Here is a 462,834-nt window from a genome sequence, read left to right on the forward strand (position 1 = left end):
ATGGGTACCACCATCCTTCATGGTGGTTTTGTGACATTTGGGGTTTGAGCATGGATTCAGCAGGCCACCATGGATATGAGAAGCATTTGGGTTTGGTAAATTTTTCATCCAACTATTTTATTTAGGATGTGATCTCTTCTTATGGACATGTGGACAGATGAAGCTCAGAGCTGAGTTGTTGAATTCGTTATCACAGAGAAATCTCATAAGTTTGGGCCCTTAATAGTCCAGTCCTGAATGACATAGTAGCCTGATTATACAAGTCCTCTAAGAATAACTCATGAGCCTGTGTAGACGTTGATTTCAGTCAATCCCAAGAAGGAGAATTCTATGGTTAGGAGCACCACTTGAAATTCCACCCATTTTCTAAGTCAGCCAGTGCAGTACTCCATGGGACTTGTCTGCCTTGGAGGCAAGCTATACTATTGGTGAACAAGGCTTTCTTGTCAGGAGATAAATCTTGCATCTGGGACTCTTACTCAACCAGGAAGTCTAGCCAGCAGGTGGGACTTTCAAAATACCTATCGGATGAACAACCACTTGCTCATAAATTTGGATGAGAACTTGAGAACCAGACTTGACCTTCAGTTGGATGTATTGATACCATTTCTATATCATAATGGAATTTTCTTGGCATTTTCCCACTTCATGGGTCTTTGGCTCAGAGAGAGAATGAGGTGGGATGTCAGGTCAGCGAGTCTTGTTTTTTTTCTTTAGTGAGACCATCTGTCCCTACCAGAGCTCAGAAAAAGGGGTAAAGTTTTCAGCAGTGGGAAGGCTAGACGTTCAAAGATTTAAAAGACCATAAAATGCTAACAGAATCTCATTGCCAACTGTTCCCATTATCTGTGAGATGAGTCACAGATACCTGTAACTTCTTCTTAGGTCTGAAGCGGATAAGGGGCCCAAGAGCAGAAACTGTTTCACTGTGACCTACACTACTTCCAGGGCTTCATGCTGCAAAGAGCATTGCTTCAATCTGCCTGCCTGTGTGTGATGTGCTGTGTCCAGAGAGGCAAGCCAGGTGTTAGGCCTCTATTTCTGTGGCTTACAGCTCTGAGGTTAGCAATGTGTCCTTGACAGTTATGGAATATCTCTTCAAGTTGCTGCCAAAGAATCCCTCAAGAGAGACATCTGGGAGGTGGAGTCTTGGATTCTCTTCTGATTCGGGGCTCAGCTGTCCGTGGACACCATTGTCTGGTCAGCATGCAGTATAGAGAAAGCAGCTTTCTTAGTGGAGCCATGACCAAGATATCATACATTTAACAGACTACTTGAATCCCAGTGAGCTATACACATAGTGCTAGGGATCTAGACCTTATTTCTAGGGAGCTCAACTTGCCTTACAACAGAGTGATAAAGATATACTATGTGCCCTATTATGTGAAAGAAACTGCTCTTGATCTACTTCCCAGAGAAACATGAAGAGAAACAGCAGTATTTAGAGCCACATACCAAGTGTAGACAGCAGCTTCCATCAGTTCAATAATCATGACAACATCTTTATTTAGTCTTTGTGATCCACCGTCAAAAATCAAGTCCAATCCCCACCCCGAGATTTTTTGACCATCCAGACTGGACTGTTGAATGGTAGATAATGGGCATTTAATCTTTGCCTGCATTTACACTTATATGATGAGAATAATTCCTTTATACCCATCAGGTAAGTAATTCTGCTTCAATAGCACAATCCTTGTAGCATAAGAAGTGCAGGGAGCTCCCAGGAATACGAACAATTGTAATGGTTCCAGCAAAGGTTATAATGTGGATGCTCAGCTAGTGTCAGTGCCCTTTCATGGGGCTGATATTTAAGAACGTACATTCCAGTTAAGCAGTTTGACAAAGAAATCACAAGTACGGTCTGATCAAACAGGTCAAACACTCACACAGATGGTGACCCAGGGCTCTCAACTACAAGCAATATTAGTCCTGAATCCTGACAGAGGGGTTCATTTACCATGACTTAAGCCTTGAAATCTTTCTGAAGCTGTTGGGAAACAGGGTCTAGCCCTAGTCTTCTTTAAGTTTGAACAGGACTAAATTTGTATAGAGGGACCCTTTGGAGCTTGAACTCAGCCTCAGAAGGCAGTAACAAAGGCAGAAGCAGAGTATCTCTTTCTGTCTCTGTTTTCACTGTCACAGACTAAAAAAAAAAAAAAAAGAACCACTGCCTTTTGAGGCCTCTTATTTCTATGTTCCATTTTAAGACGTGACATATATCTCCTAAAAATATTGTTCTAACCTTTAGGTACATACCCCCAGGTCAAAGGAGTAAAGATGGGGTCATGTTCCAATTAGAAGGTTCTCCTCATTTCTACCCATCCAGCATTCTCTCAAATAAAGGCATACAGTCAGAGTTTCTGCTGCCCTTGAATTTCATATATCCATGCTAAACTGTACACTATCTGAACATGGCTACTTCCTCATCGAGGGCATTTCACTTTGTATGTGTGGCCTTGGGGAAGTCTTCTCTATGTGCATATGTGAATCAAATCTCAAGGGCAGGGCAGGGATGAAACCATTCCGTTTCTATTCTATCATTTAAATGAATAGTCTGGACTTTCAGAGATTCTTTTGATTGTTACTTATATAATTCTCAAAACAAGCCCGGTTTCCTATTTGAACATAGTTTCTCTTCAATATGTACCTGATTTTCCCCCCAAAGGCATAACAGCAGGTATCAAATCTAAAGGACTGGTCTATACTAGTCCCTCCATGGTGACCAGTAGTGGGAAGGGTGTGGTCTGTGCTCTCCCATCCTTCTGATCTGTAGGGCTCAACACAACCTTTAAACTTGTGAAGAAGAGGCAAGTAGCAATCTTATTTCCCTTAGCTTCTATTTAATAGTAGAACCATCATTCCAGAGTTTCTGCTACTTCCGAAACACTCTAACCAGAGCAAGCAAATTTCATCCACATTGGATGCCAGCCATGTGACATTTCTTCATCTGCCTTGCTAGAGTGACCAATTGTCCTAGTTTGCCCAAGACGGAGGGGTTTCCCAGGATGAAGAACTTTCAGTGCTAAAAAGAGGACAGTCAGGAGCAAATCAAGATGGTTGGAGATAAAGGCAAATACCATATACATTGTTACATGGTATGGGTAAATGACCAGTTTTATTGAGGAAACATACAAGCCAAGGACCAGCAAGGAGGGAAAGGAAGTGCCGTGTTCTCTTCATACCTAAGAGGTGTACCAGGGCCATGGCGATACAACTGGACATGCTGTGAGTTTGTTTTGGAGAGAGAGCCTCCGTCCCCTTGTTGTCTATTTTCTTATGGTACAAATATGTGAACACCTTATATGTAGGTAATAAGCTCTCAGAACACAGAAACCACTCTGGGTGATACACCAGCTGTGCAAATGTTTGTCTGACATCACCAACTACAAGCTCCTAGTGACCCTTTAAGAAAGAGGATGCAAGCTGCCAGAGGGAAGGGAGCCCTCATTCCTTTGAGAAGCTGAGTTTACCGGCGCCAGTGAGCCCATTCCGGGGCAATTGGGCACATGGAGTCGCTGACTGGACAATCCTGCCTGTTTCTCTCCACAGGAACATTGTCCTGAAGACTCAGAGGAAAATCCTACCTCTGATAAAGATCTGCTTCTGGAAAATTTTTAAACTTTTATCCTGTTGAAGAGGCTCTCCATAAGTTTCCAGAAGAAATAGCCTCTATGAAATAGAAACAGAAGTCACAGGCTGAATGAAAATACAGGAAGATAAATTTGAAATATAGATGGAAATATGAAGAAAAAATGCAAAGAAATGAAAACTATTAGTGAATAAAAATTCATACCAGAGGCCATAAAAATTTAGACAATCACTGAAGAATGTAGAAAAAACTTGAGAGTACCTCCCCAAATTCAGAGGAAAAGACAAAGATTATGAGAAAGAAGATAAGAGAGAACAAAGATTCAAGCTAACTATACAAGGGTTTCAAAGTGAAAACGTGAGCAGAAGAGATGTGCTAAACCAGGACGTCAATAAAAGAACTCAGTGAGAGTTGATGACCACAGTCAGTGAGTAGAGACCTACAACTAGGTACTGGCAAAACTTGCAAATGACATAGATGAATTAAAGTCCTACAAGCAACGAGGCAGAAAAAAATAGGTAAAAATAAGTAATAAAAAGAAGGCTAACTTTTCTAAAAAACAAAAAAAGGTTAACTTGTTTGCAATTTTAATTCATGAGGCTAATGTAATAAAGTTGACTAAATTTTGTGAAGAAAAAACTCTGTAACTCCCAAATTTTATAGCCAATCAACATAAAGCCATTTTTAAAAGCACTTCACAAGGACCTACTATATAGCACAGGGAACCATACTCAATATTTTGTGATACGCTATAAGGGAAAAGAATCTGAAAAAGAATAGATATATACACATGTATAACTGAATCACTTTGCTATACACCTGAAACTAACACAACATTGTAAATCAACTATACTTGAATTAAAAAAATTTTTTTAATTAAAAAAATTTTTAAATAAATTAAAAGATAAAGTTTTAAAAAGCTAAAAACAAAAATAAAAAATTTAAAAGCACTTCAAATTCAACATAGGCAAATGGAATTCATCACTTCCCCTCAAAATCCTGCCCTTCTTCATGGCTCACTCTTTCAGTGAATGGCATCACCATGTACTTATTTTCCTAGACCAAAGATCAGAAAAGCTTTTTTGCCTCCTTCTCCTTCCTCATGCCCCACATTCCAGTATAAGTTGCAGCACTTCTACATTCTAATAAACTCAGTCCTTTTTCTTTACCCCCAATTCCTCTTTCCTAGTTCAGGTCACCATCAGCTGCCACCTGGATACTAACACAGCCTGCTAGACTATCTCCCTGATTCTACTCTTGCTTTCCTTCTATCCATCTATCAGTGTAACCAGGCTCTTTCCTTGCCAAAACACGTCAGTGGCTCCCTAACATCCTTTAAGGAGTGTCTAAACACTCTTTCTTGGCTTATCTGGCCCCTGCCTTCCTCTCTAGATACTTCTCTTGCCCTTTCCTTCTCACATGCTGCATTCTGGCCATACTATCTTTGAGTCTCCAAACACACCAGGCTCTCTTACATCTTTGCAATGATTTCTGGTTAGTTCCTATTCAACGTCTAGCCTCTGCTTAGATATTCCTTCTTTGAGGAAGATTCCTTGAGTCTATAAGTCTGGTTAGATGGCACCCCATATAACTTTCTAGGATTCTGTGTGTCTAACACAGCACAGCATCTTCACTGCAGGTTACTTACTGGCCTATCTTTCCCACCAGAAAGTAAGTGCTGTATAGCCCCATATGGTCACTTCCATATGGTGACCTCAACAAATATTTTTGATGAATGAATGAATATAAGTTCAACTGCTCATAAGATATTCCTCTCATACACTTTTTGGAAAAAAAAATTATTTGAAGATATACTCTAGCCAATTGACAAATTGATAAAAATTAGCATGGTAAGAATGGGAAATTATAGTTGAAAAGGATAAGAAAAGACCTCCCCTTATTCAGCTTGCACCCCAACTTCAGGAATCTGGTTGAATTATATATTTTCAGATGGATCCTGCAGTCTCAGGATAAACTTTGACCTTGTGTCGTTTCCATTAACTAGTCATCTTATTCCTTTCATCCTTTCCCAGTGTAATGTTTCTTGAGCCATAATCTCCACCAACTAATCAGATGGAATCTCTTGACTTTGATGACTATTTAAAACAATAACTTCTGTTGTTCCTCCTGAACTTGCTAACAGCGGTGAAGTTTTTCCTCCATTTTTCTTCTGGAACACTGTGCCAGAAGAAACACTTAACAGAAAGTCTTTTTCCCCCTTTATAAAAGCAGAATTACAAAGAACAACACAGTGGACAATTTTACGGTTGACCAATCTGAATAATGGTATTTTGGATCTATAAAACTTATCTTAAATGATTCTGAGGAGTCTTTTAAATTGGGAAAATCTAATAAACTACCCAGGGGTAGGTATCCCCTCCTGCTGTATCTCTCTTCATAGCGTCAGAACCTGCTAATACTCCTGGGTTAACTGGAGTTGAGAATACATGTAATATGATCTTGACAATATGCTCTTCTTTTTTTCTTTTTTTTTGAATTTTATTTTGTTTATTTATTTTTTATACAGCAGATTCTTGTTAGTTATCTATTTTATACATATTAGTGTATACATGTCAATCCCAATCTCCCAATTCATCACACCCCCCCGACCCCTGCTTCCCCCCTTGGTGCCATATGTTTATTCTCTACATCTGTGTCTCTATTTCTGCCTTGCAAACCGGTTCATCTGTACCATTTTTCTAGATTCCACATATATGCGTTAATATACGTTATTTGCTTTTCTCTTTCTGACTTACTTCACTCTGTATGACAGTCTCTAGGTCCATCCACGTCTCTACAAATGACCCAATTTAGTTCCTTTTTATGGCTGAGTAATATTCCATTGTATACATGTACCACATCATCTTTATCCATTCGTCTGTCGATAGGCATTTAGGTTGCTTCCATGACCTGGCTATTGTAAATAGTGCTGCAATGAACACTGGGGTGCATGTGTCTTTTTGAATTATGGTTTTCTCTGGGTATATGCCCCGTAATGGGATTGCTGGGTCATATGGTAATTCTATTTTTAGTTTTTTAAGGAACCTCCATACTGTTCTCCATAGTGGCGGTATCACTTTACATTCCCACCAACAGTGCAATAGGGTTCCTTTTTCTCCACACCCTCTCCAGCATTTGTTGTTTGTAGATTTTTGGATGATACCCATTCTAACTAGTGTGAGGTGATACCTCATTGTAGTTTTGATTTGTATTTCTCTAATAATTAGTGATGGTGAGCAACTTTTGATGTGCCTCTTGGCTATCTGTATGTCTTCTTTGGAGAAAAGTATATTTAGGTCTTCTGTGCATTTTTTGATTGGGTTGTTTGTTTGTTTAATATTGAGCTGCATGAGCTGTTTATATATTTTGGAGATTAATCCTTTGTCCGTTGATTCGTTTGCAAATATTTTCTACCATTCTGAGGGCTGTCTTTTCATCTTGTTTATAGTTTCCTTTGCTGTGGAAAAACTTTTAAGTTTCATTAGGTCCCATTTGTTTTGTTCTGTTTTTATTTCCATTACTCTAGGAGGTGGGTCAAAAAAGATCTTGCTGTGATTTACGTCAAAGAGTGTTCTTCCTATGTTTTCCTCTAAGAGTTTCATAGTGTCCGGATTTACACTTAGGTCTTTAATCCATTTTGAGTTTATTTTTGTGTATGGTGTTAAGGAGTGTTCTAATTTCATTCTTTTACATGTAGCTGTCCAGTTTTCCCAGCACCACTTATTGAAGAGACTGTCTTTTCTCCATTGCATATCCTTGCCTCCTTTGTTACACATTAGTTGGCCATGGGTGCGTGGGTTTAGCTCTGGGCTTTCTATCCTGCCCCATTGATCTATATTTCTGTTTTTGTGCCAGTACCATATTGTCTTGATTACTGTAGCTTTGTAGTATAGTCTGAAGTCAGGGAGTCTGATTCCTCCAGCTCCGTTTTTTTCCCTCAAGATTGATTTGGCTATTTGGGGTCTTTTGTGTCTCCATACAAATTTTAAGATTTTTTGTTCTAGTTCTGTAAAAACTGCCACTGGTGATTTGATAGGGGTTGCATTGAATCTGTAGATTGCTTTGGGTAGTATAGTCATTTTCACACTATTGATTCTTCCAGTCCAAGAACATGGTATATCTCTCCATCTGTTTGTGTCAGCTTTGATTTCTTTCCTCAATGTCTTATAGTTTTCTGAATACAGGTCTTTTACCTCCTTAAGTAGGTTTATTCCTAGGTATTTTATTCTTTTTGTTGAAGTGGTGAATGGGATTGTTTCCTTAATTTCTCTTTCTGATCTTCTGTTGTTAGTGTATAGGAATGCAAGAGATTTCTTTGCATTAATTTTGTATCCTGCAACTTTACCAGATTCATTGATTAGCTCTAGTAGTTTTCTGGTGACATCTTTAGGATTCTCTATGTATAGTATCATATCATCTGCAAACAGTGACAGTTTTACTTCTTCTTTTCCAATTTGTATTCCTTTTATTTCTTTTTCTTCTCTGACTGCCATGGCTAGGACTTCCAACACTATGCTGAATAATAGTGGCGAGAGTGGACATCCTTGTCTTGTTCCTGATCTTAGAGGAAATGCTTTCAGCTTTTCACCATTGAGAATGACGTTTGCTGTAGGTTTGTCATATATGGACTTTATTATGTTGAGGTAGGTTCCCTCTATGCCCACTTTCTGGAGAGTTTTTATAATAAATGGGTGTTGAATTTTGTCAAAAGCTTTTTCTGCATCTATTGAGATGATCATGTGGTTTTTATTCTTCAATTTGTCAATATGGTGTATCACATTGATTGATTTGCATATATTAAAGAATCCTTGCATCCCTGGGATAAATCCCACTTGATCACGGTGATCCTTTTAATGTGTTGTTGGATTTTGTTTGTTAGTATTTTGTTGAGGATTTTTGCATCTATATTCATCAGTGATATTGGTCTGTAATTTTCTTTTTTTGTAGTGTCTTTGTCTGGTTTTGGTATCAGGGTGTTGATGGCCTCGTAGAATGAGTTCGGGAGTGTTCCTTTCTCTGCAACTTTTTGGAAGTGTTTGAGAAGGATGGGTGTTAGCGCTTCTCTAAATGTTTGATAGAATTCACCTGTGAAGCCATCTGGTCCTGGATTTTTGTTTGTTGGAAGATTTTTTTTTTTTTTTAAATTTATGGCTGTTTTGGGTCTTCGTTTCTGTGCGAGGGCTTCCTCCAGTTGCGGCAAGCGGAGGCCACTCTTCATCGCGGTGCGCGGGCCTCTCACTATCGCGGCCTCTCTTGTTGCGGAGCACAGGCTCCAGATGCGCAGGCTCAGTAATTGTGGCTCATGGGCCCAGTTGCTCCGCGGCATGTGGGATCTTCCCAGACCAGGGCTCGAACCCGTGTCCCCTGCATTGGCAGGCAGATTCTCAACCACTGCGCCACCAGGGAAGCCCCCTGTTGGAAGATTTTTAATCATGACAATATACTCTTGACCATAAAAAATATATAGGAAAAAGACTATAAAGAAATATGTCAAAATGTATGGAGTGATTATTTCTATATATTGGGAATCTGGGAGATCTGATTTTTCTTTTTTTCTACTTTTCTATATTTTTGAATGAACTTTTTTTGTAATCATAAAAGTGGGTGTTATTTTTACAAAAATCAGAACATTTTACATATTTTGATTTCATATTCAGCTTTTACATATTCAGCTTCACAGGTGAATTCTGTCAAACATTTAGAGAAGAGCTAACACCCATCCTTCTCAAACTCTTCCAAAAAATTGCAGAGGAAGGAACACTCCTGAGCTCATTCTATGAGGCCACCATCACCCTGATACCAAAACCAATCAGAACATATATCCGTAGTATTAACTAAGTGAAAAAGAAATGTATGAGGAGAAAAATGGCTGGAAGGAAGAATATCAGAATTTAACAGTTTCTGTTTGATTTCATTTCTGCTTTCTGGTTTTTTATGTTTCCCAATTTTTTGATAATTAGCATAGAATATACTAGCATATACTAGCATATAGCATAGCATAATTTTTAATGTAAAAAACACTTTTTCTTAAGTAAAAGGTAAACGATTAATGCAAGGCAATAAATGCCACACACACAAAAAGTTCCAATAGTAAGCAAGATTATTAGAGGGGGAATTCACTGTGGGCCGTGTGTTAAGAATGGTCTCATGGAAAAAAAAAAAAAAAGAATGGCCTAATTGGGAGACAGAGCTTTTGCTGAGCCTTAAAGCATGGACAGATGTGACTGGGCAAAGAGGAAGCGGGAAGGCACTTCAGGCCAGGAAAGTGGCCTGCTCACAGAGTGGAGGTGGGACATTCTTACAGGGACAGAGAGCTCAGACAGGGCTGTGGTGGGTGATGAGCACAAAGTTGAGCTCCACTCCACCGGGGAGGGCTGTGGGTGTCCAGTGAAGTACCTTGAATTTATTTTGCAAGTGAAACACTGGAAGTTTATACCATACATGCCCAAAGCAGCCCAGGAGATGATTTGCAATTACATTCAGACAGTTGTTTCTACCAGCCATTGGCCCACTTCCAAAGTCAACAAGACTTTCATTGGTGCCATCTCATCACACTTTGTGACCTGTATTCCACCTCCTGCCGCTTTCTCTTTAATATCTTCCCCTCCACTCAAAGCTCTTGATTTCCTGGCTCCACACAGGTTTTTCCCTCCTGTAGTGAGTTCCCTACTCTACAAAACCATCCCACATTCTTCCTTTCATCCTCCCCCATCCAAGTAAATGGTTTTTCTTCCTTTAATGTTCTTGATGGCAGATAGGAAATTATCTAGCTATAATAATTCATAATAAAGGAAAATTACTCATAAATTTAACATTTACTTTCATGGGGTATTCACATTTTAAAAGAGGGGCTTGTTAACCCATTAGACTTAGAACAATGGAGGGAGGGAGGTTAATTTTTTGAGCGACTTGCCTCATCCTCAAACTAACAAAGCGGCCAATACAACTTCCCAGAGCCAACAACTTTAAAAAACTGTCAATCCTTTTAAATCCTTGTAAGATGAAGACTGAGAGCTGTAGGAAACAGGATCCAGGTGATCCTCTGAGTTCTGGCCAATGCCAGGGAGTGCTGGAGCTGACAACTGGTGATATTCTTCTCTAATTACATGCTGATCAATGCAGGTGAGTAGTGGTTTGACAAAGAAATGCAATCTTGGGGTCCCAGGCAGAGCCAGGACTTCCTTTGACCCCTGGAGTTGGGTCATGTACTTTCCTGTTTATCCTACTGCCCACCTATTCAGGGTACACTCCTCTTAAGCTCATGCCCAAGGCCAGGAAGGAGGAGGAAGAGGGGAAGATATGCCTGGGACAGAACTCTGAGCTGGAGAGGGTGAGGTGGGGTGATATGTGGAACAGATGCAAGGGACGGTTATTATTAGTGCCCATGGTAAACAGGAGAGCTGCTTACACAGGGATGAAATCAGCTGTTTTTGTACTGGGGCAAGTTCCAAAGATACCTCTGCTCTCTTCCCAACCTGATCTGACTCTCTGAAACTTGGAAACTGCGTCCCCTGCTTCTATTCTCTCCACCCTCAGTGGACTTGCTGAAGCTAGATGCATAATAACAATAATAACAACAACGATTGTAAGCAACCATCCAGGAACAGTTCTAAGACTTTACATATGTAAGCTCAATTTTCCTTACAACCACTCTCCGATGGAGGTGTTGTGGTTGTCACTGTTTTACAGATGGTGAGCTTGAAGGCCAAAGAGTTTAAGTCATTGCCCAAGGGCCCCCAGCTGGTGAGTGGCAGGGCTGGGATTTGAACTCTCCCTAACCATTCTGCTGCACTGCTTCGTTAACCTGTCGGCAGAACCTATCCCATCATTTTGGTTTCTGGCTTCTTCTGGTAATGGTTCTCGCTGTCTCACTGTGACCCACATTACCAGCCCCTCTGCCACCTGCCTGGGTGTTCCCTTGGTCAGGACTTCTCAACCTTAAATACGGATATGGATCACTTGGGGGACCTTGTTGACGTAAAGATTCTGATTCAGTAGGTCAGGGGCCTGCAATCCGGCATTTCTAACAAGCTCCCAGGTGATGCCAGTGCTGGTAGCCCATGGGCCAAACTCTGATGTGCAAACTCAATGTAACACCTGATTCTGGATAACAGATACCAGCTCTGTTTCCCTCTCTGACAGCAGCGAAGACTTACAGGGCTGCCTCCAAGACAGGACCCCTCCTGGATCTACTGAAACACCTATGGAAATGCTCTCATTTGCAGAAACACTACAATCCCAGTTGCTGCCCTGTGCCTTCTTCTTCCACTGCTTATTTCCCCTTTCTCTGCCTCTCCCCCGCCCCTTCCCCTCTCCTTTCTATATCTCCTTTCTCTGACCTATAACAGCTTCATTGAGTAACCTTCACTACAGTTCTTGTTATTGGGCTTCTCACTAAACAAATGCAGCTTGTGTTTCTTGCTACCCAGAGATTCTGTAATTATAATAATAATGTCTACACACAATTTTGAACCAGTCTGAAGGCTGCTCACTACTGTGGCATGTGTGTACAACACAAAAGAGGAGAAACATGTGGGAAGGGAATTAGGAAATAAGCTTGGAAGAACATTCTGTACTCTGTATTTTATTTACAAGGGGCCTTGATTATTTATTATGAGCATTATTATTCTTCCCTGTAATCACAAGAGAAAAGAAAGCATATTGTTGAAGTTGAGGGATATTAACGGAAAGCTGGGAGGCCTCTGGGGTTTTGCAAATAGCACAAACAGGATAACCAGGAGCTGAGGACTGCACCAAATACTTCCACTGCCTCCAAGGGGGCTGCCCATGCCCGACGGCCAATAAGCCACCTCATGGGTGTTTCCTTCATCACCATCCAACACGGTGACTCCTCTTTGTGTTTTTTATTTCATGGAGCCTTTTGATAATTGGAATCTGATGAATGGGAGGCCTCTGTGTGCATAATCACACAAGCAAACATCACCTTCTTAAAATTTCAGGAGTTCACAGACTTCCCACAGACATGAGAAGGGGACCCTAGATTAAAAATTACCCATCTGTACTTCCCCGGTGGTGCAGTGGTTAAGAATCCACCTGCCAACGCAGGGGACATGGGTTTGATCCCTGGTCTGGGAAGATCCCACATATCGCAGAGCAACTAAGCCCGTGCGCCACAACTACTGAGCCCATGTGCCGAACTACTGAAGCCCACTCACCTACAGCCTGCGCTCCACAAGAAAAGAAGCCATTGCAATGAGAAGCCCACGCACTGCAACGAACAGTAGCCCCCGCTCGCAGCAACTAGAGAAAGCCCACGCACAGCAACAAAGACTCAACGCAGCCAAAAATAAATAAATTAATTAATTTAAAAAAATTACCCATCTTTTATGGACTATAAGTTTGTGTCACCCCTAAATTCATATGTTGATGCTTTAACCCCCAGTGCAATGGTATTTGGAGGTGGGGCCTTTGTGAGGCACTTAGGTTCAGATGAGGTCATGGGGGTGGAGCCCCCATGATGAAATTGGTGCCCTTATAAGGGGATAAAGGGACCAGAGCTCTCTCTCTTTCCCCCATGTAAGGATACAACAGGAAGTCAGCTGTCTGCAACAACAGAACCCAACCATGTTGGCACCCTGATCATGGGATTTTGGCCTCCAGACTGGGAAAAGTAAATTGTTCTTTAAGCCATCCAGTCTATGGTCTTGTGTTATAGCAGCCTGAGGTGACTAAGACACTATCTAAAAGCATGTTAAGAAAGATTAGTGCTCAAGAAATTGTACAGAAATGAAAGGTAGAATTGTTTAGTGCAAAGGAGATTTGATGTAGGGTTAGGTATGGATTCACACGCCAGGTCTGCCATCACTAGGACCATGACTCTGGGCACCTTACTTAACCTCTCTGAAGGATTTATCACTCTGCCTTGGAATGCTGTAGGGGTTTCTAAAAGGGGTGATTCTTTCTCAGAACAAGAGAGATCTATGTGTCTGGGTCCAAGTAAGAGAGATTTTACCCTTGCCTGCTCCCATGGCCTCTGGCCAGTTGATGAGAGGGGCTGTCTGCCTTACTGAACAGGGCCTAGGGTGTCCCAGAAAAATGCATTAGACTGTCCTCTAGAGCATCAAGAAGCTGAAGGAACCCAAGGAGCCAGAGAGGTTTGCTTACAAGCACTATTTAAGTCCTTGGTGAAAGTGCAACCTAAGGGCAATTGTATTTCTACGTTGAAGGTTTTTTGGGTTTTTTTAAAAATCAAATTGGAAGGTCAAGGCTTTAAAGAGCATTATGATTAGTTGTTTATCTCCATTCTCCTCTGCTTCTGGTACTTCCGTGAACATGTTCTGACCTCAAACTGTGGGTGGGAAGGCAGGAAGGATGCTGTCTGTGCATTAGTGTGAGACTTGAAGCTTGCCCGAGTACTTCTGAAACTGCCAAGATGAAATAAATAGCACATAGCCTCCCTTTGCATCTCGACTTGAAAGTGACACTGTAAATTTTGAATTAAAAGATTTCAGAATGTTGTGAATCATTTGATAGGTATTACTAGAAAGAGAGGTTGTGGCAATTAAATGAGAAAAATTTATTTGAGGCGAATCATAGACTTAAATATGAAAGCAAAACCAATCAAGCTTCTAAAAGAAACTAGAGACTATCTTCACGACCTTGGGGTAAGCAAAGATTTCTTAAGCAGAGCCTAAAGAGGACTAATCACAAAAGAAAAAAAATGATAACAACAATTCTCTTTGGTATTACAAATTTCTGTCCATCAAAAGACACCATAAAGAGAGTTACAAGGCAACTTATGAAGTGAGAGAAGATATTTGCAGTATGTGTATCTGTCTAAGAACTCCATGGTGAAAAAAGACCCTTACAAATTAAGTTTTAAAAGACAAAACCAAAATTTTAAGTGATCAAAGGACTTGAGCAGGCACTTCATAGAGAAAGAAGCCCAAACGGCCCATGTGTGCATAAACAGGTACTCAACATCATTAGTCATCAGGGAAATGGTCATTAAAAATCACAGTGGTAGACAACTACTCCCCCGCCAGAACGGCTAAAATAAAAGACCGACTGTACCAAGTGTGGGAGAGGATATGGAACAACTGAACCCCCCCATATCCTACTGGTGGGAATGTAAATTGGTTCAAACGTATTCACAGGTGACCCCTATGAAGATGAGAGTCCTGAGACAGAAGAAGACACCTAGTGGTAGAAATAAAAATAAAGTGAGCCACGGTTGGGGAGGTGAGTATCAAGTCTTTCTTACCCTTGAGTCCACTTGAGGAAGCCCTTTGCTACTGGTTGGTGCCTGGGGGAATCCAGCTGGCCTTTACACAGTCCTCCTCTCCTTGTTCATGTTTCTTTCTTCCCTTTGGGTTTAGATCTTTAGGTCTGGGACCATTGATCTGGTTCCACCATCACCACCACCAACACCATTCCCAGTTCCAACAATTTATTTTTTTTACTTCCAGGGGATAAACAAAGAAATAGACAGCAGGCTAATAGATTTACTCCCTATTGCTGCAAAATACATGCCTAAGCAGCCCTTTCTTATGCTGGTACAGTTTTATTTGTCATAAGATTCTCAGGCTTAGTATAGACTGAAATATAGTCCTTCATGGCAATTATTCTTTATTAAGCATGAATGCCTGTGATTATCATCTTATTTAGTAAATTATCTTTGATCTTTCTTCACACCCACTACTTGGTTATTCTGTGTGCTTCTGGTGCCTGATTCCTCCTACCTTTCCTGACACCCAACACTCCTGCTGTGGCCTTTACAACTGAACAATGCTCACAGTTCTATGAATTTCTCATTCAGCCAATGGCATCATTTGCCAAGAAAAATTGGAGAATATTGGAACACAGCCTCCCTTCACAGTCTGTGAACATTTCTATGCTTGAAGTTAGAGATATAGTTTTAGAAAGCAAATGTTTAACTCCAGCCTAATCTGAATTTTCCTTAGATTTAGTGCATAGTGCACCAAAGTTCTTGTGGGTTATTTTCCTGGATGGTGCCTGATATTTGGGCCACTAAATGCTTCCATGTGTTTAATTCAAGTGGTCAAAGGAAGGACAGATTTGCATGCAAGACCATTTCTAGGAAATTTATCCCTGAAGCACTCACTAATTTTTTTCAGTGTCATAAACCCTGCTGATCTCCAACAATAGTTGGAACTTGCAGTACAAAATGGAAGTTACTTTTGTTTTGTTTCTAGCCAGAATTATATGAGTGGGCTCTCCCTCTGTGGCAGACATGACTTACTGCCTACTCAATATTCATTTCCCACTACCACCATCCTACTCCTTCTCTGAATGCAGAACCCTGATTTTGCTCCAGGAAATATTGAGCAATGGATCTACACCAGGGATGGCATGCTCATCCCCTACCCTGGCCTATGATTGGTCTAGAGGTGGCCATGTGACCCAGTTCTGCCAATGAGATGTAAGCAGGCACCTGCTAGGTGGAGCTTCTGGAGAAGTGGCTGCCTTCCTGATAAAGGCTTGCTTGTTGTGGCTCTTTGCCCCTTTGCTTTTACTTTCTTCTTTCCTCCTTTTTCCTACCTATAACACAAACATGATAGTTGAACAGCAGTAGTCACCTGTGATCAAAAGGAAACGGCCAAGAGAAATGCAGATATCAGCCTTAATGTTGTTGAGCTGTTGAATCAACATCAGGCAACTCCCACCTCCAACTTCTTATTATCTGAAAAAAATAAACCTCTAACAGTTGAAGCCTCTCTAGTTGGTCTTCTGTTGCTTGCAGCCAAATGCACTCCTAAAAGATGCACTTTTTTTTATCATGGTGAGGTCAAGCAGAAGTAATACGTATTGAGCAGTTTCTACACACTAGGGGTTCGGCTGTTTTAAATGTGCTAGCTCATTAGCCCCTCATATAACCCCATGAAGTAGCTCTTAGCCTCTCTGTCTACAGATGAGGACACTGAGTTCAAAGGGATTGAGGAAAAGGCAGATCTAAGATGAAACACAGGCCTGTCTGACTCCAGTGTCCAAGCGCTTGTCATCCCACCACATTGGCTGCCAACAGTTGGGTAGAGAAGATGGAGGCTTGCCCTGTTTTAGCTGAAATATGAGCCTTCAGTCTGTGTGAAGTAGGGGCATCTGTTTGTTTGTTTGTGTTTGTTTTTAGCTTTTTGTTAATACCCTTAAGATAGTGTTCTACAAAGTACTGGTCTAAAAGAAGTTTGCTATCCTACCCCTCTCTTGGTTTTATGTTCAAAAGTCAGGTAGAGGAATGTATGCTCTTAAAAACAGGCAAAGCGACTTCAGATGGGAGAGTCAGAAAGGCTTCTTTGAGGAGGTAATATTTGAGCAGAGTCCTCAATAATAAGAAAGAGCCCTCCATGCAGATATGGGGAGTGGGGGGCAGTGTTCCAAACAGCATGTGGCAATAGCATGTGCAAAGGCCCTGAGATGCAAATAAACCTGATGTGCAACCATGACTGGGCATAATGAGTCAGGAAGTAGGAGATGAAGTTGGAGAGGCAGAAAGGCCAGATAGTGTAGGGTTTTGTAGCTGTGGAAAAGTTTGGAAGGCACTGGAGGGCTTTACACAGGTGAGTGAACTGATCTGGCTTGCCTTTTAAAAAGGCCACTTTGGGGACTTCCCTGGTGGTCCAGTGGGTAAGACTCTGAGCTCCCAATGCAGGGGGCCTGGGTTCGATCCCTGGTTGGGGAACTAGATTGTACATGCATGCCGCAACTAAGAGCCCGCATGCCAAAACAAAAACAAAAAAAACAAGCCACTTTGCAGCTCCGTGGAGAATGGACTGTAAGGAGGCCAAGAGTGGAGGCAGGGCGACCACTTGGAAGGCTGCTGCAGTAATACAGGCGAGAGATGATGGCGGCTCAGACGAGGGGGGTAGCCATGGAGACAGGAAAAGCACTGGGATTTGGGGGACATTTTAAAGGCAGAACAGGCTTGACTTGGATCTGTTGTGGGTGCTAATGGAAAGAGGAATCGAGGATAATTCCCAAGCCTCTTGTGGGATGGTGGCACCTTTTGCTGGGATAGAGAAGGCTAAGATGGATCATTTGGGGGAGGATGCTGTGGAAGGGAACCAACTCTTGGGAACCAAGTGCTGCAATGCACCCCAAGGTTCATTGCAGCACTATTTACAATAGGCAAGACATGGAAGCAACCTACATGTCCATCAGCAGATGAACGGATAAAGAAGATGTGGTATATATACAATGGAATACTACTCAGCCATAAAAAGTGAAATAATGCCACTTACAGCAACATGGATGCAACTAGAGATTATCATACTAAATGAAATGTCAGAAAGAGAAAGACAAATACCATATGATATCACTTATAGGTAGAATCTAAAATATGACACAAATGAACCTATTTATGAAACAGAAACAGAATCACGGACATAGAGTTCCATTTTGGATATGATACGTTTGAGATGATTACAAAACACACAAATCAAGTTGTTGAATGGGCAGGTAAATAATACAGTAAGTAGCATAATTATAACCATGGTCATTGATTAGGCACCTGCTATCCACAAGGGTCCTCATAAATGTCACCACACTTCACACTCAATCTTATGAAATAGCTTTTACTACTGCCACTAACCCCAGAAATCCAGACAAGGAAAAAGAGACTTTCCCAAAGGTCAGGCAACTTGCCCAAAATTCCGCAAGGGAATGTGACAGCCAAGGCATGAACTCAGGGCTTGTGATTCCAAAGCCCAATCGATGTTCTTCTCCCTGAGCCCACCCAATGAGAAGAACCCTGGGGAGAGCTTTCCAAACCCTTTCTAAAGCTACTGTGTACATCCAGGGAAGTGGGACCTTCTTTGTAGGGGTGGGGCTTCCCTAGACCGGGCTACTAAGCTTCTCCAGGGCTCATTCTCTGGGCAACCTCAATCCCCTCTTAAGGAGACAGGGAGGAGATTCTTCATGGACCAATGAGATTTTTCACCTTCTGTCTAAGTTTATTAAATCTAAAAAGCTCTCAGTTTTAGTCCAAAGATTGATGCTTTCCCATCATCTCTCTCAGGGCTTTTTAAAAGTTTGATGTTACTTGACCACATAGAAAATATTCTCAGATGTACTTGTTGTGAAGGGGAGAGAGAACTTTTCAATTTCTGGGCTGGAGAAAGAGCAGCTGTCAATGAGAGTGCATTAAGATCTCTGCCTCTGATTATTTTACCCTTAACGATTTCTTTAAAAGCTCCTGCAAACCTGTGTGGTGGAAAATGGTGAATCCTGTCATTACTCAAACTGAAAATGAACCATGATTCCATCTTCTGAGGGCAGCCAAGCAGTAATATCAGCAAAATAAAGATGAATGTCAGAGCTGGGAGTCTCTGCCAAGGTCCTCACACAAGATGGTGAGAGCAAGTCCACGTGACCTTACAGGTCCACAAAAGGACTCCAGGAGACACCTTATACCCAGATAGTGTAGTGGATGTTCCAATCTGAGGAATGGCAGACACCAAATTGAGCAGCACTTGAATATCTGTCTCTAAGAAACATTTTCTTGTTCGAGTCCATTTGGGGACACAACCCAGATTTTCCTCCTCTTGGTGTGGAGAAAAGGGAACCCTCCTACACTGTTGGTGGGAATGTAAGTTGGTGCAGCCAATGTGGAAAATAGTGTGGAGGTTCCTCAAAAAACTAAAAATAGAACTACCACCTGATCCAGCAATCCTACTCCTGGGCATATATCTGGAGATACATGCACCCCAAGGTTCATTGCAGCACTGTTTACAATAGCCAAGACATGGAAGCAACCTACATGTCCATCAGCAGATGAATGGATAAAGAAGATGTGGTATATATACAATGGAATACTACTCAGTCATAAAAAAAATGAAATAATGCCATTTGCAGCAACATGGATGCAACTAGAGATTATCATACTAAATGAAATGTCAGAAAGAGAAAGACAAATACCATATGATATCACTTACACGTGGAATCTAAAATATGACACAAATGAACCTATTTATGAAACAGAAACAGAATCATGAACATAGAGAACAAATTGGTGGTTGCCAAGGAAGAGGAGGTTGGGAGACGGATGGAGTGGGAGGTTGGGGTTAGCAGATGTAAGCTTTTATATACAGGATGGATAAACCACAAGGTCCTACTGTATAGCACAGAGAACTATATTCAATATCCCATGATAAACCATAGTGGAAAAGAATATATAAAAAGAAGAATGTATATATATGTATAATGAATCACTTTGCTGTACAGCAGTAATTAACACAACATTGTAAATCAACTATACTTCAATTATAAAAAAAAAAAAAAACAGAGTTCCATCCTCTTTCTCTGTTTTTCTCCCAGATAATTTCAAAGAGGAAAAAATCTGGCTCCTCCAACAGAATGCAATGAGTCGATGTTCTGAGATTGAACAAAGCTTGTTTTGCTTTTATCCCCCGTCCTCTATCTTGTATTTTGAGTTGTATTAAACCTGACATTATCCGACGGCTTTTGCATTTACTGAGTTTTAAACTTGGTGCAATTTGTGGACAATTTCAATAATGTGTCTGATACATTTGTGCTGGAGTCATCAGAATCTGGCCCACTGGACAACCCTGAAGACATTGCTCTGTCAATCTTTTCTCTTCTCCCACCCTATTTCCTTAAGAAAAGAGATAAAGTGTAATCCTGACTATTTACTCGGTCACATGCCATATTTCACCCCCAGTGAATTCAAAACCCAGGAACGGTCAAGCAGCTTTACAAATATTCACTTGCCACTAAACCAAGTAAAACTTTATACTGGAGGGAGAGTGAGTGAGGAATAGAGAAGATTTCAGGACTAATTGATTTCAACTTCCTAAAGGAGCTAAGCATATGTGGGGTTTGAATTATTATTTGCAAATCTACACCCGTCCCAAAAAAACAACCATAATGCATAATTAAGATAGAAGCCCAGCAGTTTCAATCCTAAGTGAGCACTTGTGCTTCAGAAAGAAGTGGGATCATTGGTTTGGTCAGCTAATTAGCTGTTGCTTGTTTACCTGATTAGAATTCTCTTGTTCCACTGATTCAATTACCTCATCAACACAAAGACTGGATTGTTTCGACTTTCACATATAGTCTCTCATTTCTTTATCATAACTGTACATGAGCTAGTTGTATTATTACCCTTATTTTCTAGATGGGGAAGACAGGATTCAAGGAGGTACTACACATTAAGACAGAGACCAGATATTTGGCTTTGATATTGAATTCCCCATGTGCTTATCCATTACATGGGATAAGCCAGATATGGTCTTAAACTTGTCTTAGAATTCCTTAGTGAGAGATATTTTTAAGCCTCTTTTTAAAAGTTCAAACTAATAGCATGATGGTTCGTTTTATCCTTTAATAGGTAGAATCCTCTGATTGCATGTCTATAACTATTAAATACTTAAAGACTAAGGGAGAGGGAGTACTGTGGAGTTTATCCTACTCGGAGACAGAACAGTTCCCTGCACAGAGTAGGTGATCTATCAAGATTTAATGAACGCATGAACTTCTGGGAAGTTACTACAAAATATAAAATATGGTTAATTTATTTTAAAACATAGTTGGGATAAAATTATACCCCAATTTCAAAAATGTCAATATTAGCATATGCATAAGGAAAATAATCCAGAAAAATATATACCAAATGTTTAATGTCTGACACAACATCTTAAAAAGAAAATTAATGCAAAATTATGTACATGTGGTATATTTGTGCTACAGTTAGGAGTGGAGTCAAACAGACCTATTTATAAATTCCAGACCCTTCACTGTCCACGGTAGCGTTCTGAGCAGGTTGCTTAACCCCACTGTATCTTCTTTTTCTCATTTGACAAGTGGGGGTAATAATAATGTGCACGTCATTGTATCGCTGTAATGATTAAATCAGACAATGTGTGTGTGTGTGTGTATAGATATATATATATACAGAGAGAGAGAGAGAGAGAGAGCGCCTAGGATCTTGAAGACAAGAGAAACAGTGCCAGAAACAGAAGAAAACTTCCCCCAAAAAAGTATAGAGATAAGAGATGATATCACATCCATGAAACAAGAACAATCACAGAACAAGAAAGAACTCTTGGAAATTATAAAAGTGAATGCCAAAATTAAAATGAAAATTTTGAGAAAGACTCCGAGACATTTTAACAAAAAGCAACTAAGAGAAAGCAATATGAAAATTAAAGTATTAATCTATCAATAGAAGGTCTGTATCAGATTAGGTTCGACTACATATAACAGAAAATCTAAAACAACAGTGACTTAAATGTGCAAGGGTTTATTGTCCCTTAAATGGAGGTAGACATGCTGAGGTTTGTATGGCAGCTCCAGAGAGACTCCTATTTTTTACTCTTTTAGAGCATGTGGCTTCTTATCCTCAAATTCGTATCATGGTCCAAGATAGCTGCTGGAGCTCTGGCCATCATGTCTGCATTCCAGTATCAGGAAAGAGGAATCCAGGAAGGACAGAGGGCACTTCTTCCAGCTAAGTCAGCTCCAAGAGCCATTTTCCAAGAAATCCTATACCAACTTCCACTTATATCTCATTGGCCAGAACTTAGTAACGTGGTCCCGTCTAGCTACAAATGAGTCTGGAAAATGTGTTCTTTCCTCTAGGTAGTTTACCATTAGCAACGAATAAGTATTTTCCGACTAAGGAAGAAGGGGAGGATGTAAATATTTAGGTAGGCAACTAGCAGTCTTTATTACAGGGTCCAATTTCTGATTAATAGGAAGTCTATGAAGGGTGAATAGAGCAAAAGGATAGGAGGAAATTACAGAATTAGTACAAAGAAATCATATCTACCCATTGATGAACTGCCAATTATCAATCATAATGAATGAGAAAGGATCCCTCCAAAGCCCATCTCAAAAGATTTCAGATTACTGGACATAAAGAGAAGATCTGAGGGAATTCCCTGGTGGTGCAGTGGTTAGGACTCCACGCTTCCACTGCAGGGGGCCCGGGTTCCATCCCTGGTCAGGGAACTAAGATCCTGCAAGCGCAGCATGGCCAAAAAAATACCAAACAAACAAACAAACAAAAAAACCCCAAAAAACCAAAACAAGCAAACAAACAAAAAAACCCCACAAAGATCTGAGGCAAGTTCCCAAAAAAGTATCAGGGCTAAGAATAGCAATGGACTTGCCAATGGCACTACTGGGAGGTTGAAGACAGTGGATCAGTACCATCAACATTTTGAAGAACACATCCTAGAGTTCCATACCTGGCAAAACTAACAGTCAAGTATGTAAAGTCTCAACTACTGAAGAATGTGCTAGGGAAGAAACCAAGAAGGAAGAAAATGTGGTTCCCAGGAAACAGGACATCCAGCACGGGAGGAAAGGTGAGAGTTTCCCAGGACGGCAGCTGCTTAGCAGGCCCAAGAGGCAACCAGCTCAGTCTGGAGTAGGAGGATAGAATGGATAGTTTATCTGAAATTTGTACTAAGAAACTAGAGAAGGGCATAAGAAAATTTAACAATAGATACAAATAAACAAATTAAAAAATAAAGCAATTACAAAAGCTAGATCCCCATCTACCATGATAGAAGTTAGAGGATAATGTCTAAAACAATAAATCGAGCAACAGTATTTTATGCATATTATTTAAAATATGGACATAGATAGAAAAAGAAAAAGCTAAAAGATTTGAGAGTGGTTGCCTCTGCAGAAGAGGAAAGTGGGAAGTGGAATAAGGAAATTCTATTTTTCATATAAGCTTTTTAGCATTATTTTAAAACTTATCCACATTAATACTTTGATTAAAAAAATCAATTTTAAAATATGAAAACAAATGACATGTTGTTGTCCTTTTACTAAATTATCCAAACTTTCTCAGTCGTGTCCTTCATTGAAATTATTGAGAGATAAAATAATAAATGAACTAAACTAATAGATTAATCTGGATTAATTTTATCCTTATTAGGAATTCAACACTGCTATCAACTGATTCCGTGCCTCCTAGAAATCAAAGTTTCTCTGTTCTAAGTCTATCTATCTCAATCTCAGCACCTACAAGAAATGTCATTTTATCTCAGGAAGGTCGACACCAGACAGCAGACACACACACACACACAGAGGGCATTTCTGTCCCTGTTTCACTGATTCAATTTGAAGACTTTAGAACAAAAGATCCACTGGAATGGTTTATCAAGTACGAAACTATTAAATTCCTGGGTCCTTAGGAACCCAGTTTAACTGTTGATGAAAAAAAAAAAAAAAGCAGCCAAAAGCCATTAATGAGATAAATTATGAATGGAAAGAATCTGTCAAACTGAATCAGGGAAGGAGACAACTAACAGAACATCTCTCCAAAGATAAGCATTATTAGAAAACTCATTGTGCAAGTTTGTCACTAAGAAATCCAGCTACTGAAGCATTTTCCTGGGCTGATAAAGATAACAGAATGTGTATGTACTGTGTTATTTTACATGTGCCAAAGTACCCAGACTTTCCTTTATGTTCTTTCTCTCTGAAAGAGGAGTTGATTGAAGAGCCCCAGGACGCTTTTCTCTTTGTGGGTAACAACTGGAAGACAGTTAATGGGCCTTTAAAGTGTGTGTGACAGAGGTGAGCAAAATAAGGGCCACATCAAGCCTCTCTCCTTGATTTCACTGGCTAAGCCGGGGTTCCGTGCTGACCCCCAAGAAGGAGAAAGAACAAGTGGGGCTCCATTCTGCCGGACCTGAGCTCCATGCCTTTCTTCTCTTTGCTCAACTGTGATTTGATACCTAGTGAAATGTCTTTTCATTTTACAGATGCATACTTCCCACATATGAGTGGGTGTTAGCCCTCAATCTTATTCCAAATAAACGCTGGATTTTGAGACCCAGTTGCCCTTAAGAGTAATACCACTCCCAGGTTGACCCCTGAAATGAGGAGTGAACCACAGCCAAGCTTCAGATGCCTAGGTCCCTCCATCTTACCCCTGGACTATGTAATGACAAGGAAATTCGCTCATGAGGTAATGTTAAGTGAAAAAAGCAGAACATGTGTGTACACATACGTTATATATATGGATGGGTGTGTGTGTGTGTTTCAGAGAAATGCATTAAAATATCATCTGTGTCTGTGTTGTAGAATAATTATGGGTTATCTGCAAATTTTCTTCTTTGTAATTTTCTGTGCTTTCCAAATTCTCTCTACAGGGAGCCAAGAAAATATATTACTTTATCGTTAAAGATAAAATAAAAGAAACCTCAAATAGAACTTTTTTTTTTTCTATTTAAAGCAAAGAAGACATATCGCTGGCCTGCCTGGGAGACAGGGGGAAAGGGGAGGAAACAGAGTTTGTTAATGGATTCACCACTGTGTGGTCTTTGCCCACACCTGGGAGATCTCAGTGAGCTCTGATCTCAGAGACAGGGTAGGGTGGCGGCTAAGAGGAGAGGCCAGAGGGTGGAACCCATTGTTCTCGTGAGAATGAGTTCATTGACACAAGTAAAGCACTTAGAATGGTGCCTGTTTAGTCACTGTTAGCTGTTTGTTTGTTTTTTTCTCAGAGATTTTGGCTTCCCCATCACCCCTCCAGGTCCTCTTCTCTTCAAGACAACGAACAATTATTTATTACCCTGAAGGAACTTCTAGCATATTTTCCACCTGTTCGCATTTCCTCTGTTATAATGTGAATTTTGGATGTGTGGAGATATGCTGGAAGTTACACCCTGAAATTCCCATATGCATTTTTTCCTGGTCTGAGTCACATGGCCTTTGGTATCACAATTGGGCTTCCCTGCTGGGGTTTCATTCCTCAGCAGCCTTTTCCAGTGTCATTCCTTCCCCCATCCTCACTAAGTGCTTCCTGACTATTCCCTTGAATTGCCAAGAAGAAGGATAAATACTTTCAGCTGATGATAAAATGTACTTTGATTCGTGATCATCTCTTTTCAAGTGTTTTCAGGATGCAGTCTTTTATTCTTATTAAGAATAAAACAGGCAAACACAACTAATCTGGTATTTGAACTTGTTACCCTATAGAAGTGAAAAGAGGAAGACTAAGGTTTCTCTTTTCAAGAATTGACTAACCAAGGCCTGGCTGCGTCACCTGGTTGACTGACCTTTCAGACAGAGAAGTTGTCACTCTCCTTTGTTGCCATTAAATAACAATTTAACACCATGTCACATACCATCCCTTGTTATCATCTTAATATGCCCAACTCCAGGACTTTCAAAAACAGTCAATTCTTGATCATCCTTGCAAATAGGGCGTCTCTATTATGGCAGTATGAACACGGCCAGCCCAAAATGTCAGAAAATTTTAAAGCGTGTTTGTTTAACCTTGGGCTACAATTTTGTTTTAACATTTGAAATGTGTGTGGCTGCTGTTTAAAGGTTTGTACCACTTGAAACAAAAGAGCAAAGCTACAAAGTTGAGATCTGACCCAGGAATTGCTCAGAAACTCTTTCTTATTCTATCATTCTGTTCCAAATCGCTCCATGATTTCACACCAAGCAGGTTTAGCCAGAGTCCTTTCTCACCAAAAAAGAAATAAAACATCCCCGTTAGCTGACTTGTCACCTCTAAGATGTTGTCTTTCAGGTGCAGAATTTTCCCTGGACAGGTGAGAAAAAGAGGGCTAGATATTTTTTTGTTTAAGATTTATTATTTACTTATTTATTTATTTTTGGCTTTGTCGGTCTTAGTAGCAGCACATGAGATCTTTCACTGCGGCATATGGACTTATCTCTAGTTGTGGCGGCAGGTTTTCTCTTCTCTATTTGTGGCACGTGGGCTCCAGAGTGCCTGGGCTCTGTAGTTGTGGAGTGCAGGTTCCAGAGCGTGTGGGCTCTGTAGTTTGCGGCACGCAGGCTCTCTAGTTGAGGCGCACAAGCTCAGTAGTTGTGGCACGCAGGCTTAGTTGCCCTGCGGCATGTGGGATCTTAGTTCCCTGAACAAGGATCAAACCTGCGTCCCCTGCATTGTAAGGCAGATTCTTTACCACTGGACCACTAGGGAAGTCCCCAGATTTTTTGTTTTGTTTTGTTAATTACTCAAACATATACTGACTACTGACTTGTTATATGACACCTAATGTGCTAGGTGCTGGTGGTATTGGGACAATGACACCATTTCTGCCCTTAAGGGTATAGGCAAATAAATCAATAGCTATGACAACATACTCTAAGTGCTGCAGTACAAATAGAGGAAGAGAGCGTTAAATATTCAGAAGAGGGCCCCCTGGTCTACCTCAAGGGTTCAGAAAGCTTCCCTAGAGTAAGGGAGCATTGATATTGAAGCATGAGGAGGAGTTCTCCAGGTAACAAGGAGGGAAAAGGTATTCCAAGACAAGGAAATGGCTTGGGGGAGGGCAGAGTCAGGAGAGCATAGGGTGAATCCATGGGGTTCCAAGTCCTTTGGGATAGCTGGCACACAGTGTAATATGGAGAGGGAAGATGAGGGATGGGAGATGATGTGGGAGGGGTAAATTTTGCGGGACTTTATATGCAATATTAAGTTATTTAGGCTTTACCTCAAAAGCAAACAAGAGCAATTGAAGGATTTTAAGCAGGCGAATTAGGTAATTAAATTTTCACTTTAGGAAGATCACTGTGAATGCAGAGTAGAGAACAGTTGGGAGGATCTGGGAGAACACTGGAGCCAGAGACACCAGTTTGGAGATGATGGCAGTGGACCAGCCCTGAGCTAAAGCAGCAACAGAAGGGAATGACCAGGAAAAGAACGTGTCTGGAAAGCAGAATGGACATGGTTTTGTGATGGATCAGGTGGAAGTCAGGGAGAAGGGAAGGATGACCCAGGTTTTTGGCTTGAGAGAATCGGTGAGTGTTAGTGCCATTAAAAGAAGCAAGTAATCCCAGAAGGAGGATAAAATCCATTTTAAAAGGCTTCCAGTATAGCATGATAGCTCTTACCATGATGGAGCTTGCATTAGGCACAACTAAGCTGAGATGGGAATGAGCCATTCACCTAGCCATGTATTCAAGGAATGTGTTCTACACCAGGCACTATGCTGGGCAGTGACCTGAGAGTCCTGTACATGAGATCGGTTTCCATTCACAATTCTACTCCTCACCAGCCCTGAGACTTTCACAAGCCCATTAACTTCTGAGCTTCCATTTCATCATCTGAAATATGGTGACCAAACCCATAGCTTGTTAGGATGATCATTATAACAACACTGGGGAAAGCCCTTGGTAAATTGTAATCACTATAACCCAGACGATAATTTCAACAAAGAAGCTGAAAGCAGAGTTTGCCTTTAGGATAATGGACCATATTGGCTACAGAAGAGCCAAGAAAAGCCAGGTGAAGAAAATTTCAAAGCCAGGTGAAGAAAACTGTCACATAGAAGTGTGACAGATCTGGATAGAAGTGAGGAGGGACCCAGAAGGTCCATTACCCACTTCTTCCTACACCACATCAACTGTCCCTTTTACCCTCAGTGTAAAGTAAGGTGACCTTTTTTGTGGATAAAGGGAGATACTCTGAAATCGCATAAGGGGGTTTGTAAAGCTGAGGACAGTTATCAGTAACATTTCTCATTTTAAATAATAATTTTCAGACACGGGTGGAAGATGGTGGAGTAGAAAGACGTGTGCTCACTCCCTCTTGCGAGAGCACTGGAATCACAACTAACTGCTGAACAATCATCAACAGGAAGACACTGGAACTCACCAAAAAAGATACCCCACATCCAAAGACAAAGGAGAAGCCACACTGAGACGGTAGGAGGGGGGCAATCACAAGAAAATTAAATCCCATAACCGCTGGGTGGGCTACTCACAATCTGGAGAACAATTATACCACAAAAGCCCACCCACTGGAGAGAAGGTTTTGAGCCCCACGTCAGGCTTCCCAACCTGGGGGTCCAGCAACAGGAGGAGGAATTCCAGAGAATCAGAATTTGAAGGCTAGTGGGATTTGATTGCAGGACTTTGACAGGACTGCGGGAAACAGAGACTCCACTCTTGGAGGGCACACACAAAGTAATGTGCACACCAGGACCCAGGGGGAAGGAGCAGTGACCCCATAGGAGACTGAACCAGACCTACCTGCTAGTGTTGGAGGGTCTCCTGCAGAGGCGGGGGGGTGCTGTGGCTCACCACGGGGACAATGACACTGGCAGCAGAAGTTCTGGGAAGTACTCCTTGGCATGAGCCTTCCCGGAGTCCGCCATTAGCCCCACAAAAGAGCCTGTATGCTCCAGTGCTGGGTCGCCTCAGGCCAAACAACCAACAGGGAGGGAACTCAGTCCCACCCATCAGCAGACAAGCAGAGTAAAGTTTTACTGAGCTCTGCCCACCAGAGCAACACCCAGCTCTACCCACCACCAGTCCCTCCCATCAGGAAGCTTGCACAAGCCTCTTAGATAGCCTCATCCACCAGAGGACAGACAGCAGAAGCAAAAAGAACTACAATCCTGCAGCCTGTGGAATGAAAACCACATTCACAGAAAGATAGACAAAATGAAAGGCAGAGGACTATGTACCAGATCAAGGATCAAGATAAAATGCCAGAAAAACAACTAAATGAAGTAGAGATAGGCAACCTTCCAGAAAAAGGATTCAGAATAATGATAGTGAAGATGATCCAGGACCTCGGAATAAGAATGGAGGCAAAGATCAAGAAGATGCAAGAAATGTTTAACAAAGATCTAGAAGAATTAAAGAACAAACAAACAGAGATGAACAATACAATAACTGAAATGAAAAATACACTAGAAGGAAACAATAGCAGAATAATTGTGGCAGAAGAACAGATAAGTGACCTGGAAGATAGAATGGTGGAAAGCACTGCCATGGAACAGAATAAAGGAAAAAGAATGAAAAGAAATGAAGACAGACTAAGAAGACCTCTGGGACAACATAAAATGTACCAACATTCGCATTATAGGGGTCCCAGAAGGATAAGAGAGAGAGAAAGGACCAGAGAAAATATCTGAAGAGATTATAGTCGAAACTTCCCTAACACGGGAAAGGAAATAGCCACCCAAGTCCAGGAAGCACAGAGATTCCCAGGCAGGATAAACCCAAGGAGAAACATGCTGAGACACATTAATCAAATTGACAAAAATTAAAGACAAAGAAAAATTATTAAAAGCAGCAAGGGAAAAACAACAAGTAACATACAAGGGAACTCCCATAAGGTTAACAGCTAATTTCTCAGCAGAAACTCTACAAGCCAGAAGGGAGTGGCACAGTATATTTAAAGTGATGAAAGGGAAGAACCTACAACCAAGATTACCCAGCAAGGATCTCATTCAGATTTGATGGAGGAATCAAAAGCTTTACAGACAAGCAAAAGCTAAGAGAATTCAGCACCACCAAACCAGCTTTACAACAAATGCTAAAGGAACTTCTCTAAGTGGGAAACACAAGAGAAGAAAAGGACCTACAAAAACAAACCCAAAACAATTAAGAAAATGGTAATAGGAACATACATATCGATAATTACCTTAAATGTGAATGGATTAAATGCTCCAACCAAAAGACACAAGCTCACTGAATGGATACAAATACAACACCCATATATATGCTGTCTAGAAGAGACCCACTTCAGACCTAGGGACACATACAGACTGAAAGTGAGGGGATGGAAAAAGATATTCCATGCACATGGAAATCAAAAGAAAGCTGGAGTAGGAATACTCATATCAGATAAAATAGACTTTAAAATAAAGAATGGTACAAGAGACAAGGAAGGACACTACATAATGATCAAGGGATCAATCCAAGAAGAAGATATAACAATTATAAATATATATGCACCCAACATAGGAGCACCTCAATACATAGGCAAATGCTAACAGCTATAAAAGAGGAAATTGACAGGAACACAATCATAGTAGGGGACAATAACACCTCACTTACACCAATGGACAGATCATCCGATAGAAAATTAATAAGGAAACACAAGCTTTAAATGACACAATAGACCAGATAGATTTCATTGATATTTACAGGACATTCCATCCAAAACAACAGGATACACTTCCTTCTCAAGTGCACACAGAACATTCTCCAGGATAGATCACATCTTGGGTCACAAATCAAGCCTCAGTAAATTTAAGAAAACTGAAATCATATCAAGCATCTTTTCTGACCACAACACTATGAGATTAGAAAGAAATTACAAGGAAAAAAATTTAAAAAACCCAAACACATGGAAGCTAAACAATACATTATTAAATAACCAAGAGATCACTGAAGAAATCAAAAAATACCTAGAGACAAATGACAATGAAAACACGACAATCCAAAACCTATGAGATGCAGCAAAAGCAGTTCTAAGAAGGAAGTTTATAGCAATACAATCCTACCTCAAGAAACAAGAAAAATCTCAAATAAACCATCTAACCTTACACCTAAAGGAATTAAAGAAAGAAGAACAAACAAAACCCAAAGTTAGCAGAAGGAAAGAAACCATAAAGATCAGAGCAGAAATAAATGAAATAGAAACAAAGAAAATAATAGCAAAGATCAGTAAAACTAAAAGCTGGTTCTCTGAAAAGATAAACAAAATTGATAAACCATTAGCCAGACTCATCAAGAAAAAGAGGGAGAGGACTCTAATCAATAAAATTAGAAATGAAAAAGGAGAAGTTACAACAGACACTGCAGAAATACAAAGCATCCTAAGAGACTACTGCAAGCAACACTATGCCAATAAAATGGACAACCTGGAAGAAATGGACAAATTCTTAGAAAGGTATAACCTTCCAAGACTGAAACAGGAAGAAATAGAAAATATGAAAAGACCAATCACAAGTAATGAAATTGAAACTGTGATTAAAAATCTTCCAACAAACAAAAGTCCAGGACCAGATGGTTTCACAGGTGAATTCTATCAAACATTTAGAGAAGAGCTAACACCCATCCTTCTCAAACTCTTCCAAAAAATTGCAGAGGAAGGAACACTCCCGAACTCATTCTACGAGGCCATCATCACCCTGATACCAAAACCAGACAAAGACACTACAAAAAAAGAAAATTACAGACCAATATCACTGATGAATATAGATGCAAAAATCCTCAACAAAATACTAGCAAACAGAATCCAACAACACATTAAAAGGATCACTATGATCAAGTGGGATTTATCCCACGGATGCAAGGATTCTTTAATGTAGGCAAATCAATCAATGTGATACACCATATTAACAAACTGAAGAATAAAAACCACATGATCATCTCAATAGATGCAGAAAAAGCTTTTGACAAAATTCAACACCCATTTATTATAAAAACTCTCCAGAAAGTGGGCATAGAGGGAACCTACCTCAACATAATAAAGGCCATATATGATGAACCCACTGCAAACATCATTCTCAATGGTGAAAAACTAAAAGCATTTCCTCTAAGATCAGGAACAAGACAAGGATGTCCACTCTTGCCACTATCATTCAGCATAGTTTTGGAAGTAGCCACGGCAGTCAGAGAAGAAAAAGAAATAAAAGGAATACAAATTGGAAAAGAAGAAGTAAAACTGTCACTGTTTGCAGATGATATGATACTATACATAGAGAATCCTAAAGATGCCACCAGAAAACTACTAGAGCTAATCAATGAATTTGGACAAGTTGCAGGATACAAAATTAATGCAAAGAAATCTCTTGCATTCCTATACACTAACAACAAAAGGTCAGAAAGAGAAATTAAGGAAACAATCCCATTCACCACTTCAACAAAAAGAATAAAATACCTAGGAATAAACCTACTTAAGGAGGTAAAAGACCTGTATTCAGAAAACTATAAGACATTGATGAAAGAAATCAAAGCTGACACAAACAGATGGAGACATATACCATGTTCTTGGACTGGAAGAATCAATAGTGTGAAAATGACTATACTACCCAAAGCAATCTACAGATTCAATGCAACCCCTATCAAATCACCAGTGGCAGTTTTTACAGAACTAGAACAAAAAATCTTAAAATTTGTATGGAGACACAAAAGACCCCAAATAGCCAAATCAATCTTGAGGGAAAAAAACGGAGCTGGAGGAATCAGACTCCCTGACTTCAGACTATACTACAAAGCTACAGTAATCAAGACAATATGGTACTGGCACAAAAACAGAAATATAGATCAATGGAACAGGATAGAAAGCCCAGAGATAAACCCATGCACCATGGTCAACTAATCTGTAACAAAGGAGGCAAGGATATATAATGGAGAAAAGACAGTCTCTTCAATAAGTGGTGCTGGGAAAACTGGACAGCTACATGTAAAAGAATGAAATTAGAACACTCCCTAACACCATACACAAAAATAAACTCACAATGGATTAAAGACCTAAGTGTAAGTCCGGACACTATAAAACTCTTAGAGGAAAACATAGGAAGAACGCTCTTTGACATAAATCACTGCAAGATCTTTGTTGACCCACCTCCTAGAGTAATGGAAATAAAAGCAAAAATAAACAAATGGGACCTAATGAAACTTAAAAGTTTTTGCACAGCAAAGGAAACTATAAACAAGACGAAAAGACAACCCTCAGAATTGGAGAAAATATTTGCAAATGAATCAACGGACAAAGGATTAATTTCCAAAATATATAAAGAGCTCCTACAACTCAATATTAAAAAAACAGACAACCCAATCAAAAAATGGGCAGAAGACCTAAGTAGACATTTCTCCAAAGAAGACATACAGATGGCCAAGAAGCACATGAAAAGCTGCTCAACATCACTAATTATTAGAGAAATGCAAATCAAAACTGCAGTGATGTATCACCTCACACCAGTCAGAATGGCCATCATCAAAAAGTCTACAAACAATAAATGCTGGAGAGGGTGTGGGGAAAAGGGAACCCTGTTGCACTGTTGGTGGGAATGTAAATTGATACAGCCAGTATGGAGGTTCCTTAAAAAACTAAAAATAGAATTACCACATGACCCAGCAATCCCGCTACTGGGCATATACCCAGAGAAAACCATAATTCAAAAAGACACATGCACCCTAATGTTCATTGCAGCACTATTTACAATAGCCAGGTCATGGAAGCAACCTAAATGCCCATCGACAGATGAATGGATAAAGATGATGTGGTACATGTATACAATGGAATATTACTCAGCCATAGAAAGGAGCAAAATTGGGTCATTTGCAGAGACTGTCATACAGAGTCAGATAAGTCAGAAAGAGAAAAACAAATATCATGTATTAACGCATATATGTGGAATCTAGGAAAATGGTACAGATGAACCAGTTTGCAAGGCAGAAATAGAGACACAGATGTGGAGAACAAACATATGGACACCAAGGGGGGAAAGTGGGGCAGGGCAGTGGTGGTGGGATGAATTGGAAGACTGGGATTGATATATATATATATATATATATATATATATGTATATATATATATATATATATATATATACATTAATATATATAAAATAGATAACTAATAAAAAGACCTAAAAATGAAATAAAATAAAATAAAATAAATAAATAATAATTTTCTTTTAGTTGTTGTTTCCAGTGAGTGCAGATTAATTTAAAATATGGTACAGTAATACAGGTAAAGTTCTTTATATTTCTGTGGCCCTAATAGTAAAACAAAGTGTTTTCAATTTTATGAATTTCATGGAATTCCCCTCTTGGTATTCGGATAATGACTCTGAGGCATGGCAGAAATCACTGCCCCCTTTTTGCAGATGAAAGAATTAAGATTTTGAAAATCTAACAAGCTATTGAAATAGTGAACATCACACAGCTAGTTGATAATGGCTTGAATCCACATCTTTTGTCTCCAAGATCAAGGTTTTTTATACTATTTTATGTTATGTACTTAGAAGAATTAAAGGTTTTGAAAACTTTGTGAAATATTGTTCAGCAAATCCCTTCTCAGTTTCTCAAAGAATGAGTCTCAAAAGGTACTTCAGAAAATACCTTGCTACATTTCCAACTCCCTCACTCTCCTAAATCTTGAAATCATTTCTCTACTGGGTCTTTTCTCTTAACCTACAATATGATAGAGTCTCTACTCTCCCTTGATTCTTTCTTCTCTTCTAGATTTAATCCTCTGTCCCCTCTTCTTGGTCGAAGTTTCTGAAAAAATAATGCACACTCAGAGTATGGTCAATACTCCCTCAGCAACTTCTTATACTTCAACCCACTAAGATCAGGCTTCTGCGTGTTCTACCGCACTGAACTTGCAATTGCTAGGGTAACCGATGACCTCCCATTGTCACAGTTCTCGTCCCTTGAATGGGACCTCCGTGCAGCATGATGCTGTCGGCCACGTCTTCTCTCTCCTTGGTTTCTGTACCCCCTTCTCTCCAGGCTCTTTCCTCTCTCTTTTCCCTTCTCTCCCTCTTCCTTCATGAGTTGGATCCTCTTTCTCTGCCTGTTCAGTAAAATCCTGTGTTCTCCATGGGCCTCGACCTTCCTCTATTCTTACTCTGGAAGCAAGAAAGGTAGACTGCAACCTTTGGGTGTTTACAGCACATTTTGGAAGAACAGTAGAATTTTGGGAGGCAGCACGATGGGATTAAACGGCATCCACAGGTAGTAAACTATTCCCTTGGGCACTCTTTGGCACAGTGTTGCTGTTTAAATAGAACTGCCTGCTCTCTTTTTTGTGCTGTGCTCATGAAGTCGTTTCTCAGCCATCCCAGGAACCTGCAGGAATCAGCCCCAGTCTGATGTTAAGCGATAGAATGCCATGCCTCTTAACTCTTACTCTCAGCAAGGTGAAGCCTCTTCCCTAGGCAGAAACTTGCACGGAAGACTTGTGGCTAAATTCTACCTGACAGGTAGGCCCACCCTCAGCCAGCTATGGGCTTGTGATGCATGGGGTGATGCAGCAGTCTTTGCAGAGGGTGTGAACCACTGCCCAAGACCCTCACACCCCTCTAGGTTGTACCTATTTGTTTTAATTAATTAATTTATTTATTTATTTTTGGCTGTGTTGGGTCTTCGTTGCTGCACGCGGGGCTTTCTCTAGTTGCGGCGCGCAGGGGCTACTCTTTGTTGCGGTGCACGGGCTTCTCATTGTGGTGGCTTCTCTTGTTGTAGAGCACGGGCTCTAGGCGCACAGGCTTCAGTAGTTGTGGCTTGCAGGCTCTAGAGCGCAGGCTCAGTAGTTGCAGCGCAGGAGCTTAGTTGCTCCGTGGCATGTGGGATCTTCCCGGACCAGGGCTTGAACCCGTGTCCCCTGCATTGGCAAGAGGATTCTTAACCACTGCGCCACCGGGGAAGTCCGGTTGTAACTTTTATTATTATTATTATTACCATCATCATCATCATCATTATTGTGGTAAAGTATACATAGCATAAAATTTACTCTTTTAACCATGTTAAAGTATACCATTCAATGGCATTAAGTACATTAAGTACATGCACAATGTTGTGTAATCATTACAACTATTTGGTTCCAGAACATTTTTACCCCCTAGTTGGAAACCCTGGTCACATTAAGCAGCTACGTTCCATTTCCCCCACCCCTAGCCCCTGGAAACCACTAATCTGCTTTCTGTCTCCATGGATTTGCCTATTCTGGATAGTTCATATAAATGGAATTAAACAATTTGCAGCCTTTTGTGTCTGCTTCTTTCACTTAGCCTAATGTTTTCAATGCTCATCCATGTTGTAGTATGTATCAGTATTTCATTCCTTTTTACTGTCAAATAATATTCCATTATATGGATATATCACATTTTGTTTACCCATTCATCTGTTGATGGACATTTGGGTTGTTTACACATTTTGGCTATTGTGAATAGTGCTGCTATGAACTTTCAGGTCCAAGTTTTATTCGAACTCCTGTGTTCCATTTTTTTCAGTATATGCCTAGGATTGGAATTTCTTGATCTTACGGTAATTCTATGTTTAACTTTTTGAAGAAACATCAAACTGTTTTCTGCAGCAGCTGCACCATTTTACATTCCCACCATCAATGTATGAGGGTTCCAACTTCTCCACGTCTTGTTGTTTTCCTTTTTTAAAAATTATGGCATCCTAGTGGGTGTGAAGTAGTTTTTCATTGTGATTCCAAGGTTTTATCTTTAAATGCTAATGATTCTTAAAACTATATTCCTAAGTATTTACCTAAAAGAAATAAAAACATTTATCTACAAAAAGACTTATACACAAATATTCAAAGCAGCTTTAATTGTAACAGCCTAAAACTGGAATCAACCCAAATGTCCACCAACAGGTGAATGGATAAACAAATACTGGCATTGTGAAATACAGTGAAATACTAACCAGCAATGAACAGGAATAAATTACACAAAACACATAGATGAACCTCAAATACATTATGCTGAGCAAAAAAGCCAGACACAAGAAGAGTATATCATGTATATTCAATATACAAAGCTCTAGAAAAGACAAAACTAATCAATAATTATTCTGTGGTCGCCTGGGACTGGGAGTAGGGACTGGTTGCACAGGGGCACAAGGGACCTTTCTGGGTCTTTGAAATATTTGATAAGGGTAGAGGTTACATCAGAGAACATATTTGTTGGCATTTAAAATGAGTACATTTTTTCATATATAAATTACTTTTCAATCAGGTTGATATTAAAAGTTAAAAAATACATAGACTTTCAAATACTTAGCTCAAGACTCCAAGCCTCATTTGTTCATTTCTTTCGTAACTCAACAAACATGTGTTGAGTGCCTACTATGTAGTAGTCTCTGTTCTGTGAGATAAGGATACAATAGAGACAGAGATAGTTCCTGAAGTCATGGATACCATGGTCTAGTCTGGGGGACAGACATTAATCAAATCATCAAACCAATAATGGCATCATTACAACTGTAATAAATGCTGCAATAGAAAGTTACATGGGATTATGAGCTCTTATAGTGGAAGGTGACATTGTCGAATTCCAGGTAAGTGATGGCTGAGTTAAGTTGAGATCTGAACAATGAGGAGTTCATTTTGGGGATGTTCTCTTCAAAGAGGGAAAAGCATGTGCAAAGGGCGAGTGACAATAAAGAATATTACCTGTTCAAGGATCTGAAAGCAGGCCAACACGACTGGAGTAAAGAGATCAAGGGAGAGGGAAAAGGCTGAGCAAGTCATGCTGTAGACTGTGAGTGCCTTCAGACAAAGCTCAGGACCTTGGTTATTATCATCAGAGCAAAGCAAAAAAAACGAAATTACAGATAATGGGAGTTAAGATCAGCTTTGAGTTTCAAGACCATCTCTGGCCACACTGTGAATACTGGTTTGGAAGAGAGAAGCAGCACGTTGCAGAATGACCAGCTAAGAGGCAACTGTGGAAGTGCTGGAGAGAGGTGACAGGCTCTGGTGGCAGGTGGCATTGGTGCGGAAGGGTAGAACCAGATGGGGCCAAGAGGCAAAATCCACCGAGGGGAGGTGCCATGAGGGAAAGGGAGCTGAGGGTTTGTTGGGTGGTTGGGTTGGATGGATGGAGAGATGGGCAACACCAAGAATGGGTCAGGTTTAGTAGGAAGACCATGAGTTCAATTTCAGACACGTGGAGTTTGAGGCTCCTGGGCCAGCAACCTCTTTCAGATTTTCTCTTCCCTGAAATGGCTTCGCTTCCCCAGTTTCTGATGGGAAACTCCAGTTCATCCACGAAAGCCCAGCTCAGGCATTACCGTCTCCCTTCTCCCCGCCATCAGGCACTGTTCATCATTTCTTCTCCTGTATTATCCCTCTCTCCAGGGAACTGTAATACTCTATTTACAAGCCGTGTCCTCTGCTAAGCTGTCAGCTCCCTGGAGGCAGGGCTGTGAATCCGTTTTAGCGCCCCTAGACCGAGTACATTATCACCATCTAATAGCTGCTCTACAAATTCTTGAGGAATGGATGTGGATACATGTATAAAACATTTAAGATTTCTATAGTGCTGTTCTCCTGAAGAGCTTAATAAGTCAAGGCAGATATAAATACAAGTTTACACGGAGAAAGTGTGAAAGGTGAGCTATTGTAGGCATTTGGTGAGCAGGAGGAGAAGAGATGTTTGCCCTTTACCAGGCCACGGTATCAGCTAGAAATACATCTGGCCACAGGAATAGAAAACTCAGTCTCGGTGGCTTAAACTAACAAGGGCTATCTTTCTCACATAAAAAGTTCAGAGGTGGGCTGTTGCTGGATTTTGTCTGAATGCCCAGAAGTACCATACACACTTGCTCTATTTTCCACTCTGCCATCCTGATTATATTGGCTTTTTGGTCTCATGTTCATTGTCTCTTGGTTGTAATCTGGTTGCAGCATCACTAGCCATCTCATTTGTGTTCAAGGCACAACGAACATGAAAAATGGAAAGTCAGAGACAGCAAAGGAGGTCTCAGGAGCCCCCCAGCCAACTCCCTCTTTCAACTCATTGGCCAGAACCGGGTCAATGACTTCCTTAGCTGCAAGAAAGACTGGGAAATCAGGAATGGGACTGTCATGGTAGTATTGGACCAATCATAATCCTCAGTTCTGTTTATAGCGAGGAAAGGGAAAAGAGTTTGGCTATTGGGAAGGTGACTTTCAGTACCTGTGACTAAACAAATACAGGCATATCTCGTTTTATTGCACTTCCAAGATATTGCTTTTTTTTTTTTTTTTTTTACAAATTGAAGGTTTGTGGCAACCTTGCTTTATCAGATGATGGTCAGTCATATTTTTTACAATAAAGTTTTTTTAAAAGTAAGGTGTGTACATTTTTTAGATATAATGCTATTGCACACTTAATAGAGTACAGTATAGTGTAAACATATGTACTGGAAACCAAAAAATTCTTGTGACTCACTTTAGTGCAATATTTACTTTATTGCAGTGTTCTGGAACTGAACCCACAATATCGCCAAGGTATGCCTGTATCATCCACCTGGAATAGCTAGTGCTGTCCTGTTGTTATGTACATCCTGGTGGAGCCAGGGGGAATGGATCCTTCTCTAATGTCCATAAAAACAAGGCACCAGGGCTTCCCTGGTGGCGCAGTGGTTGAGAATCTGCCTGCCAATGCAGGGGACACGGGTTCGAGCCCTGGTCTGGGAAGATCCCACGTGCCACGGAGCAGCTGGGCCCGTGAGCCACAATTACTGAGCCTGCGCGTCTGGAGCCTGTGCTCCACAACAAGAGAGGCCGCAATAGTGAGAGGCCTGCGCACCGCGATGAAGAGTGGCCCCCGCTTGCCACAAATAGAGAAAGCCCTCGCACAGAAACGAAGACCCAACACAGCCATAGATAAATAAATAAACAAATACTTAAAAACAAAAAAAAGAAGTCCCATTTCACATTTAAAAAAAACAAAACAAACAAAAAAAAAAACAAGGCACCAATGGCACAGTTACTTCACATGGATATGAGACATTGGGCACCTGAAGCTTTCAGCACTAATGTCTCCACTTTCCAAATATTTTCCTCACTCACCATTTCTCCATCCTTTCCAACCAGTAGCCTTTTTGCACAAATTATTTGATCCACGCCAGCTCATACCTATCTCTTAAGATAACAGCCTTTCCATTCGACTAACTCCTGCTTGGGCCATTCAGCAGAAGACCTGGTGGGAACTCTGGGCTCATGCAAATGTCTTCTCTGCTATTTTATCTTTCCTTCCTTTTGTATTAGAATGCTAGTAGTTTTGTATTTAATGAGAATACACATTAGGGATCCCAAGAAGGAAACTGTCTGGTAATGTTTCAGATGTTTTTCTTTTAGTGATCACCTGTGCAAAACGGTTTATGAATTTTAGGTTGAGCACAGTTTTTCAGATTTCATGCCCATGCCCATTTATTTTGGTTCTAAAGGAGGAAAGGCATGAGTTGCACAGGACAAACAGGTGGGAAGCAAGTACCTCATTGGCTTCCACTGACTACACCTTCTTCACCTAAGTCAAACAGAAGCCCATGTTCTTGACAACACAGAAGGGAACAGCATCAGGAGTGAATTATTTATCTTTGCTGTAAATATAAGCCTACACATTGTCAGCCTGTAAACACCAGTAATTAAGAAACCAGCTAAGGTCTGCTTGGGCAACGTACCTTGACAGCAGCTGCTACAGAACCTGAACCTGGAGACAGTTTGCTATCCATGTGTGAGATCCCCCTCCCTACCAGCATTAACTGCTCTCTCACCTGTGTTCCCATGCACCTCATCCAAGCGCTGAGTACAGGTCTCTCCCCCACTGCAGACTTGTAGCTCCTTTTGCGTAGAGACACTGCCTCCTTCCACAGCACATCTTAAGGGTCCTGCAGAGTGCCTGGCTCACAGATGCTCAGGTAAATTGCAGGGAACGGTCCACCAGTATCCTCTTAGCTCCTCCACTAGCGGGAATGCACAGCACGTGGAAGATTCGAAATCCTCACCAAATCCTCACCAACCAATCATGCGCCTAGTGGAATACATCCAGCCTCAGACACAATCTTTCTGCATCTTTCCAGGGGTCTGAACGTGAAGTGTGGCCATACCAAGTTCTTTCGGCTCCTCAGACCCTTCAGTTTTCAGACAGTCGGCTCCCTCTCCCTTTCGGCTCCACCTGGGACAATCTACCTCCCCAGGTCACTCCAACCGGATAATTCATGCACATCCTTCAGTTCTTTTAGCCACCAGCTCCTCCAGAAGCCTTCCCTGACCTCCCCAAGTCTGGTTCAGGGCCCCCTCTATGACCGCTCCCTCTTGGCTCTGCAGTGTAGTTGTCCATTAGTTGTTTCCTTTTCTAGACCGTGAACTCCGCAAGGGCACGAGACGATCTCGTTCTTTTGTCCCCACCGCTTATGACGCCGCCTGGAGCACAGCAGGGGTTCAAAATATTTTGGAATAAATTGATGAAGGAGTGTAGTGTCCCCAGCCTGGCGGTGCTGGGCCGGGTGTCGCTCGCATCACAGCCCCTCCTACCTGGGGAACTCCAGCCTTGGGCCCCAAGCTTAGACTCTCTCCTCAGCTTAGACCTGGGACTCCTTCAGGCAGAGGCGCGCCCGGCGGCTAGGACCCGCCTCCCGGGTTCCAGAGCGACCCCGCCCGCCCGGGCCGCGTCCTTGCGCGCGGGCCGGCTGCGGCTCCCAGGCAGGAGCCGGAGGAGCAGGTGGGGGCGACGGCCCCGCCTCCGCGTCCCGGCAGCCCCAGAGCTGGCGGCCGGGGAGTGAGCGGCGCTCACCGAGCGCAGCACCCAGCGCAGCTTGGCCCCAGCGGCGCCGCCTGGAGCACGGACCCTGCGGGACAGAGCCCGGAGCCTAGAGGCGGCGGCGGCGGGGACGTCGGCCAGAGACGAATCCTGTCCTGTCCTCAGCACGGCCAGCGGCAGGTAGCGGCTCTGCGCGCGTTCCCGGGTCGGTGCCTGAGGGAGGAGGGACGAGCCGCAGCTGCGGGCGCTCGGGCCGTCCCGGAGCGGAGTGAAACGCCGGCGGGGGCAGCGTGCTGCGTGCGCGCATGCGGGTGTCCGGGGGCCCCCAGCCCGGGGCGCTGCGCTGCGCTGCGCTGCGCTGCCCAGGAGCCTGCCGCCCGCTGCCCGCCGCGCGGCGTCTCCAGGGCCCGGCCGTAACGGGACCGCGGAGGGAACGAGGTCACCGCGGGGTTGCCTGGTGACTTCCCCCGACCCGACTCTCCGTTGAGCGGCCCCTGGCGACAAGGCCGCCCGGGCCTGGTCTTCGCCAAGCTCTCCCTTCCTCCCTTCCCCACTTCACCCCCAGAACAAAAGGCTGGGGTCTCGCTGGGGAGGGGGCTGTCGCGGGATGAGCGGGAGCGAAGTAAAGAGCAGCTAGGAAATTGCAGAACTGAAGGTGGCTTGGGGGATACAGAAGCCCTCGGTGAGGAAGCCAATCTCGGAAATGTAAAGTGACTTACGCAAGGTCACACAGCTCGTGGTGACTGACCTGGGGCCAGAGCGCAGGTCTCGGGACTCCCTTCCCGGTGCTCATCTCCAGGCCCCTGAGGTCAGTAGTTTGTGCTCCAGCGATTTAGATCTGGCCATGCATGGGTTTTAAAGTCTCCTTTGGAGGAATAAGGGAGAAGGTGGCAGAGCCTGTTCCCCGCTTCCCTCAGTACACACCGGAGGCGGAGGTGCAGCGGGGTTGCGGGAGCAGGGCTGGGGGAGAGGGGACTCCGAATCTCCGGGTGGGGGCTGGAGGACAGGGAACCCAGCCCTGTCCCCGTGGGCAGGCGGGCACTGGCTCGCAGGAACAGCGCCTTCTGAGCGTGGCTTAACAGCCGCGTGGGTGTGCCTGCGACGGGAGCGGGGGCGGCGTGGGGCCCCAGTGCGCGCTGCTCCCTGGAAAGAAGTTCTTTCCCGGGAGAGGCCGGGAGAGCTCTTCTGGCGCGCTGGGACGAGCCGACAACAGCCCCGACGCTCGCGCTGTTTCGTGACGGGCTCAGTTTGGAAGGAAAGTTACTCTGTAGCAGGAAGGTGGGCTATCACTTCGCCTCTCCAAGCCTGGGGGTGTCCTTGACTGCAGAATGAGGGCTTTGTTCTGCATAACCTGTGTGATTCAGAAAGTTCGTGCCTCTCTCCTCCTTTACAGAATCTTTATCTCTTTAGAGGGAAGAGAAGTACATTTCTTCTGGTCAGCAGTAGTAGTTATCGCAGGGACTCCAGCCTCCCCTGAAAAACAAAAAAATTTTTTTTTAATTTTAGGCAAAGCTATTAATGGGGACGAAGCTTAGAAGAGGGGTTGGGTTGCCTTTGGGCCTGGTAATGACTTGGATAGAAAAGGAGGCTTCACAGGTGCCGGAAATGCTCCCTACCTCGACCTAAGTAGTGGTAACAAAGGTGTACGCATATAGATATTTGTGAGGTTATTCCCTTGAGATTTGTGCACTTATGCTTTCCCTCAATAAAAAAGTAAATAAAAATTTAATGCTAAAAATCCACTCATTGTAGTAGCACACAGATTAGTGCAGTTTTCCAGCCAATGAATTTTAGAGATACATTTAAAAACCACAGAAACCAAATCAGAAAAATAAATAAATAAATAAGAACAGGGAGCAAAGAAAGTTTAGCAATAACGGGAAATGAAATACACACTGCAGAGGGCCTTACCAAATACCTTTACACGAATCACCTCACATGATTCACAGTTCTTTAAGGGCAGTATTGTTATTGTGCCTTTTTTTACAGACAAGAAAATAAAAGGTCACAGAGGTTAAATGCCTTACTCAGGGGAGCAGGGTTAAGAACCTGGGTACACAGATTTCAAATTCTATACATGCAACCATAAACAAGCAATTTACAGCCACCTGAATCAGGGCAGAACCATCAGGGTGACAGAGACTTGAAGGCTGGCTTCCTGCTGTGCCCCCTTTTGGTTCCTTTCCAGGAGCCTCTGTTGTTTTCATATAGTTGTGAGTGTAAGATTGTGTCACAGACCGAAGGTAGCCAGCAGCGGAAGGGATGGAGGAAGTGTGTGTGTGTGTCTAAGAACATACAGTTTTAGGAACAGGAGAAAGCCAGCTGGCCCAGCCTGGAAACCCTGTTTTTAGGAGATTTATTGTTCAGAAATCATACAGTACAGGTTGTGATTTTGCAGTCACTTAAATACACACACAAAATAAATAATATAACCTAGAAAAGATCTGAGAAACCAAAATGTAATTTACTCTAGAGGAGAACATGTAGGATTTTCACTAGGGAAAAACAGTCAACTTTCCTACATTCTAGAATTTATAAATATATGTTTATCAATGCTTATGTTTAAAAAAACCTACAAAAATAACTCAGCAGAAGGACAGAAATTTGTTTTCCAGCAAACGTGTTGTAAATATACTTACATTTGGTGCAGAAATATTTGAAACTTTAGGGTACAGGAATATTTTATCTAGAGAGAAATCTTGAGAAATGTGTCCTAAAGTGTGTTCTTCTAGTGATTTTATACTTCTGCCTAAAATTCAGAAGCCGGAGGAGTAGAATGGTGTTTGTTTTACCAGCTAATATCACATTGCAGAGTTGAATGTTTGTCTTGTTCTTGGAATTAGAAAGTTTTGGTTTGAAGAAGCTGGATTAAGTGGGGCAGGTAAAGAGGTAGTTGGATGAATCTGCTCAGCTGAGTGCCATCAAGCGTGATTATGCATCACGAAGTTATCTTTAGGCGAGTTTTGCCATGTCACAGTTAGTGTTCTTGCCATCTGGCTGCTGGAATATTTAGAAAGGAGTCATAATGTTTGACTGACTCTACTGAGAGCATGACAAAACAGACTTCGAGAGGGAACTATTAAATATGGGTTAGGGTTGGTGAGAAAATGATTAATTACTTCTTATTTAGCCACCGCACAAAACCGAAGAGATGGACGGTTCCCAGCTGATGCGGAGCAGGTGCAGCACATAAGTTTTCTCACTGACTTCAGCCAATAGTGCACTTGAAACTTCCCCTTTGCCGTTCTAGTTGGGTATTTCCTTAGGCCTGCCCAAGCAGGAACCCAACCCGTTTTGCAGCAGGGGAATCGTGTGGTGAACTGCCGTGCTGAAGTGCCAAAGAGACAGAGTGAAGCAGAGCAAATGTGGCAAAAATGCCAGGTGGGCATTATGTGGGCCAGGCTCTGTGAAAGATTTTCAAGTGCATCTTGAAGGAATGTTCACCCTCTGTGGGCGATGTATTCCAGTGAGACACTGAATTTGAGATGGTGGCATCCAGAAAGGAAGTGCCAGGCCTGTCTTATGGACTGTAAGCCTGTCAGCTCCTGGGAGTATCAAAGAGGAGGCAGTAGGGAGCTTGTGAGGACTTGGGTCCATGTGTGTGCAGGTGTGTGTCAGAGCAAGGTGCCCAGGCTGCCATCCACAGTGCCTTAAGAGCCAAAGGCTACCTCATACTGAATACTTGTTGTGCCTGGCTAGGCTAAGAGCTTTCTACATATGAAATCAACCCAACAGCCCTATAAGGGAGCTGATTTTTCTTACTCCCATTATCAGATGGACAGAGAGGCCAAGGGCTAAACTGTTCTCAGAATGATCATGCCACACCCTGCCCTGGTCTGCTATCAGCCAACTCATAAGCCCAAGGTGCCCTTTACCTGTCTGACTCTGCCTTATTGCACCTGAGCTCCTGGAGGACAGGTACTATATCTGTTTCATCTCTCTTCCCAGCAGCTGCATCATGGGTGGCATGTGATGAGTAGTGAATGAATGAGTGAGTGAATGAATGAATACCTTCATATTTAAAGGTCAAAAGTCAGTTTGGATTAACTGTCCTTTTGACTTTTACTGTCTCATTCCCCTCTGTTAATATGGGTCATCAGGCATGATTGTATGGACAAGATGTATAATAGATATCTCCTTTAAAGCTGAAGGACGTTAAGCTCAGCCTGTAAGATCAGAAGGCCTCTGCTTCTTTTAGAAATTAAATATTTCTTCTTTTGTAAAACGGTTGTAATTTGAAACACCTGGGTTGGAATCTTTCATTCATCATTTATTTGTTGTATGACCTTGGACCAATTACTTCACCTTTCTGTGCCTCAGTTTTCTCATCTGTAAAGTGGGCATAGTAATAATACTACTTATCTCATATTTAGAGTAAATAACTTAAAATAAGTCCAGTGCCTAGGACAGTGCTTGGTTCATAGTAATGTTCAATAAATTAGCTATTTTTTTATTATTATTATCATCTGATGCTTTTAAAAATTGTTTGCCTTAAGTGTTTCTGGTTCCATAAAGCATTTGAGGAGTAAACAACATAAAATTAATAATGAAACTGGGGTACAGAGAACACACAGATAAGGAAGCAAGATAAAATCAAAGGTAATTTAGTGAACAAGACTATGTTATAAGGTGCAGGTAATTTCTAAAGATGAGTTTACTATAAGGTTTGGTGTTGTTTCAGGAGATGGGATTAAAAATTTGTCAGAGCTTCCCAGTAACCAAAACAAAGAGGAAAACACAAATAGTTACCCAATCCACAGTGACCATGAGATAAAATGAGATCAGTTACACAGCTTTTCCTGGTCCTGAAACTTGGGATAGCTTTCTCCTGGCAGTTCTTCAAAGCAGTCACTGTTGCCATAGAGATCTAAGTCTTCAACATGGTCCCTGCCATGAAGACAATGGAAGTTTTGTGGTAAAAGTTAATAATAAGTGTTTCTTAGAACGTTATTGACTGCCGTTCCAGAGACATACTCTCAGAGCACAGCCCAATAAAAGCTCTTCTGTGAAGGGCCAGAACACTGTGGTTTGGGGATGTGCTATTTCCTTAGCTATGCTTACTGAGTGCCTGGGAGAGTAGAAAGATTCTTCCAAAGATTATAATTCTTGTGAGAGTCAGGTGAACAATCCCATCTTTAAGAACATTTGTTCTGGCTGAAGCTATATAAATGAGCCAGGTCAGTTTACTTTATCCAGAAAAAGTCCAAAGGGTGTCATCATGCACATAAACTCATTAATAGATGTGTTCATGAATTTTCTTAATACTGGTAGTCCCATAATCTCCCTTTAGCTGCAGATTTTATCACACTGTTTGGAAAAAGAATAAAATATCCAGTGCTCTGTACTACCTTTTAAGCCCCTTAATACTTTCAGTACTTCTTGGTATTAAGAATAAATGATATTTGATTTTTAAACTTTTTTTTAGTACTTGAAATAATGGTCATGTCTTTTTAGTCTCATTACATATACATTAGCCCAAATATGATTTGTATCAGTTAGGATTGCATTCAGCTGCCAAAACAAACAAAACAAAAACAATGCACACATCAGAATCTGGCTTAAACAGATACAAGAGTGTCTTGTGGAGCTAGACTCCTAAGAAAGGCAGTCCAGGGGTGATGCAGGAGCTCAAACAGTACTATCAGAGAATCAGCCTTTCCCTGCTTCACCATCTTCACCATGTAGGACATCATCCTAAATCTAGTTGCCTCATGGTCACAATATGGCTGCTGTATCTCTAGGCTTACATCTTTAGGCAGGAAGAAAGGAAATGTGTAAATAGCTAAAGAGCGAGGGCCCTTCTATTAGGGAGGTTTTGCCTTTTTAGATAGAAAGTGACGCCCTCCCCAACTACTTCTGACGACATCTCATTGGCCAGGATGGTGTCACAATGTTGCTCTAAAATGTAAAGAGTCTGTGAAGTCAAATATTTTTAGCTGGGTAAACTGCAGCTACCACCCCTCTCTCTAATTAGGGATTTTGCTCTAAGGAAGAAGAGGAAATGGTTATTGAGTAGGCAGCTAGAAGTATCAGCCACCTGACATAACTTCCATTATTAGCCATGTCCCTGACTTAATGAGAAATTACAGAAGTGACTCAGTAATTTAAAATGTTATACTTTTCTAGTTTTTCATACAATTAGCATTAGAGGATGAAACACACCCAATTGCCTTATGTAGATTCCTAAACCGCTGTCACCAGCCCTGCTTCTTTTCTACATTTCAGATCTAAATTTCCGTTTGCCAAAAGGACCTCATATGCTTCAAATTAAACTCACTTCTCCCCGCCCATTCACCACCCCCCAACACCCACACATTTTCTCCTGCCTTCCTTAATTAATATTAGATTGTCTTGGCAAGGAGCCTTGGGGTTGTCCTGGACTCTTTCTTCTCCCCACATCCCAGACATCCAAACTGTTATTGTCCTTGGCTCTGTCCCATTGCCGTTACTCTAATTCAAATAAATATCCATCCTTGCTCATGTGGATCCCCAATTTGGTCTACATATTTGCTGCTTCTTCATTGCCCTATAATTCATTTTCCACACATGCCCCCAGGGTGCTGTATTTAAAACACCAGTGTCTAACATCTCTCCTTTCTTTAGAAGCTTACAAACTAAAGCTCAACCTGGTTCTGTGAGCGCCATGCTTGCTGGGACTGGTTGCCACACACCCCAGACATTCCCACGTGGTAAAGCTTTGCTCACCCCCTCCCCACTCCCTTCAATCATAGAAGACCTGTCTCAGAGGTCTCTTATGCTTTTCATGGTCCATAAGCCATGGGAACAGTTAATTACCTTTTCATTTATGTTTCCAGAACACTTTATATTTCTATTAATATGTTTTGCCCTGGATTCTATTTTGCCTGATATTAATCATGCTGCACCAGTTTTTTTTAAAAAAAATAACAGCCTTATTGGGGTATAATTCACATACCATAAAATTCACTCTTTTAAAGTATGCAATTCAGTGATTATTAGAATATTCACAGAGTCACACAACTATAACCATCATCTTAATTCCAGAACATTTTCATCACCCCAGAAAGAAACCCATTAGCAGTCACTTCCTATCCCCCCTCTCCTCAGCCCTGACAACCACTAATCTACTTTTTATTTCTATGGATTTACCTATTCTGGAATTTTATATGTGTGGAATCATGCAGTATGTGACCTTTTGTGACTGGCTTCTTTCACTTAACATAATCTCTTTTGGGTTTATGCATGCTATAGCATCTATCAGTACTTCATTCCTTTAATTAATTAATTAATTAATTTATGGCTGGGTTGGGTCTTTGTTGCTGCGCTCGGGCTTTCTCTAGTTGCATCGAGCGGGGGCTACTCTTCGTTGTGGTGCGCAGGCTTCTTATTGCAGTGGCTTCTCTTGTTGCGGAACACAGGCTCTAGGTGTGCAGGCTTCAGTAGTTGTGGCACGTGGGCTCAGTAGTTGTGGCATGTGGGCTCTAGAGCACAGGCTCAGTAGTTGTGGCACACGGGCTTAGTTGCTCCGTGGCATGTGGGATCTTCCCGGACCAGGGCTCAAACCAATTTCCCCTGCATTGGCAGGCGGATTCTTAACCACTGCGCCACCAGGGAAGTCCCCTTCATTCCTTTTTATTGCTGAATAATATTACATTGCATGGCCCATACTACATTTTGTTTATCCACTCATAAGTTGATTGACGTTTGGGTTGTTTCTACATTTTGGCTATAATGAGCAATGCTACTATAAACATTCATGTATAAGTTTTTGTGTGGGCAAATGTTTCCATTTCTCTTGGATAGATACCTTGGAGTGGAATTACTGAGTCTTATGATAATTCTGTTTAACATTTTGAGGAACTTACAAACTCTTCCAAAGTGGCTGCACCATTTTACATTCCCACCAGCAAAGTATGAGGGTTCTACACCAGTTTTTAGTGTCTACTTGGGTATTGTTTTCATTGTTTTATTTTCAAAGGTTTAAACATCATTTTGTTTTAGCTGTGTTTCTTATAAAGGAGATATAGTTAATTTTTAAAACAATTTGAATATCTCTGTCCTTTAGTAAGAGAAGCTATCTGTTTAACAATAGTTATTGTGGTTACTGATATATTGAAACTTATTTTGTGCTTTTTATATACCGTATGCTTTATTGTTGCCTCTTTTTTCTTCTTTTTTTCTGCCTTTTCCTAGCAAAGTGCCTGGCACATAGTAACTTTCAATATGTAAGTATTATAAGCTATCATTTGTGGACAGGCGCCATGTATCTATAGATTTATTTATTCATCAAGTATTTATTGATTACCTGCTATTCATGTTTATAGTTTACTCAGTGGCTAGCATAGTGCCTAACATATAGAAGAAGCTCAGTGAGTATTTTCTGCCTTGCATAGACTGTGCAAAGGCTGAGATGCTTTTCAGAAGCTGGGTAGAGTAATGGAGAGTGCGTAGGCTTAGGGGCAGCTCACTTGGGTTGGATGCGGCTGTGTCACGTCCCAGCTATTTGATCTTGGACTGTTACTTTACATCTTTGAGCCTTTGTTTCCTCATCTGTGAAATGGGGATAATAATATCTTTCGTGCAGAGTTGTTTGGGGGAATGAAAGATAATTATGTAAATAACAATCAGAATTGCTAGCACAGGGAATCCACTTAGTACATGTGAACTACTGTTTTTGTTAATGAATTGTTTAACAAAGAGCTCTCCCAACCACATACATCAGTATGAAATCATCAACCATGTCTGCCCAGGGAATAAACTTATAGTAAAAAATGACGCTGGCTCCTTTGCTATGTGTCTGACATAAATAATTACTGGAGACATTTTTTCTCCTCATATGGTAGAACCAAGAAAAAGGACCAAAGATGTAATTGTACTTCCTCTTAATGACACAGAAATAGATTTTAAGTCTCCAGTATTCCTTAAAGCTGTCGTTTATTCTAATACTCTTCTAAACTTTTGAATGAAACTTTTTTTGGCCAATCATCTTGCTCTCCAGTATTTCAGAGGAAGAATAAAGTAGCTTCAGAAATAGGTAAGATAACTGCCTAAAACAAGACAAGCAAGCAACATTTTCCTCTACATTTTAACAGCTTTTGCATGACTTTTTTTCTGGTTTTCACCTCTATGTGTATGTCCGAAGGTTTTAGAAATTCACCTGCAGACTTTTAGAAGGAAGGCTAAAGCCGATCTGGGTTCATGCCTGGTGTTGTGCATTCCTGGTGGTCATGGATGGTCAGTGAGTTTTAAGTGACAGTGGTTGACCTGTAGTCATTTTGACATTATCTATATAAATTAGGTATGCCTAAGAATGATGGGTCAGGAGACCTGTCCGTAAGATCTAGGGGTGCATTATTCTGTGGCTGGAGAAAGAAAGCCACCATTGTCATTTCAGACCTGTGCACCCCCTTATGGTGCTCTCTTGTTTTCTCCCATTTAATGAATGACTAGGATCGGTTGCAAATGGAACCAACTCACAAATGATTCATGCCTAATGGGCAATCATGTTTTAAAGCTGTTCCTCATTGTGTAGTAACCATGTATTAACAGAAGAATTAAATCTTAGGGGTTATGGATTGGTTTGAGGAGAATTATTTTACTCTACTCTTGGTTGTTTTCCAAGCCTACTTGGTCAATCACCTTTGACACTTGTGGCTGGCTGTAGGGGTGGTTTTAGCTGTCATGGAAGTCTGCCTGCAAGGCCAGCCCAGCGAAACCCATGGTCAGGTCTCAGTACTGTTCTTTGTGGATCCAGCTCACTTAGACCAAATTGTCAATGCAAATTTATATTTTTCTTTATTCATTTATTCATTTGTATTTACCTTTTAGATGTAGAGGGGTCTCCTAACTCAGATGATGCAAAACATTTTAAAAAATACTTCTCCACAATTGTCCCAAGTAAAGAAAGCAATCCAGAACTTTTATTTTTTAAGTTAGTTTTTCAAATGGGTAGTAATGCCCAAGATACATACTTCAAAAAGTGTAAAAAGGATATACAGTATAAAGTAAGTCTTTCTCACACCCCAGTCTCAGACCACCTGGTTGTTATACATTCTTCCAGAGATATTTCATACATATATATGCATAAGCAGGTATGGGTATACCTATTTTTACATATACCTGTATTTATAGGTATACGCATATAATACAAATAAAGGCATATTCATTCTATATACATTTTCTGCTGCCTGCTTTTTTCACTTAATATAACCTGGAGATCATTCCATATTGGTACATATAGGGCTGCCATATTCCTTTAATGGCTACCTAGTATGCCATTTTAAGGTACAAACTGTAATTTAATAACCAGCTCCCAGTCAGTGGGTTTATAGGTTATTTCCAGCCTTTTGCTATTAAAAACAATGCTGCAGTGAATGTCGCTGTATACATTATTTCTCGTAAGTGATACACTATGTGATAAGATAAATTCCTAGAATTAGAGAGTATACTTAAAAAATTTGATAATTTGCTCATTGCCCTTTATAGAAAGTTGTACTAATTTATATTTCCACCAGTAATTATGAGCGTCTGATGCCTAGCACCCTCTCTGATACATATTTGCCAAACCTCTGATCTTTGTCAACCTAAGTGAAAAATGGTATCTTGGTGTGGTTCTGACCTGTATTGTCTCATTATCGATAAGGTTCAGCACCTTCAAATGTGTTTAAATGCCATTTGTATTTCTTTATCTGTGATATGTTTGACCCATTGTCCATTTTTCTGTTGAGTCATTGCTTTCTTTTCCTGATAAACAAAGAATTGCTTTATTAATACAAACTATTAATACATACACACAAACTATAAGTGCTAAGAAATCTAAATATCTAGGTCATAGCAAACAGGTAATCATTTCACAATGTATACATATGTCAAATCATTATGTTGTATACCTAAAACTAATACAATGTTGTATGTCAATTATATCTCAATTTTAAAAGATTTTAAAAATAAAGATTTGTTTTTTACCACCTTTTGTCTGCAAGCTAAGGAACTTAATATACATATATTATCTCCTGCTTTATCTTCCCTTTTACCTGACAACTTTTGTTAGTTATATCTTTCTATTTTGCCATGATTAATAGTAGTTATAGTCATTTCTGTTACCATAATTTCATAGGCTCTTCAGCCTTGGTTCTATGGTTAATTCAATACTCACTGTCTTTCTTTTTGCCCTAATTTCTCTCTTTAACTCTTAATTGGCTGAAGTTTTTCCTATGGTAGTATCTTCAATACAAATTCAGGAAACATAATTCTTACATGTTTAAAAACATCTGTCATACTTGCTTTTTGACCACAGTGACAGTTTGGCTGGGTATAAACTTTTGGATCATACATTATTTCTCTGGGATACTGTGGCATGTCTAATATGTCTCCAAAACTATCATTTTTTCTTCGGATATCATGTGCCTTTTAATCTATAGAATTAAACCTTATTTTTGAAAAATTTTCTTAAATTATATATTTGTGATTATATATTTGAATATTTATTCTCTTCCATTCATTTGTGTCTTTTATTAATTGAAACCATTTATCTTTTTTTGTCTGTCTTCCACATCTATCATTTTCTCTCTAACACTTTTAAATTCTTGGTCCATTTCTGTTTCATTTTATTTATTTTTCTCAATTCTCCATGGTCCTCAGCGTGTTTTCAACAATACCTGTTTTCTTTGGGCTGTTTGTAGTGTGCTCTTCATTTTTTTAAATGGAAGTATAGTTGATTTACAATGTTGTGTTAGTTTCAGGTATTCAGCAAAGTGATTCAGTATATTCAGTGATATATATATGCATATATATTCATATATGCATATTCATAATATGCATATATATTCTTTTTCAAATTCTTTTCCATTATAGGTTATTAAAAGATATTGAATATAGCTCTCTGTGCTATACAGTAGGACCTTGTTTGGTCTTCATTTTTCTCTTTCACTTCTCCCACATTATATTTCATCTCCTATTGCCTTGCTACATCTTCTCCTTATATTTTTCCTTTGTGTCCTTAATTTAAATGGATAACTGTTTCATAAAATTTTTTCAGGTAATAATTTTATGCCTTGTCACTGTTTTCATCTGCTTCACAGCAGTATATTTTCTGATAAGTGTTTTTCATCTACCATCTGTCCTTTGTCCTGTTCCTTTTCCCACTTTTTTTTTTTTCTAGTTTTCTTGTATAGATCTTGTGCTGGTTCTCTTCACTGTTTCCTTTTATTTAGTATTCATCTTGGAATGATTTGAATTCTTCTTAGACCAGCTATTTGCAGGAGATTTGTTTAAGGAAAAGATCAGGGCAGGTTCTAGACCAGGGAGAGTTCTCTTTGGGTCAGAGAAGTGCTCCTTATGACAGAGAGAGAGAGAGAGAGAGAGAGGGAGAGAGGGAGAGGGAGAGGGAGAGGGAGGGAGAGAGGAAGAGAGAGAAAGTGAGAGGCTTTAGGCTGCTCATGATTTACTCTCTCCCTCACCCTTCCTCATTTCTAGCCGTGTACCCACTGGAATGGCTTGTCTTTGCCTCCTTCCCTGCTCCCTGGTGTGTCTAAGGTCCAGGGTCACTCCTGTGCTGTCCTACACACCCTTTTCCATTACTCTAAATAAGTGTTGGTGGGGCTTCCTCACTGAGGAGCCAGAGCTTCTTATTTTGGAGAATGACTCTGTGTGGACCTTGTCTGAGGTCTGCAGCCACAGGCCTACTCTCTACAACACCTTACCTAGACCCTGTATTTGATCGTCCTGGGCAGCAGGCAGCCCTGTCTCATTTATTGAAATTCAGGGTTACAGAAATCTAGTTTTTACTCTCTGCAATTGAGTTTATATTTCTGAGATTCCCTTTCCTTCCTATTTTGAAATGGTTTCCAAGAAAAGGAAGGAACAGAGATATTTTCACTCCACCATCTGAAAACCAGAAGACCTCCTTGAACTCAGCTTTATCTTGAAAAGTGTTTTCTAATTTAAAAGACTAAAGCCTCATCTCTGCTGTCCCTTAGGACAAGCGTTTCCATTTCCGGGAAGCCACCATATCCTTAATTTAAAAAATTACATTTGAAAGAACTTTGCTTTTTGGAGAGGACCATAAACTATTTTTGATTTGTTTAATACTTATCTCAAAGCAATACTCATTTGGTCCTCACACTTATGCAAATCAGGAAAGAAGGAACATGCTTTACTTTTTTATAGATGGAGAAATAGATGACCATTAAAACCAGAACTAGAGACCAGTTCTCTCAACTGTCAAACTATTCCTCTTTGATGACAGTGTTTCTAACATGCCAGGTGAAGCTTTTCTCGTGAGCACTGGAAGCTTTGAGAATCCCACATCCAGAATACATTTTATTCCCACACTGATAATAAGGCCTACAGTTGGACAGGAATTTCTCCTGCACTTTTCCTCCCTTCCTATTTTAGTTGGTAATATTTTTCTTTAAATATTATTAAGATAATTATTTAATCTGTAGACACACAATTTACATAATGTGCTGCTGCCGAGGTGTGTCTCCATCTTTTGCTTGAGTAGTTGGCATGACCCCTGATATATATGTTTTCTGTTTCTTCCCCATAGCAACAGCCAAGCAACAGTATTTGACACTACCTTTGGCCTTGGCAATACCAAGATACCTAAGACACAGTTCCTATCTTTGAACCTTCGAGGAGCCCGTGGTCCAATGAAGGGAGACACACAGACATGTGAAAGGAAATTGCCAGAGTCCCTAGTGCCGTAATAAAATTGCGAACAAAGTACTGTAGGAGCAGTTAGCTCTGGCGAAGGGAGAAGAAAATCTGTGCAGAGGAGTTGGCACCTGAGTGTGTTTCAGAGGATTGGTAGAAATTTTCCAGGTGGTGAAGGCCATCACATGCAGCCTGCGTAGCATGGACAAAGGCACAGAAATATAAAGAAAAGGTATGTAAGAAAACGTCACAAGTGTGGTGTGGACAGAGGATAGGATGCGTAGAATAGAGTGGAGGATGAAATGGAGAACTTGACTCTGTGACGAAGAGCCTTTAGGAAAGGAGTATATGGGAACTGGGGAGTGAAGTCTTGTAGTCTGAGAGGTAAGACCTCTCAGGCTTGGCTGTCAGTGAACTGTGCTTGGTGCCACGGGCGGAATGTGCCTGGTGACAGAGCTGAGGATGCCTCCTTGCCACAGGTTGTTTGAGATTCTAGCGAACTTCAAACTGGACAGGGGACTGGAGGCACCAGAACTTGGGCCAGCCATCCTGATCTGGCCCAGGCTGGCGCAGTATCCCTACTGTGAAAATACTGAAACTAAAATCTAAAGTCTCAGAAGTGAAACTAGAAAAGAAAGAATTTGTCTTGTAGACTTGTTCCCTGTGGCCCCTCCAGTCTGAACATTATTTCCTCAGTGATTCTCAGAACAGCATTTTTAGGAGTATTCACAATCCTAAGTGCAAAATGACCACCTTAGCCTTAGAAAGGAAAAAATGCCCTCCTTAGAAAATCCAACATCATAAAATAAATTAAAGAGGTGGTAATTTATTTTATAAAATGACTTATTATTTTATAACATTGATTATGGGTTTCCATTGAATAATAAACTCCTTTTGTATGCTTAAAGCATACCTCGATTTTTCCAAAATTAGACATGCCATTTTTCAGAAGCATAGCTGTTATGTAAAATGAGGCTTACTTATAAATGTGTGATTAGGATCATGTATTTTTTTTAATATTTATTTTTTTAAAGATTTTTTTGATGTGGACCATTTTTAAAGTCTTTATTAGATTTGTTACAATATTGCTTCTGTTTTATGCTTTGGTTTTTTGGCCGTGAGGCATGTGGTATCTTAGCTCCCTGACCAGGGATGGAACCCATTCACACTACATTGGAAGGCGAAGTCTTAACCGCTGGACCGCCAGGGAGGTTCCCCATCATGTCTTTTTTTTTTTTTTTATCATATCTTTTTAATAAGCCTCATTCTTCTTTTAGCTAATTCAAAGGCAGAAAAAAAAAAAAAGACAGGAAATCAATATTTTCTCCTTTAACTCTTGGGAACCACACACACGACGATTTTTATGGCATTTAGCCATAATTTATTTTATTTTTATTTATTTTGGGCTGCGTTGGGTCTTAGTTGCAGCATGCAGGATCTTTGTTGTGGCATGAGGGATCTTTTGTTGCATTTCATGGGCTTCTCTTTAGTTGTGGTGCGCAGGCTCCAGGGCACGTGCGCTCTCTAGTTGAGGTGCGTGATCTCAGTAGTTGTGGTGCGCTGGCTTAGTTCCCCCACGGCATGTGGGATCTTAGTTCCCTGACCAGGGATCGAACCCGCGTCCCCTGCATTGTAAGGTGCATTCTTTACCACTGGACAACCAGGGAAGTCCATAATTAAAATGCTTGAGTCAATGATAAATATTATCAATATCACTATATCTTTTTACCTAATACTGTTCAAATATTATAATGAATTCAATTATCTGGGACAAATTTGCATTTCAATAAGAGTCTTATAAAAGGAAACTAATTTCTGAGCTCATTGTAGGTGTGACTTAGTAGCTTCCATATTAGATTGTGGTTAAAGTGTATCTTGGTTTTAGAACACACATGGACAATCTTCATAAATCCTTTAAGCATTTCAGCAGATAATTAACTATCATATCTGGTCAGGCCTGAGCAGATTCAGCTTCAGGAGCTGCTCTCGAGGCTGGTGTATCTCAGGTGTGGGAAGCCCTTCATATCACCTGTGGGAGAGGTGAATGGGCACTCAGCTCAGTTTCTGTTTCCCTTGTGTGTCAATTCCAGTCCTAAGTACAGTGTGCCATTTTCATGGACCCAGACTGCTGAAATTAAATGGATCTACAGAAAAAAGAACCTTCTCAGTAGAGGACACAACTTCCGACTGGATGGGGCAGGGCATTTCATCATCCTGGTTGTTCTAGAACAGGGCTTTTCAAACTTCAGCGGGCACAAAAATCACTTGCTGACAAGAGACTCCCAAAGACTCTGATTCAGTAGGTCTGGGGTGGAGACTGTGCCTTTCTTACAAGCTTCCACATTCTAGAGCTACTCAAGGTATGGATTCAGACCAACAGTGTTGGCCTCGCCCGGGAGCTTGTTAGAAATGCAGGATCTCAGGCCCCACCCTAGAGCTACTGAATCAGAATCTGCATTTTAACAGGACCCCTTGGGTGATCCGTCCTCCATTAAAATTGGGGAAACACTGCTGTAGATCACTGTTCCCCAAAGCAACAAGGTTTAAGTATCACTATGGAAACCTGAAATGAGTTTAGATGGTACATAGATGAACATTTTATTTTAATAATCGTTAAGTTGATTTTTATTATTACCGTCTATTTATGGCAAATAATATTGGTTTTCCATTTATGGTAATAATTTAAAGTTTCTTTTGCAAAATAAACAATTTTAAAGTAAGTTCAGGTGGTATGTGGATGTGACAAAAACTATAAAAAGTCATATGTTTACAAGTGACTTAACATGGTGCTTAAGAGCATGGACTGTGGAGCCAGACACCCAGGGTTTGAATGCCTGCTCCTCCAGTAATTCACTGTGTGACTTTGGGCAAGTTTCTTAACCTCAGTGGGCCTTTGTTTCCTCATCTGAAGAATGGCGATAATAGTATCTATCTGACTGGGATATTGTGGGGCTTAAACACGTTCATATATGAAAAGTTCTAAGGATAGTGCCTGACACATCGCAAGGGCTATATCAGGGCTAACTTACCTTACTATAATCTAGAACACAAATGTTCAAAGATTTTTTATCCTGTGTTTTTTATTTCCCCCTACCTTATCCCCTGCTTCCTTGCTTACTCAGATCGACATGCCCCACCTCCCCCAAAAAGCTAAATATTCCAGGAATTTTGTACCATTGAGGAGAGTGAGAGCAGCAACTTCCATTTGGCCAATAAGAGGATGGTCTTCACTTAGTGAGGTGGAGGCGGGGCATGAGAGCTTACAGGTGGGAAGTCCCAGGAGAGGACTCTGCCCAGAGAATTTGCTCTGAAACAATGAGGAAGTGACAACAGAAAGTGACCACTCATACATCATTTTCACCATAACCTGGAAAGAAGGTTTTTAAAAAATTCCATTGTTGTTTTACTTATAGCTTTGGCAACTTTACCGCATGTTTTTCGAGAACATTTTGATGTATGCCTTATATGCTCATGGGCTCTTGGGTTGTGATTTCCTGGCTGCAGGGCACCTTTGATAAATAAATGACTGATTGGTAGAGTGGCAGGACCCTGCTGAAACCACAGTGTGAGAAATGGACCACCTCACGGGCTTCATTCGCCCGCGTTCGTGCAGAAGTGAGAAATCTCTCTTCTCTTTTCCTGACTTCATAGACAAAGAAACAAGGGACTCAGTAGGACAGTGTCAAAACATAAAGAGTTGTGAGTGCCCAGAGAACCTTATTTTCAGATTCCTATTCAAATGTATTTTTAGAACCAGCAAAAGATGCTTTTGTCAAATAGTAGCAGTAATCCTTGCTTATATTTTAAAAATAGGCACATTTTCTATTTGTGAACAGCTGTGATCTGACAAACTATCCTTAGGGGAGAAAAGTGATGATGACAAGAGCAACTAGTGTGTAAAATTGTTGACCATGAGTTATTTCTCTCTGAAATAACTCACAAAGCTCAGCATATTTAACTTTTTAACATAAAAAGATAGGCAAGCCCAGTCCACATCTCTCTCCAAATGGGAACAGACAGACCGATCCGGTAGGGAAGGAAGGAGAGCAGAGGGGTTGGAGGAAGAGTTCATTACCTGCACCAAGTGGACATCAGTTCTCCTGCCCCGCCCCTACTGGCTCCCTGTAAAGCGGTTGCCTTCTGGCAATCTGTGGGTCCTAGGTGGCCTGCAGACATGTTCTTCTGGCCCATTGGTTTTTAAAAATGCTTTTTGATTTGGTTACCCACATTTCAAAACAGGATTTCACACGAAAATCTGGATATGGGGACTTTGGGGAAAAAATGGGAAGATCTGGGGTCAGTACTGGACTTGCATTCCTACTGAATATCAATCAGCCAGAGCTGAGGGAGCCGTCCTGCTCCAGCCCCAGGTCTTCTCTCCTGTTGGCCGGGCCCTTCCACACCTCTTCCTTCCACTGTTTCCTCACCTCTGAGTCGATACTCACAAGTCAGCTCCCTGCCTACAAGCAATGCTGGGAAAAGGAATTCGTGGGTTCTGGCTGAGGGACAAGGATTCATGATGGGAGCAATTCCTCAGGATTCATAATGGGAGCAATTCCTCAGGCATAGGAAAAGTGTCCAAAACTGGTGCACGGCCACAACAAGACAGATGTCCACCCCTATGCAAGGAGGGAGACACTTGCAGAGTAGTGTCATGTCCCTGAAGCCCCTCTGTGGTTCCAGCCTTTTCCTCTTCTTTTCCAAACACACAGAGCCTCCCAGCTGCTTGCATCCTCCTACTTCTGTTATCTCTGCTTATGTGCTACTTCTTCTAACTAGAACCGACTCTTTTTTTTTTTTTTAAACATCTTTATTGAAGTATAATTGCTTCACAATGGTGTGTTACTTTCTGCTTTATAACAAAGTGAATCAGCTACACATATACACACGTTCCCATATCTCCTCCCTCCCGCATCTCCCTCCCTCCCACCCTCCCCATCCCACCCCCCTAGGCGGTCACAAAGCACCGAGCTGATCTCCCTGTGCTATGCGGCTGCTTCCCACTAGCTATCTATTTTACATTTGGTAGTGTATATATGTCCATGACACTCTCTCACCCTGTCACATCTCACTCCTCCCCCTCCCCATATCCTCAAGTCCATTCTTTAGTAGATCTGTGTCTTTATTCCCATCTTGCCACTAGGTTCTTCATGACCTTTTTTTTTTTTTTTTTCCTTAGATTCCATATATATGTGTTAGCATACTGTATTTGTTTTTCTCTTTCTGACTTACTTCACTCTGTATGACAGACTCTAACTCCATCCACCTCATTACAAATACCTCCATTTCATTTCTTTTTATGGCTGAGTAATATTCCATTGTATATATGTGCCACATCTTCTTTATTTGCAAATGAAGCAACTGACAAAGGATTAATCTCCAAGATTTACAAGCAGCTCATGCAGCTCAATAACAAAAAAACGAACAACCCAATCCAAAAATGGGCAGAAGACCTAAATAGACATTTCTCCAAAGAAGATATACAGATGGCCAACAGACACATGAAAGAATGCTCAACATCATTAATCATTAGAGAAATGCAAATCAAAACTACAATGAGGTATCATCTCACACCGGTCAGAATGGCCATCATCAAAAAATCTACAAACAATAAATGCTGGAGAGGGTGTGGAGAAAAGGGAACACTCTTGCACTGTTGGTGGGAATGTAAATTGATACAGCCACTATGGAGAACAGTATGGAGGTTCCTTAAAAAACTAAAAATAGAACTACCATACGAACCGACTCTTAATAGCCACCTTTCTACCTGTTGAAAAGTGCAATAGTTTCTACCAAATATTTATTTATTGTCCCCCTTCCTCGTGTTTGAATTGATGATGACATTTCTTAGCACTCCACACCTCTCTTGGGACATTTATCCTACTCCACCCTTTCTTATAGTTACTTGTGGCAGTGGAGAAGGTGGTGGTATGATGATGATAAATATAGCTTCAATTAAGTGTCTGCTTTGTGTCAGGACCTGTATTACGTTCTTCATCTACAGTCTTTGTTTTAATTCTGATAACAAACTAAGAGTTAAGCATGGTAGCTATTTTACAAATAAAGAAAATGAGACTCACTTAGGTGAAGTAACTTGACTAAGGCCACACAGCTGGGGAAAAGCAGCGACAGAAGTAGAACCCAAGTCTGACTGTAAGACCAGCACTGTTCCCCGCATTCGGAGTCTCACGTGGAAACAGTGTTAGTTCTGTTCCTCTTGCCACCCTCCCCTCTAATGGTGTTTGAGTATCTTACCTGCATCTTGATGCTGGTTTTCGGAGTTATTTCATGAGTTGGGAGAAAATATAAAAGCCTTGGAGAATCTGGCTTTTTTTATCCTAAGCATTTTTTAATACACTGCAGAGCAAAATGACATTTTTAAATGTACGGGAGAGCACAAAGCATCAAAGAGCTCATGGGTACAGCCTGTGACTTCCTGGAGCCCTGCATTCTTAACTGTCAGATTTTAACAAATACTTCTCTAGGTAATTGCTTAATTATTATATCTGTCAAGAAAAAGCCTTCACAGCCATCAAGTACTAAGTATAAAAATATGCTTTCATCCTGGAGTTTGAAAAATCATTCCTGAGATTTCAGCAAGACAGAAGCCTGGTGGCACATGGTCACTCTCAGATTTGTGAGGATAAAACTAGATGGAGAGCAAAGGATGCTGAGGTTAGGGGGAGCACATGGAAGAATTATATCGATGCTTACCTGTAGGAGGTCCTTTTCACTCGAGAGTCTCTAAAATACTTTGCAAAATGGAAGTAGAGAAGTAATATGATCTGAATTATACCAAGTTAGTAAAACAAAGAAATGAGGTTTTGGATCAGAAAGGCCAGGGCTTTTATGCAGCTCTGGTACTCCTGCTGAAACTTAGTAGAAACTACATAACCTCTCTGAGACAAAATTTGGTTTATCTCTACTATGGAAATGTCAACATCTACCATCGAGTTGTTGAGAGGATTAAATAAAACAGTGTATTATAAGTACTTAGTGCAGTGCTGAATATATATAGGGGGTTCAAAAAGTTATACAGTCAATCCTCATTATTCATGGATTCCACAGTTTGCTAATCACCTACTCTCTAAACTTTATTTGTAACCCCAAAGTCAATAGTCGGAGGTGACTTCACGGTTATTCACAGACATGCACAGGGAGGGGAGAAGCTCGAGTCGCGTCACACACACGTTCCCAGCTGAGGTTGAACGAGCAGCACTCTGCCTTCTCGTTCCAGCTCTCACATTGTAAACAAGTGTCCTTTTCATATTCTATTTAGTGCCATGTTTTTCAAATTATTGTGCTTATTGTTGGTGAGTTCGCTTCAGTGGCCCCCCCGCCCCAGGTATAGTGCTGTAGTGCTGCCTAGTGTTCTTGAACACAGGAAGGCTGTGATTTGCCTTATGGAGAAAATATGTATGTTAGATAAGCTTTGTTCAGGCATGAGTTATAATATTAACGAATTAACAATCTATATTAAACATGGTATCTTTAATCAGAAACACTAATATATAAAACAAAGTTATATATTAATCAGCTGACAAAAATCTTGTGACCAGGGGCTCACATGGGCCTAACCCTTTGTCTCTCCTAGGAGCAATGGTTCAGGTATTTGCTAATGCAGTGTTCATGGCAACTGTAAAGAACTTAGCTACCATGAATAATGAAAATCAGCTCTAAACTTACGGTTACCAGGGGGTAAGGGGGGGAGGGATAAATTGGAAGATTGGGATTGATATATACACACTACTATATATAAAATAGATAACTAATAAGGACCTACTATATAGCACAGGGAACTCTACTCAATACTCTGTAATGACCTATATGGGAAAAGGATCTAAAAAAGAGTGGATATATGTATTTGTATAACTGATTCATTTGCTGTACACCTGAAACTAACACAACATTGTAAATCAACTATACTCCAATAAAATTTTTTAAAAATTAAAAAATTTGAAAAAAGAAAAAGGAAAAAGAGAATCCGTTCTATTCAATTTAGTTCCATATTAGGTTGGTTAAATATCAGTGGCTATAACAAATTAACTCCAAACTCTCCATGGCTTAACACAGAAGTTTATTTTTCATGAATGTAAAGTCTAATCAGGTGTTTGGCAGATGGCCTTAAAATGGTGAGTCAGGGACCCAGACTCATTACATCTGTGGCTCTGCCCACAGTAGAACCTTTGCTTCCAGCCAGTGGATGGAGGAAGACAGAAAAGTAGTGTATGGAAAGTCTTTATGCGCCAGCCTAGAGATAGAGCGCATCACTTCTGCCTTCATTCTGTTGGCCAGAGCTTAGTCACATGGTCACACCTAACTGTAAAGGAGGCTGGAAAATATGATCTGTGTGCTGAGGGGTTACATGAATAGTTGTGCCACACTTCTCCTTAAAATTATTTCCTACAGTCATTTTTCTTTGGATAAATGGCAAAACCCTTAGGAAAGAGACATTTAAGTTTTGTGAGTTACTCTTCTGAACCCATTACCATTCTGCACCAAGGGAAGCAAGTCTGTCTGCTCTCATGTGTCTTAGTTAAAAGATAAAATCCTTATATAATGAGACCATATTTTTTTCTTGTTCTATTAATACTTGAGCCAACCCTTTATTCCCTGCTGTAAATTTTTGACTGAAATTATTTTGCCACTGAATTAAGGATCATATAAAGAATATACCCAACACCTGCTATGAAAGAAAGTGTTAAAATACAAACAACTGATCATTTATATTTGTTTCAACTAATTTGTGGGCTCACATCCAACTTGCTTTAGCATTCAGCCAGTAAAATGCCAACTTTGTCTGACCCTATGTTACTGTGTGTATTAGATTATGTAATAAAAGAATACTGATGCTACCTGGAAGAAGTACTTACTGTCCTCTGGGATCTCTGCCCAATTTTACTATAGTTTTAATGCTGTGGACTCTGATGAGTGTTTTTTTTTTTCAGTCTTTCTGTCCTAGTTTTACTATCAAGGAAAGAGGCGGTGACATAGTAATTATCAAGCCCCTTCTTTCAGGGGAATACTTTATAGGACAATTGTGGTCTTCTATAATGATCAGCTCATGCACCTCTTTGGAACTCTTAGGAAAACTATCATGGACTCTTTCTCCCCAGAATTGAACTTATGCATATATTTTATGCCATTCAAAATATCTATACCATTTTAGGGGATTCTAAAACAGGCCAGTACCGTATGATCCAGCAATTCCATTCCTATGTATATGTCCAAACGAATTGAAAGCAGGGTCTTGAAGAGATATTTGTACACCAGTGTTCATAGTAGCATTAGTCAAGATACCCAAAAGGTAGAAACAACCCAAGTGTCCATCGACAGATGAATGGATAAACAAAATGTGGCATATACATATAATTGAGTAATGACGAATGAAATTCTGGTACATGCGACAACATGAATAAACTCTGAAGGCATTATGTCAAGAGTAGTAAGTCAGATACAAAAGGACAAATATTGTATGATTCCACTTATTTAAAGTACCTAGAATAAGCAAATTCACAGTAACAGGAAGTAGAGCAGAGGTTACCAGGGTTTGGAGGGAGGAGGAATGGGGAATTATTGTTTAATGGGTACAGAGTTTCTGTTTGGAATGATAAAAAAAGTTCTGGAATGGATAGTGGTGATGACTGTACTTGACACCACTGAATTGCATACTTTAAAATTGTTAAAATGATACATTTTATGTTATGTATATTTTACCATAATTTAAAACAAAAATCACTTTGAAAAGAGCCTGGACGTGAGAGCCTGATAAGCCTGGCTGGGTTCCAATCCCAGGTCTACCAGTTACCAGCTGTGTATGACTTTGGGTAAACTACTTAGTGTCTCAGAATGTCATTTTCCCTACCTATAAAGTTGGGAATAAACTACCGACTTTAGAGGATTGTTGTGGAAATTAATGTGATTAGCCTGCCACATAATAGCCACTATTTAAAAAGGTAAAGAAAACTAGTATATATTAAGCAAGCAAAATCCAGTGGACTGTGGTAAGAATAAAGTACCACTTTACATAATTGCTTTTTGCCTCTAGGAGATCAGAATATTAACACAGAATAATACAGGAGGGCAGCAACTGAGTCTATGGAGCTGCCCCAGCAGCCAGAGCTGTTACATCCCCTCCTCTTCCACCTCCTGTTGCAAACAGTAAAGGCCCTTCGTACAGTTAAAAAAAAAAAAATAGAGTAATACAAATGAAGTAGGATTTTAGCATTGAAGAAACAGAGGTACAGGACTTGCTCCAGCCTTCCAGTGACCAGAAGGACAGAAAGAACACAAAATTACCCTTGCCTAAGTCTGAGGTTTATTTCTGTTTCTGCTTAAATTGTTTTTAGATTCTCTAGGTTTTCCTCATTTTTGTAAACTGTTGGGGATTTTCTGCAGTATAGGTTTTAAGTCTTTGCAGTGTGTCTTGAAATAGATTTTAAAACACAAATCCATATACAAACCTATGCATACAAGCACACACTCTACAGAGCAATGCCATATTTATCTGGAGATCAGACATCCTACAATTTTAACTCTTTGGGACATAACCATTTTTTGCAGAATCATGCCCCAAAGCCCTCCATGTAGCAAATACCAGATGTAAAGTCTTTGCTGAGAAGTGTCATGACCCCACGCAGATGACTGTATAGAAACAACAACAGAAAAACAGCAAGCAGAGTTAAGAGTGACAGCAGAGAAGGAAGCAGGAAAATAGCTAATGCCTGTATAAACCTGGCTGGAGGCTGGCAACATGAGTAACCGTTGAGCCTGCCACATTCAGAAAAGGTTAAATTTCATTCCATTTGCTCTGCTTAGGAAAATGGGGGTATGTGCAGAATATTTTTAAATTGCATCCAAAATGATAAAAGTTTAATGCTTAAAGAGGTAGAATCTGTTACTTGCAATACTCATTTTGGAGTAAAGTGTTGCTATTTATATATTAATATGTTCTGTTTATAGTGAGACATAAATAGCTAAATTTTATCAGTTTTGTCACCTAATTCTCTCTAAAATCTGGCTACTTCTTTCAGTCTCCAGCACTTGACACGATGCCTGCCTCACAGTGGGCACTCAGTATTTATTGAAAGAAGAAAGAATGAATGAATGAACGGACAAGTGAAGGAATTAAACTACCTATAACATTTGTATGCCTGCATGACGTGTATTACCTGTGCGTGAATAAAGACATCCAAGTTTAAACTCACCCTTTTCTCCTTTCCAGAGCAGAGACCATTCTCCTGGGACCATTCCTAAGGAAGAAACACCCACGCTGTGACATATGCCACTGCCACCGCCACTGCCACCTCTGCCTCCACCTCCCCCCCAGCTGGGGCCTCCTCCGCCTCCCCCACCATCAGCGCCCCCGGTAAGACCTGGGTTTTTTTTTTCAGTCTGGTTTACTTGAATACACTTGAGCAGGTTTTAAATGTTCAGAATCAGCCAGCACCCATCTCCTCTATGGCAGGCGGCATCTTTGGTAGCTGGCTCTACGGCTCCAGGGTCTAATTCCAAACCAGCCTGGCCAGGTATTTCCCTCCCTGTTCTTTGGCAGCTCCCACCCTCTACCTCAGCCTCATCTACATGATTTCTCTTCTAATTCCTGCTGCTCGATACAGGCTTCCCGAGTCTCCCTAATCGACTCTTCCATCTCACGGGAAACCTCAGAGGGGAGGGAGGCCACGATGAAGTGCATAGCCAAGGAGGCGTGCTCAAAGTCAAGTTCCAGTGTGTGATCTGGATGTTGCTAACAGTAGCTTGGGCTTCAGTTGCCAGGTTCTGGGACCAAGTAAGAGGAGTATCATATGAAATGCCACAACGAAATATAAATCTCTAAATGAAATCTCCCTATCTGCCCAAGACTGAATTCAGTCTATTTCTCTTTGTGTTGTCTCTCTTGGTTTAATAGTTTGGTTTGGGCTTAGGAGAGGCACAGAGAGTGGTTATTTTGTTTTACAACAGGGCTTCTCACCCTTAGTACCATTGACACTTGGGGCCAGGAGTAGAGCCTCACCCGCTATCCTGCCCCCGGGGTGCACACCTCTCCACAGATGCGTGGATGACATGACCACGGGAGTATAGGTTATGAAGGGAGGGTCTGCGGTCCTGCTGCACAGTCACCAGCCTTGGTGAGAGCGAGGGAATGCCTGAGGTCATATGTCACCCCCATGACGTTAGCGTGGCACACTGACCATATCTGAAGTGCTGGGGCATACACCTTCCTGAAACTTGGCCCTTGCCCTTGAGGAGAGCGGAAGGAAAGCACATAATGTGAGTTACACCTGAAAGCTCTCTGGCCAATATATAGAAAGAATAGGAATCAATACTGAATTTCCACTGCCGAATTTGACACAAAGAAGGCATGGAGATGAACAGTTTATAAGTGAAAGAAGCATACATGGAACTATAATGTGGGTCTCACACAGACTTGCTGGGCCTGAAGAAGCACAACTTAAAGTAACTCCCAATACCACAGTACGCCCATAAACTTAGCCAGAATAAATAAACTTATCAAAACCCATATTGTTGGGGACTTGGGGAAATAAACTCTTTTAAACATTGCTGGTGACATACCTGGGACTCAACCTGGGACTCAACAAATGTTGAATGAGTCTTTCCGGAGTGTTCTCTGACAAAAAACAATAAGCCTGAATATATCACCTTTTCCCCTGGTAATCAAGTAGTTTTATTTTTGAGACTGACTTAAGAATTTAACACTAAAGGAACCAAAAAAGAATTTATACAGGATGTGCACAGCAAAGCTATTTATTCTAGTGAAAAATTAGATCTTAAATGGTTTATGAGAACTAAATGAACTGTATTGTCATGCTGTTAATTAAAAATTGCATTATGTTAAAGTGTTAATTAAAAATTACATTTATAACTGTGCTGATAATGGAAAGTAGATATGGAATGATGAATTAAAAACAATGCATGTTTTTTGCATCATGAAATCAGCTATATATGTAATAAGTAGGAAAGACCAGAAGAGAATTTTGAATGCTGATAATAAAATTTTAAATTTCATTAGGGAGTCTTTTTCTTTTAATATGCTTAAGTTCATAATAAACAAAAATAATTCTGCATTTGGATAACTCTTGCATTCCCTCCCCCATTCCTAAATTTTTTCTTTTTTTTTTTGCTACCTATCTCATGGAGGAACTGATCAATTTAGGAGGAAAATAACCATGTAAATTTTAATTTTATTTTTTAAAAATTTATTCATTTATTTATTTTTGGCTGCATTGGGTCTTCGTTGCTGCGTGCGGGCTTTCTCTGGTTGTGGCGAGCAGGGGCTACTCTTCGTTGTGGTGCACAGGCTTCTCATTGCGGTGGCTTCTCTTTGTTGCGGAGCATGGGCTCTAGGCACGTGGGCTTCAGTAGTTGTGGCACATGGGCTCAGTAGTTGTGGCTCGTGGGCTCTAGAGTGCAGGCTTAGTAGTTGTGGCTCACGGGGTTTAGTTGCTCCGTAGCATGTGGGATCTTCCCGGACCAGGGCTCGAACCCATGTCCCCTGCATTGGCAGGCGGATTCTTAACCACTGTGCCAGCAGGGAAGTCCTTTAATATTTTTTTAAGACGCATTTTTCTACAATCTGGGAAAAATATTTACAGTGCATATTATAGGCAAAGAATGAACAACCTGAGCATATAAAGAGCTCTTAGGGATCAATATGGAAAGGATGAGTAGAAAATGGGCCCAGGATATGACCAGGCAGAAGAAATACAAATGTTTCAACCTCACTATAATTGAATAAGCACAAATTAAAATAATGAGAAATCATTTTCATCTATCAGTTTGGTGGTGGTACTTTTTAAATGTTGCCTGGAGTGTTAGGAACCAGGCACTTATAACATTTTTTTTTTATGGTTTATTTATTTATGTACTGCTACAGGCACATCCATTGCCCCCTTTCCATTTACCCACCCCCACTGTACACAAGGTTGGATGATTTGATTCAAGAAGTCTGTGGCATGGTGGATGGGCTTTAGGTTCTTTTGGTTCTAACAATTATTTTCCAGGTGACCTATATAGTCATTTATTATACCAGGCACTTATACCTCTTAATAGGAGCAAATATTGGTACAATCCCCTAAAACACAATTTGTTAATATGGATTAAGTCCCTTTAAAAAGTTGTTGTACTCAATGACCTAGTTTCACTTCAAGTAATTTCCTTTCAGTAACTCATCATAGTGTACAGAAATATTTAGCTATAGATTATTAATGAGAGCATTATTGTGATAGCAATAAAAAAGAAAGAAAGGAAACAATCTAAATATTTAAAACCAGAAGATTCAATAAAAAATGATTATGTAATCCACAAAACAGTATTCTAGGTAGCACTGAAAATCATATCAAAATTATTTTGTACTCCCAGTATAATAATTGATTCAGGCAAGGATCATTCATGAAACCTAAAACCACTTAGGGAAATGTTTTATAGAACAGGATGTTCACAGGATCCCAAGTGTCACCCACAGATTACTTCTAATTACAAAGGGGAAAATGTACCTTTAACAGGGATCAAAGTGTCACCTGTCATAGAATGACCTTTACACGGCCTTTTGCTGTGATGCAACAAGAAATACATAGCATCACCCTGCAGTGACCTGCCAAAAATTAGTGTTCTTTGAGAAAGCAACTAGGCACATCCAGAATGTGGGACCTTCTGCGACAGAGGTTGGCAAACTAGAGCAGAGCCCACGGTCCAGTTTTGGTACAGCTCTCGAGCTAAGAATGGTTTTTACATTTTCAAGTGATTGAAAAAAATCAAAAGAAAAATAATATTTTGTGCATATGAAAAATATATGAAATTCAAATTTTAGTCCATAAACAAAGTTTTATTGGACCACAGCAATGCTTATTCATTTACATATTGTCTCTGGCTGCTTTTATGCTACAGTGACAGAGCACCAATTAAACAACTTGTCTCCCCCCAAAGAATTCTTTTCATCTCACTAGTTGACCTGTGTTTTCAAAATTATATTCAATTATTATTATTTTGTTTTGAATTTCATCAATAAAAATTTTGTGGAAATTTGTTTTCTTTTTTGCTGTATCGTACTTACAGAACATCCATGATTTTGCCTCTTGGCCCACAAGGCCTAAAATACTTACTATCTGGCCCTTTACGGAAGAGGTTTGCCAACACGTGTCCTACAAGATAGCTGGCTTCATTCAGCCTTCCTTTTGTCACCAGCAGCCAGTGATCTTGGTACACTTGCATCAGATCATGTCCCCTTCCCCATCACTTTTCAAGGACTTCCCATCCCCCTCTTAACTGTAGGCCGCTCCACTTGCATGACCCGGCCCCTGCCTACCTCTCAGACCTCATATGGTGCCCCTCTCCCCACATGTCTTCTACTTCAGGACTTTAGCATGGCTGTTCCTTCTGCTTGGAAAGCTCTTTCTGCTCAGCTCAGCTCAGATATCCCTTCCTTGAAGCATCATTTCCTCACACCCCACACTGGCATTCATAACATACTTTTAAACCCCTCCTTCATAGCAGTTATCAGTTTTTAAGTTAGTTTTTATTTGACTGGGGGCCACATTTTCTGTTCTGTGGTCTTTTCTGTCCCTAGTGCCTGGCTCACAATAGCTACTCATTGAATGAATGGATGAATGGATGCATGACTGAATGAATATCTGTGTAAGTAGCATTAGGAAATGGAGTTAAACTCTTCATAAGCAGTGTTCAGGACTTTAAACATCTACGCTTATGGACCAGCATGGCAGATTTTATTATATGTAATCTTTGCAAGGAGGGGGCATTTTGTGTGATATGTCCGATCAGGCTTCACCTGAGCTCTGGAAGATCTGGGGATTAGACCAAGGCTAAAAGTTTTTTGATTTTTCCCTCCTAACCTCTCCCCTTCCTGCCCCTCCCATCCTCATCTCCTCTCCCTGATGTGCATCCTTTGGAACCGAGAAAAGGGCTGATGGGCCTTGCTAAAATTCTGAAGCACACTCTAAGTGAAAGCCAGACAGCCCTTGTCATGTGGTTTCCCTTCTTTTCTTGCCCCTATTTCCCTGTCTTTTGAGCACTACTCCTTTGTCTCATCCCTTTGAAATCCAGAATCAATATCAAAATTGCCCACATGGTACATTGGTCCACTTATAATGAAATTATTGTTGCTTTGGTTACACGATGTAACTTTTTTTAAAAAATCTAAAGAAAATACAATGGATTTGATATTTGAAATGCAGCAAAATTTTTACTGAGCTTTTGTTTTCAAATCTACTTTGGCCCCTTGGTAGTGTCCAAGATGTGAGAAGGAGCTCCTTGAGGGCCTGGTGATTTCTCTTTTTTTTTTTTTGCCACAATTGTGTAACATTGTCTACAAAAGAGGAAGGGACTCTATGGGTCTCTGACCAGATGATAAATTCTTTGGAGTTGGGTTGCCTAGGCAAAGCCTAAAAGAAGATTTGTAAAGTTTTATAGCATTATTTTTTAATGTTGCTGTTCAAGCTTAAATATCCCAAGGAGGCAACAGTACTTCTAGGGGAGACCTCTGTCTTATTATTTAAAATCAAAAGGAAAACTGGCTTGATAATCATTTATTTTCCATGATAAGCAAAACTCTAAGTAGAAAGACACCATGGGTCCAGGTACTCCTCTGCCTGCCTGTTCCAGGGGTAACATTTAATAAAGTGCTGGAGGGAAATTACAATGAGAAGCATATTGTGGCCCCTCACGGTTCTGTTCCCTCATTACTCTTTGCCAGAGTCTTTGTTTGAGTTCAGGAAACTCAGTGAGATGATTTTTCTCCTTGCAGTGTAAGGATTGCGTGATTCATGGGTGAGGTAGACTTCCCAGTGTCAGGAAATACCATCTGAGGCTTACATTGGGAGGTTTTCCCACCATCTCTAGGATGCAGGAGCTCATGTGGTATAAAAAACATGTCAATCTGTGAAAGAAAATGTGGAAAATGAAGTGGTATCTGAAGCCCCATAAGAGCCTCTTTTGGAGTTTTGCGTTTGCTGTGGTTAAAAAAAAAAAAGGCAGGGGTCGGGGGCCGTAGGTGGAAGGGGGCTCAGTAGAATTGCGTATTACCCTATATTCTGGAAACGGTAATTTGCATGTTGACTGGTGCATTTAGAATAATGAGAGGCTTAAAAAACCTTAAATACTGTCACTCAGATTCTCGTGACATTCTGGTGCTTTGATTAGTGTCACTAATGAAGGATTGGGGACATTTACCCAGGGTTGACAGTGGCCACTGGGACAAGGAAAAGTCTATTGCATTAGGCCAAGCTATTAGGATAGTACTAAGTTGACATTTGGTCCTTGCTTAAAACAGTTTGCAAAAGTGCATGTTTGTCTTCAAGTAATTTTAAGAATGAGATTCTCCCTTTCTCCTCTGCCGGTTTGTACCCGCAAGCAGTAACAGGGCTTCAGTGAAAAAACGAGGCAGTCTGCAGCAGATTTACTTGGTCTGCAAGAGAGGTGTGTCAGGACCTGCCACTCATACTTCCAAAGGGCCATTCAGCACGGTATTTAAATGTGTTTCTTTTTCACAGCTGTCAGGTAGGAGGGATGGCAGGAAAAAAAGGGGAAGCTTGCAGTGGTGTGCTGGGGGCAGCAATTGTGCCCTCAGAACGCCTGGGACTTGGCAAGAAAAGCCTGCGAGCGCTTGTTAAAGGCCTTTATCAAATTTCATAGGAGCCCAGGAGCCTAAGCCACTCACACAGCGTCTGAGCCAAGGGATATGGCAGGAAGCTGCCATGGGCCAGGAGGCCAAAGGGCAGCCCTTGAAAGCCTCAGCCATCTCGGTAGCCGCAATTACTATCTGGAGCTTTATTTTACACTGGAATCTGCTGGCTCTTTGCCTTTGAAATCTTTTACAATTACAGTGTAACTAACAATTCCTAGAAAAACTGCCAGTGAACCACTTCCCCTACCCAAGGGTTGTCTTTTCATATATGCACGGTTATACTGAGGAGGGCCACCTTGATTTGGAGCCTGCGCTCTTTGGGGCCATGTACCCCTTCCCCCAGACTGCTCTTTCCTTTCTTGCCATAAAAGAGAAAAAATTACCAACATCAGGTTGTTGCTGGCAATCAGATATCCAGCCCTGACCCAGTCGAGAAAGCTGCAAGCGACGGGTGAGGGGTGCTGGGATCTTGGGAGCACGAGCATATCTTTGCATTGGGTGTTGGCAGCTAGAAAAAGTCATGTTTCGTAGGATGCTTAATGAAAAGACAGGTAACATGAAGTGGAAAAAGCAGGCTACATATGGGTAATGTGGTCCCAACTCTGTAAGACAAAACTCTGTGTACTGCTCATTTGTGTGCTCTCAGATCAAGACAGTAAGGAAATAGTACACATACAATGATAACACTGCTGGTTATCTGGGGGCCATATGCGTGATTTCTGTTTTCTTGTTTGTATGATTCCGCATTTTCTCAAATGTCTACATGGAACATTTATTACTTTTATAAATTGAAGAAAAGGTTTTAAGAAAGAAAAAGGAATGAATGATCACTTACCTACTGATCATGTAATAATGATCTACAATAATAATAACAGGCATCTACTGAACAGCTATTGTATACCAGGTACTGCGCCAGGCACTTAACGAGGATTATCTAAATTCATATTTACAGCAATCCAGTGAGGTGGGATGATAGTGCCCTTTTACAGATGAGGAAACGGAGGCACAGAGAGGTTACTAAGGTGCCCAATGTCATACAGCCAGTAAGTGGTGGAGGCTGGATTCTTCCCTAGGCTCTCTGAGAGCCTTACTGCTCTGTGCTCTACTGCTTCCAAATATATATACAGCTGGAATAAGCATCACTGATGACCACAGCATCAAACACTTATGTAGTGCTTACTGTATGCTTTGTGTTGTCCTAAGGTGCTTAGCACATAATTGAATTAATCCTCACAGTAACCCTTTGAGGCAGGTACTATTGTTATTCTCATGGATGAGTTAACTGTGGCATGGAGGGGAAGTGACTTACACTGGATCACACAGCTAGTAACTGGCAAAGCCATGGTTTGCATGCTGGCAGAATAGCTCTAGAGTCCCTGTTCCGAACCACTAAACCAGCTGCCCTTTGATGTAGACCTTCTCAGGGATTACCCCTACCCCTTGAATCTAAGAGCCAGGAAATCAATGGCTTCCCTTTCTCACACCTAGGACAGAGCTCCCAGATTTCTTCCTGTATCCCCAAGCCTCCTCCTAAGATTGCTCTTTTCTTTTTTTTTTCTTTCCTTTTCTTTATGGTTCCATCATTTCCCCTCACTTGCTTATTGGTTTTTTCTCCTTTTTTAATAGAAAAAAAACATTTTGCAAGATACCCTCTGAATAAAACCCATGGTTTAAAAGCAGAGAGTCAGCATTAAAGACGCAGGTACAATGCAAAAAATACCTCAGTTTTGTCTTGTCTTTAGTTTACAGCTGGGCTCTTTATGGACTCAAGAAAACAGGCTCTCTGCTAACGGTGCAGGGCACACAGTGGAGACAATAAGTGCCTCTGGGCTCAGTGACTGCAGACTGTGTCCTTAAATTTGACCAAACCATCATGCTAATTTACTGAGCTTTTGCTGCACGGAATTACCCAGTCTCTGCCTCTGAAGAGTTTAGAACCTGAATCCAGGGAAGACTGGGCTCACTCATGGAAGTGCTGAAAGTATAGTTGATTATTCCCAGACCAGAACATTGTCCCTTGCATTGCTTCTTCATTATGTATTTCCTGCATATGGGACCCTTGAAGTCTTAGCTTTAGAGAGCCCTCCTGTCCTCTGAATTAGTCACCTTTCATCTTCCTCAGCTTACTTCTCTGAGCATCGGGCACTAGGTCTTGCCAATGCTTTGGGTTCTCTCCTAAACAGACGAGTCGAGGGATGAGAGGATCTTGGGGCCAGTGAGCAATTAGTGAGTTACTCCGAGACAGGGATTCTGTGCCAAGGTCAGTTCTAGGCACATAGTAGGCACCCAGTACCTAGCATGATTTCCTGAACTAGTGAGTTTAGTGAAGATATTGTAATTCACAAAGCAAACCCACTGTGAACTAACCAACCACTACTTTACATCTTCCACCTGTCTAAGCCCTGAAAGCCAGACACATTCTATGCTGTGTCCTGTCAGAACACCATTAACACATTCACATTTTGCTAAGAATATTAGATCAGAAGTAACACATTCAGGTCAGGGATAGCACAAGTTAACACCTGGGTTTTATTTCTAAAGCCATAAAATGTCCTTTGGTACAATCCTCCCCTTTCCAATTTGTTATTGTTTCTAAGAGAATAGACTAATAGACTTTGTACCTTGGCTTTACATAAAGACATTTTTAAAAAACCCAGGGAAAGCAACAGAGTGTACCTGTCTTGTACATGATAACAATAGATTCCCATCTGAATAAGGTCTGTTCACAGTGGAGGAGTGTGAATGTGTTTTCGAGCTGGTGAAAGCAGGATTCCACCTGTACCACATAAAGTATTTAAAACACAAAGGTGAAAAGCATGTCTGTTCCTATGTCGCCATCTGTTCGGCACTCAGTGTACCAGGCCGTCGGTTTCAGTAGGGATCGCGTAATGATGCAGTGTGGTGTGTTCAAAAACAAAAACAAAGGCATGTGGGCTATAGAGTCCAACAGACTGGAAACTGAATCCCTGCTGTGCCGTTTATTAGCTCTATGGTGTCAAGCAAATTACCTAGCAACTCTGAGCCTCAGTTTCCTCATCTGCAAATGGGAATAATAACCACCGCTTCCTAGGGCTCTGCCCTAGAGTGGAAGTTCCAGGAAGGGAGGGATTTTTGTCTGTTTTGCTCAGTGTATCCTCAACACCTGAGCAGTGCCTGCGTGTAGTAGGCATTCGCCGTGTATGTGTTGAATGCACTGATCATGGGGTTGTTGTGAGAATCTAGTAAGATAACGAGAGAAGCAGTTGTTTGCCCAGTGTCTGCTTAGTCAATGGCAGCTACTCTTATCCCAGGGACCAGGAAACAACCGGGCAAGTAACCAGATATGGGACTAAGTTGAGGGCAAAGACTCCTGCAGTCAGTGCTACAGGAGGTCAGACATCAGAAGTCAAGATCAAGGCTGGGAGCCCGAGTTTTTCAAAGTGGGGAGTCAGGCCAGCAGTCTGAAAATAGTCCCCAAATAGGAGGGCAGAGGTTATCACTTCTAGGCTTCAGGGCTTCCAAGTCCAGGGTGCCGGTACCTGCTCCTGTAGCATGATCTGAACAGCTGGGTGGTTTGCCTTTTCTCCTCTCACTGGCTCGCCCTGAGTTGAGTGGCCTGAGTCCATGGGGTACCAGTGGGAGGTACGTGGAGTCAACCACAGATGGGAGTAATGAGCCCTCAGCAGTGGGATTGCAGCTGTGACGGAGGAGTACATGGAGATCCAGAGGTGTCCTTTAGGATCCACTCCAGTGAAATGGCAGCCTGATTCAAATATTTTAAACATTTAGAGGAGGCTCTGTTTTCTCAGCTGCTATTTGGTTTGTCATTTTACAAGCAGCTTTGACAGTATCAGGCCAAGAGCCTGCCTAGGGAAGGGGTACACATTTCCCTGGAAGTTGTTTTTTTTTTTTTTTTAACATCTTTATTGGAGTATAATTGCTTTACAATGTTGTGTTAGTTTCTGCTGTATAACAAAGTGAATCAGCTGTGTGTGTACATATATCCCCATATCCCCTCCCTCTTGCGTCTCCCTCCCACCCTCCCTATCCCACCCCTCTAGGTGGTCACAAAGCACCTAGCTGATCTCCCTGTGCTATGCAGCTGCTTCCCACTAGCTATTTATTTTACATTTGGTAGTGTATATATGTCCATGCTACTCTCTCACGTCGCCCTCCCCATGTCCTCAAGTCCATTCTCTACATCTGCATCTTTATTCCTGTCCTGCCCCTAGGTTCATCAGAACCATTTAATGGTGATGCTTGTGCAAGAATTCTAGATCACCTGGCTCTGAGCCCCTACCTAAAGCAAAGAAAGATGTTCTTTGGGCTTTGGGGAAGCTCGGGGATGCTGAGATTCAAATGCTGTGTCTTGGTCTTTCTCTACCTGGTCCAAACTTTCATTTAAGACTCTACTGTTAGACCAGGGGAATTTGAACACTGATGGGATATTGGTTGATATGAAGAAATTATAGTTAATTTTATTTAATAATATTGCTACATTTTTAAGAGCTCTTTTCTTTGATATCATACAATGTTGCATATCTGTTTTTTAATAAGCAGGGATTTGGAGGGGAAAAGCAGGTCAGGGTAAAGAGAACAAGATTGGCTGTGAGTTGATAATTGTTGAAGCTGGATGATGGTACCTGAGGACTGATTATACTACTCAACTTTTGTCTATGTTAATGTTACATAATAAAAATATTAATGGACATCAACAACCTCAAAATATGCAAAATAAAGATGATTTAACAGAACCAAGGAGGGAATTATATAGCATGCTGTCACTAATTCAAATGGAGTTTGAGACCAAATAGTACATGCTTTTTAATTTTAAAAAAAAGTAAGCCCTATGTAGGCATAGAATGTCTGCTTAAAATTATCTATGTTGCCTCCTTCCCCCACATAATCTGGCTCCTGGTTTTCTAGGGATTAATGTTAAGGTTTTTTGCGCCACTACCAGCAAAGGTGTCATCTCTAATCATTGAGTGGATTTATGGAATTTTTTTTTTTCCTCCTAAGACTTAGAATTGCTACAGGTGACTTTGAATCGGAGTGTCAGGGAGACTGTAAAGCTGGCGGTCACAATCTCCCTTGCTACTTTTTATTTAAATAAACCTTGAGACCCAGCGCGAACACCAGATAACTAACAATGGTTTGTGAAACTGTTGCACGTACTCTCCTCTGCCTGGGTACAAGGACACCTCCCACTAGCTGGTGTTTTCTCCTCGAAGCACAGAGGACATGGTGGGAATTATTGAAGCAAAACTTTCCCAGCCGGCAACTCTTCTCAACACCAAGGTCACCCAGATATGGAAAAATTTTCACCTTCAGCATTCTTTCCTCTCTAACTAAATGCCTCTTGTGGCTGTTTGCTGAAGGATTGCTGAGGATGGTGAGGGGAAACGACCTTTAAAACCCACTCTGAGGCAAAACCTTTGGCCGTGGAGATAGCTTGGAAAGTGTGTTATGGCTTAAAACAGAAAACAAAAACAAAACAAACCCTTGTGGGTTCCTGAGCAGGTGAGCAGCTATTCTCAAGAGGTCAGATCATAGGCACCCAGGGACTTTTTTAAAGCTCGCAACTGTGAAATACAGATTTCTTTTTTAGCCCTTTTGGCATTGCAGACTGTCAGATTTTCTGGAAGATATTATTGGTTTGACTAGCAGAAAAAAATGTACAATAATGCTGAAGCTCAGATCTATGACAGCAAGGGAGTACAGCCGCCCCTGAAGGCTGGAGACTCAGCACACAGGGCAAAAGGGCCCAGTACTACCCAGTCCTGTAGCTCAGGGGCCCCTTGTGCAAACACAACTGAGGGCTGGTAAATGAGTTGTGCTTTTTTGCCATTAATTCACAACTATTGCTAAAAAATGCTCACTGAAGGCACACTGTTGGATCCAATAGAAAGGATTTTTTGAAAAAAGGAAGCCAGTTGCTAAAGGAGAAAGGCTCACTAGAAATATGGCCTATCTTTGCTCACTTCTGCAAAGGCCACCACGGAGATTTGGACGGACCCAGGGGAGCATGTCACCCTCCTTCCCCACCTTGAGAATCACTGCGGAAACCTAGAGTGGAGATGGGGAAAAGTGGAGAGTCACCACCGATAATAATGGTGATTCCAGGGGGGCAGAGAGGACTGTGCCCAGTGGGCACACCTGTGCCACCCCTGAGCAGTGAGAGGACACCTGAGCTGGTGAGGGAGAGCCACAGGCTTCTGTGTCAGACGGACCTGGATCCAAGCATAGTGGGTACTGGAACCTGGCCAAATCCTTTTAGACCTGTTTCCTCACCTGTGACATGGAAGTAATAATACTCTGTGGGGTGATAAAGTAATTAATTGAAATGATACTTTGAAAACATCAGCCCAGTGTGCAGCTCTGCTCGTGGCAGCCCCTCCCCCGTCCCCTGCACCCCGGGATAGAGCACAGGCTCCCTGGGTGTCACACTGTTCTCTCCAGGAGTACACTAAACGCCCCCTGGTCATATCCAGCTACGCCAGGCCCTGCCTTGTCAGTTCCATCCACCTCAGTGGGATTTGATCGAGGAGCCTTCAGTTTCTGTGCCAGGAAAGGCTGCCTCCCGAGGATACTAAGAAAGGGGATGGAGAGACAGAGATGGGCAATTTCCCTTTGCCCTAGAGCTCTCCACAGCAAGACGGGAGGGTCATTTCCTGATGTCCAAGATTTTCTCTTTGGCACAATGGTTTTCCCATTTCCATCCCAATAATTTCTCAGCACATGCAAACTCACACTTGCAGCCCCTCTTTCCCTTCTTGGACCCATCCCTTTAGGCCAGCACCCTCCTTTTTTTGACCAGATTATTTCATTGATACAGCAATTCCTGCCCCTCATCTGGAAAAAGCCATGGCTGCTTCTCCTCACCAGGGCCATTCAAGACCACGGCCTCCCTCCACTGACTTATGTTAACATGAATAATATACTTTTGTGTTCAAGGCACATAGATTTGCCACTAGTAACAGGGCACACTTGGTCTGTTTGGCTTGGATAAGAGCAGTGGTCAAATGATTGACCTGGAAGGCTCAGTAAACTTTGTGAAGTTCAACGGTGTTCCTTCCCGCTGCACTTTGGCACATAGGGGTGCAGTCTGTGGGCAAGACCAGCCACGTGCCCTTGCAGGTTAGGTGGCTCCAAGCAGGAGCCCCAGGAGCTGAGCTTCTTGCACATCTGCCTCACCCATGCCCTCTGTGTAACCTTGGACTTCTCTGCCCTTCACCTCTCAGGCCGCACAGTTGGGACAGTCCTAGAGGGGAGAGAGGTGGGGCCGGTGTGGATTTTATGTCATTTTGCTTTTGCTTTGTTTCATTTTAATTGTTGCTAGGTAATGCCTTAAGAGAAAAGCTCTTCGAAAGGTTTAAACATGTTCTTTAAAGACTGGATTCTCGGGTGCAAAATGGAGGGAGGTCAGGTAGGGGGAGAAAAAGGGACATGACCACACCTCACCAGCCTCCTAGGGAGAATACAAGGAACCAGTGAGATTCCAGATGAAAACTCTAAACTCACACGAAAGCACACGCACCCTTGGTTTAGCTCTTAGGTGAAATGAATGGACATATGGCAGCTGTATTAGGACACATCATTCTGGAATGTGTTACTTTAAGGCCCGGACCCCAGGAAAACCAAGACCAGCAAGAATCGCCCAAGCACCCAATTCCCTAACTCTCTGCTTCGATGTCCAGAGCACTAACCCTCAGCCTCCACCCCGACCCTCTGTAACTTTTTGTGTATTGTCACCTTCCAGGTGATGGGTCCCTTACCTTCTTTACTTCAGGAATCAATGCATTTTACCAAACCTCTGGTTCTCTTTGTTGCCAAATATAGTTGCCCACTACCCCATATTTGGGGTTTCTGCCACAGACCCGTGATGATGGCTGAGTTTCAGGTTGGCAGGACAAACCTGGAAAAAAAGAGCAAGTGCATTCAGTCACTTGTTGGCATGGACACTTTTCCACAGTAATTAAAATTGTGCCTGTGTATTATTACTCAAAACAGCTTGACAATTGAACAAACACCTTCCCCTGGAGTCGCATTTGACCTTTCCACACCCTCAGTTAGATGGATCAGATCATTGTCTAATTTGGGATTTCCTTCAAAGTAGACTGGAGACAAGTGGGCCTAAAGTAGTTTATTTGGGAGGTGATTCCCAGAGGCTCTGGCAAGGGAGTGAGGAAGCAAGAGAGTGGAGGGAAGAAAGCCGTGAAGAATATGCGGGAAACCAGGCTGCTTCCTGCAGGTGGGCACCCGAGAGCCTGCCTGGAGTTGAGCCACTGAGGGGCGAGGGGCTGGGGGTTTATCTACGGGCTCTTGTTCCTTTCAATACTTCCAGCAGTCCTGCAGGCGCGAGCATTCCCATCTGGGGAACTCCTCTGGCAGAGACCAACAGGCAGTTAGCGCGTGTGGGAACTGTGAAGTCAGCCTCTGGGATAGGCTGAGCGGATATGCGCAGGGCACCGGCAGCATCTGCTTGTCGTACTTACCTCCGATTCATAGAGGAAGAATCTGAGGCACAGAGAGGTTAAATCTTTGCTCAGAGTCGCCCAGCTGGTGGTCCTTGGACTCTTTGACCTGCATTCTGTCCCTTGTACCGCGTTGCCTCTGAGGCTGCGGTTATGGCAGAGATGGCTGGGGCAGCCCCGAATGGCCTTCTCTGATAGTGCTTCTCACATTTTGATTTCTACAGCAGCCTTTGCATGACTGGTGTGGCCCTTCTTTTAGAGGCGACACAGCATAGTGGTTAAGACTTCTGAGCCAGACTTCCTGTGTGTCTTTTTTGGAAATTGTGTGGGCAAATTACTTAAACTTTCTGTGCCTTGGTTTTATTCTCTGTTAAAATACTGTCTACTTCACCGTGTTGATGTGAAGACTAAATGAATTAATAATACACGCCAAGTGCTTAGCAGGGAATAAGAACCGTGGACGTGTTAGTTGTTGGTGGTGTTATTGTGCATATGGATGCTCTTTTTCCTTTTTCCTCACATTTCCCTGGCTTTAGAATTCATATGAAGTCATTGCAAAACAAGAGCTCACATTTCATTGCCACATTCATGTCTGGGAAGCACCTCGCCAAGTTTAAACATCATTACACTTCAGATGATTTGTTTATCATCTGTCTTCACTGCCTGTTGATAAACTCCCTAAGGACAGAGATCGCGCCAGCCTTGCCCTTCATGGAATGAGCAGTGCAGAGTGTGGTGCCTGGCCTTGGGCGCTGCTCTGGAAATTCACATTCAGTGAATGAGAGCGCACCCTCCCTGGCGCTCGATGGTGACGGCAAAGCTCATTTTACACAGCCAGGCCACCTGCTGGTGGTGACATCAACATAAAAAGAATTTTAAAAGTTGCACCAGAGATGTGCTCCTCCCAGAATTTTCTCTGTATTTATAGAACACTATTCTAAGGCCCTCAAAAGAATTTTCAGCTGTGGCTCAGTTCTTTAATCCTCAGGGAGATGAAATTGGAAGCTGAAATATGGAGTGTGGCATTCCGATGTGCGGTATTAACGTCTGCCAGTAATTATCAGTATTAATGTTTCATTATGGATAATGCTATGTGACAACAAGTGGGCTAATTTTAACATCTGTTTGACCTTGACACACTGTTATAATGAGTCAGGGACAAATTGGGTGTCCTGTTTTACAAACAAGGAACTCAGACCCACTGAGGCATTAAGAAGACCCTGAAGCAGAACAAGCAACTAAGCCGTGTTGCTTATTCACAGTTACCAAGTTCTTTCTGGTAAATGTCAGAGGCACCCGGTAGTGGGAAGTGGATGATGGTTATACAGCCTTGACACCATGTCATGGACCCGACATGTTATGGGCTGAATTGTGTCCCCCTCCAAACTCATATGTGACTGATAGGTCTTTAAAGAGGAAACTAAGGTTAAATAAGGTGAGTAGGGTAGGCCTTAATCCAGTATGACCAATGTCTTTATAAGAAGAGATTAAGACACAGACACACACACGGGGAAGACCTTGTGAAGACACAGGGAGGAGATGCTCATCTGCAAGCCAAGGAGAGAGACCTCAGAAGAAACCAACCCTACCGACCCCCGGATCTTGGACTTCTAGCCTCCAGGACTGTGAGAAAATAAATTTCTGTTGTTTAAGCCACCCAGGCTGTGGTTCTTTCTTATGGCAGCCCTAGCAAACAAATACACAAGGCCTCTATTAGTGGGCAGGGGCAGAAACTGCTCACCGGCTCCCTCGGATCAGTGACACCCCTCCTCTGTCCTCTCTGTTGCTCCAACACCCTGGGAGGAAAGGTCACTTGGGGCAAATCTAGTTCCAGAGTCAGTCCCCCCCAGGCAGAATCTGCATCTGGCATCTTCACTCCCTGCTGTGTGTGCACATCCTTTCCCCCAAGGTTTTCCACTTTTTTTTTCTGTTCTGTTCTTACTTGTTCTGTTTTGTCTTATTTTGTCTACTATTTAGAAAATGCAGAATCTCTGATTAGCAGGGGCCTTCTGGCTCTAAAGACCTTGTTTAAAGGCCTTTGCTCCTGATGACATAAACTGCTGAGTGTGCTGCACAAGTAATGCATTTCAGAATCAATGAAGAGATAAATTCTATTTCTAGAAGCTTATAGGGAGAACTGTGTCTAATCCTTGCCACCTTAGATGGTTTTAGCATCCATTATAGGTTGGTCTTTCAGCCATCAAAAAGCAAATCGCTCTGCTTGCAGGCCGCACAGCATTTGTTAAATCCCTTCTTGGGACCTTGTTGTTATTGATTCTTGCTGGAATAATGGGGCTTAGTTATGGCTGGAGTGGATGGGTAGACCCAGGGTAAGCCCTGCTGGCTCTTAATAGAAAATGGGATCACACCCTTGGACAGAAGGTAGATGGGGTGGGATTCATATCATGTAAGAACCTTGTGGGCAGTATAAGAAGTTTGAGAAATAACTTTTTTTTTTTTTTTACTTTAGTTACGTTTCATTAGTAAATCTTAAAATCCACCAGTCACTAGGCATGTTACTCTAATGTCTGGGGTATTTTTTTCAAATCATTGTGCTAGGCTGTGAGATTCCCAAATCAGTGGAGCCTGTTGGTGTCTACCTTCAGATAAAACACATGAAAAGATAGGAATACAAAGTAATGTGTATCCATTGCAGCAAGGACAAAAGAGTGTAGGTTAACCAGAACTGAGTGATAACAGACCATGATCATTAAAGGATCATGTTAAAATAGCTACCTTCCTCACCAAAGTGGAAAACAGTGCAGGTATCGCCCAGGCACTCACTCCAGGCACTACCATACCCCCTCAGTTTTGCACCCTGGGAGCCTCTCCCACCCCACTCTTGTCCTGGCTCCGTGACGTAGTGCAATTAAACTTTACTTCCTCATAACCTAGCATTTCAGAAGCTAAACCAAGTTGTTTCCTTTTCAAAAATAATCGTGACACCATTTTTCTCAATTATTTGAGAAAAATATAAATAAATGAATTTATTCTTCTTGATTTCTATTTCATTATGCTCCATCTCGCTCCACAAAGAGTTGACACAGCCATCTTTTAAAATTCTGCTTCCGCAAACGTTTCCTAAACCCTTTCCACAGTACTTGGCTTCTACAGATATTTTTTCCTGGTTTATCAGGTATTTAATTCATTGGTTAACCAAACAAATCAAAAAGTTCTGTACAGGCATCTGCTAATTCAGTGGTAAAACACACCTTCCAGATCTCCAACTCCTGGGGACCAGCTGTTGCCATTGGTGTCATCTGAGGCATCCACTATTCCTTGACCCCCCTCTAGACCATGACTTTGATGACTAGAGTGCTTTAATATTACGATTTTCTTTAAAATATTTCCATATAAGCACTGGAATGTATCTGTGTGTGTATGTATGTGACTTGATTTTTTTTAATAGACTTTTTTTTTAACATCTTTATTGGAGTATAATTGCTTTACAATGGTATGTTAGTTTCTGCTGTATAACAAAGTGAATCAGCTATATGTATACATATATCCCCGTATCCCCTCCCTCTTGCGTCTCCCTCCCACCCTCCCTACCCCACCCCTGTAGGTGGACACAAAGCACCGAGCTGATCTCCCTGTGCCATGCGGCTGCTTCCCACTAGCTATCTGTTTTACATTTGGTAGTGTATATATGTCCATGCCACTCTCTCACTTCGTCCCAGCTTACCCTTCCCCGTCCCCGTGTCCTCAAGTCCATTCTCTGCATCTGCGTCTTTATTCCTATCTTGCCCCTAGGTTCTTCAGAACCATTTTTTTTTTTTAGATTCCATGTATATGTGTTAGCATACGGTATTTGTTTTTCTCTTTCTGACTTACTTCACTCTGTATGACAGACTCCAGGTCCATCCACCTCACTACAAATAACTCAGTTTCGTTTATTTTAATGGCTGAGTAATTTAATAGACTATTTTTTAAGCAGTCTTAGGTTCTCAGAAAATACAGAGAATTCCCTCGTCCCTCCTGCCCCCCAGACACCCAGCCTCCCCCACTATCAACAGCTGATTTTTCATCAAGATTTAAATTCTGTGTTTCGTCCAATGTTCTTTATCTTGAAAACCATCCGTTTGATAGTGTTGTTACTCAAAATGAACAGAATAAGTACCAAAGATTAGTAGAATTTTAAAAACGTAGTTTACGTGTTAGTTTTTTACTGTCTTACATTCATGTAATGTAGTCATATTTTCTGCCAATAATACCAAGTATTATTGGTTCTTAAGATGGAATTAAATGTCTTAGAGATCAGAGTAGTAGCTGGCACATCAAAGGCAGTTAGTTTTTGTTGACTTCATTGATATTCTGTTCCTTAAAGAGTCTTGTGACTTCTAGATGCTTCATCATCTGAACAGACTTCAGCCTGGAAGAAGAATGGCTGCCATCACTGGTGCCAGTAGCCTGGTGGTCTTTAAATGGCCTTTCCCCAAGCAGGACTGGAGCCCCTTCCTTGGGGTGAGGGGTTGACTTCACTGAGATGCCAAGCAATCCATCAGTGCAAAGGAAGGACAGTAGACGGAGAGATATCTCAGTTTGCAGAAGCGATGGTTGCACCACTCCGATTGCATATAGCCTCAATCAGCAGGCCTAATTTTAGGAGATGTAAAACAAAAACTCAGTTGAGTGAAGTGAACTAAAAATAAACCCCCATTTATTCTGTTATAATTCACTTCCTCAGATGATAGGTCTGTTCCATTTAAGCAAAATTCTTTCCCTGTCATAACTGTCATAAAGATGTTTCGATGATTATTAAGAACAATGAAAGCCTACATTTCATCTTGATTCATTGCAGCTGTCGTGACCTTCTATCTATTTCTGCTCTCCTCTAGAGTTGCTGGCATTCAGTGAAACAGATGCTACTGTATTTTTAAGGGAGGATTTGAGGTGGCCCCATTTTATTAAAAATATACAAGGAGTGTCATTAATAAGAGTATGTTGTATGAGTCACACCTCGGTGCCCTGGCAGGCCCTCCTGTGATTCTCATGACAAAAATACTTGTTTTATTTTAAACTCACAGTGTATTTTCACATTAAATAACTAATTTTATTTTAGTGAATTTTGGGCAGTGTTTATTATATATAAGGTGTTGTGCTGAGCACTGGAAAGGTTAAGACATAATTTCTGCCTCAAGGAACTTACTTGGGGAGGACATGTGCACATCAAGATGTGAAACATATGATCTCAGCAACTGGCACCAGGATTCTTCTTAAGGAGGGACCTGTCTTTGGGAACATATCTTTATAAACTATGAAGAGGTGGGGCGGGGCGTGGAACTTGAGGGCAGGAATGAAGCAATAACAAGAATGACTAAACAGCACCACACGAAGCAAGGGGAAGAATTTGCTTTGTTCCTAAGAGGTTGAGCAGAGGGAAAAGATAGTTAAGAAGGGAGCGAGAGAGAGGAGCCAGAACACTGGTTTGAGGTGGGTGACTAGGGATGCTGGGCCAAATGAATCCTCCTGTATTGGGATGAGGAGCGGCCATGTGAGGGCCAGGGATGCCCAGCGCTCGATGCGAGGTTGCTGCCGGGAATCTGGAAGCAAGCAGGCCCATGACGCATAAAAGCCCTTTAAATTGCAGAAATCTTTGGGAGGGATTGGGATTCCCAAGGGCATCAAGAATGGCTCTGCTCTTAAGGGCTCAGGAAACCTCAGCTGATATCTGCATATCTGGGTTAAACTTCTAAAATGTATGGCGATTGTACGATAAGTGGATGAGTTGAAAAGCAAAGAATTAATTCTGACTCGGATTAATTTAGGCTTCTCCGGAAGAGGCTTTATAGCTAGGCCTTGGAAGATGAATGTGATTTTAACTGGCAGAGTTGGAGGAAAGGGGCATATCATCCAGAGAGAATGCATGAATCTTGACCTTAAGATACCAAGCGCATGACCAATACAGGGGATGGGGAACTGGGCCAGGTGGGTGGGATATAAAATGTGTGGGGTGGAAGGTGGAAACATGGACTGCGGTCAGATTCTAGAAGACCTTAAACACCATGCCAAGTGAGTTTTATTCTAATTCTGTGGATGTCTCATCTAGATCTAAAGAAGAAAATTGGAGGAAGAACATGAAAAGTTAACCAGAGAGTGGAGATTTTTTAAAGTGAGAGGCGTATTATGAGAGCATTTAAATCCATGACTCTCAGACTTCCTACCCTCACCTGCACGCCTGAAGGCTGCTGACCTACTCCCATTGCTACTAAGGGAGCTGTGGTTTAAGTGGTGTGGGGAGAAGTGAAACGTGGACACAAAAAGTGGAGGTGGAACGAGAAAGGGTGATAGGAATTTGAGACACACTTTGGAATTAAAGTTGCTAGTAGACAAATTTGACAAACCATAGAACGTCAAGAGTGTGATACAGGGAGTTCTTGGTTTCGAGGTCGTTAACATGAAGGATATTGCTGAGATCCATGTCACAAGAGGAGTAACAGGTGCACAGGTGTGTGTGTGTGTATGTGTGTGTGCGCGTGTGTGTGTGATTTGGGGGATGATATGGGGGAGATAGTGAGTTTGTTTTGGATGTGTTGAGTTTAAGGTGCTAGTGGGACACTTACGTGGAGATGTTCAGCAGTCAGTTGGAAACATAAGCCTGGGGCTGCAAACTCAACTCATTTTGAGGTGACCTATGTATGTTGCATAAGTGCCAGCAAGGCCCAAAGGTAGACTGAGTAGATTCCAGGTGTTTCTGCTCTGCTGGCACATTCCTGAACCTTACCCAGCAAGTAATATGTCCAAGTGTCTGGCTTCCGCCTGCTCTGTCCCTGCCCATAGGAGATGTTCAATGAATTTTGTTGTAGAATGCATGAGAGCAACAGTCTCAGTTTGGCAATGCTAGAACTAAGGAGTTATACTTTTCTTGCAAATTATGGCATACAAGTACCTAATTTCCAGTATTTACTTATATTTGACGTTTTGTCCATATATATCTAGATGTAACAAATATTTTCCTAATAACAAAAATATAACTTTACACAAGAGGTTTAAAAAATACATAGGGAAAAAGGCAGAGAGAAAGGTGAAAGAACCATATAGTCTTAATCCTGCCTTCTTTCTTTTGTTTGTTTCTTTTGACACATTACATAGTATTTTATACTACTTTCTCTGTTATTTATTTATTTATGTTAGCTATTGATTGTTTACTGTTTTTTCATTTTTGGGGAGGTGTATTTGACTCTTTACATTTCCACATAATTTTTTTTCAAAATTGTAAATTTAAAAAAAGACTTTAATACAATTTTTAACGGTTACTTTCCATTTACAGTTATTACAGAATATTGGCTGTATTTCTCATGTTGTACAATACATCCTTGAGCCTGTCTTACACCCAATAGTTTGTACCTCCCACTCTCCTGCCCCTATCCTGCCCCTCCCCTCCCTCCCCACTGGTAACCACTAATTTGTTCTGTATATCTGGGAGTCCGCTTCTTTTACATTATATTCACTAGTTTGTTGTATTTTTTAGATTCCACATATAAGTGATATTATACAGTATTTATCTTTGTCTGACTTATTTCACTTAGCATAATACACTGCAGGTCCATCCATGTTGCTGCAAATGGTAAAATTTCATTCTTTTTTATGGCTGAGTAGTATTCCATTGTGTGTGTGTGTGTGTGTGTGTGTGTGTGTGTGTGTGTGTGTGTGTGTGTGTGTGTGTGTATACATGTATATATATCTCACATCTTCTTTATCCATTCATCTGTTGATGGACACTTAGATTGCTTCCATATCTTGGCAATTATAAATAATGCTGCTATGAACGTTGGGGTGCATGTACCTTTTTGAATTAATGTTTTTGTTTTTTTCAGATATATACCCAGGAGTGGAATTGCTGGGTCATATGGTAGTTCTAATTATGTTTTACCAGCTATCTGGGGATCCCTTAGCCCAGTAAGCTGACACACAAAATTTGCCATCACACTGTGTAACTTTAAAGAATACACTTTGAACTCCTGTTGTTTTGGGTCAGCATTTGACATTATGTTTGGGCCCTCTGTTTTGTGAAATGCAGTCATTGGTGCCCATACCATTTGCTCCATCTCTTTTCTATCTTCCACTTCCCAAATTTTCTTAGCTGTATTTTTTATTTTGTTTTTATTTTTTAAATTAGCATATAGTAAGATTTACTTTTTCAGGGGACGGTAACATCCCCGTGAATTACGTATAACACACGTAGAGATTTGTGTAACCACCACCACAATCAGGATACAGTGTGGTTCCATCACCCAAAAACTCCCCAGTGCTACCCCTTTGTAGTCACACCCTCCTCATCCTTTACCCCTGGCAGACACTGATCTGTTCTCTGTCACTATAGTTTTGCCTTTTCTTTGAAATATAAGCATATAAGCATATGGTATGCAATTATATGAGCCTAACTCCTTCACTTGAGAGTCATCCATGTTGTGTATATCAAGTGTTCTTCCTTTTTTTTTCTTTTTTCTTTTTAATTAATTTATTTATTTTTGGCTGCATTGGGTCTTCGTTGCTGCGAGCGGGCTTTCTCTAGTTGCGGCGAGCGGGGGCTCCTCTTTGTTGCGGTGCGCTGGCTTCTCATTGCAGTGGCTTCTTTTGTTGCAGAGCACGGGCTCTAGGTGCGTGGGCTTCAGTAGTTGTGGCACGTAGGCTCAGTAGTTGTGGCTCATGGGCTCTAGAGCACAGGCTCAGTAGTTGTGGCGCACGGGCCCAGCCGCCAGGCAGCATGTGGGATCTTCCCGGACCAGGGCTCGAACCCATGTCCCCCGCACTGGAAGGCAGACTCTTAACCACTGCGCCGCCAGGGAAGCCCAAGGGTTCTTCCTTTTTATTTTCTTATTTTTATTCCATTGCTGGGTAGGATTTTATACGTTTAATCCATTCACTCACTGAAGGACATGTGGGTTGTTTTCTGCTCTTGGAGATTGTGAATAAAGCTGATATAAACCTTCAGGTACAAGTTTTTGTATGAACATATGTCTTTGTTTATCTAGGGTAAATACCCGGGAATGAGATTACTGGGTCATATGTTAAGTGTATGTTTAACTTCATATGAAACTGCCAAACTGTTTGCTAGAGTGGCTGTACCATTCCACAATCTTATCAACAATGTATGAGAGTTCCAGTTGTTCTTCATTCTCACCAGCACATAGTACTGTCAGGTTTTTGTTTTGTTTTGCTCTATTTAGCCATTCTAATAGGTGTGAGGTGGTATCTCATCATGGTTTAAATTCCCCCAATGGCTAACGATATTGAACATCTTTTTATGTTTTTATTTGTTTTCTATATATACTCTTTGGTAAAACACCTAAGTTTTTTAACTAGGGTTTTTTTTTCTTACTGTTGAATTTTGGGAGTTCTTTATACATTTGGATGCAAATCCTTTGTTGCATCTTCAATTTGAAAGTATTTTCTCTCAATACGTAGCTTGTATTTTCATTCTCTTAGTAGTGTCTTTCCCAAAACAAAAGTTTAAAATTTTTGATAAAGTCCAATTTAGTAATTTTTTCTTTTATAGGTTGTGCTTTTGGTGTCTTGCCTAAGAACTCTTTACCAAACTCCAGGCCACAAAGATTTCTCTGTTTTCTTCTAAAAATATTATAGTTTGACATTTTACATTTAGATCTATGATCCATTTTGAACTAATTTAAGTATAAGGTATGAAGCTTAGGTTTAGTTTCATTTCTTTGCATATAGATGTCCAATTGTTCCAACATCATTTGTTGAAAAGACTAGTCTTTCTCTATTAAATTGCCTTTGCACCTTTGTCAAAAATCAGTTGACCACCATTGTGTGGATCTATTTCTGAATTCTCTATGCTGTTCCATTGATCTATGGATCTACTCCTTTGCCAGTACCATGCCACCTTGACTACTGTGCCTGTAGTAAGTCTAAAAATCCGATAATGGTGAGTCCTCCAACCTTCACTTTGGCAAAATTGCTTTAGCTGTTTAGTTCCTTTCCCTTTCTATATAAATTTTAGAATCAGCATGTCTGTATCTATTTTAAAATCTTATTGAGATTTTAATTGGCATTGGAGAATTGAACTATAAATCTATGTGTCTATAAATATCTATAAGTCTCTGGGACTTTACTATGCGGAGTCTTCCAATTCATGAACACAGTATATCTCTTCATTTATTTAGGTCTTCTTTATTTCATCAGCATTTTAGTGGTATTTAGAATGCATATCCTATGCGTATTTTGTTTGATTTATGCGTAAGTATTTCATTTGCACTTGGATCTATTTTAAGGTATCATGGTTTTTTTTTTAAATGCCAGTTTCCAGTTGTTTATGAGTAGTATATAAAAATATGATTAATTTTTGTGTGTTGACTTTGTATCCAATAACCTTGCTAAACTGACTTTCACTTTTTGTGTATTGAAATTTTCTACATAGAAAATCATGTTGCCTATGAATAGGGACAATTTTATTTCTTCCTTTCCAATCTGTATGCCATTTATTTCTTTGCTTTACCTTATTGTACTCACTAGGACTTCCATTTATGATGCTGAATAAGAGTGATGAGAAGGGAGTATCCTTGCTTGGTCCTGATCTTAGAGGGAAAATATTTCATCATTAACTACAATGTTAGCTATAGTTTTTTTGTTGATGCCTTTTATCTAGTTGATAAAGTTCCCTTTCATTCCTACTTTGATGAGAGTTTTTGTCATGCATGGATGTTGAATTTTTTTCAGATGTTTTTTCTGCTTCAATGTATGTGATCATGTGATTTTTCTTCTTTAGACTGTTAATATGGTGGACTTTATTGATTGATTTTTCTATATTGAACCAGCCTTGTGTTCTCAGACTAAACCCTACGTAGGTGTAGTTTATTATTCTTTTTATATATTACTTGATTCTAGCAACTTCTTCATAGTTAAGGATAATAACATTTGCCTTCTGTTATGTAACCATAATTAAGTGTTTCTTGTTTTGTCTCTAGAAGTTGAGGCCTGTAGAGGTAAGGTAACTTGCCTAAGTTACGCCACTAATAAATGGTGGATCCAGGATCCCATCCAAGATGAGGGGACTCTAGAACCCTCATTTTTAACTGCAGAAACGTCTGTCTCCCACTGATAGAAGGCTGATGGGCCCCTCCATGGGTGACTAACTCTATCAAGACTGCTTGGCCCATGACAAACTGGACCCAGATGCTTCCGTACTTGGTAACTCAGCCAGATCAGAATAGTACATTGTAGAACTGACCCTTGAGCCCAGCTCTTTCCACTATATCATACTGCCTTCTTAACAGCTAGCCAGCAAATAGACTTTTGGCAGCCCAACAGCACCAAAAGAAGTGGCCAGGGAAGAACAAACGATGTCAGGAGCATGGACCACAGAGACATCAGGCGGGGTGTAGAGGATCACCTGCAGGCCAAAGAAGGGCTCCTTGGGTGCTAAATAGAGAAGGAAGGGCCTGCCACTCTTCATCAATGGGGCCCAGAACTGGAGTGAGGTACAAGGGTGATGACGGAATTATAGAGCACATATGCCGAGCAGACTAGGTCTGTTGACCTAGGGGCCTGACCCAGAGGGGTTTGAAAGCAGGTTCTGTAATGGATGAGAATATCATCGGATCCAGCAGCGAGACCCTTTCAGTGCTGTCCTTGAGCTAAGCTGTAAGTCATTGTTTCTCTAGGGTCCAATCCAAGTCCAGACCCAGAGGCTTCTGTTGGATTCTCCATCCAAAGGACCCAGTAAAGTGACGGTGAGAAAAGAAAGTCTAGATACATTTACATTATCATCTATAATAGGTGAAATACTTTGGAAACATCTTGAACTTTCTAGAAATTTTGGAATTTCCCGTCTTTTGATTATTTTTGTTACCTTTGTCTCCTTTCATATTTGAGTAGTGCTCATAATCTTTATTTCAGAGTCAACAAAGGGAGGCTATATGCTGAAAACCCTGCATTTTTCCCTGCAGCCAGCAAGGAGGTGTGAAAGGAGAGTAGGGGACCTAGGTGGACCAACAGGGTTGGCCCACGCAAGCTTCTGTGTTACCTGAAGAGGGAGTTTCAGATACAGGCTATTTACAGTTGAAGGCATCAGCCTCACAGCGTAGGGTTACTCTAAGCAGTTTCCATTTTAAGTACTCTCAGCCCTCTCCCCTGCCAAGACAGCTGCTGGCTCATGTTTTTTGTTTTTTTTTTTAAACATCTTTATTGGAGTATAATTGCTTTACAATGCTGTGTTAGTTTCTGCTTTATAACAAAGTGAATCAGTTATACATATACATATGTTCCCATATCTCTTCCCTCTTGCATCTCCCTCCCTCCCACCCTCCCTATCCCACCCCTCTAGGTGGTCACAAAGCACCGAGCTGATCTCCCTGTGCTATGCGGCTGCTTCCCACTAGCTATCTATTTTACATTTGGTAGTGTGTATATGTCGATGCCACTCTCTCACCCTGTCACATCTTACCCCTCCCCCTCCCCCTATCCTCAAGTCCATTCTCCAGTAGGTCTGTGTCTTTATTCCCGTCTTGCCACTAGGTTCTTTATGACCTTTATTTTCCCTTAGATTCCATATATATGTGTTAGCATACTGTATTTGTCTTTCTCTTTCTGACTTACTTCACTCTGTATGACAGACTCTAACTCCATCCACCTCACTACAAATACCTCCATTTCGTTTCTTTTTATGGCTGAGTAATATTCCATTGTATATATGTGCCACATCTTCTTTATCCATTCATCCGATGATGGACACTTAGGTTGCTTCCATGTCCTGGCTATTGTAAATAGAGCTGCAGTGAACATTGTGGTACATGACTCTTTATGAATTATGGTTTTCTCAGGGTATATGCCCAGTAGTGGGATTGCTGGGTTATATGGTAGTTCTATTTGTAGTTTTTTAAGGAACCTCCATACTGTTCTCCATAGTGGCTGTATCAATTTACATTCCCACCAACAGTGCAAGAGTGTTCCCTTTTCTCCACACCCATCAGACTGTTCTCAGAGTCCATCATTCAGCCTTGGCTGTCCTTTCTGGCCTTGGCAAAGGCCTAGCACTTAGCTCCTTGGGGCCCAGCCTCTCTCTCTCTCTCTTTCTCTCTCTCTCTGCCCTTCTTTTGATTCTGATGCCCTTCCCTGCCCCTTCCTTCCTACTCTGGCTGTCACACTCCATGTGAAGCAACATCTGCCGTGGTCCTGGGCCCGAAGGCAGTCGGGCCACTCCCCCTACCCAGCTGCAGGCTTGCCATGTATTTCCTGGGTGTTCAACCTCCACTGTTTTCCTGGGTGATGTCATTACTAAGGGGTTAGCATGGTGGTTAAGAGAGCCTGACTTGCCTGGGCTCACCTCTCAGCTCTCCACTTACTAGTGGTAGATAGCCTGCTTCCCCTCTGTGCCTCATCTGTAAACTGGAGATGATACTCATAACTAGTACCTACATCATGAGATTGTCCAGGTGCCCTTTAAATGAATTAATACACATAAAGTACTTGGAACAGTGCCGGGCACACACAACTGCCTTCCCATTTCTTTGTGTTATTGCTGTTGCTGTCACCCTTTGCATGTTGCAGCTTCCTTACCCAGACTCCAAAGTCACCTGTGTGTGCATAGTAAAGAGAAAGAACCACATCTCAGTGAAAGTTGATTATTTCAAATGAAGGAGAGGAAGGAGTCACAGGTTTCAAGCTTCGATGAATGGGAGAAAGCCTTTGACAGAAATGGTAATGCTGGGAGTGATGAGCTGGAACTGATGACAGTAGGGCTGTCTCACTAGTTTGCAAATTAATCTGCTGGGATGGGAGCATATTTCTTTTTGATAGTACTTTTTGTCTAAAATAAATAGAAGATATGACACCTCAACCAGTTTTTGAGACAGTGTTCCAACTATGTATCATTTCTTAGCAGTTCCTAGCACCAGGTCTTTGACTACCAATGCTAGGCTCTATTTTGAGTTTACACGGTTTTTCTTTCCAGGTCCAACATAGGTTTTTAAAGCAGCCTTTCTTATAACTTTAATTTTAGTCTTGAAAGCCTGGGAATGTTGGCATTATCGAATAAGAGAGAATGGTGCTGAATCCCCATTTCTTGGGACAAAGTGACTAAAGGATAAAAGTGTGAAGACAGTTTGAAGAATCAGGGCTGTGGCGTAACCTCAAAGGCAGTGGCTTCTCTTCCCATACCTGCATGTTTTGTTGCAGCAGACAGATGTCAAAAGTCTAGGGGCTTAAAGTTTATATAGATTTCACTTCAATAAAATACTGCTCACAGTTTTTTTTTAAAGCTGGATATGCTGGTACTAATAGAGGAATGGCTTATTTTTTGCATGCTAAGAGTTGCCACTCAAAAATAAGAGGAAAAGCAATATGTAAAAGCCATACTATTTGGCAAGATATGAGTAGTGCTATAGAGAATTACAAATGATGTGCTTTGGAGGGGCTGTGGATCATATAAAGAAAAGGCTAGTTGAAGAAGTTAAAAAAAAAAATCTTGTATAGAAAACTGTTTTTGATGTAGAGCTTAAAGGAGAAGAAAAAGTTTGGGCAGGTACAACAGGGCTGAGGCAGCAGGAGTATTCCCAGAAGAGGCAGAAGCATGAGCACAGGATTGGAAGTACAGTTGTAGGTAGGGAGGCATTGCTATACAGTGGAAATGCTTTATTACACTGGTGTGGGTAGAAAAATGTTGGCATTTATAGGTAAACTCTGGGTAGAATACAGAAATACAGTCAAGCCCAGCAGGTGATATTAATGAGGACTTTGACTTTTTTATCCCAAGGGAAATGGAAAACCATTGCAGGTTTTGAGCAGAGTCACTTGATCCGGGTGGCAGGGGCACTACTCAGGGTAAGCATGTTGTTCTAGGAACAAAAAAGGGCTCTTTATCTGGCCTTCCAGGATCAGGAGGCCTCCTGGAAAATAGCCAAGAGACAAGTGTGAAAAGAGCAGAGAGATTAGCTCAAGCTAAGGTCCAGAGGTGAGCTCCAACCTAGAAGGTTCAAGAAGTGGAAGGTCTGGGCTGGTCACTAAGGGCCTTGTGCAACATGACGGGATTTGAACTTGATCCTGAGGGCAGTGGGGCACCAGCAGAGATTTTTATGGAGGGGAGGGACATGGTAAGTGACATGTCCCTTATACTGATCACTCTGATGGTTGTGTGGAAGGGGATGAGACAGGAGGCAGGAAGACCAGGTGAGGGAATCCAGAAGTGCTGGTGGCCTGCATTAAGTCAGCATCACAGAGATGGAGAAAAGGAGCCAGATTCTAGAGTAATCACTCAGGAAAAATCAACAGGAGTTTGTGATAGAGTGGCTGTTGAGAACAAGGAAGAGGGAAGGGTCTGAGATGGCCTCCAGGTCCTTGGGAAAGGAGGTAGCTGCCAGCATATGGTAACCAAAGCGATGCCAGTGGGTGAGATGACTCTGAGGGATGGACTTCCTCATGCGTGTAGAGAATAGGACCAGACTCCCCTATAGTCTATAGCCCCAACGAAAGGGTCCTAACTCTGCTTTACCTCCTGATAAGCAAGTGGCACTCTGTGAGGCAGCTCTGTACTCCAGGTAACAGTCCTGGGTCTGTAGACAGTTGTTTAAGAAGCCAGGCTTTAAAAAAGGAGGATAGAAGGTATTTGGATTTCTGAAAATGAGAAATGAAACGGTTAGATCTCAAAATGCCTCATTCTGGAACAGCCTGGCTTGTGCATATTTGGGGTGCAGGGAACATTGTGTCAGGCCTGACAGGGGAAAGTTCATTTTCTCTGAAAATATTTCCTGTCTCTCTTTTGGATCTCAGGCTCTCTCTTCTCCTACATAAAGACAGTAGCAGCCGGAGGAAGGTAGTGCCGGTTCTGGCTGTCCTTGGGATTCAGATTTAGTAAAGAAATGCAAGTACCCTGGCGACTGATACCTGTCTGCCCCCAAGTTTGGAGGAAGCAGGAGGAGGCTGAGGGCTGGGCTAATGAGCAGGTTGTGTACCTGGAAACCTGAGTACTAACTTGAGGTTTAACAGCCACATTGGAGAAAGCCCCTTTGGGAGACTGCAAGGCTGGCATCGTACTGGAATGATTGGGTTTAGATCATCTTTGAGACAAACAACCTGCTAGATTTGGATTAACCCCCTAGATTTTGATTAGGGTTTCTCACAGAAACCAGGATCAATCAGACAGACGGAGTAATGGCATAGGGTGGCAGGGTCACAAATAGCAGGAGGACATGCATTTCATTCCATTTGGGCTGGACTGCCATCCCCCTCCCCCAAACTATACCAAAATCTGATCAACTGGCTTGTTGGAACGACAAATGGATATGCCAAAGCTTTTATAATTTATCAAGACAGGAGGACATCCTCACCCTTGTCCCAGTTAGTACTGTTTCTAATATTCCTGGTTCACTTCCGTTTTTCAGCCTGTATTTGGCAGGGCGATGGGCTAATTTGCATTACTGTTCTACTATTTTGCCTCTTTTTAGGATCCAGGCTATTCCACTGGAAGCTTGTTTTAGAAGAACCGAGTCAACAAAAGCTTTGTGTGGAACTCAACAAATTGTCACACTCGATAACAATGTTAAGAAAGAACAGGAGCAAACTTTGAAATGTTTTAGTTTTTTGTTTTGTAGGTAGGGGGACGGGGAGGCGTGTTTGGTGGATATATTTGCCATGGGAAAAGTGTTCAGGAGTGACTGTCTCTCTCGATTATATTTTTAGTGAAGTTGCCAATAATCAGGATTTACATAGAATAAAAGACCCAGTGAATATTTGAAAATCTTCTCTTTCCTGTTTCTGTATACTGTAACCGTGGTAACAAGACTTCTTAGGCTTGTAGATTTTTAAGAAAGCAAATTACGGATGAATTGTTAATAAATATTGAAGATGGAGTAGAAACAACTGTCACGGTAAAATATGGTCTTCGATGTGCAAATGAATATGTCCTTAGATGTCCTTTTGTACAAAACCAATTAAGCTGTGGTCCCCTTAGCCATGAAGTTATTCACTCTTTCCTACCTCACAGGAGAGGACTGAAGGATACCATACTAATATCAGGTGAGGGAGAGCCCTCTGGTGGAAAATCATCAGGGCAGACAGTGGCACAGGAAAAAAAGCAGAGAAGTCGAAGAAGGAATGTTAAAGTTAGTCCAGCGAGTTGAACTGCAAAACATAAACATGATGGGACTTGCCATATCCTCCTGCTGATTTGGAAGATATTTATCAACAAGTCTGTCATGTGGAATTGTCAGGAATGTATTGAGGCTTGTGCTAAGTAGGAACTCAAATTAAAATCATTATTCCAAGGATACACAATGTTCTTCATAGGCCTCACCTAAAAAGCTTGGGATGGACAAGGTCAGGGAGTGGGGGGTGCATTTTTGGTAATAAATTTAAAAATCTAAAGTAGATGAGACGAACACCGCCACCCCTACTCAGGGGTTGTTAGAGATAGGGGTCCAGTTGCTTCTTTAAACAGAAGAATGCAATTCATTGTGTTGTTTTTCTTGTAACTAGGAAGACAATTACAAAGCACTTTCACCCCCTAATCCCTGACCATAATACATGCCTGAGATTATAATGCCACATTTTTACAAAAATTTTCATAGTCTCTTGGCTAGGGTCATGATATTTCTGTTGGCCCTTTATTCTTATTACTAATTATTTGTAAATATGAGAGGAGACTTTAAAAATCTTAAAATTTTGCAGTTTAAAATGACTTACTGGCTAACTGTTTATAGAGAGAGATTTAAAAAATCATATTGTGTGGAAAATACCCCGCTGTACATGTGCATTCATACATACATTCCTAAAAAACATATATCGTAAAAAAAAAACAAAAAACATATATCGTTAGGGTTGGGGCCCCTGGCTTATAGCTCTGTTATTGACCATCATCCGTGAGCCCCTCTCAAGGGGTCAAAAAGCATGTTTCCAGGCAACAAGAAACTGACTTTGAAGCTTATGCCCTACAAGACCTGTGTAAGATGCATCACCAGTGCAGTAGAGTCGGCCGGTGAAAATGTGGACCCAGCACCTTTTAGCTAAAACCACAATTGCCTTCATTTCCAGTCTGCGACACTGGAGAGTCTCTGACTGTCTAGTTGGCAAACCTGGTTTGTCCTTTTCTGACAAATGGCCGTATGGAGAAAATGGCTATAATAGCAAGAGCTTGTAAATCCTATCTGTCCTTCAAGGACCATCTCAGTAAGGTCTCCTGTCTTCCTTGCAGCCTGAACTCTCGGGGTCTTCCTCTCTGTGAGACTCACATTGGCGCTCAGTCATATGCTGCGTTGTATGGTGGCTTAACTCCTTGCACGGGTGTCCTGTCTCCCTGGTAGATGCATATGCCCTTGAGGGCAAGGCCAGTGTATCCTGGGTCTAGTTCATTCACACTCATTCATTCATTCACTCGTTCATTCATCCAATAAGTAGTTTTTGAGACTATCTGGGGCCAAGTTTTACTCTCTGGAGATGTACTGGTGAACAAAACGAACAAGATCTCTTTCCTGCCTGTGGGAGTGGTGAACCTTCAACTCATACCCACAACTGGAAATTTTCCACAAGGAAAGATAAATATAAATATCTACACTGTGATAAAACTTAACAGAGGAAAAAAGAATATAGTGCCATAAGAGAGAACCCTGGGTGGCCTTATTTACGTTGGGGGTCAGAAAACACCACCGAAGTGGAAATGTTTAAGATGAAAACCAAAGACATGGTATTCCCCATGTACTAAAAAGTACTTCTTACTTCGAGAAATGTTTCATCAGCTCTCAGGTGATGTGGTATAATACTGCTAACTGCGGAGGATCCTCCTGGCTGTGTCTTCCAGTGCGACCCCACCCTTCCCTTATTTGCCACCAACCAGTGTATGTTCTTTCTGGTGCTCCCTGACTCCAATAGCCCATGGAGACCCTGCCGTGTCAGCACAAGCTATAGTGGAAGTGAAACAGTTGGACCTCAGTGTTACTTGCAGAGATAGGACAAAGGTTCTTCTCGTGAACATACTTACAGAGCATTTTAGCAGTCTAGAGAGCAATTATGCTAACCACAGCACCATGCCCTTGATCGCTGTAGTGCTTCAAAATAAAAAGCACGTGGCCTTTGGAATTCAGCAGATCTGGGTTTGAACCTAGCCCTGTGACCTTGAAGAGATTATTTCATAGTCTGTTTTCTCATCTGTAAAATGAGGGCAAACTCACTTGAAACTCACAAGGTTTTGTGAGGATTAACATAACGCACCCAGACACAGAGGAGAAGGCAGTCACTAAACCTTCATTGCAATCCCCTGTACTTCTTTCTTTCTGGATTTGGTCCGGGAGGGACCTGGGGGCACCAGGCAGCGTAATTATTCAGAACCTGGGAGCAGGAGTCAGGAATACACAGACAGAAGCCCAGATAAGTGGGTGGGGCTCACCTAGGAGGAGAAAGAGGGGCTTTGCATTAGGGCTCCTTAAGACTTATGGGAGTTTGATCACAAGAAAGAGTCTGTTCTAGGTCCCCCAGGAGAGGGATGTGAGCCGGGCAGGAGGTAAGTTTCTCTCAAGACCCGAGACCCATAGGTAACTGCATTGGTGAGATGGGCCTTGGGAGTGGTGCAGGGGAGGGCAAACAGGAAAGGCAGAAAAGTATGGGAGGAGAAACTTACCTCGAATAGGACATACGGCTTGTCTGCAATTGTTATATGTGATTATAATCAGATCCCTCTTAATCCTTTACAGGTAAGTACAGATGCTTCCAGCTTGAGAAAGGCAGATCCCAAAGGTCGGAGTGCACTGTTGGCTGATATCCAGCAAGGAACTCGCCTACGAAAAGTCACGCAGATCAATGACCGCAGTGCCCCGCAAATAGACAGTAAGTGAGCATCTGGGCCAGGGTGGCTGAGAGCCAAGGGCAGGCCATGTGAGGCTCAGCCAGACACGCCTGGCTTGCTCAGGGCAGGAGCCACAATGCTACCCAGGACATACATCAGGCCATCTTAGACCTGCTCAGTGTACAATTCACATGGGCGAGAGAATCAGAGCTACCCTTCCAGGTCTGCAGAGGGTGTATAGCATGTCTACCATCACTTTTCAAATGCTTAAAAAAAAAACTTCATGGTAAGATAATTTTTTAGTTGTGATAAAATACACATAATATAAAACTCACCATTTTAACCATTTTAAAGTATCCAATTCAGTGGCATTTATCCATATATATTCAGAATGTTGTTGCAACCATCACCCCTGTCTAGTTCCAGAACATTTCCACCACCCCAAAAGGAAACCCATACCTATTAGCAATCCCTCCCTAATCCCTCTATCTCCCTGAATCCCTGGCAACCACTAAGTCTACTTTCTGTCACTATGGATTTGCCTATTCTGGATATTTCATACAAATGGAATCTTATGACATGTGGCCTTTTGTGACTGGCTCCTTTTACTTCCCATAATGTTTTCAAAGGTCATCCATGTTATAGAATGTATCAGTACTTTACTCCTTTTTATTGTTGAATAAGAGTTGATTGTATGGATGTACCACTTTGTGTTTATCCATTGTGAGACAACATTTAAAGATCACTTACCCTGTGTCAACATAGTCCGCAAGTTGAATGAGAGAAAAATTCAAGTCTCAACATTAACAAATGCACACAAATGTCCACAGAGCCTGGCAAAGTTTTTGTTTTTCACAAGGAAAAATATTTCTGCTGAATTCTCTCACAGGATCATATGACTGTATGTTTCTATGTCTTCTAGAGTATGATGGTGTAAAAGGAGCCCTGTGCCTGGGTCAGATGACCATGTTGAGTTCTGATTCTGCTACTGGGCAAATCAGGGAAGCTCTCTGAGGCTCAGTTTGCTCATCTGCAAAATGGGGAGATAATAATACCTGCTCTCTTTTTTTGTCAAGATTGTTGAAGGCTGAAATAATATATGCGGAAATATTTTTCAATGTAAGGTATTATTATGTCTCCATATATGATTTTGCTATGATACATGATGGTAATTCTCAAAGATAGTCCTAAGATATAATTGTATCTAATATCTGTAATTATATACGTTAATGCACATGAATAGACAAATTATTTTAAGACATATTTTCAACATTGATTACAATAAAAATTAGTTTCTGGCTAGCCCCACTATCTAATTAGTTAAGCCCAATTAACAGATAAATCCATTTTATTGGAACACTCATTTCTTTATCATTCTCGTGAAGAGGTAATGTATAATGTTAATACTTGGAATAATCTGGCCACATTCATCCACCAGTGGGCACTGTGCCCTGATTTCTCTGTGCATATTAGCTTCAGGCTGTGAACATTTTCTGCCAGGAATTCTTGTAATCTTTCTCATTTTATGTAGTTGGTAATCACATACATCTGGAAGGCTGGAATTAGTGACACCTCTCCTCAGGGGCTCATGAGCTTTCTCTTCCATAGAAAAAAAACCGGTGCAGGGAAGAACATGGGGCGCGGGGAGTGGGAGCTGGGGAGACAGAGAAGGAAAATGCCAAAGCAAAATTCACTGCAGACCTTCACTTCCTGTTTGCAAGTCCTGGGCCAGGCTCTGTGGACAAGAAGTTAAAATTATCGCCTGAATTAAATCTGTGGGTTTTCTTGGTCTAGTCCTCCCACAAAAACAGGCAAGTGAAAATGGGGTCAGCTCTATACCTACAGTATCTGGGTTTTCTAATTGGAAAGGTACTGCCAGTTCCCCCATTGGCATCTACTAAATGGCAGTATAAGGATGCTTTTTTTTTTTTTTTATCCCTTTTCAGAGTGGTCACTACTGATGGTTCTTTGGTAGCTTGGAGAGGGTGGCAGACAGGCCTAGGCACATGAGTCTATAGGGTATCAAGGCAGGGGGTTGTTGAGAAAGATACTGGGTAGAAGGGTAACACTGGTGGTAGGAGAACAGGACGGCTGCCACAGGCAGTATTAGACCACAGTCGGGGTGAGAGTTGGCCGCTCAGCTCTGCTCACAGGTCCACATCTACTTGCCTCTTCTCTCTAAAGGTTCTAAAGGAACCAACAAAGAAGGAGGAGGTCCTGCAAACTCTCGAGGCGGGAGCATGCCCCCAGCCCTGGGAGATCTGTTTGCTGGTGGCTTTCCAGTGTTACGGCCAGCAGGCCAGAGGGATGCAGCAGGTAAGGAAGAGTTCAGACCGGCTACCCTGTGACCCTTATCTCCTTACCTTGTAGAACCAACAGGACAATCCTCACCTGCCAGTAAGTGACATGTTGAGAGTGAACAGTTATATGGTAGGAGATCACATATTTGGAAGCCTGAGCACTGGAAGTTTCCGAAACACAGAGTTGTTTTTAAGGGATCTTTGAAATCCTCTTCCTGTTTAAATCATCCCATTGTAATCACTGAAGAATGAGTTGCCATAGTGTAGAGTCTTTAGCAACAGTGTGATTGTGGCCCACACTGCAAAGTATGGATGTAAATCACAGTAGAAGATCTTAGTGACACCACTGTGGACTCGCTGGCAATGGTGAGTTGTGATGGTTCTCCAGCATTATATCTGTTAGGTGTTGCTGTGTAACAAACCCTAAACCTGAGGGGCTTTGAATAACCATTTATTTATCTTACAGCTCGGTGGGTTGGCAATTAGGGTGGCCTCAGCTGGGCCCCCTCTAGCATCTACAGGTTGCGTCAGTGGCTTTGCTAATCATATATTTCTTATGTCTCTGGTGCCCCTGCTGGGACAACTGGCCTGACTGATCCCTCTGGTCTCTCAGGATCTAGCAGACTATTTAGGTTTGTCGTCATGGTGATGGCAGGATGGAGAGGACAGAGTATGTAAAGCCTCTTGAGCCTTAGTCTTTTTTTTTTTTTTAAATAAATTTTTTTAATTTTCTTTATTTATTTTTGGCTGTGTTGGGTCTTCCTTGCTGCAGGCAGGCTTCCTCTAGTTGCAGCGAGCAGGGGCTACTCTTCATTGTGGTGCACGGGCTTCTCATTGCAGTGGCTTCTCTTGTTGTGGAGCACGGGCTCTAGGCGCGCGGGCTTCAGTAGTTGGGGCACACGGGCTCAGTAGTTGTGGCTCGCGGGCTCTAGAGCGCAGGCTCAGTAGTTGTGGCGCATGGGCTTAGTTGCTCCGTGGCACGTGGCATCTTCCCGGACCAGGGATCCAACCCGTGTCCCCTGCATTGGCAGGCAGATTCTTAACCACTGCACTACCAGGGAAGTCCTGGCTTAGTCTTGGAACTGGCAAAGCATCACTTCCTACCACAGCCTGTCGCCCGAAGCAAGTCGCAGGCCAGCTCAGAGACAAGGGTGGGCAAGAGACTTCAACACTGATGAAAGGAACTGCGAAATCACATTTCCAAGACTGTGGAATCAGGAATGCGTGGTTAATTGAGACCATTTTTGCAACCAGTCTACTGCAGTCGTTTGTGTTTTAACAGGTACCAGATGTTTTGAAAGCACTGAATTAAAATCAGGCAAATATATAATTATTATGTGCAAAAAAAGTGTTTTTCCTATTACTGTGCTCTTTAGTCAGAAAGATATAAAAAATCCAAGAATTTCATTTGTCTAGGGAATATCAAGCCCCAAACATTCCTGGTGTAGAGTCTTCTACCATGTGACTTTGCTAACCTCTTCAATGGCCTCTGTGGCTGTTAGATGTTACAGGGTGCATTTGCTGCCGTCACTTACTGATAAAGTCCAGTTTGAACCTTCGGAGCCATTTCATTTCCTCATTTTTGCTGAGACTTTGGCAGATAAGAAGGTGCTGAAGTCCTCCTGAATAAAGAGAGCTGGCATTCCTCAGTGCCCACTTCTTTTTCAAAATTCCTGAGTTGGATCCAAAAACAAGTCCTCTAGGGTATAAAACTTCCACTGGTCTCTCTTCACACAAATAAAGATAGGAGAAATAACCACCAGTGAGCTTTTAACAGGGACCAGACAAAGGAAGTCAGCAGTATTCTAACTTGTCTCCAATAGGACACAAGTGTCAGATGTTTGAGCCACTAGGTGAAGACAAGAATTGACCTTTTTGGAGGCAACAAAGTCCATAATGAAGTGACTAATTATGCCTGTTACAGGATAGAAACTCAAGGACAAGCCAATAGGTAGATACACGGACTGGGCGTCATGTCAGAGTAAGACAGACCATGGCTTTCGTCTCTCAGAACTCTCCTATTGGCCCCTTTGTCATTCAGAGAAAAGGACTTCGGCCCTTGCTACCTGTTTCATCTTATTTTCTACCACTTTTGGCAGCCATGCTGCCCTCCTTGCTGTTCTTGCACATACCAGGCATGCTGCTACCACAGGGCCTTTGCACTGACCGCTCCTATGGCCTGAAGCACTCTTCCTAAGGTGTCCACATGGCCCAGTCTCCCTTCCTTCAAGTCTCCGCTCAAGTGGCAGCTGATCAACCTATCAGGGAGGCTTTTACTCATCATCTCATATATTGATAAAATATGAGTCCCACCCTCTCATTCTATATTCCCTCTACCTTGATTTATTTTTCTTATATTAGTTATCACCATCTGACATATTATTTATTAACTGGTTTCTTTCTTTATTTTCTGTCTTATCCCTCTAATTGTAAGCTCCATGAAGGCAGGAGCTGTGTTGTGTTCACTGCCTTACAAATGCCTGGTGTGTAGTGGGTGCTCAGTACATATTTGTTGAGTGGAATGTGTGAGTGGGTACTGGGGTTGCTTAGAGCCATCAGGCCCAGAAATCAGTGTCTAGTGCTCACAATACTTTTAGCGGCCCGTGAAAATGTTTGAATTTCTTTTAAAATTTAAAAAACGTGAACTTTTAGGGTCAAAGATTATATTTGTCTTTCTACCAAAGCAGTCAGGAAACATAATTTTAAAAACATTTTTTTTTAAGGAGGAAGGGGCCCACAGAGGCAAAAGCGCCCAGGGTCTTTGAAAGTCATACATAATGTGGCCCCGGCTTAGAGCTCCGAGGGAGGGATCGTTAAAATAAGATACGATGAGTGGGTGATAAACATCACTGGCTTGTATAGAATGTGTAATGAGACTTCCATGCAATCCAGGTTCTCTTGGAAACATATACAGATGGAAAGAGGAAGCCACAGTTCATCTTTTGATAAACCCCAGGCTCTAAAAGCTGATTCCTTTCACACCAGTGAAGCCCCCTTGATGCTCTTGAGCTGGTCTTTCCCCACCCGCTTCATGGTCTCCTCTCGTGTTTCTAATTGGATATCTAGGGCTAGCATCCATGTTCTGAAGGAAAGCCTTCCTTCCTTCCTTCCCTTGGTGCTTGCTCACTCTTGGAGCCCTCTCTGCTGCCTGGTTTCCTCACCTGCACTGATGCCGATTCCTGTGGGTCTCACCTTCAATTCGTGCTGCCCAGCTCTCTGCTTCATCCTGGAATGGGCATGAACATAAGCTGGGCAAGGACTTGTGCTCTCCTTGTTTCTGCTGCTCACATTATGATAAAAAAAAATGGGTTTGCCCATTTCTCATTAGGTTGGCCACTTAAAAGGTTTTGGAATCTCGGATACGTGGTGTTCTCAGACACTTCAGGGGTTGATTCTCTTCCTCAAACTCGTTATCCCTTTAAGGTTCATCTGGCAGATGGGCACAGAGGGAGGCCTTGCCTTGTTTGGAGAGCAGTCTGGGTCCTCCACACTGGTTCTTCTCTGCGTACTATGGAAACAGGTTCGAGACCTTGGATGCAGGAATCCCTGAGGCTGACACCTATATAAAATGTCTCATGCTGGAGTTGCAGGTGGTAGATCCTGTCCCTGGAAAGGCCAGGTGGGGACCTTCCACTCCTGGTCATGGTCAGCCAGACATTCTGGAAATGCCCGCCTTAGACCTCCGGTGGCACCAAGTCCGCCAGGGTGGATGCATAGGTGCAAAGACATTATCTCCTCCACAACCACAGCAAAGAAAATTTCAACAGAGAGTAAGGACACCACCGCCCTGCCTCAAGCACAGCGTTCCACAGTTGAGACTTGTCCTGAGTCGTGTTGTCCAGGTGGCTGTCACATCATAGCCAGAGGAGGGTCATCTGTTTGGAAAGCCAGATACCGCGGTCCTGCTCGCTTAGTTTCAGCCCCAGGATCACCTCTCCCATATCTTGCCTTGATTGGCCTGACTTGCGGCATCAAGTACTTTTTAGGCATGATTTAGCACCTGATTGGGTAAACACCCTGGAGAATTATGGACTGAAAAGCTCAGAACCATCAACAGCTGCTGGCGTTATAATCTGATATGAAAGTTGTGTTTCCTATTCTGCAGCACCGGGAAGTTGGAGGTGTGAGAAGCAAACATTTTTTTCAAGTGTTTTCCACATGTTTTCATGGAGATTATAAAATATAGGGGTGCTGGAATAGGAAAAATATATTCCCCAGAATTCCTTTTAGGAAGAGCAGTGTATTTATTCAGAAGAAATGTCTTAATATGTCTCCTGAGTGGAGAGTGATACTCCAAGGACATATTTAAGTGATTGCAGAACTTCTGTGCAGTAAACAGGGAGAGGAACCTTTTTCTCCTCAGAGCGACAGAAGGGAAAAAGGGTAAGAAGTGGCAGTAGGGTGAGAAGGTGTGCAAAGAGTGAGGAGGCCCCAACCGGGGAGCGCCCTCCACCCCAGTCGTCCATAAAGTCCACCAAACACAGATGCTTACTGTGAGCAAGTCGTTGTTGCTGTTGCGTTCAAGAGGCATTGGATTTCAAGTTGGAGTTGATGTGGTAAAGGATCTATGGGGTGGGGAAGCCAGGTGACCAGGAGACAGAGAGCCCCTTAGAAATGGGCGCAAGTCTTTGGGAAAGGGAGCTTTGAACTTCCAGAGTGCATGGAACTGGAAGGTTCAAGGTCATTGGACCTGGATCCCCAAGGCAGGGTGTCTTCCCACTGACTTCCGAATCACCTCGTCCATTCAGGGAATCTTGAATCTTCTGCTCTCGATGCAGAAACAGAGTCCTTGCTCACAAAATGCTGGGAGGGGGAAAAACCTCCCTCGTCAGGAGCTTTTGGGTGGTACACCCGCAGATGTGGGCTGACTGGCCTAGTGGGTAACAGGGGATGAGTGTGCCGGTGGCCTTGAGATGAGGAAGGGTGAAGGAGGTCGGGGCAGTCCTGTGTCCTGGGCTGGGAGCCCGGAGCCCTGGGCAGATGAGAGTGGAGGTAGAATGGAACAGGAAGGCTGGCGCCACACAGCAGACAACCTGGTGGCTTGAGCTGGGCCTCTCTCCGAGGAGGGGGACAGCGCGTTTATTCTGGCAAGGACCTTGGGGCTGGTCCAGCTGGCTCTCCTGTGTGATAGCTGCTGCATGAGGCCTCCAGTGGACCCTCGGGAAGAGAGCATCCACCACGCGGTTCACTGACGTCGTGCGGGACAGCGTCCGTCACTGCCGCCCACACCCTTGGGTTTCTCCCAATTCTACCCGCTGAGCTAACTCAGAACTCGTTTCACTTTCAGGCGGCAAGGCAGGGCAGGGCCCTGGCTCCCGAGCGCCTTCTCCCCGGCTTCCCACCAAAACTATCAGCGGCCTATTCAACCCCCCTGCGTCTCCCAGGCTAGGCGACGCCTCCGAGGCGCATGGCGCGGCCTGGACGGTCCCTCCGCGCCCCAGCATGCCCGCCCCACCTCCCCCGCCCTTACCCCCGGCCCTGCCCCCGTCCTCCCCCGCCAAAGCCCCGCTGGTGTCCCCACCCGGCCCACCGACCAAGGGGAGCCCCCCGGTGCTCGCACCCCCTCTGCCCTGTGCACCGCCTCCTCCACCCCCGCCGCCCCCGGCCTTGGCTCCCAGTGACAAGGCGGTGAGGCCTCAGCTAGCCCGCTTGCACCTACCGCCCATCCCCCCGCCGCTCCCTCTCCTCCCACCTTGCGGGTACCCTGGGCTCAGTGTGGACGCTGCCAGCCCTGCCCAAGATGTGCCGGAGCCTCCCGCCCCGCCGCTCCCGCCGCCCCCACTCCCCGCTTACGCCCCACGCACCCCCAGAGCCTCTCTGCCTGCGCCCCCTTTGCCAGGCGCTAACGACAGTGGTGAAGCCCCACCCCCGCGGCCCCCCAAGTCCCCGTGCTTCCAGGCCCAGCCCCCCGAGCCCAGCGCGCAGGCCTTGCCGGCGCCGCCCGCCCTTCCCGGGTCTCAGACGTTCCCGCAGAAGAAGAGGCCCGGCCGAGGCCCCGGTAAGCACCCCTGTTCTTGTCCAGGATCATCTGGCTGTTGGCAGCAACTGGGGAGGTGCTAGGGACACAGCCAGAGGCCTGCTACTGTGGGCCACTTGGGAGCTCCTCGGGATGTCTTTCTCTTGGGATTTTGTTTTAGAACACACCTGTTCAGTGCCCCTGTGGAGCACAATGAAAACTTGTTGTGTGGGACTTTATGCTGGAGGTATTCACGTTAGAGACAGGAAACCAAGGGTGAGGGAGGCCGCAAGACTTGTCCGAGATCGTGCAGACAACACGCCGGGGCTTCTGGCCTTCATCACCTTGCCATCACTAGCTGTGTGACCCAGGGCGATCACTTAGCCTCTCTGTGCTTCCTTCTCACCTGTGAAATGGGGATAGCAATAGTTCCCCCTCATGCGGTTGCTGGAACAGTGAGATCCAGAGAAGGGTTGTTTATTTTTACTATCACCATTCAGACCTCAAATCTACTCCCAGGGGTCGAGGTGTCTGTGGGTGCAGTTGTTTCCAGAACCCGCTCTCCTGTTTAATTTTTGCCTAAGTTATTATAGTCTGGAACCCGGCCAGAATCTTCACTGGTCTTTAGTAGATTAGCTTAGCATTTTGCCGTATTTTTAGCAGGTTCTCCAGCTGACTCAGGAAAACGGAGGGTCCATATTTTCAGGCAAACGTTAAAAATAATCCCTTCACGTATCCAGCAGAGATCATTCTGGATTGAATATACAGGCCCTATGACTGTGATTTCCATGAAGTGATGAGGCTTCGATCACCTTTGGTGTCCTTCTAAATGGAAAGCACGCTACACATCCACACACACCCGTGTACACACACACACACACTCATAAACATATGCACACACTCATGAACACCCACATCCACACACACAGCCCAACACACATCCACAGTTATACACATACACACACATACTCTTGGTTTTTCAGAAAATCTTTTGATTCAGAAAGTTTCTTAAACGTATACCCTTGAATTAAATATAATAGAAGCTCATTGTAGAGAAAATAGAAAAAAATTGAAATCACGCATAATAACATCACTCAGAAATAAAAACTGTCATCTTTGGATATGTTTCCTTTCTTTTTTTCCTGAATATATCTACATATTTACAGGGTTAATACTATTTTGTATATACTATTTTCTATTCTGTTTTTATTTAGTATTATATTAAAAACAATTTTGATATAATTTGATATTTGTCAAATTGTTAAAATGTATCTATAAGCATATTAATATGATCATTGATATATACCATATTTCCAGCATTAGATATTTAAGTTGATTCCATTTTTTGTTATTATGAATAATATTGCAGGAAATACATTTATAGTAATTGTAGTCTACATTTTGGATTTTTTTTTTTTAAAGACAGGTTCCTGCAAGGGAATTCCTGATACAAAAAGCAAGAATATTTTTAAGGCTTTTGGTCACAAGAGATAAGGTTTTAATCATTCTCTTTTCAACTGACTAATCACCATAAGATCCAGCATTAGTACTCATGCGCCCCTTCTGACGCTTGTGATTCTTAAATGTTCAAGATGTGGTGAAAAAAAACAATGCTTTAGATTCAGAGAGATCTGAATTCAAATTCTGCCTTCCCACCCACTCCTGTGTAACCTTAGGCCAGTCTTTTTTATTGCCCTTAGACCTTGCTTTTTTCTAATTTGACAAATGGAAATAATAACAATAAAACACCTTTCACATAGGACTGTTATGAATACTAAGTGAGGAAGTGTGCCTGAAGTGCTTTGCAAGGAGCCGGGGCTCAGCAGCGTGATTTCCTTTCCTTCCCTCTAACCAAGTGGAGGGGGAGCTTTTCACCCAGAAGAGGGGTCAGCAGCCCCTTAGCCTCTATAGTCTGCTTGTGGGAGCAAGTAAATCCTAGTGGATTCTGGTACAGAGGAAGGGAAGACCAGCAAGGGAAAGGAAGGGGACTGGGAAAGGAGAAAGGCAGAGGGCAGAGCTGAGAGGGGAGGTGCTCTGATGGCCTTTGGGGAGGAGAAGAGCTGCAGCGGCCGGGTGCCTTTGCAGGCTCCAGAGCTGCACTCCCGAGGCCAGGAGTGGATGCTCGTCTGGCCCCTTTCACTGTGTCTTTGGACGTGAAACTTGGTTTTCCGTGAACAACATGAGGGTAATTTCTGCTTCAGGCCAACTGCAGGAAAGAGTAAAAGGTTGCAATTGTGAACATCTTGGTACAGATGATAAAGGAGCAGTTGTCATCACTTCAAGAGCGAAGTGAAGAGTCAAGTACCTGGGTTGATGTGCCAAGGCAGCGGGTTATTAATTGCCAGATGGGTCATACAAAAAAATCTTGGCAAAGGAGAGTGAGCCTCCCACAGAGGTCATCAGGGAAGAATTGATGAAGTAGGTGAGATTTGAGTTGGGCCCTGGTGGGCAGGTAGGGTTTAGATTCACTGGAAGGAGAAACAAGGGTCTGCAGTGCAGGGGAACAAGCGTGAGCAGACCCAGGGGCAGGAGCAAGCCCCCGACACATTGTTCATCTAGCCCCCCTCTGAGCCTCACCTGCACACAGTCCTTCCCTTGCATAGGACTCTGCAGTGGTTCCACTTCTTTGGGCTGTACCATCTGATGATGAGGGTTGATATTATCACAGCAGCTAATATTTATCTAATGCTTACTACATGCCACTTGAATTTTTTTTCTTTTTTTCTTGGAGTATAGTTGCTTTATAATATTGTGTTACTTTATACTGTACAGTAAAGTGAATCAGCTATACGTGTACATATATCCCCTCTTTTTTGGATTTCCTTCCCATTTAGTTCACCACAGAGCATCGAGTCGAGTTCCCTGTGCTATACAGTAGGTTCTCGTTAGTTATCTATTTTTACATGCGACTTGAATTAAATCAACTCGCTTAACCCTCTCAACAAACCCAGGAGGTATGTATATTATTATTCCCATTTTATAGATGAGGAAACTGAGGCACAAAGAGGTTGTGTTATTATCCCAGCAGGAGAACTGGGGTTCAGTCCCAAGCAGCTTGGCTCCAGAGGCTGCCTTTTTATCACTGTATCATATTATATCCAAAGATCTCAATACCTCACCTCTCACGGAAGATTATAGCATCCACCATGCCCTATCTGAAGGCCTGTATCTGAATACGCTGTCCTCTTCTCTGTCAGGGACCAGTGGGGGAAAGCTGAACCCACCCCCAGCACCCCCCGCGAGGTCACCCACCACGGAGCTTTCAAGCAGGAGCCAGCAGGCCCCAGCCTGGACCCCGACCCAGCAGCCTGGAGGTCAGCTGCGGAATGGAATCCTGCACATCATCGGTGAGCGGGGCTGTCAGCGAGGAAATGAGGAAATGGTTTCCTCTGGCTCAGGGATGGGGGCACGGTCTCTCAGCCCACAGTGCTGTCATTTCAGGGTGTGTGCTTCACAAGAACAGGGGGATCACTCTAGCACAGAACAACCTACAGGTTGTGTTAAATAGGGTTTCTCTTGAGGCTTTCTGGGAGGTTCCAGAACCCACTCTCCAACCTTCTTGAGATGAGAGAGAGGGAAGAAAACCAACATTTAAGCTGTGTGTGTGTGTGTGTGTGTGTGTGTGTGTGTGTTTGTGTGTGTCTCCAGGGAGAAATCAGGCATAAGCCTGAAAGACAGACTGATTTGGACAAGGTAAGAGGATGGATGGAAGGCCCACCAGCAGAGGAACAATGAAAGCAAAAATATGGAGATAGGAAGGAAAGTCATCTGGGGTCAGGTGTGACCAAAAGGCTTTGGATCCCTTTGTGGGGTGAGCTACTGTCACACACAAAGCCTAGATCACAGAGCAGGGACTCAACTCATGAAAGGGCCACAAGACCCCTCTCCTCTTGCCATCAGGAGCTCAGGGCGGAACCCATTTGCTTTAGGAAGCCCAGGTCCCCAACCGCACACAGGCTGTGCTCCTTCCCACCAGCCAGCCCGAGGACTCCTGTTCTGTCCACCTCTCCCCGCCACAGTCCTCCCCAGGAACGCAAGAGGGGCTTCAGGCCACAGGGACTTTGCTGGTCCCTTGTTGCTGCCAGTTTCCCCACCTCTGACTCTGGACCCTGGATAGGCCTGTGGCACTTCTGCTCCCTTTAGAAGCTTCCTTAAGATGCTGGTTGAAGTAAGTTGAGGTGGATGATGGGGAGAGTCTATGATTTCACTTTTCCTGATTCCCCCTTGCCCCAGCTAAATAGTAAAAATTAAGAGGTGAATGGATGTCTTAGGGGGGAATAGCTCTGCCATTAGAACCTTGCACTGGGCAGGCAAACCTGTATGCTCCTGGAAATGATCAAAACTTGGGTCCTCACAGTAACCAGAGTAATTTTGGCATTTCCGTGTGTGCAGATGACTTTGAGTCTAAATTCACGTTCCATCCTATGGAAGATTTTCCTCCTCCGGATGAGTATAAACCATGCCAGAAGATTTACCCCAGCAAGATCCCCAGAAGTAAGTACCACCTTGATAAGACTCCTGGTTTTCCCTGACCCTCCGGAATTAGGTGCTTGGGTGCGCTGACTGGCCACAGGCTGTGTAAAGTGTGACATCAGGATTTCACTGTACTATTGCAGGGATGCAGTGATGTTCATACTTCTGGAAGTTTCAGGACATTTACTTGCCCTAATCTCTAAGGGTTCACTTAGAGGTTTTTTACAGAACACCAAGTTTAGTTATTTGGCATCGGATTTGGATGCCTAAATTTACCACTGGTCCCTCCCCTCCCTGGGGCTTTTGACTGGGGAGCTAAACACCCCAAGACAACAGCAAAATGGGATTCAGGAGCTTTGCATTAATAGTTGGGGAAGAACCCCAAAACTCCCAATTCAAAACTCTGGCAGACTCTGAAATAGAGAATGCCTTATGTCAATGGTTCCTACCTTAGCAATGCATTAGAATGACCTAGACAACTTTTAAAAATCTGAAGGCCAGGCTGCACCTAGCGCAGGTAAATCAGAATATCCAGGGTAGGACACAGATGTCAGTATTTTTGAAAACTGCCACGTGATTCCAATGTCCATCTAAGGCTGAAAACCTCAATCCAGTGAGAGCCTTCCTCCTCCCGATCTCATCGTGCGGCCAGGCTCCAAGAGAGGCCTTCACTTGGCTTACCTGCCCAGCCCTAAGAATCGAAGAAGACTGGCCGGCCTGCCCTTCATGGCCCAGCGGGCAGGGAGGCAGTACTTCGGGAGCACAGGAAGCAAAGAAAAGCACAGTAGGTGCTGACCACATAGTGATGCTGCCTGTTAACGTAATTCTTGTCCAGTGCTGATCCAATCCAAGCGGGCAGGAGCTGGTAAGAGGGAGGCAGAGCCAGCAACATGGGGTGAGGGTCCAATGTGTTTTCCACCCCACAACCCGAGTAAGGCCCCCAGCCCCAGACATCTGTAGACCAGCATGGAAAATCATCAGTATCCAAGCTTAGCCCCAGACCGGGAACCTGGCTCTTCGACTGTGTCCTTTCAGAGGGGCCTTGGTGAAGTCCCTTCCCCAGGGTTCAGCTTCCTGCAGGGCAGACCAAGGAGCACCAGCCTGCTCTCTGCTCAGGTGAGAGGTCCTCTCGGGATCAGCCTGGGATTGCACATTTAGAGAGAAGTGACTTGTGTGTTTTTTTAATAATATGTAAATACCGTTGACCCTTGAACAATGCAGGGCTTCATATGCATATGACTTGTAGTTGGCCCTCCTCATCCTTGGATGCGGAGGATTCAACCAACCACAGACTGTCGTACTGTAGTTTTACTACTGAAAAACATCCTCGTATAAGTGGACCCATGCAGTTCAAACCCATGTTGTTTCAGGGTCAACTGTACTCCTCTGAATTGAGAGAGAGACAGGAAGAGAGAGGAGCAGGATAAAGATTGATGAAGGGAAATCACCCCACCTGGGGTTTAAATAAACCGTGGAGACGTGACGGTGGAGGAGACGGGTGCTGGGTCCGGCTCCCATTCTTGCTCAGTTCGAGCTCAGCAGATGGGCATGAACTGCCCACTGTACACTTGGCACCATGCTGGCACCAGAGACTACGAGGTGTAAGAAACAAGGTCCCTACCATCAAGCCGCCAGCGTGCACACTCCCGAGATAGAAGTGTGAGACATTAACTAGATCACAATGGAGTGTCTTAATCACTGATTGTTTAAAGTGCAGAGGGCACCACAGTGGGCATGAGGGTGGAGGTGGAGATTGGGGACTTGAAGGCATAGAGAGAGGTAACATTTCCACTGGGTGGAAAGGCATTCCAGGCTGAGCACGGCACACCCCCAGGAGAGAGGCACGATAGTGTTTGGGCCATTTAAGAATGACAAGCAAGTCCTACATGGTGTGTAAGGGCACACAATGCCTGGAGAGGACCGCACAGGCTGCCAGAGATGTTAGGCTTCGTGGGGCAGAGGGTCAATAAATAGCACTTCTTTTCCCGTCATATGAAATGTTCACAGGTCAGACGGATGAAGATCTAAGTGTTTTTGTTTTTTTTTTTTAATAGGGAGCATTTTCTTTTTTAAAAAAAATTTTATTTATTTATTTTATTTATGGCTGTGTTGGGTCTTCGCCTCTGTGCGAGGGCCTTCTCCAGCCGTGGCAAGCAGGGGCCACTCTTCATCGCGGTGTGCGGGCCTCTCACTATCGCGGCCTCTCCCGCTGCAGAGCACAGGCTCCAGATGTGCAGGCTGAGCAATTGTGGCCCACGGGCCCAGTTGCTCCGCGGCATGTGAGATCCTCCCAGACCAGGGCTCGAACCCGTGTCCCCCGCACCGGCAGGCAGACTCTCAACCAATGCGCCACCAGGGAAGCCCTGATCTAAGTGTTGTTATTGGAAGACACAGGTTAGGTAACAGCAAACTCTAATACTGCACCCCAGAAAGAGGCTTGCTGACTCCCCCAGGCCAGGGTGAGGGGACTGAGGCTGGCCTCCCCCTGCAGCCACAGAGCAGCCTCACAGAGCTTTCCACACGGCCAGGAGGGCAGGATGGAATTGTCCTTAATACACAGGCAGCCAGATTTCAAAGAGGGAACCTAGAAGGGGCCACGCTGCACATGGCTAGTTCCCTCTGTTCAACTCACCAGAAAAAGAGAGCAGAGAGAGCCTAGGCGTGTTACCTACCCTACAGGAGGTGCCCACACACGAAGAGGACAAGGAGATGTGTTCCCTCCTAATGTGAAGGATGTTTTATCCCTTCTAAGGGATATAAGCAGAACCTATAAGCAAAGAACTGTCAGTGAAATACAGACCACCACCAATACAGTAAGTGATCCTGTGGTAGACCTGCTCAGATGTGCCTGGCATGGTTCTAGGTGCTTTGCAGACCTTATCATAAGTCCTTAATGTAGAAAGTTTTCACGTAGGGGAAAGGAAGTCCAGACAGGCCAAGTGACTTGCCTAAGGCCTCACAGCAAGTTAGAGGCAGAGTCAGGAATTTCAGACCCAGGGGTGTCTGAGCCACGCAGCCATGGTGAACTCTGAGAAGGGATGTGATTAGGTCTAGGTTGAGTCTGATAACTGGTGGTTTGATCAGAGGAGGTAGAGACCAAGGTCAGGAAACCTGTGGCTGTGAGGAGGGTCCATGCGAGGGAGGACGGATGGGGGTGAGGGTTGCCAGGGCTTGGGGATGCAGGCCATGAGAGGAACAAGAGAAGTGGAGGAGCCAAGGGCCTCTGAGTACCAACCTGGGCCTGGATGGATGGTGTGGCACCAAGAAGAAGGAGCAGGAGAGGAGCAGGTTTCAGGAGGAGACGAAGTGATGGATCAGGGCGAGTGGAGGTGCCTGGAGGGCTGCAAGGGGGAGATGACCCGGGGCAGGTGGAGCAGGGAATACACAGGTCTGAGGCTGAGGGGTAAGGTCAGGAAGGAGAACTAGCTTTGCGGGTCATTAGTTTGGAGCCCTACCCTAAACCAGGGCTCAGCAAACATTTTCTTTAAAGGGCCAGAGAGGACATATTGAGGTTTCTGCCTGCCATCTGGACTCTGTCACAACTACTCAGCTCTGCTGTTTTGACATGAAAGCAGCCACAGACAACACGTAAAGAAATGGGCATGGCTGTCTTCCAGTAAAACTTTATTTGTGAAAATAGCTGCTGGCTGAATTTGGTCTGCTGGCTGTATTTTGCTGATCTCTGCCGTAAACCACTTCAGAAAAACAGAGTCTTAAAAATCTCTTTGTCATACAGCCTTTCTCAGTAATGTGCTGTGGAGTCCTTAAATCTTCAGACTCAGTAAATTCTAAGTTACCTGCATTTGGAGCCCGTGGTGCCTAGCCTCATCTCTGAGAACAGAAGAAAAGCTTCACCCCACAGCTCACCAGGAGGGCAGAGGTGGCAGTCTGTGCTGTGTTCCTCTCCTTTCAGAGAAATGTTCAAATCAGTGCCCACACCAAAATAAATAATCTCCTGAGGATCAAGAAGGAGCAGTTAGGGCTTCCCTGGTAGCGCAGTGGTTGAGAATCTGCCTGCCAATGCAGGGGGCACGGGTTCGAGCGCTGGTCTGGGAGGATCCCACATGCCGCGGAGCAACTGGGCCCGTGAGCCACAATTACTGAGCCTGCGCGTCTGGAGCCTGTGCTCCGCAACAAGAGAGGCCGCGATAGTGAGAGGCCCGCGCACCGCGATGAAGAGTGGCCCCCACTTGCCACAACTAGAAGAAAGCCCTCGCACAGAAACGAAGACCCAACACAGCCATAAATAAATAAATAAATAAAAATTAAAAAAAAAAAAAAAGGAGCAGTTAAAAAAAAAAAACGCAACGTACTAATGAATTGACATCCTACAGACCAGAAAGGGCATTTGCCATTTCAAAAAGCAGATATAGTTTTAGATTGATGTGGCATTGGTGGACATAAAATACTTCAGTAGCCTCCTAGCACAGTTAAATGAGCATGTTCCTGCCGTTCCTGCGAGCCGTGGGGGGAGAACCTTGTTAATTATGTGGGTGTAGGTCATGCCTATCTGATGACATTTCTTCTTACAGTTTTTCTCTTGCATTCTGCCATTGACCTGTAACCCAAGATTAGAGTTCTTCATGGTGTGGGAGACTGCGTTGGTTCTGTCAGATGAGGGTGTCTCCGTGCTCTTTTGTAGCAGTTCTGGAGCTCTGTCTCCACCTGCTTGCCTGCTTTCTCTCTGTCCTTTTGAGATGCGCACACACACACACACACACACACACACACACACACACACACACACACACACACACACACACACACACACACACACACACATCACACAAATACCCTAAGGCTTAGCTCTTCCGGTGCCATCCTCCCTGTCTCCACTCTGCAAGTATGAGCCATGTTCTTTCTTTGGTAGATGATTTTGTCAATTTTTAAGTGTTTTTAAAATGCATTGGGTTCCTCAATAAGTTAAACAGAATTACCGTATGACCTAGCAATTCCACTCCTGGGTGTATACCCCAAAGAATTGAAAACAGGTGTTCAAACAAGAGTTCATAGACAAATATTCACAGCAGCACCAGTCACAATAGCCAAAAGGTGACAACCCAAATGCCCATCAACTAGTAAATGGATAAACAAAATGTGGTGTAGTCATGCAATGGAATATTACTGGACAGTTAGAAGGAATGAAGCAGTGGTATGTGCTACAACATGGATGAACCTTGAAAACATTATGCTAAGCGAAAGAAGCCAGACATAAAGGCCACAAGATTCCATTGATATGAAATATCTAAAATAGGCAAATTCAAAGACACAGAAAGTGAATTTAGCAGTTGCCAAGGGCAGGGGCATATGGAGAATGGGGAGTGACTGCTAATGAGTACGGGTTTCCTTTTGGGCTGATGAAAATGTTCTGCAACTAGATAGTGGTGATGGTTACACAACAATGGGAATGTACGAAGTGTCATTAATGGTAAATTTTATATTATATGTACTTTACCACAATGCAAAGAAAGTGAAAAAACCCTATCACTAAGAATCTTGGGGAAAAAAGGCATAGCTCACAAATATTCATTAACACAATGATGGTAGAAAGAGTGAAGTCATCATCATATGGACAGATACTTATTGAGGCCCTCAGCTCTGGAGAGATTTAGATAAATGATCCCCCTGACCTACCCTTGAGAGAGTCACATGTTGGTGAAGGAAGGGAGGAGAGACAGACACCCGAACACAACATTTCAGTCTTGTGTTCCCAGCAAAACCATCCCCATCATGGTCAGTTCAGTGGGAAAGTGGCTGATTAAAAATTTGACTGTTTTCATCCCAACTCCGTTTTTCTTTACTTTTAATTGTGGTTAAAAAAGAACGTAACATGGGGACTTCCCTGGTGGCACAGTGGTTAAGAATCCGCCTGCCAATGCAGGGGACACGGGTTTGAGCCCTGGTCTGGGAAGATCCCACATGCTGCGGAGCAACTAAGCCCGTGCACCACAACTACTGAGCCTGTGCTCTAGATCCCACAAGCCACAACTACTGAAGCCCCGTGCACCCTAGGGCCTGCGAGCCACAACTACTGAGCCCATGTGCCACAACTATTGAAGCCCGCGCACCTAGAGCCGGTGCTCTGCAACAAAAGAAGCCACCGCAATGAGAAGCCTGCGCACTGCAATAAGAGTAGCCCCCACTTACCACAACTAGAGAAAGCCCGCACACAGCAACAAAGACCCAACGCAGCCAAAAATATATATATATATATACACATAACATGAAACTGACCATCCTAACCATTTTTATGTGTACAGTCCAGTAGTGTGAAATGCATTTACATTGTTGTGCAACCAGTTTCCAGAACTCTTTTCATCTCACAAAATTGAAACTCCGTACTCATTAAAAAACTCCCCATTCTCCCCTCCCCCAACCCCCTGGTAACCACTGTTCTAGTTTCTAGCTCTGTGGCTCTATGAGTTTGACTACTCTTGGTATATAACTAGAATTGTGCTATACTTGACTTTTTAAAAAATTTTTTAAAAAAATTTATTTTATTTATTTATTTTTGGCTGTGTTGGGTCTACATTGCTGCACGCGGGCTTTCTCTAGTTGCGGCAAGCGGGGACTACTCTTCGTTGAGGTGCGCAGACTTCTCATTGTGGTAGCTTCTCTTGTTTCGGAGCACAGGCTCTAGGCACACGGGCTTCAGTAGTTGTGGCACGTGGGTTCAGTAGTTGTGGCTCTCAGGCTCTAGAGCTCAGGCTCAGTAGTTGTGGCACACAGGCTTAGTTGCTCTGCGGCATGTGGGATCTTCCCAGACCAGGGCTCGAACCTGTGTCCCCTGCATTGGCAGGTGGATTCTTAACCACTGTGCCACCAGGGAAGCCCTACTTGACTTTTTGAGACTGGCTTATTTCACTTAGCATAATGTCCTCAAGGTTCATCCATGTTGTAGCATATGTCACAATTTCCTTCCTTTTTAAGGCTGAATAATATTCCATTGTGTGTATTTACCACATTTTGTTTATCTATTCATCCATCAATAGACACTTGGGTTGCTTCCATCTTTTTGCTGTTGTGAACAATGCTGCTATGTACATGAGTGTACCAATAACTGTTTGAGACCCTGCTTTCAATTCTTTTGTGTATACACCCAGAATTGGAATTGCTGAATGATATGGTAATTCTATTTTTAATTCTTTGAGGAACCACCATACTGTTTTCCATTTTACATTCCTACCAACAGTACACAAGTGTTCCAGTTTCTCCACATCCTCTCCAACGCTTGTTATTTTCTGGTCTTGGTGCTTTGTTCTGTTTGTAGCCATCTTGATGGGTGTGAAGTGGTATCTCATTGTGGCCCAACTCCTTTTCTAAAATAGAGTTACTTTACACTTATAGCAAAACTGGCTACCATTACTTCCATTAGCAGAGAAACTTCTCCACCAGGCACTGCAGTAACTTTAACAGTACAGGGTGGTTCACATCATAAAATCAAAGGATTAGATGTTGCCAGACTGAAAGAATCAGAAGACAAAGCCAGTGCCAGAGTCTTTCGCCTTTGTGGCGGGAGGGCAGTTGAGCAGTAAGGACCTCTGTCCTGGCTGACTTATCTTAGCCACGTCTGATTATTACTGGGGACCACAGCCCTCCATAAGCTGTCTTCCAGCATCCCACTCTCTTACCACGGTACTCCTTTATTCCTCTGAACCTGCAAAGATACTGTAATATCTATAAATAATATCTCCCTTGGGAATTCCCTGGTGGTCCAGTGGTTAGGACTCTGCACTTTCACTGCCAAGGGTACAGGTTCAATACCTGGTCGGAGAACTAAGATCCCGCAAACCACATGGCACAGCCAAAATAATTTTTTTTAAGTCTTACCAGATATTTACATATATAAAAAAAATCTCCCTTGACCTCCCCTGGGTCATTTCTCTGCTCTTCTTACAGGCAACACCATCTCCTCTCCCCGTCCTCTCTGGCCTTCTCCCTTCACACCATAGAAGGAGCCCTTGGCAAGGCTACCAGTGGACCCGAGCATGGCCAGATCCAGGGGTCAGAGGCGTCAGCTGCAGTCCATCACACCCTCCTCCTGAAGCACTTCTTTGCTTAGATTTTCTGGCTGCCCTCTTTCTCCCCTCTCCTCCCACTGCAAGCCCACTGCTCCTCCATTTTTTGTCATACCCAAAACCTTGGAATCGTATTTGGCTTCTTTTTTTCTCTTCTGCTCCCACATCCAATTTCCCAGTAAATTCTGGGACCTCCTCCTTTGAAATGCATCCCCAATCTGATCACATGTCCTCTGTCACTCACCCCTGGCTGAAGCCACTGTCATTTCTCACCTGGATGCTGCAAGCACCTGCTAACCGGTGTCCCTGCTCCACACGGCAGCCCGAAGTGATTCCTCTAAAGCCCAGTCACGCTGCCCCTGCTTACAATCCTCCAGTGAATTCCCGTTTCCCTCCAAGTCAATCAGAAATTCCTGTCATGGCTTCTAAGACCCACATGAACTGCCCATTGCCGCCACTCTCCCCATCGTCACTTCCCTCCAACAGCATGGACCACCTACAATGTGTAGAACGCTCCAAGCACACCCACCACCTCTGGGCTCTTTGCACTTGCCCTTCCTTCTATGGGACACTTCCCTCAGATATCCGCGAGACTTACCCCCTGCCTCCTTTAGGTCTTTTATTAAAATAGAGTTACTTTATACCTATAGCACAACTAGCTACCATTATTCCCATTAGCAGAGAAACTTCTCCACCAGGCACTGCAGTAACTTTAACAGCTCTTGGTGGTTCACGCCGTAAAATCAAAGGATTAGATGTCCCAAGACTGAGAGAATCAGAAGACAACGCCAGTGTCTCTCCGCCCTTGTGGAGGGCAGTTAGGCAGTAAGGACCTCTGCCCTGGTGCGCTTACCTTGGCCACGCCTGATTATTACCGGTGACTGCACCCCTCCTTATGGTCTTCCCTGATGACCACTCCAGATAAAATAACAGCACTTCCTGTCCTATCACTTGTGCTCTCTTTATGCTGCCTTATCGTTTTCTTCAAAGCATCTATCACCTCCTGACATGTTATATATTTACCTGTCTTCCCCAGTACAGTATAAGGCCCTGGAGGGCAGAGACAGCATCCATTTTTATTCACTGGTCTATCTTCAGCTCCTGGCCTGGGGCCAGGCACACAGACACTCAGTAACCACTTGTTGAATTAATAAATAACAATATCCACACATATATACGTTGCTAAACCATTTACAGAAGAAATTTGAAAACAGCACAAATATCCAACAATAGGGTTAAATAAATTAGTGCAGAGCCACAGGATGGAATGTTCTGCATCTGTTATAATTGTGCTGTTGAATATTTAGTGACATGGGAAAATGCCAATGCTACCTTGAGAAGTCAAAACAAAACAAAAGGAAAAAACCTGGTATACTAAAATTACATTAAATAAAACCTCAATTTAATTTTAAAAAGAAAATATTTCATGAATTTATATGGAGAGGGAAAAGTGGACCAAATAAAGGAAAGAGAGAAGAGGCTAGAAATATATCCAGTACGGTGTTAAGAGTGGTTCTCCCTCAATGGTGGAATGCTGGGTGATTTTTATTTTCCTTATGCTTCACTGTTTTGTTCAAGTGTTCTATAATAAATATATAGTACTTTTAATAAGCATTAAAACTAATTTTAAAATTCCAAATTATTGAGAGAGAGACTATGATTAGCCCCCCGCCCGGTCTGAGTGCCCCGAGGTGTGTAGGGTGACACTGTAAGTTCTCTACGAGGGGGACGTGGGTCCCTCAGGCCAGTGTCAACTATGGCAGTGACAGCGAGGAAGGAAAGGCAGGGCCAGATATGCAATTTCTAAGGCGTAGCTCTGGCAGATACTAGAATTATCATTTCCAATGAAACCCGTCACTTCCTTTAGTCAGAGACTGTGAGAGCCTTCCAGCATTAGAACAGGGAAGGCCCTAGGAGGTTTTCCAGCCCAGCTCCTTCAGGTCGAGCTGAAATAACCGAGGCAGAAGTAGGGTGATCTGCCTCTGGTCACAGCTGGTGGCAAAGCCGGGGCCTGAGGTGAGGTTCTTTGTTCCATGTCACCTAAGAGAACCCCAGGCTTGTTCTTGATGTGGGCAGGCTGCCCAAAATACTGGAACAGCATAGAACCAAACCAAGGGTGTGTTCCACGCCTTCTTGAGTGAGGGGTCTCCATGCAGAGGCCTAGGAAGACCCCACTACGTGCCCTAGGCATACTTGAGAGGAAGGGATGAACTTGACATTAGAAAGGGAGCTACCAACAGAACTCAATGGCTCTGTATTGCAAAGGGAAAATGATGATTCCATGTTCCTTTTTAAAGTTCAAGTCAACATCTTTCTGGATGAATATATTTTTTAGCAGAATCTTTTTATTATTTTTAAAAGATATAAAAACAACTACTCCCATCAGTAGCAATACAAGGTTGAACATTTTAACCAGATTCTCTCAGGCCTCTTTCAGATGCCTTTAGTAGCTAATTATTTTGTCTACCCCTTCTGTAAACAATCATCACACAGCATACAGAACCCTGGGGAAGACTGCTGAGGGCACCCTCACTCTGGCCCAGCCCATGTATTCATCCCCGCACTGAAATCCGCACTGAAATCACCTAGTAACAATATCCTCCTCTGTTTTGCAACCGTTTCCTGTCTGTTGCGCTGCTTTTGGGATGGGAAGGGAAACAGAAACTACCGTTCCACTTAACGTCTGTGTCATACAGTTAGCGTTGCCAGTGAAATGTTCCCAGTCACAGAGAATTGTGCTTTTGATTCCGTATAACCATCTGCCCTTCTTGTCGTGGTCTGGCCAGCATTCCTTCTCTGCACGTGAGGCCGGTATATGCAGCATCCCATTTGTTTCAGATACACAGCTTGGTTCTCTGCACCATACCTACTACTCTCCACCTTATGCCATGTGGACCCTACCTTAGAGAGAGACCGAGTTGGCCCAGAGATGGTGGTTAGAGGTGCTTCTCCTAGGAGCCCACTTTCTCCTCACCCAGCCCCTGGAATTGTACTCCAAGACTGGGAGGAGTCCTGGGAGACCCAGCTTTGATGGCCAACCAAGTTTGTAAATCCTTTCTGGGTGTTTTCCAAGCCCTGCAGTATTCAGCCTCTTGTTGGTTGGCTACAGAACGGATTTTTTTTTTTTTTTTTTGACCTGAAAATATGTCTCTGTCTGAGAAAAGGTACAAGGCTGGCTTGGTTTACAAGTGACAAAAAAGAAAGTTGGAAACCAGCGTGGCCCTCAGGCCTCTGCTCCTCCAGCCCAAGCACAGACTTTCTTCTTTTTTTTTTTTTTATTATTATTAGCAGCTTTAATTATTATTTACTTATTTACTTTTTTGGCTGTGTTGAGTCTTCGTTTCTGTGCGAGGGCTTCCTCTAGCTGCAGCAAGCGGGGGCCACTCTTCATCGCGGTGCGCGGGCCTCTCACTGTCGCGGCCTCTCTTGTTGCGGAGCACAGGCTCCAGACGCGCAGGCTCAGTAGTTGTGGCTCACGGGCCTAGTTGCTCCGCGACATGTGGGATCTTCCCAGACCAGGGCTCGAACCCATGTCCCCTGCATTAGCAGGCAGATTCTCAACCACTGCGCCACCAGGGAAGCCCCACAGACTTTCTTCTTTAAGCCCCACAGTTTAGCGAAGTCCTTCCTATCCCGCTGCTCTGTAGCCAGCGGCTCCTGCAACACAGCGTGTTAATAACTGGGGGAAGAGGCGCCATCTGGTTACTAGGAGGCAGCAGCAGCGGTCACTGGGGCTGCTCTGCGTGCAGTAGACGCATGTGACTGGATAGAGACGGAAAAGAGATTTCTTACTGTGCGCTGTGGTACCAAAAGTTTCAAAACCCCCATTTTAGTGAATCTGAAATACTCTTCTGTGGGCAGACAGCCCATGTGAAGGACTGTTTCAAGCAGAAGGGCTCTGCAGTTTAATTCTAAGAGATTCTAGTGGCATCTCGTAAGGGAAAACCCCCCAAGGAGATATTTGTATTAAAAGCATCCTGGGTAACGCTGGCAACTCTCAGCCACACATTCTAGCAGCAGTGAAATTTCTTTTACAACAAGATGCAGAGTTCTCCTTTCTGTTTTAAGAAGAAATTGACTCTCCTTAGCTCTGTTGTTTCCAGTCGTATTTATGAAAACTAGTGGGCACTGCTTACCTATGGAGAAGCCTGTTTCATTGCCCAGTGGTTCTCCAAGCGGGGGATTTTGCCCCCCAGGGGATATTCTGTCTGGAGACCTTTTTTGTTGATACAAATGGTCTGGGGCATGTGCTAGTGGCATCTAGTGGGTAAAGACCAGGGATGCTGTGAAACTGCTTACAGCACACAGGCAGCACCCCACAACAAAGAATTTTCCAGCCCCAAATGTCAATAGAGCCAAGTTAAGAAACCCTGGTCTAGAGGAAGGCTTTTCTGTAGTAGATTGGAGTTTCGTAAATCTAAGAACAATAGTGTCAAGGCCATACTGCCGCGTGGAATTCGGTCAGGGGCTGTTTATCAGTGTCTCTTTACTTTTTGCTCAGTTGTAAATCTGGCTAAAAACCTAATACTCCCTATGCCATTGGTCCAAAAATATCTTCATCCTAGAACAAGTGCACGAGGTAATTTTAAAAGTATTTTAATGAAAATTGCAGTGTCCGTTGGATTAATGTTTTGTAAGTTGTAGAGACCCTTCTATGTGGCAGTTCATTTAAAAAACTATATCTTACCACAACAGATTCTTAAGATGACTTATATGCCCATTGTAGAAAACTTGAAGAGTATTTTTAAGAGTTTTTAAAAAGCAGTAAATCCAAAAGGAATCAATTCAGTATATTATTTACATTTTTTAAATGGATTTTTAAAAATAGTTGACATCTTGCTATTTATACAGTTTCTAGTCTGCTTTTTTGTCCTACATTTCAAACATCACCCCAAATTATTTGAGCCTTTGTAGACATTCAGAGGGCTGCTTGGTGCTCCATCATACGATAATGAACCCTAGATTTCCTAAACACTGTTGTTGAATACAGGTTATTATCAGCTTTTCACTATCGTAACTAATCTGGGATGGATATTTCTGCTTTTCATGTTGCTTTGTAAGCAGCACAGCAACGTGAATTGTTGGGAGGGCTTTGGGACATGGTTATTTAATTCCTAGCCTGTGACAGAAGCAGACAGAAAAGTCTTGTACCAAATGCAGCAGAGGAGACACAGGGACGCCATCTGGATCACCTGACTCACAGGAAAAGTTCTGGAATTCCTAGGAATATGGATTTAAAACTTGGCTAGACCAACCTAATCATGTATCTACGTGTACACACGTCTATGTAAGTAAATGTCAAAAAGAAAAACAAAGCTGGAGGGATAAACAGCAGACTTTTAGCAGAGGCAACTCCGGAATAATTAATTGGGATTAGAGAGAAGGGCAGGCAGAGAGGAAGCACTTTAGGGGTTTTTTTTTCCCTATTATCTTTTCTATATTCTTTGAATTCTTAATTATGAGAATATATTCATACGTAACTTGTGTAATATTTAAACCTAATATGTTTTAGAGAGTGAGTTGGATCCTCATGGAACGGGGTCTGAGCTATGTCAGCACACACTTGCACTGCTTTTTTAAGCAACCCTAGCACGACGCCGGCACGTCTGGGGCCAGGACACACAAGCGCGTCTGGAGCTGATGCCGTGTTCAGAGCTGAGAAGCTCGCACCTGCATTTAGATGAGAGGCCTTCATCACTTGTTCTCCTCCCAGCTCAGTGGACGTGACGCCTCTGTATCCACAGTGTGTGACATACAGGCAGTGGGTAGAAACGCACAGTCTAGGGCCAGGAGCCCGAGGGTTTCAGGTTGACCGACTTAACATTACCCTTGGTTCCTGTACCATTGCCCTAAGTGCCGGTTTAGCCAGACTTTCTCCGTGAAGCACATAGCCGGCCCCGGGCCAGCAGATGGTGAGATGGCTCTTTTGTCTTTCAGGCCACACACCTGGTCCCTGGCTCCACACTGAGGCGGCCGGCCAGAGCTCCGATGACATCAAAGGCAGAAATGCTCAGGTAACACGGCCCTCAGGTCTCTGAGGGTAAAACTGGGAAACCTCAGGGAGCACAGAATTGTTGAGGGTGTGCTTTCCTCTGAACAGCGTCCCGCTTTTCCTCAGGGAAAGCCATAGGGGTACCTGTGTTTCCAGCTGGGATGAAACACTCACAATTTCAAAACCTGAAGAGTGAAAGGGGGGAGCTTCTCTGGAATCACCACCACATACAGAAGCAGCTCTGGCAACACAGAACCCCTTGGGAATCACTCTGCAACCATCACCCTGTTCGCCCCCATCATTCTTCCCTCGTTACCGTGGCCTGAGAAGCCTGAGAGGAAAGCTCTGTAACATGTATAAAACATAATTTGGTGTTCTCTCTCGTCTATAGAATACATGGTTTCTCATAGCACCCTGGGGGTTTTTCTCCCATCAACATTATCATTTACTTATTTTTTTATTTTTTTAATTTTTATTTTATTTTATTTTTGGCCACACCGCACAGCATGCGGGATATTAGTTCCTCGACCAGGGATTGAACCCGTGCCCCCTGCAGTGGAAGCACAGTGTCTTAACCACTGGACTGCCAGGGAAGTCCCCAACATTATCATTTCTTTTGACCAAATTCAGCCACAAATTTTGCTGGTGGCTAGAGGAAAGCTGGGGGGAGGGGATCGGGGGAACCAGAGAGGCGCTTGTGTCATAATTGTGAGTCTTTGAAGAAATGCCCTCGTGCTCACACGAGGCAACTTGGACACAGTGTTTTTCTAACCTGGGCGGAGATGACATCTCTCACCGCAGACGACAGGGTCTCATCTTTAAAGGCCCTTCGTTTCTTTGAAGACATGCATTCCATCCACCCTGGCCTCCTCCTGTTTCAGAGTGCTGTGTAACAAAAAGGGTGGCCTGCTGTTAGATCAGAACCTCAAGGAAAGGGACGTGAGAATGAAGGAACTAGGTTACTGGAAGTGGGGATGAGTTTCCTGAAGGAGGACAAGCACGCTCTCCCCTTTCTCACCATGGCTAATCCAAGAATTGCAATAACCATTCTCAGATGATTGTAGGTTCAAAACTGGGTGTATGATTGCAGTTCAGAGAAAGTATGTATACAGAGGAAAAAAGAAGACAGGAAGAATATACACAAAATTGTTCACAGGCATTCACTCTGCCAGCTTATGGCTGATTTTGACTTCTTAGGGGGCATTTCTGCAATTTCTGAACGTTCTATAATAAATACATTACTCCTATGATCAGAAAGATATAGTAATAATCAAAGTAATATTTCCTACATTATATAGCTCTTTATACAGTTTAGATAACTTGCATATGTTATTTCATTTGCTCCTTTTAGCAACTCTGTGGTATAAGCTGGAGAGATACCTTTAATGCAGACTTTTTTCATATGAGAAAACCAAGCTCGAAGAGGTTAAGGAACTCACCCAAGGTCACATTCGCAGACCTCTGACTCCTTGTCCAGTGCTCCTTCCACCGTACCTCACTGCTTTGCCTGGCATGTTAGAATTGACAGGACAGGAGTCACCCTCCCCTTCAGACATGGCAAGCATGATGGAACATTATGCACCGTCTGGTCCCTGACCTCATGGCAGGCACACATCTGAATCCCCGAGCCCATCAAGGCTAGTCAAGGATGAATTGTTAAGTCTCTGTTGGGCATCCCATTGTCAAGAAGATCTTCTTTATGTCTAGCTGGACACCGTCTTAATTCATTTTCACTTCAGTGAGGCAAAAAGCAATTGCCCAGAGAAGTCAAGGGGTTCCAGACATGGTGAACAGCACCCTGGGGGTGCTCTTCTTTTATGGGAACGGAGCCCAAGTGATCCGTGCAAGGCTGGGAGCCCTGAAATCTGAAAGCCTGGGACCCTTTCTCTGTTTTCCGTTGCCTTTTCTTGGGATCGCCACCAAGTTCTTTGCTTTTCTTGAGCTTCCCGTCAAGTGAGTCTGCTGGTGCTTGATCCCTTAAATGTTTTTGATGGGATTAGGTCCCCACCTGCCACAAGCTACACTTTCATTCCTTTTCCACCCACGACCTCCTGCGTGAAAATCAGCACCTTACGTATGATGGGACCATCAGACCTTGGCAGCCTTGCATGCATGAGGGAAAGCGTCACTGCCCGGCCCTGGAGTGTGTCATTTATGTGCTGTGAGTCTTCTGACCCCACCTGATAACACTGTCGTTTTCCACAGTTATCCCTAAAGACACTCTGGTGAGAAGACAGATGAAGCCAATGTCCTGTGAGCCACCTGGGGTTCCATGTGGCGGGGTGGACATCCCCAGGAGAACGTCAGACCTCACCATTCTCAAGTTGTAATTCAGTTGACATACAGGCTCTGCATGGAGCATTTATTTATTGTAAATACGTGATTTGCACAGGCTTTAAATCAGTATTATAGTTGATTTTTATTTGAGTAATTTAAAAAACACACACATCATTTCTCCATTGTTTAAAATGCGTCTTGGCATTCATCTGTCAGCACAGATGAGAGTCCTGTCCCCACCACAGAGCGTCCATTCCATGACTGTAAATACGCGTGCAGGCTGGCCCTCCCTAGATTCGGAACCATTTTTAGAAGATTCCTTAGTTTCCCAAAGTCATAGTATCCACAGCAGCTTCTTATTGGCATGATTTTCTAGTCTCATCACACAAACTGCAAAATCAAACCAGATAATGCCTTATAAATGACGCGGCTCACAGAGAGTAATGTGTCGCCACACGGCCTCCAGTGAACGAGATGCCGCGTCTCGTTCCCGTCTTGCAGTACAGGGATTCTTTTGCTGCCTAATGTAAACATAACGCAAATCAAAGGCAAGGGCGGGCTTGGCCTCTCCAAGGCCGACCACAGGGCCCCTTTTGTGTCTGAGTGATCCTGCAAGTAGCCAATGCTCTTACTGTTTACACTGCCCCTCGTGCCCAAGTCTGCATGGCGTTCCTCCTGTCTCTCCAAGTCCCCAGCCTCATCCTGGCAGACAGGGTGAGGTGAGCTGTATGAGATTTCAGTATTTTCCCTGCAAGTTAGAAACCTGTGTAAGTCATCATGAGTAAATTCCTAATTCTGTCTCAGAGCTCTTTTTTTTCCTCCCCCGAGTGCAGGGTTTTCGTGAAAAACGTGACACGGAAAAGTATAGACTGAAATGTATTCTGAAATGTCTGCCTCAAATATCAGTGCCCTGCGCCCACCCTTAGGGAGCCTGGAGCCACCCATCAGGCAAATCCTAGCTGCCTTCTGAGCCCAAGAGAACCTAATTGGTCTGAGAGTCCCCCAGTCCCTGTGGTGGCACCTCTCTAGGTGGGGAGAAGTGTGTGGGTTCAGCCAGCCCTGACTGTGGACCGGGTCAGGACTGGCTGTGACCTGTGACCGCTCCTCTCACACCCTTTTTCTGGAGCTGGCAAGGGAATGGCAGTGTGTTTTTGCTTGCTGCATGACCCCATCCTTGGTGGAAAAGCTGTGACAGGAAGGAGAGAAAATAGAAGGAAACAGACTGATCCCTCATCTGTGCTCAAAATAGCTGCAGATTAAAGGAAATCCGGGAGGCAGAAGTGAGAAGAGCAGTGAAAAATAAGTTTCCTTTGAAATAGCCCACTCATGCACTCACACCTCAAGGATGTAATGCCCAGAACACGCCATCCACGAAAGGTAGACCGTTAGGAGTGTTTTGGCAAACATGATACTACACCCACCTAGCTGCTGTCTGGAGTGGAGACTAAGATGGTGTCCTCCATCATTGTTATGCTTTCTCATTCCAGACAGAAGCCACTGAGTGAGGTCAGGTTCCCTTCCCTGGGGAATAAATCATGCCAAATTGTAACAGCTAAATCAATGGAAAAGAAGCTTTTGCAGGTCATCAGCTATGGGCATACCTGATTTGTTTTTTTGGTTCTGCAAGGTTTCCAGAAGGTCAGAACTTTTGTTTATTACAGTATCCACTCCACCTCTCTCTCAGTTGTACAGAATAGTTACAAGGGTTTTAATGATCATGATTAAGGAGGCGCTAGACCAAGGCTGTTCCACCTTCAGAGTAGACTGCCTGCCCTGATGAGGTATTTACACATTAATGTTCTGCACTGCTGGGATGGAAATTCAAAATAAAACCATTCAAGGACAGAGGGAAGGAATGAGGAGAAACCAAAAATTGCAACTAGGGAGAAATTTCAGGAACCTGGGATCACATCCCTCCTCCAGACCCATCACTGAATTCTCGCCCTTTGAACTCTCGCAGTGCCAGCCTCCGGCAGGACAAATCCTTCACCCCTGGACCACAAACTCAAATGTAGCGCCCCTCCCATCCTCGCGTATTCTTGCTGGCGCTGTGGTCTGTGACTCCCCCAGTGTTTCACGTGTATTTTATATTTATTGATGTTCCCTCTGCAGATTCATTTCTTTGTACCTAATAAACTTTAATAAGTGGGAACGCTTCTAGCTGTTCACTTGTTAAAGCCTATCAATGGTCACCAGCACCAACCTAAGCCAACCATTTTTAAGGATTAGAAGGGCTCATACAGGGTACTGACACAGGACCCAACACTTGCTGTAACATTCTGTGTTAGAGATGGGGCCTTTCTTTTTGGAGCTGAAATTTCTAACTAAACTATAGAATGTTTTCCTGGCTTTTGTAGCTAACTAAACAAATGGGCATTTGGGAAAACCAACCAAGGGAAAAACTTTCTCAAATGCACTTTGTAAAAAGTAGATAACACTATATTTACTCAGTTTTATTAATATCAAATGGGCAGAGTATTGTTTACAAATTACGCTGACTTGTGTTAAAATGGAATAGCTCTCAACCTAAAGTGCACTGAGCACTGCCACCTCAACTAAGCAAACCCTCAAAAAATCTCCTATATGGAGCAGTAATCATCTCCATCTCCATTACAGTGTCTTGAGGTACAGGGGAGATGAGGTTTACCTGATAGGTAAGTTGGCTTAAGGGAAAACATGGATCTGAATTTCGATTTTGCATCTTACAAGTTTAAGGAAGTAACAATTTTAGCCAGTCTATGCCTCAGTTTCCTCATTGGTAAAATGGGGGCATAGATATGTATCTAAGCATATACTGGTGAAGATGGAGCAACATAACCCCTGGGCTAGCCTTTAACCCTCGGGTCATAGGAGACCAAGGTATCAGTGCACGCATGCGCGCGCGCGCACACACACACACACACACACACACACACACACACACTCGGGTACAAGCGGTTTGCTTATTATACATCCAGTCACACACAGAGCTCTCGCTGGCTGCATTCCAGGCATTCCATTCAGATGTTCGCTGAGCTGCTCAGATCACTAGCTCTGCTGTTGGGTAAAAGGAGAGAGCAGTAATTAAAATTCACAGATGCTCCTGAAATAAATCTCATCTAGAAAGTAATTTCAAAGTTAGCTGCTACACACTTTGCATCTGAATTAGTTGAGAACCTGACTTGTTTTATCTGCTGTCTTATTAGTAGAAGCACAGATAAGCTTTTTCATGACCAAAAGGGCCCATCTGAGTGGAGAAAAAAAGCAATGGCCCAAGATAATCGACAAAGTGGAGGATGGACTTTAAAGCCACTGACTGTAGAGGTAGGTGAAGTGGCCATAGTTCTAGGCACCCCTGATGGAGTTCCGGGTGGGAGAGGTGGTGCCTAGAGGGGCGAGGGGAGCAACTAAATGGGAAGGGCTATGGACTCCAGAAGCATGTTCCAGGTTCTCAGACTGTGCCCCAGGAGGCTTCGCATCCTTCATGAACCTGCTCTGTTATGAACTGAACTGTGTCCTCCAAAAATTCATATTTTGAAGTCCTCACCCCATACCTCAGAAAGTAGCCTTATTTGGGAATAGAGTTGCAGATGTAAGTTAAGATGAGGTCCTACTGAAGTAGGGTGGACCCCTAATCCACCCTATGTGACTGATGTCCTTATAAAAAGGGGAAGTTTGGACACAGACACATACACAGGGAGGATGCTATATGAAGATGAAAAGAGAGATTAGGGTGATGCTTCTGCAAGCCAAGAAATGCTGAAGATTGCCAGCAAACCACCAGAAGCTAGGTGAGAGGCATGGGACAGAATCCCCCTCACAGCCCTCAGGAGGAACCAACCCTGCCAACACCTTGATCTTGGACTTCTAGCCTCCAGAACTGTGAGATAATAAATCCCTGTTGTTTAAGCAACCCAGTTTGTGGTCCTTTGTTATGGCAGCCCTAGCAAACAGATACATGCTGTGTTACCTTGGAGCTTTGCAAGAGTTTACAGTTTATGAAAAAGAGCTGAGAATAAAGTTTAAAGAGTCAGCAGTTCCTTGTCATGTAAATGGGGCCATCATCTACTCTGACCTTGACACAGGTCACGTTGCTGGTAACTAAGTCCTATTTTCATGAACAGACATTCAGTTGCATTTTGCCTGTCACGTGGAGACAAAATCATGGAAGCAATCTGGCATTTCTAGGTCACAAGAGTGGGAAGAGCTGGCTTTTTTCTTAAGTGGCATCCTTTCCTCTAGTGGAGCTTCTATGGCTTTAAAATAAAGATGCTCGGCATAGATGGCACCAGCCATTCTGATGATTTTTTAAAATTTGGTAAAATACACATAAACATTAAATTTACCATTTTTAAGGGTACAGTTCAGTCGTGTTAAGTACTTTCACAGTGTTGTGTGACTAGTCTCCAGAACTCTTTTATTATCTTGCAAAACTTAAACTCTGTACCCCTTAAACAGTAACTCCCCATTCCCCTTCCCCCCTAGCCCCTGGCAACCACCATTCTACTTTCTGCCTCTATGAGATTGACTACTCGGGGTACCCCATAAAAGTGGAATCAAATAATATTTGACTTTTTGAGAGTGGCTTATTTCACTTAGCATAATGTCCTCAAGGTTCATTTATGTTGTAGCATGTGTCAGAATTTCCTTCCTTTTTAAGGCTGAATATTCCGTTGCTTGGATATACTACATTTTGTTTATCCATTCATTCACTGACGGAGACTTGGCTTGCTTCCACCTTTTGGTTATTGTAAATAATGCTGGTATGAACATGGGTGTAAAAATATCTGAGACTCTGCCTTCAGTTCTTTTGGGTATATACTCAAAAGTAAAATTGCTGGCTTATATGCTAATTCTATTTTTAATTCTCTGAGGAACCTCCATACTGTTTTCCATATCAGCTGCACCATTTCATATTCCCATCGACAGTGCACAAGGGTTACAAATTCTCCATATCCTCACCAACCCTTATTTTCTGTTTTTTTTTATAGTAACCATCCTGATGGGGTGTGAGGTGGTATATCATGGTTTTGTGTTTATTTTTAAAGAGTGAATTTATCCACAGAATGCATAAATGGAGAAAACGCTGAACGGTTGGGTTTCCCGAAGATTCCAGTCATAAAATATATCCCCTTTCATACATTTTCTATGTTGTGGCCAATGCCCACATCTATTAATGAAACACAAGATAGAAGAGGCCAAGAGACATTAATTTCAGTATTTTTTTATTGTATGCTTGATGTATTTAGAGACAATTCCAAGGGCAAGCACTGGTTGGGGAAGTTATCTGGTTTGTAGATATGTGTACAAAAGGCTATTAAGACTACACGGTCAGTTCCCACTGCAGGAAGCAGAAAGGTTTTCCTTTTTATTATTCCCTGCCCCTAGCATTTTCCAGCTCACACATCTGACTTCTCACAACATGACTGCAAACATGTACGTATTCATCCCCACGAGAGGTCGGCATGTGACATCTCGGGATGTTTGGATTCAATCAGATAAAGCACATTTGACACAAACCATAGGAGGGGAAGTTGGGACCTAGGACCCTATGGAATGAAATGCCAGGGCTGCAGGGAAGCACAGGCACTGCTGGGTCAGCTGGTGCACGTGACCTGCCGCCCCTCCCCCTCCACACGAGAAAGGCCAGCTCAGTGGGTTCCCCTCCCTCCTTCCTCCCAAAAGCTGAGAGCTCAGCTGAAGACCTTCCCCAGAAATGACTTGACTGCTCCTCAGTCAAGGATGCTGTTAGTGGTTTCATAACAGACACGCTGGTCCCACCTGGCTTTCCTGCTGGGCTGGGCAGAGCTGTGTAACACCTGGACCCATGTGGGATGACATCAGGAAGCAAAGTAGTTTGCCTGGTTGATAATTATTTTTTATACCTAATAATCCACCCGATAGTGAAGGAACTTCACTGCTAATATCTAATAGGCATACACCTTCTCTATTAGCTTATAAGAAAGACTCTTTCTAACAATAACACTGTCTTATGTTATTGGGCACTAAAGAATTACCATAATTTCAAGTATATCCTTATTCTACCTAAAATTCCAAACCACCTCCAAGGATGAAAGAGTACTACTTCTGCTTTGCTAATTTGCTTTTATTGGAGCTTCTGCCCCTCCTCAGAGGATGAGTGGTAAATCCCATCTACTAGCCAAGACTAACTAGCTTATGTTTGATTATGGGGCGCGGGGATAGGGGAGAGATTCTGTCCTTCACGGCCATGTCTTCTTTATGCACAAGGCATACACAGCCCTCTCCCCCTCCCCCAGGTCTTAATGGATACACAAATGGTATTTTAGGAAGCTATTTACACGCCAACCTTTAAACAGTATTTTCATCGTTCGTCTTGAATATTCATTTTCCCCATACTGCCTTTAGAAAAGCAATCCCTGGTCAAGAAATTGTCCACGTAATGATAAGCATTTTTCAAAAGCAGAGTCTGTTAGGAGCATTTAAAAACAAACATCCCCCCAGCAATGGCGTACTCAAAATCCAACTACATGTTTCAAGCTGTTAATATGTCACTAGAAGTGAGTATAGCCACATCAGCAGGCTCTTTGCTCTCTTCCTGTCTTTCCCCTCGCATCCCAATGCACAAAGACTCTGTCCACCGCTATTACTCAGGTTTTAACTGTACAGAGAACATCTCTGTACAGCCTGATGGAAGCATCCCAGCCCCTTTTAACTTCTGCCACGAAAGGACTGCCACACCCTCTAGTGGTAAGACCGTGGCATCACAACTGTGATGTATAGCGTCAGCCAAGACATCTCTCAGAGTTGGCCCTTCTTTGGGTTGCTGGAATAAGGTCAATGTCCCTAACAGAAGTGGCCATTATGTTTCCCACTGCACAATGGCTGGGTAATGGCATAAGTCTGGCTGGGTTATCCGTGACCTTTGCTGGGCCCATAATAATGAAAGCAGGCCTCTGTGTAATTTCTTCTCACTAGACTTCTTTTGGTCAAACCCCTAATCACCCTGGGTATCTCAGACATGCCAGGTCTGATGAAATGTTTCCATAATAGGGGGAGAGGATTCCACATGGTGAAATTTTAGAGTGGCTTTCTGCACTATCTTGTTTTAAATAAGCACTCAGCAGGTGGGCTTGGGAGGGGATGAGGTACATATGTCACCCCCAAGCCTCACCGTTCCCCACTCAGCAGCTGGAGACAGACGCTCTGAGTGGCTGCACCACCTAAGAGGACACCCTAAGTTCACCCACAGTGAGAGCCCAGGCCAAACCCCGACAAAACTCAGCAACCGCAAGTCACCGTGAACAGCTGCTGTTAACTCTGTCAGCACAAATATTCCTCCCATCTCTCACCACTTGTAGTTAGTGATTTTACATACAGAATTTGCAAAACTGCTGGGCAGAAAGCTCACGGTGCTCTTATGCTTACACCCTTACAGGGGAGTTGGTAGAAAAAAGGATTTGTTCCAGTAAAACCTGTGACCCTCAGTGTCCACGTCTGTGCATGGGGCCCAAGTCCCTTCCAGCTCTCATGGCATATGATACACTGCAGCTGACAAGGAGTCACTAACTCGAAGTCACTTCCAAGACTACTGACACTCACAGTATTTCCATTCGGAAATGCCTATCAGTGATGAAGACAGGTGAGGCTGCATAATGAAGCCGCTGTCCTCCCTCCCACTGCTGTATTAACACACACACTTCTCAGTATCTCTGCCCCCTTCCATGTTAAGAGTGGTGGAGAGTTTCAGTCGCTGGAAGTAAGCACCCCCCGCCACAACCAGCACCTGCCCACTTCAGCTACCAGTCTGAAGGCAGCCAATGGGCCATGCAGGGCAAGAGGAATAAAGGGAAGGATTAGGGAAAGCCAGGTGCCTCCTCCACAGCTTTGGGGGATATAACAGGCTGGGTAGGAAGGGCGGGGGTGGGACTGTCACCGTGGAGCCGAATGCTTCTCCATCCATCTGTCCCCTTCCTGCCCTCTGTCTTCCCCGTGCTGGGCCCATCTGGTCTTCCTCACATGCTTTCCTGGGCTCTGCTGGTAAGTCAAATCCTTCATGCGCCCACAACATGGGAAACAAATCAGTTTAATTAAAGTCTCTGCTGAGATAATGGAGTGGCTGCTCAGATTCCAGCTACTTCAGCTGGAATCTAAACAGCCAAGAGTTTCTCCTTTTCTTTCCCTCATTAGCTGAGAAATTTGCAGCTTCGTGGGGTGGAACTTCTGCCGCAGGGCCATTTAATTAATCCTAAACTAGATGGCGGTAACCAGGCCCAGAATCATTTCTAGACACACGCACATCCGTGCGGCAGGTGAGCGGCCATGCAGGGAGAGCCCCGTGCCTCGTGGGAGAGCCACGCCGAGATCCAGGGACGTCACGCACAGCTGCCTCTGAACCTCTACAGTGGGCAGCTTCCAGCTCGCACGGCACTGGGAAGCTGTCTGCGGGTCCACCGCACACGAGCGCGGTGCACAGGTTCTTTCAGATCACAGGAATCGGGATGGAGCTGGGCCTGGAGAGGAGCCCCCTTTATTCCTTCCCACTTGTTTTGTCTCTCAGAAGACACAGCTGGAGACATTCTGCATTACAGGCCTGCGCTCAGCAGAAGGGAGGCCAGGCCGGGAAGCCCTTGAGCACACACACAAGAGCCCTGGGCCAAAGAAATGCCTTTTGTTAACCAGAAAGAAACCACTACTGAGAGAAAGAGTAAGACTTCAAAAGATTTTGCCTTCCCCTCAAACTCGGCGCAGTGGAGCCTGTCTTTCAAGGCTTGATGGACTCTAGTACTCCCATGAAAAGGCTAATGTGTCCATTTTCACTGAAACACAATAAGAGCAGCTTAAAATCCACCATCAGTCATACAATCGCACAACAGGCAAATGGGATACATGTTACACTGCAGAAGGAGGGGATCTATGTTGCAGAAGAAGGGGGCGTTGTGAGATCCGAGGCAGAACACTAGGGAACAGTGTGACGTTAACACATCTGAACTTTCTCATTTTACTCGGACAGGAGAGCGGTTTGTTTTGCTGGTAATTTAGTAAGGTGGGAAATTTTAAATAAGAAGGGGAAAGGGAATGCTTACTTCACTTAAAGAACTTAATCTCCGTGTCAACACAGTCATAGAAGAGATCTCCCACTTCGGTGGGGTCCAGGGGGTCATTGCTGGTCAGGATTTCCTCCATGGCTTCCAGGCCTTGCTTCTCTAGTTCCAGCATCGTCTTCCTCAGCTTTTGACCTTGCTCCTGAGAAGGACAGAAACAGCGGGGGTCATTGCAATGGACACTGAAAGCCCCCCGGAGGGCCTGCCCCCCACCCCATTCAATCTGCTCCCCGTGGGACTGCCACGGGGATGGTTCTAAAATGCAGGTGTGGTGAGGTCACCGCTCTGCATGGAGTACTTGCCTTCAGGATAAAAATCCAAACTCCTGAGTGACGTTGGGAAAGGCCCTTTGTAACGTACGAGGCTCCAGCGTGCCTCGCCTTTGCCACGCCTCCCGCATCTCCTTGCTCTTCAGCCAGACCGAAATTAGCTGCATTCCTCCAGCCCATGATACTCTTTCTCGTCACGGAACAGGCAACCCTGCTCCCCTCAACACTCGGTCACCTTGCGCCCACCTTCAGGCTTCCATGAACGCCTTTCCTCTAGGCTCCCCCCATTCAATGCCTTTCCTTCTGCCATGGTTGTTCTCTTTCTGTCTTGCGATGGTCTGTCTACTTACCTGTGTCCCCCATTAGACCACGATCTCCCAGGCAGGGAGACCCGGGCTTATCTCTATCCTCCTGCCTGGGACAGAGGAGACACTCCCAATAAAGTCTCTTGAAACAATAAATGGATCAATGAATAATCACATGGCATGTCTATCCCCGATTTACTTTTTTTCTGAGGGGGTGACATCTCTTCTTCCAAGTGGCAGTTGCTCATTTACAGTGGATGACGATGAGAAGCTTTTATTTGCCCAATTAGTCCCAGAACAGAGAAGCCGCTGTCACCACCCATCCACCACTTCCTAGTGCTGCCTTAACTCAAACCAATGGTCATTGCCAAATTTCAAAGTCCACCCAGCCTCATCAGCCTCATCTCTTTGAAATTTTGTGTAGGATACTTCAGAACACACGGCCCTCTCTACCCCTGCCTTCGTTTGCCAAAGAGCCACAAAACTGTGCACCGGGGAGTGACATTTCCCCCTGCTCGGGCTTACTGTCGTCCACCTAGAAAACATGCACCGTCAGCAACCAGGGGGGGCAGCCTGGACAGAACTCTGTGTGACGCAACGGTAGCATTCACGGTTCCAGGGAAACGTCTGGCAGGGAGGGCAGATGTCAAACAACTGCGACTTTTACACGTCAGAATGGTCATTTCTGGGGCACAGAAGAGCAAGTTCTATAAATAGTGAGACTACCCTTCTCAGAGATACTTTCTGAATTCACTTGGATTTCCTGCTGTCCTTTCTTGCTATCCTTTTTAGAGAGTCCACCGTGCTGGATGTTAAGAAAATAAGCTCACCCAGTCCACGCAAAATGCACGCACCAATTTACCTATAAGATGTCACTTTCTTCAGGACAAATCGGACCTTTGCAAGTTGTTAAATAAATGCTTGGGAAGCAGATGAGCATCTGACAACCATGTTCCTTCCTTCTCCCTTCAGCCAAATAGAGGCTTGGATTTTATATGAAAGTCCACCACTAAGGGTTGCTGTGGGCATATATTGAGTGTTTGTCTTGTTTGAATTGATGTCTTGTAACTTTATTAATCAAAACTTTGGGTGGAGGAGGGAGGGCTGCACTTTGAAGAATAACTATCTTAAAACTAGAAACTTTGGGCTTCCCTGGTGGCACAGTGGTTGAGAATCTGCCTGCTAATGCAGGGGACACGAGTTCGAGCCCTGGTCTGGGAAGATCCCACATGCCACAGAGCAGCTGGGCCCGTGAGCCACAACTACTGAGCCTGCATGTCTGGAGCCTGTGCCCCGCAACGGGAGGGGCCGCGATAGTGAAAGGCCCGCGCACCGCGATGAAGAGCGGTCTCCGCACCGCGATGAAGAGTGGCCCCCGCTTGCCGCAACTAGAGAAAGCCCTCGCACGAACCGAAGACCCAACACAGCCAAAAATAAATAAATAAATAAATAAAGTAACTATAAAAAAAAAAAAAAAAACTAGAAACTTTAAAAAAAAACTTTTTTGTATGAAAAAATATACATAACAAAATTTACCATTTTAACCATTTTTAAGTGTACAGGTCAGTGGCATAAAGACATTCACATTGCTGTGCAAGCATCACCACCATCCGTCTCCAGAACTTTGTTAAAAAAACAACACGAGGGGCTTCCCTGGTGGCGCAGTGGTTGAGAATCTGCCTGCCAATGCAGGGGACACGGGTTCGAGCCCTGGTCTGGGAGGATCCCACATGCCGCGGAGCAACTAGGCCCGTGAGCCACAACTACTGAGCCTGCGCGTCTGGAGCCTGTGCTCCGCAACAAGAGAGGCTGCGATAGTGAGAGGCCCGCACACCATGATGAAGAGTGGCCTCCGCTTGCCACAACTAGAGAAAGCCCTCGCACAAAAACGAAGACCAAACACAGCCATAAATAAATAGATAAATAAATAAAAGCATGACACAAATTAAGCAATGTGAATACCATCAAGCTTTAAAAAAAAAACAAAAACAAAAAACCAACATGATCGCATCTTTAAAATGCTGCCGTTACGTACACATTTTTACCCCTAAAAGTATACAAAGAATTTTCGACAACAGAAAAGCAGTTCTCCTGACTAGTACTGCACGTTTCTGTTATTTGCAGGTGAACAGTAAGTAAGAGGGAGATTCTTAGCCCACTGAGTTCTAGAATAACATCCATCAAAAGCAGAGGCTTGCTTTCACTGGCTTTCAAGAGGCTGGGAGGAACAACTACCACCAGCATTCTAGCAGGGGCCTCGGGAGCCTGGGTTTCTGGAAGCAGACTTGCTGGAGAGGAGGAAGATGACGAGCTTGCTAACCGCCGTCCTGCCTCCTTTCTAGGGACCCCGCCCGTTCCCGGGGCTCACAGCCAGGCTCACCTCGTCACTCTCCAGGACCGCCCGGGCCCACTCGTGGGCCTTGTACAGCTCGTGGCGGCGGTCTGGCTTCTCCTGGAACCGAGGCTCCTTTTTGGCAGGGTCGTCGTCTCCGAAACAGGGAGACTGTGCTTTGGGGACGAGTTTTACATCGTCGACAAAGATGAAAGGCTTGAATATGGACCTGGAGAGAAAGGAGAGGAACTTCAGCCAAACCGAGCCTGGGGGCTTGAGGACACCAGAGGTTGCCCTTTCCTTCAGCAAACATCTCCTGGGCCAGCTCACGGTGGCAGGCGGGTGCCTGCTGGGAGAGACCCAACTGCATATTTTAGTAACTATTTTAGTAGAACTAACTGCCGTTTATACGCTGCAAATTCTTCTATTTGCAGCGAGGAGACATCAAAACAGACTGGCTTTGTTCTGGGAAGGCCATTCAAGAGCCCCTTTCAGTCACATGAAAGAAGGCAAACAGACACAGTGTTCTGAGGAAAGGGCGCAATGGGCCACCGATTTGAGCGGGTCTTTCTCCACCGTGCTCTGCGGAAAGGGGCCTCCTGGAAAGGCAGGGTCTGAGACCTCATCCTTTTTTTTTTAGGTTCTACCTTATTTGAAAATGTCTGGAATATCTCTGACAGACTCAAGGTGGGACAGATTAAGACAGATGACAAAGAAAGAATCCCGGGGCCCCAGAGAGGGCACACCACAGAGGACAGAAGTCTGGTTGTGTGAGAGTGTGGCTGAGGGCATAGTAGGCGGCTGACGCAAGAACTCTTTGATTCAGCTCTTTTGGCACGAGGGGTGTCTTAGGGGACGTGGCTGTGTGTGTGTGTGTGTGTGTGTGTGTGTGTGTGTGTGCACCTGTGCATACCTGGGGACATTTCAACACGTCTCCCCAGACGCACACACACCCCAAAACAGCCATGTGTCTAGGAAACCGCATCTTGGGGGTCCCAGGCCAACGGGGTCTGTGGTGACCACAGCTGACAGTAACACTAGAGGGAGACAGCCTCACTCTCCCTGCTCTGCACCCAGAAAGAACACGGCTGGATCAAAGCAGTGCTCCTGGCAGAGCACAGGCACCTCTGGGCCCCGAGGGTGGCCTGTTTTCAATCACACCACGCGGGCACCTGCAATAACAATTGGAGAGAATGAGACACACACCCACACCCCGTGTGTATGGCTCAGGTTTGGGTTATTTCCTCTCCTCTTAACTGGTGCCTCCAGTGGGTGAGAAGTGAGCTGGGAGGCTGATTCCCTCAGCCCCGAGATGCCTGGACTTGAGGCGGCCAGAGCAGCCTTGCCGGTGTGCCACACAAACATTTTCACTATGCCACAACCTGCAAAGAACTGGAAACCCATGACCTTTGCACCCAAACTGTGTCCTTGGACTTGAGCGTCAGCATCACCCTCAGGCCCCAACCCCGTCCTGCTGAATGGAACCTGCCTGTTAAGGTCCCCAGGGGATTGATGACATCCAAGTCTGAGGAGCATGACCAGAGACCACAGTAACTAGGAGTGACCTCTCGGGTTAGTTCCCTGAGGTTGTCAAGGGAAAGGGGCTCAGGTGAAGAAGAAAGACCCTGATCACAGCATGAAAGATCGGGCTCATCCTAATTTAATTTGAATACTGAAAGCAGTTGCACCCAAAGCTGGCAAAGTGGGTGGTACAGGTTAAGGATAAGTGCTGTTTTCTGCAGGTGATGCAAACGCAGGAGACTGAGCCCGTCCACCGTGAAGCACAAGACATCGGCATGTGGGCTGGACCTAATTCCACAAGGCCGAGTCCTCCCAAGGAACTTGCCTCCCCAAGATGCAGGGGAGCTACCTTACACAGAGGGAACACACATTGCCACTTCCTACGGCCTCCTGAAAATACATCACTCCTCTTCCCTTCTCCTGAAAGTTGAATGGGTGACTGTTGAAAGTGAAAGGAATTAATGCACAATTTTAAAGCATCTAAAGAATTTTGATTACATGAAGTTGAATTCTCCAACTGGTCATTTGGTTGACTCTGCAAAAGGGCAGTTTGAGGGTTCACTGGCAGATGGTAATGGATGGGAAGGGAGAGAGGAGAGAGGGAGGGAGGGAGGGAGGGAAAGAGGTGGAAGAGGGCGGAGTCCAGCGTAGAGACATCCAGAACTAACTGCCTCTGTGCCCCTCTGGTCCCTGACAACACAGCAGCCTCACAGCAGGCAAGTGTCCTATCCTTCAGGGCCTGACAGCACTCGGGGTTTCCTGAAAAGTCAGTGCACACAACACACACCGTCTTCCAGCAGATGTGACCTGCAGCTTCCTTGGCCTGAGCTGAGACCCCCTGAGGGACACTGGGCCCGGGCTCCTGCCAAGCACCCCAGAACCTGCACGGTTCACACCTCCTCCCCAGGCCCAGTGCTAGGCAGAAAGGGTCGGAGCCGGGGGATCCCCTGCTCTCGGGCTTGGAGGCGGGGTGGGTGCAGGCTTAGCCATGGCGAGCCAGCGGAACTGCAGCGTCCAGCAGAGCTGCTGAGCCCGGGCTGCTGAGATTCCTTGGGACAGGGGTTCTCCCATTTTACACCGGCCCCAGGCCACAGATGATGATCACTCGTGTGGTGCTACCCCATACAACCCCCCGCACTGCGCCTCTTTTCTCCACCCTTCAAAAGGCCATGTGGGAGTGATGTCTTCATTGGGAAATCTGTCATTCAGTTTCTGGAACCTCAGTGCTTTTCTTACCGTGCGGCTCAGGACCATCCCGACACTGGCCCTGTGAGGGAGAAGGATGGCGCTGGGTCTTGCTGAGCGACCATCCAGGTCTGCCTGCCTCATGAGAGTGGGGCAGGGAACTGGGCTGGGACTCAGAATGGGGAGCAGGGGGTGTCCCCTTGTCACCTTTGACCAACTATGGGGCCCGTCATCTTCCCTCTGTGTCTCTCACTGGACTGAAGTGATCTCTACGGTCCCTTTCAACTTCTAAAGCTATTGTGTTATTTCTCTTTCTATGTCATGTGGCCTGTGAACTTGTGTCTTCAAGAAGTTCATGCTAAGAACAATCATGGTCTTCTGCACCCAATATACAGGATAATAGCAGAGTAAAAATCAGAACCCTCTATGTGATGGAACTTCAAACCAGTCCACGCTCATTTTAACATCAGTGAGAGTGTCTGGTAGCATTTCTAAGACAGGAGGGACCATATGTTTAATCCATTTTAACTTTAAAAATAAATAAGTAAATAATATGACGAGGTTCCCATAATATTCTAAGGCAGCCAAAGCTCTCCAAGAGTTTTTTTCCAAAGTCTATAAGGAAGTCAGCATCCTCAGCTGCTAAAAACATGAACCATAGATGTGTCTGGTGGTTAAAGGAGGTTTTTTTTGAGATTGAATAAATAAAATTACTGCCAATAAGAAACTGCAATAATACTAATATACCAGGGTGTGGGAATTATCTATAACTCAGTCCTGATAATTTATGTCTACATATCCAGGAAAGGGCAACGTGGATAACTCAGCCGTTTCCAAATGCTCTTATTTCCTGCCAATCCTTCCAGAAAATCTCATTAAAAGTCCAAATAGGTGAGAAGATACTCTGACATCTTCTCACACTGAACCTCAGATGGTAGCTTCTTAAATGCCACTTGAGTAAATGTATGCTAATTAACGGCCCAGAAAGAGGAAACGACTTGCCAAGGCCGCATAGCCAGCCAGCCAGCGGCAAAGCTGAACTGCCATCTGGGTCGTGACCACCCCTCCCGGCCCACCCAGCCAGGGCGGTGCCCACTTCATCAACCATGTGGAGAACCCGCAGAGGAGCCCGTGGGTGGCTCGGATGCAGGTGGGACACAGCTGAGGGAGCTCCAGAAGCTGATTCTCCTCCATCCTCAGAGCTGCCTCACAGGCTGACCTTCAGAGAAGCCCCCTAACCCAGAGCTCGCCCTGGTCACCCAGCCCCTCCACGGTGTGGTGTGACACGAATACAGGACGATAGGCCCAAAAGGGGAAGTGCTTCCACCAGCAAAGGTCGGCCCAGTAGCTGGTTAATGAGGAAGTTTAAAGGTGGCTGAGCTACGCTAAGGGGACCCTCGAGCAGGACAATTAAACAAAGAAAGCCATGAGCAACACGAAAGGGAGCCCCGCCACTGCACCCGTCAGCTCCCGCTGAGACAAACCGAAGGGCCACGGCACACAGTCCGATGACACGAAGCCAGCACGGGCTTGCAAGGTCTGTCTCAGAGTCTGCAGGATTTTAGTCCTGGGTGACACGCTGAGCCACAGCCAAGAAAGGCACTTCACTGGAGGCATCTTTGCCTTCTCTGTCCCTTTTTTCTTTCTAAAACCTTGAGATGGATGCACCAAGCCAGTGTAAAAAATCTGTTTTCCTCTCATTTGTTCCTTCCTTTGGAAGGAAAACAGAATTATCATGAAAGTCTCTAACATTTTATAATATATCATAATTTTCAAAGTGCTTTCATTCAATTCTCATGGAATTTCATTCATTCATTCATTCAATATGTGTGCAATGCTGAGATCCAGATACTATTCTAAGTACTGGGGATACAGCAGGGCAGCAGTCCCCAACCTTTTTGGCACCAGGGACTGGCTTCGTGGAAGACAATTTTTCCACGGACGGCGGGGTGTGGGGTGATGGCTCAGGCGGTAATGCGAGCGACGGGGAGAGGCAGAGGAAGCTTTGCTCGCTCGCCTGCCGCTCACCTCCTGCTGTGCGGCCCGGTTCCTAACAGGCTGCGGACCAGGGGTTGGCTGGGGACCCCTGCAGCAGTGAAGAAGGCAGGGCAAAAACTTCTGTACCATTTCACAGATGGGATGACTGAGGCTCACAGAAGCGAAGTGCTTTGTCCACAGGCACATTCCTAATACATGCCAGATGGAGAAGTAAATTCAGATCTTCTAAATCTAAAGTCATTTTCCCCCATTACCACTCACCCTTATATATCCCTTCTGCGGGTTTTTAAAATATATATATATATACGCATTATGCTACTGCAGAAAAGCAAAATATTTTTGTGCTTTGGGATTTGGAACTTAAGTATCAGTGGCCAGCTCACATTTCTGACTTCAAACATGGCTCTCTTCATACTGAAGATGCAGAAACTCCCTGAGCGATGAAGCTGGGCTTATCCTGTGCCCTGGAGTCCCCAGCAGATCCGCTGGCGCAGAAAATAGCAGCCCAAAGGCTCCTGCTTGGATGAATTTGCTAAACTTTGAACCAATCTGAAAAGGGCCTGGAAGCACCAGTTTCTCTCAGCTGCAGGTGTCCCTCTGAATGGTTCATCCTTGGGTCATCCCAGCTTGACTGTGAGTCACTTTAGTCATATAGTCAAAGCCACAACTGGTAGAGAGCAGAACTTATCCATGAAGGGTGTTTTCATTTAGAGGGAAAGAGAACTAGTACTTTTGGAGCATGGGACACCCTTAGGGCTGGATCCAGATACTCTGGGAGGTTTTGAAAAGTCAAAACCGTGGGGTAGGAGAGAGGAAAAAGACAGTGTTGGGAGAGTTGGGAATGAAATCAGAGGGAGTGCTATTTTACACAAGGCCCTCAGCTCTGTGTCTGTCTGTGCAGGCTGTGCCCCACACTGTATTTACATAGTAAACTACGGTGTCTACAGCCCCTAACATTATCTCCAATAATGAAAAGGTTCCACTTGTCACTAACATTTGAATTAACCAGACAAGACAGTCTCAGCTGATGCAATGTAGCCTCTCAAGCCTAGTACCTGGGAGAAGACAAAGAAAACACGCACACACCGTGTCCCTTGCATCTCCCCGTTCCCTGCCACTAAAGTGGGTCAAACACCCTCTTTTTCCTAGAACTTCCTCCCTATTTTCTGTTTCCCAGGCTAAAGTACACAGCCTAATACAATTAAAGAAATGGGTGGGGAAATAGCCTTCTAATATTTAAAATGGAAAATTTTTAATACTCTCCCCCTCTTGGTTTATCCATCCTGTATCTTGAGTATTTGTGTGTTTTCTCAGATGTGGGGGCCTCTCAGTGGTGAAAATAACAAGCCCTAATTCATGATGTCTGCCGATTTCCACGGTGTAAACACGCCCACTGGGGCCCATTTCAAGCTACCGATGTGATGTCACTGAACACAGGGTTGGGAAGAGATGACATCATCTGCTTCCACAGGCTCCGGCACACCACGAGACTCGGAATTTTACACTGTCTCAAAATGCGAAGCTACCTCTCTGCTATTTCCCTCTCCAATTCTTCAGATCGATGAAGCTTTAACAAGTACTGCTTCCACGTAAGAAATGGCCTCCAAAGGTCAGAACCAGTGCACTAAAGCCAATGAGTGTCACTATATGGATGACCAAGGCACCAGCTGACTCAACAGAATATTAATATGATGGAATTTGCCTGCTCAATAAAATTAATTAAAGGTCTTTTGCATCTCCCACCCACTCTCAAACTCTGACTTCTGCATCTGCTTCCAACTCTCAAACTTACATAGTACCTGGTACATATTAGGAGGAAGGGAGGAGAGAAGGGAGGGAAGGAGGAAGAAAAAAAGGGAATGTGAGAACAAGCTATATCGAGAAAAGGATCTATAATTAATGCAATGAGCAAAGAGCCAAGAAGTTCTGAAGCAGACAGACCAATAGTAAGATAATGTCCTTTGGTTTCTAACATTAATTGGTAAGATAAATAATATAGTCTTCTTTGATCATAATCTTTTGCAAGTCCACTGCTCTGAAACTATTTCCTGCAAACATCTCTCTAATGTTTTTAGCATTAGCAGAAGCCAGTTAAAATTTCCCTAATTTTATTACCTAAAAACCCAAGAGTAGGTAATTATGCTTCCTGATGACAAAATACAAAATGTTGAGCATGCCCAATTACAGAGAAACATTGAAATGTTGAATAGGAGAAAAAAAATCTATGACATTTCTATAGTCGCAGTAGGAAATGTAGCTCATTTAACCAGAGAAGATAAAAATGAATATCTTCCGGGAAGCCCTTAATAGCCTTTAAGTTCTTTTCAATTAATTTAACCATGAATAACTTTCTTTTAAAATTACTTGAAATTCTCCATTTTAGATATTAGAAAGCTATTTTCCAGCTCATTTTTAGAATTGTATTAGGCCGTGTACTTTACCCTAGGAAACAGAATTGCTTTATCTTCACATCCCAGCAATCACAAAGCCCTGTCTTCTAAGCACAGTTACAGCAGCTGTCTGAGACATCAGGAACCAAGGGGGTTGCTGTGGTCATTCTTCAGTTCAACCTGCTCCTTCAAAGGCTCCTGTTCCCTGAAGAACAATGTCTAAATACCTCGGCAGAGTGTTCCAGACAGACTCTAAATGCCTACGTGTACCCCTGCGGGCCAGCACAAAGTGCTCACAAAAGCCACCAGCAAGCGAGGTCAGAGTCCACAGGGGGAAGTCAGACACCAGGGAGAGGAAAGACAAGCCCCAGATCTGATGGATCAAAAAGGGGGTGGGAGTGGGGCCATGGAACCAAGCATTCAGAACTGAAAGATAAAATCAAGAGAAAGCAGCTGGAGTCAAACAAGAGGTGTGTCCTGAGAGGTTGCCTGGAATACTGCCCAGCAGGCGAGGCTCGCTGTCAGAGGCCAGCAGAGGTCCCACGCTGGGCTTGTGTACTGGGGTGGGGGGTGGGGTCGGGTGGAGGAGGGATGGAAACATAAACTACAAGAGGATGTACAGCTGCCATGTGTGCCATTCTGTCTCATGCCTCTCTGCCTTTGCATATGCTGTTCCCTCTACCCAGAATGTCATTCCTGCTTTTAGCACCTAACAAACCTCTCTTCCTACAACCCCCAGTGCTCAAGAGTTCTTCCTCTGTGGTTTCCCCCATCATTGTCTCCTTCGTGCCACCTCTTATCTCGCGCACACTTGGTCTCTAGTACCCGACAAGCATAAGATTTGGTACACAGCAGGTGCCTAATAAGTGCCTGTTGAATGAATAATGAATGAATGAAAAACTAAGGATAGCTTATACTGAATTTAATAGGTCTTGTTAGAAAGATCTATTGATATTGGCAGTTGTGAGGTCAAAGGGTCAGGAAAGGTACTTGGCTTCTCCCCTGAGTCATCAAACAGTCCCTAGCTGGACACTGCCATTGTCTTGTATTCTTGAAACAATAAGGGGAGAGTAAATACTTTCAGCTGGAAAGGGAATGAAATCAAACAGCTACAGATTCCCTGATAGCAGAGTCAAAGGTTTGATACCCGATACTCAAATGATGATGGTTTTCAGCCAATGGGGCACATGAAAAATACCAGAGAACCTACTGGAATGGGCAGTCTTCTAGACCTCTCCAGGCTGAGGATCAGACTCACCAGACAGATTCCTAAGCCCACCTTAAAGATTCTGATACAATAGGTTTGGGTCAAGGCACCTGTATTTTTCAAAAACTCCCCTAAGTGATTCTGATAATTTAGAAATCACTGGATGGTTGTGTCTAAGCCACTGATGACATGATTTGTGGTGTGCATGACTGAAAGTTACCAAGGAGAAGGGCTGCTGTCTACCTGGTAGATCAGAGATAGTCTTAATAAATAATAGTTAAACCTACTATGCATTTACTTGGATTATCTCATTTAATCCTCCCAAAAAGCATATAACAGTAGAGGCTGGTATTGTGTCCATTGTACAGGACAGACACAAGCTTGGAGAGGTTAAGAGACTTACCAGTTACTAAGTGACAGAAGTGGAATTCAACTCCTGGCAGTTTATTCTAGAGGCCGTGTTCTTAAACACTGTGCAGTGCAAGCCCTTTGCTGAAGTGTGTGGGCAGAAAGCAATACCCTAAAACACAATGTCTTAGAGAAGAGGCCAGTGCACTTGAAGTGGCTTCAATGTGCATTGCCTCTGGACCATTCTGTCCTCTAACTCATAGGAACTGGTGGTTTTGATCAATCTTGGGCATTCCTGTATCTTTCTGTCTCACTGGGTCTTATTTATCTTTGCATCCCTCAAATACAGCACAATGCCTCGTCCATAATATATATTAATAAATGTTTGTTGAATTTAAAACAATTGGCTTCCATGATTGTGATGAACGCTATGTGACAAAAGCCAAGAACTTCCCTTCATCACATCTCTTTGTGCTGTACTGGCCATGGTGAGATGACTAAAAAACGTGACTCAGCTATACAGCAGGAGGTGCAGGAACTCAGTGTGTGATTACTGGGTGAGCTCTCAAGGGAAGCACACGCTTGCCACCTGTGTGACTGTGTCTCAGACAAACCTGGAAGGATCTGGGGTCCCAGTGAAGTAGTGAATGCATGGCGAGCTTCTGTTCTGAGGCAGGACAGACACTACACTGGCTGTGGTAAGGAAAGACTCGGAGTCTATACAGACTCCACTGGCTTTGTCCCGTAAGATGTCAATCATAGTCTGCACAGTGATGCTTTCTGTAAAGAAAAGAGAGAGAGAGGAGGCAAGCTGTAACCAAAATCCATCAGTCCTTTCCCTTTTTAGTAACAGAACCCCTGAAATGACAGCTGGGAACAGAACTGCCCAAGTAGGGACTATATTTCCCAGCTTCCCTTGTGGCTAGATGTGGTCACATGATAGATCCTGACCAACAGGAGGTGAGCAGAAATTATGTGGGCAACTTCCCCATTACATCCATAAAAAGGAATGTTTGCCCTTCACTTTTTTCCCTCCCTTCCTGCTGGCTGGGAGATGCCAGTGAGTGGACCACAAAAGGAAGTCACGTGTTGAGGCAGAATTACCCACCCACCCTGGACTGTCCATATACATCTAGACTGTAACATGGGAGAGAAATAAATTTCCATTTTCTTTAAGCCACATTATTCTGGGGTCTCTGTGTTACAGCACTTAGCAATTCCTCAACTAGTACAGTACACAACAGAATGATATTCATAAGAAAGTATGCAATCTATGCAGTGCACCAAGCAAGCTCTCTGGTACAATCTTGCTGGTTAGAGTCAATGCTATATTTGGAGAATGACCTCCCTGCAGTGGGAAATATACACAGAGAAGTACTTAGAATATTTACAGCCATGAGGACTACTGGCTGTGACTTCAGATAAACGGACTAACAAATCTCTCACTACACAGGATCCTGGTTCTACATTTTCTCCCTCTGTTTATAATTCATTGAAACACTATTTTTTCAGTGTGTTCACAAAGATCAAATCAGAGCATCACATAGAGAAAAGGTGCCTTAAACTTCACTACCACGACTCACATCTTCTTTGTAAATCTCTATGAGTAACACATCACACCTAAAAATATTAACAGTAAGTCCTTCTGTTCTTCAACTATCCAGGGTTCAAACTTTCTCACTGTTTCATAAATGAGTTTACTGATTTAAACCAGGATCCAACAGGTTGATAATGTCTCTTAAAACTCTTTTAATCACTGCGTCTCATTTTCCCCCCTTGCATTTTATTTGTTGGGCCATTTCTCCTGAGTTTCTCACACTCTGGACTTTGCAAGACGGACTTTGCAGATGGTGTTTTGAATATTTTCCTCCATCCTCTGTATTTCTGGTAAACTAGTAGCTAGATCCAGAAGCTTCATAAGATTTACGTTTGATATTTCGGCAGGACTACCTTACAACTGGTATTATATACTTTTACCAAGCTAGGTTTTTTAAGTTAAAAACTTTTAGGGTTTTTTATAAAGTTCCCATTTTTAAATGGATACTTTCTTACCTTCCTACCCAGAATATATTAATTAAGTTCTATAGCACAAGTCCTAAAGCGTTCTTCTAGATTGAGTCAGCCAACTTTTTCTTAAAGAACCAGATAGGAAATATGTTAAGCTTATGGGCCCTATAATCGCTGCCATAACTTACCTGTCGCAGATACTCAACTCTGCCATGTAGCATGGAAGTAGCCATAAGCAATAGGTAAATAAATGGGTGTGGCTGTGTTCTAATGAAATTGTATTTACAAAACAGGCAGCAGCCAACAAGTTATAGTTTGCCAACTCCTGTTCTAAATGACCAATGGCAAATATAAAACGTGGCCACTGTGTTTATGTGGAAGGGTTTTCCACTCACGCATAAAAGTAACAAGCTATCCAGTCACCCACGTTTACCTAAACATGGATTCTGACTAAGTCAATACTGGGTGGAAGATAGAGGGTTCATGAAAGGAATTCAGTTCAACAATTTGACTCAACAAATGTTCATGGAACAAAGGACTATAACAAGCCTCACAAGGGGATCCTAAGATGAGTAAAAGACAACACCCCTGATGTCAAGACTCGGCAGGCTAACGGGAGAGGAAAATATACGAAGAAGATAAGTCAAATACACAAATGCTGAGGTATAAGCAAGGCTGGAATAAGTATCAAAAAGACAAGCATGATGACATCAGCATTTAAAGGAGAAATAGGAAAAGGAAACATCCATGGATGAGAAAGCATCATGTAAACATAAATGAAAGTTGTCATCTTGCCTGCACAGCAAGGACTTTAGCACAAGTCGGTCTCTGTATACAAGGTCTGTTCTCTACTCTTCCTCTCTGCTCATTCTCCTGAGTTCAAACAAGGTCTCTGAAATAGCTGCAAGACGAAGGGTATGAGAGGGAGAATTGTAAGGGATACACTAACTCACCTTCTCGCTTTTCTAAGCTGTCTTTGCCTGAACAGCAGGCTAGATGGTCATCAGCTGGAGAAAAAACTTCAGAAAAATTGAACTCGTCCTCTCCCGTCCACCAGCCTTGACTCTGAGCGTAACTCCTGAGTTCAGGATGCTCTGCGTCGATCTTGGTCATGAGTGAAAGCTGATTGCAAATGCACTTGACTCCCTCTGTAGAGAGTGCAAAACCCAGTTATTTAGAAATAGACTTACAAAGACTTAGTCACGAAATGGAAATTTACAAGGCATCTCTCCCCTGCAACTTGCCTCTAACTATAGGGAGGAATGGATTCCGTTTTTGAAGAGAGAAACAGACGATCCTTGGTTCTAAGATTTCCCAGAACGTGTGACCAGTCCTGACACATTTTATCACATCTTCAATGAGCAACAGTCACTTGATCTGGCGAACTAAACCCCAAGCATTTACTACTCACAAGAGAAGTGAAAGGTTCTTTGAAAGAGGCACTGTGCCACTAACAAGACTCATGAACGTCGCAGCTCTGGAGATTCCTCCTCCCCAATTCAGTCTCACCCCACCTGAAGGAGTTTACACTACTGCCCTCTGCTCAAATATATATATATAGCTTTAAAAAAATAAAATAAAATATGATACTTCATTCAAATTTTTTCAGGTCCCAACATTTAGAAAAACACAGTAGCCCTGATAATGAATTGTTTTATTTATTTATTTAGGCCTTATGGGATCTTAGTTCCCTGACCAGGGATTGAACCCGGGCCCCTGGCAGTGAGAGCACGGAGTCCTAACCACTGGACTACCAGGGAATTCCCGATAATGAATTGTTTTAAATTAATGGAATGTGCATGCAAATATACATGTGTCTGGGTGCATGTGTGTGCATGAGGTCGAGAACAATCTCTGGGACTTTGTTTCTGTAACTAAGAATTGGGACCTGCCCCCAGGCAAACAGTCAATATGAAATGTCAGGAGTGTGCTTCCCAAGCACTGACATCCTTCACTCCAGGCTCAGGAAACCCCCGTTCCTCTCTAGAAGCAGAAGCCCAGAAAGGAGAGGCACTCCAGAGCCTACACGTGAAGCACAGAGTGTCTGCAACAGCAGCATGACTCCTGTAAGTCCAGGCACCATGGCCTCAGCTTTTCCTGTCCTCGAAACTCTCCACCGGCCACCCCACTCACCTGTGATTCTCTCTGCAGCCCAGTACTTCCCCACGGTCTCCAGCACCCAGGCTTCCCCACTGTCCACGATCAGATATGCACTTTGGAAGCTGTGGTAGGAGTTTGCATCTTCATAATAATTCCCGCCTTGTCCATGTTCTTCCAACAAGGCGACAATGACATCTAAGGCTTCTTTAGCTGTTGCCCCTCTCTCTAAACCAAGCCTGAAGTAAGAAAACCAGAAGCATACATCTGTCATTTCTCACCACCTCATTATCAGCATAGGAACCAAAGGCTGGGACGGGGCTGAGTTATGAAGAACGCCAACGTGTGTAACTATGTTAAGCACTCAAGCCAATACGCAAACAGATAAACAGCACTTGAACTCAGATACACAACTGTCACACATGCAGTTTAAAATCATGGGGGTGTTTTCTGTCTTTGGACGCACCCCTTCCATAGAGAGACAGGAGTCAGGAGCCCAGTGGCTTCTCCCTCTTGAAAGGAAGCTCGGCCACCTCTCTTTCTCTTTTCTAATTCTGACTCCCCTGGAGCTGGTCAGCTCAGTTGCAGCCCTTAGCAAGACCCCCTCTCTGTGGCTTTTTCTTCCTCCTGCCTCTGGGCAAAAGGAAACCTCTCCCCAGCCCAGCCTTGACCTCTATTATTCTACACCAGATATTTTGATTAGTAATAAAAGTGCTCCACAGCCAGCCATTGTCCTCTGTGCATATAATTCACTCACAATCTCATTAGCAATGGGCGGCAGGTTCGTACATGAGCAGTCCTTTTCTACATATTCTCCTCCTACCTATCAGCGCACCTCTACTGGTGTAGCTTACAGCTTCAGTCATCCAAAAGGACATATTTCTTTCAAAGTGAAACAGCAGTCCCCTCCCAGCCCTTCCAATTAATAGACCCCTTAAAGCAGGCACAGAGACTGCCCTCTGTGTGACCCTGAGCAAGTTCCATAATATACTTGAACTTCAGTTTTATGTCACCTGTAAAATAAATACCTACATCACTGAGTACTATGAGGATGGGTTTTATGAGACAATGAACACAAAAATACATGGCTCTAGGGCCCAGCACCAAGTACGTGATCAGTAAGTTTCCAGACATAGCACACTATGGCAGAAAAACAAATGACTCAGAGATAAAGGGACCTCAGTTCTAATTCTGGTTCTGCTATCCACTGGGAGTAAACTTTCCGAACCTTGATTTTCTCATCTGTAAAGTGAAAACAGTACTACTTCCCTCTCAGGCTGATTTGAAAGAAGATGGCATGTAATAGGTGCTCGGTAAATGTCTATTTATTCATCTCTTCATTCAACTTGTAATTCTGGTGGCGGAAGCACAGAACAGAGCAATGAGCCGGCTAAGATGATAGCAGAGGCCAGTCCTGGGTGAGTTTTCAACCTGAGATGCAATCATTATTAAAATTCACCCAGCTTGATTCTTCCTGAAGGGACGTTTCACCGTGCTGCCGGATAATGCAACTCTGTGCTCTGGTCTTATCTTTGCAAGAGGCTTATTTTCATAGGTAATTATATATCAGTTCATTTGGCATTTCTCAGTTTAAGCTTACTTAGGGAGGCTTGGTGACAAGGCAATGCTTTGAGAAGCTGAAGCCTGAGACTTCATGGGAGTGATAAAAGAATAAACTCGTTAGAAGATGGAATTAGTGGACTCTTCTGTTGGTCAGTGCCATCTTCTCCAAAAAGGAGTGGAGGAAATAAGCGCTCACCTTACCTTGAGGATCCAGAGCAAACAAGTGTGCTGTGAGTACCTCTCACAGCCCAGAGCTGGGCACACAGGAGGGCCCCTGCTTTCCACAGGTCCCTGGTGGCCCCTGGTTACATCGTCTTATGTACGTATTCCAGGGAGAACCCTGTGCCCAGGGCCTTTGCAGGGCCCCAACTTACCCGTGCAAATGTGTGCTAGGAGCCTGTGAATACCCAGCCGGGGCAACGGTGCCACCTTTGGAAGCTGTGACTTCTCTTGTGCAGTTTCTAACTTACTCTCCTGCTGTTCTGCCTGTTTGGGTCCCACGCTGAGATTCCAACACACGTGCCCTCCCACACTGACTTTGATGCCCTCTGCACGGCACCTGCAGGGGCGCCTCAGCGCTCATCCACAGACACGATTCTGATTATACCCCTCATGCCAGGACCATGGGGAAAAGATACGCCTTTGTCCCACCTGACCACTCCCTTGCGGTCTCTCTGCCATGGGCTGAGAACAGGACAACTGCCAGAGCTGTGAATGACAGCGGGTTACACCCTCTCCGCCTGAGACTCAGAGGTACAAATGCACCAGGCTATGGTGATCCAGGCCACAAGTCTCCCAACACTGAGGCCTGTTTTAAAGCTTTTCATGACAGTTTCCCCTCCTAGATGAGGCAGATTCATCTGATGCAAAATGAGAACAGAGCCTTTCTGGCCCCCATGCTTACTTTCACTTCGGGTGCTACACCTCATTATGGGCTTGACTGGAGCAGGAAAAGGGATGAAATTAACTGGGCCAATGTTAGAGTCTCACTCTGACATTAACCTTCAGGGCAATTCAAATCCTTCTGAGTGTGTGCTTGGTCCGGGTTTTTCTGGGTCTTGGAGTTAGATGCTCCCAAATTCAGATCCTTATTTTTTATGGGAAATCCTGGAGAAAATCCCTCTTTGGGGCCCATGACCTTTTCACTGGTACGTCAAGCTCACTGCACCCATTCCTGAAAGGTTAACCCAGCTCACTAAGGAAGATGAGCACCGTGTGTTCTCCCCTAATGCAAGCCCTCGTGTTTAGAAACTCGGCTTGCTTGTCTTTTTGACACCTATGTCTCCATTAATTAGGGAGACCCCTGTGCCTTTGAATCCCAATTAGGTAAAACCAAGTTATAACTAGATTTACCGTGGATATATAATCACTGCCCTGGGGGAAGTGATAAAAATAGTCAACTCCCCTCCTCTTTTAGGGATGAGCTTGGTGTTCCTATAGGGATGTAGATGCAAATCATCTTCCTTCTCCCCCGCAAATCCAGGGGTCTGCAAGGCCCCTCTTGGTTCATGATTTTTTGGACATCAAACGATTCCCAGCCTCTAGCCAGAGGGATAGAAGCAGGAGGGGAAAAAGTGGATGCTAAGGGCTGCATTGATTTGGAAGAAGGATGTGGGAACCTTTTGACTAACCTCCATCTCTTGGTATCCAGAGCTTCCTCGCTCCTGGAAAGGAGAAGTAACCTGTGATCTAGTACAGACAGGGGTCGCCTCCCTGAGGGGAGCGGGCCCCGGTACACCAGGCTCTGTCGAAGCCTCGGGCAAGTCCCTTAACCTCAATTTCCTGTCTACCAAACAGAAGTAATCAGACCCACTTCACTGGATTGTTGTCAAAGTTAAATGAAATATTCTACGCAAAACGCATCACACAATAGTGTTCGCAAAACAGTAACTCTAATCCACAGGTTCTTTCCTCCTACAGACATTGGCTGGGCCCCCTTTCAGGTCACCTGTGAGTTCTCACACTCCCCACAACCTAAAGACAACCCTTGGCCCTTTCCAGTGATTACACTGGCCTCTTTTCGAGGACTTTTGTGCCTTTTTATATGCTGAGGGTCTGATGGAAAGTGTCCAGAATTATAAGATGCTCTAAGATATTGGGATGGACTCGGTTTTAGTAACAAAGTTAAACCCAAATGGAGCAGCAAAAGTCAGTCTACAGAAAAAGAAGAGAATAGAGCAGTCATGCAAAGGCAAGAAGAGGCGTGAAACCTGAATGAATGCAGTGACGCACGGGGGCCAGCTGTGCCAGCTCGGAGCAGACGGCTCTATGTCAAGAATTCCGATCTAGTTGTTAAACCATTGGTAGCCTGAAATCAGTCATCGTGGGAGTATTTACGCCATGGAAACTGGAAAAGGCTACAAATCAGAGCTGCCCCCCACCACCCCGCCCCAGTCTGGTTATTAAACATTTACCAGAATGCCACTGATGAATGAGTTCTAAGGGCTTTCTAGTTCTCATCCAAGAGGCCAAGATGCATTATCATGAGAGACAGACCTTGGATTGTAAGAGAACCCTGACCTGCAGAAAATAAATTCCCATTTTTTAGGCTAGCTCCATTCAGCTTCTTGTTACTTGGTACCAACCTTCTGAAATATGCAAAAGTGGAGTATATGTGTTTATGTGCCTCTTCCAGGAGAAAGGGATTCGTTGACAGATTCTCACAGAGATCAGTGGATTGAAAGTAGCAGATGTTACTTAACATCATAAACTGAAAATGAAATATAAAAACAGTATTGCCTAATGCTTGAATTCCCACAGCAAACCTCTAGAAAACACATACAAATTATACTTTTATCTTAAACTCAGTGCCCAATAAAGTGTTACCAACGTTCACTTAACGTCCCTTTGGACTGAGGCTGGATTTGACATGCTGTTGGAAAGCACAAAAGATCAGAATCCATAGAGGGGCAGCCGGCCCTATATAATCTTTGAATAATCAACCCCAGGTCTAGCAAGCACTAGAAATAGAGTGTAAAATGCAAAGAGCTTGCTCTCCCAGGAGTTGTCCAGGAAAGAATTGGCATCCAAGCATAGCAGACAAGCACGGACAGAGGAAGTAGTGATCCCTCCAACAGCAATATCTTGGAGATACTGAGCCCAAACTGAGAGAACACAGCTCACGGACTGAAAGTTTCCTCTAGCGCGCTGGTTCTCAACGCTTCGTGTGTTTCGAAAGCACCTGGAGGGCGCGTTCAAGCACGGATTGCTGGTCCCACCCCCCAGAGTTGCTGATTCAGGAGGTCTGTGGTGGGGACCCAGAATCTACATTTCAAACAACTTTCCAGGTGATGCCAGAGCTACTGGGTCACCAACCACACTCTGAGACCCACTGCTCCGGAACCTCGCTACTCAAACAGTGCTCTGTGGCGCTTCAGCACCCATCACCTGGGAGCCTCTGAGACATTGATCTAGGAGGCCTTCTGGCTCAGGGGTCACTTTTAGCATTCGGTTAGTATGAACTGGCCCCTCACTGTCTGACTGGGCTTGGCTGAACTGATGATAGCTTGTATAAAGCTGAGACCCTGAACTCACAAAGAGCCACTCAAGGTGCGGACACCCGCGGCAGGGTCCTCTTCATACACCTGCTTTTTTATTGTCATAATTGGACATGGGTGGCCAGGGAAGGAGTTAAGGTTAAATGACTATCGTTAAATTCACCCTATAGTCTACTCCTGACAGTTGTTAGTGAACAGACCTTGGTAACGATCACAACCTCAATTATGTGCCAAGTGTATCTTCTCGGTCTACATCCCGCAGCGTTGTAGACCCAGGTCAAAGGTATCTTCTTCTCGAAGCATTCCTAAACAGACTCAGTCCATTATCATCTCTGAATATCCAGGGATGTTTGCTGAGGGCCTGGGATTCTGTGCCATTCATGTGGCTACAAATCTCAGATTGCCTTGAGACACATCTCTCCTTCTGTCATCTTAAATTGGTCTTAAAATCTTGCATTGCTCAATTTTCTGTCTTCTCCCTGCAACCAGACTAAAATCTCTTTGAAGTTTTTGAGCTTCTTCATGTGCCCACAGAGTCTAGCACAAAGCAGATATTCAGTAACTCTCGTTGCCTTATAGGTTGATGAACTTGAGAAGATACATCGAGGCTTCGAAGAAATTAAAAAAAAAAATCCTTTTCTGTCGTCCCTTAGAAATCAACTGTTTAAACGGTGGTATTTGCCAGTTCTATAAATCCCCTGCCATAAAGTCAATGATAACTCAAAATGCAAGGCTATGAATGAGGCATAAAAGGGACATTATTTTTCATTGTTAACTCTTCATTTTTAGGATTTCTATTAAGCACGGAGGTAAAAATACTGGGACAACTGTCAAAACATAAGCTCAAAACTTGTTGTTATTCTATCCATTTCATTCTGTTGATCAAGAGAAAACTGATTATAAATATAAGGCTTTTCCCTCCTTTTCTCCAGCTCAGGGAATCTGCTCCTTCTGACTTTATAATAACCAGGAAGCATAAGGAAGGGTGAGGAAGGTATAAAGGCAATATGGCATCAAAGGGGTGTCACAAACAGACCTGTCCATCAGCTGGAAGAAGCTGTGGGCCACGGAGGTCTCTGTGTAGATGTGCAATTTCTCCCTACAAAACCTACAAAATGTAAAAACCTCTATTCCTTTTTATAGGATGTTACATGTGGGAAGCTCTCTGGAGGTCACCCAATCGAGGCCTCACATCGGACAAGTGACAAGTATCCACACTGAAAACCAAGACCTCCAGCTCCCAGCCCAATCCTCTTTCAATCATGCCATTACTCTATTGCATTTCAGTATTTCAGAAAAAAGGAAGCCATTTCAGAACGTTGTTTCATTCCCACCCACCATCTACTTTAGTCATTCTTTCCAAACTCAGTCGTTGATCAGCCACTACGTGCCAGGCACACAGCCCCTAGGGCTTGTGACACAGTAGTGAACAAGGCGACAGAGACCCCCATCCTGCCGAGCTTACACATCCACTTCCCTCTGTTACACTGTGGCTGGAAGGGGAGGGAAAGGAAGAAAAGATGACCAAGACATAGAGGGGAAAGGAGGGAAGTGATTTCTGTTCTTTTTTCCTTTATCTTTTATGTATTTTTTATGTATTCTTTTTATTTTTATATATTATTAGATAGATACATTTCAAAGACCATAAACTTAAAAGTGTAGTTCAGTGGTCTTTAGTATATTCATAAAGTTGTGCAACTATCACCATAATCTAAATTTAGAACATTTCAACACCCCAAAAAGAAGCACCATATCCATTAGGAATCACTCCCCATCCTCCACTCCAACCCCAGGCAACCACTAATCTACTTTCTGCTTCTATGAATTTGCCTATTCTGGATATTTCATGTAAATGGAATCATACAATAATGACCTTTTGTGTCTGGCTTCTTTCACTTAGTATAACGTTTTCAAGATTCATCATGTTATAGCAGGTATCAGTACTTAATTTTTTTATTGCTGAATAATACTCCATTGTAATCTATTCTTTTTTCCATCACCTCCAAGTTTATATCAAAGGCACAAGTCATCTTTGGAAGGACTGCGTTACGAAGTATGAGGTTTGGAGGGAGATAAATCCCATCCCCACACCCCACCTGTTCTGGGCAGTTGTTTCAAAGAATCACCAGGCAGTACCTGACCAGATCCATCCCCAGTAAGGCTTCCGTTTCAGCGGCTGGTTCTCTGGCATTGATGGCTTCGTTGGCTATGCACACTCCATGTTCATTGGCTCCCATTTCTGCCCCCCAAAGCCAGGCAGGTCTGCTTATCACGATGGCATGGGTCCTGGGAACTTGGTCGATTGAAATGTAAGTGCACTAAAAAATGAAGACAGGAAAGAAAGGGCCATCACCTGTCAGGTACCACTTAGTTTTCACCTTGGTACTTACATTAAACCACCACATCGGTTACAAACAGAGCTGAGAAATAAAAGGCCTTGCGAACACCCAGACTTAAAAAACACCACAAGTCTCAAAGCAGCTCTAAGGTTTCCACAGTGAGTTTCAGTCTTGTCACTCACTCAGTTTTCTGTCTCTTCGGTTCAGGCCAATCTGTGCATAATGTTTACATCTACAGCAGTCCATCTTCTCGAACCAGGTATTCAAGCAATCTCTGCCCTGAATATTCTGTATCTAGCCATTTCAATGGGCACAGATGGCCACCAGCATTTTAAACAAGCATAGCTATTTATTTGCAAAACTGCTTCTAGATCAGTGGTTTTCAAACTTTTTTAAAGTTATAGAGTCCTATCTATAAAAGAAACTTTACCTAGATGCCTAACATAGAAAGTAGATAAAAGGAAAATGCTTTGTCTGAAGAAAAGAGGTCCCCTAAGCTTCCTGCAATGATCCCTAGGGCTCCCTGGAACACAGTTTGACAACCCACATGACTGTTCTAGTGGTAGAAAAGAGAAAATGATAGTGATACTTTACATTTAACTAACGCATTAAATGTACACTCTCTTATCCATTGTGCTTCCTGGTCTGTCCCATTTGATTCCCACACTAAGCCCATGAGGTGGACATATAAGGAAACAGTCCCAGAGAGGCATATTCCTAACTGCTGTCACAACTGCAGTACATAACCACTTAGAGCTGTGTCTTACCTTCTCCAGGCTGCTGTGTCTTTACCTGGAAAATGAATGAGCTAATCTAGATCAAGCTACTTCTTTCCAAGTATTGATACTTTTAGCCTCAGGACACTTCCTCCATACAAACTCTTACATAAAAGCATAAAGACAATAAAACTGGTCAAAGTGTATGGAGGTGAATGGAAGAACAGGCATGGGACTGGGGATAGATAACTCAGAGCCTTTCCCCTCCCCATACCGGGCCCCTGGGAGGACTCGGCTAGAGCAGTTGGAAAAGCACTAAACTAGGCTGTCCACAGGAGCCTCCTGATGCTGACATGCTAGCAGTCTATGACACACATACTCTTCCCGTGGAAGCTGCAGTATGGAACTCAGGGCTCTAAATTACACAGAGCTTTTTAGCTCTCAGGGGAGAATTTTATCAGCCACAGCAGCCATTTGCATTTTAAATTGGGCACCTGAAAGCACTGGATCAACTGCAGCCTTAGATCTTTTTTTTGATTCAAGACGCACTTATATGGACTGAATGCAGCCCAGAAAGCTACTCTGCATTGATTTTCCATAATCTCTAAACCTCAGGTAAGAGCGGAAATGCACACTCACTGGTCACGTGACATCTGTATCTTCACAATCCACGTTAGGTATTGCTCTGCACTGGGATAATGTTATTTCATTTGATAAGTATTTGTAAACTGAAAGCTAATTAAACCCGGAGGTTGTCAAGAGACCTTTGAGTTTTTCATGGCAAACTGATAATAAAATATACTCTTGAAATGTTTTCCCCTATTCAGTTCCCGAAAGTTATTTATTGTTTAAAAAAAATGATTCTTTTACAGCAAAAAGCTGGCCAAAGCAGTAAACAGACTACGGTCCTCTGTGCTCTTCTAAATGGAATTGAAGTTTATATGTTAGAATTGTACTATTTCATGCAAAAAGCAGCATTGATCAATACTTTCCAAAACCCCTGTACCCACTGAGGTCCAGTGACAAACTCTATCTTGAAAAGACTAAGTAAATAGGGAAGGAATCTCAGATTCTTAAGCACAGATTTATCATAAGGTTTTTTTTATAAGGACAGGAAAAAAGCAAAATAGGAAATGAGCTTTTTATTTGCCCTCAAATTCATTTTTACACATTCGTTCCCATTTCACCAATTATCTACAGAGCACCGACCACACACAAGGCATTTCGTGCTAAGTGCTGCTGGCAGATAAATCAGTGAGGAGGCCCAGCCTCTGTCCCTTCATTTGGGAAAGAAGGAGAAGGCACATACGCAGACTATGACCACAGGCCAACTTCAGTAAGTGTCACTGAGGCCTGTCTGCTTAATATGCACTGCATCTCGTCCCCTCCTCCCACCTTGTGCTCTGATCGACACCATCCTGCTCTTCCTTTTCCTTTCCCCATGCCATGACATTTTGACCCTTCCAAAATACTATATAGTTGACTTATGTATTGCACGTGCTGTTTATGTATGCTACCTCCACCAGCTAGAATGTAAGCTCTATTGAGAGATTACAGAAGGGAAGGAGGGAGAGATATTTGCTGTTTAGTTCATGATCTATCCCAAATCTGGTATATAGTAGGCATTAATAAACCTTTTTTTGAATGAATGAATGGATAAATGAGTGAACGAATGAATAACAAAGGTCGGAGGGAGCATAATAGAGGTTCAAAGGAAAGGGAACACAACCAAGTGGGCAGAGGTTTTATCGAGTGACATTTGGGTTGACCTTGAAAAGTAGGCCAGACATTGAGGTATTCCAGACAGAGGTAAGAGCCTGAGAAAGGTGGGGATGTCAAAAATGTGTTCACGGTTCAGGGAGGTCCTCCACCCTGCCACTTAGGGGAGCTATGATGGCATTGAGTCACAGGACTGCAAAAGCTCAATAAGTACTGACAGATAAAAATGTTGAACACTGAATCCAAAAGACCATATGGTCTCTGTGGGAGTCCAAAATACATGCAGCCAACCTGACACTTTTCAGGCCAAACTTAGAATCATGAGGAAGGAAGGAGATCCCCAACTAGCCAGATGGGCTACATCAGCGCCTCCCAAGCACCAGGCTGAGGGCTGATTCCCCAGATCTCCTCACAGGCCACAGGGTCGGGGAGCGGGAGGTGGGTGTGTGTGCACCCCAGCCTTAGTGAGCCTGTAACACATGCCCCTCGGGGCATCTTTGTCACGGACCACAGAAGTCTGGGCCTCACAAGGGCCCTTCTGTGGCTGCAATTCACACATGGTCCACTGGGTTTGAAATCTGTCTAATCACACCCAGGTGTGGGAGGGAGTGGGGAGGATGGACACACTTGTCTCACAGAGATCGGTTATTTAAAATCCCAGTTGGGGAGCAAACCTCACAAATAAGGAACATTTACACAAGATGTAACGAGTTAAACTTTGTAAAGTCAGCCATCTAGAACATGAACTCCGCAGGCAGTCATTTTCTTAAGTAAAATTCACTGATGCTCACAATTTCCACATTATTAACAAGGCAGAGAAAAAGTGGGATCTGAGGTAGCAGGAAAGGTTTCTCTGGGGAAAAAAATCCAAAAGTACCTGAAATTTTCTTTCAGCCTGGAAAAACAATTTAGTTCTAAAGTCAAAAGTCCTAGCCAAGTTTCTATGAGAGAAAATGTTCAACACTCAGAAGATCAGTCTTTACGGGGATAGTTCTGGCCTCACTTCGGTGATTAAGCTGTTCAAGGGGGCTTCGGAAAAAGAGGAGCAGTTTGTCTTGCTGCCCCATGGCCACACCCACCCAGCCTTTAATAAAACAAATCTGTCAGCTAGTGTGACTTCTGGGGGCCAACGCCACACAGCAACATAAGAATGCCCAGGGCAGGGGTCGTGGTGAGGCACACTTCTAAATGTCAGCCTTGCCTAATGCTAATCACTGAGGTTTTAAAGGTATTACCTGCACTGAGCTTGTCGCTCTCAGGTGGCTCCTGGGGACACATGCCAGGTTGGAGGATGGAAAGATAAACCTTGACAAGGCCCCGGAGACAAAAACAAATGACAATTCTTCTTCAGGGCAAACCCTTTATTATTTTGTGTGATGGTGTCCAAAATGAAAAAGCAAAATCGGCGTCATGCTGTCGCCTACCCCTTGCACATTCCTGCACACACTATTTCTGGATATCACCCAGTGAAAGGGGAATAGAGACACTCACACAATAGACGTTTCAATTAATGAAACGCAATCATTGTGCCTTTCCTACTGTACTCAGATGGTGAACATAACCCTGGCACCACCAGCGAAAACCACTGTGAAATGAGTTGATGAGTCAGCCAGACTTCTTAGGGTGAGAAACAAAGGTAGGGAAAATGGGATGCTTCAGGGAAATAGTTTTAGTTTTAGAAAATTTGTGACTCTAAAGCAGCACTGCTAATTAGCACTGAGGTTGTTCGTTTTTTAATTTTTTTTATTCCAGTGTCCTGCCTGCTACTTGACTGGTTTTTGAAAATGTGCCCTTAAGGCTCACATGAGTCTAAACAAAGACAAAAGAAGATGTTGACCACACTTTAGAAGAGCTGCCTTTTATTCCCCCGAAGCTCTAAGATCTTTGAGGATGGACAATGCAAAGGCCTGGCGTCAGAAACAGGATTGGGAAAGGGGACGTGATGGAAGGAAGCCCCCTGCCGAGCCACTCTCCCACGGAGCAAGGGAGATGCCCTGACCCCACAGAAGGCTGGGGACTCCTGCTCCTGGGGCTGAAGAGACGAAAACAGGAAAACAGGAAGAAAGACACACAATCTACTTAGTGGCCATGGAGCTCTCGTCACATTTCTTTGATTCCAGAATGACTTGTGCTCTCCTGCTGTAGGGGATAATCTTCAGAATTAACATTCAGGACCCACCCCCTGCCCACCATGTACACACATACTCCACACACCACAAATACCACCACCACCCAAACAATGCTACTAACACCACCACCAGCTATCACTAATTGGTAATTTTCTATTCTTCTTGCAAATATTTTCATTGGGGAAGAAAAGGGAAATGATCTGTTAAAAACCCACCCCAATTGTGAAAGTTGTATAACCTTGCTGAGGATACTAATCCCACACTGAACTTCATACAATAGAAAATAAAAATAAATTAAAACTAACTTTCAAAGAAAAGCAAACAATGAATTCTAAAGGAGAGAAAAATGGAGGTGAGGTTTAATATATAATAATAAGAGAATCTTTCAAAAAACATTATGTATCAAACCTGACTTGGCTATCAAGAATTCTGTCTCCATAAATTGTGGTATAATTACTCTCTTGGGCACCAAGTATGACTCATGTAAACTGTAGTTGAAATCCATTGTTTTTCCAGGAAAATATTCTAATGTTGGATCCATTTTTTTCTTAACTGGAAGGTTTAACCATTTAAGAATAGACCTATACCCATCCATGAGCACAGATGCACATCCACACACACACAAATGCACCCATGCACACACAGAACATCAGGATCCAGGAGATTATTCATCTGATTCTTCAACACCCCTACCCACAGGGAGAAGCAGGGCCTGAGGCAAAGGGAGATGAGTTCTGTGATGCACGGTGTATAGCATCCTCAGAGAGGACACAGGGGCTCTCACAGATTGATACATACTTATCCATCCTACTCTGCAACCAAAAGAGGAGTTGTTAAAAACCCAGAATCCACAGAAGAAAGACTAAAGGACACAAAATAAAATGTTCCAATCTGCCAGCTGTGCAGCCGAACAAAAATGTGCAGTGTAATTTTAGAAACTGAGGAACTCTGTGCTTGGAGGACCCCATTTCTTATTCCTCCATCTCAAGCAAAGTGAACTGGACATAGAGTAGATGACAGATGGACAAGCAGACCGATGGACAGACTGAGTGAAAGATGAAGGGTAAGAAAGGGGACGAACTGGAAGAGAAGACCGCCTGGTAGGATGGACCAGCTGGAAGGGTGGGTAGGTGGGCAGATGAGCAATCACAGTGACTCTTTTTTTAAATGAAACCTCCATTTAAAAAAAAAAAAACCCACAATTTTATTTTATTTTATTTTTCTTTTGGCTGCGCCGCACGGCATGCAGGATCCTAGTTCCCCGACCAGGGGTTGAACCCATGCCCCCTGCAGTGGAAGCATGGAGTCTTAACCACTGGACCACCAGGGAAGTCCCACAGTGACTTTTTGCACACGGTTATTCTCAGAAAATGGACTCCGGAGGCTGCAACACTCATGTATGAGATTTCTAGGGAAACTGCAGACTATGTATGTTTAAAATGTCATGAAATGGCTGAGGAATAGATGGGTTTTTATGAGAAGTTCTCACTCTTCATAGTTAAACTTTTTCTGTATGCTAATGAGGACTATTATGAAAGTTACATTATAGTTATTGTAGCTCATAGGCCCAAATATGGAAAAGAACCTGTCATTCTGTACTTGGGGCAAAAACAGGGGAGGGAGACAGGTGTAACTGTTCGGGAATTAAAGGGATAAGAGTAAGTTTGAAAAGCAGATTTAGCACGTGCTAAAGATAGGAGTTTGGGAACTGACACCTGGAGTTACAGAAACTCTCAACACTGGTCGATTGTTTTTTCAAAAGAAGAAAAAACCTCTCTCTGCACAGTGTTCTCCTTGGAGTTTACAAAGTGCTTTCACATGTTAGCTCACACGTGCTTTACAAGAACCCAGGAAGGCAGACACAGAGGGTGCTGTGATCTCCTTCTGGCAAATGAGGAAACTGAGTCTCAGAGGCTCAAAGGCCCAAGATGCACTAAATGGAGAAGGCAGGACTAGAACCCAGGACCCTGCCTCCTGAGCCAGAACTCATCCCCCTAGTTTCAGGTGACTGTAAATTTCAATTGATTTATAATGATAGAACATGCTTAAAATGCTACATGTTCATAGAAGGGTGGCAGGCTAGAGGGAGGAGGGGATATTGGTGCTGGGGCCTTGAAGCATGCATAGGAGTCTACCAAGTAGATGACAAGAGGGGAGAGGAAGGACATTCTCAGCAAGGGATAGAAAGGGCAAAAGTACAGAGAAATGCAAGAGTGCTGTTTGTTCAAGAAATGACAAGCAGCTCAATATAGCTGAGGCCTACCGTGTAAGTGAGGAGAGGAAAACTAAGTGTGAGGATAAAAAAGTAAGCAGGAAATTGTACAACCCTTATGGAGATCAATTATTACAAAAAATTTATCCTAAGACCCAGTGATCCTGCATCTGGAAGTGTATCTAGTGACTGTACCTACACATGTACAGAAAGATTTATGTACAATGTTCTTCACGGCTGTACTTTCTAGACCAGCCAAAAGTCCAAGTATCCACCAAGAGAGGACTGATTCAATAAATTTTGGAGTATCTCCACAATAGACTACTATCAGCTGTAAGAAAAATAATAATAATCTCTATGTTCAGCAATAGAAAACTCTTTAGAAAATGTTACTAAACAAAAAAAGCAAATTGTAGACCTTTTTGTAAGTTTGAAATTATACATTAAAAAAAAATCAAGTCTCAGAATAGTGTATATAATGTGCTACTTTCATGAAAAAAGAAAAGAAGGCTACATATCCATATTTATTTGCAGTAGTTCGCACAAAACACTGAAAAGATGGTTAAGAAGATAATAGAAGGGATTACATAAGATGTGAATCAGGGGCTTCCCTGGTGGCGCAGTGGTTAAGAATCCGCTTGCCAATGCAGGGGACACGGGTTTGAGCCCTGGTCCGGGAAGATCTCACATGCCACAGAGCAACTAAGCCTGTGCGCCACAACTACTGAGCCTGCATTCTAGAGCCCGTGAGCCACAACTACTGAGCCCACTTGCCACAACTACTGAAGCCCACACACCTAGAGCCCGTGCTCCACAACAAGAGAAGCCACCACAGTGAGAAGCCCGCGCACCGCAACCACAAGTAGCCCCCGCTCGCCGCAACTAGAGAAAGCCCGCGCGCAGCAACAAAGACCCAACGCAGCCAAAAATAAATAAATAAATAAATAAATAAATAAATAAATAAAAGATGGGAATCAGGGTAGACGGGAATAAGGGGAGATTAAGACTGCTTACTGTAAACCTTTTAATGTTATTAAATCTTTGAACCACACCAATATATCACCTATTCAAAATGTAAAATTACATTAAAAAGTATCTTTACCCAAATGAGTTGAAAATTTATGTCCATACAGAAACCTACGCACAAATTTTACAGCAACTTTATTCAAAATTGCCAAAACTTGGATGCAACCAAGATGTCCTTCAATAGGTGAATGGAAAAATAAATTATGGTACATCCAGACAATGGAATATTATTCAGAGCTAAAAAGAAACATTCTATCAAGCCTGGAAAAGACATGAATGAATCTTAAATGTATATTACTAAGTGAAAGAAGCCAATCTGAAAAGGCTACATACTATGTGATTCCAACTATATAACCTTCTAGAAAAGGGAAAACTATGGAGACAGTGAAAAGATCAGCGGTTGCCAGGGGTTAGGGGAAGGGAGAGATGACCAGGCAGAACACGGAGGATGTTTAGGGCAGTGGAACTACTCTGTACGACAGATACATGATATGAGAAATTGTCAAAACCCATAGAATATATAACACAAAGAGTGAACTTTAATGTAAACTATTGCCTTTGTTAATAATAATATATCAATACAGCCTCATCAATTGTAACAAATGCACCATATTAGGGCAAAATGTTAATAATAGGGGAAACTGGGAGGCAGGGGGTTGGGGGGAGTTGAGGGGTTATATGAGAACTCTCTGTACTTATACTCATTTTTCTAGAAACTTAAATCTGCTCTGAAACTGTCTATTAATTTAAAAGGAAAGAAAGAAAAGTGAGCAGGGTGCCTATCAGGAAGAGTGGTGAATGGCATACAAATCAGCCTGGACTCTCGTCCTATAAACAACCAAACATTTTTAAACAAGGCAATGACAAAGCTGTGATCTGGAAAGAAAATTCCGGTGACACTGCAGGGAACAGAATTCAGGAGAAAGAGACCTGGGCACCAATAAGCAGATTAAAGCAGAAGGGAGAGGGGGGTGGGTGTGAATGAGCTGGGGGCCGTGGAGTGGAGATGGGGACACAGGAGAGGAAGCAGCAAGACTCAGTGACAGCCACCCCCGTGCATCCACAGAACAGTGGGGAAACGGGGGTCAACGCCTCTGTCTGGTTTCTAGATTAAACGATGCGGCAGACAATAGCGCTGTTAGAGGAACAGATGAGACGGGGAAAGTGAATTTGGTTTTGGATCCGTAGAGTTATTTTACCTGCAGAGTATGGATGTGGAAACGTGCAGAGGCAACTCAGAAAAAAGGTCAGGGCTGCCTTAGGGACTAACTCTGGTATGTATCAAGCTGCACTTATTTATGCAAGGGGACATAATGTAACCTATGGTGTATTTGAGCATTAACATACCGTAGGTTAACTAGTGAAAGGAATCTAGTCTATTTCCTAAAATGATTGTAACCATGAGAGTAAAATACAGACTTATTTAACCTATTCCCCAAAAAGGAAACCAAATTTTTTCTAAAATATTTATTTCAGCCATATTTATAAAAGGCTTTGTGCAATATTGTAGTTACTATGGCTACTAAAAAATGACCCCAAATTTAGTGGTGTAAAACAACCGTTTATTATGTTCGTGAATTTGATGAGTCAGGAATCTGGACGGGGCACAGAAGGGATGGTGTGTCTCTACTCCATAGAGTCTGAGGTCTGGAATCACTGAAAGGTCATTCACTCACACATCTGGCAGCTGACACTAGCTGTAGGCTCTCTATGTGGGTCCCACCCCATGGTCTCTGTACGTGGGCTAGTTTGGGCTCCCCCCAGCATGGTGCCTGGGATCTTAGGGCTAGAGTTCCAAAAGAGGGAGACGAGCGGAAGCTGAATCCTTTTATGACCCAGCCCTGGAGGTCACACAGCATCACCTCCGTCATGCTTCACTGCATGATGCCATCGGAAGCCCTCACCAAGATTCGTGGCAGGGGTGGGGGGCATAAACCCTCCACTCCGTGGAGGCGTGTCTATCACACTGTGAGAAGTACATGTGGAATGGGATTTGGTATAGCCATCTTTGGGAAATTAAATCTGCCCACATGAAAATCAAAGTGTTGTTTCAGTTTGCATGACTCTCTGGGAAAAAGAAACATTTAGAGAAGACAGACAGGGAAGGTCAGTAACAACGCAAACCAAGCCAACTTCATCCATACCGAGTCCACTCTGTTCCAGCAACAGAAAGAAACATTCAGATCCAAACAACATGGACATTCAAACATTAATGAATACCCATTTAAAAGCTAGCATGAGCGCCAGAGAACCTAGCACTCTTTTCTGCCTGTATGAAAGGAAGGTCCCACTGAAGTTTAGGGGCTTGGACCAAGTTAGTGGTGCAACACGAGAGGCAAGTGGTTCTGGCGAAAATCCTGTGGGAGCCAGTCTGCCACTGCCTCGACCACAGACTCATGCACTCTGACTGTTCGTCTCACTGTCTCTGTTAAATTCACCTCGCATAAGCAGCTCCTTGTAGAGTTCTGTTGTTCTGGTGGTGCTTAATGCTTTTAAAGGATCGAAACAGATGAAGATTCAGATAAGAAAATGAAATACACACTGATGAATACCCACTTAAAACCTATCACAATCACCAGAAAAATCAGTTTATTTTGTAAAGCATAGAACATCAAAGAATACAAATTATGTCAGGGGCAAGAGTTTGTTAATCTACTAGCCCCCATTTTTTTCATCCAAATTCTTCATCCTTCAACAAACAATTACCATTTCAACACATACAACTAAATATACCATAACCAAGAAGTTTATTCCATGAATGCAAAGATGGTTCAATTTATCATTAAATCGGAAGAAAAAAATCAGGGGATTATCTCCATAATCACTGGAAAGATCTCTAACAAAATGTAACACCTATTCTTGAGGATTTAAAAGCAATCAAAGTATGAATTGATGTATACTTTTTTAACATGACAAAACTATATAAATCTCTGTTCCAAAACCAGCATCTTACTGAATGTGGAAGCACTAGAGGCTGTCCCCCCTCAGGTCAGGAACAAAGGCAAAGATACCCATTATCTCCATCACTATTAATACTGAATCCAAGCTATAAGCCAAACAAATAAGGAAATAATTAGAGATGTAAGAACAATCAAACTATCACTATTTGCAGGTTTTATAACAACATACCTGGAAAACCCAAGAGAATCAATAATAAAAGCTGACACAACCAATAAAATAATTTAGTAAAAGAGCAGAATGTAAAACTAACATGAAATAGCCATCATGAGAGTTTGACAACACACTCTGGGAATATGAACAAACAGGCATTGTTTTACATTGCTGGTGGGAACGCAAAATGGTACACCAGCTATGGAAGGAAATTTGACCATATCTAACAAGATTACATACTTAGATACCCTTTGACTCAGAAATCCCATTTCTAGGCACATATTCCAAAGAACTACTGACTAAACAGTTCTTTAAGCACTCAAAATAAGAACTGGTGGATAATTTTTAACATGATAAAAATATATAAACCAAGACCAGATACTGTGACAGATGCACAAGGCTATTATTCACTTCAGCACTATTTGTAATAGCAAAAGACCGGAAAACAACCCAAATGTCCAGCAATATGAGACTGATTAAAGTCTGATTACATCCACAGAATGCAACACTACACAGCTGTAAATGAGGAATGAAGAATCTCTTTAGAGACCAGATGGAGTGACCTGCAAGATACGGTTTTAGTTGAAAAGAGCAAAGTGGAAAAAAGTGTATATAGCATGCTACCATTCATCTAAGAAGGGAGGAAAGGGACTGGGATAGATATTCATATGGATATGTACGTGTGTGTGTGTATAGTTTATTCCATATATTAATATGTAACTTTTTAAATGGAAGGATAACCCCCCAAACTTCCAAAACATAATAACCTACAGGAGAAAAAGGAAATGGAGTGAATGATACAAAGGTAGAAGCTAGACTTCTATGAATATATCTTATTTCATAGATTTGACTTTGGAATTGTGTAACTATTTTACTTAAGTATAAAACATGGGCCATAGCAACGAATGTAGAATTCTCCATGTGACCCTGCTTTTAAGGCTACGAACAAACCTGAATGGAAACAGGAATCAACAGAACCCACATGACAGTTCTGACTTGTGAGCAGGCTTCCAGGTTAAGACATCAAGGTGCTGGGCAAAGCCAGAGAAAGAGAATACATGTTAACTGAGAGACGGTAACACGTGACTTACCTCAGCCTTGCTCTCGGGTTCATGATCAGCTGCCGAGAAATACACAATCTCTTGCACTTCATCCCTGGGCCGAGCTGAATTTTTCCCAAATACCACCAGACCGTCCTTCGCACGTGGTGGGAAGGCCACAAAACAGTAACTTGGAGGAGCTAAAGCCATCCTGAAAAGAGAGAGATGCCAGAGAGAGAATGGAAGCAGGCCTAACATGGAACATTCCACCGGTGAGTTCTTCAAACATATTTCACCCACTAAGAGAGTTCTAGTATTGAACTGTGTGCAGCGAGCTCATTAAGAGAGCCCAGCTGGCAAATGAAGGTGGGGTGTCTGGAGTAGAATCACAGAACCACTGACACCAGATATTGTTTAGTACTCTGTGGGATTAAAGGATCTCAGATTCGCAACAGACCGCAGTGACAGCCAAAAGTGCAAGGACGCAGGAGAACGGAAAGGAGGTTATTGTTCCAGGCAGAAAACACACACGCTGCCATCTGCCACAGCAATACAAAAATAAATAAATATACCTTGTAACAGTGCACTACAGAAGTGCCTCTGATCTAGAGATGCATGGCTGCCATATGATAGTTTTTGGGGTGGTCATGGGGAAATGGGTCTGGAAATAAACGGAATGATACCCCCCTCTTTTACATATATCTTTCTCTCCCTCAATGACATGACACTCAAGCACCTTTTGGCTTTCCTCCCGCCTCTCCAGCTGCTCCTGGGCTGGCTAGTTCTCTTCTACTTGGCCACCGAGCATCCTCACTTCTTGGCCCTTCCTTCCTCATTTAATGCTGTTTTCTTTCTGGGAAAACTCATCCATGCCCAGAGCTTCGCTTGTCATTTACGAACCAGTGACCTACATATATAATTCCAGCTCAGTTCTCTCCTTGAGCTCCTGACCCACAGACCCAGCCTACCTGATATCCAAAGCTGATTTCATCATCTTCCTTAAACTGGATCCCTTCCTAAGGTTCCCTGTCTCAGCAGCCAGCTTCATCATCCATCCCACTGGAGCATCAGGAACTATCCTTACCATCTGCTTCTCCATTAAAATATAAATGAGAAGTAAAGCAATATTCTCAGAAAAGCAACTGGGATTCAAAACTCAGCCTCGTCACCTACTAGCTGTGTGACCTTGAGCAAATCACTTTACCACTCTGAGCCTCATGTTTTGCCCCAGCCCACAGATGTATCATGAGCATCAAATGAAATGATGCTTGAGAACATATTTTGCAACTTGTAGAGGCTACATGAGTATACAAGATATTTTCTTTGGGTTTTGACCACTCAAATAGAGCAGCGTCTCAAAATTTGTTGAGCAAGCCAATCAAAATCAACTCCCCCCACTCATTACTGGACCAGTTATCAAGTCACAGAGTCAGCAACATTCTATGCTTAGAAACATCTTTGTGAGGGACCATATTGCTATGTCTACATCCAGGCTACTTCAGGGTAGTCTGTGTACACACACCCCAGGCTGTCAGAGTTCTTCCTGGCAGTGCTCATGACAGGTCCCTCCCCAGGGCACAGAGAAGTAGGTAGTCCATAACTCTGAAAATAATTCCCTCCTAGCTCAGGAAAATAGCCCCTAGCCCCTTTGGGGGAAAGAAAAGGCAAGAAGACAAAGAGACTCCAGTTCTTCTTCCTCTTAACCTTTCCCATTTTCACAAAACTACATTATCTTCAAACTTGAGGGGTAGAGAGGAATAAACCAAGACTCTGTATGTGTAAGGAAGACCTACAATAATTATAAGATAAAACGCCTTTATAGAGGATTCCGAGAATTTGGAGGTGGGAAGAATTGCTGGCTGAGCCAAATAAAGTGAAACAGACCCAGAAGAAGGTAAGATCGGGAAAGAACACGTTTTCCTGTGTTTGTATGACTCTCGTATGTAATAGCACTTCCCTTCTGCCCCCATTGTTGGGCCATGTCAAAAGTGCTGGTGTCTGATCTATAAGCAGAACCTTACTTTACTTGATCCTTAAAAACAGTAAAAATCTGGGACTTCCCTGGTGGTCCAGTGGTGAAGAGTCCACCTTGCGATGTGGGGGACGCAGGTTCGATTCCTGGTTGGGGAACTAAGATCCCACATGCTGTGGGGCAACTGAGCCCGCGTGCTACAACTACAGAGCCCACGCACCCTGGAGCCTGTGCGCCGCAACGAAAGAAGAGAAAAACCCGCACACCACAGCAAGAGAGAAGGCCACGCAGCACAACGAGGAGCCTGCACGTCGCAACAAAAGATCCCGCATGCCTCAACGAGGATCCCACATGCTGCAACTAAGACCCGACACAGCCAAAAATAAATTAAATAAGTAAACAACAGATAAATCTTTTTTAAAAAATAGTAAAAATCCACTGGTCTTGCATTTACAAGATGTATCTACAGAAAATAAACAACACGCATGAATTTTTTTTTTTTGCATGCATTTTTTTTTAACATCTTTATTGGAGCATAATTGCTTTACAATGGTGTGTTAGTTTCTGCTTTATAACAAAGTGAATCAGCTATACGTATATATATATATCCCCATATCCCCTCCCTCTTGCATCTCCCTGTCACCCTCCCTATCCCACCACTCTAGGTGGTCACAAAGCACCGAGCTGATCTCCCTGTGCTATGCAGCTGCTTCCCACTAGCTATCTATTTTACATTTGGTGGTGTATATATGTCCATGCCACTCTCTCACTTCGCCCCAGCTTACCCTTCCCCCTCCCTGTGTCCTCAAGTCCATTCTCTATGTCTGTCTTTATTCCTGTCCTGCTGCTAGGAGTTTTTGACAAGTACTTATTCTTCAGCTTGGACATCTGCTTGGTCAGCAGGTCATCTGAGTCACTTGACCATGACGAATACATAGGCAAAGGAAGCCCAGGGATATGTGGGCCCAGAGAGGCTGGCTTTTCTGCTGAATTTTGGGAATGATTGGGAATGCCAGAAGGGAGCAGAATTTTTATGTCATTTTTTTTTTAATGTTAGATGAACCCATAAACTGTGTATCACAACCTGTAGCAAACTAGCCAAAGCTAATTGTCCATTACTTTTCCTGGATCACCATTCTACACAGTGACTAGCCTCAGAGATGACTCAGCTGGATCCTTGTCTGCTCTCTAGATCAGTGCTGTTCAGAACTTTCTACAATGACGAAAATGTTCCATCTCCACTGTGTAATACGGTGGCCACCAGCCTCAAGTGGCTATTGGCGTGTAGTTAGTGTAATTAAGGGATTAAATTTTTAATTTTATTACAAATTTTAATTCATTTAAATTTAAATAGCCACAGGTGGGTAGTAGAAATCCTACTGAACAGAGCAACTTTACAACTTCCCAATAAACCCACAAATGAAGACCTTCACATTGAGGTTTCCAATGACCCCAAAAGTATTTATTTGTAAAGTCCTCCACTTATTCTGTGACAAATCGTGCTATCACCCACATACATTGAATTAGTCAAGAGGAGGTAGGACAATGCTACAAGACTGAGAAAAATAAACACAGGAAGTGGATACTGAACTCATCAGGTGAATTGAGTTTAAGCAAGCTCTTTTCTCCAGAAGCTAAAGGTGATCATAGCCCTAGAGGACAATTCCATTTCCCTTGATGTGAATCTCACATTCCTGACTCTGAATATACCCGGAAAGTGGCCCTCACTGCCACCTGGAAACCCCTTGTGTACTTTGTCTGGTCAATTCCTCTCTTTAACTCCTAAATGAACTTTTGAGACTTTCACTTCTCTTCAAACTTCCAACCACTTCCTCTAAGTAGATATCTCACTTCATAGTCCACAAAGGACAGATGGGCGGGGGAGTGAGACTGTTCCAGAGGGAGGCTATGCAGGTTTGAAGGCCCTGTGGCTGGAGAAAGGGGAAGGAGCCAGTACATCAAATAGCCAGTGTGGCTGAGCCAGAGGCAACGGGCAAGAGGCTGCAGACGCAGGGAGAGAGGTTAGTTCATGCTGGGTCTTGAAGGCAACAGCAGGGACTTTAGTGTCTGTCCCATAATAAACACTAAAGCCACCGAAGGCTTTTAAGCCAGGTTTTAGGAAGGAAATGGAGCCAGTGCACACAGATAGCTTTAAAGAAGCTGGCTGTGATAGGGAGGAGACAGAGCAGTAGCTGGAAGGGAATTCCATTTCTGTATATCTACTCTAAGGAAATGATCAGGAATATGGACAAGATTTATGCACAAAAGTGTGCATTAGAGCAGTATTTATACAGGTGAAAAACTGATGAAAACTTAACTGTCCAGCATCAGAGAAGTGGCTAAAAATTTATGCTACATCTATATGGTAGAATACTATAAAACCATTAAAATGTTTGTGAGGAGTTTTAAATTGCATGGAGAAATGGTTTGGGGAGGTGGGGGGGGTGTCCAAAATAAATTACCTTAGGGCTTCCCTGGTGGCGCAGTGGTTGAGGGCCCACCTGCTGATGCAGGCGACGTGGGTTCGAGCCCTGGTCCAGGAAAATCCCACATGCCGCGGAGCAGCTGGGCCCGTGCGCCATGGCTGCTGAGCCTGTGCTCTGGAGCCCGTGAGCCACAACTACTGAGCCCGCGTGCTGCAATTGCTGGAGCCCGCGTGCTGCAATTGCTGGAGCCCGCGTGCCTAGAGCCCGTGCTCCGCAGCGGGAGAGGCCACCGCAGTGAGAGGCCTGCCCACAGCGACGAAGAGTGGCCCCTGCTCGCCGTAACTAGAGAGAGCCCGTGAGTAGCAACAAAGACCCCATGCAGCCAAAAATAAATAAAATAAATTTATTAAAAAAAAATTATCTTAACTACATGAAAATATGCATAGAAAAAGACCAGAAGTGGTAGCCTGACCACTAAATTCTTTCTGTTTTTTTATATTTTCCTTTGTTTTCAATTTTCCTGCAAGTATTTATACTTATATAATCACACACAAAAGATTTAAAAATTAGGAATTTTATTTTAAAGAAAAAATTTGGCTCTATTTCTATGTCCCAACATCTAAAATTTCAAAACTGGCAAATTCTTATTTGAGTTATAGTTAGGACAAGTTTTTTATTCAGCATTATTATAGTTATTCTCTAGTACTTTGTTTTCCTTATTTTTTTTTTCTTTACAGCCTGCCCAATTCAGAGTTACTCAGGGAGTACACAAATTTTCATTACTATTATTTATACAAATAGCGGGCAGGCCTCCTGCAGTCGCCTCCTTAAACAGGAAAAGAAAAACTGGCCCATCAGAAAGCCAATTTTCTGCTCACCCTGAGATGAAATTCTTTTGAAACTAATTCCAGGAATCTCAATTTTCTTCCCATTATTTGTCAAAATACTGGCTAACATACCAGATTAAAAAATCTGAAAAGTTAACTCATCTATATACTGTATAAAACATGCATTTTGAAATCTCTGTTTACAGAATTTTTATAAACTGTTAAATCATTCATGTATGACACAAAAAACCGACTTTACCATTTTTCTCCCTTTCCCTCTATAATCTTATACAGCATTATGAAATGTCATAATCTCTTCCACGAAGAAAAATAAACTAAAATTTAATTAACTCCCAATCACACATGCTAATGCAGAAATTTATTGCATAGATTTTTTTTATCATTTATATTCAGCTTTGGAAAACAGTATAACCATTCAATAATGAATTTTCTATAACTACACTCTACTTAAACCAGCATTAAAATCAGTGAACAAAGCTTACTCGGAAATAAAGCCATGATTGATGGCTTTTTTCTTAACTTGCTTGCTTTGAGGCACAATTCTGAAGCTGTCTTCTGAGCCATGGGGATCCAGAGGTGGGGATGTGGGTACAGGGTTATACTACAGGCCTAAAACTGAACCCAGGAATATCTAAAGCAGTGTTTTCCAAACTGCATGTTGTGGCCCTTTTGTGGGTTATGAAATCAATATAGTGGACAAGATCAGCATTTTTTAGAAAAGAACATGTGCATCTCACATAGTAAGAGTAAGCGCTGGTACAAGAAACTTTAAGTTCAGATATACACATATAAGTATATGTATGTACTGGGTTGCAATACAACATTTCTCTCTTACTATGGGTTTCAAGTAAAAATCTTTAAAAGCACAGGCTTAAAGAGCAAGTTTACTGAATAGGCTTCTTTGTGGTAAATACCAATTAGGATTCTTGCCAGGTTAGCGATAAACTAACAGTTCCAATTAATGAAACACTCCAATTTAACCCCCACAGACAATTAAACTTACAGGTATTTCCTAGGAAGTATTTGTTAAGAATATTTCAAAGTACATTTATCTGTACTTTATGCTAAGTAGAATAAGCCAGTCCCAAAAACGCAAATACTGTGTAATTTCACTTATATGAGGTCCCTAGAGTAGTCAAATTCATAGAGACAGAAAGTAGAATGGTGGTTACCAGGGGCTGGACCAGGCAGGGGTGGGAGTGGGGAGGAGGACAGAGAGCTGTTTAATGGGTACACAGTGTCAGTTTTGCAGGATGAAAAATTTCTGGGGATGGGCTGCACAACAATATGAATATTCTTAACACAACTAAACTGTACACTTAAAAATGGTTAAGACAGTAAATCTTATGTTACGTGTATTTTTACCACAATTAACATTTTTTAAAAATCAAGTAGCCACATGTGGCTTAAGGCTACAATACTGGACTGGGCAGCTTTAGATATCGTGCTATCAGCTGTGGTAAAGTACCCCTAAGCTCAATTTCTAACCATCATTGTCCTTATCAAAGTCCTTTCAGGATTCATGACTTCCTCTTGGGAATTATAACTCCAGAGTCCCTGGAGCTCACAGCACAGGAGCTGCATCTCCCAACATACACCCTCCGACTGGTGACAGGAGGCTGGGTGCAGGCTTGGGGGGCTGCAGCACTCCACCCCTGTAACTAGGAGACTGCTTACAGAATGTCTAGACAAGGAGGGGGGAAGCTGCATGGGAAAGAAGGTCTTTGTCCTCAAGTTCAGTGAGTAGTTATTGAAGGGCATGAATGCTCCAAGCCAAGTAGGGGTTTTCTTCGCCTGAATGCCAAACTGCCCTGCCCTTTTATCTCAGTGAAGCTGCAGAGGGCCTCATTAGTCACCATACCCAGTAATAAGGAAGCCTTGAGTTGCCTGAGAGGAAGAAAATGACTGTCTATATAAGCTATAGGCTTATTAACTCTCTTGCAAATAACTGTGACAAAGTACCTTTACTTGCACAAAGAAATGAAACCCAAATGTCCTTACTCTCCAAGCTCCCAGCTTCACTGAGAAGATTGGGTAAGTTTAAAGCCAACGTCTATGAATTACCTCCTTCCAGAAAAGCAAAGAAGAATGTATTTTATTATATTATATTATATTATATTATATTATATTATATTATATTATATTATATTATATTACTTATCGATAAAGTCATTTTTTAAATTGTTGACATTCCCACTGAACTGAAAACACGACAAATGATACTCACTTATAAATTTATTTTCCTGTCCTGTATCTGCTATTGAGATAGTAAAGAATAAATAGGTGTCTGGGAAAGGAATTATCTACCTGAATTGAGATGTAAACGCCAGCTGATAAAAGGTACGTAAATTAGCTCAGACTCATCAAGCTCTGCCTGAAAAAAAGAAAGATTCTTCTGTTTCACTGAAAGCTCAAGACAGTAGAGCATAAAGCTTTAGGACTCCACAGCCAATGATTTCCAGCTTCTAACATTCTATGCCTTGAATGAGGAAATATCTAATGGAAGAAAGACTACATAGGGTATTAAGTAAGGAAGCAGGTTTTGGAGGCAACCTGGGTTCGAATCTCAGCCCCGTGTTACCGTTCTGTAACAGGGATAATGACAGGGTTGTGGTGAGGTTCAAATGAGCTGAAACATAAAGTGCTCAGAACGCTGTCTGGGACACAGTAAGGACGCATCACCGTGAGGGTGAAAAAAGGTACGTGATGAAGGCTGTTCCTTTGTCAAGGTCTGATCTGAACAGATGAGACTTCAGAAACTTGGCTTTTTCTTTACAGTATCTAAAGGCTCTCTCACCTTTTGAAGATGTGCTCCATTGTCACCTGATGTCTTTTAAGAGCTGCTTACTATTCCCTTTCTCTAAGGCCAAGGGCAACACCTACCTCTGACAGTTGACTCAGGCAGTCTTCAATGTCACTCTTCTGCAGACATACTTCCTAGGAGCATGGGGAGGTACGCGTGTGGCAGGCTGCACATTCGTTTGGTTTGGTCCAGAGCACTGGCCTAAACAGTGTGGGGTTTTTTTTTTTAATCAGAATTAGCAGCTAACATTTTTAAATCTAGAGATTTTCCACAGAAATTCAGATGCTTAGCATCTCTTCGAAACTCAAAAGACCTAGCAACACTGGATCCACATTCTTGCATGACAGCAGGATTGGAGCTGAGGGGGGGTCCTGCCACAGTCCTCTCCACTTCCCAACACTGAGGCCACTGGAAGCGCTGCCTATCATCACCCTTGGGCTATTGCTTTTTTTGTTCTTTCTTTTTTCAGTGTCAGGTCAATTGTGCTCATTTACAATGCCTGGTTGGCCCTGTAGCCCCATGTGTACAGGGGCAAGAGAAGGACATACTTTAGAGACAAACAGACTCTTGTTCATATCCTGACTCCACCCACTAACCGTGGGAAACAGGCAGGTTATGAACTCGCTCTGAGCCAGAGTTTCCGCATGTGAAAATGGGAGTGATCCTCCATACACAACACAGCACATGTGTTTATCTGAGATCGTATGGAAAGTACCCAGTCCTGTGGCCGTATACAGTGGGATGCTCAATAAATGTTCCTTTTCCTCCCTCCTACTACTCACTGGGGATGGGTTTGCCACTTTTGCATCAATCCCTACTATGCTTGTTCACCATCTCACCAACGGTTTGCCCCTGGCTCATCAGACACACTCACATTCCAATGTGTAACTAAAATGTGCTTAAAGGATCAGACGGGAATGATGGAGCCTCTAGATTGAACCATCAGTTTACAGAGAATACAAATGACACCATGGGGATGAAATCAGCAAAATCCAGACTATGAGAAACTCTATAGGACAAATCTGATTTCTTCAACAAAAACTGCAAGAAAAAAACGATGAAGAGGCAAAGTTACTTAAGAGATGTATCAACCAACTGCAATGAGTGGAACTTATTTAGATCCTGATTGAAACAAACTGTACAAAAATTTTATGACAGTTGAGGGGAATTCCCTGGCGGTCCAGTGGTGACGACTCTGCGCTTTTGCTGCTAAGGCCCTGGGTTCAGTCCCTGCTTGGGGAACTAGGATCCCGTGAGACATGCTGCGTGGCCAAAAAAAAAAAAAAAAAACTATAATATTCCTAATATTTGGAGTTCCCTGGTGGCCTAGTGGTTAGGATTCCAGGCTTTCACTGCTGTGGCCCAGGTGCAATACCTAGTTGGGGAACTGAGATCCTGAACGCCGCGCAGCACGGCCAAAAAGTAAATTTAAAACAAAAGACAGTTGGGAAAATATGAACGCATTGAATATTTGATGATACTAAGGAATTATTGTTAATTTCTTAGATACAATGATATTGTATTTATGGCCGAAAAAAGGAGCCTATATTTTTAGAAATACATACTTAAATATTTCCATGTGAAATGATATAATGAAAGTAATCCAGAGTGAGGAGAAAGGGTGGGAAATTCAGATGAGACGAGATTCTCTAGGTAATAAAAATGACTGAAGCTGAGTGATGGGTACACAGAGGTTTATCATACTGTTCTCTTTACTTAAGAAGTAATGCATATGATAAGATGTTTAAAATTCTTTTAAGGTTAGAAATAGCACTGGACTGATCTAATACAGGAAATGCTTTCTTGGAGTCATAACTTATGAGTAAGTTATTTGGGGGCTCAGATATCTCTTTGAGGAAGGATTACTGGGGGCAGGGAGGATGGGGAGGGATTTCAGTTGTCTTGGTATATTAGCGCACTGGGGGAAGTGGCAAGCCCCTGGTTTCCTCTACCTTGCTATATCTCTTTCCCTCAAGTTTTAAAACGCCTGTCTCTGCTCTTTAGACTATCAGCCCCATGAGGGCAAGGACACGTATGTAAATCCTTATTTCCCTGACACCTCGCGCAAAGACTGGCACATAATAAGACCTCAACAAATGTTTGTTGAACAAATGAAGGGGAAGGGGTATCGATATTTCATCTTCAATGAGAGAAAAAGAGCAAGAAAATCTGATTCTGACAAGGTGCTCCCAAGCTGTGGTTCAGTACACGGGATTCACATTTGACCACACATCAAAGTGATGGTCTGAGGAGCAGATTCCTAGACACCCCCTCCTTGGAGATTCTGATTCAGTGGGTCTGAGCTGAGTTCCCAGGAAGGATATTTTTAACAAATGCCCAGGTGATTCTGATGCAGTCAGTTCAGACTGGTGTGGAATATCCACTGTTACAGGTTATTAAACCTCTTTGCTTCTCTAAAGTAGTATTCATTTTTTTCTGCCCAGCTTTTTTTTTTTTTTTTTGAGTGTGGAAACTTTCAACACACACATACAAGAGTACAATAAGCTCCCTTAAGGCAAGGGCCATCAACTTTCTGCCATCTTGCTTCTCAATTTTATTTCTAAGGAAACCATTTAATTTTAATTGAATGTTGCTGAATTCAGCAACAGCATTGGCAGCAATACTCTCTGCCTTCGAGATGAAGGTGGGTGAAACCCATCCCTGGGTAACTTGAGAGAAGTATGACAAATAAAGATGTAGGAGGCTGTGTTTTCTTGGTCTTTGGCTTTAAAACTGGGAAATCAGACTAATCACACTACATGATAATCAGGAAGATTTGGATTATTAATTGTTACTTAAATGTTTTGCAGTTTTCACTATTTTAAAGAAATAAAGTCTCACCCAAATCTTTAAAAATACCTTTTTTTTAAAAAAAAGTGTTCTTCATTTAACATAGATGCAAGGTAAATCATTTGGTAATGACCATGACTCCTCTGCCTTGGATAGAAAGTAAGAATTTAAGCCAGAAAAAAGAAAAGCTAGATATCATTTTATGTAGCTGAATATTTCTAAATCAGTAGGACCTGCTAAGAAATATCCTTTGGATGCTTTTTTCTTAATGACTGAAATGATCACAAACTGATCTGCTCTTCCATTCCAAAACTACTGCAATTTAGGTGATTAGCTAGAGGAAATGAAAAGAGTGTCTATTTCAAATTTGTAAAACCAAAATTCCAGGCAATTAACAACTACTCAACTTCACCATAACCCCTGATAATTTAATGGACCACTGCTGGTGCATCACCCTCTCCCAAAATACAGCCACTTAGATGATCATAAGAATCCAGAAACAAAACAAAACCAATGTATGATATGTAATTTGCTATCCATACATATCATGGAAAGCTGGGAAATATATCAATACGTAAGAACAAGCTGGTGAAATAAAAAGAGGTCACACAAATTATATACGGTATCATTCAAATTATGTATATTATATAGATAGATGATGCAAAAAGATCATAAGGAAATACAACAAAATTTTTAAGAGTAATAGTATTGCTGGGTTGCAGAATCACAGGCAATTTCTTAACCTATATATATTCAGGTACTTTCAGACTTCCCACATGAAAATACAGAATTTGTAATGAAAATACTTTAAAAAAAGAAGAAAAGGAAGAGTTGCAATAGAAATAATCTATTTTCTCAATATATTGCCGCTAATAAATATGGCCTTGCAATAAGGCAGAGACTCGGGGATTAAGGAGAACCCCACAGCTCAGTCACGGCAAATGAATTCATTTTACCTTTTGGCCACATCTGATTCTGCCTCATTTTCAAGATATGGTGACAATGAGAAATATGAATAAAGCAAAATGTCCAACTTAATGAATGATTCACGTGACAGCTTAATAACTAAGGAAACGTAGACTTTTCTATAGTCAAGTGGAATGTTGTGCTTCAAAATCTACATTGCTTCATAGGATAAATTAGGGGGTAACTGGTCACTTAACAAAAGTATTCTTCAAATCACTCTAGAATTTCTCTATAATGTGAAATATTCTAACATGTTTCCCAACTTTTTAACATCAAAAAATTTTCATAGACACCCCACATAAGAGTGATTGTAGTTGGTTGGGAAAAATATGTAACGAATATATGTTATGAATTTAGTAACACTCTCAATGCATTTGTATGTACTAACTGGTAATAGAATCCTTACACATCTGAAAAATAATGCTGAAGATATATATGGCTCATTATTTATTCTGTGTCCATTCAATGTTGGGACACACGTGAATTCAAGTCCCCCCTTCAAAAACTCCACTACACCCAGTGATCTGTTCATCACTCTGGTGCATTTAAAATATGGTACCACTTAAAAGAAAACTCAGGCTGCATGAGTATCACTTTTCGCAGAGCTCTTAGGAATTTTAGAGTGAGGGGAAGAGAAGGGATTAGTTGAATGGCATCCATTTCTCATAGATACAACTGTTTTTTTAATGTAGGAAGGAGTAGATAAATAGTACAAGTGGGATTCATTTTTCATTCAAGCTAGCCAAATTAGAAAAATATAGTCAGACCAAGTTCACTATAAGGAAGATGTTTTCCAATACATGGTAGGTTGAAAGAGTTTTCCATCTTTTACAGTAATATAAAGAAAGAAAGAAAATGACTTACATCACATTAATAGTATACACTAGACCTGTGCAGTCAGAATAATCTATCCAAGAGGTTACATTATGGCTTTTTAAGAAAGAGTCAGATAGACCCAGATTCCAGGTGTAGCTCCTCCAACTACTAAGTTCTTCATCTATAAAACATGGCCATGATGTCTACTGTGTACTGTTATGGGGATTAAATGAGGTAATAGATGCAGAGTATCTGGAATAGAGAAACATTCAAGAAAGGTTTGTTCTTAAAGATTAGGGTTCTGGGAATGTAATGATTATGGAGATAAAGGAAGAAGAATGTGTTTGAAATAGGCAGGTATGTGGTTAGCTGCCAAAAGCATTCCCTGTGGGAAAGACCTGAGAGCTACTGAACAAGCCACATCTAGGGTTCTTTCATTTCCTTGTGTTCTCATTTCTGACATTGCTGCCACTGTGTCCACTAATTTGGCAAAGTTGCTTTGAATGATGACCTTCCTATTCCCACCATCTGTTTTCCTCTCCCATATAAATAATGGATTGTCTATTCTCATCTTTTCCCAGTAATATGATTTGATACATACCTGTTAATGCTGTAAACTGGGATTTTAAAAAATCTTCCCAATCACTCATAAAACAGTGGTTTACACTCTGTCCCTGTAAAAAAATCAGCTAAACATTCATTTCCTACAGAAGAAATTTAAATCTTGCTAGTATGAAACCATAGGGTTACTTTACATCTAGCAAAATGGACTTAAAAACTACTTTGCAAATGCCCATTAATGCTAGACTCATTTGCTGTGTTTTTACCATTAGGAAATTTATCCCATTTTATTATCAAAAAGGAACCTATATACATATATATGAACATATTAGTGTGTGTATGTAAATACATATATATGTGGGTGTGAATATCCCCACTTATGCAAATATTTATAAGTATATACTATAGATAGATAGGAGGGAGGGAAGGAAGGAAGGGAGGGAGGGAGGGAGGAATGGAGGAAGGAAAAAAAAGGACCTGGAAGGATTAATATCTAACTGAGAGTTGGAAGTGGGACTAAATGTGGGCTATAGAGATAGAAACTTCACATTTCATCTACTTATGTCATTTAAAATTTCTTTATAACAAGCTCATATTACTTTATTGGATTTTTAATTATTTTTAAAAATCTGATTACTTCAGTGCTCAAGAAAGGACATTTTAAGGCATTTCATTTAATTCTTTCAGGTCGTTAGGCACTGCTAAGTGCAATTTTAAAATACACTAAGGTTTCATTTTGAGAGGAGAAAAAGATATTCAGAAGAGCCTTTGATCACTACATCATTTTAACTAGGACTTTTAAGAAGTCATATGAATTACCGATATGTAATTTGAGCCCCTAACCACCTACAAGCACCATGTGCAACCTAAGGGAAAATGGAGCTAAAAAGATCTTCTCAAGGTCTTCATCAACTAGAAGAAGAGGCACTCATGTATACAACCAAGAGAGGAGGGCAACAATACAACTTAAAACAATGATCAGAAATGCTTATGGGAGCCTTCAAGAACACCTAGCTCACGTTACGGTAGTAGATTAAGCACTTGGAGATTTAGGTTAAATATATAACCATTAAGAAGAGAAGGAGAAGGGAACATTAACCATCTCAAGCTCCCTCACTCTGCTTCCAATGAGGCTCAAGCTGGGAGGCCCCCAACTTCCTCCCCTTCCAGTCACCCACCCAGTTCAGTTCATCACCATCCCAGACTGGGTGGAGGCCCTGAGGATGTTGGGAGTTTCTGGGGGAGAGAGGACAGGTGGGTGTGATTGACATGTACATCACGTCAGTCATTCTCCACTCACCCCATCTCCTCCCCTCCAGTGTCTATTCAAACTTCTCTCACCTCCCGCATCCATTTCTATGAACAGTATCACACACCGCAACCAACCTCCACTTTCTGCTAATGACCTAGACCGATGCAGCCTAATAGAAATAGAATGGAAGACAGATGTGAATCACATATGTAATTTTATGTTTTCCAGGACCCACATCTAAAAAAGTAAAGGGAAACTGGTGAAATTACTTTTAATAACGTATTTTGTTTAAATCCAATATATCCAAAATATTAATTCAAAATACAGGCATGCCTCATTTAATTGTGCTTTGCTTTATTGTGCTTCACAGATAATTGCATTTTTTACAAGTTGAAGATTAGTGGCAACCCTGAGTGAAGCAAGACTATGGGTGCCATTTTCCCAATAGCATTTGCTCACTTCCTGTCTGTGTCACATTTTGGTAATTCTCACAATATTTCAAGGTTTTTCATTATTGTTATATTTGTCATGGTGATCTGTGATCAGTGTCCTTTGATGTTAGCATACAGAAAAGAGAACTCACTGAAGACTCACATGATAGCATTTTTTAGCAATAAAGTATTTTTAAATTAAGGTATATACTTTTTTTAGACATAATGCTATTGCACACTTAACAAAGTACACTATAAACCTAAGTTTTTTATGCCCTGGGAAACCAAATAATTCATGTGACTTGCTTTATTTTGATATTTGCTTTATTGCAGTGGTCTGGAACCCAATTCGCATTATCTCCAAGGTATGCCTGCATAATCAACATAAAAATCATTAATGAACTGTATCTGTTCATTGAAATCCTGCCATTTGCAACAATATGGATGAACCTAGAGGGTATTATGCTTAGTGAAATAAGTTAGACAAAGACAGATACTGTATGTTACGACTTACATGAGAATCTAAAAAATAAAGCAAACAAATGAGTATAACAAAACAGAAAGAGACTCACAGATATAGAGAACAAACTAGTGGTTATCAGTGGGGAGAGCGAAGGAAGGAGGAACCAGATAAGGGTATGGGGATTAAGAGGTACAAACTACTATGTATTTAAAAATAACCTACAAGGATATATTGTACAACACAGGGAACATAGCCATTATTTTATAATAACTTAAAACGGAGTATAATCTATAAAATTTTGAATCACTATGTTGTATACCTGACACTAACATAATACTATAAATCAACTATACTTTAATAAAAATAAATAAATAAAATTATTAATGAAGTGTTTTAAATGTTTGAAGTGTCTGTGTCACATTTTGGTAATTCTCACAATATTTCAAATGTTTCCTACAAATGTTTGAAATCTGATGTATATTTTACATTCACAACACATCACAATTCAGACTCTCCATGTTTCAAGTGCTCAATAGCCACATGTTGTCGGTGGCTAGTGGCTACTGAATTAGACAGCACAAACCTAGGCTCTCACTCCAATGAAAATACCCAAACTTTCAGAATGAGTGATTATTGCTGAATAAAGGGATCATGGGTGGCTTTTAAAAAATAACCTTGGCTTATTTGTATTTTTATTGTTTTCCAACAAACACAGATTGCACGTGTTTACTTTTTTTTAAAACTTGTGATTTTAAATATCTTTGACATATTGGGAGAATTTCAATGAATGAACCTTCACATTCATGCTGTAATGCAAGTTATTGTTTTAATGGCACATGTGGCATCAGCATCTGTCTTCATTTCAACATTATCTGTCAATCCATACCTAGTTCCTATCTGTTTCACCATCATCAATTATTCTCTCAGTTCCTTGTAGCGCACCCACCTTCTCCTTCTGCAGATCGCCGGGTTGATGGTACAGAAAGCTCAGAAGAAATATTTCCCTTGTTCTCACCACCTCTGCACATATATTTACTAACCCACACACAATCTCTAGTTCTGCTTTAGTAGAGCTAGGGACACTGGTATATGACTCAGAGAACTCAAATGCAAATTCTAGAAAAAGACTCTGTCTTCAGTGCTGCTTCAAAGTTATTTTAAAATAGGTTTGTTATTTACTATTACTTAAAGTTAGAGATATTCAAAAGCTATTATATGTCCCACCTTGGTTTCTTTACAAAACCAGACAAGCAATACAAGCAACTAATTTTTTAATCTAAGAATGCACTTCTCGCCTCAAAGATTCTGACATATCATAAAATGTAAAAACCATAAAATTATGGTTTTGGTGCTTAAATATAGAAGCAGTCTAGTCCCTGGAAAATGGGAACATGAGGTGGACACAGCTTAAGAAGTTAAATGGGCTTAAGTTAGGAAACTAAGGTGTGAGCACTTACTTTAAATACTACAGATTTTTTTTTTTAAATACTACAGATTTTTAAATCATGTTAAAGTTTGGTTTCATGAAGAGTTTGCTATGCTAATAATAATAGGTTTGCTCTTTTCCCCCAGGCTTTGATAGGTGGCATGTGGAACCCTAAAATGGGGAGTTACAACACCTGGATATTAGTTCTCACTGCCAGCTGCCAACCAGCTATATGACCTTGGGTGCAGTCCATTCACCCCGCTGGATTCAGCCTCCTGGGCTGTAAAGAGGGGTTGACAGCACAGCGCTTTCTCAGGCTGCTTCCAGCTCACCATTCCTGACCTTTGCACTAATCTCCCTCTATCCCATTATCCCTGAAACATTTGCCTCCTCATGCATTTCCTCCTTGCTAAAAGAGAAGATGGCTGGCAGCACAGCTGTGAAATGGGGAAAAAAAGGCTGTTAAAAAAAAAAACCCTAAAATGAGTCACCTTTCAAGAATTTACCATCCTCTGGTGCCTGAGTGCTTGCTCGTGATGTTAAATCAGTTCTTCCAATGAAACTTGCTCTAAGCACCTGGTATTTGTTATATGTACTGTTCTTGGATGATGTTTATACCAGACACTCATCTCTTTTAAGAGCCACTTGTAGGTACAAAACAGCACAGAAGTTATCAAACAGATATTGGCAGCCAGATACATCAACTTTAGTGCAGCCTGTAGAAAATCAGATCAAAATCACAGAGAGTTTTAATCAGGTCTTTGCACCTGAAGATAATTACAACTCCCCAAACTTCCCACATAACCTCCCCAGAACCTTGCAGCACCCTAAAATCTAGCCTGCTGCAAGAATCACTTCCTATCCCTTAGGGCCGGCTGCAGCAACACCCAGGAGGGCCTTCCCTCCCATAGATCCCCCCATCAATGCTTCAGTCAGGGGGCAGCTGATGTTAGCTCTGGTCTGTGTTGCTTCCGCCTGGCCTGATTTTTCATGCTGCCATTTTGAATTAACATAGGTTTCCTCTGCAACTGATGCATCTTCTAGTCAGGCTTGGAGCACAGTAGGCACACACACACACACACACACACACACACCCATCGGGAAGCTGGACTACAAGCGTAATCCAAGACACTTGCAAGCCAGAATTAAACAGCAAATCCAGAAAGACCGTATTATTTAACAGAACACTACCAGGACAGTTTGGAGCCACAGCAAATGACTGCTTCTGCATTTGAGTTGAATGGACATCTTTAACCCCTCAATCTTAGTTCTCGTCAATTCTCTAAAGTTCAAGTGTCCCTCCTGCTTTGCAGATCACACGCGTCTCAGACCTCAACGAGTGATGTCGCCCAATAATCCGTGCCCAGACAGACAAGCGAACCGAGGGCGCAAAGGCAAACTGAAGTGGACAATCATCTCAGAAATACTAGTGCCTTTTACCAATAAGTGCCCCGGCGCCACCGCCTTAACTTGCCCCGACACCCCCCATCCCCAAGATCCGCCCCGGGTGTGGCTTGAGGAGGCGGGCGGTGTTATGTCAAGTCCTTCGGCCCTCGCAGACAACAGCAAGAGCCGACGCGTTTGCCCTTAGTGGGAGGGTAGTCCTCCGGACACGACTCGGCAACCGCAACCGCAGAACCGGCGGACGCGGGGGAAGAGCCGGGCCAAGGGCAGCGGGCCCGCCAGGCAGCCATGTTCCCGCGAGCCCGCCCGCGCGGCAGGTGCGACCGGGAAGGTGCCAGGCCCGCTCCGCCACCAGCTGTGTGCCCGTACGAGCCGGGAACCCCCGGAGAGGTCTGGTTGGGGGGGGAAGGAGGGGGCCGCACTGGGCACACACCCCAGCGGGCCAGCAACTGGGATACCAAGCAATGGAAACACAGGAAAAGCGGCCTGGGGGAGTGAGGAGAGTTCAAAAGAGGTGGTGGGGAGGATGGGGTTGGGGGGGTGGAGAGCGGGGACAGGTTCCAACCAGGCTGCAGCGCCCGCGCCCAGGGGTGGGGCAGCCCTCTCCTGCGCCCCCGCAGCCTGTAGCCGGAGTCCCCCACCCCAACCCCGGGCTGAGGCCCCCTCTCTCCTGATCCCCTAGAGACCCCAGACAACCCAAGCCAGCATCCGCGGGATTCCCACCCGCGGGTTTGGAGGGACAGCCGGAGGCGACGAGGCACAGGGGACGGCGATGGCGGATCCGGGTGAAGCCCGCCGGAGGAAGCAGCTGCAGATTCCCTGCGCTCCCAGGGGTGCCCGCCACAGCTCACCTGCGGGGCTGCGGGCTCCGGGCTCGGCTCTGCGGTGCTGAGGCTGCGGCCGGCGAGGGTGCGGGTGGTGCCGCGGCTGAGATCACTGTGGCCACATCGAGGGCTGCAGCTGCAGTGGCGGAGGCGGCCGTCGGGCGCTTCCCCCTCCCCAGACTCCCCGCGCTCTGGCCCGCCACCCCCAGCTAACAGCTGGCCGGGCTCACGTGACCGCGGGGCCCGCCCCCGCCTCCGCCCCACGCCGGACCCGAGCCGCGCCGCGCCGCGCCGCACCCGCGCTCTGTCTGGTCCGGGGGGGCGCCTGGGAGCAGAAAGGGCGGCTGAGAAGACGAATCTCCCCGTGGAACGTGGCTCGCTCTTTGCGCGATTTTTATTTGTTGATCACAGCGGGGTTGCGGCTTTCTGGAAAGGGAGAACTCGGGTTTTAAGGAGTCAGGCCCCGCTTTCTCCGGCGCCTCTCCCGGACTCCGCCGTCTGGGTTGCTACGTGCGGGCCTCCGTGCCTAAGCAAGCTTTCCCCGCGGAGAAACGTGTCCGGTACTTTGTTGACTCACAAGTCCAAGCCAACTCCCTGCCTGGGTTTAAAGGTACGGTTCTGCGCCATATTGACAAGCCAGACTCTATGCCCGATACTTAGACGCTAAAGCTCAAAGAGGTTAAGCAAGTCGCCCAAGATCACGCAGCAAGTAGCAAAGCCAAGATTCCAAACCTGGGTTAATAAATCCACAGACAGGTGACAGGTGTGTTGATGCTGGCGTCAAGGTCATTGGTCAGGACATGACCATCCGTCTGTTACCGGAACACAGACTCTACCTTTTATAAACTAATAAGAAAAGACCATCTCAAAGGATATGAAGAGATAGTATAGAGGAAAAGAAAATGCAGTACCACTTAGGCTCGTGAAAAAATACGCAAGCTCACTTAACTGCAAATCGAATACATATACAAAGTAGCATTTCCACCTGTCAGATTAGCAAAAATCGAAGTTTTATAAAGTCCGTAGAGGACAACTCGGCAATATCTCCCCAAATAACAAATACATATATAGTCTTTGACCTAAAGATTCCATTTCTGGAATTTATCCTACAGATATACCAACACAGGTGTGAAATGATACGCGTACAAGGTTATCCATTGCTACATTATTTGTGCTAGCAAAGATTAGAAGCGTATGCCCATCAATAGAGAACTGTTCAAATAAATTACAGCACATCAGCACAATGGTATGCTATCCAGCTGTTGAAAAAATGAAGAAGATCTATTTCTATGTACTGATATGAAAGATTTCCAACCTATACTAAGGGTGGGGGGAGCCATGTCAAAAACACTGTGTAAATGTGTTATCATTTGTGAGGGAAAAAATATGCCTGTACTCATTTGCAAATGCGTGGACTATCTTTGGAAGGATACCTAAGAAACTGAAATAGTAGATGCCACCAGGGAGGAGAACTGGGTGACAATGCAGGGCAAGGAAGGAGACTTTTTTTACGTCTTTGAATGTTATGCCTGTGCTTGTGGTTTGCCAGGAGTGAATGGATAGTGGGAGAGGGCTGGGGGAATCAGTGCAGTTACTGCAGGATAGAGCAGTAGTGGTCATAGACTCTTGGAGCACAAAGGGACCTGACTGCATTTAAGGCCAACCAAGGAAACTGTCCTTTTACTTTTAGCCTTTATCTTTATATTATAGTAGATTGTCTTTGTTTGGACAGAATATAATTGGATCTTGCTTTTCATTCAGTCAGATACTCTTTGCCTTTTAATTGGAGTTCTTAGATCAGTGGCTCTTTAACGGGAGCAGTTTTGCCCCCAGGGGATATTTGGCAATGTCTGGAGACATTTTTGTTGTCACAATGGCAGAGGTGAGGGAGGCCGCTACTGGCATCTAGCACATAGAGGCCAGGGATGCTGTTATACATCCTACAGTGCAAAGTACAAGTCCCCACAACTAAGAATTATCTGTCCCTAAATATCAGTAGCATTGGGGTTGAGAAACTCTGGTGTAGACCTTTTATATTTAACGTAATTATCAATATGATGGGTTTTAAATGTAACATCTTGCTACTTCTATTTGTTCTGTTCTTCTTTTTTTGTTTTTTGTGTTTTTTTGCTCTTGCCTTTTTTTGAAGAATTGAGTATTTTTCATATTCCATCTTATACCCATTATTGGTTTATTAGCCATACTTCTTGTTTTATTTGTTGATTACCCTAGGATTTACAATATGCATCTTAAACTTATCACTGTCTACCTTCAAATAATATAATTTCAGATATAATGCAAAACACTTTCAGCAGGATACTTCTATCCCCCACCCCATCTTTATTGATATTGCTGTCATCTGTTGTAGGTGCTAGTTAGAGGATAATGAGCTCTTTCAAGTTTTGTCTGAAAAAGTCATTACTTCACTTTCATTTTTGGAACATTTTTATTGGATACATAATTTTTGGTTGAGAGCTTCATTTCTTTCAGCACTTTAAAAGTACCATTCTATTGTCATAAGACATTGTCACAAGACTTGCAAAGTTTCTGAAGAAGAGTCTGTGTTTGATGATTTCTTCCCCTGTACGTAATTTGTCCTTTTTTCTCCTATGGCTGCTTTTAAGAGTTTTCTCCTTAACACAGATTTTGAGCAATATGATTATAAAGCACTTTGTTCTGTTTTGGGTTTTTTTTTTTTTCCTATTTTTATCCCATTGGGGCTAACTAAGCTTCTTGGATCTGTACGTTTATAGTTTTCATCAAATTAGGAAAAATTTTGGCCATTACATCTTTAAATATTTTACCCACTGTACCCCGTCCCTCCCAAATTCAGAGACTCCAGTTATATATATATTAGACCACTTGATATTGTCACACAGATCACTGAGAATCTATTCTTTTGTTTGTTTGTTTGTTTGTTTCCTATTTTTATCCCATTGGGGCTTACTAAGCTTCTTGGATCTGTACATTTATAGTTTTCATCAAATTAGGAAAAATTTTGGCCATTACATCTTTAAATATTTTTACCCATTGTACCCCATCCCTCCCAAGTTCAGAGACTCCAGTTATACATATATTAGACCACTTGATATTGTCCCCCAGATCACTGAGAATCTATTCTTTCCCTCCCCACCCACCACTCTTTTTTCTCTCTTCATTTTGAATATCTCTTGATATTTCTTCAAGTTTTCTTATCTTTTCTTCTGCAGTCTCTAATCTAATCTACTAATGGTTAATACTGTCAATGAAAGTTTTTTTTTTCCTCTCTTTTTTTGGTGACCCCCCCATCTCCTCTCCCAGCATTTTTAATGTGGCAGCATTGTCTTTGTTTTTATTTTTTTCAAAGGGGGTTTCGCAGTTCTCCTGGCCCGAGGACTCCCTCAGTCCCTCTCCATCCTTAACAGTGGACGCCTCAGGTCCACAGACCTCACCTGGCCCGGTCGAGATCTGGACCTGACCATCTCCCACAGCTTCAGAAAAGTCCAGATGGAGTGAAGCAAAGCTGCACGGTAAAAGGAATTAACTGCCACTGCCTGTTGATGAACGTTTTATATCAGATATTTTATGCTTTATCTCTTTAAGTTCTACTTCGTTCTTTTATACCATCCATTTCTCATACACATTTTCCTTTAAATCTCAGATCATATTTATATTTTAATAGCTGTTTTAAAGTCTTTGTATGCTACTTCTATCATTTCTATTTTTAGTCTTTTATTGGTTGTTTTATCTCCTGCTTCTTTGTCTCTCTCATAAGTTTTCATTGGATATCAGACTTAGTGAATTTTATGTTGTTGAGTAATGAATTTTTAAAAATATTTCTTTTAAAGAAAGGTTGTAAACTTTGTTCTTAAGAATCGGCTTCACCCATTTGAGACTTGTTTATAAACTGTTTACCACAGCTCTAGGGTAACTTTAACTCTACGACTACTTTAACTCTTTACTAAGGTATGACTCACATATGGGTTCTAATGAATGTTCCATGTAATCAGTAAGGTGATTCTGGCTAGTAGGAACTTGGACAATTCCCAGTTTTGTGTAAGCTCTGGGAATTTTTTTGTGCACAGCTCCCCAGTAGTTGTTCTTTCCTCAGGAGTTATTCTTTGCCCAACCTTACGGTGTTTCACCATATGCCTGCAGCAATTGGTATTCACTCAATGACTCAAGGAAACCTTTATGCAAGTTTCTGAAGTTTTTTTCTGCTTAGTTTTCTCTTATCCAGAGCTCTGCCCCACAGATTCTAGCTGTTTTGACCTCCCTGAACTCTGATCTCTGTTTCCTCAACCCCACAAGAGAACTGGGCTCTGTTTTGTTTCCCTCCTTTTTACCATGTATAGTTCAGGAATTGCCTCCAAGCAGAAAACTGGGGTAATTGTAGCTCTTATCTCATTTGTTTCCTTTCTCTTGAGAATCACATTCCTGCTCTGCCAGTTGCTCATTGGTTGTCCAATGTCTGACAAAATTAGTTTCATATATTTTGCCCAGTTTTCTAGTTGTTCACAATAGGAGAGCAAGTCCCATAGCAATTCTTCCTTCATGGGCAGATGTGGAAGGCAAGGAACACTAATCTTAATGCCCCTAAGGAACCAAATGTCCTGATACAACTAGAGTCATTATTTTAAGAACTGAAAATGCATAGTTTACTTATGGAACTTCTTCAACATACTGATATGACAAGAAACATTTATTGGACACCTGTACCAGCAATTGCACTATTGCTACAAAGGTGAAAAAGGCATATCAGTCATACCTCTCAAGAAGTCAGGGGCAAGCAGGGAAATTAATTAAGTATAGAAGTAATATATGCATATATTGTATGTTGCTGTCAGGGTAACATAAGAGTTATGCATAGATAAATACATTAATCTAGCATGTTGGGAAATATAAACAAGTTTAAAAGATGATCATAAATGAGGGTTACCCAAACCTAGACCACTTAAAAAAATACATTGATGATGATTTTGCCTTTTCTTCTAACCAGTGTTATTGATTATCTAAAGAACCCCATGCAGTGATTTTGAGGAGCCGAAGTACATGTGTAATTGAGAAATGCCTTTAACACATTGCATATAGAGATATTTTCCACTTAGTACTTCTTTTAGTGTGTAATTATAGCAGGAGGAAAAGGATCTGTCATTGGGCAACTCTCATGGGGATGAATGACAGACAGTATTATGTGAATGAGACACTTATGTATGGGCAAGAAAGCCTATGTAATTGCCTTGTATGTAATCTTATGAGAACCAAAGAAAGCTGACAGGAAGCCATGGGAAAATGAGAAAGAAAAGCACTAGTTAAGATTAGTCAGCCATCTGCCTTAATCTTATGACAACCATGTTTAAGAGGTTAGTTTTCTGAATTTGGTTACCATGGTAACAAACCTTTAAAATGCCCTTAAAACAATTTACAGAATTATTGTGCATATTGAGTATAGGCAACACTGAGAGATTGTAAGTATTCAAATCTATTTAAAAATTATTTTTAGAATTTAAATAATCAATCAAGTCCTTTAGGTATGTAATTTAGACAACCATAAATTGTATTTTAGCAAAAAGGTGTAAAATCCTACTCATATAATTAGGTGATGGGTTTATCAGTTCAGTTATTCGAATGTGTCGTTTCAATGAGTGGCTCCTATTTAATTTTAAATAACAGTTCATGAATGTTCTGGACCTGGTTTCAGAAACAAATTATCATATATGCTTTACATTCATTGCTGCACCTCTAGGAATCATTCATGCGTTTAGCCAACTGTACAGATAATTTAAAGGACAATTGCTAAAACTTCGTCTTATGATCATCAGAGGGCAGACTAGAAGATTCTCTGATCAGACTTAGCAGTTTCAACCTAATCCTTTCTTGCTGATATGTTTTCCTAGTTTACATGTGTACAAAAGGTTCACCTTATGCTATGTACGGTTTTAAAATAGGGCTTGCTTTTAATATTCTAGTGACACCTGAGGCCACCTTTTAATAGATGAAAGCTTATTTTGAATTGTAAATGTTGAGCCTTTTACGTTGACAATTTTAACACCACTGCTCACTTGAGATAATATATGACTTTATCAGAAGTTACTATTAGTCATTTTCCAATTCTTCAGAAAAAACAAGCTCTGTCTAAATTGCTGTAGGAATTTTAGTTTCAATTCAAGGAAGACTTCCTTCATGCAATAAGTGATTATAAAATGATTTCACCTGTTGAGAGAATGTGTGAAGTTTCTGACTCTAGAGAAAGAGTATTTTGTTTTGGGTGCTCTTCTGAGTTCTATAAAAGACCAGAAAACTGGCATTTTTTCGTTTCTCGTTGGATTAATTTCAGAGAATTGAGAATAATCTAGATATAGAGAGATATTTTAGTTTTTAAATTCTTGATTATTCTTTACCCTCCTTTCCACTGACTTTCCACCTTAATCATAAACCAAGTGCTAGGTTTTTACTATTCTTAATAAATCTCTTATACCATTGGTTCTAGCTCTTACATTTGCAAAGGATTTGACTTTTTGCATATGTAGAGTGATTTATTCCTTAGACCTGGAATCTGCGTTTGGTTCTACTTGAATTTCAAAAAGCACTTCTCATATTTTATTTTTAATTTATTTTTGGCTGCACTGGGTCTTCGTTGCCGTGCGCAGGCTTTCTCTAGTTGCGGCGAGCGGGGGCTACTCCTCAATGCGGTGCGCGGGCTTCTCATTGCGGTGGCTTCCCTTGTTGCGGAGCACGGGCTCTAGGCGCGTGAGCTTCAATAGTTGCAGTGCGTGGGCTCAGTAGTTGCGGCATGAGGGCCCTAAGGGGCGTGGGCTTCAGTAGTTGTGGCTCTCGGGCTCTAGAGCGCAGGCTCAGTAGTTGTGGCGCAAGGGCCTAGTTGTTCCGCGGCATGTGGGATCCTCCTGGACCAGGGATTGAAACCATGTCCCCTGCATTGGCAGGCAGATTCTTAACCACTGCGCCACCAGGGAAGTCCCCACACTTTTCATATTTTTTGAAACAAAAATTGAAAGCAGAGATTATTTTACCACGATATGAATTTATCAGATCATTGATTTTTCTTTACCCTGAATGTAAAGAAAGGATTGAGCTTTAAAAATTATTATAAAATTTCCAGAATAGCCAAATACATAGAGAATGTAGACTGGTAGCTTAGGGGATGGGGGGAAAGTGGGCAGTAACTGCCAATGGGTATGGGGGTTTCTTTTGGGGATGATGAAAATGTTCTAAAATTGTGGTAATGGATGCATAACTCTGCGAATGTCCTAAGATTTATTGAACTGTAAAAAAAATCTGTACTAAAAATTAATTCTTATAAAAAATGAAATAAAATACCCCACGTCAAAAAATATTTTTTGAAAACCAAAGAACATTGCCCAGTTCAGGGGAAATAGGTGAATGATAAGAGTTAATAGTTTTAAAGAATTATTGCCATAGTAGTAAAATGTTTGAAAAAAATTCCAGGGCGTAGAGTTGATTTACTGTTCAGTCTTAATGTGAGAATCAATTAACTTTAGTAGGCTGTTTAATTTTCTTTAAAGACTATGATTCAAAACAGAAAACCTGGAATACTACTGTATGTGGCATGACATTTTGTAAAAGATTATATGTTATAAAATGTAGCCAAAATAGTGCAAGGAAAAACTTGTGATTAGTCCCAAGGAACCATTGGTATAAAGAAAACAGGAGAGAACAATTATGCTGGGAAGAAATTTGGCCATTCAAATGAGGATTTCATTGCAAGATCCTCCTTTTCATTGCAAGAACTTTAATTTCATTGCAAGATCCTCTTTAAGTTCTTCCCTATTTTCCCACAAGTAAAATGCTGTCTCTTATTTTAGGGCAAATCTCCTGTACTTGTACTACTCCTCTTCTTGGTTATTCTACACAATTATAATTACCCATTTCATTAAATTTAGCTATTAACTTAAGAACCAACTTTTAAAAATCTAGGATGTCTCAAAGAGAACGTATGCTGCACAAAATAGCTGCACAACAATTCCAGGAGACGTGATCACAAGGGCAAAGAACCAACAATACATGGTTGAATGTTATAATGTCCTACTCTCCTACCCAGAGGTAAAAATTAAATTCAGAGTTATATTAACACAAAATGCACTCCGGCAGAGTTAAGTCCAACAAATGAATGAGAAAATGCTATAAGAAATTGGAACTAAGCCCCAAAGGATCTCCCTACCCTTACTTCATTCTTTATAATAATGAAAACTATCCCTCAATACCTCAATTTACATTGTGCATGGAATTGTTTTTACTGTAACTGTTTACCGAAGAGGAAATTATCTTTATCCTACTGCCGCCTGGAATTCTAAATTAATAAAACGACTTGTAAATTCCCAGAAATCCCCAAGTGGGATATAATTTACCTGTTATTAGGGGCCAAGGGAACAGCATTCACTTTACTCTGGATTTTTAAAATAAGACCTCAGCTAACATCTCATGTCATTTGCTTTTAGATCATAAAATAAAATGGATGGTAGTCTAGCTCACAGGCACTTAGATTGGCTTTGTAAATTATTAGCTGAGTCATACTCACTAAAGGCATCCATTTTATGCCAGAGGCTTTATTAGCAGTCCAGGGACACAAAGAACTGGTAAACAAAGGAATCCACAGACACCATGCTGCGTGTTGCAGATCTCCGGGAATCTTCCAACAGTTTTTATCATTTCCCTAAAAATAATCTATGCATATGAAAAGGAGCCACTTAACCCCTTGGCAACCCTCAAGCTAAAGGGGTTAAAAAAAAAAAGATTATTGTTGGTTTTACATGGAGAACTACTAGGAAATTCTACCTAAATTATAAGTGAAACACAGAAAATTGAGCAAAGTAGAGGATGACAGACCTCAAATTGACAAAAAGGAAGTTTGACTTCTTCCACAGTAAAGAAGTTTCCAGAGAGAGGAAATCATGTACTAGAGAGAGCATTTCAATGGCTATGTTTGGTACAAAACTATACACACACACACATACACACATATACACACACATACTATATACATACACATACTTTATACTTACAGTTTATATACAGTATATAGTTTGCACTATATATATATATATATATATACACACACATATACACATCTATATATTTTTAAGAGAATAGTTTTATTTTTTTCTAAATCTCAACTATATTCTTCTAAAGGGATGGGTTGTAGATAATTCTGAAAAAATAATATAGAAGAATAATTTGGGGAAAGTCTGGAGCTCTTTTCTCGTTTCTCGTAGAGAAGATGTTCACAAAATAGATTTACTGACCATCTAACTTTCTGCTGTAAGAATTCATAGTCATAAAAAATTCCTAACCCTGGGGAAAATGGTTTCTACACACAACTTATCCTTTAACTGTATATTCATTTTTAGGCACAATTAGTTGTCCCAATGCCCAGTGTTTTCCAGAATGCAAAAAAGAATATTCGTAGAAGAGAAAAACATAGGAGACTGTATATTCAAGGGCAGAGAATTAGTGAAGTTAATTGTCTCTCAAATTAAGGTTTTTAGACCACCTGCATCAGTATCATCAATCAAGTGGGTTAAAATGCAGATTCGTGAGCCCAATCCACAAATTAATCAGAATTTCTGGGGAAAGGGTTAGGAATCTGCAGTTTTAACACATATCTCACATGATTGTAGCGTACATGAAATTTGGATCACTACTACATTTCTGTAGCCTTTAGGAACCAAAGCATGCCTCTCACTGTATTTGAAGAAGACTGAGCTATGAATCCAATGTTTGTTAAGGTCTCTTTCTCCTATTAGTCTGGAGCAAGGAGAGGGAGGTTGCAGAGGCAAAGCTGAAAGCAGAGGCAAAATAATATTTTAAAGAGAGAAAAGAATTTACTTCACATAAAGACTCCAAACCCATATGTAAGAATGTATGGGTTTCATTGTACTAAAAGGGAATATGCAAATCCTACTAAAAAGAATGCTATAGATATTAAGAAACAGAAGTACTATAATTTTAAAGTTTTCAAATGGGCATATTAATTTATATTCATGATTGACATTTTAGATTTCAATTCAAACTAAAGTGGGTAAGAAACAAAACCAAAACAAAACAAAACTCTTACGTCCAAGTGTTTTGCATCTCTGGAAAATAAGTCCCTTGTTATTTTTTCCCAGAGTTATTATTATAATGACAATTTGCTTTTGTTTTTTAATTGAAATGTAGATTTAGAATATTGTGTTAGTTTCAGGTGTACAGCTAAGTGATTTAGTTATACATATATATATTTTCTGATTCTTTATTTTTCATTATAGGGTTGTTACAAGATAGTGAATATAGTTCCCTGTGCTATACAGTAAATCCTTGTTTATCTGATTTATATGTAGTGGTGTGTATCTGTTAATCCCATACTCCTCATCTATCCCTCCCTGCCTTCCCCTTTGGTAACCACAAGTTTGTTTTCTATGTCTGTGAGGCTGTTTCTGTTTTGTATGTAGATTCATTCTTATTATTTTTTAGATTCCACATATAAATGATACCATATAATATTTGTCTTTCTCTGTCTCAGTATGATAATCTCTAGGTTCATCCAGACAATTTGCTTTTTTAACAAGAGGTGAGAAGGTGTTATTTTTTCCCATAACATTGCACCAAGTTCCTTCTTCTTCTCTTGTAGTTTCCAAACAACACTGGGAAATCACCCATATCCTCAATTCAGTGGAGAGACAGCATACTGATATCTAAATAGCATTACAGGTATAAGCAATATCGTATATCAAATAAGATAAGAGGTACAAATTCATTTCCACAAGGAAAGATTCAAATGGCTAGTCACCCATCTGAATCAGAACTCATTGTTTCCTGTTATTTTTATGGCAACCCAGAATTTCACTTAATTACATAAGGTATTTTATAGCACTAATTTACTCAGTAGGCATTAATCGTCATAATGTCCACCTGTGACACACAATAAACTCCTAAACCAAAACAATAATGATAATTACCACCAAAACAAAGCAAAACACCACATACACTTCTCCACTACCAAAAAATTCACCATTAACTATTGCCTTCAATGTTCAAGGTTTGATGCTTATTTCAAAACAATTTAAACCACACCACAGCTTTCCTTACAAATATATCTAAACAGAGTGAATAACCAGAGACACATTCAAAATGTCACCATACCCCTCTCCTCTCATTACCTGTCCATTTTCCTCACTTAATTTCAACATAAAACCTAGAGTAACAGTTAAGAAAATCAATAAAGCTGCTGAGGAAACTGGGACTTGAAGAATTTTTCACAAAACCAATTATTTCCCAAATAAACTTTATTTTGAAAAGAATACCACAACAGAATTGTATAAATTTAAATATGACACATCTTAGCAGTATTACTGAGTCAAATTATATACAAGTGAAGTCACAGTTCATGTCTGATTATTCTTACGAATGAAAAGGTGCAAAGATGCAGCTAAACTAAAAAGGCAGGTAACATAAAAACAACCATAACCTATTTATATATTGTCATTTCATACTGGTGTCTACCTATTTAGGTGGGAATTGATCCAAATTCACACAAGATAAAGAAATATGCTACCTGAATAACCAAAATTCTTTTTACTTTACTTGCTCTACCACAGATAGCATCAGTAATGTTTATACAAAGTAGCACCCTATGACAAGCTACTTTCTTTCCCCCAATAATACAGACCAAAGCTTTCTGTATTGTGGCTTATAACACCTTCAGGTTGAGGAAAACAGCAGTGACAACTTAAGACTTTTCTAAATATAGGTGATTTCATCAGACAAAGGTGTTATTTATGTTCTTCTCAAGAACTTTATGTCTTAGTGGCGAAAATGTCAATATACAATTGGTGAAAGTAGTCTATATATGATGTAGTAATTTTTCATAAGTATTAAAAAAAAAACCAAAAACCTAGAGGTAAACAGGAATGAAAGGACTAAGACACACACCTGGACCCTCTCACCCCTAGGTTTTTGAGGCAATTCAGTGTTCACCCCAAGATTATTCAATGAAACCAGAGCCATTTCTGGATCATGGGAATTCAAAAGCGCCATAAACAGCCAGTTAACTATCTTCAAAGGATAAGGACCCAAAGACAAAAAACAGAGTTGACTGCTAGGAGAGCAAACTGAAGAGAGAATTAGGCCCAATGAATTCAAAGAAAAATTTTACTTTTTCAATAGTAGAGGGCAGTAGAAACATACTTAACTTGGGGACTGAAATCTGGTTGTATAAGTTAGTTGTTGACCTTGGGTACAAGTCTCTCTTAATGACAATTCCCTCATCTATAAAATAGGTACATTAAGATCTACCCTCTTTTTTCCATAGGCTTCAGACTAATGAGAATCAGACAATGATGCACTTGAGATCACTTTGTAAACTTATAAAGGATTCTTCTTAGCAAATGGAGATTTGGGCACTTTTTTAAAGAGTTAAGGAAAAATTCCAATTTAAGATAAAATTATAAAATCATCAACTTTTTGATCCAGGATAGACCTGTATTCAATAGTAGCTGCTGTGGGTCTGCCTCATTTTTTTGATGAGGCAGAAACAGGAAAATTTTTATTGTATTGCTAATTTCTCTTATAAGACAATGTTACTGTAGTATAATACATTAGTTATAGACTTTATTAATTAAAGAACCAGGAAGGGTGATCTTCCAGCCTTAAAAAGTAAACACTGACTCAATACAACTCTTTACCTCCTCTACAATAATTTGACACATTTTATTATGAAGAAATAAACACATAAATAATTTGTTCTATTAATCACAATAGGTCATTCATCACTAGGAACCCAACCTTAGGTAGCTTAAATCCCAGGCAGAATATTTCAATGTAAACATATTTATAAATTATTAACTTTACTCATTTCAGCTTTGCACATCTCCTCAGTAAAGCAGTAACTCTTAAACGTAGAGCTCAACAACCATTTTCCCCTTTTCCTCAAGCAGAGACTCAAAGGCAGTTACAGACACACTGTTTCATTACAACATGAAAATAATAAGCCTTGGGCTATTGCAAAAGGCTTTTCAAATATCAGCATCTAACTTGGAGAAAATAGAGGGAAGAAGAAACAGAGGGTGCTGATTTGTGCTATAACCTGGTCTTATGTTGGGCATGCACCCAGTGGCAATATTTTAAAATTACAAGTAAGTAAAACATAAGGCTTCATATGTAAAAGTGGAAAATGGTCCAGAAGTCTTCTATTCAAAGACAAATCAATTTTTTCTTCCTAATAACCTACCAGAAAGAAATGGGTACTTAGAAGCCCTAAGGGGTTCTTCTAATAATATTCAGAAAAATATATAAAAATAAAAACCAAAGCATGAACAGAACATAGTTAACAAATAAGACTTTCTTTCAAGATGGTTACCCTCTCTTTTAAGGATGGATGCTATATAAAATGGGCAGACGTGTGTCTATAATTCATCATGTTTATATGTAAATTCTCTGGCAGATATAAATCCATCTTTGTCTTCATCTTCTTTATCAAAAATATCCTCCACCAAAACATCATGATGACTTTCATTCACCACTGCACCATGCTTTTCAAACTCCTTCTTTAAATACACTTTAACCTACAAAATAATGGGTCACATTAATAATTCTAATTCATAGGACACCCACATCGAGCCAATCAATATCACAGACTGGACGGGTAGTGCATTTAGTTATATATAACAACTACTAAACAACTACCTTATGATATATTTCTAATGATAGTAAAAGAATTATAAGGAATTTTTCCCCTTAAAAGCTGTTGCTATAGTGCTACAGTAGAGACACAAAATATTGCTCAGAGGTAAATATATGGCTTATATCATGGGAAAAACACACAGTGAAAGCATATTATGTGTTAATCCGAGTCTAAATAAAGCCAAGCATTTGAAAGACTGCTATCTTTCAATCCACCGAATTATCCAGATCTTGTTTCTAAGAAGGGTCAGAATTCCAGATATTTCTCTTAAAATCAGATTAAATGATGGCCTTTTTAAATTTTAAGTAGGCGTCTGGGAATAGTACCTGCTGTGGACTGGCTGTAATCACGCCACATGACCTTCCAATCTCAGAAATTAAAGCAAAATCCAGCCTGATGAGTATTTAGACTAAAAGTTTCCATTTTTATACAGATATTTAAATATATAAACAAAATATTGCCCCCAATTACCTACTAGATTCACCATAATGCAATTCAACCTATATTTTCATTTTGAATCATATCCCTATTATTCCTCTGTTAGATCAGCACTTTCAAATCTTCTCTCCTCCCCCTACCACCAACATGCAAACATATAGTGTATATTTATTTTTAAGATTAAGGGGATTTAATGCAGTTGTTAAAAAGGGGGGTGGGGCAGTAATAATGAAACTCTATGGACTAATGTAGAACATGTCTCCAGGGTATATCGTGTGAATAAAGTGAGATGTCAAACAGTATGTATAGTATGCTACTTCTTGTGTAAGCAAGGGGGAAATAAGAATATATATTCATGCTTGCTAGTATGTGCATAAAGAAACACTGGAAGGGTTTGTTAGAAACTAGTAAAACTGGATATGAAGGGGGAGGTCACATGGTAGAAGAGGATGTGGGTGGGAGAATGACTTCTTAATAAATCTTTTTATATTGAATTGATTTTTTTGAACCATGTGAATGTTTTTTCTTCAAGATTTTTTTAATGAAAGGGAATTCAAATTTATCTTGGATAGAAAAAAGTCCATGACTGATAACAGTCTGAGGTGTTATGAATTTAGTAGCTGTGGATCATGACCCTGCGGTTTATAACAACATGTCTTAAGACTTAATCATTGGGACTTCCCTGGTGGCGCACTGGATAAGAATCCACCTGCCAATGCAGGGGACACGGGTTCGATCCCCGGTCTGGGAAGATCCCACATGCTGCGGAGCAACTAAGCCCCATACGCCACCACTACTGAGTGTGCGCTCTAGAGCTCATGAGCCACAACTACTGAAGCCCACGTGCCTAGAGCCCATGCTCCACAACAAGAGAAGCCACTGCAATGAGAAGCCCGCGCACCGCAATGAAGAGTAGCCCCCCTCGCTGCAACTAGAGAAAGCCCGCGCGCAGCAACAAAGACCCAACACAGCCAAAAATAAATAAATAAATTTATATTAAAAAAAAAAGACAATCATTTCCTAGCCATTAGAATGAAATTGATGAAAGCATAAAAAGGGACTTGATTTCTGACCAGCCAAGCCAGAATGGAGAATACGGGTAGACAAAAAACATAGGGCTAGATATCTACCTCCACTTCTTTCCCCACAGAAGCCAGACTAAGACAGGTATGTGTAGCAATGGCTGCAAACACCTAAATAAATTATAAAGAGAAGTCTTCTTCCTTTCTCCTTACTCTACGCCAGGACCCTGTGCGGGCTAGGAAAGGTCTCCTACTGTGGAAAATCCAGACTGGGGTCTCCTAACCTGAGCAAAACTGAGCATGTGATCTGCTTGCTGATGCTAACTGCTAGAAAATCACTATGCAACTCATTTAACAGCCAGTCTAAAGTTTTAAACAGAAACTGTCCACGTGAGATATTTTGCAGGACATCTACGTTTCTTATATCGTAGCTCCAAAACGGGAATTGTCTTGGCAAAACAGATCTTCAAAAACTCAGGGCGAGAGCAAGATACACTGAACCCTAAGCATTAAGGAGAAAAAAAGCAAAAAATGAAAAGTCTCAATATATCTCTCTCCAAAACAATGATTTCCTATGAAAAAAAGTCAATTTTCAAAGCATCAGTGTTTAAGAAAACTTATAAATAACATTTTACACAAATAAAAATAAATTTTATTTTAAAATATATTTCTTAAAAAGTAAGCTAAAAGAAAGGGAGGGAGGGAGGGAGGAAGGGAGGAAAAAAGGAAGGGGGGGAGAGAGAAGGGAAGAGAGAAAGGAAGAAAGGAAGAAAGAAAAAGGAAAGATCACCTCATCTTTAGAGAGTTTCCAGTCATCATTAAGATCCATTTCTTGGAATGATTCATGGGATCTTGGTCCATTTCGAATCTCTAGGAGATCGATGTTGAATATCAGTGTACTCTCTGGGGGAATTTTACCTGACATGAAGAGAGAGAGGGGTTAAGTTTTATTAAATAGATCCCAAAGTTTTGATGGTAGAAAATTTGTGGTACTGAACAAAATACTGTTTTAATTGAATTAAATAAAGAGCCTTTCTAAGATTGTCCCATATATAGAAATTACTTATAGTTTATTCAAACAAAATAAAGAAGGAACAATCCAAACTATTAGATCAAAAACAATGTGTTTTTGGCTTTGCAATTAAAAATTGTTTTACACACACACACAGATATGCCTCATGGTCTGAGTATTAAATTTCAAATATAATTAAGAGGTTACATATTATATGTCAAGAATGACTTAATGGGCTTTAGATAATTCAGAGTTAAATATAGAACAAATGATTTACTAACTTTGGGGTCAAAAAGTCCTGGCCTAGAAATACATATAGTACTGCCATTTCCACCACTGGGAGGCAGTATATAACTGAATGAGCTCTGGTTTCACACTGGGATTGAGGCTCACATCTGCCCCTCTTTAAAGCCTCAGTTTTCTCATCTGGAAGCAAATTTAACACAAGTTGAGGAAGTTCCATGGGAGGGGAGACATTAAAGCAAATTTCTGAGAAGGGAGATAAAAATCTTTTAAAGTGAAAAGAGCTTGGTTAAAGCCCCAGGGACCTTAAAAAAAACCAAACCAAAACCAAAACAAACAAAAAACTTCTGGGAAACATGGACAACTTTTTTTCAACGTGTTTCTTTATAACTATATTTAACATACAGGTCCGGGTAAACATTACAAATATTTCTCAGTGCCCCACCCCCTCATCCCATTAAAGAGCATCTGTAAGCACCAAAAGAACAAAACTTACACTGTGTGCCGAAGCTTACCATTCCAGATCTAGACAGAGAAGGGCATGCACTAGAGGTCATCGATAAAACTGGTATCTTTCCAAAAGGAGGCATGCAAACATGGTACTAAAAAACTACAAAATTAGTGTTTTAATACGTATTAGCAGAATTAGTTTCATGGTATTCTGTTTGAAGGAAATGACTCAAATTCAGATCTCTACTTGTTATAAAATAAAATCAAGTCAAATAGCATATGGAGAAAGAGAAATGGACTAATACTATATACATAAATATTAAAGGTGAGACAAAGATACAGGAAAGTGAAAGAAATGTTTAAACATCAGAGAAACATTTTCTAGATACTTGACTTCTCTAAAAGGATCATTATTAAAATAAGAATTGAATTTTGTTAGTAAATCCTATTCTATGCATAAGATTTACATAGCAAGATCCATTTAGAATATGTGATACTTCACATATGACACCTATTTTCTTCTCAGTACACTGGGGCTAGGAAATCATAATCCCCACCTTGTAAATGGTTAAGCTTGGACTTCAGGATGCTGTGAAGTCTGTATTTCTACTACGTCAGAGTGGTTTTCTGTCTAGTTCTGATGACTTCTTAAAATTTTTTTTCTTCCTCATTATATAATATGTGCCCATTGTAGAGAATGTGGAAGAGACAGAACCAGAAATAAAAATAACTCCCAGAAAAAAAAAAAACCTCCCAGAACCACTGTCCATTATTAACACTCTTATTTATTTCCTTGTGATTCACTTTGTATGTGTATATATTTTTTCCTAATACTTACTATCATAATATATATATATCTTCATTTTCTACCTTTATAAATATAACATTATATCATACATATTTTAGATGTAATTTTTAAAATCTTTAAAATGCCATTTTAAAATAACTGGGCCATATTTTATTTATATACACCCTTTTCATTATACACTTAAGTTGGTTCCAGTCTTTTTGCTATTAGAAATAACAAGTGATGGACATCCCTGTTTATGAACCTTTCTCCCAATACCAGACTATTCCCTTAGGTAAGATTCTAATAAAGGAATTACAGGATACATGCATGTAAACATCTTCAGGCTTCTTGTAAATAGCCCTTTGGAAAACTGCATGGGTTCCCACCTAAACAACAGGTGTTATTGGCTACCCTAGAACATCTAGCACAAAGGCTCCCTGGACCAACTAGCCCACTTGCTTCTGCTTTATTAAACTCATTTCATGTCACTCCATTATTTATTTAAATAAATTATCAAAAACTTTATAAAACAACTTTAAAACAAAGATGAAAATTAACTCCCATAAGAGCTCTGTCGTGGGAGACTTCATTTGTGAGTCACGCACAGCCCATATCTAAAACTGCATTTATTGCCTTAATAATCTATATTTCAAATGTTTGACTCATCAAAACAATTATGTTGAGTAGTCTTTCTTTTTGCATTGTGAAACAAATTGTAAGTTTCAACTGGGGAGGATAAAAAAGTCTTAGAGATGGATAGTGGTGACGCTGGCACAACAATGTGAATGTACTTAATGCCACTGAACTGTACACTTAAAAATGGTTAAAATGGTAAACATCATGTTATGGAAATAATACCACCATTAAAAAAAAAACCACCAGGGACTTCCCTGGCGGTCTAGTGGTTAAGACTCTGTGCTTCCACTGCAGAGGGCATGGGTTCGATCCCTGGTTAGGGAACTAAGATCCCACATGTCAGATGGTGCGGCCAAAAACAAACAAACAAACAAAACCCGCCATATTGGTGAGCAATATTAATAATAGAGTTGAGATTACATAACGTTTTTCCTTATTAGCTCAGTTGACCATTTACATATTATGGCCTTAATTGGCCATTTCAAATGCTAATCAAGACAATTATATTTTCCTAAGATATACAAGTCCTCTATTTACTTCTAGAAAAAAATACATAGTAGTTACTAACTTCTATCCCTAATCCAGAGAAGAATTCTAATGCTGTAGTAAAAATGTAGAATTTTTATTACCTTTTCCTTCTTTTCCATAGCCCAAGGCAGGAGGAATGATGAGCTTTCTCTTCTCTCCTACACACATTCCCTTCAAGCCCTGGTCCCAACCTTTGAGAGCCTCCAGGATGCCCAGGGTAAACCAAATAGGCTGACCATTGTTATGTTTGTAACTACAGTAGAAAGAAAACACATTAGAACTCCTTAGTAACTTTATCATTATTTTTTTATTGCTGTGGTATAACATTTCCACCCATGACTGATTAATTTTATTAGTTTGGAAATTAATGAAAATAGCACACACACACATGTCAAACTCTATAGTAATTCATTTCACTTCCTACCTTTCTTGATGCAAATTTCACATAGCTGAATTTGCTAGAGCTGGCAGAGGGAATAATAATAAAAACAACTCTTAGCATTTACTGTTTATAGGTATTATCCTAAATGCTTTGCTTCTTTGAAGTTTAACAATGATAATATAAGTACCGTTATTACCCCATTGTACAGAGGAGTGTGCCAGTATCTGACCCAACTCCAAAGTGCAAAGTCTTAATCACAAAGTGATGCTGTCCCAGGAAGACCACTAGGATGCAGAAAAGGGATAAAATAATGGAAAATGGATGAGTTTGGGAAGGAGAATGAGAAGCTAAGAATTTACTGCCAGCGCTCACGGGTCCATGCCCACATGCACAGTGGAGTCAGGAGCGCAGTGTCTTATATCCTGCCTACAACCTTTCCTGATGTATAGCCTGCTGATGGCTCTGATAGGTGCAAGAGGCTGCTCTTCAACCCTGAATCCCCACTCAGACCCTGGCCTAGTTCTCTCCCCAGGCGTTTATTGTGGGGCTATGCAAGGAAGTCTGGAGAAGTGGCCCCTCAAGGACTGGGGAAGAAGGAAATGGTCAAGATATCCTGGCTCATGAGCTGGAGAGAGGCCAGCCTAAGAAAACCAACCTGCTGAGCTACTGGAGGGGCTTGTGGGCTGAGTAGTATCTGAGCCCCAGTTAGCTCCCTCTTAGTGCAATAAGGAAAGTGTCCTATTCAAGGATATCTTGTAGTTGAGAAACGAAGTCACTCTACTAGGCTTCACAGGTACCATGGTTACTAAATCTAGGTAAAGGCCATCACTTCTTTTCCTTAATTTCCCCCACGATCAAAGTAGCAAAATGGCAACCATAGAAAATAGGGGAAGGCTAGAAAAGAATAAAGAAAGAAGAAAGAATCTACCACCCAGCACTGCCTACAGTTTTGGAACATTTCTTGTCATGGTAAAGGACTTAGGCTATTTACCACATAGGCTACGGGTCTCGAAATAATGAACATGCTTTATAAACTGATCATTTGATGGTACTTCTTTATAATACTGAGAGTTAGCAGGTTTTGGCCATTTACATGGAGGCTGCATGACAATATTCCCCTCTTCAGGTACTAGAACTTTAGTAGCAAAGTGCTAAATAATGTCAAGCGGTTACCACCAGGGTCCACACAGGCTTTTGGTTCTGAGACCTGAAAGAAAGCAGGCTGGGTCTAAAAAAGATCAGACTAAAAATAAAAAATGTAATTGGAAGTTTCAAATGCAAATCCTAATATTGTTTACTGTCCACTGTGGCACCGGCCTTGTTGATAAAAAAGATAGGGCTGTTGAGAATTCTATGGCATGCCCTCATCTTGGAACTTTTTGCAAAGGCTAACAGAGTTCAGAGAAGAGTGCCACTGACTTCAGAACCTCATGAGAGACCAGATCGGAATGCCCAGTAAAGGCAGTTTATCAGAAAACGAGGTCTAGGAAGGGCCACGAAGCTTCACTGCTTTAGTTCACGCCATTCCCCCTACCTGGGATGTCCTCCCGTCCTCATTCTCCACCGAGAAACCTCCACCCATCTTTCAAGGCCCATCTCAGTTATGATCTCTGGGAAGTCGTTCCCTTTCCCCATCTCTCAGAGCATGATTATGTCCAGAGTTCATTATGCTTTGTGAGCACTTTGAACATTCTGTACTTTATTTTTATTTACTTATTTATGGCTGTGTTGGGTCTTCGTTTCTGTGCGAGGGCTTTCTCTAGTTGTGGCAGGTGGGGGCCACTCTTCATCGCGGTGCGCGGGCCTTTCACTGTCGCGGCCTCTCTTGCTGCGGAGCACAGGCTCCAGACGCGCAGGCTCAGTAGTTGTGGCTCACGGGCCTAGTTGCTCCGCGGCATATGGGATCTTCCCAGACCAGGGCTCGAACCCATGTCCCCTGCACTGGCAGGCAGATTCTCAACCACTGCGCCACCAGGGAAGCCCGAACATTCTGTACTTTACATCATGAGTTGTCTTCCTCCCTCCCTCCCCCCCCCCCCCCCCCCCCCCCGTAGACAGTGTTCTTCTAGAGGAGAAGAACCCACTCTTAGTCATCTTTGCATCCTCAGGGCCTGACTCATTAAGGATTTGATTGATGAATAGATGAATGAATGGATGAGGATGGAGAGAAGCCAGATTTTAAAAATCTCCCTAGTATCAAACAAAGGGCCTAACATAAAGAAATGTTCAGTAAATACTTTTGGGATGGAATTGGAGAATCAATGCCTAATTGGAAATCATTACACTTGTAAAAGTTTTCCATGTTGCAATTTCTTTCTTTATAAAACAGAAATAGTGATAGTGTAACCACCTGAAAATCCTTCACTGTAGGTATTGAATTAATCTCCCATAACCACACCCACACCCATCAATGAAGTCTTTGAATTTCTAGAAAGAAACAAATAATGAAACAAATCGTGGTCCTGTGCCTTGACCAAAGTGTCATCTATCAGAACAAAAGTTAGGTCAATGGACTAGCATTAACATAACCTACAACAAGCAAATAAATGATTGTATATTCTGCTCATGAAGTTGCTATGAAAAGTTTAAGTAAATTTCACCTACACCAAAATAAAAATGGAATTGAGTTATTTTCCCTCAGGGACAAAGTTTGAGAAATGAGAATTCCTTTAAGGCTTTTCTACTTATTGCCTAATTATACACCTAGATATTTCTACAGCATTTCAGAAATTCTAGTTCTAATTTTTATAATTAAAAAAATTACTGCTTTATCCTGACCACATGTTTCCAATAAGACCTTCAAAGGCCTTGTTATATAAGATTGGCTTTAAACAATTTCCTTTCCCCAAACTAAGAAATTAGATATTTCAGTTTTTTTCAATAGAGATAAAGCTGGTACACGCCACTGTTCCTGCCCAAGAGCTGGCATATGTGGGTGGGTTCTTTACTATTTTACCTGCAGGGTATAATTACTCACGTGGAGTGAAATAAGGAGCCGTCCTTTTCTAAGTAGCCTTCATAGTGGACCAACATCAAATCCCCTCCTTTGGTCTTGCGATGGCAGATGAACGGCTTCTGGAGCACTTCAATCTTCACTTCTGGTTCAGGGATCAGAGCCCCACTCAGAGAAGTGACTAAAAGCGTCAGGACCGCGTTCCACAAGAAAAGCCTCATGTTGCCAGGGCGGGAAACAAGTTGCTACAAAAACACAAAAAGGGCCCCCCGACCTCATAGAGTTAAGGATGTAGTTGAAGAGTTAAAGACAACAGCCTCTGGCAAGTTCATGACTCCCCCTTCCTAGCAGACGTGGCACATTCACCACCGACAACTTTTCCACGCACTGCGAACTCACCTCTAAAGAGTTAAACCCAAACCCGGCCCTTGACTGGCTCTTACAACACGGCCCCCTGGAAAGCGCGAGCTCCCGTTGGCTTGCGGTGCTGTCCCTCAGGAGCCTCTCAAGCCAATGACTCTACAACAGTGTAATTTACCACCCGGCCGAGCAGGGCGGTAAGCCCAGAGGCGAACCACCCGTTGAGGTCCTGGAGCCCGGAGGATTACAGAATTCCACAACCTCGGACTTTGAGAGAGGGGTGGAACGCGGAGCTAACCGGAAACTTCGACAGATTCACAGCTGTAAAGAACCCGGCCAGGGTGTGAAGTCCAGGTCTCAGGAAAGACTCGTTTACCCTCACCGTTGGTGAGAGGCCCCCCAACAGTAATTGCTTATTATTTAACTTAGGATATGAACGATAAAGACTTTAACAGTGGTTTAGGTTTCACAAAGTGCTTTCCCGTTCTTCGTGAACCTCTCTACACTGCCGGTAAGGCAGATTCTTTTATCCCATTAAAAGATAAGTATATTTTGGCTAGGAGAGGTTAAGCGTCCTGCTTAAGGTTGTTCAGCCCCAAAAGCAACTGAGCTCCGCCATCAAACCATCTTCTGATTCATTCTACAACGCCGCACAACATTATGGCTGCTAATAATTTTAGAGGACCTTAGCGTAGAGAGTCAATAATAGCTTCTATCAAGGATAAGGACGTGCAGACCTCCGCTTTCAAGAAGTAGTAATCACAGTTACGAGTTACACAGGCTCATCTGTCTTTAACATTTTTAATTTTACATTTTTCGCATAATTTCAAAAGCAATACGTGTTCATTGTAGTCGATTTGGAAGAAACTGGAAAGCACTCGAGTTTCCAGTTAAAATAAAGGAGCCGAATTAAATTTGAATTTCAGATAAACAAAGAATTAATTGTTCTGTGTTTTTATTTGCTAAATCTGGTAACCTTACACTAAAGAAAAAGAAAGAAAGAAAAAAGATCTCCTGTAACGCCACCATCCAGAAATAATCATCTTAACATTTTGGTGCATGGTTTTGTGACATATGCCTAAAGCAATTAGGATCCTATTGTATACTGTGTTTCGTAACCTGCTTTTACCACTGAATTTATAGTTAACATTTTCCCTAGTCAAATATCCTTAGCACAGTCCTTTCTCACACTTTCATATGCATAGGAATCCCCCGAGAGATCTTGTTAAAATGCAAAGTTCGATTCGGGAGTTTCCGGGCTTGTGGCGAGATCCTACAATTCCAAGAAGCTCCTAGGTGATGTCAGTGCTGCCGTCCGCGGACCACACTTCCTGTAGCGAGGTTTTACAGTTTAGACAACATCTGTTTACGCTCGCTGGCCACACACAGTATTCTATCGTGAAATTCCCATCATCTCCGTACGCCTTATTGTTGGGTACCTCAATAGCCTTGAAGTGCGTAGGATTAATTAGCCTTGAAATAAGAATTGAATCCTGAAGACTAGGATCCAGGGGGCACCCTAAGGGGCCACGGTGGCTCCCAAACATCTGGAGATGGAACCCATCTACCGCACCATTGAGTCAGGACTGTGTTCCACCATTGTCCCAGAGGCCTCCCTCCTCCCGTCTCACCCTCCCTTTAGTCCCAAGCCTGCCTCCCAGGACTCATTTTCCCCGCGGGCCTCTCTCACTACATCAGCCATGGCGCCGGCGCCTCTAAACCCCGGGGTGGATTTTGGGAACATGCGCGCAAGCGGTGCACTGGGCATGCGCGAGCGGGCCCCGAGCTCCGTGGGTCGAGGACTCAGGTAGCGCGCCGTGGCGCCGCCAGCAGCCAGCTCCTTCACTCGGGACACTTGGGTGGCTTCAGCCGCCCCTCGGACCCACCCAGTGCCTTTACCTCCTTGAGGACAGCGCGCCGGGCCCGCCGCGCCGGGCTACCGGCCGGCTGCGTCCTCACGTGCGGAGGCCGCCACAGTGACCCCGCCCCCGGGCCCGGGATGTGAGGCCCGCGGGGTGTCCCCGCACCGGGCCTAGGCGCCGGGAGTGGCCGGCTCGGCAGCGCCGGGCGATGGCCCTGCTGCCGGTGCTCCTCGCCTCCTGGGGCCTGGGGCAGTGAGGGGGCCGGCGGGCGAGGGCAAGGTGGCCGCGGGCGCCATGGAGGGGGTGCTGTACAAGTGGACCAACTATCTGAGCGGTGAGTGGGAGGCGTGCCCGGGTTCTGGTCCTTTGTCTGAGCCGCGGGAGGGTGGCGTCGGGACGCGCCTTCTGGGGGTCGGGGTCACGGTCCCTCCTGAGACCAGCGAGGCCTGCGCGGACCGGGAATGTTTCCCCACAGCAGTTTTATGTCTCCCGTGCTGTACAGACACAGCCCCCTGTAGGGGCTGGGTGAGGGCCGTAGCTTTCCTCACTTCGAGGAAAGCTAAGAAATCCTGAGATGTGGGGTGACTTGAAAGGCACGATGCCCTCGGTGGCAGCGGGAGGGAGGCGCTGATTCCCGCAGTGGGGTCCTCTGGGAGTCTCGAATTCTGGCGAAGGAGCTGGTCTGGGAAGGTTTCAAATAAATGCCAGCAGTAACCTGGAATCCCAGAGGTGAAAGGTCCTTTTTCAAACAAAGTCCCCAGAGCAAGCACTTTCCCTTTGTCACCTGCAGAGTCATCCGAGTGCAGACCAAGGTATCAGAGTTCCGTCTCAGTTCCAAAGTATGCACAAGGTTTTTGGTTTTCTCACTGAGCATTTCTTTTTGTTTTACAGACTCAGAAATTACCGTAAAATAGAATGCAAGCATTAGCAACTCTTTTCTTGCCCTGCTGAGCAGAATGGCTTAAAAATAGTACCCCACCCCCTTTCCAATTTGTGGAAGTACTTCATATTTTGAGAAGGTCAGCTATTTTTCAGCTGCGAATATGATTCAGGACGAGCATTTTCATAAATGAGTATATAAATAAAAGCCTTATGTGTTCTGGAAACTGTGCTAGGCACTTTTTTGAAATTAAACTTTTTATTATGGAAAATGAGGTGGGCACTTAACATTTTAATAGCAATGTATTTGAAATGAGAAATATTCCCAGTCTCTTAGAGTGGCGGAGATGTATTTTCCCATCCTAGGGGACCATAGGACAGTTTTTTTTAAGGTTGTAGTGTGATTCTCTGGAGGTGTTTTAAGGACATTTGTGTCTGGGAGGAGCAGTTGGCATAGTGACTGATGAGGTTATAGAGCACAGCTAAAAGTGCACCTGGTGGGTATACCCAGAACCTCTTCCCTATGCATAGTGTGGTTACAAATGAGTTCTGTTTGTTTTTCTTGTGATCATTAGTAGAAACTGAGTGAGGAGGGGTGTTTTAGAAGACTTGCCCTTTGCTTCAAGGACCTTCATTTGATGTCAAGAGATTGTATTAGATGTGGATACCTCATGGCTGGGCTCCGGTGAATGTCAGAGGCTAACGTTCTCCTAACCTAAAGGGAGGGTGCTTGATCAAGTAATTTGCTTTTGAGGTATGTCTAAGCTCTAAGATGAATAATCTTATGCCCTTGAGTGAAATTTAGTCGCTGGTCTTGGTCCTTCCCCCCTTTCCATCACACACACCTTGTAACTTGTTTTCTTTCATCCTCAACACTCTTCCTTCTTTTGTTCCATCTCTCCCCCTCCTTTTTTTTTTTTTTTTTTTTGCCTCTTCTTTCTTCTTCTTCTCCTCCTCCTTTATATACAAGGTTTAGTCTCTTGGTACTGTACCTACTTCCTGGTCATGAAATACCTTTTTTTCCCCCTGACTGTTTTTATGTATCCTTCAATAAAGCAAAATTTCTCTAGAAGGATCTTTTGGAATCTTTATCATGTGGTGCCTGTACCATCTGTTCTGTTGGAAAAGAGTCTACTTTTTTCTGCCCCAAGTAAGAGAAGTTAATTTTGTGAGTGATGCCATAGTGGAAGCCCTAAAGAAAAGGGGCGTTGGAGCCATTGCCAGAGATGACTGTCCTTACATCATGCTGCTTGTTCCCATGGCCCACAAGCCACCTCATTGTGGACAAACTGTTCATAGAAGCCCATCACACTGGGTATACTTAGAATTACGGTTCAGCACATTCTCTTTCCTTAGGAGATACATTTACTTTGGAAAGGAATGGTAATAGCCTAGGAGGAGCAAATGCATTTTTGTTTCTTCCACCCTTCTATGCAAGTTAGTCTCCCCAAAAGAGCATAGTGTGAGTGTTAATGACAAGCTTTGATGAAGACATCACTAATTTTCTTCTCCTGAAGCTGGTTTTTAAAAGTAACATTTTTTTCTTATGGTTTTGCACATAGTAATTTAAAAATACATGTAATATCAGTCTAAGTTTTTGTTCATTTTGAATTTTTCTCCGAAGGGAGTACCTAACCCATTTGTGTAGTTTATTTCCGTCATGTCCACAGCTTGATACGGGATGCCTTATGTCCAAATTTGAGTGGAGAGGTTAGGGAAACAGTTTATCAGCTGATCCTTTGAATCCTTGGTGGATGTTGTCAATTTCATTCACCAGCTACTGGTGTGCTGGGTGTGCTGGCTCTGTGCTAGGTACAGGGCAAGCAGTGTTAAACAAGACAAACACTGCTCCTGCCTTTCTTGAGCTTACAGTCTGATGGGGGAGACAGACATTCATTGGATACATGGTTGGAAGCAAGTTCCAAGCGTGTGTGATTTGAGGGGAGAGGATGGGAGAGGCTAGTCTGGGTCGTTGGGGAAGGCTTCACTGAGGAAAAGATTCAAGCAGAGCCTGAAGGATAAACAGAAGCTGGGTAGGTGGTGAGGCCATAGCAGAGGTGCAGTTGGAGGCTGTAAGGAAAATCTTTTTAGGCTCAGGGAATGTCAGTGTGAAGGCCCTAAAGCAGGAAAAAAACTGGTAAGTGTAAGGAAAGGAAAGAAGACCCACATGGCTGGAGAGCTGAGAACAGGCTCCAACAAGACTGCAGGGATGGAGGGCAGGCCTGAAATTGCAGGACCCCATAGGCTGGTTTAAACACTGCGGAGTGATTGTGCATGCACGTGCATGTGTTTGTGTGTGTGGAAGAGAGAAATGGTGAGATTGTTTAAAAGCTCATTTTGGCTACATTTATTGTATTTTGCCAAATACTGTAGTTATTTTGTGAGCTTCTCTTGCCTCTTGAGTTAAACTGTTAGGTATCAATTACTGAAAGTTGGAAACATCCATCAAGCCCTGAGAATAGCAGTATCTAAATTGCTTGCATGAGTGTACTGCTAAAATACAGAAAGAGAAAGGAAGAAAAGTCTCTTTTCCCTAATATATTAGGCAAACTCAGGTACCCTGTGCTCCATCAGAGGAAAAGGAAAAAAGAAAAAGAGCTTCTGTGTATTTTCTTCAACATTCTGAGCCATCCTGCCTTTTGTGCAGTAGAACGTTGGATATTCTGGGATTTAGTGTCCAGCCCTCTCTTCACATATTAGAAGATTAAGCCCGGAATGGAAAGGGGATGGATTAAACATTTCACAAACACCTACATTGTATGAGACATAACACTAGGCACTGTAAGTTTGTTATTTGTATCTTTCAAGCCCTAAAAGTTAGTCAAGGGATATTATACCTGCTTGGTTATACGTTAATGCTCTATAGTAGAACACTAGTTGAGTCAAAGAGTCCTAAAGTCTAGTGCCGGCTCTGTCACTGCCAGCTGCAGAGTCACTTTATCATTCTGAGCTTTAGTATCTTCCTCCATAAAAGTGATGAGATTTACCCATTAATAATTGTAAGAATAGTAAAAAAAAAAAAAAAAAAAATCTTAACACTTCTAATGTTCCAGGCACTATTCTAAATATTTTACATGGATTAACTCATTTAATCTTTGCAGCAATTTTAGGAAGCAGTTGCCTTTATTATTCCCATTTTCCAGATGAAGACATTGAGGCACAGAAAGGTGGAGGAAGGAACTAGCCCAAGGTTACACAGTTAGTAAGTGGCTCCAGTGTCTGTGTTCCATTCATTACATAATACTTGTAAAGGTCCTTCCTGCTTGATCGTTATATAATTCTAGCTGATTCATAATGTGTCTATATTTAAAGTATGTCGACCTAGAATAGCAGACTTTATTTGGGGGTGGGAGGTGGGGAGGAATTCAGGAGTACGGAGGACTTTGCCTAGTGTTGTGCATATGTTTTGTCACAAGGAAATTTTCTGAGCTGTGCTCTGAGCTTTCTACTTTCAGTTTTAGGTCCCTTTCCTTCCCACTCAGCACACAAGAGGGCTGCTGCCATGAGCTCTAGCCAGTTGCAGGCTTCTTGGGCCCTTCCAGTGCATTAAAATACAAGCACATTGCAGCACTGCATTCCAAAAATAACAAAAGTTTGCATCATGCTCACCAGATGGTTGTCTGAGGAGGTGCTGTAATTTTGCTTACCCCCGCAGGTGGAAGAAGGTAATGCTTGTCCATATATGTTTGTACTGTGTAAACAGTGCCAAGAGGCCATCTGGAATGTGAGTGATTCAGAGCAAGATTCTCATGGTCTCACAACCACTAGGCAACCTTTTTTGTTGTTTTTTTTTTTTTAACATCTTTACTGAGATATGAGTTAACCTCTCATGAATTTCACCCATTTAAAGTATACTAGTCAATGGTTTTTAATATATTTACAGTGTATAACCATCACCACAATCAATTTTAAAACATTTGCATTATCCTAAAAAGAAATACCCGTTATCAACCATTCCCCCCACCCCCTCTTGCCCTTGGCAACCACTAATCTGTCTGTATAAATTTGCCTATTCCAGACATTTCATATAAATGGAATCGTACGTTATGTGGTCTTTTGTGACTGGCTTCTTTTACCTAGCGTGATGTTTTTTTGGATTCATCAGTGTTGTAGCATGTATCAGTACTTCATTCCTTTTTATTAACAAATAATTTTCTATTGTATGGCTATATCATTTTGATTGTCTGTTCATCAACTGATGAACATTTGGGTTGCTCCATTTTTTTGGTTATTATGAGTAATGGTGCTGTGAACATTTGTGTCACATTTTTGTGTGGACGTGTTTTCATTTCTCTTGAATATAAACCTAGGAGTAGAATTGTGGGGTCATGTGGTAACTCTTTAACAGTTTGGGGAACTGCTAAACTTTTCCAAAGTGGCTACACCATTTTACATTATTGTTAGTAATGAAAGAAGTTTCCTGTTTCTTCACATCCTCACCAACATTTGTTATTGTCTGTCTCTTTTATTATATCTATCCTCGTGAGTGTGAAGTGGTAGCTCAGTGTGGTTTATATTTCCCTAGTGACTAATGATGTTGTTCATCGTTTCATGCACTTATTTAGCCATTTGTACATCTTCTTTGGAGAAATGTCTATTCACATCCTTTGCCCATTTGTTAATTGGGTTATTTATTTTTTCATTATAGAATTGTTAGGGCTCTTTATTCTAGATACAAGTTCCATATCATATATATTATTTGCAAATATATTTTCCTGTTCTGTAGATTGTCTTTCACTTTCTTATGGTATCATTTGCAGCACAAAAGTTTTAAATTTTGACGTCTAGTTTATCAATCTTTTTCTCTTATTGCTTGTGCTTTTAGTGTCAAATCTTAAACCTTTGCCTAACCCTAGGTCCTATTTCTTTTTCTAAAAGTTTTTTTGTAGTTTTAGCTCTTACTTAATCTCCCTGAGTCTCAGTTTTGTGACAACAAGAATAATAGCCATACTAGGTTTGTTATAAAGGTGAAATGGATAGCATATATGAATGTGCCTTGTACATAATTCACTTCAAGTTAGGTTTTCCTGGTTAATGATACCAGGGAAAAAATCAGTTTGTATTGCCTATGTGTGAATTGTGGCTCCTTACGGTTTCTGAGAGTATATGTATCCTGAATTCCTTAAATCGTCCTTTTGGAAGTTGGAGGGGTATAAATTATAAAGGAAAAGATTCAAATAAACCATCAGAATTTTGGAATTGACTCTGCAGTCCTATGACAGTCATCCTTGTGGATGAATGGTGGTTACAGATCATGTAATTCTGTGTACCACTGGTATGTACTTTTGCTCCCAGCAAAAATTTATTAATAATTTGTTAAGGAACATAAGAGATGTGAAACCATTGCCTCATTGCCACTGCATCAAAAGCAGTACCCGTCTTCCCCTTGATTCTGATGTGTGATGTGACTGGAGATACTAGGAGTGATCCATGGAGTATTATGTGATTGAAGTGGTCTGTGGATGGAAGAAGCCTGGGTGCCATTGTTCTCGGACTGTACTCTCAGTGTTTAATCCTCACCACTTCTTGTTACCATTACTTTCATCTTATTTAGAATTGAGCAAAAAAGCTAGTTAAATTCCATTAGGAATAGATTTGAGACAGACCAAAAAAACCAGCAGTGGAGCTATTTTTGTATACAAGACAGATGAATGAGACAATAGGGAAGGTGAGTCCAAAAATTACCATGATGGTTAGGCATTTTTCTCCCCAGATCCATTTTCAAGTTGGCCTTGGAGGGTATAAAAGTACCAGGAGAGAAGGAGAAATGGATAATACAGAGTTAGCCAGAGAGAGGGCTGACCGTTCTCAGTATTCCTATCACATCAGAGGAAGCAAAATACCATTTGCTTGAGAATCTATTCCATGTCCTTCAGTTCCTATATAGTCCAAGACAAGGATGGCTCTGTTTTGATTTTTAGATATCAGAGAAATTGTTTCAGCAACCTACTTTTAACATGGTCTAATAGCCCCCAGTCAATCAATCTTTCATTTACTGAGAATAAATGATTAAAAAAACACTGCTTATCAACTTCTTACCAGACCCTATGTGGGTTGTTGGGAATACTGTTTTGAGTACGACATGATCCTTGTTCTCAAGGAGGTCATAGTCTAGTGAACATCTTTCTCAACTACAAAAATGCCCTTCCAGATAAATTTGTGATTTTGACTTGAAGATTTTATGTGGTTATTCTGAGACTGTGGCTTGACAAGGCTTAGAGGGACCACGTTGCATATAGCTGGTCCCTAGTTGTAGTTAGATGTTACCTATCACCCTCTGGTGTCTTTACTGGAATATTAAAGGCAAATTTGGGGCACCCCTGACCAGCTGTAATGTTAGTCATTGGTCATCCAGGTTGACACCACAGATGTCCTGTTGCTTTTCTGCTGGGCAGTATTTACAACTTGGATGGAGTCCAGCCCTTCAACTTCTGAGGCCAGTATAAGCCACCAAAGATTAAGAGAGAAGAAAGTAAGAAAGTGAGGAAGGTGTAAAACTTGAGGAGACAGGCATACCTTTGTCAAGAAAAATGTAGAGAATCCTTTTTCAGGCGTGGTCAGGGAAGACGTCATGGAAAAGGAGGGACCAAAGGGTGGGTGGGATTGGCCTGGACAGAAAGAGTAAGGTGTGAGGGAACAGAAGGAACCCTCAATGAAGAAACCAGCAGGACTAAAAAGGAGGGTTCTTTTCTGAGAGCAGGAGAATATACTGGGGTGTTGTTAGGATGGGATTAGATTATTAAACCAAGCCAAGCCTGAGAGTTTCAAGTTAGTATTGTAGGGAATCTCTAGGGGTTTCTAAATATGAGGAAAGGACAGGTAGAAACAGTACTTCAGGAAGATTCAGCCGTCTGAAACATGATAAGGGAAGAGGGAAGGTTGAAATACAAGGGCAAGATGATGTGGGAAGGCAAGAGGGGAGGCACTGTTCCCCATTTCACAGATGAATAAACCAAGGTCACGTGCTAAATACTTCACTTAGAACACTACTGCAAATAAGTCTTGAGCCAGGTCTGCCTGACTCCGCGTCCTTTCCACGACTTCATGCCCTGGTGTGGGCACGGTGGAACATTTGAAGCCGGAAGTAGAAATGAGGGTGATTGGGTATGATTTAGCGATTGACCTGGAGGAATGGGGTAGAAGTGACCCTCAGGCTTGGAGCTAGGATGGTAAGAGAATGCTGGGTTTGTTAAGAGAGACAGTGTAGTCTGAAGGAAGATGACATATTAAACCTTGGATACTCAGTTTAGTCCATCTCTCTCTGTAAACTGGAAAATAATGCCCAAAGGACTTAAATGATGTGCTCAAGATGGCACATCTGCGACCAGCACTCACCCGCCTGAGAGGCTTGTCTGCTAAGCTGCCGGGGCGGGTGGGGGCTGGGAGCTGAGGCTCGGGCTTCAGAGGTCAGACCCCAGGGAGAGGACTGGGGTTGGCTGCGTGAACACAGCCTGAAGGGGGCTAGTGCGCCACAGCTAGCCGGAAGGGAGTCCGAGAAACAGTCTGGACCTGCCTAAGAGGCAAGAGACCATTGTTTCAGGGTGTGCGAGGAGAGGGGATTCAGAGCACCGCCTAAATGAGCTCCAGAGACGGACGCGAGGCACGGCTAACAGTGCAGACCCCAGAGACGGGCATGAGATGCTAGGCTGCTGCTGCAGCCACCAAGAAGCCTGTGTGCAAGCACAGGTCACTATCCACACCTACCCTCCCAGGAGTCTGTGCAGCCGGCCACTGCCAGGGTCCCGTGATCCAGGGACAAGTTCCCCGGAAGAATGCATGGCGCGCCTCAGGCTGGTGCGACATCACGCCGGTCTCTGCCACTGCAGGCTCGCCCTGCACTCCGTATCCCTCCCTCCCCCCAGCGTGAGTGAGCCAGAGCCCCCTAATAAGCTGCTACTTTAACCCCGTGCTGTCTGAGCAAAGAACAGACGTCCTCAGGCAACCTACACGCAGAGGCAGGACCAAATCCAAAGCTGAACCCCAGGAGCTGTGCAAACAAAGAAGAGAAAGGGAAATCTCTCCCAGCAGCCTCAGGAGCAGCGGATTAAATCTCCACCATCAACTTGATGTACCCTGCATCTCTGGAATATCTGAATAGACAACGAATCATCCCAAATTGAGGAGGTGGACTTTGGGAGCAAAGATATATATATATTTTTCCATTTTTAACTTTTTATGAGTGTGTATGTGTATGCATCTGTGTGTGATTTTGTCTGTATAGCTTTGCTTTTACCATTTGTCCTAGGGTTCTCTCTGTCCTTTTTTTTTCTTTTTTTCTTTTTTTTAGTATAGTTTTTTGCGCTTGTTATTGTTGGTGGATTTGTTTTTTCGTTTGGTTGCTTTCTTCTTTCTTTTCTTTTTAATTACTTAAAAAAATTTTTTTAATAATTATTTTTTATTGTAATAACTTTCTTTTATTTCGTTTCATTTTATTTTATCTTTTTCATTCTTTCTTTTTTTCTCTCTTTTATTCTGAGCCATGTGGATGACAGGCTCTTGGTGTTCCAGCCAGGCATCAGGGCTGTGCCTCTGAGGTGGGAGAGCCAAGTTCAGGACATTGGTTCACCAGAGACCTCCCAGCTCCACGCAGTATCAAATGGCGAAAATCTCCCAGAGAACTCCATCTCAAAGCCAAGACCCAGCTCCACTCAACGACCAGCAAGCTACAGTGCTGGACACCCTATGCCAAACAACTAGCAAGACAGAAACACAGCCCCACCCATTAGCAGATAGGCTGCCTAAAATCATAATAAGGTCAGACACCCCAAAACACACCACCAGACGTGGACCTGCCCGCCAGAAAGACAAGATACAGCCTCATCCACCAGAACACAGGCACCGGTCCCCTCCAGCAGGAAGCCTACACAACCCACTGAACCAACCTTACTCACTGGGGGCAGACACCAAAAACAACGGGAACTACGAACCTGCAGCCTGTGAAAAGGAGACCCCAAACACAGTAAGTTAAGCAAAATGAGAAGACAGAGAAACACACAGCAGATGAAGGAACAAGGTGAAAACCCACCAGACCTAACAAATGAAGAGGAAATAGGCAGTCTACCTGAAAAAGAATTCAGAATAATGAGAGTAAAGATGATCCAAAATCTTGGAAATAGAATGGAGAAAATACAAGAAACGTTTAACAAGGACCTAGAAGAACTAAAGAGCAAACAAACAATGATGAACAACACAATAAATGAAATTAAAAATTCTCACAGCCACTATGGAGAACAGTATGGAGGTTCCTTAAAAAACTACAAATAGAACTACCATACGACCCAGCAATCCCAATACTGGGCATATACCCTGAGAAAACCATAGGTCAAAAAGAGTCATGTACCAAAATGTTCATTGCAGCTCTATTTACAATAGCCAGGACGTGGAAGCAACCTAAATGTCCATCGACAGATGAATGGATAAAGAAGATGTGGCACATATATACAATGGAATATTACTCAGCCATAAAAAGAAATGAAATGGAGGTATTTGTAATGAGGTGAATGGAGTTAGAGTCTGTCATACAGAGTGAAGTAAGTCAGAAAGAGAAAAACAAATACAGTATGCTAACACATATATATGGAATCTAAGGGAAAAAAAAAAAAAAAAGGCCATGGAGAACCTAGTGGCAAGACGGGAATAAAGACACAGACCTACTAGAGAATGGACTTGAGGATATGGGGAGGGGGTGGGGTGGATGTGACAGGGTAAGAGAGTGTCATGGACATATATACACTACCAAATGTAAAATAGATAACTAGTGGGAAGCAGCCTCATAGCACAGGGAGATCAGCTCGGTGCTTTGTGACCACCTAGAGGGGTGGGATAGGGAGGGTGGGAGGGAGGGAGAGGCAAGAGGGAAGAGAAATGGGAACATATTGTATATGTATAACTGATTCACTTTGTTATAAAGCAGAAGCTGACACACCATTGTAAGGCAATTATACTTCAATAAAGATGTTAAAAAAAAAAATTCTCTAGAAGGGATCAATAGCAGAATAACTGAGGCAGAAGAACGGATAAGTGACCTGGAAGATAAAATAGTGGAAATAACTACTGCAGAGCAGAATAAAGAAAAAAGAATGAAAAGAATTGAGGACAGTCTCAGAGACCTCTGGGACAACATTAAACACACCAACATTCGAGTTATAGGGGTCCCAGAAGAAGAAGAGAAAAAGAAAGGGACTGAGAAAATATTTGAAGAGATTATAGTTGAAAACTTCCCTAATATGGGAAAGGAAATAGTTAATCAAGTCCAGGAAGCACAGAGAGTCCCATACAGGATAAATCCAAGGAGAAACAAGCCAAGACACATATTAATCAAACTATCAAAAATTAAATACAAAGAAAAAATATTAAAAGCAGCAAGGGAAAAACAACAAATAACATACAAGGGAATCCCCATAAGGTTAACAGCTGATCTTTCAGCAGAAACTCTGCAAGCCAGAAGGGAGGAGCAGGACATATTTAAAGTGATGAAAGACAAAAACCTACAACCAAGATTACTCTACCCAGCAAGGATCTCATTCAGGTTTGACGGAGAAATTAAAACCTTTACAGACAAGCAAAAACTAAGAGAATTCAGCACCACCAGACCAGCTTTACAACAAACGCTAAAGGAACTTCTCTAGGCAGGAAACACAAGAGAAAGAAAAGACCTACAATAACAAACCCAAAAGAATTAAGAAAATGGTGATAGGAACATGCATATTGATAATTACCTTAAATGTAAATGGATTAAATGCTCCAACCAAAAGACATAGACTGGCTGAATGGATACAAAAACAAGACCTGTGTATATGTTGTCTACAAGACACCCACTTCAGACCTAGGGACACATACAGACTGAAAGTGAGGGGATGGAAAAAGATATTCCATGCACATGGAAATCAAAAGAAAGCTGGAGTAGCAATTTTCATATCAGACAAAATAGATTTTAAAACAAAGACTATTACAAAAGACAAAGAAGGACACTACATAATGATCAAGGTATCAATCCAAGAAGGAGATATAAGAATTGTAATATTTATGCACCCAACATAGGAGCACCTCAATACATTAGGCAAATACTAACAGCCATAAAAGAGGAAATCGACAGGAACACAATCATAGTAGGGGACTTTAACACCCCACTTTCACCAATGGACAGATCATCCAAAATGAAAATAAATTAAGGAAACACAAGCTTTAAGTGATACATTAAACAAGACGGACTTAATTGATATTTATAGAACATTCCATCCAAAAACAACAGAATACACTTTCTTCTCAAGTGCTCATGGAACATTCTCCAGGATAGATCATATTTTGGGTCACAAATCAAGCCTTGGTAAATTTAAGAAAATTGAAATCGTATCAAGTATCTTTTCTGACGACAACGCTATGAGACTAGATGTAAATTACAGGAAAAAATCTGTAAAACATACAAACACATAGAGGCTAAACAATACACTACTTAATAACGAAGAAATCACTGAAGAAATCAAAGAAGAAATCAAAAAATACCTAGAAACAAATGACAATGAAAACACGATGAGCCAAAACCTATGGGATACAGCAAAAGCAGTTCTAAGAGGGAAGTTTATAGCAATACAATCCTACCTTAAGAAACAAGAAACATCTCAAATAAACAAGCTAACCTTACACCTAAAGCAATTAGAGAAAGAAGAACAAAAAACCCCCGAAGTTAGCAGAAGTAAAGAAATCATAAAGATCGATCAGAAATAAATGAAAAAGAGATGAAGGAGATGATATCAAAGATCAATAAAACTAAAAGCTGGTTCTTTGAGAAGATAAACAAAATTGATAAACCATTAGCCAGACTCATCAAGAAAAAGAGGGAGAAGACTCAAATCAATAGAATTAGAAATGAAAAAGGAGAAGTAATAACTGACACTGCAGAAATAGAAAGGATCATGAGACATTACTACAAGCAACTATATGCCAATAAAATGGACAACCTGGAAGAAATGGACAAATTCTTAGAAATGCACAACCTTCCGAGACTGAACCAGGAAGAAATAGAAAATATGAACAGACCAATCACAAGCACTGAAATTGAAACTGTGATTAAAAATCTTCCAACAAAAAAAGCCCAGGCAGGACGAGATGGCTTCACAGGCGAATTCTATCATACATTTAGAGAAGAGCTAACACTTATCATTCTCAAACTCTTCCAAACTATAGCAGAGGGAGGAACACTCCCAAACTCATTCTACAAGGCCACCATCACCCTGATACCAAAACCAAACAGAGATGTCACAAAGAAAGAAAACTACAGGCCAATATCACTGATGAACATAGATGCAAAAATCCTCAACAAAATACTAGCAAACAGAATCCAACAGCACATTAAAAGGATCATACACCACGATCAAATGGGGTTTATCCCAGGAATGCAAGGATTCTTCAATATACGCAAATCAATGTGATACACAGTATTAACAAATTGAAGGAGAAAAACCACATGATAATCTCAATAGATGCAGAGAAAGCCTTCGACAAAATTCAACACCTGTTTATGATAAAAACCTTCCAGAAAGTAGGCATAAAGGGAACTTACCTCAACATAATAAAGGCCATATATGACAAACCCACAGCCAACATCGTCCTCAATGGTGAAAAACTGAAACCACTTCCACTAAGATCAGGAAGAAGACAAGGTTGCCCACTCTCACCACTATTATTCAACATAGTTTTGGAAGTTTTAGCCACAGCAATCAGAGAAGAAAAAGAAATAAAAGGAATCCAAATCGGAAAAGAAGTAAAGCTGTCACTGTTTGCAGATGACATGGTACTATACGTAGAGAATCCTAAAGATGCTACCAGAAAACTACTAGAGCTAATCAATGAATTTGGTAAAGTAGCAGGATACAAAATTAATGCACAGAAATCTCTTGCATTCCTATACACTAATGATGAAAAATCTGAAAGAGAAATTAAGAAAACACTCCCATTTACCATTGCAACGAAAAGGAATAAAATACCTAGGAATAAACCTACCTAAGGAGACAAAAGACCTGTATGCAGAAAATTATAAGACCCTGATGAAAGAAATTAAAGATGATACAAATAGATGGAGGGATACACCATGTTCTTGGATTGGAAGAATCAACATTGTGAAAATGAATATACTACCCAAAGCAATCAACAGATTCAATGCAATCCCTATCAAACTACCAATAGCATTTTTCACAGAACTAGAACAAAAAATTTCACAATTTGTATGGAAACACAAAAGACCCCGAATAGCCAAAGCAATCTTGAGAAAGAAAAACGGAGCTGGAGGAATCAGGCTCCCTGACTTCAGACTATAGTACAAAGCTACAGTAATCAGGAGAGTATGGTACTGGCACAAAAACAGAAATATAGATCAATGGAACAGGATAGAAAGCCCAGAGATAAACCCACACACATATAGTCACCTTATCTTTGATAAAGGAGGCAAGAATATACAATGGAGAAAAGACAGCCTCTTCAATAAGTGGTGCTGGGAAAACTGGACAGCTACATGTAAAAGAATGAAATTAGAACACTCCCTAACACCATACACAAAAATAAACTCAAAGTGGATTAAAGACCTAAATGTAAGGCCAGACACTATCAAACTCTTAGAGGAAAACATAGGCAGAACACTCTATGACATAAATCACAGCAAGATCCTTTTTGACCCACCTCCTAGAGAAAGGGAGATAAAAACAAAAATAAATAAATGGGACTTAAAAACTTAAAAGGTTTTGCACAGCAAAGGAAACCATAAACAAGACGAAAAGACAACCCTCAGAATGGGAGAAAATATTTGCAAATGAGGCAACTGACAAAGGATTAATCTCCAAAATTTACAAGCAGCTCATGCAGCTCAGTATCAAAAACACAACCTAATCCAAAAATGGGCAGAAGACCTAAATAGACATTTCTCCAAAGAAGATATACAGATTGTCAACAAACACCTGAAAGGATGCTCAACATCATTAATCATTAGAGAAATGCAAGTCAAAACTGCAATGATGTATCACCTCACACCGGTCAGAACGGCCATCATCAAAAAGTCTACAAACAATAAATGCTGGAGAGGGTGTGGAGAAAAGGGAAACCTCTTGCACTGTTGGTGGGAATGTAAATTGATACAGCCACTATGGAGAACAGTATGGAGGTTCCTTAAGAAACTAAAAATAGAACTACCATACGACCCAGCAGTCCCACTACTGGGCACATACCCTGAGAAAACCATAATTCAAAAAGAGTCATGTCCCACAATGTTCATTGCAGCTCTATTTACAATAGCCAGGACGTGGAAGCAACCTAAGTGTCCATCATCGGATGAATGGATAAAGAAGATGTGGCACATATATACAATGGAATATTTCTCAGCCATAAAAAGAAATGAAATTGAGTTATTTGTAGTGAGGTGGATGGACCTAGAGTCTGCCATACAGAGTGAAGTAAGTCAGAAAGAGAAAAACAAATACCGTATGCTAACACATATATATGGAATCTAAAAAAAAAAAAAGGTCATGAAGAACCTAAGGGCAGGATGGGAATAAAGATGCAGACCTACTAGAGAATGGACTTGAGGACATGGGGAGGGGGAACAGTAAGCTGGGACAAAGTGAGAGAGTGGCATGGACATATATACACTACCAAATGTAAAATAGATAGCTAGTGGGAAGCATCCGCACAGCACAGGGAGATCAACTCAGTGCTTTGTGACCACCTAGAGGGGTGAGATAGGGAGGGTGGGAGGGAGTGGGACACAAGAGGGAAGAGATATGGGGATATATGTATATGTATAACTGATTCACTTTGTTATAAAGCAGAAACTAACACACCACTGTTAAGCAATTATTCTCAAATAAAGATGTTAAAAAAAGATGGCACATCTGGATGTTATGAGTCTGAACTTGAAGCAAAGTTTCCTGACTCTATTTTTTTGAGTAAAGTGATGGTGGGACATATTAGAGGGCATTGCCTAGAACAAATAAATAAAACAAATATCTAGTTTGGTAGCCCAAAGCTCACACAGAAGAGGTGACTAACAGAAGATTTTAAAGAGAATTTGGTATCATATATTGCAGTTATAGTCTCCTCACCATCTGCATGCCTGACTCTCCAGAAGACTGTCACTCTTTGAGGGCTGGGATTTTCTTTTTTCTAAATCTTCATGCCTGGAAAATTATAAGTGCTCAAAAAAATGCTTTTTGAACTAATTAATGGTAAATTAAGGAGCCTATAATTTAGCTAATGCTTGGTTATTATCTGTTACTATTAGGGGTGCCTCTTCTTCTTTCCTCCCCAGCTGTAGCAAAACTCTTCCTGACTGACCTGACAGAGAAACCCAACACTTTGTTATCTGCTGTCCTGTCTGGAGCTCCCCGAGGGAAGCTTAGTCATGATGGAGGGCTCTGATGAGGTAGAGTATAGCTGAACACCCAGGGCTGGACAGTGGACAGCACCAAGGCCATGGAGATCAAAGGTCAATAACTGAGCTTTGTTTCAATTTTAAAATGGTAGATTTTTTTCACCTTTAACATATAGATATAAAATTCATAATATGTGAGTTATAATCATCATTTAATTATATGGATTATGAACACAGCAACCATAATTTGTGGTGAATAAATTAAGTCTTGACTCACCACTTGAGAAATATTGTCAATCCTATCAAGAAATTTAATCTTCCTTTGTTTGCTTGGCATTAGTTATTTTCTCCTGATTATAAGAAAGAATTGTTTCCTGTTACTCTGTATTAAGATAGAGGTTTACAGGTTTTGAAAGCTGAAGGAGACTACTAGAGACTATTAAACTCATGCTTTAATTCTGTAGAAAAGGAAACTAAAGCCAAAAGAAGTTAGGGACTTATTCAACCCTTTTGCTTCTCTTGTTCTATACCTGCTTGATTATAGTCACTAGTTTTTTCTTCTTATGGCTGATGAAAAAGCACCTTTCCTTCACTTTTTTCTTTACTTTTGGCCTAAGTTTCTGTAAAGGATTTTTAAAAATTTTTTATTTTTTGGCCACACTGCATGGCATGAGGGATCTTAGTTCCCTGACCATGGATCAAACCCATGCCCACTGCAGTGGAAGCGTGGAGTCTTAACTACTGAACTGCCAGGGAAGTCCCATGTAATGGATTTAAATAGCTCCTTCTCATGTTTTTCTGCATTTCTACATGGCAACATTTCATTATGGATTTTTTTAAAATTTACAGTGTGTAAATGTTTTATTTTTATCTGTGTTTTCTTTTTCTGTTTAACAGTAAGATTGTAAACTTCTGGTTTCTCATAACACCTAATCAGCAAAAGTTCTGAAAAAGCTATGATGGGTTTATAGGCAGAATGATGTACCCTAACACGAGGCTGATGTTTCACTAAGTGGGCATCCCACTACTTGTTCTATTTGAGTGTTGTTTTTGGGCCAACATAGAGTAAGCCCACTGTAGCCTCTCTCCCACTGATTACCATTAAAAGCTCAGAACAAAGTACTAAAAGCAAGTACTTGAGGACTCTGAAAAGTATAACAACAGGCAGACTGGGGAGGGAAGACAAAACTTGAACCATCAACATGATAAAGATCAACACTCTTGAAACAAACAGAAAGGCAGAGATTCTTGGCAGAGAAATATAAACTATTAAAAAGGACTAAAAGGTGGCTTCCCTGGTGGCACAGTGGTTGAGAATCTGCCTGCCCATGCAGGGGACATGGGTTCGAGCCCTGGTCCGGGAGGATCCCACATGCCGCGGAGCAGCTAAGCCTGTGCGCCACAACTACTGAGCCTGCGCTCTAGAGCCCGTGACCCACAACTGCTGAGCCCACATGCCACAACTACGGAAGCCCGCGTGCCTAGAGCCCATGCTCCACAACAGGAGAAACCACAGCAATGAAAAGCCTGCTCGCCACAACCAGAGAAAAGCCCACGCACAGCAATGAAGACCAATGCATCCAAAAAAAATAAAATAAAATAATAAAATAAATAAATTTATGAAAAAATAGGACTAAAAGGACATTTTTGAACTAAAAAATACAATATCTGAAAAATTTTTTAAATCATTCAGTAGATGGGCTTAGTAGAATGCAGATGACACAGGAAAGAATCAGTGAACTTGAATAAATCAATAGAAAGTATCTAGTCTGAAGAACAGAGAGAAAAAAGATTGGGAAAAAAATGAATAAAATCTCAGGGACTTGTGGGACAATAACAAAAGGTCTAACATTCTGGCACTGGAGAAGGGAGAAAGGGAAAGGAGAAAGAAACTGGTGAAGAAAAGGGGTTTGAAAAAATAATAACTGAAAATTTCCCCAATTAGGTAAAAGCTAAAAATTTACAGATTCAAGAAGCTCAGCAAACTCCAAGCAGTATAAACTCAAAGAAAGACATACCCACACACAACATAATGAAACTGCTGAAAGCTAAGAAAAAAATCTTAAAAGCAGCAAGAGTAGAAAGACACAATACATATAGGGAAACAACAATTTCAATATCTGGGATTTCTTTTCAGAAAGCATAGAGGCTAGAAGAAAGTGGAACATCTTTAAAGTGCTGAAAGAAAGGAATTGTCAACACAGCATTCTATATCCAATGAAATAGTATTCAAGGGTTAAGGCAAAATAAAAATATCCTTAGATGAAGGAAAATTGTAATAAGGAAATGCTACAGGCAGTTCTTTAAGCTGAGGGGAAGTGGTAACGGGGGAAGTTAGAACATCAGGATTAAAGGAAGAGCAACAGAAATGATAAATATCTGGGTAAATAGACTTTTTCTCCTTTTAATTCTTTAAAATGTGTATGACTATTGTAAGCAAAAACTGTAACATTGTCATTGGGGGTATGGTGTTCATTGTATATATATGTAATATATATGATAACTATAATTAAGTGGGAAGGCTGAAAGTACTTATATGGTTTTAGGTTTGTATGTTTTACTTGAAATGATAAAACAACAGTAAATAGGCTGAAAGTTAGATATGTATTTCATAAGTCCTAGAGCAACTAATGAAAAAATACCAAGAGATACAGCAAAAACTCCAATAGATAAATTAAAATGGATTCATACAATCTGAAAGAAGGCAGAAAAGGGAAGAACAAAGTAACCCTGCACCAAAAAAACAGGAAACAATCAAAAATAATAAAATATTGTCCCTAATTCCAACCATATTGATATCTAGGTCTATATCTATTAAGTGTAAGTGGTCTAAACAGATGAAGTAAAAGATACAGATTGTCAGGGAAAAAAAAGAAGACCGAACTATATGCTGTCTATGAGAACCCTATTTTAGAGATCAAGAAAGATTGAAAGTAAAAGTATATATGAACAGATGTAAAAATTCTCAGCAAAATATTAGCAAATTGAGTCCAAAAAATATAAAAAGAATTGTACACCATGACCAATTAGAATTGATCCAGGATATGCAAGGCTGGTTCAACATTTAAAAATCAATTAATCTGGGCTTCCCTGGTGGTGCAGTTGTTGAGAGTCTGCCTGCCAATGCAGGGGACACGGGTTTGAGCCCTGGTCTGGGAAGATCCCACATGCCGCGGAGTGACTGGGCCCGTGAGCCACAACTGCTGAGCCTGCACATCTGGGGCCTGTGCTCCCAACAAGAGAGGCCATGATAGTGAGAGGCCCGCGCACCGCGATGAAGAGTTGTCCCCGCTCACCACAACTAGGGAAGGCCCTCGCACAGAAATGAAGACCCAACACAGCCAAAAATAAATAAATAAGTAAATTTTTAAAAAAAATCAATTAATCTATCACATCAACAGACTAAAAAAGAAAAACCACACAATCGTATCAATAGATGCAGAAAAGGCATTTGGCAAATCACCCACTCATGATAAAAACTCAGTAAAATAGGGATAGAGGAGAACTTTCTCAACTTGATAAAGACTAGCTACAAAAAACCTACAGCTGACATCATACTTAATGGTGAGAACCTAGAAACTTTGCCACTAAGATCAGGTACAAAGCAAGGATGTCCCCCTCATCACTCCTTTTTAACCTCATACTGGAAGTCCTTTCTAATACAGTAAGGCAAGAAAAGGAAATTAAAACTATACAGATTCAGAGGACTTCCCTGGTGGTCCAGTGGTTAAGACTCCACACTCCCAATGCAGGGGGCACAGGTTAGATCCCTGGTCAGGGAACTAAGATCCTGCATGCCGCACGGAATGACCAAACAAACAAAAAAGTATACAGATTCTGAAGGAAGACATAAAACTGTCTTTGTTCACCAATGATAATGACCACCTATGTAGAAAATCTGAAAGAACTGACCAAAAAACTGGTACTAATAAGTGATTATAGCAAGGTTGCAGGGTACAAGGTTAATGTGCAAAAGTCAGTTGCTTTCCTGTATACTAACAATGAACAAGCGGAATTTGAAATTCAAAACACAGTATCTTTACATTAACACCCCTAAAAATAAAAGACTTAGGTATAAATCTAACAAAATATAGGCAAGATCTATATGAGGAAAACTACGAAACTGGTGAATGAAATCAAAGAAGCTTTAAATAAATGGAGAGATATTCCATGTTCATGAATAGAAAGACTCAGTGTTGTCAAGATTTCAGTTCTTCCCAACTTGATCTATAAATTCAATGCAATCCCAGTGAAAAATCCCAGAAAGTTATTTTATGGATGCCAACAAACTGATTCTAAAGTTTATTTGGAGGGGTGGGGGCGGGTAAAAGACCCAGAATAGCCAACACAGTATTGAAGGAGAAGAACAAGGTTGAAAGACTGATGCTACCTGACTTCAAGACTTACTATAAAGCTACAGTAGTCAGTATTGTGTGGTACTGGTGAAATAATAGACAAATAGATCCGTGTAACAAAATAGAAAGCCCTGAAGTACACCCACATAAATACAATCAACTGATCTTTGTCAAAGGAGCAAAGGCAGTACAATGGAGCAAAGATAGTGTCTTCAACAAATGGTACTGGAACAACTGGACTTTTATATGAAAAAAAATGAATCTAGACACAGACCTTACACCCTTCATCAAAATTAATTCAAAATGGATCACAGATCTAATTGTAAAATGCAAAACTATGAAACTCTTAGAAGATAGTGTTGGAGAAAACCTAGATGACCTTGGGTATTTTGATGCCTTTTTAGATAAAATCCCAAAGACACAATCCATGAAATAAATAATTGATAAGCTTGACTTCATTAAAGTTAAAAACTTTTGCTCTGTTAAAGAAAATATCAAGAGAATTAGAAGACAAATCACAGACTAAGAGAAAGTATTTGTAAAAGACATTGGATAAAAGGACTGTTACCCAAAATACACAAAAAACTCTTAAAACTCAACAATAAGATAACAAAGAACCCAATCTAAAAATGGGTGAAACACCCTAACAGACACCTCACCAAAAAGATATACAGATGGCAAATAAGCATAGGAAAAGTAGCTCCACATCATATGTCATCAAGGAAATGCAAATTAAAGCAACGATGAGATACCACTACACACCTGTTAGAATGGACAAAATCCAGAACACTGACAACACCAAATGCTGACAAGGATGTGAAGCAACAGGAACTCTCAGACATTGCTGATGGGAATGCAAAGTGGTGTTAGCCACTTTAGAACAGTTTGGTGGTTTCTTACAAAACTAAACATACTCCTACCATATGATTCAGTGAAAGCACTCCTTGGTATTCATCCAAAGGAATCAAAAACTTAGGTCTACACAAAAACTTATGTTCACACAAAAACCTGCACAGGGATCTTTATAGCAGCTATATTCATAGTTACTAAAACTTGGAAGCAAGCAAGATATCTTTTAGTAGGTGAATGTATAAACAAACTGTGGTACATCCAGAAAAGGGAATATTATTAAACGCTTAAAAGACATGAGCTATTGAGCCATGAAACGACCTGGATGAACCTTAAATATTACTAAGTGAAAGAAGTCAATCTGAAAAGGCTACATACTGAATGATTCCAATTACGTGACATTCTGGAAAAGGCAAAACTATGGAGACAGTAAAAAGATAAATGGTTGCCAGAGGGAGGGGGGTGATTGTTGTGGGAGATGAATAAGATGGGTATATATTATCATACATTTTTCCACATCCATAGAATGTACAACACCAAGAATGAACAGTAAGGTAAACTATGGACTAAGGTAAATTATGGTGTGTCAATGTAAATGGTAAAAAAATGTACCATTCTAGTGAGTGATGTTGATAATGGGGAAGACTATGCACATGTGGAGGCAGGGGACATGTTGGGAATTTCTGCCTCCCTCTCAATTTTGTTTTAAACCTGTAACTGCTCTAAAAATTGTAAGTCTTCTTAAAAAGTTTTTAAAAAATAGGAAAAGGTATACCATGCAAACACTAATCAAAAGAAAGTTGAATTGACAATATTAACATAGACAAAGTAGACCTCAGAACAGGGAAAATTGCAAGGGATAAAGAAGACATTGCATAATTATAAAAGGATCAATTCATCAAAAAGACAGGAATCCTAAATGTGTATCCAACTAAAAGCATATTGTCAAAATATATGAAGCAAAAACTGATAGAACTGAAAGCAGAAATAGATCCACAATTAAACTTGGAAGCTTCAGCATTCTTCTTTGAGTAATCCATAGAACAAGTAGACAGTAAGTCACACAAAGATATAGAAGATCAGAACACTGTCAACCAACTTGACCTAATTGACAATATAGAAGAGTCTCACAACAGCAGAATACTGCATTTTTTCAAATGCACATGGAATATTCACTAAAACTGACCATATTCCGGGCATAGTAGAAACCTTACCAAATTTAAAAATGTTCTGTGTCTTAACAAAAAGTAAACTAGAAATCAATAAGAGAAAGATGTAGGAAATCCCCAAACATTAAGAAATTAAACAGTACACTTCTAAGTAACCTGTGGGTCAAAGAAGAAGTCTCCAAGAAAATTAGAAAATATTTTCAACTTAAATTGAAAACATAACAGTGGTTGGGCAGGGGTAAGGTGTGGGGGGAGGGCTTGGCTACAAAGGGATAGCACAAAGGAATTTTAAGGGGAGGATAATGGAGTTTTTCTGTATCTTGATTATTATGGTACTTGTTAGAGAACTATGAATTTATCAAAACACAGAACTGTTAACCAAAGAAGAAATTTCACTATGCATAAATTTTAAAATAAATACTAAAAAATTTGTGTCTTTTAAATGGAATAGTTTTTTATTTTTTTTTTTAAGTGATGTGTTTGGATGAGCTACTTGTCACAAGGCTGCTGAGTAAAAAATAAGGAAAGCTACAGTCAGACATGGGTATGACTCACAAGTAATCACTTTTTTTTGGTTTGGATCTTTAAAGAAATAAGGGCATCTCTATTTAGAAATTTTGATTTAAAAACGGTGACTGTTGTGAAATAAAAAAGGAAGAAAATATAGTGCAAAACCAACATGAGCTATGCCATTTTAGATCCAAATATAAGTGCATTTTTTAAAGAAAATTGTGCTCATTGAAAAAATACATACTGTTCGACATTACTTGAACTGAAAAATGACTTGCAAACAATTGCTGTCAATTAAGTATAAAAAGACACTTGCACTACGTGAGAAAAAAGCAAGCTGTTAACGGTTTCAGAATAATGATCTTCAAATCTTTAATTTCTTTGAATAATGTTTTGTAGTTATCAGAGTATAAGTTTTACACTTCTTTTATTAAGTTTATTCCTGTTTTGTTCTTTTTGATATTGTAAATGAAATTATTTTCTTTTTAAAAATTTTTTAAATTTTATTTATTTTGGGCTGTGTTGGGTCTTCGTTGCCGTGCGTGGGCTTTCTCTAGTTGTGCAGAGTGGGGCACTCTTCATTGTAGTGCGTGGGCTTCTCATTGTGGTGGCTTCTATTGTTGCGGAGCACGGGCTCTAGGCACGCAGGCTTCAGTAGTTGTGGCTCGCAGGCTCTAGAGCGCAGGCTCAGTAGATGTGGCGCATGGGCTTAGTTGCTCCATGGCATGTGGGATCTTCCCCGACCAGGGATCAAACCCGTGTCCCCTGCATTGGCAGGCGGATTCTTAACCACTGTGCCGCAAGGGAAGTCCTGAAATTATTTTCTTAATTTCATTTTCAGATTGTTCATTGCAACTGTATAGAAGTACAACTGATTTGTGTATATTGGTCTTTTTTTTCCCCAATATCTTTATTGGAGTATAATTGCTCTACCATGGTGCGTTAGCTTCTGCTGTATAACAAAGTGAATCAGCCATACATATACAGATATCCCCATATCCCCTCCCTCTTGAGTCTCCCTCCCAACCTCCCCATCCCACCCCTCTAGGTGGTCACAAAGCACCGAGCTGATCTCCCTGTGCTATGCAGCTGCTTCCCACCCATTCTACATTTGATAGTGTATATATGTCCATGCCACTCTCTCACCTCATCCCAGCCCACACTTCCCCCTCCCCATGTCCTCAAGTCCACTCTCCACGTCTGCGTGTTTATTCCTGTCCTGCCCCTAGGTTTTTCAGAACCATTTTTTTTAGATTCCATATATATGTGTTAGCATACAGCATTTGTTTTTCTTTTTCTGACTTACTTCACTCTGTATGACAGACTCTAGGTCCATTCGCCTCACTACAAATAACTCAATTTCGTTTCCTTTTATGGCTCAGTAATATTGCATTGTATATATGTGCCATTCTTTATCCATTCATCTGTCAATGGACACTTAGGTTGCTTCCATGTCCTGGCTACTGTAAATAGTGCTGCAATGAACATTATGGTACATGACTCTTTTTGAATTATGGTTTTCTCAGGGTATATTCCCAGTAGTGGAATTGGTGGGTCATATGGTAGTTCTATTTGTAGTTTTTTAAGGAACCTCCATACTGTTCTCCACAGTGGCTGTATCAATTTACATTCCCACCAACAGTGCAAGTGGTTTCCCTTTTCTCCACACCCTCTCCAGCATTTATTGTTTGTAGACTTTTTGATGATGGCCGTTCTGACCGGTGTGAGGTGATACATCATTGCAGTTTTGATTTGCATTTCTCTAATGATTAGTTTTTGTTGAGCATCCTTTCATGTGTTTGTTGGCACTCTGTATATCTTCTTTGGAGAAATGTCTATTTAGGTCTTCTGCCCATTTTTTGGATTGGGTTGTTTGTTTTTTTGATATTGAGCTGCATGAGCTGCTTGTAAATTTTGGAGATTAATCCTTTGTCAATTGCTTCATTTGCAAATATTTTCTCCCATTCTGAGGGTTGTCTTTTCGTCTTGTTTATGGTTTCCTTTGCTGTGCAAAACCTTTTAAGTTTCATTAGGTCCCATTTATTTATTTTTGTTTTTATTTCCCTTTCTCTAGGAGGTGGGTCAAAAAGGATCTTGCTGTGATTTATGTCATAGAGTGTTCTGCCTATGTTTTCCTCTAAGAGTTTGATAGTGTCTGGCCTTACATTTAGGTCTTTAATCCATTTTGAGTTTATTTTTGTGTATGGTGTTAGGGAGTGTTCTAGTTTCATTCTTTTACATGTAGCTGTCCAGTTTTCCCAGCACCACTTATTGAAGAGGCTGTCTTTTCTCCATTGTATATTCTTGCCTCCTTTATCAAAGATAAGGTGACTATATGTGTGTGGCTTTATCTCTGGGCTTTCTATCCTGTTCCATTGATCTATATTTCTGTTTTTGTGCCAGTACCATATTGTCTTGATTACCTTAACTTTGTAGTATAGTTTGAAGTCAGGGAGCCTGATTCCCCCAGGTCCGTTTTTCTTTCTCAAGATTGCTTTGACTATTCGGGGTCTTTTGTGTTTCCATACAAATTGTGAAATTTTTTGTTCTAGTTCTGTGAGAAATGCCATTGGTAGTTTGATAGGGATTGCATTGAATCTTAGATTGCTTTGGGTAGTATATTCATTTTCACAATATTGATTCTTCCAATCCAAGAACATGGTGTATCTCTCCATCTATTTGTATCATCTTTAATTTCTTTCATCAATGTCTTATAGTTTTCCACATACAGGTCTTTTGTCTCCTTAAGCAGGTTTATTCCTAGGTATTTAATTCCTTTTGTTGCAGTGGTAAATGGGAGTGTTTCTTTAATTTCTCTTTCAGATTTTTCATCATTAGTGTATAGGAATGCAAGAGATTTCTGTGCATTAATTTTGTATCCTGCTACTTTACCAAATTCATTGATTAGCTCTAGTAGTTTTCTGGTACCATCTTTAGGATTCTCTACGTATAGTATCATGTCATCTGCAAACAGTGACAGTTTTAGTTCTTCTTTTCCGATTTGGATTCCTTTTATTTCTTTTTCTTCTCTGATTGCTGTGGCTAAGACTTCCAAAACTTTATTGAATAATAGTGGTGAGAGTGGGCAACCTTGTCTTGTTCCTGATCTTAGTGGAAATAGTTTCAGTTTTTCACCATTGAGAAGTATGTTGGCTGTGGGTTTGTCATATATGGCCTTTATTATGTTGAGGTAAGTTCCCTCTGTGCCTACTTTCTGGGTTTTTTGTCATAAATGGGTGTTGAATTTTGTTGAAAGCTTTTTCTGCATCTATTGAGATTATCATATGGTTTTTATCCTGCATTTTGTTAATATGGTTTAACACATTGATTGATTTGCATATATTGAAGAATCCTTGCATTCCTGGGATAAACCCCACTTGATCCTTTTAATGTGCTATTGGATTCTGTTTGCTAGTATTTTGTTGAGGATTTTTGCATCTATGTTCATCAGTGATATTGGCCTGTAGTTTTCTTTTTTTGTGACATCTTTGTCTGGTTTTGGTATCAGGGTGATGGTGGCCTTGTAGAATGAGTTTGGGAGTGTTCCTCCCTCTGCTGTATTTTGGAAGTTTGAGAAGGGTAGGTGTTAGCTCTTCTCTAAATGTTTGATAGAATTCACCTGTGAAGCCATCTGGTCCTGGGCTTTTGTTTGTTGGAAGATTTTTAATCACAGTTTCAATTTCAGTGCTTGTGATTGGTCTGTTCATATTTTCTATTTCTTCCTGGTTCAGTCTCGGAAGGTTGTGCTTTTCTAAGAATTTGTCCATTTCTTCCAGGTTGTCCATTTTATTGGCGTAGAGTTGCTTGTAGTAATGTCTCATGATCCTTTGTATTTCTGCAGTGTCAGTTGTTACTTCTCCTTTTTCATTTCTAATCCTATTGCGTCTTCTCCCTTTTTACTTGATGAGTCTGGCTAATGGTTTATCAATTTTGTTTATCTTCTCAAAGAACCAGCTTTTAGTTTTATTGATCTTTGCTATCATTTCCTTTATTTCTTTTTCATTTATTTCTGATCTGATCTTTATGATTTCTTTCCTTCTGCTAACTTTGGGTTTTTTTTTTTCTTTCTCTAATTGGTTTAGGTGTAAGGCTTGGTTGTTTATTTAAGATGTTTCTTGTTTTTTGTGGTAGGATTGTATTGCTATAAACTTCCCTCTTAGAACTGCTTTTGCTGCATCCCATAGGTTTTGGGCCATCATGTTTTCATTATCATTTGTTTTTAGGTATTTTTTATTTCCTCTTTGATTTCTTCAGTGAACTCTTGGTTATTAAGTAATGTATTGTTTAGCCTCCATGTGTTTGTATTTTTTACAGTTTTTTTCCTGTAATTGATGTCTAGTCTCATAGCATTGTGGTTGGAAAAGAAACTTGATATGATTTCGGTTTTCGTAAATTTACCAAAGCTTGATTTGTGATCCAAGATATGATCTATCCTGGAGAATGTTCCATGAGCACTTGAGAAGAAAGTGTATTCTGTTGTTTTTGGATGGAATGTCCTATAAATATCACTTAAGTTCATCTTGTTTAATGTGTCATTTAAAGCTTGTTTCCTTATTTATTTTCATTTTGGATGATCTGTCTGTGGGTGAAAGTGGGCTGTTAAAGTCCCCTTCTATTAGTGTGTTACTGTCGATTTCCTCTTTAATGGCTGTTAGCATTTGTCCTATGTATTGAGGTGCTTCTATGTTGGGTGCATAAATATTTACAATTCTTATATCTTCTTCTTGGATTGATCCCTTGATCATTATGTAGTGTCCTTCTTTGTCTCTTGTAATAGTATTATTTTAAAGTCTATTTTGTCTGATATAAGAATTGCTACTCCAGCTTTCTTTTGATTTCCATTTGCATGGAATATCTTTTTCCATCCCCTCACTTTCAGTCTGTATGTGTCCCTAGGTCTGAAGTGGGTTTCTTGTAGACAGCATATATACAGGTCTTGTTTTTGTATCCATTCAGCCAGTCTCTGTCTTTTGGTTGCAGCATTTAATCCATTTACATTTAAGGTAATTATCAATATGTATGTTCCAATTACCATTTTCTTAATTGTTTAGGATTTGTTATTGTAGGTCTTTTCCTTGTGTTTCCTGCCTAGAGATGTTCCTTTAGCATTTATTGTAAAGCTGGTCTGGTAGTGTTGAATTATATTAGCTTTTGCTTGTTTGTAAAGATTTTAATTTCTCCATCGAATCTGAATGAGATCCTTGCTGGGTAGAGTAATCTTGCTTGTAGGTTTTTGCCTTTCATCACTTTAAATATGTCCTGCCGCTCCCTTGTGGCTTGCAGAGTTTCTGCTGAAAGATCAGCTGTTAACCTTATGGGGATTCCCTTGTACGTTATTGTTGTTTTTCCCTTGCTGCTTTTAATATGTTTTCTTTGTATTTAATTTTTGATAGTTTGATTAATATGTGTCTTGGCGTGTTTCTCCTTGGATTTATCCTGTATGGGACTCTCTGTGCTTCCTGGACTTGATTAACTATTTCCTTTCCCATATTAGGGAAGTTTTCAACTATAATCTCTTCAAATATTTTCTTAGTCCCTTTCTTTTTCTCTTCTTCTTCTGGGGCCCCTATAATTCGAATGCTGGTGCATTTAACGTTGTCCCAGAGGTCTCTGAGACTGTCTTCAATTCTTTTCATTCTTTTTTCTTTATTCTGCTCTGCAGTAGTTATTTCCACTATTTTATCTTCCAGGTCACTTATCCGTTCTCTGCCTCAGTTATTCTGTTATTGATTCCTTGTAGAGCATTTTTAATTTCATTTATTGTGTTGTTTCATGTTGTTTCATTCATCATTCTTTGTTTGCTCTTTAGTTCTTCTAGGTCCTTGTTAAACGTTTCTTGTATTTTCTCCATTCTATTTCCAAGATTTTGGATCATCTTTACTCTCATTACTCTTAATTCTTTTTCAGGTAGACTGCCTATTTCCTCTTCATTTGGTCTGGTGGGTTTTCACCTTGCTCCTTCATCTGCTGTGTATTTCTCTGTCTTCTCATTTTGCTTCAGTTACTATGTTTGGGGTCTCCTTTTCGCAGGCTGCAGTTTGTAGTTCCCATTGTTTTTGGTGTCTGCCCCCAGTGGGTAAGGTTGTTTCAGTGCATTGTGTAGGCTTCCTGGTGGGTGGGACTTGTGCCTGTGTTCTGGTGGATGAGGCTGGTACTTGTCTTTCTGGTGGGCAGGACTGCATCCGGTCATGTGTTTTTTGGGTGTCTGTGAACTTAGTATGATTTTAGGCAGCCTCTCTGCCAATGGGTGGGGTTGTGTTCCTGTCTTGCTAGTTGTTTGGCATGGGGTGTCCTGCAGTGGAGATTGCTGGTTGTTGAGTGGAGCTGGGTCTTAGTGTTGAGATGGAGGTCTCTGGGAGAGCTTTCGCCGATTGATATTATGAGGGGCCGGGAGGTCTCTGGTGGACCAGTGTCCTGAACTCGGCTCTCCCACCTCAGAGGCTCAGGCCTGACACCCGGCCAAAGCACCAAGACTCTGTCAGCCACATGGCTCAGAAAAAAAGGGAGAAGAAAAAGAAAAAAAAAAGAAAAATAAATAAATAAAGTTATTAAAGTCAAAAATTTTTTTAAATGATTAAAATTTAAAAAAGTAATTAAAAAAAAAAAGAAGGAAGAGAGCAGCCAAACCAATAAACAAATCCACCAGTGATAACAAGTGCTAAAAACTATACTAAAAGAAAACGGACAGACAGAACCCTAGGACAAATGGTAAAAGCAACCCTATACAGACAGAATCACACAAAGAAGCATGCACATGCACACTCACAAAAAGAGAAAAAGAAAAAAAAATACATATATATATATATATATATATATATATATATATATATATATATATATATAAAAGAGGAAGAGAGAAACCAAATCAATAAACCCATCTACTAATGATAATAAGCTCTAAATACTAAACTAAGATAAACATAAAACCAGAAACAAATTAGACGCAGAAAGCAAACCCAAAGTCTACAGTTGCTCCCAAAGTCCACCTCCTCAATTTGGGATGATTCGTTGTCTATTCAGATATTCCAGAGATGCAGGGTACATCAAGTTGATTGTGGAGATTTAATACGCTGCTCCCGAGGCTGCTGGGAGAGATTTCCCTTTCTCTTCTTTGTTCGCACAGCTCCCGGGGTTCAGCTTTGGTTTTGGAACTGCCTCTGCGTGTAGGTCTCCTAAGTGTGTCTGTTCTTCGCTCAGACAGGACGGGGTTAAAGGAGCGGCTGATTAGGGGGCTCTGCCTCACTCAGGCTGGGTGGAGGGCAGGGTACGGATGCGGGGCGACCCTGTGGCGGTAGAGGGCAGCATGACGTTGCACCAGCCTGCGACGTGCCGTGTGTTCTCCCGGGGAAGTTGTACCTGGGTCACAGGACCCTGGCAGTGGCGGGCTGCACAGGCTCCCGGGAAGGGAGGTGCGGATAGTGACCTGTGCTTGCACACAGGCTTCTTGGTGGCTGCAGCAGCAGCCTTAGCGTCTCATGGCCATCTCTGGGGTCCACATAGATAGACGCGGCTCGCGCCCGTCTCTTGAGCTCGTTTAGGCGGTGCTCTGAATCCCCTCTCCTCGCGCACCCCGAAACAATGGTCTCTTGCCTCTTAGGCAGTTTGAGACATTTTCCTGGACTCCCTCACGGCTAGCTGTGGCACACCAGCCCCCTTTAGGCTGTGTTCACGCAGCCAACCCCAGTCCTCTCCCTGGGGTCTGACCTCCGAAGCCCGAGCCTCAGCTCCCAGCCCCCAGCCGCCCCGGCGGGTGAGCAGACAAGCCTCAGGCTGGTGAGTGCTGGTCGGCACTGATCCTCTGTGCGGGAATCTCTCCGCTTTGCCCTCTGCACCCCTGTTACTGTGCTTTCCTCCGTGGCTCCAAAGCCTCCCCCACCGCCACCTCTTGTCTCCACCAGTGTGGGGGCCTCCTAGTGTGTGGAAAGTTTTCCTCCTTCACAGCTCCCTCCCAGACATGCAGGTCCCATGCCTATTCTTTTGTCTCTGCTTTTCCTTTTTTTTTTTGCCCTACCCAGGTACGTGCTGAGCTTCTTGCCTTTTGGGAAGTCTGAGGTCTTCTGCCAGCGTTCAGTAGGTGTTCTGTAGGAGCTGTTCCACATGTAGATGTATTTTTGATGTATTTGTGAGGAGGAAGGTGATCTGCACGTCTTACTCCTTTGCCATCTTGAAGGTCTTCCTCGTGTATTGGTCTTATATCTTGCAACTTTGCTGAACTCATTTATTCTAATAGTTTTTTAAGTGGATTCTTTTTTTTTTTTTTTTTTAATATACAGGAGCATGTCTGTGAATAGAGGTAGATTTGCTTCTTCCCTTCCTATCTGGATGCCTTTTGTAGTCTAATTGCCCTGGCTAGAACCTCCAATGCAGTGTTGAATAGAAGTGGTGAAAGCAAGCATCTTTATCTTATTCCTGATCCCAGGGGAAATACATCCAGTCTTTTGTCATTGAGTATGATGTTAGCTGTGGGTTTTTTGTAGATGCCTTTATCAGGTTGAAGAAGTTCCCTTCTATACCTAGTTTGTTAAGAGTTTTTATTATGAAAGGGTATTAGATTCTGTCAAATGTTTTTTATACATTTAGTGAGATAATCATGTGATACCTTAGAAATATTACAGAAAAACCCAACTCAGGGTTGAAGTGAAAAATGGACATCTATTAGTCCATGTAACTGAGAAGTCCAGAGGGTATCTTATCTATAGGTATTACACAGTCTGATCGAAGTGTTCAAAAAATGTCATCTAGATTTGCTTCCTTTCCCTGCCTCCCTCAAATACTCCCACCCGCTTTCCTTGTATGTGTAAATCATGTTTAGGTCCATGTGATGGCAAAATGACTTCCAGCAGCTCCAGGTAAACATCTTTGAGACCAAAGAAAAAAGAGAGACAGTCTCCATTTCTTTCCACCTTTCCCCAGTCCCAGCAAAAGTCCCAGAATTATTTCTGGTTGGGTCCCTTGCCTGTCTTGGAACATATCATTGAGGAAAGGGGATGTGAAGCTCCATTTAAGCCTGAATCACAGGCCCACCCTGGGGCTAGTCAGCCCAACCCAAACTACATGGATAGAGTGTGGAGAAGGGGGTTTTCAGGAACAGAAATGTGGAAGGTGGATGCTGGGTTGCCAAAAATAAATGTCCACTGTACCTTCTATAGTGAAATAATCCAAGATAATACAAAATATGTGATATTGGCATTTAAATACTTTATCCCCCTAGCCCATCCATGGCAGCAGTAGCTTATATGAGCTAAAACTTTTCCCTGCTCATGGAAGTTTCTTGTCTAATCTTCTAAGCAGGGAGTTTGGCTGACACCACTTTCCATCTCTAGTAAGGGATGGCAAAAAAAAGGGAGTAGGGTTGGACAGGAAGATAGTCTAATGGTAATTGAATGAATCAGAGACTGGTATAGACCCACAGTTTTCATCTGCTCTTTTGTTACCTTGAATATTTTATCATTTTCAAGTGTATTAGGGTTCTCCAGAGAAACAGAACCATATATATACATATGAGGAGATTTATGATAGGAATTTGGCTCATGCAGTTATGGAGATTATGAAGTCCTACAGTCTTTTCTCAGCAAGCTGGAGAACCAGGAAGGCTGGTAACACAATTCAGTCTGAGTTTACAGGCCTGAGAATCGAGGGTGGTGGATGGTTCAAGTCCTGGTCTGAGTCTAAAAGCCCAAGAATGAGGAGCACCAGTGTCCCAGGGCAGGAGAAGATGGATGTTGCAGCTCAGGCAAAGAGAGGAGATTCACCCTTCCTCTGCCTTTCTGTTCAGCTCAGGCCCTCATTAGATTGGATGATGTCCATCCGCATTGGTGATGGCAATCTTTACTCAGTCTGCTGATCCAAATGCTAATATCTCCCAGAGACCCCCTCACAGACACACTCAGAAATAATGGTTTACCAGCTATCTGAGCATCTGGTAGACCAGTCAAGTTCATACATAAAATTAGCCATCACCCAAACCAAGGTAACAGCATATTAATTTAAAACAGGAAGTGCATTAATGGCCTCTTCATCATGCATGCCTCTTTTCTCATGCAATTCATCCATCATTCCTGAGCTGTATCTGAGCTTCCCAGGACTGTACATCATGAAAGAGCAGTGTGTCTCTGCATTACTCTGGACTCTCCATTGCTCTGCCATTAAATCTCAGATAATGGGAATGAGACTTCTGTGGGCTCTTAACATGCCTTTTGAAATTCTAGGAACTTTATGCTTTAAGGAAAAGTTTTTCTTGGTCATAGTTTTTATAGTTACAAACTACAGAATAAAATAATTGAAACTCTTCTAGTGTCATTATAACTTTTCCTAGATAAATACAGAACCTATTACAGAGAAGGTGTTATTTCAGTTACCTTTATCATTTACAAGCTACTTTTAAAATATATTGCAGCTGTGCTGTGTGCGTTTGTGTGTGTGTGTGTGTGTGTGTTTGGGTTATTTAACATTTTTCAGATTCCTGTAAGATAAACCTAGTTTATACCACATTTTTTCAATTTTTAGGCATTTTTTTTCACATTCCAACAGCTCTGAAGTCAGGAAGCATCTGAGAATGAGTATCATGTCATTGCTTAATGGGCAGGTTATTTTTTGGTTTTTTTGTTTTTTAATTTTTATTTATTTATTTATTTATTTATTTATTTTTGGCTGTGTTGGGTCTTCGTTTCTGTGCATGGGCTTTCTCTAGTTGCGGCAAGGGGGGGGCCACTCTTCATCACAGTGCGCGGGCCTCTCACTGTCGCGGCCTCTCTTGTTGCAGAGCACAAGCTCCAGAAGCGCAGGCTCAGTAATTGTGGCTCACGGGCCTAGTTGCTCCGCGGCATGCGGGACCCTCCCAGACCGGGGCTCGAACCTGTGTCCCCTGTATTGGCAGGCAGATTCTCAACCACTGTGCCACCAGGGAAGCCCTGTTTTTTTTTCAATTGAAGTATAATTGATTTACAATGTGTTAGTTTCTGGTATACAGCAAAGTGATTCAGTTATATATATATTTTTTCTTTTTCATATTCTTTTCCATTATAGGTTGTTAGAAGAGATATTGAATACAGTTCCCTGTGCTATACATTAGGACCTTGTTGTTTATCTATTTTCTATACAGTAGTTTGCATCTGCTAATCCCAAACTCCTAATTTATCCCTCCCCCACCCCCTTTCCCCTTTGATAACCATAAGTTTGTTTTCTATGTCTGTGAGTCTGTTTCTGTTTTGTAAGTTCATTTGTATCTTATTTTAGATTTCACACATAAGTGATATCATATGATATTTGTCTTTCTCTGTCTGATTTACTTCATTTAGTATGATAATCTCTAGGTCCATCCGTGTAGCTGTAAATGGAATTTTTTCATTCTTTTTTATGGCTGAGTAGTATTCCAGTGTGTGTGTGTGTGTGTGTGTGTGTGTGTGTGTACACACCACATCTTCTTTATCCATTCATCTGTCGATGGACATTTAGGTTGCTTCCATGTCTTGGCTATTGTAAATAGTGCTGCTGTGAACATAGGAGTGCATGTAGCTTTTTGAATTAGAGTTTTTTCCAGATATATGCCCAGGAGTGGGATTGCTGGATCATACGGTAACTCTGTTTTTAGTTTTTTAAGAAACCTCCATACTGTTTTCCATAGTGGCTGCACCAATTTACATTCCCACCATCAGTGTAGCAGGGTTCCCTTTTCTCCACACCCTCTCCAGCATTTATTATTTGTAGACTTTTTAATGATGGCCATTCTGACCGGTGTGAGGTGATAACTCATGGTAGTTTTAATTTGTACTTCTCTGATAATTAGCCATGTTGAGCATCTTTTCATGTGCCTATTGGTCATCTGTATGTCTTCTTTGGAGAAATGACTGTTTAGGTCTTCTGCCCATTTTTTGATTGGGTTGTTTGTTTTTTGTTATTGAGTTGTATGAGCTATTTGTGTATTTTGGAAATTAAGCCTTGTCGGTCACATCACATGCAAATATTTTAGTTTATCTTCAAATTAATGGTATGTGATGGTTAATTTTTTGTGTCAACTTGCCTGGGCCATGGGGTGCCCAGACATTTGACCTAACATCATTCTGGGTGTGTCTGAGGGTGTTTCTGGATGAGATTAACATTTGAACTGATAGACTGAGTAAAGTAAATCGCTTTCCCTAATGTGAGTGGATCTCATCCAGTCAGTCAAAGACCTAAATAGAACAAAAAGGCTGAGTAAGGGGTAACTCTTCCTGCTTGATTGTTGAGCTGGGATACTGGTCTTTTCCTGTTTTCGCAGTCTCACTGAAACACTGGCTCTTCTTGGGTCTCAAGCCTGATGACTTTTGGACTGGAATTACAAATTGGCTCTCCTGATTCTCTAGCTTGCTGACTGCAGATCTTGGAATTTTGCAACCTCTATAATTGCATGAGCCAATTCCTTATGATAAATTATATATAGATATACATACATATTATTGGTTCTGTTTCTTTGGAGAACCAAGACTAATACAGATGGGGTCCTAAATTTGATAAAATATGATAATTGAGGGTATGCTGAACTCCCTCTACTTGAGAGTCATGGTGGATTTGGAGAGTGTTCACACCAAACATAACCATGGGAGTTGAGCTGTAAGGGAGAAGATGCTACTGTTCTATACCAGGATAGCTTTCTAGCAGTGGGGAGTCAGGGTTTGGGGGTTGTTATGCCAGGAGGGACAGTATTAGAAAGACATAGTTTTCTTCCCAACTCTGTTGTGTACTTCCTGTGTGACCTTAGATAGGTCACTTAATCTACATGGGATTGGTTTCCTTCTCTGTAAAATGAGCTGGTTGGGCTAGGTGATTTCAAAGGCCCTTACCGTTTCTCAGATTCTTAGGAATTGATTCTTCTGTTTCAGTTAGGGGAGATGGCGTAAGGTATAAATAATGACTCTCTTGCAAAGGGCTAAAATATCACTAATAATATCTGACTCCAGGAGTGTTGATTATCTACTCAACAAGGCAATCTGATGATCAGTTTGATTTCCTGGATTGTAATGTTTGTGCCAAGAATAGTAGCCTTCGGGTTTGTGTTTCCATAGAATTTGAAGCCAAGGTCAGGAAGCATCACCTTCTGAAATAAAATTTTCAAGTTCACCTCAAGAGGTTTTCTAGCCAGTAATCAGCTTGTGGGGGTGTTGAGATAAGGCCATGGGGCTCCTGATGTCCAGTAAAGGGTCTAGGTTCATCGCTGGGAGGGAAGTCCCCAGTATAAGATGGAATAAGAGGAACATAAGCCATGGTTGTAGAATACATTACTCATCTTTGGTTGAGAAGGCTTTTAGGGAAGGATATTTCAGTGACTGGTATGAGGGTGGATACTGAGAATTGGTTTTTATCCAGTTTTGTTTAAGGAAGTGAGAGATGTGGTACCTGAGCAGGCCTGAGTGTTCTGGTTCCTAGAAAGCAGACCCTGATGTAGTAAATGATGAGTGAAACATCTTGCCTGCCACCTAACTCCTGTGCCTGAGCTTAGATTTAGTGCTGACCATTCAGCCTCCTGATTAAAAATGTAAGTTTCCCTGAACTATGATCTTAGGCTATGGGTGCCCCAGGAAGTGTACTAATCTTCTGTTATAACGTAATAAATTGATGCTGTTACCAGAAGGGGGACCCCTTTCAGGGCCCAAGAGTGGGCTCTTGTCTAACACCTGGGAATGAATTGTCCGAGGAGACACACATGCTGACAAAGCAAAAGACTTTATTGGGAAGGGGCCCCCCAGGGGGAGAGCGGCAGGGAAAGGAAACCCAGGAGAACTGCTCTGCCACGTAGCTCACATCTCAGGTTTTATGGGAATGGGGTTAGCTTCCCAGGTTGTCTCTGGCCAGTCATCTTGCTTGTGCCCATATTTGGTCCAATTCCTGGTGACGCACGCATCTCTCAGTCAAGGTGGTTTCCAGCGTCAGGGTTTCTGGGACGTCGGCAGGACATATTATGGCTGGCATCTCCTCCCTCCTCTTGACCCCCCCCCCGATTTCTGCCAGCTGGTGGTAGCTGGTCAGTTCCGTGTTTCTTATTGAGACCTCCTGTTGTGAGATAACTCATGCAAGCAGTTATTATTCTGCCTGGCCAAGGTGGGCGGTTTCAGTTAGTGGTTCCCTAACAATACTACTTTGACATCAATTGGTGACTTACGCATTTAGCTGGTGTGAATCAATTCCCAAGGGCCCATCAGGTATGTACCTGAGCAGCCCTTGGGGCTCTGCGCAAAGCGCCTACCAACCTTCACTCCAGCTGTCTGAGCTGTAGAAGAGTCTAGTGAGAGAAATGTATCCTTAAAAGGCTATGGCATTTCAGAGAAGGAAAAAATACATCTGATGAGGAGACTAACAAGGCTTGTGCAGAGGTAGTCAGGGATGACATTTTAGGGAGAAGATCCAATTTGAGCAAAAGCCCTGAGGCAGGCATGCAGCAAGTAAGTTTGGTTTGACTAGAACATAGGTTGTGTAAGAGGAGTAGACAAGATGTGTGTTTCCACTGAATATGGTCCGTCCCCTGAAATGCTGTGAAGTAAAAGTAGTTAAGCCCTTGAATGTTTTAAGATTATTCCATTTCAGTGGATCAATACCAAATAGTAAGTTCAAGTTATCTTTCCTTAGGGAACATATGACCCTAGGCAGGCTTATTAGACAGCACTTCGTATGATGTTGAAAGGGCAACATAATCTTTTATCTCATTTCTAGGTTTGGAATAATTTTTCTTAACCAGAGGGGAGGAGAGCAAGTATGTTAACAATAATCTTTGGAAAATAATAATCTTTTATCTTAGAAAAAGTAAAAACCAAAGATTACTAGTACTATATTAGGGGGGAAAAGGAATAAAAATCATAAGTAATCCCATTACCTAGAGAATCATCACCATATTTTTTGCTGATCCTTCCAGACTTCTATGCAAAAATGAGATCAAACATACAGATCTTTTCTAACTTATTTCTTTCCCTTAGAATTTTCCCCCAGAATGTGAGTTCCTTGGAGCTAGAATCCAGCATCCTTTGTTAGGTCCTATTCCTATGTCCTGGGAAGCAGTAATTGAGACCATGCTCTTGCTTCTGTTTTCAGGTTGGCAGCCTCGGTGGTTCCTTCTCTGTGGGGGAATATTATCTTATTATGATTCTCCTGAAGATGCTTGGAAAGGTTGCAAAGGGAGCATCCAGATGGCGGTGTGTGAAATTCAAGGTGAGAAGCCAAGACACTTGCAGGTTTTATTTTTCTTTCTGTTTCTCCCCCAGAATATAAAAACACTGGCTTCTGTGTGCCTTTCTCTGCTGCTCCCATAGTATAAAGATATATAATGTTATGTCCCAGAAAAAGTCTTACAAGTAACACCTAAAACTGCAGCGAGTTTTTACAAGGAGGTTGGTTAAGAGGTAGTCAGAATAAATGAGAGCAATGTCCTTATTAACCACACATCTAGTACTCATTCCTTAGTCACCTGCTTACCTTGGGCTTGTGGCAGTTTGCTAAGATTATTTGTCTTTTTATTGCAACATCAAACACTTCTATGTTTAAATCACGACACATACACACCTTCTCACCACCACCATCATGCTCAAAACTAAACAAGCAAACACCTAACAGACCTACAAATAGCCTTTTCTTCTTGGTTTTGAGAATCTTGAGACATGCTGAGAGGATGTGGCTCAGAAACCGACTAGAAGGGAATTTGGGGCATGGGGCTCGGGGGGTGAAGGAGAGTGTGGCTTGCTTGTTTCTTCTCCTAAAGTGTTCTAAGGGAATTCTCACATTTTTGATAAGACTAGTGAAGGAAAGTAGAAAGGAAAAATATTGTGTTCTTGATTGCTTTTCAATAACCCAAGGAGATAAAGAGCACATCCTTACTTGTTTGCATCAAGCCTTTTTGGCCGCAGAGCAGCATACTTTACACACACACACCAGAAGAGAGATTTTTCCTCTCTCCTCTTACAAACGATCCTAAGGAGATTTAGGTGATTCTTTTTTAGGCCAAAGTCCTGGTGAGACCTTGGATCCAATTGCAGTTTTCCCTCTCCATTAGCAGAGACCTCTAGGAAGAGATAAATAAACAAGGAGAAGTAGTAAGGGCTGACATCCTCTCTTGGAAGAAGCTCTCAGTGACTGGCGTGCCAGTTAATCTCAAGAATTTGGGTGGAGTGGAGGCTACCCAGATAGGGCTTTTCTGGGTTTCTGACCTCCCTATGCCTTGTTCCCAGTTCATTCTGTAGATAACACACGCATGGACCTGATAATCCCTGGGGAACAATATTTCTACCTGAAGGCCAGAAGTGTGGCTGAGAGACAACGGTGGCTGGTAGCCTTGGGGTCAGCCAAGGCTTGCCTGACAGACAGTAGGACCCAGAAAGAAAAAGGCAAGTATTGATTGTCCTCTGGACTGGGAACCCTTGGAATCACCTAATGGCATCTCTGGGTTCCCATATTTGTTATCTTGCTTCTGACCACCTAGCCATAGCCAGCTTTTTATATCATGCAAGTGCTGTATATCTCAGTGGACCTTAAACAGTCTATACCTGACTCTTCTTTCTTAGCGTGTCATAGTAGAAAGAATGCAGGTTTTGGAGCCAGATACAACTGGGTTCAAATCATGGCTTTGTAGGGTACTGGCTTTGTGACCTTGACATAGGTCACTTAGCCTCTCTAATCTTCAGTTTCCTTATATTTTAAAAAGAGGTAATTACCTATCTTAGAAGGATTACCATGAGCTACCTCGCCTGGCACAAAGCTGACTTTTGGTAAAGAGTAGCTGAGCCAGAGAAGCCTTGGATCTGAGTATTTCCTGCAGTAACACCCCGCTTTCCCCTCCCTGTTCCTGGGGTAGATGGATACTTAATTGTCAGGTTGCTGCTGCTTAATGCTCATTAACTCAACATCATTAAGTCTCTTGAGAACCATGGCATAACTTTCTATTTTGCCTGGGTCACGAGTGCCAGGGCTTACTGCCTGAGCTCTGCCTTCCCAGCCCCCCAGCCTCGAATGTACACATGAAAAGATTGGTGGGAGAGAGGGGCCTCTGGGAACAAGTGTTTCAGGGGACCTTTCTCATGACACGTATGGCAGATGTGCTTAACTCTTCAAGTAGACACAGTAAAATGACCTATTTGTTGGTTGTTTTTCAATGCTAAGTCGAGAGCAAATTCTAGACACTGTCAGCTCTGACTCAGATCAGGTGGTAATGTGCAGCTTTTTCACAGAGAAGAAAGCAGAGGCAGTTATGATTGTAGCCGAGCCCTCAGCGCCAGGATGGCTGGAGTGCCGTGCTAATGAAGGAGCAGCAGGTGTGCAGAGGGTGCTGTTCGCCTTGTCAGGCAGCATGCTGGACCAGTCCTCTGAATTCACGAGCTGTCTTATTAGTGGTAATTGCCTGTTACAGAACACTGTTTCCCAGTTTTGAGCACTGGATAGATAGCTGTGACCCCATTTTACAGATAGGAAAACTGTGGCAGAACTGAGACCAAAACCCTGAACCCTTGACTGTTCCCAGTTCTGACACAAGTGGATCAGAGGTATACTGTCTCCTTCTTCCTGTACTGGTGATCATTAAATATGTTGGCTCAAGAAATAATGTAGATTACTTCAGAAGACTAGAAATCTCCTTTTTCTCTTTTTCTTGCTCCCATAACTTCAATTATGTCATATCTGTAACCCATACTATAAACATCTGACTTTAGGCATAGATGATATTTCGCTTATCTGTATAGTATGCTAACTAGTATACCAGTTATTTATTCTGGGAATTAAATTACGTTTTCATCATTTTGTTATTTAGAGTTTGCTGAAAACACTGAAAACTTGAAAACCAAAATGTCGGAACTAAGACTCTACTGTGATCTTCTTGTTCAGCAAGTAGATAAAACAAAAGAAGTGACCGCAACTGGTGTGTCCAATTCTGAGGTAAGATGCCATTCTTCTTAGCCACATGACAAGTAGCACCAGATGTTGCTTACAGGTGCTACTTATTCTCACATAATCCCTACCTTGGAATTTACTGTTTTTCAAAGAAAAAAAGTGACAGACTTCAACAAAGAGAAGAAGTGTGTGCATTTCAGCATATGGAAGCATATAGTTTTCCTTCCTGCGATGAATTCAGGATTAATTAATTGATAATTTTGGAACTTTTAACTTTAATACTGATGTGCTAAAATATGTGTCTCCCCAGTTTGCATAACTTTCTAAAATATAGCCTTAGCTGTCTAGCAGAGCCATTTCTATACTACGCATGTGGCTCCTAAGGTGACAGCATCATGTGTGTCAGTAATATGTATCTGTCAGCTCTGATGAGACTGTAACAGGATTTCATTTCACTGTAATAGATGTTCTACTTGAGTAGAGACTAGTGCTTTCACAGATAGAGACACAGCTTTATTTCTCTCCATCATCAGCAAGGATTGCGATTTTTATCATTTATTAATGAAATTGTTATTTACTCATTCTAAAACATATATTAAAAGATCTGTCTGGTGTTAAGCTATGTATTAAATGGTTCACATTAACCAGAGAGGGGTCTCTGCTCTGCTCTTGGAGAAATTATCTGAAAAACAGTGCCCACAAAATGAAGAATCTGCAGATTATAATTAATGGTTTTAAATTACTTTTCTTAGGTAGTGTATCACTATGCTACTAGTAATAAATGTGCTCTAAGTTTTTCTAATAAAGGTGGTTTAACTCACTTTCATTTTTGACCCCCTCACTTTTTGGGGGTCTCTCTTACTCATTCAGCAATTGCCTATTGTGTACAAGATCCTGTGCTGGGGGAGGGAGATGGGAGGTGTACTGAAACACTTCAGTCCTGCTTTTGGGATGTTAGAGCCTAGAGCAATGATTCTCAACCCAGAGCAGTTTTGCTCCTCAGGAGACACTGGGCAATGTCTGAGACATTTTTGGTTGTCACTACTGGGGGAGTGCTGTTGGCATCTAAGGGGTAGAGGCCGGATGCTGCTTAATATCTGCAATGGATAGGAGAGCCACTCTCCCTATATCCCCTGCTCCAATAAACCAGCCCCAAATGCCAGTGATGCCAAGGTAGAGAAGCCCTGGTCTAGTGGGAAGGGAAAAAGTGAACACAGCAATTTTTAATTCTAGGAAGTGTTTATAGTAAGTGCCTTGGGAACTTGCTAATGAAACTGTGGTTGTGATATTGTGATTTATAATAAGAAATACATGTTTGGTCTTTGTCTAGTTTTTGGCACAGAGCTCCTAAAAAAAACCCTTGGAATTTCCAGGTGATAAAAGTGTCTTCTGTTATGTTAATGAGGTGACTATTGGAAAATACTAAGGATGAAGGCTCTGGTTGACTGTAGACCCAAGCAAGTGATTAGAAGGTTGGAACTTTCATTCCTACCCCCTTACCTTCTGGGAGGGGAAAGGGACTGAACATTGACTTCAGTCACCCTTGGCCAATGATTTAATCAATCGTGCCCATTTAACGAAGCTTCCATAACCCACAGCATGGGGTTTGGAGAGCTCCCGAGTTGGTGAATATGTGTTGACTGGGGAGAGTGGCATACTCAGGGAGCATGGAAGCGCCAAGCCTCTTCCCACATGCCTTGCCCTATGCATCTCTTCCATCTGGCTGTTCCTGAGTTATATCCTTTTATAATATACTGGCAATCTAATAGTTAAATGTTTCTTTTAGTTCTGTGAGCTGCTCTGGCAAAGTAATTAAACACAGGGAGGGGGTTGTTGGAATCTTCAATCTAGAGTGGGTCAGTCAGTAGCACAAGTGACACCCTGAACTTGCCATTGGTGTCTGAAGTGGGGAGCAATCTTGTAGGACTGAGCGCTTAACCTGTGAGATCTGACACTATTTCCAGGTAAATTGTGTCAGAATTGTAAGACACCCGGCTGGTGTCCAAGAATTTCTTGGTGGTGTGGAAAAAAACCACACATTGTAATTGGTGTCTGAAAAATAGTGGTTCACGACCAGTAACATCTAGCTTGTTAGAAAAACAAAATTGAGGAAAATATAGAGGCTATGGTTAAAGAACAAAATTCAACTGAGTAAAATTTAAAGATCTTATTAGCTTTATTTAGCAATTCATAAATCGGGCAGCATCCAGTCTAGCAGATAGAAAGGAGCTGTGAAGAGCTGTACCAGGCTAGAGATCTTTATGGACCAAAGTGAGCAGGAACAAGGAAGTTATACTGGGCATTTGCTGAATGGTTAAAGCAGGGTTACTTTTCTTATGTGGAGCAAAGGGAAGTCTTGGAGCCAGGTCAGTACAGTAACTTGCACTGAGCAGGCAAGCACTGATGGGTTGACCTAGGCCTGCCTTTTCTGGGAGAGCCCAGCATAGAAACTTGGATAAGTTTTTGGTTTGCTGATGTGAGACTTAGCATGAGTGACTCCATCTTGGGCCCAATCTGGTAACTTTAATACCACTAAGATGTGGTTACCAAACTCTCTAGTCAGGGGGTAGCCTCAGTTTCCTGAACAACTTATTAATATCAATATCCAGAGGAAAAACAACCTGAGCAAGTGAAATAACTTGGAGAAAAACATGATTAGATATTCAAAATAATTCCAGTTGCTGAAACCTCTTAGACTCATCTGTACTGAAAGCCAAAAACTCATTCTGAAAGCAAAAAATGTGTGATTTGTGGTTTCTAATGCTTCCATTCTAGAACTTCATTTTTACTCAGACAGTGGGAGACATTTTTCCATTGATCCCACTGGCCTTCAGTCCATGTGATTCTGTTTGGTGTCTGCCACCCCTTATAGACTGCAAACTCCACAAGGGCTCAGCGCCTAGCACCTGACATACTGCTGTCATATAGTGTTGTTGAGTTGAGAGAAGTCGTTGCCTTCGGTTGGAGTGGTGGGTGAACATGAAGGGCAGATTGAGGGTAAGGCTTGAGTATGATTAATAGATAAGTTGGACTTGCTCAGTCTTTTTCTTTTATAACTGATACACATATTTGTCCAGCAAAATAGACGGGTACATGATTATTGTTATTACCCATTATTAGATGGATAAAACCTCTAAGGACATTCCACAACTGGGCTTTTTCCTTTTTGGCAAGGTAAAGGAGTCTTCACTCTGGTTGTTTTGTAGGAGGGAATTGATGTGGGAACTCTGCTGAAATCAACCTGCAATACTTTTCTGAAGACTTTGGAAGAATGCATGCAGATCGCAAACGCAGCCTTCACTTCTGAGCTGCTCTATCGCACTCCCCCAGGATCACCTCAGCTGGCCATGCTCAAGTCCAACAAGGTAACAGACCAGGTCAGCTTGGCTGCAGTAGGGCATGATGAAAAGTTAAGAAAGTGATATACTGAGCTAAGTTCTCCATCACTCTTTGGCAACTGATAAAGACATTTTTGTAGTGGACTTTCCCTTATATCCACTATTATATATGCCCTTAGTCCCTTGTATCCAGTCAGTTAGTGTTGGCAGTTTTACCACCTGAACATGTCTCTCTCTGATGTAGCTAGTTTCTTCTCTCCAGCCTTCTTGTCCAGGGAGTCTTGCTGAGATTGGTGATAGCCTTCTAACTAGTTGCCTTCAGCTCGACTCTTCCAGGCAGCCTACGGTGTTTCTGTTCATGCAGTGTAAATTGGGCCACTTTACCTAAACCTTTTAGTGGCTCCCTCATTGCCTACAGGTTAAGGTCAAAACGTCTTAGCCCCTTCCCACATCGCCAACCTCTTTCTTTTTCATAACCTGGCTTGAACATATTAACTGCTTGTAGCTCCCCCGCTTCTTTGGGCCATTTCCCAGTACCAAGAATGCCCTTCTCACCTGTCTTTCCCTGGTTAGCTCTTATTCATCCTTCAAAATTTAATCTCTCTTTCCCTGAATCCCTTAGTTGGGCTAGGAGTTCCTCCTCTATGCATACCCCTATTTTAGCCTTATTCTATATTGAAATTACCTTAAGGGCAAGAACCCCATACTGTTTACCTTTATGCTTCCAGTGTTTGATACAATGCTGTATCATAGTTTGGTATTTAATAATATTTAATGAGTGTAATAGTAATTACAAGAAAGCTAACCACCAAGGGTATAAATATGGTAATTAGGCCCTTCAAAAGACCATCTTCCTTTTTCTTAGAAATTTGGGTACCCTTATTTGAATAACTATTAAAGACTGGTTGGGATCAATGACTCCTTTCTTTTGGGAAGACCTAAAATTATTCCTCTTGAGTGGGGCAGTGTGTGTTATGATCATATTTACCACTTTCATATGTGATAAAACTCTAAAATATTCTGTTGGGAGTTTAACATGTGAATTTTCTTTTCTTTGCTTCTTTTAAAGATGAAACATCCTATTGTACCAATTCATAATTCATTGGAAAGGTACAGTAACATTTTTTGTTTTTTCTTCTTTCTAAAAATATAAAAATAAGGATATTGGTATTACTTGGTTTTTTTTTTAAGAAATTATGTGGTGGACTTCCCTGTTGGTGCAGTGGTTAAGAATCCACCCGCCAATGCAGGGGACACGGGTTCGAGCCCTAGTCCGGGAAGATCCCACATGCCGTGGAGCAACTAAGCCCGTGCGCCACAATTACTGAGCCTGCGCTCTAGAGCCCACGCGCCGCATCTACTGAAGCCCACGTGCTCTAGAGCCTGTGCTCCATAACAAGAGAAGCCACCGCATTGAGAAGCCCGTGCACAGCTACGAAGAGTAGCCCCTGCTCGCCGCAACTAGAGAAAGCCCATGTGCAGCAACAATGACCCAACACAGCCAAAATTAATAAATAAATTAAAATAAATAAATTTAAAAAAAAAAAGAAAAGAAATCATGTGGTGGTTTTTCTCATCATTTGAGATGATACCAGAGGTGAACCTGAAGCACTGCAGATCTTTCATTCAGCACTGACTGCTAGGGAAGATGTTTGCATTTCCCCAGGATATGGATCTCACCCACCACATCTAATAACTTTTCATTTCTCTGTTGTACTGAGTATTGGAACCTCCTCTCTTGTGAAGGAGCCGAGCATTGATTTAAGTGTGCTTTTATCAGAAAAGACAGTGCTATTTTGTTTTGTTTAAAAATAAAAATCTTAGGTAGCTTTACAGGTTGGAAAAAGAACGTAATATCAAAATCTGAACTACTGAAAAAAAGTACACGTTTACACAGTTGCATTCCTATTATTTAGGGTCTTTATTCAGTTATTATTTCATATAAGCATTCCTGTGTTTTGACATTGTCCATGTATTTGTCCTTTCAAGTTATTATTTAATATTTTCATCTCTTTATATACTGTTGTTTGGTTCTTTAGTACAAGGATTGTTCCCCAATTTGGTTAATAATTTTCTCCTGATGTAAATATTTCTACTAGGAACATCTTTGTAGATTTTTTTTTCTTTTGAGGTATTTCATCAATCTACTCCTATATTTTTAATTGCCAAGTTGAAATATGGTATTTTTTTAGAAAAACAAATGCTTTTCCTGGAGTCAACATGTAGCTTGGACCTTTTCCCTTTATTCTTATTAGAAGAAAATGGTTTTGTTCTAATTTGGCTGAGTCTAGTTATTTATAATAAGATGTTATGATTGTCCCTTTAACAGAATCAGTTATTTCACTTGCATGTTAAATAGCCTTTTATGTTACCCTAAAGAGCAACGGATCCTCAGGATGTATTGTGTCCCCCTGGGTTTTTTTTGTCTTCCTTGACCACAGCTTGTGGCTTCTAGACAGTTAACTGCTAGGCAAACAAATGGAAGTGGCCAGTGATTTGAGAGGTGAGGAGAGAGAAAAAACCTTCCAGGGAGAAGCTGAGGAAAGTGAGAAAAAGTGTTGAATGTGGTACCTGTAGAAAAGCTGATTGAAAACCAAAGTGCTATCAATGAATATTTCCTGTTGCTGGTGGGGAGCAGGAAGTTTGAGTCAGCTGAGGGTGCGTGAAGAGCCATGAGTGGCTCTTTGGTCTCTGAACTTGAGCCTGGAGACAGGCCTGCTCCCAGCACAGGAGGATACCTGCCTTGGAGGCAGGAGGGTGGGGTGAGAGATTTGGCTTGATTTAACAATTCTGTTTTTTAATCAGTGTTAAAAGGAGTTGGTAATTGTGGTTGTGGACCCTTCCCCATCCCTCAGAATAGGATCTATCTGTGCAGTCTATTTATGACCAAATAATTGGACTTTTTGGCTTTTTTCCTTTTAAAAAAATTTTAGGCAAACAGAGTTAAACAGTTGTGAGAATGGATCTTTAAATATGGAAATAAATGATGATGAAGAAATCCTAATGAAAAAGAAGAGCTCCTTATATTTGAAACCTGCAGAGACAGATCGCAGCATATCAAGTGAAGAAAATACAGATGATAATATAACAGGTAAAAACAAAAAAGATGTGAGGCAGACCATTGAATAAAAGGATCATGGGGCTTTGATTCATTATCCATGATGCGACACTTGATAGGGATTGACCTCAAGACAGCGTGCTAGGTAGCTCCCGAGGCAGATGTTCGTAAGATAACAGAGTTCACTTGAAAACGTTCTGCCATCCCACCTGACCCCCCTATTGAAAAGGCAGAATGAAGAGGAGTTTCCCACTCACTGTTCTTAGCTGTGATGTTCATGGGCTTCAGTGAGCTGTAGCTGTCTGTGCTGACTTTTTAGAGAGTATGAGTATTAGGGCCTTCTGCTCAGAATTTCAAAGTCCATTGAACATAGACTATGATGTGAGACTTAAGAGTCTGCAGAGTTATGGCAGTTCAGTTTTCCATCCTTCTGGTTTCTGGTGAGGCCTGAGGATGTCCGAATTCACCAAGCACCATCAGATTTTCACCTGGCCGTGTCTGTGTTCATCAAGCCAAATCCCCAAATTTTAGGTAATAACCTGTAGTTGAAAGTGCTGCCCTTTTCGATTTACTAATTTCATTGGCTCTAACTACTAAAACCAACTTCAGATCAGTCCATGACAACCATCTTAGAGTTTTTAATTGTGTTATAAGTGTGTATTAAATAGCTTGAAAATAAAATTTTTTAAAAAGTTTCCTCCTCATCTCCTCTGGTGAGTGGGGGGAAGAAAAGATGCATTTTCATAGCTGTTAACCTGCAGCAAGCAATCCATACATCACTGAAGTCTTATCCCTTGAGTAAATAATAGACAGGAGAATTTCTATTAAAACAATACTATTATTTATTTGACCCAATAATTTTTTTCTAGGAATTTGTCCTCAGGGAATAGTCAGATTTAAAGACAAATATATATGGACAGGGATGTCCTTTATGACATTACAGTTAATTCTCATTACTCATGGTAGTTTTGTTCTATAAAGTCACTGCAAACACTGAATTAGCAAATACTGAACCGTCGCTCCTAGGGGAAATACATGGTTAGGTTCCTGCAAGCCTCTTTTCACATTTTCATCAACTGATCAGAACATATTGTTGTTTTGTGTGTTTCTGTTTAAAGACACTTTGTTGGGGAGAGGGATAAATTGGAAGATTGGGATTGACATATACATACTACTATATATAAAATAGGTAACTAATAAGGACCTACTGTATAGCACAGGGGACTCTACTCAATACTCTGTAATGGCCTCTATGGGAAAAGAATCTAAATAAGAGTGGATAGATGTATATGTATAACTGATTCACTTTGCTGTACACCTGAAACTAACACAACATTGTAAATCAACTATATTCCAATAAAAATTAAAAAGACGAGTCCCTCCTCCTAAAGGAAAAAAAAAAAAAAGATACCTTGTTTATATATATTGTTGACTCATTAACATTGAACCCACAGCCAACAGCACTATAACTCATGCCTGAACGAAGCTTATCTTATATAAGCTTATATAACACGTGTTTTTCCATAAGGCACATCACAGCCTTCTTGTGCTTAGGAACTCTAGGCAGCACTACACTTGGGGGTCCTTTTAAACAGCAAAACCAACAACAAAATGCACAAGAATGCAAAAAAAAAAATGGCACTAAATAAACACATTTGCATACAGTATGAAAGGTGAAACAAGAAGGCAGAATGTCACCTTGTTCGACCTCAGCTGGGAACATGCGTGTCAGATAACTCAAATTTTTTCACCACTCTGCGCATATCCAAAATGACTGCAAGAGTGCCATGAGCGTTGATTTTAGTATTACAAATAAACTTCAGCAAGTAGGCAAATCCGCAAAGACAGAATACACTAATAATGAGGTTCAACTCTATAATACTGAAATTTTAGAAACCATGTAAATGCCCTCCACATAAACATGATTCAATATTACATGGTCATTAAAACCATGTTTTGAAGAGTATTGAATGATAATGAAAATATTCATGATATACTGTTCAGTGAAAACAGGCTAGATGAAAATCTACATGTATTTAAACAGTTTTGTTTGTGTGTGTATGTATAGTATTTCACTGATTTTTCTTTCTGTATACTTTTCTGTGTTAGAAATGTTCAACAATGAATATATATATATTAACCTTATAATACATAAATAAAAGGTTAGTAATAGGTATCTCCTGCTTTACAGTCCAAAGTGAAATGATAAAGGAAGATGGAGAGGGAAACCTGGGAAATCATGACAGCCACTTGGCACAGTCTGAATCACACTCCTCAAGCAGCTCTCCAGAAGCCCACTGGGAAGAAGGCCAGGAAGTCATCCCAACTTTCTTTAGTACCATGAACACCAGGTATTCTGTACTCTCTAAAATCACTGACAGTTGGATACCAGCTTTCCTTCTGGAAAGTCAATCTTGGTGTTCCTTTCAGGGGATGGCGTATCCTAACAGAATAGAGAATGTGGCATACCAAGCGTCTGCTTTACTGTTCACCTTGCCTGAAGCAGTGGATAAGAAGGAATTGGATTGTGAGAGTATACTCTGTCAACAAGTTTTAGCTTGCTTTGGTGGATTATCTTTGGAAAGTGATTTTATTAGACTGTGTTATAATAGAAGAACAGTCACTGGGGCGTATTTGTGAGATGAAGCTAAATGATTTGACCTACAGAGGGGCAGCTGTTTTCATGACTGCCTCTGAACTGCAGAGCATGCTAACGTATTTTCAATCTTTTCCTCCTCTGTATCACCAAATTGTTTAGCTTTAGTGACATTGAACTTCTGGAAGACAGTGGCATTCCCACAGAAGCATTCTTAGCATCATGTTATGCTGTGGTTCCAGTATTAGGTAAGATTGCTGGATTTGCCTTAAATTCATAGTCTCTAGATCTGTTTCACTGCAGTTATTTTGTAGTAGAAATATGCTGAACTATGTGTACACTGAGATGACCCTTCTTATCTACCTCTTCATATCACTAGCCACATATAGTTAAAACTGTGTGACCTTAAGCATTATTACATATTTCCATTTCATTTCTAATTATGATTAATATTGATCTTAGAGTTGTGTAATGAAAAAAAGGAATTCCGTTTTCGAGAAATCATACTTAAGAGCAAAAGTGAAAGTAGTTGAGGAACAGATCTTCAAATCTGTTGATACTATGAAAAAACATTTTACCAGCTAAAACTTTTTTCAGATTAAAAAAATTATATATATAACTTTATTTAAGTTTAAATTACATTTACTTTTTATAGAGCCAGTAGTACCAGGAATTGCTAATGTGTTGAAATTTGCTATATAATCCATTTAACTCTGTATCTCTTTTTTAAATCAAGGTATATCTTGCATAGAACTTAACTGTTATAATTCAGTGAGTTTTGACAAATACATCTACCTATGTAATCCACACCTCTATCAAGACAGAGAATGTTTTCATCACCCCAGAATGTTCCCTATGCCAGTCAGTCCACAACCTGTCACCCAGCCCAAGGCAACCATACTGATTTCTGTCACCATAGATTAGTTTTGCGTGTTCTAAAGTTTCATATAAATGGAATCATGTTACGTCCTCTTGCATTATACTCTTGATATAATGTTTTCACCTTTGTTGTTACATGTATCAGTAGCTCATTGCTTTTTATTGCTTAATAGTATTCTATTAAGTGACTCTACCCCAGTTTGTTTATTCATTCTCCTACTGATAAACATTTGGGTAGTTTCTTGTTTGGGGCTATTATAAGTGAAATTGCTCTGAACGTTTTTGTGTCTGTGGGCACATGTTTTCATTTTTGAGTAAATACCTAGGGGTGGAATTGCTGACTCATAGGGTTTATGCATGTAATTTCATAAAGAGTGGTTGTACCGTTGTATACTTCCAATAGCAATAAATGAGTATTCTGGTTGCCTCACATCCTCACTAGCACGTGGTGGTGTCAGTATTTTTGGTGTTAGCCATTTCTGTGAGTGTTTGGTGGTATCTTGTGGCTTTAATCTGTATTTCTCTGATGACTAATGATGTTGAGCACTTTTTCATACGGTTATCGACCATTGCTATCTCTTCCATTGTGAAGTCTGTTCAAATCTTTAACCTATTTTTAAAAGCTGGTTAATTTTCTTTTTATTATTGAATTGAAAGAGTTCTATGTATGTTCTGAATAACGTTTCATTGTAGACATACTCATTATGAATATTTTCCCCCAGACTATGACTTGTTCATTTCTTTTCTTAATGATGCCTTTTGAAGAGCAGGGTTTTTAATTTTCATTAAATCCAATTTATCTATGTTTTCTTCTTTTATAGTTAGTGCTTTCAGTATCCTAAAAAATCTTTGCTTATCCCCAAGGTCATGAAGATAGTTTTCTGTGTTGTCTTCTACACTTTTTATTTTTGATTTTAAGTTTACATGTGTGATCCATCTTGGAATCAGTTTTTTATGTGGTGTGAGGTAAGGGTTGAGATTCCTTCTTTTTTTTTTTTTTCCTTTATCTGGTTATTCAAGAACCATTTGTTGAAAAAGCATCTTTTTTCCCTTTTATATTACCTTGGTAGTGCTTTGAAAACCAGTTGACCCTGTAAGTGTGGGTCTATTTCTGGACTCTCTTTTGTTTCAACAATCTGTTGTTTGTCCTCATGGTAGTATTACAGTATCTTAATTACTGTGTAAGGCTTGAAATCAGATAATGTAAGTCTTCCAGTTTTGTTCTTCTTTTTCAAGATGTTTTGGCAATTCTAGGTCCTTTGCATGTCCATATAAATTTTAGCTTTTCAGTTTCTATTAAAAAGCCTGTTGAGATTTTGATTAGGATTACATTGAATCTGTAAACCAATTAGTAGGAAATTGACATCTTAAACAACATTGAGTCTTCTAATCCATGAATGTGCTGTATCTCTCATTTACTTAGGTCTTCTTTATTTTCACAATGTTTTGTATCGTGTAAAGGTCTTACACATCTTTTGTTAGGAATAAATTTTAGAATTTTATGTTTTTTTATGCTATCGTGAAAAGTATTTCATTTTCCAATTTTTTATTAATAGCATATAGATACAATTGACTTGTACATTGAGTTGTTTTTTACAATCATGAATGAGTTAATTTATAAAATGTATTTTCTGTGTTTATTGAAATTATCATGTTTTTTTCCTGTACTTAATGTAATAAATTACATTGTTTGGATGAATTTAAGCCGGCTATCTTGCTGTTTCTACCATCTTGCTACTTATTGTCTGTTTGTCTCATGTGTTCTTCCTTGTTTACTCCTTTCTTGATTTCTGCCCAGTTAATCAATTATTTTTTGTATTCTGTTTTATTTCCTCTTTTAGCTTTTTAGCTACCTATCTTTGTTCCTGCCTTTCTTTTGGATGAGTCAAGTATTTTTTAGAATTTTATTATATTTTCTCTTTTGGCTTTTTGGCTATACCCCTTTGTGTTACTTTTTTTACTTGCTCTTATCCAACAAAAATATTCAGACTACATATATAATTTAAAATTTTCTGGTAGGCATATTAAAATTGTAAAGCAAAACAGATAAAACTAATTTTAATATTGTATTTTATCTAACTTGGTATATACAATATATCATCTGAACATGGAATCAATATAAAAGAATCATTAATGAGATATTTGGCATTCTTTTTTTGGTACTAAGTCTTTGAAATCTGGTATATATTTATACTTACGGCGTATTTCAGTTTGGAATAGGTACATTGCAAGAGCTCAGGAGCCACACATCTACTGGCTACCGTATTGGACAGTGCAGCCCTAAGGATTACAGTGCGCATTCTAAACTTATAAGGTTATCCTCACCTGCCCTTAGGCCCTTATTATAGTTACTCACTTCAGAGCAGTGCAGTAGAAAAAAGCAATGACAGTGTGCCAGGGACCTTTGAAGCTTATGTTTAGAAAATGATTTAAAAGCAAAAAATAAAAGTTTGGCGGGGGGTGGGGGGGGCCTGTTAAATTCATTGCTACTATAAAAAATATTTTCCACTTGAAAAAATTGCTTTTTCAAAGATGTTTTCAATCTTTTCTTCTAGACAAACTTGGCCCTACAGTGTTTGCTCCTGTTAAAATGGATCTAGTTGGAAATATTAAGGTGAATATACTGGCTTGTCTCTGTGGAGACTGTATATTTGGAGGGAGTAGTTGCATGAAATCTCATTCAGAAACAAATGATTGTTGAGTTTTTTACTCGGGATGAAAAGTATAGGCCAGCTGTAAGAACCTTTCTCAGAGGAAAAAATACTTTAAAAACAGTACTTTAAAACACTCAAACTATTTAATTCTAGCTTAAGCCTAATAAGAATCCTCAAACAAATAAAACAGATTACTTGGAAAGCATAAGGAAGAAGGTAAGAGAGGCTTAATTCATTTTGATTTCTTAGAGGCCTGGTTGACAAACTTATGTCTCAACAGTAAACTGACTTGCTTGATAGCTTTAGCGCTTTTAACTTAGGTTATTTCCCTGCTTCTCCTGCAGAAAGTAAATCAGAAGTATATAACCAACAAAGAAGAGTTTACCACACTCCAGAAGATAGTGCTGCACGAAGTGGAGGCCGATGTAGCCCAGGTTAGGAACTCAGCTACAGAAGCCCTCCTGTGGCTGAAGAGGTGAGGCAGCTGTGGTGGGGCAGCAGTTGAAATCCAGCTTAGTTGAAATGTTACCCCCCCCCAAAAAAATTGTTATGCAAAAGAGGCTACTTCTGCGTGAAAGCTGTAACCCATGTATAGCCTTTTCTAGAAGGCCTGAAGAATAGAATATCAACTTTTTTTTGCCTCTGTCTTGATAGTGATAAACATTGTTAATATTAATAGAATGTATAAGATAGGAATCATAAAGGACAGTAAAGCTGATTCGTTTGTCTTTAAGTCAGTGGATCACAAACTGTAATGGCATCAGAATCACCTGGAGGGCTTATTAAAAAACGCAGATTGCTCCACCCAAAACCCAATTTCTGATTCAGTAAGTCTGGAGTGGAGCTCCAGAATTTGCATTTCTAACAAGTTCCCAGGTGATGCTGAAGCTGCTGGTCCTGGGACCACATTTTGAAAACCACTGTGTAGGTATTTCAGATAAGAATCGTCTAGAGCAAGCTAAAGGGAAGTCACAGGGAGGAAACTTAGGAAGGGGTGACTTGACTTGTTTATTGCTATGCCCAAGACACTACTGAAAAAGAAGCTGATGTCTGCCATTTATTCATACCCATTCAACATAAATGAACTTTGAAAATAATATTTCTTCCTCTTTTTTGTTCTAGAGGTCTCAAATTTTTGAAGGGATTTTTGACAGAAGTGAAAAATGGAGAAAAGGACATCCAGACAGCCCTGAGTAAGTGTTATTTACATTTTGGTTGATCAATTGAATAAGATGTGGAATGGAGACCCCTGGAGGAGGAGATAGGGTGTGCTTTTCAAGATCTGATTTTGTTTTTTTTCTATTTCATTATTATTAATTGTTTGTTTCTTATATGCTTTGTTAAAAAAGAACTCATGAGATAGTGACCTGGTAATCTAGATCTAACTTATTAAAAATCAGTATATCTTAAAGAAGAGCTAAATTAATAGAGAGCCATCTTTTAATCTTAATAGGAAAACCTAATATTTTTAAGAAGTCAGTTCTTCCTAAATGAATCTTGAGATAACTGTATAGTTTTCTAAAATCCGTATCCAGAGAGAAGCTAGTTTTGGAGACCATAAAAGGGAGGGTGTGGGCAACCCTAGGAATTTGCTCTGAAGTGAGATGAAGGGCTGGTCATCGTCTTGTATTCCTCAAGTACCCTACGTGCCCCATTTTTGTGGTGGTAGTTGAGACTCGGATGAAGGCCATGGTCAAAGGAGATCGTCCGTTATCTCCAGCATCTTAATGCAGTGACTGGAACATTGTAGGTACTTAATAAACATTGGGTGGGTGGGTGGATAGATGGATGGATCAACGCACCTATCGGACCACTTTTGGAAAACACTGAAGACTTGGAAGCATTCTCATAGTGCTACGAACAGACTGGCTAAACTCTCAATCTTGGTCTCTAGGAAATCCTTCCAGGATGGGCACTGAGGTGAGCAGGTGGGAGTGAGATTCCATATTACTTTGAAGCCCTGTATTATTATGATGTAGAGAAGCACATGGTCAGGCTCTAGGCAGTCATGATTATAAATAATGAAATGAATGAATTAGATGCTTCTGCTGGGGAGGAGGAGCCAGTGTTCACACAGCATTTTATCAGTGTCAGGGGTGAGTTCTTCCTTTTGTTAGTCCTCCCTTTGGGTCATGAGTCTTGAGGGATCCTGCCCCTGTGTGATTTTCCCAGGCCTCCCTGTATAGAAATTTGCTGATGTGCCATGAAACAATAAAAGCTGATATTTCTGTAACACTGTATAAAAAATTTAGACAACCTAGTCCTCACATCAATCCATTTTTACAGGTTAGGTAACTGAAATTCTGAAAGATTAAAAGACACACTAAGACCACAAAGGATCTGAAGCAGAGTCATTTTGGGATCCCCAGCTCTAAGGTCCTCATTTCTCCCACAGAAGGTCTTCTCCACCATCCCTGAGCTACCTGCATTTTGGGGTTTCTCATACATCCTTGAGTTTCCAGGACTGTCTCAGTTATATCCTCCCCTAAGTGTCCTGATTTCAGTACTAAAAATATATTCACCATGACTATTAGGACTCCCTAACCAGTATCTATCAAACTTGATGACTTTGTGGAGTGATTAAGATCATGGGCTTTCTGGATAGTGTTGTGCCCTTAGGCAATTTACTTAGCCTTTCTGTGCCTCAATTTCCTCATCTGTAAAATGGGAATGATGATTTGATTTCCCTAATAAGATTGTTATAAGATTAAATAGGTTTATGCATGTGAAAAGATTAGAAATTTGGTACATAATAAGCACTTAATAGAGGTTAGCTTCTATTGTTGTTTATATTCTCATCATCATGACACGTAAAAAGTTGATAACCTACCAGAAAATGGGACTTATTTGTCCCAAATCACAAATGGAAAGTTACCAAGCTCAGTTGCCAAGCCTGACATTTCTCTCCAGACTGACTTCTTAGTATGGAAGTTTCACACTGGGAGGAAGACTCCACCACCTGCAGGAAATGCAGAAGATATGGCATTCAGCACTGTGTGCGTGGTGGCCTCCACATGTCACAGGATGCTACTGCTTTCAGATGGCTGGCTGTGTGAGGGCAAGTGGGGGATGCTAATCTCATTACCCCTCTGCTGGAGCTGGGATGGAGGAGAACGCAGCTGCTTACCAGACACAGCAAGTGAAAAGAAAAGCTTTGCCCCTTGGAGGTGGAGAGACAGTTGAGGATATACCCTTTCTGCCCTGCCCCCATCCCTAATTCTGCCCCCTTTCCTCCCCTATCTTTTACTTGATTTGAAAGCTGGGCCTAGAGATGTTGACTTTATGAAGAGAGAGGAGACTTGAAGGGTAAATGCTGCTTCAAAACTGAAATAATCACAGCCAATCTCAGCTTTTCCTTCCCTTTCTTCCCCGCTGGACTGTTTTCAGTGGAAAGGAAAAGGGACCATAAATTTGAGATTTTCATCCTGATGCTCAGCATTATTTCAGAGGTTTTCATGATTTAAATCATCTTTGCTTATAGGGATCCCTAGTTTCCTGCTGCTGTTCAATGTGGAGAGAGAAAGCTCCCCTAACCAGTCCCCTTCCCTCCAAACACAGGCACAACAAGTTCTGTGCAAACAAATCTGAGATTTATGAGAAATGTTTACACATTAACTATTCAGAACCCATAGGCTGCTTGTTGCCTGTTTCTTCTGCATTGCTGGCTTCTTTTTTCTCATTTTGAAATCACAGGCTTTATAAGCAGAACTGCTATCTTGTCTAAAATGAGATAGTTTGGGTATGTAAGTAAAAGAGTGGGTATGTGCAATTTATATGCCACATATAGGCAAATTAGCTTGCATTTTTTATTCTAAAATTGAATTTGAGTTATTGTAATAACAGCTACCATTTATAGAGCACCCAGTGTTGGCATAACACTAGGTTCTCCATAAACATTTTATTTAATCTTCTGAGTACTCCCCTTTTACAGCAAGTAAACTGAGGTTTAGAGAGGATAAGTACTTTCCCTAGGGTCTCAGATCTAGAGCAGTGGTTCTCAAAGTGGTCCAAGGACAGCAGCATCTTCATCACCTGGAGACTTATAAGAAAGGCAGACTACTGGGTCCCACCTGACACCTGCTGACTCAGAAACTCCCGAGGTGGGGCCCAGCAATGCGTGTGTTCACAAGTCATGCAAGTGATTCTAATCCATGCTCAAGTTTGAGACCCGTTCATCTAGAGCTGGGATGTTGAAGCTCACCTGTCACTAGGCTACATTTGGTTATTTGGGAATTTTGACTGCATCTAAGTAATTATTAAATAAGCAGGAATAAAAGTACTGAAATTAGTTACCCATAGCATCAGTTAATTTTGCCTCCTTTTCATGATAATTGGCTGGTTACCCAATGGCTGAAAACTTTTCCTAACCTAGGAAAAGCAAGACAATTAGTAGGGATAAATTAAGGATAAACCTTGGATGACACTCCCAAATTTGAAAACACTGCTTAAGAAAGGTTTTGAGGTAACTGCTCATAATTTTGGATAGTCTTAGTGGCTGTGAAAATGGGAGATGATATGTAACAGTCCTAAATGACACAATGGAAGCCTTGACATCTATTAACTCTCTGGAAAATGCATGTATAGTCATTGTATTGCTGCAGTTCTGTGACCTAGAATGAGTTGTCAGCGATCGGAAGGAGGCCTTGGGCTTTACACTGCCCCCTTTTGCATTTGAGCCATCACTTGAATTCCCCATAATGATGATCAGAGTGGAATATTTTGGGTGGTCTCATGCCAAGAGCTGCTCTGAACTCTAGTGTCCTCTGGCATTCTCTAGAGATCACTCTAAGGAAAGAGTTGGGTACACAAGGCAAATGTGTTTAATGGTCCCCCCTGTAGCTGAGCCCCTCCATTCACAGATGCCACATCAAGAAGAGGCTTTGGAAAGCATCTTTGTAAGTGAAAGGAAGAAAAGTTGCTCTGCCATTTCATGCACCATTGTACTAAATATTATGTGTTCTGCACTATTCCCTCAGTGGGATAGCATATTGCCACATCCCTCACCTCTGAATGATTCCATAAATGTCAGGTAAACATTAACCTAACCAAGATCTCTAGCACAGAATAGGAGGAAAAAAAATGTAGAGGAGGCTACTTATGCATTTAGTATGAAAGGCTTTCACAAACAAGGAGAGCTATATGAGAGAGATGAAGTTAGAACTCATAATCAGATATTTGACATCAAATCATAACTTGACTAATTATTCTGAAAGTACCGGGGAATGTGAATCAAGTCATGCCCTTTCCAGAACTATTAGCAGCATTTGCTTCTAATGGCAGAATTGGCTTACAGTGCAAGTTTTCATCTCGATGGTGCCTGAAGGTAACAAAGGATATCTCTGGGTACTTGTTCCATCTCTGTCAATGGGTTATTGAGTTGGCTTTTCTCCATACAATTCATTTTGCCCAAAGCTTAGTCACTGTAAAGAATTTGGGGGTACTTTCCTAGTAGTAGGTTTTTTAAATTATATCAAATATTTATCATTTGACCAAATATGTAAATACAATACCATCTACTACCTCATGACCCCATTACTTCCAGAGAAGATCTTCATCCAGAATTTGTAGTTTATCATTATATAATGAACGTTTTTATACTTTTACTATATATTTATATGCCCACAAACAGTATCTAGTAATGTATTGCATGTTTTAAACTTATGTACATGGTGTCACGTTATACACATTCTTCCTTTTTCACTCGGTATTTTCAGATTTATTCACGCTTATTCACTTTCAAACCTTTCTTTGTTCGTGATTCTTGCCTAAGGACTTCCTAGTTTAGCTCATTTGCAGAACTGAGATGATTGTCACTTCCTGAGCTCAGTAAATGATTGATTTCACCTTTTCTGGCTTTGCTTGTCTACTTCTCAAGCTGTCTCCTAAAGCTTAGATTTGCATTTCTCCTTTGCCCTCTCTACAACCCAAAGTAACTTTGCGAATTCTCACCAATTATAGATTTACAATAGAGAAACACTCTCATATATTCTGTTCCTGGACAGAATAGCTATCCACCAACAGTAATGGAAAGGTAGTTCTTGTTCAGATGCTATGATAGGTTGAGGCATAATCTCTAAATACCTCATAGAAAGTTTTTGACTAACCATTAAAGAAATCAAATCTGCATTTTTATAAATAGAATAAGGTTCCAATTTTTTCAAGATATGGCTGGGAAAAGGCACATTTTTCATTTTCATTATTTTGTTTTATCACAGAGAATAAACATTAGTTTTGTCAAAATGGTTTAATGTGACAAGAATGCCCCAAGTTCTCATTGCTTTTAGCTTTGTGACCTTGGGCAGGTAACTATCTCTCTGGGTCTTCTGTATTTTCATCTGTAAGAGGAAGAGAATTGGGCAAGGTGATTGTCAACGCTTCCTACTTAGAAATTTTGACTCAGTTTCTAAGGAACTGACACATTTCAGAGAACTGGGAGAAGGGAATCATTTATGTCTTTCAGAGGCCAAAAATACTTCCAGATTATAGAACATGCATTATGATAATGAATGGGTATTATAGTGAAGATTAATGTATTTCATTATCTAATCTTCTCTAGGTAACCAAAATAGGTCAATGCTTAGACTTCATCCTAATTTAATGCAGCCTCACATGGCAGGGATATTTGCAGCCCTAGAAGTCAGCTAAAGACTTGTGGCAAGTCTTTTTCTTTTATGAGTTTTATTTTATTTGTTGGTTTTCAATTGCAGAGGTGGTCTTCCTAGGCCTGAGTCAGGACCTAGCCTAAATTCTCTGCCTCCCTCTTCTCCCATTAGACTTACTTGGCCCACATTTTGCCCAGTGGGAGTCTTCTCTGGCAAGATGCAGGCACAGCAAGGAACAACTGCCTTCTCTAGAAGGGCTGGGGGGAGACACAGATCGTGGTGCTGTACAAACACTCTCTCTTCCTTAGACCAGGCTACCCCTCTTACTTGGACTCACAGCATCCTAGTTTTCTTGCTGTCCCATAGAAGGGAGCACAGAGAAGGGTTTCTGGGCTTTTCTGAGTGGTTGACTTCACAGGCAAAGTGTAGGAAAGGTATAAGGTCCCTGAGGTTGGAGTAGCACTGGACCCAGAGCCCTTATAAGCAGGCAGTTTGTCTGCCAGATGAACTCTGGAGCCGAAGGCTCAGGGACCAGGACAGCGGTCAGCTGCGTTTGCTGCATACCGTAAAGAAATACTGATCTCCTTTTACTTCCCTACCACAATTCCAAATCAGAATGATCAATGACTGTTAGTGGAAGAAAATAATACTATCTGTATAGGAAAAAAGACTTAAGAGAATATACCTACAGAATGCCCTCTGTGGTTACCTCTGGGAGGCATGATTATAGGTTTCTTTAGTTCTCCCCTTTTTGCATTTTCCATATTTTTAACAATGAGCATGTATTATTTGTGAAATCAGAAAAAAAGCAGTAAGTGTTATTTTAAACTACCACTGTGCCTCAGGTGGGAAGTTCAGAATCCTTGACACGGCATAAAAAAGGTCCTCACAGTTTGGCCCCAGCCCCAGTGATCTGCAGCCGTAGTGGACTGTTCCCCCTTCATGCCACCATCTCTCACAACTCCATGTAGCTTTCTCTGTCTGCAGCCCCAGGTACCACCCTACTGTCTGCCCTACCCAGCCTTTGAGACTCCTTTGGAGAATTCTTTCTGTCCACTTGCTCCCAGGCTGGATTCATCTCTCTTTCTTTTCCTGTAGCACTGGATAGAGATCTCTGTTATAGCAGTTGGCAATTTGCATAGCAATGATTTGTTAAAGGCTGGCTCTCTTATAAACCCATGAACTTCCTGAGGGCAAGGGACTGAGTTTAAATCACCCAGTGATCCCTGCTGCCTTGCACTTAGTAAGGGGCAGTGGTAGACTCGCACTAAATTCTTGTTGAATGGAGCAGCTGTTCCATCACAGATGTCTACGCGCATATTGTAATGGCACTAAATTTCATCTACTGATTTTTAATGGCATTTAATACCTTACATGGATTAAGATCACAAGAAAGAAAGTGTTCCCAGTATACCTCTGTGACTCACCTCAGGATGTTTTCCATGGACCTGTACACCTTCTTACCAGCCCAGATGGCTCCTTAGACGGTTAGAAAGTTGACTGTCTTGCTGATTTACCGCAGAGGCTGTGCCTAGTACTTCCTGCCCGTCTGCACCTATATGCTTTGTGTGCTAGCAACCCTTTCTTCGCTAAGGTCTTAGATACCATCCAAAATGTCCCTGAAAACATCTGTCCCCTTAGAGAATCAGATAGGTTTTAAGTGTGGCTTACATTGAAGACTTGTATCTTTGACACTGTCCTAGCCTACAGACTGTTCTCCTAAGAAAAAGATTGAATTTAATATTGAGTTCTCCTTTAGGCTATTTCTAAGAGTCCTTTCTGCACTTGAATTTATTGATTTTTATCATTTTTGCTTTGGCTTCACCACACTGGATGCTGGCATTTCAACCCATTCCTAAAACTTTAGATAGCCAGCAAAATCTGCTGTTAGAATTCAGACGTACAGTCTTCTTTTATACAAAATATAATGTATTTTATGCAAACCTGAATTATGTAAAATTGATACATGGTATGCTAAAAGTATTAATAAAGCCTCACCCAAATTTTAAAAATAGAAATTGACAAGAATTACATCATTTCAAAGCTAGAGAGCTTGCATAAATAGTAAACTGTGTTCAAGCTACAGCCACATGGCAGTGCTGTTTTGCCCAGTAAAATGCAGATACCTGATGTTCTTTGGCAGTATTCTGTGAACCGCACTGCTTTTTACTGCATAGGAGCTTGTGGTTGTGGTTTTGGTGTCTTTTTTTTGTTATTTTAACATCTGCTCTTGTTATAATTTAAAATGTCATTATATCCTATTACAGTGTCGCCCAAGCATTGATTAAATGGTTGATGGTGGTGCTTGTACTAGTGTTGAAACTAGCCCATGAAAATAAATGTTTGGAATAAAATTTAGATGTGGTAAAACATGATAAAGAAGGTCAAACAACCCCCATGATACTCTGTGCTGTAATTTAGGAGTGTGAGGACTCTGTAGACCCCTGGAGATGATGCTGAGAAAATAAAATGGAGCATTGAAATAAAAATGCACTGTGGTGAGGTAGAGCTGTGCCCTCCTGAGAGCGCATTTATTCCTGTGGAAAAATCAGTTTTGAATTTTGCATATATTGAATTACTCAAAGCCTTCAGGAACACATCCCTTGCATAAAATGCAGTCATCTTGTTCTTGAGATTTTTGGGGGGTAATTAAAATTATTATATAGCAGTTTTTAAATCTCCTTTTAAAAAACTCATTGGGACAAAAATAATAGGTTTTTATCTTTAAAGTCTAGAATGTGAATGACTTCTATCAATAGGCCTCAGCAATTACTTTATATCTACCTTAATAACTTCAAGCTGTTCTTTCCATAATAGTTTTAAAGGTTTCTAGCTTTAAAACTGTATATCCAGGGTCATAGGGACATCTAGGACAAGCATTTGACATCCCAGAATAGAATGTTAGAATTGAAGAGAACCTTGGAGGTCACTTTACAAAGGGCGAAACAGATGGTTAGAGAGATCAGCTAAGGGACTGGCTCAGGATCACACAACATTTCAAAGAACTGCATTTTTATATTTTTATAGTGTATTTTAAATTGTATTTAGTCTCTATATTACAATATCTTTTCCTCCCTCTTTACTTCCTTCTATGTATTGAATTTTCCAACCATGATAATAAGCTGAAGTTCAGATACGACACAGGGTAAGAGTGGAAATACCAATTTTTCTTTAAAAAAAAATCTCTGTAGGCTTTTTTCCTACTCAAGACTTTTGGGGTACATAATCTCATAATTCAGCTTTTTTTATCAGTTTCTAATACCAATAGGAATGTGCTACTACATACATTAGAAAGGACATGATACAAATAGCACATCAAATTCTGATGAAATTGTTCCTCATGGAGTTTTTCTTCTTTTCAAGATAATGCATATGGTAAAACATTACGGCAACACCATGGCTGGGTAGTTCGAGGGGTTTTTGCGGTAAGTAATCCTTCTGCCTCCTAATGTTCTGATGGTCACAGCAAGGTGTTTTGTTTTGCTTTGTGTGTGTGGTGTTTCTGTTTGTTTTTGAGAATAAGAACAAAATATTGCTTATTTCATTTAAGTCTGTAGGTCTTTGTTGTGTGGAAATGTTGGCAATAAAAAGTAAGAAAAGACTATTAGAATGTGCGTCACCTTATCTAGTTCCAGTGACCCTGAGAAGATTTGTCTCAAAAGTGGTTGCCTTCTGATGCGGTAGTAAAGAGTGTCAGTGTAGAGATAGGCAGGAAGCTGTCAAATGCTCACCATTGAGGGGAAACCAGTGGTGGTTTCAAGCCCATAGCTCCCTCTGCTGCCTGTTAAAGTCAATCCTGTTAATTCTCAGATTTTAGTCAGTTTTTTTCCCCCTAAATTGAATTTTGTCTTGAATATTAACTGACCTGGGTTGCCAGTGGCTAGGACTAGATATCTCTTCTTACCCAGTTATTTTCTTTATGGAGGTGTTTGTATTCATATGTTTTGGCTCCTGTTAGCTACCGCTCCTTCCTTCCTTGCATGACCTAGGAAGAACACGCACCTGAGAATCATAGTGCCCTGGACAAATCACCTAGCCTGCTTTGTAAAATAGAAGGAGAAGATGGCCCCTTTATGTCAGCAGTAATACTCTGTTATTCTCCCATCTGGGGAGAGGTCAGCCTTAGTCAGGTGTGGCCATGAAAAGGCGGAGTCTCATGTAGTGGTACAGTAGGAAATGTCATAGAATATGAGTGTTGTTTGGAAGGTCGGGGGATTAAAAATAGCCTTGCAGATGATGGTCTTTTACTAATTTAAAGCATGGGAGACATCATTTGCCTAAGGTAAGAACTGTTCAGGTCATGATTTACTAAGAGGCAGGTAAAGAAAGTGGGAAGAATTTACCGTGGAAGAAATCAAATTTTAGTGAAAATGAAACATTTCTGAAAGCATAGAGATGACTAGCTCTATGTCCTGCTGTTCATTGGAATAGGAGCCAGACCAGTTGCAGCCACAGACTGCTCACGCTTACCTTCAGTGCGTGTTTAATAACATAATAATAGTTACCATTTGGCTGTTGGACACTTGCTGTGTATCAGGCACTGTGCCAGGTACTTCTGTGTTCATTATCTTTGGTAATCCTCAGGATTAACTCCCAGTATTTTACAAGTTCGGAACTGTTTGTTCCCGTCCCAGAGTGAGGCGGTGGCAGAGTCCAGGTCTAAACCCAGACCTGCTGTCTCCAAGGCCGGTGCTCATCCCACCCATCACAGCTCTCCACAGTGAAGACAGAATAACTGAGAAACTGCTAGTGAGAAATTAGGCAAAGGATGCTGCTGCATTCATCAGTCTCCCTGAGTAAATACTGTGATTGCCTGCAGATGCCTGACACCTGAGTTCCCTTGGTGAGGTGACAAAGCATAAAAGCACTGAGTTGCACCGTTTATAAGAAACATAAATGTGGTTTGGGTTTTTTTTTTTTTTCAGTATAGAGGGCAGAGTTTAATCCTGAAATATTATTGATGATCTGAGATGTTGCCAACAAGAATGAAGCTATAGCACAAAATTTATCATAAGCATGAGTCTTTAAAAGAACATTTTAACTTACAGGATTTTTCCCAATATATAGTAATTTAGACTCATTGTAAAAAAAATTTTTTTTAATTATGGAAGAATAGAAAGGGGAAAAATTAAAATTGTCCATAATCTCACCACTCTATAATAGGGATTTTTAACATTTTTGTGTTTTACCTTCTTAGCTCTTATTTTCATATATTTTTACATATTCTTTTCAATATTCTATTTCATTTCATATATTTATATAAATGTCTACTTATACTTATATTTTTATATTTACATGTTTATTTTATGTGTATAATTATCTTTATTTTGTATACCTACTCTGTATATGCATATAAATTTTTTTGACATTTAGCTGGTTATATAATTTTGTATTCTTTTTCTCCACTTTTTAATTTTTTATATTTTCTAGTTTTATTGAGAAATAATTGACATACAGTACTGTATGTTTAAGGTGCACAGCATGATGGTTTGATTTACATGTATTGTGAAATGATTACCACAATAGCTTCAGCTAACATCCATCTTATCATATAGATACAATTTAAAAAAAAGAAAGGAAAATATTTTTCTCCTTGTGATGGGAACTCTTAGAATTTACTCTTGGAACAAGTTTGCTGTGTATCCAACAGCAGTGTTAGCCATAGTCTTCCCCACTTATTTTTAGGGACTGCATAATATTTCCCGAGTATGGAGGTACCATAATTTATTTGCCCAAATCTCTGTGTTGGAAATTTCAGCTGCTTCTAAGTTTGTTTTTACAGACAGAACAGCATTTTATGCATTTTTTATGCATGTTTTTATGCATTTTTGACTAAAACTGTTATTTCCTCAAAATAGGTTCCTAGAAGTAGAATTGCTCTGTCTAATACCGAGAAACTACAGCCACAACTTAGAATTGGAGCACTTACCATGCACTAGATGTTGTTTTAAGTGCTTTACTTACATAAAGTTATTAATCTCATAACTCTAAGGTAGGTTCTCTTATTTTCCCTGCTCATAGACAAAGAAACCTGAAACACATAGAGGTGAGGTAATACACCCAAAGTTATAGAGTAAGAACATTTTGAAGACTTGATATTATTGCCAATAGTTTTTAAAGTTGCTGGTTTTTAAGAAAATAGGTTATGTTGAGCATTTGGCAACAGCCTTATCAGTGGAGGCTACCTTTCAGTCTCTCTCCTGTTATTCTCTAAGTCATCCCTACTTTGGAAATTTTATTGAGTTTTCTAATGTGCTAATTAAAATTATCAGGGGCAAATTCATTTAACTAATCCTGGTTGCTCAGGGAAATGGCTTTTACGCTCAAGGAATTTGACTCATTTACCAGACAAATAGTGAACGTTTATCTTCAGACAGTTACCGTCTGTGGAACTGATGCCCAGTCTAGGCTCTGCCTCTTTCTGTGGCTCCCTGTTTTGGCTTCATCTTCAGTTGAGTTCTGTCATTGTTTCCCAAATAGACCCGGCTGCACCACAGTCCACTAGGAGCCTTTGAGAAATCTGTAGTCCTGGGTTCCACTCTGGAGAAACTTTAAAATTTTTTTATTTTACTTAAATATATGTACATAGAGTTTTGTTTTGTTTTTTATCACAGAGTCCAAAAAGGTTATAACAAAAAATAGCAGTTTGTTCCATACTTCTCAGACTCACTAAAAGAGGCTGCCACTTTCAACTGCTTTGACCATTTCTTCCCATACCTCCATAATTCTAAAACTATTTACTGTTCTTTGTGGCCTTATCAATTTTAATTACTGTTGATTTCTGTTATAGATTAGAAATTAGCTCTCTTAGACCTTACTGTCACTACCTCACCTCCCCTGCCTCCACCTTCCCTATATAATTATATCACAAGGTAACATGATGATGATGAGCCAAAATTCTATGACTTTTTTCATTCTTTCTTACATGAGTTTTACATTTTTCCCTGTACCATTGGATTTCTCAGATCACCATCATTCTGAACTCACGAATGTATCAGATTATCTGTATTTTTTTTTCTTGGAGTGTGCCCTTCCAGAACTTTCTAAACTCTTCTTCCAGTCTAAATTGTTGTACTGCTATTGCCCTAGGACTTTTCTTCACAGGTTTTCCTATAAGGCATCCCCACCTCATCCTAATTCCATTTCCCAAGTCCTATGACTTCCTATTTCTTGTTCCAATCCCTTTTTTTGATGGTATGCAAACTCTAGTAGCTTCCTAAGAAAGGGTGCAAGGGAGCTAAATTTTTGAGTTCCTGAAACTATCTTTATTCTGCCCCTTTTTCCCAGAGTGTTGCTTTGGCTGGTTTAGAATTCTAAGTTAATAGTAATTTTCTCTCAGTACTTTGAAGACATTCCTCCGATGTCCTCCAGCTTCCAATGTTACTATTGTAAAATCTAATGTGCCACTCTGTATAAACTGTTCCTCACCTCCTTCTAGATGCTTTTAGGATCTGTTCTTTGTGCCCACATTCTAAAATTTCACCGTGTTCTCCTTTTGGTCTTTATCATTCATTCTGCTGAGAACTTGGATAGGTCTTTAAATCTGGAGACTCATATCCTTCAGTTCTGGGAGATTTTCTCACATTATATTTTTGGACAGTTGCCTTCCCTTCATTCTCTGCTCTCCCTGTACCCCTATCATTATTTGAGTATTTATTATGTGCCAGGCAGTGGAATAAACACATCCTACATGTCCCATTAATCCCTCAAATAAGGAAAGTGCTATCAGTCATCTTCTATAGAAGAGGAAACTGAGGTTCTAGGAGTTTAATCACCTTACTTAAATTCCTCAAGCTAATATGTAAAAGATTGGGGATTCAAGTCCAGGTCTCCTCTCCCACGCCTGTGCTTTAACCACTGCATAATGCCAGTCACTTTCAGTTGCAAAAAAGGAGAGGGTTGATTCTCAAAAGACTTTCAATATAAGGAAGCTCAAGAAAGCAACTGCAGAATGATTATTCAAGATTCCAAAAAGTCTCCAGAGAACTCAGCAGAGCCAAACCAGTAGGTGCCAGATAGCAGATTTTAGCAAGCTTAGGGAACAGTTGGCCTGCAAAGGGAGGGGAGCTATAAGGAGCTTAGGAAATCTTACATCAGGGAAGCAGTGTGGTTGGAGGTGTAGTTGAAAAAGCATAGAGACGATTCTAAGTTCAGATCCCGGCCCTGGCGCTCACTAACTGTGTGATGTCTATCTGTCAAATAGGAATGTAAATTGTACAGGGTTCTTACAAAGATTAACTGGGATAAAATACGTTAAAGCATCAGTGTACAAGCAGACAACAAATGTTAACCCCCTTCCTTTTTAGAAAATATTCAAGACTACAAAGGAAATATCCATGTAGGGGGAAATAGGAGACATGCAAAGAAAGTACGTGGAGATGAGATACAAATAGGATGGTGAGACGCCCTGCCAGGCTGGCCATGTGCCGACAAAGACTATGGTAGCAGCATGCATGCAGGTCAACCTGAGCACTCAACCGGAAGAGGCTGGATCACTGTGAATGAGAAAGGAGCTTTCCTCAAACTGTTTTTCTCTCAGCATTCCCTGACTTGATGGGATTATGCATCCTCAAGATGGCCCAAGAACATACTTGCTTCTTCTAGCCTTAAAGTGATTTGGTGCTTGAAACATAATTTTAGAGTCCATGAACTGAAAGGGTGTATGCCTTTTTTTTTTCACTCTTGCTCCCCTCAGCTCTGTATGTGTGTGAGTGTGTGTGCACGCATGCGCTTGTGCATGAGTATAATGTGCAAGAGAGCAAGCCGTGGTGCAGCTTCTCATGGGCAATTCTTTTGCAGTTAGCTCTGAGGGCAGCTCCATCCTATGAAGATTTTGTGGCTGCATTAACCATTAAGGAAGGCGACCACCAGAAAGCAGCTTTCAGTGTTGGGATGCAGAGGGACCTCAGCCTTTACCTCCCCGCCATGGAAAAGCAGCTGGCGATACTGGACACTTTATATGAGGTCCACGGACTGGAGTCTGACGAGGTGGTATGATGTCTGCAGGGCAGCGCCGCCTCCTAACTTCAGGGAATAAAGTTCGCTAAAGTGTTTCGTTGCCCTACTTAATTTCCAGCAGCAGCTTCAGTCCTCTCCAATCCCTTACTTGGGGGGATGGAGAGGAGGAGGCAAAGCCTAGTGCTTTTATGTATAATTTTTAAAATGCATATATGTTTTGTGCGTTTAAAAATCAAGGTGCTATATATTCAGTTCAAAGGGCCTCCTGGAAACCAAATCATAGCTGTTATACAGACGTGAACGGCGAGTTATAAGAGCAGATTTGACAAATGAATTTGTTAGTATTGTGTTTTGCTTTTAGTTTTAATGGGCCACCCAAACCCAAGCTGAAATTGAGCAATTTCTTTATCAAGGACTGGAACTCATAGCCAGTGTTTCAATCAATTTAGAATTAGACTAAAAATTTAGAGGGAGCTCAGCCCCTTTGTTGAAGCTATTGAAATGTAGAGTTCGCTATTCCTAGACGTTCTGCAAAGAATCCTCTTCTCTGTGGCTCTGTGGGCCAGAAGAGCCTGTGTAGTCAGCGTGTCCGGGGCGTTAGTGTGACCAAGCAGTGCCATCCCTGTTTATGGGCCAGGAGACTGGCTCTGAAGAGATGAGTGGTGTGTCCTAGCCCCGAGCTGGAGGACAGTATGGGAGGGGTGGGACAGGTCATCTGAGGTGACCCCGTGCAGTGCACACCCTTTGCCAGCCTGCTTTCTCGGCATCATCTCAGTTGAACATCACAGCAAAACCGTGACATTCAGGGATTATTATTAAACTTCAAAAGGAAGGTTTAAAGGTTGAGGGATTTGCTCAGTCGCACAGCCACTAAATAGAAGAACCACGTGATTTCCATGTGTGATCTGGACCACCTCTGCATCAAAATCACATGGAGTGCTTGTTTGAAAAGCAAATTCCCAGGCCTTACCTTGACCTGAAGAACCAGAATTGTGGGATTGGGACTCAGGATAATAAACCTTGAATTTGAATAAACTTTCCAAGTTATTCTTGTGCACACAGGGTTGAAGAGCTACGAGATTAAATTCTAGTTTACAGAATTCCCAGTCTTCTGCATGAACTAAATGATGTGTCCTTTTTTCAAAGAGGAAGAAGCTATCGTTGAAATGAAGTAGTTAAAGGGAGAGTGAGAAGTGGAGCAAGTTTACTCAGCAGGTTTCTTAATTGAGCCAGCAGGCCTTCAGGGGCCACGGTTCTGAATGTGCTCTCTGATCAATCTTGGCTTTATCACCAATGGTGCAGAGTAAGCTAAATGCAGCTGCTTATCTATCTTAAAAGCTCTGGGACTGTGTCACAGTTTAAAGGTGGGATTTAAGCCTTTCACTAAACAACCTTGTGTAGGCGTTCTCCTAAAGAGTGTGACGCCAGGACTGTGGCCCCAGTCTCTCAGTAGGCCAGGCTGCCAAGAGTGGGCGGGGGGGAGAGGCCATGGGTGCCTTCCCTGTCAGGGGCTACTCGCTTAAAGTAGCTGGAAGGGAAGTTCCCCAGGTAGAAGGTGAGTTCCTTTGAGGGGCACAGGTGATGCTGTCCCGAGGGTAAAGAGAACTCTGTCCTTAGGTGAGAGGTTAATGTAGGGAGGGGTATTGATTTTTTTTGTCTGTGTTTAAACAAATGGGCATTTGTGTAGCTCAAATTAACGAAGCAGATACTGTGTGCTCAGTAAGGACTTCTGGAAAATGCTTAAACTTTAGAAAAACAACATCAGATATTTTAAGGCTAGGGAGAAAAAGGGTGCTAAAGTGATGTTGATTCTTTTGTATCTTAGCGCTTGCTGTTAGCAGCTGCTAAGATGTGTGTGTTGTCTTCTCCCATTCCCACGAGTAATTAGTGCGGACCTCCATCTCTGGCTAGTGTGAACATGATGGCAGGACTAGGGGATAATTTAGACTTCCTGCCCTTACGGAGCCTCCTAAAAGGGAAAAAGAAAAAGCCACCAGCCTTTGCTTTTCCTTGAATGAATGCACATTAGACATTGCGCCATTGGGTGGGGACGCTACCAGGAGATTGTAAGTGTTGTGAAGCATGACCGTTCGGAGCAAATGCTGGTGCTCCTCGTCACCTCAGGAGAACTGGTGTGGTCTCTGGGAGAGAGGTGGGCACACTGAAAATACCTCAGATTTTCCACCGAGGCTTTGAATACACACAAAAAGAAAGCTGCTCAGCATGGCCATTTCGCGTTTCTATAGGTACTGCCTTGGTGTATATGACCCAGTTTTCTGGGAAAGAAGGGTTTCATATTATCCGGGATCTTTGAGAACCCAGATCAGAGTAACTTGACTAACTTGAATAAGTTGCATTACCTACTCAACACTTTTCCAACCCTACAGAAAGGGGGTAATGTTTTTTGATAGGTATTTTCCTCACTGGAGCATACTAAGTTTACCTAAGATGCGTAAAGCTCTGGAAATTGAACTTCATATTAGATGACAAATTCAACTTGACCTGACGCTTGGCACAGTCAGAGCTTCCTCCTGGACCTGCAGTATTTGCTTCTCCATTTTATTTAAAGGCATAATGTGTGCTAATTGGCATTTACTACCTAAGATGAGGACAAAGAGAAAAGGCTTTCTCTCCATCATCCTCTAAGATTCCTGGGACCTCTAAGCTTTCTTTCTCTGACAATGAGAGGAGATGAGAAAACGCTAGTATGTTTGTTGGTTGCTCAAACGTTTTTAGGATTCCCTTTCTAGAGTAACCTTTAGAGAGATCCTGAAGGAAAAGAAAAGGTAATGTGTCTTCTAAGTATCATTAGAAGCTAATAAGTAGCATTTGGACGACCTCTTATACACATAATTTCATCATGTCTGCACTTCTCCCCACAGCAGAAGCCAGCCCTTACACTTAGGAGGGATTAATGTATATTTGTCTAACTGAACAAAATCCTTTCAAAGATGGCAAATTTGTTTTGTCCTTTGAAAGCAAATTTGATTCATTATAGCTAATCTTGACAAAAGTGTTAAGTTAGAGGGATACCTTTTGGGGAAGAACCAACCAAGTGATTTTCTCATCACTTCTTGATCCAGCTCCTCAGGTAGTTAGTTCTAGAAGTGGGGCTCTTGGAATGTTGAGCACATCAGTCCCCAGGGAATTGATTTTGAAAGGCAGTGTTTGTTAGGATGTGTAAGTAGTGGTTTCAGGTGCCTTGTCATCATTCTTTGCATGTCATTCTGAACATAAATCTTCCCCAAATGTCATATTCCACACTGAGGGGTATCTGAACTCCATAGTTCAGCCCTGCTGCTTCTCTCTCCTCTTCTGTTACTAATGATTGCGAACAGTGCCCCCATCAGAGCACCAAATCCATCCCCTTTCTTAGCTGTTCTGCAGCAACTTCTAGCACATATGTGGAGCCTCTGGCACAGACCTAGCCAGGGTCAGGTGCCCAGTCAGTGGGCATTCTCTTCCCCTCCCAGACTGCAAGAGCTTCTTAAAGAACCCCTGTTCCCATGTGTAGCTGTAAAGCAGGTGACCACATGGTGTGTAGCATCTAGGAAAGGTGATCTGTTATTAGATGAGTGCTGCTGGAAAGGTTTGCAGTCTTCTCTTTTTTGATTATTTTGATTATTAATTAATTAATCAAAAGTTAATGCTTTCAACTTTATATTTTCGGAAAAGTGTTTTTAATTAAGAAAAATATGTGGTAGGGACCAGTAAATAAATTATACTCTTCTTTATTAAATTTGAAGTAAGTAAAAGAGCTGAAGGAAGAGGTGTCTTATTAAGGAAACTTAATCTGATTGTGAAAGTCATATGTATGAAGAAATATCATTTACGTCAATAGGAAGAGTCAAAGTGTCGTGAGCAATACAAGATGATGTGATTTTGGAAACTTCCTGAAACAACACTTTTTATGTTTTTCTCTACTAAACAACCATGTCCTATAAGAAGTTGGTTACATGATGGTGCATTTCTGAATCATCGATTAAAATCAGTTGCTTCTGATATTAGTCATGGGTTTTATAACTCTTCAGCTTCCCTGCCCTTGTGTTTCATTTCTTTTTTTAAGGTGAACTATCAACCTTTAAAAATTTTTTTAGTTTTAGAATTTATAAGTACAGTACATTTTAAGCCATTGTTCTGTTAGCTGAGCTAACGTGTTTGGTCTTGGAGGGGCTGACTTCCGTGCCGTTTGTGATCTCGTGGAGCCTGTACATGAGCTTCAGTGTCTACGGCAACCCGTGTCCCTGTGACATGCACATAGAGTGCTTTACTTAGAAACACACTCTGCTTCTGGGCGGCCCTTTGTGGTCTGCAGTTGCTTACTCAGGGGTTCATAAGAATGACAAAAATACCCACTAGCTGTCTAATAGTATTTTAAGACTGCTTATCTATTACAAGGGTGTTAGGGTCCTTTCAGCAATTCCATGAACATACTGTTCACTAGACCTCCTCTGGAAATGTCCCCAGTCCTATCCTGGCGCAGGCAGTAGCCTGTGTACAGAAGCCATTTGCATGATTTCTTGTTGAGCTGCTGCATCAGGGCACTTGGAAGCGATCCTCAGCGGTACGGTTGACGCAGGCATTGATCTTTCTTCTCCACTGTTTCTATATAGCTTTTCATTAAAAGGAAAAAACATACTACTACTCTGCAAAGCAAAAGTTTTCAAAATTCTTCGGTTGCCCTTTTTAATCACTTCTCTTTCAGCGTGAACAAATGTTTTCAGCTAAGCTATGTGAGAACACAACAGATCTTGCTTGTTTTAAGCACTGTCCGTTCTATTTTATATATTTTAAAGTGTGATCAGTATTTCTTCCCTGTACTTTGTAAACAGAAACCACCCTGAGATGGTTGATACCCCTTGCAGAGCTGATCTCATCCACAGACTCCTGTGTATCTGTCTGTTTATAGGTGTATATGGAGTCAGTGGTGACAAGAAGGGTGATCTAGAAGTAATTCTGTTGCTCCCCAGAAGGCTAATGAGCCAGTCTCCTGGCATGTTTGATGCATGAATCCCTTTGTGTCATGACAATTTCACTAGAATGTCAGTAAACAGCCCAACTACCTCATATGAAATTGGCTGTGGACAATCTGTGTCAGATGAGACATGTGTTAAGGTTGATTTAATCTGGTTAATAGATTGGACAAAATGATGTCTCTATAAAGAAGAAAGATGTTAGACCAGATGCCAAAGGCTACAATGTACATAGATTTCCTTGGATTGCTTTTTTAAGTCAGTGTTTAATTCTACCCCCAGTATTCTTATCTCCATTTTGTGATCTCATAGATCCATGCACTTTGAATATCTGTCACATGCAATCCTGTGTTACCTGTTCTTGTTCTTCAGCATTTTGAATGAGCATCATAATGACAGTAGAAAGCAAGTGTCCAGTGGTTTGTTGATTGCTTAATTTTAATGGACCTTTACTTAGAATATAATGTGTTGGAGCCTTTAAGGATCAACTGATAAATGAGAATTTCATGTTTAGGTTTCATGTAAAACTCTGTCCAAGTTCTAACTCTGTATCTTGTGGGGAGGGGGTACAAGGGAGGGATTTACTTTTTTTGCAAAAATATTTGAAAACATCTGTCAGATTTTATATTCATTAGTTATAATAAACTTATTTTTAAAGTATTTTATCAAGTGCTTCTCTTAAAGATTGTGTGGGTTTTTGCTTAATGAATATGCCAGTAATAAGTATCATTTATGGAACACATACTATTTGCTGGGCATCATTCCAAGCTCTTTACAAATATTAATACACTTAGTCCTCCTAATCACTCTATGGGGCTGGTACTGTTATTAACCTCAAGTTACAGATGAGAAAACTGAGGCACAGATTGGGGAAGCCCCTTGTCTAAGGTCCCACAGCTGATGAGGAGTAGAGCCAGGCTACAAACTGAGGCAGCCTAGTTCCAAAATCTTTATAACAAACTATTTAAACCTAAACAAAAAATAATTTTGAAACATCAAATGACCACTGTAATGGCATGGTCCCCGGGTGTTCTAAGCACACTAGAAAGACTAGCTCCTGTCACAGGTGGCTGTGTTCTTTGGCCTGGTTTAATTCTCTTTTCAGAGAAACCACAAACGCAGAACAAAGAGATGAATTTGCTGTGCTTAACATCTGAGTTGCTCTTTGGTTACATTCAAAGCAGATACTTTTTTGCCTAAATCACCTGGTGCCGAAGTAGGGTTGAACTTGTTAGGTTTTCACTCTCTGTTACTTGTTGGTGGATGTTAAGATGCCTGCAGATAGGTAGATACGTGTGGCTGGCCACGGGGTGCAACCCCTGCCCCCACGGCCTCCTCCCCAGCCACCTCTTTAAATACATGAGCTGGGCCAGTTAGAATTGGGACAGGGAGGTTTGAAGGAAGAGAGAGAAACCAGTGAAGTGTGGTAGGTGTTTGAGCAAAAGGGTCCTGTAGAGTCTGAGCTGGGGTGGCCATGTTGGGCCACGTGTAAGAGAAGGAAGAAGAGAAAGCCGGTGGGAAAGGAAAGGATGGTGCAGGCACACCGAGAAGCAAGGACGAGGAAGTGTATAGTTGCCATGCACCAGCAAACTTTCCTTGAAGGCTGACTTTCCCTTTCCCACTTCTAGCTCCTGCCCTAGAATTCCTCCCCTTGCGAGCCCTGTACCTTTACAGTAAGACCCTAACCATTTTTGCTTACACTGCTTTTAGCGGGCTTCTATGCCTTGAAACAATCACTATGACAAGCATGTGTGTCTTTATTCCACACTGAATATGGGCAAGTCCAGAAACACCCAAGTGATATACGTTGAAGAACCACCACCACCATCATTCTCACTGTGTAGAATGGAAATGCCTGGCCAGACCTGAAGTCAGTCTGTATGGGCTCTGCTTATTCTAACTCACGTGCAATTCCCCCAGAGAACCCCAGGGGCCTTTTTGTAATGACTTTGTTCTTATAAATCATAAGCATCAGTTCTCCCAGAGATGGCGGTATAAGGACCAGCTGACCATCTCCTGCCTTCCGCCGTACCTACCTGGAACAGCGTGCTCAGATACACGTGTGTCAAGAGTCAATTGCTGTCCCTCAGCTCCGCCCTCTGCGGTACTTGGAAACCATGAAAAGATAAGCTTCCTGGAGGATGATCCAAGGTGGGTTCAAAAGAGACCATGTTTGGACATCTGTCCTGATTTCTGGTGGGCAGGAGAGCAAGTTGCCTTGGGCTAATGAGGGGCCAGCTGAGGAGAGGCAATGTCTACTGCTTCCTATTCTTCCAGAACCTGAGAATACTGGTACATTTTCTGTTTTATTACTATTCTACAAGAATGTGGATACACCTGGAATGTGGAGTGTGGATAACCAGGTCACTCACCTGGGTTGTGGTCTTGGAGCTCCAATCCAGACCCATCTGCCTCCTGATCATTGATCCTTAGATGTCTTACCTTCGTCTGAAGCCCCAGTTCCAAACGTGGTTGCCCCTTAAGCTTTGCCATCTAAGTCAGTGACATCACCATTATTCTCATCTCTCAGGAAGAAATTCAGACACCCTAAACTCCCTCACTTCTATGCTCTTTTCCCAGTTTGTTATGAAGGCCTGTCTCGACCTGCACACTCCCAGTGGCTACAGCCTTGATCTCTGAGTTCTGTGCTTTTTCAGCCTGTCACTGTCTTCCTGAAAATCCTTGATGACTCCATGCCATGGTTCAGGTTGCTTTATAGACTTGCATTGCCCTTTCCCCTTCCTGAAAACCCAGATTGAGTCTCTTCAGAAACTGCCCAGACGCAGTAAATCCCAGCCATCAATTTCACCTCTAAGCGCTTCCTGCACTTCTAAACAATACCACATAAATTAGAACTTGATGATGGGAAGTGTGACTACATGAGAACTGAACTAATTCTTTGGTGCATGTTTTGGTTATCAGTGTAGCCGCCTCCCTCACTAAACCATAAACTTCACTTTCTTCAAAATAGTGTGCCCAGCACCCAACAGTGCCTTCCTGTCCGTGGGAGGGTTCCGGAACTGTCTTAGAAGTTGGGCATTACCTCCGACGGTGTTCCCTGGTTCCTTCAGGTGTGTTACTACTGTTATCTAGCTAGATAAAAATATTTTGAAACAAAGCCATACACATCTCTTCTAGTCCTTCCTGCTTCCTTGGCTGCTCAAGAATTACTGACTGAACACTCAGAGTATAAATAATTTATGGTTTTTTTAGTATTTTGCCTTCGTTAATGCAGGTAATCAAATGTTTTTTTAATGGTGCTTATGTGTATCAAATTATGAACAGTTAGAAGGCAAAGTCCAGCTCGTGGTTCTCAGCCCTATTTGTACATTAGAATTAATAGAAGGACTTAAAAAACAAGCAAACAAAAACACTGATGGAGGGACTTCCCTGGTGGCGCAGTAGTTAAGAATCCACCTGCCAATGCAGGGAACACGGGTTCGATCCCTGGGCTGGGAAGATCCCACATGCTGCGGAGCAACTAAGCCCGTGCGCCACAACTACTGAGCCTGTGCTCAAGCCCACGAGCCACAACTGCTGAGCCCGTACACCACAACTACTGAAGCCCACGTGCTGTAGAGCCCACGTGCCACGACTACTGAGCCCACAAGCCACAACTACTGAAGCCCGCGCGCTCTAGGGCCGGCCTACCGCAACTACCGCGCCCGCGTGCTGCAACTACTGAGCCCATGTGCTACAAGTACTGAAGCGTGTGCGCCTGGAGCCCGTGCTCCGCAACAAGAGAGGCCACCGCGATGAGAAGCCAGCACAGCGCAACAAAGAGTAGCCCCCACTCATGGCAACTAGAGAAAGTTCGTGCGCAGCAATGAAGACCCAAAGCAGCCATAAATAAATAAATAAAAAGTAAAAAATTTTAAATTAAAAACCAGTAAAAAAATTTCACCAGTGATGAAACGAAAGAAGGAGCCCAACCTTGTCATTGTGCCCTGAACTTCAAAAGATGATCACCAAAGAAAAAGACCAGGTTTTTCTGGCAAGAATGAGAAGAGTTCCTAATCCTGCCCTTATTGGGGGAATTTGCAAAATCCAGAATTCTCATTAAAATCTCAGGTTTTGGAAAGAAGATTGAAGAGTTGGACAGGATGAGTAGACATCTCTTTCTTCCTCTGAGTGGGGCTGGTGCGTGTGTGTGTGTGTGTGCGTGTGTGTGTGCGTGTGTGTGTGTGCGTGTGTGTGTGCGTGTGTGTGTGTGTGTGTGTGTGTAGGTGGAAGGGGATTTTGCTGGGGGGAGATGGGTGAATAAGGAACAGGAACAACCAGCCCATCCCTGATTTAAGAGAAAAAGCCACATCCCAAGGGTGTTCTCCCCCATGATATAGTAGATAACCTCTCCTCTCCATTCGGGGTTCACACTGGTGCAGGACTTAATGTAACTATCAGAAGGCAGGGCAGAGTCCAGTCCCTCCAATAAGAGCCTGTATACACAGCTCTTCCTCCTTCCCCCATGCAGACACACATAGACAAGCAGGGCTCAGGTTTGGCTGGTATGCACTGGTATGACTGTGCTGGTTATTAAAATACTGAAATGCTTCTATACCAGGAAGTAAATAATCACCCTCTGAAGTGACTCATGCTGCTTTGACCCCAGCCCCTCTCACGAGAACCACCCAACTCCAGACCACCCCACAGTCCGGTACCTAGAAGAATAACCTGTGGCCTAACGAGGAGCCTTCAGACCCCTGCCTCAGAGCTATGGTCAACCTGTTTTCTGCTTATTCAGTGTCTGTGTCATGCTAGTTATTAAATATTTTTAATATCATCCATGCAGGAAAGTATATAGAACACAAGCTCACAGAGGAAGAGAAATAGCTGTCAAATAAGATGGGAAATACACCAAGGAGACTATACCAACACCACATCAAAGCAGATAAATGGTCTGAACAGACTTGCCCACCTTAAGCATGAGCAAATTTCAATTAAATGGCCTGGTAACCGCATAAATATGCTACAGGCAGCAAAGGGAGCAGAGTGGGGAACAGAGGAAACCAATAGGGAAGAAAAGCTAACCTAAGAAACAGAAGTTCCTACAGGTATATTGTGTTCTCAAAGAACATCAAAAGAACAAGAATTCAGTAAAACAAGAGCTCACATATGAGCTGATTAAACAAAATGAGATAAAAGGGCAGATTGCAGAGCTAAGGAAACAACTTGGCCAAAATAACACTATTGTAGGACAAATAAATGAATTAGAAATAGCAAGAAACATGGTTGAAAACTGAATTGGTAACATAGAAGAAAAGGCTTGAGATGACTGCAAGTGAATGAAAAATTTAAAAAACCAAGATTAATTCTTGAGAGGACAATTGTAGAAAGGAAAAGGTATTCTAACATTAATTGGTATCCAAAAAAAAAAAAAAGGAACTAAAAAAGTACTGAAAGGTATAATACAGAAATGTTTTCCTGGAATGAAGGAATGAATCTTCAGATTGAAAAAGTACACTATGTTGTAGGGAATCTTAGAGAAAGCACGTGACACCAAAACGTATCCTGATGAAGTTAATGAACTTCAAGAATGAAGAAAAAATTCCTCAGTGGTTAGGAAGAAACACCAAAGGGTCTCAAACTTCTTTACCACCAGATTCAGAGATTCAGTGACAGGAGGCAATGGAGGAATATTTCCAAAGTTCTGAGTGGGAAAAAAGAGTGCCTTAAGTATATTTTTTTAATTTTTTTTTTTATTGAAGTATAGCTGATTTACAATGTTTTGTTAATTTCTGCTATACAACAAAGTGGCTCAGTTATACACCTATATACATTCTTTTTTATATTCTTTTCCATTATGGTTTATCCCAGGATATTGAATATAGTTCCCTGTGCTATACAGTAGGACCTTGTTTATCCATTCTATATATAATAGTTTGCATCTACTAACCCCAAACTCCCAATCCATCCCTCCCCAATGCTCCCTCCCCTTTGGCAACCACAAGTCTGTTCTCTATGTCTGTGAGTCTGTTTCTGTTTCGTAGACAGGTTCATTTATGCCATATTTTAAATTCCACATATAAGTGATATCATAGGGTATTTGTCTTTCTCTTTCTGACTAACTTCACTTAGTATGATGATCTCTAGTTGTATCCATGTTGCTGCAAAAGGCATTATTTTGTTCTTTTTTATGGCTGAGTAATATTCCATTGCATATATATACCACATTTCTTTATCCATTCATCTGTCAATGGACATTTAGGTTGCTTCCATGTCTTGGCTATTGTGAATAGTGCTGCTATGAACATAGGGGTGCATGTATCTTTTTGAATTATAGTTTTGTCTGGATATATGCCCAGGAGTGGGATTGCTGGATCATATGGTAATTCTATTTTTAGTTTTCTGAAGATTAGTATATTATTGCCAACCGAGTTGTCAAATATAATGTCAAGTACTCTTAAATATGCAAGAACTCAGAGAATGCAACACCCGTGAGCCCTTCTTAAAGAGACCATTTGATAGGAGAAATGAATCAAATAAAAGGACTGGTGGTGAGCATTGAATTTATATAAAGAACCAAGACCAAACTGGGAATTGTAGTTGTATTGTAGATACAGATTGCAAATATTATAAACCTTGATAATATAACTAATAAATAGAGAGTGGGGAAAGGGAGGTATAAGAGTGCCAATCTCCTCTTATTTTCATAGCAGAGAGCTGATATTGTCTAAAATAAAAAGTTATAAAGTATGTATGTAATGGTATTTTTTTAATAAGCTTGAATGGATCTTGAAAGAAATACCTCTTGGGATAAAGAAATATTTAAAGTTTAGTAATGGCTTCAGTTTAGTTTCTTATCCAAAATACGAGCAAACTACCTGAATGCTTTTTTAAAAAATTAATATGATTAGAAATAAATATGAAAAAATAAGTATACATCTATGTTTATCAAAATATCCACTATTCTTTTTAATCTGTATCTGTGTAAAAAAAAGTCAGGAATGATATTTAACTAAAGTTAATGATGGTTATTTTTAAGTGGGTATTGATTTAGTTTTACTTTTTTATTTGTAATTTATTATATTGCTTGACTTTTGTTTGATAACTATGCTATCTTTTTATTTTAAAATTAGGGCAGGAGGCCTAGTCTAAAACAAGGTTTAAAATCATCGTATAGTGTGAGTGGACCTCTGGCATGTGCTGCTCCTTATAGTGACATTTGCTTTATAACTTCTAGCAAGGTACCTTAAAATTTTAACTTAATCTCACCACACTTCCCTTTTCCCCCTGGTTATTTTTCACTCATAAGCCGCTATTTCTTTACTCATATATTATTCATCTAAATATCTCATCTTATACAGCTCATGAGTGTTATATTCTTTGGGGCTAAGGGGGAAAAAATGGAACACCCAGTATGAGACCTACTGACTTGCCCAGTGCATCTGAAACATGAAAAAATAGAAAAAGAAGCCATTTGGAGTAGCTGACAGTCATTTTACAAGAGGAAGCCAAAAAGACTCAGCAACTTGGGAATTTTGCACATGAATTGGCTGCAGTCCATTGGAGATGCTGAAAGATTTCTTTCTTTGTGCTTCTGGGAGCTTGGAAATGAAACGTCAACCCCTTCCCTGCCCAAGTGAAATTGCTGGTCAATAGAACTGTACTTCAGTATTAGCTTGTGCTGATCAAATTCAGCTTCCAGGGATGGCAGATGCAAGAATGCAGCAGTAACCCGTCTTCAGTAAGCATGTTTTCAGGACCATTCAACATTATGTTGGTGGAAACCCACGGGAGCCCTATATTCTCTTGTGGCATGTGTGAGAGCAACTCAGGACCCTCTCTCTGTCAACACAGTTTTATAAAATCCCAAATCTTTGACTTGATTATTATAGAAAGACGATCACAGGATTGTGGAACTGGAAGACTCCTTCGTCTGTGGTGGTCATAATCAGTATCCCAAAAGGTTATCAGGATCCAATCAGGAATTGTACATAATGTGCACAGCACAGTGTCGAGCTCAAGGTAAGAGCTCCAAAAATGGTGGTGGTGATAGTAATAGTTGTTGTTATTATTACTGTTTTAACAGGAGGTAAAACTTTAAAGGCCATCATGCCTGGAGTTTTCCTAGCTGAATAAGCCTTTTCTTAATTTGGCCGCTTGTCCCTGCTCTCACAGAGGATCCAGTGCTGCCTCTAGGGCAGGTCCCCTCCCCACACTGAATGTCATGCCACCTTCAAAAAGGAGACCGGCACCTAATCCCGTTTCCACGGAGACCGCGGCATTTCCTCTTCCTTGCCTGAGCTCTAGAGCCAGCTGTGATGCTTCATAGCTGTATCCCAGTTGGAGGAGTCCAGAAGAAGAGCTCACAGGGCATTAGGGTGGACCTGACACTTTCTACAGGACGTTCCCCCTCACTCCAGAGAACATCTAATACATTTTTCTGCCCTAATCTCCTCTCCCCTTGTTCTGGAACACACTCTTATTTCTTTGAGTGACAGCCCCTTCACTGCTCTGAGTTCTGGTTGGGCCCCCAGTCACAGTGCCCAGCCCTCTGGCCACAGCAGTGGGCATGTGATCCAGAATAGGCCCATCCTGGGACTTCTCCAGGATCATATATTTGGACACTGGGAGAGAGTATCCATGTTATGAACTGCATGTTTGTGTCCCCCCAAAATTCATATGTTGAAACCCTACCCTCCGTGGGATGGTATTAGGAGGTGGGGTCTTCTGGAGGTAATTAGGGTTAGATTAGGTCATGAGGGTGGGGCCTTCCTGATAGGATCAGTGCTCTTGTAAAAGGAAGGCAAGGGGTCTCTGCCGTGACCAAGAAAGCCCATGTGAGGACATAACCAGGAAGAGGACGCCCACCAAGAACCAACCAGCCTGCCCACTGATCTCGGACTTGCAGCCTCCAGAACTGGGAGAAATAAACATCTGTTGTGTAACCCACCGAGGCTGCGGTATTTTGGAATAGCAGCCCCAGCTGACTAAGACATCCCTTTTCTCTAGGGTTACCAACCTGCGGTGGCATAAGAATGACTCGTGGGCAGCCTGCCTCCCTTGGCTGCGTGTGGAGGTCTGAGACAGGAGGGGGTGGATGGGGGCAGCAGAGAGCTGAGGAACGGCAGCACGGAGGGCAGAGAGCCAGAGGATGTGGATAGACGCTGCTGAGTGCTGTGTCAGACCGTGTCTGGGGCGGGTCCACACCCGCCTCTCCCAGTTGTACAAACCAACACTTCCCCCTGCTTCTGTCACTTGTAACTGAAAGAAGCCTGAGCAATTTTCAAATGAGTCCAAGACATTTGCCTTTGGCCGTATTATCACCTTCTCTCTCAATGCTTTCCGCCTCCACATGATATGTGGACACGATCTTCTGTGATTAATAGAAGGAAAATGAGCAACGTGCCTAAACGAGGGCCAGCTGGGGGTCCAGTTAAGTCATAACTGCTTGACTCTGCAGCAGCACCAGGACACTGGGCTGAGTCTTTGCTTTCTGTTAGTCTTTACCTCCTTCCTAAATTACAATAAATGAATCTTCATGTACCACCCAGAACTGTGTGAAGAGCTTCGTACAAAGTATCTCATTTAAGCCTCAGAATAACCCGGAAGTATATGCTATTATTATTAACTCCATTTATATATGAAGAAACTGAGGCTTAGAAATACTGCTCTGTCCGCCCAAGGAGCATGCATGTGAGAGGTGGAACTGAGCTGTGAGCCCAGACAGGCTGACTCCAGAGCCCACATCCTCACCACTAAGTGACTGATGTAGGAGAGCAGACACCTGGAGTCGGATCCTAGCTCTGCCATCCCTGCCTGCTGGGCTCTGTGCAAGCTAGTTACTTTCTCTGAGCTTCACTTTCTTCTCTGTAAACCGAGAGAATGAGGTGACACTCCCTGCTCTTGATTTCCTTGCAGGGATTAAATGTGTCAGCGTATGAAAATCCCCTGGCGTGTTGCCTTACTCACCTGGACAGGCACAAGCTTGTAGGTATTTTCATCATGGCCCACGTTCGAATCTCCTGGACACGTAGTGGGAGCTCACATTTTGTTCAGATCCTTCTGTACCCTTCTTATCTTCCTGGGCGTGAGGGTAGAAACTGCATGGGACTGGAATGGACAGATCTGGATTCTGGTTCTGCCCTTGTAATTTACACTCTGGGTCACCTTGGGCAAATCGTTTAACCCCTTGAATCTTTATTTCCTTGTCTTTAAGACTGAGATGGCGTTGTTATGAGGAGTATGTGAGATGAACATATCTATAGCACATAGCACTGTGCCTGGCACGTGGCAAGTACTAGTTAAGTTGTGGTAGTGGAGTGGTTAAAGAGGTACCTGCTTCTGACATGTAGTTAATTCCTTCTCAGCTCACTCTAATTGCACGTAGACAGAAAGGAAATTACATTCTCAGGAAGGACATCTTTAGACTGTACATAAATGTCATCACTTATACTTAAGGCTTTTTCTTTTAAGTTTCTTATAGTTATTTGTTTTAATCTGCTAAATATTCAGGATTGGTAGGAGAGGAAGTTTCTTTTTTTTTTTTAATTTTTTATTTTATTTATTTATTTTTGGCTGTGTTGGGTCTTCGTTTCTGTGCGAGGGCTTTCTCTAGCTGCGGCGAGCGGGGGCCACTCTTCATCGCGGTGCGCGGGCCTCTCACTATTGCGGCCTCTCTTGTTGCGGAGCACAGGCTCCAGATGCGCAGGCTCAGTAGTTGTGGCTCACGGGCCCAGTTGCTCCGCGGCATGTGGGATCTTCCCAGACCAGGGCTCGAACCCGTGTCCCCTGCATTGGCAGGCAGATTCTCAACCACTGCGCCACCAGGGAAGCCCGAGGAAGTTTCTTTTAAAAGAAAATTATTTAAAATATCTTATGTTTTAGAAAATAAGATGTTTAATCACACACCAAAAGTGAAATCTATCTAATATAGCCCCGTGCCAGTCCCTGCGTTGTAAAACTGAGTTCTATGGACAGAGGTGTCTCCACAACCAGGCAGGAAGTAAAACACTGCAAACAAGTGGGTACCTGTGGTGTGCAAGGCACCGTGATAGGTGCCTTGCAGACATAGGAATGAATCATACACACCCTGCTCTCCAGGAATTTTCAGTCTAGGAATGGAGATAAGACATGTTCTTGAATTATTTTCTTATAAAACAGAATGTAATACAAGCTCTACAAAAAGTGTAAACAAAATGCTTCGGGATCCCAGAGGGGAGAGTGTGTCCTTTTAGTTGAGGGCATAGCACAAAGGCTCCCTAGAGGGAGCGGCAATGAAGTGGGAGCATAAAGAATGTCGTACCAGTTAGCACTCTTTTGGTTGCAAGTGACCAAAGACCTAACAAACACTGTCAACCAACTCAGCCTCGTTGACATATGTAGAAAACTACATCCATTTACAAAATACAAGTTCTTTGCAAGTACACATGGAACATTCACCAAGCTGAACCATGTGCTAACCGTAAAACGAAATCATTGACTTGAAGAAAGATTCTGGGAAGATGGGAATGGCAACAGTATAATTTTTCAGTCTCTGAATTTCCACATAAAAACAGACAGAACAACGAGAGAGCAAAACCAAAAATTCATGAACATCTTTTACTACAAAACTAGGTATTTTAGTTTGCTAGGGCAGTAGCAAATTACCACAGACTAGTTGGCTTAAAACAACAGAAATTTCTTCTCTCAGTTCTGGAGGCTAGAAGTCCAAAATCAAAGTGCTGGCAAGGTTGTGCTCCCTCTTCGTAGCTTCTGATGTTTGTCAGCAATCCTTGTGTTCCTTGGCTTATGGCAGCATCCCTCCAATGTCTGCCTTTATCTTTAAGTGGCTGTCTTCCCCTTGTGTCTCCAAATCTCTCTCTCTTTATTATAATGACAGTCATTGGATTTAGGGCCCACCCTAACTCTGTATAACCTCATCTTAACTTGATTATATCTGCAAAGACCCTATTTCCAAATAAGGTCAGATTCACAGCTGCCAGGAATTAGGATTTAAACATATCTTTTGGAGGGACACAATTCAACCTGTAACACTGGGTGGCATTATACCTAACAGTATGAATGAAGTTTCCCCCGCCCCGCCCCCGCCAAAGATCAGGAACAGGTAAGGATGTTTGTTCTAACCACACCATTTCCATTCGTTATTGAAGTTGAGGTTCTAGCCAGTGCAGTAAGGCAACAGAAGAAATACAAGTATACAGATTGAAAAGAAAGAAGTAAAACCTTTTATTTGCAAAGGATGTATGTCTTCAGCAGAAAACCCTAAGAACTCTACAAAGACAACTAGAGCTAATAGCTGAATATAGGATGTTTGCAGGAGACAAGATCAGTATAGAAAAGTAAGTTGTATTTCTACATACTAGCAAAAAACAATTAGAAAATGAAATTTGAAAAGCAGTGCCATTTAAAATAGAATAAAAAATGAAGAATAAATTTAATAAAATATGTATAAAACCTCTACACGGAAAACTATAAGATATGTCTGAGACAAGATATAGAAGACCTAAAATAAATTTTTAAAGTTATACCATGTTTATGGGTTAGAAGATCTGATATTGACAGGATGCCTCCGACGTGTGTGTGTGTGTGTGTGTGTGTGTGTGTGTGTGTGTACGTGTGTGTTTATCATGGCACAAAGCAATTCTTTGACATCAGCTGGGTTTCCTACAATTCAACTCAATTCAATTCAATTCTGACATTATCTACCTAGAGAAAACGTCAAATTCCACAGGTTAAGGGCTCAGTCCTGCAGGACTACCCTCCCCTGACTTCAGATGCCAATCACAAGTCCAGATTGTTACCTGTGCCTCTCACTGACTACAAGCCCATTCTTGGGTTCAATTAACTTGCTAAATTAGTTCACAGAACTCAGAGAAACATTTTACTTATACTTACCAGTTTATTATAAAAGGATATAACTCAGGAACAGCCAGATGGAAGAAATGCGATATATTTCTTATTATAAATCACAGTATCACAATGTCATTTCTTCCAAAATTGATCTAAAGATTCAATGTAATCCCAGTAAAAATACCAGCATGTAGATATGATACCAAAAGCATGAGCAACACCAATAACAAATAAATAAATTGAACTTCATCAAAATAAAAAGCTTTTGTTCATCAAAGACATTGTCAAGAAAGTGAAAAGATAAACTACAAAATAGGAGAAAATATTTGCAAACCATATACCTGATTAGGGACTTGTATCCAGACTGTAAATAGAACACATAACTCAATAACAAAAAGACAGACAACCTGATTTAAAAAATAGGCAAAAGGGAAACAGCCATTTCTCCAAAGAAGATATATAAATGGCCATTAAGAATGTGAAAAGATACCCAACGTCATTAGTCATTAGAGAAATGTAATGAAAGCAACAATGAGATATCACTCTACACCTATTAGGATGGCTATAATGAAAAACAAACGAACAAACAAAAAAATAACAAGGATTGGAGAGAATACGGAGAAACTGAAACCCTTGTAACATTACTGGTGGGAATGTAAAATGGTGCCAATGCTGTGGAAACAGTTTGTCAGTTTCTCAAAAAAAACTGAATGTAGAATTACCATAAGACCCAGCATTCCACTCCCAAGCATAGACCCAAAGGAATTGAAAGCAGGGACTTGAACAGACACTTGTATGCCAATATTCATTGCAGCATTATTCACAATAGCCAAAAGTGGAAATAACCCAAATGTCTATCAATACATGAATTGGTAAACAAAATGTCGTCTGTACAAACAATGGATTATTCAGCTATAAAAAAAAAAGGAATGATGTTCTGATACATGCTATAACATGGACAAATCTTGGAAACATACTAAATGAAGTAAGCCAAACACAAAAGAACAAACATTGTACAATTACATTTACATGAAATATCTAGAGTAAGCAAATTTAATAGAGACAGAAAGTAGATTAGAGATTACCAGGGGCTGGGAGGAAGGGTAATGGGGAGTTATTGCACACTGGTTACAGAATTTCTGTTTGGGATGATGAAAATGTTTCAGAACTAGATATTGGTGATGTTTGTACTACATTGTGAATGTACTTAATGCTTACTTAAATATGATTAAAATGGCAAATTTTATATTACATATATTTTTCACAATTTTTTAACTTAATAAAGCAATATACCAAAAATCATTGCATGAATTCTATACTTTGAATTGCATACTTGAATTTTACTCTTGACTTGTAAACTTTAAATGGGTGAATTGTGTGGTATATGGGTTATATCTCAATAAACCTGTCTTAAAAAATACCGGTAGGATTTTGCAGAAATTGACGAACTAATTCTAAAATTTATGTGAAAATGTACAGGGCCTAGAATAACCAGAGGAATCTTGAAAGTTAACAAAGTTGGAGGACTTACATTAGCTAATTACAAGACTTCCTATAAAGCTGTACTAATTAAGATGGTATGGTATAAAGAATCAAGGAACAAGAGAGAGTTCAGAAATAAACCCACATTTATATAGTCAATTAATTTTTGGTCAAAATATCAAAGAAGTTCAATGATGAATGGCAGATCTTTCCAACAAAATGTGCTGGAACAACTGCCTATCTATACGGGAAAAAAAATGAACCTCAACCCATACCTTACACCACACAAAAAATAATTCAAGATCACACAACTGAACGTAAAAGTTTTAAAAGTCTAAAGGTTCTATGAGGAAACTTAGGGCACTATCTTTGTGAATTTGGAGCAGACAAGGTTTCAAATGTATGTAAATCATATTTAAATTTTAAGAGTTATTAAAAACAAACAAACAAACATGTTCTAAGGAACAACAGCGTTAAAACAGCAGGGCCAACGTTACAAGGTCAGAAGAGCCAGACCAAAATGGCAAGTTCAAAAACATGAATTCCCTCAAATCAGTTAGCAAATATGCAAAACACAATAGAAAAAGTTACAAAGGCTATGACTAGATAATTCACAAATGAAGAAATAAAAATGGCTAAAAAAAAGGGGTTGATGAGCATGGTTTCATATGTTTACTGGAAATTCAGGATTCTTCTTCCTGATACTGCTTATTCATACTTTTTGTCATTTTTCTCTTAGGTTGTTTATCTTTTTTTTTAAATTCTGGTTATATTGGTCATATGAGTAGCAAATATCTTCTCTTGGTTGGTGGCTTGTCTTTTCACTTTATATCTCATGGCTTTTGTTATAAAACAAGTTTTTAATTTTAATATAATCAAATTATCATTCTTCCTTTATGATTAGTGCTTGTTGTGTTTGGTTTAGAAAATAATTCCATATACAAATATCACCAGAACATCATTGATATTTTTCCCAATAATTTTATAATTTTTCACCTTTAGGCCTTTGAAATCATCCAGAAATTGTGTTATGAGGTGTAGTTTGGATTAATGTTATCTTTTCCTTATGGATAGCCACTTGTCTTAGCACCACTGGGGCTATCCTTTCCCTGTAATTTAAATCCCACCGCTATCATATATACATGAGTTTAATACTAGACTCCGTTCTATTCCATTTGCTTGATTGTCTCTCTCTGGACCAATACCACACTGTTCTTTAAAGAAAGTGATGATCTGTTGGAATCAGTTTCCTCCACTACACACACACACACACACACACACCCCTTGTGTTTCCTCTTAAAAAGAGTTTTGGCTATTCTTCATCCTTTAATCTTCTGTAAGAATTTAAGGGTCATCTTCTCAAGTTCTGAAAAATATCTTGTTAGAATTTTTATTATAATCATACTAATAGACTGATTTGGAGAGAAACTGCCGTTGCTACAAAATTACATCTTCCTATCAATAAATATGGTTTATATTTCCATCTATTTAGGTATTCTACTATGTTCTTCAATAAAGTTTAAACAAATTTTTTTTAATAATTAAAGTTTTATAATTTTAGTGATAAAAATCTTGTGCATTTTTTGTTGTATTTATTCCTAGTACCTTATATTTTAGAGTTGCCTTTGAAAATATATCTTTTTAAAAAATTACATTTTATAATTTTTGTTGCTGGTGAACAGCAGTGTTACTGATTTTACATTATCTGTTTTGCCTTCAATAACCTTGATAAACCCTTATTTCTAGTAGTTTGTAGATTCTTTTGTATTTCTTAGTTTTTCCTTTTCAATCTTTATAACTTTTATTTATTTTTCTTGTATTATCACACTAGTGAAAAACCCCAGTACAATGCTGAATAGAAGTGGTGATAGAACAAATCTCCATCGTGTTCCTGATCTGAAAGGGAATGCTTTCAGCATTTCACCATTATGTATAATTTTTGCTGTGTAATTTTGAAAATTGCTATAATTTTTGTAGCTACCATTTACCAGGCTAAGGAATTTGCTTTCTACTCTAGTTTGCTATGGATATTTGTGAAACAAGGTTGAATATTATCAAAAGTTTTCCTACATTTATTGAGATGATCATATGGTTCTCTCCTTTAACCAGTTAATATAATAAATCTTCTTAATAGACTTTCTAATTTTAATCATCTTTGCATTCCTAAAATGACTCCAACTTGGTAATGATATATTTTTAATAGGCATTTCTGGATTCATGTGACTAAATTTTATTTAGGATTTTTGCATCTATATTTGGAAGTGAGATTAGCCTTTAATTATTACTTTCTCATACCTTCCTTATCTGATTTTGCCATCAGAATTATTTTATTTCATAGAATGAGGTGAGCAGTGTTCCCTCATTTTGTATTCACTGGAACAGTTTGTTTCAGAAAAGAGTGATCTGTTCTTTGAAGTTTGTGTCTGGTAAAGTCTTCTGGGCTTAATGGGCTGTTTTATTCTTTCTTTCTTCCTTTTCTTTCTTGTTAAGAGAGGAAGGTGGATTTTAAAACTCCTGGTTCAAGTTATAAATCTAAGCCAAAATTATATTTCTTCTTGAGTGGTTTTATTAAGTTGTATTTTTCTAAGAAACCATGCATTTTGTGTATATTTTCAATTTACTGGTTCTGAGTGTCAAGTACAACCGTGCAAAAGTAACCCTGAGAGCTTACTCTGGGTAGACTGGACAAGAAGCCAGCTACGCCTGTACCACCTTCTCCTAGAGGGAGGGATCACACCCAAAATCAGCTTCCCACTGGATCAGTAGCTCCCTTCCTTTGGCAGGAGCGCCTGCAGCTTCCCACAGCCCACACCCCCAACCCCAGGTTTCCAGGTGCTGAGCAACTGGCTTTCTCAGCAGCTGCTATAAACATCAAGCACTTGAACCCAGGTCACTCTGCCAAGCAGCCGTTTGCCTCCCGCTGACACACACTCAGGTCCTGACATGACTCTCCATGCAGTGATGGGAAGACAGTGAACCACATTTCTCATCTCTTCTGCTGACCCTTGTGTTGTAGGTTTCCCCCAATAGGGCCTGTTCCTTACCTCAAACTGTGTCACGTTGTGGAAGTCATCCTGAGCCCAGAGAACTTTCAGGTGGTGACAGTGAAGGAACCTACCTTGCACAGCAGTAGTACACAATAGTTCTTAGTATTAGGTTTACACCTCCACTGTTTATAGTTTATATCCTATGTGTCACTCCTAACTATTTATTTGTGCATCCTCTACCCGCCCCCCCACCCCATATCTCTAGATCAAACGCACTAAAGGTTTGCCATGGTTCTGTTTTACTTTCATTTTGGAATAATTTCAGATTTATAGGAAAGTTGCAAAGTTAATACAGAATTCCTGTATTATTATCACCCATCATCCCTAATGTTAGTACACAGATTATTCAGACTTTACCAATTTTTTCATTGTGTTCCTTTTCTGTTCCAGGATTCTGTTTCAGGATCCAGTCCAGGATAACACATTGCATTTACCTCATTTAATTTTTCAAAATGCAATCATATTTATATACCATAAAGTTCACTCATTTAAAGTGCACAATTAAATGGTTTTTATCATATTTACAGAGTTACATAGTCCTCACCATAACGTAATTTAAAAAAAATTTTATCACCCTCAAAAATAACCCTGTGCCCATTAAGCAATCATTCCCCATTCCTCCATCCTCCAGCCCTAGGGAACAAGTAATCTGCTTTTTGTCTCCATGGATTTTCCTATTCTGAATCTTTCATATAAATAGAATTATACAATATTTGGTCTTTTATGACTGGCTTCTTTCACTTAGCATGTTTTTGAGATTCATCCATATTATAGCATACATCAGTACTTTATTCTGCTTTATTTATTGCTGAAAAGTATTCTATTGTATGGATGTGCCACATTTTGTTTATCCATTCACCAGTTGATGGGCATTTGGATTGTTTCCATTTTTTGTCTGTTATGAATAATGCCGCTATGAATATTTGTGTACCGGTATTCGTGTGGACAAACATTTTCATTTCTCTTGGATATATATCGAGCAGCAGAATTGCTTGGTCCTACGGTAACTGGTAACTCCATATTTGACATTAAGCTGTTTTCTCAAGTGGTTGCATCATTTTCTGATTTACCAGCCATGAATGAGGGTTACAATTTCTCCACATCTTCACCAACACTTGTTATTAGTATCCTTTTATTACTATAGCCATCTTAGTGGGTGCACAGCAGTATCTCATCATTTTGATTTGCAAATAATTTGATTGCCCTAATGACTAATGATGTTGAGCATCTTTTCATACGCTTACTGGCCATTTGTATATCTTCACTAGAGAAATGTCTATTCAAATCGTTTGCCCAATTTTAATTGAGTTATTTATTTTTATACTATTGCGTTGTAAGAGTTCTTTATATATTCTGGGTACAAGTCCCTTTCCAGATATATGACTTTCAAATGTTTTCTTGCAGTCTGTGGGTTGTCTTTCCACTTTTTTGGTGCTATCATTTGAAACTCAGAATTCTTTAATTTTGATAAAGTCCAATTTATCAAAATTTTTATTTTATTGCTTGTGCTTTTGCTATTGTATCTAAGAAGTCATAGTCTAAAATCATGAAGATTTACTCATATGCTTTCATCTAAGAATTTTATATTTTTAGATCTCTGATCCACTTTGAGTTAACTTTTTATATGTAATGTAAGATAGGGGTCCACTTTCATCCTTTTTCATGTGGATATCTAGTTGTCCCAGCACCATCTGTGGAAAAAACTATTCTTTCCCCATTGAATTTTCTTGGCATGTTTGTTAAAAGTTGATTGACCATTAATATAACAGTTTATTAATGCCACACTATCTTGATTTCCAGAGCTTTGTAGTAAATTTTGAAATTGGAAAGAGTAAGTCCCCCAACTTCATTATTTTTTTTTTAAGATTTATTTATTTATTTATATATTTTGGGCTGCATTGGGTCTTAGTCGCAGCACGCGGGATCTTCCTTGAGGCACGCGGGATCTTTCATTGCGGCGCGCAGGCTCTTCGTTGTGGTGCGCGGGCTTCTCTCTAGTTGTGGCGTGCGGGTTTTCTCTTCTTTGGTTGCGACACGCAGGCTCCAGGGCGCGTGGGCTCTGTAGTTTGCGGCACACGGGCTCTAGTTGAGGCACACGGGCTCAGTAGTTGTGGCACGTGGGCTTAGTTGCCCTGCGACATGTGGGATCTTAGTTCCCTGACCAGGGGTCAAACACACATTGTAAGGCAGATTCTTTACCACTGGACCACCAGGGAAGTCCCCCCAACTTCATTCTTTTTCAAGATTGTTTCGGCTATTCAGCGTCATCTTATTTTAACTTTTTTAAAAACAACTTTTGTTTTTTTTTTTTTTTTCCATTCATTGCTGTTTTGATTTTTACTATTTCCTAGCTTCTACTTTTTGGGGTTTGTCCTATTTGTTTTACAACTGGAAGATGGACGTTTCTCTTATTACTTTTCGGGCTTTCTTCCTTTCTAATGTACGCAATTAAGGTCATAAGTGACTCAAGGTCTGCTTTAGCTGCATCCCACATGTATTATTGTGTGTTATTGTCATTGTCCTTTAGTGATAAGTATGTATTTATTTCCCTTACAGTCTCTTTCTTGACAAAGAAACTATTTAGAAGTGTGTTTTTTTGAGTTATCTTGTTAACTAATTTCAAATTGTAGTACACTGTATTCAGAAAACCTTGACTTTTTTGGTATACACTGAGTCATGTAAATTGTGTTGTTCAAATCTTCCATATTCTATTTTTGCCTGCCACATTCTAAATGTGAATTTGTCCATTTTTACCATGTCATTCTGTCAATTATGGTATATTATTTGGTGCTTAGAACATCAGAACTGTTGAATATTCCTGGTGAATTGTTCATGTTTTCATTTTGCAGTGACCTTCTTTATCTAAAAAATTTTTTAAATTTCGAAGTCTTTTTTGTCTAATATCAACATAATTACTGTCTCCTGGCCTCTGTTGTTGCTACTGAGTATGTGCTGTCAATTTTTTAAAAATGTGTATTTACCTGGTATAATTTTTTTGCTATTTCATTTTTTTTTAGTCTTTCTGAGTTATTAGATTTTAAGTGTCCTTGTTATGAACAGCATATGGCTGGGTTTTTGTGTCTGATATCTGAGTCTATTTTTAAATTCATGGATTTAGTATATAAACATTTAGAACATATATTATATATATACTAATACAATATATAACTATGTCTATATCTATCCACTTCCATCTCTCTGATATAGTTTGATAGGCAGTCTTCTAAGCACTTTACATATATTAACACATTTAATCCTCACAACACCCCATTGATGTAAGTACCATTAATATTCCCATTTTATAGAGGAGGGACCTGAGGCACAGAAATATTAAGTGACTCACCCCAATTGACATGATTGTGGAAAGCAGATTGAACATTACAGAGGAGATAATCCTGGAAATTCTAAGAGGCAGGCAAGGACAAAGGATGGAAGGCATTCTTGGGAGACCAGGGTTTTCAGCTCACAGTAATCAAGAAATCAAGCTAATAGGTGGTACCATCCAGCTAATGGGTGATAGGGCTGAGATTTGAACCTAGCAGTTTAGCTCCAGATTTTGTACTTGCAACTGTCATGCAAAGTGCCTTTCATAGGACTTGTTCTTTTTCTGGTGTTTTTTTTTTTTTTAACAAAACTTTTCTTTTTTAAAATTAATTAATTAATTAATTTTTGGCTGCGTTGGGTCTTCGTTGCTCCATGCAGGCTTTCTCTAGTTGCGGCGAGCGGGGGCTACTCTTTGTTGCGGTGCGTGGGCTTCTCACTGCGATGGCTTCTCTTGTTGCAGAGCACGGGCTCTAGGCACGTGAGCTTCAGTAGCTGTGACTCGCAGGCTCAGGCTCAGTAGTTGTGGCGCACGGGCTTAGTTGCTCCGTGGCATGTGGGATCTTCCCAGACCAGGGCTCGAACCCATATCCCCTGCATTGGCAGATGGATTCTTAACCACTGTGCCACCAGGGAAGTCCCTTGGTGTTTTAATTACATCGTTAAGGCCTTTTAAGACTTTTAAACGTGATTATTTTACATTCTCTTTCAAATTGTCATTCTAGATGTGTCACATATATACAGTGGAATATTACATCAGATCATGCCACTCCTGTACTCAAACAAACAAACAACAACAACAAAAACAAATTGTCATTCTATTATGCAGAGTTTTAGGGAATCTTTTGGTGCTATTTATTGTGTCTGCTGACTCTCATGGAGGATTTTGCCCTTCTGTATTTCATCATTTTTGTTTGTGAGCTCGTCTTTAGAGAAGGCTGTTTTTCTGTGAGACTCCCCTGTGGCCTGGGTTTGGGGTGTATCTCTCAAGAGCTGTTTTGAGTTTGCTACGGAGAGATCACCATATCTGGACCAAGTTTTTGGTCATTTTATCACCTTGGAGGTCAGTTAGAATCATGGTTCCTGGATCATCTGCAAATTTAAACCTCCAAAGTTGGAGTAGAAACAAACCTGGAGATTTTGTTTCTCAGATGGACATTTTTCCCACCCAGAGAAAAGCATACAAATACCTTTTTGTCTCTATGCCAGTGGATTGATATTTTTCCTAATCTACTCTTTCAATGAGAGTACAACCCTTTAAAAACTGCTTTATTCAGGGATCCAGGCCCCAATCCCAGTTTCAGCAGCATCTCACATCCTTGCCCCTGGCTTTGCTATTTCTAAGTGACACACCTGGGCCTTCCCTTCTCTCTTACTAGTTCACTCAGGGATTTAAAATAACTTTTGCTATATTTTATCAAGCATTTCTAGGCAATGTGGCAGGAGAGCTTTCAGATTATCATTTCCCCTCATGTTATCTTATGAGATTGGAAGTCCCATTTCACCCTTTAAAAAAGGATGATGTTAATTATTTTCTCTTGATAAGAATAATGAAAAATTTGGGCCACGTGTTAAAATGTTAGGAGGAAAATGTAAACGACCCATGATACCACTACCTAGAAGTGATCACTGTTTACTGCTTCCATCTTTTATTCTTATATGTGTCTAGATACACATATATGTGTATGCGTATATATATATATATATATATATATATATATATATATATATATATGAATAACTGGATTCATATGTGTATATCTGTTTACTACTTTTTTCATGTGATATTATATTTTTATTATATCATTAAAATTCATTAAATTTACTTTTCTGTACCCCGTGACCTAGAAGTAACAAAGGGAATACTTACTCTAAGACCCCTATAATCCTAACTGATAGATGCATTGCATTTAAAGCATGACAGTGTTGTGTCTCTCCCATAGAGCTGATTTTCACTGACTATTCTGAATAAGTTGATTATATTATCTGGTCTCCAATTTGCTGCAACTAAATCTTAGATGCTCCCCCATTCTAGCTTTCTTGTTAGAAAATTGCTGTCTTAGTGAAGCTTGGAATGTCTGAAGTGGTCCCCAGCACAGTTGCTATATAAGGGCTGTGAGAGAACAGAATTTAATGGCAAGTTTCTCCATGGGCCAGGGTATAAAGATGGTTTGAAACCAAAGTTGGGGAATGATAAGCATGCGTGATGGAATGACATTCCTCTTCTCTCTTTCTAAAAGCAGCCTGGCTTCAGGAGAATGAGCGTTGGGTTTCACGTGGTCTTGCAAATGCAGGTCTAACTTTGGCTCACCCTTTCCATGTGCCCACCAGTATCTGTGCACCAAGTGACACAAGGATTGTGGAAAGCAGATGGAACATTACAGAGGAGATAATCCTGGAAATTCTAAAAGGCAGACAGGGTCAAACGATGGAAAGCATTCTTGGGAAGCCAGTGTTTATCCAGCTCACAGTAATCAAGAAATCAACGCAAATCCATGCAGCATGACAAAATGTGCATTTCCTATAAGTTACTCCTTGGCCCTCCCCAGTTAAGTCACCACTATGCAGTATCTCAGCCAAATGGATTTGAGTTCCAAATTAGGTTCTTAAAACTCAGATTAGTTCCAACTTAGGCTCTTGAAATTTATAGTAGAAACAATAGTCTTAAAATCTAACACTTTTGATTTACAACAGCCAGGATTTTTGAAAGAAAAAGGAATTTCAAGTTTCCAAAGACTCTCCCCCCATGAGATCAATGCACAAAGTTTATGTTGTAAGCAAGATATTAGAAAGAAATCAGAAGAATAACTACAAGCCTCTACTTCCTGCAGATTAAAGATTGTTCAGATTTTGTCAAAACCATTTTTATTAAAAATAAAAAGATATAAAAAGATTTGGATGCTAGTGAGTTCCTAAAAGGGGCACAGAAGTGTCTGACAGTGAGCAAAGAGCTGTAGAGGGCTGTGGTGCAGAATCAGGTGGCTGGAGAGTGGCTACAAGGACGTGATGACCTCAGAGCAGATGGAATGCATCGCACTGCGTTGCACCTCTCTCCAGGGAGGTGAGCACGGGCTAAATGCCTCCTCTTGATGGCAAGAAGGATGCCCAAGAAGTCTGGAGATGACACTATGGTGAGAAGGAAATGTGTGAAGATACCCTGAATTGAGTGAAACCTAAAATGCCAAAAAAAACGCTGAAATGACTGAGTTTACCTGGAGCTGAACTTGATTGCTTTTCTGCCATCAGGTGGAATGAGAACTCAAATGTAATTATGTTACAGGAAATAAAGTTCAGTCACTTGCTCACTGGAGTTTGGTGGCCTGTGAAAATCTTGCCCACCAAACTCCGAGAAGTGACCTGAGGGAATTTATTATAAGTCTGTAGGTGGGTGTCTCATGGAATCCAAGGGAAAATGTGTGAGCTGGGCTCAGAAAATACTAGAACCAAGTACTGGAAAACCACTGGGGTCTCTTCTCAGCTCTCATTGCTGCTTCTTTCTGCACATCTACTTCCGTCTTCTCTCTCTGAGGACCAACTTTCTGCACTCCCCCATCCATATGCCAGAATATAGTGGCATCAAGATCCTAAACTATGTGACATGGTTCTAACCACGTACAGATTCTAATTTTCTGTCTCTTGGTCTCAATTCCAAATTCTTACACAAGAATCTGATTGGCCCACTTTAATCCCATGTCTGTCTCCTTCAATTCAATCAGCAATGACCTGAAGGCCGTGCCTGTGGTAGAAACATGACTGCTGTGGTCCATCACCCTGGTTCAGGGTGCAGTCCTCAGGGAGCTGGAAATGGCTGTGAGCTGGGAAGACAGGATGATGACTCATTCACTGTGAGGCTTGTGCCTCACTTCTCCCATCTACAAAGTAGGAGGAATAATATCTGTAATATCCCTACTTCTAAATGAAGGCAAAGAGAGCTAACATTATTAACTTCTCTCCGGGTGCCAGACATTGTAGTAAGTTAACCAGGTTATCCTAGCTCGTCCTAAAAACAACCTAAGAGATGGGCATTTTAATTTCCATCTTTACAGAGAAGGAAATTGATGTTCACAGAGGTTAAATCTCATAGCTAGTAAGGGGCAGAGCTCAGATCTGAGCCCAGACAGAACCAGTGCTGCAGCAGAGGAAAGAGCTATTTATTAAGATTGAGATAATGTCTGAAAGCTGCGCATTACATTCTCAGCTATTAATAAATTGCCTGGGACAGGATCTTGCATGGAGTAAATGCTCAGAATTAAACGTCTCATTAATAAGAGCACCTGACTCTTCAGTTGCAGCGGACGTCTTATCATCATGAAGTGTTTGGCTCACATTAACCCACCAAACACCTCTACAAAGTGGGCACCCATCTGCCTTAAGAGATTTCTGCCAAGACACATTTTTATTAAAAATGGAAAGGGAGATGAAAACAGAAGCCAATACCGATTTTAATTGTAATTGACCTTCAGCCACCATTTGGTGCAATGGATCAGATTGCTTCTAAAACTTCCATTGCTGGGTCATGTTGAGGCGTGAATTTGCCTTCTTAGGGACCTGTTGTCATAGAGTCTTTAGAATGTATCCATGTGCTCTGATCTTTTGACCTCCTGAAGCTAAATAGAACTCTTTTTGATTGGTGCTGAGCTCACACGAAGCCCAGACTCTGCTTGTAAATGTTTGCCAAATGAAAGATTTGTCAACAGGTAATGATTAAATCACCTACTGTATTCTCAGCCCTGAGAATATTAAACCTCTAAGGTACAATCCATGCCTCTGAGAGTAAACAATCTTTTCTGTGCAATCAAAAACCTAAGAACTTAGTTATTAGAGAAAGGCAACTCAAAACCACCTTGAGATTCCCTCTTCATACTCACTAGGTTAGCTGTAGTCAAAAAACGGAAAAGAAATGTTGGCCAGGATGTGGAGAAATTATAACCCTCATCATGTAACCCTGGTGAGAATGTAAAATGGTACGGCCGCTCTGGAAAACATTTTGGCAGTTTCTTAATAAGTTAAACATAGAATTATCATATGACCCAGCAATTCCATTCCTGGGTGTATACCCAAAAGAATTGAAAACAGGTGTTCAAACAAGAGCTCATGCACAAATATTCACAGCAGCACTATTCACAATAGCCAAAAGGTGGAAACAACCCAAATGTCCATCAGCTGATGAATGGATAAAAAAATGTGGCATATCTGTACTAAATGGAAGAAGCCAGACACGAAAGACCATACATATTATATGATGCCATTTCTATGAAATCTCCAGATTTATTTCTCTCTATATATAATATAAATATTTATTTATAAATAACTATAAGAGGTTTGACCAGAAATGAGGATATCAGTATGAAATGCCTTGTGATTCTACCTGGGCATTCCTTCAGATGGCCTTTCTTCTAAGAGGTGGGATCAGAACATATCAGCTTCGGAGCTGCTGTTGGAAATTGATCCATCTGGTTTTCTAATTGTGTTCAGAAAAGAAATACCACCAGATCCACATATTGATATATCAGAATCCTCATTGCCAAATATATATAAATCATACAAGACCCTAAAACTATTTATGTTATACTTTTGGTTACACTTCCCACTGTGTTTTTTTTCCTACTGCGTTTTTAAAATGGTGTTATTATGACTCATGCTCAGTTTCCTATACTCTATGAATCCATCCCCTTCCAAGAAGTTTTTTTCTTTTAACTCATGTTTATCTATCTAAAAGCCTTATAGTTGTAAAGTTCTTTCTTTTTCCTTTTAAAAAAATTGAGATATAATCGACATATAACATTATATTAGTTTTCAGTGTACAACATAATTTTTTGATTTCTGTATATACAAGTATTGTGAAAAGATCACCACAATAAGTCTGGTGAATATCCTTCACCACATGTAGCTACAATTTGTGTGTGTGTGTAATGAGAACTTTTAAGCTCTACTCTCTTAGCAGCTTTCAAATATACAATACAGTATTATTAACTGAAGCCACCATACTGTACATCCCCAGGACTTATTTATTTTATAACTGGAAGTTTGTACTTTTGACCACACTTTGACCCATTTCACCCACTCCCCACCCCACCCCCACCCCTGGCAACCACCAATCTGTTCTCAGTATCTATGAGCCGTTTGACTTGTTTTTTTGATTCAGCATATTAGTGAGATCATATGGAATTTGTCTTTCGCTGTCTGTCTTATTTCACTTAGCATAATGTCCTCAAGGTCCGTCCATGTGGTCAAAAGTGGCAAGAGGTCCTTCTTTTTCATGGCTGAACAAAATTCCATTGTGTGTGTATATACATCTGTGTGTGTATGACATCTTCTTTATCCATTCATCCATTGATGGACACTTAGACTGCTTCCATGTCTTAGCTATTATAAATAATGCTGCAATGAACATGAGCGTTCATATATCTTTTCAAGTTAGTATTTTCATTTTCTTCAGATAAATACCCAGAAATGGAGTTGCTGGATCATATGGTAGTTCTATTTTTAATTTTTTAAGGAACTTACATGCTGTTTTCCATAGTGGCTGCACCAATTTACATTCCCACCAACAGTGTACAAAAGTTCCTTTTTCTCCACATTCTCTCCGACATTTGTTATTTCTTGTTGAGTTCTTCTTTCTTAACAATAGTACCTTGCACTTGTCTGTAAAAAAAAATTACCCTAACTGTTGAAATAGATACCTTTGGGGGTGTCTTCCCAGTTCAGTACCCCCATTTCATTGAGAACGTCTCCATCTCCATGAGGCAACCATGTTTATGATTGATGACCCTGCTTTGCTGGCCACAAATGGACACCTGACCTGAGGTGAGGCAATCAGACTTGGAGGTGAGATTCAGGGATGATTGTGCCTTTTAGCTGGAATGAGGGTTATGGAAACTGAAGAGCAGAAGCTGCCGTCATGGAAAACCATTCTCATCCACATGCCGGGAGAAGCAGAGAAAGTAGACATTTAAAGAGGAGAATGGAAAAAAATAAAAAAGAAAGAGGAGAACGGAAATGATGTGCAAAATAAAGGGAAAAGGGGAAAAAAATAATCTGGTTAGAGAGAGAGAGAGAGCAAGAGGGAGGTAGGAAGGGAGAGGGAGAGACAGAGACTGAGAGAAAATAATAGTTCCTGGTAGTTTTCTAGTTCCTGCTGCTTGGCTTTCGTGATGTCCACTTCTGTCCTTGGGTTCTGTGAGATACTCTGGATTTTTGTACAGATTCTCCTGACATATTTTTCTTTTGCTTAACCTAGCTTGAATAAGTTTCTGTTATTGACTAGGACCGCTAGAACTTACTTCTACATCTTGTTTTGAGCCCCCAAACAGACAAATAAACCTTGATTCCTTCTGAATTAATGAAACACATTTATAGACATTTAAATCTGGAATCATCTAATCCAACCCATTCATTCTACACCATAAAATACTGGTGTCTGAGGAAGTGAAATTGCCTGCCCAAGGTCACACAGTTAGGAGGTGGCAGAGCCAGAAGCAAAACGAAGGTATTTTGAATATCAGTCTAGTGTTCTTTCCGCTAAACAAGGCTGCCTTTTCTTTTTTTTTAATAACTTTTTTGTCTTATTCTGCCTTTCACATATGACAGTCCCAAACCCAACACTTGGTTTTTCTTTTCTGACTTTCTTATTCTTTCAACATCTATGTCAACACACTTCCTCCCAATAGCATATGCAATTTGATCTGCATCTGGTGGGTACACATAGGCCCTCAAAGATCCTGGCTCTCCAGCATGGGAACCTGAGTCCTTCCTTTCAGCTGCACCCATGTCTGTCTGTTCTGGAGCTCTGCCTTGGTCCCATCACCCCTGAGGTGTCCTGAGGCCAGGAACACCAAACACGTTATGTGCCAACTCTGAATAAATACGGGGAGCTGCTTGGAGCCCAGGGTGGAGGGTAAGAAGGCAGGTTGTGTCTGGGTTCCATTACAAAGAATGCTGTGCTCAACTGGCAGTGTCTGCCATGGCAACACCCACTAGACATGTCTGGAATGGGGACATTGGGGGAAGAGGCTACACACTGGCCACAGCTTCAGAAAGGGACAAGACGTACGTTCCATCCTTGCCTTAGGTGGTTGTTCTGTTTCCCAGGCCACATTGTCTCAGTGGTCAGGTGGCTGAGGAGGTAGTCTGAAGGCCACGAAGCTACAGGTGGCTTCCTTGGACCCTGGACGAGAGAGCATGAGCCCCAAGCTAGAGGGAGCTTGGAAAGGCAGCCCCTGCAGGGCCCTACAGCGGTCTACATGCTGCAGGCCACGCTGGCATTAGCTCCTTGTCCTCTGGAGTTGGTTTCATCTAGGCAAAGCCAGCTGGCTGGCTGTCAAAGAGTCAGATGCAACTCGGGGGTAAAAACACTTTTCCACAGCACTTACACAGAAATAACCTTAATCTCTGGGTAAACTTTCCAAGCTAAAAAGCTTTCTCTTCTATGTGCTACCGAGAAATCAAAATAGAGTAAAAGGACAGTCTTACTTTAATCAAGTTCCAGAATGAGGACATACAGCTTTGAAAAGCACTGTCTCAAGCAGAAGACGTAAGGATGTGTGTAAGAGAACATTTCTAGAAAATGCCAAAGGCACCAAACATAATCCCAACTTTGCCTTCTGCTTCTCCTCGGTGCTACTCCGTACCCCGGATGGGGAGGCTACTTTGTTCAGCTAACTTTAGGAACGTCATAGTGCTCCGTGAGCGCGTCCAGGCGTCTGTTGAAGTCTTCTGCTCTCTGCTTGTGGGTTTTGAATGCTTCTTCAGGATCCTTTCCATTTGCCACTTCTCCTGCTTCTTCTCAGAGGCCCCCTGGGCCAGTGTCCGCTTGTCCAGGCTGCGCCACTTCTCCTCCTCGTTTTTGCTCGTTCCCATCGCTCACAGGAGTTTCGCCTTGTCCTTGTTCTTTTTCTTCTTCCGCTTAGTCACTCTGAGCTCTGCGACGCCTTTCAGCTTCAGGGGCTCCTTTTGGACCTGCTCGTAGGCTTCCACGGCGCCCTGCTGAAGTTTCAAGACTGCCTTTTCATGAAAACAGTGAGCATCATGCTTGGGGCAGAGAACACCTGCTCCCTATTCTAAATGATCACAGGGGTGGGCAGGTGGTCCAGGCTGAGCATTTGGAGTATCCCAGACCTCTGGAGTCAGCTCTTGGCCCAGGGATGGGCTTCTGCTCCAAGTAGAGCTACTTAAGGACCTTTTAGGGAGAATAATCAGATACTGAAAGCGATGACCTGAATCTCCATTTTCTGAGCTGTGAGACACTAAGGATCATGTGAGCTTAGTGCTGCTAGGGACTTTCTTTTCATCACGAGAAGGCAGATGGCTCTGAAGAACAAGGCCAGCTCAGAGGAAAACAGAACCAAGAGATGAAAAGAGACAGATGCCCAGTAACTTTATTTGAGCAGCTAGAGTCAACCATGCCAAAGTTATTCAACTCCTAAACTTCTCAGTTACCGGACCCTGTGTATTTCCTTTTTGCTTAAGCTGGTTTGGCTTTCTGGTACACACAACCAGGTAAGTTAGAATACCAAAATGTTGACTAGTAACCACTATTTAATTTTATATACTTTGCTTCTTATTTTCATATGCTACAGAGAGGATACATCTTTGGGTCATTATAAATGGAAATTAATTATTGTGGTTTAAAGTTTAATTAATATGAGTTATTGGGACTTCCCTGGCAGTCCAGTGGTTAAGACTCCATGCTCCCAATACAGGGGGCACGTGTTTGATCCCTGGTCAGGGAACTAAGATCCCAAATGTCGTACAACACAGCCAAAAAAAAAAAAAAAAGAGCTATTGAGGCTACGCTAGGAACAGTAACGACAAAGAAATACACCTGTATGTACTTTTTAAAATTGAGGTATAGTTGATTTACAGTATTACATGTTTCAGGTGTACAACATAGTGATTCACAATTTTTAAAGTTTATACTCCATTTAGAGTTATTATAAAATATTGGCTATATTCCCTGTGCTGTACAATACATACTTATAGCTTATTTATTTTATACACGGTAATTTGTACCTCTTAGTCCCCTACCTCTATCTTGCTCCTCCTCCCTTTCCTTTCCCCACTGACGATAACCACTACTTTGTTCTCTTATCTGTGAGTCTGTTTCTTTTGTGTTATGTTCACTAGCTTGTTTTGTTTTTTAGCTTCCACATATAAGAAATATCATACAGTATTTGTCTTTCTCAGTCTGACTTATTTCACTAAGCATAATACCCTCTAGGCCCATCCATGTTGCTGCAAATGACAAAATTGCATTCTTTTTTTATGGCTGAGTAGTATTACACTGTATATATATACACCACATCATCTTTATCCATTCTTCTGTTGATGGACACTTAGGTTGCTTCTGTATCTTGGCAATTGTAAATCGTGCTGCTGTGAACATTGGGGTGCATGTATCTTTTCAAATTAGTGTTTTTGTTTTCTTCAGATATATACCCAGGAGTGTAATTGCTGGGTCATATGGTAGTTCTATTTTTAGTTTTTTGAGGAACCTCCGTAATGTTTTCCATGGTGACTGCACCAATTTACATTCCCACCAACAGTGTTCTCGGGTTCCCTTTTCTCCACATCTTCACCAACATTTGTTATTTGTAGACTTTTTGATGGTAACCATTCTGACAGATGTGAGGTGATATCTCATTGTGGTTTCGATTTGCATTTCTCTGATGATATATGATATTGAGCAGTTTTTCATGTGCCTGTTGGCCATCTGTATGTCTTCTTTGCCAAAATATCGATTCAGGTCTTCTGCCCATTTTTATTTTTATTATTTTAAAAAATATTTATTTATTTATTTGGCTGCACTGGGTCTTAGTCGTGGCGTGTGGGATCTTTACTTGTGGCGTGCGGGATCTTTAGTTGCGGCATGCACGTGGGATCTAGTTCCCTTACCAGGGATTGAATCCGGGTCCCCTGCATTGGGAGCATGGAGTCTTACTGCTGGATCACCAGGGAAGTCCCCTTCTGCCCATTTTTAAATCAGGTTGTTTGTTTTTTTGATGTTGAGTTGTATGAGCTATTTATGGATTATACATTTTTGGATATTAACCCCATATCAGTCATATCATTTGCAAATTCATTCTCCTATTCAGTAGGTTGTCTTTTCATTTGTCGATGGATTCCTTTGCTGTGCAAAAGCTTTTAAGTTTAATTAGTTCCCATTTTTAAATTTTTGCTTCTGTTTCCTTTGCGTTAGGTGACAAATTGAAAAAACATTGCTATGATTTATGTCAAAGAGTGTTATGCCTGTGTTTCCTTCTAGGAGTTTTATGGTTTCTGGTCTCACGTTTAGGTCTTTAATCCATTTTTAGTTTATTTTTGTATATGTTGTTAGAACATATTCTAATTTCATTCTTTTATGTGTAGCTGTCCAGTTTTCCCAGCATCACTTATTGAAGAGACTGTCTTTTCTCCATTGTATGTTCTTGCCTCCTTTGTCATAGATTAATTGACCATAAGTGTGTGGGTTAAACACGGTATATCTTTCCATCTGTTTGTGTCATCTTCAATTTCTTTCATTAGTGTCTTATACTTTTCCTAGTACAGATCTTTTACCTCCTTAGGCAGGTTTATTCTTAGGTATTTTATTCTTTTTGATGCAATTGTAAATGAGGTTGTTTCCTTAATTTCTCTTTCTGATAGTTCATTGTTAGTGTATAGAAATGCAACAGATTTCTGTATATTAATTTTGTATCCTGCAACTCTACTGAATTCATTGATGAGCTCTGGTAGTTTTTTTTGGTGGCATCTTTAGGATTTTCTATGTATAGTATCACATCATCTTCAAACAGTGACAATTTTATTTCTTCCTTTCCAATTTGGATTCCTTTTATTTCTTTCTTGTCTGATTGCTGTGGCTAGGACTTCCAAGACTATGTTGAATAAAAATGGCAGGAGGGGGTATCCTTGTCTTGTTCCTGATCTCAGAAGAAATGCTTTCAGCTTTTCACCACTGAGTATGATGTTAGCTCTGGGCTTGTCATATGTGGCCTTTACTGTGTTGAGGTAGGTTCCCTCTATGCCCACTTTCTAGAGAGTTTTTATCATAAATAGATGTACAACTGTAGATGTGCTTTTGTTTTCCAAGGAAAAGGAATAAATTTATCCTAAGGCAGTACTTCTTAGACTTTTTTTGTTTGTTAGTTTCTGGGCCCCTTTGTACACTCATGATTTATTGAGGGCCCCAGCGACTTTTGTTTATGTGGGTTATAACTATCGACATTTACTGTATTAAAGGTGGTAACTGAGAACTTTTAAAAATACATATTGATTCATTTGCCAACAACAATGATTAATGCACTGCATGTTAACATAGATAACATCTTAGTGTTATAATAAAATTAGTTTTGACCTTGCAGCCCCCCTAAGATCTGTTCTAAAGTAAAATGTCAGTCTGTTTCAGAATAGGAAAAAGGATAATGAAGGACAGAACTTGGAAATTACATTTTATTTGCCTTAGTTTATAATACTCAAGTCTGAAAAGTAGCTCTGTAATGTGTTAAAATCTTAGCAAAGTTTGCCCAATTTTAGTAGGCTTGTTGCCTTGATTTACTGAGTAATGCTTCAGCCTGCAATGTAAAGGTTATCATTACCTGCTGTGTAACCAAAGATTCTGGGTTTTACCAGAATAATTTCCTGTGCTTTATGTTGACTTTACTATATTCTTGATTATTTAAGGAAGAAAAAGAACCAAGGTTCTTCACTTGTGAAAGAACATAGATTTTTTAAAATCCTGTTACCATCTATGTTTATTTTTAAATGCTTTATTGTGACTCTAATTAAATAGGTAATCAATTATTGTTTCTAAGTCATCCATGATCCCATCTTAATTAAGTATCCAAATATCTTCTGATAAGTTTTTTATTTTATTTATTTTCATTTCCCCAAAAATTAGATCTTAAATTTAGAAAAAGTAAAATAAAATCAGGATTCAGGCCGGGGGGGGCATTCTTTAATTGTAATTAAAAAATTTTTTTTAACCTTTTTATTGTGGTAAAATATACATAATATAAAACTTACCATTTTAGCCATTTTAAAGTGTACAGAAAATCAAGATGTCTTTTACATCTAAAACAATCTTGAGATTCCCTAGAGGACCCCTGGAAGTCACAAAGCCTTGTTCTTTCACCTTATAAAAAGAGAGGCGCTAGATTTGTTTAATGCATTACTATTGTAGGACTTGCATGAGCAGAGTTTTCAGATCAGAAGAGGAGCTCAGCTTTCCCTAGGTTAAACTTGTACAGATAAACTATTGTTAAATAAATATTTCAGAAATGGTATGCTTTCCAGGAAATCCCTGGAGATTTGTCAGTGCCCTGTCTGTCCGTGTTCTGGTTTTATCCTCAAGGAAAATACTGATCAAAACTCTTATGAAATAGGTGTGTCGTGTTTTCCTGTATTTATCAGAGTCCTGGCAATACTTTGCCTGATGACATTCGACAACAACAGTATAGTCTCAATCATAATTTCAGTAATTAACATGTTACCTTGGCCTGGCCATAGTCTTATTTCTTTAATTTGAACCTGGTGCCTACTGGGCCAGTGGTTGTCAAATGGGAATGCACATCAAACTTACCTATGGAGTTTTATAAAAATACAGAGGTCTGGGCCCTACTCCTGAATCTCTTTACTTGCTATTCTTGGTATATTATGTTTTATGATCATTATGTTATATCTCAAGATTTTTCCTCCATAAAATTATGTTTCTCCATTTTAATGAATCAGGTATCTTTGAATGTAAGCTCAATCATTATCCTTAGGGACAGACTTTTTTTTTGCCAGGGGGGTGACGTTATTATCTTTCTTTGACATGCTATAGAAACAACCAAATTTCTGTGGGTTGCATTATTATTAGGCACCCCTCATCAGACCTTTCACATTTGAAGGTTACTAGTTATAAATTAAACATAGCCATTTTAAGTCTCTGCCATCTACAAGTAGTTTTTGTTTTACTCTGATGCTTGCCTGAAGGCTCTGCTGTAAGCTACAGGCCAAATTTTTTTTTTTTAAATAAATTTATTTATTTATTTATTTTTGGTTGCATTGGGTCTTCGTTGCTGCACGCGGGCTTTCCCTAGTTACAGCGAGCGGGGGCCACTCCTCGTTGCGGTGTGCGGGCTTCTCATTGCGGTGGCTTCTCTTGTTGCAGAGCATGGGCTCTAGGCGTGCGGGCTTCAGCAGTTGCAGCACATGGGCTTAGTTGCTCCACAGCATGTGGGATCTTCCCAGACCAGGGCTCAAACCCGTGTCCCCTGCATTGGCAGGCGGATTCTTAACCACTGCGCCACTAGGGAAGTCCTGCCACAGGCCAATTTTGTCTTCAACTAAGAAGGATGGTCTCAGAGTCTTTTCTCAGTTTAGAAAAGGACTGTACCCGGTACTTCAGGCTATCAGTGCTTTAAAACTTAGCCTCTAGTGTACATGCTTCTGAGCTGGCATCTCTTAGATAACTTTCATACCATACCAGTGGACAAAATCAAGATCTCCAGGACTGTTTTTAGTCAAGAGGACTAGTAACCCAAGGCTCAGGGAACAAGAATTAATTACATAAGACTGAGTGAACTGATGAGAAAAATTTCACTGTGGTTATTTTTTTGGAATGTTGATTTTATTTCAGTGTTCTATATTCTGGTTGTATAAATAAACCCTTTTCTTTCTTCTTAAGCTATTTGTAACCTATAAAATTTAGTAGGTTCTGCTTTTGTAAACTGAAATGGAACATTTAAAAATTATATTTGATCACCACCGATCTCACAGAATTCAGAAACTCTTACTGATTCTCCATGCTTTTCATGGCAATATAATTATTTGCAAACGCTCAATAAGAATCTGTTCTCCTTACCAGGATACAATTGGATGAATTGACTGTACAACCAGGGCCTTTCCTGGAGTGCCATATTTGAGAATGATGCTTATTTCGTCAGATATGACTAACCACTTTTAGGGAGCTAAGGTTGACTTGGCTTACGGAGCTGACGCTTACAAAGCCCTCCTAGGAAAACTGGCTGGTGTCTGGCTTATAGGATCCCAGCCTCACAGGAGGTGAGGAAGGTTACTTCCTGGCAGACCAGGAATCTTAAGAAATTTGGAAGATTTTAAGAAGAAAGAAATTCACCCAAATTTATAGATACTGCAGGCATAATTTGATGGCAAGAGTTTCCTAGCCATAGGAGAGCAAATCTTTTAAGAGATCATTCTGGGATTCCTTATGAAAACTTCAAGACAAAAATTAATTTTGTAGTTGGTCAAATTACTCTGTGGACCTGGATCTTGCCAGTCAAACTTAAGAATAATCTTTCTTCGAGGGCTTCCCTGGTGGCACAGTGGTTAAGAACCTGCCTGCCAATGCAGGGGACACGGGTTCGAGCCCTGGTCCAGGAAGATCCCCCATGCTGCGGAGCAACTAAGCCTGTGCGCCACAACTACTGAGCCTGCACTGTAGAGACCATGAGCCACAACTACTGAGGTCCGTGTGCCTAGAGCCCGTGCTCCACAACAGGAGAAGCCACCACAATGAGAGGCCTGCGTACCGCAACGAGGAGTGGCCCCCGCTCGCCGCAACTAGAGAAAGCCCGCACACAGCAACAAAGACCCAATGCAACCAAAAATAAATAATAAATAAATAAATTTTTTAAAAAAAGAAAAAAAGAATAATCTTTCTTTGAGATTGTTATGATCATAGAAGGAGAGGGAACACTAGGGAACGTTGTGAAAGACTAACATAGACCAAAAGGTTCCTTGGTGTCTTCAATGGAAAATTAAGCATTGTTTGAGAGCACATCCCGCTGAGTTTTCAGGTTCTGTAGTTTGTGCCTTTCCTTGTCCTTGAGCTGTTTTATAGAAAACTGATAGCAATGCAAATAATTTTTCTCCATCGATATAAAAATTATGTTCAGTGAAATGTAATTGATTATCACCCTGTGGATATTAACCAATTTTGCATCTATTTGTGTATTCATTCCTGATTCAACTATAAAAGTGTAATACTTTGAATTCTCTTTTATAGCATCTTACTAGTTCCCTCACTAATTAAAGAGTTAAATAAAATCTTTGATGTTTTCTTCTCTATTTATATAAGCATCATGATATTATCTTTTAAAAACATTATCCTTTAACAGGAATTTGCCTGTTACATATTTTCCCAGTCCTTTGCTTTCACACTCCTCTGTTATAATTTAAGTGTGTCTCTTATAAACAGCATATGGATGACTTTTGTTTGATTTATCCTGTCTGACAATCTATGTTCTCATCTGTGGGTTAAGTCCATTCACATTGATTATGAGTACACTTAAACACTGGAATTAGGGGCTTCCCTGGTGGCGCAGTGGTTGAGAATCTGCCTGCCAATGCAGGGGACACGGGTTCGAGCCCTGGTCTGGGAAGATCCCACATGCCGCAGAGCAACTAGGCCCGTGAGCCACAACTACTGAGCCTGGGCGTCTGGAGCCTGTGCTCCGCAACAGGAGAGGCCACGATAGTGAGAGGCCCATGCACCGCAATGAAGAGTGGCCCCCACTTGCCACAACTAGAGAAAGCCCGCGCACAGAAACGAAGACCCAACGCAGCCAAAAATAAAAACAAAAAACACAAAAACAACAGAAAAAAGGACTGGAATTATTTACTCCATCTTATTTTGTGTATATCATTCATTAGAATGATTTTTCTTGGCTTCTGTTCGTTCCCGCTATCTGTTGGATCGATGGACTTTCTTTGGTCCCCATTTTCCTTCCTATTTGTTTGGAAGTTTCTCATTCTTTCTCTAATATTTAGTGGTTACCCTTATGGCAGAACCTGCTCGATGTCTCTGCGATAGCCATTCTCCCTTTTTTCCTTAGCAATGAAACTGGGAAATAAACCTTGCTGAGAAACTACATTTCTGAGTTTCCCTCAAAGATAGAAGGGAAACAGTATGTGAGAAGTTAGTTGGAACTTCTGGGAAGGCTCATTAAAAGAATAATGACAGTTGGCCTATGTTCCTTTGTCCTTCCCTCCTTTGTCCTGCTTGGAATGTGGGTGTGATAGTTGGAACTCCAGAAACCATCATGCACCCTGAGGAAACTTTGAAGATGGAAGCCACACCCCAAGGATAGTAGGGCAGAAAGAAGAGCCCGACCCCTAATGACCAAGGAGTGGCCAAATCTGCCCTGAACTGCCCACCTTCACATTTCATTCATGTGAAACAAAAACCAGCTCTGATTTTGTTCAAGTCACTTTAGTCAAGACTTTTATTAGCTGAATGCAATTTCTAACTGATACACCTTAAATTTTTTAACAGGCATACTTAATTTAACAAAACCTAAACTTAATATCTCTACACACATTATAGACCAAGGACCACTACTATCAGAACTTTAGATATATTGTCAAATTTCTCACTTTTTAAAAAGCTTCTTGCTGATCTTTGCACTGTCTTCCCCTACTACACACACAATCACATATTTATTTTCTCAAATTCTTACAACAAGTTCACAAGGAATATACCTTTATTGTGTTTTTACAGATGAGGAAATGGGGGTTCACAGGAGTTAGGTAACCTATCCAAGGTCACAATTAATTCATTAATTGTGGCAAAGTCATGATTTGAAGTCTTTCTAACACCCAGACTTCCATTTGTGTCACAAATCTTAGCTGCACTCGTTCTATCAACTACTTTGCTGGTGTTGTAGCTCAGGACAAGCACGCTGTCTGTCTGGGGCAAGGCTGGAGTAAAGCAAGCTCTGCTGTCATCCAGATCATTGTATCTTACTAAGTGGACGTATCATAAAAGATCAGTCTGCTAATTTAAGGACAGCAGGTTCCGGTTTAGCAAATTTCCTGGATACATGCCTTTTCCCAGAGGGAAAGCTACATCCTTGTAGGAGTTCTGGAGTAATGTTCTTGGGACACCTCGCTAGAGAATGAGCTAATATAACTAGGTGCTAATAAGCCTCATCAGACAAATAAAATAAAGGCAGAACTATAATCATGATCAGAAAGGGAAAAGAAAAATGTTAAAACAACCATTTTGCCACCATGAAGTCTGTGTTTCTCTTTCAGCTCCACCAAAGAGATATTGCTGAAAAGGGAGTTTTGTGTGTCATATGGAAAGAAGGCAATGAAAATGTTTAGAAACAGGGAACATGAGAAACTATTTTAGTTGAGAGTAGGGGCAAGGAGGGGAATGACTGAACAAAATAGAATGCCGAGGTGTTTAAATGTATTTTAAAAAATAAAAATAAAATAAAAATAATTTCTGTTTCTTTGACATATATAAAAGGAAAATGTTTATCAGCGAATTTGATCAGGTAGACATGCTTTGAAGGCAAATGTAGCCAAATTATGTAACCCGAAGCTTCCTCAGATTCTAGATGCAAAGCCTTTAGAGGGATAACAAAAAGGAAATGATTTTGTAGAAGTTAAGATCGACAGATTCAGAAACAAAATTCAGAATGGATTTTTCTGGCCAGAGGGCAAGAATGCTGAAGAAAATCCTTCTCCTGAGGTTTATGGGGTATTTGGGTCACAGTGACCCATTTATGTAGATTTTTAATTTCTGCCGATCTTCCAATTTAATTTTTTTTTTTCAAACTCCAGTTACAATGAAACATAAACTTTGGCATAGGCTGAACTCACCCGACTACCTTCTATTTATTCTCCCTACCCCACTGCCCAGGTGTCACCTCTCCTGAGTGTATTGGGAAGATGTGGGGATGGCTCTCATCCCTCTTATGTTGACTTCTTGGGGGTTTTGTCTCCAGATCCTGGAGTCCTTTCACCTCTCCCATCACTGCTGTGACAAATCACACACCACTCTACTGACGGTCACCTCCTGGAGCTTGGCGTCTACAGTCCCTCTTGATACAATGGCAACTACCTTGGGTTCAAAGGGTGAATGTGCAACCAGCCACACTTCCCTTTCTGCCTCGTTCCTTGTACCACATGACCACGAGGCTATGTGGATGAAGCAGATTCACCAGATGGTAGGGCTAATTAAATGCACTTACAATGTGGGAGTAAATAAAAGGTAAAATTATATATCCAAGTCAGCCTTACTCACACTAGAATAAAAGCCACAGAGGACTTGGGAACAGGGGTGGGTGGAAGAGTCGGCTGGAGTAGGAGAATCTCGGGTGGGCTTTGCAATTCCGATTAGGGCTCCTGAGACCTCCCAGCCAGCATGGGGTGTGAAGATGCCTCCTCTCCTTAACGACACACATCTCCCAAACACAGTGTTCAGAAAGAGTAAAGTCTAGATTCCTATAAAAGAAGAGAAACATTTCTCTAAATACAATGAAGCCTGAACAACTCTCTGCCCACCAATGGGGCTATGGTTTAATTTTCCTTCTACTTCTGAACAATGGCCAAAGGCAAAAAAAAAAAAAAGAAAGGGGATTCAGGGGTCCCTGATGTTCCTTCAGCCTTGGGCTACACAAAAGACCCGACTGAAGTTCTGGAATGACCACTGCCCTGCACCTGGAGCCTGTATACATCTCTACACGGGACGCCTCACAGGACTCTGTCCAAGCAGCAGGGAAGCAGAGTGACTTATTGGCTTCCTGTCTAAGCAACTGGCTTTTCCAGTTGCATTAAGGAAACCAAGGTTCAAGCAGCCTCTGTAGATGCACTTTCCAGGACTAATTTCCACTGCTTTTATGTGAGCACCCTTTCCATAAAAAGTGCAAGACTTTTCTCTCTAAATCTGTAGTTCTCAAGTGGGGGTGATTTTGGCCTCCAGGGAACATTTAACAATGTTTGGAAACATTTTTGGTTGTCACAGTGGCAGGGGGAGTGGGGGGGAGTAAATGCTACTGGCATCTAGAGGGTAGATGCCAGGGATACTGCTAAACATCCAACAATGCAAAAGATAACTGCCCACAAGAAAGAAATAGCCAGCTCCAAATATCAGTAGTGCTGCTATTGAGAAACCCTGCTCCAAATGCTTGGAAAAAATACTTCACATCATCTGTGATCAGTACTCACCATGCTATCACCCTCATGTCACTCCTGAATTTTACTTTTAAAATTCATCAGCTGATCTTCCTACAAATCATTCCCAAGAAGCAGATTAAGAGTAATCATGGCATTTGCTGAGTCCTTACTGTGTGCCAGGTTCTGGAAAAAGGACTTTACCTACTTTATCTCACTTATTGTCACCATTTTCAGAGGAGAAAACTGAGGCTCAGGGAAATTAAGTAAATTGCAGGTTATCAATACATGAAACTGAAACTCACTGAGGTGGGAATCAACCCAGAACTCAAGTTTCTGCTCTTTAAACTCAACGCCTTTCTAAGGAAACCAACGATGTCTATTCAATTTATTGAACAACTGCTTTATACTCAGAATTCTCTTTTTATTTTATTTTATTTTATTTATTTATTTATTTTTGGCTGTGATGGGTCTTTGTTGCTGCGCACGGGCTTTCTCTAGTTGTGGTGATCGGGGGCTACTCTTCGTTGCGGTGCTCGAGCTTCTCGCTGTGGTGGCCTCTCTTGTTGCGGAGCACAGGGTCTAGGTGGGAAGGCTTCAGTAGTTGTGGCTCATGGGCTCAGCAGTTGTGGCTCGCGGGCTCTAGAGCTCAGGCTCAGTAGCTGTGGTGCACGGGCTTAGTTGCTCCGCGGCATGTGGGATCTTCCCAGACCAGGGATCGAACCCGTGTCCCCTGCATTGGCAGGCAGATTCTTAACCACTGTGCCACAAGGAAGCCCCAGAGATCTCTTTTTCATCCTGAGAATTTTTCATCTTCTGACAAAAAGTATTTGTTAAATAAATAAAACTTTGTAATTATGGTCATCCATCACTTGGAGCAAACTTGATAGATGGATTTAAAAACACATGTATTTGTATAACTCCCTCCTTTCCAAAAAGAAGAAAAGCTATGTCTTTTATATATTTTAGTTTCAAATTTAAAGAATCTCTCTTCATTTTTGAAACTTCCAGACTAATGCATGTAATGCTTTAAGTGGCAGAACCAGGTAAGACTGCAAGGAAAATTGCTCTATCTTGAGGTGTCCCTATTTAAAAGAAAGAAAGAAAAAAGCAACATTTTGTAACACAACAACGTATTGAATTTTTTTATTCTTGTGTCTGTCTCCTTCATTGTCCTGTGTATTAGTTTTCTACTGCTGCATAACAAATTAAAACAAATTTAGCAACTTAAGACAACACCCATTAATTAGCTCACAATTCTGTAAGTCAGAATTTCTAGCACAGCCAAGGCATAACTGAGTTCTCTGCTCAGGGTTCCCAAGGCTGAAATCATGCTATCAGTCAGGCTGAGCTCTTCTCTGGAGGCTCTGCAGAAAATTCACTTTCAAGCTCACTGAGGTCGTTGCAGTTGTAAGACTCAAGTCTCATTTCCATGCTGGCTGGCGGTCAGGGGTTGCTCTGAGCGCCTAGAATCCTCTCCAGGAGAGCAGCCCCCTCCATCGTCAAAGCCATTAGTGGAGAATCTCACTGATGATGAATCTACTTCATGCTTTGAATCTCCAAGAAAAGCCCAATTCCTTGTAAGGGCTCACGTGATTACATCAGGCCCACCAAGGACAATCTCCCTATCTTGAAGTCAACTGATTTGAGACCTTAGTTACATCAGCAAAATCCCTCACAGCAGTACCTAGATTAGTGGTTGTTTGAATAATTGGGAGAACATCTGGGTATACCAGGAATCTTGGTGTACACAGGAACCTGGAAGGTCATCTTAGAATCCTCCCTAGTTCAGTCTGTAAATTCCTCGATGGCAAAAACTGGGCCTTGTGCATCTTTGTCTGGTACTCAATAGATACTCCAGGAATGTTCACTGAACTGAATTGTTTTAAAGGGATTCAGAAATTACAAAGTCGTGAAACTGTTACACATGAGCATTAACTTCCAGGTAAGGACAACTCCCATCAGGAAAAAGATCAGATAGGATGCAATGCCCAGGATGCCTTTAGGCTGATCACTGTCGTGACCTCTTCCTCTACCAAAAGATTAACTGGATTTTCTACTTTCACTATGGGAATACAGCTTTGATTTTATTAAGGGAAGTCAAGGGAAAAAGAATTCCTATCCTAGAGATGTGCAAGAAAAACAACTTTCCAGAATCGCATCTATTCTATTGAGGAAGTGGTGTGTTCAATGCGTTTGTGGTGTCATGAGCTGCCCTTCCCTAGTCTGCCAGCTCTTTGAGGGTGGAACTACATATTATTCATATTTATATCCCTAAGGCTAGCACAGTGCCTGGTTCAGAAGACAAACTTTAAAGATAAAAGCTGATTAAATGTTTGTAGAATGAATGCTATTTAGCCTGTCTCTGCTAGTAGTCATTCACTTCCTGTGGGCCAGGGCTCTGTCCAACGCATTTTCTGCAAGCCAGCAATGCCTGTCTGTTCCCCGGCAGCCAGTGAGCATTCAACAGGTGCACCCTTTGGGCCTTGTACTCTTGTTTTAAAATGTATTTTATTCTCTCCCAAATTAGCAGTTGATCATTTTAGGTTATACAATATGGATTGAAGGTGACTACTATTCAAGCTAGTCTTATAAGGCTTATTTCTAAGAAATATTCAGCTTTATGTTAACACACACACACACACACACACACACACACACACACACACAAACAAACCCCCAAATCCCAAAACTTTCATTTTCCTTTCCAAATGGACATTCATTTCAGTGTCTAGTAAATGTATTTATGGGAAACATTTCTTTACGTTAATCAGAGAACAGAGCTGTGATTTCTGAAAAAAAAAGCTCGGTTTCCCTTAGGTTTTCTCAGCTCCTCCATTGCTAGCCTCAGACAAGGTACACGTTATCTGCAATTCTGTGAGCTTCCCTGCGTTTCAGTCGCATCGGGGAAAACGCTTTCCCGGCCTTCCAAAGGCAGATAAACGCGATCCAGATAACTCCACTTCACTGCAACCTGGAAGCCGCGGATTTCGGGCCCGCGCTGTGACGTCACCGGGCTCGCAGGCCGCGGCGCTGGCCTCAGGCTCGGCTGATTGGCTGGGGCCCATGACGTCACGGGCCGGGGCGGCCCTGGGTTCGGGAGGGCCCAGCTATGCTCAGGGTTAGTTTTTAAAAAGGTGGGGGTGGAACAGGGGAGCTCGCGGAGCGCCCGGTCCCTCCCGCCGTGCCAGGTCCCGCCCGGTCGCGCCCACCGCCAACCTCGCCCGGCCGCCGCGCCAGCCTCGGGGGCGGCCCGAAACGGGGCGGGAGGAGAGGCGGAGCGGGGAGGAGCCGGGCGCGGCGCCGCGCTGTCCCTGGTCGCCGCCCACCCCGTTACACACAGCATGTAAACAGTCCCCGCCGGGAGGAGCCCCGGGACTGGAGGGAGCCCGCGTCGCCCGGCCCCGCCGCCTGCCTGAGAGCCCACAGAGCTGCGCGCTGCCCGCCCGGGAGGAGGGCGCCCGAGGAGAGGAGGGCGGGCGGCGAAGGGAGCGGGAGGCGGGCGGCGAGTGAGGAGGCTGAGGGAGCAGCGGGCGCGGCGGGCCAGGATGGATTTCCAGCAGCTGGCTGACGTTGCGGAGAAATGGTGTTCCAACACGCCCTTCGAGCTCATCGCCACCGAGGAGACCGAGCGCAGGATGGATTTCTACGCCGACCCCGGCGTCTCCTTCTACGTGCTGTGTCCGGACAACGGCTGCGGGGACAATTTTGTGAGTGCCTGGGGGAGGGACCGCCGCAGCGCGCGGGAGTGTGGACTCGCGGCCGCTTCCCTGCGCCCGAGCTCCCTCGCCGCGAGGCGGTGGGGCGGGAGGTGGGGGGGCGTAACCGGCTGACCGCGGCGCACCCAGCTGCTCCGCGCTCCGCCGGGGGAGCACTCGGGCCCGGCCCGTTGGGGTCAGCGCTCCGGGTGCGTCCGGTAGGCGGCAGGCAGGGGCGTCCTTAGGATCCGGGGAGCCGGGCTAGAGAGGGCTGGTTCCGGGACGCGACCCCACGGCTCGAGCGCTGTGCTCGGCTTGGAGCATCTCCGGGGGTGTCTCAGCCTCGCACCAGTGCGGGCCAGGGCGCGCGGACCCTCCCCTTCCGCAGGATCCAGAGTCGGGAGCTTCCTACACCCAGGCGTCCCGCCCAGGTGAGGAACCCCGTTACCCTCTAAATGCGCAGACGCAACTCCTCGAGTTGTCCCTGCCAGGGAGAACCCGCTCCCGTCCCCCTCCCCCATGTTATTCTCATCGGTGTTTGGACACAAAGCCTATGTCCACACTAGCGATGCCCCATCTCCTGGACCTTCTTTGCGGAATTACACCTCGGATCTTAAAAACGCACTCGCGCGTGCGCATACACACACAAACACACACAGGCACGCCTATCCCCCTTTCCTCTCGTGCTTCCATTGCTTCTCTGTGAACTTCCAACGGGGTGTGTGGAGCCCGAGAGGTTCTGTCCAGCTGAGGCGGCGGCCTCGGCCCTGCCAAAGCCCTTCGGTTTTTCTAGATGAGGGGGAATTTCTCTTCCCCACCCCACTCCCCGCCCTGCCCCAGGCTCGGAGGTACCGGGACCTGGAACTGCGGTGTCCAAAACCTCGACTTTGCATCCTGCGCCCACCTGGGATCTTGGCGCTGGTAGTTTAGGAAGGGGATGTAGAGGGCCGGGGAGTTGGGTTGGGAGGTGCAGAGACTGGGCGAGGATGGCGCTTCATGAAGTGTTTGTAAGGACGAGGAAAAAATAATGGTCCCCAAATGTAAGATGGAGGCGGCTATGGGCTCAGGTTACCAGCCTGAGTCGCCGGCCTGAGCCTGGAGCTGGCGCTGCTGCCGCCCCTGCGGACGGAGGTGGGGCAGCGCCTCGGCGAGGCCTGGCGCTGGCTCCTCAGGTAGGGTGAGACAAAGCTGGGCCGAGGTCCAGGCTGTCGCGCGCCCCTACCACCCACGGGAAGTTCGAGAAAGAGTTAGAGAGACAGCAAGATTGTCTCTCTTGGCCCCAGAGAGATGAAGGCTTCTGTATGACTTGTCGATAAAGCATGCCCCTCCCACCACCTCCACCCCACTCCACCCCGCAAAGGTGAACAACCCACCTGGCCCCAGCCCTGCGACACTCTAGAAGAGGGATGGCATTGGGGGACAGCCAGATTTGAGTTCTGGCTGTGTGACTCTGGTCAGATGCATTTTAATGTTTTCAGATGCTCAGTGTACACATCCAGAAAATGGGTATAATACCAACTGCCAGGTGATCAAATAGATAAAGCACCTAATAGTCTCCAGTGCACAGCAAGGGCCCCACAAATTTGGGTCAGAGATCTGGGGTTCCCCAGAGTTTAGAACTTGTCTTTTTTTTTAAATTAATTTATTTATTTATTCATTTATTTATTTTTGGCTGTGTTGGGTCTTCGTTTCCGTGAAAGGGCTTTCTCTAGTTGGGGCAAGCGGGGGCCACTCTTCATCACGGTGCGCAGGCCTCTCACTATTGCGGCTTCTCTTGTTGCAGAGCACAGGCTCCAGACACGCAGGCTCAGTAGTTGTGGTTCACGTGCCTAGTTGCTCCGCGGCATGTGGGATCTTCCCAGACCAGGGCTCGAACCCGTGTCCCCTGCATTGGCAGGCAGATTCTCAACCACTGCGCCACCAGGGAAGCCCAGAACTTGTCTCTTTTTTAAGAGCCTCAATTTCTCACCTGTAAAATGAGGTTGATCAGAATGCCTCCATCATAGGTACTTGTGAAGAGCAAGTAAACTATAAGTGTATGTAAGAACACTGTTAACTGTAGTTAAAATAAGTAAATTAGTGTTGTCAGTGGGAGATCATTAAAAAGGGATTTACTCCATTGTAAAAGTGTAAGTAAGCTCCAGGGATATAGTGGAAAGGGCATCAGGGTCCAAGTAATTGCAGTGTTAGGGTTTGATTAGGAGTCCCTTCTAGCCCTGGGCTTCCTTGGACTGCCAGTGACCTTTCCCCCTCTTTATTGTTCGAGATGGGACAAGAATCACTCATGGGTCTGGATTTTACGGGGGAGAGTTCCACACAGCCTTCTTGCTGGCACTGCAGGAGGCATATCCGAAGAGAATAAGTGGGTAGAGAAAAGCAAGGCTATTCTCTTGCCTTGAATATATTTATCAAACCATCATTCAGAAACATTAAGTATATCAGGCCTTTTTCAAGGCCACCCATATTATATTTTAAATGTTTTCCCACCTGTATGAGTAAAGTGCTTGAAAGTATTTCTTTTGAAAGTATTCATTCACTGACAATTAAATGAAATAGATAGGGAAGAAAGATAATGGTGGTGGGGGGGAGTAATTCATTGGGTAGACTGGAACTTTTTCGTTTCTAGAGGCCATAATGGACAAGATGCCAACCACTGGAGTTTTCTTCGCCCAAAACTTCTCCTCTAATCCGTCCCAGGCCAGATTTGTCAAGTGCTGTTTGCCTCTAGCTAAGGGAACTCAGACATGAAATAAATGTCCTACTTCTCTTCTTTTTCTTTTCCCAGAAAAATCTGCTAAACATTAGAAGAAATTTGAGATGAAGGGAATGTAATCTGAAGGATTTAACAATAAGAATATTTACATAGCATTTCTCAATTTACAGAGTGTCTTTATATCATTCATTCATTCATTCAACAGACTTTTATTGAGGGCTCACTCTGCACTTGGCCAGGGCTACCTAGAATGGGGCCATTCTATTCATCTAAGAGGCAGAGTGGTATAATGGTTAGGGGCACAGGCTCTGGGGTCAGGCTACTCGAGTTGCACCCCAGCTCCCCACATCTAACTTTGAGCCTTGGGGGAAGTTATTTAACCCCTCTCTGCCATGATTTCCACATCTGTAAAATAGGGATGATATTAATACCTCCCTAGCAGACTTGTTTGGGAAAAGTGCCTAAAGTGGGGGTGATGATATTAGTGGCTCTGGCAGGGTCTCTGCACAGCAGTCCCTCTGGATCTATTTAAAATATAATCCAAGTCATGTTCTCACCACTCCCTACCTCTCCTGAACTGACTTCCCATTATTGCAATAAAACCTAAGCTTTGTTGGCTTCAAGTCCCCACATGATTTGTCTCCTGCCACCTCTATGACCTCATCCTGGACCATTCTTCCCCCTTGCTTACTGTGTTCCTGCCACACTGGCCTTTCTGGTCTTCAGACAAGCCAAGCTCATTCCTGCCTCAGGGCCTTTACGTGTGCTGTTCCCTCTGCCTAAAGTACTCTTCCCCCACATCTTTACATGGCCAGCTCCTTTTTGCCATTGCGGCCTGGGAGAAACCTTCCTGACCACATACTCCCTCCCTCACCCTTTTATTCTTATCATAGCACTCATCAGCACTTGATAGTCCACTGTTTATTTTCTGCCTGCCCCACTAGTCTGTAAGCTTCACGAGAGCTTGTCTTATCACTGTATTGCAGTGCTTGGAACAGTGTCAAACATGTGATAGGCGTTCAATCCATGTTTGTAAGAATGAATGACTAACAGTCTAGTGTAGAAGATAGTTGTTAAATTTCAAGAGTGACAGCTTCAAAGACAACTACCACTTACGTGCAGTTCACTGTGTGTCAGACTTTGCGTATATGAACTCATTTAATCTTAGTAATCTCACAAGCTACTCTGTAATTATCTCCACTTTACAGATGAGAAAAGTGAAGCCCAGCAAGGTTTACTAACTTTCCCACAGCTAATAGATGGTAGAGCAACTTGAACGGTAGCCTTGTAGTGAGTATATAGCACCACAGGAGTGACAACAGGGGACCCAATTCAGACTGTGGGTTCAAGGGCTACTTCTTATTGAGCCTCACAAATATTCTCTAAGGTGGGTATTATTATATCCCCATTTTATAGGTGAGGAAACCGAGGCTAATGAGTTTAAGGGACTCATCCAGGACTATGCCACTAAGAAGTAAGAGAGCCAGGACTTGAGCCAAAGCCCAGAGGGCTGTGCCTTCTGCCATGCAGACTGTACCCCAGGCAGCATCAGGCTGGGGGCTCCAGAGGCCTAGGAACAAGGACTTCTTTTTGTCTGCCCTCTCTTTGGCAGCTCCTGGGTCCCTTGTGCACTCCTTCCCCTTCTTGCTTCACAGGCCATCCCGTCCCTGCAGTCCGTTTCCAAACTGCTGCCCTGATTCAGGTCTCTCTCCATGGACGGCCAAGGAGTTCAGGTCCTGGGATAAAATGCTGCCAGTGCCTTGTGTGTGCTGGAAGTTCAAGGACACAGCTACTCTGCCTGGCTCTTCAGGTGTCATGGGGGAGTGGCCGACAGCACACACACAGGCAGTGTGCTCCCCTCTTCTGCCAGCTCAAAAGGTCCTGAGAGCTCGGTCAGGCTTGAGGAATGGGGTGTTGGCAGCCACTAACATGCCAGACAGACAGAGGGGCACGTGCTCCTGGGCATGGCAGCACCAGCTGCTTTCCCGCTTCGCCTAGGCCAGGAGAAAGGAGCTCTCAGAGCTCACTGCCCGGCCCCTCCCTGGTGCCTGGGCGCTGCCGACAGGGAGCGAGGTGCTCCCTTACTGTCCACGACATGTTTGGGTCCACGGTTTTGTAGAGTTTAATCCCTCCTCAATGCAAAAACAAAGGTAGCCGTTGTCATAGTATTGAAGAAAAATGTTTTATTTATAGAGGGACTATGTGATTTAATTTTATGTGTGTGCCTATGCCTATGTCTTTCTCTCTCCATTTTCGTCCTAGGCATGTCTCTATTCTTAACTATGTGACTAAATAACAACCTTTTCATTTTGGAGAAAGAAAATACAACTTGTTTGAATGAGATTGCATCATGTTTACATGGTGGTAGAGTGGAAAGAAGGCACTTTCTTGTTAAATTTAAACTCTCTTCTCAGTTTCCTCTTCTGTCAAATGGGGATAGTCATACCTATATCACATTATTATCTGCAGATTAAATGAGCAATAGTGGTAGACTCTAATGCCTTCCACGGTGGCCATGCATTATTCATACAGAGAGATTATTTCAGGGAAAAAGATATGTCCTTCATCATTCATGGGTGGTAATCCTGAGGAGAGTAAAATTCTGCTAATATAAATTCAAATAGGAGGGAATAAGCACTCATTGGGCCCCTGCCAAATGAGAGGCAGGGTTATCTACAGATTATCTCTTGGAATGTTTATAGCCACCCTGTGGGTATTATTATTTTCTGCGACTTACAAAGGAAGGAGCTGAGGCTCAGGTTGAAGGCATGACACCTCTCTTGACATCCTCGCTTTGCCCATTGCTTCCTGTGTGACCACAGACAAGTTGCTTAACCTCTCTTGAGCCTCAGTTTCCTCGTTGGTAAAACAGATCAGTGTTTGACACCAAGAGCAGATGGTAGGTGTGGCCAGCCATGCTCTTCCCTGGGCAGAAATACGTTGGCTGGCATGAGATGGCTTGTAGCTCTTACCCTCTTACACCATCTCTTCTGTGGAGAGCAGTCAGTTGTGCGTTAAGCTGCACCAACTTAAAATGCACTCCCCGGTACTGCTGACAGCAGAAAACCCATGCGGTGAGAGTGAGGCCCTTGGCAATGGCCCTTTGACACAGATAACTGAGTCCTGGGAGGGCAACAGGCGTGTTCTTAGCTCCCCTGCCACCCCCAACTCTGCCTAAGCACCAGGAAGTCAAGTGCCATCCCCACAAGTGGTAGAACCGTAGGAGCACACAGACTGTGATCAATAAGATGTTTGCAGGATTGAATTACCTTGATGATCTAATTCCATTTTTGGGTAAGCTGGATGTTCTCATCTATACTACAGAAAACAGGCGCTCATTTTCCTGTTTGCAGATGACATTGTTACAATGTCTTAAGCTGGGCGAGCTTTGATAATAAACTCTGACCCAACTTAAAAACAGAAAGAACGGCCACAGATGGTGTGTGCTGAAATCAGAATTCTCACTGGGGATTTTCAACTCTAAATGAGCAGGAATCTATAGACTGCTCAAGGTAGGTACAAGGGGGGCCACTTCACTGCAACCCATGCCATCCTGAAAATTGGAGGTGGTTTTAGTCAGTAACGACATTTAGATTTTTTTTTTAATGTAACGCCCACCCTCAAATATGTAGTTAGTCAAAGTTCCACTCTGGTTCTTGTTCTCAAATTGCAGTCCCAGAACCAGCAGCAGAAGCATCACCTGGGAACTTGTTGGAAATGCAAATTCTCAGCCCCATTCCCCATCAGAAACTCTGGGGTAGGACCCAACAATTGTGTTTTAATTAGCCTCCAGGTGATTGTGATGCAAGCTAAAGCTTAAGAACCACCCCTTTCCCCTCCTTAGCAAAGCCTTTTCTTGGCATTTCCCCTATTATGATAGTCCAGGTCTGCGATCTGCCTTGGCTCTAACTACCTTATTGGAAATTCAATACATTCTGTCCCCAGATTTATATTTGCCAGGGAATTACATTGTTCAAAGTCACAGGTTCTCTGACCCCCTGCTATAGTTTTTTCGTGGCCAAAGTGGGTGTTTGGTTACATATGCTTGATATTTTCCAAGTTGAAGGCCTTGTGGCCACGCCCTGTGGTGCAGGACTCTGGGTCTTCAAGTGCCCATTTGTCTTTGTACAAGACTAGACCCCAGATCCTGTTTTCAGTAGCTTCAGCCCAGCCATCGCATGCTCTCTCTGCCTTCCCTTGGTTTTGGAATGGCCTCTCTATTTTCCTAAGAGGTAACCCTCCTGCCCCTAGTCCCTTTCCTGTTAGTTCTGAAGAGCTGGTCTGTTTTATATGTGGGCACTGCCTCGGGGCACTGATGGCATGTCTTTCTTTGCATAGCACAGGCCTCTGGAAAGCAGTGGAGGCAAATCTGTGTCCCATCCATGGCAAGTGCCAGGCTTGTTTACCCGGCACTGTTTGTCCTAATCTCTCTTGGTTTTACATTATTCTTCTTCTGTTGTTTCCCCTTTGTCTTTATGTTCTCAACTGCAGACTTAATTTTTAGTTCATCTTATCTGGTATGCTGACTGCCTTGATCAATTGTAGAAGGGGACAGTTTCAATAAATAAAACTGAATACCTTTTATTATGAGACACAATGGATATGAAACAGTTAACATTTAGTAAGTGATGTCTTTTAAGCGGCCGTGTATACCTGGGCCTGTCTTATTCCAACCCCCTGCTCCCTCATGTTATCATTTGGGCAGGGCTTCAGTTAAAACTCTTTTAAACCACAAAACCAACACTACTGGGAATTCAGGATGAGTTAGACAGCCATGGGAAGGAAATTTAGGCACACTGGACATAAGGCCCTTCAGCAGGTGTTAGGTCTTTCTTCAATATATTCATAAATCAACAACTCCAAAAGTGGAGTAATGAAAATTGTGGCATGAATAATCTCCTCATGAGGCTATAGATGCCCTAGAAACACTCAAACTGAATAAACTGATTCCAAGCAGTGGTGGATACTCTGTGATTCTGTTATTGTTTGAGTGATATACTTTCCTTAGTTTACTTTGTAATTTGAAGTACTTTTTTAAAAAATGTAGTTAAAAAATAGCCATGCAAGGTTTTCATAGATACACCTGCTTCCGAATGAACTATATCCCAAGTTGCCTTGGATAGTGTTCTCAGTGAAGTCACATAGGGTGTCTGATTTAGCCTTGTGGCAGGTGGAAACCCCTACCCCCAATCCTCCTGCAGATGCAGAAGGGGAAATAGGCGACTTATATCCACCATTTATTGAATATCTACTATTTGCCAGCCAGGCACTGTGCCAAGCACTAAATAAACTTTTTACTTTTTCTCTAATCTTCACAACAAGTCTAGGGAAGGCAGGCTTAAAATTTTCCGTTGTGTGGTGCTAGGTGTTAATCCCATCTCTGACTTGGATAAGAATTTGAAATATGCTTGAACTTTTTAAAATTTGAGTTTGAAAATGGGTGCTGAGCTGAACTTATATAAAGTGGGACTTTATTATTTGTCTTGCAGAATCCCCACTAATTAAGAATCAAGTGCAGTAATGGATATAAAAGCACTTTGTACTGTTATGCTTTTGTACAATGCAAGAGACTATTATATAAATGGCATTTCAGAGGCTCAGCAACTTTAAGGGCCTCTAATTAATAGGGAATCGTGTTTGAGCTATTCTCTAAGGTTGGAGAATCTAGAAGTTATCTTTATTAGGTCAAGGCGATAGCTACTCTAGAAGTCTGCTGGAATTAGAGCAGCACGTGTCGGAAATGGACCTTCACATCTATGAAACACAGATAATTGGGTGGTAAAGATGGCATATTAGCACCTTGTTATTCTCTCTTGGATCTGAGCAGTGTTTTAAGTTCTTTCTAGTTCCTGGAGATCCTGCAGTGAGAAAGAAGGAAGTGAAATATGTTTATTGAGTGTTGGGCATATGACTTTCTGGGGTGATGCTCTAATCATTTGTATTAATAGGAGGGGGCAAGTGCTTGACATGGACCATTTCTCCAAACTGATCTTGTCTCTTGCTGCCTAGTCCCTGCTCCTTGCTCTCATCTGCCAAATATCTTCCTCTCCTCTGCATTTTTTTCACCAACGTTGAGCTGTCACTGCTCAGGCCCCTCTAAACAGCGATTCTTGGTACCTGACTGATAGCCTGATGTCATCCTGGTAGCTCAGTGCCCCCTCCATTGCTCAGATATGCAGGGGCCTTCTGCATCTACATCTCTCAAGCCTGTTTCTTGGACTTATTCCAGATCCTTGAACATTTATGGGAGAAACTAGCCTAGTCTTAAAGATGTGCTAAAATGGATATCCTCATTTGGGGAAAAAAAACCCCACTTGTCTAGCCCTAAGAAAAAATAAAACCTAAATCAGTCTCCTCTTGGTGCGTGTTAACATTGCAAGGTGTTGCTTGGGTACGTTGCCCTCTTAAAGCATTTTAAGGGAAGGTGAGCTTTCAGAAAGCCTTTGTTTCCTGGTGACTTAGTGATGACTTTTCTGTGTGTTCTCCTGAATTCATTTCATCTTGAAGTAAATTTACCATCACAGGCTAATCTGGGTAAAGAATATCTCCAAGTAAGCAGTTACAAACTATGCCTAATTAATCCTTCAGCCTTTCTCCTTCCTTTCTCCTTTCTCCTTCCTCCTGTTTTAAAACCACCCATAGCTGGCACCAGAAGGGGGGCGGTGGAAATCATGGGTGGGGGAATATTGATCCCAATGCTGCTTTTACTACGTATGAGCAGATTTGATGGAAAATTGAGCAGGTGAGATTATGGACCAGAAGCATGGGGGGTTTCTGCAGGGTATGCGTTTTCTGATCTCCTTCAATGCAAACAAATCAAGAATGACTATATGGATTTTACTCTGGAATGGAGGCCTTCTTCAAATTCACGTAATTAAAGAAAAAAAATCTTCTTGGCTTTGTGTATTTCAAACTGAGTATAATGACTGTGTGTCTTTGTTTTCTCCTTTCCCTTGCCGGCGGGCATGTAGCACGTGTGGAGTGAGAGCGAGGACTGCCTGCCTTTTTTGCAGCTAGCACAGGATTACATCTCCTCCTGCGGCAAGAAGACGCTCCATGAAGTCTTGGAAAAAGTCTTCAAGTCTTTCAGACCTGTAGGTGCCTGCTTGGCTTCTAAAGCCATCTTGTTGTCTCCATTGATTGTGCTTTGAATAACATGGATTGTGGGGAAAGTGGGCAAAACCTGGGGTGACTAATTGTTTTTCTCTTGTCTGCCCTGTGGCTTAAAGATAGCAGCTAGTGGAGGGAGGCTGAGGGCGGAGAGGGAGGGGGAAACGGGATGCGACACAGCTGTTTGTTGCAGGGATGATGGTTATTTCTAGCATCACTTGAGTTAAGAATCTCTGATTGGGTGGGAAGCAAACAGAGCCTTTATGAGACAACTGAGTATTCTGGTTCTCATCCAGTAGACTTAAAACCAAAATGCTTGGAAGTGCTATGGAGGTTCTCTTATGGTAGGAAGTTGCCAGAAGGCTATATAAAGGATGTTCCTCCATGTTGATGGATATGGAGAAGGAGGAAATTGGATAGTTGTTCTGTTCTTTTCTCTTTTTATGAAGTCTCTTATAGAGAGCTTGCTTTCCCCCAACCCCCTTAGGATTTAGGAATCTGTATGTCTATGGTTAGCTGACAGTTTGTTTCATTATAGCTGAAAAACATGTAAAATGAATACTCACCTCTAATTTGAAGACTACTTCTCTCTTTATTTTTATTGGAAGAGAAAGTCAGATTACGTGACACGTGCCCCAAGTTCAATTCCCTGCCCACCATAAATACTCTACATGCTCAGTGTTATTTGCTCTAGGATTTCTTTTTTTTTTTTTTTTTCTTTTTTCAAATCTTTTAAAATAGTGTCTACTTCTTTCCTGGAATTTTCAAACTTGTCTTTCGCTTCTCTGAACATGGTAGGCTTGGCTGCATAAGAGACTGTCAGATATTCCAGTATTTCAAGGTTTGGGAGTCTGTTCTGTCAGCTTTTGTTACCACTGGTTCCCCGTCCTGGTATCTTGTTTCTTTGCGTGTTGGATTATCTCTGCGTGCTTGAAAATTTGTATATTTGTATTTGAAAATTTATATATAGGGGTATATTGAGGCCTAAGATGATGGTACTTTCCTCCAGAGAGGATTTGTATTTGCTTCTGCCAGGGCTGGAGGGGCCCTGTCAGTCAGAGACCACCCTCAATCAGTTTGAGACTTGTGGTTCTTAGAACTCTCCAGGTGATGGACAGTCAGGTTGCAGGCCTGGTTTATTCTGGTTCATCCTTGTTCTGAGAGCAGCCTCAGTCTGTTCAGGCTGATAGAACAAAATACCATAGACTAGGTGGCTTATAAACAAAAATTTATTTCTCATTGTTCTAGAGGCTGGAAGTCTGAGATTAGAGTGCCAGCAGATCTGGTATCTAGTGAGGGCCCACTTCCTAGACAGATGGCCATCTTTTCACTTGAACTTCACATGGTGGAAGGAGAGAGAGAGAGCCCCAGGGCCTCTTTTATAAGGGCACTAGGCCATTTATAAGGGCTCTACCTTCATGACCTAATCACCTCTCATAGGGCCCACCTTCTAATACCATCACCTTGAAGGTCAGGATTTCAACATATGAATTTGGAGGGGGGAACACAAATACTCAGACCATAGCATAGGCTTTTGGGGTCCTAGCCTAAAGTGAGGATGGTTTATAACAGTTTGCTCCTTTGAAAGGCCCTGGGTTTGACTTTGGTCTCCCTAGCTCTTAGAGTAGGCCAAGAATGCAGTAGAAGTTTCTTCCAGGTCAGCAAATGTCCTTAGGACAAAAGCAGCTTTTTTTGATAGGTTTACCTCTCTGGGTGCTAATTCTCAATGTATTTAAGAAGGCATTTTTCATATTGAATCCAGATTTTTTAGTTCTCTTTACAAGAGTTTGTCCCGATCACTATCACTTAATCCATCATTATAAAAAGTGGAATTTCAAGTGGCTTTTGTCACTTTATCTGATTTGTATCATTTGTCCAACCAGTTCTTTTTGTTGTTGTTGTTTGTTAATTTTCTAAGCCTGTTTGGCTTATTCAAAATAGATTTTTGACTTAATGATACTGGTCTATCCCACTTCCATTCATTCAAGATGTATTTACTGAGTACCCAGTAGGCACTTGGCACTGTTTACTGCTCTGTTCCTAGCAGTTGAACTAGACAGATGAAAATCTTAGACCTCACAGAGCTTATATTCTAGTGGCAGAGAGATAAGATAAATGAGTACAACATAAGATAAATGAGTACAGCACATAATGTGTTAGTGACAAGTGCAGAGGAGAAAAAAAACATGAGTCAGGGAAAGGGGGTGAGAAGTGTCAGAGGCACTGACAATTTTGATTAGGGGAGCAGGGAGGGCTTCACTGAGAAGGTAATGTGAGTAAAACTTGAAGTGAGATGTGAGCCATGAGGAGAGCTACAGGAAGAGCTTTCCAGGTAGAGAGAACAGCAGATACGACCACAGAGGGAGAGGAAACCAGTGTTCAGAGAACAAGGAGGGGCTGCTGCGGCCTGAGTTGGGAGGGGAGGGGAGGAGCATCGAGAGATGAGTCCGAGGAACCTCAGGGGCTTGCAGGTCACGGAAGGACTTGGGCTTTCTCTCCCGTGTGCTGCTGGGGAGCCGCTGGGGGGGTTTAAGCGCAGGAGGGATCTGCTGAGTAGAGAACAGGCTGTGCGGGGGAGCGTGGGAGCAGGGAGCCCAGTGAGGGGGCTGTTGCTTTCCTCCAGGCGAGGCCATCGGTCTTGGACCAGGATGGTCACAGTGGAGGTGGAAGAAAGGGGCCGATTCTGGAGATGCCTGAAAGTAGACCCAGCGGGACTTGCTGATGGGTTGGAGGCGTGCTGTGGGAAGAAGAAGGCATGGATGACCCCAGAGGTCCTCATCTACTCAGTGAAGGGAATGGTGTTCCTTGACTGAGGTGGGTGAGGCTGCAGGAGGAAAGTTTGGGGGTGGGACTATCAAGAGCTCGGTTATGGACACGCCAGTGTTTGAAATACCCGTTAGACATCCAACTAGAGATATCAAGGCAAGCAAAACTTTTTTTAAAAAATTGGTTCCCTCAAATCTCAACCCCCCCAGACTATCTAATTGGCAAATGATACTCACTGTGCAGCTGGTTTCCTCAGGGGGGTTCCACTCATTAGCCTGCCACCTGATTCTCTGTATGTGGCTGTCATCTGGGGTGGCAAGCAGCAGACTACCTGCAGAGTGGGCTCAACTGCAGAAGGTGAGCGCCCACCAGGACTCCTTTTGCCATCTTGCTTTACCAAGTCTATGGCTGTATTTCAGCAACCAGGCCGCCACACGTAAATGGAAAAAACTGCAGTCCAAAAAATCCAGACGCACAGCTAAAAGCGATTGACTTGGTTGAATACTTTCTCTCAGATCAAGCTGCTTTGTGTCATGGAGACACACAGATTTCATTTAACGCCGTTGGGCTTCCAGAGTTCGTTTCTAAAGCAGAGCCTTCCGCCACAGTGGGCAGGGCTGGTGCTCCCAAGGCGGGGCCTTCACCTGGCACGGCGCCCCCTTTGGTGGGGAAGCTGTCGCGTGCTGGGCACTCTGGCTGGGTCTTTTTGCCTTCGGAAGAGGCTGGAGGCCTTCTCAGGACTAGTGAGGGTGAAATGCACACAAGCTTTGGGTTTCTCTCAGTCAGGATGTGCCCCAGATCGGATGAGAAGGGAGTGTTACAGACCCAGGTGAAGGACTGCTGGAGATCGGTGGGGAAGCTTTTACCCTCTCCCTCTCCACTGAAGAGTGTATTTCTTCCCACTGGTATTTATCTGTTTTATATAAAGGAGCTTTGGATTTAGAAATAAGACCCAGGAAAGGGGTTGTAGCTGAAAGTATTTGTTGAAGTAACACATACCCAAATGCTACAAGGTTATCACGCAGGTAAGCTTGAGCACCTCATTCCCTGAAAATTTTTGATAATCTGATGAATCTGTGTAGCTCCTTTTTGTTTATAGTTGGGGAAACCACAGAAGGAATATTTTTACCTTCATCTTAGAACAGCCTCATTCATGGCTTTGAATTCTTGCTTTACCTTGGCCAGCCTGTTGCCAGCCCCTACCCTGTGTAGTCTCTCCAGAAAGATAAGGACCTTTCTGTTGACAGCCTTCTGCTGCCTTTTGGGGCATCAGTCAAGCAGGGTCAGTTAACTTTGCTGAAGCCCACGCGTGCCTGCCTGCATGGGCCAGAGAATGGAGTCATCTTCTGGCCATCCTCGGCGATCCTGCCCGCAAGGCTCTGCGTGCCACAGTAGCACTCTCTACCTTTGGACATTACAATTTTGTAGACTGTGTGCTTTTCCTCCCCTTTCTGTTTGCCTTCTCCCCCCCATTTCTGTTTGCCTTCCTCTCACTGAAACAATCAATATCACAAAGTCCATGCCCTACCAAAGAAATCTGTTGTTCGATTTGACAAGAAAAAAATAATTATTCTTTTTCTTATTCACCATGTTACTCCTCCTCTTTTTTCTCTCTCTCTTCATCACATGATCAACAAAATGTATGATCATCTGCTATTTGCCAAAGCACCGCTTTGGAGAGTAAGAGGCAGGGCAGGGTGCCTAGTCCTTGCGCTCAAGGAGCTGGCTTTCTGGTAGGAGACAGAGCCACAAAAACGTACAGAGAAACTCCAGGTTACAAAACCGAGCATTTATTTTGGTCTAGACACTCTGCTAGGTACAGTGCAAAAGAGTTCCATTCCCTGCTCTGCTTACTCCGATCTGCTGGTTCTCTGGGGAAGTGTTTCCTGACAGGATGTCAGTGAGTGTGCACCGACCGCAGGGTGTTGGTTGTGGTCCCTTTACCTAGTTATGCAGAATCAGGTTACTACAGTGATGAGGAACCCAAGCTCTGGGGGCAGGCTGCCTGGATTCAAATCCCAGTTCTGTCACTTGCTGGCTGTGTGACCTCAGGCAAGTTACTTGACCTTGCTGTTTCTCAGTTTTTTCATTTGTAAAAGTAGGAAACAAATGATGATAGTTACCTTAGGATTGCTACGAAGATTAAATGACACGATTCTTGTTGGGGACTTAGTGCAGCGCATGGCACAGAGGATAAGCATTGAGTAAATGCTGGCATTGACACGGACGGGATGGGGACACTCGTCAAAATACTGTTGAGAAGTGAGCTCAGTAGTGAAAGCTTTCATAGGACCCTTAGGTTTTTGATGGAGGAAGAAAACAATTTGCTAAGTGATTTCAACACACGCTTAACAGAAGACTCTGGCTAAGATAAGGGATTTTAAAGGGGCAGTGTTGGGGTATTATTGCCAAAAGTTTATCGACACTGGTTTTGGCAAAATAATAATCATCCATTCAGTACCTGATCCGTACAACTCAGTGGGTTTGAGGCTAGTGCCACAAGGGGGACGAATGGATGCTCCTGTCCCCAGAGGGACATATGACCAAAGAGCCTCTGGTGACAGGGTTATGGGTGATATTTATTTTCTCTTCTGGATTTTCTAAATTTTCCATGATGTCACAGAAAACATTTATAATCAGGAACTATTGTGTTTTTTTTTTTTAAAACTGCCTTATCTACTATGTGTCATAAGGACTGGGAATATCAGATGTGAGTGGGCTCATCGAGGAACAAAGTGCTGGCAGTGGCTTCACGAGGAGGGGGGACTTGAAAGGGCGAGATCTGGACAATGCTGGAGCAGGAGGAGGGCCCGCCAAGAAGAAAGACCAGGAAGGCCCATCTTGGCCCCTTAGCTCAGAGAACCTTAGAGATGTCCCTGGGTGGGGCAAGGTGGCTTAGCCCTGGCCTGGCCGGCTCCCAGCCCGTGTTGTTCAGCCTTAGTGCCCCCATCTTTAAAATGGGGGTCATGCATGTTTCTGTGTCTTGTGGATGCATGGGGAGCTTCCAAATCAGAACACAGAGGGCTGTCAAAGCCCAGCCACCCCACTGAGGTTTGTTTCAATTTCCAGCTCATAACTGCTGTTAGGAAATGCTTGTTGGGTGGATATGTGGCTCCGTGGATGCAGTGGGGCAGCTTCCTTCCTGGACTGACCCATATTCTGCTCCACTCCAGGGGCCTCCTAGCTTCTACCTAGTTTTTTTTTTTCCTTCCTGCTGGAATGTCATATCCAAATGGTACATGTGTGCAAATGACAGCGCTGTCATTGCCATCTGTGAGCAGGAGGGTTTATACATGTCCTGGCACCTGTAATGGCTTCGGAGACACCTGTCACTAGCCTTGATCAATGCGAATTGGAGAATCGTTGGAGTCCTACATTTTTTTTGTTTAAGTGGCCCTGGATTGACAGTTGCCAGTCATCACATGATTGAGTTAGATAATGAAATAGTGGTTATGGGTCTAAATAATGCTGGCCATGCCATTCATTTTTTCCCTCCATGTTTTTATATCTTTTATTTAGTGATGATTAACAGTCCTTCCTCCCCTCCACCCCCCCACTAGAAAACAGTTCACAAAAGAAGAGAGAACTTACCATTTCCAAGTTAGCTGCAAAACCAAAACTAATCTTTGCCTTTCAGTTCTCTCAAAGCTTTACTCTATTCTCCTGGAGTATTACTCCTCCTCTTACTAGCACTGTGGACATTAGGGTCATGAGGCACCTCTTGCTATGACGATTTTCTGTGCTGTTTTGGTTGTTGTTCTTTTTTTTTTTTTTTTTTAGATTGGGGTACAGTTGTTTTACAATGTTGTGTTATTTTCCCCTGTACAGCGAAGTGAAGTAGAGTTCCTGTGCTATACAGCAGGTTCTCATTGTTGCTTTGATGGCCCTACCTGGAGTGAGAGCCTGTGCTTCCCCAGGTTTTCTCACTCTGATTGACCCTGGTCCCCTGCCTGGGGTTGCTGTGTGACTCCACGTTTTTTTCTCTTGAGAAACAGAGATCCTTCCACCAGAAAAATTCCCTTAATTCTGTCTTACTGGCATGAGCAAGATTGGTTGTTGTTGGGTTTTTTTGCCACTAGTGGCTGGAGAGCCAGGGATTATACCCCACAGGAAAACCCTTTGTGACCCAGAAAAAGTTCAATTCTTGCTTCTACTCTTCTAGTCTGGTCAAGAGTCTGGAAGAAGAGAGAGAATCCACTTGTGGGAAGCTGCCCCAGTTGGTCAGAAAGTCTGGTAGGAAAGATTATGCACAAGTGTGGGTTTTAATAAAAACACATTGAATTAATACAACATTGTAAATAAACTATACTTCAGTAAAAAATATTGATAAGAAAACAAAAAAAACCCCCACTACATCCAAAAAGAAGCCAAAACAAAACCACACACACACACATTGAATGTTGACAATTTAAGTTTATCATGGCATTTGTTTTTTGCTCATACGGTGAACATTCAAACCCTTGTCTTTTGTAGAACGTGCGATAGCCCCTAAAATAAGAGGGTACCTATTACTCTTGCTCATTTGGGTCTTACATCAGTCTTGCCACCTACCCCCCCCCCCTTTTTTTTTCTCTCTCTATTATCGAAAAAACAGACTGACCAGTATCCCATCAGAGGTTTCTTGGTACCACCAGCATCATGGATCATTAAGATAAATCGTGACCAATTCCCCAGATACTTTAGGGTCTCAATACTCAGAGTGTGGTTTCTGGACCAGCAGTATCCCCGTCACCAGGGAGCTTGTTAGGAAAGCAGAATCTCAGATCCCACCTGAGACCCACTGACTCAGAGTCTACATTTTAGGTAGATCCTGGGTGAGTCATACACAGCAAAGTGTGAGAAATGCTTCAAAGAATCCTCTGGAAGGAGCTTACAGGAACCTCAAAAGCCACAGGGCACTTACTGGAAGCCCCGAAAGCCTAGCTGGTTGCCTGTGCTCTCTAGGGCCTAGATACTATTTCCCCTTCTTTTATAAAGACTCTCTAGCCCAAGTGTTTGAGTGAGTGCCACCTTCAGAGACAGCAGATGCTAAGTGCCAACTGAATAGAGCCTCAACTAGTTTATAACACTTTCAAAAAGACCTGGAGTTAGTCCTACAGAAAACTGATACTCTCTTGGGTCTGAAGAGCTTTAATTCTCAAGGGTTGGCGTCTCTACCCACCAGGTACAACCCTGTTAGGATGGGTGGGCCCCAGTAGTTCTTATGTGATCAGAGACTGTTCTGAAGAAGCAAGACCCTGGGAATGCCAACACTGTTGTCCAGAGTGATCATAAAGACTTTTTCCCGTCAACTGAAAAAAAAATTTACTGAAGTAAGAACGAATGACTCTAAGTTTCAGGAGCAATTTAAATATACTTGACAGGATTTCTTGGCCTGTCTCCTTTCCCTTATAAGAGCGTGTGGGTGCAGTAAAAGCAAGGACTCAGGATTCTTCCCAGTCTGTTTATACTCCTGTTTCTGATATGAATTCTTGACTGTTAAAAATTTGGATCCAGAAATTAAATTTTTTTTTTCCAATCTGGCTATTCAATCTATTCTTTTTTTTCCGCTCCAGTTTTATTGCGATATAATTGACATACAGCACTGTATAAGTTTATGGCATAATAATTTGACTAACATACATCATGAAATGATGATCACAGTGAGTTTAGTGAATATCCATGGTCTTATATAGATACAAAATTAAAGAAATAGGAAAAAAAACACCTTTTTTTCCTTGTGATGAGAACTCTTAGGATTTACTCTCAACAACTTTTTTTTTTTTGGCTGCGTTGGGTCTTTGTTGCTACGTGCAGGCTTTCTCTAGTTGTGGTGAGCAGGGGCTACTCTTCGTTGCAGTGCGCGGGCTTCTTATTGCGGTGGCTTCTCTTGTTGCAGAGCACGGGCTCTAGGCACATGGGCTTCAGTAGTTGTGGCACGTGGGCTCAGTAGTTGTGGCTCACGGGCTCAGTAGTTGTGGCGCATAGGCTTAGTTGCTCCGTGGCATGTGGGATCTTCCTGGACCAGGGCTCGAACCTATGCCCCTGCATTGGCAGGCAGATTCTTAACCACTGTGCCACCAGGGAAGCCCCTCTTAACAACTTTCTTATACAGCATACAGCAATGTTAATTATATTTATCATGATGTAAATTATATCCCTAGTACTTATTTAAGTTATAACTGGAAGTTAGTCCTTTTTTGACTGCCTTCAGCCAATTTTCCCTCCCCTCACCCCTGCCTCTGGTAACCCAGAAGTTAGACTTACCTACCATAAATGAGAATGGAGACAGAGGTGGGAATGCTAGATTATTACATATCTGTATGATGTCCTTTGGAATCCCAGGCAAATTCTAGCTCTTGTGCTTTTTCTGTTTTCCTCCTCATGCTTCCAAATTGTACGTACTCATAAATGTTGATATTAACATTGCATATTGAATTTTTTAAAGTGTATTACCGAGTAGAAAACATTGAAGGCTCCAGCTATAGGAGCAGCATGGACAGCTGGAAGGATATCTCCCAGGTAGCCTGGCGGTTAGGCGTGTAATGTCTACAACCTGCTGGCCTGGGTTTGAATCCTGCTCTGATGCTTACTGGGCAACTCTGGGCAAATTTACTCAACATCATCAGATCTTCTTTGTGAAAGGGAGATAATAATAGTACCTAACCCATAGGGTTATTATGAGGACCAAAGGAATTAATGTACAGAAAAGCTGCTTATACAGTGCCTAGCAGATAGTAACTTAACCAATATAAACTATTATTATTGAATCCGAAGTGTGACAAAATTGGTTGGTTCAATGGAATGTAAGCCTGAGAATCTAATGCAGAGGCTGATAGAACTGAGTTTCTTAGTTCTCTTCCTACTTCCTACAGTACTAATTAACAATGAGGCAGTCCAGAAGCAAGCCCAGCAGAAGAGAGAGGAAGCAGCAGGGTCTGGAGACAGTCTACTGATGCAGCAGTAACTCCCTTTGAATAATTGAACTGGCTGTGCTTTAAAATGAGAAGCAAGATAATATAATGTAATTAGATAATTCACATAAGACTCTACAGTTTGCAGACCATGGCCCCATGCACTTTCTCACTGAATCTCCATAGTTTCTCTGGAGTAGAGCAGGTGTCATGGTTCCCACTTTACAGAGAAGGACACTGAGGCTCAGCAAAGGCAGTGGTCCCCAACTAGAGCCCTGGCTTCCCAATGCGAGGTCCAGTGCCATTTCCACACAGCCTCTCAACCAATCTTCAGATTCTCCGCTAAGGTGCCTTAAACGTCCTGACAGCCATTGAGAGCTGCTTCTCTTCTCTCTCCCTCCTTTAAGGACAGGGGGAGAGCAGCTCTCAAATTAGCATCTGAAGATTTCCTGCCAAAGGGAGGGGCCTCCCATGTGGCTGATGCTACAGACCTAGAACTATGTGCTTTGGATTCACATCAAGGTAAGGTACAGAGCTAGGAAGAGGAGAGAGGGGAAGGGTTTCACGCTTGGCTTGCTGGAACCTCTTCTACCAAGCCACCCTAAGCTGAGGAGAAGGTGGGTGTTAAGGGGTACCTACAGTTTGAATCCATGTGAATTATCTACACGTATTATGAAAAAGAATAATCAATGGCATGTCACTTTAGGACAAGATGGCAAATATGTGGATGCATGCCTCAACTGCACCCCCCGTACCCATGACAGCCATTGCTAACTGACCAGGATCTTTCCCACTGAGCCTCAGAATCCTACTGAACCCAAGGCTCCAGGCATCCAGTCAGATTTGTTAACTGAGAAGGAACCCATTGACCATTCCTCTTTGAAGGAGCATCCCTTCAGTGCAATGAGGAGTTACATTTACTATTGAATTAATGCATCTTCTATTGGCATTTAGGTGATTCTGGAGTTCTTGGTAGTGGCAAAAATGTATTTTATCAACTATTTAAATGTTACCACTCTTCTGATACTTTCACCTTGCTGTGTCATCTAGCAGCTCTTGAAATAAACTTGAACACCAAAATATTAGTCATCTGTGTTCATTGTAACCAGCCATTTTTTTCCCTCTTCAGAGGCAAACTTTACGTTTTATTCCACCCACTAAGATATGGAAGGGAGACAGTAGTAGGGGAAAGGGGCTTTTCCCTTCTCCCCAGCACACACGAGATTGGTGCAGACTATGCGATTGGTGCAGACTATGCGAACAAGCTGAGATGCGCCCCTCCCGCCCCTCCCCCCAGTCAGCAGTGTCTCTGAGACAGCTGTGGCCCTGAGCTCTAAGGGGAAGGCACGTGCCTGCAGTTGGCCGTGGTGCCCTGGCAGGCCATGTGCATCATATGACCCATAATGCCTGGCAGATGATTTTGTCCTGAGCGTGTTCAGAGGGCTCTCTGAGACCTGCAAGAGTTGTGGTCTGAGAACTTCAGAGTAAAGGTGTTGTTTTGATCAGGACTCTGCTTACCCTTTCCTCCTGTAAGCCTTTGGGAGGGAATGGAAAGTGGGGGGGGGGGGGGGTGGCAGGGCCCTGGGAAGCAATGCAGAGTAAATGGAATGGTCCATCTCACTTTGTCCTAATGCAGTCAGTGTTTGGATCATAGGGCCATTCAGTGAAGTTGCCTGAAAATGGTCAACCAAGGGGCTACCATGTGAGAAAGCTTCATCGAAATGCTGTGGGTCGGCATCCTTGTGATGGCAGACAAGGCCAAGATGCCTGCAGCCTTGGCTTCCTGCCAGCACCAGAGCGTTCGTCCATATTGATCAGGCCCAGCAAAGGGCACTCACGGTTTCTATCCCAGGACCAGCCAGTGTTCTAAGAAAACGTTTACTGTGTATTTATTGTGAATTTCCCTGATGATAATTATAGAGCATTTGGAAAATACAAAAAGGTAAAAAGGAAAAAATTTACCCATAATCACATTGCCTAAAAAAGTACTCTTAAAATTTGGATATATTTCACTGAAGTCTTTTTTTCTATGCATTTGTGTATACTTTTTAAAAAATTTGTATCATAATGAAAATGCAGTTTTCATCACGTTCTTTTTACACACATGAGCACATTTTTTATATCATTAAATTCAAAAATAGTATTTTAAGTGGATATATAAGATTCCATTTTATGGATGTACCATAATTTATTTAACCGTTTTGTTGAACATTTCAGTAGTCTCTATATTTTTATATGTGTGTTATGAATAATAGCAGCATGCGTTTTTGGAGAAGAAGATGTAGAGGAGAATAGATTTTTAACATCTTGATGGGATAGTCAGCACTGTTCATTGTGCCACTGCTGACAGCCCAGATATGTGTGTGTGTGCATAGATGTTATGTCTTTGTGTATACATGGATGATACTTAAAAGTAGAGAATCTCCAGGCTCTCCAGTAAAACCTAGTCCTTTGGGCACCAATCCATTGTACGATTGACACTTCCATCTAATAAGCTTATGAAAATAATTATAGAGGTAGCTGACTCCCATGAGAAATCCATAGCTACTGTGCTAATTCCTGTTAAGTGCTGTTGAAACTTTTTTATTGAAGTATAGTTGATTTACAATATTATATTAATTTCAAGTGTATAACATAGTGATTCAGTATTTTTATAGATTATACTCCATTTAAAGTTATTACAAAACAGTGGCTATATTACCCTGTGCTATACAATATATTCTTGTTGCTTATTTATTTTACACATAGTAGTTTGTATCTTTGAGTCCCCTACCCTTATCCCTATTTTGCCCCTCCCTCCTTCCCTCTCCCCACTGGTCACCACGAGTTTGTTCTATATATCTGTGAGTCTTTTTCTGTTTTGTTATATACATTCATTTGTTTTATTTTTTAGATTCCACATATAAGTAATAACAGAGTATTTGTCTTTGTCTGACGTATTTCACTAAGCATAATACTCTCTAGGTCCATCCACGTTGTTGCAAATGGCAGAATTTCATTCGTTTCTACGGCTGAGTAATAATCCAGTGTGTGTGTGTGTGTGTGTGTGTGTGTGTGTGTGTGTGTGTGTGGTGTGTAACTCACATCTTCTTTATCTAGTCATCTGTTGATGGAAACTTAGTTTACTTCCATATCTTGGCTATTGTAAATAATGCTGCTGTGAACATTGGGGGTACATGTATCTTTTTGAATTAGTGTTCTTGTTTTCTTGAGATATATACCCAGGAGCAGAATTGCCAGGTCATATGGTAGTTCTGTTTTTAATTTTTTGAGGAACCTCCATACTGTTTTCCATAGTGGCTACACCAATTTACATTCCCACCAACAGTGTAGGAGGGCTCCCTTTTCTCCACACCCTCTCCAACATTTACTATTCATAGACTTTTTGGTAATAGCTATTCTGAAGTTTGAGGTGATATCTCATTGTGGTTTTGATCTGCATTTCTCTCATATTAGTGATGTTGAGCATCTTTTCATGTGCCTGTTGGCCATCTGTATTTCTTCTTTGGAAAGATGTCTATTCAGGTCTTCTGCCTGTTTTTTGATTGGGTGGTTTTTTTGATATTGAGTTGTATGAGTTGTTTATATATTTTGGATATTAACCCCTTATCAGTCATATCATTTGCAAATATTTCTCCTGTTCAGTAGGTTGTCTTTTCATTTTGTCAGTGATTTCCTTTTCTGTGAAAAAGCTTTTAGTTCCATTAGGTCCCATTTGTTTATTTTTGCTTTTCTTTCTTTTGCCTTAGGAGACATATCCAAAAAAATATTGCTACGATTTATGTCAAAGAGTGTCCTGTCTGTGTTCTCTCCTAGGAGTTTTATGGTTTCTGGTCTTAAATTTAGGTCTTTAATCCATTTTGAGTTTATTTTTGTATATGGTGTGAGGAAGTGTTCTAATCTCATTCTTTTACATGGAGCTGTCTAGTTTTCCTAGCACCACTTATTGAATAGATTGTCTTTTCTCCACAGTATATTCTTGCCCCCTTTGTTGAATTTGGATCAGATGCCTTTGGTTGTCTTCCTGCCTGTGGGCCATTTAGCACTCACAGCTGCTTCTCTTCTCTCCCCTGTAGTTACTGGGGCTTCCGGATGCAGATGACGACGCATTTGAAGAGTACAGTGCGGACGTGGAAGAGGAGGAGCCAGAGGCGGACCACCCCCAAATGGGGGTCAGTCAGCAGTAGACTTCCAAGGGCTCCCACCTGAGAAGGAGAGTGGGCCCTGTGGTACCCGAGGTGGGGTCACAAGCTCCTGGGTTAGCATTTTGCAATAGCACTTCGAAACAGGACGTCTGACTCCCAGCATCCAAATTAAAATGAAATACCTTTTTAACGACCACACGATATCTGGGATGAGCTTTGCTCAGAAGTGACCTGAATTTTACTTCCGTTTCAGTGGGTCTCTATGGAGTTGTCTCGGTAGCCTTTGCCATTTTGAATTTAGAGTCCATTTTGCGGCTGACTGTTCTCTCTTGAGTTTATGTTGGAGAACTAACATTTGCTGACTCGAAAGTAGAGAACTCTGAATGTATTAAGGATATGTTTTGAGTCATCACAGGTGACATTATTGAGAGAAAGCATGGCAGAGAAGAAATGCAGTCTGCACTTTTTATGTACCTTTTAAGTGTATGAAAATGGAAGGTTTTGCTTATAAAGCATGAGTTTTAATATCTAGTCATTAAACTGCACAAGTGCAAATACAAGGGCAGAAAAGGAGAATTACTTAGTTTTGGATTAAGAGGGTAAGAGAGGCAAAGAAGCCTTTGTTTAAGTGTTCTGCCATTACTGAATTACTTAGATAGATAGCAACTGGTTCATGGTTAGGAAGAAACATTATTTGCATGTTCAGTTATTTTAAAACATGCTGATTCCAAAGCCACTTTTAAAGTCTAATAGTGGAGAATATAAATGGGGTGACATAAATTATTGATTTCTTTAAAATGTTTATAAGCCACCCCACATATGAAATGAAACATTTACCTTCTCTCTTTATAACAAGATGGCAACTTGTTAAATCATGAAAACATCCCAAATCCAAGTGCCACTTAAACTTTGAAGCCATAGATGAATTTAATAGGAAAATAAACCAGGATAAATTTTTTAAAAATATGATGGAATCCTTCTTTACTTTCTTAATCTGACTTTTATTCTTCAAAAAAAAGTCAAGAAAGGATCCCACTGTATAATTTATTTAAAAATTGTAATCAAGTGCTCTGAGGAACCTAACTGCAGTGAAGTTTTAAAGTGGTATGAAGGTGGGAATCTTTTAATCGTGGGTTAGCTTGGTTCAGAAGGGAAGTTTTAATGATCAAATATTCAGACAACTCACAGAAACAACTACTATCATAACTGGAAACACTGCTGTCATCATTTAGCAACACACACTGAGGGGGGAAATTCTTTGCAATGCTAACATGGAATTATTTAAAACATTCATTTTGCTTAGACCCTTCTGCATCTCTGGTTCTAATAAAAGATGCAGAATGCCTCTTTTACAACACTTGACTAAACATAACATCTGGGGTGGAATTGTTTTTAACATGCACACACATGCCTGTTGGGTTGTCAAAATTTTAGATTAAAAAAAATAAAGCAGCAGAGGCCACAGAGTTTACGGGAGTCTTGTATATCTTCCAGGCATGTTGGTGTAAACCTGATTATCTCAACATTTTCTGTTTAATTGATTGGTGCCGTGAGGAGTACAGCTGCTCGTGGTAAAACGGTGTCCTACAGTTTTAAGTCATCGGGTAGAATAATTTCGTGGTTTCCATCCGTGCTTCAGTACCCATGTTTTTTTCGTTTCTTGGAAAAACATATTAAAGGTTAACTTCAAGTGAAATGAATTTCCTTTGGAGTAGCCTGTTAACAAAACAAACCTTGGGGTTTTATCCAGTGGGGCAAGCGGATTCCGTGCTTTGCTCCCTTGCCTGTGTTCTGATTGGCTCTGAACGTGAGCACAGGTGATTGGGAGCTATGCCTCCCGTAGGTAGAGCCCACGTCTGTAAGTTTCGTGTTCACACAGTAGTCTGAGAGAATGACTTCTGCCACCGAAATGAAGAAGCTTGACTGGCTTGCTCCATTCAAAGGTAAACTGGAATTTTGTACGTAGAGGCTTAAAATCTAAATTTACATACGTTTGAAAATGGAATGGACATATAAAATGTATTTTATGAAAAAAGTGTTTAGGCTTTGACCAAATGCATTGTGGTATTATTATGTGAATGTTTTCTGTTTATAAAAATTGAGCTGAGACAGACTCAGCCATTCAGTGGGCCGAGGAGAAATCTGGCCTTTGTTCTGCCCCAGGGGTAGGAAAGAACATCGCTGTGTGTTACTTATTTTCAAGGCAAAACCCCAAAGGGCCCCGCGAATCGGATTGTTTCCTCTAAAGCTTCGTTTTCTCTGATTGTGCGCATCCCGGCCAGCGCATGCTGACACACATGCACACGTACACACTCACCTGCGCTGTGGATTCTCTGTTTGGGTCGTGGGCGGCATCAGAGCTGGCTCAGTGCAGAGCTTCACCTGGCCGCTCAGGGACGCAGGCAGCCTGTGGTTCTCGTTATGGAAGTGGTTCCCTGGCTAGACGAGTTCCGACTCTCACAAACATGTAAACGCACCTACAGAGAGGCAGTGTGGTGCCACAGGAGAAGCGTAGACCCAGGAGTTAGGAGAGAGACCTGGGTTTAGTCCTGGCTCTGCCAGTGACCACGTACGTGCCCTTGGACAGGTCACTTAACTCGCCTGAAGAAAGGGGTGTTGGCCCTTCCTGCTTGAACCACTGTCCTTCCTTAACTGCTTTACTATGTGTGTGTGTATGAAGAGCAGCAATCAAGGAAACTTTTCGAGAAATGCAAAGGAAATGCATTTTGAATCTTGCTGTCCTTAGGATCCTGGCCACAGGATGACCTTAGAACATGTTTGTGTTGGTCTTTGAGTGTTGAAACCCCCTCGGGTCTGATGCTGAGGGGCTGATGAGATTCTGTCCTTAGATGAGAGGGTAAAGGGGGGCCCCGGAGATATGGAAAGCATATCAATACTTGTCCCAGTTGGCTGCTGTGCCGTGGAAGGTGTGGATTTGCCTGTGCTCTGACAGACTGGGGCTTTGGAAGTAGGGTGAGTTTAACTTAACTGAGACGGGGAATTCGCATGAAGAATAGCTGGAAGAGAGTGAGAGATGAGTACTTTGTTGCCGTGTCATCCAGTAGAGAGAAAGAGAAGTAACAGAAAGTGACTGAGTGTGAGTGTGTGTGTGTGTGTGTGTGTGTGTGTTTGTGTGTGTGTGTGAATAGGGGAATGGTTGATTGCTTGTTGATCACTGTGGGCTAGCTGTGAAGTCACGCCTGTGATAACGTTCCAAAACCTTGGTCCCAGGTTTGAGTGAATCACAGAGACATTTTTCTAGTGGCTACCTGGTTACTTTCCCTGCCTGATAATCATACCAAGGAGACTTCGGGGAGTCGGAGAGCAGATTCTGGAGGGAGGTGAGACCCCACAGTATGCCTGCCAACACCATGGACACTACGGTGTCCACTCAAGTCTCCCAGGCTCCCAGCAACACAGTGCTTTTTTCCCCCATGCCTAGAACATGAAAAGTCTCTAATTTAGGAATTCTCCTTGTGTCCTGGTGCCAGAATTGAGGTTTCCAGTGTCCTTAAGTGAAAACCCCTCTCCTCTCGTAGCCACTGTGTTTCCACATAGGAGCAGAAAACTTTCCCTAGCACAAGTACATGTCTAAATATTGCTTCTGTTTCATAAGAGCACAAAGTATATGGACCTAGGAGAGCTGTGATACTAGAGCATCATTGGAATTTATATTTTAGGAATCTGCCTCATATTAAAATATACAAGTTGGGAAGCTGTGGTATGAACAGATCTTATTTCGCCTGGTTTGTGAGACACATAGGAATAGGCAGGACTTAACCTGGGGTAGGAGGAGATGAGTAAGGTAGAATGGGAGAGTTAGGGTCTGATTTTTTACATAAATATAAAGGCAAGAGGCAGTTATCATATAAAATACAAGAGAACTGTTGTCCTGGCTACCTCACCAGGATCCTGCTTTCCTCAAAGGGACTGCTTGCATGTTGAGAGGCAAGGCCTCTGTCGGGGGTGGCTTTGTGGCTTTAAAAATGCCCCGCAGCCAAGGAGACAATGGGTGTCTTGCAAATCTGGTGGAGTTCTGTTCCTCACTAAACCAGCTGCCAGAGAAGCCTGTATTTCCAAAGTGCTGACAGATCTGAAAGGGGCTCCAATCACCTGGCAGGCAGAACGGGAACCAAACTTGACCTCGCTGTCAGCTGCAGAGGAGGCTGCAGATCAGGAATGCCCCAGCCGGCCAGAGGGCAGAGCCCACCTACCCCACCACGCTTCCAGGTTGTAAAAGAGCACAATTAAAACTCAAGTGGATCACAGATCCCTCTTCCCTCTAGTGAGTGTTAACTCCAAAGAGATGTCATTGCCTGATTGCTTAGTCTTCAGATGATCAGAGAAGCCTCAAATTTTTTTGAATTAAAAACTAATCCTCTTCCATAAAGACACAAGCAGTTATCTTGGCTTGGTGATACCAGGTATGGCATGAAAGGCTGAAGTCTTTTAGATTTTATACAGAATAATTCTCAGACGTGCCAGAATGCCGGTAGCCACTGGTATCCGTGGCAACGTGGTGTCCATGGTAAAATATCTATAGCTCGTGTTCATTGGGCAAATTGTTAAATAATGTGTTGTCTTTGGTATTTTTATTTAAATTTGGATTACAAAAATAGAGGACCTATGAGCATTTCATGTTGTAGAAAGTCTACTTAAAGCACGGTATGGCTGAATAGGCCCAAGTAGTTAAAATCAGGCACCAGGCCACATACAAATAAACATTTAATTTTCTGAGAACTGTGTATTCAAGTTATTCAGTACCACAGAGAGAGCTGACAGTCTGTTCCTTGTAAAACTGCCTTTGCCTGTTTTTTTTTTCTTTTTTGTTTCTTCAGATTCATTTTTTACTTTAAGTACCTTCTGATAGCTAGGCAGATAAGATACAGAGCAGTACTCTGTACAAATGTCAGCTTTTTAGAGGAGAAAGTAAGTCATCAGTTCTAGGGAAAACCTGAAACTATCTGTGAACCAGTCTTAATTTGTGTAAGAGAGCAAAGTTTAGTGTCTACATAAGAAGCAAAAGCAAGGAATGGTTTGGGGGTTTTGTTTTTTAGGTGAGAAATGTTTCATGCAGGGTGTCTCTGCTTTCTTTGCCTTTATATTTCCTTTCAAAGAAATCTCTTGTAAATTACAAAACTGTGAAATGGGTTGCCAAAAATCGTTGCCCTTCATTAGATGCTTCAGCAGTGTAAATGCGAAATTGAACCCTGTGCACACCTGCTCCTTCCTCTCTCCCCTGAGGGTGAGGATCTCATCCAACGATGTAATTACCATACGCTTGCTATTAAAGAGCCTTCCGAACTCCGCTGCTATTTGCCTCTTGTTTACTTTCTCCACCACGTTTGGTCCTAAAGGACGCCTAACTTGCTATAAAGGAGGACCGGGAATAGGGACCATCACCCAGCTTTGTGGTTACTGATGTTGGAGCCTGGCTGTTGGGGGGGTGGGGGGGGGCAGGGGGATGGGGAGGGAGGAGTGATTACAAGAACCACTGATACGATTCAGATGTTAATAATTGATGTATTTGGAGACATTAATCTATCCTGATGCGGTACCTGGTGTTTAGTAATTTTCCACTCTTCCTTCGAACTTTAGATTTTTTCCCGTCCTAGTTAGGAATCCTTCATGGCACCAATTAGAAACCTGTGGTCGTTCTACAATGACATGACACCATTTCCCATTACTTTCCGCCCAATTGTTATTCAGAAACAATGGCATTTAAAAAATAAGTCTGGATGTTGGTGCTAAGTCCCATTATTTGATCAAGAGCAATTTTCTTTCCCCAAATGAATAGGTCTCCAAAGATTGTTAAATTAGATTTGCAAGTGCCTTAATAGGCACGGCCTAGAGGCTCTTGTGTGTGTTTCAGGTAACTTAATTTGTGCTTCCTCGTTTTCGACATAGGTGTTGTCAGAGATTGTACTGAGTGGTCGGCTGTGTGCAAGCATTCCAGACCTCACTCAGTGTAAGATTCTGACCTCAGCGGGCGGTGACATGGTCTTCCCCAGACAAAGGCTTTCTTACAAGAGAACTCCTTTGTTACTGTTAGTTGAGCGCTCTCTATCAGATAGACTTTTTTTTTTTTAACTTTGTATTTTATATTGGAGTATAGTTGATTAACAGTGTTGTGTTAGTTTCTGTTGTACACACTGCTGTATTTAAAATGGATAACCAACAAGGACTTACTGTATAGCACAGGGAGCTCTGCTCAACATTATGTAACAACCTAAATGGGCAAAGAATTTGAAACAGATAGACTTTTAAAAATTTAAGCTGGCTCCTCTATCTGAGTGCAGGGACTGGTGTTGGAAAGAGGCACTTTCCCCTTTGCAGTGAATCTTTCTCAAATTGGTTCCCGGGGTTCAAGGATCTAGCCCAGTCTCCTCCCTGACTGGCTGTGTGATCACAGGCTTGTCACCAGCTCCCCCTCGCCCCCTGCCCCATCTTTGTTTCCTCATCTGTAAAAATAAGAGTGTGGACTCATTTCCAAGTTCCCTCCAGGCACTAGCATTGTAGGAATGTATCTTGGCTAGTGAGATTAGGGTAGGTGGGAAGCAAAGTTTATAAGGAAAATACTGTCTCAGGAAACGAGGGCTGGGTGACTGACATTGACCTATCTTCTCTAAGGTCCCTTTTAGAAATAAAGATCCCAAAAGAGAGGGATTAATAGACGGAGCACAGAGGATTTTCAGGGATTTGTAGTAGGGAAACTACTCTATGTGATACTATAATGGTGAACACATATTATAAATGTGTCCAAACCCATAGGATGTACAACACCAGGTGTGAACTATAATGTAAATTACGGACTCTGGGTGATAAGATGTGCCATTGTAGGCTCATCAGTTGTAACATGCATCACTACATGGGGGATGTTGAAATGGGAGATGCATGTGTGTGGGCTGGGGCTAAATGGGAAATCTCTGTATCTTCTGCTCAAAATTGCTGTGACCCTAAAACTACTGTAAAAAGTAAACTCTAATAAAAAGAAAAGAAATAAAGATCCCAGCCAAAATAGTGGGTGTATAGTAGCTCCAGTGCTGACATCCCTGGGTACTTTCTCCTGCCTTCCTACATGTCCCTTTCTGTGATCAAGAATACAGGATAAAGACTACCACAAAATAGGAATATTTGGGGTGTTTTGCTTAGGGATGTAACAGATAGTCTCGTTTCCTTTAGAAACGAGTCTGGTTTTCATAGTAAAGTCAGGCCAGGTGGGATACCCCATTGTCCCTAGTGTTCACTGTGGATGTGAACGGGTTGAAATGAAACAAAGTAAGCAGCACAAAACCCACTACCCAGTGTTTGGACCCTGCCGCGGGGCTGGAGCCAGTGGGCTGGCTGCGTGTGTGCAGGAGGGGCTGGCAGGTAGTACCCCCTCCCCACCCCGTGCTCTCCTGCTGAATCAGGGCGAGGGGCGGGGTGAGGAGCAAATATGCCTTCCTCCCTTGGCGGGCCTGGCCATCTGGTACTTTGAAAACTGAAGAAATGTGTCCCGAAATAGCTGGCACAGTGCTTTTCCTCTTAGTTTCACAGCGGGCAAATACTTTGAAATACTTTCCTGATCTTTGACCTACCCTTTTCCCTTTTTTGGAGCAAAAAACAATGACATTTCTAAAAATCTGAGCAGGCTGTAATTAGGGAGCCAAAGAATAAAGCAGGCATTTCCTATTAGGCAACATTTAAAGGAGCAGAGAGATTTTTCTCCCCTTTGTTTTCCAGGAAAATATGGCAATGATGCAGGATGTAAAAACCTACAGTAAAACGAAGTTGGTCCTGTGGGATGCTTTTTAATTGGAAGCCTCTAGAGGTCAGCACTGCATAAGGAAAGGGCTTTCTAGTGCTGGCTAGCCTTTTGCCCATTTCCTTGCGGAGCCTTTGGGAGAGGCGTGCTAGCAGACCCCCAGAGTGGTGTGAAAGGAGCGAGCAACCCAGCTGTGCATAGGAGACGAAGGTGTAGAGTCCCTTCTTTATACATAAACCCTAACATTTGACTCTGGTTGGTTTTCTTCCCTTCTCATCCATCTTTCTCTGCAGCTCCCACACCCCCGTATGTACACACTGTCAGCTCAATAAACATGACTTATTGACCGATCGACGAACCGTGGCATTTAGCTCACTCTGAGAAGGGCTGGGGAAATGCCAAAGAGGAGATGGATGGCACATTTTATTTTGCTCTGAGCAAGGTGAAAGGCTGCTCTGTGTTCCAAGGCAGCCCGGGATTTTCTGATGATCAGCCGGCAGGCTTTGTGAAGCCCTGTGACTTCCAACCCAAATTCAGAGTGCCGAGGGCGGTGCTGGAACCACAGGTTTCTACTTGGCTGAAATCAGGCTGCCTGAGGCCTGCACAGATCAGGGGTGGGTGGGGAAGGATTTGAGCATCTGTAGTATATCTGGCCAGAAGTGAGGTAGTTGGGAGCCCCTAAAAACTGGTCGACACTCCTGGGGGCTCCAGGGCACAAGATGCAGTAACAAGATGTGGTGATGGCCACGGGTGTCATAGACCACCGCAGGCCAAAGCCCGAACTGGAGGCAGCCTTGGGAGTTCCCAGCGGCTCCCAGAGTTGCCCCAGGGTTTCCTTTTGTCCCTAGAAGGAACAGGAAGGCCTTTCCTCCCCTCTCTCCGTGTTGCCTCTTCTGTTCAGGGTTTTTATTCTTTCTGCTGAATTAGGTCTAACCCATGTCACAGTCATGAGATTGATAGTTGTCCTTTGCTGGGTGATTTCGCTGAGCCTGGGACACTCCCTGAGAAGGGATATTGGTGAAAAGGACAATAAACATGTCACAAGCGTAACGGAAGCCCCTGCTCCCCCAAGAAACATTTTAACAGTGGCTTAACAGCAGTCTCACTACTACCGTTAAGTTTCAAAATGATGTTTTTTGATTCTGGTGAGTGTGGACAAGGTCCAAGGTTACCCTGCTCCCCAGTGTTGCTTGCATTCTTTGCAAGTGTGGAACAGCCCGAAGAGGTTTCATTCATTTTGCCATAAAGCAAACAGTGCTGAGTGAATATACCCCAGCTGTGTGCACTGTTACATGCAATAATTTTTTTAAAACAAACGTTTATAAAGCCCCTTCTAAGTACCAGGCACTGTACTAAACTCCTTTTGACTCCTGCAATGCTCCCAACAAAAGGTAGATGTTATGATTGATACGCCCCTTTTTTTTAATCTTTCTATATCTCAAGGTTTGTGTTTTTTAAATTTTATTCAAGTATAGTTGATTTACAATGTTGTGTTTAATTTCTGCTGTACAACAGAGTGACACAGTTATACATATATACATTCTTTTTCATATTCTTTTCCATTATGGTTTATCACAGAATATTGAATATAGTTCCCTATGCTATACAGTAGGACCCTGTTGTTTATGCATCCTGTACATAATAGTTTGCATCTGCTAATCCCAAACTCCCAATACTTCCCTTTCCCCCTTTTATAGATGAGGAAACTGAGGTCCAAAGACATTAAGTAATTTTCATAAGATCACACAGCTGGTAAGTGCTGGAGCTGAGATTCAAACCCAGGCAGTGTGGCTTCAGAGCCCTCTTACCTACTCTCCTCCAAAGAGTGTCATCAGCATCGGTCTTTTAATGAAATCCCTGGTCCTTTTTGCTCAGCATCACAGAGGCCCTACCCTTAAACTTGATGCGGTGAACGCTGCTGGTCTGCATGGTTGCCCGTGCACAGGATGGAATGAGGAAAACTCCTCATTCAGTTTCATCAGCTCTTTGCCTTGCCTGTGATCAGGTTGGCCATGCTGAGTGGGTTAGAATGATAACTGACACATTTTTTCCCAGTATCCATTTGGTTGCAAAGATTTGAAAATGCCCTAAAGAACCGGAGCAACAGATTTGTTGAAATAATTTAGTGATTGATAAAATCAGAGGATCCTGAGGCAGGGCAAGGCTGTGGAGACAAGCAGCGTGCCCCCCTATCTGGACCCTTCTTCCTAGGTCTTGCCCCCTGAACAAGGCCATTACGGACTCTTCTGAGAACAGAAGAGGCTCTTACAGACTCCTCATGATGAAGCGGCTTTTACTCAAGTTTACTCTGAAATAACCAGGAGCAGAAATTCACTCTGCAGTCAGGCTAGTCCCTGAGAACCAGAAGGAAGCTGTTGTCACCCACTCAGACCTGGTGCCACGCAGTAGGGCCACAGCACACCCTGACGACTTCAGTCTGTGTATCTCCCCGAACCGTGAGAACACCCTTCCAGCCTGCCTTCCAGCCCTTTCCTTTCCCACGTCCCTGCTGAGGCACTAGCACACGCCCTCAGTAACCCTATCACCGCCGCGGAATTCTCAGGCTTGTCTTGGTACAGTATCATGCAGGAGTGCATGGGAATTGGAGAACACATTTCAAAGACAAATTCCATTCACTTTGAGTCTCACCTGCTTGTTTGGATGATCTCTGCCGTTGTTTCCTCCACCAGTGCAGGAAAAGAAAAGGTGGCCACATCATATCCCATAAGAAATGTTAGTGCTCCAAACCTACTTTCCCTGCTTCTGAGATCCCAAGTGTCGTCACACAGATCCATCATGGTTGGGACCCCATGGGTCGTGCATGCGAGCGTGGGCTTGCTGGTGAGTAGCTCCAGGGAGAGGGCGCTAAATCCCGGGAGCGGTGCTTTTCCATTTTCCAAATGATGCTGGGATGCGAGGAAGGAGAGCAGAAAAGGTGAGTCAAAACCAAACCCTTGAGCATACAAATTCTCCAAGGAACACGAAGCTGCACAGGCTCAGAAAGAGAAGGGGATAATGTCACATGGTGATGAAGAAAAGTGGGGGTCTTGGATGGGAGTCTTGCTTCCCACATGGCCTTGGTCTTTTAAATCTTGAGTTTCTCCTGCTTAGAAATGTTATGGGCCACTTTGAGCCTTGGGCTGCAAGGGGCTCTAAAAAGACAAACTCCTGTGGAGAATCAACTTTAAACTGGGTCTGGAAAGTGTCCGATCTAACAACTGACCCCAGCAGTCCCTGTTATCAGAAATGGAAATCTAGCAACTGAAGGGACACGAACTACACAGCCTCCCCCAGATGTCACTCTGCAATGGGACACGAATTTGGTCAGGTGCACCCTGCTGAGGGCTGTCTCCAGACCTCCGTTTCCCACCACACCCACCCTTCCTCCATTCCCTCCTCTCCCAGCTCGCCTGACATTGAGCCCTTTATAATTCAAAGTTCATCTAAATTTAACATGGGGATATAATGAAATTCTTTACTAGACAACACCACTACTTCAGAAGCATGTCCTTCATATTTGCAAGCGGCCTTAGCTCAGAGGAAAACCCCTGCATGGAAAGTGACTTATTTAACCCGTGCCATTTACTAGCTGGCTTGTACAGTGCCATTAAAACTGGTGATTTGGCTGCGGAGTGGGTGATACTTGGTGACAGAGCTAAACTATCCACCTCCTTCCTTCAAAGAGTATTTCTGACTCTGGCCAGCTCCTCGGCGACTCCTGTAACTGGTTACAAGAAGGGCTTAGTGAGATAATATGAGTGACTTCGTGCAAAGCTCTCGTTGTGCAGGAAGCACAAACCAGCGCCCTTCTTGTGGCAGGCGGGAAGCACCTTCTCCACCTACACCTCCCAAGCTTTTGAAAAAGATCTGTTATCCGTAAGCAAGACAGAGCCATCATCTTGCTCAAAGCTAATGAACTCATCCAAGCCATCCACGTGGTCCAGTCTCTTTAGGAATCTGACCAAACCTTTGCTGAATGCCTGAAAGCTTATTCCCTGAGGTGCCCTTCAAACCTTACTCTGACCCTGTACTCTTCAGCTCTGGAGAAGCACAAACAAAACTGGCCACATGCTCTTGAAAATTCCATTTGGAAGCTAGTGGTGGTGATTCCAGACAGAATTTTGACAAAAGACAATAAACACTGAGTTCGGTATGCTACTCGCTGCTTAGAGCCCCTCTCCCGGGGACGGTCCTGCCTGCTGCTGAGGGAGAGGGTTACGGATGTGGAGTTGGGCAGAGCAGCTGCTGGGAAATACAATGGCCTTGGTGTGTTAGTTCGTCATCAAGACAATGGCACTCTTGTGAATTCTCTAGAAATAGAACTTTTCATCTGGCACCACAGTGGGCTATGCTTTGGAGCAGTGATGTCACAAGCAGGCAGAAACTAGGGAATTCATCCTCTTGGGCAGGGTGACTAATTCTGTTTCCCAACCTCTGGACATTTACTGATGTCATCCATCTTCTCCAAACCGCACCAGCCTGGGGTGAGGAGAGACTCACAACTACAGACACGAATTCTTGTTTCTGTGGCTCTGACACTTACGTTGGGGATTCTCAGCCCTCCTCAGATTCCTCCCAGATATTCTGGGGTGGGCCTTGTGGTGTCTCATGTGTGTTTGACAAGCTCATTTCTGTGGCACCTGCTGTTCTCCTTCCTGGGATTGCACCTCCCTTCTCAGTACTGCACAGACAAGCTTTCCCGTTGTAGGCCTGCCCTTCTGCCTGTGACTACTGGAGCAGGCTTTGGTTCCCAGGAATGGTCACTCCAGCCATAGACTTGACCCTTCCGCTTTAGACCCCGTAGAAGGTTGAGTGGCATTTCCTTGCTGTTTCGAAAGATGGGAACAGGGATTTTGGTTAGAGAGAGCTGTATTAAAGCTCTGACATCTCCTCAAAGCCAGGCCACTGGGTGGCAGAACTGGGTTCTGATTGAGACCAGGTTCCCCCGCCCCCGTAGCATCTTCTTCCAGTAGGGTCTGTGTTGACCTCAGGGAGCCCCCAAGTCATAGTAACTTGTTTACAAAGACCCAGCTGGAATCACTGTCCAAGAGGATCAGTGAGTCTGGAGTGACAAAAGAATCAGGTTCATTACTTGCTAGTCAAATCAAACCTCGGAGCTGCCTGGACTCACTGTGAAACTGAGCACAGCCGCCTGCGGCAAGGATCTGCCCCCGTGCTGGTCTGTGATGGCCCCAGGCTAGGGGGTTTGAACAGCTGCCTATTGACAGCACCGGTTCCTCTCCCAAGATTATCTTTCCCACCACGCCCACAGCTGGTGCTCTGCAGAATGTGTAACCTGGTACGGATGCTGTTCAGGCTGCCAGGCAGTGGAAACCCTGAAAAGGACTTCTATTAATAGAGAAGGCATTCCTGGGGCACTCAGACGCTCTCGGGCCTGCTGAGAAGTAGCCAGATTCCCGACAGGCACTGAAGGGCGGGCTGCAAACCCCTGCCAAAGAAAGGCCTTGTTCTGCCACAGACAATGGTCGGGTGGCCCTGGCATGATGTCAGATGAGTTGGCAGCAGCGGCTTGCGTGTTCCCTCTCCAACTTTCCAGCTGAGCTCTGCCAGATCCAGGGAGCCGTATCAGGTTTAGATTTTGGAGAATGAATTGCACCAAAAGCCAAGGACTGTCTAGCCCTAATCGGCAAGTAAGGAAATGGCTGTAAACCAGAGGTTGCTACTTAGTTCTGGCTGCCTGTGTCTTGAGGGACAATGTAATTGCTCTCCAGCTAAATGCTGTAGCGTGGGCAGCCAGGGCCAGTGCAGCGCAACAGTCGTGGTCAGTCAGATAGCCTGATGGCCTTCCCCAGGGCCTTCCTGGAGGCCCAGCCCCTGGAGGGAGCTGCATCATATAGCTGGGATGTTTCAGTTAAAAGCAGGAAGGGCCAGGCTTCTGCAGGACAGTGATAGCCAGCCTTCAGGTTTTTTGGTTTTTTGGTTTGTTTGTTTGTTTGTTTAAGGAGATGAAGGCTAAGAATAATTAGGAATTTTTCTTTTTTTTTTTGGCCACATGGCATGTGGGATCTTAGTTAGCCGACCAGGGATCAAACCCGCACCCCCCTGCATTTGAAGCACGGCGTCTTAACCACTGGACTGCCAGGGAAGTTCCAGCCTTCAGGTTTTCATTCATTAGTTAACACTGACCATATGTGAGAAAGCAGAACAACTGACCTGTACTTTCGAGAAACAGAGCCAAGCTTAAGTCCCAGCTCAGCTGCTTACTAGTTGTGAGACTTCAAGCCAATTTAGAAGTTAATTTCTCCAGTGCTCAGATTTTTCATCAGTAATTTGGGACAAATAACCCAATAGAAAAATGAACCAAGGCTACAGAGAGACAATTCACTGAAGAACAAATACAAATGGCCAATAAATACTTGACAATGTGTTCAAGCTCTCTAGTCATCAGGAAACTGCAAATTAAGACAAGACCTCATTCGTGGCAAATTTTTAAAAGGTTGAGAGTGTCCAGCATTGGTGCAGAGGCATTGTCACACGCTGTTGATGAGGGTGTAAACTGGCTCAGACACGTTCAAAGAGCGTTTCGTCAGTTTCCACCAAACATTTCACATGTAAACACTTTGACTTTACCATCCCACTTCTAAGAATCTATCCTGAAGAAATAATTGTGCATATGGACATGGGTGTTCATTGTTGTGTTGCTTGTAATAAAAAAATGGGGGGTGGGGAGGAAACAATCTGTCCATGAATAACAAAAAGGTGGTAAGTCATGGCCAGGTGAGTGCAGGTAGCTCCGTAGGTTCTGATACGAAAACAATTCTAACATACGTGGTGGGAGAGGAGTGAGGACAGCAGGACAGAGAAAGGAAGATGTTTGCTTTTTACTCTTTTTGCTTAAATCTCCATTTTTGTATCTTTCACAATATGTATTGTAAGGTTATTCTTCTATCATCCCAGTTCCCTATAGAGGTGTCAGAGCAAGACGAAAGTGGGAGGGCTGCAGCTGGAGCAGAATCTAGAGGATGAGTTTGAAATCAGGAGTTCAGATTTGGACATGCTAAATTTCAGATGCCCATTAGATACAAAGCGGAGATGCTGAGCAGGCAGATGGATAGAGAAGGCTGATGTAGGGTTTGGGAATCACCATCAAAAAGGGGTCCCCTGGGATTCCTGGGCCGTGTGGAGAGGAGCTCCACGAATAAGATGGGGTGGGGGCCTGGAGCCAAGTGCAGTGGGTACCCAAGCCCTGGATTCCAGTGCCCTTGACACGAATTGATTTCTGCCATGTATTTAAACAGTCATAGTGTCCTAATCTATTCTTCCCACTCATCGGCATCACTGGCACCATATAAAAGGCTCCCTCCAGCTCATTCTTAGCACTGTTTCCCACTTTTCCTTTGAGTCTACAGCTCTGTCTGGCTGAACTCCCTTGGTGGTCTCTGGGGCCCCTAACTTTGTCTTCACTTGACATCCTGTCTTTAGATCCCTGTGCTCCAAGCCTCATGGCTACAGGGAAGCCCTTCCCACTCCTGAGTAATTCCAACCACTCCACTCACCCCCATTCCTCCAGCTCCAGCCCAGGCAAAGCCCAGATCCCTTACTCAGGAGATTTCAACATTTGCGCACTTTGGGGCACACTTTCTCATTTAATTCCTCAAAGTCAGACGTATTATCATTTTTATTATTGTCCCTGCCTTTTCGACAGATGAGGAAACTGAGGTTTATAGAGGAGAAATAACCTGCCCAAATTCACCCAGATGGGAAGTGTCTTAGTGTTCTATTGCTGTGTGACAGATTGCCACAAATGTAGCAACTTAAAACAACTCACCTCTATCATTTGACAGTTTCTGTGCTTCAGGAACCTGGGCACATCTTAGCTGGGTCTTCTGCTTCAGAGTCTTTTATGGGCCGACATCAGGGTCAGCCAGGGCTGGGGTTTCATCTGATAGCTCAGTTGGTGAGGATCCACTTCCAGGGCACTCAGTTGTTGACAGAATTCCATTCCTTTTTAGCTGTTGGACGGAGGGCCTCAATTCCAGCTGCCCGCTGGCTGGAGGCCACTGTCAGTTCCTTGCCGTGGGGGCCTGTGTGATGCGGCTGCTCACTTCATCAGCGTGTGTGGGCTGAGAAGGCACAGAGTGCCTGCTAATGAGACAGAGCCTACAATCTCTTATCACCTAATCTCAGAAGTGACATCTCATCACCTTTGCTATATTTGGTTGGCTAGAATGAAGTTGCTCCCACTCAAGGGGAGGGCTGGCCTAGCAAGGGCACGAATTCTAGGAGGGGGGAGGATGGGGGGCCATCTGAGTCAGCCTGCCACAGGAAGTAACACCTGGGGGTTTAACTCAGCTCTGTCAGCCTCCAATGTTTGGGTTCTTCTTTCTGTGCATGCCTGGATCCTCAGTGCTTGTTCCCTGCTATGACCTGAACAAAAAGGTAACAGTGATATCACCTTCATCATGTGACTCCGTCAACTAAAAACTCTTAGCCAGGGATATTGAGTAACCTGAATTTAACAAGCAATAATTGGGACTTTCAAATTAACACACTTTTCTCTCTTTTTTTATAAATTTATTTATTTATTTTTGGCTGCATTGGGTCTTCGTTGCTGTGCGCCTGGGCTTTCTCTAGTTGCGGCGAGCGGAGGCTACTCTTCGTTATGGTGCACGGGATTCTCACTGCAGTGGCTTCTCTTGTTGCGGAGCATGGGCTCTAGGCATGTGGGCTTCAGTAGTAGCGGCTCACGGGCTCAGTAGTTGTGGCTTGTGGGCTCAGTAGTTGTGGCTCGTGGGCTCTAGAGCACAGGCTCAGTAGTTGTGGTGCACGGGCTTGCTCCACAGCATGTGGGATCTTCCTGGACTAGGGCTCGAACCTGTGTCCCCTGCATTGGCAGGCGGATTCTTAACCAGTGCGCCACCAGGGAAGCCCAACACACTTTTCTAAAACAGTGTTATTTAAAGCTGAGCAGCTTAAGTGATGAAGGGAGGAGCAAATGTTGCCCTGTTATCAAGGCAGCTGATAACAACTGTCGTCACCTTTTTTTTTTTTTTTAAACAGGAGAGGGGAGAGTGCAATTTTACTTTATTTTAATATTTATTTATTTATTTGGTTGCTCCGGGTCTTAGTTGCAGCAGGCGGGCTCCTTAGTTGCAGCATGTGAGCTCCTTAGTTGCGGCTCACTGGCTCCTTAGTTGTGGCATGTGAACTCTTAGTTGCAGCACGCATGTGGGAACTAGTTCCCTGACCAGGGATCGAACCTGGGCCCCCTGCATTGGGAGCTCGGAATCTTAACCACTGTGCCACCAGGGAAGTCCCAACTGTCCTCACCTTTTAACGCAGTCCTGCACTCAGAGACCACTGGTAAATTATCTCTGTATGCCCGGCCCGGCAAATTGGCCATTAATGGAACGCTGACTCTGGAGAAACAGGTGGGGCAGAAGAGCATGAGGAAAGCAGCCCGCACACGGTCACAGCAGCCTTCTCTGGGAGCCACCTTCTTCCACACCACTGGTGTAGACAGCTTCCAGTCTGTGTGACGGACCAGGGCCCGACTGACGGCTGTAACATCCTTCTGTGATGACAGCTGGGAGAGATGGTTAGTGTCAGCCCTCTCTTCCTGTCTCCCTCAGCCACCGCCATCGCACCCTGAAAACTCCTGGCACGGACAGCTTCTAGCGCTGTGGCTTCTTGGCAGCTTGGACAACAGTCTCGGACATCCCTCTGCTCATACCTGTTTCTCAGGCCGCTGTTGGGTGGGTCTCCTCTCCCCCCTGCATCCCGCTCAGAATGCTCACTCAGTTCCCACGACCCTCATTCGTCTCATCGTCTGTGACCTCTGTCTCTAGCTTGAGCCACATGGGCATATTTACTTAACTATTTATTAAGAAGCCACCATAGGCCGGATACTCTTGCAGGCACTGTAAAGGAGATAGTGCTTGTATGTGGGTATACATGTACATAGATACCTAGGAGATAGAGGCTAAGAGCATGGCTTTGAAGTCAGATAGATCCTGCCATTTAGTAACAGGAAACTCTCCTTTGGAAAGTTACTTAAACTTTCTGAACCTTAGTTTCCTCTTCTGTAATTTGAAGATCATTATTCCTACCTTGTAGGACTATAGTGAGAATTAAGTGAAATAATTTGTGTGCAGCACTTCGTATCATGCCTAGCACGTGGTAAATACTTAACAATACTTCTATGCGATAGACACAGGACAGACCATTAGCAGAGATTCCCCATCCCCACCAAACTCTAGGCTCCATGAAGGCTGGGACCACATCTGTCTTGTTCACAGTTGTGTTCTTAGTACCTGGTACAACACTTGGCACATGATAAGGGCTTTAAAAACATTTGTGAAATGGCTTAATCAATGAATAAGTAATACTGCAGTTAATGACAAAATATTTATCTAGTGCATCTTTCCAAGATGCTCAAAGATCTCTCAATATCATCTAATTCAAAGTCCAGCTTGGATGATAAATAACAAGTTTGGCCATTTATTTAGGCATTTGACCAAGGCCCAAAGGGGTAGGCTTGCCTTGCCTAGGACCGTAGAGTTGAGCTGGCATGGTTATAGGGTTGGGATTCAGATTCTTGTACTCTCAGCTCACAGTTCCTACATATCCAGTATGCTGAGGTCATCTTCCCAGCCTGACTGATTTAGCAAATAGGGAAAAGCCCCATCTGAATAGGGAAAGTTCTAATAGGGAAAAGCCCCATTAGAACTTTCTAATTCCTTGTGACCATGTCTCACTTTGGAAGAAACCAGTCAGTTGTCCCAGGCCTTGGTCCTGAGCAAATGGTGGAGCAAAAGCCAGCTGCCTTCTACTTGTTAGTCCAAAAGTATGATCTGAACATCCCTGCAAGAGTTCATCCAGTGCCCCCATGGGTGATTCACCTGCATGGAGAGGTTATCTGCTCAAGTGCGACCAGCAGCCATTCTTGGAGAATGAGAACCAATCCCAGTATCCAGTGATCTGGCTTCTAGTCCCAGCTGCACTAGCTGTGTGACCTTGAACATGTTTCCTTAACCTCTCTGCATTTTTATTTTCTCCCTCAAAAAGGAGGGGTAAGAACACCTTGTAAGGATTTAATGATATGATGTGTGACAAAAGGTACCTAGCACAGTTCCCAATGAATACTTGTGCAGTTTGGATTGGAATGCAGGGCAGGCCCGGGAAAATCTTCCTATCCCCCATTTCTCCCCCCATAGTCTGGCCAAATTCCCACTGGCATTTTGGACAAGGGAGTGATTTTTAAGATTTATCTCAGAGCAGAACTCTTGTGTCAAGCACTTAACCTGGAATGGAACTGAAGTATATGAAACTGACAAAGTGGAGCTTACTCAGCAGAGCAGAGCTGGGGACAGCCTAGATCCTCGTCTGGGATCTGCCCGTCAACATTTTTCTGTGAGCCCCAAAGCTTCCCAGAACTTGGTTGGAAAACAGCTGAGCTAAAAGTATTCTGCATGGTCCCTGTCAAAGCAATAATAATATCAATACAATATTATGATATAAATACTAGCTTATTATTATTATTTATTGTTACTACTGGCATTTACTGCAGTGGTTTTCAAACTTAGCTTGCGTCAGTATCACCTAGAAATCTTATTAAAACAAAGGTTGTTGGGCCCACACCCAGAGTTTCTGACTCAATAGGTTTGGGGAGGGACCAAGAATGTGCAGTTGTAACAGATTCCTAGGGATGCTGATGCTGGCGTCTGGGAACGCACTTTGAGAACTGCTCATTAACTGTGTGCTTTCTGTGTGATAGGCACCACGCCAGGCACTTTACCAAGATAGTTTTATTTAGTGCTCACAACGTTGCTTTGAGGTAGGTATTATACTATTTATATCTCGTATTTACAGATGAGGAAACTAAGCCTTAGAGACTCTAAGTGACTTGCTCGAGGTCTAACAGCTATCAAGTGGCAGATTCCAATCCAGGTCTGACTCCAAAGTCTTAACCGAAGTTTCACTCTTAACCATGGCATTAAAATGAAAATGCGTTATAAGGGATGAATACACTTATTCCCATACACTTATTTGCGTTCATTGACCCATTAACAAACAAGTTAATGGAATGAACTGGCTCTGAGGGAAAGAATTCAACATAGTTAAGGTTTGATGGAGAGCAGAAAAACAACGCAGGAATTCCTGAAGAACAGACCATTGTTCATCATGGTCTGCCCATTAGGGGCATCTGGGCAGCCATAAAACTTCTCAAGTCACCTTGGAGATATTTGACCAAGGGAGGTAGACTTGTGACAAAGGATAGAAAACAAATTTCACTTTATTCATTTATTAATTAATTTACAAAATACTTACTGAATGCCTACTCTAGGCTGAGTGCTCTTTGGTGCTAGAGGTACAATCGGAAGTAAAAATAGACATGGTCCATGGCACTTGGAGCCTACAGACCACTTAACATTATTAAGTCCAGTAACAATTTTGCCCAAGTCTTGAAATCTTGAAATTCAGCTTTGACCACATGATTATTTTATGTCTGAGCCCATTGATTATGACTCTTGCAAGTCTTATTATCTTATACTATTCACTCTGTCCCTTGACCCGGTGAATTTCCATCCTGACTCATGTAGTTCAACCCAATTCTGACATCATGATCTCAAAGGTCTGCCTTCTCAATAGGTGTTTTATTATTCTTGATTATAGACAGGATTTGGCTGGTGTTTGATAATTGGTAACTTGCAAATGTGACTAATAGGTAGAGGTTTTTTAAATTGGTCTGCTCTTGTGTTCTTACTCATTACTGCTAATTACCCAATGTGTCCAATATACCAGATGGACGCTCAAGGAATGGCCTAATGACGAAATCTGACACACCACATTCAGGTTCAAGAGAACCACGGTCCTGGGAGGGAGGTTGGTGCAGTTCTCCATTCTACCATCCAGCACCTTTCCTCTTAGAGCAGGTTTGAGGAGGCCAGATTAGATCCTGAAGATCCCATGACATTGTTTGATTCCAAGGAAATTTCCCCTGCATCCTGGGCTTAGCATACTTTCTGTGCAAACTCATTTTGAGGAAAACTCTGTCTTGTTCCAATTTAGATTTGCTCACTCTGGCAGTGTTGTGACCTATAAAAAAGTAATAATAGATATGGTAAGTCCTGACAACTGAAAAGCCGAATTTCAAGGAATCATGTGAAAGAAAGAAGAAAAGGAAAGAAAGGAATGTTAGGAAAGAAGGACTAGTAAGAAATCCATGACATAATGAAATGCGGGGTTTTCATAACAAGCTAGAGAAAACCTCTAGGCTGCCCCCTAGAGACGCAATTTCCTCCTATCTAATCTACAGATTTATTTGTATTAAAAGCAAAACTAAATTTAAGCTTCAGAGCAAACACTCAACATTCAGGGCAGACATACGGACTGTTTGCTTTGAATGAGTGGCAGCAGCCAGTCTGATAGAGTTGACCCAGAGAAAAAGTTTAAAAAACAGACTGTAATGCTAGCTGGTGCATGAGACCTATGGGATGAAATAAGTTATTTCAAAATGAAAAAAGAAGAAGGAGGAGGAGGAGGAGCTGCCGCCCACACATTCAGTTTTTTTGGTGAATATCAAATTTTTCTCACCAGTCCTAACAGACCCACCAGTGATTATTCTTATTTGGGTATTTCCAGTGGAAAAGTATCCGGTTTGTGAAAAGCCTCAGTGGCTGTGTTATGAAGGACACTACTTTCATTTGGGCACAAAATTAGCCTGGGCTGAATTATCCCCCCCGGAGAGTTCCTGCTGCCTACTCATGCCCAGCCCTGCCCTTGCCTTTGGCAGGGTACCCCTCCGGCATGACATTCAGTTTTGGCTCTGTCCCCAGGTTGACTGGCCAGGCCCACATCGGAGTGGGGGGGTGGAGGAGGAGGAGGAGGAGGAGGAGGAGGAGGAGGAGGAGTTGGTAGAGCTGAGTGTTTAAGAACTCAGGCCCTGGAGACAGAAAGACCTGCGTTCAAATCTCAAGTCGGCCTCCTACTCTATGACCCTGGGCCTCAGGTTCCAATTAAGTCTCTACAGTAACATGGGTTGTTTTTTTTTTTCTTATTTTCAGTAACTTTTTAAAATTGAAGTCTAATTGGTTTACAATAGTGTGTTAGTTTCAGGTGTACAGCAAAGTGATTTGGTTATACATATATATATGTAAATATCTATATTCTTTTTTTATCCTCTTCCATTATAGTTTATTATAAGGTACTGAATCTTTACTGTGCTATACAGTAGATCCTTGTTATTTATCTATTTTACATATGATAGTGTGCATCTGTTAACCCCATACTCTCGATTTATCTCTCCCCCCAACTTTGGCAACCATACGTTTGTTTTCTATGTCTATGACTCTGTTTCTGGTTTGTAAATAAGTTCATTTATACTATATTTTTAGATCCCACATATAAATGATATCATAAAGTATTTGTCTTTCTCTGTCTGACTTATTTCACTTAGCATAATACCCTCCAAGTCCATCCATGTTGTTGCAAGTGGCAAAATTTCATTCTTTTTCATGGCTGAGTAATATTCCATTGTACATATAAACCACATCTTCTTTATAACATGGGCTTATAAAGATTCGATGAGATAGTATACACTAAGGGTACAGTCAGTGCCTGGCACAGGACATGTAATCAACAAATGGTACCTGTGATCACTGGCAACCTTGGTCTTAGTATTAGTCTGAGCAGTTTAAAAGAGGGAAGTAGGTGGGTCAAGAGCAATTCTCAGATGAATTAGTACCAGATTATGAAGTTTGTCAAGTTAGTTTCTAAATCCATTATATACTGCTGTCCAATAGACCATTCTGCAAGAATAGAAAAGTCCTATATCTGTGCTGCCCAATACAGTACAGCCATGTCACATAAGGTATTGAGAGCACTTGAAATTTGGCTACAGGAAGTGAATTTTCGAATTTATTAAATTTAAATAGCCGTATGTGATCTGTGGCTACCATGTTGGACAGCAGAGCTTTTTAGGATTAAAATTGCCATATCTACGTGAGAAAGGGCAAACACTGTCAGGGAGCAGTTAAAGGTAAATATAAGGAAGCATAGAGCTCATAGGGTTGAAAACATCAGAAAGAACCAAATTTTTAATGAGTGATGAACATCATTCTTATTCTATCCCTTTAGTGTAAAAACAAGCAAAATCTGAACCATTTCTAAATGTTAGATGTCAAACAGTCCGGTTTTTAGAGCTATCTGGCAAATTGTAATTCCACTGGAATAAAAGAGATTGAACTTTGACTCAGAACTTACAATCACAAAATTTGTGCCCTTTGGTAAACAGCCATAATGCACAAATGAGGCAGCGTCAGATCTCATCAAGCAGAGGAGAGTTTCCTAAGTGTCCTTCTCGAAGTACGTGTTGAACCTGTACAGGTGAGAGTCATTTTGGGGGGGGAAGATAAAAGAGGAAGCAGTGCTTATGTAACCCACTCTGAGTTGGCAATGAGTTCGCTCATTGACAGCCTAATGAAAGAGCCCTTATGGGGAGAAATTAATAAAGTTGGCATGTTTTCTGTTCCTACTGGCACAGCCAAGGATATAGGTATAAATGGTGTTTGTTCACTAATAACTCAAATGTATCACAGACATTGTGGGAGAATGTCTAGTGTCTATGGTAAGTTTAAATATTAGGAGAATTATAACCCAGAGGGTCAAGGATCCAAGATGAAAAAAATAATGTTTCAAATATCACTGCTTTTACATTGCCCTTAATATTTACATGGAGGTCCCACAAAGCTGAAATAAAAGTGGCCCTATATTAAGAATTAAGATATATGGTTTTGAGACTTGGTTTCTGCTGGTTACCAGTTTGGAGTCCTTCAGCAAGTTACTTACTCTGCCTCATGGTTTCCATACATGTAAAAATGGGGTTGAGACTAATTACCTCATGAGATTCTTGCAAGGGTTAAATGGAAAACAATTTGGAAAACTATAAAGCACTTTGCAAATGGAAAGTATTGTTACCATCATTATCGTCATCATTGTTTTGACTTTCTCAGCCAATCCTCTGGGGGAACTAGATAGAGCAGGTTGACCACTTTATAGTTGAAGAAACCAAAGCTGAGAGGGGTTAAAGGATTTGCCCAAGGTCACGAAACCATGACCACCAGCATTCTCATCCGGCTGATGAACACAAAGGTTTCATATTTCTTTTGAATCCATTGCTTTAGAAATGCTTAAATTCATGGGATTGTAGAGTTGGAACAGTCAGAGCTGCCTTTAGATTCAGGGAAGAGAGGCCCCTGCCCAGGGCCCTGTGTGTTAGTGTGTTAGCGAGTTAGGTAGTGTGTTCGTTAGTGAGTTAGTTAATGTTTTAGTTAGCTAGCCTGCCCACTGGACCAAATCCAGCCTGTTTGGGTAAATAACATTCTATGAGAACATGTCCACGCTCGTTCACTTAGGATTATCCTTGGCTGCTTTTGTACTACAAGAGTGGAATTGAGTACAGTAATCGCAGTAGAGACCAAAGCCAAAAATACTTACTCTCTGACCATTTACAGAAAAAATGTGCCCATTCCTGCTTTCAAGGACCCGAATAGCACAAACCACACCAAAAAAAAAAAAAAAGTATTAAAGAACACACAGCCGTCCTGTCCCTGGCCATCTAAGGATCTGCACTGGCAGCGGGTGACCCATACCCCTTAAGAGCCACTGTCATGACTAGCACACCTCAGGCTCCAGACCTCCACATCGGCCTTGTGTCCATCAAAGGAAGGTTTAGGGCTTCTGTGTTCCTGACTCAGGTGGGCACCGCTTTGGGGTGCAAGGACGATTTGAGCTGCCTAAGTACTTAGATAACAGAAATGACAAATCAGTTAACTGCTCAGATCCTTCCTCTCAGACAACAAAAATGTGGTGGACTCTTGCATAACCAAAGTATCAGTTCCTGGTACAGCCGGGCATCCTGGCTTCTCGTTGAGTTTCAGTTCCTGGTTCTGGTTCTGGTTCTGGTTCTGGGGGTGTTCAGCTTGGCACGGTATTTACAACAGGTGCACGTGGCAACTGGAGAACATTTTGCAAGGTTAAACAACTTACATTACTTTAAGACAATTTTTTTATTTCTATATAGGTCTTGCTATAATGTGAGTGAAATGTGACACATTTGTTACGTTGGTGACTCGATGGACATTGGACACTAGAACCGTGAATGGTTTTATTTTTCTAAAATGATTTTATTTAAATAATTTTGACTCAAACTTTTAGCATTCATTGTAATTTCTATTTTGCCTTTGAATCTTAAAGGTAAATTTTAAAGTTTTAGAAGACAAATACATATTCGATAACATTTTAAATTTAAAATTTTTTTACATTTATTTTAATTTACATTATTTGATGAAAATATCCTCAAATTTTATATCCTTTGAATACCATTTTGTCTTATCTTTATAACCCTTTGAGCATTAATGTCAATGAAATAAGATCCAGGTTTCTCATTTATGATGGTAGTCACACTTTTTTGGTTTTGGCAAGAGAGGAAATAATATGCCTGTCTTTGATTTTTTGTTGTATTTTTTGGGCTTTATTTAGACAACAGATGGGAAAGTGACTGAACAGAATCATTAATACGGTTATTTGTCCCCCATCCCCCAACCTCCCGATAGACATTTTCTATTTGGAATTATGTTGATTCCATTCTACCTCAATACCTCTGGGAAGCTGTTTCTCAGAAAAAAAAGTTCTCTTCAGTTTTGGGACTACACAATCCTATTTAACTGCATTCCCAGTGGGTTTGGATCTCTTTTTACACTGACTGATTTACTGGGAGACTGATAGTCAGAGCTTCCTGTGGCTGCCAGCACCAAATTCCTTGAAGCCCCTTCTGAGGTTGCCTTTCCCAGGAGGAGGAGGGAAGGGCTGCAGGGCCAGCCTGGAAACTGGAAACCAGGTGGCTTTTGGCCCCTTTGTCCCAAAGACAGCTGCTTCCCCTGGGGTGCCATTAGGACCCGCCATTCAGGGAGCCAACCAAAACCCTGCTTCTCTTGTAGTAAAGAGACACATTTCCAAATCTACCCAGGGTGCTGCTGGAAAACTGGCGTGAGCGGTTTTTAATTACCTAAGTGGGCTCTGGGGCCAAGGCTTGGTTCTGCCACCCCAGTGCCTGGGGGAGCTTCTCGCACACGTCAGAGGAAATAATGTATTCATTTGTGAGCTCATTCATTCATTGAACAAATACTGACTGCAGGCCTACTGTGTGCCAGGCACGGCACAACCATGAACATGGTCTGCATCTTCCTGTGGTGTAATAGGAAACGTGTTTGGGCTTTTTTTTTTTTTTTTTGTACTGAAGTATAGTTGATTTACACTGTTGGTTAGTTTCAGGTGTACCGCAAAGTGATTCAGTTATATATATATATATATATATATATATATATATATATATATCTTTATATATTTTATATATATATATAATATATATATATATTCTTTTTCAGATTCTTTTCCATTACAGGTTATTACAAGACATTGAATATAGTTCCCTGTGCTATACAGTAAGTCCTTGTTGTTTATCTATTTTATATATAGTAGTTTGTATCTGCTAATCCCAAACTCCTAATTTATCGCTACCAATCCCCCTTTCCCGTTTGGTAACCATAAGTTTGTTTTCTACATCTGTGACTCTACTTCTGTTTTGTAAATATGTTCATTTGTACCCTTTCTTTTTAGATTCCACATATAAGCAATATCATATGATATTTGTCTTTCTCTGTCTGACTTTACTCAGTATGACAATCCCTCGGTCCATCCATGTTGCTGCAAATGGCATTATTTTAGTCTTTTGTATGGCTGAGTAATATTCCATTGTATCTGTATACCAAATCGTCTTTATCCATTCCTCTGTCAATGGACATTTAGGTTGCTTCCGTGTCTTGGCTATTGTAAATAGTGCTGCTATGAACATTGGGGTGCATGTATCTTTTCAAGTTAGAGTTTTTTCCAGATATGTGCCCAGGACTGGGACTGCTGGATCATATGGTAACTCTGTTTTTAAAATTTTAAGGAATCTCCATACTGTTTTCCATAGTGGCTGCCCCAATTTTTTTTTTTAAATATAAATTTATTTATTTATTTATTTATTTATTTTTAGCTGTGTTGGGTCTTCATTTCTGTGCGAGGGCTTTCTCTAGTTGCGGCGAGCGGGGGCCACTCTTCATTGCGGTGTGCGGGCCTCTCACTATCGCGGCCTCTCTTGTTGCGGAGCACAGGCTCCAGACGCGCAGGCTCAGTAGCTGTGGCTCACGGGCCCAGTTGCTCCGCGGCATGTAGGATCTTCCCAGACCAGGGCTCGAACCCGTGTCCCCTGCATTGGCAGGCAGATTCTCAACCACTGCGCCACCAGGGAAGCCCCGGCTGCCCCAATTTAAAACGTGTTTGATCTCTGTCTCTGGTCCTTGGCACTGAGCTTCCAAAACCCTAGGAATTTTGTGATAGGACTATCTAGAGATCGAGCTCTACAAACAGTCTTGAATGTGGAGATTTGATGAGCTTCTGGGTTGGCGAGCACATGACCCTGCTGGGAAGGTGACACACCCCAACTACGTGGGGACAAAAGCTCCTGCACTCAGGGCCCTTCCAGACTTCACCCTATGTACCGCTTCATCTGGCTGTTCATTTGTATCCTTGATAATAAGCCAGTAAACATAAGTAAAGTGTGTTTGTGAGTTCTGTGAGGTGTTCTAGCAAATTATTGAACCTGAGAAGGGGGTTGTGGGAACCCCTGATTTTACAGCTGGTTGGTCAGAAGTACAAGTGACCTGGGACTTGTGACTGGCATCTAAAACGGGGGTAGTTTTGTGGGACTGAGTCCTTACTCTGTGGGGGTCTGTGCTAACTCTGGGTAGTTAGTGCCAGAACTGAACTGAATTGTAAGATACCCAGCTGATGTCCACAGAATATTGGTTGTTGTTAGAAAACATCCCAGAGTTCCCTCACCCCCATGAGCTTACAGGATAGCAGGGAAGGTTCATAATGAAACAAGTAATTACAATAAGGTGATGAGTCTGACGAAGGGGATGGATGAGGTGTCCTAGAAGCCTACAGCAGGAGTCTTTTCCTAACTGAGGAGATGGAAAAGCTGTCTCTGAGGAAGAGGCATTCAAGGTGAGACCTTGATACATAGGAGGAGACCAGGCAGAGAAGTAAGAGTGGGTCTGAATTTGAAGGACACCTGTGCCAGGTAACACAAACCCTGGGAGAACCCTAACCTCAGGGTGTCCTATAACAACTTCGCAAAGCCTCTTGGGTGCCCTGTGGATGTTCAGAATGCTACTGAGCCTCATTCATTTGTTCAGCAAATGTTAAGTAAGCACCTTCTGTGTGCCATGTGCTAGGTGAGGAGCTGGGAATACGAAGTGAAACCAGACACTGAAGGAGACTGCGCTCTAGCCGTGAAGACCAGCAGAGTGGGTGCCCACTTTCTTCTGCCCAGCATCTCTTTGTGGGGAGTCCAACTCCCAGTCAGCGTGCTTCCAGGGGTGCTATCTTCACCTCCGCTAGCTCCAGGGATAGGCATCTGACCAGGCTTGGCTAATCAGAGTGCTGTGGCGACTGGTTCATAAGTGGACACGTGACCTGAGGTCAGCCACTTAAATCCTTCCCCAGGACTTCTGATGGAACTAAAGAAAGACTCTTTCAGCACCTGAGGTAGCAAGGTAAGGACAGTGTAAGACTGGAGATGCTAGGAGCCACCTTTGCCACCTCATGGAAGAATCTTGCCTGAAATGAGAGCTAACCTAGAGGAGAGAAGAGCTAAGAAATGGGTGAGAGAGAGTCAGAGCAAGGGTGTGATTACATCACCTTAGTCCCTGGCCCAGCAGTACTTCATCCTAGACGGACGGATAGATAACCAACTTTGTAGTTACACGAACCAACAAACTCCCTTTTTAAAGTTAACTGAACTTGGAGTTTTCTTCACTTAAAATCAAGAGTTCTGATTAGTAGAGCAGACAGGCAGAAAATCTACTTCACAAGAATGTGACAAACGCAGAAAATCTACTTCACAAGAATGTGACAAACGCTATTATAATAGAGGGAAGATGGGGAGGCAGGAAAGCATGATGGATCAGGGGCTGGTACAGCAGATGCCGTTGGTGCCCTGCCTCTATCCACTTGGACGTCTGGACGTCTCCTGCAGCTTCTAGGGACCATGTCCATACTCATCATCAGCTTCCTGCTCGGGTACCCATGTCTCTCTGCCTGGAGGAGTGTGCTCAGCCCACCACAGGACAGGCTAGAGTGCTCGGGGGTTAGAACCCTGAGGACCAACCTTCAACAAACAAGGGACTGCATTTATGGCATCAGCTCCCCAGTCCGCTCACTCCTGGGTGCAGCAGTTCTGAGGTATGTTTTCCTCAGCACTTCAGAAGGTCTCTGGCAGGCTGGAGCAATAACCTGTTGTCCTCAGCAATAATCCTGCTCTGCCTGCTGACTCTTGCTCAGGGAGGATCCTTTTCTTATGTTTATGTTTTGTAATCTCACTCCAGCAAGCCTCTGTCTGCGCAGTCTGGGTTGAAGATGTGTCCCTCAGGGTGGTTCTGCCTTTGATTCTGCCGAATGTCTCAGGGACATCATAGGCTTAGGACAAAGTTTTGTGTTCTTTTCTTTTACCAGACATGAAGCAATGCAAATTTAAAGCCCCAGTACAAGTGGAGTTACGGATAATCATGAAAGACATTTTCCCCATCCAGAGCCAAGTCAAAGACAGACAGCTTTCTCTGTCGTCTCCCTTTGCCATGAATGGACTGTATCCGGCTAACTGGCTCATTAAGTGTGTAGCCCTGATGGGGCTCTGCTTTCAGGAGTAGGTTTCAGTTCTAACTCTCCATCTCATGGACCCAAGGCTCTCTCTCCTGTTCTCAAAGGACATTCAAACTCAAACACCTTGAATGTGGTATTAACTGGGATACAGTATTGATATAAGCAGCTTTGACAGGAACCCTAAATAACAATACCTGAAACGAGAGAGTGTATCTCTTTTTCACATGACAGTTCATGGTGGTGTAGCAGCCTGGCCCTGTGACGTTGTCAGGAGTTCAAGGTCCTTCCATATTGTCTTCCCATCATCCTAGGGTGCTGACATGCTCCAGAAGGGGTCTCAACCATGCCTATGTCCAGGTGTCAAGCTAAAAATTAGGGAGAGTTGGAGAGTATGGATATGGTGGGATGCAGAAACAAGGTCAGTCTCTACCATAGTAGCGGAGACCAAAGCTCTTCTGCCCCGGAGCAGATGAAATCTGATTTAGAAAATCAAAGACATATGACACTACTTCACCACCTGTGGTAGATGCTGATTAATGCCCATGACACTTCTAATCGTGAGGAAACCATCAGGCGATGGGTGGTGTGGACAAACTAAATAGGTTTAAAGGAGGAAGTGTCTGTGTATGCGTGTGTGTGTGTGTGTGTGTGTGTGTTATTTCAAGTGTTTTTATTCTCAGTGGTAGGTTCCAGAAATACTGACAGATGTGTTTTAGTCTGTATAGTTCAGCAATCTGCACAGGCTCTCAGTCTCTGATTTGATCCACTTTTACAGATTTAACAGATCCTGAAATCCATTTCAGGGCATATACTTCCTCCTTGCTCTCACTGGCAATCGAGCCAAAGTTGGAAATATGCATTTTCAGACTTCAATGAGGAACTCCAGATGGTGTCCCGCTGGGATGTGGATTGAGTCCATGGTCAGAAAAGATGGATTAAATGGGAACAAAATGGGAAACATGTGCTTGAAGTCTAACAGCAGCTGCCGAGGGTCATTCTGCTGTAGTAGCTACGCCTGGATTATTCGTATAAAGACCAATGTTACCCGTTCTTCAAATTCATTCAGGGGATTGGGGGTATGTTTGTGTGTGCATGTGTGTATGGGCGTGTCTGTTTGGTGTATGTGTCTGTCTGTGAGTACGAGGTGCTATATGTGTCTTTGTGTCTCTAATGTATGTATTTGTGTTTATACGTGTGTGTAGGGGTTATGTGTGTACCTGTGTCTGTGTGTGTGTTGTGTGTATGTGTGTCTATCTCTGAGCTCCATGGGGCTATACCCTTTTTTCTGTCACCATTCAGCATGATAAACAATAACTTGTCATAATAGAAGTGATCATGTAGGGACCTCCCTGGTGGCGCAGTTGTTAAGAATCCACCTGCCAATGCAGGGGACACGGGTTTGAGCCCTGGTTCGGGAAGATCCCACATGCCATGGAGCAACTAAACCTGTGTGCCACATCTACTGAGCCTGAGCTCTAGAGCCCGTGAGCCACAACTACTGAGCCCCCATGCCACAACTACTGAAGCCTGTGTGCCTAGAGCCCGTGCTCTGCAACAAAGAGAGGCACTGCAATGAGAAGCCCACGCACCGCAACAAAGAGTAACCCCCCTGCTCGCTGCAACTAGAGAGAACGTGTGCAGCAGTGAAGACCCAACGCAGCCAAAAATAAATAAATAAATAAATTTATTAAAAAAAAAAAAGAAGTGATCATGTAATTTAGGATTAAATCACTGTCTATTCTAGCATACTGAGTGCAAATCTTAGCCCACAAACATAAGTGTGCATGAAATAAAACTGTTTTACTTCAGCAGAAGTTAATGTATATCGTAAGCCTCCTTTCTGGGGGTGGGGGAGGAAGAAACTGAATCTCAATAAATTCAGCTTTCTTCTTCTCCCACCACCCCTTCCTTTGAGATTGTCTAAGTTCCCCAGGACTTGAGTAGCACCGATATATGAGTCACATCTGGTCTTCATGGGCACCTGTCCGTGTTGGCATTGACCAGGACCAGGGATGAGGGACAGTGGGGGACAAGGAAGCCAGGACGCATTTCCAGGGCCAGAGGTGTGGAAGGGGGTCGGGATCCGACTAAGCTGCATTGTACAGATCTGCCTGAATCCTCTCTAGGGACCCCACCCAGGGCCTCCCTACCCCTTCAGATTGTTGAATTGTGGTTATTTGTTGTTTGGGTTGTTGATTCACCACCAAACAACCCCTTGTTCCCTCCCATCCCTGGTCTCTCTTTGTGTGAGTCTAGTGCCCTTCTTGGGCACCTGGGAACCCAGTGGGTCTCACAGAGAACTCAGGAAAGTCTACAAACATCTTCTCTGCCATCTTGCCACTTCCACAAATCTGCACACTTCAATTCCTCCCACCTTCTAGATTTTTCCATCATCCGTCCCCCTCTCTGAGTCTCAGTCTGGAGTGGAGAGCAGGTCACAGTGCACCTCCAGGACCCATTAGTGTCTACCTACTCCTTCCTCTCCTTTCCCCAACTGGGAGAGTTCCAGATTGGGTGAGGAAGTTGGAATAAGGGTAAACTATGGCCCCTAATCAGGTGTTCTTCCAAATGTATTTTTGATGCCCTCGATTTTTCTTGCTAATCCTGAGGCTTAGGCTTTTAAAAATCAAAAGCTAAGAACCGACTCTTTAACATATTGCTCAGCTTTCTGCAATGTCTCTTCATCTCTGTGGCAAGCTGGGTGTCAGGCTGACTGATAAGGAAAGGACAGAGAGTAGAAGGGCAGAGGGGAAGGGAGAAACACATCCGAAAATACATCATTCTAGCACCTGACCACACCAGGAAAATCACAGGGCTACAACTGAATAGGATACCATAGTTTCCTGTAATCAGGATTTGGAAACCTGTTTCACACACCTATGTCTGGGATATATTTTGCCCTGGAAGCCTCAATAAGCCCTGAAACTATTTGAATTTTGTAGAGAAAACTGTGCACTTTTCCCCATCTCATCTGCTAGGTTGTGGACCATTTTCAAAGTAATAGCAAATACCATGAAAATTCTCTCAAATCCAACATTCATAGGAAATGTGCTAGCCTCTGATCTGCTGCCAACATAAGTGTCAGATGTGCTTCCAAGGCTGCCACTCATCCCTGTGACTGGCCAAGAGTCTGCCTCTGATCAGCAGAACATTGCCGTGTCTCTAGGAATGAGTGCACACTCAACCCAAGCTGGGAGTTGGCAGCTCTATCCCATAGTTGCCAGCCTTTGCAAGACTACGCTTCAAGCTTCCCACTTTCTGGTCCTTCAGGTGTGGTCCTTCTGGTCTACCTGCCCAACCTCACTTGCAGGGTATGTCAAGGTCATACAGAAGAAGAAACCTGACAGATGGTCAAGGTCACCTTTCAGAAGAAGAAGGGAAAATGTGTTGGTTGCCAAGGGCCTGCATGTCTCTTCTGGCACAAATTACTTGCAGGTGCAAATCTCTGCTCCACGTGCATGAAAACACTGTCAATGAACTTCAGGCAGATATGTTTTTCCTAAAGTGGGTTCTGTGCAAAAGTGATAGATATTATATGAAAATAGGAATCTGTGACCAGATATATTTAGCAGGTCAACTTCTCAGAGTCTTTAATATAGAACTGCACATTGTAATGCTCCAGATGGGGGTATAATACGTGATGTTGACTAATTCATTTGGCCCCCAAAGACTTTCTGACACAGATAGCTCCGGGGACTGACACAGATGGTCGCTGGTTGAACACACTTTGAGAAATGCCATGGCAGTGCACACTTCTCTTGTTACAGTATGTTGCTCTGTGGTTCTGACCGTTGTGGTTTGGGGTTAAAAAAAAATATTATCTTGTAGAAGCTAAGTGACTAAGAAGCAGCAGTTTGGAATCACTATCAAAGCAGCATCTCATCATTCCTGTAAATGTCTGGATTCTAAGAAATCAATGGCTGGATTGTTGTCACTCCTCATTTCAGAGCTGGGTTTGTCTGGCTTTGTTACTCTTTGTCCAAGATCCAAATTGTTTCTTTTATTTATACTTTCTTTTCTGAAACACAGACACAGTCTTCAATAGCCCTAAAAGATGGTCGGGAGGGTCTTATGAGCATCTCAGAGTCTTTTTGGGTGATAAACCAGTAGCCTATTTATTATTATTATTATTTTAAATTTATTTATTATTTATTTATTTATTTTTTAGCCACGTTGGGTCTTCATTGCTGCACGCAGGCTTTCTCTAGTTGCGGCGAGCGGGGGCTGCTCTTCGTTGCAGTGCGCGGGCTTCTCATTGCAGTGGCTTCTTTTGTTGCAGAGCACGGGCTGTAGGCACGTGGGCTTCAGTAGTTGTGGAGCGCAGGCTCAGTAGTTGTGGTTTGCGGGCTCTAGAGCACAGGCTCAGTAGTTGTGGCGCACGAGCTTAGTTGCTCCGCGACATGTGGGATCTTCCCGGACCAAGGCTCGAACCCGTGTCCCCTGCATTGGTAGGCGGATTATTAACCACTGTGCCACCAGGGAAGTCCCCCCTATTTATTATTAAATTAATTCATCCACCCGATGATTAGCATCAGCTATGAACTGGGCCCTTTGGAACATACAAAGTTAAATAAGGCAAACTTCCTGTTCTTTAATATTTTCTGTGCCAGCTCTGTCTTGATGTCTTCAGCCATTAAGTTCTAGAAAACATTAGAGTTACATGTTTATAGATAAAGGAACTCATCTGGAGATGAAGTTAATAGGTGGTTCCAGTTTGGGTGCTGTAAGGTGAGAAACTGTTCCAAGGTAACAGAATAAGGAAGGAAGATCACTACTTCACTTCTACTTAATTTCAGTGAACTTCTTGGAAGAGGTGGTATTTTAAAAGATTTGAAATAAGGACATTGGACTGATCTCAAGACTAGTTGTTCAATAAATGTATGAGGATCCAGCTTGGAAATGTCAGCACAGTGAACGAAAGGAACAACCTCCACCCACAGCTGAGAAGCAGTGGCGCTGGGTATCCTAAACGTCTTTGTTCACAGCTGAAGACAGCATCTCCTATATTTCCTTAATGCCCACTGTTGTGACCTGTCAAACCAGTGTTTCATTATAATCTTGGCCCTTAAACAGCACAGTTCATCCAAAGATGACAGGGTATTATGAACAGAAATTAGGCCTTGGACCCCGTTTGTAATAGATCATAAGCTTCCTTGTGTAGGTGAGGAAAAGGGACCAACCGCTAGATGACAGATGTGCCATGGAGCAAGAGGGCAGGCTCCACGTGGGCACTGCAGAAAGATTCCATTGTGAATGTTGACTGACCCATGAGGCAACTCTCTTTGGGGGAAGTGGTGTGGAAGGAGAATAATAAAAGGCAGAGAAGAAGAGGGATAATTGGGGACGGATGTCCCTCCATCCAACTACTCCATCAAAATCATTTGAACTCCCAGATAAATGTTAGCACAGCACAGCGCTTACTAAATATTAAAGGAGAAACTCAAATTATTTTCCTATTCAAGCCCAATTAAGATCTACGTGAAGAACAGGAGAATTTTTCCTCTGACTCAAAATGAACAAAAGGCGTATGAATAATGTTCGGATGTGACCTCACTGTGGTTAAAAATATTTGCGTTGCTTGTATGTAAAATGGCAGGTAAACCATTCAGGACTAGTGTGGGCAACAAGAAATATAAACATAAAAGAGAAGAGGAAATGAAAATGCAATGGTAATAATAGACTTGGATTAATACCAGTATTTTCAAAGGAGACCAAACAACTGCAGATTCAATAGAAGTTTCTTTGCCAAGGGCTCCAACACATTCCATCTATCAGCAGGCTGGCTGCTGTTTCCTAAGGAATGTCTCTAAGATCAGGCCCTTTCCCCTTGGTCCTCCATACAGGGGCTCATGACCCACATGGCTTGCTTTAAGTTTCAATTTCCTCTTAGGCTTCTGAATGGAAAATTTGTCTTCCTCTCTATAATACGTTCAGTTTGCTTTCATAAAAAAATAATATTAATTAAGATTTCGCCCTCAAGTTGAATTGACTTTTAACCTGGCATCTTGAGTAACAACCATTTTAAAGTTTGGCTCCAAAGATTCCTGCTCCCTCACTTTGCCCTGGTTGTTTGGTGAAAAGCAGAGTTACATAAGGAAACCACTATGCAGGATTTTAGTAAGTTAGTGCCTTTTAGATTTCAGATGCCTGATTTAGTTCTCTAAAAACAAAAATCAAAACAGCCTTCGTTCCATTTTTTGTTAATGCTGAGGCTATTAAAAATGTTTTAATTACTTGATTTGACAAAAAAGACAGAAGATATTAAAAAAAAAAAAGTCCAGAGATGTTTATTGAAGCCATGTCCCTCTTTGGGGTGGGCAGCCAAGGTGTGAAGATAGCTAATGTCTTTTTTTCTGCCTTACATTCACACCTTGGTGAGTTTTCCTCCTGCTTCGGTTGAGGTCACACTACCTGGAATGTGACAAGCCAGAATCATAGCCTGGGCCCTGGAGAGTCCCCTAGAGTCCCCCCTGCTTTGATGTTCAAGCAGGAATCCATCAAGATTATCTGAGATCAGGGAAAAGGCACCTGAGTCTGATCCTGGACAAACTGAAAGACCCTAGTTCCCTTCATCTCTTCTCAGTATTCTTATTTGCCTATCTTCAATGACCTACCTAGTGAATCACTGAGAAATTCACTGTCAGAGGCAGAGCAAACTCAATGAGCTGCCATCATCAGCCGAGGAATAAGCATGAAAAGGAGTCGCCCTTGGACCAGCTTCTCTGCATCTCACTTCTTAATTTTACCCTCTGATCTTTCAACATAGACTTAATGGCCATTATACTGACATAGAATCTTCAAAAAAGTTATTGAAACCAAAAAGAATGGAAAGCAGAACTCAAAGAGATATTTATACATCCATATTCATAGCAGCATTATTCGAAACAGCTGAAAGGTAGAAGTAATCCTTGTCCATTGATGGATAAATGGATAAACAAAGTGTGGTCTATACATACAATGGAATATTATTCAGCCTTAAAAAAGGAAAGCAGGACTTCCCTGGTGGCGCAGTGGTTGAGAATCTGCCTGCCAATGCAGGGGACACGGGTTTGAGCCCTGGTCTGGGAAGATCCCACATGCCGCAGAGCAACTAGGCCCGTGAGCCACAACTACTGAGCCTGCGCGTCTGGAGCCTGTGCTCCGCAACAAGAGAGGCTGCGACAGTGAGAGGCCCGTGCACCACAATGAAGAGTTGCCCCCACTCGCCGCAACTAGAGAAAGCCCTCGCACAGAAACGAAGACCCAACACAGCCAAAAATGAATAAATAAATAAATAAAGTGTAAAATTTATTAAAAAAAGAATCCACCTGCCAATGCAGGGGACACGGGTCCAAACCCTGGTCCGGGAAGATCCCACGTGCTGCGGAGCAACTAAGTCCATGCGCCACAACTACTGAGCCCATGTGCCACAACTACTGAAGCCCTCGCACCTAGAGCCCATGCTCCGCAACAAGAGAAGCCACCGCAGTGAGAAGCCTGTGCACTGCAACGAAGAGTAGCCTCCGCTCACTGCAACTAGAGAAAGCCCATGCACAGCAGCAAAGACCCAGTGCAGCCAAAAATAAATAAATTAATTAATTAATTTTAAAAAAGAAAAGGAAGGCAATTCTGACACATGCTACAATATGGATGAACCTTAAGAACATTATGCTAAGTGAAATAAGCCCCTCACAAAAAAGACAGATACTGTATGACTTCACTTATGTGAGGTACCCAGAGTGGTCAAAGTCATAGAGACAAAAAGTAGAAGGGTGCTTGCCAGGGGATGGGGGGAGGCGGGAATGCGGAGTCAGTGTTTAATGGGCACAGAGTTTCAGTTTGGGAAGATGAAAATTTCTGGAGATGGGTGATGGTGATGGTTGCACAAAATATGATGTACTTAATGCCACTGAACTGTACATTTTAACATGGTCAAGATGGAAATTTGATGTTATGTGTATTTTACCACAGTTAAAATTGTTGCAGGGACACAACATTGGAAGAATCGGTTGGGAGGAGGTGATGATCCCCTCTCCTCACTCCCACCCCAGACACACCTGGGCAGTTGGAGTAATTTATTTATGTATTTAGTTTCCATATAAGCACCCAGGGAGTGATTTATTTTGCTGCTTTACACCCCTGAGCGTAAGGATACAACAACAAACTCTTCCTCTTCCGTCACAGTGAAAAGTCAGGTGTTCGGGTTCTTTGGTATTCTGCCCCCTTCTCCCATTGAGAATGATCGGCTTTTCTGTGTTTTAAAGGCCGCTTAAAAGACAACCCCACCTGGGTGTTGATTTGGTCTTTCTGGACCCATCTAGGGAGGGTTGGGAGTTATCCCAAATGGGCATGGGTTGGAGCAGGGAAGTGGAGCCTAGGAATTTGAGATGGGGGCTTTGAAGGGTTGGGAGAGGTTGCAGCCCCAATGTCAGGAAGGGTTGGGGGTTTGTGGATTTGGGATCTGGGGCCCCAGTGGGAAGTTATGTTAATACCTGGAAGAAGGAGTCACTGGTTGCAGTAAGGGGCTTCAAGGGCAGGTGCCCATATGCACACAGCATGGCAGTCCTGTGAGGATGTGCCCACCAAGGGGACGTAGGGTGGCAGACGCTGACACTGGCAGCAACACAAGTGGCAAAAGAGCAAGTACCCAGGACAACCACAGTGGATTAAGGAGCTTATGGGACCACATAATCTTCCTGTTCCTGTGCCAGTCACTAGAGGGAGGGGAGGGAGCATGGGCCTGAGGGGCAGGGGAGGAATTACGTGCTCAGAGCCTGGATATGAGTCAATGGGGAAGAAACCAAGAAGTGTGTCGCTGTCTACACCTTTAACGAGTGCCTTGGAACACTTCCAGCTGTCACAATTGTCCATATTTTGCTCTGAATCCAATCTGTGATTCCTATTGTCTTCTTACACTGTGGGATGCTTAGGAAGATGTAACAGATGGCCGTGTGTGGCAAGAGTACTCCTTCCCCACTGTCAGGAGTGGTTTTCTTTTTTTTCATATATTCCTTTTTCTCTCATCCAAAAATAATTTTCTTTATATCAAAAGCAATATGCTGTTTTCATATTGTAGAAAATTATAAAGAAGAAACTTTAAATCTCCCATTATGCCACAGCCACTGAGACAACCACTATTGACTTATTACTGCATCTCCGTCCCAGTTTTTCCCGTGCATTGTTTAAAGTCTTTAGCCACATGCCTCTTTCAGGTCCCACTGCCCCAGGTGTGCCAGTGAACCTGTACTAAACCTTTTACACGCCACTCATGCATACAGTCACAGATGGAGCCAGGAGTGCCATGTGTGACCCAGAACAGAGAGAAAGCTAATCCGCTCATAAAGGATGCAAACCCACCACCTTCTCAGCAGATTCCCCACCAACCACAGATCTGATCCTGATGCAGGCAGTTTAGATGACATTGAGCTGTTTCCAAACGTTTATTGGAACTTGCATGATATTTATCTATAAAAACAAGATTGTAAATGGTGTTTAGATTTCCAGGCCAGTTCACCAAAACTGAAGTGACCAACAACGTAACTGAGAGATCGTTGATAACAGTTCTGATCACAGATTCCTCCAAAGTCCTTCTGAATTCCGGGTCCCTCTGAGACCCGAATCTCAGCTGTCCAAGTCTTAACCCCTTCCCCTTGTCTTGGCCCTCTAAATTCAGAGGGTGTGTGGATTTGGCTTGGCAGATGGCAGAGGAAGGTCAAAAGCAAGATGAGAGGACTCAATGGGAGAAGGATGGCATCATTTACATGTCTAGTGCTATTAATTTGGGAGTCAGAGTTGAAATCTTGGGCTTGGGAGTCAGTCTTGGCCTAGGTTCAGATCCCAGCTCTGCCTTTTACTAGCTGTGTGAGTTTGGGCAAATCAGTTAACCTCTCTGAATCTCAGTTTTCTTATCTATAAAGTAGAAATAGTGATACATATTCCTAAGGACTTATGAGAAGATTACATGAGATAGGACGTTATTTCTCAGACTTGAGAATGACTCTGTCTTACAGATCCCCACTGTTGATCTGAATTATTTAAATTAGGACATGTCTTAAATATTGACAAATATATTCTTATACAACTATAAAACCAAAGGCAAGTTTACAAGTAAAAAGAACAAACAAAAAGCCAACAAAATTAAAATCGATTAACGTGAGGGAAGACGTTATTTTTGCTGAAATTAATTCAGCTTCTTGAAACGTTCACTTCTAGCAACTGCCAGGGCATGGTTCTTTTGAGCTTGTCATCTCTAGTCCACTACATGCTGTATGATGATTCGGCTCACCTACAACCTGAGTCTTAGACGTTGTACCCTGGAGGACTGCAGGCTGTCTGCAGCCCAGGGACATGTTTCTTTTGCCCCTCACAATATTCGGGGGTTTTTTTTCAGTTAGTTGCTATTATAGAAGAATTAAGACATTTCACACAAACTCTGCCTTTCCAGCTTCTCTTGAATGGCTGGAAGATCTAGCCCCACGAGGCCCACATTCCCACAAGGCCACAGAGTCTGGAGCTGAACGGTGGCCCCTCTAGCCTAAGCCTGGGCTTCGGTTTTGCCCCCAACTCCACTCCCCTGGCTGTACTCATTCATGTCAGCTGCCAGCCCCTGTGGTATTCGGGTCTGTGATCCCTCCCTGTGTGACTTGTTGAAAAGCATCTGTTCTTTCTTCACTAGCCAGTGACAATTAAACAGCACTTCAAGACACCCACAAAAGGTGAGAAACCCAAGAGCAAAAGAGTTGCTGAAATTATGAGTATTCAGTTATAAGGGGTCCATCTAGATGACCCAGCCAAATATGTTTATATAAATGTGCTTGAAGATTACAGACATACTTTGTTTTATTGCACATCACTTTATTGTGCTTCACAGATAATGCATTTTTCTTTTTTTACAAATTGAAGGTTTGGGGCAACCCTGTGTGGAACAAGTCAATCGGCACCATTTTCCCAACAGCATTTCCTTACTTCATGGCTCTGTGTCACACATTTGGTCATTTTTGCAATATTTCAAACTTTTTCATTATTATTATATTTGTTATGGTGATTTGTGATCAGTGATCTTTGACATTATTATTGCAAAAAGATTACGACTCACTGAAGGCTCAGATGATGGTTGGCATTTTTTAACAATAAAGTATTTTTTAATTAAGGTACGTACATTGATTTTTAGACATAATGCTATTGCACTTTTAATAGACTACAGGATAGTATAAACATAACTTTTATATACACTGGGAACCCAAAAATCCATGTGACTTGCTTTATTGCAATATTCACTTTTTGCAGTGGTTTAAACCCACAATATCTCCAAGGTATGCCTACCTTATTGAAGTGAAAATACAAAATGTTTAAATTCTCCCAGGATATTCTTAGTCCCTGTGGGGTCCTTGAACCCCAGTTTGAGAACCACTGAGATACGTGTGTCAAGCACTTAGAACTGTGCCTAGCGCAAAGACTAATAAAAGGGCAAGGGTGTTTTAATGATATGGCCTGAACAATGGGAAAGTTGCCAGAAGGTTCCTGCTGCCTGCCTGCTTGACTCTGACTCACAGGTTAAGCTCATTGACATTTGACTTGTGGTTCACCATCCTTTGCAGAGCTCCTTCTTTGGGGTGTACACTCCGAATTGTCCATCTGCTCCGAGAGCTCTGCCCCTAAGACTTCTCCTTGCAGACCTTCATTTGCAGGGACCAGAGTAGCAGAGAGGTGACTCCACCCTTCCCCCTCTGAAAAGAAACCATGCACTTTTAGCTTCTGGAATCTCTGTGTCAGGTGGTTAATCCTCACTGCTCATGGGGGGCAGAGACTCACATGCAAAAATGAAGTCAAGGGCTTCTCCAAACCGATTACAAGGCATTTGCTGACTTTTCTTTTTTTTAATAAATTTATTGATTTATTTTTGGCTACGTTGGGTCTTCATTGCTGCACGCAGGCTTTCTCTAGTTGTGGCGAGCAGGATTACTCTTTGTTGCAGTGCGTGGGCTTCTCATTGCGGTGGCTTCTCTTGTTGCGGAGCACAGGCTCTAGGCACACGGGCTCAGTAGTTGTGGCGCATGGGCTTAGTTGCTCCGTGGCATGTGGGATCTTCCCGGACCAGGGCTCGAACCCGTGTCCCCTGCATTGGCAGGTGGATTCTTAACCACTGTGCCACCAGGAAGCCCAGCATTTGTTGATTTTTTAAGCAGCTCTTAACAAAAGGAGGTGGGGGAGTAAAGGGAGATATGCTTATTTGATTTGAATGGTCTTAGAGAAATCAACAATATGAGAGAAAGTAGGAGGAAAAAGTACAGGTCTAGAGATCACACATGGGAATGAAAGGGTGCCACTGAACATTGTCTAAGGTAGGGACACATTTCTAAATCCCAAATGTCCAGTAAACAGGATCAAATTGATCAGCACCAAAAGATGAGCCCACTACCTGGACACTGCTGAGAAGTAAATGGAAAAAAATCAAAACTATAGGACATGGAAATCCATTTTCCCTTTGTGGATCAAATTAAGTTTCCATGGCAAGCATAACCCAATCTTTTTATTGTTTGAGGCTCTTAATTAGTAGTAAGCCGCCTCCGAGCATATACCCCTTCAAATGTTCTTTGCTAGTTTACTGTGAATGGACAGTGATGAGAATGGAGAATAATGGGGGAACAGATGGAAAAGAAGTGGTGCCTGAGTCTTGCACTTGCTGCTGGCGGATGCCTGGCAGGAACTAGTGCAGGGAGAGGATGAAAGGTCTTGAAGCACTTTTCTGAGAGTTGCTGAGCAACGCAAAGACGCACTGAGGACATTTCTTCCCAACAGGCTCACGCTGACCCAGCATGTGGGCAGAGACTGGTCAAGGGCAGGACGGTACACAGAGCCCCTGACTTACTCACGGAAGTGAGTAAATACCTCAGGATCAAAACAAACAGCACACTCCTCAGTGACTGTAATCATGACCAGTCCTGCCCCACAGGAGTCCTGCTGCACCATCCATGGCCACTTTTGGTCCATGAAAGGCTGGGGAAGGAGCCTTCACTCTAGTAGCTGGTCCTGCCTAGAACTGAATAGGGGACTGTCTTGGCCTTCTCAGGCTGACATAACAAAATACCCTAGAATGGGTGGCTTATACAACATAAATGTATTTCTTACAGATCTAGAGGCTGGGAAGCCCAAGATCAAGATGCTGGTCCTCTTCAGTGGTCCTCTTCCTGGCTTCAGATGGCTGCCTTCTTGTTGTGTCTCACATCTGCCACTCTCTGGTGTCTCTTATAAGGACACTAATGTTATTGGACCAGTGCCCCACACTTATGACCTTAATTACCTCCTTAGAGGCCCATCACCAAATACAGCTGCAATGGTGGGGCTTAGGGTTTCAACCTATGAATTTTGGGGGGACACAGTTCAGTCCATAGCAGGGACTGTCCATGCGTTGTCATTTGAAGTGTCGCAAACACACCCACCCACTCCATCCCAGTGGCTTGATTGATGTTAATACAGTCTCCACAGATAGAAGTAAGGACATACTACACTTGTCCACTTAACCAGGCCTACTAAAAGTTTTACCTACCAGCAGTGACCAGGGAATGCCTTTACCCTGACCACACAGAACTTCAGCTTGAGGGGAGAGGGGAAAGAAGCCTAAAGTTTCCTTTAGAGGCCAACCTCTCCATTTTGCAGATGAATAAACTGAGGCTCAGAAAAGCAATGCTTTGGTTTGTTAGGGACTTAAAGGCCCGTCCTCATGAATTTATACTCTGCACCAGGTCTGTTTGAATTTGTAGAAGAATTTAGTTTCATGTATGTTTTCCCATGTTAACATGCTGAGGACAGTACTGGGAATTCTCTATGGGACTTCAGCCATGGAGCCAGCCATGGACACAGGAAACAGACGGACCTTCAAAGTGCCTTCTGACCATGCTCGGCTGAATTCCAGAGTCCAGGAGTCTGGAGAAAATTCTGCCCTAAGTTCTCAAATATAAGAAACAATGAGCTTATGGAATGAAAAGTCCTTTAAAAAGAGAAGATATTTAAACCCAGGGTACAGTTCCTCAGATTAAAGTCATGCATCCCCCCACCTCCCTATTATCCTGGGGTTTTTTTTAAATAAGAACAGATGAGATGGATTGCAAAACAATTCTGCCTTTGCACCACGGTGGCTTAACGCTTCAGTAAAAAACTTCAGCTTTAGTCATTATTATGGGTTGAATTATGTCTCAGAATGTGAACTTATTTGAAAATAGGGTCATTGTAGATGTAATTAGTTAATCTGAGGTCACACTGGAGCAGGGTGGGCCCTTAATCCAGTACAACTGGTGTCCTTATAAAAAGATGCTGTGATGTTACAAGGGAGGAAGGCCATGCGATGGTGAAGGCTGAGGTGGGAGGGATGCCACTGCAAGCCAAGGAATGCCAGCAGTCACCAGCAACACCAGCAGCTGGGAGAGAGGCATGGAACGAACTCCCCCTCAGAACCGCCAGAAGGAACCAACCCTGCCGACACATTGCTTTCGGACTTCCAGCCTCCAGAACTCTGAGAGAATAAATTTCTGTTGTTTTAAGCCACCCAGTTTGTAGTAATTTGTAAGGACAGCCTTAGGAAACTAGTATAGGCGCTTTGCATAGAATTAGACCCCAGAAAAGAATGAACTGGCTGGGACTGTCACTGAAAGGTAAGAGACTAGAAAGAGGGAATAGTCCCAGTCCAAAAATGCAAATATGCAGGTCCAGTGTCGCCAGTCCCCTATCACTTGCCCCAGGTGGACATGGCTAGTGGGTCACAGCCGGCTCTCCCACGGGGCCAGGGCCAGGCCTCTGAGTACTTCTCCACCAGCGCTCCAGGCTGCCACTCACGTCAGAGACCCCTGCCCAGTTCTGATCCCTTCCTCTTCAAGAGATACTTTCAACTCCCTTGTGCCTCGTTAATCCACAGTCCACTCTTTCTCTTGAGTTTTTAGTGAGCACCTGATAGATTGAACCATCAGAACAACTGCATGGCTGAGAGAGACGGACGAGAAGCAGGGTCCAGCCCAGGAGTGGGAGATGCTGCTAGGAGAGAGAAAGGCCAGGAAGCACATAGCATATTAATTCACATATTAATTAATTCCTATTAATTAATTTATGCCAGGCAGACCGTGACAGACAGCATCTACAGACAATGCCCTGAGTATCTAATAGTGAAATCTATGTTCCTACTTAACAATTCCAAACAAAACTGTTTTCTCTTTTAAGGAAAAAGGAAACTTAAGTAACACTCCAATCTTCAACAAAACTGTCTGCACAAACAAACCATTCACTCAATGTGGGTTTTTAAGGACAGGTTTCAATTTGCAGCAGGTGCTTCCGAGGCATGGTGTAAAAAGTTGTGTTTCCTCTAGCTCTCTCTTCTGTGCAGCCTGAACACAACTGCATCCGTGCTTTCCCTGCCTTTCCTATCACTACAGTCACGACAACAACTCAAATGAACTTTAAACAAAGACGTGTCTTGTTGTCACGCCCACTTAGCCCGCTGCCGGCTGTCTGAGTAACATTTCTGTCTGTCCTTAGGTCTTTGGAATAAACGGACTCTATTTTATCAGAACTTATGTCTCCTCATCTGTTATCTGCATGCCCTTTACACTGACATGCTGTGTTCAACTTTTTAACCAAGTGTTTACTGCTGGTGGCACTTACCCCCCCCATTCACTTCCTGCCATTCTGGTATTTGCATTACATTAATATGCAAATGAAATGAAATGAAACACTTCTTTATTCAGTTGAGAAGTCACAGGTCTAGGGTTGAAGATGGGTTGGATTATTTTTTAATAGATTTTTATAACACCAAGTTTTGCTGCTGTTGGAAAGCAGATGTTTGCCTGCCTTCTTTCCTTTTCTTTTGTTTCTTCCTTTCTTCCTTCCTCTTTCTCTCACTTGCCCTTGATGGTGATCAGGACAGGCTACCCCAAAATATGGCACCTTGGCATATTAAACATTTTAATCTGAAAGAGTTTGAGAAAAAAGGCAAAAGCAGGAAAGTCACTCTGACCTCCCCCCACAAACTTTCTTCCCTGAAACAGGTCATAATCTTCATTTCCTTATGAAGCCTCCCATGTCACATAAAACTTCTATTAAATAAATTGTGTGGGGACTTCCCTGGTGGCACAGTGGTTAAGAATCTGCCTGCCAATGCAGGGGACATGAGTTCGATCTCTTGTCGGGGAAGATCCCACATGCAGCGGAGCAACTAAGCCCATGCACCACAACTACAGAGCCTGCGCTCTAGAGCCTGCGAGTCACGACTACCGAGCCCACATGCCACAACTACTGAAGCCCATGCGCCTAGAGCCCATGCTCCGCAACAAGAGAAGCCACCGCCATGAGAAGCCTGTGCACCACAACAAAGAGTAGTCCCCGCTCACCGCAACTAGAGAAAGCCCGCGTGCAACATCGAAGACCCAACGCAGCCAAAAAAAATTATAAATAAATAAATAAATAGTGTGCTTTTCCCTGTTAATATGTCTTTGTCAGTTTAATTTTCAGACCCTAAAATGTCAAGAGACCCTAGGAAGGTCAAGAAAACTTTTTCCTTCCCTGTACCCTCTCTTTGTTTCTTCCTTCATTTCTTGTTTATTTTGTTGTGGTAAAATATACATAACATAAAATCTACCATTTTAACCATTTTTAAAGGTACAGTTCAGTGATACCAAATGCATTCACCAGCAAGTTAATTTTGTAAATGTTAACAAACTGATTCTAAAGTTTGTATGAAGAGGTGAAAGACCCAGAATAGCCAACACTGTATTAAAGGAGAAGAGTAAAGTCAGAGGATTGACACTACTTGACTTTGACTTACTAGAACACTATGGTAATGAAGACAGTGTGTTTTGGTGAAAGAATACACAAATAGATCAGTGGAACAGAATAGAGAGCTCAGAAAGAGACACAATACAATGTGGAAAATATAGTCTTCAATAAAAGGCGCTGGAACAACTGGACATCCACATGCAAAAAAATGAATCTAGACAGAGAGCTTATACCTTTCATCAAAGTTAACTCAAAATGGATCATAGACCTAAATGTAAAATGCAAACCTATGAAACTCCTAAAATTAACACAGGAGAAAAAGCTCGATGTCTTGGGGCATGGCAATGACTTTTTAATACACCAAAAGCACAATCCATGAAAGAAATAATTGGTAAGCTGGACTTCATTAAAATTAAAACCTTATGTTCTGCAAAAGACACTGTTAAGAGGTTGAGAAGACAAGCCACAGAACTGGGAGAAAATTGCAAAAGACATTTGATAGAGGACTATGAGTCAGAGTATACAAAGAACTCTTAAAACTCACAAATAAGGAAACAAACAACCTGATTAAAAACTGGGCAGAAAAACCTAAAAGGCACCTTACTAAAGAAGACAAAAAGATGGCAAATAAGCATATGAAAAAATGCTCTACTTCTTTTGTCATTAGGGAAATGTAAATTACAACAATGGGATACCACTCCATACCTATTAGAATGGCCAATATCCAGAACACTGACAACACCAAATGCTGGGGGGGGATGTGGAGCAACAGGAACTCTCAGACTTTGCTGGTGAGAATGCAAAATGGTACAGCCACTTTGGAAGATCACTGGCAGTTTCTTACAAAACTAAACATACTCTTATCCCATGATTCAGCAATGGCACCTTGATATTTACCCAAATGAGTTGAACAGTATTGTCCACACAAAAACTTACACATGGATCTTTAAAGCGGCTTTATTCATAACAGCCAAAACTTGGAAGCACCCAAGATGTCTTTCAGTATGTTAACAGATAAATAAACTGTGGTACATCCAGACAATAGAATCATATTCAGCACTAAAAAGAAATGAGATATCAAGCCATGAAAAGACATGGAGGAAACTTAATGGCATATTAAGTGAAAGATACCAATCTGAAAAGGCTATATACTTTATGATTCCAACTATATGACATTCTGAAAAAAGTCAAAACTATGGGGACAGTAAAAAAAAAAAAAATCAGTGGTTGCCAGGGGCTGGTGGGGAGGGAGGGATGAATCTGCAAAGCCCAGAGGATTCTTAGGGCAGTGAAATTATTCTGTATGATGCTATAATGGTAGATACATGTGATTATATATTTGTCAAAATCCATAAAATGTACAACACCAAGAGTAAACCCTGGTATTAACTATGGACTTTGGTTGATAATGGTATGTCAATGTAGGTTCATCAATTATAAAAAATCTACTACTCTGGCGCAGGATGTTAATGGTGGGGGGGCTGTGCATGTGTGGAAGTAGGGGATATATGGGAACTCTCTGTACTTCTTGCTGTGAACCTAAAACTGCTATAAAAATAAAGTCTATTTAATAAATAAATATTTTTAATAATTCAGTATTCACCTGCTGCTGTATGACCTTGTTATTCCATTCCTAGCTATTCACACAAGTGAAATGAAAACATATGTCCACACAAAGCCTAGTACACAAATGCTCAGAGCAGCTTTATTCACATGAATTAAAAACTGGAAACAACTCTGATGTCCATCAATGGGTGAATGGATAAACAAAATAGGGCATATCTATGAAATGGATACTAGGAATAAAGAGGGACAGACTACTGATGATACCCTAAAATCATTATGCTAATGCAGAGAAGCCAGAAGCAAAAGAGTACAGACTATATGATACCATTTATATAGAATTCTAGAAAATGTAAATTAATCTGCATGGTGACAAAAAACAGATCAGCAGTGCTGGCTGAGGGGTGGAGGGAGGAAAGTACTGGAATGGGCATCGGGAAACTTGTGGGTGGTGGAAACGTTCGTTCTGTATCTGATTGCTGTGGTGATTTCACAGGTGTGGATTTCTGTTAAACATCATCAAATTGTACACTTTAAAAGGATGGAAATAACTTTATTTACAAAACAGAAACAGGCTCATAGACTTAGAGAATGAATTTATGGTTACCAGGGGGAAGGGTCGAGGGGAGGGATAGATTGGGATTTGGGGACGTGTACATGCTACTATATTTAAAATAGATAACCAGCAGGACCTACTGTATAGCACAAGGAACTTTGCTCAATATTCTGTAATAATCTAAATGGGAAAAGAATTTGAAAAATAATAGATACATGTATGTGTGTTGGGTTGGCCCAAAAGTTCATTTGGTTAATGAATACGTTGTTCAATAAAGTTCTTGGTGAAAATGAAAAATGCGTCTTGTATTTTTGCTTAAAACCGAACGAACTTTTTGGCCAGCCCAATATGATAATCACTTTGCTTTATACCTGAAACTAACACAATATTGTTAATCAACTATGCTCCAATGTAAAATAAAAATTTTACAAAAAAGGATGGCATTCATTGTATGTAATTACACCTCAATAAAGTTGAAAAATCTAATCAGTTAAATGGGTAGCAACTGTGGGCTTTCACTTGAATCAGGTTTATGGAAAAATTGAACATTAGACTAAAGAAATGCCATACCTGGAGAAGAATATACGTTAAAAGCTTTCGAAATGTTTTTGGGCCCAAATCAAGGAATTTATTTTGAGGAAATCACAAGGGTGTTCATCCTAATATTGTTTATAAAGAACAAATTGAAATGACCCAAATGGTCAGTAAGGAGGATTAGTTGAGTATATTACAGTACACACATATGATATTCCACTATACAATCTTTGCAAATAATGTTGCTGAAGTGTATTTAATGCCACAGGCATTTACAGTACATTAATGAGTGAAAAAAACTCTGGTTGCCAAAAAATCTGGTTGTATATATGGTATGACCCCATCTTTAAAAAAATCATGTTGCTAAATACTCCGATGTCTGGATGGCATACACTAAAATATTAACATTTATTATCTCTTGGCGGTAAAATTATGGGTAATTTTAGCCTTCTTTTTCCATCTCCTTCTCCTTTGATTGATGCACAATAAGCAGGCGTGATGTATATTGATAGTGATAATGATTTCCCAAAGCCTCTCAGCTACTCTAGGAGGAGGGAACCCCGGCATGATTGTTCTATAAATGCTGTTTCTTGGAGAGGGTGAATGGGATGCCCTGAGCACTGCTTTGACCCTTTCCCACCCCATTCCCAACCTCAGGAATGTAGGTGAGATCACTGAAGGTGCGACATTAGGACAAATGGTGAGGAAGGAACTTGCTTCCTTCCCAGTCCCTAGACATGCCACAGACCCTCCCTGCAGTTTGCTCTTGCCTCCTCTGTCCGAGAGGCAGGTGGAAGGATGGCCTGGTGATGCCCAGAACCACAGGAGGCCTCTGGATGCTCTGGAATAGCTGTACCTTCTTTTCACCTGCACAAGCTCAAACCGGCAGAGGAAATTTCCTTCAAAGCCCAGCCATTAATGATACCACCAGGAGATCTTAAACCGGGTGCAGCCACCAACACCCAGCTAGGGCAAAGTCTGATGACAGCCTCAAGTAGGAAGATCAGCATTTGACTGTAACACCGACGCTGCCCCCAGGTGGGGTCCCCTTGCAGGACCTGAGATCTGCCTGCACTCCAGGTTTCTGATTGTGGGCCCCTCCCAGAATTAGGACTCGGGTTTTAATGATAATCTTTATCAGCCTTCTCCACTCTCCCTGCTCCTACATAGACCTGCAGTTGAACCTGTACCCTGTCCATATGTGAGCATGCCCCACCCCCAGGCAACCAGACCCCTTTATGAATGTTTAGCCCCAAGTATTCTTTCTGGTAACACTACCGGCCACGTCCAGAAAGCATCCAGGTGGGAGAACAGTGCAGACCCGCCTGACACATGTGCTCACTTTGCTGGCTCTGCGACTCCGGCAGGTGACCTCACTCACCTTCATCTTTAAAATGTGGATAGTACTGTCCTTATGGATTTGTTTTGGAGATTACATGAGAGAAAGGAATTTATAAGGTGCTATATAATATAACCGTCTTCAGGGAATTCAGATTTCTTATGGCTTTTCTCCATGAAATCTTCTTATAATTCTCTATGTTAAAAAAGAAAAAAAGTCTAATAACACAAAACAGGAAAAATATTTTTTAAAATATTCATCCTCCTAAGTTTGGAAAGCCTTTCTAACCTCTCTCTCCTTTCACACATATACCTTATATCTATAGATGAGCTATGGCTAATATCAAAACAAATCTGCTTTTCCTTAGAGACAGTGGGTAAAGGAGGGGAGGATTCAAGACAGCCATAGGAGGGTAAAACTGAGGACATCCTTTAGGTTATTAAATATCAAGGAGTATATGTAGAGTGAGAAAAGCAGAGGTGGGATAAGGCCTCTGGGGTCTCAGCAATTGAGGATGGGGTTGAGGAAGAGAAGCTTACAAAGCAGAATGAGAAATAGTAGTCACAAAAGTCGGTGTGGCAGAGACTACTAGTTGCCCCAACATTCATTCTCTTTTCCATGGTGGTAGAATTTTTAACGGGTACATGGCCACCCAGCTAAAGACTGTATTTCCCAGCCTCTAGCGCAGCTAGATATGAACATGTGACTCTGTTCAGGCTAATGGTATTTGAACAGAAGAGATGTGGACAACTACAGGTTATTCTCTTAAAGGGAAGAGGTGTGTCCTCCCCTGTGTATTTTCCTTTTCTCCCAGTGGTGGAATTAAGCTGTGGTGAAGAGCCATCTGGGGCGATGCACACAGGTGGAACATCTAGGAATGTTGGAGCAACAAGATAGAAAGAACCTGGGCCTCTGACAATGTCACAGAGCAGAGCCAAAATACCAACTCCAGTGTTGGCATGAAAGTGAAATAAAATCCTATGCTTTTTAAGCAACTATTTCTTTAGATCTCTTAAATGTGGCTGAATCAATATCTATCCTACCCAGTGCATTCAGGGAAAAGACAAGTTAAAAAGGGAGTGACTAACAGAGAGAAATGCAGGTAATAGGTCAAATAAGATGAGGGCTGAAAAGCATCCTCTTGGTTAAGCAAAAAGGAATTCACTGGCGACTCCAGTGAGAGCATTTTCAAGGGGTGATAGCATCAGAAGCTCAATTCTAAGAGTAAACTCCAAGTGAGGAAGGATGGACAGTAAATATAAGTGCTTTGCCAAAAAGTTTAGCTGTAAAGGAGGCAATAGCTAGGTAATAACTGGAGCATGACATGGAGTTGAAAAAAAATCCTGCCTCACCTCTCTTGTACTATTTTATGGGATTCTCAAAGAATAGGAACCTATCCTAACAATAATTGCTTATATTCTCTACCTATTTTACTTACTGATGATTGTGTAGCAAATCACTTCAAAATTTAGTGGCTTAAACTACAATAATTTACTATTTCTCAGGATTCTGTGGGATGACTGAGCTAACATGTTTCATGTGATGTGGGCTGGAGCACTGGGAGGTCTGGAAGGCCCAAAGGGCTGGTTATTTATTGACCAGAGGTCCTCTCCCTATGGTTGCTTGAGCTTCCTCGTGGCATGGCAGCCAAGTTCCAAGAAAACACATTTCAAGAGTATAAAAGCATGAGCTGCTAGTACTTCCTAAGCCTTAGACCTGAAACTAGCATGGCATCACCTTCACCACAATCTTTTAAAATAGATCACTGGGCAGCCAGATATAAGGAGAGGGGACTACATAAGTATATGAATACAAGGAGGTTTTGGGGACCACCAAAATAACAGTCTACCACACGGAAATGATGCTGGAGGGGAGAGAGAGATTACAAAGGGGTGGGAGAAAGCTTTTTGACGTGGTGGGTATCTTTTTATATTGATTGTAGTGATGGTTTCATAGGTGATATATATCAGTGAAAATTCAGTTAACAATCAAACTAAGAAGAATAAATAAAAAGAGGGGATTATAGTCTAGCCAAACTGAGGATTTTAATCCAGGGAAACAGACTCTCAGAAGGCTCTGAGAGCTGTTACACCTGTTAGAAGTAGAAGGCACAGTCAGACACATTTTTGAGACAAACGATCTTACATCAAAATGTCATATTGATATTTTACATGAAGTTCAGCAAGGATACATAGTCCAGGTAAGCACATACAAAGCAAGTGTACAAAGCAAGCAGCAAGTCACCATGACCCCCTACAGAGCTGGGAAGGAACGCTATTCTTTTAAGAAGTTGCATTGCTAGCGTCAGAAGAAAAAAAAGATCTTTATGGTGGAGCAGGCACTCCCATCTTTGAGGAAGCCTGGTTAATGTGTAATGCAGATGCACACTGCATATTAGTGGGGGAGGGAGGAGGCCCAAACAAGCACAGAGAGGGAATTTTATGTTTAAATTTTCTTGTCCTGCCTTAAAATATAAATTTTATTTCCATATATATGTAGAGAGAACTTACCGAATTGTACACTTTATTTTTATTTTTTTATAAATTTATTTTTGGCTGCATTGGGTCTTCGTTGCTGTGTATGGGCTTTCTCTAGTTGTGGCGAGCGGCAGCTATTCTTTGTTGCAGTGCACGGACTTCTCACTGCGATGGCTTCTCTTGTGGAGCACGGGCTCTAGGCGCGCAGGCTCAGTAGTTGTGGAACTTGGGATCAGTAATTGTGTCTCGCGGGCTCTAGAGCGCACGCAGGCTCAGTAGTTGTGGCGCATGGGCTTAGTTGCTCCGAGGCATGTGGGATCTTCCTGGGCTAGGGCTCGAACCCATGTCTCCTCCATTGGCAGGTGGATTCTTAACCACTGGGCCACCAGAGAAGTCCCTGAATTGTACACTTTAAATTTGTACAATTTAGTGTATACCAATTAAACCTTAATAAAGTTATTTTTAAAAAGAAAGCAATTTACTTACAGAAGAGAGAAATATTTCAATAAATGATGGTATATCCATTAAGTGGAATCTTTTATAGCAATTATCCATGACAAGAAGAGTATGAAGTAACAATGGGAAATGTTTATGACATGAGGGCAAATGAAAAAAGCCATATGAAATTCTGGGTGGACTGAAAATTTTGTGAAAATGTGTGAGCCAAGCTAGAAAAGCTTGCAAGATGAAAATACCTTCATTAGGGAGGGAGAATACCATGGGTTTAGAATACCATGGATTTTCCTCTTTAATTGTGTAAATGTTCTGCTATGGTGTTGCTGTATTTTCTTTAGAATTCATTTCCTGATCCTTTTATTTTGCACGCATTCAGTTATCTAGGCCTCTTCAGCTCCTGCCCTGGCAGTGTCAATCTGTATCTGTCTAAAGCACTTTGTTCCCGTGTGGGTCACTCCTGACGCAGGGCCACTTGTACTGGGCTTCAGATGTGGGCAGACTGTGCTGCTGCGGGGTGATGGGACACTTCTGTGCCCATCAGTCCTAATAATAGGCTTGCTACCTCTCCCACCCGGAGCTGTCACACTGGCTTCCAAACCTAGACAGGTTCTATTTCACAAATACTTCCTTATTAGTCATTCACTTCCCACTTACTTCCCTTTGCTGCCACCTTCTTCTAAAATACACTGGCTTAGCAAGCTCTTTGTGCCTGAATCACCGCCAGGCTCCCAGCTCCCTGCCTGCCTGCCCCAGCTGCTCACCCACCACTTAGCAGGACCGTACAAGGCTTCATTTACCTTGGCAGCCTCCAAAGATGGGAACTTAGCTACTGCCAGCGTCAGCTGCAAAGTTTCCCTCCTGCCCCTCCATCTCTCTCCCTCCTTCCTGACATATTATCTTGTCACAAAGAAGCCACTTGGGGAAACATGCTATTATTCTTTCCTAGGTGTCACACAGTCACAAAGGCAATTTTCCAGGGAGACGGGCCTCAGCAGGCCAGTGCCCAGGAATGGGAAGAGAAGGGAGTTGGACCTTTACTCACATCCCACTGGCTCCAAGTACCCATTTTACCTGCCATGATGGTGCTTACTGTCTGCTTCAGGTCAGCTCTGCCCCTCAGGATGATGAACGCAGAAAGACAGGCGATGGCAGGCTGGTGTTTACTGTCTCGTGGGCCAAACAGTTGTCTTCATCCCCCAAATGAAGCATGGGCAGCAGGTCTGTGATGAAGGATTGCAAGCCGGAGCCAGAGAGGCGCCTGCCAAGCTCTGTCACCTGGTGACAGAAGGGTGGGGGGGGGTGGAGAGCGAGCATGCCAGGGATGCAGGGGTGCCCGCCTGCACCCAGCTCCTGCCATGTGCTCTGTCGGGGACCCTCTTTGGCTGTGGCAGGCAGCCCGACGTCTGTTCAACTGCTCTGAAGGTGGCCATGCGAAGACTCAACCGTGGTACAACAGAATGGCTCAGACTCGGTCCAATTGATTTGTTCTTAAAAAGGGACTTCTTTTTTTATCTCGGCGGAAGTCCTGTCAGTTGTATCCAGGGCAGCCCAGGCTGCTCCTGGAGAAAACGTAGCTCCTCAGCAGCGCGTGGGGCAGGCTGGCCTCCGACAGCTGCTCTCCTGGTCTTACCAGCCCTTGCGCTCTCCTCCCAAGCAGCCTGACAAAGCCATCTTTTCTCTTATATTTCTCTGCTGACCCTCTGCCACTCTCACTGTCTTTTTGACTCTCTGCTTTAAGTTTGCACTAAACTTTTTGCAGAAATACATTTTGCCGGCTATGCTTGCCATTTAATCATCCAAATGCCAGGGTACAGTCTGAGGGAGAGATACCCAGGAACACGTGTTGATGGGCTATGCTGTAGCCAGGATCCTTTGCCCTTTCTCTCTGCCCTCCTGCCTTTCCCTGGTCCCAAACAGGCAAGAAAATACAAGCACGGGCACAGGTGCACACCCATTCACCACCCCCAGTCCCCCACACATTCTAGAAGAAAATAGAGTGCCCCAAATTCTTCCTTTTCATTGTTCATTATTTGCATAATAAAAAGTTTCCTATCTCTGTACATTCCATTATTATGCAAATATACAATATTGCAAAACTGTGGGAAAAAGTTATCAAATTGGACCCTCAATCATTTACAATTTTATTTATGCCTCATCCAGAAAGCTTTTTTTTTTGTCAGCAGCTGGGTGACTTGAGGGAACTAGATTTATACATCCAGATTATTTTTTAAGGTTAAGAAAATGCTAACTATAATATAAAAAAGTGATGGTGCTTCAAATCCCTCAGACACCCTAAGCACTAATCATAAAGATTTTAGATTTTATTCCACTCTTTACAGATTCAGAAACTGAAGGGCAGATAGGACTTGACTCTGCTGAATTCTAGGCCCTTGCCTGTCCCCATGAGGTGGTGGGGTCCTCGAAGGTAGAGTCTGTCATGTTGAAACATCTTTGCAGCCCCATTAGGTCTGGCACACAGTAGGGACTCAATAAATATCTATTTGTTAATAAATGACCAGAAAGGACCAGCTATATCAATATGTTTAACATGGGCACTTTCATTAGAACAAGTAATTATTTAATAGATGTATGAATTCGATATTTCTCCCAAATTTCAGTCACCTCAGAGGAATCAGCTGAGGTAGCAAACTGCCATGGACAGCAGGATTGGACAGCAGTGGCCAAATTAAGAAAGACTTATTTTCTCAGAGAGGTACTGTTTTCACATACAGCATCAATTTCTGCGATTTTGTGAGACAGGACTATTTGTACAGTTTTACTTTTTACAGAGATTTGACTGCTTATACAAGCAGACTTGCTCCGGAGCCCTCAAGGATGTAAGTTTGGGTGTGTTTACCCCGCCACATGGCAGTTCTGAAGGAGACCACATGTTGGGTGTTGGACTTGCCTGTGACTCTCCGCCCAGGCTGCGTGGTAATATCACTTGTGGAGCTTCTTAAGCAATACCTTTTGCCCAGGTCCTTCCCTGGACCAGTTAAATAAGAGCTCTGGAGTAGGGTCCATGTTTCACATTTTAAAGCTCTCTAGAGAGGCCTTCAATGCAGCCAGGGCTGGCACCCTCTGGCAAGCCATGGGGAAAACGGGGCACAGAGAAGGAGGGGTGGGAGGAGAGAGCTCCCTTCTGCCTTCTACAAACTCCGAGTTTGCTTCCAGCCAGTAGTGCTTGAACTTTAATGTATACACAGATCACCTGGGCATCATGCTGAAATGCAGATTCAGATTCAGTGGGTCTGGCTGGGGCCTGAGATTCTAGAACATGCTCCGGTTACTCAGAATTCCGTGCTCACACGGTCAGAAGCTGATTTCCAAGGCCAGTGTGGATCTCTTCCCTGGCTCCATTCTCTCAAGAATGAGCTACACCCCCAGAGATCTCTCCGATTGATCTGAGTTGTGGCTAAGGGCAGTCTTTGAGGAGCATGGATGGAGCTTGTGTACAAAAGTCCCTCTCAGGGCAAGATGGAAGCAGGGTGGGAGGAGAGATGGAGCAGGCCATGTGCTGGGGGCATCCAGTTGTACTCTTGCTCTGGGTCCCACCAATGTTAGGGGCAGGCCTAGTGCCCGGACCTGATGCCCAGGCCCACATGTGGAAGGGCTGACATAGCTGAAGGTGGGCTGCGTTCCAAGACTTTGCTGGTCACTGTGGGCCTGGAGACCCTACCTCACACACAATCACTGAAGGGAAAGCGTTGCTACTGCAGTGATAAAAGGCCAGTGGGATTCCAATCTTTGGAAGTCCTTTCTCTGCCTTGGTGTAAGCCAACTTAGACTGTGAAGGTAGCAATTTCCCATCCTTGCCTCCCAGCTGACCAATTTTTACTCAAGCTCAAAATGGTCTGCCTTCTGGAAAGTAGCCTCTTTGTCCTGAAAAGCAAAAAATGGAAGTTTCATTGTAGAAATCACAGCGCTGGAACTTTTTTCAATAATTTAGCATCACTGGAAAACTGAGATTCGATAAAGAGTTCATTATGTTGGAGCAAAAAGATGTGAAAAGGAAGAGCAAGAGTCTATTTGAATTTCTCTTTCTGTGAAATACAGCTGGTGGTAATACATGCCCTTAAGCTTTGTTTGCTGAGTGTCTTCAGAGCATTCTCAAGTCTTAAAAAGGAAGATTCTGGAAAACAGAGCATTGCTGGACTCTTTCTCTTGCTGGGCCAGTGACAAGAGGAGACCATTCAGAGCTCCAGTTCGAGGCCTCTATACCTGTAACTGTGAAACATTTTTCTTCTATTCACCTTCCCCCATGGTCTTTCCTGGGCTTCAGGTGGGACTCCTGGAGGTGCCATTGTGGTACGTTGCTTTGTTCACAACATTTAAATATTCCCCTTACCTAGAAGCCTGTTCTCAGCCTCTTTCTGAGTCTTCTGTTCTAGCAGGATTGTCTTTCGAATTGCATGTAAACTAAATTTTTGACATTCCTCTTAACTGCATATAAAATAAATTCTTGCCTTTACTCCACTAGAAAGAGAGAGAAAAAAACACAGCGGCAGAGGAAGAATCTAAACAGCCTTCAAGGTCAGGGGAAAGAGAAGATGATATTTATCTCCTCTGAGATCAAAGTAAGAGGCAATTAATTTCCTTGGCTGTGCAAGGGGCTGTGGATAGATGTTGAAAGAACTCCTAGATAATGAGGATTTCTGAACTAGCCGATGAATTACCTGGGTGGGTTAGAGTCTCCTTCCCTTGGGGTATTTAGAAGCTGGAGCAAGAGGTAAGCAGAAGAACTTAAGTGCTGATTGACTTGCAGGGAGAGAGAGAAATTAGCCTCGAGTCTGCTCAGGAGGACGATGGGAGCAGCTAGCTGAATGAAATCAGTCTTTCCTCTCCTTTCTGTATCTTCTCAACCAACTCCAATAAACCGGGCCACCAGTAATGAATACCTTGCCTTGTTTATTTCCAAAATACTTTCATGTTACTTCAGTTGGTTCTTACAGTGGCAGCTCCACGAGTTAAGATGGGAAGCGCAGGTATTGTTATCATCATTGGAAGAGGAGGCCAGAGTCAAGTGAGCTGCCTGCACTCACACAGCTGCTCAGTTAGCATCAGGGCTGGGAAGTGGTTTCCCGATACTCTGTGCTTTTCCACTGCATACACTGTGCTTTTTCCACTGCTGTTCGAAACTCTGAGCCTGATGAAGTATTGGGGATGGTGGTGATTCCGCTACAGCTTAAATTGCATTTCTGAAAATTTTCGTTGCACTTCAAAATGGAATAATACGGACGGACTTCCCACCTTATCTCCTTGTTAACGTTTGGCTGGAGGGAGGGATGGCTTGACTTCTAACTAGCCTTATTAGAACTGACACAAACCGCAGATGCAACTTCGCTGAGAAAAAAACAGGAGAGAGGGGGCGTGAGCTCTCCTCTGCCTAATTGCATGGTCTACTTAATTGCGAGGTGGTGCCGCAGGGGCTTGACTCCAAACCAGAAAACTCCAGGGAACATATTGTTGGGAAGTGCCCTGCCTCGCTGGAGATAAATAGACCAGATGATCTGATTACAGCTTCATCAGCCCAACTCAAGTCCTGCATGGCTCCTTTTCTTAAGGAATTTAGAGTAAAATTGAATTTTAAAAAATAATTGAAACCTCTTTATATCTCTCCTATGGATATGAAGTCAAAGAAGGGAGTAGCTGAGTTTCTGTATTCAGAGGGTCTTTTTGGAGTAGTGGTGGGGGGTGGGGGGAGCAGACCTAACAGCGAAATCAGCTGCCAGTATTCACCTCGTGATCGATTATAAAATGCCCTGCTGGCTCCCCACCACCCTGACTGCAGCCCTCGCCTATTCTCGTTTTTTGATTTTTGTTGTTGTTGTTGTTTTTGGCTGCCTTGGGTCTTCGTTGCTGCGCGCGGGCTTTTCTCTAGTTGCGGCGAGCGGGGGCTACTCCTCGTTGCGGTGCGCGGGCTTCTCATTGCGGTGGCTTCTCTTGTTGCAGAGCACGGACTCTAGGCACAGGCTTCAGTAGTTGCGGTGCGTGGACTCAGTAGTTGTGGCTCACGGCATCTAGAGCGCAGGCCCAGTAGTTGGCCCTCACCTATTCTTGTTTTAAGATACAGGCTTGTTACAAAAATGACAGATATAGATCTTCAGTGTCTGTGAAAATCAGGAAAATAAATATTGAGTATTCCAAAGTATTTGTAAACACGAAAAAACAAAAGTATGTCTAATACTTCTGTAGGAAATGTCAGTCTGGATTTGAGAAGAAGGAGTTATATTTTTCTGCTTTAAATTTTTGGTCACACATCATGTGTATATTCCACATATGCACACACACACATGCATTAATGTGTGTGTAAATCCCTTAGACATAGAACTTCCCCTATATAATCAAATCTGTGTGTGCCTCTGTGTGAACATGCCGTATAAATTAAGCACACACACAGGCTTTAATGTATGAGGGCTCAGCAGAACTGAATTTTAGCAATTTTTGTTTTGTTTTGTTTTGTTTTCAGCAGAATTATGGCACTTTTAATTTTACCTCTGTAACCGAAGGTGTGGGGCTCCTGGCTGTAACATCAAACAGTCCTCTCTCTCTCTTTTTTTAATCTGCGGAAGGAAGGAAGAAAGGTAGAAAGGAAGGAAGGAAGGGTTTTTAACATAGTTAATTGGGTGGTAGGGGTCTCTAGAAAGTGACCTGACTCTCACAGCTAACAGGGAGGGAAGAAATAGAAACTGGAGGGGAGAATTCCTGCTCCCATTTCCTGCACTGTTAAGAACCTCCCTCTTGAAATAAGTTGGTACAACCCTTCTGCAGGGCGTATTTGTCATATGCATCCACTTTGACCCAGTTATTCTAGGAATTTATCCTAAGGAAGCAACTGGACAGGTGTGCAAGATGGAAGTGTTGGGATGCAAGTTAGTGAGAAATTGGAGAACTGGAGACAACAAAATGTCAAGACAAGACATTAGTTAATGTCTGTTAAACAGATCACAAGACATAATGAGCTGCCATTCAAATGGTGGTGATCTATATTTCCTGCCTGGAAAGATAATGAGAGCCGATTTTTAACGCGGGTTGGCCACGTGGCAAGTACTTTACATATATTGTGTGATTCGATACTCATAACCACTCCTTGAGTTAGGTATTATATTACTCATTTGATAGATGAGGAAAATGGCCTGAGGTTAAGTAGGCCCAAGGTCACAGATTTAATAAGCAGTTGTCAAGACTTAAACTTTAGAGCCCACTGTAGAAAAATCTTTGGGAAGATGCCCCCAGCACCTTTCTGAATGAAACAGAGAAACAAAGGACATAAAAGGGCGCCATTTGTGCAAATATATAAACAGAAAGAAGAAAGCAGAAGAGTTGGAGAGATCACGCAACGGTTAAGACTTGCAGGCTTTGGAGTAAGAGAACCAAGTTCAAATCCAGCGCCACACTGACTAGTTCTATAAAATTGAGCAAGCAACTTGACATCTCTAGCACTTCAGTTCCATAATTATAAGAGAGACATAATGTTGCCCATCTCATGAATTTCTTGTAACGCTGTATAATAAATGGGAGTTGTTGTATATGCAGACAGACATCTAGAAGAATATTCACCTATGCATGAACAGTGGTCATATCACTGGGTAGCAAAATTTGGGGGTGATTTTTATTTTTTCTTTCTCCTTTTCTGTATTTCTTTAAAATTATTTCAAAGGGTTTGCATCCTTTTATAAATAGAAAAACCAGTAAGGCTCTTTTCATTTTGGAAAATGATAATCAGTGACAAAGAAAGAGGGCAAGGAGGAGAAGGGAGAGAAGATGAAGTTGGGGAAAGGGGATGAGCCACCATCTTCTCTAGAGCTAACTGCTGTGGGCAGGACCTGGAGCTTGAATCAGAGCCTCCTGCCTTTCCAGTGAGCATAATGTGCAACTTCATCAGCTTGAAGAACATTCTGCAGGAGGGAAGCAGGCCTACTCTTGGAGCAGGACATTTGCTAAGGCTGCTGTTACCAGGCCTGGCCCACCTTGCTGTGCCCTTTGCCAGAGTCCCGCCTTCTCCTGGAGCTCTGCTCTTTCCCCTGGGGAGGGAAGCAGTCTAAAAAATGAGTCATACCAAGGTGTACGTGATTCATCACGTTCTGGGAGTCCTCTCAAAGTCTTTACGTTAAAAAGAAAACATTCAGTGGAACTCTTGGCCTGTTGGAGGGAGACTAACTTTGTCTAACCACTTAAAGTTAGATTTAGTTTTTGATTTGTACCAAAACTCTTAGAATTGTACATACATTTTGACCTAGCAATTCTACTTTTTAAAAAAAATTTATTTATTTTATTTTTATTTTTGGCTGCATTGGGTCTTCGTTGCTGCGCGCAGGCTTTTCTCTAGTTGCGGCGAGCAGGGGCTACTCTTCGTTGCGGTGTGCGGGCTTCTCATTGCGGTGGCTTCTCTTGTTGCGGAGCACGGGCTCTAGGCGCATGGGCTTCAGTAGTTGTGGCACACGGGCTCAGTAGTTGTGGTTCGCGGGCTCTAGAGCGCAGGCTCAGTAGTTGTGGTGCATGGGCTTCATTGCTCCGTGGCATGTAGGATCCTCCCAGACCAGGGCTCGAACCCATGTCTCCTGCATTGGCAGGCAGATTCTTAACCACTGCACCCCCAGGGAAGCCCCAGCAATTCTACTTTTAAGAGTGTATTCCAGTAATAACCTATAACGGAAAAGAATCTGAAGAAGAATATATAAATAACTGAATCACCTTGCTGTACACCTGAAACTAACACAACATTGTAAATTAACTATCCTTCCATTAAAAAAAGAATGCATTCCAAAGAAATAATCATAAGCACACAAAATGTTTAGCTACAGGAATATTCATTATAGTAGCTCTTTAGTATAGTGAAAATTAAGACCTGTCTACATGTCCAATAATAGGGGATTGTATAAATTACATCAGCTCCATTCAATGGAATACATGATCCCTTCTAAAAATGTTGTTGTGGGAGTATATTTATTGTCAAGGTGAAATGTTCCTAATATGATATTAAGAAAAAACAGGTCCCAAAATTAATTATTCCCATGTAAAACAAGAAAAGTATACCTATACTAAGACTTTTGAAAAATAGGAAAATGTTAGTATTTGTTCCTGAATTGTGATTATTTTCTTCTCTTTGTTTATTGAATATATGTCACTTTTGAAATAAGAAGTAATGTTAACACAATTTTCTTTAAGGCATAGAAACCCAAAGTATACCCCTACTACCCTGCAGCATGCTATGTTGGTAACTTCACAAGCACATGTACATCTGTTTCAGTGCGTCACTGTGATTTCAGCACCTGGCACAATGCCTGACATATGGAAGTTCTTCATGGATATTTGTTGAATGAATGAATGAAAGAATGGTAGAACAAATAAAATGGTGGTAACAGGAGACCCAAGATCAGGGAGAAACTCACAACGAACTCTGTACACAACTGCTGGACCTCCTGCATGTAATTTGGTAGTTGAGCTCCATGGGATGAGACCTATTCATCTTTGAGCTCCTTACAGTGCCTTGCTCATGGTAGGGGGAGCTCAGTAAATGTTGCATGAAACTATAAATGATGGTTTATCTTCTTCCTCCTGGGTTTCATTTCTGCAGACTTTCCTGCAGCAGGTAAATGCATGCCCCAGTGGCAGATCATGTGCAAGAACTGTAATAATGGCCATTACAATAGGAAGCTGTGCTAGTTGTGGTTAGGTTTGTCATAAAGTAACAGAAAGAAACAAAGTAAAAATGGCTTTAAAAAAATTTTTAAGTTTATTTCTTTCTAATGTTCAAGAAATCTAGAGACAGACAGCTTGGAGTTGGAAGGGAGCTATCACATTTCTTCTATCTTTTTGCTCTGCTGCAAGTGGCTGCCATTCCCAAGGTCACCTCGTGGTCCAAAATGGCTCCTGGGGCTCCAGTTATTTCATCAACATTCCAGCAAACAGGAAGGAGTAAGAGGAGAAGAAATACATGCTCCCTTTCCAGCAGCTGCACATATGACCTCCACTTATATGCCATTGGCCAGGACTTTGTCAAGGGAGCCTGATAAATGTAGTTTTTGTTCTGTGATGCCTTGTTCCTGGCTAATGAGTAGGGGTTCTCTTCCTGTGGAAGAAGGGAAGAACTGATATGGGGAAACAACTGGCAGCTTCTGCCACTGAGGTGTCCTCAGCCATCCCATCACTAGCCAACCTGAGTCTCATCAAATGTGTGGCATCTGCTGTGATGATATAGGGGAAGTCACCCTGACAGTGGCTTACAACTAACCAAGTGTTTGGGGCTGCTGCTAATAAACACTGCCCAAGGGATGACACACTTCGCCAGTTGCCCTCTAATGGTACACTTCCATTTGCGGCAAGTTCTCTGTTATTGTCACAGGGGTGATCGGGTCACTATTCCCTGCCTAGCAGAGCTGGACCATAAAGTGCAAGTCAGCATCTTTCCTGCTGCAGCGATTGCTTCTGTCCTGCAGATCCTGGCTGACTGCAGCATTCAAATCATCAGAGAAACCAAGAAGTTGCTGTGAGGGATTCTAATTATACTAATGAGGAAAGAAATAGAAGAGGTCCAAGTTTCAGAGTACATCTTTAAGGTATTTGAGTCACCCTCTGGAGACTGTGGGATCCTGCGCTTTCTGACATCACCATGGGACTGACAGTTCACTAGATCTGAGAGCAGCAAAGCAATGTTTGGCCACTTTAGAGCAAAGGAAAAGGAATGGTCCTTTTTTTGTGGAAGTGATAAGAAGCAGATAACAATAATCGTCCTGTTACCAGCTACTATTTAGTTAGGGACCGTGCAAGTCCTTGTGGTTGCCAGAATCCAAGACAGCCTGCAGTGATCCTTGCTTCCTAGTATTCATGCCCTTGTACAGTCCCCTCCCACACTGAATCAGGGCTTACCTATATGACCAATAGCATACAGTGGAAGTGGTGATGTGTGACTTCTGAGGCTGAGTCATAATAGGCATTGCAACATCTGCCTTGGCCTCTAGAATTGATGGCTCTGAGCACACTCTACCCATCCTATAATTAGGCCCGTGTGGAGAGGAACCAGGACCAGCACCAACATATCAGCCACATAGTGAGCAACTTTAGAAGTAGATCCTCCAGCCCTAGTCTGGCCTTCCTATGACTGCAGCCCCAGCCGACATCTGACTGAAGTCTATGAGAAATCCCAAGCCAGAACCCCGCCAGCTAAACCACTCCTAAATTCCTGACCCTTAGAAACGATGAGATATTAGATGCTTATTGGTGCTTTAAGCCACTAAACGTTTTGGGGTCATTTGTTATGCAGCAATAGATAACTCACACAGCCTTTATATGTAATTTATTCATCACAACGACACTCTGAAGACATTGTTATCCCCATTTTACTGATAAGGAGACCGAGGCTTACAAAAGTTAATTAATTTTCCTGGGGTCAGAGCAGCTGGTAGAAGCAAAGCTGAGCATGAAACCAGCACATTGAACAACTGCTCACTATGTTGCATGTCATGGAGACCCACCTAGGATTTCCAGAACGCCTGGACACCAAGAAAAGCCAGATGTCCCCAAATGAACTGAGTGGTCTTGTGACAGTGAAGTTTACATGCTACCATTCAGGATTATACAGGCCCAATAGGTGCCTGTTGATCCATGGTCCAAAATCCACAGCCAGTTCGAAACTCCAGTGCATGACTGTGTTGTGAAAATCAGTCAGTTTATTCCAGGGAGAACCTGCCATGGGAGCTCCCATGTAGGTCCTTGGGATGCAGAAAGGTTCCCAAACTCCCAGAAAAAGTTTTCACAGCCTCAGAACAATTGCCCTTCCTGGGGCCTTACAACTTGATGTAGTTTGGGGGTTGCTGATATTCACAGTTATCTGAATACAGAGAACAGGGATGCAGTCTATGGCAAGGGATGCGGAGTGGGATGACCATTTGCCCTTCACTTGCCTCCTGTGCCGGGTCAGTTTCCATTTAACAGCTTGGCGGCTTGCTAGTGTGCTAAGGGGGCCAAATTTGACAAGTACCTAATTGTCAGCCAAAGAATGTGAGCATTCCTCTGAAGTCACATCAAGGAATGAGCTTCTGAGCTCTTGTCTTGGGACTCACTGGTTTATATCTGTCTCATTCTGGCCAGAGACCAGCAGCCATTTGCTGGAGGCTAGTCTAGTGGAAGCTTCTGGTCCTGCTGTCCTGTTGGCTAAGAAACCCAGGCTTGTAGGTAAGACAGAGGCTCGTCCTTGTTTTCCAGGCTTACCCGTTACACTGCAGATGCAGATCTGTTTTGGCAACCACGTAGGCAGCTAAGTAAATACAGGAGGAAGAAAGGTCTCTTTCTGAAGAATGAAATGTCACTTCTACAACAAAATTCATCATCTCCTTTTAGCTCTCTCGGCCTTTCCATGCTATGGCTTGTGCCAATATGCCCCTGAGCTTAGAACTTTGGCATCTACATTGACTGCTTCCTCCTTTCAGCCCTTCAAATTGAGCCAGTCATCCAGGCTTGTCAATTATACCTTCAAAATACCCTAGGATGATTTCGTCTCCGTTTCTACTCTGCCTTTGGAACATCACCTAGATAGGTACCTGGACCCAAATGTCTCTCCCGGTCAATAGCTCTAAACTACCTACTGCAATGATTCCACATGTTGTTCACCTACCTTTCAATAATGTGTTTATAATATGTCCTGACCTAACTTGATTTTCCAAAGCTCTCCAGTGCTAATCCTGCTCCGTACACACATGCACATGTGTGCACAAATGTGTAAGCACACATGTGGACACATGTACACACTCCTGTGTGTATACACCATGTCCTGCACTGTCACCCACTTTTATTGCCCCTCTACAGTTTTGGATGTGCTTTGTAATCCTTGCTCTTCTGGTTTAACTCATCCTGTAAAGAAAACTTGTTTACCACCTCAGATACCAGTCCCAGTAATCTCTCCTTTCTCTATCTTCACGGGCTGTTATTTTCGGAGATAAGCCACACCTCTGTACTGGCCCCATTTTTCAGATCCTGTCAGGCTGCTAGAATCCCTCTGGACTCCAGAAATCTTGGGGAAAACAAAACCAGAACTGACTGACAGTAAAGCGCAGCCCTGAGGGCTCAGCTCACCAACACTATTATCCAGAGCCACTGGCCCAGACCCGCCATGTGCTGGGAGTCATGGTTTGCTGGGCAGAAGGAGGAGTGCCCGCTAATTGGTTATGACCACAAAGACCAACCACAGAACACGCAGTAAGACAGGTATGATAGAAAACAACAGAAGGCCAGGAGAGGAGAAAGCTGCGGTGGTTAAGTGGTACTTGGATGTGATTACAAGTGGCGACAGGAGTTATGAGCAGCAGACACTCTGCAGTGGAGAAGTCAGTCGATGATGAAGTGACTGAAAGATATCTGTGGTCTGCAGGGGTGGTAACAAGCGCTCTCTCTCTCTCTCTCTCTCTCTGCAATAGCCCTTGGAAACAAGGAAGATCCTGGGGAAAGCAGCAGCTCTCTGTCCTGCCTTGAGGGCACGGGGCTGCTGCTGCCAGGAGAAGTCAGCCGTGTGGAGCACCTGGGCAGCATGTGTGACCTGACTGCCTTTGCAATTATCTGCCAGAGGCTGCAACTCAAGCGCCTACAGGGACCAAGCAGGTAACGTGAATGCGCAAAGTAGGGCAAGTATTAGAAAGAGAGAGGGGAAGGGACCGTGACCAATTGAAGGGCATACACCTCATCCAAAGGCATCCAAGTATGCATCTTAAGATACCACATAGGCTAAACAAGACATATACTTGGGACAAATACGGCCCACAGGCACCCTGTGTGTAGTCTCTGGCTCCATAGGTGTATGTGCAACACATCACGAGGACTGATGATGGGAAAGATGACCCTGAATTGCCAACATGTTGGTTAAGCTCTTTCAGACTACCAGGACTAATGTGATCTGATGGGGAGTGTATCTGGGGAGGTAAGCTAGATGACATGGCTTCACCAGCCACAGAGCCTGGTCAGTGATCAATCTGGAACCATAGTAGCACCTATGGCACCACAGAGCTCTAGAAGGTTGACAGGCAAGGGGCCTGGCCACCTTATTTGTCCTTTAGTAGCAGCTATTAGTGGCTTCCTGCCTTGAAGGCAATGCCATGGTTGCAATTCTCCTGTTGTTACCCCTGTAACTTTTCAACTTTCCTTCTTTCTACCTCTTGGTTTCTGCTTATTTCTGACTTACATTGCTTCATCGCAACTGCTTATTCATGACTTGCCTTCCAAGAACCCACACACCTCCACCAGCCAACTTCCCCTTAACATCTCATTGGCCTGGATTGTGCCACCCACACAAGCTGCAAGGCAGGCTGAGAAATCAAGTACCTAGCTCTCCATCTAGACTGACAGCATCCCATTTCTTACGCATAGGGATATTCTCATACTGTGTGTGCACCTATGTATTTCTAGTTCAAGGCACCATAGGGTGTCTTAGGCAGGGAGTGTGAGATAACAAAAAAGCACAGAAGAAAAGTGTAGGTCTGAATACCAGCTCCATCATCTACTGATTCTGTAATCTAAAAACAACCTTACTGAATATCATTCTCCTGCCAGGTAAAAGGGGGTACTAAATACCTCCCTTGCAAGGCTGTTGTTTGGATTAAATATGATAGGGTTTTTACAGTTCCTAGTCCTGAAGAGATACCCCCAAATGGTTACAATTTTATTGTGGCGTGCTGTCTTCTGTTTGATGGGCATATGGTAGGTGGACGCATAGTAGAAGGGAATAGAGCTTGAAGGTCAAGGACATAGACCCTGAAGTCATGCTGTTGGGCCCAGACCCATCCTCTACCACTTAACTAACTGTGTGACCTTGGAGAAGTTACTTGGCCTCTCTGAGCTTCAGTTTCCCTATCTGTAAACTAGAGACAGTAATAGAACATATCTCCTAGGGGTGCATTTGGAAGAAAAGAAGAGAGAATGCACCTACACTGGGCATCGTGCCTGGCATAAAGCGCATACACAGTAAGTGTTGACTGTTATTAATATTGATTGCTTTTTTTTCTTCCTTGGCCCAGAACTAAAATTTATTGAAACAGCAGAGCAAGTGCCTTGCTGTTGAAATTCTTTAAAACCAATCACCTAAAATACACCCACTATTATAACTGGAAGCAGCAGCAAATCCAGAGTAAGGTGTTGGGGTAAGGTGGTCTGCCCTGGATTCAAGCAATAAGAGGGTCCATTGTCTCTAGAGAATTTTAAAAATAATTTTTTAAAAACCCAAGTAAAATTAAAAATTGTTCTGCTTTTTATTGTCACCAGGTGCCAACATTTCCAAACAATATAAGTGATAAAATCGCCTCCCCCTTCCATCTTATTTGCTAAGTCCTAAAGGATGGCTGCGATTAGTTTCATGTTAGCACATTTTTGTTAGTTATGTTTTAATAAATACTGTATTCTCCTGGAGAACTCCCAGTTATACAATCAGCCTCTGACACTCCAGACTCAGGTGCTAACAGTTTCAATCCCTTCAGTTTGTCTCCAGCCCCTGCAGCCCTTCACACTCCTGAGTGAATAACAGTAGACTCAGAAGCAAGGATGAGAGCTCAGGGCTTGTAAAGACAAGGAAATGAAACTTGAGTTACTTCAATTCTGTGTGACTTCCGGGAATTCATCTTAGTATTTAAAGTTAAAACAGCTAACAGAAGGTGAAGTGTGAGGTGTGATATTTTTGTTTTGCAGATGCAAATTTAAGTTCATGATATATTTTATCACAGTTGAGTGATCTTTTAAAATGAAATCCCTCTTAAAAAAAGTGAAATCACTCTTTTAAAATTATTTATTTGTTTTTTAAATTAAAGAACAAATTCAGGAGATTGTGCTAATTTCTGATTACTACAGAATTTGTGTTGAAAATAATTTTGTTCTGTAGAGGAGGATGGTAAAAATGATTTGCTCCGATTAGATTGTTATGCTGCCCTGGTGCTACTATTAGCAAAGATGGGAGAAGGCAAAGGAAAGTGAGCAAACTACCATATTTCATCAATCCTAAAATGTATATCTTTTTTCACATTTTAACCTATCAGAAATCAGAATGCATTTCTCAATCACCATTGGTCGGGTAGTAGTCATGAAGTATTGTTGCCACTGGAGCCTGTGCATCAAACCTAGCAACGGCTTGGAAGAAAATCCTGGTGACAGGGACTTCCCTGGTGGCACAGTGGTTAAGGCTCCGTGCTCCCAATTCAGGGGGCCCGGGTTCAATCTCTGATCCAGGAATTAGATCCCACATGCATGCCACAACTAAAGAGCCCGCCTGCTGCAAGCGAGACCCAACGCAACCAAATAAATAAATATTAAAGAAAAAAAATCCTGGTGACAATAATGGAGCACTCTTTAAGAAATGCTGTAAGAGCAACAGCCTTGATGGAACAAAGTGCTGTGGGGAGGGCAGAAGGGAAGGATGCCAAAAACTAGGAGTGACTTAGAAGAGTCAAACTGTGAATAGGAAATTTTAGGAATACTTGAACCAATTTATTTCACTTTTTATTTTGATATATGAATGCACAAGAGTGATAGAAGATAAATATCAAAGTATAAGGATCCTTTTTCAATAAACAGAAAATTTTGTAATTAAAAAAAAAAAAAAAGGTTTGCTCTGTTGACTGGAAAAAAGTGCACAACCTAAAAGTTAGCCTTACTGAGGACTATAGCTGGGGACGGCACCTCTCAGATAGCTCTGAGGAACTGTTCCAAAGAGGTACAGGAACAGCCAGGGTATATAGGAGTTTCTGCTGGGAGAAAAAAACCAAAGAAACAGGTCGTCAAATATCTAAAGATTACTGCTAATCATAAAAAAACCCCAGACATCTCAAGTTAATTTTAGTGCTTTTCTATGTATGGAAAAATGCAAGAATCTGGGCTTGTTGAAATTATTCCTTTGATATGTACTGTAACTACCTAGGGCCAGTATCCTGTTTTTCTCCATCCTGAATCCCCTCAGGGTGCGCTGTAGGGGGCGGCTGCATTGGGTGAGGGCTGCAACATCCTTTGTTTACTGACATGGCAGGTGACATACTTTGTCCACAGCTCCGTAGCAAACATATATGCATATGCATATGCCACTGCATAGGAACCAGAGGGACCTTAGAGAGAACTGAGCTCAAGCCCCTCACTTGACAGCTGTCCTAAGGGGAGTTGTCCCAGGTCACCCAGACAGGAGGCAAGGAGAGCTAGAGGGAAGTCCCCTAGCTATGGCTGGGCTTTTTCCATCGTCCATGCTCAAGCTAACTGAAATAGTACTACAGTGTTGGTGCTTCGAAAACTGTGGTAAAGAACCCATTTCTACAATTTGCAATCAGATACTAGTACACAGCTCAGGCCACTTGTGGCTCATTGTATGGGGTCATTTCATCCAAAAGGTCTCCCCCTGCTCAGCAAGACAAATGCCGATCACTTGGCTATAGCAGCTGTGTCAAGTTGCCACCACAGTTTCTAAACAAGTGACAGTTCTCAGACCAGCTTTGAGTAGCTCTGTACCATGTCATACAGGGTCTATAACAAAGGTGGATGATCAGGAAAACACCCCTGGATATTACTATGCAAATGCTTAGCCTTTGGGTTGCTCTGTTTTTGTCAAATTCCTGAACATATTCTATGAGAGTTAAGAGTCCAGGTGTGAGCCAGGGTCACTACTAGCTCTGTGGCTTTGGGCCAGTGCCTAAACCTCTCTAAGTATTAGTTTCCTCATCCGTAGAATAAGGGTATATTAGTACCCAGCTCAAAGGAGTCGACAGAGGTATGTGTGTGTAAACACCAGCGGCGTCTGCCACACAGTGAGCTCTCATAAGCATTAACTATTATTAGTGTTATTGTTACCTGAAAACTGGGTTCGCCTCTTGGTGGGTGTCGAGCCAATGGACAAAACCAGGCCAAAGATCAGAAGGAAGGATCTATTATTACTTGCAGCAAGTAAGGAGAACACTGGGGATCTTTCCTGAAGCAGTATCTCCCTGAACAGCAAAACTGGGGTAGTTTTAAGCTAAGAGTACATGCATAGTCATGAAGGGGCTTAAACAGAGGGGAACTCAGCAGAGAACTGGGGCAAAGGTCCACAGAGTCCAAGCTTTAGTTGATTGAAGTCAGGAGGGTCAACATCATCATTCCATCCTCCACCTGGGTGGGAGCCTTAGTTCCTGCAGAACTCAAAGATATATTATTATGTCTACCCCTTGAGGAGGAACTAGGACTTTGCTTTATCACTGTACTATTCTTTGAAGGCCTTTTTTCCGTTCCCGCATGCCTTTGTTCTCTTAAGGTCATTAATTACTGACACCTGTTCAAGGGCAAGCATTGTGGCCAGGCTTAGATCATAAAATGGCTTAGGCCAAAATGGCTTCTCTGATGTCAAGAAAGCCATGCCTGGTTCTTTTTCTCCGGGGCCCCCCTACCTTATCTGCTTGCATTATTAGCCCTCCTCTCCTTTTTGGGTTGAGGAGATGTGGGTTACGGGTCAGGGTGTAGCTACCATTGAGGCAGCATAGGGCAGAGAGCCCTGAGGCAGGGATCAGGCTTGTTGGCTCTGGCTCTGTCCCCTGGTGACCAGGGATGAGTCCCCAGGCTGCACAGGCATTCAGCAAGCCATAGCGGGCACTGTCCCGGGCCAGGCCTTGTGTCGGGCACTGACTGAGAAATGGTCTCTGCCCTGGAATCTCTCACATTATGGAGTAGGCAGAGACGCTGACAGCACACAGTAGGTGCCATCACAGAGGTCGGAACCGCGGGCAGCTCGGTGGCAGCACGTGAGCCTCTCCATCCTGTAAGTTCTACGTTTGAGCCCACGGAGTGAGCATGAGTTAGAACGGTGTTACAGGGGGATACTTTCCCCTTCTTTGCCTCCCGGGAGGAGACATTTTGACCGAAAGACACTCTTTACTCCCTCCGGGTGTGATCTGAGAGGTAAATCTGGGAGAACAGCTAGGAGCTGGGTGCTGCTGGGCGCTCGGCTTAGTGGCTCCCTCATCTCGCCTCTTGGGAGCCTCTGCGGGTGAGAAGCTGGTCCTCTGTCTGGGCCCCAGGGGCAGGCTGCCGCCCATCCTGGGGCCCTGTGGGGACCCCCCAGGCCAGCTGTGCCTGCAAAGGTGGGGAGGGGCTTGGCTGGTTTGGGTTTCAGGTCACAGATGCATTTGGTTCTCCTATTGAGCCATTCTCCGACTTCACCTTTACCAGGTACATGATACGTGTGGGGCTCCATTTGCCAATACTCTGATTTACTTCCCAATAAGTTTGGAATTTGGTCAAGATAGAGGGGTGCTATTTCTTGGCTCCCTGGGAGACCCCAGGAGTTAGACATTCCATGTCATTAGACAGACAACAAGCTCCTTGCTGTGGGCCCACGATTATGTTGACAGTGCCGCATCTCTGCCTGGGACGCATGTAATGGTTGTTCATTGATATTGGTGAAACCGATTAACAGTTTCAGGGGGCTGAGCAGAGGGAAACAGGAAAAGCTTCAGAGAAGAGGAGACGTTTTATTCGAGCTTCAAAGGATAAGAAATCTGCCAACAAAACAAGGTAGACAAAGGCACTCTAAGACCTATGAGGGATGGGGCATGTTCTGTGACAATTTGTATGTCCCCATCTTTCCGAGAACCAGTTTTCTCGTCTGTAGAATGAGGATAAGAAAACTGCCCTTGCCTCCCTCACAGGGTCCTTGGGAGTGTCATATGACATACCGGAGGCAGAAATGTTTTAAAAACTGTAAAGTGCTGTACAAATCATTATATAATACTCAGCCACCAGCATAAACATCAACTGTCAGCAGAGAGGGTCAGAACGAATTTTTTTTTCCAAGTTGATGAATTCTTTTAATCTTTTATAAACTGAACTCTCCCAGAAATGATTTTCATTAATGTCCAATGCCCACAATTGAACCACCAAGCTTCTTGGCTCCTACTAAAACACTGATAAAACACAATCTAGAGAAGAATAGAAAAACAGACAGTGTTGTCAGTTTGACATTCCTTGCTAGGATATTTTCAGGCTGCCAATGTCTATATGCAAACAATACATTCAGAAACCAAATGAGTGCTTTATGAATTTCTTTCTTCTGCCCAATTTGCATAGAGGGGAGGCCAGTAGAAAATGTAGTGGCAATCAAACTTCAATGGTAATGAAACAATGAGGCGTTTCTGACTGTAGGTGGGTGTTGAAATAATCATGAAAGCAGCAGCTGGCTCCTTTCTCTCTTTTGTCCAATTAGGAGCTGTTTTCTGTGCGAGGAATACTCAAAGGCAATCATACCTTGATCCTCCTTGTGTCAAAAGTCTGTCTGGAAGACTGACTTATCATCCAACGCCATTTAAAAGCAGAAACAGCACATTTATTTTTCTGTCTCAGTATGACACCACCTCAGAGAAAGGTTGCTAGCTTTGAGCAGAAATCTTATTTCCTTCCTGGTGGGTAGGCGAGGGCTGCGTCTTCTAGGGATTGGAGAGAATTGTGCCAGTAAGTACCCAGCATAGCCAGCTGCTGGCAGCAAACAAAGGGTCTCCGTGGGACACGTGAGAAAAAGTGTCCGTTAGGGCGAAGAGGTTCGGAGTACATCCGCATATTAGCGGCTCTGGGAAGAGAGAAGCTCTGTAAATAATCCACTTGCAGACAGCTTAATATTTTGAACATAGTAACAGCCCACGTGCAGAAACCACCGGATAGGGCAGACAGCAAATTTCACTTCCAGCAATACAGTTGTGCTTTCACGGCAAACGAAGGTTCTGGCAGCCCGGGGAGGAAGAGGAAAGAGAAGGAGGAGGGCTTTGAAATACAGCCGTAGCCTTCCTCCTGCCTCTGGGGTGCCACAGGGAAGGAGCTCTGTTGCAGAAGGGATTCTAGCTATGGACTAGAGCCAGTGTCATTTTTTTTTTTTCAGATTTAAGACAGTTCCGCAGTTGCTGACAGACTTCAGAGTCTGTAGTGTTCCCTGGCCACCTCTTGTATGTGCAGCGTGGTGCTAGGTCTTCTGGAGGATTCGGAAGAATCATCATCATAATCCCTAGCATCCGTAGGGTGGTGTATGCTTTACAAAGTGTTTTTCACTTAAAGTGTTGCATATTTTTGCCAATAATCTTGAGAGGTAAGAAAGAATGTGGACATTATTTCCCTGGAAGAGGGGTAAAATAATAAGACCTCATCATAACAATAGCTCAAATGTATTGAGCATTTACCAGACTTATTTTCTGAATTGTCACATTTAATTCTCATAAGCCCCTTATAAAGGAGGTACTATTATGATCTCCAACTTGTAGTTTAGAAAACAGAGGCTCAGAGAGATGAAGTGAATTGCCCAGGTCAGACCAGTAGGACATAGCAGAGCCAAGCCTCCAAGCCAGCTGAAGGAGAGCCTGCAGTCTTCTGAGTCCCCAGCCTATGCTGCCTGGGTCCCCTCTGTTTTGACACAATCCTGTTCCCCCCCAGGGGAGAGACATTCAACAAGCATTGAGAGCCCACTGTGTCAAGAGCAGCTCTAGACACTGGGGATGCGTGCATTCATTCAACAAATATTTCCTGAGTGTTCATTACTGGCCAGGCACTGTTTTGTGCTCGGAGTACATTAGCGAACACTGGGCCTAGCAGACAATAAACAAGGTATGTTTAAGGAAATAGTATAATATATTAGAAAGTGATAGGCTCTATGGAAAAGAGGACTCATAGGGCACAGTAAAGGGGACCAGGAGTGCTGGAGTGGGGGTGAGGGGACAGGATCCACTTGTGCAGAAGGTGGTCATGGGAGCTCTCGTTGAGAAGGTGACATTCGAGTACATATATTGAAGGAAGCGAGGGAAGTAACCATGCCTTTACATGGGGAAGAGTGTTCCAGGCAGAGGGAATAGGGAATGCGTGGTGTGTTCAAAGAACAGCGCACGCAATGGAGAGCAATGGGAGATGCGTCAGAGTGTAATGGGGTGCCCGGTCATGGTGGGCCTCGTAGGCCATTGTACAGACTTGTCGTTCACTCAGAGTGAAGTGCAGGACCCTGCCAGGCTCTGAGCAGAGGAGCAGCCGGTTCTGACTTCTGAATTGAAAGGACCACCCTGGCTGCCGTTTTGAGAATGGACTCCAAGGGACCAGGGTAGAGGCAGAGAGGCCAGTCAGGAGGCCACTGCAGTGATCCAGGTGAGAGATGATGCTTTTTTTTTTTTTTGACTCGGCCTGTGATGGTGAGAAGAGATCAGATTCTGCATGAACTTTGAACGTAAAGCCACACTGCCGGTCTACCCAATGATTAGACCAATTGGAACCTGGTGAAAAGAAAGCTGCTTTATAAAAGAGGAACAGAACATAGGAACTTGTGAATGGTGATTAAAAAAACTGAGAAATAGAGCCAGCTAGGAATGAACTATACTTATAATGACCCAACAGAAAGCACAACAATTGTAAAACTAGAAGACATAATAAAGTCTTTGTTTTTATTCTTTATATCATTGAATTCAGTGTAGGCATGCAAATAAGTGAGCCTTACTAGCAAAGCCATATCATTTATAACTTTATCCTCGTGATTGTGCTGTGAGCACAGTCCATAGAAATACAGTATTGTTGGAACCTTTGCTTCTTTGTTTTCCAAGCTGAACTCTTAACTATTTTAATCCATTGGGAAATGCAAATAAAAGGAGAAAAAGGGAGCAAAAGAATGCATGTATTATTTAACTGTTCCTGATCCCTATGACGATGGACACCTTGTGATTATGAGAACTGAAAGGAGATTGGGTTTTTCTTTTCCTATAGATTCCATATAAGATACTGATTCAGAAAACAAAAGTGGCCAGATGGATTTGATTCACATCCTATTTCATGAGAGGACAATGAGTTGTACATGGTGAGGAAGGCAGTCATCCTCCGGCTTGGTGTTTTTATCCTCTCTAAATATAGCAAAGAAGTGTTTTGCTGTTAAGATGGGTTGGATCATCATTTGACCTTTGTTCACGGATAAGTGTGGGCACGAGATGAGTATCAGCAATATTTACCGACTGACTTTTGTGTGCCAGCACTGTGCTATCTTATTCACCTTTGTATACCCAGCTTACAGTCTTTGAGTTTTGCCTGATATTGTTCTTTATTGAGATGCACACCATATTGAATGTTCACAGTTGAATGAAGATCTTGCTCTCTGCTTAGTTGTCTGCTTAATCATCTTATGTTTTATTTATTTATTTATTAAAAATGTTTTATTGAAGTACAGTTGATTGACAATGCTGTGTTAGTTTTAGGTGTATAGCAAAGTGATTTAGTTATACGTACACGTATATGTATTTTTTTTCAGATCCTTTTCCCTTATAGGTTATTACAAACCTATGAAGTTTAGTTTCCTGTGCTATACAGTAGGTCCTTGCTTATCTATTTTATATGTAGTAGTGTGTATATGTTAATCCCAAACTTCTAATTTATCCCCCCTCCTTAATCATCTTATATTAAGGGGACACTATTCTCAATGGAGCCGACTCTCAAAATTGGACTCTGATGCTGGATTCAATTCTAAGCATCAGAATCTAGGCTGGAAGATCTATACACTCCTGCTTGTCAGGTGGCAAATTGTGCAGCCAATATCAGACTGTAGGTTAAGAAAGCATGAACCAAGTTTCCCATAAGGAAACAACTATGGGTAAGTGTCTAAGCTTATTCTCTTCAAAATATGTTTAAAAAAACTCAAGGCATTCTTATTAATCAAAATCACTATTTCTGGAAGTTCTAGCCCCTGAAAGACAAGAAAATGAAATAAGTAAACAATACTTTTGAGAATTAAGTAGAAGTAACAAAAGTTCAATAAGGAGGCACTGCTAGAACTCACCTTATACGTCTTTGAGGAGAAGCTCAGAAAAGATCACCGGTGGCTGGGCAGAGCATCAGACATCAATTTTCTCACTTAAGGCAAAAGGGACATTTATTCTTTCATTGAACTTTGTTAACACTCGAAGGTGAGATCAGAAGAAAGGGAAAAGTTTGCAAACCTCATGTCCAAGAATAAAAATGTGGGGCTAAAACCTAAGTCTTCCTTATTTTTTAACCATCTCAAAAGGGAGTCAGACATTCCAGACCAAGGACTACCACTGTAGGAACTCTGGATGTATAGTCAGATTTCTCACATTTTAAAAAAACAGTTTGTATTCAGGAGCAATGATTATGAGATCTTTGTCCTATCCTACAGCCAGGTTTGAGAAACCCCCAGGAATACAGTAGATGGTGACTGAGGTTGTAGCTAGGCTGGATTTGGGGAAACAGAGTGCCATGTGTTTAAAAATATACCCCAAATTCAGCTTGGAGCTAGCAGATAAATCCAGCACTGAGAATGACTGAGGGAGGCAGGGATGATAGCTAGACCTCTTGGGGGTCATCTCAAAGAATATTAGAATAATTTTCCTTTTGGTTTCAAAATCTCTCTTCCATAGCTTTCAGTTCACAGATCTTTGTGTGTCTGTATCTAAAAAGATTGCTTCATGGCCAGGCATACTCCCCCCTCCCCACTGCAGTTGCCATGGAAACAGCACTTGCCCATGTGTCAGTAGCTCACACACACACAACACACACACACACACACACACACACAGAGCAGATTAATATAGTCTCAGGGAATTGCCTTTTATGCCTTCTCCTTCTGGTGTTCTTTATACTTCTAAAAAGACACATTCAGAGCCAAAATTTTACTAATTCCTACCATCCAATTGTTATCTATTGTGTCATTTGTTTTTTTTTTTTTTTTTAAATTGAACCATCTTTTTCCCTTTATTTATTTATTTTATTTTTAATTATTTTATGGCTGTGTTGGGTCTTCGTTTCTGTGCGAGGGCTTTCTTTAGTTGCGGCAAGTGGGGGCCACTCTTCATCGCGGTGCGCGGGCCTCTCACTATCGCGGCCTCTCCTGTTGCGGAGCACAGGCTCCAGACGCGCAGGCTCAGTAGTTGTGGCTCACGGGCCCAGTTGCTCCGCGGCATGTGGGATTTTCCCAGACCAGGGCTGGAACCCGCATCCCCTGCATTAGCAGGCAGATTCTCAGCCACTGCGCCACCAGGGAAGCCCGTGTCCTTTGTTTTGATGTTAAAAATTCTGATTTTAGGTTTTTTCTTTAACATAATCTCTCCTGGAAGTGAAATAATCTATTGATATTATTCCCCCCTTCACCTACCTCCAACTTTTCTCCCACCCCTTAAATGAACATACTGTAGATCTCAATACATTTAGTTTATTAACTAAAAAGAAACCTATTTCAGATTCTACTCAGTTTCTTTGATGAGTATAATGATGCATTTCATGTATTTCATTTCCTTAAATAGTCTCTACCCAAAATACTAGTTTTAACTGGCAAAACAGCAATTCTTCTGAAGGATGTTGATGAATCACAAGTTCATGTGAGTATAGGACTAGAGTTATCTGGTTTAGTTTTTAATCTAAATGAACTTGAAAAGAAACTAAAGGAAAATCTGATGCAGGGAAATAATTTATTTCAACCAGTATTTCTTGAGCACGTACTATCTGACTGTATCTAACCCAGTTCCCTTGAGAGCTGATTCTGATTACATGGAGAAACTCATGATCAGCCGTAAGGCCCATGGGTGCAACATGGTACATGAGGGTCGGGAAACTGACCTCGATTTCACCACCAGTTGGGAGCTTTCACTTCAACTGAATTGGGCCATAGAATTGTAACCTGTAAGATGAGGAACTTGAACTAGACCATCACCCTGGTCCCTTCAGCTCCAAGATGCCATGACTATAATTCAGCTTCAGAGCGGCCTGATGGAGGCATATGGTTGATTAAGCAGCCTTAGCCCACAGTCCTGGGAGTGACTCAGCCGTGGCCCTGGGTGAGGTCTGACACCCATCAGTCTTCCCACCTCTTGTTGTACCCACATCTATCCAGTGCCTCAGCCCATGGGGTGAGAGAGAGCTCCTACCCAAGTGTCCCTTCAGACCATTCCTTCTTCTGCCTTCATCAGCTCTGACTGTCCTTTGTCACAGCCCTACTGAGGCTTACCAACCTGATACACTCATTCACACCAAGTTATCCAGTGGGCTTTGTTTGTACTCAAGGCAACATTCTTTAATTGTAAAGTTACTTTTTGGAGCTACCAGACCCTAGTGAAGTCTCCAATTTAGTTCCTACAACTTTCCTTCTCACATGCTCTGCTTCAGCCTCAAGGGCAATTCCTGAAACTCACCAAGCTCTTGATTACGCTGGACCTTGGCCTGAGGCCGGTGCTGCTGCCACTGCCCAGAGGACCCCCCTCTCCCCCCCCCACTCAGCTGCTACCTCCTTCCCACCCTTCAATCTCAGCCTCAAAGTCTTTTTCCCCAGCTGAGCCCTGGCTCTGCTCTTTTCCTTCTTAGATTTTGCTACCAAATATTACAACAATTTCATAATCACTTAATGTCCATCTTCCCCAGGAGATGATGAACACCACGACGGCACTGCGCCACTGTACACCGAGTGCCTGGCCCACACAGGGGTTCAGTTAGTAACCGTCAAGTAAGTGCATGGATGAACAGATGAATGAAAACACCGTCTTGACCCAAAGAAGAGACAAATGGTGGGAATTTCAGGCCCTGGCACATGCTGAGGGGGGAGAGACAATTTTTAAAAAAATTTTATTGACGTGTAGTTGATTTACAACGTTGTGTTAATTTCTGCTGTACAGCAAAGGGATTCAGTTATACATATATATATATATATTTTTTTTTTCATATTCTTTTCCATTATGGTTTATCACAGGATATTGAATACAGTTCCCTGTGCAATACAGTAGGACCTTGTTGTTTATCCATCCTATATATAATAGTTTGTATCTGATAATCCGAAACTCCCAATCCTTCCTTTCGCCACCCCCCTGCCCCTTGGCAACCACAAGTCTGTGGCAGAGACACTTTTAACTGGTAAAACTTGCCTCTCATCTCTATCTGCAGTGCTAACCTAGCTCTTGAAGGACAGACACCAGCAGCAGAAAACATCATTTACTACTAAATGGTCTATAACGATTTGTCAACAGTAAGGTTTTGACTCATGATGAAAGCTTTCTTTATATAAATCCAAAGCATTTTACTTTGTGTTCGGGCAAACATGTTAGTGACCACAACCCTTAGACTGTGAAGCACAATGGTAGGGACATTAGACTGAGATAGAAAAGTTGAGAAACTTGCTGCTATCTCACAATGAGCCTTTGGCAGAATGAGGACCAGAATCCAACTTTGGCCGGTCAAGTCACTTTGCCTCTCTGGGCCTGTTTCCTTCCTCTGTAGATGATTTACTCCCTTCCCCTGCTCCACGCCTCAGTGGACCCTGAAACTCCTTGATTTACATGCAACTCTTCTGACGTCAATAATGCCCAAATCCTTCACGTGTTTAAAAAAAAAAAAAGGAGTATAGAAGTATGTCAGGCATTTAATTAACACTCATATAATATTGTTTTTAGATTTGTGACATTTGTGATTTATCAGCTTTTAAACATTTGTTATATTCTCTAAATAAATATTTACATTTATATCTTAAAAAAAAACACATGTAAACTTTTCTTTAAATAATTGGCTTATAGAGTACACATAATCTTGGGAATAAAAAAAGGCATTAATGTTGTTTTTGCTGTCCAGACTGTTGCTGGCAGATTTAGTTGCCCTACTTATTCTATTTGTGTGTCTGCAGCATGGATAGGTGACTGGTAGATTGCTCTCAAATCTTTGAATATCAGTTCCAGCTTTAAAATAGGATTTTGCATCCTATTTTCACCACTAAATCAATGTGAATTAGAAAAATTATTTAACCTCTTTATGTCTGGTTTTGTGTTTGTTTGGTTTTTTTCATATGTGAAAAAGAAAGAGTAACTTTTTCTACTTCTGTCCCGAGGAATTTGGCAAAGGCTGTTGGAATTAGTGGCTGTGGCTTTGCCATTTCCATGGAGAGGCCTGACCTCAGGGCTGTACACTGATACAGGCTTGCCAGGGATTTGTGGCACCTCTGCTGCTGGGTCCATGGAAGGTTTCTAGAGCAAGATGCTGATTCATGGAGTTATGTGGCCTGAGAAGACAGATGTGGCGTTACTTCTAGAACAGTGGCTTCCTAAAAAACCAGTTCCAAGCGGGTCTTTCTATCAATGAGAAAAAAAGGATAAATGTGGTGTGTGTGTGTGTGTGTGTGTGTGTGTGTGTGTGTGTGTGTGTGAATGTGTGAATGTGCGTATTGTTGCCAACTGTTCTTTCTTCTGATATAATGTTCTTCCTATTTTTTGGCATTAAATTGGTGTTTTTAACAGCCATAAAATGTACTTGTCCATAAGATTCCAAAGTCTGCATGGAAACACTGAGCTGAAGGACAACCTTGTTATTGTTTCCTAGATCTTCTGTGACCTGGTTTTGTCAGTCAATGATTAACTTCCCTTGGCTAGCAGAGATAATCTAAGCTTTGGAAATCTACCCAGCTTCTTAAGTGGAAGGACACTAACATTTACTGAGTGTATACTGTGTGCCAAGAACTGCATTTGGTGCTTTCATATCCATTATTGCATTAAATCTCCTTAGTAACTCTATGAAGTTGGAAGTATTATGCCAATTTAAAATGGGAAAAATCTGAAGCTCAGAAGACAAGTCACTTGATCAAGGTCCTGAGCTGCTAACCGGCAGTCTGAATTTGAACTCAGTTTGTCTGAGCCCAAAGTCCATGGTTTTCTAGCCTCACTAGCCTATTTCTCAAAATAAAACCACAGGACACATATTTTAATCTGGGATATACTTTTGATGTCAATTGAAGGCTATTTGGGGAATGGCATTTTAATCCTGATGCCTAAAAAGAAGTCATGAAAAGACTTTAGGGGCACAGAGACTCACCGTTAACAGAGGCAATCCTGGGTTGACCAGGACTGGTTAATCCGTTGACACCGGGGCCTCTTCTGGTCTGTTGAGGGTGTAAGGGACTCTGAAGAGGTTCCAAGGCCAGGGACCAAGTGAGACCAAGTGCCCAAGACACACTGTGGCCCTGAGTACCTTCCAGAGCTGGGTGTAAAATATCTGGATTATCTCTTCTTTTGTATAACCTATCCTTGCTTCTCCCTCTGTCCATAAGAATGATCGATGTTGACTAAATTTCATGACATAGAAACAAATGGTTCATTTGCCCTCCGGGGCCATAACCAGCAATTGACCTTGTATTCAGTGATACATGGGCCAGTGTTTATTTCTAGGTCTGATACCTTGTTTTATCTGTGATTAAATTATATTATGATGATGACAAAGAAAGGCTAATGTTCTGTATTGTCAAGACTTTATTGTTAAGGAATCAGTTCAAGAGAAGGCCAAGTCTTTGGGCAGAATGACGAAAAGTCTTTAAGCCTCAGGTTTGCAAACTTTAGTTAAAACTGTAGAGTCCTTGCCCTCTTGTCAACAGGCCTGGGGTGAGGGGCCTGGAATCAGTATTTTAACAAACAGACCAGGGGACTGAGTGCAGGCAAAGGATCCAAGGAGCACACATCAGGAAACAGTTCTAAGATACATTTCATTCAAAGGGTATGTAATCATTCATTTGCTCAGTGGAGGCTTTCCCTTTATTGCTTTTTTCAACCGACAGAGATAAAGGACAGCGCTTTTTTACCCTAGTGCTGAGATGGAAGTGCATAAGCCTCCAGATAACAACTCATTTTCTTGGTATGTTTCAGTATGAAAAATGGGCCAAAGAGAAAAAGCCTTAGCTGTGGAGAATTCCAGAGGGTTGAGGTGGGGGAGGGGTGATGACCAAGTAATGCTAAAGATCCAAGAGAGGACAGCCTTAGCATACCCTTCAGAAGGACAAGGAATGTGCTGGGCCCCTCAGCATGAAGGCCATAAATCTGGACCGGCAGTCACTCTAATTCAAGTCCTTTGGAATTTCCAGACGGTTCTGTTTTTACTGAGTATACACGTCAGCATATCTTTTAAATGCTGCCCGAAAATACCAGCGCTCTGGCTGGATGCCATGCTTCTTCAAGGTAACCCGCACCATTGCAGGGCTGTCTTCGTGACTGTTTATGGACAGGGAGACATTGGTTGATGAGCACCTGAGCCGAACCAGTTGCTAAATATACTAAATGTCTTCCCTAACTCTGCCAGTGCCTCTTGGGTAAGTTGTGATCATGGAGAGTCACAAAGAGTGAAGGGCATGAAGGATGCCTTGAGAAAGGAGAGCTGGAATCTGAGGCCGGTGGCAGGAAAGCAGGAAATACAGCAAAAAACACTTAGTCTGCTGTCCCCAATGAATTGGGGAAACTAGGCCAGGGGTGGCAAAGTTTCTTTAGGAGAATTAAAGCTGAAGGACAGGTAGTGGCTCTGTGCCCTGAGCTGAAATAGATTCGAAGACCAGTCTCAGCAGTGATCATCTACAATGATTGATTAGCGATGTCTGCCAAGGGCTCAAGAAGGGGCATACTCGTGTATAGGTGGCATACTCATTGTTATACTCTAGGTGACATGGGGCTACATTTTGACCTCTCTGGCTTTTGCTGATCTCTCCTTTCAGAGACATGCACCAGATCTTTCTTTCTCTCCATGAATATACATGGCCATTTCCATGCTGCTTGAATAAGAGATTTATAGTAGTTTAGGAAAAATCTCTTAGAGGTATCTGGGCTAATGAGCAGTAAATGCCACTCCGCATGTGTCTCTAAAAACTATGAACAGGGAAATCCCTGCAAGTTGGCTTTCCCTGTGTAGTCACTTATTCTCTTTGCAACAGATGTCCAACGTGTCAGGTTCCCCCATGCCCTGGAACCAACTGTCACCCTCAAATCCCCTGGAGTTTATCATGACTGTGGTAGAATTTACAACATCTGTCACTGGGCTTCACATAGAAGACATGGTAGATTCATATGAATTATGACTGTGAAATCACCACTACTTTCAGTCATAACTGAGCTCCCTGGACCTGATGGTGTTGATGTTCCCAGTTGTGACTGGCTGAATGGATGGGAAGTGGTACAGAGAGGGGACTCACCATGCTTCCTTACCACTCCACTGCCTGGCTTTTGGCCATTTTTTAAAAAATAAAAATCAAGTTTCCTTAAATGTTAAATAATCTTGTCTTCAGGGACACTCTCCTTTCTAGAAGGTGTGCTTTCGTTGGAAATCACCAGCCTTTGATAATGTAACCAAATTTTCTAACAACCAAGAGTTTGCTTTGCAGTTCGACCTGAAAGTGTTGTGTTTTGGGCTTTTAGGGAGTTGATGTGCTTGTGGTACTGGGCTGCATTAGTCAGGGTTCTCCAGAGAAACAGAACTGATAGGATATATAGAGATATACATAAGAGGAGTTGTATTATAGGAATTGGCTCGTGTGAATATGGAGGCCGAGAAGTCCCATGATCTGATCTGCCGTCTGCAGTCTGCAGGCTGAGAACCAGGGAAAGCTGGTGGGGTAATTTAGTCCTAGTCTGAAGGCTCAAGAGCCAGGAGCACTGACTGATGTCCAAGGGCAGGAAGAGATGGATTTCCCAGCTCAAGCAGAGAGAGGGATTTCTCCCTTCCTCCAGCTTTTTGTCTTATTCAGTTCCTCAGCGGATTGGATGATGCCCACCTGCATTGGTGAGGGCGATCTTCTTTACACAGTCTACTGATTCAAATGCTAATCTCTTCCAGAAATCATATTTTACCAGCTATCTGGGCATTCCTTAGCTCAGTCAAGTTGACGCATAAAATTAACCATCACATGGGTTGAGAGCATAGAGCCTTAAAAAATCATTAAGATTTAGAGAAATAATGGTATCTTTCAGGTTTAAAAGGAACAGTGAGTGATCTGATTGCTAATGCTTATCGTAGAAAAATGCCATTGAAGAATCGTGTGGGAAAATACAGAGGAAATTGCAGTAGGATGGTGTGGGGGGGAGATAGATTTTGGCCATTTAAACTGTATTCTGTTAAGTGACTTGACAATTCTGCTTGTTGCCTTGTCAGTATAAAGTAGAAGTTCAGGAACCACATCTGACTTCAAATCCTAATCCATCACTTACTAGCAGTGTGATCTTGGGCTAGTTATCTAATCTCTCTAAGCCTCAGTTTTGTCAATTGTGAAATGGGGGTAATAACAGCTCCTACTTCATGAGATTCAATGAGACGGTATGCCAAGTAATTTAGCACTGTGTCTGGCACACAGCAACTGATAATTAAGTATAGGCTATTTTTATTATTATCATCATTATTTACTAACAGTATGGTGGGAAAGGTAAGCACTAGGAAGCAGGAGCCCTTTCCTCAATTACTTACTTAAATTAATAATTATAATAACAACAACAAAGTAGCAAACACATGGCTGGGGTCCTTACTATGCATTCATTTTCAACCCCCCAATGAGGTAGGTACTATCATATTATCATCCCTAACTTATAATTGAGGAAACTGGGTCACAGAGAGATTACATAACTTGCCCAAAGTCACACAGCTAACGAACAGCAGGACCAGGAGTTGAACCTAGACCTAGTTGAACCTGTTTGCAGAGCCAGCATGCTGAACCACCATGACACATTGCCTTTTGGCTGGTGGGGCCTTGGCTGGTGGCAATGGGTAGACCAATAATCTGTTGGGATCTCCTCTATGTCTGAGATCTATGATCCCTTGTAAATGTACCTGATTTTAGATTTATAGTTATGCTCTGTAACAGATAGTAAAAAAACATGGTACTAAGTCCTTAGGCTGGGAAACTCTCATACATTTCACTTAATACAGTCAAATGGTACACAATCCAAAAGTAAAGGGCACATGGTGTAAAGTCTCTTCTTACACCATCATCCAGCCAACTAGTTTGCCTAGAGGTAACTAATGTTAGCTAAAATGGGGTTGATTCTGAGCAAACTGTTGATCTAAACCTTACCTCTTTACTATCCAAGACATTGTTGCCCTGCCCCACCTCCCCTCTCTGCACTTACTTCCTGGCTGGAGAGAGAATTCCTAACTGGCTAGTGCGTCCCTCTCTTTCCCTCATCCCCGTTCTAACCCCACCCTGGTCTTTCTTTCCCAACTCAGACTATTAGCACTTTCCACTAAACTGAAGGGAACCTCAGAAGACTGGGATTATCTACTTTTTCTTCTACAACCCTCTTCTCTACCATGACTGTTGTTCTGAGTGTATCACCAATTAATATACCATACACGTTGTGAAGTATAAGGGCTGGTGCATCTGGACTCCTTAGGGAAACTAATTCTCCATAGTATTCCTAAACACAGAAAGAAATAGGTTTTTCTTTTTCTCAGTATTCTGGTACTAAACCTTGTAGCTCTAGATGTACAGGAATGGACAGACGTTATGACATGTTATTGATCGCATTTAATGAAAAGCAAAAATTATAACATAACAAACTAAGTATATACACGTTGACTAGCACATTACACTGCTAACAGTGAATAAGTTACACGCTAAACATTTAAACTTTTTGTAAGAAGCATGAATTTCATACATATATATAATTTATATAATTTTCAGCTCTTTCCCCCCCTTTTTAATGTGATAAAATATAGATAACATCAACTTTACCATTCTGACCATTTTTAAATGTACAATTCAGTGGCATTAAGTATATTCACAATATTGTGCAACCATCACCATCCTCCTAGAGCTGTTCCCACTGGCTCTCTCCCTTTCATGTTGTCATGTATGGAGAGAGAAAACATAATATCAGCCGTGGTCATGGCCCCTCAACTCGGTGGGAAGTCAGATTGGCTCCCTAAGGTTACTGGAGTATTCTCTCTCATCTCCTTTACCCCGGTTCCCTTTTCTTCATCTGACTCACCTCACCTTACAACACTCCCACTCGCTTCTACTCCACTTACACATGTAAGCATACACACACACACACACACACACACACACACACACACACAACCTTTATTACCACCTCATGCAAATCTGTTCATCAGAAGATCTTTTACTAACCTTCCATAGAGTCTTTGTCGTGTTTTGGTACAATGTGGTTTTTCCCCCATTCAAAACTAAACCTGTTCCCTGTATCCTCAACACCCACCTTCTAGCTACATTTCCAAGCCTCTGTAAGCTTTATGTTTGCTGAGAAGTTCCAAGCAATCCAGGTATTTTCATGGTCAAATGGCTGGGGGGAAAATGGTGCAGGGTCAGGCAGACATAGGGGATCTCTGACATTTGTCTTTCCCACTTCAGGAGCCCTGCTACTTCCCAGTGAGACAGTGCTTTAAGATTTGTCCTATTTTCATCTCAATGAGAACTTCTCAGACAAACAAGATTATACTGATATCTTGGATGTGGCTCTGTTAGCATGTACTCTTCACTCATTAATTTTGGCAAGAGTTAATCTTTGCTGTGACCTACACAAACTGGCCTGGTGTGGATCAACTTCAAATGCATTGAAGGGTAGTTTGACAATAGCAGAAGCAGTAGCAGTATCTTTGCACAGTCATCTAGTATATGTGTTTTTTCCGACCATACCTTCTGATAGATCATACAAGCACAATGTGAAGGCAGCAATTAATTTTTCTTTGGTTATTGCACTTACTGAAGAAGCTTCACCTGTGAGGTCTATGCATGCTGGCACAGCATAGAGACAGCCCTGCCAGAAAGAAGAGTCCTTTATTAAGACAATGTTTTGTGTGCCAGGAATGTTGAGATTCAGTGCTAAGGTATTTTAGTCCTTTGGAAATCCTTGGGGGAAAATTAGTTGGAATAGTTTTGTAGTAATAAATCCAAAGACTTCTGATGCAGGACCAATCTCTTCCTTGCTTTTCGAAAAAAACTAAACAAAACAAAAAACTGTTACCCGGTGCAATATGCATCATGCAATAAAGAGTTTTAACTTCAGTTACAATTCAACATGTACTGAATCGCAGTTATTGGCTCTAGGCTCTGAGGATGCAACACTCTTTAAGATATAATTCTTGTTCCCCAAGAGCTCATTGCAGTGGGGGAGACAGAGACTTAAAGAAATTAGAGCTGTGTGATAAATACTGAAAGTGTGTATGAGGGATGGAGATGTCACAGAGGAGGAAGTGATGAACTCTGGAGTGTTCAGGAAGGCTTTCTGAAGGAAGTGGTGCCTGCAGTTTGGAAGGATGAATAGGAGTTAACCTTGCAAACAAGGTGGAGAAAGGGAGGTCCTCCCAGGTAGAAGAAACACTAAGGGCAAAAGCAAAGACAGCTAATCTGTATAGGGAAGGCAGTGAGACCAGAGTTAAGATAAATTGGAAGGAAATGGTGAGGTCAAGAGCCTTAAGGTGTTAATGAAGTCTTTTTTTAAAAAATTGAGATATAATTCACAACCATAAAATTCGCCCTTTTAAAGTATCCTTTAAAAGTGGTTTTTAGCACTTCCCTGGTGTTCCAGTGGCTAAGACTCCGTGCTTCCACTGTGGGGGGGTGCGGGTTCAAGCCCTGGTCAGGGAACAAGGATCCCGCATGCCATGCAGCGCGGCCAAAAAATATAAATAAATAAATAAATAAATAAAAGTGGGTTTTAGTATATTCCCAAGGTTGTGCAACCATCACCACTATTTAATTCCAGAACATTTCATCACCCCAAACCCTGTACTCATTAGCAGTCACACCCCTTTCCCCTCCTCCTGGCTTGCTTCTGGAAAACACTAAGCCACTTTCTGTCTCTATGGATTTTCACTATTCTGGACATTTAATATAAATGGAGTCCTATAACATGTGGCCCTTTGTATCTGGCTTCTTTTACTTAGCATAATGTTTTCAAGTTTCACCCATTACTTCATTCCTTTTTATGGCTGAGTAATATTCCATTGTATAATATATCCCATTTTGTTAATCAATTGACAGACAGTTGGGTTGTTTCCACCTTTTGGCTATTATGAATAACACTGTTTACACCCTTTCGTGTGACATGTTTTCAAATCTCTTAGGTGTATGTCTAGAAATAGCATTTCTGGGTATTATGATCACCCTATGTGTAGGGTGTTTTTGAGGAACTATTAAACTGTTTTTCAAAGTGGCCATGCCATTTTACATTCTGTGAGCAAACCTGAGGGGTTCCAATTTCTTCACATCCTACCAACACATGTTATTGTCTGTCTTCCCACCACCCTCATGATTCTGTTTTCTTTTAAATTATTTTTGTCTGTCTTTTTTATGGTAGCTACCCAGTGGGTATGAAGTGGTAGTTCATTGTGGTTTTGATCTGCATTTGCCTGATGACTAATGATGTTTAGCATCTCTTCATGTGCTTGTTGGACATTTGTAAATATTCTTTGCTCATTTTTCAATTGGGTTACTTGTCTTATTATTACTGAGTTGTAAGAGTTCTTTATATATCCTAGAAAGCAGACTTTATAAGATATATGATCTCCAAATATTTTCTGTTGTTAAGATCATATGGTTTTTGTCCTTTATTGACATGGTGTAGCACATTGATTGATTTTCATATGTTGAACCAACGTTGTATTACTGGGATAAAAATCACTTGGTCATGATAGTGTATAATCCTTTTTATATATTGCTGGATTCAGTTGGCTAATATTTTGTTGAGGATTTTTACATCTGGATTCATAAGGGTATCAGTCTACAATACACTTTTCTTGTGATGACTTCATCTGGTTTTGGTATCAGGGTAATACTGGCCTTGTAGCATTAGATGGGAAGTGTTCCTTCCTCTTCTATTTTTCAAAGGCGTTTTGAAGCATTGTAAACCTTTGTTAGAATTCATCAGTTTCTTCATACAGTGAAGTCTTTTGGTCCTGAGCCTTCCTTTATGGAAATTTAAAAATTATGAATTCAATCTTTTTACTTCTTATAGGTCTATTCAGATTTTCTGTTTATTCTTGTGTCCATTTTGTTAGTTTGTGTCTTCTAGGAATTTGTTCACTTCATCTAAGCTATCCAATTTTCTGGCATAACAATTGTTCATAGCATTCCCTTATAATCCTTTTATATTTCTATAAATTTGGTAGTAATGTCCCCTCTTTCATTTCTGATTTTAGTAATTTGATTCTTCTCTCTTTTTTTCTTTGTCAGTCCAGCCAAAGGTTTGTAAATTTTATCATATTTTCAAAGAATCAATTTTTGGTTTTATTGATTTTCTCTATTGTTTTTCTCTAATTTATTTCTACTCTAATCTTTATTGTTTCCTCCCTTCTACCTAATTGGGGTTTATTTTGCTCTTATTTTTCTAGTCTTAAGGTAGAAGTTTATTTTATTGATTTGATAACTTTCTTCTTTTTTAATATAGGTGTTTATAGCTATAAGTATCCATCTAATCATTTCTTTCACTGTATCTCATAAGATTTGGTATGTTGTGTTTTCATTTTTATTCCTCTTAAAGTATTTTCTAATTTCTCTTGTGATTTTCTTTGACTTATTGGTTATTTAGAAATGTGTTGTTTGATTTCCACATTTTTGTGAATTCCCCAAATTTTCTTCTGTTAATTGACTTCAGTTTCATTCTATAGTGGCCCAAGAAGACATGCTGTATAGCTTTAATCTTTTAAAATTTCTTTTAAACTTGTTTTATAGCATAACATTATAGTCTATCCTGCAGAGCATTCCATGTGCACTTGAGAAGAGTGTGTATTGTGCTGTTGGCAAGTGGAGTGTTTTATAAATGTCTCTTAGGTCTAGTTGGTTTAAAGTGTTGTTCAAGTCTTCTGGTTTCCTTATTGATCTCTCTAGTTGTTCTATCCATTATTGAAAATGTCATATTGAAGTCTCCAAATATTATTATTAAATTGCCTCTTCCTTCGTTTCTGATAGTTTTTGTTTGTTTGTTTGTTTTTGACACTTAAGTCTCTCCTCAGTTAGCTTAGTGGTTAGGTAATTATTAGATAGAGATTTCCTTAAATGTTGGGAACCAATGAATCTCCCAGTCTTTACAGAGGGTCTCTGTGTACATGTTGGGTCATGCCTTCAATATCCAGTCAGGCAATTGACAACTCTGCCTTAGCCTACACTTCCTACTTGCACACAGCTTCAAGTTTAGGTTACACAGAGGTGAAAACTTAGGGCCTACTCGGGTCTTTCCTAAGCTCTCACACTTGCACAGCTTGAGCATGTGTACAGCCCCATGCATGCACATGGCCTTCTAGTTTCCCAGGAGTGTGTTGGAGTTTTTTAAAGGCCCTATGGGCATTCCCCAGCTTTTCCTTTTAAGCTTCTAGTTTAGCCTATTGTTTGCCAACAGTTATCCACTGCCTCAAGTAGTAATGAAATTAAATAATTGCCTCTAAGTATTTTCAACAAAAGTCCTCAAGGAAAAGAATTTTCACACTGGGTGAGCTCCAAAGAAGTCAAATAAAGACTGCCTTACGATTGGAATATTCCAGGGAAACACCAGAGAGGTCAAATCATGACAGTTCTGTGAGAATGAGTCTTTGAAGGTGCTCTGGTTTTATTTTACCCTCTCCAGTTGCTGCCAGCATGCTGGTTTTCACTGTGCTTGTTGGCTGTTGATTTTCAAGGATACAGAGTTGGGGGATGTGGGTAATGGGAATAGGACAAATTAAGCTCACTGTTCTTAATGAGATTCAACTGCTTTTCTTGAATAAAAACTCCCTGGATTGCTGCAATATTTGATTAATTTCCAGAGTTTTGAAAAAGTTGATTCTGAAAATTTTTGCCAGTTTCTTCATTGTTTTTATGGAGGAGAGAATTTTCAGAGATCCTTACTCTGCCATTTTCACTGACATTACTCCAATGAGGTCTTAATGGGGAAAACAAGTACACGTTTTGAAATAGTGGAATAGTTTCAAGTAATGACAAGATCCAGGGTAAGATCATGGGAATGGATAGCTAGAGTGGAGTGTAGGTAAATGTTACTGCTGTGGGGGAGAGGGGCAGGTAGTGGATTTTTTTTTTTTTTTTAGAAATTTCATGTAATGTCTGAAACATTTATATTAACATATTTCCATACAAATAACCCAATGAAAGTTTAGTATTACTTGTTTTGTTTGTTTTTTTATACTGCAGGTTCTTATTAGGCATCAATTTTATACACATCAGTGTATACATGTCAATCCCAATCGCCCAATTCAGCACACCGCCATCCCCACCTCACCGCAGTTTTCCCCACTTGGTGTCCATATGTCCATTCTCTACATCTGTGTCTCAACTTCTGCCCTGCAAACTGGCTCATCTGTACCATTTTTCTAGGTTCCACATACATGCATTAATATATGATATTTGTTTTTCTCTTTCTGACTTACTTCACTCTGTATGACAGTCTCTAGATCCATCCACGTCTCAACAAATGACTCAATTTCGTTCCTTTTTCTGGCTGAGTAATATTCCATTGTATATATGTACCACATCTTCTTTATCCATTCGTCTGTTGATGGGCATTTAGGTTGCTTCCATGACCTGGCTATTGTAAATAGTGCTGCAATGAACATTCGGGTGCATGTGTCTTTTTGAATTACGGTTTTCTCTGGGTATATGCCCAGTAGTGGGATTGCTGGGTCATATGGTAACTCTATTTTTAGTTTTTTAAGGAACCTCCATATTGTTCTCCATAGTGGCTGTATCAATTTACATTCCCACCAACAGTGCAAGAGGGTTCCCTTTTCTCCACACCCTCTCCAGCATTTGTTGTTTGTAGATTTTCTGATGATGCCCATTCTAACAGGAGTGAGGTGATACCTCATTGTAGTTTTGATTTGCATTTCTCTAATAATTAGTGATGTTGAGCAGCTTTTCATGTGCTTCGTGGCCGTCTGTATGTCTTCTTTGGAGAAATGCCTATTTAGGTCTTCTGCCCATTTTTGGATTGGGGTGTTTGTTTCTTTGATATTGAGCTGAATGAGCTGTTTATATATTTTGGAGATTAATCCTTTGTCCGTTGATTCATTTGCAAATATTTTCTCCCATTCTGAGGGTTGTCTTTTCGTCTTGTTTATGGTTTCCTTTGCTGTGCAAAAGCTTTGAAGTTTCATTAGGTCCCACTTGTTTATTTTTGTTTTTATTTCCATTACTCTAGGAGGTGGATCAAAAAAGATTTTGCTGTGATTTATGTCAAAGAGTGTTCTTCCTATGTTTTCCTCTAAGAGTTTTATAGTGTCCAGTCTTATATTTAGGTCTCTAATCCATTTTGAGTTTATTTTTGTATATGGTGTTAGGGAGTATTCTAATTTCATTCTTTTACATGTAGCTGTCCAGTTTTCCCAGCCCCACTTATTGAAGAGACTGTCTTTTCTCCAGTGTATATCTTTGCCTCCTTTGTCATAGATTAGTTGACCATAGGTGCGTGGGTTAATCTCTGGGCTTTCTATCTTGTTCCATTGATCTATGTTTCTGTTTTTGTGCCAGTACCATATTGTCTTGATTACTGTAGCTTTGTAGTATAGTCTGAAGTCAGGGAGTCTGATTCCTCCAGCTCCATTTTTTTGCCTCAAGACTGCTTTGGCTATTCGGGGTCTTTTGTGTCTCCATACAAATTTTAAGATGATTTGTTCTAGCTCCGTAAAAAATGCCATTGGTAATTTGATAGGGATTGCATTGAATCTGTAGATTGCTTTGGGTAGTATACTCATTTTCACAATGTTGATTCTTCCAATCCAAGAACATGGTATATCTCTCCATCTGTTGGTATCATCTTTAATTTCTTTCATCAGTGTCTTATAGTTTTCTGCATACAGGTCTTTTGTCTCCCTAGGTAGGTTTATTCCTAGGTATTTTATTCTTTTTGTTGCAATGGTAAATGGGAGTGTTTCCATAATTTCTCTTTCAGATTTTTCATCATTAGTGTATAAGAATGCAAGAGATTTCTGTGCATTAATTTTGTATCCTGCAACTTTACCATATTCATTAATTAGCTCTAGCAGTTTTCTGGTGGCAGTTTTAGGATTCTCTAAGTATAGTATCATGTCATCCGCAAACAGTGACAGTTTTACTTCCTCTTTTCCAATTTGTATTCCTTTTATTTCTTTTTCTTCTCTGATTGCCGTGGCTAGGACTTCCAGAACTATGTTGAATAATAGTGGTGAGAGTGGACATCCTTGTCTCGTTCCTGATCTTAGAGGAAATGCTTTCAGTTTTTCACCATTGAGAATGATGTTTGCTGTGGGTTTGTCATATATGGCCTTTATTATGTTGAGGTAGGTTCCCTCTATGCCCACTTTCTGGAGAGTTTTTATCAGAAATGGGTGTTGAATTTTGTCAAAAGCTTTTTCTGCATCTACTGAGATGATCATATGGTTTTTATTCTTCAATTTGTTAATATGGTGTATCACATTGATTGATTTGCGTATATTGAAGAATCCTTGCATCCCTGGGATAAATCCCACTTGATCGTGGTGTATGATCCTTTTAATGTGTTGTTGGATTCTGTTTGCTAGTATTTTGTTGAGGATTTTTGCATCTATATTCATCAGTGATATTGGTCTGTAATTTTCTTTTTTTGTAGTGTCTTTGTCTGGTTTTGGTATCAGGGTGATGGTGGCCTCATAGAATGAGTTTGGGAGTGTTCCTTCCTCTGCAATTTTTTGGAAGAGTTTGAGAAGGATGGGTGTTAGCTCTTCTCTAAATGTTTGACAGAATTCACCTGTGAAGCCATCTGGTCCTGGACTTTTGTTTGTTGGAAGATTTTTAATCACAGTTTCAATTTCATCACTTGTGATTGGTCTGTTCATATTTTCTGTTTCTTCCTGATTCAGTCTTGGAAGGTTATACCTTTCTAAGAATTTGTCCATTTCTTCCAGGTTGTCCATTTTATTGGCATAAAGTTGCTTATAGTAGTCTCTTAGGATGTTTTGTATTTCTGCAGTGTCTGTTGTAACTTCTCCTTTTTCATTTCTGATTTTATTGATTTGAGTCCTCTCCCTCTTTTTCTTGATGAGTCTGGCTAATGGCTTATCAATTTTGTTTATCTTCTCAAAGAACCAACTTTTAGTTTTATTGATCTTTGCTATTGTTTTCTTTGTTTCTATTTCATTTATTTCTGCTCTGATCTTTATGATTTCTTTCCTTCTGCTAACTTTGGGTTTTGTTTGTTCTTCTTTCTCTAGTTTCTTTAGGTGTAAGGTTAGATTGTTTACTTGAGATTTTTCTTGTTTCTTTAGGTAGGCTTGTATAGCTATAAACTTCCCTCTTAGAACCGCTTTTGCTGCATCCCATAGGTTTTGGGTCATCGTGTTTTCATTGTCATTTGTCTCTAGGTATTTTTTTATTTCCTCTTTGATTTCTTCAGTGATCTCTTGGTTATTTAGTAACGTATTGTTTAGCCTCCATGTGTTTGTCTTTTTTACGTTTTTTTCCCTGTAATTCATTTCTAATCTCATAGTGTTGTGGTCAGAAAAGATGCTTGGTATGATTTCAATTTTCTTAAATTTACTGAGGCTTGATTTGTGACCCAAGATGTGATCTATCCTGGAGAATGTTCCGTGCGCACTTGAGAAGAACGTGTAATCTGCTGTTTTTGGATGGAATGTCCTATATATATCAATTAAATCTATCTGGTCTATTGTGTCATTTAAAGCTTCTGTTTCCTTATTTATTTTCATTTTGGATGATCTGTCCATTGGTGTAAGTGAAGTGTTAAAGTCCCCCACTATTATTGTGTTACTGTCGATTTCCTCTTTTATAGCTGTTAGCAGTTGCCTTATGTATTGAGGTGCTCCTATGTTGGGTGCATATATATTTATAATTGTTATATCTTCTTCTTGGATTGATCCCTGGATCATTATGTAGTGTCCTTCCTTGTCTCTTGTAACATTCTTTATTTTAAAGTCTATTTTATCTGATATGAGTATAGCTACTCCAGCTTTCTTTTGATTTCCATTTGCATGGAATATCTTTTTCCATCCCCTAACTTTCAGTCTGTATGTGTCCCTAGGTCTAAAGTGGTTCTCTTGTAGACAGCATATATATGGGTCTTGTTTTTGTATCCATTCAGCCAGTCTATGTCTTTTGGTTGGGGCGTTTAATCCATTCACTTTTAAGGTAATTATCGATATGTATGTTCCTATGACCATTTTCTTAATTGTTTTGGGTTTGTTTTTGTAGGTCCTTTTCTTCTCTTGTGTTTCCCACTTAGAGAAGTTCCTTTAGCATTTGTTGTAGAGCTGGTTTGGTGGTGCTGAATTCTCTAAGCTTTTGCTTGTCTGTAAAGCTTTTGATTTCTCCATCAAATGTAAATGAGATCCTTGCCGGGTAAAGTAATCTTGGTTGTAGGTTCTTCCCTTTCATCACTTTAAGTATATCATGCCACTCCCTTCTGGCTTGCAGAGTTTCTGCTGAGAAATCAGCTGTTAACCTTATGGGAGTTCCCTTGTATGTTATTTGTCGTTTTTCCCTTGCTGCTTTCAATAATTTTTCTTTGTCTTTAATTTTTGCCACTTTGATTACTATGTGTCTCGGCGTGTTTCTCCTTGGGTTTATTCTGTATGGGACTCTTTGTGCTTCCTGGACTTGGGTGGCTATTTCCTTTCCCATGTTAGGGAAGTTTTCGACTATAATCTCTTCAAATATTTTCTCTGGTCCTTTCTCTCTCTCTTCTCCTTCTGGGACCCCTATAATGCGAATGTTGTTGCGTTTAATGTTGTCCCAGAGGTCTCTTAGGCTGTCTTCATTTCTTTTCATTCTTTTTTCTTTAGTCTGTTCCGCAGCAGTGAATTCCACCATTCTGTCTTCCAGGTCACTTATCCGTTCTTCTGCCTCAGTTATTCTGCTATTGATTCCTTCTAGTGTAGTTTTCATTTCAGTTATTGTATTGGTCATCTCTGTTTGTTTGTTCTTTAATTCTTCTAAGTCTTTGTTAATCATTTCTTGCATCTTCTCGATCTTTGCCTCCATTCTTAGTCCGAGGTCCTGGATCATCTTCACTATCATTATTCTGAATTCTTTCTCTGGAAGGTTGCCTATCTCCACTTCATTTAGTTGTTTTTCTGGGGTTTTTTCTTGTTCCTTCATCTGGTACATAGCCCTCTGCCTTTTCATCTTCTCTATCTTTCTGTAACTGTGGTTTTTGGTCCACAGGCTGCAGGATTGTAGTTTTTCTTGCTTCTGTTGTCTGCCCAGGTAGTGGATTTTTGAGACCAGGCTGATGAGAGGGTAACATGGTCTGTATGTTTATATCCTCCCAAAATTCATGTGTTTAAATCATAACACTGAAGGTGATGGTATTTTGAGGTGGGGCCTTAGGAGGAGTTACCTGAGACTGATGGATGGTAGCAATGTCAGTGTTTGAAATTTGAGAAATAAAAGTTATTGTATGCATAGCCAGTATGATAAAGCAGTGATAGAGAAACTCTCAAGGTGAAAGATGACCAAAAAATTTAAAATGAGAATTGTAAGAATATGAAAATTATACCAAGATAAAAAATGGAGAGCCGTTATCAATATAACCAATATGGTCTATCAGTAGGAACATTTCTTAATGCCAACAAATTATTTTCACTCATCCCTTCGTGCATCGGGAGGTGAAGGCAAGAATTTCAGCCTTGATAGCTGTATCTTCTCATAGAGTTACCCTCTATTCATTCTTCAAGGGAGTCCTCATTCTCTGCACTTTATATTACCTGGGTTTCTCTCTAGCTTTATATTATAGTAGAGCCCACAACTTTCTGTCGCTGGAGATGACCCACTACGAGGACAAGTTTGGTAACCTGCATATCTTCAGACCAAGGTTAGTCAAGCCCTCGAGAATTCAAGGTGCCCCACACTGTCTTTGTCTTTGGAAAATCACTGCTTTCTGCAAGCTCTGAGGGCACTGATTCATCCATCTTTGGTCTTACGCACAGAATCATGAGTATTCATTATATAAAATTCTTTTAATTGACATTTTCACTATTTATAATAGCTAAGCTATAGTGGCCTACAACACATGTGCAAAAGCATTATGCACTGAAATGTCCTAACTGGGCCATTACCAAGTTACATCTGAATACAAGACCTCAAGATGTGGGGCTGGAAAACACACTCTCAGCATAATTGCTTAAAGCTACCATCAATCTGGACAAGGAAAAGCACTTTAAGTTCAGCTCTCCTGACTGTGACAGTGAGACCCAGGGGACCTGGGGTAAATTCAGCTGCTTTTTTCTAACCACATGTTATACCAGACTTAGAAGTAAACAGCATGAGGAAAATGAAGCAGGGAAACTGCCTCTCCTTCAAGCTGCTGTAACTCCTTTTCCTGCTGGTCGTTGTTGACCTCCTGGAAAGAGTGGTCTATAGTTGCCTTCTAGTACTCATTCCCAAGCAGTCTTCAGTAAGCAATGGCCTGGCTTCCACCTCCACCACTCTAAAAAGATCAACAGTGAGGGATGCTGTCTTGTCAAGGATGATGTCAGTCTTTATCGTTCTCCACCTGTTTGAGAGTGCTGAATGAATAACTCGATCTTTTGTTCCCCTATATCTCCCATCTCCACCTGTGAGTGAGCCCCATGCCTCCAGCTCTGCCTGCTTGACACTGATATTTAGCGAATATCTGCAGCTCAACATTCCTCAGATTGTACAAGCTGTTTCCCCCAAATCTGCTTCTCTTCTTGTCTTCCTTAATCCCCACATCAACCAGCCTGGAAACGCTGAGTCCTTACATTTCTCTCTCCCTCTCCCTCTCTCTCCATATATTCAATTCATTCCATTTCTGAATAAACCATTCCTAGATGTCTCTCTTCTCCATCCCCACTGTGTTCCTAACTATCCTCCTGACTATAGGCACCCCTTCTGCTTTCCAATCTGCATTGCTACCAGAACCCCCTCTATAATACACACATCTGAACAGTGTCAGGCCTTAGAGGTTTCCCAAAGCTAGGGTGACTGAATGACCCTGTTAGCTCGGGAAAGTGCAGTTTTATGTGGGGTGTTCTGTTATCCCATCTGGTTAGCATGCCCTTCTACTCTCAAAAACAACCCATTTGGATGATGAATTATGTGGTCATACTACCACGGCTGACAGGATAAAATCCGAACTCTTTTATCTGATGTACAATCTGGCCCCAGGCTAACTTTTTGGCTCCATACTCTTCCATCCTGGCCACCGGCCATTCCCCAAACACACCAAGCTGTTGCCACCTCATCGTCACTGTCCATGCTATTCCCACTTCCTGAACAACTTTCCCCCCATTTCCCATTTACCGACTCCTCCTTGACCTTCATGGCCCAGCCAAAATAGCACCTCTCCTGTGAAATACCATATCCTGCCTGGCCCTGTCTCCATGTGTCAGAGCTTGCCTCCCACTGTCCCCCAGACCCCCACCTGTGATCCTATAGCAATTTGTTCAAACCTCTGTTTGAAACTGGTACAACACTTGGCACATTGCAGGTCTTCAAAGTGTTTTGAAAAAGAGGCTTTAGAAAAGCATGAAACTGGGAGTATTTTCTCTGGCTCTGATTAGAATCAAGAGCTTTTATCCTCCATATGGGACATGCTTGAGAAAATCCGTCATGTTAGAGCCAAGTCTGTGTCTTCTTCATCTGTGAAGTAATATGGAAAATAATTGCTTCTACCAAAACCTACCCATGTGAACTCAATAGGGTAGTAAAAACAAGTCCTGCTGTTGAACTATAACATGTTGAAATGAAGAGATGAGCTTTCCATCTTTTGTCATCTGTCCCCACAGCCTAGGGCCTGTGGAGGGTAGGGGCAGGAGGAGATTCTGAGATCTGGCAGATGGCTAAATAGAGAATGTACCTATGGGGGGGGTCAGAGTGATTTATTCCAGTACAAATGAAACTGATTTGAAGAACCATTTATTGACCATGTACATGGGTCAAATACCGTGCTAAGAAGTTTATATACCATTTCTTTATGTAAAGCCAATCTTGTAGGATGGATATTATGAGTTCCCATTTTATATTTGAGAAAAATGAAAATCAGAGAGGTTAAGTAACTTACCAAGGACACAAAGCTAGTAAGTGGAGTGGGAATACATAATCATGATACTAATAAAGCACACGTATGCGCCAGGGTCTTTATGAAGTATGCTGCTTGGTCTTCACAACCACCCTATAAGTTAAGATACTGTTATGTTTCCATTATCAGATGGGAAAACCTTTAAGTAACTAGCCCAAGGTCACATAGCTAGTAAGAAACTATCCCAGGCAGTTTACCCCAGGAGCCACATGCCTAGTCACTACCTTCGCTATCTTCCAGGTCTGTTTGATTTTGTTATCTTGGTTCATTCTATATTGCCAGCATCCATAAGATACTCTTCCATAGCTCCTCAAAGTCAGCAATGACGCAAACCAGCAGCATTGTATGTTCTAAAATTCTTGAGCCCCACTCCAGACCTAGGGACCCAGAATCTGCATTGTAACAAGATCCCAGGTCCTGGTCTAAACCAGTGGGTATCAACCTTGTCTGCACATTGGACTTCCATAGGGACCTTGAAAGAATCCTGATGCCTGGGTTCCACTGATAGTAATTCTGCTTTGTCTGGGTATGGTCTGGGTATTGAGCTTAAAAAAGCTTCCCAGGGAAAAAAAAAAAAAAAAAAAAAAAAGCTTCCCAGGGGATTCTTATGTGATGCCAGGTCTGAGAACCATTCCCTTAAGCAAATATAGCTTGTTGGTTCCTTCCTTCCTTCCTTCACTCATTTCTCTTACGTGCAATTGACTTCGTCAAAGTATAGGCACAGCTTTATGGGGAGATGAAAAAACAATTACAATATCGTAGAATAAGCACTATGAAAACCATTATCCCGTGGGCCAGGAGAGATCCAGAGGAAAGCCTGACGTCCAAGTCTGCATGAAAGAAACGAGGCAGATTGCTCCCAGGACACCACATGAGTCTCAAGGGCAAATAGGAGCTCTTGGATTTGTTGAGGGGGATGGTGAGCTGGTGTGGGTGAGGGGAGAGTTCTGTGTTTACTATGAAAGTCAGAGTCATAGAATTTGAAGCCATAACAGATTATAAAGATGATTTGATGAGTACAATGAAATAATATTTACCTTCACTACATGTGATGCACTTTGATGTTTTCTAGTCTTTCAATACTCTTTTCTTTTGTTACGAAAAATAATACTGGTCATGCCTAACTGAACTGGTTTCCTGCACCACTAATGGGTCACAACCTGCAGTTTGGAAGACCTGACTTAGTCCCTTTCATTTTTCCTTGAGGAAACAATAACTCAGAATATCGAAATAACTTAGCATGGAAGAGTGAAGAAAAATGTGCTCAAATTCCAGCATGAAGGATTGGTGTCAGAAACAAAGAAAGCCTTCTGTATGGTTTTGGTTGTTGGATATTTCAGAAGGACTTGCCTTCCCTGGAAGTCCTACCCATTTTCTGGGAGGCTAAGTCACAGCCCTGTAGAGAAGGCAAGATGGTGAATTAATAAATGAGGTGTCCAGGTTCTTTCTAGCCCCACTCAAATATCCTATTATATTAATATTACTGAGCAGGAATTCTCAGTTTAGCTGGGTTTGGGAAGGGGTCATTGCCACCTGGGAGTGGGGAGAGGGCCTTATTAGAATCACCCAGGGCCTTTGTCTAATGTACATGACTCCCAGCTATTCTGATATGCACCCTGACCCTTTAAGGCCAAAATTCCAGCTGACAGTATACCATATTGAGGCTCTGGTTGATGGAAGTGTATCATACCACTCCAGTGTGTTGGGAAAGGTGGGGAAAACAAAGGTGATAACCACTGATCTCCTCAGCAATGGTTCCCCGCCTTTTAGGCTTCACAGGCCAATAAAAATTCAAAATGAGCTTGGGAATCAATATCAGGGTGCCAATGTTTCATTGTGTCAAATAAGGAAGTAAAAAATCCCAAATAAACAAAAAAGCAAATCCCCCAAATCCCTCTACAACTATCATAAGATTAGAAAGGACATAATCTTAAACAAAAGGAAAGTTTTGTGAAATGAATATGTTTAGCTTTAAGAAATTTTAAAGAAATTTTAAATTTGGTAACAGATAATTTATCATCTTAACCATTTTTAAGTGTACTGTTTGGTAGTGTTAATTATGTTCCATTGTTGTGCAACCAATCTCCAGAACTTTTCATCCTGCAAAACTGAAACTCTGTACCCCTTAACAACTCACAATTTCCCCCTCCCCCAGCCCCTGACAACCACACTTCTACTTTCTGTCTCTATGAATTTGACCACTCTATGCACCTCATATAAGTGGAGTCAGACAGTATTTGTTTTTGTGTTTATTTTTTAGTTTTTGGTGACTGACTTCTTTCACTTAGCATAATGTTCTCAAGTTTTATTCATGTTGTACCATGTGTCACAATTTCCTTCCTTTTTGCTCTCTCTCTGCTCTCCACCATGTGAGAATACAACAAGAAGACAGTCCTTTGCAAACCAGGAGGCTCTCACCTGATACCAGATCTACTGGCACCTTGATTTTGGACTTCCCAGCTCCAGAACTGTGAGAAATTAATGTCTATTGTTTAAGTAAAAAAAAATAATATCTGAATAATATTTTATTGTATGTATATACCACATTCTTTTAATCCATTCATCCACGGATAGATATAGGTTGCTTCCACCTTTTGGCTATTTCGAATAATGCTGCTATGAACAGGGTGAACAAATCTGTTTGAATCACTGCTTTCAATTCTTTGGGGTATATACCCAGAGGTGGGATTGCTGGATCATATGGTAATTGAATTCCTAATTTTTGGAGGTACCACCATACATACTGTTTGAAGACAGTTAGCTTTTTTTAGATAAGGAAGCAACTACTGCATTGTCCTAATTTTTCTTAGTTCACTGGGAAAACTTCATCACAGACCTGCATTGGTCTGTAGATCAGTGCCTAGAATTACTGCTCCAACAGATATAAACTTCTTCCTGAAGCTATTTACTCTTCAGATGAGGAAATCTGTATTCTTTATATCTTGCCTGACAAGAAAGATAATTAATTTTTCATCATAAAATATCCAGTAAGTAGTTTGGAAAAGTATACAAAAACCATTAGCTTGATTACACTAAATTATGAAAAATAAGACCGTTTCTATTATTCACTTTATCAAGCCATCGCCATTTCAAATTTGACTATGGGGCATTATCATTCTAATATTGAGCATTGAAGATAACAGACACTTGTTTTCCCCTGCATAATGACTGAGTTTACAAACATCCTAGAGGAGATGATCTTCCTTTCCAAAACTCTTGCTTCTCTGAAGTTCATATGTATCAAGTTAAGTAAATTTCCTGCATGGTGGGGCTTTAAAAAAATTTTTTTTAATTGTACATTTTCAATTCTTTGTGAGCTCCAGAAGAAACTCTTCTGCTACTAAAAGTCATGAGTTATTATCAAATAACTATTATTCAGTAGAAAAAAATCCTGCTGTTTTAAAATGAAGTCTTAATCGTAGCTGCCATTCTCCTCATTAATATTGGCCTTGACAGTATTTTTCATGTCACCCAATCATTGGAGGGGGGCAGGCATGAAGAAACAGAGCAAAATTTATAAGTAACATGACATCTGTGAAAAGACATACTAGAGAAGTCGGAGAGATGTAAGGCTGAACGTTTAATTGAAATGTTGCGTTTTACTGAAGAAATTCCAGATCTCTCCTAATTCCTCCCTGGAATTTC

General features: G+C 42.0%; 5 protein-coding genes, 1 long non-coding RNA gene and 1 pseudogene across 28 annotated transcripts; 3 read left to right on the forward strand and 4 right to left on the reverse strand.

The window, feature by feature from the left end:
- The first annotated feature begins 41,526 nt into the window (after positions 1-41,526).
- WIPF3 (WAS/WASL interacting protein family member 3) lies at positions 41,527-132,179 on the forward strand. 4 transcript variants are annotated; one of them, XM_082471982.1, is made up of 9 exons: positions 41,527-41,718; positions 66,398-66,541; positions 100,920-101,052; positions 103,196-103,327; positions 108,599-109,309; positions 112,465-112,614; positions 113,660-113,761; positions 127,696-127,772; positions 127,877-128,041. In XM_082471982.1, exons 2-9 carry the CDS (start codon positions 66,455-66,457, stop codon positions 127,886-127,888), a joined length of 1,404 nt encoding a protein of 467 aa, XP_082328108.1. In that variant the 5' UTR covers positions 41,527-41,718; positions 66,398-66,454; the 3' UTR covers positions 127,889-128,041. The 4 variants fall into 4 exon arrangements, with proteins under 4 accessions (XP_082328108.1, XP_082328105.1, XP_082328106.1 ...); XM_082471979.1 differs by lacking the exon at positions 127,877-128,041 and adding an exon at positions 129,956-132,179 and having other exon boundaries at positions 41,529-41,718; XM_082471980.1 differs by lacking the exons at positions 41,527-41,718; positions 127,877-128,041 and adding exons at positions 41,937-42,346; positions 129,956-132,179.
- SCRN1 (secernin 1) lies at positions 74,358-193,244 on the reverse strand. Of its 5 annotated transcripts, none has more exons than XM_082472020.1 (9): positions 193,110-193,244; positions 174,152-174,311; positions 161,945-162,126; positions 154,785-154,987; positions 153,605-153,799; positions 151,259-151,424; positions 142,044-142,224; positions 139,072-139,231; positions 74,358-80,723 (listed from the first exon to the last, which is right to left on the reverse strand). In XM_082472020.1, exons 2-8 carry the CDS (start codon positions 174,308-174,310, stop codon positions 139,073-139,075), a joined length of 1,245 nt encoding a protein of 414 aa, XP_082328146.1. In that variant the 5' UTR covers position 174,311; positions 193,110-193,244; the 3' UTR covers positions 74,358-80,723; position 139,072. The 5 variants fall into 5 exon arrangements, with proteins under 5 accessions (XP_082328146.1, XP_082328144.1, XP_082328145.1 ...); XM_082472018.1 differs by lacking the exon at positions 74,358-80,723 and adding an exon at positions 128,514-128,635; XM_082472019.1 differs by lacking the exon at positions 74,358-80,723 and adding an exon at positions 134,343-135,176.
- Positions 193,245-193,362: 118 nt separating this feature from the next.
- Positions 193,363-306,474, forward strand: PLEKHA8 (pleckstrin homology domain containing A8). 11 transcript variants are annotated; one of them, XM_082471937.1, is made up of 15 exons: positions 193,363-193,692; positions 196,429-196,591; positions 255,608-255,724; positions 256,738-256,893; positions 258,309-258,433; positions 261,595-261,753; positions 262,796-262,836; positions 264,660-264,817; positions 266,976-267,135; positions 267,543-267,628; positions 270,815-270,873; positions 271,258-271,388; positions 272,036-272,106; positions 280,879-280,940; positions 286,315-306,474. In XM_082471937.1, the coding sequence occupies exons 3-15, from the start codon at positions 255,703-255,705 to the stop codon at positions 286,510-286,512; spliced, it is 1,428 nt and encodes a 475-aa protein (XP_082328063.1). In that variant the 5' UTR covers positions 193,363-193,692; positions 196,429-196,591; positions 255,608-255,702; the 3' UTR covers positions 286,513-306,474. The 11 variants fall into 11 exon arrangements, 9 of the variants coding, with proteins under 9 accessions (XP_082328063.1, XP_082328062.1, XP_082328066.1 ...); XR_014266418.1 differs by lacking the exons at positions 193,363-193,692; positions 196,429-196,591 and adding exons at positions 217,314-217,767; positions 283,374-283,507 and having other exon boundaries at positions 286,315-286,428; XR_014266419.1 differs by lacking the exons at positions 193,363-193,692; positions 196,429-196,591; positions 286,315-306,474 and adding exons at positions 217,314-217,767; positions 283,374-283,507; positions 285,822-286,285.
- FKBP14 (FKBP prolyl isomerase 14) lies at positions 204,344-217,183 on the reverse strand. 2 transcript variants are annotated; one of them, XR_014266437.1, is made up of 5 exons: positions 215,236-217,183; positions 211,978-212,129; positions 209,008-209,135; positions 208,608-208,719; positions 206,534-206,638 (listed from the first exon to the last, which is right to left on the reverse strand). XR_014266437.1 is itself a non-coding variant. In XM_082472138.1 (4 exons), the coding sequence occupies exons 1-4, from the start codon at positions 215,430-215,432 to the stop codon at positions 206,480-206,482; spliced, it is 636 nt and encodes a 211-aa protein (XP_082328264.1). In that variant the 5' UTR covers positions 215,433-217,177; the 3' UTR covers positions 204,344-206,479. The 2 variants fall into 2 exon arrangements, 1 of the variants encoding a protein (XP_082328264.1); XM_082472138.1 differs by lacking the exon at positions 208,608-208,719 and having other exon boundaries at positions 204,344-206,638; positions 215,236-217,177.
- An 11,704-nt stretch (positions 306,475-318,178) lies between the features above and the next one.
- On the reverse strand, positions 318,179-333,326 carry LOC309666484 (protein FAM32A pseudogene; annotated as a pseudogene). The gene is made up of 2 exons: positions 333,249-333,326; positions 318,179-321,142 (listed from the first exon to the last, which is right to left on the reverse strand). The product of its transcript is annotated as a protein FAM32A pseudogene (transcript).
- Positions 333,327-335,120: 1,794 nt separating this feature from the next.
- On the forward strand, positions 335,121-364,625 carry MTURN (maturin, neural progenitor differentiation regulator homolog). Of its 4 annotated transcripts, none has more exons than XM_082472165.1 (4): positions 335,140-335,703; positions 345,376-345,498; positions 359,250-359,345; positions 359,734-364,625. In XM_082472165.1, exons 1-4 carry the CDS (start codon positions 335,542-335,544, stop codon positions 359,797-359,799), a joined length of 447 nt encoding a protein of 148 aa, XP_082328291.1. In that variant the 5' UTR covers positions 335,140-335,541; the 3' UTR covers positions 359,800-364,625. The 4 variants fall into 4 exon arrangements, with proteins under 4 accessions (XP_082328290.1, XP_082328291.1, XP_082328288.1 ...); XM_082472162.1 differs by having other exon boundaries at positions 360,813-364,625; XM_082472164.1 differs by lacking the exon at positions 345,376-345,498 and having other exon boundaries at positions 335,121-335,703; positions 360,813-364,625.
- LOC309665591 lies at positions 352,038-375,610 on the reverse strand. Its single transcript, XR_014266551.1, has 2 exons — positions 369,715-375,610; positions 352,038-352,510 (listed from the first exon to the last, which is right to left on the reverse strand). It is a non-coding gene; the product is annotated as an uncharacterized lncRNA (long non-coding RNA).
- Positions 375,611-462,834: the final 87,224 nt, after the last annotated feature.

The sequence above is a fragment of the Balaenoptera physalus genome (genome assembly GCF_965194825.1).
Source record: "Balaenoptera physalus genome assembly, chromosome: 8".
Lineage (NCBI taxonomy): Eukaryota > Metazoa > Chordata > Mammalia > Artiodactyla > Balaenopteridae > Balaenoptera > Balaenoptera physalus.

Bases quoted from the DNA above. Each gene is read 5' to 3' on its own strand.
- WIPF3 (XM_082471979.1), top strand. From the start codon at position 66,455: ATGCCACTGCCACCGCCACTGCCACCTCTGCCTCCACCTCCCCCCCAG. The intron at 101,053-103,195 runs GTAAGTGAGCAT...TTCTCTCTAAAG, and splicing joins CAGTGCCCCGCAAATAGACA to GTTCTAAAGGAACCAACAAA. The intron at 127,773-129,955 runs GTAACACGGCCC...CGTTTTCCACAG, and splicing joins TCAAAGGCAGAAATGCTCAG to TTATCCCTAAAGACACTCTG.
- MTURN (XM_082472162.1), top strand. From the start codon at position 335,542: ATGGATTTCCAGCAGCTGGCTGACGTTGCGGAGAAATGGTGTTCCAAC. The intron at 345,499-359,249 runs GTAGGTGCCTGC...TCTCCCCTGTAG, and splicing joins TCTTCAAGTCTTTCAGACCT to TTACTGGGGCTTCCGGATGC. The intron at 359,346-360,812 runs GTCAGTCAGCAG...TATATCTTCCAG, and splicing joins CGGACCACCCCCAAATGGGG to GCATGTTGGTGTAAACCTGA.
- FKBP14 (XM_082472138.1), bottom strand. From the start codon at position 215,432: ATGAGGCTTTTCTTGTGGAACGCGGTCCTGACGCTTTTAGTCACTTCT. The intron at 209,136-211,977 runs GTAATAAAAATT...TCTTCATGTCAG, and splicing joins CTATGGAAAAGAAGGAAAAG to GTAAAATTCCCCCAGAGAGT. The intron at 206,639-209,007 runs GTGATCTTTCCT...ATTATTTTGTAG, and splicing joins GGAAACTCTCTAAAGATGAG to GTTAAAGTGTATTTAAAGAA.
- PLEKHA8 (XM_082471933.1), top strand. From the start codon at position 217,728: ATGGAGGGGGTGCTGTACAAGTGGACCAACTATCTGAGCG. The intron at 256,894-258,308 runs GCAAGTATTGAT...TTTGTTATTTAG, and splicing joins TAGGACCCAGAAAGAAAAAG to AGTTTGCTGAAAACACTGAA. The intron at 271,389-272,035 runs GTGAGGCAGCTG...TTTTTGTTCTAG, and splicing joins GCCCTCCTGTGGCTGAAGAG to AGGTCTCAAATTTTTGAAGG.
- SCRN1 (XM_082472020.1), bottom strand. From the start codon at position 174,310: ATGGCTTTAGCTCCTCCAAGTTACTGTTTTGTGGCCTTCCCACCACGT. The intron at 153,800-154,784 runs GTGAGTGGGGTG...CACTCTCTACAG, and splicing joins GGCTGCAGAGAGAATCACAG to AGGGAGTCAAGTGCATTTGC. The intron at 151,425-153,604 runs GTGAGTTAGTGT...TTTTCTTTACAG, and splicing joins CAGCTTAGAAAAGCGAGAAG to AAAGCATCACTGTGCAGACT.